This window comes from Suillus subaureus (genome assembly GCF_016647635.1).
Source record: "Suillus subaureus strain MN1 chromosome Unknown BJ212scaffold_1, whole genome shotgun sequence".
NCBI classification, from domain to species: Eukaryota; Fungi; Basidiomycota; class Agaricomycetes; order Boletales; family Suillaceae; genus Suillus; species Suillus subaureus.
The window spans coordinates 1,819,826-2,351,174 of record NW_024538557.1 but is presented as its reverse complement, the minus strand read 5'-3'; the positions used below and the strand labels follow the sequence as shown (position 1 = coordinate 2,351,174).

The following is a 531,349-nucleotide window of genomic DNA, read 5'->3' as shown; positions in this document are numbered from 1 at the left end:
GACTTTGCGACAGAAGAAGGTGGCGTTGCAATGAAGCGCATGCAGACCAATCTGTCAGAGCGCAGACAGAGTAGCCGCAACCTGCCTTCACTACGGCCGAGCTCGCCGACTCGGAAGCGCAGCCTACGTTTGTTCTCCTCTTTGCGTCGCAAAAAGTCGCCTACTTTCAAGAAGGATGATTGATGAGATTTTATGATATGCCTGCCATGATTTGCTTTTTTACATTTTATCAATCATTCATCGCATTGTGCTACTCATCGCCCCCCTTATTCCCACTCCACGTGTATTACTCACTGTATTCCTCTTCCACTATTTATGATATTGAGTTATCTACTATAACACTTCGACGACAGCACATATCTGATGAATAGATATCAGCATTGTTAATACACTGAACTGGGATAAAAATAAAACAATAAAGATAGGGCAAAAAAACAAGATAACAAGGGATCAGATCAATCATGAGATATAGGTCTTTCAAACTTCGGGACTGTCGCTGTTCTGCGAGAACTTGATCTTCTTCCTGGGGCTAGGGGTGGAAATAACGATTTCGGCGATGAACTTGCGCTTCTTGGGAGTTGATGGTTCGATAATAGCAGCTGCAGGCATACGACTCGGTGTTGGAGTGTATGCGGAGGATTGTGAGCGAGTAGAGTGTCTAGAAGAAGTTCCTTCGTCTTGAACGTCGTTCATGCGCGCGGGGAGTGATGCAACGGGCAGAGCATCAGCGTCATCCTCAGATTCGCACATGCGCTGCACCTGCTCTTCTTCGGAGTCGGATTCGTCAGTACTCTTGGCTTTGCCTCGTCGCTTCTTCGTGCTTTCCTTCGATTTCCCCTTCTTCCCTGTCTTGTGCTTATCCCCCTTTCCCTTCTCATGAACTGAACACAACTCTACTGCTGCTCCGGCTCGGAGAAGGACGTCGATCCAGAGCTGTGGCATTTATGAAAGTTAGATGGGATACGCGCAAAGAAGCTCGCTGACGACGACCTTTTGATTTTCCTGAAGAGTATCACCTGGGCCCTTAACTTCGACGAACTTGCATTTCCCTGTATCCGCATTCCATACAAAGAGATCTGGCCCGCCTGAGCAGCGCCCAGCATAGTCTTCACAAAGAAGATGACATATCATAGACAGCGCTGTCCCGCCAAGACACTACAACTGCGTCAATTGCCGGCCTGCTCAGAACTGAATTCGCACTCACACGAACTATCTCTACGATCTCCCCTTCCTCTACCAACTCCCAATCTACACCTACGCACCATGTCTTGCGCGCTTTATGCTCTGCTTCTACTCGGTTCACAATTTCCTCTCCTTGTCCATCCTCGAGTTCCTTGAGCCTTATTTCGATGGGATCTCGTCGAGCATGATAAAATGAGTCTTCCGCCATATCCAATGGTGCAGTCTGGAAAGGGGTCTCGAAGGCACCGGGGATGGGGAGGAAGATGATATCCCAGAAGAGAATACCAAAGAGGGTAGTGATGATTCTAGTTTCTGAGTGTATGCTGCGGAATTGAGTGGTCGTGAAGGTGGAAGGCGAGAGATAGACATACCCTTTGAACCCCTGGTCCTCGTACCATTGTAGTGCGAGTGTCTCGACATTCACTTCTAGGTTGTCTCGTCCGACCCAGATGGACTTTCCTTTCTCCTCTTTCCATTCCCTGGTCTAGGAACAGGTCAATGTTTAATTTCTCATCCGTAAAACGAGAGCTCACTTCGACTTTGATCGAGACAGGCGTCGCATTCACTTTTGTAAAACCAGGCTTTTGTGGCGACAAAAATTTAGTGATGTCTCCTGCTGGTGTAATAGAAACTTTCTGTTTGGCAGTGTCGTTGATTTTCCTCCCAGAACGGTCGAGTTTTAAACTCGCTGCACGGTGGCGCACACGCACACCTTCAAGGGAGACCAGCACAGGGGGTTGGAGGTTCCATTCGCTCGTATGTCGATCTGCAGGATCAACTTTGAGTTTTTTCTCAAGGGCTGTCAAGCGGCGGTCAAGTTTGGGACGAAAGACTATCGAGTGATCAGTCAGGATGCGACAGCTAGCTTCCGGATCCCAACCCACCAATATGTGTATCATCGTCTTCTAGAGCATCGAGACACGCCGAAAGCGCGTCATCATCTCTGGCTACGTATCTCCCTAGGATCAGCACCCGGCGCTCGTGCCACCTCCCCCGTCGTCCGCGACGCCACCAATTCTGCGCAAGTAGGGACTCGAGAACACTGAGTTCATATTCATATTCCCCGAGGATACCGAGTGCATGCGCGCCTTTACAAACGAGGCGAGTTAGGACATGCCCTACACAAACGTTAACCAAGTGGGTACATGCGGTGGATTGGAATATACATACCGCTCTCAAACCTCTCCAATCCATACCCCCTCTCTTTCCCCTCAAGACCACCTTCACTCTTCATCTTCACCAGAGCCTGCCAGTGCGGGTACACCTCCTCAAAGATCTCTTTCACTAGTCGCGCCCCACGCACACGCACAGAGTCTGAACTCTCAATCTTGACAGTCACACCAGATCTAGATTGCGGCTTGCCCTTGCCATTTGAAGCAGGTGTTGTAAAGGTACTTGACACAGGGATCGGCACAGTCTTCGTAGAAATCGGTGTCTGCGGTGCTCCAGGTGCAGCATTTGGCGTGACTGGTGTCTTGAATCGGAGTTCATCTGCGGCTGGAGTCTTGAATTCCCTCTCGGCTCCCGCCACTGCAAAGTTCCCGTCGAACATGGCATCTACAATTTCTTCCTGCTCAAGCGCTTGTTCGTAAGCGAGAAGGGCATCACGTGTAGGCCAGATATCCTTTGTACGTATGAAGGCTATGCTTGCGTAGGAACGCTTCTTAAACCGCGAGAGCAGGGCGGGCAGAAGAAGACTCTGGGAGGATTGAGTCCTACATTATGAGTTAAATTGTGGTGTAGGGAAAAAACGAAAAAGGCACAAGAAAACGCAGAGGGAGAAGAGGAGACGCACAGCCTGAAATAAATTATGTTTGCCCGCCGCACTAATCGGTAAAAGCTCTCATGTACACGCACGCACTTGCCGAGCGTGCCGAGAACAATATCGCGCAGTCGTTTCTGGGCTGTCTCGCGACCGAAAGGGAGGGTAGCTTGTCGGAAAATGGCTGCTGATGATGTGAAAGTTGTAGAAATTTTGGATATCGACCGAATCTTGGACGTCGTCGTAGCACAGGCAAATGATGACACTAGTGTTGACTGCGTGCAGGAACCTCTTAGAAGGGCATGTATCATTTCGGGCTGTATTTGTGGAGATTCAAAAGATGACGACTAGATGTGACAAGGACTATGAGGACGCACTTTTGAACTAGCTTTGACACGCATCTGCTTCGCGATGCACCGTAGTTCGTCGACTCTGAGGCACTCAAGGAGGGCAGGAAGGTCCATTTGAGACTCGTCTTCTGCTAGGATACCTGCGGGCTCTGGGAGTGTTTCAACATAGTTCATAAGCTTGGTGTCAGCCATAGGAAGGTCTTTAAGCTTTATAGAAGAGGGACCAGCAAGAGCATTTGCAGCAGAGAGCGTTGCATCTAGGGACATTGGAATTTCCTCAGTCTTGATAGTGGAGGGTTCTGGTAGTGCGGGTTGATGCAGGTGCAGTGTAGGTATTACCTGAGGTTGAAGAATGTGTGAAGGTAGGTAATGTGGTGGGTAGACATCATCCGTGAGGTCTATTATTTCCCTTTCTACGCTCATGTTAGTGGCCCTTTCGTCTATAGCGTCCACTTTCATTTGACCTGGCACAAAGCACATCTCATTGATAGCTTGAATAAGCCCTTCTTTGCTGCCTATTTCAGCTTCATATTTGAGTGAGTCTAGACGGTGCCATGTATTGGGTTTTCGCAGGAGAAGCTTCGTCATAAGAAACTTTGCGCTAGCTTTTTATCACTGAGTTTAGCTCATAAAGTTATGAAAAATAAACATACACGAAAGTCTGTCGTATCTCTGGAAATAATCGAGTTCTGAAAGGTCGAATAAATGACCCTCAGTCTCTACCAAAGTCCTGAGCATATCTGAGTTTGCGTGTCCTTAAGATACTTGATAACACAATCTTGATACACGACGCACCTTCAAAAAGTTGGACATATATATTGACGACCTTCTTGTCAGATGCATCTCCTGTCTCCCGATCGTAGTTCAAGTTGGAAGGCTCTGCCAGGCGCTCGCCTTCACATATTTGGGTTTCGTATGAGTAGTCGCTTCCAAATTCGCCGCCAGAGAATATGAGCGTGCTAACTGAGGCCGCTTTTGGTGAACTTGGGCTCATTGTCTGTGTTGGTTTGATCTTGATGTGAGCGTGTCTTGGGCGTGTCTCGCAGGCGTATCACGATCACGTGGGTTTCATTTGTCTTGGTTCCCAAGTTAGGAAAGTCCAGTGTTTGACTACTTGAGCTTCATATTTATTGGCCGCAGTACTTGTACCATGACCATGGTGACGGCTCCAAGCAGCATTTTTTCAAGCATGTTGATGCGCTCTACGTCTTCCACTACGACCAGGAACACACCAGACGTTCAGCGCCAAGTACTCCCGTTCCTCGTTACCCCAAACTCCGATTCAATTTCAGATGCTTGTGTCAAGGCGTCTTATCGTGCCCTACTGCCAGTGCTATATCACTTCGTACAAATAGGAAACTTCAAGGTTTCAAGGTTGTCAACAGTCGCGCGGTATCCTCCATGGCTGTTTTTTATATCTTTGACACAAACCATGCAGCGGCATTTCCACGGGGCTTATCTGATCATTTGGATTCTCGAATTTCTGGATCACGGTAGACCTCCGTTCAGACTCCATGGAGACCACTTCTTTTCATTTCTGTTATTCTAGACCCCCGACCGAGATCCCTCCTAGCCCACGCACCAAACGAAATCAGTTCTTTTGTCCGGTGTCTCGCAAGGATGACTCACTGCCAAAATCTTCTTCCCCCCCAGAAATGCCACAGTAGATCTGCGCCCAAACACACCCTTTCGGTGCAATCCCTCGCTTCAAAGCACACACAATCTGTAGCTCATCTGTCCCTCTCACCGTCATTTCAAGATCTGCAACGTCCATTACGACTCGAATCAGGTGTTTGACTTGCAACTTGGGAACCACAGCACGGCCTCCCCTATCTCCTTATCATCCTGCGCCGCAACGTGAAGTTTAAGAGTTACCAAAGCCAAATATACACTAACGCCAATTCCTTGACTCAGAAAGCGCATGCCAACAATCATCACAGTGGACATTGCAAGTGTGGGTGATCCGTCCCCAGAGTTCAAGGGCAAGATCGTCAGATTGATCAACACCAAAACCAGCAGATATGCTCAATCAAAAGAGGAAACGAGCATAGTAAACAGTGGAGGTTTGCGCCGAAGTACTATTTTGACAACAAATATACCAGGGCGGACACTAGCATGTCGTTCAGTCACGGATTAGTTGCTTTGTCCTATCAATAATGTTCGCAAGTAATTGGGCCGAAGGCTACATGTCATTGTTGTACAAGCCACTCATGCACACGGATTAAAACCCCTGATGGAGATTCCGTGTGTGCCCTTCCTCACCGTACAGATCGCCAATATGCACTCACCAAGTGCTAAAAGACAAGTACTGACGCTGCGTATTTGCAGGTCTAGCTCGAGCCCGTTGGTGAAGAGGTCCCCATGCAGCTCTGGAGGACGTCAAACTTACAGTTATATTAACATTGTCGTGGGTGAGCATAAAAACACGTTTTGGGCTGATAACCACGTAAGACAGAGGAGGGGTGGTAGGTCTAATATGCACGCTTGAAAGAGATCTTTTCAAGGGTGACTCGTGAGTCTTCATTTCGATACACTTCTGATTTTGGAACATACAGGACACACATGAGAACAAGGATCGTCACCCGGTGCATCACACCCTGAAACAAAATATAGTTCGGGGTGAGAAGTCAGAAACTCTAACCAAGCACAGTACTTTGTGGTGGGCGCTGCGCTTGCAACTCGAAGGCGTCTGCCGCTAGGACTGGTCCACCACGCGCATCAGGAGGCGGCATCTTGGTTGCACCTCCGCATACGAGGCCTTATTAGTCCTCATTAATCACTAGTGAGCTCGGTAACACTCACTGATATGTGCTCGAGTGACTGCTCAACTTTGCCTCCACGGTGAGACAGACTCGTCGTCTGAAGTCGGTGCCGAGCTTAGCTCCGCCATAAGGGTAATATTCTAATCCAAGACTATCCCTCAGGCCTCCCTGTAGAAAGTGAAACTAGAGAACAAGTCTCAGCGTCGTGGGGAAAACCGCTAACATTGATAGATAGTACCTAAAGAACAAGTCTAGACGAAATACAGCGAGGAAGAGCTCGGCGTGCAAACTAAATATGAAACATCTCAGCGTCATGGAGAGAACCGCTGAGGTATAGACAACGAGACAACGAGATTATGAGTCACAGTATAGAGACCAAGACGCCAAAGACAGAAATAGAACGATGTCGGACACTCCCTAGGCTTCAGGCTCAAATTGCGTTTCTGGAATTCTATGACAAAAATGTTACAGCCCGACTTGTGACTCACTTGGACCTACAACACTCCTGTCCGCTACCGCCGAGCGCCTCACTCCTCGGGACAATCAAACAGTTTGCAAACACGATAGTGAGCAGCGACCGCAGTCTGAATGTCACTTGGTAGGGCGCTGCGAACAATATTTTCGCCACAAGTGTAACAAAAGTGAGTGTTGCAGGCCGGGGAGATGCACTACGACAGTATATACGTTAGAACGGTGTGCTTGTCAAGAAGTAGATCACGCACGGCCACATGGGTGCATCCCCCGTCTCTCTGGACTGGTGTTTTGCAATCTGTCAATGACCATAAGTAATAGCGAATAACCAATAGGAAGAGTACATACTCGGGCAATACCTCCACCCACGCTGCTTCATTAAATGGTCCAGTTCCGAGACCCCGTCACAAGAATGGGGGGGACCGTCGGTTGTGAGAGGTTGCTGGCATGCTTTGCACCAAGCATGGTCACAATCGGGTAAAGGACAAACTAGCATGCGAGATTCGTCATGCTCCTGTCTATCTACCGGCACCGAACGCTGACACCTAAAACGACATGGTTGACGCACTGGAAGGTAACACAGGCGAGACACTCACTTGCGGCAGTGAAGGAGAACTGAAAACTGGCTTAGTTCCATTTCTTCCCAAATCGCATATTGCCGCTCATCGACACCAATTTGCTGCACGAGGAGTCCCGAGATCTCTAAGGAGGGTGAGTTAATAACAGGTGTTACAGATGATGTACAAACCTGCAGGTTGACGGTCATTCTTTTCTGTCATGCAAACGGGACACAGGACTGGAAAACAATGTTCTTCGATCTTTGAGAAAATATGTCCTCGGATACAGGTTCTGCATATCGAGTGGTTACATTCAAGATCCAGACTGTTGTCCACAGGTTGTTCTTCCATGCATATTACGCACGAAAAATTGTGTGGGAGTGAGGCAGCCAGAGTTTGCATCTGATCTCGAAGTTGCAAATCTTCAATGTCGAAACATTGCTGCAACTCGAGGGCCGCCGCTAAATTCAGGCTGTCAAACCCCCACTCATGCCCTAAGTCTTCCTTGACTGCATCATAGAGTGATGACCATGCTTCTGCATCGTGACCGCAATCATTGTTCATTATTTTGTCGGATGACGAGGACGAGCTGAGCGGAGCCAATCGCGATGGTCCAGCTATTCCGTTGGAGGGACATGAAGGGAGGGGCTGTGAAGTGAAGTGCCATTTTCTGCTGCTCTGCACGATCTTTGAGGATGCCTCTGACCGAACACTTTTTGATTTTGTGTTGCCCATTGACTTGAAGGGAAACAGGCGCTCGACCTATGTAGAGTTTGGAACGAAGCTCAACACAAGTAGCGCAAGCTGCACAAGTAAATTTTCAGAGTCAAGTAAGCCCCAGATACGGAGGGGGTTACAGGAACCAGGTCCCGAGAGACAGCGAGAGACTCGCAGAGAATTGGAGAGATCGATGATAATAATCAAAAGTTGGGTGACTCCCAATTAACCCAATTAACCCCTAGTACACTAACCCTACTAACCCTTCCAAAATCGCAGATATATGTAACTAACCTCTTAACCGGCGGAAGGGTGACCACTGACGAAGGGCCGACGGACTCGAACCAAGCAGAAAGCAAACACAGATGGAATGGGGTGAAGACTGAACGTTGAACATGTGCTAGCGGTACATATAGTACTTCGAGGCCCAGGCAAAACCCCTGGCACCCCTTGCAAACCTGAGACACCTGGTCAAACCTCGGCACTCTACTTTTCATTTCTGTCGTTCTAGAATCTAGACCCCCGACCACAGATCTCTCTTAGCTCGTGTACCAAACGAAATCAGTTCTTTTGCCCGGTGTCTCGCAAGGATGACTCACTGCCAAAGACTTTCTTCCCAGAACTGCGATGTTTGCCCAAACACACCTTTCAAGCCAATCCCCTGCTTCAAAGCATATAAGATCGTCTTGTTTAGCGGTCGTCTTCGCCAGAACCAACCCTCAATCAAATTTACCCTAAGTGGCAGGATTGAAACTCATCTTATTATGTCTGTCCCGCTTACAGTTACTAGTAATTGCAATATCTGCAACGTTCATTGCGTCTCGAATCAGGTGTTTGACTTACAGGTTGGAGGTCACAACCTAGTCCTCCCTATCGTCAGTCGCCGCAACGCGAAGTTAAAGAGCTACCAGAGTCGAATATTCGTTGATGATGATTCCTTGATTCGGAGGGCGCAGGGTAACAATCACCACGGTGGACATTGCAAATAAATGTGGGTCCCGAGAGTTCAAGGGCAAGATCGTCAAATCGATCAACACCAAAACCAGCAGATATGCGCAGCCAAAGAAGGAAACGAGCACAGCAAGCAGTAGAGGTTTGTGCCGAAGTGCTATTTTGATAGCAATAGCCCTCCGGGTATCCCAGGACCCTTTCCAGGATTTGCGTTTTGTGGTGGGCGAAATCCTTCATATCTCCGTTTCTTTCTCTTCCTTATCTGTCATTGTCGCGCTCTCACATGCAGTCCGTCATTTTGCTGCCTCGCTCATACAATTCAAGGTCATAGCTCAATGGCAATGTTTGCTCCGGCAAACAATCATTTCGCAGCAAATGCAGGGCTGCCGACACCATTGGACGATACTCGTAAGTAATTGTACTGAAGGCTGCATCCCGTACTTGTACGAGTCACCTCGTGTGCATGCAGGATGCACATGCAAACCCTTGATGGAGAGTTTGCCTGTGCCCTTTTCCACCACACAGATTGGACTCTGGTATGCACTCATCACGCTCCAGAAGATAAGTACTCACGCTGCGTATCTGTAGGTCCAGCTCAAGCCTGTTGATGAAAAAGGTCCCCACGCAGCTCTGGAAATTCCCCCCCATCTAAATGAAACAGTGCGGCAACGGTTCGAGTTGACGGATGACGCACTCAGTGAAGCTCCGTTGTGAGGTTTTAGCTGTTGGAGCCGCGTCTCGAGGGATAGCGGATTAACAGCTCGGTGTAGTATCGAGTTCCCGATCTTGTTTGGGCAGTCTCTCAGTGTGTAAATACAACGTCAATTTCTCCATCACGCTGGATAGTATGGCGCACCATACATAGCCAATTGATTCCTCTAGACGTACAGAACCCGATCGGAACACATCAAATTGTTCAATCGACTGGAAAGAAGCGGGGGGCTGAAAAGAATCGTACAACATTCTACTGGCTACAGTGCTAGGGTTAGTGCAAGAGGGTATCATACACACTAATACACCGATCCATCTCCTAAAATAACCTGAGGGACGCTCAGTACCCTCTTCGCAGCCTATCGTTTTCTTCCCGCAACCTCTCGTTCTCCTCCCTCAACTTTTTCACCTCCCCACCCCACTCATCCATCTCCTGCCGAAGCCCGCGCCCCATTCGCAGCATGTCCACGTGTAACGCTTTCATGTCTGCGTGGTTCTTGGCCTGCATATCCGCAATGAGACCCCGGAAAAGCTCGTACGCACCGCTTGCGCCAGATTGCATAGACAAGGTGCCGGAGGTTTGCCGGAGTGGTGATGGAACACAAGTCTGTGCTGCGGGGCGGCGAGGGGAAACTTGCATCGAGAGCTCGCACTCATGGGTCACTTGCCCGTCTTCTTCGTCTTCTTCCACAGCGTCTAGCTCCTCATACTTGCCAGCATCTTCCGCATCCATATGATTGACCTCTTTTTCTTTCCCTTCATTCTTGATTTCCCTCGACTTTGCGGTACCAATGACACCAAGGACTGTGCTCCCCGTCTCTGTCCTCGTCCTCCCTGCACTTGTTCTTACCCTTGGTTTCTGGGCTTCAACAACTATTCCTGCTGCCTGTCTCTTCATGTTGGAGACAGGGGTTACGGGGTCTATCGGCAAATCTGGAGACGATAAATCCGTGCGTGCATCCTCGTCTTCGTTGGTAGGCGTCTTTGAGCGAGCGCTGTCCCTCGTCCTTGATGAAGAGATGGATATTGTCGACGGGGCGCGCTTTAACGAAGACCCTTTGGTTTTCGTGCCAACACTTGAATTTGACGACATCCTCGTAATATCAGAACGAGCAGACGATCCGGAAGCAACCCTGGTCTCTCTTGGTTTATCTGTGCGCAACGAGGCCAGTCTAGCGGAGATCGACTCGCCAGGGTGAGCATGAATACCCGATACCCCTGATTTTTGGGACGATGCGGCGCGTGCACTCGATCGCATTGAGGTGCCACTTGCATCATCAAAGATGTTTTCTTGCGATGTAGACACCCTGGTGCGCAGCATGCCAGTTGCTAGTTTTGAGACGCATGTTAGCGACCTTCATAAATATACTGCATAAAAAATTACCCACCAGAACTATTGGTACTTTTGCCACTACGCGGTGATATAGGATTCCTCGATGGCGAGAAAGTTCCTCTGTTTGAGACGCGCCTAGTCGGCGTACTGGTCTCTAGTGCATTCCGCTTCGTAGGTGCCCCAGCGATGGATGTCTTGATTGACGATATCCCATTCTTTCCCGGTACAGCAGCTGTCACAGGTCGGAGGGGGGAACGAACGTTTGAGGCTACTTTGGCACGAGCACGTGCAGGAGGGGAGTTTGCTAGTGGATTGGAAATACTTGGTTTAACAGCAGACGCAGAGGCTTTTAGTTTTTTCTGCTTTTCTCGTCAGATTGGGAATGCTAGCAAATGCAGCGTGCCAGAGACACATACCTGAACAGCAAGACATACTACTCCTTGTCCAGCCTCGCCTACAGAAACTCTCTTCATTTCCTTGTCCAGTTCTCTGAGATTGAGAATCCTCAGTCCATCCCGCACACCGAGGTAGATAGTTGCACCCTCAGGTGAAAATGTGATCGAGGTAATGAGCTGCGAGGACAAGACTGTCTTGAATAACCTATGCCAAGGGTGTTAGTGCACAATGAAATGGAATGTGTATACGTACCCCTTATCCTTATCCAAATCAACAAGGCCGACGCTATCTGTACTTGCAACGGCAATAAGCGTCTTGCTAAACGGGCTGCAGGCGATGCCCACTACAACTCGACCCATGCCAATAGGTTTTACAGGCGCAAAAGGCTTTTCCACATCATAAACCAGTATATCACGGCCAAGACCAAGAAGCAGGCGGGTTCGAACATGAGGATGGAATGTCATGGTGCTCACACACCTTGGAGCACTTGTGGGGAGGGGAAGAGATGTATGTTTGGCAGGAGCAAGTAAATCGTGAATATGAACGCCCTTTGAAGAGGCGGAAGCGATGAGTGTACTGTCGTTTGACACAGCCAGCGCGGTAATCATCGTTCCATGGGATTCGAACGTTTTGAGCACTTTTGTTGATCCAGTTGCGTATTCCAACACGATCACCTTTCTCCCGATGCCCAATACTACATTTCCTGATGGAGTTACTGCCATAGCATTTATCTCTCCTTCCTCCTTGGACTGCGCATATATGGCCTCATCTAATCGGCTTTCCGAGATTATGAAGCGATCGATGTTAAATGGAGAGGCAAGATAGAGAGATGCGTTATCGGGGGACCATGCTGATGCAAAATATTGGGATGGAAGAGGCTGGCTTATTGGAAGCAAGGATGGAGGATTCTTTAGCGTGACAGGAGGAGCCAGCGCGAGGGCTGTCGTGGTGACCAAAGCAAGCATGTTGTAAAATTATCACTGGTTAATTCTCAAGGAGTAGTTTACGGTGGATGAAGGAGTGCAAATAAGTTGGATGATAAATACAGAGAATTGATTGTACGAGTTCCACAGCGCACGACGAACAACACGCGTCGGTCACGTGGTACAAAACTTACGGAAACCAATTGTTCGCAAGACGCGTCAGTCACATGATGCAAACTTACGCAAACAATCCAAGTATAATCCAGACTTCAGTACTAGTACCGAGTTGATCACACCGTCCTCATCACAAAGGCCCGCGAAGCACTCGTATACCTACCTGCAGGAGCTCATTTCACTCTTTCTTCCATCCGCGGGCGGCGTTTTCTGTTCCGTGGTGATGGAAACAAGGATGCGAGAATATCGGGGATGAGTGCCTGGGTTGGCACCACCTCCACATAACCAATTTTCTCGCAGTGCCGCTGTGCAGCAGAACAACATACTATGTAGGTAGTTATTCACTATTGTTCCCATGGAGGCTGATAATGCACTCCCAGTTGGGAGTATGGCTCGCATTACAGGGATGAGGACGAGTCGCTTCCGTTGCGGTTTTCCTGAATTTCTACCTTCTATATGCGATTTAGATCTGTAACAGTGTATTCTCGCATCAATTGAATATGCCATCCACCCTGCTATGCCCCCTGTTAGTTATCAAGCCAACTTGAACCAAAATCATTTTGAAGCAGGCACTGCTAAGCATCATGACGGAGAGCCTGTTTATTTCAAAGATAGGCGCGACGGCGATTGGACTCATTTCGCGGCTCTATACCCGTCCTAATATGTGGTAGTACAGGAACGAACTTCTAAGCAGTAGTCGACGCCCAAAAACTATCCCTCTCCGACACCAACTTCCACACGCGGCCTCCTCTCCGCCCCACCTCCTCCGATCACCATTGCCTACCCGTCCTTCCGCTCTTCCTCCTAGTGAATAGACAAAGTATTCATTGGTACGCCAGGGAGAGGCTAATTGCGGGCGAGCAGCTGCTTACGCCTGCTGTTCTCGTAAGATTGAGCTGGTTTGGCTTTGAGGTGCGTACCGTCAAAGCTACCAAAAACCACGACGTCCCTCCCTCGTGTGACCCATCAGATGTTTTCAGGTAGACAATTTGTCAAATCCAGAGAGGACGAGAACACATGAGGTCGAAAGTAATGGGATGCAGGCAGTGTAGCAGGATGCAACCTGTATGCATAAACCCAATTGTAAGATGCAGGGAGCTTGAATGATACTAAGAAAAATCAAAAGGTCGTGAAGCGAGCAGCAAACATTATCCGCACTAGGTAGATTGGCCACAAGTCACTCCGCCCATCACTCCAAGAAAGTTCAATGAAAACCATGCGTCTGAAGTGAGGCAATGACTTGGATGAGTGGATTCGATTGCCGGCGTAGACTGAGGCTGTGAGCAAAGAACTTCAATGGAACCATTGCGATATCTGCAGCTGCGAAGCAAAGAAGATATGTATTTCATGACGAGGGCAGAAGATTCGGCAACAGGACTGCGACCCACCACAGCCCACGTAATCTATGCTCCTCCCATAACCCTTTTGCTGACGGAGACAAAAAAGACTTTGAGCTTGAATGACATCTCGGATTCACGGAGACGATGAAAGCGATTCAATGGCATCCTGGATTCACGAAGACAACAATTCCCTTCAGAGACGTATTCCCTTTCGGAGGCATATCCTCCTTGAGCGATGCATTGGCGATGTCCACCACTCAAGATCCATTATTCGAAGAGTCTGACCGCCTCAAAGGCCATAGATCCGCGGTATGGGATATAACGTTCATCCCTTGCACCCGTCTCCTTGTCCATTGCTCTGAAGACAAGTATTCGGGTATGGAATTTGGACACGGGAAAACATGCAGGAAAGCCCTTGCTGGGTCACGATTACGGATTCTGGGTAGTTGCAACGTCCCCTGATGGGCGTTGGATTGTGAGTGGAGAAGATAACGGAAGTATCCTGGTGTGAAAGTTGCGACAAGGAAGAGCGTGTCAGTCTCATCCGAGGGTCATGAGAGTGGTGTTGAGCCCGCCGTATTTGCACCAGACAGCGAGACATTTACAAGTGCATCAGGAGACAGGGGACATAATCTTGGGACCACTCAAAGTAGGCGACTGGACGAATTCGGTGGCATACTCTCTCGATGGGACAAAATTAACAGCGGGCACCGACAAACACATCATCATTTGGAACACAGCAAGTAGAGAAGAGTTGCTGAAAACAGAGCAGTGAGCGTTCAGAGTCGCATTTATTCCAGCATGTCTGAGAACCAGCCTTCATCTGGTGTAAGCGTCATCGACTCATCATTGCTGTCGCCGGTACGGATGGGGATGGGAACGCAGGTTTGCTGGCCTCGCCCTCGGCAGTACCGTGGTCATCCGGGAGGCCAGAAATGGGCTTAGGGTGGAATTTGCTGGTTGTCGATGTGGGGATGTTAATTGCGTCATCGTTGACTGTGGAAGGAAGCTGGTACTCTGAAAGTGGGAGAACGCAGGTTGTTGAGACAGTGGGATCGATGGTTGAGCCCCAGAACATGAGACGCCAGCCATGGAAAGTTCCATTGTGCCCTTCGGATGATGCGAGTGCGAGTGTGAGAAGGAACTTGCTGGACTGTATAAGATGTAGGCGATGCGATGTTGAGAACACGATTTGCTGATGCGTCGAAGGATGCAGTGGGCGTCAAAATAGACGCAGGCGATGTGGCACATGGTTGTGGTTGGGTGTTGGAGGGAGGGAGTTAAATAGCGCATGGATCGCAGCAAGCTGTACTCCCGTCGATAATCTAGATGGAACGTGAGCACAAAAAAAGGTTTCAATGTGTGGATATGAAGGAAAGGGAAGCGGTGCTCCACTACGCAGTCTCGGGGCGGGGACGGGCCATACCGGACTTTGTAGGGAGGGGAGTTTAAGCCAACCAAAAAGAAATGATGCTCACCAAGACCATCATATGCAGGTAAGGTGAAGGCAGGCAACTAAAATCCGTGACACCCACTTTAGTGGGAGGAGGGTTTTGTTGGTTGAAATCGTCCAAGTGGCAGGGTTCCGAGTCGCATTGAACGCGGAAGCTACGAAAACGCGCAGTGGGAACTCTTGACGAAAATACGCACCGCGCAAATAATAAATATTCAGGTGTTACACCATATCACCACTCCCTTTATGATGTTATACTTGCACATTTATTATTGCGCGTTGCGCAGTCTGCGCGGTGCGCGTTTCAAGTGACCCGTTATTACCGCAACCTGCGCGCTGCCCTTTGCGAAGTCTGCGCGCTGCCTTGAAGTCTGCGCGCTGCCTTGAAGTCTGCGCGCTGCCTTGAAGTCTGCGCGCTGCCTTGAAGTCTGCGCGTTGCCCGTTCAAATTGATGACCTGGGGCTCTCGCCATGTGGATCACTTGCATCTTAATCATTAGGACAAACCTCCTGAAATTCGACTACTAGTAGTAGTGAAAGGACATCAATTGTAAAATACATTGCACGGTACTATGCTTATAATGATGAATCAGAAATTAATTTTTCAGCGAGACGGTCACAAGCTTCTTCGACAAATTGCTCTGCGTGGTTAAATGCGGCTCCCTGCTCAATGATCTTGAACATCAGTTCCTTGCACCCTCCACTAACACGCCCGAACTGCAAATCTTTGAAGTGTTTGACAGCTTCACAATATGGTTGTGGGTTTCGTCCATCGAGAAGGAAATGAGCCATGCCATTCCACCAGATAGCGTGCCAGTCCTTGTTACAGCCAACTGGATCTTGGCAGTCGCTAGTGTGGATCAAAATTTTGGGCTCCTCCGCAGCCACAATACGACGATGTTCTTCAAGAGCTGCTTGCACATAGACCAAGCTTGTAAATACATTGTTCCCTAAGAGTTGCCAGTGTTGTGCAGTCAATTGGGTAATGGGAGTGTTGACGAGTTGCTTGAAGGTGAATGGGAAAATTGCACCCGTATTATACTGTATGGCAAGGTTAATGAGCTGAGCAGGGTGGAAATGATATTGAGTAGATTGAATGCATGAAACCACAAATTTCCGCATGTGCGAGCATTGGTACATATCGCAGAAATGGAGAAAGTTTGACAATTCTTCAAGGGTGTATTGACCGGCGCATGCTCTGCAGCTGGTTTAGCAGCTTGACTCAACAAAAGCCATAGAACAACAACTTACCTGCCAAAGGTATGTTCAAGGAATAATTCAAACATCTCCCATGTTGTACCAGCAAGATGGATGGGCCTCTCATCACTTTTCCCGTCAATCTCTTCCAATCCAGCACTTTCCATAGCAGCAAACATGCCATTGAATGTTTCAGAATTTGAGGACAAGACCGAGCCACAGAGCCTATATAGCACATTATTGATCTGAGGGCACCCAAACTGTGTGAATGATTTAATATATCAATCAAAAAGCTTACCTGAAAGACATGACTTGCATTAGAAAAATAATAGACAGGATGTTGAGTTGGTGTGGTAGAAGCACCTAGGCCTGACATAGTCTCTGAACTGCAATGTTAACAGTTTGATGGGAAATCAAGTTTGAAAAATGTTTGACACAGTGTAGCACATGATCATGTGAGTTGTTACTTGAAGGAGAATATTCACTCCGACACCTACTCACTTCTCATCAACACCTGCTCACTTCTCATCAGCACTTACATCAAGGATCGTCCCCATCTAGTGAGAGAACAAGATTGAGAGAGCCAATGACCAATACTGTGCAAATCTCGGCATGAAGTATGTCAAATTTCGGTCTCTGTCTTGGTGTTCTCGTCCATGTGTTGTGAGTCATGTCATGTTGTTTGCAACCTCCATGACAATCATCCCCATCTAGTGAGAGAACAAGATCGAGAGAGCCAATGACCAATACTGTGCAAATCTCGGCATGAAGTATGTCAAATTTTGGTCTCTGTCTCAGTGTTCTTTGAAGCATATCATTAGCCAGGCTGTTGTCATTGAGCAGGAATTTTCGACAGGTTTGTCATTACTTTCATTCTGTCTATCTTATGCCAACTGTTTCTCTGGATCCTCTCCCCATTGGCCTCATTGGCACAAACATTGGGTTAGAATTCCCCCATGCACTATACCTCATGTCCATTATGTTTGCCCATGTGCTATACCACATGTCCATTATGTTCGCCCATGCACTATACCTCACATCCATTATGTTCACCATCGTGCTCCTTCCCCCATGCACTATACCTCACGCCCATTATGTTTGCTGGACTTACCTCTGCATCAGTTCATTCTAGATATTTTTCATGATGGAGAACATTCACATTCTGGTCATTGGTAGTACTACTAATTTCTCTATGTAGTGTATATATGCAAATGACTCACTGTAAATGTGTTCAGATTGCAATGTCTGTGTGTGTGAGTGTGAGAGTCTTGCTGCTACTTGAACTTTAAGTTGAAATCACAGTTATCGTGACTCGGATGCCTAGTATGCTACCACAGATGCTTCCTCACTTTCCACTTTGCACAATGGCCCATACTCCATGGCCAGCTAACTTCCTTGTTGCCTATGATACATTATCAGACATTTACAGGCATGCTTATCACATTCTGAAACACGAGGATGCAGACCCTCTTCAGCTCACATATCATTTAGAAGCCATAACAGCTGATGCTATACCATTACTCGAAGCATTTGAAGTTGATCCTCGAGGATTGGAAGTGTGGGACTGGCTATCTGATGCAGCTACTTTACTGGGGAACTTGTCTGTCCAACTATCGTCATTTCGACAAAATATTGAGACTCGGTGTGTTTTGTTCTCACCACTCCATTAAGCAATCACTTACTGCATTGACAGGGTGGATGGTGATATTGTATTTGCCAAACCTGTGACCTTGTCATGAACAAGCTGTGCAAGTCGCCCAAAGAAGATTATAGACCTCAAATTCCTTGCTGGCGCATTGTCAAACTCTTGACAAATCAAGCTTAGGGAACTGGTGGACATATTAGGAGCTCACAGGAATACTTTGCGTCTCTATATGAAATGCCATGGTATCCAAAGGAAGTACTCTGAACTCACAAATGCTGATCTCAATGTTCTAATCAGCAAGTTCAAGAAAAGGTGCCCAGACTCTGGAATAAGATACATTATTGGGCATCTTCGCAGGCATGGCATCCGCATGCAACATCATCGAGTGGTACATTCACTTCATTGAGTAGACCAGTTAGGTCAGGTGCTGCGAGATTGACGAGTCAAAAGACAGCGCAAGTATTATGTCAAATGGCCCAATGCACTCTGGCACATGGATGGCCATCACAAACTAATTTGATGGGGGATTGTAGTTCATGGATTTATCAATGGCTTTTGCAGAACGGTAAATATATGTTTCATGTGCTTGTAAAAAAGTAGTTTATTGATGCAGCCTCTTTTCTATTAGATAACAGCATTGAATGTTAGTAACAACAACCATTCAGCTACTGTTTTGGACTTATTCAAGCTTGTGATCAGAGAGTATGGTACTCCTTCTCATGTGCAAGGTGATCATGGTGGAGAAAACCTCGATGTTGCCACTTACATGATTATGAAAAATGGACCACACCATGTGTCATTTATGTGGGGATCATGAGTTTTTTCTTGCTTGAATTGTTTGAGTTGCTGACTCTGTGCCTAAGCTCTACATGAAACTCTCGAATTGAGCGGCTGTGGGTTGAAGTTGGCACTCAATTCACCAGGCGATGGAGGGCCTTCTTTACTCAACTCGAAAATTGGCATATGCTTGACCCTCAGAATGCTAATCATCTTTGGTTGCTTCATGCACTTTTCCTTGATGATGTCAATCAGGATTGCTCCAACTTTCAGGCAGAGTGGAATTGCCATCCAATATGGGGTCCTGACACGAATGACAAGAGTCCAAAGGTAAGCTCATGAGTTGTATTTCAACTTGCCCAAAGACCTTAATTTATTCAGGACCTATGGTTCCTGGGACAAACACTATTCAGCGTGTATCATGACAATTGTGAGGGTGTTCACCCTGATGTAATTGAGGAGTACTATGGCATTCATGGTCGCCCTGCATCCCGATGGCCATACCAGACTAGAGCAGGACATCCTGCTGACGAAGATGAAGATGTAGATGAACAGTCGCCTGACATTATCAAGTCAATCAATGATCAGCAACGGCAGCATGTCCATCATGAAGCCGTTGGAGTTCCTTCACATAGGAATGCTTTTGGTGCTGATGAAGAGATGCAAGGGCAATTTTTTGCTGTTCTTGCCAAAGTTGTTGCAAGGCAAATCACACCAGCACACTGCCAACTGACACCAGATGAATGGGAAGGTGATGAGTATCCTATTTTTGAGACTATATGTGCTGGTCGACAAGGTTCAAAAGAGCTTCAAGTCTCCCTTGTGGAACCAATTTGGTTTCATAGAGCGACATTATGGTGTCAAGCCTTACTAGTTTTGACTACGTTTTTAGCCAATAGGGAGTAATTGGAACATGTACTAGTTAAATAATTTTGCATTGTAAATTAATTCTGTGTCTTGAAGTCATTCCTATACCTCAAGCTTCCCTGATGCGACTTGCTTGACCTGTCCCACAAGCAACAGTATCACATGGACCATGAAAACTTCTGCAGAGCAGCTGATCCTGAAGGTCAACTTTGCGACTGTGAAGATTTTTATCCTTGACATGGGGATGAAGGACACTGTGCTGAATGTGGGCATGGACGCAGTAAACATCCTTGGACTCAGAAGACAGCAGACATTGGACATTCCAAAATACCCCAGGATGAAGAGGCTTGCCCAAGTTCCTCCAGTACTGCTGCAGTGAAAGAGATCTTTAACTGTGTAACTGCAAAGTGGGGAGGCTTGATTCTCTCAACTAAAGCTGCCAGAGATGAGGCTTTGTCAACACTTGCTTCTACCCATCTCGCAAATTACAGCAAACTGTCAAAGGGCCCAGGACCATCAGCTGGCTCACAAAAGGTAATGCACCATCAATATACTAACAAATTTACCTGTGCATTCACATTTTCTCTAGACTCAGAGGGATACTACCGCTAGTTCACAACCTTCTGGGAGCCAGGCAAGACAGAGTACTACTACCACCTCTGGAGTATCCAATTTCCGTGTTGCATCAGTTGGCATGCTCATTTGCGGAGTTGATGTTAGTCATGAACCTTCACCTATGCTTGAAAGGGTCCACATCACTAACATATCTTCAGAGACATGGCACTATTAGAGTGTTGAAAGCCCCATCAAAAAATGGTATGAATGAGATCCAGGCCATGAAGAATCGCGGATGCTATGTGGATGAACAAGCAACATTCTATCACGACTGGTCATATGCCTGGGTCAGTCAATTACTATGCAAGTTATTTCCAAAGGTCTTCCATTACCTTGATACCAAGAGACCCAGGAATGTGTCATCATTGTCACAGTCGGCAGCAGGCCAGGAAGAGAAGCCGCCTTGGAGGCTCTTGAACAAAAGTGGTCAAGTACTGACTGCCGTTGACATTGCATGTCTGACTGGAACAGACTTAGCCAAGCACAAGGGCAGGGACAAAGCAAGTGTGACAGAATCTCACCTTTGGTTTGGTGTGGTTGCCACTATATACACCTGAGCGCTGTGCTAATAACTTGTGTTAGTCACCAGGAACTGTATTCCACAGCACATGTACGAATCCTGGAACACCCAGCCTGTTATAGCCGGTTCAGATTCTGAAGCCAATGATGATGGTTCAGAAATGGAACTTCTGTCTGATGCAGACAGTATCAGAGATGACACCAACCATAACCCTGAACTTGCTAGCTCCTTGATGGAGATGGAGTTGAGCGACTCTGGAGACTTTCACACTGACTACAAAGGCAAAGGAAAGCTGAAGATCTTGAAGACACCAATGGTCAATGGTACGTCTGTGTTCTATTCCACTTTCAGATTTGGACAACAGAATTAACAACTGCATATCTAGCCAAACGTACTCACACAGCACTCTCCCCTGATGAATCGCCGACAAATCCAAGAGTAGCATTGAAAAAGCTCAAGAGCAGTGTGTCCCTGTTGCCTTGGTAACATAAATTTGGACTCACAATTTTTATTCATTAGAAACAGCTGCCATCCCACTTTTCCTGCCTTCACAGTCCTCTCCTTTGCTCACTGACAGTTGGCTGAGCATTCTGAGTGTACCAGCTACATATGCAACATGCCCTGAATTATCCCGTCCAGCTACAATTGTCCCTGTGAGTGAGGATGATATTTTGTGGCACAACCAGCCTCAACCTGATGACCCTTTCGCACCAGTTATAGTCAATCCCTGGGAGTCCGAATATGTTATCAGGCCAGTTGATTATCTTTTTTAATGCTTTCGCATTTCAGTTTCTTGTCTATGTGTTTAATTGCTCTTTTTCTGTTTGTCTTGCACTATGCTTCACTACAGCAGCATGATACTTATGATACAAGTCTTTGAGCCATATAACTCAGGCATTGACAACTAATGATTTTGATTGTCATTACATCTACATACGACAAGGACAATAGTACCCTGCTTTGCTTTACTGTTGACTGATTTCGGACGTGCCAGCAGGACATGTGATGGCACAGCGTCTCACATGATTTTGTGGCCTGTTTGGACCCTCAAAACTACTAGCAAAAAAATTACTTACAAAAAACTTAAAAGCAAAGCACACAGACTTCACAAAGGACAACAAGCAGATATCAAGCAACACACAGACTTTGCAAAGGGCAGCGCACAGGTTGCGGTAATAATGGGTCACTTGAAACACGCACCGTGCAGACTGCGCAATGCGCAATAATAAATGTGCAAGTATAACATCATATCCTTTCATCCTCATTCCCCTCTTCATTGCCCATACCTCCATCTTCATCTCTTTCTTCACGAACAACTTCATTCGCAGGATTTGCATCACCAAGTCCATCCAAAGGGGTAAGCATGGCAACGTTCATGTGCCATTCCCAGCCATGTGCATAGCAAAGACAATGCCAAAGTCCTTGGTCTATTGTGAGGGTGTGCCAATGTTTAGAGACAAGACAACAGGTGAGCAAGGAAGCTGCTGGGAGATGCGCGAAAATAAGGAGAGAAAGTTCTGTGGGAAACCACTTCTTAGTCAGAGCTATTGGACAGTGGACACAACGTCAGACTAGTGTTTTTGCCAATTATGACAGAAATTTAACTGGGCGATGCTTCATGTGCACGACTCTTCACTTGCCTCTGACAATGTTGTAGTCTTTCTATTGGACACATTCAGTGTCTGAATGCGACGTCCAGTTCAGCGCTCACTGATTTTCCTGGTGAACCGGACATTTTCATCACTGTACATTTGTGGCTACTGCAACAAAAATCAATTCTGTTTCACATCTGATGTGTCTAGTTCACATCTAAGGCTATCTAAATCTAATCAGGTACCAGAAAGCTTACCTGATGCTGACAGATTCACCTGTTGCCAGTACTCTGCCTGCTAGCCTGGATGTTCTGAAATCAGGTCATTCAGATCACTCTGCACTTTTCGTGATGCAGGCTGCGCCACTTTTGCTGATGTGGCACCAGTAATGAACCAAAATACAGACATGCACCATTCCAAGTCAATCCAGCGATTCCACCCACCAATCCCACTTGACACTTAGATGTATGGAACACCCATACACATACATACACCAGGTTCTTGAGATCATACGAAGAATTGCGAAGTTTGATGATGCCATCACATACGTCCACTTTCTTGCCTTAGGGGCCGCCTACTTGTTCATGATTGGCACATCACAACAAGCACTAGGAGACATGTATGGCCAAGATATCGGCAATAGGCTTCCCATATCCAAAATGCAGAATTTCCAGGATGTAATCGGGTCCAGTAATAGCGACACTTGCAACCACAGTAACATCCATGGTACATAATAATTCAACCAATTATAAGTGAACGGCCAACCATGGTATTTGGGTGTCTGAACAGGCAAAACTTCTGTTAGTCAACAGCAGATGAAACAATGATCAAATAATGAACCACAGGTTTGCCAGTCTGAGGGCTGAATTGATGCTGAGTTTGTGTCACCATAGGTCTCAAGACATAGTATGTAAACAAGACACTCACTCAATATACCGGACTCTTATATTTTTTGAAGCCAAAGTGATATTGTAGCTGTTAAATGTGCAAGTAGGATGCATGAGACCTGCGACCATATAGGCACAAAAAAAGGCAATATTCTGAAGAATCAGAGTTAGATCATTCCTGTGTTCTGGAAGGGCCAAGGGTCACTCACCTTTGAGTTGCTCACATCCTTGAGGATGGACTGAACCCCCCACTTGGCCACGGCCAATTTGAATGCTGATCATGGGTAAAACACAGTCAGCTACCTGGTAGTCAATGAACATCGGAACAGAACAACAAACCTATAGCAAGACCATCTTCATCGTATATCTCCCAGTGATAATTGTGCTTCATCATGCCATTCCAAATTTCTTGTAACATTCCTTTCGATAAGACAAGATACCTGTTTCCAAAAGCATAGGTTGGTGATCACTGACAATGTATGTCGTTTTGTCATGCACATAGCTACTTACTTGCTATCAAGTAATTGCACTTGTGAACTTAGTGACTGGTTGTTGATGACAATATTGGATGCACCCAGCACTGCCGAGACACCCTTGTTAGAGATGCTGACTTTCTGGAAGTCCCAGCATTCATTGAGGTTGTTCCTCAGGATGGTGTTGACCTGTATACCAGGGTGGATGAAAAATAATCAACTGGGGCTATGTGAACTTACTGATTATTTTTACATCCAATGGATTCTGTGTGAAGGATAATTATTTCCCATAAAAATCCATGGCAAAGCCACTGAGTCAGATGTACTTGTAAACCTCATATTTGTGATGCTGTAGCAGCATGAAAAGAATGTGATATAAGTAATGCATGATGCAGACATTAAATGAGTATAGTGACCTGTAGTAGGACCCTGAGGGATGTGTTGTGATTTCCCAATATTCAGATGTGCTGGAAATGGGGTGAACAAGTATAACCCTTTTGCCATCATCCGAGGCCAAATACTCTCTGCTACTGAGGTTCCACATGGTAAATGTATTGGTGGGAGACTGGAGGAATGGAGGACTCAGAATGAGCTCGACAAGCCAGAGCTGTAGAAATGCTACAGCACTAGTTGATAACATGGTGGTTTTATCCCATGGGGTCAATGCACCCAGTGTTACCTCTAGTAGACAAAGGTGATGATTAACAGCAAATTCGATGACTGTCTGGACAGATGATACTCACTCTTGGAATAGTCTTGCAGGAATCCCACATTCGCATCAATACATCAGTCAAGTACTAGGTAAAGTGGGACACTCACTCAGGTTGTCCCAGGAAAGGACTTGGACACTAGGAAAGTCCTTACTTATGATAGAATCTGTGTGATTATACCAATAAGTAAGGTATTAAAGGTCACAAAGGGTGATGGACATACAAACCCCTGGGTCAATAGTTGATGACATGCCGTGGATGAGGTACAGTGAGATGTGGATGTCATCTTGCAAAGATGGGATGTACGAAATTATATAGGGAAGCCAAACATAATTGAAATCATAACACAGATACTATGTGATTCACAGCTGCAGGGTAGTACTGATTCCGTCGCATATCAGCAAAACCCTGATTTGGGTACAGCGCCACAGCCACACAGCATGTCACAGGTCACATAGATTTTGTTGTAAAGGCTCTGCAGCACCACACAAGTATTGATTCTATGTAAAAATGAGTGTAATGTAGTCACAAACATGTATATAACAAGATGGTGTGCTAATAATTATGTTTTATTGAGAAATTGGGTAGTGTGCAGCACTGTACAGCACTGTACATGGGGGGACATTTAACATATCACTACAGGAAAGGCTGATAATGCTGTCCAGGTCACCTATTACATCAATTCCACCATCACATTCCCTGTCTCTTCACACACTGTGAGAAACATTCTCAAGACAGCTCATCTCAGGTCAGTAACAAGGAAGAAAAGGCTCTCCTCTCTATCACACATATGCAGAGAGGACTAGCACCCTTCTTTTTTCACATATATACCTTGCCATCTGACCCAATCCTATTTATTGTGGTCTTATATGATCATATAACATGCTTCCATTCCATGTAATCCAATTCTAATGGGCTAAGGCAAAGGTTAGTCATCTCTGTTTATGTGTGATAGAGAGGAGAGCCTTTTCTTCCTTGTTACTGACCTGAGATGAGCTGTCTTGAGAATGTTTCTCACAGTGTGTGAAGAGACAGGGAATGTGATGGTGGAATTGATGTAATAGGTGACCTGGACAGCATTATCAGCCTTTCCTGTAGTGATATGTTAAATAATAGCCCTCCTATCAGTAGAGGTGAGCTTGGATGGACACCCTTCACAGAAGTTTTCCTTGTCTGTGTGACTTTCTTTGATGAACTTGGCCACAGTGGACTTGGATACTCCAGTTCTAGAGGAAATTTGACAAGCAGAGAGGCCAGAATAGGAAAGAGAGAGGATATTATCCCTTTGAGCAGGGGGGGTGGCTTTCATGGTGAATATAACCATGACATATGGAAATTTTTGGTTTGTATAGTTAGATATGGTTTTAAAATGACATAATGACACCACTTTATAATTTATTTAATGGTGGCATGATTGTTATGGTGTCATAAATGATGATTTATATAGTTTTAATATGTGCTCAAAAAACTGTCCGCATGAGTCATGATTTTGTAAGCCTTGTATCTCCACCATATCTCCTCTGATTCTCGCGATGTGGTGCTCAATCCAAAGCCCTGAAGCAGCACTACAATATGGTATCAGCATGTCACTGAGGTCTTTATGTATTCTGACACAATATTGTAAATAGTAAAAAATGCAAAAACATGTGGACAGTTTTTTGAGCCACTGTATGCCAACAGCATTATCTTTGTGAGCAGACCATACTGTTACCTGTCTTGCTTCTGTGCCTCTGTTATCATCATCTTAGCAGGCAAGTGCCAATCCCTGACACAGCCCACCAAGAACAGTGGTACTCAGTTTGTATCCATTTAATGTGGTCACTAAGAGGGCTTAGCAGATATCCTCAGCTCAATTGCCACTCTCAAGATCAAATTTTCTCACTGAAGTAAGCTTCCATTGTGCGGTATCTGAAAAAATCTGGTTCCACCAGCGTGATCACACCTGAAGTTCCAAATCACATTGTTTCAAAGCACCCCATATAAATGCTGATGCTGAATCTGCATCTTTGTGGGTAAACCAGATTATCACAATCTTGGTTCTGTGGTGGTAACTGAACTATCATAAGTCATATGATAATATTCCAAGTTTCCTGAAAGTTGAAACCTTCGTCAGCTGCAGACAGCTTACAGCACCAGATATGATTTATTTAGCAGCAACATGACTCATCTTATTGATATCACTGTGTCAAGTGCTGCAGCAATCATGTCTGTGATGGGAACACACTGGGCAGAACCACGTACACGGCCATGTCAAAATATGTTCAGGCTGCAGCCCCCCAAACCAGGATTATTGGTCATCGAATCGTCATTGGGCCTATCTACTGATCAGGTGAGTTATGATTCTGACTTTCAGATGATTGTATTCACCTTGAGAGTTGCCCTATAACCCCATTTTACTATTTTTAAAAGAATGCCACTCACACATCATTTCAACTTTTCAAGCGCTCCTGGAATCCAGGATCATCATGTAATCATTATGATCCAATTGACATCTTGCTGCGAGGGATCATTGGGTTTTAGCAATGTGTTGTAGATAGATGGAGAGGGAATAAGAAAGCATCCCTTCTGACCCACATAGTACATACTGTTCCTTTGCATTCAGAGTTGGAAAGAAATGAGGCAGAGAGTTGCATTGCCTGGATGAGAAAATACTTTGCATGAAGTGTTGATGTGGTTTGAGAGATTGTAGATCTGAAACCTGTATGTTGTCCTCTGAATTGTCCCTGCAGATGTACCATGATATCAGTAACATGAGTATGTAATGCAAGGGCAGGCTGGATGGTGTACACAAAGCTCCAGATTAGTTCAGTGTCACGGTCAAAAATGGCAAATTAGAAGAAAGCTCCGTCCAGCCTTGACAGGCTTGAGAGTCAGGTGACACAATCTAATAGGTTGGGCTGGACTGAACATTAGCTTTGGATGGGACACAAGCAGGTCGAGCTGCTGGGAGGGCGGGATACCTGCTTATCATGCCATATGACTTGTTAAGCCAGGGGATGGCAAAAAGTAATTGATGCAGTAAACTATAAGATGTGTGGCTAATAAAGTGCTAGGTATAAACTATGGTGTGACAAAAATTTAAAAGGGAGTAGTGGGCGGGTATAAAAAAATTGTTTGAACAAGTGAGGAGTGTAATGAATGACGAACTCAATGTTGTGGTAGAGAGGGAAAAAATGAATGGAGGATGTAAATAATGCAACCGCTCAGCTGGATGCATGGTCCCAGGATATTCTGGCAGGCTGCATTACCCGGCACCAGGTGCTGGGTAATGCAGCCTGTTCTCTCATTCAATTTTTCATCAATTATTTATTGACATGAGCTGCACTCAAATGGGCAATGGTATTGAGTCAGAGCTCAAAAACCTGTGACCGGGCCATGCAAGATTCCCAAATCAAGGTTTAAGCAAGCTAAGTGTTCCCATGTAGCCTTTAGCAAAATACATGAAATAAGCGAAAGCCACACGAGCACCCATGACATCCCGAAACCCATTCCACCTTACTTCATAGACTAGCTTCACACCCATTGTGCCTTTGGCACAGGAAGCAAACAGAGCGCTTCACACTCCTTTTTGGCTTCCTGGCCTCAGCTACATCCTAGCATGTGCAATAAATAATTGATGAAAATTTGAATGAGAGCACAGGGGAATGGGAGAACAGACCAAAAGTACTCGCTCCACTCACACCTTTGGCCCATTCCCCCATTCCCCTGTGCTCTCATTCAAATTTTCATCAATTATTTATTGACATGTGCTGCACTTGAACAGGCAACAGTATTGAGTCGGAGCTCAAAAACCCATGCCCCAATATGAACGGGCAACGGTATTGAGTCAGCACTCGAAAACACATGACAAAACCACGCAAGATTTCCAAAAAGAAATTAGCCAAGTTAACTGAAATAAGTGTTCCTAAGTGAAAGCCACACGAGCTAGCGAGACAATTCCCACATGTCACATCCTACTTTATAGATTATAGATTGCTTGAATCAGCATCTTATGTATATGGCATTTGTGGTGAAACACGTGCCACCCAAGCTGTTCATGACTGGGTCAGAGAAGACTCAAGTAGCTCATTGTTGTGGCACAATGATGACATAATAATTCCCACAGGATTTCTTGTAGAGAAAATGATATTTGACGCAGACAAAACCCTAGACTGGTATGACAAGTCTCGAACAGCATGCTACTAGGTTACATTGTACATGATTCCAAACAATTTGTGGAACTATAGAGTCTGAAGTTGGTGCTCGACTACAGATCTACTACTTCTGGGCCCTAGCCTCTGCAGCTACCTTTACTTGCCTGATACCCCTTTTTTTGCAGCCCTGCAAGTCTCCAAGAGATCATCTGCATGCTTCTTTGCTAGCTGATCATCTCTTGACTTCTTCTTGGCTGCCTCCCCCTCCTTTTTGGCTGTTTCTCTCGTGAGTATAGCTTCAGCAGACTTGCTTTTGGCTTGTAACCTCACTTGCATCTCCTCTGCTATCTTCTTCTCTGTGGACACTGTCCTCATTTCAGCTGCTTCAATCTCATCATGCAAGACTTTTCCCTGCAGATCCTCAACCCAAGCAGCAGATACGTTTATGATGAGGGAGCATAGTACAAGAGGTGAGGGGGTTTCGGTCACATACAACTGCAGGTACAGGTGGCTGTAGTCGATGATATGGATGTGAGGGAGGAGGAGTTGTTGGTCAAGGTAGTGGTTCCACTGATTAGTGCGAAAGTTCTCCTTGATGGCTGGCATGGACGAGAGGCACATGGTGGGCATGCTGTCGAGTGTCTGTGGAGTGAATTCTACCCGAGTGCCACCAATTCCAGGAGCATCAGTGATGATCCCATCAGGAACGGATGTGGGTTCGGCATCTGAGTCAGAGTCAGAGACCTCAGTGCTAGGAGCATCAGTGATGATCCCATCAGGAATGGATGTGGGTTTGGTGTCTGAGCCAGAGTTAGAGACCTCGGTGAGTATTATTCTGGTTTGAACTGCAGATGTGTCCTGCTTGTTTGCTATCCTGATACTGTATTTAACGGTATATTCAAGATATGTGAGAGTTGGATAGACCATATTGTCTGGAATGGGAACATCCAGTGAGAATGTCCAATGACCTTTATCATTCTCAACAAGGTCAGAAATGGATTCTTCAGAATACGATGCATATGTTAAGGTCGTACTCAAGGGATAACTGGATCCGAAGGGCTTCAGCCTCAGCTCATGCGCTGTGCCCCTTACCCGAGTATTGCCCCTTATTTCAGGAAGGCAAGACTAACATGTCCGGAAGGTCGGATGAGTATCGTAATGGATCTGGATGACTTCTGGATGCAGGATAGGTATTGTAGGGCTAATCTGGACGAGTCCAGACTAGAAACTAACAGTATAGACTGTCAGAGACAGAGGCGGATATGGATAGACTATAGGGATCAATCCTAAGTCTCAGAGGGTGACAAGAGTGGGGATACTCAAGTCCGGAGGACAGGAATGAGTAGAACTAAGATGATATTCGAACTGAGGTACTACAGAAAGTTACAGGAGGTTATATACTATAGGTATCTAACAGAATGATCAATCAGCAGAGTCCAAGGCTATGTACAAAGCATGTGGATAGTCTATTGGTAAGTAGAAATGGATCACAAATCATGAAATGGAAATGAAACATAGGTAATGGATCAGGGAGCAGGACGGATATACAGATAACTGAAATACCGGAGTTAGGGGGTTACCGAAAGGAGACGAGCACTGGTTGTGGATTCGGATGAGTTGTGGACTGGACCAGACGAGTGGACAGATTGAATGACAAGATGTTGGAGGGAGATAAGATGTGGATCTGAGATGAGATAAGGGTCAGATCTGAGACCCGGATATGCAGATATGACAGCGTAGGTGTGTGTCTCATTGATTTGTTCGGGCAGAAAGACAACCGGAGTCAGAGTGAATGTAGGTGGAGGTGCAGATAATTGAACCACTAGAGCCATATGTTCAATAGGCTGTGTGATGATGCTCGAAGGGGTCTTGAAGTTGTATAAAATGATATGTGAATGTCATCTTTTGGAGTTATGAAAGACCTGGTTATATAGCAATTCTCAAAGAGAATGCAATGCATCAGAAAACTTGAAACATGATGAAGGTTCAACAGCTCTGCTGGGCTTGCAGAGCAAAAGAAAGAAAGGGGCTCTCACTCTGGTGGTGAGAGGAAGGCCTACTGACTCTCTAGGTGTTGGTCGAAGTGTGCTGAGCAATGTGTTTGACCCTTAGGGGAAGCAAGGAAAGCAAGATCCACAAAGGTGACACCAGGTCAACTCTGGTGAAGCATGCTGAAAGTGCGTGTGCGGGAATGTCGAGCGCATAGGTGCGCGAAGCGTGGGAATAGAGTGCATGTGGTGTGCGGATGTGTAAAGACTGATGGAAGGCATGAACTGGGGCTGCTGAATGGGCTGGTGACAATAATGGACTTGGGCTGAGGACTAGGGTGATGACTGATGCATACTGGCTGAAGATGATAGATTCTGACTCTAGGTGACTACTGACATGGTGGTGGTAGCCATACCTCTCTGGTGGTGGTTGGTAGGTGTATGAAAACTTTCCCAGGCAACAGGTAAGCTGTGCCTAGGCATGCTCCCAGGGCTCGGAAGCAAACAGGGAGTGCTCTAAGTATGTAAAATGATGTAAATAAGGGTCCATGATGGAATAATATATAATACAATGCTAAATATGAGAATAAATGAAAAGGGACTCACTAGGGGACTGGTTGGATGATGGATGGATGCACTGGGATGCTGTGCAACAATAGGCGACCGAGCGCGGGAAGAGCGCGCTAAGCGCGTGTGTGGGAATGCGTCGCATAGTGCGGGAAAGCGTCGCACCTCTGGCGCGTTTTGTGGGAAAGTCATAGCTAGTGAGTTGTGCACTGTACCAATCATCGTGAGTTGAAATATGTGTGATATACGCCTAGAGGATTCTCATTCCCTACAATGATGCACCTGATCAGTACAAGGATTTATTATCTTGGTTCTGGGGGTTGGGGGCTGCGGTAGCCCAACATAGCCATGTGCATATGCAATTCTCCCTGAAATGTTCTTATCATGGATACAATACATCAATAACTGGGGGGCTCTTGAGTGGTGATATTGCCATGGATCACGAGAATCTCAGAACTGCATCTGGCGCTGTAAACTTGCTGTAACTGGCTTGTGTTTCTGGAAAATTGGAATGATTGATGACCTGATGAGTGGTCGATACGAGTATGACAGAGGCACAGAAGTCAGAGGCAGTAACTGACCATGTGTGAGATCCTTAGCATTAATGACATCAGTGAGGCCTTGAGGATCCAGCGCTGCAGCATTAGTAAACAGTGTTCTGAGATGCCATGCATTACCAAGGTGAAATATTATTAGTAATTCTTCTATGTCAATGGACCAGCTGATTTTATCAGAGTGCCATCATTGAATTGGCATGATTAATCTACCTTTCGGAAGGTCAATCTCGGAGAACTGAGGGCTTTCAGAGACCTAACAGGGGATGGTAAGCTCGTGTGATGCAAGCCCCAAGTGCACTCTGTTGCCGCATGTCCATGACATAGCCAAACCAGTCAAATATTGGCGCCTGCATGTAGTGGGCGGTTCTGATTCTTCTAATGATGGCCCCAGAAATAACTATGTGGAAGGTTTTCTGGCACTCATCACATCGCTTATTTCATGCCTGAGATATCAGAAAACAAATAAATCAGGCACATACATTATTGAGTGGGCATGAGCTCCCGGGTGTAGTGTATATTCTGATAAGAGCATGCCAATTTAAACTTCATACTGCATGCAGACACTCCTCTGAGTCATTCAGGGTAGTCAAGTTTACTCAATTCTGGAGTGTTTTGCTAGTGGGGCTGTCTCAGAAAAAGTTCAGTGGAGTACAAGCTTAATAGGGGAACTCATACCCAATAGCTTTTGCAGATCTGCAAATAAACTCTGCACAGTGTGTGCATAAGGCAAAAGTATTACTGGGCCCAAGAAATCATTAATCATCAATCAGATTAATCATTGCCAGTGGCGAAGAAGTTGCCATATATGGAGGGGAGGACTGGCTGTGCACCTAGCACATGCTTGGATGCAAGATCCACCACAAACGGAGAAGATCATCCTTGAAGCTTGAAATCTCACAAGCCCCTAAACTGGTTTGATAATGATAGGTCATTTGCCTAGATTATCAGGCGCCCACTGTGGCATCAAGCATGTTTGTCCCGCACAACAGGCACTCTTTCCCTCGATTTGAAGTCCTTATCATTGCAAGATACTCAGGGTCTCTGGATCCAATTTTCTGACACAGTAGGCTTGGCTAACCAACTGTACTTGATTGTTATGATGACATGAAATTCGAAAATAAGCAATTTCCACAGTAGGCAGTTATGGATTATGCAGGGATTCCCTATTGTAAGCAGTTAAGTCGAGTGTCAATATTGATTGTTCTAAGGCAATGTCGTGGAGATTTTTTCAGAGGTTCCATATTGGCTCCAAGGATATCTCACAGCAAGTTTAGATAATTGCTATGCATATTTTGCTAGACTATAGCAACCTGACTGGAGGATTGCAAGAGCACCTGTTTGAACACATAAATATCCTGCAAGCTTGAAGTCAAGTACCACACAACCTCACCTCGACAACCTTGACAATTATGCAGGACCCTCTACTTGCAAAGTCTACCATTCTTCCATATTATTCCAAGCCAAATGACTGCTATCCATCATCTCTGCTAGTGCAGAGGGGACAAGTGAGCTGGCAGCCTCCTGTCGCTGTTAAGGTCACGTGCTCAAGGGGGTTGGATCACAAGGGCTTGGCCTCAGCTCGTACGCTGTGCCCCTTTCCCAAGTATGTGCCTGAAATTTCCGGGGGCTAGAACAGTCGTCCGGAGTTTCTGGGATTTGACTAGGGTGGATAATGGACGTCTGGATCTGAAACGTGAGATAAATCTGATGGACGTCTGGATGTTACCTGGGCAAGCAGATAAGACTAATCCAGACAAAGTCCGGACTAGAAACTAACAGAGGGTGGACTACCTTTAAGGTAGAGTCGGAAATGTAGTCTAGGATGCAATCCTAAGACTCGGAATATGACAAGAGACTTATCTCGAATCCAGAGGACACAGGAATGAGCAGGAACTAAGATGATATTCGAACTGGAGTATTTCCGAGAGTTACAGGAGGTTTATATACTGTAGGTATCATATAGGAATCAGTCAGCAAACATAAAGGCTATGTACGAAGCATATGCAGAGTCTATTAGTAAGTAGGACAGATCACAAATAATGAACACCGGAAATGAAATGTATGTAATGGATCAATAATCAAAAGGGAAACATGGTTAACTGGAGTCCGGAGACAGGGGCAGTCTAAATGGAGTTGGGCGCCGATATAGGGTTTGGATTCCAGAAGGGAGATAAAGATAGATCAGATCATTTGAGATCCAGATCTCAGATCTGGATATCTGGAGAAGTGGATTTAGAGTTGAGAGTCTGGAATGGCATATGACAGTCACCCACGTCCAGCAATGTGGACGTGTGTGCTCAGCCCTCACTCCTGCACTTGATGAACCCTTGGGTATGGATGGAGTGTATTCCCAGCCCACCATAGATGTCCCGTCAGTCACTCAATACTCTGTAAGTCCCCACAGTCACTCAACATTGCATGATCTCATTATCAAACATCTCGCCATTCACCAATATCATCCAGGCATCAGCTACCTTTCCACTGGAAGACACAAGCCTGGTTCACACCCATGCGTCATATTCAAACCAGCGCTTTGCCAGGCTCATCAGCAATAATTGTGGGAACTGGACACTCATGTTGGATGTCCCTATCCCAAAGGACATGGTCCACCCAATGCTCATGTCAGTGTCGTATATGGCCAAATACAGCACAGCAAATGATCACTTACCTTGCGTTGTTTGGTCCAATATTCTACTTGCCAAAATAGAATCAGAGGAGCCGGAAGATGGGATTATCACAGACATAACTACCCATCCCAATGATATAAATGTCATGCCGCAGACTAGCGAGGGTGCTACTGCTGTGTGCCTTTTGTCTGTGCTAGGCATCAAAGCTAATAACTTGGAGAACCATTGGAACCACTTCATAGATTGCCAACACATTCCTCTCAATGTCCACATTGTCCAGAGCAGCCGTCTGTACTTGCAGGTCCGCATCTTGGAGCATCCTACCATGGCCATGTTTCACTCTCTTTTGATGGATGTTTCTGCTACTTGGCTGGATGACCAGGAAGGGAGGTGTCTGCTTCAGAAACGTCAAGAAGCTAGGATGCGGGCAGATGACACAGAAGCAAAGGCAGTCAATGAGGAAAATGCCAGGAAGGCAGCTGAGACACAGCAGGCGGCTGATGAGCAGGCCAAAACAGAAGCTGAGGTGAAGCAGCATGTAGCTGAGGCACAATCAGCAGCAGATGCAAGGGCTTGACAGAACACAGAAAATGAAGCCCAAAAAGTGAGCTCAGCAAGGAAAGCCGCTGAAGAAGAAGCGAATAAAGAGTCAGAGGTTGGTGGCGTCACAGATGATAAGATGAAGGCAAAGATCAAAAAAGCACTCCTTCATCTTCCAAGTAATTGTCAATGTCCTACCAGATTTGCCTGGACACAAATTGCAACTGGTTTCATGTGTGATGGGGGTGGGCATAAGGTTTCTTGGGAGGAATTGGATAAATTCAGTGGCTCAGATAACTAGGACACTTGCCAAAACCAAGCTATTCACCTCTACATTGCTATTTTTCCGACCCATTTCTTCTGATTGATCATGTCTTCCAGGACTCACTTCTTTGCTCTTCTCTTGTTCTCTGAATCCCATCAACCAGTTAACCCCCCAAACATGCTCATTTTCTTCTTACAAATGTAACTGTACTTTCATAAGGAATCACTCACAATTTGGTGACAAATAAGATACATAACTCAGCAGGGTTTTCCTCATGTGGTAGAACAGACAAGGTCAAAAACAAAGAACAGTCCCTGGGATGACAAACAGAACTTCTATATATAGAAGCATCAGTGGTGCTTGGAAGTTGGCACAACTGAACGCCAATCAAATTTCCACATTAGGAAGGCACAGGTTAGAGCACTCAACCTGTACCATGCCTCAGTACTAGTGTTGCTGCAGCTCTGGCTTATTGCCGGTTTTAGCTGCAGCTAGAGCTGTAGATAACCAAGCCAGCATGTGACTTCAGTTTATAGAATTTATGGTCTGACTTGACTCAATTAGCTGTAGTTAAGTCAAATTTAAGGGTTTAAACTGGCTCATATATAGTTTTAAATTGAATTTAAAAATAAATTAGAAATAAATTTAGAATCATCCAAGATCAAGCGCATGAAGCAAAAAATTTGTCAACTACAGTTGAGGAATCGTGATTGGACCTCTACTGGAAGTCAGCTGTGTGCACAAGGGTCAAGTTGACTGAGGAAACATAGATTGATAGTCAAAAGGTCAATGACAAAAGTACAGTGGGATGCATAAGACGACAGTAAAAGTAGCAGTAGCAGTAAACATGAACATGCAAGAACTAAGAGACCAGAAGAATGTCTGGAACATTGTCAGGAACATCATCACACTCGTCTGCTACAATAACTCTAAGAAGGGCCTCATAATTGTGACTGCTGAAAGTAGTTCCACTTACAGTGGATATTAGTAGATCATCTGAGCCAGAGGTCAAGAGGTCTTCATGACTCGCACCCATGACACACATCAGGTGGTACTCCATGTCGCTCTGGGATGCTGCCCAGCCCTTGGTAAAGTGAAGTCAGTCCTTTTTCAGCATGAATTTCACGATCTGTAGGACCTCCATCAAGTATGGGCTGAGGTGATTCTGCTTCTTTGTAAACGTGTCACTGCTGGAGGAGAATATGCACTCACACAGAACAGAAGAGGCCTGAATTGGCAGGAAGTCCATAGCAAGTTTGTATAGTGTCGGAAACAGCAGTTTTGAAACCTAGCCCACCCTCATCATCAATTAAACATATTAACAAAATAAGGGATCTTACCATCCAAAATGATAGTACAGTGGCTCAAAAAACTGTCCAGATGTTTTGACATTTTTCACTATCTATGATATTGTGTGAGAACAAACAAATGCCTCAAGGACATGCTTATACCACATTGTAGTATGGCTTCAGGGCTTTCATTTGAGCCCTACACCGTGGGAATCAGTGGAGATATGGTGGAGATACAAGGCTCACAAAATGGTGACTCATGCAGACAGTTTTTTGACTCAAGTATTTTACAATAATAACCAGGTATTCTAGTATTTTGTATGACCTCCCTTGGCTTTAATTACTGCCTCTATCCTTCTAGGCATACTCTCAATTAATTTCTGGCAATCCTCAGCTGTGATCTTCCCCCATTCCACTGCTACTCTCTCCCAAAGCTCCCATACTCCTTTAGGGAGGTTTTCATAGGCTTGAAGCTTTTTCTTGAGTGTTCCCCAGAGATGTTCAATGACATTGACATCAGGAGACTGTGCTGGCCAGTCAAGAACATTGATGTTATGTTCTTCAAACCATTCCTTAGCTCTTCTGGATGTGTGCTTGGGATCATTATCCTGTTGGAAAATGATATCTTCTTCATCAATCCCTGATTCTGCCAAGCTAGGCAGCAAGTGGTCATTTAAAATGTCCACATACTGCTCAGCATTCATCTTCCCCTCAACCTCAGCAAGCATTCCCACACCATTCCATCCCATACAGCCCCATACCATTGCAGAACCTCCTCCAAACTTGACAGTTCCATTAACCTCTCTGTCTGTTAGGCCATCTCCCTTCTTTTTCCATACACATACCTTCCCATCTGACCCAATCCTATTGATTTTGGTCTCATCTGACCATATAACATGCTTCCAGTCCTCTACAGTCCAGTGTTGATGAGCTAAGGCAAAGGCTAGTCTTCTCTGCCTATGTTTGATGGAGAGAAGAGGCTTTTTCTTCTTTGTTACTGCCTTGAGATGAGCTGCCTTGAGAACATTCCTCACAGTTTGTGAAGAGACAGGGGTAGTGATGGTGGAATTGATATAATGGGTGGCTTGGACAGCATTATCAGCCTTTCCTGTAGTGATATGTTGGATAATAGCCCTTTTGTCAGTAGAGGTAAGCTTGGATGGACATCCTCCACAAGAGTTTTCCTTGTCTGGGTGGCTTTCTTTGATAAACTTGGCCACAGTGGACTTGCATACTCCAGTTCTAGAAGAAATTTGGTGAGCAGAGAGGCCAGCATAAGACAGAGAGAGGATATTATCTCTTTGAGCAGAGGAGATGGCTTTCATGGTGATTATGACTATGATACATGAGATATTCTGGTTTATATAGTTAGATATAGTCATAAAATAACATAATGACACCACTTCATAATTTATATAATAGTGGCATGATTTTTGTGGTGTCATAAATAATGATTTATATAGTTTTAATATACACTCAAAAAACTGTCCACATGAGTCATCATTTTATAAGCCTTATGTCTCCACCATATCTCCACAAAATTCCACGGTGTAGGGCTCAAATGAAAGCCCTGAAGCCATACTACAATGTGGTATAAGCATGTCCTTGAGGCATTTGTTCGTTCTCACACAATATCATAGATAGTGAAAAATGTCAAAACATGCAGACAGTTTTTTGAGCCACTGTATATCTGTACCTGTGGGGCTAAGAACACTGGTGCTATAAGCATTGAACTTGTCTTCAACCGATTGGGGTCCACCCTGGCAACATGGCAGTATATTGATTTCAGGAAGTCCATAGATAGTTGAGCCCAATGTAGCAGGACGTGGCTGAGGCACCAGCTGATTGAATGGTGCAGATACATTTGCCACCCTCTGGTTCTGCATCTGCAGGACATATCAGTAAACATTTAGCTGTTGTTACCATAGTACAGACATACCAGTTGAAGAATATAGTCCTTAGCCTCTTTGATTCATGGGGCTGTCCAATTGTCATTGATCCATGACATATGTCTCATAGGATCGACAGCTGTGCGCAACCATGAGAATTCACCGATATAAAAATATGCGAGACTTACACATAGCGACAGCATACACTCCTGTGAGGGACATCTGGTCATCATACTTATGTTAAGAACCATGCTCAAGGGAGAGAGACTGACTCAGAGGGGCTTGGCCTCAGCTCGTACGCTGTGCCCCTTACCTGAGTATGTGCCCTTCATTTCAGAGGAAGTCTGATGATGGTCCAATGAAGTCCAGAGGACTTCTGGAGGCTGGCTACTCTGGTGGAGAGTGTGGGAGGACTTCCGGAGGAGCGCGGGAAACATCTGGAGGAGCACAGGAGAGTTCCAGAGGAATGCAGGAAGTGCTCAGGAGAGTTCCTGCTGCAAGGTAATACTTCTACAGGAAAACAGGATGGAAGGATAGGAGGTCCAGAGGTCTGGAGTATGGAGGACAGGAGGTCCAGAGGTATGGAGGGCGGAATGTCTGAAGGACAGGATGCCTGGAGGTATGAGGGACAGGACATCCGGAGGTACAGAAGACAGGAGGTCCAGAGGTTCAGAAGGAATAGGGGCTACATTGGACGAAGCCCAATGTAGAAGCAAACAGAGGTAGACTACCCTAAGGTAGAGTTGGAGGGACAGGAAGTGGACCTAAGTCCAGAAAGAGGGTGAGTGCCAGAAAGGCAAGACTCCAGCCTAGGGAAGCAATCCCTAGACTTGGGACAGAGACATAGGGGACAAATCCAAAGGTCCGGAATTCCGGCCTAGGGAAAGGATTCCCTAGGCCTTATGGAAAAGGACAAGACTCCGACAGACTGAAGTCCAGAAGATGATTGGCAAGTAGAACAGGATCTAAGATGAGAGAGTAGGAACTAAGATGATATTCAGACTGAGGACTCTACTGTAGTTGTACAGGGGTTATATACTAGAGGCTATCCGAGAGGATCAGTAAGCAAAGGAGTAAGGCTATGTACAAGCATGCAGAAACACATTGGTAAGTAAGACGGAACATAAGTAAATGAACTCGGAGATGAAACTAGTACAAGGATCAATCAGCAAGACGGAAAGAGAGATAACCGAGAACCGGAAAGGCAGAGATGCCTAAATGGGGATAGGCGCAGGATCTCGGACAGAGGGTGGGAATAGGTCCGGAGATAGTAACAGTTAATATCCGGAGGTCCGGAGATCTGGGGATCTGGAAGGCAGGGTGGAAACAGGACTGAGATATGTGAGGTGGTGGATGTAGTCCAGAATCCGAGAGGAGGTAAAGTCCAGATGTCTTGCTGGACGGAATGTGCATAGGGTGGACAGGATAGGGGATCCAGCAATGAGTTGGAAATGGGGTCCGGAAATAGGTCCGGAAAGCGTGGGAATATGATGGGATCTATGTCTGGCATACAGGATATGACAACTTAGCTGCCCATGTTAAGCCTATGTCAACCAAAGGTGCACAATGCGGAACATGGTCTGCCACAAGCTTCCACCTTTGAATCAACCCTTCAAAGGCCAGAATGGTGTTGCCCAGTAGAGGACTGGTCTCACCAGACATGCATTGTTGAGTGTGGTGCAGTGCCTAATGTAGAACAGTAAATACAATATAAATTTCAAATAAATTAAAACATACCTCTAAAATAACCTTGAGATCCTGCAGGACTTGCCAATTAATGGGGCTCAGTTTATGGTGGACTATGGTGCATTGAGCAGGAAGATCAATCCAATGGTTGATAGCCTAGGCATGCATTAGGTGATGCAAAAATTTAAAGAGACAAAATATTACCTGTTGCAGGATTCTCAAACAATTGAGCATGATGTACGTTGAATCCCAATGGGTAGGCTTGTCACATAGCAATTCGACAAGTGGAAGGGCCATACACTCATTGTCATCATCTATGAACCATCCTTCTGCATTGCCAGAAATGATGGCAGCTCGAAAGCTATCATGACACTGGCCTGATGCGTGGATTGCATGGATGATAGTTCTGGCCCGATCAACCACTTTACTTTGCAGAGTCTCGATATACTCCACCTTCTTGAATGTGTAAGGGCCAGCTACAAATGTGTCAGCCAAGCACGAAAGGTCTACAGTAGAGTATTCATTGAGGATGTGTTGGACACAAATGTTCACTATATGAGGGAAACAGGGGATTCAGTGATTGACTGTGTCGAATTTGATCCCATCTTTCCGCAATAGATCTTAGAGTTTGTCCATTGTGGTCCTGTTGTTACTGGCATTGTCCAATGTGAAGTGTCTGACCTAAATGAAGTTAGAGCATGCAATGATGTACAGCAAGACACTTACATTGTGTTTTACTTCAGCACGATCAATCAGCTTCAATATAGTTGAACCAAGTGCCTTCCCGGTATGACTACCAGGGATATGATGGAAGGTGATTAGAGTGGCCTTCAAAATAAGTCTCGCATTCCTGGTTTCTTTCACAATCCAATGCGCAGTCAGGGCAAGGAAGGGATGAAGCTTGGAATCAGACCAGATATCAGAGGTGAATGAAATTCCTCCTTGGGCGGTCTGCAAGATATGAGAAACTATATGTGATTGATGGCTGTAAAGTATTCATTCCAAGTGTTGATGATCAGTTGCTGGAACTTTGAACAATGGGGGATATCAGACTCCTTTAGGTCTTGCCACAAGAGGCAGAGCAGCTGGCAGAACTCAGGACACTTGACAATGCTGATGGGCTAGAGATAGTCATTAATGAGAGTACACAAATGCTAGACAGTACTCACTTGATCATCGGCTATGATAAACCTCACAATGTGTCTATGCATCTCCTCAATGGAGAAGCTTGGCAAGTCACGCTCTGAAACTTCTGCTGTTCTGACAATCAGCTGCAAACTACCATTGCCGTGACTAGGGGGAGGGCCAAGTGTCTCGATTGTGCAAGTGGGAACTTTGAGTCATTCCAGCATCTTGGTGAAGGTCCAGCCTTCATTAAGGCAAGTCCCTACAGGATGTATGCCAATTGGCCATTGCTGCTTCTCCAACTCCTGAAGATAAAGTTCAATATGAACCTTGTATATATGTGCATGAAGAGGACTGTTGCTGGTGGATGGACCGTAAACTGCAAGGGGACAGGATGAGTTGGCCTTATGGTTATCCCTGGTAAAGGGGGTGAGAAAGAGTGAAAAAGACTATAAAATATTACTCACTCACACAGTACACAGATGCACTCACCGGTATCTGGGTTCTTCCTGAAGAAAAACTGGACATCAGAAGTAGTCTTGAGGCCTCATTTTCTCGTGGCAAAGGGATTAGTAGCGAGAGTGCTAGTCACAGTATGTAGTGGACTCAGGTTTGCATTCATGTCAGCTATGACTTCAGGCAGGTTGGCATCATCTTCAGGCAGGTTGGCATCATCTTCACTGCCACTGCCGACATTATCTATGTCAATATACTCGCCATCATCTGGATGAGCAGCTGCATTGTCCGTCCAGAATCAGTGAGGAAGTTGTTGTTGTCTCCTAGGGTGGTGAAGAGTAGTAGCAATTGCAGCTGCTGTGGTGGTAGTTGCAGCAGGAACAGGTGTGGCAGGTCCAGAAGGAGTAGCTGCATGAGCAACATGTATGGAAGGTGCAGGAGCAACAGGTAAGGAAGGCACAGGAGTAACAGGAACGGGTGTAGCAGGAGCAACAGGTATGGAAGGCACAAGAGCGACAAGTACAGGAGCAGGAGGAGTGTCCTCAACCTGGGGGATATTGGTGTTCTTGCAACGATGGCCGCCACAACATTGCATGTTAGTAGTGTTGGATGCTGGAGATGCAAAGACAGACTCACCTATCTTTATATACTTTCATTCTGGGGAGACCCAGGAAAATACCGATGTGCACGATGGCACAGAATCAAGGCGTATTAGGTGTGGATCTCCATGTGGAGAACACGAGTAGATACATTAAGATGATATTAGGGGTGATCCCTGCTGAGGAGTGGGAGAGATCGGATGATTGAATGTAACATACAGTGGTGGTTGTGATTCTTGACCCAGGGAATGATCAAGATAAAGTTCAAGTTCAATTAAGCATGGGTGATGTTGAAAGGGCATCCATCTCAGTATCGCAGCATGGGAGTTAACATGGGAATTATACAGCATGTGCACATAGACCATGTACAATATACACATATGTAGATATACTCTCACATCATATCAAAAAAACACACACACACTGCGCAGATGTAGTACTGAAAAAAGAAGAATAAGAAGTAAACTATAGAACTCTTTTCTTCATTCAACGCAAGGCAGGAGTAGGTGCAGGCATTACAGTACCATTGCACAGACATAACCTTGCAAACGATGAGTTCATAAATCAATGTGTAAAGATAAATGAAACTACTTACACACAAGTTGATTTATGAAGAGGTGTCTTTGGCAGACATAGGGGCACTGATTCAGAGACTTGAGAACATTGAGGAGAGGGTGCAGTGTGACAATTGAAATCCAGGGTGTGCATAGCTGGTGCAGGCCCTGCAGTGCGAAGTTCGTGAAGGAAAGAACGAAGATGGTCATAATTGGGATCCTCCAAAAATGAGAGAGAGCACGAGTAAACAAGAATATTTGCAAATGCAGCAGGAATTCCACCACAAAAATCAGCAATGCTGGTATTGACTTTGTGCTTGAGTATCACAGAGCTGGACAGCCTCTCATGGTCACTATTTAACCATGGAAGGGAGCCACGCAAGAAATATATTAGCATGTAAGCAAGTGATTTGAGATCGTCACAACAAACCAGCTCCAATCCCAAGTGATTGTTGATTGAAGCAAAGGCAGGGGTGCCTGTGAGATGTCGACCTCAGTGAAACGGGATGTGGGATTTGGTTGCATTGTTCCAGTACTTCTTTGCGATACCAAAATCAATGATATAGGTAGTTTGTCTTGAACGGTCCACTAAGACATTATGCGGTTTGATATCCCCATGAACAATGTCATGTGAGTGAATGTACTCAAGATGCAACAGCTGGAAAATAGATTAGTATCTGCAGTAGCAAACAACAAATTGATACACGGTACCAGCTGGTCTCCTAAATTAACAACAGTGGGAAGGCTAAATTTGTGGTTGCATGCAAGGAAGAGATCGTATAGTGATGGCCTGAGGAGGTCAAGGGCCAAGGTGTGATATGTTGACTCCCTGCCAAACCAAAGGGCATGGGGAATCCCAACTCCACCTTCAAGTTGCTTGAGAATTTCATGCTCATGCTCCACAGAAGATGGTTTGTTGGTGACTGGCTTGAGTTTGATAGCAACAATGTCATCATTGAGGAAGTTCTGTGCACAGTACACAACAGCTAGTAACATTAATGTATGTTGAAAACCTGAATATGAATCAATATCATATGGATGTACCATATGAACTGGACCCCAAAATATCTTCCAGCCTAAATCTACCATCAATGCAATCTGGGGCCTTCATGCTTTACAACAGGACTGAATATTGCAGTGAGGGATTGAACAATGAATGGACAACGACACACAGGTGACAGAAAGAAGATAGTTCAACTTCCTGACTGAAGCCGACTGCAACCAGCTTGAACCAGCTCGAGTCGATGTTGCTGGAGTCATGGCTTGTAGCCGATTCACACAGCTAACAAGTCAAACCAAGCTGGACAAAGTGGTTCAGCTTACGAGGATAGCTGAACTACAGGTGTAGCTGGTAAAAGCCGAACCTGGGCCGGGCCGAGCCGAATTGTGACATAACTACTCAGTACGGTAGTGCCCATACCCCCGCAGATCCCTAATTGTCGGCGGGTCCTCATTCTTGTTAGTAGGAGCAGTCCATTGGCATGTTTGGCGCTAATGACTGCTACATTGAACGCCGTCATAGCTCTTCGTATCGTCTTGGGAGGCAATATTTTCCTAAAGCTACAAGGTACACATCCCCGAATCAACACTATATCGAACACTGTCTCGGCTCCGTATTTTTGTATCACCGTAGACCTGTGCCCAATGACCATTGGAACGGGTACTACTGCTAGTTCCTGTTTCACTTGCGAACTCCGATCCCCGTTCGATGGTGACGGTCTTACCTCTGGCGCACGTCTACGCTCGTTCTATGGTACACTGTTATACCCCGTCGGCAGTGAGGTCACTCTGTAACAGTAACATAGTGTGATTTCACCGGCGAAAACCAATAAATTCGTCCAGACGAACGAGTCCTAGAAGCTGGAGTGTCATGATATCATTCTGTCGAGGTAATCCTTCGCTACAGCTACAAAGTACGCAAAGAGCAGACGTCGAGAGTTGATCTTATTACAAGATATACTGAGTATATAGAAAAATTAGCTGAGCTATACATAATGCAGATTATCAACTGATGACACATATTCTACGAGCTCAATCAGGGAGTCCATTAGTCCAAGGAAAGATCAAAGTGGAGTACACTCCAGAAGCCCATACCATCGATTACCTTGCGCGAACCAGCTCTCGACGGTGAAACGCATCTTTGGGGAAACGACTGGCTGGACCATCGGCTTCGCATATGCGTCATGCACTTGTACGATGTTACCAATCACGGGTTGTAGCCTGGCTACGAGTCGGTCGAAAGCATCTTTATCCGCTTCCAAATCAACAGCAGGTAATCCGGACAGAAGTTTACACTTTGCAGCTGCTCAGAACCTAGCAGGATGTATAAAGTGAGGCACGAAACTTACCTCTTTGTTGCAGGCAGAAACAAGGATACTGTTTCCTTCGTCATCTTCCAAATGGAAAAGTAGGTTGTAGAACCATTTGCAATGCGTATCGAGCATGTCATCGCAGTCGACACAGCGTTTCCAGGCTCGCCGTAAGCTACAGAACACATTAGCGTCACCTAGGGGAAGAATTAGCTTGAGCTGACTTGGTCTTGCACTTCGTGCACCGCAAGTACGTGGCTTGATTCAGATCGAAGGGATAAAAATCGGTCACCCGCGCAACGATGGTAAATGTGTTCGGACAGACGGTGCTGGCGATAACTTGCTTCAGAGTGAGATCCTCCGAGGTCTCGGGAGTAGGATGGCGTGATTTTGCAGTGGAATTGACCGCTGGTTCGATGGATACCCCGTCTCGTTTCATTTCTAACTTCCACTTTTCCTTGCGTCTGTTGTGGGAGTGTCAGTAACTAGCGAGATGTTAACAGTCCCGCCAAGACGTACTGTAAAAGAGCTTTTACTTCCTCCTTCTCGCGGTCATTGGCTGCAATGATCAGTCGTTCATCGCCCCCAAGACGCCCAAAGGCACCCTTGACACCTGTCCTCCTGATCAAACGCAGATTCTTGATTCTATACATCGCGCCTGCCTGAAGGTCACGAGCCCTGCCCCTCTGCCCACCTTCCAGGACAATCTTGACGATCCGACGTGCGAGGCCAAGGGCCCAGGGTGCTGGCTCTGCTGGGTTGGCAAGGTCGGGATTGAACGTGTAATCTGTGACGTAAACAACTGGCTCTTCCGCAGAGGCAAGATCAACATGGAGAACCTGGGAAACGTGTCATGAAGTGAAAGACGAAGTTCTTAACCGACCCACCTCAACCGTGCAGTGGAAGAACGCTACATCTCCGTCAACATCTTCGATCAACTTGGTGTCAAATCGTGCAGAAGAGCCGGACGCCCCTCCCTCTCGCTCAAACTTCTTTTTCCGCCTGGAGAACACACGATGAGTGACATGATTGTCGAGTCAACAGCACCACTTACTCTAACAATGCACGAAAGTGCAAGTTCTCGCCATTTGCGACCTCGTCAAGCTTTTTTGACTTATGTGTTTCCACCAATTTACCGTGGAGATGAACATAAGAATCTGTCATTACACGTGCGTTTGGGAGGTACCAAAACTCTCCGGGCTGCATCGTCTTTGCGAGGATCTCCGCGTCATCCCACATATCCATTTTGAACACGTATGCTGACAGCTCCGGCGAGCACCAGCTTGCTTGTGGCGGATTGGTCTGAGGGTTCACAGTGTAGTCGGTCACATACAACGTGTGGGGTCCAGCGGTATTTTCATAGCTGTACAGAATCTAGGCTTTCGTCAGCTTCACGTTTACAAAGAGTCGTCTAGACTCACTTCGACGGTACAATCGAAATAACCTTGAGGAGCAGTGTCCGGGGTGACCTCAGAGATGAGGTGATGCTCTCGTGAAGGGCGTGGTGCGCACTGTACGGTTGTGATACCTTGTTCTTTCGCATGTATCGCTTGCCACCAGTCGGAAAGCTGAGCACAATACTCCGCTTCTTTGCCTTGCTCACTTGGCTCGTAGTAAGGTGAGAACGAATATCCGAATCCATCGTCTAGTATCTCGGAACGCAGGGCATCATTTCTACCAGGATTACGGAAACGCCGGGCTTGGGTATCATAGGTGGCCCAACGCAACTTATCCCAATACCCTACGCCATTAAGACCGCCACGGAACATGGAGGTCTGGACAAATATCGTGAGTGAGTGTAAAGTGGTACAAGAGATTGATGGATACCTTCAGCCTCCGAAAGAGGACTATATCGCCAACTTCAGCCTGAGGGAGCCATTCCGTGTGCTTCTTCTGAAAACAATTGACCGCGAAATTGTAAGTCACGACATCCACATCATCTTCCATGCAGGACGGGTCGACGATGGTGAAATTACGGGACCACTCTAGTACCACGATGAATAACGAACCGACAATAAGCGCTGACGGAATCCCACCTTGTGAGCGCGTTTGTCCCAGGGGCTTGGTTGACGTAACTACACCAATAACATTGAAGAATCCCAGTCCCGACTCAATCTTCCTGATCGGCATAAACTTATCTCCCTACAGAAAGATTTCGAATGAGCTTGCGGTGAACTTCTCTAGAAACACGAAACTCACCCCTTGCGTAGTCATTCCAGCCTTCATGGCTAGTGGTCCATGACTGCGCGCGAGATCGTTGGCAGGAGGCGGTGAGGGCATGGTCACCACCACTGGGGTTGTCCTGTTGGACGACGACGAAGTGATCTGTGCAGAGCCCAAGCATGTGCGCTCGTTGGAGGGTACTTGCGGTGCAGACCGGACATCAGTGGGGGACGGTGATGGTGCTCGTGAAACAACCGCCTCTGCTTGGGGTGCCGCTATCTCATGTCCACCTGATTCGCGCCCGGCCTCAAGAGCGCCTGACTTCAATGCTTGCCTTTTCCGCCTGCGCTTCTGTTGTCTTGTGAGCTCCTTCTCCGGCGGCTGCGCATCGGATTGAGAAAGATTAGTAACTGATGAATCAATGTGCCGATGGGACGCAAGGACAGGCGTTGGTTCTTCTCGCGCCCCCTCACTAGTAACGATCTGCGGCTGCGGGCTTTTAGATGGGGGATTTATGTTTCGCATATCCACGTCTTCTGTGCAATGTTGCCGGGCAATGTCCCTGATGCGGGGAATGTCGCCGGTAGCGCTATACCAGTCTACTGTATGTTATGAAGGTCGCGTTAACACGAATTACTTTTGTGGACGTGACACAACATAAAAAATCACCTTCCCAAGTACTGAATACCTTCCCAGCTGAGGGTCCTGACATGAGCATGGCTGCGATCCCGTCTTTGAATACAAGTGCGACGGGTAGATAGAAAGGGGCAGAAGATTGTGCCCTTGGCCGAATCTGTGCACCCTTGAGAGAAAGGCAGATTCTGTCATTCACAGCGAATGGGAAGGGAAGCAATTCATCGACTTTGGACGAAATGAGAACAAGAAAGCGGTAAGTGTCGCCGTGTTCGTGCATCTCGACGTTCACCTGGCGTGTTTTACTGATACAAGGAAAAATCATGTGAACTTTGGCTTCGATATTGTTGGTTTCATCTGTCGCGGGGTCGAGGAGGTCAGTTGCATTCTTTCGACGTGTTTCATCGAATAGCGCGAGGTTGTCCAGGCGAGGTCTTTTTGGAGGGGATCCTTCTTCCGCAGATATTCTTTTCATGACTACGTTGGAGTGCCCAATGTGCGCACAGAGGAAGCTGTTAAGTCGCCGAGAGACTAAGTAACTGCAAGCTGAAATGTAAAACGCGACCCATGTGACGCGGGTTGACCCCCAAGCACTCTAACAATAAATATGTCGGAAAAAGGTAAAGGTGCATTATACCACTCTCCAACCGTTCTCGTCATCGGAAAAATATGTAGGCTGAGGTGCGTTGACAAGGCTTTTGCAATATTTGTAAACATTCTCTTGACTTTTTTTGTGTTTTCATGCATTTTTCTCGATTTCCTGTCATCCACGCCTAGTCTCTGCAACCTCGGGATAATATAACGTAGAGAAACACCTCAACGAGGGAAAACGGCGGAGGCCAATCCAAATGCTCTTGAAGAACTCTGCAGCCTGCTGCGGACAGCTTATGACCACCCAAGACAGTTACCAATGATCCTGCGTTGTGACTCAGATCTAGCCATCTTCACCTGCTGCAACTAATCCATTTACCACGCCTGCTGTCGTTGATTTTCATACTACCGCAACTACAACTTCACTTCAATGCTCAAACAAGTTGGACTCTGGACTCACTTCTGGCTTTTTTTCCGTTGTGCGTCTTGTGGATGTACTGGTAGTCATCATTGATCTAATCATTCACGAGCATTTTTTGTGTCATCCGAGTCGGCGTCCTTGCATCAAAACCTCGTCTTGTAGTATATGTTCTGCTGACTCACACTACTCGCTCTGCTACTTACCGTACGACTGATGTTTTGTGCTGTCCTTTCAACTTCATCTCAACTACTGTCTGGTATGATGGTCAACACACTGACTCGGTACAGTTATGTCCATTCGGTTTTGAGGCAACCTAGGGTGGCCACCTCATCTCTTGACGGGACGCTGAAGTCCGTGATCAACGAGGCTGTCAACAACTTAATTCGATCAGAGACTGAGGAATAACTCGTGTTGCAGGTTGCTTGAGTACATGGAACAATTAGCTGTAATACAGATTATCGACGGATTTACACATATTCTATGAGCTCGATCAGAGAATCCGATTGTCCAAGGAGAGGTCAAAGTAGAGTACAATCTAGAAGTCCATACCATCGATTATCTTTCGCGGGCCAGCTCTCAACGGTTAAACACATCTTCTGGGCAACTACTGGCAGGCCCTTCTGCTTCGCGTGTGCGTCATGCACGCACCTGACGTTGCCAATTATACATTGTTAACTTCCACTTCTCCTTGCGTCTATCGAGTGTCAGCGACCGGCGATAAGTCAATAGTCTTGCCAGCACGTACTGTAAAAGAGCTTTTACTGCCTCCTTCTCGCGGTCACTGGTTGCAATGATCAGTCGTTCATCACCCCCTAGACGCCCGAAGGCACCCTTGACACCTGTCTTCCTGATCAAACGCAGATTCTTGATTCTATACATCGCGCCTGCCTGAAGGTCGCGTGCCCTCTCTTTCTGCCCGTCCCCCAGGACAATCTTGACGATCCGGCGGTTGAGGCCAAGACCCCATGGTGCTGGGTGTACTGAATCGACGAGGTCGGGATTGAATGTGTAATCTGTGACGTAAACAACTGGCTCTTCCACAGAGGCAAGATCAACATGGAGAACCTGTGAAACGCGTCATGAAGTGAAAGACGAAGTCCTTGACCGACCCACCTCAACCGTGCAGTGGAAGAACGCTACTTCTCCGTCGACATCTTCAATCAACTTGGTGTCAAACCGTGCAGAAGAGCCGGACGCCCCTCCCTCTCGCTCAAACTTCTTTTTCCGCCTGGAGAACACACGATGAGTGACATGATTGTCGAGTCAACAGCACCACTTACTCTAACAATGCACGAAAGTGCAAGTTCCCGCCATTTGCGACCTCGTCAAGCTTTTTTGACTTATTTGTTTCCACCAATTTACCGTAGAGATGAACATAGGAATCTGTCATTACGCGTGCATTTGGGAGGTACCAGAACTCTCCGGGCTGCATCGTCTTTGCGAGGATCCCCGCGTCATCCCACATATCCATTTTGAACACGTATGCTGACAGTTCTGGCGAGCACCAGCTTGCTTGTGGCGGGTTGGTGCGATGGTTCACAGTGTAGTCGGTCACATACACGGTGTGAGGTCCACTGATGTTTTCATAGGTATACAAAATCTAGGCTTCCTTCAGCTTCACATTTACGACGAGCCGTTAGTGGACTCACTTCGACGGTACAATCGAAATACCCTCGAGGAGAAGTATTCGGGGTGACCTCAGAGATGAGGTGATGCTCTCGTGAAGGGCGTGGTGCGCACTGCACGGTTGTGATGCCCTGTTGCTTCGCCTGTAAGCCTTGCCACCAGTCGGCAAGCTGACCACAGTACTCTGCTTCTTCAGTGCATTGCATATACGGCTTGTAGTAAGGTGATTTCTCGGAATGTGGGGCGTCTTTTCTGTCAGGATCACGGAAACGCCGAGTTTGGGTATCATAGGTGGCCCAGCGCAGCTTATCGTGATACCCTACACCATTGAAACCTGCAGCCCACTCGGAAATCTGAGAAAGATCGTGAGCGAGTGTAAAGTGGTACAAGGAATTGATGGATACCTTCAGATCCCGAAAGAGGACTATATCTCCGACTTCAGCCTGAGGAAGCCACTCTATACGCTTCTTCTGGAAGCAATTGACCTTGAAATTGTAAATCACGACATCCACATCGTCTTCCATGCAGGACGGGTCGACGATAGTGAAATTACGGGACCACTCTAGTACCATGGTGAACAATGAACCAATAATAAGCGCCGACGGAATCCCACCTTGTGAGTATGTTTGTGCCAGAGGCTTGGTTGATGTAACTACCCCAATGACATTGAAGAGTCCCAGTCCCGGCTCAATCTTCCTGATTGGTATATACTCATCTCCCTAGAGACAGATTTCAAATGAACTCGTACTATAGACACGAAACTCACCCCTTTCGTGGCTATTCCAGCTTTCATGGTCAGTGATCCATGATTGCGTGCAGGATCGTTCGCAGAAGACGCGGAGGACATTGGGGTTGCCCTGTTGGATGAAGACGAACTGGTCTGTTCAGAACCACAGCTTGTATGCTCGTTGAATGGTTCTTGTGGTGCTGACCGCACATCGGTGAGGGCTGGTAATGGTACTCGTGAAGCAACTACTGCTTGAGGGGCCGTCATTTCATGCCCACCTGATTCCAGGCTGGTCTCAAGAGCGGCTGACTTCCGTGCTTGTCTTTTCTGCCTGCGCCTCTGCTGTTTTGTGAGCTCTTTTTTTGGTGACCGTGCATCAGATTGAGGAAGATTAGCGACTGAGGAAATCAGATGCTGTTGAGGCACAAGGACAGGGGTTGGTTCTTCTCCCGTTTTCTGACTAGCACCGATTCTTGGCCGCGGGCTTTGATTGGTAATGTCCCTGATGTGGGGAATGCCAACAGTAGCATTATGATACAAGTCTACTAGATTTTAAGAATGTCACGTCAACACAAATTACTTCTGGACGTGACACAATATAAAAAATCACCTTCCCAAGTACTGAATACCTTCCCAGCTGAGGGTCCTGACATGAGCATGGCTGCGATCCCGTCTTTGAATACAAGTGCGACGGGTAGATAGTAAGGGGCAGAAGATGGTGCCCTTGGCCGTATTTGCGCACCCTTGAGAGAAAGGCAGATTCTGTCATTCACAGTGAATGGGAAGGGAAGCAATTCATCGACTTTGGACGAAATGAGAACGATAAGGCGGTAAGTGTCGCCGTGTTCGTGCATCTCGACGTTCACCTGGCGTGTTGTATTGATACAAGGAAAAATCATGTGAACTTTGACTTCGATATTGTTGGTTCCATCTGTCGCGGGGTCGAAGAGGTCAGTTGCATTCTTTCGACGCGTTTCATCAAATAGTGTGAGGTTATCCTCCAGGCGAGGTCTTTTTGAAGGGGATCTCTCTCCCACGAATATTCTTTTCATGACTTCGTTAGAATGTGCAAAGCGTGCGCACAGAACAGACGATAATTAAAGCTAAGGGTAAGAGACGAAGAAATTACAAACTGACTTCGGAAACATTTATACCGAGACGCGATGCAACGCGGGTTGACCCCCAGGCACTTCTAATATATAGAGTTATGCTTATAAGATCCTGGCAGGATCCCAGGAAACTCTCACCATGACCAGCACACTTCCCTTGCCAACTCTATTCTCCAGGGCACTTGCAACAGCCTCAAAGGCCGCAAATCTGCCCACTGTCGACGATGAAACACAGGTGCGCTTTCATCCTGTACCACATATCGTTTATCGTTATCTGACAATACTATAAAGGAACTAATCCAATCAGCCGTAACTGATCTCAAGGAGCTGGATCGGCGCGTCGCTACCCTTTCATTGTTCAGTTCCAATGAGATTCTTGAGGATATATCCACCAGGAATCTAGTGTACTTGTTTGCACGATATGTTCTTGCTGAGGTGCAGAATCGCATGAGGGCGACAGATAGGAACGAGCGCATGACTATTCTCAAGCAAACACAGGTGAATTCTCTATTTCAGTTGCTTAATCAAAAGCTCTTAACCTGTGATCAGGTCCATCTGAGATCATTCATCCATGATTTGGATACTTATTGCTTAGTACCCGAAGTGGATCGTGCGCTGTACGCACAAAATGCATCTTCCATAAAGGACGCGGCCAAACGGCGAGAAGTCAAGATCAAGCAGTTCAAGGCTGAGAAGGACTTGCGTGCACGAATTGAAGCTGTGCGAAAACGACGGAAACAAATGCCCATCGGAGACCTCTCTCAAAGTGATTTTGATCTTATCCGGTCATTACTCCCGTCAACCATTACTCCTCAAGTGAGCGATAACGACGAGGATGATTCAGAGACAGATGAGATCCTTCGTGAAGCGGTATTACTACTACTACGATTAAACTATGCCCAATCGTACTCTCAACTCGAGAGTATGGATCAGGAGCTCGAACTCCTTCGTAACGCCCCACCTCCTCCCAGGCCTGGTCCACCCTCAGACGACAGGAAAAATAAACTGAAGGAACAAGATGACTTGTGGAAACTGGAGACAAAATCTCCCGTCGGTGAGAGCGGACCATTACTTGACTCTAGCGGGAAGGTACCAGAGCATTGCATTGCCACCACCCAATGAAGTTGATCGTCATGATAGCCCCTAAGGCCATTTACTATCCTTCCTGCTGGCGCATCAGATCGCGCACGTCTGCAATCTCAGGTCTTCGGACCTGGTCACCGCCTGCCAACGATGAGTATTGACGAGTACCTCAAAATTGAACAAGAACGCGGCAACATACTCACAGGGGGAGGGTAAGTTCTCACCATTCCAGTTACTTACACACTAATTAATCTGCGCAGCCCACAATCTGAGGAACAGCCAACGTCGTCAGAACAACTGGCCATGGACTCCGAAACGGACGGTACAGTCTTTGGTGATACGAAATCGGAAGAGAAACGGCAAAAAGACGAACAATGGGCACAGTTCAAGGATGCTAATCCCCGTGGAGCGGGGAACACGATGAATCGCGGTTGATGGGGTTAACAGTGGAATTCGTTGCATTGTGTCACAAATGATTAGTAGAGCGTACTTGTGTGCAACACGGGCAAGCAAAATAGGTATCGTGGGGGGTAGTACGTATCATCACACGGGAAACACTGAATCAGCAATTGCACTGTGATGCCTCTGGTACGGCGGCAGCCTGCTGTGTCGTAACATCGATTTCTACAATGAAAGATCAATTCTTGAATCAGCGATACGGCACGAGAAGCATACTTGTATTCTGAGCATCTGCTTGGCCTTCTTTCTCCATCCCAGGTAATGATAGAGCAATCTTCTTGAACAAGCTCTTTACATTATGTCCAGCTTTTGCTGACGTTTCCATGAACATAATGTTCATTTGTGTCGATTTTGCAGTTGCCTCCTCTATAGTGACTTGGCTAATTGCTGTGTCAGACGACTTCGTGTTACAGACGAAAGGAAATCCTTCGACAAACCGTTTCTCTGATAGATCGGCCTTGTTACCGACGAGTACAATGATGACATCGTTCCCCCGTTCTGACCGAACGTCGTCTATCCACTTTGACGTTGAAAGGAAGGATTGTCGATCTTTCCAGTATTTAGCACCTGTCACGCCATGTGAACTAAACTTACTCACTAGTGATATCATACACGACTATAGCTACAGACGAATCTCGAATATACGATGGTATTAGTGAACGGAAGCGTTCCTGAAGCAATACAGATCAGCCAATAACTACCAACACAACCAACTGCCGCACGTCATACGCACCTGTCCGGCAGTATCCCACAACTGTAACCGCACTGTCCGGTCCTCCAGATACATAGTCTTGCTCAGGAAGTCAATACCGATGGTGGCCTGGTAGGTGTTGTCAAACGTATCGTACATGAATCTACACCCATGTCAGCATACGAAACGGGCTCAGGATCCACCGCAACTGACCTGGTGATGAGACTTGTCTTCCCGACGCTCTGGTCGCCAAGAAGGACAATTTTGGTACGTTTCGGAGGCGTTGAGGAGAAGTCAGCGGTTGCGGGTGTTGATGGAGCGTCCATTGGCGGGGTACAATCCTGGCTTATGCCTAAACCGTGTACAACAATGATAAAACAAGGCGATTGGCTTGCTAGGTGCCTGCTAATTAAGACCTCTGGACTCTGGATGTGAAAGTCACGATCTCGTTGGGCTCTGTCATGGCAGTGTGTTTATCCGTGTTTGCTCTGTTATTACTGCCAGTGTATGTAAGCCACGTGGTAGGCTAAAAATCATCACTGCCATCAACGATATCTCGAGGCTCTGCAACCAACCTAGCTTGATTTCGGCGTATTCTGGATAGGGCATGCAATGAAACTTTCAGACAAGATTGCGGCGTACAACTCGTCGCGTCCTTTCTACACCTTTGAGTTCTTTCCCCCTCGGACTGACCAGGTTCGTGTGTGATGTTTCCTTATCATGCGCATCCTTCAAAATCTATATCAGGGGTTCGAGAATCTAGTTCCACGTATATCACGCCTGTCAGCTCTAAACCCCCTTGCGATAAGTGTAACATGGGGAGCTGGGGGTTCAACCAGAGAACGAAGCATTGATCTTGCAGGTCTGACCCAATCAGATTATGGGATTGATACTATTTTGCACTTGACATGCACAAATATGGTCCCAGGGATGGTGGACGATGCTCTTAGGGTGAGTTGCTTCCCACGAATCTCCGGACCACGGTGAACACTGCCTTATCAGGCTGCAAAAGTACGGGGAATACAGAATATACTCGCGCTGCGTGGTGGTGAGCAGCGCGATTCTTGTTTGAGACATTTTTCGTGTTACTGATGTTCTACGTAAGATCCATCTCGAGGAACCGAACTTTGGACGCCCGTCGATTCTCAGTTTACTTGTGGGATTGACCTGGTGAAGTACATCCGTTCTTCTCCGGAGTTTTCCTCCCATTTTTGTATTGGTGTTGCAGGTAAGGGCCCTTAGCTTTGAACTTCTTTGAACTGACATACGTGTAATAGCCTACCCCGAAGGTCACCCGGACCGCGAGACCGATGAAGATGGTAGTTTAAATGTCCTGAAAGAGAAGGTTGATGCCGGAGCAGATTTTATCGTCACGCAACTATTTTATGACGCAGATCCGTTTCTCGAGTGGGTCGACAAAGTTAGAGCAAAAGGTTAGTAGCAAGTCATGGCGTCATTTATGTCCTTCTGATCGGATCGCAGGCATCACTGTACCAATCATACCCGGCGTCATGCCTATTCAGACATATTCTTCCTTTTTGCGCTTGATCAAGCTATGCGGAGTCAAGGTTCCCCCGTCCGTCATGGCTGCTCTGGAGCCTATCTGTGTAAGTATTCCAATTATAAATCACACTACCCTGCTAATTAGAGGGCAGCATGATGACCAGCTTGTTAAGGACTATGGTGTAGGCCTTGCTGTTGACATCATTCGGAAGATTACCTCCACAGGAACAATCAAAGGAATTCACTTTTGCACTCTAAACCTCGAGAAGAGTGTCCAGCTTGTGATAGAGAAACTGCAGTGGGCAGGCGGCAGCCCGACAACGAAGAATAAATTGATTGCTGCAAGTCTCGTTAATGTATGGTTAGGGTCAAGTCGCTGATTATTATCTCAGGATGCTCCAGGACCGATGATCCATGTGCAGCTCGCTAACCCCTCCGATTTGGTCATCGATCCCACCACAGCAACAAACACAGCAACAAATGCACTGACGTTCAAGCAAACCTTGGACCCAGATCCCGGCCAAGGGGAGCTGAATAATGCAGCGACATGGGATGATTTCCCGAACGGTCGTTTCGGTGACTACAAGAGTCCTGCGTTCGGCGATCGAGATCAATGGGGTGGTAGTGGCTTGTGTGTGCGAATTGTTTTTCTGCCCAGTTCAACCAGTGTGCTGATAGTCTTTCCAGCAGTATGAAGGTCTTAGTGAATGGGGTAATCCCAAAAGTACTGATGACCTTACTTCGCTCGTCCTGCGCTACCTTCATTCTGAGGTGTCATCATCCCCATTTTCCTCCTTACCACTTTCTCCAGAGTCGCTGACTATCCTGCCGTACCTTGAGCAGCTCACAAAGCGCGGGTGGTGGACGGTGTGCTCGCAACCCGCAGTAGACGGAGCGTCCTCTACGGATGAAATTTTTGGGTGGGGTCCGCGAGGTGGGTATGTTTATCAAAAAGGGTTTGTGGAGTTTTTCGTAGAAGAGCAAGATCTAGCGAATATTGAGAAGAAGATCGAGGAAGAGGGGCAAGGTTGGGTGCACTATTTCGCCGGGAATCTGCAAGTGAGTATTCCCTTGAATGTTGCACCATTTTTGCGGACTCACGCGGGTACAGGGAGAATGCAGAAGTAATGTACCCGACGACGGCAGGAACGCAGTTACTTGGGGTATGTTTCCCGGGCAAGAAATCACTCAGACGACCATAATCGAGCGCGAATCTTTCTTGACATGGAAGGTATGCGTTGCCTTCAAACTCATTCTGCCTATGCTTGTACTGATGATGTCAATGTAGGATGAAGCATTCTCCATCTGGGCTGAGTGGGCCTCCTTCTACCCACCAGGGTCCGAAGAAAGAGAACTATTGAATTCTGTTCGCAGGGAGCGGTGGCTAGTGAGCATTGTGCATCATGACTACAAGAGACCAGACGCTCTATGGACGTTCCTACTGGATGGAGAGTTCCCGCTATGACAGCATGAATTGCCATGTTCTAATTTGTCGGAATAGTGTTTTTGCCAAGTCTGCGGAAAATTACGATTAGCTAATGTAAATTCTGTATATAAATGACCGGAGAACCCCAGAGTGCTTACGCGGAGTCTACCTAGACCGATACTTAAGCTCGAAGTGTGCTTGGAAAATGCTTGGGGCATTCGCATTTGGGCATTCGGCATTGGGCGTTCAACGTTATACTTTGAGTTCCCTTATAATAACTTTGCCTCGCTTGATCTCAATGTGTTTCCCTGGTCCAGCTCTAGGCGTCACTTAAAGGGTTGAAATGATAAGTCTTCAACTGGTAAGTAACTAGAACTTGGAATGAAATTGATAGCAATTATGTGAAACAGACGTGCAATGCTGCCGCCATCGTTGCGTGGCATGGTGTTGGGCTGCCCGGAACGCTCGAACTTCCAGATTGGAGTCGCCGTCGATTTACTGGCCTTCTTGCAACGGCACCCTGGCAACCCTGCTGGTGCAGGATGATCGTTGACGAGCTCACGTTACCAACAACAGTCCTCCGAGATCCGGCGCTCAGCATGAAAAATGTATCTATTGCCTGAAACAGATTAGCAGCGCTGCTATCATCGTTCCCTTGTTCTGAGGGTGTGGGTGGGCTGCTTGAAATCTCCGCAACCCTCTCTGTATCAGAGTCGCTATTGGCGGTCTTGGGTTCTGGGTTCACTGAGTCAGCATTATGATTTGCCCCGTGCAGCTACGGGAGAACGATACTCTTTGCCAAAAATCGTCCTCCACCTGGAGTTCAGAACTACAAATGGCACGAAATGTCTGCAAAAACAGATGAACAGTGGAGTGCTGCAACCGTCGTTGCTTGCTATGGTGTGGGTAGCCTTCTGGCAGATCCCCTAGATCTTCTGCATCGTAGTCGCCATATTGGTGGGGGTCTACTTGCAACGCTGCAGCTGTCACGGTTCAATGGCAGGAACCTTCAAACGCCATGCGTCCACCAGCAGTGATTATAAATTCCGTCAAAATTCATGATATATCCCCTTTCTTACCGATTGGCCCACAGTTCATCACTCTATTTTTGAGGCAGCATTGGATTAGGGATCTTTTCCGGAGCAGACGATAGGATGTAAACGCCTGCAATGGGAACAGGCTCGTATCGGTGAGACTCCAATGCACATGGTGTGGGCTATTCTCAGGACGAACATGTGACCTCGAGTAGGTTACTCAACCGATGCTGCCCTTATCCTACCGTGCAGTTAAGTCTTTGAATCTAGTGCAAAACTTTTAAATTGATATTGCGAGTTGCGGACCGGTTCCGGTGCTGTCTGGTTGGTCGGGCGGATCGGCAGTCCTCAACGGCGCGTTGTGGCGCATATCGTTGAAGTAACTCATTGGGGCAACACGCTTCGACTACTGATCGGCTTATCACCGTAAAACACACACTCCAGAGTTCTTTCGACTATTCAATGACTGACGCATTCAACGGACGCCAGCGCATTGCCAGCATGGCCCTCTTCACAATGCACTGTTCAAATACTTCGTAAATGTACACTCGACATTCCTGCTGTGCCCTTGACATTCTGCATATCTTCCCCGGAAATCGCCATGTCTGTCTTCCCAGGCCATTACGCAGAGGATGAGGAGAAATTTGTCGCCGGACTTGAAGATGCTCAAGATGCGTACACGATTGAGGCAGTGCCAAATCGCGTGATCGTCAGGTGTTTTGGTAAATTAGGACCTCTTCTATCGAGACTCTTCGCAAGCGGTATCGAGGCCCGTGGAGTAGAGCGTATGCCAGAAAACCAGCGAGAGTCAAAAAATGCCTGGAACAAGTATGTGTCTGAGTTCCACTCGTATGCCTGATCTGACCCCAGTGTAGCATCCTAATGTGGTGGTCAGTCTGCGTCACCCGACCGATATCCGTACTATTACTTGACCTTGGTGTAGGTCTGTTAACACAGTGTTTGATATCATTCCCATAGGCGTGCTCGCACAGTCAACTTTTACTTTGAGTTTCGGGTAGGTCACTTGGACAGGCATGGTGTCACAACCACGCTTATTCTCCCAAGTAATGCTGTAGCTACCATCCTCTGCTTCGGTACTCTCGGGGCCATCGCGACAGCGTTTGTTGCTACTCTCGGCCCCATAACGGGCCTCCGCACCATGGTCATCACTCGTTTCAGCTCGGGATATCTCGGTTGTACCATCTACTCAGTCCTCAACATCCTCACGCAGTATGTTTATTCTTGCTCATGTTTATTTTGCTGAGCCTTGTCTAGGTTTGGCTTTGCCACAACGACTGTTATCCTCGGAGGTCAAACGCTGTCCAACATCAACCCTGGTACCCTTCCGTCCGTCGTTGGAATCATCATCATTGGTGTGTGCTCCCTCATCCCGTGCGTTGTCGGGTACAACATGGTGCACGTCTATGAGCGCTATGCATGGATAATTACCCTGATCAGCATGCTCTTCCTCTGGGGTCTTGGTGGAAAAGCCGGATATGACATCAACGCGCAAAAGCCACTTGAGGACACAGGGCACGCCCTCTCAGCAGACATTCTCAGCTTCGGCGGGATCGTATTCGGCTTATTCACTGGGGTGGGTCTAATCATCATTTATATTCGCTCGACGGTTGCTAACTTGAAATCGTCATCTAAACGATTATCAGTGGGCGCCAGTTGCGGCGGACTTTAACTGTCGGCTGCCTGCTGATACACCACCTATGCGCGTATTTCTGCTTACGTTCTTCGGCTTATTCATCCCTATCTGCTTTGTCGGGATTCTCGGTGCCGCCCTTATGACCATCACAGACCCTGCATACGTCGCGGCGTTCAGAGGCGGCTCGACAGGCGGCCTTGTTGCGCAGGTCCTCTCGCCATTGGGTCATTTTGGCCAGTTCATCCTCGTCCTGCTCGCGCTTTCTCTCATGTAAGAATGGGTAAATGCCTTTTCATGTTCACACTAAACCAGTCATAGTGCCAACAACATCCCGAATACTTACTCCGCGGGCTTGTCCATGCAGGCACTTGGACGCCCGTTCGCCATTATTCCGCGCTTCTTCTGGGTACTGCTAACCTTCGTGGTGTACACTGCAGCTGGTATTGCAGGCCACGAGCATTTTATTACTATTCTTTCTAATTTCCTCAGGATTCTTAGTGACTGGACGGCATTCTTCATTGTGATCGTAGCTGAGGAACACTTCATCTTCCGGCGGAAAAACGGGCCACTTGGTGGGTACAACTTGGATGATTATGATACGCCATCAAAGTAAGTTCTGCTGCCAGCAGTTCTATTGGATGAAGATCGTGACCTCACCATCCTCTCCTCACTTCTTAAGACTACCAGTAGGCGTAGCGGGTATCCTTGCAGGGTGCTTTGGTGTCGCAGGTGCTGTCATCGGGATGTCACAGGCGGGTCATCGGCGCTGCATCAGTCCATTCATGTGCACTCACTCATCAATTTGTTCGTAGGCGTTTTATACAGGCCCACTTGGAGAGATGGTAGGAGCAGAGATCGGGTTTGAGGTGTGCATTATCTTTGGTTGTCTGAACATGAATTCGCTCACAAGATTATGCACAGCTTGCAGCAGCGTTCTCAGCTGTTACTTACTTTCCATTGCGTGCGCTTGAAATTAGGCTCACTGGTCGATGAATGGAAGGTCTGCTGGTGCTGGTATCAGCGAGGCGGTATAAAGGTTATGGCATATATTTATGTGCGTGACTTAAGTATTAAGACAGATGGCTAGATCATCCGGTAGAGCCAGCAGAGGTAATCAACTCATGCAATAGATCATATTTAAATGTAAACAAATATTGTCTGCTTAATTCCCTTGGCGCTCATATCGAGAACCGCGACAACAATGATCTCCTGAAACACTTGATGCGGTAATGAGTCACGTGACGTGTTTAGATTGAGCGTGACAACAAATGTCACGTCCTCTCCTGGTTGTGACAGACGCGCCTTTGAGACGCGACTAAGTACTAACAGTACACAATGTCCCTCCCGGTGCTCAACATACCCATTAGTTACGACGATGAACTAGGTGTGTTTGCTCCATACATAGATGACGAAGCTAATGTATTTACAGATAAAATACAGAACTTTTTATCCACATATGTGGATACACACAAGCAATGGGACGACGACTTTGCAGATATGGCGCTCAGCGATGACGAGGAGGATCGGCAAGGCGCTAGCAGGAAAGGTCTCAAATACATGCAGCAGCTTGTACGTGTCATGCAGTAATTGGGACGCGTCTTTACTCAACGTTTGATTCATCAGCAACGTATAGCAAACCGTGAGCAGCAAATGCTCACTATTGACATGGAAGACATCCATCAAGTACGAGATCTCCACATTTTTCTGATGTTCTATATGTGTTGATCTTTCGTAAAGCACGAGAAAACGGTCGCCGAACTGGTATCTCGGATACGAAACAACACTCGGCGCTACGTCGCGCTTTTCAGTGAAGCCGTGGACAAGCTCATGCCGCCTCCAACCAAGGATATCAGTGAACATGATGAAGTCATCGATGTCATCCTGCACCAAAGGCGAGAACGGAATGAGCAGACTGAAGGCAGCCAAGAGGGCTTCCCTAACCATCTCTTGCGGCGATAGTACGTGGTGATATTGCCAATGTTCGTTCGAGAGTTGACTCTTCATTCAAGCAACCTTTATTTCCAGCCTCTTCGGTCCGACGTTGCTCTGGCCGTCCGAGAGGTCAAGGGAACCTATCTTGGCAGGCTGATCACTGTTCGGGGCATCGTTACCCGCGTGTCAGAAGTCAAACCATTACTCCTTGTGAACGCCTACACTTGCGATGTTTGCGGTTCCGAAACATTCCAGCAGATATCCAGCAAAACCTTCTCTCCTATTACGGACTGTCCAAATGAACAGGAATGCAAGAAGAACGGCATACGTGGCTCCCTTCACATGCAGACTCGAGCATGTCGGTTTAGTCCTTTCCAAGAAGTTAAAATTCAAGAGATGGTGAGTCATGGACACCTGATTTTGTATTGGCACTAATAACATCCAGGCCGACCAAGTGCCAGTAGGACACATACCCCGATCCATGACTATACACGTGCACGGCAACCTGACGCGCCAAATGAACCCAGGCGATGTTGTTCACCTCGGAGGTATCTTCCTCCCCATTCCCTACACAGGATTCCAAGCTATCCGAGCTGGACTGCTCACCGACACCTACCTTGAAGGACACCATATCCACCAGCTCAAGAAGCAATACAGTGACATGGAGATGACACCACAAATACAGGCACAAATCGCGGAGATGCAGGCAGACCCGTCGCTGTACAACAAGCTCGCCCAGAATATCGCACCCGAAATATATGGACACACTGATGTAAAGAAAGCCTTGTTGCTATTACTTGTAGGGGGTGTAACAAAGACGATGGGTGACGGGATGAAGATTCGTGGTGACCTCAATGTATGCCTGATGGGTGATCCTGGTGTGGCCAAGTCGCAGCTCCTGAAGTATATCTCGAAGATCGCCCCCCGAGGAGTCTACACCACGGGTAAAGGTTCATCAGGAGTTGGTCTTACAGCCGCGGTCATGAGAGACCCAGTTACCGATGAGATGGTTCTTGGTGAGTTTCTTTCGGTCTTGCTTAAATGCTTGGCCTGACAATACTGAAGAGGGTGGTGCCCTGGTTCTCGCCGACAATGGCATTTGTTGCATCGACGAATTCGACAAGATGGAGGAAACAGACAGAACTGCGATTCACGAAGTCATGGAACAGCAAACAATCTCCATCTCAAAAGCTGGAATATCAACGACTCTGAATGCTCGCACATCCATACTTGCGGCCGCGAACCCTCTGTATGGCCGGTATAACCCGAAAGTGTCGCCTGTCGAAAACATCAATCTGCCTGCTGCGCTCCTATCTCGGTTTGATCTTTTATTCCTCATCCTGGACAAACCGACCAGAGAAGACGATGAGCGACTAGCGCAACATGTAACCCATGTGCACATGTTCAACTCCCATCCAGAGCTCGAGTACGATGTTGTTGACCCTGTCCTTATGAGGTGAGCATGGGCGTTCAAGACATTTATTCGAATTTAACGAGCCGCCTGGCAGGCATTACATCGCCCAAGCTCGCCAACGCCGTCCTACCGTTCCCTCAGACGTCTCTAGCTACATCGTCGACTCCTATGTCCGCCTTCGCAAGCTCTCGAAAGACGAGGCCGCACAAAAGAAATCCCATACCTACACATCCGCGCGTACGCTCCTCGGTGTGCTCCGTCTCGCACAATCTCTCGCACGCCTTCGCTTCGCAGACACCGTGCAGCGGGATGATGTCGACGAGGCACTCCGGCTTATGGAATGCAGCAAAGAGAGCCTGCACGATGATGATGACAAGGAGTATGAGCCTGATCGGTCGGTTGTCAGTCAGATCTTTAGGCTCATCAAAAGCATGTCAAACGAGGGTGGGAGGAAACGGAGAAAGAGACAGAAGAGGTTTGGTCGAGGCCCTGGCGGGGAACGCGAGATGGACGTCGACTCCGATGAAGATGAGGATGATGGGGAAGAACTCGCTCTCATTGACGTTCGGTCCCGTGTGTTGGGTGCTGGATATACCGAGGCGCAGCTTAATGATACCATTGCGGAGGTGAGTATATATGCATTTGATGACAAGGTTTTTCTGACGCCTACTTCCAGTACGAAGCTATCGATGTTTGGACACGTGTAGCAAATGGCGCGAAGCTGCGGTTCATTCTTGATTAGGGCATTTTGAATAAGGTACTTACGCTAGGACTTTTCTCTCGATTGATCCTTCTGTGAATTTAACATCTGTTGTACGAGTTTGCATAAGTCTTTTGCGTCTCCCAACTTCCGCACCTGCCCTGAAATTGTTCATGCAAACCACGCAAGACTAGTGTTATCTTGTCTGTACAACAAGTAATTCTGAAACCAGCCTGTCAACGATCTAGGTCATCCGCTAATGCGATGAACGGAGTTTCTCAAAGTAAAACTCAAGGTCGGTGAGAGGAATGACGGTGGAGGCCCCCCCAGAAAAAACACAAAGAAATGAAAAAAGGTATCATTCGACAACTGCAGCACAATACATCATAGGCTGCGTCTTTGGCTACGAAACAAGCCTCAGTATTAATCCGCGAACCTAACCGTTCGAGGTCGTTTCAAAGCCCGGTCTGCTGTGCCGTCTGGCTGATAAGTATTGATGACGTTGATATTCAGGGCTGAAGGTGTGGCAGAATCCTCCGAGGTGTGCGTAGATGTGAAATTCTGCGTTTGAGGCTCTGCATGTGTTAGCAAAGAGATCTGTAGCGATGAAGAGAAACGCTCTGGCTCTGTTGGAACAGCTAAAAACCGAGGGTTCTAAGAAGATGAAGGTCCTAGTGAGTGATCCCATGACCGAGTATAACCGAATTGCATGTACCTCCATGAAGTGACGCATCCCCACTTCGGCAGTCATCCTCGGAACTTTGCCAGATCCCTTCAGAAGATGACGTCTAGAGACCATTGCCTCTTCTGCAGTGTGTCTGATTACGAGAGTCTTCACTAAGGGTAGTGATGTGATGAACCGAACTATTAAGCATCATTCAGGAAGAATTACCAGTAATTGGTTTTGTCTGCCCGATACGGTGTGCTCGCTGGCAACTATTTCAGCGACGATTGTCTAATCTGAAACAAAATCTGACCTTTATGGCTTGTGCCTCGACATCGGGGTGCCAGACAGGCTCACAGAAGATAACTCGGGAAGCAGAGGTCAAGTTCCTGTCGGATACATTGTGAACAACAAAAATGAGTGCAAATGAGATATACTCACAGACCACGAGCACCGAGCTTCAACTCCATCAGGAAAACACGGAAGGTATCAGAGGACTCAAAAGTCATGACGCATTGCTCTCGTAGTGGCGGAGAAACATCTGTTGTATATCGGAGGTACTTGATTTCGATAAAAGAGAGTGCCTCTGCGATATGGGCGAGAGTGAGTGGTGAATTAGAGAATATGAGGAATTTTTCCTTCTCTGAATGATTCAGAACCTAGAAAGAAGGGTGAGAGGTAGGCGACACAATAATACTGTGGATTGACCTCTGATATGATAAAGTTCAACTTGGTGGATAGAGATGGCCCGACACATGTTCTTGACAATGGCGACGAGCTGAGTAGATTGGATGACGAAGGAGCAGCGTGATGCCCCAACTTGCGGCGAACAAAGCCATCAATGTCTGTTTCAGGTACATCCTCTGTTTGATATACTTTCTCTTTCTCCTTCATGACCTCCAACTCGTCTTTAACCTCAGACACCATCTTTTTCATCTGCAAGGCGTTGGTGACATCGTGTACTTGTGCAGCTTTCTTCTCGCATCGTGCTCGTTCATTCAGATCCAACGCTTTGCCTTCCTCAACCAATCGATCTAGATTCATCAAAGGTCGGCTGCGAACGAGAGCTCGTAGATCACACAGCCGGCTCGCATGCATGAGATTGTCAACGCGAGATCTGTCCTTCAATCTTCCCCGTGTCCAGGCTTCGAAAACAGCTGTGTCTATCCCCGTCACGCGAAAAGGGACATCTTCATGTTGTTGCATGGCGCGCCACAGAGGATCTTTCGCTGCCGCCTCTCTGCGAGGCGTCACTAAGCCTGAGTATACAGTAACAAGGAGAGCAGACTAACGCGTGTGCTAGTGCTTGTTCCAATAGTGCCATATCATCATTAGACACTTGGGCTTCAGTGGCACGAGCCAGGAATTTAGGGGCTTCATGTCGTATTTGGTCGACGTTAAACAAGATGTCGGACGCCGACCAAAACATTCCTCTGTTCGACTTTGATTTTAGTTATGATTTTCGCTGGAGCCAAGAACTTACTGTGACAAGTTGTCCATGGCAATCTGAAGATTTTTTGCGTTCTAGTGCAAAATTAAAGTCAGTGTTTAAATCGTGCTTAATGGATCTGCAAGTTCTCACCCTAGGATGGAAGATGTAATCCTTCAGGCGACGTGAGTGAAAGTTCGGATACACGACCAGATACGCACCTGACCCTCACGTTGAGAGTCAATAGCGTTAATTGCAATGCTGGCTTGCATCGCATTGTAAGACTTTACAGCATAGGCGTCAAGATCCATGTAAATGGGTGTATGTCGCATGGGAGGTAGAACTACTTCTTCTTCAATGTCCTCGATCCTAGATAAGATAAACTTTGCGGTCTCTAGCAGTATACAATACGACTAACCTGTGACGAACCATGACCATCTCCATGACCTGACTCAATACTTTGACTGCGCCTACGCGAGGCCCACGATGATCGCAGAGAGGTGCAGATACATGGCTACCAAACAATTTGAGATCAGAATGGAACTGAGGAACGGCGAGGAAGTCGCTGATCATTGTCCCGAGTTTTCGCAAGTTGACGTAGTCGTACGTCCCCCATACCCTGGCTATGTTCTCCGCGCCGCCATCAGAAATTGAAGAGGTATCGGATGTAGAGCAATCTGTCGTAGCAGGTATAGATAACGAGTAGGTACTGTCAACGGTACTGTCATTTTCTATGTCGTCGTCCTGCTTGCGCCCCAAGCTCAGCCCTAGTATATTCGACGTCGGGGTTCCTGTCACAATCCATTTACGTTCGATGCTTAGCTGGCGAACAAAGTAATTTAATGTGGCGGCCGTATTTCCTGAGGTATGGCCTTCGTCGATCACAAGCCTCTTCCAGCGAATTTGAAAAAGAGGCGATACATCTGGGTCGCTGGGACAACAACAGTTTGGTACGCGGCTACCAGGAAATGGAGCACAAGTGCAGGGTTTGAGTTTATGCAAATGTGCAACTTTATTCTTCACCGACTCTCTGCGAAAACCTGAAGATGATAAGCACTGAAAACATGTGAAGTACTAAAACGCACGACTATCCGTCATAATGATGAGCTTGAATATTTACAAATCAGCAATGCAGTCACTCGATGTGGAGACAATGCTACATACATCATAATCAGACGCTAAAGCCTTCGCACTTGGGATCTGCGTTGTCTGTCGGATGACAAGATATCTCAAGGTGCTATGACAATGTTTCAGAATTTCCCTATCCCACTGTCCAAGCAAATTGACGGGCACAACAACAAGTGTTGCTGCCGTTAAGTACATCACTCGGGGATATTTCGAGACCCGATCTCTTGTGCGAGAAGGACCAAGAGCAGGTATAGGTGATTTGACGGGGTAGTGGTGATAAAATGGCGTGTTGGCTTGCAGGAGCTGCCAGAGGTTGGACGCCTCCAGTTGTTCTTCATGTGATCGAACGTCCACTTTGTCACCCCACGTCCTTATACGGTGAAGAAGAATTTCAACGAGAGATGGAACGCGTGTTACATCGAGCGTCGAACTTTTATGCATGCCAGCCCTCCTTCGAGCATTAAGGTACTCATCTGCAGGGAAGGTGCGATAGGCCAAGGGAGACATAACAGGGCGGTAGTCCAATAGCGATTCTTCCGGCTGAGATAGTTGATCGACAGTAGCAAGGATCAAGCCCAAGATCATCACCGTCTTTCCCGTGCCTGTGTGTGGCCATATATAAGTCGAGGAGTTGGGAATGATGCGGCACTTACCTAGTTCTTCACATAAAATCCCACCCTTACACCGAGCAACTGTTGGGCATTCACGCGCAGCGGTAAGGGTTGAAGGCTGGAAGTAAAAACGTTCGCCATGCATATCTGAGATCGGGATGTATAAAGGGTCCTGAACAGGCTGGTTGCTCAGCTCCTTCTCAATCATCACGGCAACGGACTGTCTCTGGTACTCATACAAAACACTGCGAAGACCCCTGATTTCTTGTCTCACAGTAATTGTTGAAGAGACCAATGATGGTAGGTCGCTATAGATCTCCGCCATTGTGCGATTATCCTGTGTGATGAGATATGCAGCTATTAGACACCGATCACAGCGTAGGGAGTGCTTACAATATCCCTTGGCAAGAAATAATTTTGAGGTTGACTCATCGAGGGGAGTTCATCTGCATTCCAGGAACGTTGGTCCTGTACGATCGAGGGTAATAACGCTTGAAGGTGACGATGACCCTCTTTCAATACAGCTTCACTGCGATGTCGTAGGCTTTTTTGCACAATTGGTAAGTCGGTAGGTATGAGGTATATGCGGATATATAACACTCGTTGACTCGTTCCAAGGCAACAGGTAGCACGCAGGAATTGATGTTCAGTCAGGAAAGAGAGCTTGCAAAACACATCATCCTCTGCATAAACAGACAGCTGACGTGATGGTACTGGATGCCAGGTGTCACTTGCGTGTCTATGAGCGCAGTGCAGATGACTGTCTTGAACGTCTACACTGATAGTTCCCACAGATAACAGATTATCGAGAGCAAGGGGGTTCGATTTGTCGTGCTCGTTGCCCACGCCATTTCCTACGCATGTTTGACAGCACAGTAGACAAGATTTCGCTCCTTCCATGCGTTCAGGCTGTCCTCAGACACAGGTGATAGTGATGATGGTCAAAGGAACGAATACCGAGACTTGCTGTACCAGCGCCAAGAATAAATCTTTGATTAATCTAGATCGTAACATATGTGTGGGAATAACATTCCTATTTTGGTATTTGGCAAGGCTGGTTGAAATGAGGAACAGTTAAAACCGGAAAACACCATCTTTCTCATAATGTCAGTGTCTCTTGCAAGAATCAGTTGTCATGAAGTGCGCCTCGCGCCGCCACGGATATGTCGTCGGGCGGTCTTGAACATCAGACATAATTCAAACACACCAGTCTCCGAGGCAGAACAGCAGAACTTGACCTGGCCCGAATATCTGGAGATTCGCAAAAGTAAACGAAAATGGGAGACTGTGAGATACTCCAGCTGGAATTCATGTTCGCGTTTTCTCATAGGCTATTAACACATGATAGGCTGCTACCATTCCGGCATGTATTCTCGGGTTGGTGGGAGGACTTGCGTACTTTGGTTCTCTTGAGTCGGACGCGACGAAGCCTATCATGGTGTGTAATAAATTGCTATATGCTTGTACCTCTTTCTCATAGAACTAGGGGATAGATCCGTTGTTTTTCTACGGCGGTTGTACGGTCTCATGCATGGGTGAGACATTTTGTCTATGCAAAGGTGACCTTAATTAATGTAGCTCAGGGCTCGGATACCTCATTGGCCCCACTATCGGGGCTGCGGGTTGGAGAATGACTCACCGTCGCGCAATGAACCTCATAGAAGCCAAAGACCGCAGATTTCACCAACACATAGTGAAGAATCGTGTAGATCCAACAGCTCAAAGTGCCACGAACCCGTGCCGGATTTCTATGGTAAGTACTGGCGCTGGGACTGAATGTGAAACGTATCTTATACTTGCGGTACCATAGGAGAAAAAATTGGATCTCTCCACCAATATCGACAGGTGCGTATACTTTTTAGTCTCTTTTGCAATAAATTCACTATTTCATACAGTGGTTGCGTGACCAAGCTAGGTTTAGACGGAAAGCACGGTTTGCGGAGGAATGAGATGTTTGTCCTAAGACTGCTAAGTAACTTTGCACCTTACCCTCCATAATTGACAGTATCTTTGGCAAATCGCATTTGAACAGTAACTACAGATTTACCATGCTTCGTCCTCTCAATGAGCTTTACTGGAGTCTGTAAACAAATCACTGGTCATCTAATAAATTAAGGGTTGCATAAAAAGGAGTGGAATACGCATTAAGCCTACGGTAAGGTTTTCGTTGTCTCCGGAAAGACATTTAAAAAGAGGAATACCTAATATCTAGAAGCAAAGCAAAACCAATTGTGAATAGCAAACTGTAGTGGGATCTCATCGAGTCTGCAGTTGGCATCATAAGAAACAGCTTTGTCCTGAATCATCAGGATCATGCAAAGGTTACAGTAACTCAAACTTCCGAATCCCGTGTTCCCTTCTCTTTCGTCCAGAGACCTCTAATCTGATACCCACTCACGGAAAGAGCATAGGGCTGAGGAGAAGACGGAGAGGAAATGCTGATGGCACCTTCCATATCACGAGCCCCGGGTGACTTTGGAGGAACAGACTTGGGTCGGGGATCAGCAAAGGGATCTTGAGATGGTTTAGAGACGAGAGATGGCGGTGGAGAACGCGAGCGTTTGGGAAGGGGTGGCTTGGACTCTTTGGCAGCTTCTCTGACATACTCAGGACCACTAATCGAGCGAAACTGGGGTGCCCAGCCAACACCAGCAGGTGCCACGAAGGTGTCAAGAGCTAGGGGAGCAGTTGTAGACGGTGCGAGCCATTTCTCTTTCTGTCGTTCTACATCACCCCCATCAGCAACGTTGACAACGCCCTTGATGGATTTCCTCCTCTGTACTCGTATGTACCAGAACCCAATGCCTGATAGATGTAAAGCCCAAATGACATTACCATACATAGAGGACGACATACCAAGAATGATAAACGCAAGGATTGAAAGCGCGATGACGAGGGTTTGACTTGAAGCAGGGAAACTATTTGAAGTGGCTACAGGCGTCGTTGTCGGGGGAAGTGCTAACCCAGGTCCGTCAGGGATAGCAGGTGAAGGTGCGGAAGATATAGAAGAAGCGCTAGCGCTAGAATCGCGCCGTTGCAGAAAACGAGCGATCCTGCGCCCTTCCCGCTGAACGAAACGCATAGAGTATGTCACGAAGAAGGCGCTGAAAGAAAAGAAAAAGGGAGTAAGCTTTGGAGGAAAGATGAATGAGTTCCTTACTACGCACCCTGTCCAAACCATGGAGGTCTATCACACATAATCACTCCTTGGCAACAATCATCAATGATTGCACCGCCGTCTTGAAAGCGCTGAAGATTATCATCATCACCATGGGCATCAAAAGTGCTTGAGAGGTGTCATTGATTGCCAGTGGTGTGAGAAGATATGGATGTGACGTAGCACTCGTGAAGTGCTACTTCAATTCGATTTCAACATGGAGACCTGAAATTAAGTTCAGCCTGTGCTTTCCAACTCGACACTACGGCCTGCCTAGTTCGAAACCGACCGGAAACATTAATATGGCTACGTATAAGCAGCTCTGTCGTTCCTGATTCCTGAAATACTCGATCGACTTGAGTGGCATAGCCTCGCAGCAGTGCCACACGATACGAGGGGTCTGTCTATGGGAGACCCATAATCAAAAACTAGAAACGACCATCCTCTTTCTCTATATAAGGGAGACAAGGGGAGATGTACGTTCATAACTTGCATTTTCTCTTTAATGAATTTCATCCAAGTCCAAATTTCGAACTATTAGATAGCCTGGTTTTTGTTTCATCGTCACGATGGCATAATGTATGTATTGCACTCGCTAGATCTGGATGGACACAGAAAGATATACCGCAACTGCAAAGATGCAACAACACAATACTAAGTACCATAAATCACAGGTATATCAAAGAATCGCAAAGTCAGAGACTAGATCAAATCCACCAATTGATTCGACACGGCTCTGTGTAATGAACGAGCTCCCTCCGATGGAACATAACTTGGCAGCACTTTCATCACAATTGCCTCCACATCTTGAGGGGACAGGGTCTTCGCAGCGTTGCTGGTGAGAGAGTACACCGTTTCGGCTGCGATTGCCATCTTTTTCTTCCACGGTGAACGGAATAAAAGGCAACACAGTGGTAACGCGGGACAGAAGCGAAGCCTGAAAGAGACAGTATCGGGGAGTCCGTAAAGGATTTGACCAGTTCAAGCACTTACTCCGAGGCATTGCGAGACATGAGGTCTTAAAAGATCCATGAGACCTCGGTACTCTTCTCGAGTAACGGGTTTGCTTGGATCTGGTCGGGAATCATGGTGCTCAAATACAAAGTTATGGCCTATATTGGATGTTCCAAGCCAGATTACTTTCGTAAGATCAACATGTCGCTTTCCCGTTTCAAGGGAGCAGCGGCCTTTGAAAAAGAGTAAAACATTGTCGTACTTACAATGTTATATGAACTCACCTAGCTCCCAAGGCATGAGAAGAGAGTACAACGCTTTAGGATCTTCTACCTTTTCAATCTCCTGAGGTAGAAATGAGTCAGTTTCGCAGAACAAGGTTGAGGGGAACGTACGTCGAGCACTACTACGCATCGCTCGCCTTCGTTGTTAAGCAGAAATTGGGCCAACGTATCCGAGGAAGGCTCCTTCACGGAAAAAATATCAAGGTGCATTCCATCAGCAGACAAAGCATAACAAACCTCATACGGACTCATAGAGTACGATTGCCATAGATCGTGCGTCGAGCGCAATGTGGTCATGTTAACAGTATGGGTGGGAATATCCAAGAGACTTCCAACTGCAAAAGAAACGATAAGTTAGAGAGGTGTAGCTCGTAAATACGAGTTACGGACATTTACGGGCCAGCAAGCTCTTCCCATGACCGCTTGGACCTAGGGGAGGTATAACGATGCACCCTGTACTTGGCTAGAGAACATACCGCAAAGCAGAACCACGATGGGAGCCACCGACAACCGTTGAGAGTGCATACTCAACACCCTGAAGAGTTGTTCTAATGCCCAATCTTGACCAATGAGATCATATCGAACTCTTGTGAGGGGCCGGAAGAATGAGCGATATATAAGCTGAGATGTTTGCCGAGTGTGTATCGAATCGGCTCTAGTAACATAGTATCTAAAAATTGAGTGAGCAAACGGTGATGAAAGCTTAAGGGGCACTACGCACCTCGTAGCGGGATCCATTCCTTCTGGCATCGTCTCTCCAGGCTGTGAATGTGAGCCTGAAACACCCTCACTTCCCTCCGATGACACTTGTGCAGATGGATTTAATTCTGGATTACGCAGCGCCGATGGATCTGCGCCATAGGCTAATAGGGCCTTGACAATCTCATTCTTGTGCGACAACTTGTCATTGGTCAAAGTAAAGGCCAGGGCGGACTGAGGACCAACTTGGTCGTTTGGTCCAGCTTCGCCGCTCTCAAGCACCTGTCGCACTTCATTAACATCGTCGCTCGCAATGGCAAACAAGAGAGTCGGCTTTGGCGTCGCTATCGCATGAACCGGAGCTTCGAGAACAGACGAAGGCCGTGGAGGAAGGCCGGAGGCGGAACGACGAATTGTGCGTGTGTATTCATTGACATCTTCCTCTTCATCGTTGTATGCCAAACTGAGAGTTGACAGTCGGTGTGGCAGGAGGTGGAGCGGCTGATTAAAATCACGAGAACCTCCTCGGTAGCGCGAAAGGCGCCAAGACGGAGCCTGTTGGACTGGTGCCGAGTGCAACTGGCACTCCCTCTGCGTAGAAGGAACAAGAGACGAGGGAGCAGGAGTAAATGCGAACGATGACGAAGAACTATCATGAGCGGGCGTGAGGGTATTGTGAATATGCTCGGGAATATGCTCGGGTATGCTTGATAAACATGGTGAAGGCAGCTGCCCACACAAATCAGACTGGCACTGAGGGCAAAAACATGATTAGATTACGTACCAGTGAATTATGCGATAGCGAAGTACTAGATGATACATTGGGCGAATGAGGTGAAGACGAGTTGAAGCTATGGTCTGTATTCAAGAATCAGCACTACGATGGCCGAAGAGGTAGTCGAAGTACCGACCGGATAATATATTAGACATGATGGACGAGGTCGATGATACGGACGACCTCGGATTGAGCAAACTAGACTGAAGGCGAACCTGAGTGATGGTGTACAGGAATTACTGTCGTTTGGCAACTCACCAGCCTGAGAGGTTTTAATCCAGTAGTGGATGGTTCTTGCTGCAGTTCAACAGGAGACAGGAGCCGGTCGGTCGATGGTGGTCTTGGTGGAAAGAACTTGTTGAGTTGCTGCGGGGCAGCGTTCGCACTGGCAGTGTCACTCTCTCGTCTCGTTGCCGGATGAAAAACAGGTGAAACGGAGGATGAGGGCTGAATATCCTGCAGCGGTCTTCTGGCTACAAACTACAGGGACATACATGAGTGACAATTAAAGAATGTCGCTTCAGAGGCCTACCTGTGGATTGACACGTCGAAAACCGAACGGTACCTTTGTGCTCCTTGCTTCCCGCGACGAAAGATTTGACGTTACTGGAGCTGAGACGGAGGGACTTGCTGTAGACGAAAGCCCGTCTGTATCGGAGAACCATCGCTTCGTATCACGTCCATTCGAGAGGGATAGAATAAGTGGTAGACTCTGAGCAGTAGACGATGAAGATGGCTGAGCTTCATAGGTCGATGGAATATGTATTGTGAGATTCGGTGGAGCTCTATGTGTTGCAGGGGACTCCGCCCTAACTAACACGGAAGAATGTTTCTCCTCATGATCATGTGCTGTTGATTCAAGAACAGATGCTGGATGCAGATTCGGAGATTCCCTCGTCTCATAGGATAGTTTCACGGCAGTGACCTCCATACTTGGCAAATCAGTGGGTTGTGCATCCACGCCTTGATCGTCAAGCGCTTGTAGGAAGTCCGCATGATCGTCCAAATTGGTGTCAACGAGGGTGGCCGGGATGAAGGCCACGGGTGATGGAGGAAAATAAGGAGCACTCGGAGACTGCAAATCGGGTTTCACGGTGACATCTGAGATAGCACGATTCCTCTGTACAAATTCAATGATCGAAGGAGCATCTACAGAACCAAGAGTCGCAACCGAGGGATCGTTGACAGTACTAGTGTCAACCAGTGATTCGTCGTGAAAATGAGCTGCCTGGATATCCTGCTTCCTCTGAAGTAAGAATGCATCTATGTCACGAGTTCCGATGGCTTGCCCGGCAGTCGCCGCTGGTAAAGATACCAGGTCATCCAAGAGACCTTCAGTGCTATGTTGGCCACGAAGCGCATCGCCCTCGTCGAGTTCAACAGTGCTAACGCTCATGCCCTCCTCGACAGACAAGACACCTTCCACGCCACTCCAACGACGAAGGTTGGCGGAAAAGTTGCCTTAATTGAGGGCTCCAAGACGTGCGCACGCCAGCCTCGTCGTGATCGAAGTCTGTATCGTCAGATAAGAATATCACAGGAGACATTGAAGACATGCGCAAAGCCTGTTGGACATCCGCATTCAGAGCGTCATGCCACGAATCATGATGACCATCAGTCTGGACATCTGAACCACTTCCGGTTGTGTCTAGAGCATCTCCTGCAGGCACTGGCATGTCGTCGGAAAGGGAAAATACATGCCCGATGTGGGCTAGAAGTTCACGGGAGATCCTTGGCCGCTCGCTGGGGCGGGCGATGGACAACTCTCGACTTTCGGTTGGGTAGCTTGCATAAAGATGATCTTCCCGGAGTCCGTATCCGTCCATATCATCATCATCATCCCGTACCGGCGATAAAGTAGGAGACTGCGCTGGTATGAGACCACTCTGCTGTGGCGAAGGAGGTTGAGAGAAAACGGTCTCTTGAGTCATGTCGTCAGCCGTGTAGTCGCACTCAACGGAGAGTATGGATGTATTCGGAGATGAGCGACCAGACGGGAAAGTGCCTAAAGATAACAGCGACACCTTTAATGACAATTCTCCCTCCATAAACTCGCTGTCAATCAAATACGAAGAAACCGAGGGGGTAATGACGTCATCGGCTCTGCTGACGATATGAACGTCGGAAGCAGCGGGTTCGGGTAATGGAGAAGGCGGAAGGCTGCAAAATTCCATGCCGACGAGCACTGCTTCCCGGGATGGAAAAATCCCTTTAACAGAGGACGGGCAAGCCGTAGATGACGAAAGCGGAGAAACCAATAAATCTAGAGGGCTGTCAGCATCGAAAGTCGCATGTTCGGTGTCAGCCTCCGGCGCGGAATCGGGCTGAAGTGATGGTGCTTCTAAGGTGCTGTCATGAATTGGCGCACTCTCGGAAATGATAACGGATGGCTGTTTTGGAAAGGATGGTTCTACTGGAGGACTTAAAGGAGGTGTTAACACTATCCCAGCGAGACGGACAGTGGGGGAGAGAGGCTCTTCGTCAAGATCAGACGACACATCATAGGCATCTAAAATAGATAAAGTCGAGGATGTGTCATCTTCATGCTCTTCGGTCACCACTGGTTGGCGGGGGGAAGGTCGGACGCCGCGAACATCATATGACACGCGTCTATCTTGTAACAAAGATACTGAAGCACGGCGAGAGGGTGTTGAATTGAATGCAATGCTATTGCGCATGGAATGAGGTGGAGAACGAGCCAGCAGCGCCGGTCCCGTCCAACTGTCGGCATAGCCCGAGTCGATAGAGTCTTGCCGCTTTGGCGGAAAGTTGTAGCTGTACATTGAGAAAGGCCGCAAGCGTGCAGAAAGCTCGACAGGAGATAGAAGGTCATTGTAAACTTCTTGTCCTGAATTGTCCAAGGGCTCCTCCATTGGCAAGTCATGAGGGCATGCAAGGAGTGACAAGACAGAGCTGGCAGTACTCATAGAAGAGAACCTGGAAGGCGGGGTGGGGAATCGCAAGATAGTCATTGAAATGAATTGCGACCTGTCTTCTCCAGCCTCTTCAGGGTCCTGTTCCTGTTCTTCTTCCCCGTCCTCGTCACCCACCACATACAAAGGAAGCACATCCCCAACCTCTTTAGAATCATCTGAGCCAATATCACGACATGCGAGTATCTCCTGTATTTCCCCTGCATCCCGAGGCACTTCAACAACAGAAGAGTCCTGAGTATCACATAAATCTGATTCTTCCACTAACGCAGAAACGTCCATGGAGAAACCAATCATGGTGGTATCTGCTGGGGAATTCGGCAAAAAAATATCGTTCATGTTAGCAGGTCGAGGTGTGAGTGTTTCGCCGTCCTCGCTAGTTGGGCCAATTACATCTTGAAGAACCGAAAGTAAACCAAAATAACGAGAAGTGTCATCCACCGGGCTGACAAGTTGAGTAGAGCGTGGGCTCGCAGAGTTGATCACGACCGAAGGAGGATTTAAAACGGTCCTTGGAGGCAAAAACACGCGTGACCCGACAGGCTGCGCGACGTGCACGTCAACAAGTGACTGGCCGGGAGGGTTCTTTACTTTGATATCGTGAAGGAAGTTGCACGAATCCGCGAACAGACAGCGTCCTTGAGAGTAAAACGGACACGGGCGCGCTATAAAAAATCAAAATATATACATATAAGATATACGCAGAAACAAACTTCTCTGGCGCCATGGAGGGTCCTGAACTGTCATTCCACTGATTCATCGAACGACCATGGACGCGGACGGTGTACAGAACATTTGCTTCCGTTATTGAACCAAAGGCCACAACTATAATAAGAAATATTACAACGGACCCCAGATACCACCCTCCAATGGCCCGTCTCCCCCAAGTCGCCCGCCTCATTCTCTTCACTGGCCCAAATTGCTCGCTTTGTGACGTCGGTATTGTTTTCTTTTTCTTTATAAAACTTTCTAATCATTCATGCTAGGTTGCAAAATTAGAATTGGCAAAAGTCAGGCAGTCAGTACGTTGCAACTCAAAACTCAAATGCGACATACAAGTTGCTGATGAACGAGTAGTATCAATTCGACCTTGAAATAGTCAACATACAGGATAAAGGCCAGGAAAGGTGGAAGAAGAAATACGTCTACTGGATTCCCGCGCTCCATCTGGATGGGAGGGAGATAGCGAAAGGTCGCTGGGATACCTCCACCGTACTCGAATCCATGAGGCAGCGGAATGCGGCACTGGAAGCTCAGGAGGAAGCTGTTTAGAGAGTAGTCCTTGCGGTTCAAATGTTGCTCGCAACTTTTACATCGATACCTCTGGATCAGCTTGGTTCCAAGAATTGTCACCTCAGTTATGCTTTTATGACAGACACGTTTCGGATATCCTAGGCGAGAATCGAAGTCCGTCCCCTACACTCCACGATGCTCGCTTTTGTTTTAACTGTGGCTCGCCTGATCACATCGTCGGATCCTGTCCTGAACAGCACAATCGTCCCCTCATCGCGCTGTCGCGGCAACTCTTCAATTTTTTGCGCTCTGACTCGGATGGGGAAACGAGGGAACCGGGCAGGTTTCATGTTGTTGAAGCTTGGAAGAAACAACGGCTTGAATGGTTGGAGTGTTTCCAGCCTGGAAAGGTTGTTGGTCCCACCTTGCGCGAAGCTTTGGGCTTGCAGCACGGAGACTCAGGTCATCAGTGTGCATGGCTATATAACATGTCATATTGGGGCTATCCTGCAGGATGGATAAGTGATACCGATCCAAGGGATACTGTTCGCCAAAGAATTTTGGGAGACTTCCGCACTCTAGCACACAGCCATCCACTTGAGGATCCCGATGACTCTTTCCTCATAGTTAGTGACGAAGAGGACCGCGAAGTAATCGACCTAAGTCTTGCAACGTCTTTCTATCCTAAATCAGGCGGGGACGAAACACCAGTTGTCGATGATACTTTGTCGACCAATTCTGACTTGGAGCCTCGCTCATTGACACCCCGCAGGTGGGCAACATACCCCAATGATTATTTCTCCTCGGACCACCTCGCTGTCTATAACGGAATGACATTCATGCCATCGGACGTCGCCAATTCTCGTCACAGTATTACCTTCACTGCAGAAAGAAGAGCTCTTTGGGAGCAAATCATATCAGGAACTCAATCTGCAAAAGCACCTGTTCCCCCCTGGAGATTACCTGGGGCATTTTCTTCCCTGCAATCGCACATCGAGTACCAACCACCTCCACCCCCCTCCGCCCCCCCTCCACTGCCACCTTCTCCACCTCCATTCCCGCCGTCGCCGCCTGCATACCCTCAATACTGTGCACTAGTCGCGGACGATGACTCAAATAACGGCGACATGGACATGGATCTTTCAGACGATGAATAGCGCGCTTCACCCCTATGCTAGCATGCTCTCGTACTTCACAAATCATAGGGGTATCATATGAGTCAGTAAACTCCGCGATGCTGCCCGCACTCGAGTTTGAGTACATCATGACATCATGACGGATGCTAAGGACATTAGGAGTCTGGTCGACAACCTGGTCTACGTCAACTCATGAATCAAATCTACCATGTCTCGCTCAATATGCATCACTGCCGCTGATGGCCAGACTGGCCACTTGATTACCGAACTGCTCCTCTCCAACCAGTTCAGACCGAAGTTCAAAGAATTATTTTGCGTCACCCTCCACCCCGAGAAATGCAAAGATCTCGAAACGATGGGGGCTAAAATCATCGCTCATAAACACAGTGATCCCGCGGGGCTTGTGCAATCCCTTAAGGAATCTGGTGCAGACACCATATTCATGATCCCTCCTGCACACGCCCATAAGCTTCGACTCGCACGGGACGTGCTCAAGGCTGTGGCAGCCGCTGAGATCAAAAACACAGTCTTGCTCAGTGCAGCTGGGACTGACCTTGCTGAGGAAAAGGCTCAACCCCACCTTCGCCAATTCACAAAGATCGAAACCGAAATGATGCACTTGCGGTATACGGGGGGCACGAAGGCAGGGACAAGCCAGTGTATCATTCGGTAAGAGCTACGATACCTTCAAAATTTCCGGCATCACTTATTGTTGCAAAGCGCCGGGTATTACGCCGAAAACCTATTGCTCTATGAAAAGGACATGAAGAATAACGGAAGGCTTCGCCTGCCGATCGGTGATGTGAATTCGTTCGCCCCTATCGCGCTTGGCGATGTTGTCAAGGCCGTAGCGAACATTCTTGTCAGTGAAGGGCCGAAAGGTTTGAGTGATAGATTCCGAGGCCAGTTGATCACGCTTACGGGGCCCACGTATGCATATCTTGAGTTCTTGAATTATACAAACCGCCTTAATCACCCCCTAACACAGGATGTGCAACGGTGTTGAACTAGCCGCTGCAGCTTCCCAAGCTGGAGTTAACATTGAATTCACCGATATCTCTGAGTAAGCCTATGACATACGTTCCCAGTATTTACTTTGTTGAGCTGATGTATTTTTTTCAGCACGGAAGCGAAGCAGCTACTTGAATCGGACACTGATGTTGACGACTCCGAGAAACAGTATCTTCTCGAGTACTACTCGCTTGTACGCGAGGGGAAAACGAACTATGTCAGTACTCTTGATTTCGCGCCCATAACAGGGGAAGGACCTACGAACCCCCCTGACTTTTTCAAAACGTATGGGTCGGCAAAGTGAGTCACACTCTCTTGAGTTCGTCTTCCCCAATCAAACATTGTCATCTTAGACATCACATCGTCTGTCAGTGAATGGAGAATTGGCAAAGCAAACCAGGCCTTGGAAAATCGTCTGACCAAAAGCCAAAAGTATCGTTATTAATCTTTTTATGCGAGAACTGTATGATACGCTTATGTGGACTAGCAGGTACTTCAAGAAGTTGAGGATTTGGAAGTTCTGAACGTTCGATTGTCGGTATTGACGACTACTTATGTATAACGCGCCTATTCGCAAATGGTCCATGACAACTTTAATGTAAACTACTACTGCACTGATCCGTAACCTGACGCGCAGTTCTGCTTGGCGATGCTAGCAGAACCACTACGAATGTAGCAGATTCTAGCAAGAGGGCATTTGCCCGTGCATGGCGGGGTGAGTATCGAGCCCTTTCCTTGGTATGAATTGAAGGCCTAGGAACAAGTAAGACAACAAGTTAAAAATATCCAGTCACAAACTTACCCGCATCAAAGTCGGGTCCACTTCCATCTCTGAAATAACATGTATAGCGACGGTGGTGGAAAAGAAGAAACACGCACGCTCAGTCACAAGATGCCACCAGGTCGCGTTCAGTGGGTCGGTTGCTCCCCAGGTAATGTTTCCTCCATATGCCTCACGAGTGCTATACTCGAACTCGAAAGTAGGGCCGAATTGAGTCTGCGAGTCCAGCGCAGGATAATCGTTGACGTAACTCTTCCAGCTGCAGGGAACTTGTAAGCAAAAGACCAGCTAATGACAGCAGTCCAGAGAAAACTGACGTATAAGCCTCGACCACTTCAAAAGTCTGCGTGGATGTATAAGCTAGATTTAGCAGATGTTAGCAGGAAAACCTACAGCAGAGTCAATTTCATAAACACGGAACCCAGAGTTTAGGTTGGTGAGGGGTGTTACAGATGGCCCAGTCTGGAAGCCGAGTTAGATTGATCGTTACCATGAACTCGTCAAAGGACACACCCATGATACCGCCTGAGCGGTCTCAGCACTTATATTCGTACCATTATTGGCATAGAAGATCTGGACCAGGAAGATATGTCAGCGTTCCCTTTATGAAGTGGCATTGGCTCATACGGATAGCTGGTCCTCGTGTGTATGACCCCAGAAAATGTCTGATCATGTGAGTCGTCAAACTTGTTCGAACATCATAGAGAAATAACATACTGGCAATGACGTGAGGGGAAAAGCGATCAACACTAGGTATATCAGCTCCACGTAGAGTAAATTTGACATCCAGCAGACTTACATTTGGTAAACTAACGCAAACGCTGCTCAGCAAATTGCACATTGATCGGGAAGTTAAACTTACAGAGATTGGTTGGGTTCGGCAACGAATTAGAACCATCCCAACCGCTAACGACGTGGCCAATGATCCAAACTGAGCATCATCAGGTCGGTTGAAATGTAGTACCACCTATCAGCGCACCTCGGTCTCCCGCGTCTTCCGCATCCTGAAGTTCATCGGTGAGGAACCTCATTATTCCAGAAACGTCTGGTTCGGATGAGTTGATATAATTGAAGTAGTTTGACCTTTGCACAGTTTAGATCATGGAGCTTTGACCGTATCTAGACCATTGATCACGTACCTGTACCCTGTAGACCAGTTTGTCAGTGCTCATGCCAGTTAAACGTTTCGCCTCACATAAGTTGGTATCCAAGCTGATTACCCTCAGGCCATCTGCACGCTTGACCATGTATGCTGCATAGTGAGCGCGCGAAAACTCGACGGAAGCCTCCGGAAGCCATCCCTTTTGCTCCCATAACGCTGTAACGTGGTCGTATAGCCTAGTAGATTGGTAACGCATGAAGTGGAAACTGATGAGAGAAATTTTACCAGCTGAACTGTTGCCCCAAAGCGCCCCCTAGGGATAAAGGTGAAGCTAGATCTGGTAGACAAGTATCGTGATTTCCGAGTGTAGCATAGGTAGGGCCAGGTCCGAGCATGCGCTTGAATAGATCATAAAGGACGACCTGCCAGGATGCATGATATGTAACGGTCCAATTTTGAAACACAAATATTACCTCAGAGTACTCGTTCAAAGCCCTTGAAGGGAAGTGAGAAAAGACGGATAATAAGTATTAAATACGTACCTAGACTGCTGGTTTTCTGGGTCATGCGCCAACATGTCGCCAGTGAACAAAGTAAAGTCGAAGCCAGTTGATTCAGTTCCGGTCAACTGTGGGATGGCCTCTAGCACGGACGTGATCAATGAATATGGAGCGTCGCTAAAAAGACATCAAAACGTGTTCCTTCAGTGAAGGCGAGCTCTAACCAGAGGAACGAGCCGTATCGTGGCGCAGGAAGGAGGGGTGTCTGAGGGCTGAGAGAATTGTAAGCATTGTCGCGGCAACACAAACCACTGGTGCAGTTTGCTTCCGCGCCGTTCGCATAACCTGGTAAAAGAAGATCAATGGAGATAAACAATGTATACGTGTAAATGCCGCGCACGGGGATCAATATGCAGGTCCGAAATATGCAAGACTTTGAGCAGTTGGCCACTGGGCTGCTTCGGAGGGGGAAGAGGGTTGGGCTTTGGCTTTGCAAACCAGCCGGTGAGGTTGAGAGTCGTTGTCGTAGGCGCTGGACATAAACCAAGGAACTCAGAGCAAATCGACTGGAAAACATCGTGAGATACAAAACATTCTTCCGTTTCAGCGACTTGTTTTACCTGTCCGTCGTATCCTCCAACATCGGCAAAAGATACAACTTGAGTAATGATCGGTCCCATGACGAGGGGTCCATAACTTTTTTCGCAAGAGGATGAATAATTGAAGTACTCGCAAAGCGTCAGAGCCAGATTCGTCCCTTGTTCAGGAGCCGCAAGAGCAAGAAATTTTGCTACTTCTAGGGAGGCCTGGCACCGTGCACATGTACTAAACATTGGGTTTATTGCAATAGACTTGATCTGCGCTACCGCTTGTTGAAGAAGCTTTTGGGAGGACGCCTTGGGTGGAAGCGGGTGAGGATCCACGGTGTCATACTGTCAAAGCCGGAGGGTTAAAACGATAAAACCGACGCGCACAGTGGGAGTGCACGTTACCTGGGGAATGTTTTGCGGGTCTGTCAGGGAAAAGGGAAAGATTTCATGCTGAAGAGCGAGTTAGTTTCAGTTGCGCAACAGTTGCAGTAGACATTTACCGTGACAGGATCTGAAATGACTGGCTGCGGCTGCGCAGAGGTAGCCGTTGGACTATTATAGTAATGAGAGTAGAGAGAAGTTGGGAACGCTCCTGGGACCGCATATGAAGAGGGAACAGTACTAGTAGTGCTATCCTCTGCAGCCAGGACGAACTCGGATCCCTGCAAGTAGTGACTCCAAGCTAAAGTGGCTAAACCTAAGAAATACCTGGTTTTAACAAACATTCCAAGCCTCGTGAAGTAGGAAGATGAACTGCAGGTACGAGGGCTTCGCACAATACGATGAAATTCCGGCTCATTATTTCATTAAAGGCTAGACTCTCGTGTGAGGGATCTATCGGTTACTTCGAACGTTCGAACGCCGCGTGTTGATATTGATCAGGTGCCCTTGCACGCGGATGCAGTGCCCAATCAGGAAGTGAATATTAATAGGCCCGATAAGACGGTAATTAAACTTCGTCACTATGGATAGTATGTACTTAAAGCTTAAGCCCGCACTACACATATATATACCAAGCTGTTCGAGCGCTCACTCCAAACGTTGCCTGGAAAAACTCGGGAGGGTACTATCAGCGCCGTTCAGCTTTGGGATTCAATATTATACCCCCCATGTATTGACTTTGCGCTTTTACCTTTAGACTTCGTATTACCTTCTTGACAGTATCAGCTTCGACACCATGTGCAACGCAATCCGTTTTGTAGCTTCTTGCTTCTTGACCACACGAACCACCCGCTCGTCCATTCACCGGTATCACTACCTAATGTCATGGTCTCTCGTATTTAGTTCGCGTCGTCCCATCACATACCTCAGTATTGTTCTTGAACTTACTGAGTGTGTGCTCTCGCTAGTTATTCTAGCGCGACCACCATGTGCACGTCACAAACGTGTCTGGGACGCAATGTTCAGAACATCGACGAATGTCCAAATTGAGAAGCTTGGGCAATGTCACAGCAGGAAAGTAGAAGGAGGACCATCTAGAATACTTGCACACCGATTATGAATTGCATTCCTTCTCCCTGGTTTTGAGGTTGCCCTCATCGTGCGCTGGCAACGTGATCTCTGGACCTACTAAAACAAACCCTGCTGCCATTCCAAGAACCGGTGCTTCATTCAAGGCATTTTACTCCGAGCTGTCCTGAAATGTTTCGTTGGCCAAAAAATGCAATGTTTGAAAAGCGAGGTACAATATAACAGTCCAATAACAATACATACATTTATACTCCGGCCAGTTCGGACACAAAGGTGCCCCACACTCCATGCAATCTTCGTCAAAATCGTCTATGTATTCCTGGCAATGAGCGTTAGCCATGGCACAAAACCCCGCAGGATAATAATTTGCATCCCGTCACGAGGACTACACCCTTGTTTGACAGTGAAAGCCCTTCCTCGTCGGGTATATCTTCCTCCGCGCAATCTTTGCATAGTGTTGTCTTTCGACACTCCGTGCGTGCACGGATATGTCTACACGGGCCTTCGAAGCAATCAAACGTCTGACATCCCGGACAACGTCGACCGCTCCTCTGAATTTCTTTCTGAGCACATAGCTCACAAACCCAGGTTCGTCCACAAGGGCAAGTTACATGACTGCGATTGACTTTAAAACAATCAAGACAAACATCCGGATCATCATGTACACGAGGCCGCCAGATGTGCTTGCTGCGCTTCTTCCATGAGCATTCCAAGACGTATCAAGCAACAGGCGCATACCTTGATTCTCGCGAACTTGAGTTGCTTTTTCCAGATGGATCTGCGCCCTCTCGGTGAATCTGTTGGAAATGGACATGAGATATATTGAAGATGTGATCAACGAGTCGCTCGTAAAAATCCTACGAAACAACATCATTCGAGTGCAAGGTGTTTTGGATGCAAAGTCGTGCATACCTGGATATCAACGTCGAGGAGACCCAACATTGACCATCCATTGTCAGGCCCAGCGTAAGTGGTGTTTGTCCTCGATGACGACGGCGTGTGCTTGGCCATCTACGTACACCATGTCTCCTCAGACTCCACTGATTAGTCGCCTTGAACAGTTTTTCGGCGCAGCCGTACAATGGAGAATAAGATCATTGCACAAGTCAAAGAAATGATTTCATCAAAATAACATACCTCCCTGCAAATACTGGACTTGGACAGTCCCATACTGAAGCTCTCGCTCGCATCATTTCCACCTGGTTCTTCATTGACCAAGTTAGCATGTTGATTGGGAGTTTTGGGGTGAAATCAGCACCCATCTCGTATCTTTAAGAGTTGCTATTCTGCATGTCATAGGAGTAGCCTCGAATACCTGAGCTTTGGATATATTCACGTTCAGGGAATATCCGCCTCATTCGTTTGTGTACATCTCGGAGACGTTTTCGCAAAAGCAAATGTTTGCATTCGGGAAGTAATACGAAAACCTGAACGGGTAAAATTACTTCGAAAGCCAAAGCACATCGAGCGAAAGTGACAAAAGGTTTTGTCGACATCCGTCTGTCAAAACTCGCTACTGGCCGATTCCGAGTCGACAGACTTCCCTCGGCTGCGAGTATCCTGAAGCTGCCACATGCACAACTAGAAGTCTTCCTTATTTCGATATGTCAATGCCAACCAAAATTTGTTGTTTAAAAATCGACATACCTCGCACCCCCGACACCCATCTTCCGTGGCGCAAGTCAGGCACATAAGCTCCCCACATTCCGGACACTCTTCGTAGTCCGTGCAATCGCGGCAATGAACACTGTTACAAGATTCACAACGGGATTCACGCTCGTTAAAGCAGTCTATACAGATTCTGCCCCGACATTCTTCGCACGTCGCCACAAGGAATGCGCTCTTGTTTGCGCTTGAAGACTCCTCCTCGTCAGCCATGTCTTCTTCCATGCAATCGTTGCATAGCGTCATCGTGCGACAATCCGCGCACACGTCAATGTATCTGCACCTGAAGAAACAAAAGCAGTTCTGACATTTTGGACAGCGTCCACAATGATTCAGAATTTTCTCCTCAGTGGCACACGTGCCACAAATCCAGTTGTCCTCGCAGAGACAAAGTATGTGACCGTCCATGGGTCTGACGCAATCAGGACAGATTACGCCACCAATAAAATGTGCGCGAGAGGAACAGTCGTATTGGCTGCACTTCTTCGTCATTGCAAGGGTCGAAAAGCATGACTGACACGAAGATACAAAACTAATGAGGTTGGCACCTTTACAGCAACTGTTATCGCAGGTGACATTCGAACAACCATGACATATGACGAGAAGGTGAGAGCAGATCGGACAACGAGGATAGTTTGACGAGGATGATGAAATGGGTGTTTCAAGTGCTCCAATTGCTTGTGAATGGGATATCAAACTATGATCGACGAGTCGCTGGTAATAGTTCTACGAAACATTGTCATTTGAATGTGAAGTGCTTGAACACTGAGTTGTACGCACTTGGAGACCGACCTCTGAGAGACTTTGATTCATCACTGACTATCTGTGCCCCCGCGTTCGCTGTGAGAACCTACTTATCAGGTTTTCATCTTTGAGTTTACGTGTCCTCATGCTGTGCGGTGGTCTCGAAACTAGATGGTTTAGGAAGGGGCGAAAGCGCGTTCTAGGAACTATGCTCACTGTACTGGTCCGGATATTTCCGGTGTTCCTAGAATGTCGGCGTCGAGAGTAGCTGTGTGACAGCAGGTGACTTGCGTCTTCTCTCACCATGGCCAAGCTTACCTTGATCAGAAGTTCGATATCGTGCTGTGTCTTCAAAGGCTGTATCATCTTCGAAATCGAACCACCTGTGCGTGTTCTCTCGACGCTCCAGCCGTCCTATCGACACGGCAGAACTGGTGCCATAAACCTGAGGCTCTACTTATTTCCGAAATCCTCGCGACGATTTCCGCGCATGTGAATCAAATGCTGTCGACCACATTATCTGTGGATGAGATATCATATTGGCTCGGAAATCCCTAACAGCACTTGCAACAGCATGCAAAACCTTCCACAAGGTGTGCTGTGGGCTGAAATAAATCAGTTAGAGCAACTGCTAGGCTGTGTCTACTGATATATCGTAGTGGTGTCAGGGTCAGTTTCACGCTGTTCATTTCTTTGCTGACCAGCATTTACTAAACAGTGGGACTGCTGGACGGAAGACTTCGAACCATTATCTGCCAATGACGCACGTCGATTTTTGCTGTCGCTCCTCCTGTGTTCCCTCGTTGATTTTGCCATTCGACCGCCTTTTTCATCTTCTCTCGATCATCCATATCGAGCGTGCATCTTTCCGGGGCTGCAATCGTTCACCCGAACTCAGAGTCGGAGGAGTTCTCTGAGCAATAATGGACTGTTCCTGCACATACGCTACCTCGTTCTCCATTGGCCGTTTTTCAAGATTTGAACTCTATTGCGGCCTGCTGTGCTTCCACCATCTGGAGTAACTCGCGTCGTCATCCACCTACTATTACAGTCCGCAGATTATTCACAGCGCTTCGTCGATGATCACTTTTTTTTGCTGCGAGTGTTAAATGATACGGTCAATCTCGATATCGATCCTGCTGCTGAGCCAACACAACATATCTCCCTATGCATATTGGACTTTGACGCACCTCTCAGAGTCCCATAGGATGCTGAGGCTCTCCCTTCCATTGACCAAGTCAGCACGTTCACTGGCACAGATCGGGAGCCTTGGGATGAAGTTAACACATATCCTAAATATCTGAAAGCTGCTGCGCTGCGTGTCACAAGAGTCGCCGCGAATACCCGAGTTAGCCTAAGGATGTGTTCATATTCCTGGAGTTGCCGTATTCGTTTGCGTTCGTTCGTACATGTTGGAAAGGTTTATGCAAAAGCGAAGTTTGCATTGGATGATTGGAAGGCAAAAACTTGTTTTTGTGTGCATCAGTTTGTAGATGCCTTGTTAATACATTAGGTTGGTCACGCGAGTAATGGGACGCCATGCAAGGCTCTCAAATGTTATATATCCTGCTAGTACAAGCGATCCATGCAAACAAAAAAACCTGTTACGACTGATATCTTTCGGCTGAACGAGTGAATGGTGTGTATGGTAATAGGTATCTACCGGGAGCATCATCGAATGTCAGAAATATCTTGAAGTAATATCTGCAGCAACGAGGGAAAGGACAGGAAGCCTAAGGGGAACCTGAAGCGGATGGACGAGTGTGTCGAGTGCGCGATAGATGCGGGAAGCACCTTGCAAGGACTGCAAAGCAGCTGGTGTGTGGAACATGTTCAACGTCCAGCGGAGAAGAGGGTCTGTTAGTTGCAGCAGAAGCATTGGTATTCCCTGTCTGCAAGGGTCCCGATGTGGATCCACTCATCACATTGGATGTCCCTGCTGCTGCCGTGCTGCTGCTTGAGGCACCAGCGTGGGCTTTCTGACGAGGCTGTACAGGCCACGGCAGATGTCGTTTTCCACTGTGGGCATTAGCAGTGCGCTGCGAGACAATATCAACATCACGAGATGGGTGTCGAAAGGTCAGGCAAACTTACATATTTGCCTCGTGTAGCGGAGACGTCCACAAGGGGAATATTGGGTGAGCGAGGAGCACGGCCCTGGGGAGAGGAAGAGCGAGAAAAGAGACGATTCATCATGTTCTTGATTCCGGACCCTTCAGCATGGCGGGTGGTGGTAGCAGCGCGATTGTTACGTCCAGGATCAAACTATCAAAGGATCGTGAGACGTGCATCGAATCTAATGTATCATATGGACTTACATCACGGAAGAACTCACTGGTCGGTATTGGAGCGCGTCTTGGGCAAGGTTGTGTGCTTGGGATGGTTTTCTGCAGGAGTGAAGTTAGGGATCGTACAAATCGACGGGCGCGAAAGCGTACTTTGAGAATTTTCTGTGTGGACTGTATGACAGGTCAGTACGAAGCATGACACGAGAAGATAATTTGCTCACTTGTTGGGACTCCTTCTCTGATTCGGTCAGAGGAACTGTCCATGTGCGAACAAGGTTGTCCCAACAGCCTGTGGCGATGAGCTGGCTGTCCTCGGAGAAAGCCAGACCGAAGACGGCATCAGGATGCTCGAGTGGCTCACCGATGGGTTCGAAATCATTGGCCAGGTCAAAGAACCGTGTCGTTTTGTCGTGTGACGTGGTTGCAAATTTTGTGCCATTGGGAGCAATGGATAGTGACCAAATGTTATTGGTGTGGGCGTCAAACTGTTTGATGATATCTCCAGTGGTAGCATCTGAGATTCGGATGTCGTTGTCGCTTGCACTGATGAGATGGAGACCATCTGGAGTGAATGCGACTCTGTATGCCCGCTGTTCTATTGAGTAATTCTTTTCCCGTTTCTGCATTCCAGACGATGATGTGTTCCTGAGTGCCTGCTGCCAGTTTTGTCCCATCCGGGGAGTACGACACTGAGAGTGCATCACTGCCCACTTTGAGTGGTCCCAGGATTATTTTTCCCGTCTCCCTCTCCCAAATGCATACCGTTCCGTCCCATGAGGCACTTGCAAATGTCTCGCTGCCTGGTGCAAATACAACATCCCAAACAGCACCCTTATGGCCATTGAACGAGATGGGCACTCTTTTGAGGTCTCTCTTGTTTGTCGCAACTTCCCAGACTAGGATCCTTCCATTCCTGCTTCCACTCACAATCCAACGCCCATCAGGGGACGCTGCGACACTACAGACTTCGTGATCGTGACCCAACAAAGGCTCTCCCACTTGTTTTCCCGTGTCCAGATCCCACACCCGAAGAGTCTTGTCTTCGGAGACAGTGATAAGGAGACAAGTCCCAGCGATGAAAGCTACGCCGAGAATATGATCTTTATGACCCTTGAGCGTCATTTGGACATAAGGTGGTTCCTTTCGAGTCGGCGCTTTAGATGATGCTTTGCCCGTGGTGGCTGCCATTGACTCTTGTTCGGTGTCTCGGTCAACAGGAGAGTCGAGGAAGTAGCAGTCACTTGGCTGCGCTTTGGTGAGTAGTTGTTAAGTTGGATCTCCTACAGGATGCTCAGTTCATATGTTGACCTTGCTGTACACACGTGGTGTCCTGCATACAGGTTGGCAAGATTTTCAGCGCTTTTTTCAGGAGTTTCCTGTACTAGGAGGCGCCGTGGTTGCTTTTGCTGTGCTTCCATGATATGGCTGATACAATTTCTCTGCTACATCAGTCGACCCGAGATCTTCTTCGATGCTGTTCTTGTATTGCTAGATGACCATATGGATGCATCGAATCAATGGTTTGGCTGCAGTACCATATACCCTCAGGGAGACCAGCTTTTTGCACCTGAGGGCATCATTTAGTCTCTTACAGTCTGGCAGCTACCCTCTCAGTACACTCAATGACATGGCCCATTGATTCCATTTATAAGATTTCATGTGCAAGTTCAACCACCACTGTTTGGACTTGTAACTCTGCATGATCCATATACGTGAGATTCTGCACACAAACCGCTATCAATACAGCATCATTAATGATGGAATGCCACTATTACATGCATTCTCATCGATTACTCCCACCAATATATGATCCATCCCATGTAGAACTGGCTTTTATCCGCATTTCCCGTCCTCGTATAGGACCTTGCAGAACGCTAACGCTAGTGGTATGGGTTCCACATTAACATCGCACATCACAAACTCCCGGATCGCAACCAAGATATCATCTGGACATATGTGACTGATCCCCTTGAATGGGCTCATGCCCGTGAGCGCCCGGGGTATGAACATGGATGTCTAAGTCTGGTTTCAAAAGGAAATCGTAAGTAGTCCCTGTCGGTGTTTGGGCATAGATCTGACGGACACAGAAGGGCCGTGATCATAATTTGCTATAGTAATAGTCGGGCAACGGTACTGTCTTCTTGTCAATGTAATGGATCATTGGCTTGATGGCTGTGGTAAAAACACAATCTCAGCATGAGGAGAAGCAGCTTTTCGTTCCTGGCAGTCTCATTGGCTGGCAACTACCCTCTTGGTACACTAGATTAGCCTTATACTAACCACTATAAGTTAATTCCGTCTACAGGTTGTCACGCGCAAGTATAGCCACCATACGGACGCGCGGCTCCACATGTGGGTTGGCCCATATACGCGCAAGACTATGCACAGACTGTCATTGATATGGGCCGTACGGCCCATCATCGAGCGATGACAGGACACTACTGTTACACACATTCTTGTCGAAGAACACCGCCAACATCAGATTTTTCTTGTGTTTGCGCACTCTGCGGCTGCGCGAGCCAGCTCATGTGGGACTGATTCGCGGCTCACAACATTATAGTTAGCTACTGTCGTGCAGGCCTTGCCCGCTTGGCATGTTTAGCTTCAACTCATCGATTTATCTTAACTAGTCTTAGCCAAGTGGTTAACAGATTCAAAATCTGTTCTTCCTGGATCATGTGGGTTCGAAACTCGCCGACAATAGCTTTTCTCTATGTTCGCACCCCTGGCATGAGCTCATGAAGGTCTTCGAATGCCAACGACAACACTCCTCGCCCAGTGGTTAACAGATTCGAAATCTGTTCTTCCTGGATCGTGCAGGTTTGAAACCTGGTGACAATAGTTTTTCTACTAGGGGTCGGCGTTGCCGACTTTTTACCTTGCGGAGCTCTTTCGCTTAATTTGACTTGCCCACAATATCAACAGGGCCAAATATCTTTGATTACTCGCCGTTCAGACGCACAACATTCTGAGCATGATACAAAAGGCTGTAAACTTTCATATGGGTCCATATTCACCTTCATTAAAACGTCTCTCGGTGTCTTCTACCAGTTCTCGCATTCTTTCGTCTTCTATACGAAGATCTTCCAAAGGGTGTCGAAGGGGTCTACGATGCAGCTTAGCGTGTTCGAATTGCTGAAGACTTCCAACGCCGAATGTGCTTTTATATTTAGTATGTTTAATTCGTTATGTGCGTTATTTATCGTTGATGAGTGTCTCATCAGTCGAACACCAATCTCGCGGCACTCCTCATATCTTCATTCAGACTGCGGCCGCTGTCCAAGAAGCCTTTGAGTCTAGCGGGTCTCGAATGATTTATACAGACTCTCCTACCATCCTTGCAGATCAAGTGTTATGTGCAGATCCAGCAGAGTTTAATCGTACGTCAGTTAGTTATATGTTGGCGTCTTTTACCCTAATTTATTACTGAGGAATCGCTCAGAAAATGGCACGCGACTTAGATACTACAGTGGTGTATGCAGATACACTTCTGTTAGCAGAACGGTTGAGAGATGCTGCTCTCAAAATTCCTCGAGTGGTCAGTTAAGAAATTGGTGCTTGGGCTGTTTGTCTGACAATTAACTTACGGACTTTCTGTGTTCTCTTTTGCCGCATTTTTGATAATGGTTATGTCGTTCGTTCGTCGTATTGTCCGCTGTGAATGAAGTCCATGACACCTGTTGTGATGACATAATCTGAGTTAGTCATTTGCTTGTATCTAATTGCGGAATGCGCCAGGCTGTTGACTTTCATACAGAAATGACGGCAAGCAGCTACATTTGTAGAATCGCAGGTCAGACGATCAATTGGAGTCGTGGTTCATATTCAGGCGAGTAGTCTTTGTCACTATGCATTTTTTCATATCTTGGACAGGTTTCAGGTATAAATCAATTTGGACGCATTCGCGCTCTCGTATGCTCTGGATATTGGAGCACATACCATCCTCGCATATGCTGTGTGCTTTTGCATCAGCGTGGTTGAAACAACCTCGAGGTTAATTGTTCGCGCTGTTATCGAACCTCGGGCCGTTCATAGCATGGTATATGTGAGGGCCAGTGATGAAATGAGTTTGCCGGATGGATTTTAAAAAAGTAGTGTAATTATTGTTCGGGAGGATCGTTCTTGAAGATACTTTGTACCATTATCTCATTCGCCATAATGTAATTCTGTGCAGAATCAGCAATAACGCAGTCTAATTCATTTTGGTGTGTCTGGTGTCAGACGGTTCGCGATGATCACGTGTATATTTTGTGATGTTTACCACCACAGGTCACGCCGCATTCATAGACCTTGCTCCGCAAGGTAATATGATCGCAACTTGAGCATGAGCTCATGGATAAGTCTTCAAACGTCAAACATAAGACTCATGGCCGAGAAGTTCACAGATTCGAAATCTGTTCTTCCTCTATAGTGCAGGTTCGAAACCCGCCGACAATCATTTTTCTCCATGATCTGAATACTGCACAATTGGCAGTCATTCATTGTGAGCAACATCGAATTGCACGTGTCTTCAAACTTCAAATACTGGGTACATGCGGTAATATTTACTCCAACGTAACCGGAAAGGGCGGAAAGTTGTTTGTCGAGTACGTGAAAGGCGAGGGAACCACCTTGTGAGCATTGCACAGCAGCCGATGTCTGGAACATGTTCAACATCCAACGAGGAAGGGTGTCTGTTAGTTGCACTGATATTTCCGGTCTGCAACATTACTGGGGTGGCTGCCCCGGATCACATTGGATGTCCCTGCTGATGGCGTGCTGCTGCTCGAGGCGCCAGCGTCGGCTTGCCGACGAGGACAATGTAGCGGTCTCGACAGATGTCGTTTTCCACTCTGGGCATTAGCGGTGCGCTGTGGGGAAGTGTCACCATCACAAGATGGAGGTCGAAGGGTCAGGCAAACTTACATATTTGCCTCGTGATGCAAAGACGTCTACAATGGGAATCCTGGGAGAGCAAGAAACATGTTCCTGAGGAGAGGAAGAGCGAGAAAAGAGACGAGTCATCATATCCTTGATTCTGGACCCTTCAGTATAGCGCGTGGTGGTAGCAGCACGATTGTTGTGTTCAGGATCAAACTATCAAAGGATGATGAGACGTGCACCGATTCTATTGTGACATATGAACTTACATCATCGAAGAACCTACCAGTCAGTATTGGAGCGCGTTTTGAGCGAGGCTGTGGACTTGGGATGGTTTTCTATGAGAGTGAAGTTAGGGATCATACAAAGCGACGGGCGTGAAAGCACACTTTGAGGATTTTCTGTGCAGACTGTATGGCAGATCAGCATGGATGACATGACGAGAGAATTTGCTCACGTGTTGTCTTGTTATGAGACGAGCGAGAGGGGCGAGGAGTCTATACAACAAGTACAATCTCAGTATCTTGAAAGAACTGAGATGTTAGGGCGTTTCTACTGACGCTTTTACAGCAGTGTGCGAAACTAACGGCAATCGCAGAAATTTCGCCACTTCCTTGACCAAAAAGGAAATCGATACAACAACGTGTCATGGACGCTCACAAGCGTTTATAAACTTTTCAGACAACGTTGGCGACACCAGCTAGCTACGTAAATGCTATGGTTAACCGAAGAATCAGCAATGATCTCAAGAAGTGCGCACTTCAACTGTGGGACCACGGATGGGAATTGGAAGATATCTGTGAAGCATTTGGTATTAGTCAGAGGAGCTGCTACTGCTGGTGACAGATCTTTGAGGAGTGTGGTACTGCCATGAAGCCCCCTTCTCCACTCATGGGATGTACTCGAACAATAATGTGAGCCCTGCTGATGGCTGTTGAGGATCTCTTTGCTGAGGACTCTGACCTTTTTCTTGATGAGGTCTGTACATGGCTCACAATCAAGCATAATATCACTGTCAGCACTTCCACCCTGTCATGCAATCTCAAGGATGCTGGTCTCACTCGAAAAATCCTTTGAAAACTGGCTTCCAAATGTGATGAGGTCTGTTGTGAGGAATTCAAAGGTAGTCTTTGTGAGGACTTTATCAGAGATGGCTTGGAATTCATTGTCATTGATGAAACGAGCAAGAATAACTGGACATATGCATGACATTATGGACAAGCACTGAGTGGAGATCGTGCACAGCTTACAGATGTTTTTGTTTGAGGCAATTGTTACTCATTGTGTGCTGCTATGACCATGCAAGGATACATTGCTGCTCAAGTAGTCGAAGGCTCATTTGATGCACAGGAATTCTATGACTTCATCACTGAGGATGTGGTGATTATGTATCCTTTCTGTGCCTGTTTAGCTTGAAGATATGAATTTTTCTAGCTTCCATATATGCATCCCTTCCCTGGAGAGCATTCCGTCATTGTCCTTGATAATTGCAGGATCCATCATAATGAAGATCTTGTTGACCTTGTCGAAAGTGCCAGTTTGTTTTTGTGACTATTTCTCCCTTTGTAAAACTAACATTGGATAGGTTGTCTGATACTCTACCTACCTCCATACTTGCCTGATTTGACACTGATTGAAGAGTCATTCAGTGCCTGTAAGTTACAAAAATTCATGTTATCTCTGTATCTAATCCATCATGGTTGACAGTCAAAGCTCATCTTTGACATCATGGTTATCAGTTGTGCCATCTTGAAGATCTGGTTGAGGCCCTTCTTGAAGCAACAAGTTGTATTACAGCAGAGAAGGCATACAGATGGTTCAAGAATGCTCATAATTGTACAATTTTGAATGTTTTATGCAATAAAACTGGGTGTGAATGAATGCTGTTTGAATGTCCAAAAAGTCTACAAGAGTGTGATCAAGAATGCTTGTGATTGTACAAGTTTGAATGCCTCTATGCAATAAAACTGGGTGCAAATGAATGCTATTTGAACATCTGCAAGAGGTGATGTGAGAAATACAGAATCATTTTACCCATGTGCCAGACTTTATTGCTTTGCAAAATTTCTTGTGTGCATCAAGAAAGGCCTGCCAGCTGAGTCTCGTAAATCAACCCACATCCCGCCATTCCTTGTCATCAAGTGTCTCAACTGCTTGATTTCCTGGCTGGTATTCAAGTGCCACAAGCTTTGCTTGATCATTGTCTGAAATGTGATACTTGGCACAAAACTCAGACAGAGATATGTTGTGGGAAGTTGTCAAACTGGGTAACAATGATGCTGAGGGTACCTTGCCAATAAGTTGCCCATGACCTTGCGCAGCTGGATGATAAGGTAGTGGGTATGGGTATCCACCAATGTATGGTGGTGTGTCATATCTGCATATCTGGATCTCAGATCTGACCCTTATCTCATCTCAGATCCACATTTTATCTCCAATCCTATCCACATCTTATCTCCCTCCAAACATCTTGTCATTCAATCTGTTCACTTGTCCAGTCTGGTCCACAACTCATCCAAATCCACAACCAGCGCTTGTCTCCTTTCGGTAACCCCCTAACTCTGGTATTTCAGTTATCTGTATATCTGTCCTGCTCCCTGATCCGTTACCTATGTTTCATTTCTGTTTCATGATTTGTGATCCGTTTCTACTTACCAATAGACTACCCATATGATTCATACATAGCCTCAGACTCTGATTCTGTTAGATACCTATAGTATATAACCTCCTGTAACTCTCTGTAGCACCTCAGTTCGAATATCATCTTAGTTCTACTCATTCCTGTCCTCCGGACTTGAGTATCTCTACTCTTGTCACCCTCCAAGACTTGTGATTGATTCCTATAGTCTATCTGTATCTGCCTCTGTCTCTGACAGTCTATTACCATTAGTTTCTAGTCTGGACTCGTCCAGATTAGCCCTACAATACCTATCCCACATCCAGAAGTCATCTGGATCCGCTATGATACTCATCCGACCTTCCGGACACATTAGTCTTGCCTTCCTGAAATAAGGGGCAATACTCGGGTAAGGGGCACAGCGCACGAGCTGAGGCTGAAGCCCTTCGGATCCAGTTATCCCTTGAGTATGACCTTAACATGGTGGCATATACTGGGATGGATGAAAAATTGATGTGAAGGACCAGGCAAATGAAGTGGGCCAGGAAACAGAGGACCATACTGTCCATGTGGATGTAGAGGCATAAGAGGAGGGATAACGTGCCCATGTGTGGGTTGAGGAGGCACTGGTTCCTGGCCAGCACCCTCAAGAGTTTGTTCCCATTGATGATGATGATAGAATTTGCCAAATGTTGAAATTGGGGCATCTGGTGGGGGATGTGGCACCTTCAGCTTCTGTGCAAAGTGGTTTGTTGTAGGAGGAGCTGACATGTCAGCTCTTCCTGCTGCCTAAAGCATCATTTTTTTTTAGCTTCATGCACCAATGAAAATAAGAGATGTACAATGGAATTTGCCCAAACCTTCACACACATCTTTGTCAACTCAAAATATGTGTCCGTCCTCTTGTCATGCCAAACACGCATGTTGGGAAAAAGTGGGTATCTGCTGACTGGATGCAGTGAATGAAGTTCAGCCTCAGCCTTCCTTTGTTTGGTAGACATATCATCCTTCAGAGTGTTTATCAGATGTGAGAGCAAAATCTAGTACAAACATCACATACAATCAATGACTTCATAGTATGTGATGCAACACCAGCTTCTTCTTCAAAGTTGAATGGACGCTCAATGTAGTCTGGGTCACCTGTATCCCAATCCTTATGTTATGTTAGCCTGAAGAAGCCGAAATACCTTGAACATAGTACTTACTTGTTCATCTTTAGCAGGCTTCAGGGTGAATAACCATACAACAATGTTCTCAGCTGCTCACTTCACCTTGACAGCATCAAGAAGCGCTTCATAACCTGCTTCATCTGCTATCTTCTTGTGTGGAGTGCTCTGGGCCTGGTTTTAAAACTTCCACTTGAACTTGCTGACAGGAAGCATAGTGAGTTGACAGGGTAAAACATTCGCAATGTCCTGTTTGAATGATTGGAAGCTGCAGGTTGTATCCATTTTGAATGGGCCCTGGGAAATGATTGTAGTCAATACTTTGGCACCCTTGACCAATTTTTTTTCTGCCAGTGCAATCTTGCACCACACTTGGACATATACAGTGAACCTTCTTGGTGCATCACTCTCCTTGTCTTCACTAGTATCACTTGCTGTGACACTAGCCTTGTTACAGTTATGTCTGCCCCTATTCATTTTTCTTCACTTACATGTGTATTATGTCATGACCACGCCACACTGCGCCATCACTAGACCATTCCGTTCTCATAAAACTTGTATTACATCACAATCACCATCGCCGTCGTTAGATGACTCATCCTTATCTCTGACTCATCCTTATCTCTGACTCACCCTTATCTCTGACTCATAGTACTTGCCCTAAAGTACTTACTATATATACCAGGTCATGTACTTAGTAGATCTTCACTTTAATCTTACTAGATTCTACCTGAAACATCTTTTGCTTAGGACCCCCAATCCTAAGTGTCTACAACCGATATTCAAGTTAGAGACACTCTCTCTATCTTGTCTTACAACCCTTGCATTTGCAAGGTCCTGATCGTAACATCAGCTGTCACTCTTATCAAGCTGCTGTCGTTATACCATTCTAGTTCATAACAAAAGATTAAAGTGCCACTCCGACCCTCTCCATCCGGGAGGTCCCAGAAACCAGAACAGACAGAGAGAGATGTATCGTCCCCTGTAGAAACATCACTAGACCAGAAAGATCAGGATGTCAGCACCCACCAACACCCCAGAACTTAAAGCCAGAGCACCAACAACCTATGACGGAACTCCCCAGCAAGCTTTAAGATGGTTATACTCGATTAAGGCATACTTCACCCTTAATGCTACAATCTACAACACCAATGAAAAGAAAGTCATCACCGCACTCACATATATGACAGAAGATAGTGCCATGGGTTGGGCACTCACCTTTTACACCAAAGTTGACAACTCTGCCTCCAAATCTTACGGAACCTTTGCAAATTTCGAGACAAAGTTCAAAGAAGCCTTTGTACCAGCTGATGCCATTGGCATGGCTATGAATAAGCTCTGTACCCTGAAGCAGACAGGCGACCTCACTTCCTATATCGCCAGCTTCAAGACCCTTGCTGCACAAGCCGCTGTAAAGCAAGACGCTGTCCTGATTATGTTCTTCAACGACGGGCTCAAGAAGGGAATCAGTAATGCCATCTACCAGATGGAAACTGTCCCCATAGATTTTGACAAGTACATCGCTGCAGCCATCAGGCTTGACAGCAATTGGCAAAGAGGCACTATGTTCTGCCAGAACAATCGTGCCATCACTAAGCCAACTGGACAGCGATATGTACCCAGACCTTCTGTTGATCAACATGATCCAAATGCCATGGAAGTAGATTGGCTCACTGACACCGAAAGAAACGATCATATGAAGAAAGGACTATGTTTCACATGTCATCAGAAGGGACATATGACTAGAGCCTGTCCCCAGAAGAAGAACGGGAAAACCCCAGTTCGTCACAAAGAAATCAAAGACAGCGACAAAGAGGATGAAGAAATGGCGATCTGCCACCTTGCAGAGGATTTTTGATGTGGAAGACTGGATCGACGTCAGTATCTTCCGATATAGCTATCAGACTTGTACAAAGTATTGGAATCAGAAAGGAACTCTGAGTTCCCATTTCCCTCATCTCCAAAACACATCTGAAAACTGTCGAAACAACGGCTGTTGTCGACTCTGGTGCCACCAGAACATTTATTTCCAAAGACTTTGTCAAACTTCATAACATTCGAATGCATAAGCTCACCAAACCATTCCAAGTCACCACTGTGGATGGAAGCTATGCAAAAGGAGGTGCTATCACCCGATACTGCGTCCTCATTGTGAAAATTGATGAACGATCCATGATTGGAAAGTTTAATATCACACAGCTTGGCCGTCGTGATCAGATTTTACTTGGGATTCCTTGGCTATGGGCCATGGACCCAGTAATCAGATGGAAGGCAGAAACCTTGAAGCTCCCTCGGAGTGAAAAGAGCAACCAGATTGAAGAAGAAGTTGATAGAGAATGGAAGAACAATGGTCTTCCACCTCTCTTCCAAGAGATGAACCAGAAGAAAGAACCAAATCCAAAAGTAGTGCTGCCAAAGGTGCCTCATGAGAAATCAATCATAATCGCACCACCTAGAGAACTGATGCCTTGTACCACCATTGAAGAAGTCCCAGATGAGGAAGAACCCTGAATGATGCCGCACCTTGACCCTATCCCTGATGATGATGATGACTCTTTCGACACCAAAGAAGATGTATGGACTTCAAGCTATGCCCCACCTGTGCGAGAAATCGCTGAATATCATCTCAATGACGATGAATTTTTGGTTGAATACCCTGCTGATGCTGCTGAGCTCCGGGTTATCACCAATATCCCCTTGGACACCCCATTAACTAAAGATGGTACTAGCCTTGCAGAACAAAGATCAATGGTTACACCTCTGTCATGACCAACAGAATACATCAAAACCAGTAACAAGGTACAACAGTTTGCATTGGCAGCCAGACTTGAACAAAAAAAGAAGTTGTTTGAAGAGCTCGTTCCCCCCTACCTTCATGACTTCGCCAATATCTTTGCAAAAGACAGTCTCAATCAGTTACTGCCTGAACGGCCTGGTATAGACCATCATATTGAGACCAAACCTGGTTTTATTCCCAAAATGTCCAAGGTGTACCTGTTATTGGAAGCAGAATGTACTGCAGTTAAAGCTTTTATTGATGAAAACGTAAAGAAAGGCTTTATATCTGAATCAAAATCACCACAAGCAAGCAGATTCTTCTTCGTAGGAAAGAAAAGCGGAGATCTACGCCCCTGTCAGGACTACTGGTATATCAACAATTGGACAGTCAAGAATATGTACCCTCTTCCACTACCACTCTCATTAGTCGCTTGGTTGCACAGTGCCAAATACTTCACAAAGATGGATGTTCATTCCGGTTATAACAACATTCGTATCCACCCAGATGACAGATGGAAAGCTGCTTTTACCACAGAATATGGTCTTTTCGAGCCAAACATCATGTTTTTCGGTCTTTGCAACTCTCCCGCTACTTTCCAGGCGTATATGAACTGGATGTTCCAACAAGAGATCAATGAAGGATGGCTCATCATATACATGGATGATATTTTGATCTTCTCAAACGACCTCACCTCTCATCATGAATGAATCTGGTGCATCCTGGAAAGAATCCATCACAAGAAGCTATTCCTGAAACCAGAGAAATGCACATTTGATGCACAAGAAGTAGAATATCTAGGCATGATTATCTGCCCTGGATGCATTGCAATGGATGTCACTAAAACCAATGGTATTCGCGACTGGCCTACCCCTACCACGGTAAAAGAAGTGTGGTTGTTCTTGGGGTTCTGCAACTTCTATTGAAACTTCATTCCCCACTACTCTGATATTGCTAGACCCCTAATCAACCTTACCAAGAAAGATGTCAAGTTCCTATGGTCAGAACAATGCACATCAGCATTCTCTACCCTGAAAGAATGCTTCCTAAAGCAACCAGTCCTTTGAAACCCAGATCCAAGCAGACAGTTTGCGGTAGCTACCAATGTGTCACTTGTTGCAACTGGTGCTGTATTACTGCAAACCGACGAAAATGGTGTTTACCACCCATGTGGGTACCTGTCACAGATGTTGAATCCCACAGAACATAACTACCAGATCTTTGATTGCGAACTCCTTGCTGTCATTCGTGCTCTAACTGAGTGGCATCACTATCTGGAAGGGAATCCCCATCCTGTCATCGTCTTCACCATCCACAAAAATCTGCTATATTTTAGAACTGCCCAGAAGTTAACCCAACAACAAGCTCAATGGCAGTTGATTTTATCCTGCTACAATATTGAACTTCACCATGTTGCTGGAACCAAACTTGTGGCCCCTGATGCACTTTCTCGCCACCCTGATCATGGGGTAGATTCCACTGCAGATAACACCAACAAGACCCTTCTTCCCGATTCCATGTTTGTTCACCTTCTCGACATTGAACTCATGACCTCCCTCGCCAACCCTGACCCCTCCAATCCCAACCCCATCTTCAAGGCCGCTTCTGACGCCTTAGACAGTCTTTCCCTTCCCCCCATGAAATCCGCACTTGTGGACTGGACAATTAAGGATGATATTCTTTATTATAAGGATTGCGCCTATGTCCGCCCTGCTGGTCGACACCTTATTTTAGAATGATGTCATGATCACGCCACTGCCGGTCACCCTGGGCATTTTAAAACTGAAGAATTGGTCAAGCAGGACTTTTGGTGGCCCTCCATGGGTACCTATATCCGTAAATACATTGAGGGTTGCGCCCTCTGCCAGCAGATGAAATCTGACACTCATCCAACAACCCCACCCCTCGTCCCTATCCCATCTGTCACCGCTGCTCCATTCACCCAGGTCTCTGTTGACCTTATCACTGATCTCCCTCCCTGTGCTGGTTTTGATTCTATCATGGTCATGGTCGACCATGGGCTTATGAAGGGGGTAATTCTTATCCCTTGCACTAAAACCATCACTTCTGAAGGGGTCACCAAGAAATTTTTCAAATACATCTATCGCTGATTCAGCTTACATGAGAAAGTCATTTCCAATCGTGGACCGCAATTTGTATCCAAATTCTCAAAAGCCCTTGCCAAGCTTTTGAAATACGACATAGCTGCATCAACTGCTTATCATCCCCAGACTGATGGTCAGACCGAACGACTCAACCAAGAACTTGAAACCTATCTCTGAATCTATTGTTGAAATCACCCCGAAGATTGGGTAGAACACCTCCCTATGGTGGAATTTGTGCACAATCATTGGAAACATGATTCCCGTAATGCCTCACCCTTTTTCCTGATGATGGGATATGAACCAAGAGCCCTCCCTCACATACTCCCTGAATCTACTGTCCCTGCAGCAGAAGATAGACTTTGCTCACTCCAGAAATCGAGAGAAGAAGCACTCTCTTGCCATAACCTCGCCATGCAGCAAATGGCGGAATGAACTCATGGACAGAAATACCACCCATGGAAGATAGGAGATAAGGTTTGGTTATTAGGAAAGAATCTAATCACACAGTTACCATCATGAAAGCTCGCACCAAAACGATATGGTCCTTTCCCAATCACCGCCGTTCTTTTCCCTATCACATTCACACTCCAATTACCACCACAATGGAAAGTTCACCCCACGTTCCATGCTTCCGAATTATCATCCTATCATGAGACAGAGGTCCATGGTCCAAATTTCCATGATCCACCCCCAGATGTCATTGATAATGAAGAAGAATACAAAATTGATGTGATCTTATCACATAAAGGCATGGGTAAATGAAGATGCTATCTCTTATCTTGGAAAGGTTACTCTTCCGCCAGTAATGAATGGGTCCCAGAAGAGAACCTTAGCAACACTACCAACATCCTGACCACGTATAAAAAGGCTCACAAACTATAGACTCTGAACAATGTCTCTTGAATGCCTATGCCTCTGTATTCAACAAATTGAAGAACTCACTGCTGCTATGAACACTGTAACTGAAGGCATTAACCACCCATTGTCCCTTCTTGACTACCAAACCGCCACTGCCATCGACCTCGCTGCCAATGCATCCTCCCCAGTAGTTTCCCCACCTTTGTCTGACTCTATCCTCACTGATTATTTTTCAATCATTGATCAAGTTGAGACCAGTGCCCTGTTTGAATCCACTATTACATCTCAGCAATATGCCATTGAAATAGATTGCCTCTTAGGAGAAAGAGGAGCAATATCCAGCGGGCTCATCATCAGAATCATCAGGGATGCCAGTCTCATCAAGCGCACTGCTAATCTCCTTGATGATGAGCGTCACAAGACCATCTTCTGTCATCTTCATATACGCATTCGTAATACTGCAATCTGTCTGTTGCCTGATGATACTAGGGAAGCTATCAGATAAGCTATTCATATCATCACTGAACATATTGCCCTTGACCTAATTGCACGCCCCCCTTCTCCACATATTGCCATTCCAGTCCCACCACCAATCCCTCCAACAATTGCCATTGAGCATCAGGATAACAATATCCCTCCTATTGCTGTACTTGACATACCAGCTTCTCCATCTCCTACCCCCATCACACCCACTACATGTCGATACCCTATTAGGCATAGATCCACCCACCTCACCGCCAAACAGACTGCATCGGCTTCCCCACACAAAACTCATAAACAACATTCAAGATCCCCTTCTCCCCCAGAACAGTTGACCACTGTCACCATAGTGAAAACAGCACCCGTTGATAATGTCGTATGCTGAAACTGTCGCACTGCTGGACATTGCCACAGGAACTGCCCAGTGTACTACTGTCGGGTTTGCAAAGAGTATGCACCCGGACACCTGTCAGTCTTTTGTAAAGACCTTAAAGGAGAAGCAGTCATTCCACTGGTCTGGACTGACCCGGGTTTCTATGAAGCCCTTGCTCACTGGGAGATTGAGCAGGATGCCATCTATCATGCTGAAGAACTAGCTGACAGATCACTTTCTATTACTGAGGAACAAAACAATTTGTTAGACTCAAACTATGACACTGACCCTATCTACTGGGTGAATCAGGATAACTGAAGTTGGTGACTTCATTCCTAAATGAGGGGTAATGTTACAGTTACATCTGCCCCTATTCATTTTTCTTCACTTACATGTGTATTACATCATGACCGCGCCATGCCACGCCATCACTAGATTCTACCTGAAATGTCTTTCGCTTAGGACCCCCAATCCTAAGTGTCTACAACCAATATTCAAGTTAGAGACACTCTCTATCTTGTCTTACGACCCTTGCATTTGCAAGGTCCTGATCATAACATCAGCCATCACTCTTATCGAGCTGCTGTCGTTATACCATTCTAGTTCATAACACTTATTTATGTTGAGTGTTCGAGATGTGATGCATTGTTCCCTTGACAGGATGAACTTGATTGAAATGAAAAGTTAGTCCATCATGCATGAACAGCAACCACATATCAAATTTTAGATTTGGCCCCCCTGTAAGTACCTCTGCCGACTTGATGATCAGTGCTAACTACTTTCCCTGTTGTTGTTCTCATATATCCCACAAGACCAACAAAGCCAATTGTTGTTAGATGCCTAGCCGAATATTCCTTTTCAAATGTACTCAATGCTGCAAAGTTGGAGGTGATGGAGTGCCTAGTAGTCCTGGTGGCAAACAACTGCCTGTTGCGATGAAGCATGTACATTCATTGCAAGCTGCCAATATTTCTTCCTCACTTTGTGAAGCTTCTGTGCTTCATCTTGCTCATCAGACCTTAGAGCCTGGTGATTTGCATCACTTCACAGATCATCAAGTGTTGTCCTCCCAACCTTTGGCTCACCCAACACATTCACCCACAACATCAATGCCAGTGGATGACCTTGCTGCTGAACTATTCATGACCACCCTAAGCGACATCAAGGGCAACCCAGATAGTCATAGCAAACTCTAGGTTCCCTGATCAGAGGTTCAATGGGACAAGGGAAAAAGCTACTCTCTGGATGCTACAGCCAATCTGGTGTCTGGACTCACTCTGGATGATACACAGTAAGCATCATATCAGACATCACCTTACATTGAGCCCTCTAATTTGGTTGTTTTTTAGACATATTGCATGTGCTCTCTAGGCTGTTGAAGTGCAGTGCCAGTCAAGGGCTCAAGTAACTTTGAACCTTGTAGAGTCACAGATTGCTAGAGCTCGTACTTGAATTTTCTCTGCAACTTCTTGTGATGTACTATGTCTCATATGAGATGAGCTAGGTGGAATAACTACAACCCTCAGAAAAGTCAAACACAAGGTCTCCTCCATCATTTCTCATAGAAGCCAGCTGGAAGCCTTGTGCGATGAAATGCATAGACTGCTCACCAACAAGTAAAACAACCTTCCTGTGTCATCTCAACCAGTTGAGTTTGATTCTTGTGAGTTTCATTCATTTCCTCCCTATGTTCCTCTGACTAATGTCCTATGAAGCACATCATTATGATTTGCCAATTGACTACTGTGATGAGGTTTCCCAACTATCCCTCTTTTTAGGGGCAGTTTCTGTTGTCATCTTTGGTATTGGTTGCAGACATGGGGAGTTTCTCATGGGAGTTCTATCCTTAATTTTGAGTCTTGCAATGGATGCACAGGACCCTCATTCCGAGTCTCATCAGCAAAACACTCTTGCTCAGATTCCGCGATCTATGGAAAGCATGCTTTCACACTTCAAGCTTGATGGCAAGACCACTACTTACACAGTCTGTCTGGCATGCAATTGTACTTACAAGCCGACAACCAACCTCAACATAAGTAATGCGCAATATCCCACAAATTGTTTCAACAAACCCATACCAGAAGGTGATCCTTGTGGTGAACCATTGCTGCAGTGCTCCACTGATGGGCAATTTGAGCCAATAAAAATATTCCTTTATCACCACTTCCATGACTACCTTGCCAGATTGTTGTCTTGTCCCGACTTTGAGGCCTTGATGGATAGGCCTTGTGATGATTTACTAGCCTCCATTGGGAGTACACCACATATCATCAAGGATGTTTGGGATGCAAGTTTCTTTCACACCTTCCAGGGTCCATCCGGTCAGTCTCTATTTATTGACAGAGGCAATGAAGGCTGATACACTTTCACACTCAACATTGATTTTTTCAATGTTGAAGGCAATCATCAATGAAATGCATCAACATCCACCAGCATCATCTCATGTGCATGTTTGAACCTCCCCCTTGATATCCGGTACAAACATGAGAACATGTACTTAGCTGGTATTATCCCTGGACCTTCAGAACCTTCAGGAGATGAGTTGAATTTCTTTCTCAATCCTGTGGTTGATGATATGGTTGAAAGTTGGGAACATGGAATACATTATAGCTGCACAGCTCTCAATGCTCACAGCTGGGCTACACACAGCGCTCTAGCATGTCTAGTATGTGACCTCCTGGCAGCAAGAAAGGCCACTCAGCTAGTAGGTCCAATGAGCCATTTTTATTGCACTGCCTGCCATTGTTGGCACAGATTGACTTGCAGTCAAACAGACATCCAGTCTGAAGATTGGAGACTTTGGGACAAGGATGAAGTGTGCTGCCATGCTGAACTCTGGAAGAATGCTGGAACTTCTGCTGAATGCAACAAGTTGTTTGCATCACACAGGGTGTGGTGGTTGACACTCTTGAGGTTATCATACTGGGATCCTTCTCGCCAAATTGTCATCAATGCCATGCATTGCCTGCTGGAGGGTCTTGCACACACTCATTTTTGCGAATTTTTAGGCCTTACATCTAATTCCACACATCGCACCTAATGTTATCCCTACTTTTACTTATCTCTTCCTTGACATTGACCTCAACAAACCTCAAGACTTCCCAGAAAAAGACATCAGAGTTGTCAAATCAATTCAGAGTCTCCTTACTGAAGCAGTCCCCAACCTTGAAGGGAATGACTCACAGCTTATTGAGGATCACCTCATGCAATTAGAGAGAAAATTGTTGAACAAGACAGTTGCATCCCTTTGGTTTGTGTCAGAAGGATTGGGCATCACACCAGACATCCCTCATGCTGGCAAAAAAGTCTTTAAACCCTATTGGATTAGATTGCTCATCAGTTGGGTGAGTATTTTATATTGTTGGTGTTATTGTACACTCTTAAGCTGCCTCTGTGTAGCATTGAACTCAACCTTTTGCACCTGAGCTGTCAAACTTGCGCATTGCTACCCCAGAGGTCATGCAACACATTACTGATGTGATTAGGATGACAGATATGCCATCCTCAATAAGATCAGTCCCCCATAACTTTGGGGAAACAAAAGCTGGAACCCTGAAGGCCAATGAATGGCATGCATTAACAACATTATACTTACCCATAGCTCTGGTTAGCTTGTGGGGCAAGGGATCTACTCACTGCACATTGGAAATTGCAGTCAGTTATCATGTGATCCTTGATCATATGATGGCCCTCATATCTGCCATCCACATCATATGTCAACGATCTATGACAACAGCTTGAGTAGAAGCATACTGTGGATGCATTATTGACTGGATGAGGGATCTGCAGGTATTGCTTCCACATGCACCCCATCGCACAAATGGCCATATGGCATTGCATATTTGGGACTACTTGCAGCTCTTTGGTCTGGTAAGGTCATGGTGGTGCTTCCCATATGAGTGTCTCATTGTGCAGCTGCAATGGTTGCCCAACAATCACATTTTCAGTATGATTCTAACTTCTGTGTCAATAACAGACTTATGCTGCCTCACACAGGTCAGCAAGAATCCACTCTCCTTCACTCATACATGAAGGCTGCAAAGCTTAAGTATTGGCTAAACCAACCTTCTTGTCCTCCTGTGTTTAGGGAGGTGAAGTCTCTACAGTGACTTGCAAAACCATTACAATGTTTGGTACTTTTTCAGTGTACACAATATAGTGCCTATGCACATGGGAATCATGCTTAGTGTTGGTGGGGGCGTGTGAACTACAAACCCTTGGCTACAGACTGACACTTTGATCACGTGATTTGGCCAAGGGGATGTGAAGATATGCCTATTTTAAGACAGAGATACCATTGTAACAGTTTTGCAGCTGTTAATATAGATGGTGGGATCTCAGTCAAATCAGAGGATGGTTACTGTTATTTGCTTACACAAATAAAAATATACATAAAAATATTATGTCTGAGTTTGAAATTGCTCCCATGCTTCTTTATTCCCAACCATTGCTACTATTTCCTTAGAGGAATGCTCATACTCTGCAAGTCTCCTTTTGACAAGGTGCCAGAGATATTCCAATGGGTTAAGGTCAGGAGATTGTGCAGACCACACCATAGTCCTTAATTCTTACCCATCTAGTCACTTCTTGACCTTTTTGCAGGTATGCTTAGGGTCACTGTCTTGCTGAAAGATGACATCAGAAGCATTAAGATTATAAAACTCCAGGAAATTCTGAAGTTTATCCTTCAAAATTTGAAGGTTAAGATCTCCACCCATTCTACCATCAATCTTAGCAGCATAGCCAACTTCTTCCCAGGTCATACAGCCCCATATCATCACAGAACTTCCATTAAACTTGATAGTTCCTTATACCAATCTGTCACTATGCCTTTCTCCTGACTTTTTCCAAGCCCATGTGCAACCATCTGACCCTAGGTGATTAATGTTGGTTTCATCAGACCATATGACCAACTTCCAGTCCTCCAAAGTCCAATTTTTGTGAGTATAGGCAAAGTCCAAGTGTACTTTGCAATATTTGGCAGACAGTAGAGAGTGTTTGGACTTGACTACAGCCCTCATCCCAGCTTTTTCAGGTAGCAGCAAGTGATACTTGGGTTGGGGAGCTAATTGACAATATTTGAAAAAGATTTGAGCACTTGGATAGCAGTTTCTGCCTGCTGAGTGAAGATAAAACAAATAGGATGACAAATATTGACTGAGGAAAGCTTGGTTGAATGACCACCAGTCAACTTTTGCAAGTAGAAACACTCTTTTTAATGAAGCCTGGAGATAGTAGTAGTGCTGACACCAGTTGTGGAGGCAATAGAGTGAATAGAATGACCAGCATTAAGCTAAAAGAGAATGGTATTCTTTTGAGTAGTAAAGAGAGATCCCATGGTGGTAATGATTAAAAATAAAGAAGCATGGGAGCAATTTCAAACTCAGACATAATATTTTTATGTATATTTTTATTCATGTAAGCAAATAACAGTAACCATCCTCTGATTTGACTGAGATCCTACCATCTATATCAACAGCTGCAAAACTGTTACAATGGTATCTCTGTCTTAAAATAGGCATATCTTCACATCCCCTTGGCCAAATCACGTGATCAAAGTGTCAGTCTGTAGCCAAGGGTTTGTAGTTCACATGCCCCCACCAACACTAAGCATGATTCCCATGTGCATAGGCACTATATTGTGTACACTGAAAAAGTACCAAACATTGTAATGGTTTTGCAAGTCACTGTATTTAACAGACTTGTGTCTCCCTTAGTTGACACTGATCCTATTTCTGTGTCCAAAGATCACCCCCTTATACAACAAGTCATTCCAGACAACCTTCATCAACTCATCCAAGTTTGGCAGGCAATTTTGCATGCTCGCACATTCCATGAGGGATCCATCTATACCCATGACTCCACCCATGTAGGCAACAGCCTGATCCTCTATTATCATGGTGGTATCAGGAACATGCCCCCAACACCAGGGATCATCAAGTACATTTTCGAGATGGAGCAAGTAGTGGGCTTTGCCATATGGCATTACCTCCCTCTGCATTCTCACCTCGATCCTTTCAGACACTATCCTTACTTTCTGGCTTGTTTATATTCTACAGTGCTTGTCAATCATCTTGAAACTGTCAAGCCTGAGTGGGTAGTATCACACTTCACACAATGGAATTTTTCTCCACAACACATTGTTGCCATGTCCTTGTGTCAAGTACATCCCTCCCCATTTTTCACATGTCATATCTCATGATGTATAGGACTGAATTTCAAAATGCAGATTCACCCACTTGCAGTGGGGTTCTGGATCCAGGAAAATCTGAACTGAGTCTGAGTCATTCACTATAAAAGGCTCCAAATGTAGATGTTATTTTTTTCCCTTCTTCCCTCTTCAGAATATATCATACATTATTGCCATTAGCCTTTCTGTACATACATATCCATATCTCTTATACATATTGTCACACACATACCCTGTACATTTTACCCATCATGAATGTTGCAGTGCCTGTTGAAGGTACCTCTACCATAGAACCAGTTACATGTCCTATTGTGGACAGCCCCTATCTAGGTCCCAATGACATCATTGATACTCCTATCAAACAGGACAGTTCTACCATGCTGCCCTTTATGACTCTAACATGATGCTGGCTCGAAACTATTAATGCTATGGGTAAAGAGATGAAAGGATACTTCATCAGCCCAATGCCAGTTGGGGACTTTCTCCAGGAATTTTTACCAATTTCTCAAATTCCCAATTATGATCCTTTGTCCTTCACTTCAGCCTTCACTGTTGGCACATTCAACCACATGGTCTCTGTTAGAAATGAGGAACATGCTTACACGCCCTTTGTGAGTATACTCTCACACATATGTTATTGAGATTATTGATCACCTAACCCCAGATTAACACCATCACACCTTTCACTCCTCAACTGTTGTTTGTCAACACTCACAAATACAAAGACACGAAAAACTGTTCAAAATTAAATTCAACGGTATTCAACATCAAGCCAGATGTCTGTGTGTATCCTGATGGATGTGAACCTTCATCTCCCAACTGCAATGTTTCTACCACAGAAATCATCATAGAATTCAAATGGTCACCCTCACATGATGCATTCCATCACTCTGGAGCTGGTAGCCTTGTGTCCCAGATGGAGAAGGGTATGAACACCCTGGGACAAATAATGAGTTATACTGCAGCTCAGCTCAGCACCCAGTTCCATACCCACATATTCTCTGTCCTAATCATGCATGATCACACTTGGATCATCAGATGGGATAGGGAGGGGGCTATCATCAGCAGTGCCATCAACTACAATAACAAGCCAGACTTGGCTGACTTCTTCTATCATTACACACAGGCATCACCTGAAATGCATGGTGTTGATACTCCCATCATGCTTGCTGGTGACAAGGAGGCCTACCACTCATATGTTCAAAGTTGATGTCCCTAATGTCGAGGGCTCTGGCTTGCTCACATTGGTCTTTTCCCAACCTGTTACAAAACCTCACTCACCCATTGGCTGCTGGACATGCACATGTCCGGCATTTGATCTTGTCAACAAGAAGCTCATGATGTTCAAGGACTCTTGGTGGGTATCATTACCCAATGTCCTACTGGAAGGCAAAATGTACAAGTTATTGATGTTGAAAAAAGTTTCCCATATCCCAAAGTGTATTGCATATCATGATGTACCTCCCTCTATCACTCAGCAATCTACTCAAACTGCCAAGTTTGGCAGTGCTGAATGGGCACTTCCCCACTTACCTCTCACTCTACACACTCTTCACCATCTGGCCCTCAATATTGTGGGCAAAAATTTGACCAAGTTTGAGAGTTCTCACCAACTCATTTCATCTGTGCATGATGCACTGATTGGTACATGTTTCTTTAATCCTCACACAACTTATTCATGATCTATCAATGTAGCTCACAAGGATGCATTTGAACTTGCAAGGGTGCTCCATCAAGACCTCAGTGTTGGAAATGTCATCATTTACAAAGGGAAGGGCTACCTGATTGACTGGGACCTCACAAAGTTGGTTAACATTAACAGTCCCCGACAAACAACATGCATGGTATGTTCACTCCATGCACTTTAAATCTTGTACTAATTTTGCTATCACTAAGGGGCAATATGCCATACACTCAGTCAAGGATGACCTTGAGTCCAGTTTTTACATCGTTCTGTGGATGACTCTTAAGTACAAGGAGATGTACTGTTAAGAACCATGCTCAAGGGAGAGAGAGACTGACTCAGAGGGGCTTGGCCTCAGCTCATATGCTGTGCCCCTTACCTGAGTATGTACCCTTCATTTCAGAGGAAGTCCAATGATGGTCCAATGAAGTCCGGAGGACTTCCAGAGGCTGGCTACTCTGGTGGAGAGTGTGGGAGGACTTCCAGAGGAGTGTGGGAGAGTTCCGGAGAAATGCAGGAAGTGCTCAGGAGAGTTCCCACTGAAAAATAATACTTCTACAGGAAACAGGATGGAAGGATAGGAGGTACGGAGGGTGGAATGTCTGAAGGTGCACAGGACAGGATGTCCAGAGGTCCGGAAGGAATAGGGGCTACATTGGACTTTGTCCAATGTAGAAGCAAACAGAGGTAGACTACCCTTAGGTAGAGTCAGAGAGACAGGAAGTGGACCAAAGTCCAGAGAGAGGGTAAGTGCCAGAAAGGCAAGACTCCAGCCCAGGGAAGCAATCCCTAGACTTGGGAGAGAGACATAGGGGACAAATCCGAAGGTCCAGAATTCTGGCCTAGGGAATCCATCCCTAGGCCTTATGGAAAAGGACAAGACTTAGATGGACTGAAGTCTGGAAGATGATTGGGCAGATCTAAGGTGATATTCAGACTGAGGACTCTACAGGAGTTGTACAGGGGTTATATACTGGAGGATATCCAAGAGGATCAGTAAGCAACAGAGTAAGGCAAACATAAGTAAATGAACTCAGAGATGAAGACTCATACAAGGATCAATCAGCAAGACAGAAACAGAGATAACCAAGAACCAGAAAGGCAGAGATGCCTAAATGGGGATAGGCACAGGATCTCAGATGGAGGGTGGGAATGGTCCAGAGATAGTACAGTTAATATCCAGAGGTCCAGAGATCTGGGGATCCAGAGGGCAAGGCAGAAACTGTTACAGTTCTATCTTTTCCTTTCACCTCTTCACTTATTCACGATTACTAATCATTCTCAGACATTCTATCACATTCTATCGTACAATTCTCTTTTCTCTTTTCTGATTCGCTATTTACTTTTCATCTCCAATTCATTTATTAAAGCTCCGCTTTAATCTCTTTATATATACTCTATCTCTTATGCTTGTATTCTTTAACTTGACCTATGCAGACCAGGGCCTGCAATATACTGCTTAACTTGCACAACTCGTACATAGGTGTACACTTTAGATCATTTGTTTCCATCTAGTCGTTCTTATGAATGCTGAGTGTAACAAAAGGTCAAGTTACTACTCTACCATGTGGTTCCCTAGAACTTGCGCCCAGAACAGAACACCATACCACTGATCGCACTGACCCCCCCCCCCCAGTTTTACCTGGGATGAAGAGGAACAAGAGTTCATCTGTGCAGACACCAAAGGCACCCGATACTCTATCACCCAGTGGGCAGCATACTACGCTACAGTAGCTCCCAAGAACAAAGTTTGGAATTTCCATACCCAAACCTACGAACGATCTGCCACCACAGAAATGCCTAAAGAAATCGGCAAGACCCCCTCACCCTTCAATGGCGATACCTGCCTTGCTCAGGGATGGATGCTTCAAGTCGAAGTGTACCTAGATATGAATGATGAAGTCTACGACAATGACAAGAAGAAGGTCATATTCACCCTCAGCCTAATGACTAAAGGCGAGGCTGCTAAATGGGCTGAAGGCCAACTCAAGGCTGCCGTCGCAGCAAAGACTTACAGAACCTGGGAAGATTTCGCTAAGCAATTTAAATCTACCTTTTTCCCAAAGAACATCGAACAGACTGCGATTTGTCGCATTTCCTCTCTTAGACAGACTGGCAGCGTAGCTGCTTATGCATCCCTATTCAGAACCATCCTTGCCGATACCGGCATTTCTGAGGAGAACACGAAGATTATGTTCTTCAGAAACAGGCTCAAGCATGAGATAGTCTCCGCTATATATGCCTTTGAAACAACCCCCACCACCATTGAGACGTGACTAGAGAAAGCCTTAGATGTTGAGGTCTGAAGGACCTTAATAGCACCTCCGTCCTATACCAAGGCAAAAGACCCCTATGCCATGGATATAGATAAAGTAGAATTAGATGACAAAGAAGGTGAGAAGAAGATGAGGAAGACCTATCTTACTCCTCAAGAACAGGAGCATAGGTGCAAGGGCGGCCTTTGCTTCAAGTGCGGTAAGAAAGGCTTAGCCACAGACTGCCCTAACCATCCCACAGTTACAACCAGCACAAGAAAGGTAATCAAGGAGTCATCTGACGATGATTACAAAGAATTCCAAGAATGGAAGGCGTTTAAAGCATGCCAGATGAAGAAAACTGGTAAGAAACTGGTTAAGAAAGAAGAGAGTAGTGATGAAGAGGATTTTGCTTAGGGGAGCCTGCCACGGTGTCAGAAACTCCCAGAATCGGACTAGTAGTACAATCTGTTGGCAATACTAATTCTATTCATTTGCCATTAACCATCAGATCGAAGAAAACCGAAAAAACCACCGTAGCCACTGCTCTAATTGATTGCGGTGCAGAAGGCGAATTTATTGACAAGAAGTTCATCCTCAAAGAGAACATTTGCATGCACAAACTTGAAACTCCGATACCTGTGCGTAATGTAGACAGCACGTTAAACAAAGCCAGAAGAATCACACGGTACTGTGAACTTTCATTCTTAATCAAAGATATCCCTATGTGGAAGCAATTCTTTGTAACCTCTCTAGGAGGAGAAGACGCTATCCTGGGAATGACGTGGCTAAAGAAAGAAAACCCAGATATTGACTGGACAAGTCAAGAAGTCCGCCTAAGGGAGCGTACCCTGAAAAAAGCAACGATTGAAGAAGTCGAAGAAGACGAAGATGTCTTTTATGACGCACTAGAAGAATTAGAACCAGAGTGGGATCCCACTAATGAAACTCTCCCACATCTTCTAGATCCCATCAATGACGATGATGATTTTTACACCTATATCCAGAAAACTGACAATATTTCCCAGACACTCGCCCAAGATGCCGCTAAACCAAAAAAGACCTTCGAAGAACTCGTACTCGAAGAGTTCCGACAATATAAGGACGTATTTGGTGACGTAGCTAATGGTACTCTTCCCCCAGAACACAAATACAACCACAAGATCAATCTCAAGGAATCCTTTGAACTGTGGAAATGCAAGATCTATCCACTTAACGCCAAAGAAGATAAGGCAATGAACGATTTTATTGACGAACATCTAGCTAAAGGAACAATCATTCCTTCCAAATCTCCCCAATCTTCTCCATTCTTCTTCGTCGGGAAGAAAGACAGTTCCCTCCGACCCTGCCAGGACTATCGCTACTTGAACGAACACACGGTTAAGAATAACTACCCTTTACCGCTAATCTCCAATATCATAGATAAGCTAAAAGATGCCAAAGTATTCACCAAGATGGACATTCGATGGGGATATAATAATGTATGTATGAAGAAATCAGATCAATGGAAGGCAGCCTTTGCCACTTCTAGAGGACTTTTTGAACCCATGGTCATGTTCTTTGGAATGTGTAATTCGCCCACCACCTTTCAATCGATGATGAACAACTTGTTTGGAGATATGATCCAAGAAGGATGGATCATCATTTATATGGACGATATACTCATTTTCTCTAGAGACGACAAAACTCACCATATCCATACCCACAAAGTACTTCAACGACTCCAATATCGAATATCTCGGCATGATCATCAAACCCAGTTCTATCGCCATGGACCCTGCCAAATTAAAGGGTATATCCGAATGGAAGACTCCCACGAAAGTAAAGGAAGTTCGATCATTCCTCAGATTCACTAACTTTTACCAACAGTTTATTGCTGACTATTCTTTGATTGCCAGACCCTTAATCGACCTAACCAAGAAAGACGAAGAATTCTCTTGGACCTCTGAACATGAGGAAGCTTTTAATAAGCTGAAGCATATCTTTACTTCCTCTCCTATTCTCCAAATTCCTGACAAGAATTCTCCCTTTGCGATAGCCACTGATGCTTCCCTATATGCTACTGGCACAGTACTTCTCCAAAAGAATGACAACGGAGACTGGCTCCCATGTTCCTTCCTCTCTCAATCCTTTAACCCTGCTGAATGTAACTATCAGATATACAATCGAGAATTACTTGCGATTGTCCGCACTTTGAAAGTGTGGAGACACTATCTTCTCGGTTCACCTTTTCCCATAACTGTACAAACTGACCATAAGAACTTAACCTATTTTAGAGATGTACAGGACCTTAACTGACGCCAAGCAAGATGGTAGACCTTCCTTTCCCAATTTGAACTTCAGATCCAACACGTACCTGGAAAAGAACTTATCATTCCTGATTTATTATCTTGTAGAATGGATCACCTTCTGGTCGATAGTGACGAAAAGGACAATATCAGTATACAACTCCTCCCAGACTCGATGTTTATTAACGTCATTGACAATTCTTTTATGGACAGATTACGAATCTCCTCTTCTATTGATCCTGTAGTACATACAGCACTCCAAGCACTAACAGACTCTTCTATCCCTCCTCCTCTCTGTTCCGCTCTTTCCAATTGGAAATTGAGCGACGGAATTCTTTCATTTAAAGGACTTACTTATGTACCCCCCGGAGATCTCCAACAAGAACTCACCTCCCTACATCATGACTCCCCTACCGCCGGACACCCTGGACGATTCAAAACCCAGGAACTCCTATCTCGCAACTACTGGTGGCCCGGTCTAGCCACTTTCATCAAGAACTTCGTAGATGGCTGTTGCATCTGCCAACAGAATAAAGTAAACACGCACACATCTACTCCCCCTCTATCTCCTATACCTGCCCCTATCTCCAACCGACCCTTCGCTCACTGCTTGGTTGATCTCATCACTGACTTACCCCTCTCTGACGGCTTTGATAGCATTATGGTCATGGTCGACCATGGACTTTCGAAGGGGGTAGTTTTCACCCCTTGTCTCAAGACAATAGACACTGAAGGCGTCGCAAACATTTTCTTTTCTAAAATTTTCTCTAGATACGGACTTTATGATAAAATTATCTCTGACCACGGACCTCAGTTCACTTCCAGATTCCAGATTGAACTCGGAAAACTCCTCGGATACAAGAATTCCCTTTCCACCACATTCCATCCTCAGAGTGATGGAGAGACTGAGCGAGTAAATCAAGAACTCGAAGTCTATCTCTGGATCTTTTGTGCCAACGACCAAACTGGTTGGGCGCCCATGTTACCATTGGCAGAATTTGTTCATAATTCACACCATCACTCCGCACATGGTACTTCCCCTTTCTACCTCATGATGGGTTATCACCCATGTCATCTACCCGATTCCCATCCAAAATCTGACATTCCTAACATTGAACGATGACTTTCTTTACTTAATAAAGCACACAACGAAGCGCTAGCCACTCATGAACTCACACACAATACTATGCATCAATGAATTACGTCTAAATTCATTCCATTCTCTAAAGGCGACAAAGTCTGGCTCGAAGCCAAGAACCTTCACCTTGGATACCCTAACCAGAAACTCACCCCTAAACGCGAGGGACCCTTTACTATCATTGACATATTATCCCCGATAACTTATCAACTTGCTCTACCCGCACAATGGCGCATTCATCCCGTCTTTCACACCGCACTCCTTTCTCCATATAGAGAGAATGATATCCACAGCCCTAATTATATTCCGCCTCCCCCTGACTTGGTCGACGGCGAAGAAGAACACGAAGTTGAAGCGGTTGTCGGACACTGCAGATCTTCATCTTGAAGACAATATTATGTAAAATGGAAGGGATTCCCGAGTTCCAAGAATGAATGGATGAAGGAAGCCAAACTAGGTAACGCTTCCGAACTTCTTACTAATTATAAATGATCGCGTCATCTTCTTTGATAGTAGTCAGTGCCTACTACCCTTACAATGGGGGTAATGTTACAGTTCTATCTTTTCCTTTCACCTCTTCACTTATTCATGATTACTAATCATTCTCAGACATTCTATCACATTCTATCGTACAATTCTCTTTTCTCTTTTCTGATTCGCTATTTACTTTTCATCTCCAATTCATTTATTAAAGCTCCGCTTTAATCTCTTTATATATACTCTATCTCTTATGCTTGTATTCTTTAACTTGACCTATGCAGACCAGGGCCTGCAATATACTGCTTAACTTGCACAACTCGTACATAGGTGTACACTTTAGATCATTTGTTTCTGTCTAGTCGTTCTTACAAATGCCGAGCGTAACAGAAACAGGACTGAGATATGTGAGGTGGTGGATGTAGTCCAGAATCTGAGAGGAGGTAAAGTCCGGAAGTCTTGCTGGACAGAATGTGCATAGGGTGGACAGGATATGGATGTATGGATCAGGCTAGTAGTAAATATCCGGAGGTCCAGAGCTCAGGGGTAATTCCATAGTGGATCCAATCCTGCTTAGATATGGAGCACACAGTGGAAGGGGATCTGGGAATGAGTTGGATATGGGGTCCAGAAATAGGTCCATAATGTGTGGGAATATGATGGGATCTATGTCTGGCATATGGGATATGACATGTACATGGACATTGTTCGCCGGACATCACTCATAACACAGGTCTTCAAAACCAATCCTGGATCATCCTCAAAAGCAGATTGGCTCATCAGGAGAAGCAATCTTCCCAATGTTATGTATGTTGACTGCAAACCACTCAACAGTCTCATCCATGCACTCACTGAGTTCTTCTCACATTGGTACATGTGGATCACTGAGCATCAGCAGACAGTATATAATAAATTCTGGCTCACACACAAGAAAGCAACGCAAGAAGTCCCTGTCATACAAGACCTGTTGACAGCTTCATATGCACTCATGATGGACTCCTCTGTTTACCAGAAGGAGATAGGTATGAAGGTCCTGGGCTCGCATGACACCATGATAGGCATTTTCAACAATCATCTTGATTTATCCAGTTGGCCTGTCACAGACTCTGCTGTTCTACAAAAACTCAAGTCAGAAGAGAAGTACAAGCCAGTCTTGGTCACAAAGTCCCAGTCATTATTTGCCTCAGGGGTAGAAATCACAGTGTCTGGCAAGCAGCATAGGCTAGATAATGCTGATGATGATAGTGATGACCTCAGCTTGATAGCTGACCTGGATGCACTTACATCCCTTACTTAACCTCACCATGTAACTTCCTGCCAGGTACTACCATATTCTAGTTGTTCACGAGTTTACAATATAGTGCATTTCCACTGACAAATGTGAATGCCTGATGAGTACCCAACAGCAATGAGTGCCCACATCATCTTTCTCATGCTAAAAGTTCACATTTTACGTTCCCCATTTTAACTTGCAAAAAATTGATTATGATACAATCAGAAAATGTCCCTAGTTACATGATATTCTGAGGAAAACTTTCATGTGCTCAAAACTTTGTAATTTATAGCACTCAAAATGGTACATAAAATGTAGAATTTTGCCTGAGATTTTGGCACACATCCAAAATTTTTAGAGTCTGTTCAGATGGTTCAAATTTGCGCAACTAGACAAAATTTCAAATCTCCAGTTGCTTTGTCATCATCAGCCCTTGAATATCCGATATCAGTGTGACATTGGATATGTATTGATAACACACACCCTTCAGCCTTTGTGCACCCACAATGTCATCCAATGAGCACGACCCTGACGTTGACCCACCAGAATATGACAACACTACTGTTGTTGATGAAAATAATGAGAATCTCAATGGCAGCACTGTGGTCAACACCAATGAGCTGGATATACTCCAGCTGGAGTGGATACAGAAAATGTACATTGGTGCTATTCATCTGGTCAACATCATGCTCAATGCTGCTACCAAGACCCTTAATTCTTACTCTGATACTCACTTTAACAAGCAACCTTACCATACTTCCACTTTGACAGGGATGGGATGGGTCAATGAATTACTCAACAGACATCCTGATTGTATATGATGTGAACTCGGAGTGCGGCAGCATGTATTCTACATTCTCCTGAATTTACTTCATGATTCTGGATGCAAAAATTCCAGATATGTCCAGCTGGAGGAGCAGCTCACCATATTCCTGTACACAAGTGTCACAGGTCTCTCTGTGCACCACGTTGGTGAGCACTTTCAACATTCCAATGATACCATATCAAAGTGTGTCATTCCTTCATTTTATTGATAGACATGCTGATTTTTATGAAGATATTATAAATGGATTCTCAATGCATTCACCTCTCCCCCTATATATCCCTTATATGTCCACTTGCCCGATGCAGACAATCCCACACCTCTGGAAATTCTCCAGAAGCCGAAATTTTACCCCTATTTTGCTGACACCATTGGTGCTATTGATGGCACTCATATTGCATGCCATCCCCCTGCCAAAGATTGTGATGCCACTCACAATTGTAAGGGCAGTCTGACCCAAAACTGCCTGGCTGCTTGTAGCTTCAACATGTCATTTATGTACATGTTGAGTGGCTGGGAGGGGTATGCAGCAGATGCATGTTTATATCATGATGCTCGCATTAAGGATTTTAATATCCCTGCAGGTAAGTACTATCTTGCGGATGCTGGTTTTGGAGCATGTGATGAGCTACTTGTCCCCTATCAGGGAGTATGCTATCATCTCGCTGAATGGGGCTGTGGCCGTCTCGCATATGTACTCCCCCTTCTATCATACATCTGTACTGATATTTATTTAGACCATGTGATTACAAAGAGTTATTTAATTTATGCCATGCCATGCTCTGAAATGTCGTCAAGTGCATCTTCGGTGTTCTGAAGAATTGCTTCCAGATTCTCCTCCTCCCCCCTCACTACGATATGTCCATGCAAGCTCACATCCCCCCAGCATTGTGTCTAGTGCACAATGTCATCCGTGTTCATGACCCCAATGACATGCTGGACTACCATCAGATTGATCTCAACTTGGATGGCCAGCAGCCATGTGATACTGGCACACTTGCTCAAGGCCCTCCCACTGATGAGGTGCGCACTTGCTCACATCAATGCTGTGAAGACATTGCCCTCCAAATGTGGGAGGACTGCACTACTGTAAGACAGGAGAGGGGGGAGTCATATGCAGAGGAGTATCCAACTGACTTGTACTAGTGTATATTCGTAGCGCTCACAATCAAATGTATTTGTACCTAGTACAAAAATTGTTCTAACCATTGATTAAGTCCTGAAAAAACATTTGGTGTATACTATCCTTAGCATTAACAATAGCTAAGTAAGAGTCTGCGATGGAGATATCCTGCCAGAACTGCTTCATGACCGCAATTACTTGGGCATCCTCTAGACCCTCTGTTAGTAAATGAGAGATAGCCTTCTCCCTGCGCATAGGGATAGGATCTACAGAGTGCATGATTGTGTGTTCAGTGCAATCTTTCAACACATTCACCGCAACACTAAATGATGAGTTAAGGTCACAGATCTGTGAACCCATCTGTTGAAATGCTTGAGGGGTACTGATATGTGCAGACTTCACAGAGTTGCCAGACACTGTGGGTGACTTGGTAGAGCCCGAAGGGCAGGCAAGGGCTCTTGTGCTGTCATCACCCTCGGCTCTGTGTTTACCTGTGGCCTTTGATCCAGGTTGGCTCATACCTGTACCCAGTGTGGAGGGGGAGAAAGTTGCCTGCTGAGCAGCATTGAAGGGAGGGGGTGGTAGCATGAGGATACTCAATGCTGCTTCACCAGTGCCATTCTCGAGGTCTGTGAGCATCTGCTCCTGCTCCTGTGCATCGACCTGATTGAAGTTCAAGGTTGTGGGAGCAGCACTGGTAGAAGGAGTCAATGAGCTGGTAGCAAGTTGCATGAGAGGGTGGAAGGTGCTGCTACCAACTGCCTTTGAAGGCAGGAGCTCACACAAGGAGTTATAGGGTGCCCAGCCTTTATTTTTGAAATTTTTGGCAGCTGGGATACTCTAGATTAAACAGTGTTAGTGGCAGAGGGTGAAAAAAAATATGGTACTTACTTTAATAACATCCACCCAAAGTCCCTCTGATTCAGCTGTGATATCAGCACCATGCTCTGTGCTCCATGCCATGCCCGAATAATGTGCAACTCTATCGACAACATTATATGTGGCACGAAGCTGGAAGTTTATTATCAGTACTAATATCCAGTATATGACAATAACATATGACGTACCTGGGACCACTTTGTTGCACAGGAATCAGCTGTCTTGGGAGCACCGGCAGTCATAGATTGAGCGATATCAATCACAGCCTGAGTCCAAAATATCTTGTCAAAATTCAGTCCGTCGCCACCTTTAGCACGGTTGTGAGTGATGTAGGTGATGAGGTGTGCTTCATCTGCTGGTGTCCAAATACACCTTGGCTCTGGCTCCTGACTCTGGGTACCTGAATTTGCAGAAGCTTTCTTCCTGGGTGCCATGAGATACACACGACCACCCTTAGAATGACGAGAACGAGAATGAGTAGTAGAGGATCGGGTTGCGGGCATATTTTACTGATATTGGATATTGATTATCGATGGTCACATATGTCACACTAATACTGATGATGACAAAGCAACTGGAGATTTGAAATTTTGTCTAGTTGCGCAAATTTGAACCTATCCGAACAGACTCTTATCTTTACTGGATCAAAATGTATAGTAAAAACGCTAACTTTATCACTGACATTTTGAAACCAATCTCACATAGTGAAAAACTCCCAAACCGCCCGTGTGTAAGTAATCCATACAAGCGAGAAAATCAACTATGACTAAGGTCTTGTCAGCTAAGCGAGTGAATAGTGCATATGGAATCTAGCTATCGGGAGCATCATCGAATGTCAGAAATATCTTTGAAGTAATATCTGCAGTAACGAGGGAAGGAAAGGAAGCCTAGCAGGAACCTGAAGCGGATGGACGGGTTTGTCGAGTGCGCGATAGACGCGGGAAGCACCTTGCAAGGACTGCAAAGCAGCTGGTGTGTGGAACATGTTCGACGCCCGGCGGAGAAGGGGGTCTGTTAGTTGCAGCAGAAGCATTGGTATTCTCTGTCTGCAAGGGTCCCGATGTGGTTCCACTCATCACATTGGATGTCCCTGCTGCTTGAGGCACCAGCGTGGACTTTCGGACGAGGCTGTACAGGCCACGGCAGATGTCTTTTTCCACTGTGGGCATTAGCGGTACGCTGCGAGACAATATCAGCATCGTGAGATGAGTGTCGAATGGTCAGGCAAACTTACATATTTGCCTCGTGTAGCGGAGACGTCCACAAGGGGAATATTGGGTGAGCGAGGAGCATGGCCCTGGGGAGAGGAAGAGCGAGAAAAGAGACGATTCATCATGTTCTTCATTCCGGACCCTTCAGCATGGCGGGTGGTGGTAGCAGCGCGATTTTTACGTCCAGGATCAAACTATCAAAGGATCGTGAGACGTGCATCGAATCTAATGTATCATATGGACTTACATCACGGAAGAACTCACTGGTCGGTATTGGAGTGCGTCTTGGGCGAGGCTGTGTGCTTGGAATGGTTTTCTGCAGGAGTGAAGTTAGGGATCGTACAAATCGATGCACACGAAAGCGTACTTTGAGAATCTTCTGTGTGGACTGTATAACAGGTCAGTACGAAGCATGACACGAGAAGAGAATTTGCTCACCTGTTGGGACTCCTTCTCTGATTCGCTCAGAGGAACTGTCCATGTGCGAACGAGGTTGTCGAAACAGCCTGTGGCGATGAGCTGGCTGTCCTCGGAAAAAGCCACACCGAAGACGGCACTAGGGTGCTCGAGTGGCTCGCCGATGGGTTCGAAATCATTGGTTAGGTCAAAGAACCGTGTTGTCTTGTCGTATGAAGTGGTTGCGAATTTTGTGCCATTGGGAGCAATGGATAGTGAGTAAATGTTATCGGTGTGCGCGTCAAACTGTTTGATGATGTTTCCGGTGATAGTATCTGAGATTCGGATGTCGTCGTCTACACTGATGAGATGGAGACCATCTGGAGTGAATGCGACTCTGTATGCCCGCTGTTCTATTTTGAGTAATTCTTTTCCCGTTTCTGCATTCCAGACGATGATGTGTTCCTGAGTGCCTGCTGCCAGTTTTGTCCCATCCGGGGAGTACGACACTGAGAGTGCATCACTGCCCACTTTGAGTGGTCCCAGGATTATTTTTCCCGTCTCTCTCTCCCAAATGCATACCGTTCCGTCCCATGTTGCACTTGCAAATGTCTCGCTGCCTGGTGCAAATACAACATCCCAAACAGCACCCTTATGGCCATTGAACGAGATGGGCACTCTTTTGAGGTCTCTCTTGTTTGTCGCAACTTCCCAGACTAGGATCCTTCCATTCCTGCTTCCACTCACAATCCAACGCCCATCAGGGGACGCTGCGACACTACAGACTTCGTGATCGTGACCCAACAAAGGCTCTCCCACTTGTTTTCCCGTGTCCAGATCCCACACCCGAAGAGTCTTGTCTTCGGAGACAGTGATAAGGAGACAAGTCCCAGCGATGAAAGCTACGCCGAGAATATGATCTTTATGACCCTTGAGCGTCATTTGGACATAAGGTGGTTCCTTTCGAGTCGGCGCTTTGGACGATGCTTTGCCCGTGGTGGCTGCCATTGACTCTTGTTCGGTGTCTTGGTCAACAGGAGACTCGAGGAAGTAGCAGTCACTTGGCTGCGCTTTGGTGAGTAGTTGTTAGGTTGGATCTCCTACAGGATGCTCAATCCATATGTTGACCTTGCTGTACACACGTGGTGTCCTGCATACAGGTTGGCAAGATTTTCAGCGCTTTTTTCAAGAGTTTCCTGTACTAGGAGGCGCCGTGGTTGCTTTTGCTGTGCTTCCATGATATGGCTGATACAATTTCTCTGCTACATCAGTCGACCCGAGATCTTCTTCGATGCTGTTCTTGTATTGCTAGATGACCATATGGATGCAACGAATCAATGGTTTGGCTGCAGTACCATATACCCTCAGGGAGACCAGCTTTTTGCACCTGAGGGCATCATTTAGTCTCCAAGAGTCTAGCAACTACCCTCTCAGTACACTCGATAACAAGGCCTATTGATTCCGCTTATAAGATTTCATGCGCAAGTTCAACCACCACTGTTTGGACGTGCAACTCTGTATGGTCCATATATGCGAGATTCTGCAAACAAACCGCTATCAATACAGCATCATTAATGATGGAATGCCACTATTACATGCATTCTCATCGATTACTCCCACCAATATATGATCCATCCCATGTAGAACTGGCCTTTATCCGCATTTCCCGTCCTCGTATAGGACCTTCCAGAACGCTAACGCTAGTGGTATGGGTTCCACATTAACATCGCACATCACAAGCTCCCGGATCGCAACCAAGATATCATCTGGACATATGTGACTGATCCCCTTGAATGGGCTCATGCCCGTGAGCGCCAGGGGTACGAATATGGACGTCTAAGTCTGGTTTCAAAAGAAAATTGTAAGTGGTCTCTGTTGGTGTTTGGGCATAGATCTGACGGGCACAGAAGGGCCGTGATCATAATTTGCTATAGTAACAATCGGGCAACGGTACTGTCTTCTTGTCAATGTAATGGATCATTGGCTTGATGGCTGCGGTAAAAACATAATCTCAGCCTGAAGAGAAGCAGCTTTTCGTTCCTGGCAGTCTCATTGGCTGGCAACTACCCTCTTGGTACACTAGATTAGCCTTATACTGACCACTATAAGTCTACAGGTTGTCACGCGCGAGTATGGCCACCATACGAACACGCGGCTCCACATGTGGGTTGGCCCATATATGCGCAAGACTATGCACAGACTATCATTGATATGGGCCATACGGCCCATCATCGAGCGATGACAGGACACTACTGTTACACACTTTCTTGTCGAAGAACACCGCTAACATCAGATTTTTCCTGTGTTTGCGCACTCTGCGGCTGCGCGAGCCAGCTCATGTGGGACCGATTCGCGGTTCACAACATTACAGTTAGCTACTGTCGTCTAGACCTTACCCCCTTGGCATGTTTAGCTTCAACTCATCGATTTATCTTAAGTAGTCTTAGCCAAGTGGTTAACAGATTCAAAATCTGTTCTTCCGGATCACGTGGGTTTGAAACTCGCCGACAATAGTTTTTCTCTATGTTCGCACCTCTGGCATGAGCTCATGAAGGTCTTCGAATGCCAACGACAACACTCCTCGCCCAGTGGTTAACAGATTCGAAATCTGTTCTTCCTAGATCGTGCAGGTTCGAAACCTGGTGACCATAGTTTTTCTATATGATCGCAACTTGAGCATGAGCTCATGGATAGGTCTTCAAACGTCAAACATAAGACTCATGGCCAAGAAGTTGTCAACAGATTCGAAATCTGTCCTTCCTGTATAGTGCAGGTTCGAAACCCGCCGACGATCATTTTTCTCCATGATCTGAATACTGCACAATTGGCACTCGTTCATTGCGAGCAACATTGAATTGCACGTGTCTTCAAACTTCAAATACTGGGTACATGCGGTAATATTTACTCCAACGTAACCGGAAAGGGCAGAAAGTTGTTTGTCGAGTACGTGAAAGGCGAGGGAACCACCTTGTGAGCATTGCACAGCAGCCGATGTCTGGAACATGTTCAACATCCAACGAGGAAGGGTGTCTGTTAGTTGCACTAGTATTTCCGGTCTGCAACGTTACTGGGGTGGCTGCCCCGGATCACATTGGATGTCCCTGCTGGTGGCGTGCTGCTGCTCGAGGCGCCAGCGTTGGCTTGCCGACGAGGACAATGTAGCGGCCTCGACAGATGTCGTTTTCCACTCTGGGCATTAGCGGTGCGCTGCGGGGAAGTGTCACCATTACGAGATGGAAGTCGAAAGGTCAGGCAAACTTACGTATTTGCCTTGTGTTGCAAAGACGTCTACAATGGGAATCCTGGGAGAGCAAGGAACATGTTCCTGAGAAGAGGAAGAGCGAGAAAAAAGACGAGTCATCATATCCTTGATTCTGGACCCTTCAGCATAGCACGTGGTGGTAGCAGCGCGATTGTTGTGTCCAGGATCAAACTATCAAAGGATGATGAGACGTGCATCGAATCTACTGTATCATACGAACCTACATCATCGAAGAACCTACCAGTCGGTATTGGAGCACGTTTTGAGCGAGGCTGTGGGCTTGGGATGGTTTTCTATGAGAGTGAAGTTAGGGATCATACAAAGCGACGAGCATGAAAGCACACTTTGAGGATTTTCTGTGCAGACTGTATGACAGATCAGCATGCATGACATGACGAGAGAATTTGCTCACGTGTTGGAGCTCCTTCTCTGGTTCGTTGAGAGGAACTTTCCATGTGTGAGCGTGTTTGTTGTTACAGCCAGTCACGATGAGCTGGCTGTCCTCGAAAAAGGCCACACTCGAAAAAGGCCACACAGCGAATGCCACCAGGGTGCTCGAGCGGCTCGCCGATAGCTTTGAAAGTGGTCAGGTCAAAGAACCGTGTTGTCTTGTTGTATGATGTGGTGGTTAATCTGGTGCTATTGGGAGCAATTGGTAGTGAGAAAGGAGTTGGTCCATAGTGTGGGCGCCGAACTGTTTGACGATGTCTCCAGTGGTAGCATCTGAAATTTGGATGTATTCGAGGTTTCTGTGGTGATTAGACACGCGAGAGGGACGAGTAGTCTATAAGAACAAGTCGAATCTCAGTGGGTGACTATCCGTAGTGCACATTTGCTGTGAGCGATGATTCCGGGGGGAATCCATTCAATGTGTCCATCACAATCATCTTCAGATCATTAAGAACCAGTCCTTTCTTCCACTTGACGCAGGAAGGGTTCCATTCCGAGTCGACAAGTCAGCTTACATTCAAACAGTATTATAATTGCAATATGAAACGCTAATAAAACTACAACTGTCTATATAGCGCAAAATAGGGTACTACAAAACACCATACAGTAAAGATATCGACGTGAGACCAGCGCTCCCGCTGGGGTTATCCGTGGTTGTGCACATAATCAATACAAGTCCTGTCATGTCAATGACATGCGCGTGGCGTCGTAACAGTTCTCAGCAATAGGGAGTGTCGGTGCCCCCATCAAATCGCTGAACCGCTGGAGGCGAAATGAGGTTCAGGCGAGGGGGAACGAGAGGAGTGGGAGGAACGCTAGTGGGACGAGCTGCATAGCGAGGGAGACTCTCGAGAGGCTTGGAGATCAAGAAGCCTAAGAAACATAATGAGGATGTTGTACAAATTAAAAAAACAATGAAAACTGACCTTTGAGGCCTGCAGCCTTCTCACCTTGGCGCCCAAAGCCGTAACCAGCTCTGCTTGTGTTCCGTACAGCACCGAACTCCGTAACACCCCTACTCTTCTCCTCATATATTGTCGAAGAGGTGGATGACTGACCGGAGTTAGATGAGCCGGAGCGATTGAGATCGAGGTTTGCAGCAGGGCGCAGGTTGGTCGTTGGCAATAGACCCTTGGCGTCCTCGCGCCACGATGTGATTGAACGTCTGCTCTTGGCGGATTCCCGAAAGAGAAGACCAAGGAACATGTTGATGCAGCCGAGGACGAACAGGAAGAAAGCAGAGACCAGGGTGAAGTCATCTACATGCTGCGAGAGGACTGCAGCTCCGATCCTATAAAGAGTCAGCGCTGTGTACGAAACCATGCAAAGAAGATAACTCACAGTCCTTGGAAGATACCAAGGGCACCGAGTCCAAATCCCGTACCCAGCACAGGGAAAAAGCGATCAAAGAAAGCGGATGGCCAGCCAATCTCAGAAAGGAAAAGCATTACAACTTGGAAGATAATAAGTAGGCGGTTGATGACAGCCCAGAAAACGCCGCCAATCTGGTTGGGTACGGTGCTATTCCTGTTTCCGACGTCAGTACACAATAATACTTATACATGGGACATTTGAACTTACTCGATGTATTCACAGTCAGCAAAGTCTTGCGCTGTGACATTGCCACTTTGCTTTGCAGCCTCAAATGCGTTAACAGCTTCGACGTCCGTGACGATGACAAAGATGCTGCTTGCAAAGACCAGTATGAGAGACACTATGCTCAGGAAACGGACAACATTGAGTCCAAAGAAAATATCTGAAGCAAAGTCAGCTAATCCGCCCAAGAAAAAAACAAGCTATACTCACATGCTCGTGGGCCGACCATTATGAAAGATAGATGAGATCGTAGACTGTTTGACTTGAAAGGATAGCAATTGCAAGAATGTTTACTGAATGAATAATCAGGTGGCCCAGCACCGGTAGAAAGCAACGATGAAGGTTAAGAAAACGAGGCAGGATACATTTTGACCAGCTGAGAACAACGGTTTATGTAGTTTGGACTGATGTGGATGGGCCATTGACATCCCAACCTTATTGTTCTCGAGAAAGTCCACACACGATCGATTCCTTGAACAAAAAGAGCTAGGACAATGCTTCACTGACTCTTACGTAATAAGTACCCGGAATCAAAATTAAAAATGCCTCAGTCGCGGAGTTAAAAAGTACCACAACACTTTGCTGGCTCATCCAGCTTTATTGTTGGTCCACACCGCTCGATGCTCGTCGTTGTCAACCTCACGTTGCCCAGTGGACGTACTACAACACATAATGATTATTATATACACGATTTCCCAATTACATACGGTCCCAGGAATCGCCGCACTTCTCGAATCATAATTTACAGTAGTACTATGTAACCGAGTCGACCGACCGCTCACCAAGCTTAAGGGTATTTGTATCCAAAATCAGTGGATATACTTATATCGAAACAACAAACAGCGCTGGCATACAATTCGTATCTATCCACTCCGAGGGCAGAATGTGAAATCACAGTGTGGATGTCTTCAGAGACGATTAGAGAGTGCATTGTCCATAGGCTACGTTCAAACAACTGTGTATGGTGATGGAGAACGTGAAAGCGTGGGTGGCTATAGTACGGTCATCGTAAGTCCATTGGTAGGGTTAGTAAAAGTGATATGTCAGTGCTCAGTGGACTGTTTTGCGTAAGGCGGATGAACTATTCTCTCGAGTAGGGCGGGGGTTCGTTTGGTGTAGTACCACCCGTGTTGGGAGAAACAGATCCGGCATCTGTGTGCACGACAACACCATTAGACCGCCTTCGTCTAGGGGCACGTTTACCGGGCGGTCTGGCAGGCGCAGATGAAGAAGCGGGAGCAGGAACGAGAGTAGGAGCGAGAACGGGAGCAAGAGTAGGAGCGGGAGCAGGACTAGCAATGGATTTGGGCGACTGAGGGCCATCGTTGATGATTTGCAAGACCCGTCTGTCGATCACAGGGGCGGGACTTCCCGTGCGATTAAGCGGATCAAATGCGCCAAGCTCATCAACGCGATTGCCCGACGAAAGCGATGAAGATCCGGATCCACCTAACAAAGGTGTCGCGCTACTGGTCGAAACCACAGACAACGATCGAAGGCCCACGGAAGATTGGGATGTCGATTGGGATGTCGCACTGAGATGCCTCTGTGCAGCAGCAGTCTGTGCCGCCTGCGTGGACCCTGAGATGGAAACCTTGGAAGTGTTCCCAGGTGCAGAACTAATGCCAAGCAAAGGGGTTACTGACGTATTGCGGCTGTGGGTACTTGCCACGGAGGCACTGAATGAAGGATGATGAGAGCTTGGCGAGGAACCAGACCCTGGCGGCGGCGTTACATGTCCGACGAGACCATACTGATATGGTTTAGGCTCAGCGCCGAGGTCAAGCATGGTCCTGTCACGGCTTCGGCGCACAGCAACAGGGGAATCAAATTCTTCATCTTCAATAGCTTCTCTGTCAAATATATCATCCCAGGATCTGCGTCTGCGACTGAAAAAGAGAGAGAAAGGGAAACGTAAATCGGAGAAACAAATGCTAGGGTGATAGAATTTACCAGAAGTACCACAAAGCGCTCACAACCACGATCAATCCAACAAAACCGCCAAGCACACCACCAACTATGGGGGCTACATCTGTGCCTGACCCACTCCCACTTTTAGTACCTGTGACAGTTGGGCTTGCGATCACAGAGGGTACGTAAACAGAAGATGCTGGCAGTGTAGAGGTTGTAGTGACCAGGGTCGCAACCACATCGCCGTTCGAAAGGGTTGTAGAAGACGATTGAGTGATAATGGATGGTGCAGGTGTGGTCTCTACCAGTACAGACGTTGTCACTGGGCTAGGAGTTGAACTAGAACTTGTTTGACCAGTCGTAGAAGTTGTCTGCGACGGGGTGGAACCGTCAGAGCAAGAGGCAAAGAGAGTATTCGTTGGCTGAGTTTGGGTGACTGGAACCGTCGCGATTATGGGTACTTGTGTGGTGACAGCCCCGCCTGGAAAGAATGCAGCCATCAGCGCCCATTCAGAAGCGAGGGACGACCAAAATAACCGCGATAGGTGGAAGCATTGTGCCGTCAAAACGGTCACACAACACCGTGGTGCGACGGGAGAAAGGAAGCAGGTACGATAATGAACCACGCACCTCCAATGGTGTTCACCTGCGTAACTGCTGCGCTTGAGAGACAACCTGTACTATTTGATCCACTCAAGGTGCCGGTGGCGATACAGGTCTGCTGCACGATGGTCGTGACTGTGGCCTGGTTGTTCAATACACTCTGTGAGAGCGACGTGGAGGTCGTAAATGTAGTGATAGTGGTGTACTGCGTTGCAGTGGCAGCTAAAGTGCAAGACATGGTCCTTGCAAAAGAATCAAGGAAGTGTAACACCAAGGGTCATGCAAAGGGTAGGAAAAAAACCAAAAAAACGGGTCCAAAAAGGCCCGAAGAAAGAAAACGCAAGCAATCGAGAAAAAGGGAAGATTCAAGAAGTGGGGAGAATGAAACAAAGGCAGAAAGTTGAGCAAAGCTTACTTGTGCAATTCGAAGGCACGAAGGCACTGCTTCGCTACCTTTTCATATTCTCGGAACGGTCGGTTATCATAATATCAAATCTACATCGTAGCAATGTGCAGCCTGCACACGACGGACAAACCGAGGCCCCGTCGAAGTGCGCGGATGCAACAGTAATGGCAACAGTATTACTGAGCACAACACTGAAAACCTAATTAATCGCAGACAAGTAGAGGTCCTGGTACGAATTATTTGCATGAAAGATCAAACCATCACATTAATCCACCGTAAAAGGTCTTGAAGAAATTAATGTAAGCCTGGACCAGAAGGCACGGTACTGCCCGTACTTCTTCTCCACCGCCGCGGCCACTTCAAGTTGTTACCAATATTATTACTGCCCTTCTCCGAGGCAACTCTTGGCCTGTGCTCTGGCATCACTTCCTACCAGCTGCTCCTGACCATCCATTGGCCTGATATCAAGAACGATATCATGTTGGATAGGCTCCACCTGGTTCATGAGCCCGTTTCTCTCTCTCACGCGCTGCCATAGGTTTCTAGTAGTGCTTTTCACGAACTTCCCCAAGGTAACAAGCGGATCCTCAAGCAGTGGGTCTGCAGCAGGGTCGCTGGTCCACAAAGACCGTCCTTGCTGGCGACTTTCACGCGCGGGGCGTCTTCTCCGCGAACGGGCCGCCACTCCGAGCGGCAATTTCGAGCGCTTTCGGTTAGGGTCTGGTGATGGAAGTGGTGCAAATCTGACAGTTGGTACGCGCCCAAGCGAAAAGCATGTACATGTTGAATGAGAGGGGTTTGATGGATTAAAGTTTGTAATGATGGGGAAAATCAATGATGACTCGGAGTCAGGGGATGGGGTATGCTCGGACGAGAGCTTGGTCGCCACTTCATGGGTATCATCGAGGCGGGCGGCGACGGACATGACAGACTCTGGAGAAAAGAGCGTAGGGTGTTCAAAGAATGTGATGAGTCTCCGAGAAATTTAATCGAGACGAAAGCGCCTGGTACACTGCAGCCTAGTTAACTGGCAGCTTCAGATGGAGGATTAGAGCAAAAAGGTTGAAAAATGATTTATTATTAGTATATTCCTCGCATCTTGGTAACAGTTATGGCGTGGTCACTGCTTGACAATCAGCAGCCGACTCTTTGACGTCTAACTCGGAGCTAAGCGCGTGGTAACCGCTTTAGGCTGCACCTTCTGCCAGGAGTTTTTGTTTAGCATTCTGAATCTGTACCGCGGAGAAACAACCGAATGTCATGAGCACAGTCCGGAGGAGATCCAATACTGCACAATCAGTCCTTCGCAATCTCCCTGGACCGCCTCCGCAACATTTGAAGCTCGGAGATGTCAAAGTCCTCAATTCATGGGTACACGACCAGAAGGAGTCATCCACCGCCATATTGAATCAAACATGGTGGCCCGGTGTGGCAGAGGGAGACATGCTACAAGTCTCGGGTTGCAACACAGGGAATGCTACTGCTGGGTATCTATTCATGGTTCCAAAGGACGAAGGCTGCCCGAAACCCGCATTACAGGTGCCTGTTCTGCATCGGTCACCGTGAAGTCGCGCTCAGACAGGCCTAGATTTCACTTCCAAAGAATGTCGCAGACGCATTTGGGATAAAGAACAATGGCGAGGTGACCGTAACGAAAGTAATCGTATTCTTGGCAATTTCGGTTACAGACATGCTCATAATTGAGGCAGGTGGACAAGCAGCAGTACTGCGCAGACTATATCGAGTTCACATTCCAAGACCAATACCTTGGTCGAAATGAAATGTGGAGACTAGCCGAACACCTTGTAGGGCAGTGTGTATTTGTCGACCAGGAAATATCCTTCATAAGCGTGATCGCCGCCAAGATACAATCCATTTATGTCAAGGGTCGAAAAGTAGGTGTATGGCCTTTCGCTTCCCTGTTATTCTCAAAAGATGCTTTCACAGGTATCTGCAGGATACGTTACTGCCACTACCAAAGCGATATACCGGTCTCTCTCTGCGAAAGTGACAATCTTTATTCAAGTCTGCCGTGAACTCTGGGAATTTGCGGGAGATGGTGAACGCTACAATGAGAAAATCGTACACTCGTTTCTCCCTGCCTTGTTTACAAGGTGGCGCGAGGCTGGCACGAATCACACAGTGACCATCGTGCTTATCTCGAGGGTGTATTACGATGACTCCGAAAAAGAGTATGCCGCAGGGCCTCTAAGACTTGATGAAGATGGTCGACGGTATAAGGATTTTTACAAGGTTATTACTGACTTGGAAGTCATCCATGACTGGAAACCTACGCTTGTAGGACTCAAAGTGTCCTTCTGGGACTTCCAAAGGGACATCTTACTCGCCCATCACTACCACCGAGCCACTGTCGAATCTACAGCACCAGAGCAAGCCAGACTCGTTGGTCAGCTATCGGATGCGCATGATGGTCCTATTCTGGAGGCTCTCAACTTGGGTCTTAACCCAAACGAAACGCACTACATCGATCGCTCACTGTCAAACACTGGAGCGTCAACCATCCTCATCACCCCTGGTACAGGCTATTACAAAGTGTCTAAGCAATTGCTCCGATTAACCACAACCCGCATGCTCGACCAGGGTTTCGGCTTGGATCTCGTATCATTAGCAAAACGTCCTTTACACCAGACTCCTATATTCGCTTTCAAGGGATACGAGCCACGCTTAGATAAGGACGGGAAGAACGGTGGCCGAGCCCTAGATCCGCTCTGGGGAGGTGATGAAGACCCAGATGAATCCAGGAGATTGGAGAAGACTACGTTCTGGTGGGAGCCATTCTGGATAGGTGTTTCCTTCTGGGATGGGCAGATGGATCTTCCTTTTCGCGAGGATAGGTCTGTTGTTCGAGCTCGATCCTTCACCTTAACTGATGATATTCTCAGGTTCGTTGCCAGAGCAAAAATGCACGAGATACAGATGCTCGGGCTGCTCGAGCACGACGTCCTTTCTGGCATAGAGGTCCCTTACCTCCCAGAGTTAAGTGACCCATACGCCACGCCGCCACGAGACAGCTTTTCGGAAGATGGCCATTTTCCCACACAAGCAGATGCTGATCAAGCCGATATGGATGTGTTCGTCTTGAAGAAAGAGTCCCGACCCGTCACCAGCACGCGCACTTCATATGGCTCTTCTACGGGTGGGACTATTATGGCTTCGTCTTATCGTTCATCGACCATGAGTGAGAGACGCGGGCTGGCATCACAACGCAGTTCTATCGCGTCCATGCGTATAGCACCAATTGAAGAGAGCCCCAGAAAGATCATCATGGATCTACCTCCTGAAGGCAATGATTTTGGGCTACTACCCTCCGTGACCGGACTCAGCACATCTCCTTCGCAGTCCTCCATACGTTCAGTGAGAACCAACGCGTCTGTCACAACCAATAATGGAAGTGACCCGCAATCGCGCAATGCGAGCTCTTCCCGTCTTGCTAAAATTGCAACCTCTTGGTTTTACAATCCCTTCCAAAGAAGCTCGGGTGACTCTCAGACACCTTCGATTCCTACTTCACCAGTCACAGTTCCCACATCTCCCCCCACTCCAAGCATGCGTGTCCCGATCGCATCAAATCTCTCCGCTACACCTTCTGCCTCGCTTTCCCGCTCACCTCAGCCAATGGCCATATTACATGGTGCATCTGGTCGATCGGCTCTGAGCAGGATGTATGAGGAAGAAAGCATTCTTCCACATCGAAGCTCCTTGAATCGGCATTCACCGATGAATACCCCTCCCCGTGATGAAAGCACGTTTGGGAAGAAGCGCAATACAACACTAAATTCGTTCAACCTGCCCTTCTTGTCGTCCTCCCCGATCCCGACTTGTCGTACCAATCCCTCGCGACCCCAATCTACAGTCTCGTACGCACAGTCTTCACTTGCCAGACGCTGGCAGCATGTGTTTCCTACACCCACGTACAAGCACGAGGTGAAATGGAAGTCTATGGTCACTCCAGCGTGTCTTCCGCTCACCATGGACCACTTCCCGAGCAATTCGGAGCTAGAACTGTCATATGATGTATTTTCGTATGACTTTGTAGTCGATCCGACGGAGATGCGTTCTTTCCTCGTGAAGCCGCCTTCTGTTCAGGGGAACACCGAGGAAGTGCGACGTGCATGGGCACTCACTGTAATGCGTGGTATGGTCGCTGTTCGACTTGCACAAGGGTTCCAGTTTGTCTTGCGACCGCGTAAAACGGGCGACAGTGAAGATCACACGACCATGCGGCGGACGAAATCTTTCATGGGCGAAGACGATGCATCCCCAAAGCCGACTGGGGCAGCGGAAGTTCTCAGGACCACCAATCTGCCTGTTTACTTGAGCATGAGCAATGAGATTCATCGGATATCTTATACTGGCGAGGTGATCCAGGTGAGGCGGTATGTAAGAAGGATGCCGCCGACCCAACCCTTTGAGTACGAGTGTCTTATCTGGCCTAAGCTCGGGGTGGGGTATACGGAGTTGCCGACGCAGTTCGTCTCACATGGGCTGGAAAATTTCGGCTGGAACAGGTCTGTTTTTTGTGCTTGTGGACGATGTCATGGTGCTAATTTCTTATCCTAGATTGGATATGTTGGTTGCTGGCTATGAACACCAATTTAATGAATCTTGCGATACTGGCGAACTCGATTCGTAGTTATACCGTCCGATGTCCCTGAGGGTAACGTGGGTCCCTCTGGAGAGAAGCTCAATGAGGAGGAAATTCGGCTTATGGGAATCGACAAGCTTGCTGAAATATTCACAAAATTGCGGTGGCAACCTCCGGATGAGCGTGGTTCGCCCGTTGCACCCGTACGCTTTCTTCCTACGACACTCGGCCCTGCACACTCTGTCCTGGACGAGTCGCTAATGGCACAGCTGGACGAAATACATGCAGCAGGACCTCTGAAGAAGAAAATGCAGAGCACCAGAGAAATCGCAGACACCCCTCTTTCGTTGATTGCGAAACTCATGCGTGAAGAGGATGGCGTACCGATCAAGTTTCATCAGTGGCATGGAGCAAAGTATCCTGATTCTTTCACTGGGTTTGACTTTGTTTCGTGGCTTGTGCGCGAGTTTCGGGATGTATCGTCAAGGGAGCAAGGTGCTGAATGTGGGGCGAGGCTCCTCGAACAAGGGTTGTTCTCTCATTGCCGAGGACGCCACGGCTTACTTGACGGGTAAGTTCCTTGGATGGTTCATACTGCATTATGATGTTGAATTCATTTGTCATTCCGCCACAGGCACTACTTCTACCAGCTAAATGGTGAATATGCCACCGTCAGCACCCCGAGAGGAGGATGGATCAAAACATCTCGTTACATTAACAGCGATGAGGTCAGCATTACTAGACCAGGCGGATATTACCCGTCCAGTTTCAGTAGACCTTGTGGAGTTAGGCGGAATAGGAAGTGCCTGATCCTGAGTCAAACTATGGTGGTAGACATTGACCCTACCAAGGTACGCAAAGTTGTGCCCTGAGTTCCCTGAACCAACCTTATTTATACACAGAGGAGCGACCAGGCTGAATCGGTAGTTCTTCACCACGATATCATCCAAAACCCTGGGACAGTCTTTCATTTCGAGCTGCAATGGATCGGATCTACTGCGCGTTGCATTGAAGACTCGCTCCGGCAATGGAGTCGGGCGATTGAGAGGTACGGCCTTAAATTGGTCGAGGCCTATGTCATGGAAATTAGCGACATACGAGAACGCAATGCGTTCCAGTCTTGCTTCCCTTTGCGTTTGGTAATACCGCCACCCATAGTTCCAGGCCTTGAGAAACGGGTACCTGAAGGAACGCACACAACGCATTACTTCGAATATGCCATTCTCAAACGCTTTGACTTTGTCCTCGATGTGGAAGCTACCAACTTATACCCGAAGGATGTGGACGTCTCCTACTCTTACCGCCGAGCACCTTTCAAACATTCGCAATTTGTGCATCGGTCTGGTGTCGCGTTTGTGCAGGTTATAGGTGGTTCGCAGGGACTGCTTTTCCTGACCAACCGTTTGTTGGGTCCAGGTCGCATGGGCAGTGCAATGAAGAGTAAGGAGCAGAAACCTGAAACTGTAGCGGAAGGGATTCGGATAAAGATGCAGGAGTTCTGCTCGGACGAAGCTGTATTGACACAGTTTTATGATGAGGAGCTGGCTGCTCTTGGGCCGGACGACCCTCCACCACTTAGTATATGATGTGTTTGGTGTATTATAATGGAGGTAGTAGTTTGTGAGCGAGCATCCGCGAAATACGTCTACGATTTATGAGACATCATGAGCGCTGACTATCATATCTCGACCGTTAGACCGTATAGATCGTTGCGCCATGTCGCGTGACAAACATTTTCGCATATCTGTCAGGTATCAGTATGGTCCAAAGCACCAGTGAAGGCATACGCACCAAACGCGTCTTCCTCGTCTCGTCCACCCTTCCCTACCCCCAGATTACCATAGTATTCTCTTACTCGTCGGTATACGCTATATCCCATACCCTCGTACATTTTGATGGCCAGTGCGTTGTTACAGCGCACATAAAGATCCACAAAGTACCCTTTGTATATCTCGTCCGAAGCAAATTCGAGTCGCTGGCACATATTGCGTGCTAGTGAAAGACGGCGATACTCTGGAGCGACGGAGATGGCTGTGATATGTACCATGCCACTCCGTTTGTGCACCTTCAGCCTTTCCGAGAACTTTCAAAATGTGATTTGTGGTGATTGAGGACATGAGGGTGAATCACGCACTGTAGCCTTGTAATCGGCCTCTTGGACTTTCTTGGGTGAAACAGAGGTCTGACCACCTTTGAAGGTAAGTTAGATAGAAGGTGATACCGTACTGTTGAAAACATGAGTTAAATCCATGATCGAAGGTGTGAGGGACTTGCAGTCTCTGTCCAGACGTCTAAATTACTGAATTGACTTGAGTACGTGAGGGGAGGTTTGAAATATAGCAAGCTTACATGTTGTTGAATCTGAACAGATCATTCGCTTTGAAGGGCCTGAGGACGCTCATCGTGATGAGGTTTATCTTGAGAGTCACTGTGGAGTAGTAAGGAAGCGGGTTATTGACAGCTGACGTACATACAGTAGTAAGCGTTTACTAAGTAATCCGAACTCAGCCTTCGATGTGAGTATAGGTACTTGTCAGCACGGTACCGAAATATACACTAGTATTTGCTAACGCTCCCGGACCAGTAATTAGAAAGAAGCTCTTATATCACTTAGTCACCGCTTCAATAAGCACTTTGCACTGGGATTCTCAGTGTGAATTTAAGCTGACTGATTAAAGCTAATAATTAGCATACTTGTGATGCGCATCATAGACACATAGTGCTCTAATACAACCGAAGAACCGTGACGCCGCCTTCTAAGATTATTCTCAGCTTCTCCCGCAAATTATGCATTAATATCTCAAGTCAGATCTACATGCATCGTCTTCGAATCTACCTTCAAAGAAGATGAAGTAAGTATCCCAATTCGTGTCAATAGCCTTGGTTCCTAATAACGACAAACACCTGCCAGCAGTGCACGGAGTCCTAGCAAATTCTCCACTCAACCACTCACACACCTACCCAAGACCCCAGGGCCCTTCGCTGCAGCTGGCTCGATTTCCGACATTTCCAATGTATCAACAGTTCCCCGCTGCATCATCCAACGATTATGGCCAAATGATAATGTCTGCGCCTGCTGCAGGCCCCAGCACCGTAGCACCACATGCAACTACTACCGCCCCACCACAAGTGACACCAAAGCCGCAGCCGCTTGTGGCGACTGGTAATTGGACGACTGAGCTCGTCCAACTTGCCAAGACAGCTGAACTCAAGTGAGTTATACGCGTCATTAAACTCGATTGGGCTCCCTATTACCCCAACATCGTGATAGTGTGATACTGAACCAGTTGTGCGCAGAAAACATTCCCTGACGCTGCAACTCCATACCGCTAATATAGTTGCTGCCCATAATACCCTCGAACAAAAGGATAAGACAATTCAGGATATCAAAGAGCAAAAAAACCGGTATGAATCACCTTTTCAATCATTACGCCAATCTATCGCGCAATCTATCATGACCGTGGCTGATTCACCCATTTTTGATGTCTCATGTATTGCTGACAGTGATTGCTAATCGTCATCTGGCAGATTGGATAGCGAACGTGCACGGTTACTTAACGCACTCGCAGAGGTATGCATTCTGTCACTTACCTTATGTTATCATTCTGATAGCAGTTGTTCTGACAGATAAATGCAGACCGTGACAAGGTGCGTTTGATTGTCGGTATTAAACGTGCCATTTAAGGATATTGCTCACATGCCATCTTTCACCTTTCCTCAAAGGTGGATCTCCTCGAAGCATCCATCACACGGGAGTACGTACTCTTCCCACGTCTCTATTCCCCCGTAATCCGTCCTAATCCACTCGACTGTGTAGATGTGCGGATCTGAGGCAACAAATCCAAACCCTCCAAGAAGGTGAATATGCTATCGCAAAAGCGGATGTTGATCGCTTGCGGGCCGAGCTCGGTCAGCCCCCGCTCCCCCCACTCCAAACTAAGCTTGATGAGAAGACGTCTCAGTAAGTCCAAGTTCCTCCCGGCAGTGGTTTTAGGGAACTTCTGGCCGGTTTGGGCGTGTGCGTCGCAGCATGTTTTCGCCGATCGGCGTCCCGCCACAGGAGTCTGTCGCACGGCGGGTTCGGCTGCTCTTCCTGCGCATTATAAAGCGGCGCCTTGCGTATTCGTGGGCGTGTGCTAACTACCCGCTATTCCCTAAACAGGTATTTGCGTGATCGTCGCGTGAATGGCGAGAAGCGCACTGTGAGCGACAGTCAACCAGATCAGCCTAACACGACGAAACGTCCACGAGGTCGGCCCAAGGGCAGCAAAAACCGTGGTGGCAAAGCAGGTGGCAACGCACCTAGCGGAAGTGCGAGTACTAGCGGCAGTGCTGTAGCTGGTGGCGCGGCATGATTGACCAGTGACATGTGACGATGTACGCGATTTGGTATGTGATAGCTTGGCGAGCGTGAATGAAGGAAAATCGTTTTGCGAGCCACATACTTATGAGCCTGTTTTGAGTTTTCTTCGGTCGATTGATGCAGGCTTGAGTGATTTGGGGCTCGATGCAGGGACGGACGTTGTGGGTTCTATATGGATACCTGTGGATACAAGCTGTACTAGCATCACACATCACAAATTACTTTATTGAACTCCGTAACTGATCGATGATCTGCTCCCCTGTGATGCTGTGTCGAAGACCTTATTCGTAATGATTTGAACGGCTATCTTTGTGCCTTGGTGCGAGCGCTGGAATCATTCTCTTAACGACCACGCTAGGTGGTTCAGGATGACTCCGCATTAGAATCGACTTTATCCATGACTACGAATGACTATTACGCATGCATAAGTCCGACTGAGATACCGGGACGGCCGAGAGCATTCGTGTGCAACGCACATGTCAATGAACGGAGCCTATAAATCACCGCACTTGATGGACATACGGATCCCCTTGGCCTTGATTGTGATCAGGCCAAACGTTCCTGTGGAAGCTACTTGAATTACCCCTTGGTTTAGTATACTTATATATCGGAAGACGCCACACGCCCATTGACATGGGATCGCTGTACGCATGCTCAGATACCGTGACTCGTCACAGGGTGTACATGGACCAACGATGTGTACATCCGACTCGAAAGGGAAGAAGCCTAGATATGATACATAGTACGATCTCGTATGGGCAAGTGGAGTCATCTTCCCCGCAACAATCGCGGCTTATCGTCGATAGATGTATGATATTGCCCCTTCTGCACGGAACCCGTGTCAGCATGACTAGACTTGTCTTCTACCGTCCCGGCCAGTACCCGACATGTCCGACTCATTTCTGGTGTGCTAAATTGATACTGTTCGAGTGGCGGGAAATTATGACTTATTATAAGCACTTGGACAGAAGATTCCATATTAGCGTTATACAGTGCGCTTAACCCGGTTAAATCTTGTACCAGTCCGAGACAGAAGCTGAGCTCACTGTTCGGATTGCATACTATGGTCCCATCGGAACGTTACACTGGCTGCAGCCGGCGGCAACAAGTGTCTTCACGCTCGTATCGGCTAATGACACTGCGAGCGTTACGGTGCTGTGCCGCGCTTTGCCGAATTTAACATTAAAACCTGATTTGGAAGGATTTAGTAATTACAAGCCCTTTAACGGCGGAGGTGATTCGTGTTCATTCACCGACGCCGAGTCATCACAGCAGTGAATTGGCAGTGAAAAGCCGAAATCGATTATGCATACTCCGGCCCTTCCTTTCTAATCGCTCATGTCACTTGTCCCTTTTCGTAAGTAACCGATCCGGCTCTCTTGCTGTTCCTCCCATCCGGTGTCCCTTTATATACCACGCAATCCATCCAACATGAATACCCCAGAACTGTCTCCGCTTAGGCTTTCTCTGCCATCATCATATACTCTAGACAGTCATGGTCTCCTCCTTCACTTCTTCTTCTCCAATCCACAAGGCAAGCCTTGTAGACCCTGCTCTACACTTCACCTGCTCTCTTGGAGCTCATCGAAATAAAGCTATCGCGACCCGTTATCGGTATGTCATCGTCTGCTTTCCATGTCTTATTCATCTTAACAAAGTTCATAGAATATGTCGTTGATTGTGTAGTAGACACTGTCAACTATGCTATGGGTCGTCCATCATCATCTCGTCGTGGCCGCAGCATGTCTCGCCACCCAGAGCACACAAAATTCACTACATTCGTCTCCAATGTCCTCACTCGAGCAGAAGTCACCATTCCTACACTTCTCGTCTCCTTGGTTTACATCAATCGTGCCAAACCTCACTTGCAAATCGCTCTAGAGGAGTGGGCGTGCGAGCGCGTCTTTCTCGGCGCCGTAATGGTTGCCAGCAAGGTACATTAACTTTACTTCCCATGCCACCAACCCAGCCCCTGACTGATTCGTTCATGACAGTTTTCAAATGATTCCACACTTAAAAATGTTCACTGGGCGCTCTGCACCGGCGTATTCGGGAAGCGTGATGTGGGCCGAATTGAACGAGAATTCCTCGATGTTCTTGATTTTGATTTGTCAATTACCGAGGATGACATTCTAAGCCACCACGATAGCTTGTCTTCAGTCGCTCTTCCTTCCCACGACTTTCGCAGGCTCGCAGACTACTCTCCATCCCACGCGCGCTCCCAATACCACCGTTCACACCATGTTAATTGTCCAGATTTGGATCCCTCTAGCCCCCACTCTTCATCTTCTGAGAGCTCGCCTCAGCCACTTACTCCCGAGGCTGTGGCAAACTCTTCATTCAATCCTGTTGTCAAGTCGCATCACGACGCTATGGAACTTGTAATTCCTCCCCCACCACCACCAAAGAAGTCGCATCATTCTTCATCTACACTCGACCTGCTACGCTCATTCCCTCTTCCCGTACCTCATTCAAATTCACGTTCTCAGCCTGCTACTTCCTACAAGCCGCACAACCGTTATTCGCATTTCCCTTTTAAGAATCCAATTATGCCAGTCGCTGCATAGATATCTTTCTCCAACACAACGTCTTAATTCGTTCAGTGGTGTTCTTTTCTCTTCTTCTTCGTAACGTTATTATGTGGTGTCGCTATATTTTCAAGACTTATTCCACAACAGCCTCGTGCTCAAAAGCTTATCGTCATACATACAGTACTATCGCCAAATACTATCGTTTATCTGCTCCAAGCACATGTTGACCAGATCTGAGACATCCGCTGGCTCCACTCGATGCATCACCGTGAATCTGCCACGTTGCAATTGAGTATTATTGCGTGCAAATCATACTAATAAGAATGCTTTCGCGTCAGTTCCACATGCATCACTCATTGACGGTAAGCGCTAACGCCCGGTACCCGGCTTCTCGAACACAAGGCTCGCATAACGCAAGTATCACTTGGTCGGGTGCGAGCCGCACAGGGCCGTCGCAAGCTAACCGGGACCCACCCATATTACAACGCGAGGACCGTGTCACAAGAACTTCCATAACCACTGGTGAATGAATGAAACAATCCTATGAACGCGGATGTCGTGCGAGAACGACAAACTCTACATGTGGCCTTGTATTTACTTATAGCAGTCATACTTTTACATCATCTGGCTTACACGATGCGTCTACGGTCCGGGTATGACGAAAAAGGAACTTGTGCTCGTTTCACCGGCCAGTTTAGTTTCGACTTCTAGGCTATCATATGCATGATGGCATGGTCAGGTGTTGAACCACACTCATCTGACGGAATCGTATACCCAAGTCCTAAAGCTTCTTTCTCACGAGGAGAATCACGGATATGATCAAAGGCCCAGGATGCACGACAATATTAATCGGGCACACGCTGAGCCCGCGAGTCAATCATATGTACTATGTAGGCCTGCGGCATCTCAGGAACAACCCTAACCGCAAATCTCCCGAAATCAATGGTCCTGCCTAGTCGGAGAATCGTTCGTCACATGTAGGCTTGGCTTGCGTTTTTCTTGGGTGGGTTGGGGGTGTGACCTAATAATTTTGACAAGTGATTGGATGCGAGTGCCTGAGACCGTTTATGGGCGTCCGACATCAGTGGGAGAGGTTTGTCATCTAGATGACTGCATCACTGACTTCTGGTGGGTGACGTCGCAGCAGCGTGTATACGTACGGTCCTCGACTGATACTGCGGGAGGCAGCACGAGTTTCGTTGGTCCACACGAAGGCGCCCGCACTGCATGGCCGATTGGCCTGGCTGGGTACTATTTTTCTATTACGAGCAGTTAACTGATAAGCAGTAATTATAGATCGCGCGATTGACGCTGCGGCTCGAGTCTCGGTTATTCGACGCAGCGGTTTATTCACTTGAGATTTGCAGGTTCTAGACACTGGATCCGGTCAACGACTCATGGGCGCCTGGGCGTTCCGATTGTGGGAGAAGTTTGTCATGTGTCGTTTGTCGTGGGCCGGCGTGACCGTGCACAGTCCTTGACTGCCGCTGCGGGAGCATATTACTGAATGCTGTCGAAGCAGCGCTTAGAGTTTCCTATATAGCGCACAACAGCGCCCGAGCCTTCCAACGGATGATCGCCTCCAATCCTGTATGTTCTGGCCGGAATGCCAAATACGCATATTACGAGCAGATGCCTGATAAGCGGCATGTCTCAACCGGGGTTGTCAGGGTGTGCCCTTTGCGTACATTTTGTTCAAACCGTTTAAGGGATCCATAAGGGATGATGGCACGCTATAATGGGCTGAGACTCAACGACTTCGCCACGCGTAACGATTCTCATTCCGCAGTGGTGACTGCGACTAGTGGCTGATTGTCCTCCTAAGTTTGTTTCGTATTTGCTGTTGGCTGTCAATGACATGGACGGGCGGCATTACTACTAGTATGGCCAAATAGATAATCTGTCTTGACTGGGGTTGCGTGGCTTTTGCGTATTTTTGCTATTGATCACTCATTCCTTTTAAGGGATGATAGCATGTTGCATGATGTGCTTCGTAGCCATCTATCTCGATAATGGCCTCGTTATGCACGGTTCCGCTAGTGGTGACTAGTAGGTGTTGTCTTCTTCATATTTCCAATCACCTCCAAGTCCAACGTTATGTCAACGGGGTTAGTGGCGTTGAACTGAGATGAGATACGTTGCTTGGCCACTTCGTTCCCGCATGCTAGTCTATGTAGACTGTTTCCCCTGATACGTGCGAGCTTGTGCACATTCAGACCGGGTCTAAATTCTCCGCACACGTTATCTTGTCAAACTAGATATGCAAGAATAGATCTAGGGAACTAATAGAACACGCGATCCACGACAGGAATAGCGATGTCTGCTATTGTAATATTACATTGTAGAATTGCACCCAATAAAGGCATTGGGATTAGGGGATGTAGATCTTCGAATACCCATCCACGCTTGAGCAAATGAAATGTCAGATGGCGTTTCCTTACGGCCCCGTAAAGATACTCACTTTCTTCGACAGCAGGGACACGTGTGAGTAGATGCAGACGAACGCGATGCAAGATTTTCGCGGCAGTCATCACACACCGCGAGACATCTGCCAGAGAAGTTAGTGTCACATCGATTCCCAGAAGAAATCGCACCCTGTTACTCACCGACATGGCCAACATATGATTTGGCGTGGCTCAACTGTGCATACCACACAATTTCTCCCTGCCTCAGTGTGCGAGTCTCCAGTCCCGCTGGAAGATGATCGTCGGATGGCAGCAACGTCAGACCAATCACTGAGGAGGCTGTCACTACGGTGAGAAGGCGTCGACATGAGGTGCTGGAATCGTTGTCTTGTCATTGGCAACGAGGAATTATGAGTCATATGTGCCACCAAGACCGAGGCAGAAGTCATGGCCGAGGGAGCGGAAGAGAGGTCCGAAAACAACTGACAGCCTCGTTTGTGTCTTGTTGTGGAACCTCCTTGTCTTCTTCCTCCTCGCTGCCATGTTCAGACCTCGATGAAGTAGGGCTGGTGGAGCCGGTTCGTTCCGGTTCGGAGGGGTAATATTCAAAATCTTCGTCGTCTTCATCCATGGATTCTCCCCTAATGAATCTTTCGTACAATTCTTCTTCTTCGCCTTCTTCGGTATCTAAATCTTGATTCCGCTCATTCTTGGTCGCCTCGCTCCTGACTACTATACGTCGAGGAGGAAAGTTGGGCGGCTTTCGCGACTTCCGTTTGAGTACATTCCAAGATTTTATTATCAGCCCTCTGACACATCGCACCACACTCACTCCGAGCCTCCCAAGCTCCCTGCACCAAGCCATATCCACCCAAACATTCCCTCCAGTGGTTGTAACCTTGACGGTCTTGATTTCATTAGAAAAACCTTTCTTGAAACGACGGTGTTTGATGGAGCCTTCGACGGCCGGAGAAAGCGAAGCCATCCCTGAGCGATTCAATTCCACAGTTCCGTCGTTCAAGGGAAGAGGCATGACCGCAGCAATACCCCCTACTTGGTTCCCAAGGCCCAATACGCTCGATACCTCGAGACTTGCCGTACCCAAGCGTAACAATGCAACCGAGAAGTCCTCATCCCATTGGGGAAGAAGAGCAGCTTGGTGGCCAAATAGGAGACGGGAGACCGTACCCTCTGTAGCAATTTGGGTAAAGGCATTGAGGAAAAGAGCTAGAAATACAACAGCTAGAAGGGTAGATTCAAACAGGCAAGGCACGTAGTTGAGCAGAGGATAAGATGAATCCGATAGCCATAGAACTGAATGGAAGTGGGTGAGTGCAAGAAACGACACAAACGCTGATGGAATGAGGCGATGGGATGACCAATCTTGCTTGATCCCAATCAAGTGAATGATTGCGAGCTAGAAAGGGTTGTTGATTATTATCCCATGAGGCGAGGCAAGCCAGCGAACCTGAAGCAAAGGTAATAGAATGGTGAATACGACGTGCTTGTCTGGCCGTGAAGTCGAGCCTTCAAGCATTATCCAGTGAGTCACTGGGGAAGAATAGGTGTGCAAAACAAATGCATAACCGAGCTTTTTCTTCACGTGAGTGAGTGATGTTGCATATTGCGCTAGAACCGCACCAGATTAAATGGCGAAGGGCGGTGCGCTCCGCCTTCTAAACCATGTGTTAATCCTTCCATGCATAAAACACCGCAGACAGCGCAAAAAGTGGACCAGCAGAGGTCTGCCGTTTCTCTTTGGGCGACATAAGTCCCCACTGACTGCAACCACGACGAGTTCCACGTTGGAAACTTGTCTGCTGCTTGAGCGAGGACAATGAGCCATATAACGACCATCTTGAAAATGAAGTATAGTGAGGGCAAACGCAGCACGAGACGACTTATTGAAGACGATAAATCCAAGGGGAAAACCGAAGGAATGGCAGAGTACGGGAATGTACGAAGCCTTGTGGTGCGAGTAAAACGGTTGATGAACTGGTCCCTAGGGACTACGATGTTCCGTATACGATGTAAGAGAACTGCCTGGTGCAAAGTCAGTCCCAGAATACATTACTCGCGGCTATAACACACCATCACGATTAATCCAAAAACATACCAAGATGTCAGAAAGCTCCATGGACCTGGCAAAGGGGTGGAGACGGGTGGAGGAAGAGACTGTGATAATAAGACTTCATTGGAGTGCAGGTCATGCCTTCCTGCGAAGGCAAACGAACTCTCCGAACTATGTATCCATCTGTCATCTGCGCCCAACCTCCGTATGCGACCCAGCAAATGGACTGGGAAGGTTAACAACGTGAAAGATGCCTGAATAACACTTGATTTTGCCAGTCTGAACACTTCTCCTGTAGCATTCGCTAACATCGTGTTCAGTTTAAGAAGGGGAGGATGATTGAAGCAGCCAGCAGTTCAGCCTCGTTGTCGGAACCGTACCATCCCGGGACACCGTTGGTGTCTGTTAGAGCAAACGCAGTTCGACTCGCTTAGTCAACAGTGCTTATACTTATACACTTTTTGAAATTTCGCCATTCTGAATATTTTCGGCCGCCGCGGTGTAAGTAGTATTTCAAGCACCTTGAAGATACTTACATGCTCGCAGCAGCATACATAAACGTATGCAGGCACTCCAACACGCACAGGGCACTCCTGAAATGCTTCACTGTTTCAAAATGTGCGCGTCACTTCTCTATAGCGCGCAAACTTGATCCTACTATTCGTGAATTCGTATCTCGTCTCGCTCAGAAACAACCGGGCTTCAAGGTAGCATCGAAGGATGTGCGTGTGCTCTCACAGCCTTCTGAATTCTATAAAAATCTACTTGTAAGCACTCGGATATTCTTTTCATGAGACTTTCTCGACGGAGTGCATGCTAGAACATCATCGGTCGTGCACGGCGGCGGATTTTTCTGTCGTCATTATACATTGGTTTCTCAGAGACAGAACTGGTAAGCACACCGTGCATTCTGTAGCCAAGATATTCTTTCCTCATAGTCACCAGATAAACGCTTTAGACGATGCACTTCGGAGAAATCCTGGCCTACACCTTTATTTGAACTTGGACTACAACCGGTCAACTCGACCTGGACCATTATCTCCCATTCTCGCCCTTCTTCCCCTCCTACGGAACCATGAGCATAGAGTACATATATCCCTTTTTCGGAGTCCAAAGCTCAGCGCAACGATGTCAAAGATAGTCCCTCCTCGATTCAATGAAGGTTGGGGTACCTGGCATGCCAAAATTTACGGTTCTGATGATGAAGTCATGATTAGCGGGTCAGTCAGTTGGAACTCAAAAAAGCAGAGCTGATAAGATAACAGAGCGAACCTGAACAAAGCATACTTTTCGAACAGACAAGATCGCTATCTGCATTTCACTGCACAACCTGCTCTTGCAGATTACTGTTTCTCGTTCCTGCAGACTGTCTCTGGTTTTTCGTATCGAGTGATGGCAACTCCAGATGGACCGGCCCTTCATTGGGAAGACACGTCTGTTTTGCCGTGGCAGATTCAGTCCAAGGCAGAGCGTGTGTTGTCAGAGTTTCAAATGAAACATCTGGTTTCATCTGTGTCCTCCACCAGCAGTGAAGAGCAGGCAGGTTCGTCGGATGTAGTCATCTTTCCTGTTATCCAAGCTGGGCAGTTCAATATCCGAGAGGAGGAACACACCCTGTCGACGCTCTTCGATCACTTCGCGTCCCGCGGGTACTGCCTTAATCAAGAACCTGTCATGAATCTGACAAGCGGCTACTTTGGACTATCCAAGGAATACCAGGATCTGATTTTGAAATCCAACGTTGGTTGTAGTATCATAGCAGCCAGTCCGAAGGTGAAAATTTCCCCTAAGATCAGCCTGCCGATCATGATGTAACCCGCGTTCCTAGGCGAATGGTTTCTACGGTTCTGGTGGCTTGTCTGGGCTCATCCCTGAGGGATATACCCTATTGGAGAAACGCTTCATGTCGGCGGTAAAAGCCGCAAGCCGACATTCTTCAAATGACTCAGACCATCATAATGTCAGCCTTAAAGAGTGGGAGAGGGATGGTTGGACATACCACGCGAAAGGTCAGTGCTTTGGGTTGGAGCGTTATCAGTACTCACATCACCTGTCCAGGAATTTGGCTGTCTCCTTCAATAGATTCACTGCCGGTCCTCACGCTTTTTGGGTCAACGAATTTGAACTCACGTTCAGCAAACCTTGACACAGAGTTGTCTTTCGTGATGGCAACCTCATCAGATGATTTACGTCAAAAATTACAGGAGGAAATTCAGGGACTGCATCGTTGGGCGGTGCCTTGGAGGGGTGGAGAAAGAAAGGTCAGGTGGCGCACGAAAGCCATTGTGGCTCTCGTCGGTGGGATGTTGTAGGCCGGTTGCAGTTATCACTGTCATTTCGCATCTTTTCTGCCGTCATACCTGAGTCAATGCCACATAATCCAGCTCACTGTGACATCGTGTCCAAACTTGCAAGATTGAGTTTCGCAGTTCAGCTTGCCTTGTCGGGAACAAAAGAACTTGATGAGGAAATGCAATGGTTCACCAACACGAACACTACGAAACGTCTACCTCCGAGTCAGTTTGACCTGGATTGACACTGGCAACAGATCTCGAGCCAGCAACGTCAGCCGTTTGGTTCTTGGCCTCTTTGTTGCCGTTCTCACTCGTTTTCTTGTCTGTACCTCCTGAAACCGAAACATACTCAAACTTCCGAGTATCCAACGTCAGAGTAACAGGTCCCTACGCAAACAGCATGCATCACCGCATAAAAAGCTCGAGTAACAAGACCCCATACCTCGTTTGTCAACGAGACATTCATCATAGCACCGAATTGCCCATCTGGAAAAGTACATTAACCACGGCATTATGCACTCAACTAGAACGAAGCTGACCTTGTATTCGATCTGGCACGTACAGACGCCGCATCTTCTCGAGAAACGTCGCATACAGTTCGCTGGAGGCGTTCGAGGACTGTGGAGAACCCATGCAATTGCCGTTAAATCATCAAGAAATTGAAATGGCACACCATCGCACGGTGAAAATCAGGTTTGTTGCCCTTGGTAGTGTTCGCCATTAGCGTGAACTGGGAGACGCATAGAACTTCGCCAGCGATGTCCTTAACGCTCGACTTCCACATCGTACCATTCGCATCGAAGACGCGGATGTTAAGTCTGTTTGGAAGTAGTGCTAGTGGTCAGCGCGGAAGACAAGGGCCGAAGGTGTATTCGTCCTTGCATTTTGTTCGTCAAGGTTTCGACATCTGCCAGCGTGTCATCTATCCTGCGCAAGTACTAGTTGGTTACGTATCTGCACAGGATAAGCGGGATGTATATCCGTACCAGTACCGATTCCAACTAGGACCATCAGTCCTCGGGATATGCTCGAAATCACTTTTCCGTCAACTGTGATGCAGATTAGGTATACTTACTAGCCGTGATAACTTTGCTAATAGGTTTTACCTGATACAGAAGCCGATGCGACGCGTTGGACAACAGCTCTCATCTTGTACTACGCGGCGGGCCGTCGATGCTTATGCCGACCTAGTGATGCAATCGAATCAATCGATGACCGTAGTCCGATGGAAGTTATAGTTTGATTACGTATCAAGGATTGGTTGTGCATGACTCACAATGCATGACTCATGATACACTTGTCTATAATTTAGGAACTGGCTGAACGGCAGAAATCCGTTAAACGGTACCATGATGCATCATGCATAATGTTAATACCGGAACTGGTCTCGCCACATCAAAACATAGCAGGTGCTTACTAGAATGGTACGACAGTCTGTCGGCAGTTACTCATCGACTCGGACAGTCCATTCATGACCATCGGCTCCTTCCAGTCACGACAACGCACCTGCTGGATACTCGGAAAAGAGGGCCGATGTGCACGAGTACGTACTATCACAGGGTCAGGGGAGACAGCTGCGGTGAGTTTGGAAGACATTACTTACTTAGTCGTTCGTTCTTTGAATTTATCATACTTTCATCATTTTAGGTTGGGTTGTGTCGTTTGTCGTTTCTGCTACAGCTCAGATAGCTCTCGTTACCCATCCCATTTGTGTTCTAAGTGCTACGCCAACAGTAACTCGATTCTCAGGAATTCAAAAGCTAAATCACGCCGTTCCCGTCAACAAGATAGGATAACGCGCTCATCTTGAACTACTCAATCGAAAAAAACAGTTTGATTCATATTTACGGGGGACGGAGTTTCCGTATTTTCTAGATCACGGTGACTCTTCCATGGAGACTGGTGTTTCATTGTGGCCGCATTGGAATTCTCAACCGCAGATTTCTGGTTCGCATATAAAAGAAATCATCTCTTGGAAAAACTGCTCGCACTATCGCAGACTATGGGAACCGTATCGAAGACTCTGGTGGTTTATACTTGTCGGTGGTGACGGATTTTTGGGATTATGGTAGATCTGCGCGCAAATACCACTGGAACGGGGATTGCCTATTTCACTTTTGAAACCTGATATATGTCCGTGTTGGGCGTTCGTGCCTCTGCAGTCATCTTCAACATCCTCCCGGGTAGAGTTGTCCCGAGAACTGGAGCGAACGGCAGTTCGCCTTGGGAAATGCAACCAGTCCGCAAAAACACTCGGGTTGCGACGAAGATATTATTCAGATAGACGTGACTGATTCCCTGGCTCAGGCTCTTAAGTCCCAGGGGACGAACGTGGACGTCTACATCGGGTTCAGAAAATGAGGAGTGTTTGAACGCAGATCTGACAAATACAAGGTCTTTGAGAAACATTTGCTCTGGACAATCCACAGGTGCATACAGCAAGAACGCTATTTTTTTGATGAAGTTGGGAAGAGCGTTGATGGCTACATTGTATGTTCGTTCCACTATACCATATTAAATCCATTAAACTCCTCGCCAGTATCACGAGCTTCTCGGACATGATCTTGCGCGAGAAAGAGATTTTTGGTGCTGCGGATGTTATCCGATGCACATGTGTCGGGGCTGGTGACCCTCGTCTCAATAAGCTCAAGTTTAGGACGGTGTTGATTCAAGCTACATCAAGCTACTGAGCCGGGCACGCTTTTATTTATTGACGAAATGTCCCACAACTGGCGATGAAGCCGAATGTATGGTTTCTCTGGCGCTTAGCTGTAAGCAGGTAGTCTTCGTCAGTGATAATCAGTAGTTGGTCCGCTGATTATGAACAAAATAGCTATGCGCGCTGGTCTGACGCAATCGTTCTTCGAACGTCTGGTCATACTTGGGATTAGACCCTTCCTCTGCAAGTGCAGTATCGCATGGGTTCTCGTTTCTTCGAGTCTCCCTCATACATGTTCTTCGGCGGCACGCTACAGATCAGCGCCACTGCTTCGGAGCGTCTTCGCAAGAGTGTCGATTTCCCATGGCCCGCCCCAGGTATCGTGCCTGCCCATATCGACGTCACGCTATCACACCCTACGGTTCCTACATCGTCAACTATATACAATTAAATGGGTCTCTTCAGGACTTGTTACAAGGATATTGAAGTGGTAAGTGTCAGCGACTTATTCAGGATATGCAGTTCACCATGTTTTTAGATGCCTTGTTAATACACTAGGTCAACCGCCCACCTATTGAAGCTCCTTCTCTAGTTCGCTCAGAGGAACTGACCATGTGCGAACGAGCTTGTCCTCACAGCCAGTAGCGATGAGCTGGCTGTCCTCGGAAAATGCCACGCATGTGACGATGTCAGGGTGCTCGAGCGGCTCCCCAATGGGTTCGAATGTGGTCAGGTCAAAGAACCGCGTTGTCTTGTCGCATGATGTGAGGGCGAATTTGGTGCCATTGGGAGTAATGGCCAGTGAGACCAGGTAATCGGTGTGCCCGTACAATTGCAACTGTTTGATTATGTCTCCGGTGGCTGCATCTGATATTCGGATGTCATTGTTGTTTCCACTGACGAGACGGAGACCATCTGGAGTGAATGCAAGTCTGTATGCCCGTTGTTCTATTTTCAGTAGTTGTTCTCCATTTGTTGTGTTCCAAACGATGATGTGTTTGTCGGTCCCTGCTGCTAGTTTTTCCCCATCCAGAGAATACGACACCGAGTTTGGCAGCTCCTCCAGTCGGAGTGGTCCGAGCACTATTGTTCCCGTCTCCCTCTTCCAAACGCATACTGTCAAATCGTTTGATGCACTTGCAAATGTCTCGCTGTCCGGTGCAAATACAAGGCTTCGAAGCAGAATCTCGTGACCCTTGAACGAGACGGGCTCTCTCTTGAGATCTGTCTTGTCTGTTGCAACTTCCCAGACAAGAATGCTTCCATTCCACCCTCCACTCACAATCCAACGCCCGTCGGGGGACGCAGCGACCCTCCAGACTGCGCAATCGTGATTCAACAAGGGCTCTCCCACTTGTTTTCCCGTGTCCAGATCCCACACCCGAAGGGTCTTGTCGGCAGAGCTAGTGACGAGGAGATTCGTACGAGGGATGAGAGCTACGCTGGACACCCATTCTTCATGACCCCTGAGCGTAAGTTTGGCCTGAGATGTTTCCTTATCGATTGACAGGGTGGACACTTTGGATGTCCCGTTTCTGTGAGTGGTGGCCGCCATTCAAGCTTGTCCGGTGTGTTGGTTAGCAGGAGCATTGAACGAAGGAGCAGATACTTACATGAGCTGTGGTAAGTGGCAGTCAAGTTGAACATTATATCGGTCCTCGGTCCTCATGATCGTTGAATCTACGTGTCGGCCTTGCTGCACACACGTGGTATCCCACATACGGGTCGTACGTTAGCCAAACTTTGAGCACGTCTTACGCATGATCCCTCTGACGGGCTTGACTGTCATCCTCGTTGGCAACCGCCAGGCTGTCGTCTGAATTCCCTCCAACATGTGCTATGAAGGCGTTCTATGGAATGGTGCCACTGCTCCCGAACGTCCTCACAAGAATATCGATTCCCGTGGCCTGCCCCAAACATTCTGGTGTTCTTCTACCAGAACCTTTGTCAGGAAGACACATCCTCCAGAAGAATTTAGCTCCTCAATAGGTGTTTCTATCTCCTCATCTCTTAGTCGCAGGACAGAGGTATCCAACGGGGAGAAGATCGTGATCAAATTCTTCGAGTCGGGCGTTGTTCTTACCCCAATCCGAGGGCCAGTGCGGCAACCATGTGCAGTTCAACGGGGGTATCTTGAGAGCGACTTATAAAAGGATGTTGAAGTGGATAGCATTGACGACTTGATCAGGATTTACAATGGACCACGCTAGCTGTGATATGACATCATGGAGACGAAGTACTAGTTAGATATCATCATTTACTCTCTACCACGAGCAAGGTCTTTCAGGAACAACATAGAATTGCATGTATCTTCAAATACTCGGTACATGTGGTGATATCTACTCCAACAGAAAGGTTCGGAAGGGAGAGGCCGCTTAGCTGGTGGGCGGAGCAGCAGGACCTATCGGTCGAGGTCGTAAAAGACACGGGAAGCGCCTTGTAAGAACTGCAAAGCAGCTAACGTCTGAGTCATGTTCAACGTCCAACAGGGAAGGGTGGTTAGCTGTAGCAGAAGCATTAGGACTTCCGATCTGCAATGTTGCTGGCGTAGTTTCATCGACCACATTAGATGTCCCTGCTGGTGGCGTCCTGCTGCTTGATGCACCGGCGTGAGCTTGCTTTCGAGGGGGACGTAGCAGCTTCGCCAGATGTCGTTTTCCACTCTGGGCATTAGCAGTGCGCTGCGAGACGATATCAACATCACGAGATAGATGTCGAAAGGTTAGGAAATCTTACATATTTGCCTCGTGTTGCGAAGACGTCTACAAGGGGAATCCTGCGTGAGCGAGGAGAATGGCCCTGGGGAGTGGAGGAGCGAGAAAAGAGACGATCCATCATGTTCTTGATGTTGAAGCCTTTGCCATGGCGCGTAGTGGTTGTAGCGCAGTTGTTGTGTCCAGGATCAAACTATCAAAGGATGATGAGACGTGCATTGAATCTACTGCACTATATGGACTTACATCATCGAAGAACCTATTAGTCGGTATTGGAGCGCGTCTTGAGCGAGGCTGGACGGTTTGCTGCAGTACTGAAGTTAGGGATTGTGAAAAATGATGAGCGTGAAAGCGTACCTTCAGAATTTTCTGTGTGGACCGTATGACAGGTCAATATGAGGCACGACACAAGAAGAGAATTTGCTCACCTGCTGGGACTCCTTTTCCGACTCGCTCAGAGGAACTATTATGTGCGAACAATCTTGTCCTCACAGCCAGTGGTGATGAGCTGACTGTCCCCGGAAAAAGCCACACTGAAGACAGTGTCAGGGTGCTCGAGTGGCTCGCCGATGGGTTCGAAAGTGGTCAGGTCAAAGAACCGCGTCGTGCTGTCGAATGAAGTGGTTGAGAATTTTGTGCCATCGGGAGCAATGGCTAGTGAGTAAAAGAATCGGGTGGTGTGGGCGTCGAACTGTCTGATAATGTTTCCGGTGATAGTATCTGATATTTGGATATCATTGTTGTTTCCACTGACGAGATGGAGACCATCTGGAGTGAATGCGACTCACCATGCCCGCTGTTTTATTTTCAGCAACTCTTCTCCCGTTGCTGTATTCCAAACGATGATGTGTTCCTCGGTGCCTGCTGCCAGTTTTGTCCCATCCGGAGAGTACGACACCGAGTATGCGTCACTGCCCACTTTGAGTGGTCCCAGGACTATTTTTCCCGTCTCCCTCTTCCACACGCATACCGTTTCGTCCCCTGACGCACTTGCAAATGTCTCGCTGTCCGGTGCAAATACAACATCCCAGACAGATTCCAAGTTCCCATGACCCTTGAATGAGACGAGGACTTTCTTGAACTCTTTCTTGTTTGTTGCAACTTCCCAGACCAGGATGCTTCCATTCCCTCCTGCACTCACAATCCAACGCCCATTGGGGGATGCTGCGACCCTCCAGACTGCGGAATCGTGACCCAACAAGGGCTCCCCCACTTGTTTCCCCGTGTCCAGATCCCACACCCGAAGACTCTGGTCAGTGGAGCCAGTGACGAGGAGACGGGTACCAAGAATGAAAACTACGTCATATACAGATGCTTCGTGACCCTCGAACGTCAGTTCGGGAAAAGGCGGTTCCTTTCGTGCGGGCTGGGCAGGCGCTTTAGGGGATGCTTTGTGAGTGGCGACTGCCATGCAATCTTTGTTCGGTGTCTCGGTTAGCAGGAACACTGAGGGAGCAGCAATCACTTACATGCGCTATGGTGAGTAGTCGTTAAGTTGCATCAAGATCAAGATACTTACTATCGCTGAACCCTCACGTTGGCCTTGCTGTAGACACGTGGTGTCCCGTATACGGTTTAGCAACACCTTCAGCGCTTCTTTGAGGAGTTTATTTCAGTAGGCGCCGTTTACTGTGTTTCGACCTAATATTGTAGTTGACACAATTTCTTGGCCACATCCGAGTCAGTCGACCCAAGATCTCTTCTCGCATTGATTGTGTATTTACTGATAGGTGAACAAAACGCAGCAAGGAGGCCTTCATATGCCTCAGGTTGTATACGCTGCTTCCAATGTTTGAGACTCCTTGGATCTCTCTCCGAAATAGGGATACATCCACCCTGGTGCTGCGTGCCAATCAAGGACGTGAAAGTTGTTTGACAGTTCTATACCGAAGACTCAGACCTTGTCAGCGGTCCCGGGCATTCTGGATTACAGTTAGTCTTCCGTAGGCAAACCGATGGGAGAAAGACAGTTGTTCCTTCTATCGATCCCGGTAGATCTGTGAATGAAACGCGAACTACCTATTTCACGTTTGAAATACGGCATATGTCCATGTTGGACACCTCTGGCGTACTACGTCTGCGTCCGTTCCCTACCAGAAATTTCTGGAAAGGTATTTCAACCACCGATGCCTTATGGCGCTTGACTGGTGTGCCGAGCCACGATCAGCCCATGACTGCAATACTTAAGGAGTAGTCCGATGCATGTGAACGACGCTGACGGAGGTTACACTGAGCATACTGTGGAATAACATTGGATATCGGATGCCAGGGGAAAAGAAAAAGGGAAGCAGCTATTCTCAATGTTATGTAAACAGCTTTGGCTTGATCGGAAGCTCAGAACATTCAAGCTCAGTTGGAACGTTTTCTCTTGTTGATCCCCAGTAAGAATCGGTCAGATGCCCTCGGACGGAGATTGATGGATTTGTAGGTTCGGAGTAGTCAGTAGACCTAGATTGATGGAAATCTAACTTGTGTAAACAAACGTTGAACAACGTGTTTGATTTGAGCTGATAAGGCCAATATTCTCTTGCACGCTGCGCAGCTCAGCGTACGTTCAACGAGTCTTGAGCAACATTGATTTTGTACTTTGTCGTGTCACTGAGGCTACTCGAAACCAATCTGAAGGCTCCCAAAGGTGTGTTCTTTCATTTACTATGTGGCTACTAAGCACATGACATTGTAGTTAGCCTATGAACGCAGAACACTGGTGTTGCTGTCGGAAATATTGTCATGGACAGCGGAAGTGTCTGAAGTCCCTCAGGACATGGCAAAGACACCTGCAAGAGGCTGATGAGGATGAGAAGCCTCGAGTGCGAGCTGCACGGCTCTCTCGGTCATTTCAAAACTTTGTTGCTACTACTACGAACAATGCACCAGCTGCAGGACCATCTCTCATGCAACCTCCCATTGCCTCTGGTTCGGGACGTACACCCTCTTCCACTACATCTTCCAGTAGCAGTGATGACGACAGGCCTTCATGCAAGCGCAGATGTGGATCAGAAGAACTGTTTGTTAATGTAAATTATACACTTATTCGTGTGTTCTATCTAGGTTGCTGGCTGTGTTTGGACCGCGAACACAGTCGATGTTCTTGCAAAGTTCTCTGGTGGTACGCTGCATTAGCTAGGTGCTAGGTATCGTCAGCAGGGGTGGGTAGTAGGACGGAAGAGCTGGTGCGAATGAGCGGGCGGGTAGCCCATTTTTAGCTTTTTTTTTGTTGCTTTTGTAGCTTTCAAATGCATTGTTTTCCGTCAATTTGCGTCGATATGATGTGAGAACCAATGGATGCGAGCCATCTATTCAAATCTACGGAAATCTAACTACTCGATGTTTTATAGACTGGCGTCAATCAGCGTTGCTACCAGTCGTCTGTGCATCGACGTAACGCGCCATTTGTCGACGCTCGTCGACTGACATCATACTTTTCACAGTTCGTCGATTTCCGTCGTTCTCCGTCGGCTGGCGTCTGACCGACTTTTACTGGGGTTGATCATCGATCGCTTGCTATATACCCTTCAGTAGCAGCATTTTGATCAGGCCATCGTTGAACGTTCAGCTCGGGAGCGTCCTCATTGCCTGCATCAATGCCAAGAAAAGAATACCAGAATGGGGAAGGCCGACTTGAGAGCACGTTAATTGGACCTCCATCCAGTCTGTCACAGACCAGAAGGATGCCTTATTAACATGGTTCCAGCAGAGCTACTGCTACCCAGTTTCCCTCAGGAGAACGATATACCACTACTATGGGGAAGGTTGTACAATTCGTGTAAGTCACAGTGTCACACATTGCATTCCCGGGGGGGGGCATTCCGCATTCATGTACCCTCTCAGTATTCCTTGAGATGATTGTAGCAAGCAAGAGATTGTAATAACGGGAATCAGGTTGTTGTCATGACTTTGTGAGTGTCGACTTTCAAGTCGTGCTCTTCACCTTGCTGAATATCAATCCCGATCGTGCACCGTCGTTGCTCAAGCGTCCAGGTTCGTGTCCTGTTCTCCTCGCGGTCCCACTTCAATGCGTTTATCCTAAAACCTGCGATTCTCCCAGTTCTAAATCAGAATAAACGATGCACCCGGTGTCGAAACTATTGACACAATCGCGATCTGCGGGAACACTAGCAATCCAGAATTTATGTGCACCTTCGCATGCCTACGAAGCAGAGTCTGCACTCCAAGCCGTACGATCACGGCTCACCGCTCTATCATACGCTGTTAGTGACCACGTGCTGCGGGCGGCAGTCCAACTGACAATGCTAACGTCAAATTTTAATTAGTTTTTTTCCCCATCACATGGATATAGGGTTTGCTTCTTCTACAGTGTAGCTTGGGAGATCAACAACGTAGACTAATTACTACTAACTATTCATCCATTCGTCAAGTTCAATGAAATCTCGTCACCAGCCTGAACTCCCTTAACTTTTCTACGTGGCGGACGGCCCGAACTGTGTGAGAGGCTTAGGGTCGGGTGACCCAGAGGGCTGTTCTCCGAGAAGCATTCTTCACGATCAGAACGACCATCACTAGCCGGTTCAAACATTGCTCAGCATCACTCGCCTCCTCACCTGGCCCGCACAATCAGGCAAATGTCCTATGGCAGTGGTCACACTTGAATTCTCTCCATAGGTCGTCTTGGACCCTACTTTCGCAAGGTTTGCAATGCCGCATGCATCAGGTCGCGTTATTCGATCACCCTGATCAAAGATTGTTATCCCTGCGCGATCTATGGGATTTAAACTGTCTATTAAAGCCAATATATTGGTCACATGGCAGGTTTTGTTTGCACTAGAAGTGTTTTCGTCTTCGGCAGCCACGGTATCTGTATTCATTCTCGACTTGGATTATGCCCAGTACTAGAGCTCAGTAGTTACAGCGACCAATATCACCGATTTCCTTGGAATACAGTATGCTGCTCCTCCAGTTGGTGCGTCCAGTTCTATTTGTTGCATACAATGTCAGCTCACCCACCAAGCACATAGATGAGTAGTTCTGCAGCCTCAATCAACCCCTATGATGCTTGGCTGTTGTCCTTGTTGGTGATCACCAGCAACTTGGTCCGGTTATCACGAACAAGAAAGCACACGCTCGTCTGACACAATCGTTCTTCGAATGTCCCGTTGTACCAGCCACATGCACCCTTGTTCGTCTGAATCCATCGAATATTTTCTATGAAAACGCTCTACGGAATGGTGTCACTTCTCACGAACGTCTTCACAAGAATGTCGATTCCTGTGGCCTGTCCCAAACATCCCGGTGTTCTTCTACCAGAATCTTTGTCAGGAGGAAATGTCCTCTAGAAGAACTTCGCTCCTCAATGGGTACTTCCATGTCCTCATCTCTCAGTTGCACCTGCTTATCATTAGTCGCAGGACAGAAGTATCCAACATAGAGAAGATCATGATCAAGTTCCTCGGCGTTGTGTCTGCCCCAATCCGAGGGCCAGTGCGGCAACTATGTGCAGTTCAATGGGGGTCTCTTAAGAGTGACTTGTATGAGGATATTGAACTAGCCGGTGTCGACGACTTGATCAGTATTTACAACGCACCAAGTTTTTGTATGAGTTTTGTAATACACTATGTGGACCATGCTCATGATGTATGGGGGCGAAGTACTAGTTAGATATCATCATTTACTCTCTACCACGAATAATGTCTTTCAGGATCAGCACCAAATTGTGTGTCTTCAAATACTTGATACATGTGGTGATATCTATAACAAGGTTCGAAAGGGAGAGGCCGCTTAGCCGGTGAGCGGAGCAGCAGGACTTGTCTGTCGAGTTCGTGAAAGACGCGGGAAGCACCTTGTAAGAACTGCAAAGCAATTGACGTCTGGAACATGTTCAATGTCCAACGGGGAAGGGTGGTTAGCTGTAGCAGCAGCGTTGGCACTCCCGGTCTGCAATGCATCAGGAAAAGTGCATGTTACTTAAGGTTTTCTTAATGAAAACTTGAACGAGGCTGACAGCCATTCAAGAACAAATAAGTCAGGATGCGCTAAGACAGACTCTCTTAAAATAATTAGATCCAAATTCTTGATTTTTGGCTTGGTCGTGTCTTGATGAGCTTGAAATTTTCACCCGCTATCAATTCCAAAACAAACTCGTGGATTATGACAACTCAAACATCAGAGAACTGGTGGACAAATTAGAATGACATATATAGCAATATATAGTCCATAATCACAAGCATCTGCATAATTCTGTTATCGGGCATCACATTATCATGTTTGACCTTATAGAGGAAAGAGGAGTTTCTGAAGTTCCTGCACCAGGTCGTGATTGGGAAAAGACTCTTACATCACTCAAACTCAAACTTTAAGGGCAGGCGGAGCAAACGCTGATGAACAAGCAAGATGGATTTCAACTACCATGTTGAAATTGTGGACCACAATGTCGAAACTAAGCGTCAAAGCAACAAACGCTGACGAACAAGCAAGATGGACTTCAACTGCCATTTTGGAGTTGCGGGCCACAGTGTGGGAACTAAGCGTGAAAGCTAGTGCCGTCCAAAGAACGACAATGTATTCATAATTTGAAAGCTAAGTCAGAAAGCGAGTATTTTCCGAGGAACAACAATGCGCTCAGTGAGCGAACAATAATAAGTTTGTACCCCACTTTGAATTTTGACACCATCTGATCGGAATGTCTAATGTTCGTCAATCATGGGACAACTGCCCATGTAACACTGATGGCAAGCACCCTCCAGAGAGTGACAGTGTATTCATCACGTGAGCAACAATCAACTCAGGTTCTCCTTGAAATTTTGATGTCACTTTCCTTAGACATCTAATTTTTGTCTGCTATATGTTGAATGGGCATCTGTGCGAAAAAGTGTTGCCTTTGTGCAGCTGCCAGATGTGTTTATGACCTGAGCTTGATGCGAGTGACAAATTGACCTGTGTCCCACTGTAATTTTTGACGCTATCTGTTTGAAATGCTTGGTGTTTGTAAATCATGGGACCATTGTCCAAGTAACACTGATGTCAAGTATCTTCCAGAGAATGACAATGTGTTCTCCATGCAAATAACAATTAACCTGTGTTCTACTTGAGATTTTGATGGCACATGCTTCAAAAATCAAACAATGGGGAGTTGTATCCTACTTTGGATACCATGACAAGAGGTTGTGGCCTTGCGCAGGTACTATATCTTTCCCTACATGAACAACAATTGATTCATGTTCTGCTTGAAGATTTTGATGGCACACACTTCAAAAATCAAACAACAGGGAGTTGTATCCTACTTTGGATACCATGATGAGAGGTTGTGGCCTTACGCAGGTACTATATCTTTCTCTACATGAACGACAATTGATTCATGTTCTGCTTGAAGATTTCGATGGCACATGCTTCAAAAATCAAACAACAGGGAGCTGTATCCTACTTTGGATACTGTGACAAGAGGTTGTGGCCTTGTGCAGGTACTATATCTTTCCCTATGTGAATGACAATTGATTTGTGTTCTGCTTGAAGATTTCGATGGCACATGCTTCAAAAATCAAATGACAGGGAGTTGCACCCTACTTTGGATACTGTGATGAGAGGTCATGGCCTTGTGCAGGCACTATATCTTTATAGTATAGTCCTCTAGCTCAGCACTTGACGGCAGTGGACCATGGATTGTCGCAGTATCTCCCTTACCACTTAGCGAGCTCATTGCATAATGTGCCACAGATCAACACTATCGCGTGTCTTTGCACACTACAGGAGGAATTCCTAAGCAGACATATAAGACTGTGGTGGTTTAGGTCCTTGATGTAGTGATAATGTAATCGTCGGGCAACATTATTTATTTGAAACAAGCTCTTCAAACCAGCAACCTTCTGTCCTGGATCCAGCCTACCAAACACAAGCAGGTGGGTCTACCAATAACAGCTGTATCCTCTAATGACAAACAGGAACAATTCTTGTTAAACCATGACATCAAATTTATTTCGCACCAAGCAAATAATATCGAGCCATGGCATTAATGGCAAACTAACTAGTAAACTATGATTCTGAGAGATCTACGCTATACCTGGGGTGAATCAAATGCGGCATTGTCATGTTGTTCCCTCTGCCTTGCAAGGGCATTGATGGACAAATTGGCCTTTGCTGCATTGCTAAGTTCACCTTGGCGATTCCTTCCAAAAACTTTTCTTAAAACAGAGTTCAGACGAGGCATAGTTTGGAGTATAGATGATGTACCTAGTCCACCACTCAAGTAGTCTTTCTACCCTGCAATGCACTTCTTGACCTGGGGCCCTTTCGAAGAAGTCCATGATGCTCTGCCAGAATTGCAGATAGTCAAAGTCACCATCCATGGACTGCCATGAAGTAACAGAAGAGAGTGTGAATCGCACCTGCCAGTGTAAAGTGAAGATGCGTCATAAATCTGACCAACTATTATAACTTACTTGACATGCGATGTATGTGATTGAGCATGGAGTGACTTTGTCCATGTGGATGATTTGTGCTATGTGTTTCTTGGCCTTGATTCCAGATAAGGACTTCTTAACCTGTTGGTTGTTGCTGATGACATCTGCGCTGTTGCCATCGCCTTCAATGTCCTTTGCTGAGGAGGGTGATGTGAACACAGCTTTGTAGCTCTGCAAATATCAGTCAGTTTGCTGTCAGAATGCTTTGGTGCAACAAACCTGAATAAGCAGTTTGCCCTTGAAAAGGCCTTCCTCAAGATCATTTGGATTGGTGGTGTACTTATCATACAAGAAGGCGGGAAATGACAGATCTGTGATAACATAGCTATCTGAGCGATGTTGAATTCCTGTCCTTACTCTGGTTAACTGATGAGTATCAGATCTCAAGATAGTGAGTGCACTAGTACTTGCTCTGGATTGTCCCAATCAAGCTCAGCCAGACAGAGTAACTTGCCACACACATCATGGGCAAATCCATGTAAATGCTTATCATCATGGTCAACGGGGGGAAGTGGCTTGAATTTGCGATTGACCCATTCTGAAACAAGAGTCTTCAGCTTCGAGGTATCATCTCCGCAAGCACCATCAGCCCCTTGTCGAAGCTAGGCAAAGACTCAACCATGACACAATTGTTGAAATTAAAGACAAACCATCTCTAACATATGCGAGTATTCATCATACTCTATCTCTGAACCTCTTTTGTGAAACCATGGCAAAGTTTTGGCTAGGGTGGCATAGCTGATCTGCAGCCGATCTTGACTATGCAACCATGTCAATGAGTGGCATGCATGAGCCAAGGGAAAAATAATTACTCGACACTAGTATCTTGGTCATCATCATTGTATCTTCTGTCATTTTCAGTGATGAGGTCTTCAATACTATCGAACAGGGCAACAACACATCTGATCACTCTTCCTTTAGCTGCATACCAGTTTTTTTGCCTGAAAGAGGGTGAGCAAAGTAATTTAATGCATGTGATAGCAGTCATGCCTTTCTTTGACTGCACACCTGGATTCTAGAGCCTCTAGTTTCTCCTCCAGTTGAGTGATTTTCTGTCTCTGTAGACCTTGCACGTGTGTTGCTACTGCTTGAGATTGTTGGGGCTGAATGTTGCCTCTGTCCTGCTGGTCCTCGGCATGCGGTGACGTGCTGCCCTCCGAGTCGTCCTGCTGGCCCTCGACATGCAACATGCTGCCCTCGACTTGAGACATAGAGACAGAGAGGAAAAAGTAAATGAATTGGTAGAATGAAATAGTCAAGGGATGATGGCAAAGTGCAAGTGAGGAATAGAACTTACCAGCTCGCATCTTATATGTTGGTTGGGATCAGTAAATAATGCTAGCACAGGTCGCTTGAATGAAACCTATTTAGGAAAAAATATCATTAGCCAAGTAATCTAGTGTTGGGTGAACACGATTGCCTGAATAGGATACCACAGATGCTGACATTGACATGAGCACACACCGGATGATTGACTGCTAATGTGATATGACAAAACCCTTAAACATTACTATGACTTGGTGAGGACACTATGTGGCAACTACAGTGAGGGATAATGGAGGGTGTGACTTTGCCTCGCAAAAATAGTATAGCATTGAATTGGATGCCAGTGAAAAAGGGTGTGAGTACATATCATTCACGAAGAGGTGGGTGATGTACAATCACAAATATGGAATTCAAGACAAAAAATGAATAGGACTCAAGCAAGCAAAACGAAATGGGCCTTCACCATGCACGTCGTCACTTCATGCCTCTTCCTCCCATCTCTTAAGTTGAGTTCACCTTGCATACCAAAGCCAGTCTCTCTGCACACCTCGTGAGCATCACCTGGTGGCTCATATGTGGATGCCCTGCTCTCCCCCTGCGCAAGTTCTTCGCCACACTGTGACCACTTGTGTGCCTCCCTTCCCCAGCGCACTTCACATACCCAATGACTCTCCCTGGCATTCTGGCCCAGCTAGCAGCATGTGCACTACCTGGTGGGGACAGTCCACATGTGGTGACACCCAACATATGGTACCCCCTTCTACAGAACACAATTATACACCTGAATGAGCATCTCTGCAAGTGCCAGCGTGGACTTGCGCACTTTGCCATACTGTATGCTTACATGCACTTGGCCAATCTATGCTCAGTGCACATGCCAAGCTCACGTCACGTCACATCCATGTCATACCCTTTGTTCAAGATACTCCTTTCCCTCGCCATCCCAGCTACTGATGCTGTACATCAAAGTACTTGCCCATACGAGCTCCTTGAGGTGACAACTGAAATCTTCCTAGCTGTTGATCTTGCATGCCCACATCTCTGCATAAGAGTTGATGAGTTCACCATGCAATATGAGCAGAGGATATGCGTCCAGAAATGGCTATTGACAAGTAATCTGCGAGAGGATTGTGAGCGCATGCACATGCAATCTGGGCCTGTCCTGAGAATCAGGGTTTCTGGGGAAAAGTAAATGAGAGATTAAGATGGTTGCCCATGCAGGATGAATGCTCACCTGGGCAAGACCTTCAGCCAATGTACCAGGAAGACTGAATTCTGCACCATAGCCAGTGTGAATAAGGGGTGGATGAGAATTTCCATGAAGTGGTCAGGCATTTCAGACTGCTGCTTCCCCGATGCGAGAGAATAGTTAATATTGTACTCTGAAGAGAAAATGCACTTTTCAAGGGTGCTTGAGATGGCAGTGCCCAGGGTGAGAACTACTTTGTGGAAATAGTCCAGGTATGCATTATAATAACTGGGTCGCGTTTGTGAGTTGTTTCAACTGAGAGAAGGAAATATTCAGGCTGACTTTTCACTGCCAAGGTAGTCAAGGTCATCATCCGAGTTACTACACAGTTGGGTGCCTGGAAAGCATTGTGCATATGATTGAGATAAGTATCCACATATGCAGCTGTGATCAAAGGGCCAGAAGCACCAAGGACCCAGATGGCTAACAAGTGGTGGGCTGCATGGCTGAATGGAGCGTCAGGGTTGTTCTGTGATGTTGTTTTGTAAGCACATAGTACTTGTGACATTTGTAGTAGTTGACGCTTTGAGTGTCTTCAGCAGTGCAGCAGTTGGCCTAGACCAGTACTTGATAGATGGGTGGGCTGGTGCAAGGACTGATGGAGGGGGCACTGGAGTAGCAAAGAGGTGTGCCAGAACTTCAGCAGGTGATGGTGAAACAGGGATTGGATTGACAGGAGAAATCGTGTTAACTATGATGATTGAAGTTGATGGTGAACACTGACTCTGACCTGGTATTTATGTGACACTGTAATCAGGGACTCCGAGTCTGTGATGACAGCGCATGATCGAGACTTCAATAGCTGCGAGCTTGGCACATGCACTGAGCATGTAGAGTAGATCAGCTAGGTGCGGCATATATGCACTGATAGGTGGGTTGTGGTTGAGTTGGGTTGTCAAAATTGATGGGTTGTTGGTTTAATATGGATGAGTGAATGATACAATGGTGTGGTGTGGTTGGTAGTCATAAGCCATAATGTGGTGTGTGAATGTTAGCTTGCAGATAAGTAGTGTATAGATGAGAGCGCAACATCGGGAGTGCGGTGCCTAGAACACCTTATACAACATCCACTGAGTTCCCTAGATGTGATGCATAATTTTGAAAACCCAGAACCCCTGATATGATAGCCTTGAGCAAATCCAACCTCATCTCCCGCTTCTCCCCTTCCTATTACTCCTAGTTGTCCAAGTCAGAAACACATTTCAGAATGCATCTCATCCCCTGCACCCATCATGATCGTCTCACCTAGAAACGTAAATTAGTGTCTCATCTCAGCACCATTGATTACAATCCCAAACGTAACGCCCATTGTAACACAATAAAATAAAAGACTCACCATTGCGCATGCCCTGTCAAAGATGCCACCAATGATATTCAGTGTTGGGTATTTCCAGATGCAGATTTGGTTTGGGGCTGAAGAAGATCACAGTGGAGTCCATAGGGACAAGTTGGACCAGCTGGACACAGACTCAGAGAAGTCCATATAAAAAATATTTATTATTGTGACGTGAACGATGTTACGACATATGTGATTGATTCTTTGTGACTTGTAGTAGTACTAGTAACGCCACACACCCGGATCAATGTTAGTTGATGCTTATTTCCTACTACCATTCTGACTAGTACCACATGTGTGATAGTGAGCACATGACTGTGACAGTTCTCTTCAGGTCAGCACTGTCCTATGTAGTAAGGACCTTGATTGGACTTGGTGGACTGACTCCTCGATCCTTCAGGCTTGGCCCTTGACAGTTCAAGTTGTATGCGCGCCTCAACTGAGTGACATTGGTAGTATTATGGACGAGGTCACTGTCGCTTAGGTTGGAGATGTACCTGTCATGGCCTGGGGATGTCACAGTGACTTTTCGACTGACTTGGAAGAATGGGCCACTGGTGCCAGTGGGCAAATTTATGAGGCATCCAACACCAAAGTTCAGCCAGGAAGTCATTTTCCACTCCCTCATTCTGCATATTCATTTAGGAGTTTTGACCAACTTAACATTTTGACTGTGTATTTTTGGTGTTAATGAAGTGAACCGGCGGTATGGATGGCCCCCAGAGTCATCATAGCTTCAGATGAGTGCAAGAGTGCAAGTATTCTGGCCATCACTTCCAAATACTAACCAAAGATCCAATCCACCAGGCAAGGCCGCTGCACCGTGAGTGTCATATTTTTTCTTGTTGTAGAACTTTTACTTACTGAGCTGACTCGGATCATGGATGGACCTCTTTTTCACTGGTTGTAGCAGCCACTCAACTCAACTTGTTACAGTTGCTGTCATCTGGTTGAGGTATTCAATCTTATTTGGATTAGTCTACTATGTCTCGGTAGTCTGCCCCAGACACTGGGGTGAGCAGACATGAACCTGGCCCAGGAGTGTGGACAATGACACCAGTCACAGTCATGTATCACAATGCCCTAACGGTAGTAAGCATCCAGCCAATGAACTCGCATAGATACTCATCTGTCACCACAACCAGTAATACGACCTCAGGTTAAGCTACAAGAACAATGTTTGAAATGCTGTCACGGTTTAACTCTTCCTTGCTATCAAACTTTCTTCTTCAAGTAAACATTTCCCTTTGTTCATCACCATACTTGATTATGTCAAGAACTGTCTGCCAGTCGGTATCTGTTTTTTCCTGGCAGATGCACTTTACAACTAGAGCAGGTTTTGGAGGTACATCATGATTTTCCTTGTCAGCATCTTGGTTGCTGTCAACATCACCTATCTTCCTTTTGTGATGATGAGCATTGGCCCAGGTGCAAGTTTGTGCTATGACCTCACCACCTAATTGACCAGGTTCAGTTTTCTGTCATACAGTGGCTCAAAAAACTGTCCGCATGTTTTGACATTTTTCACTATCTATGATATTGTGTGAGAACAAACAAATGCCTCAAGGACATGGTTATACCACATTGTAGTATGGCTTCAGGGCTTTCATTTGAGCCCTACACCATGGGAATCGGTGGAGATATGGTGGAGATACAAGGCTCACAAAATGGTGACTCATGCGGACAGTTTTTTGAGCACATATTAAAACTATATAAATCATCATTTATGACACCATAACAACCATGCCACCATTAAATAAATTATAAAGTGGTGTCATTATGTCATTTTAAAACCATATCTAACTATACAAACCAAAAATTTCCATATGTCATGGTTATATTCACCATGAAAGCCACCCCCCCTGCTCAAAGGGATAATATCCTCTCTCTTTCCTATTCTGGCCTCTCTGCTTGTCAAATTTCCTCTAGAACTGGAGTATCCAAGTCCACTGTGGCCAAGTTCATCAAAGAAAGTCACACAGACAAGGAAAACTTCTGTGAAGGGCATCCATCCAAGCTCACCTCTACTGATAGGAGGGCTATTATTCAACATATCACTACAGGAAAGGCTGATAATGCTGTCCAGGTCACCTATTACATCAATTCCACCATCACATTCCCTGTCTCTTCACACACTGTGAGAAACATTCTCAAGACAGCTCATCTCAGGTCAGTAACAAGGAAGAAAAGGCTTTCCTCTCTATCACACATAAACAGAGATGACTAACCTTTGCCTTAGCCCATCAGAATTGGATTACATGGACTGGAAGCATGTTATATGATCATATAAGACCACAATAAATAGGATTGGGTCAGATGGCAAGGTATATATGTGAAAAAAGAAGGGTGCTAGTCCTCTCTGCATATGTGTGATAGAGAGGAAAGCCTTTTCTTCCTTGTTACTGACCTGAGATGAGCTGTCTTGAGAATGTTTCTCACAGTGTGTGAAGAGACAGGGAATGTGATGGTGGAATTGATGTAATAGGTGACCTGGACAGCATTATCAGCCTTTCCTGTAGTGATATGTTGAATAATAGCCCTCCTATCAGTAGAGGTGAGCTTGGATGGATGCCCTTCACAGAAGTTTTCCTTGTCTGTGTGACTTTCTTTGATGAACTTGGCCACAGTGGACTTGGATACTCCAGTTCTAGAGGAAATTTGACAAGCAGAGAGGCCAGAATAGGAAAGAGAGAGGATATTATCCCTTTGAGCAGGGGGGGTGGCTTTCATGGTGAATATAACCATGACATATGGAAATTTTTGGTTTGTATAGTTAGATATGGTTTTAAAATGACATAATGACACCACTTTATAATTTATTTAATGGTGGCATGGTTGTTATGGTGTCATAAATGATGATTTATATAGTTTTAATATGTGCTCAAAAAACTGTCCGCATGAGTCACCATTTTGTGAGCCTTGTATCTCCACCATATCTCCACCGATTCCCATGGTGTAGGGCTCAAATGAAAGCCCTGAAGCCATACTACAATGTGGTATAACCATGTCCTTGAGGCATTTGTTTGTTCTCACACAATATCATAGATAGTGAAAAATGTCAAAACATGTGGACAGTTTTTTGAGCCACTGTATATCCAAGAATGACAAAACAAGATGAATCCAGAGGGGTAATGTAAAACGTATCAGAGGTAACTACACCGGACGAAAATTGGACAGGGAGGTCTATGGCTTTGGAAATATTGTTATTACAAGTACCATCAAATAAACGAAGCGGAAGCAGAGGGATTCTGTATGTAGGGATTTTATATTTTTGGACAAAATTTGTATCTATAAAACAATGAGAGGAACCACAATCTACAAGAGATGGAAATTCGGAAATACTGGGATATGTTGGAATCGTGATATATGGACAGAGTGAAGTCGGATTGGAAACAGAGACAGCATTAAGACGTAACTCCTTTGTATGGGTTGAGATCATGCAACCCCCATCCCATACGGAGTCAGGAGGGTCGCAGACTATTTTTTTGCCTCGGACGAGGCTTCTGGTTTGGCTTCCGGAGTGACTGTAGCAGCACGTGAAGTCAATTTGTTGCAGTCCCAGGCAGTGTGTCCAGGTCCACCACAGAATAAGCAGAGCTTCTTATCTAAATGCCTCTGGTGTTCCTTGGAAGTTAGTTTTCCATCCTTACCCAACTTGGAGGTAAGGTCCGGGGCCTTTGAAGCGGACAAGGTAGAGGACATAGTGGGTTTTCTGGGTTTATGTCTGGAATTCTGATTTCCGGATTTGTTACTTCCAGATCTGGATGAGTGGGAGCTGGTCCGGTCAGAGGCTGACTGCTTAGGAGGAGTGGACGAGGAGGGTCTGGTTTCACGGGAGATCTCTCCCTTGCGTTCCAAATAACGGGCATCTATGGTTTGTGCAAGGGTCTTATATTCCGGGAGGGTAGTGGGTTTTCCCATGCGGCTGATTTTGTCTTTGATATGAGCCAGAAGCCCATTATAGAATTGCTGGCATAGGGCTCCATCGCCCCATCCATGGACTTGTGAGGCAAGCCGCTGGAATTCCACAATGTACTTATTGATGCGCTGTCCATTGCACATATTGAGTTGCTCGAGCTGCATTTCCGCGTCTCTGGAGGGGTCATGAGGTCTGAAATTGGTCTGGAGTTCAAGCATGAACTTGGAATAGTCATCCATCCAGTCCGGATGATCAGTATTCTCGTCAGAAAGGAGGTCCGGTTCAAACCATTCAAGGGCCATGCCTTTGAGATAAGATTGGGCAAAGTTGACCTTAGACCTTCCGGTACGGAAAGCATTGGGTTTGCTCTGGAAATTGAGTTCGCACTGGACAAAGAATGCTCGCAGTTTCCGGGGCTCAGTGCCATCAAAAACATCCAGCTCACGGACTTTGACCTTCGGGTCTTCAGAAAGGGTGGTGCAACAATTGTTTCAGGTGAGGTTGTTGATAGCTCTGGATAGGAGTACCATGACGCGGTCCTGTGGATTCAGGCCATCATTTTCATCATCATCATCATCATCTGGATCATTGTCTGGATTTCCACCATTCCCATCCAGCAGATTTCCGCCAGGGGTATCATCATCATTATCATCATTGTCATTGTCGTCCGGATCTCCTTTGCCCAGAGGGGCTAAGGCTGGAGTCCATGTAGGGGTTTCCAGATGTTGACAACTCAGGAGTTCTGAGATGCTTCCAGCAGTAGCACGCTGGCTAACACGACGCTGAGAGAAGTTTCGATGATAGGGGTAGAATCCCAGCGGGCAGAAACTAGTCCAGCCACTTGGAGAGGGTTTGTTGTTTTGGTAGGGGCCATGATAGATGTAAGTATACTTGGAAAGGTGCCAGTTCGAATATACTGTTAAGGTCACGTGCTCAAGGGGGTCGGATCACAAGGGCTTGGCCTCAGCTCATATGCTGTGCCCCTTTCCCGAGTATGTGCCCTTAATTTCTGGGGGCTAGAACAGTTGTCCGGAGTTTCCGGGATTTGACTAGGGCAGATAGTGGACACCCGGATCTGAGATGTGAGATAAATCCGATGGATGTCCGGATGTTACCTGGGCAAGCGGATAAGACTAATCCGGACGAAGTCTGGACTAGAAACTAACAGAGGATGGACTACCCTTAAGGTAGAGTCAAAAATGTAGTCTAGGATGCAATCCTAAGACTCAGAATATGACAAGAGACTTATCTCGAGTCCGGAGGACACAGGAATGAGCAGGAACTAAGATGATATTCAAACTGGAGTATTTCTGAGAGTTACAGGAGGTTTATATACTGTAGGTATCATATAGGAATCAGTCAGCAAACATAAAGGCTATGTACGAAGCATATGCAGAGTCTATTAGTAAGTAGGATGGATCACAAATAATGAACACCGGAAATGAAATGTATGTAATGGATCAATAATCAAAAGGGAAACATGGTTAACTGGAGTCTGGAGACAGGGGCAGTCTAAATGGAGTTGGGTGCTGATATAGGGTTTGGATTCCGGAAGGGAGATAAAGATAGATCAGATCATTTGAGATCTGGATCTCGGATCCAGATATCTGGAGAAGCGGATTTAGAGTTGAGAGTCCGGAATGGCATATGACACGATCCTATCCTTATCCTGCATTTTGTTCTTCAGACCCTCCAACCTTCTCACTCGCCTGCAGCCATCATGCGACAAGAACTACAGCCATACAGGCCCAACAATATCATTCAGTACCACAAAATCATCTTTGACCTCAGAACAACAGAAAAGATTTCCAAGCACACTCAAGCAATGACAAGCCTCATGGACTGTATCAAACATATTGAGTATGAATGTGTTGAAATACTTGTCTATACTCACTCAGAAACCTTCCAAGGCGACCTTTGGGGCAGGTTCGAAGAGAGTGAGATCATAGGAAGGGGGAAGAGTAAAAAAACTATGCCTGGCAAACCCATGGTGTACACGGTCGATCAAGTAAGTGGAATGTTTATGTTGTTGCAGTATCTTACTCTTGCCAGTTTTTTGCAGGACTATTTGTCAGCGGGATAGAGGACTATGTTAAGGGTTCCACACTATGGATGCTCGCATGCAGCCATATGGTATGGGAACCTGACACATTCAAGCTGTTTAAAGACTGTATCAAACAGTCAGTTTTTTTTACCAGTACTTAGTCGGCACTATGATTGATAGTTTTTCTTACAGTTACGAAGTTGAACACACATTTGCATTTGGTGCTGAACTTTTTCATGCATGCCTCACTACACCATTAATCACTTCCTATGTTGAGCATGTCCTCATCGAAGGTTTCGAGGTGCAGGAGGTCATGCAAGACCTCCTCCTAGCATGCCCTTGGCTTGCCAACCACTCATCTATAATCCATTTGCATGTTGCGAACAGTGCCTTCCATCATCGTCGACCCACCATGGCCGAGTACAAGCAGGGAGTGATATGCATTCCGGGAGGTACGGCCTCGATGACTGTGACCACATATGCTTTCTTTCATGAGAACAACCACCCATTCGGCAAAGCTTTGCCCTACCAATGTTCCAACTGTATGTGTGTCCGTACATGGCAGTGCATCACCTCCCACCCATCCGTGCTGAACAAAAGCAAGTTCACATGCAAGAACTTGAAATGTGGTCACACCATCACTTACACAATGCCCAAGCAGCCACACATCATCCTATTCTCCAAAGGTCATTGTGGGACAAGTACTATGAGTGGTAAGTTGGTGAAGAAGGGCCACGACACCGCAGGGTCTGGCTGGTTAGTGTCCGAGATGATCGAAAGTGGCACAGTGACCAATGTTGACATACCTGCTGACGACTGTTGAACAAAAAAGTATGATACCCTCACACCTTGGCCAGGCCAGCACATCATAATAGTACTCACAATGATTAATTTTAAGTATCCTCCCAACTCAATAAATTCTTGAAACAATCTGGTGGCTTCTCCTGTTATCGACAAAATAAAATTTGATACTTTGGGACTTCTGAATACCCACCTACTAGTGACGATATTCATGCTTTCAGTTAGCACAAGCAAATCATTGTGGATTGCATGAAGTTCTCTGAGTGAAGTTAAAATTAAATGGTCCTGCAATCTCATTCTCACAGCTGGACCATTAGGCTATCCCCAACTCAATCCCTGTTGATGACCTCACTCGTTGCCATGAATGCGACATGACAGAGAAAGGGAAGAGAAAGTAAATGAGCTTGATGGAAATAATTGGACAAGTGGTGTTGGGGACTGGTGACTTGCTGCTATGATTTAGTTGCAAAATCTTAAAAAGCATTATGAGTTGGAATAATGCTCAACAAGGTTGGCACAAATACCCAGTTTGTCCCTTACTGGCTGCAATTGGGCAATGTGTTAAGAACCATGCTCAAAGGGGAGAGAGACTGACTCAGAGGGGCTTGGCCTCAGCTTGTACACTGTGCCCCTTACCTGAGTATGTGCCCTTCATTTCAGAGGAAGTCCAATGATGGTCCAATGAAGTCCGGAGGACTTCCAGAGGAGCATGGGAAACATCCGGAGGAGCACGGGAGAGTTCCAGAGGAATGCAGGAAATGCTCAGGAGAGTTCCTGCTGCAAGGTAATACTTCTACAGGAAATCAGGATGGAAGGATAGGAGGTCCAGAGGACAGGAGGACAAGATGTCCAGAGGTATGGAGGACAGAACGTCCAAAGGTATGGAGGGTGGAACGTCTGAAGGACAGGATACCCAGAGGTATGAGGGACAGGACGTCCGGAGGTCCGGAAGGAATAGGGGCTACATCGGATGAAGTCCAATGTAGAAGCAAACAGAGGTAGACTACCCTAAGGTAGAGTTGGAGGGACAGGAAGTGGACCTAAGTCCAGAAAGAGGGTAAGTGCTGGAAAGGCAAGACTCCAGTCTAGGGAAGCAATCCCTAGACTTGGGACAGAGACATAGGGGACAAATCCGAAGGTCTGGAATTCTGGCCTAGGGAATCCATCCCTAGGCCTTATGGAAAAGGACAAGACTCGGACGGACTGAAGTCTGGAAGATGATTGGCAAGTAGAACAGGATCTAAGATGATATTCAGACTGAGGACTCTACTGTAGTTGTACAGGGGTTATATACTAGAGGCTATCTGAGAGGATCAGTAAGCAAAGGAGTAAGGCTATGTACGAGCATGCGGAAACACATTGGTAAGTAAGACAGAACATAACTAAATGAACTCAGAGATGAAACTAGTACAAGGATCGATCAGCAAGATGGAAACAGAGATAACCGAGAACTGGAAAGGGGGAGATGCCTAAATGGGGATAGGCGCAGGATCTCGGATGGAGGGTGGGAATAGGTCCAGAGATAGCACAGTTAATATCTGGAGGTCTGGAGATCTGGGGATCTGGAAGGCAGGGCGGAAACAGGACTGAGATATGTGAGGTGGATGTAGTCCGGAATCCAAGAAGAGGTAAAGTCCAGATGTCTTGCTGGATGGAATGTGCATAGGGCAGACAGGATAGGGGATCCAGGAATGAGTTGGATATGGGGTCCGGAAACAGGTCCGGAAAGCGTGGGAATATGATGGGATCTATGTCTGGCATATGGGATATGACACAATGTCATAATTTATTCATGAACCCTATGATATTCTAAATCAGCCAACAATTGCTAAAGCCATTTTGAACGGGAAAGGCTTAAATAGCATTGTAAATCAAACACAAATAAAGGAATATGGGATTGCCTGACAAGTTGTCCTTAATTACAGTATCATACCTTGCTGGCTGCAATGGTGCAACATCATGTCCTTGCTATGAACTTCCATGTGAATCTGTATTTTATGACAAGTGCTAATTGCACTTTCCATGAGAAAGTCTTGAATAGTCTTGTAGGTCAAAACATCCATCAGGGGGCATAGGATTGTTCAGCAGGTTGGACCTACTTATGCTATTATACCTTGCTGGCCGTGATGGTGCATTTTTGTGACCTTGTTGTGAACTCCTCATGGTAATCTGTATTTGCAGACATCTATGGCCATGTACCAAAAACTCGGATGTCTCACAGTATATAATGCCATATTTAGCATGAGCAGAATTATATCCAATTCTAGTTCTCATGGCTACCATATCAAGGACTCATCAATTCACTGATGAAGCAGTGGTAAAGAGGAGATTAAGAAGTTCGTTCAAAGAAGCTAAAGGGCAGTGCAAGGGTGATATAAGCGATAAAAGCATTAGAATCACAGCAGTATGATGGTGAAAATGTGAGGGGCAGCAAGAATGTGTTGGAATAGCACAGAAAGCAAGCGAGGAACTGTAGTGAGAGTGATAGCAGCAACTCACAGACAGGTGGAATGACTTGGAGAACACAAACAACATCGCAAAAACGACCATGACATTGACAAGGCACGAGTGAAAGCTGGCGCTGGTTGGACTTGTTTGAAGGGAGGACAAAAGCTATGAACAAAAAATGAGCTGAGTGGAGGTGATTCCAAGGGATTGGAAAAATGAGCTGAGCAGAGGTGATTCCAAGGGACTGAAAAAATGAGCTGAGCAGAGGTGATTCTGAAGGATTAGATGGAAGTACCTGAGATGAAGTGCTGGGAGAGAAACATCAAAGACTGCATTATCTTTGTGTAAAGTTGTCAGTGGCACACATAGAATCAGTAGAAAAATCACCTTCAGCAAAAGGCAAAGATGTCAGCATACTCTTCATCAATGTCCTCATCTTGGGCTTCCTTGGCATCCATCTTTGACCATCCACTGCAGGTGGTAGTGGCTTTCATGTACTGTTGCACCTGTTCAATGGTAGCTTTCATATTGCTGGTGGGAATGTGATTGATTGCCTGCAAAAACATTGAGCTGTCATATTCCCACAGTGGCTCCAAAAAAGTCTTATTTTCACTGATCACAGCAGTCCATTGCTCCCCGTTGGCAGCTGAAGCCTTGCCCTTCTGTGTGGCCTTCTTCTTCCCCTTGGTGATGGTGGACTTGACCTCGAAGCTCATCTGTTTGTTTGACAGAAGATGAAGAGTGTGCTTGACCTAGGTAAAAATAAGCATGATGATTCAAATTAGTTGTGAAAATAATCACCACCACTCCAGAGAGCGCAAGGGCTGTTTGACAAGATTGCTCCTCACTCATAAGTGACGGGATGGAAACACAGCCTTGTGTATAGTTGAGGTGCACTGCAAATGTTTGCAGGACGAACATGGACTGCCACATTCCTGTCCACAGCTCCAGGATGGAAAAAATCATCAGAACATGACAGACACAAACATGATTAGATGCAATGAACCTTTTTGTCATCTGATTCAATGTTTGCGAAAAGCCACCTGTTGTCTTCAAGCCAAAAATCAGCGAAATCAGCACGGCTGTCCTCATTGTCATAAAGCAGGTCAGCTGCCATGAATGTTGTGAACATCATGACAGCTGCAGAGCCAAATCCACCACACCATTCACTTAAGCACTGCTTTGTCTGCATGAAATAATATCAATTACTAATCAGGAAGATAGTTTGCGAGACTTACAACTTGATAGACTGCGCTTCCCAGGACGATGGTGTGGTTCATCAATGATGGCTTTCCATTATAAATGGCTGTCCAAGCTTCCTTGAGGATTGGAATGAGGACATCATCTTCAATGAGCCATGGATCAATGTTGTCTCCGCCAGTAACATGAGCAACAGTGGGAATGAAAACACCATGCCATATGTTGTTGTCAAGGCAGCCAGCTGGGAGGTCACCGTTCTTGTATTTTGCCTTCGTGACTTCTCCAGTGCCCTTTCCAGGTTTCAATCTGGTTTCTGTTTTGATGCGCTTGGTGGGTGGAGCCTCATCAGAATCATTATCAACAACAACTTCCATGTTTGTCTAAGGGGTTATTGAGTACTGCATGATGTATCATTTTATTTACATACCATTACCATTGTCCACTTGCTTGCTTGAACAAGGTTGGCATGTTCTTTGATGACCAAAACCTCATTACCATTATCACCTTTGTCCTCCTCCTCATCCTCCAAGTACATAAGGTCTTGATTGGAATTGTTGCTGAGGCCCATGGTGATGTCAACATGCTCCATTTTGATGAGCGCATCACAATTATATTGCGAAGGTGGGGGTGGTGGAGGCGTGAGTGAACTGCTCCTAACCTTGATGATGTCCTACAAAGTTCTAAGAAATTCAATCAGAGGCTAAATGTAAAATACTCAACTGGTGCCACAACATTGCGCAAACTGCTAGGCTTTCTCATTCCTACAAGTGCATATGCAGCCATGTGCTCAGGACCATCCTCATCTGGAAAGCATCCCACACTCTCTGTATTGTCACCAAAGGAGCCAAGGTTGTAATTTGCTGAAGAGAGAGCTTTTCCTGTGCAGCAGCAACTCGTTTGATGCCCTTCTGGGTCTTCTCTTCCTTCTCTTGGTTCGCTTGCTCAATGTGGGCGTTATCTGCCTTGACTTGAGCTGGAGTGCATTGTTTTTGCTTTGTATCTAAGACCACCTGTGCAGGTCTTTTTGTAGCATTTGATGGACATGTTGAAACCATATTAGCAGAGAAGAGCATGAGACGAGCAGCAAAGGCTGTAGAGCAAGCTTCAAGGACAAGACAAGTGAAATTTGTTGTAGAGTGTTGTTTAATACTTTGTGGGTGGTGAGTTATTATGTACTTTGCCACCGACTTCATCCACTCAGGAAAAAAAGCTTCGAGGTCTTCCCGCTCCAGTTCACTACTAGCTCACACAATGCCTCGAGCTCTGGATGTGCCGGCCATGCACTCTGCAAGTGCTCAGACCTCCCACTGTTCCAAGCGCAAAACATTCAATGTTAACCTTATTCCGTGTCCATATCCTGGTTGCTTCCACACTTTCAAGAATAGATCTGGACTCACACAGCACAGGCATGCAATCCATATCTTCTTGTTTGAGATGTGAAAGGAACCCACCCAGAATGATGCAGGAGAGGAAGCTCCCCCAAATGATATGCAAGATGAGGTTCCCTTGAACGAAATGCAAGACAAAGCTCCCCCATACGATGGTGACATTGAGATGGACTATCAGCCTACATCAGGAGGTGCCTATCATGACTATCATATTCAACTAGACGGTCTGTTCCTGACTCAGGACATGTAGCATTGACACTGATTTTCCACAGGTCATATATGTGACAAAGCAGGTAATTTCATTCACTCAGATGCACCTCCACCTCCCTATACATCTCAAGCCCCAGACAACTGGACACCTTACCATAATTAACTTGAGTTCAAAACAGCTGAGTTTCTATATATGAAGGTCCAAATGTCTGGAGGTGACATTGACAAGCTCATGCACTTGTGGGGTGGCACACTTGCCAAACATGATGACACCCCTCTGTTTGCAGATCGCCATGATTTGTATTTGACTATCAACAACACACCAGTTGGAGACGTCCTGTGGAAAAGTTTCTCAATGAAATACAATGCTAACAACCATGATATGTGTTATGGACTAGGATAGTCGTAACAACAGCAGCTCAATAAGAGTGATGGCTGAAGTTATAATCTAGACCTTGCAAATGTAAGGGTCGTAAGACAAAACAAAGAGAGTGTCTCTGTCTTGAATATTGGTCTTAGCGACTTAAGATTGGAGGTCTTAAGCGAAGGAGTATCAGGTGAAAACCTAGTAGATTAAAGTAAAGAACTACTAAGGACATTGTTGACTATATATATGAGATGTAACTAGCTTTAGGGCAGTGTCATATGCCATTCTGGACTCTCAACTCTAAATCCGCTTCTCCGGATATCCGGATCTGAGATCCAGATCTCAAATGATCTGATCTATCTTTATCTCCCTTCCGGAATCCAAACCCTATATCAGCGCCCAACTCCATTTAGACTGCCCCTGTCTCCGGACTCCAGTTAACCATGTTTCCCTTTTGATTATTGATCTGTTACATACATTTCATTTCCAGTGTTCATTATTTGTGATCCATCCTACTTACTAATAGACTCTGCATATGCTTCATACATAGCCTTTATGTTTGCTGACTGATTCCTATATGATACCTACAGTATATAAACCTCCTGTAACTCTCAGAAATACTCCAGTTTGAATATCATCTTAGTTCCTGCTCATTCCTGTGTCCTCCGGACTCGAGATAAGTCTCTTGTCATATTCTGAGTCTTAGGATTGCATCCTAGACTACATTTTTGACTCTACCTTAAGGGTAGTCCATCCTCTGTTAGTTTCTAGTCCAGACTTCGTCCGGATTAGTCTTATCCACTTGCCCAGGTAACATCCAGACGTCCATCGGATTTATCTCATGTTTCAGATCCAGGCATCCATTATCCACCCTAGTCAAAACCCAGAAACTCCAGACGACTGTTCTAGCCCCCAGAAATTAAGGGCACATACTCGGGAAAGGGGCACAGCATACAAGCTGAGGCCAAGCCCTTGTGATCTGACCCCCTTGAGCATGCGACCTTAACAGGCAGGTACATCAGTAATGAGTCACAGATAAGAAATGAGTCAGAGATAAAAGATGAGTCATAGATAAGAGACGAGTCAGAGATAAGAGGTGAGTCATCTAACAACGGCCAAGGTGATCATGATGTAATACAAATATAGAAGACGAGTCTAGTGATGGCACAGCATCATGCAGTCATGACATAATACAAGTATAATGAAGAAAATGAATAGGGGCATGTGTAACTGTAACAATACAAGAAACACAGAGAGCGCACCATGGATGGAGAAGACCTATACTATGTGGTTCCATGACCCACACATCATCATCCAGAACATGCTCACCAACCCAGATTTCAAAGACGAGATGGACTATGTACCATACTGGGAATTTATTGGAGAGGGTGATGATGCAAAGTGCCAATGGCACAACATGATGTCAGGTAATTGGGCATGGGACCAAGTGGTACGTTTGCTACTATGAACACTTACATTCAGCTCATGTGTTATTGTTTCACATAGTTCAGTCAAAACAGTATGTAGAACCAGTACTGCAGACATGCCAAATGACCGTACAATAGGTACCAGCTGGTGCATGTAGAAGTGGGCTGGCCAGAGGTGCCAAATGGTGGTACAATATGTACCAGCCAGTGCATGTAGAAGTGGGCTGGCTGGACATGCCAAATGATGGTACAATATGTACCAGCCAGTGCATGTAGAAGTGGGCCAGCTGGACATGCCAAATGGTGGTGCAATATGTACCAGCCTGTGTATGTAGAAGTGGGCTGGCCAGATGTGCCAAATGGTGGTACAATATGCACCAGCCGATGCATGTAGAAGTGGGCCAGCCAGACATGCCAAATGGTGGTACAATATGTACCAGCTGGTGTATGTAGAAGTGGGCTGGCTGGACATGCCAAATGGTGGTACAATATGCACCAGCCAGTGCATGTAGAGAAGAAGATTGAGAGAGCAAATGACCAGTATTGTTCAAATTTGGCCATGAAGTATGTCAGATCTCAATCTCTGTCTCAGTGTGCACCATTGACTTATTTGGCAGAATCAACACCAAACTTGGAGGCGTCAATTCGCTGCCAAGGTCAGGTGTGCTTGAGAAGCTAGAAAGCTCTCCATTCATGGTCATGAGAAGTGGGCCAGCCAGACATGCCAAATGGTGGTACAATATGCACCAGCCGATGCATGTAGAGAAGATTGAGAGAGCAAATGACCAGTATTGTTTGAATTTGGCCATGAAGTGTGTCAGATCTCAATCTCTGTCTCAGTGTGACAATTAAGTTTTCTTTGGGCTGATATTAGCTTTACTTACTTACTTTACATTCATTACTTTTGTGGCTGATATAAGCATGCTTCCCTTTCACCAGTACCAGTCTGAAGTTTGATGAGATTTCACTCATCTGGACTAGCATTTGCTACATCTGGCCAGCCCACTTCTACATGTACCGGCTGGTGCATATTGTACCACCATTTGGCATGTCTGGCCGGCCCACTTCTACATACACCAGCTGGTACATATTGTACCACCATTTTGCATGTCCAGCTGGCCCACTTCTACATGCACCAGCTGGTGCATATTATACCACCATTTGGCACATCCGGCCAGCCCACTTCTACATACACTGGCTAGTACATATTGTACCAGCATTTGGCACATCTGGCTGGCCCACCTCTACATACACTGGCTGGTGCATATTGTACCACCATTTGGCATGTCTGGCCGGCCCACTTCCAATGATCATGAATGGAGAGCTTTCTAGCTTCTCAGGCACACCTGACCTTGGCAGTGAATTGATGCCTCCAAGTTTGGTGTTGATTCTGCCAAACAAGTCAATGGTGCACACTGAGACAGAGATTGAGATCTGACACACTTCATGGCCAAATTCAAACAATACTGGTCATTTGCTCTCTCAATCTTCTCTACATGCATCGGCTAGTGCATATTGTACCACCATTTGGCATGTCCAGCCGGCCCACTTCTCATGACCATGAATGGAGAGCTTTCTAGCTTCTCAAGTGCACCTGACCTTGGCAGCGAATTGACGCCTCCAAGTTTGGTGTTGATTCTGCCAAACAAGTCAATGGTGCACACTGAGACAGAGATTGAGATCTGACATACTTCATGGCCAAATTTGAACAATACTGGTCGTTTGCTCTCTCGATCTTCTTCTCTACATGCACTGGCTGGTGCATATTGTACCACCATTTGGCATGTCCAGCCGGCCCACTTCTACATGCACTGGCTGGTGCATATTGCACCACCATTTGGCATATCTGGCCGGCCCACCTCTACGCACACTAGCTGGTGCATATTATACCATTGTTTGGTACATCCAGCCAGCCCACTTCTACACAGCTGGTATACTTGATTCTTCCACAGCTACAAGCTGTACTTGGTGTCCTGGCCACTTTCCCATAAGGACAGAGAATCCAGCCAACTCATCAGTACATCAGATAGCAAAGGCAATACAACAGTCAAGTAACTACAACCATCTTGTCCTTGAATGCATTTTGTGCATCCTGTAAGAATCTTTCCCACAAAATTACCTGCCATTGTGCATAGGCTTGATGACCGTCCTTGGTGGCTTTGAGGTATCTTCATTCCCATTCTGCCTTCTTATATCTAAACCAGCCCACTGTCCATCCCATCTCATGTTGTACCAAACTCAACTCCTCCTCCCACCTTTGCCATCTTGCCTTAGCTTTCAACCAATTTACCCTGTAAACTGATACTTGTTATGTGAGAAAATATGAATATTACACATGACTCACATTCATCGATACAGACATCTTTGTCAGGATCATGATTGTTGTTGACCCTCCAAAACCAAGCCAGTCTGTCCGATCCTTGCCCATATCTGTTCTCCTCAGTGATTTCCTGGTCCACACTAAGCTGACTGGGCTGAATGTCTTGATAAACATTCTGGAGAGTATCTTCATCCACTCCTAGTCTCTGCATTGCATTCCTTGCCCTCTGATAGCTTCAGACACACTTATCTATTTTGATTCAACAGCGATAAGCTTCTTGCTTCAACCTTGTGCCCAGCCATGTTGAATCTGCACTTTGAAAGTGTTGATGGTAAATTATTGCTTTGTGACCGAGAGCCTGCTGTAACTTTTCCAAGCAATCATTTGCCTGGCCCCACCATAACTCCAGTTCTTCAGCTTGCAGAGCACCAAGGCCAAGGGCTAAAGCATGTTGGTGAGGTATCGATGATGGCATCCAAATATGCATTCCTTCTGCAGCAACTTCCTCACCAGTCTCTTCCAAAGGAACTTCAAGATCTGCAGCTTCCTGCCCTTGCTCCTCCACGTCTGCAGCACAAAATCTGATGTCATCTATGTGCTCCATACCTGTATCAAGTTCAATGCCATCTGTCATGGCATCAGCTGTCTCATGAAATTTTGAGATCCTTGCTGCCAGTTGTTGTCACTTCTCTTCTACTGCTGCCTTTTGAACAGCAGATGCATCTCTGGGAAGCTGCCAAATATCTACCCTTAATGCATCCCTTGAGCTGAATTGAGATGTGCCCTCAACATAAAGTTAATGTAATAACGTACTGTGCACCCTCTAAATTTATACCATTGATGAGCCAAGATATTAATCCTGTTTTGCCAGTATCAGCATATTCTGTTTCAGCTAATTTTAGCTGAATTTCTGCCATTGTAGGAGCTTCCAATCACCAGCATCAGAATGTACAGCATGTGGAAGTGAGAAGAATCTCCAAAGTGCTTACCTTTATCTATCTTTAGCTGGTATATGTCAAGATACTCCCCACATTGTTCCATTGCTTCCTTCTCATCTTTTTTGCATGAGGAAACTTTGCTGAATTCCAAAGAACATGCGAGTTCTTCAAATGGCACCTTAGTGTCATCGATGCCCTTTTTAGCACATTTGTACTTTTTTAAGAGCGTCTTAACTGTGTACAACATTCATCTCCTGAGCAATTTATTCCAAATATACCCACTCACCAATCCCAACAAGTTTTTTCCAATTTGAGTTCCACATATGATCATCTAGAATTTCTTGATGGTGGGCTTGGCTCATAGAACGTGCTGTTGGAGAAATCTTGTTAAAGGGAGCCCAGAGGGTCTCTAGAATTTCCCCATCAACTTGCCCAGCTCCTACAATGAAATTCAGGCTATATCTGGCAAAACATAGGAGCTTATGAGCACTGAGATGAAATTTTCCCACTGCAGCAACAATCTCAGTGTTGTCAGGGAGGCTCAAGCCAGAGCAATTGTTAATGCATTCTGCAAAGTGGAGATTCCACTGGCAGCCCACATCATAAATTACCAGGGAGTTGTCAATTCCATTGGCAGCATGCTTAATAGCATTGCATATGGAGTAATCTATATTCATGTGACTGGAATTGATTGCGTTGTCAGGTCATTTGGTCCAAAGTAAGTGCAAGAAGACTTGCCATTCACCCTTTTGAAAGTCTACTATGCAATGGGGAACAAAACAACCATGGCGAGCACAAGCTGTGGTGCCCACCCCTGTGGCTCGGAGATTACTTCGGTTTGTGTTTGCTGCATTGACTGCTCGATGGTTACTACAAGCAGACCTCTTCTAACATTCAATATATTACTAACAATACAGATAAGCCAACTCACCTCTTTACTCTCTGTAGCTGAGGCCAAATGAGCTTGATATTCTCTCTCTGTGACTATATAACCTAAACCATCTGAGAGGAAAATGTCTAGTTTGGGCTGTCTCATATTCATATGATGAGCAGTAAAGTTTCCGTCTACCACAAATCTCTTCATGACAAGCCACCTGTAAGCAAAAGTCAAAATTGTTGAACAATAGCAGCCAGAGCACACTTCGTGCAGCCTACTGGCCAGTACTCTCATCCTGGACTTGAAGTCATGGCCAAGACATATCGGCCAGTATCAAATATGCACTATGTAGCACCTGGTCTGGCCAGTCTCTTCACCAGACAAATTGCACCGGCCATGTTTTTGCTGGCACCTGTACCAGGTGTACTGGCCAGGATAGAGTACCCAAGCAACGCCAGCCACACTAACAAATAATCAACTTGCCTTTCATACTTCTCTTCCCAACAAAGAGGCATGTTTATTCCTGGCTGTGGACATGAAGGGCAGAAGATAGCAAGATCTCCTGGGCCAGGGCCTGAATCCATATCATGGCCAAATCCAAACCATTTCTGGTTCTTCAAGTCCTGCCACAGGCAAGATACTCTCATGAGTTCATGATAACGATCCTACAGATGCTGTTGGTATTCTGGCAAAACTACAAGTATAGACTCTCACTCACTGGAACAGTATCCAGAAATGCATTATTGGTTAGCCGTGTGAGCTTCTCAAAGAAGCTCCTGGCCAAAGTCTTGCATTCCAAGGCATCAATGAGAAAATGATCCAGTACTTTGAAGGTGAAAACAGTCCTGGGCTGTGTGGAGCTGGCAGGAAATAGTCCTGCTCTTAGGAGTTGCAGGTGCTGAGGATTTGATCCAGGGCAATGACACCATGCCATATTGTGCGTGAACACTCCAGATGAATGTATGATAGTCATGGGGGTGGTGTCATGAGGCAAGAGGTCAGCTTCTGTATCATCTATAATTTCTTTCATTCTCTCATCTTGGTGCCCATCAACATTTGAAGCTCCATACGAAGGGCAAGGCTCTCCCCCATGGCCTAAGTGCCATATAAATCCCTGGTTGGACAGATTGACATCCTGGAAGCATACACTATTCCAGAATTGGATTTTGTGGAAAGGCAATGACTGATGTGATTTGATCAGACAGGGCTGACACCAGCCATGGTTACCAGTGCAAGTCACACAATTGAATGTGGCCTCAGCACTTTGACAAGTTTCGCAGATCCCAGCACAGGCAAATTTTTCCATATCTAGGATGATGTCTAGATACACATCTCAATAAGCAAGATACTCTGCTATGAAGTCATTTTGTGTCTATATCATGATTGAGAAGGCAGTTCTCAGGTAAGGAGGAACTCCTAGATGTACCTTTGTTCTTCTTGGTTGCTGAGCAGCCTCTGCTTCCATAACAAAGTCACCAAAACTTTCCTGATACACCTGATATCCTTCTTCACCCAGAGACTCTGTATGGATCCCTGTCATTCATTTTCTTGGGCTGGTGGAGGAGGAAGGCTCTGCAGATGTTTCATACAGTGGATCTGTGTTAAGGTTGTACTCAAAGGATAACTGGATCCGAAGGGCTTCAGCCTCAGCTTGTGCACTGTGCCCCTTACCCGAGTATTGCCCCTTATTTCAGGAAGGCAAGACTAGCACATCCAGAAGGTCAGACGAGTAGCATAATGGATCTGGATGACTTCCAGACGAGTCCAGACTAGAAACTAATGGTAATGGACTGTCAGAGACAGAGGCGGATATGGATAGACTATAGGAATCAATCCTAAGTCTCAGAGGGTGATGAGAGTAGAGGTACTCAAGTCCAGAGGACAGGAATGAGTAGAACTAAGATGATATTCAAACTGAGGTACTACAGAAAGTTACAGGAGGTTATATACTATAGGTATCTAACGGAATGATCAATCAGCAGAGTCCGAGGCTATGTACGAAGCATGTGGATAGTCTATTGGTAAGTAGAAATGGATCACAAATCATGAAACAGAAATGAAACATAGGTAGCGGATAAGGGAGCAGGACGGATATACAGATAACCAAAATACCAGAGTTAGGGGGTTACCAAAAGGAGATGAGTGCTGGTTGTGGATTTGGATGAGTTGTGGACCAGACTGGATGAGTGGACAGGTTGAATGATGAGATGTTGGAGGGAGATAAAATGCAGATAGGATTGGAGATAAGATGTGGATCTGAGAAGAGATAAGGGTCGGATCTGAGATCTGGATATGCAGATATGACAATCTGCACAAGATTCAACCCATGAAGGTTTTCCCCTCTTGCCTCTTGCTGATTTGTAGGCAACATAGCCCACATCCAAGTCTTTTTGTCTCAACAAGATATCTCTGTCTTTGAAAGAATAAGAAACAGCCTTGAGACATTTTCTTTTGTAGCCTGACATGATGTTTCACCAAGTAATGGTAAAAGTGGATTTACATAAATAAAACCCACTCCAATTTACAAATAAATTTAATCAAATACCTCTTCTGATGTGGGACAAGTATCTCTACTTACTGCCTCTAGACTCCCCCTTACCCACCCTACCATTCTTTCTACCATTCTTCCTACCAACAGGTTTTCCTCCCTTACCTGCACCCACTTTATTGAGAAACTCCCAGTCCATTGGGAATCTTGGCCTAGGAATGTCCTGCTTATTATGAACTTTATCTTTGACAAAGTGGGCAATTATGATCCTCTCCCCATCACCCCAAGCTGGAACCCCATGTTCTAGAACCCTTCCAGAAGTGTAAATCATAGTCCCAGGGGGATATTCTAGCTTGGCACCTAGATCAGGCAGATTAAGTATAGCTTGGTGAGCTTTTCCTAGGCTGACCAGAAGGTTGTAGAATGATGGAGATGCTCCCAGATCCCAATGGTGTGGTGTCTCTTGGTTGACAATTACTTTGATTCCGGAAAATACAGAGGGCCAAATAACATGACATGAAGTCTGGACCATACCCTTCAGGCTAGACACAGATCTCACACCAGCAAGATATTGATCTGGTGCAATAATACTCATAATTGCTGACCAAAATTGTTCTGTTACCATCATTTCAGACAACCAAAGTTGAACTTGAGATGATGACAGGGAAGGCGATTGGTATAACAGATCTTGGAGCCGCTTAACTCAATTAAGTCAGATTTGTGTTATAAGATGGATATGACAATAAACTTACCTCTTGGCATTTCATGAATCCACCAGGGCATAAAGTCACCTGTCCTGCTCCAAATTCTCCTCCACCTGGAGGTATGACAAAACCTTGTGAACACCAAGGCTGCTTTGCCTCCTTTGTTGCCTTAGGCAAAGACTGATTGAGGATGGGTCTAAGCAATTTGATGGAGTGATTGATACATTCCTAAATATAACTCATTTAAGGTGTGTCAGCCATATCTGCGAGAGGCATACCATTTGATCAGGCACCAAAATCTCTGGTAAATACCAAGCCAATATCTTTCCATGCTTGTCAACAAATGTGGTAGGCTCAGTTATGTGACCAAATGAAGGAGCCTTAAAATATTTGGCCAGTTTATGTCTTTGTTGCCCATTAGCATTCAATGGATTTGGCGACACCTTGGCACAGTCGGAAAACCAATCAACATCCCAATCAGCTTGTACTGAGATCAAACCTTCAAAGCTGGACAGACACCAGAATCAAATAAAAACATACGACTATTAACTGCAGCATAAGCTATTATGACCGCAGCCTTGGAAATTTCAACGTCGGTAATGATAGTTGCCTTGACACCAGTACAATCACTAGTAGACAATATAATATTCTGCCACTGGTCCCACAGCCTCATCCTTACATTAAAGCCATTCGGTTGTCCTGGAACCACAGCTCAGATGTTGCTTACTTGGCTCTTTGCAGTAATCTATCATCAAATTTGGTCTGCATGAACAATTCATAAGGTGAGGAATTGTGCAGTAGCTCATCCACACGGCTAGCAAGGCTTTTGGTGAGTGTGGCAATGGGATCCCCCATTGGAGGACAGAAAGGTGGGACAGAAAGATGGGACAGAAAGATGAACTGGTAATTGGAAATTTTTTCGAGAGCATGTGATCTAAACTATAAATGGATGTTATTTGTTTCAACATTAATCTAACCAAAACAGCAAATATGAGGATAGTTACCAAAGCAATTTGGCTAGCAGTCGTTGCAAAAAACACTCAAGGTGATATTTATCAAGTACAAGCATTCTGCACACCTTCGGACGTTTCCTATCGTGTCTCACAATAATAGAATTTTGTATACTACATTCACTGTGGAAATGAGAAAATAGTCAGGCCAGATTAGTGTAGGGATAGACTGTATACACGGAATATAAACAGACATCGCATACAACACAAATCCCAAAGCGCTAGACTAGTGAGAGGTATGCAGTGCTGACTCTAATCCAACACTGGATGCATAAGATACAACAAGGAAAACTTACACATTATCAGCTGGAGCCTGGGATGAGATGCTCTAAATCCCTCACACTAGTGAGCAAATGGGAAGGTTGTCAGGAAAACAGTTTGAACGTACCAGACAAGCCATTTGTCCCTAGTAGCAGGCAGAACAAACAGGGTATCGCTATATAATCTTCCATGGTAACCAAAATGTAATAAATCAAGAACAGCAAGATGTACTGATTGTGAGATGCTGACAGTAGTCGCCCCAACTCCCTTGATCAGTCCTGTGTCAACTTTGCCAATGAGCGCCTGCAAAACTTTGTCCAGAGATGTATCTTTGAGGCTCATGTGGATGAATACCAGAATGAGGGTATCTGGGTAAATATAATAAATCAAGAACAGCAAGACATACTGATTGTGAGATGCTGATGGCAGTTGCCCCAACTCCCTTGATCAGTCCTGTGTCAACTTTGCCAATGAGTGCCTGCAAAACTTTGTCCAGAGACATATCTTCGAGGCTCACGTGGATGAATACCAGAATGAGGGTATCTGGGTTGCATGTTCTAACCCTTTACTTGGGAGTTAGAAGACAAAGGCAGGCAGTATGTCTGGATGTCTCTTAAAGTAGTACTAGTATTGTGCTTAGACCAGGACCAGGAGTATCCTCCAGGAAGCTTAATGTAGGAGATGGACAAAGATCAGTCACGTGATTTCATGAGGCGTAGCGCCAAGGTGACTGCATTACAGGAGATAATACTATTGACTAGAGTTTCATACATTACATAGCATACAGTTTAAATTAAGGTTGAATTTTAAGAATTGCTAATACAAGGCTGCCATGGAGGGGCCCACTCCACAGCAGTCTTGTACTGCCAGTAACTAATAGTGTAAATAAAGGTAAGGACAATCTATTAATGCCAGTCAGTACTGGTGAAGTAAATATACCTAAATCTACCTTTTTGTCCAAGATTGCTGGGGAAAATATCTGCAAAACAACATCAGCGATAGTTAAGAAAAGAGCAATTGAATACCTCATTTTGAAAATGGGCAAAAATTGCACCTGTAGCGTCAAAGCCCTTTGTCCAAGATTGCTGGGGAAAATATCTGTAAAACAACATCAGCAATAGTTAAGAAAAGAACAATTGAATACCTCATTTGAAAATGGGCAAAAATTGCACCCATAGCACCAAAGCCCCCAGAACCAAATGTTAAGAGGCAAGGGAGCTTAGGCGCACCATTGTGGGCACTAAACCTCCCAGGCTGCCCCCAGAACCAAATGTTATAAGGCAAGGGAGTTTAGGCACACCATTGTGTGCACTAAACCTCCCAACCTGCTGCCAGAAACAAAGTCTGGAATACTATAGATATGAAAAAGAATTAGCAAAGTTAAACAAAAGATAAGGCTTGCCTTCTCCAGCACAACACCTGCACACACCCACTAAACTCCGGAATACTATAGAGATGGGAAAGAGTTAGCGATGATGAACCAAAGATAAAGCTCACCCTAGACAATGAGTCTGCAGAATGGGTAAGAGTGACAATGACTAACACTACAAAGAAGAATGAAGTAAGCAAAAGACAAGCAAAATGAATGACTCACCTTTGTAAAATATAACCTAGATAAAAGAACGCATTGAGCAAGGAACTTGAGATAAGTAGATACCTACCTTGGTATGCGTTGAAATGCTCAGTGAACCATTAGCCACTTACACAGCTGCAGCCTGTATAAGTGGCTAATGGTATGAGCGCAGTATGTGGTGAGAAGAGTAGAGCAAGAGGCAGTAAAGTGTGGTGAGCAGCGCAAAGAAGAACTTGAACCATGTGAAAGTGTTGTAGGCTGGTTATACGCCACAGAATATTTGACCTTGTTTATGTATGCACAATGCCAGTGATTTCATGTGATCACATGACCCAGCATGCGTACACATTGTTGACGTGTCCTGTTTGGTTGATGTCCCACAAACATGTGACCTCAAGTTGGGAATCTTCCCAAGTCTGTTTCTTTCCTGTTCTCACTAAGTAGCAAGCCTCGATGATTTCTGCCGTTTCAAGGCATTCCATATATATATATAGTAATTATCTTTGCTCTCAACTTCAGCCAGTACTGATTCTGCATGCCGTCCATGCCACCCGAGAAGAACATTGCCAAGAAGCACTGTGCAGGAGGGACTGCTGAGAGACTTGGAGGACCTCTTGGTTCTCCCATTGTTTCACCTGCACCACAGGCTTTGGAAAATGTGTCTCCAGAGCCTGAGGTGGCTGCAGAGATGCACAGCCTTGTAAGTACTCCTTCCCTTTCATCTGTCTTGGCTCATTGGTGGTCAGTGGTGCATGATCTGCTGTGATGGTGCAGAAGACAATATCTTACTGTACAAGTGCAATGCTTGTCCATGCATCATGTGCAGTCAGTGCATTGACATCCCTGCTGGATATGTGCAGGCTGTTTGATGTGCCAATGTCTTTTTCCTGTGCCTTTCCTGTCATTCTCAGCACAATGTCAGAATGCCTGATCCCTACTTTGTAAGTACTCATTTTTCTTTGTTTTTGTGGTGCTATTAATTTACTGACTACAGGGTTTATACCATGGCAACTTGCCAGTGCAAGGAGGGCAGCCACTCCTTCCACATTTTCTCTGGCTCAATGGCAAATTTGAGACTGCGACATGCATGCTATTCACCTCTACTCCCATCGCCTTGATTCATTTCGTCATTGGTGCACATGATGAGGTAATTATGCCCATTCCCCTCCTTGACCAACACCTCTGGCATTTTTACCCTAACAGTGGGTATATTTTTCTCAAAGTTCCATTTGATGTTGCAACGCATGAGAAGATCAACACATATACTCGCACACAGCAAGCATGCATCGCTGCACTTACTCAACACTTGGGATGCACAGGCCATGTGTTTGCATTTTTTTCCAATCACTCTGAGCAAGATAGTGGGTGGTTGTTTGCCAGTAAAGTGAATGGTAATTTTGTTGCTATGAGTGTCTCCCAGGTATGTATGTGCGTATTCAGTCTGTTCTTCGCTAATTTCATTATCTAGGTTCTATCTACTGTCTTCCACCCTTATACTTCTATCCTCAAAGGCGCCATCCTGATTTTTCTTGTGTGCGGCACTACTGTAGCCTATGAGGACTCATTTGTCAAGCTCAAGGCTGCCATCCTGGACCTCAATGTAGCCTCTGCCACCATATTTCCTGCAACTCGATCTGCGCAAGGCGTTTCCCACCCTGCTCTCCCTCTCTGCTCATCTTGGACAACATTCTAGGGTCATCTTGATGACCAAGGATGATGTTGCAGACAGTCCCCAGTTAGTTATCACAACCTTTGCACGCACCCATGCGCAGACACAGCCGTGGGGCATCAAAGTGCCTGGGCAATGTCCTCTCTGTGGGTCCACTAATAGCTGGTCGCAGAAGGTGGCTGTGATGGTTGTTGACAAGTCTCACAACGTTGACTCTCCAGACCAGACTACTGTTGCTAGGTATGTATATCATTGCACGTACACTAATTGTGGTAAGAGGCAGTGCAAGCCTCCCCACAAATTCACGATTGAGAAGCCTCCTGGCTTCATTATCAATGCTGCTAGAAGTAAGGCCAGCCGCTGGTTCCAGTCCTCTCCCATCATTTTTCCTCTCCCACCGTTTGTTCTGTCTTTGGCTCTTATGTCTGTGTCTTTCAGCTCTGAAAGCAAGTGGCCAAGGTCTAGAGAGGTGACAGGGACTACAAAGAGACCGCACAGAGAGTAGTGACTTTTGTAGATGTTTTTGCAAATTCTTTAGTATGTTGGCCCACTCAATTTGCACATTGATTACTAGTTTCATTAATTACAAGTTTGTTTGTTTTCCATGGCAAGTGCATATTGGAATAATTAAAAACCTGAGTTGCATGTCATGTGATTGCATTTGGACAAATTTGGCTTACTGTCCACTTTGCGGCCGATCATTGGCTACATTGAGCACGCCCTTAACTACATCCAGCATACCCTTAGCTACATCCAACATACCCTTAACATTTTTCTGCCATCTTACTTTCTTTGTTTAACTCATCATGGATGAATGGTGCGAATCCTTTGAGGGAATTCTGGCTCTCCACCAGGATGGGTTTGTCTCTGCTTTGCTGCCAACATGTCGAAACATTGTAAGGACAATATGGGATCAAATCCTTGGAAGAAATACAGTGGCTCAAAAAACTGTCCGCATGTTTTGACATTTTTCACTATCTATGATATTGTGTGAGAACAAACAAATGCCTCAAGGACATGGTTATACCACATTGTAGTATGGCTTCAGGGCTTTCATTTGATCCCTACACCATGGGAATCGGTGGAGATATGGTGGAGACATAAGGCTTATAAAATGATGACTCATGTGGACAGTTTTTTGAGTGTATATTAAAACTATATAAATCATTATTTATGACACCACAAAAATCATGCCACTATTATATAAATTATGAAGTGGTGTCATTATGTTATTTTATGACTATATCTAACTATATAAACCAGAATATCTCATGTATCATAGTCATAATCACCATGAAAGCCATCTCCTCTGCTCAAAGAGATAATATCCTCTCTCTGTCTTATGCTGGCCTCTCTGCTTGCCAAATTTCCTCTAGAACTGGAGTATGCAAGTCCACTGTGGCCAAGTTTATCAAAGAAAGCCACCCAGACAAGGAAAACTCTTGTGGAGGACATCCATCCAAGCTTACCTCTACTGACAAAAGGGCTATTATCCAACATATCACTACAGGAAAGGCTGATAATGCTGTCCAAGCCACCCATTATATCAATTCCACCATCACTACCCCTGTCTCTTCACAAACTGTGAGGAATGTTCTCAAGGCAGCTCATCTCAAGGCAGTAACAAAGAAGAAAAAGCCTCTTCTCTCCATCAAACATAGGCAGAGAAGACTAGCCTTTGCCTTAGCTCATCAACACTGGACTGTAGAGGACTGGAAGCATGTTATATGGTCAGATGAGACCAAAATTAATAGGATTGGGTCAGATGGGAAGGTATATGTATGGAAAAAGAAGGGAGATGGCCTAATAGACAGAGAGGTTAATGGGACTGTCAAGTTTGGAGGAGGTTCTTTAATGGTATGGGGCTGTATGGGATGGAATGGTGTGGGAATGCTTGCTGAGGTTGAGGGGAAGATGAATGCTGAGCAGTATGTGGACATTTTAAATGACCACTTGCTGCCTAGCTTGGCAGAATCAGGGATTGATGAAGAAGATATCATTTTCCAACAGGATAATGATCCCAAGCACACATCCAGAAGAGCTAAGGAATGGTTTGAAGGACATAACATCAATGTTCTTGACTGGCCAGCACAGTCTCCTGATGTCAATGTCATTGAACATCTCTGGGGAACACTCAAGAAAAAGCTTCAAGCCTATGAAAACCCCCCTAAAGGAGTATGGGAGCTTTGGGAGAGAGTAGCAGTGGAATGGGGGAAGATCACAGCTGAGGATTGCCAGAAATTAATCGAGAGTATGCCTAGAAGGATAGAGGCAGTAATTAAAGCCAAGGGAGGTCATACAAAATACTAGAATACCTGGTTATTATTGTAAAATACTTGAGTCAAAAAACTGTCCGCATGAGTCACCATTTTGTGAGCCTTGTATCTCCACCATATCTCCACCGATTCCCATGGTGTAGGGCTCAAATGAAAGCCCTGAAGCCATACTACAATGTGGTATAACCATGTCCTTGAGGCATTTGTTTGTTCTCACACAATATCATAGATAGTGAAAAATGTCAAAACATGTGGACAGTTTTTTGAGCCACTGTAAGTCACTCAAGGATCCTGTTCTCTTGCCGAAGGCTTTGAAAAAGGTTAGTATGGCTTGCTTGGTATATAATAGGACTTTTTTTACTGGTTACAAAGTCTATTAGGCAGTACTACCTGCAGTTCTTAACCAACGAAGATGATATACACGCTGAAGAAAACATCTTGGGAGATGAACAGGATGACCAAACATCTGGTGTGTCTCCTGAGGAGAGAGAGGGAGCAGCCCATCCCAAGGATGCAGGATTCTACAAGAAGGAAGCCACTTCCTTTGATGTTGCTCAGAAGCTGTTTAAGCAGGAAATAGATTGCTATGATAAGGAGGAGCAGTCAAAATTAGGGGTAAAAAATTCAATCAAGTTCCATACAGGACATGTGAGGGATTGGTTCAAAAACATGACCCCTGCACAACAAAAGGAAGTTGAGGATGCAAAGGAAAAGTGGAACAGAGAAGGTGCACCAGTAGACTCCCAAGCAATGTAAGTGTTCATATTTATCATTCAGAATCCTCTAACTATGTACATTGGCAGGTATCGAAAGTGGAACCTCAAAAGAGTCCTTGAAGAATTTACAGAACAAGTTCGTCATACTATGGGGTGTCAGATTGTGATGTTTGTCAGTCACAAGAAAAATTCCAATCAGATGTTGAATGTTGTTATGTGAGTGCAATATTTGATGCATCATCTTACAGTACATTGATGCAATGGTGATGTTATTCAGCCATGAGTCCAAGCCTATCAATAACAAAAAACCGTTCACCCAAAGTTCTTGAGGAAACAAGGAATGGTCATCTGAAGGTTTTGATAAATTTGCTGAGTGGTCTAAGTTACAATTCTGTGAGTGTGCATTTTGGTTTTGACTACATAATAACTAAGAAATAATAAGATCCTGATGACACTGATGAAGAGTCCGATGAAGACAAGGACGATGATACAAAGGCCATCTTACCTGAACTTGTCCTGGACAAGAAAGGCTATCCAAAACTCCCTTCCCATGCTGGCATCAATACCAAAGGACAACAAGAATTAGTTCGCCAAATCTTCCATGCATCATACAGTGAGTCAATGTCTATGTGGCTAGCTTTTGTGGGACTTACAGTCGGTCGAGCAGAAGTCTTCACTAAGAGTGCCAAGCCAGTACCTTGGCATGAGGTAGTCACCAACCAAAGATTGTACCTAGATTTGGATTGTCTTCCAAAGGACTTCCTGCTGAGGGACCCTTCTCATTTGAGGGCAAGTGACATCAATAACCTCTGGGCTCATTGGGACACAAGAAGGGCCACAAAGCAAAAACTGGTTATTTTTGTTGCAGGAAAGCTTGGTGATATGAGTAGAGCACGCCTGGAGAATGCAGTTCCTCACAAGGAGAAGAAAATTCAAAAGGAGTACATGGAAATCGATGACGAAGATGAGGAACAAACCTCAGCCATGCCACACCCTCATCCTACAGCACATACCGAACTGCCAGCCAGGATCCAGCCTGCCTCCAATGTATTGGCCAGCATGCGCCCCATACCACGTACCACAGGGCCAGCCGAGAGTGATTCCTCAGACAACAATTCAGCTACACCACCCTCCACAGGATGTACTAAAGGACTGGCTGCTCAACCATCCTGCGCTCAAGCAGGTGCACCAGCAGCTGTGCCTATGAGGGATCATGTGTCCTTCTTGAAGTCCCTCAGCAGCCATGACAGATACCTATTGTTAGTGGAAGGTATCAGAGACTTATGCAAGGTAGGCTGGTGATTGAACAAGTAAAAATTAATACTGGCTCTGTCCAGGAACAAGGTTCGGAGGAGCAAAAAGACTGGCCTACCTGGGCAATGTGGTCTTGGGAAGGATCACACCTTCCAAGTGCTATACACTCTGAGGATGGCATGGTGCAGGTGTTCCTGGAAATGGCGGCATCTGCCAATATCACTGGCCTGCCATCAGGAATGTGGGTTGCCCTAGGTCTTGGATTACTGCTCAGAGAATGTAAGCGGGCCATCGAATATGAGGAAGATGAAGCCACCCCTAACACACCCACTTACATTGGCATCTCAATATTGGATATCAAGATCCTCAACCTTGTTGGAGAGGTGGTTAACACTGTCAGAGGGAGGGTTATGTGTGTCCTCAAGGCAAGGGAGGGGCAGTGCGAAATTTCCTGCAATTCCACAGCTGAAGCCCCAGATGATGCCCACACTCATGCAGATGGGGAAGAGAGAATAGTGGAGGATGAAACATCCAAGGAAGAAGAGAGACGAAGGCAGGAAGAGGAGATGAAGCAGCCAGTGGAGAAGCCAAGGAGTGAGGAGGTGGAATTAAAGCAGCAGCTGGAGGGGGAGTTACAGAAGCTTGCAGAGCAGAAACAGCTCAACGAGGAGTTGAAGGAGTCGATGCATAAGCTTCAGGAGGAGACTCAGATGCTGCAAAATGCGAATGAGGCCTTGGAGCAACAGATGGTGGAGGAGAAAGAGATGGCAGATGAAGATGGGAAAGATATTCCAGACGTTGGCAGCAATGATGATGGGGATGAGGTGCAGGAGGAGGTCAGAGAGGAGGTGAAAGGCAAAAAAAGGAGCAAGTCAAGTGGATCTGGAAGAGTATCCAAGATGGCCAAGACTGACATCTGCCGTTCTTCCAGAGTTAGGCTTCCCTCCAAGAAAGCCAAAAATAATTAGCAAGTCATCACTTTGTTTGTATATGGTAGATCTGTAACTTGAACAATACATTGAGTGCTGAAGTGTCCATCAGAGCTGGACCTGTCTATGACAAGTTGAATCATGGCTAGAGCCACCACTGCAGGCTAGCCATACCTACTCCTATGCATATGCAGTGCTAAGTCTGGCCAGAACAGATTGTGCATTGCCGCCCAGAACCAGCCTCACACCTGCAAGAGTGGGTCTGGCCAGTGATCTCATGTCCAAGGTCTGGCCAGCACCAGTTTGACATAACAGGCCAGCACCTGAGGCACAGTTGTGCAAACCTGGCTAGACCCTTTCCTACATATATGTAAGGGCAAGGCTGGCCAGTGCAGTGGTACTAGCTGGCTGGACTCTGCTCTACAAATCCAGCCAGACCCATTGCTACATAACCAAATTAATAGAATTTAATCCCGGCCAGACCCTACTCACACATAGTTGAGGGTCAATGTCTGAAGTATGAGCCACCCAGCCAGAACGGATTGTGCATCACCAGCCAGAACCAGCCACACACTTGCGAGAGTGGGTCTGGCCGGTGGTCACATGCCTAAGGTCTCTGGCCAGCACCTGAGGTACAGGTGTCCAAACCCATCCAGACCCTTTTCTACATGTGTGTAAGGGCAGGGCTGGCCAGTGTGGTGTTGTGTAGGCCAGCTGGCCAGACTCAGCTCTACAAATCTGGCCAGACCCATTGCTACATGACCAAGTTAGTTGAATGCAATCCCGGCCAGACCCTACTCACGCATAGTTGAGGGTCAACATCTGGAGTATGATCCACCTGGCCAGAACTGTTGATACATTGCCCATTATGACCTACCACACCTGGCCCCTGTACAGCATCTACGCACTGGCCAACACCATATATACACATATCTACTACCATTGGCCAGCGCCTGGCTGGACACAATCTACGGCAATTTGAACCATCCAGGGTACTGGGTCTACATCCAGATTGACTGAATGGTCTGATTGTTTAGGATGAGATTGCAAAAGATCCCCTCACTCATGGTGTGACCTTCATCCCTGTGATCCTTGGAAGCAACAAAACGACTGTGTCTGTAGCAACCGGGCAAAGCAACTACTACCCACTGTACACTTCAATTGGCAATGTTCATAATAATGTGCATCATGCACACCAAAACGCCATGGCCATCGTTGGTTTCTTGGCCATCCCGAAGAGTGCGTATTTTCTCTACAACGTGCCGTTTGACACTCATTAAATAGAACTTATAGCTGCAAAAAAATATGCTGAGGACCTACACTTCCGCAAATTCAAGAAGCAACTTCTACATAGTTCACTGTCGAAGATTCTGTCGTCCCTCAAGCCTGCAATGTCTGTTCCCGAGGTCGTGCACTTCGGAGATGGGCACTTTTGACGTGTGATATACAGCCTAGGGCCATATATTGCTGATTACCCTGAACAATCTGCCCTTGCTTGCGTTGTATATAATTGGTGTGCAAAGTAAGTGTTTTTATGACCGCTTTTGACTCTCACCTATGCTTACAATAATGCCTCAGGTGCTTTGCATTCTCCAACAACTTGGATGGACTCAACAGTGGGCTGTGTGGATGAGAGACTACGGATGCTCTTTGTGAAGAGTTTGACTATGGAATGCTTTGGGAGGAATGGGGAATTATAAGTGACTTAGTGGTAATTCTCTTTGGCTTTCATTTCTCTCTCGTTGTTCACACTTTTCAGCCGTTCACAAATGATTTCCCTTGTGCCGACATTCATGAACTCTTGTTGCCGGACATTTTGCATCAGATCATCAAAGGCACCTTCAAAGACCATCTGGTTGCATGGGTCGAGCTGTATCTACTGAAGGAACATGGAAAGACATGCGCGAAGGGGATCCTCGACGACATTGACTGCCAGTAAGTACTTTTACCACCTACAACTTCAATTTGACTGCTAATGTCTTGTTGTTCATTAAGGATAGCTGCAGCACCCTCTTTTGCAGGACTTCGCCGATTTCCTGAAGGGCACGGGTTTTCACAATGGACCAGCGATGATTTGAAGGCTCTCATGAAAGTTTACCTTCCAGCAATCAAGGGACATGTCCCTCAAGACATTGTTCGATGTTTTCACGCCTTTCTTGGGTTTTGCTACATTGTGCGGCAAGATATCATTACTGAAGACACTCTCGAGAAGCTTTCAGACGCACTCCAGTGCTTTCACCAATACTGGAAAATTTTTCAAGACACAGGTGTTCGATTACACAGGTTTTCGCTACTGCGCCAACATTCACTCAATCACTACATTCTACTCATTCACATGTTCAGAGCGCCGAACAATTTGTGCTCGTCAATAACAGAATCAAAACACATCAAGGCCGTCAAGGAACCTTGGTGACGGTCAAGCAAATTCAATGTGCTTGGGCAAATGCTACTCACCAACCAGCGCCTTGACAAAATCGCTGCATCACGAATGGACTTCACGGCACGTAAAATGCTCAATTCCTCCATTGTCGGTATGTTGTTTCATTTTAATACTTGTGCACAATATGTATTAACAGTTTATTTCAGAGAATCTACTTAGTGCTAGTTCGAACACACAGGACGTCACCAGCATTGCTCACAATGGTGACAACACTGCTCAAAACACCAACGCCAATGCTAACGCCAACACCAACAACACCGACGACGAAAATGACAACGAAAATGATGATGACAGCGCTGTTCAAAACAACAACGAGGGGGTGGAGAGAAATCCTATGGTGGAGCAGGACGAAATTGGAGATGGTGTGTTGGAGGGGCCGAGAGCACAGAGTGACGTCAAAATGGCGCGTACTCCCCATAAGTTTTCCTTCATGTTCTCGCATTCAAGTTAATTCACTCGCCAAACCCAATTGGAGAATGTGCTCGCGCTCACAATATACGGGCTCTGGCAGTCGAAATGGACATCCCCGATCTTCCCCGACTCCTCCGACTCTTCCTTTATGATCAGCTTGTTGCTGACGGCTCTCTCACCTCGGATGACGTTCCTCTCAGTGCCTGCCCACGATTCGAAGGCCCTATCAAAGTCTTCAACTCAGCAGCTGCTACGTTTTTTGCTCCCAGCGACCCGAGCGGTATTGGTGGGATGCACCGTGCGCACATTCGTGCTGCACTGTCATGGCGGAGAGGTCCTCCTCACCTCGATACCGTTTTCATCAACACCGCCAGTGAAGACTCAATCAATGGAATGGAGGTTGAACGCGTCCTATGTTTTTTCTCATTCTGTCACAGCGGGGAGATCTTTCCCTGCACGCTGATACATTGGTTCAAGCTTCTCGGGGACAAACCAGATCTGAACGTTGGCATGTGGACAGTACGACCATCCTTTCATGAGGATGGCTCACGAGAACTTTCCATTATACATCTCGACACGATCATTCGCACGTCACACTTGCTACCGATTTTTGGTGATGATTTTATTGAAGATGATGTTACATTTCACAACTCTCTGGATTTGTTCAAAGGTTACTATGTAAACAAATTTGTAGATCATAACTCGTTCGAAATAGCATCTTGAGTCTCAACTTGCCCGCTTTACTTGACTTGATCACTTCGCATCTTAGCTCCCTTAATAGCAACCTAGCCATGTATCTCCTCAAAGACATAAAGTACGCATCAAGCGAAAATGACCGGTCTTGAGCTCAGCTGAGCCAGCTTACTCGACTTTATGTAAAATTTCAAAATTGCAAGTGCAATTAAGCAATGCACACATTTCCTGATGTGTTGCCGGCGGTAGTTTCATCGACCACATTAGATGTCCCTGCTGGTGGCGTCCTGCTGCTTGATGCACCGGCGTGAGCTTGCTTTCGAGGAGGATGTAGCGGCCTCGCCAGATGTCGTTTGCCACTCTGGGCATTAGCGGTGCGCTGCGAAAACAATATCAACATCACGAGATGGATGTCGAAAGGTCAGGAAAACTTACATATTTGCCTCGTGTTGCGAAGACGTCCACGAGGGGAATACTGCGTGGTCGAGGAGTATGGGCCTGGGGAGAGCGAGAGCGAGAAAAGAGACAATTTATCATGTTCTTCATTCCAGACCCTGCAGCATGGCGCGTGGTGGTAGCAGCGCGGTTGTTGCGTCCAGGATCAAACTATCAAAGGATCGTGAGACGTGCATCGAATCTAATGTATCATATGGACTTACATCACGGAAGAACTCACTGGTCGGTATTGGAGCGCGTCTTGGGCGAGGCTGTGTGCTTGGGATGGTTTGCTGTAGGACTGAAGTTAGGGATCGTGAAAAATGATGAGCGTGAAAGCGTACTTTCAGAATTTTCTGTGTGGACCATATGACAGGTCAATATGAAGCACGACACAAGAAGAGAATTTGCTCACCTGCTGGGACTCCTTTTCCAACTCGCTCAGAGGAACTATCCATGTGCGAACAATCTTGTCCTCACAGCCAGCGGCGATGAGCTGGCTGTCCTGCCAGTGGGAAAAGGCCACATCCGAGACGGCATCAGGGTGTTCGAGTGGCTCGCCGATAGGTTCGCAAGTGCTTAGGTCAAAGAACCGCGTCGTCTTGTTGAATGAAGCGGTGGCGAATTTTGTGCCATTGGGAGCAATGGATAGTGAGCAAATTTTATCGGTGTGCGCGTCAAACTGTTTGATGATATCTCCGGTGGTAGCATCTGAGATTCGGATGTCATTCAGGTTTACACTGACGAGACGGAGACCATCTGGAGTGAATGCGAGTCGCCATGCCCGCTGTTCTATCTGAAGCAACTCTTGTCCTGTTGCTGGATTCCAAATGATGATGTGTTCGTCGGTGCCTGCTGCCAGTTTTGTCCCATCCAGGGAGTACGACACTGAGAGTGCATAGTTGGCTACTTTGAGTGGTCCGAGGACTATTTTTCCCATCTCCCTCTTCCACACGCATACCGTTTCGTCCCATGATGCACTGGCAAATGTCTCGCTGTCCGGTGCAGATACAACATCCCAAACAGAACTCCCATGACCCTTGAACGAGACGGGTACTCTCTTGAACTCTGATACTTTCTTGTTTGTCGCAACTTCCCAGACCAGGATGCTTCCATTCCCTCCTGCACTCACAATCCAACGCCCATCGGGGGATGCTACGACCCTCCAGACTGCGGAATCGTGACCCAACAAGGGCTCCCCCACTTGTTCCCCCGTGTCAAGATCCCGCACTCGAAGACTCTTGTCCGTGGAGCCAGTGACGAGGAGACGGGTACCACAGATGAAAGCTACGTCCTCCACTGATTTTTCGTGACCTTTGAGCGTTTGTTTCAGAAGAGATGTTTCCTTTTGTGTGGGATGAGCGGGCGTTTTGGGGGATGTTTCGTGAGTGGTGCCCACCATTCGATATTCAATCTTGTTTGGTGTCTCGGTCAGCAGGAACGCTAATGGACCAGCAATCACTTACATGCACTATGGTGAGCAGCTGCCAAATTGTATCTTCTGTAAGTCTATACTATTGCTGAACCCTCATGTCGGCCTTGCTGTAGATGGCACGTGGTGTCCTGCATGCGGTTTAGCAACATCTTCAGCGCGAGTTTTCTTCGGTGGGCGCCGAGGACGCTTTTACTGTGTTTCAACGTGTCTTAACTGATACAATTTCTCGGCCACTGATCAGTCGACCCGAGGTCTCTTCTCGTATTGATCCTGTACCCTTCAAGTTTGGACGTGATAACATCTAAATTTCAAGTTTTGTCCGAAGTTTTTATGTGAAGATTAAACTTTAAATTAAAGCAGGCATATAAAGTCTGATCATATGCCAGTTGCAGATTCCCAGGAGTGATAGTATTGATAACACTGATGCTGTCTGTATCTGCTGCTAATTATTTTGACCTATCCGCGTGCCTGTCTTCGCAAATTTGGACTTGTCCGAGCGTGTTACCTTTTTGTATTGTTCCGAGGACAGGTGCACTTCTTTCATTCGCGCTCATTCATACTTATTTATGCTCGTTTACGCCCCCAAGTATACCCCCTCGTGGCCGGGGTCATTCATACTATTACCCGTGCTCAAACCCGTACCCCCGCCTCCGATACCTGGGGGTTGACCCCAGCAAGTGCCTAGTCACCATACGGCGTCTATTGAGGAAAACTGCGGCTGCAAAAATCACTATCTTCATGACCTTTAAATATTTGACTAGCCGTGGTGATTCACATGGCGGACTGCCCTGCTTCCATTATTCTACTCGAGGTGGATGGTATTGAACACAACTTGCTGGAGAGCTTGTGGGTGTCTTGATCTAAGTTCCAGAGGTGCGTATACCAGGTTTTTTGGTGCTCCTTGTTTGTACTCACCCAATTTCGTTATTGCTATATGTTAGTGTGCAGATTATCATGTACCCGCAGGTACCACCCACAGGCAGACCTGTACCCGCACCACCCGACTCGGGGTGGGTATGGTCGTGACCCTATTTCTTAACTTACCCATGGGTAGCACCTAGGCCTGAGAACCAAGTTCAATAGACTGCTCATCAACGACGCGCCTAAGTGATTCGACTTCTCTGTTAGCAACACCCCAAGTTAGATCCGAGAGTTTCGGCGAAGTTCCAGAAGGAAGAAACCAAATAGACTTTACTGCGATGGTAGAACAGATAAGAACGAAGGTAAGGAACAAAACCACAAACGGACGTGCAGTCATCATACATTGGAGGTCCGCTAGTCCCGATCCGACATTCTTACGTTGCCTCTGAGCGCCTTCACCGTCAATTTCGACTGATGAAGCTATGGGCAGTGACCGGGGCTAGGCATTTCCAGCTTTTATTGCCTCCAAATAACCCAGCCTCTTTGATTTGCTTTCCCCAATCTGAGCGATCACGGTGCACAAAGTTGTTTCCGGTTACTGTCATCACGCGACTCGTTACCAAAGTGCTGCAGAAGACTCACGGAAACCTACACTTTGCGGAAGTTCGATTACAGTTCCTTCCGACAGATTGACGCCCTCACGAACCTATAAAGTATATCCCAGCATGTATGTTGGTTATACACTACTGTCTTCATTATGTCACGCCCACCAAGTCGTACTGGGCAGACCAAGCGATCTCGATCAGTACCAAGGACAATACCATCAGCGATACCAACCAACAGGAATGCAAAGAATCAGATGTATGTACCCTTCAATCTGCATCACTCACCTATGTGATCTTGACACGCTCTCTGCGCATCCGCTCGATACCAGACCCAGCCCCTACCTTCAAGTTGGGTCAAATCAGTTGGTGCTCTACGATGTTCGCAAGTCCGTGAAGGAAGAGATCAAGGAAATCACAATGAGCGGCCTCTCAGCAATGTTAAATGTGGGCATGACCGAGATTCGCATCATCTCGAAGGCATTCCCTTGGTCAATCGACATCAAAGCGCCTGCTGGTTATCACGTCACATGCAACTCGGTCTTTAGGGCATTGCATGATCAGCTACAAAATTACATCACAGACGTGGAGTGGGCAATCGTGGCTGTTGATAAGACACGGAAGAAAGCAATCTGCGAGGCTGCAAATTTGAGGCAAAAGAAGGACAAGGACAATAAACTGAAGAGAATTGATTGGCTGGGTGATATGACAGTGTTTAAGGGGCTGGAGGAGGACAAGGAGTTTGAGAACGAGATATGTTTACGCGGACAAATGACTGTCACAGGGACATGGGTAGCGAGATTTGGGAAGAAAGATATGTGATCCCTAACTCCCACGTTAGTGGAGGAGTCTTTGTCGGATTCATACATGTAATTTCTCTGTACCCGCCGCTCTTTCAACCTTACAGCTATTTTCGTGTCGATAGACCAGAATCTGAAAAATTCACTTAGCCGCTTTTGTTTATTGTTGGAGCAACACCAAGCAGAGCACACTGATACAACAATTGCCAACCGTCATCATCGATCGATCAAGGAAGTGGCGAAATGTCTGTGATTGCCATTAGTTTCGCACACTGCTGTAAGAACGACTTGTACAAGGATATTGAACTAGCTAGTGTTGACTACTTGATCAGGGTTTGTAATACACTAGGCTGACTATACTCATGACGTGACACCCTGAGGACGAAGTACTACAAACATGTTATCATTGAGTCTGTACCACGAACAATGTCTTTCGAGAGTAACACTAAATTGCATGTGTCTTCAAATGCTAGGTACATGGGCAATATCTATTCCAACAAAAAGGTTTGGAGGGGACAGGCCGCTTAGCTAGTTGGCAGAGTAGCAGGACTTATCGGTCGAGTTCGTGAAAGACATGGGAAGCACCTTGTAAGAACTGCAAAGCAATTGACGTCTGGAACATGTTCGACGTCCAATGGGGAAGGGTGGTTAGCTGTAGCAGAAGCGTTGGCACTTCCGGCCTGTAACGTTGCTGGCGTAGTTTCATTGACCACATTCGATGTCCCTGCCGGTGGGGCCCTGCTGCTTGATGCACCGGCGTGAGCTTGCTTTCGAGGCGGATGTAGCGGCTTCGCCAGATGTCGTTTACCACTCTGGGCATTAGCTGTGCGCTGCGAAAATAATATCAACATCACGAGATGGTTGTCGAAAGGTCAGGAAATCTTACATATTTACCCCGTGTAGCGAAGACGTCCACAAGGGGAATATCGGGTGAGCGAGGGGAATGGCCCTGGGGAGCGGAGGAGCGAGAAAAGAGACGATTTATCATGTTCTTCATTCCGGACCCTGCAGCATGACGCGTGGTGGTAGCAGTGCGGTTGTTGCGTCCAGGATCAAACTATCGAATGATGATGAGACGTGCATCGAATCCCCTGCATCATATGGACTTACATCATCGAAGAACCTATTAGTTGATATTGGAGCACGTCTTGGGCGAGGCTGTGGGCCTGGGATGGTTTTCTACAAGACTGAAGTTAGGAGTTGTAGAAAACGACGAGCGCGAAAGCGTACTTTCAGAATTTCCTGTGGGGACCGTATGACAGGTCAATACGAAGCATGACACAAGAAGAGAATTTGCTCACCTGTTGGGACTCCTTTTCTGACTCGCTCAAAGGAACTATCCATGTGCGAACGAACTTGTCCTCACAGCCAGTGGCGATGAGCTGGCTGTCCTCGGAAAAGGCCACATCCAGGACGGCATCAGGGTGATCGAGTGGTTCGCCGATGGGTTCGAAAGTGCCTAGGTCAAAGAACCGCGTTGTCTTGTCATGTGAGGTGGTTGCAAATTTTGTGCCATTGGGAGCAATGGCTAGTGAGACAAAGTTGTCAGAGTGGGCGTCAAACTGTTGTATGATGTCACCGGTGGTAGCATCTGAGATTCGGATGTCATTCTTGTTTCCACTGACGAGACGGAGACCATCTGGAGTGAATGCGAGTCGCCATGCCCGCTGGTCTATTTTGAGTAATTCTTTTTCTGTTGCTGTATTCCAAATGATGATGTGTTCGTCGGTGCCTGCTGCCAGTTTTGTCCCATCCGGGGAGTACGACACCGAATTTGCATGACTGCCCACTTTGAGTGGTCCCAGGACTATTTTTCCCGTCTCCCTCTTCCACACGCATACCGTTTCGTCCCATGATGCACTGGCAAATGTCTCGCTGTCCGGTGCAAATACAACATCCCAAACAGAACTCCCATGACCCTTGAACGAGACGGGCACTCTCTTGAACTCTGATACTTTCTTGTTTGTCGCAACTTCCCAGACTAGGACGCTTCCATGCTCTCCTGCACTCACAATCCAACGCCCATCGGGGGATGCTGCGACCCTCCAGACTGCGGAATCGTGACCCAACAAGGGCTCTCCCACTTGTTCCCCCGTGTCAAGATCCCACACTCGAAGACTCTTGTCCGTGGAGCCAGTGACGAGGAGACGGGTACTACGGATGAAAGCTACGTCCTCCACTGATTTTTCGTGACCCTTGAGCGTCTGTTTCAGAAGAGATGTTTCCTTTCGTGTAAGCTGGGCGGGCGTTTTGGGGGATGTTTCGTGAGTGGTGCCCGCCATTCAATCTTGTTCGATGTCTCGGTTAGCAGGAACACTGAGGGAGCAGCCCCAATCACTTACATGCGCTATGGTGAGTAGTCATTAAGTTGCATCTTCTGTAAGATACTTACTATCGCTGAACCCTCATGTCTGCCTTGCTGTAGACACGTGGTGTCCCGCATATGGTTTAGCAACATCTTCAGCGCTTCTTTCAGGAGTTCTCTTCAGTAGGCGCCGTGGCCGCTTTTACTGTGTTTCGACCTGTCATGACTGATGCAATTCCTCGGTTACTGATCAGTTGACCTAAGATCTCTTCTCGCATCAATCCCATACCAATAGGTGATTACATGAATGCAATATTGGTTAGCTGTGGTAATACCATAACCTCAGCCTGAGGGAGATCCAACTTTTCGTTCTTGCTGAAATCATTTGGCCTGTGAGAGGTTGGCAACTACCCTCTCGGTACGCTCCATTGCATGACTTCTCCTGATCACTATAAGTTGATTCTGTCTATAGGTTGTCAAGCATGAGTATGGCCACCATACGGACGCGCAACGAGACATACTGGTAGGCATATACGCGAGATTATGCACACGAACTATTGATACGGCATATAATCAAGCCACGACCCAACACTCTTGTTACACGTATTCTCAACTTCTCACAGAGTAGTACCCCCACCCACAAGATTTTCCTGTGCAAACTGGACTGACAGTCATGCCAGGTTCTGCATCTCACTGTGCCCATTCTAGTTGGACTCGTGGATATATTTGGCTGAACTGGACGGTTCTCGCCGTCAACATCCATACCCTGGTTGCCGTTGGCAAGTTCCGCTAGAAAGCCGCATGTGCTGATCTGACGCAATCAGGTCTGGTTGTACTTGGCAACAGACACTTCCTTCTGCAAGAGCAGTACCGCATGCACCCTTTTTGCCTCGATTTCCCTCGAACATGTTCTATGAAAGTATATGATAAAGTGGCGTCGCTGCTCCCGAGCGTCTTCACAAGAATGACATTCTCCTATTGCCCGCCTCTCGTGTTGTGCCTGCCCTATCGACGTTGTCACACCCTACAAAGGCCAACCTTCTTACTATATACAGTTTAATGGGTCTCTTAAGGACTTGTACAAGGATATTGAAGCGGCTAGTGTCGACGCTTTAGTTAGGATATGCAATGCACCATGTTTCATAGATGCCTTGCTAATAAACTAGATCAACCATGCGAGTGATGTGACACCATGGAGACTAAGTAAGTACAGATAGACCCACACCCTCGAAAAAATAAGTGAGGCCTGATCTCCGAACCCCAATGAATGCTGTGTATGATGGCAGTCTATCGGGGGTAACATTGATATACACAAGTATCTTTAGATACATGTCGTAGTAGGATCCATTCCAACGAAAAGGTTCACAAGGGAGCGGCGGCTCAACGGGTGCGAGGAGCAGCAGTACTTGTTTGTCGAGTGCGAGAAAGACGAGGGAAGAACCTTGCGAGAACTGACAAACGGCTAATGTCTGGAACGTGTTCAGCATTCAACGGGAAGGGGGTCTATTAGCTGCAGCAGAAGCACTGGAGGCACCAGTAGGTTTGCTGGCGAGGAGGACATGGTGGCTGCACCAAATTCCTTTTCCCGCTGAGCATTAGAGGTGCGCTGCGGGGAAATGGATTTCGAAAGGTCAAGAAAAGTTACATATTTGCCTCGTGCTGCGAAGATGTCCACAGGAGGAATCCTGCATGGGTAGGGGGCATGGCCATGAGTAGAGGAGCGAGAAAAGAGACCATTCATCGTGATGTTCTTCATTTGGGAGCCTTCACCATGATGCGTCATGGTAGCAGTGCCATCATTGCGTCCAGGTGGGGTACGTGTGTCAAACTGCAGAAGGATGGTAAAACATGCATTGAACGCACAGTATCCTATGGACTATATTCTAGCATTGACATCATCAAAGAACCTAGTCGGGATTGCAGCGCGTTTGGGCCGAGGCTGTGTGCCTGGAATGGTTTTCTGCCTAGGAGTGAATTTGAAGATGGTCAAAAACGATGAACGTGAAAGCGTACTTTACGAATTTTCTATGCAGACTGTCTGACAGGTCAGCGTGAAGCATGGCATGACGATAGAAGTTGCTCACCTGTTCGAGTTGGAGCTCATTCTCTGACTCGCTCAGAGGAACTGACCATGTGCGAACGAGCTTGTCTTCACAGCCAGTAACGATGAGCTGGCTGTCCTCAGAAAATGCCACGCATATAACAATATCAGGGTGTTCGAGTGGCTCTCCGATGGGTTCGAATGTAGTCATGTCAAAGAACCGTGTGGTCTTGTCGGTTGAAGTGGTTGCAAATTTGCTCCCATTGGGAGCAACGGCCAGTGATTGACAGGTTTCTGCATGCGCATCAAACTGTTTTATGATGTCTCCGGTGCCTGCATCTGATATTCGGATGTCATTCCAGTCTCCACTGACGAGATGGAGGCTATCTGGAGTGAATGCGATTTTATACGCCCGCTTTTGTATCTTGAGCAGTTCTTCTCCATTTGTTGCGTTCCAAACGATGATGTGTTTGTCGGTGCCTGCTGCTAGTTTTTTCCCGTCCAGAGAGTACGACACTGAGTTTGGCAGCTCGTCCAATCGGAGTGGCCCGAGCACCATTGCTCCCGTCTCCCTATTCCAAACGCATACTGTCAAGTCATTTGATGCACTCGCAAATGTCTCGCTGTTTGGTGCAAATGCAAGGCTTCGAAGCAGGATCTCGTGACCCTTGAACGAGACGGGCTCTCTCTTGAGATCTGTCTTGTCTGTTGCAACTTCCCAGACAAGAATGCTTCCATTCCACCCTCCACTCACAATCCAGCGTCCATCGGGGGACGCTGCGACCATCCAGACTGCGCAATCGTGATTCAACAAGGGCTCCCCCACCTGTTTCCCTGTGTCCAGATCCCACACACGAAGGGTCTTGTCGGCGGAGCTAGTGACGAGGAGATGCGTACGAGGGATGAAAGCTACGCTGGTCACCCATTCCTTATGACCCCTGAGCGTGAGTTTGGCCTGAGATGTTTCTTCTGGAGTTGGCGGGGTGGGTACTTTGGAGGTCCGGTCTTTTTGGGTGGTGGCCACCATTTGGTCTTGTTCGGTGTGCTGGTCAGCACGAGCGTTGACCGGGGGAGTAGACACTTACATGCGCTATGGCAAGTGGCAGTCAAGTTGAATATTTGTATCCTACAGGTCCTAACTATTGTTGAATCCACGTGTTGGCCTTGCTGCAGACACGTGGTGTCCTCCATTGTACAGGTTGTACTTTAGCCACACTTTCAGCACGTCTTACGTATGATCCCTCTAGCTATTGTCCTCGTTGGCGGTCACCAGCAGCTTGGTCTGGTTATTATGAACAAGAAACTCGCACGTGTTGGTCTGACACAATCGCTCTTTGAACGTCTGGTCTTACTTGGTAACACATCCTTCCCTCGCAATTGCAGTACCGCATGCATCCTTGCATCTGAATTCTCTTGAACATGTTCTATGAAGGCGCGCTGCAGAATGGTGTCACTACTCCCGAACATCTCCACAAGAATGCCGATGTCCTGTGGCCTACCTACCCCGGACACCCCGGTGTTCTTCTACTAGAGCCTTGGTCAGGAGGAGATATCTTACAGTGGAACTTCGCTCCTCAATAGGTACTTCCATATCCTCATCTCTCAGTTGCACCTGCTCATCATTAGCCGTATCCAACTTCGAAAAGGATCGTGATCAAGTCACTCAGATATATTCTTCAAGTCGGGCATTGTGCCTGCCAAAGTCCAAGGGCTAGTGCTCCTATATCCGCAAGTGGGCAACTATGTGCAGCAGTTCAACAGATCTCTTAAGAATGACTTGTACGAGGATATCGAACTGGTTAGCGTCGACGGTTGACCAGCACCTGTAATGTACTAGATTGGCTATGACGTGACACCATGGGGACGAAGTACTAGTAAGATGTCGTCATTTACTCTGTACCATGAACAATGTCTTCTGGGACCAACATCGAATTGCATATGTGTCTTCAAATACTTAGTACGTCGGTGATATCTACAAAAAGGTTAGGAGGGGAGAGGCCGGTTAGCTTGTATGCGGAGCAGCGGAACTTGTCGGTTGAGTTCGTGAAAGACACGGGAAGCATCTTGTAAGAACTGTAAAGCAGCTGCCGTCCGGAGCGTGTTCAATTTCCAACGGGGAAGGGTGGTTGGTTGTAGCAGAAGCATTGGCACCTTCGGTCTGCAACGTTGCTGGCGTAGTTTCATCGACCACATTCGATGTCCCTGCTGGTGGCGTCCTGCTGCTTGAGGCACCAGCGTGGGCTTGTCGACGAGGAGGATGTAGCGGCCTCGCCAGGTGTCGTTTACCACTCTGGGCATTGGCGGTGCGCTGGGACACAATATCAACATCACGAGATCGATGTCGAAAGGTCAGGAAATCTTACATATTTGCCTCGTGTTGCGAAGACGTCTACAAGGGGAATCCTGCGTGGGCGAGGAGCAAGGCCTTGAGGAGCGGAGGAACCAGAAAGGAGACAATTCATCATGTTCTTGATTCCGGACCCTTCGGCGTAGCGCATGGTGGTAGCAGCGCGATCGTTGCGTCCAGGTGGAGAACGTGGATCAAACTATCGAATGATGATGAGACGTGCATCGAATCCACTGCACCGTGTGGACTTACATCATCGAAGAACCTATTAGTCGGTATTGGAGCGCGTCTTGAGCGAGGCTGTGTGCTTGGGATGGTTTTTTGCAGGACTGAAGTTAGTATTATGAAAGACGAGCGTGAAGGCGTACTTTAAGAATTTTCTGTGTGGACCGTATGATAGGTCAATATGAAGCACGACACAAAAAGAGAACTTGCTTACCTGTTTGGACTCCTTTTCTGACTCGCTCAGAGGAACTATCCATGTGCGAACAAGCTTGTCCGCACAGCTTGTGGCGATGAGCTGGCTGTCCTCGGAAAAGGCCGCACAGTAGACGCTACCAGGGTGCTCGAGTGGCTTGCCGATGGGTTCAAAAGTGGTCAGGTCAAAGAACCGAGTTGTCTTGTCCACTGAAGTGGTTGCGAATTTGGTGCCATTGGGAGCAATGGATAGTGAGTAAAAGAGGTTGGTGTGCGCGTCAAACTGTTTGATGATATCTCCGGTGGTAGCATCTGAGATTCGGATGTCTTTGAGGTTTCCATTGACGAGACGGAGACCATCTGGAGTGAATGCGAGTCGCCATGCCCGCTGGTCTATTTTGAGTAATTCTTTTTCTGTTGCTGTATTCCAAATGATGATGTGTTTGCTGGTGCCTGCTGCTAGTTTTGTCCCATCCGGGGAGTACGTCACTGAGAATATTTTGCCCACATTGAGTGGTCCCAGGATTATTTTTCCCGTCTCCCTCTTCCAGACGCATACCGTTTTGTCCCATGAGGCACTTGCAAATGTCTCGCTGTCCGGTGCAAATACGACGCCGTCAACACTCTTCTCATGACCCTTGAATGAGATGGGCGTTCTTTTGAGCTCTCTCTTGTTTGTCGCAACTTCCCACACCAGGATGCTTCTATTCCACCCTCCACTCACAATCCAACGCCCATCGGAGGACACTGCGACTCTCCCGACTCCGGCATCGTGACCCAACAAGGGCTCTCCCACTTGTTTCCCCGTGTCAAGATCCCACACTCGAAGACTCTTGTCCGTGGAGCTAGTGACGAGGAGACGGGTACCACGGATGAAAGCTACGTCCTCCACTGATTCTTCGTGACCCTTGAGCGTCTGTTTCAGAAGAGATGTTTCCTTTCGTGTGGGATGGGCGGGTGCTTTGGGGGATGCTTCGTGAGTGGCAACCGCCATTCAATCTTGTTCGGTGTCTCGGTTAGCAGGAACACTGAGGGAGCAGCTGCAATCACTTACATGCGCTATGGTAAGTAGTCGTTAAGTTACATCTTCTGTAAGATACTTACTACCGCTGAACCCTCATGGCTGCCTTGCTGTAGACACGTGGTGTCCCGCATATGGTTTAGCAACATCTTCAGCGCTCCTTTCAGGTGTTTTCTTCAGTATTACGGCGCCGCGGCTGTGGGGGGTTTTGACCTGTCGTAACCGATCAAATTTCTTGGCCACTGATCAGTCGACCCGGGATATCTTCTCACATCGACTCCGCACAATTAAGTGATCACATGAATGCAATATTGGTTAGCCATAGTAACACCATAACCTGAGCCTGAGGAAGAATCAACTTTTTGTTCTTGCTGAACTCATTTAGCCTGCAAGAGGCTGGCGACTACCCTTTCGGTACGCTCCATTGCATGAATTCTGACTACTTCAAGTTGATCCCATCCACAGGTTGTCATGCGCAAGTACGACCACCATGTGGACGCACAACGAGACGTACCGGCTGGCCTATCTACATGCTTGATTGTGCATATAAACTGCTATCGACACAGCATATAATCAAGCTACGACAGAACACTACTGTTACACGCATTCTTATCGATTACTACCCTCATCAATATAAGTTTTTCTCGTGCAGAAGCGGACTTGCAGCCATGCTAGGTTGCGCATCTCATTGCGTCTGCACTCGTTCCAGTTGAACTGACAAATATATTGGGTGAACTTGGGCGGTTCTCGTCGACGACATCTATATGGACCTGGTTGCCATTGGAAAGTTCCACTTCACAGTCAACTCTCTGTTATCTGTCTGTTTTAGGGTTCCTTAAGACACAAAACTCGGGACAACCTACTCGAACTCAACACGGTATAGCTATTGCACGAGAGACTAACAGCATTATACAAGACATGCAACTGTATCTTACTGTTGAGACTCCGATTGAGGATGCTAAGCAAACGAGGAGAACGTTAAGATACGGACTGTTACGCTCGGCGTTCGTAAGAACGACTAAACGGTCACAAAGAGTCTAAAGCGTACACCTATGTACGAGTCGTGCGAGTTAAGCAGTATATTGCAGGCCCTGGTCTGCGTAGGTCAAGTTAAAGAGTACAAGCGTAAGAGATAGAGTATATATAAGGGTATTAAAGCGGAGCTTTAATAAATGAATCGGAGATAGAAAGTAAATAGCGAATTAGAAAAAGAAAGGAGAATCGTACGATAGAATGTCATGGAATGTTCTGTGAATATGTGATAAGGTGAATAAGTGAAGAGGTGAAAGGAAAAGAGTAAGAACTGTAACATTACCCCCGTTGTAAGGGTAGTAGACACCGACTACTATCAAAGAAGACGATGCGATCGTTTATAATTAGTAAGAAGTTCAGAAGCGTTACCTAGTTCAGCTTCTTTCATCCATTCGTTCTCGGAACTCGGGAATCCCTTCCATTTTACATAGTATTGTCGTCTAGATGAAGATCCGCGGTGTCCGACGACCGCTTCAACTTCGTGTTCTTCTTCGCCGTCGACCAAATCAGGGGGAGGCGGGATATAATTAGGGCCATGGGTATCGTTCTCTTTATAGGAAGAAAGGAGTGCGGCGTGAAAGACGGGATGAATGCGCCATTGTGACGGTAGCGCAAGTCGATAAGTAACAGGGGAGAGGACGTCGGTGATGATAAATGGTCCTTCGCGTTTAGGTGCAAGTTTGCGATTAGGGTATCCAAGATGTAGGTTCTTGGCTTCGAGCCATACTTTATCGCCTTTAGAGAATGGTACAAATTTAGATGTGATTCGTTGACGCATGGTATTACGTGCGAGTTCATGAGCGGCTAGCGCTTTGTCACGTGCTTTATTAAGCAATGAGAGTCGTTGTTCTAAGTTAGGGATGTCGGACTTCGGATGGGTATCGGGGAGATGACGTGGGTGATAACCCATCATGAGGTAGAAGGGGGAAGTACCACGTGCTGAATGGTGGCGCGAATTGTGAACGAATTCGGCTAGTGGCAACATGGGCGCCCAACCGGTTTGGTCGTTAGCGCAGAAGATCCGGAGGTAGACTTCGAGTTCTTGGTTTACTCGTTCGGTCTCTCCATCACTCTGAGGGTGGAATGCGGTGGAAAGGGAGTTCTTGTATCCGAGGAGTTTTCCGAGTTCGACCTGGAATCTAGAAGCGAACTGAGGTCCGCGGTCAGAAATAATTTTATCGTAAAGTCCGTATCTAGAGAAAACTTTAGAGAAGAAAATGTTCGCGACGCCTTCAGCGTCTATAGTCTTAAGACAAGGGGTGAAAATTACCCCCTTCGAAAGTCCGTGGTCGACCACGACCATGATGCTGTCAAAGCCGTCGGAGAGAGGGAGGTCCGTGATCAGATCTACTGAACAGTGGGAAAAGGGTCGATTCGAGATGGGAGCTGGAATAGGGAGTAGTGGCGGAGTAGAAGGGTGCGTGTTTACTTTATTCTGTTGGCAGATGCAACAGCCTTCTACGAAATTCTTGACGAATGTGGCTAGTCCTGGCCACCAATAGTCGCGAGAGAGGAGTTCCTGGGTTTTGAAACGTCCAGGGTGTCCGGCGGTAGGGGAATCGTGATGTAAAGAAGTGAGTTCTCGTCGGAGATCTCCGGGGGGTACGTAAGTAAGTCCTTTAAAGGAAAGTATTCCGTCGCTCAATTTCCAATCGGAAAGAGCAGAGCGGAGTGGGGGAGGGATAGAGGAGTCTGTAAGTGCTTGAAGCGCGGTATGTACTACTGGATCAATAGATGAAGAAATACGTAATCTGTCCGTAAACGAAGAGTCAATGACGTTGATAAACATCGAATCAGGAAGGAGTTGAATACTAATATTGTCCTTTTCGTCACTATTGACTGGAAGGTGATCCGTCCTACGGGAAAGTAAGTCGGGAATGATAAGTTCTTTTCCAGGTACGTGTTGAATCTGGAGTTCGAATTGAGAAAGGAAAGTCTGCCATCTTGCTTGGCGTCGGTTGAGGTCTTGTACGTCTCTAAAATAAGTAAGATTCTTATGGTCAGTTTGTACGGTAACAGGATAAGGAGATCCGAGGAGATAATGTCTCCATGCTTTCAAAGCACGGACGATAGCGAGTAGCTCGCGGTCATAGATCTGATAATTACGTTCAGCGGGATTAAACGATTGAGATAAGAAGGAGCATGGAAGCCAGTCTCCGTTGTCATTCTTCTGGAGGAGTACTGCTCCGGTGGCATAAAGCGATGCGTCAGTAGCAATCGCGAAAGGGGAATTCTTGTCGGGTATTTGGAGAATAGGAGAGGAAGTGAAGATACGCTTCAGCTTATTAAAAGCTTCCTCGCGTTCAGGGGTCCAAGTAAAATCTTCGTCCTTTTTGGTTAGATCGATTAAGGGTCTAGCGATCGAAGAGTAGTCAGCAATAAACCGTCGGTAAAAGTTAGCGAATCCGAGAAATGATCTGACTTCCTTTACTTTCGTGGGAGTCTTCCATTCGGATATACCTTTTAATTTCGCAGGATCCATGGCGATAGAACCGGGTTTGATGATCATGCCGAGGTATTCGATCTCGGTTACGTTGAATGTGCATTTTTCGGGTTTTAGGTGGAGGAGATTATCGCGGAGTCTTTGAAGTACTTTGTGAGTACGGATGCGGTGAGTTTCGTCGTCTCTAGAAAAGATTAGTATATCGTCCATATAAATGATGATCCACCCCTCCTGTATCATATCTCCGAACAGGTCATTCATCATAGATTGAAAGGTAGCAGGTGAATTGCACATTCCGAAGAACATGACCGTGGGTTCAAAAAGTCCTCGGGAAGTAGCAAAAGCCGCCTTCCATTGATCAGTTTTTCTCATACGTACGTTATTATATCCCCATCGGATGTCCATCTTGGTAAAGATTCTAGCGTCTTTCAGCTTATCTATAAGATCTGAGATTAGCGGTAAGGGATAGTTATTCTTAACCGTGTGTTCATTCAGGTAGCGATAGTCCTGGCAGGGTCGGAGGGAACCGTCTTTCTTTCCGACGAAGAAGAATGGAGAAGATTGAGGGGATTCGGAAGGGATAATCGTCCCTTTAGCTAGATGTTCGTCAATAAAGTCGTTCATGGCCTTGTCTTCTTTGGCGTTAAGCGGATAAATTTTGCATTTCCGCGGTTTGAACGATTCTTTGAGGTCGATCTTGTGGTCGTACTTACGTTCTGGAGGAAGGGTACCGTTAGCTACGTCACCAAATACATCTTTGTATTGTCGAAATTCTTCGGGTACGAGTTCTTCAAAAGTTTTCTTTGGTTTAGCGGCGTCCTGGGCGAGTGTCTGTGAGATGTTGTCAGTTTTTCGGATATAGGTGTAAAAGTCGTCATCGTCGTTGATAGGGTCTAGAAGATGTGGGAGTGTTTCGTTAGCAGGGTCCCATTCTGGTTCTAATTCTTCCAATGCGTCATAAAAGACGTCTTCTTCTTCGATTTCTTCAATCGTGGCTTTCTTCAGGGTACGCTCCCTTAGGCGGACTTCTTGACTAGTCCAATCGATATCTGGGTTTTCTTTCTTTAGCCAAGTCATTCCCAGGATGGTGTCTTCTCCTCCTAGAGAGGTTACAAAGAATCGCTTCCTCATAGGGATATCTTTGATAAGAAATGAAAGTTCACAGTACCGTGTGATTCTTCCGGCTTTGTTTAACGTGCCGTCTACGTTTCGCACAGGGATCGGGGTTTCAAGTTTGTGCATGCGAATGTTCTCTTTGAGTATGAGCTTCTCGTCGATAAATTCGCCTTCTGCGCCGCAATCAATTAGAGCGGCGGCTACGGTGGTTTTTTCGGTCTTCTTAGATCTGATGGTAAGGGGTAAACGAATAGAATTAGTATCACCAACAGATTGTACTAAAAGTCCGATTCTGGGAGTTTCTGACACCGTGGCAGGCTCCCCTAAGCAAAATCCTCCTCATCGCTACTTTCTTCCTTCTTAACCGGTTTCTTACCGGTTTTCTTCATCTGGCGTGCTTTAAACGCCTTCCACTCTTGGAATTCCTTGTAGTCGTCGTCAGATGATTCCTTGACTACTTTCCTAGTGTTGGTCATAACCGTAGGGTGGTTAGGGCAATCTGCGGCTAAGCCCTTCTTACCACATTTGAAGCAGAGGCTGCCTTTGCGCCTGCGCTCCCGTTCTTGGGGAGTAAGATATGTCTTTCTTGACTTCTTCTCACCTTCTTCGTCATCTACTTCTACTTTGTCTATATCCATGGCGTAAGGGTCTTTCGCCTTGGTGTAAGATGGAGGTGCTATTAAGGTCCTTTGTACCTCGACATCTAGGGCTTTCTCTAGCCATGTCTCGATGGTGGTGGGGGTTGTTTCGAAGGCGTATATAGCGGAGACTATCTCACGCTTTAGCCCGTTTCTGAAGAACATGATCTTCGTATTCTCCTCGGAGATACCGGTATCGGCGAGGATGGTTCGGAATAGGGATGCATATGCGGCTACGCTGCCGGTTTGTCTGAGGGAGGAGATACGGCGGATCGCCGTTTGTTCAACATTCTTAGGAAAAAAGGTGGATTTGAATTGCTTAGCAAAATCCAACCAAGTTCCGTAATTCTTGCTCGTGGCCGCGGCCTTGAGCTGGCCTTCGGCCCATTTGGCTGCCTCGCCTTTGGTCATAAGGCTGAGTGCAAAGATGACCTTTTTCTTGTCATTATCGTATACTTCTTCATTCATATCTAGGTACGCTTCGACTTGAAGCGTCCATCCCTGGGCAAGGCGGGTATCGCCATTGAAGGGTGCGGGGGTCTTTCCGATTTCTTTAGGCATGGGTGCTGAAAGGGATCGTTCGTAGGTTTGGGTATGGAAGTTCCAAACTTTGTTCTTTGGGGCGATGCTAGCGTAGTACGCGGCCCACTGGTCGATTGAGTATCTGGTGCCTTTGGCGTCTATCTGAAAGAACTCTTGTTCTTCTTCGTCCCAGGTGAAACCGGGAGGTGTCGGGGCGATCGGTAGTATGGTGTCTGGTTCTGGGCGCGAGTTCTAGGGAACCACGCAGTAGAGAAGTAACTTGACCTTTTGTTACGCTCGGCGTTCGTAAGAACGACTAAACGGTCACAAAGAGTCTAAAGCGTACACCTATGTACGAGTCGTGCGAGTTAAGCAGTATATTGCAGGCCCTGGTCTGCATAGGTCAAGTTAAAGAGTACAAGCGTAAGAGATAGAGTATATATAAGGGTATTAAAGCGGAGCTTTAATAAATGAATCGGAGATAGAAAGTAAATAGTGAATTAGAAAAAGAAAGGAGAATCGTACGATAGAATGTCATGGAATGTTCTGTGAATATGTGATAAGGTGAATAAGTGAAGAGGTGAAAGGAAAAGAGTAAGAACTGTAACACGGACCTCATGCAGCGTTATTGGGCACACCGATCTCGCTTTCCTTTTTTAAACCGGGGTGGTTGTGTACTCCAGTGCATTTGTTAAGATCCAGGTTCCAGGATGTTGATTGCACCAACCAAAACTGCGGTCTTTTGATATTCTGAGGTGATGGAAGCATGCGGGATCGTAGTCGGAGCCCTGACTTGACTGCCCTTTCTGTGGTTTGTCCTCGATTTCCTGTAGGGGGGCATGAAAGGATATTAACATTATAAACGGCTCGTTCATGAATGCTGTGCATCAAAATACTATTGCAGTCGTTTATCGGGAGTAACATCGATTTGCATAAGTATCTCCTAATACATGAGACAGTTGTGATCTATTCCAACGAAAAGGTTCGGAAGGGAAAGGCTGCTTAGCAGGTGTGAGGAGTAGCAGGACTTGTACGCGAAAGACGTGGAAAGCACTTTGTGAGAACTGCAAAGCAGCTGATGTCTTGAATATGTTCAACGTCTGATGGAGAAGGGGGTCTGCTAGTTGCAGCAGAAGCACTGGTACTTCCAGTTTGCAACGTTGCTGGGGTGACTCCGCCGATCGCATCGGATGTCCCCGTTGGTGGCGTACTGCTGCTTGAGGCACCAGAGTGGGCTTGCTGGCGAGGAGGACGTTGTGGCTGCGCCAACTTGTGCCTTTTCTCACTGTGGGCATTAGCGGTGCGCTGCGAGACAATATCAACATCACGAGATGGATGTCGAAAGATTAGAAAACTTACATATTTGCCTCGTATTGCGAAGATGTCCACAAGAGAAATCCTGCGTGGGCGAGGGGCATGGTCCTTAGGAGAGGAAGAGTGAGAAGATATATGAGCTGTCGTATTCTTGATTCCGGACCCTTCAGCATGGCGCATGGTGGTAGTAGCGTGATTGTTGCGTCCAGGTGGAAAATATGGATCAAACTATCTCCATAGTGGTGAGACGTACATTGAATGCACTGCATTATATGGACTTACATCATCGAAGAACCTACTAGTCGGCATTGGAGCACGTCTTGAGCGAGGCCAGATGATTTTCTACAGTACTGAAGTTAGGGATCGTACAAAATAACAGGGTAAAAGCATATGTTGATAATCTTTTCGGTGGACTAACAGATCAGTATGAAGGATTCACCTGTTAAAGCTCCTTCTCTGATTTGCTCAGAGGAACTGTCCATGTGCGAACGAGGCCGTCCTTATAGCTAGTGGTGATGAGCTGGCAGTCCTCGGAAAAGACCACGCTGAAGACGGTATTAAGGTGCTCAAGTGGCCCGTCGATGGGTTCGAATGTGCCAGTGGTCATATTGATCAAAGAACCGCGTTGTCTTGTCGTGTGATATGGTTGCGAATTTTGTGCCATTGGGAGCAATGGCTAGTGAGACGAATAACGTTGTCCGCGTCGAACTGTTTGATGATGTCTCCGATGGTAACATTTGATGTCACAGTATGATTTTCACTAACAAGACGTCTGGAGTGAATGCGACTTGCCATGCTCGCTGTTCTATTTTCAGCAACTCTTCTCCGATTTCCGCATGTGTTTATTGGTGCCTGCTGCGAGTTTTGTTCCATCTGGGGAGTACAATACCGAGTATGCCCTGCAGGCTCCCTACTTTGAGTGGTCCAAGGACTATTTTCCCCATCCCCCTCGAAGTTCCACACGCACAAATACGACGCTCCAAACAGATTTCCCACGGCCTTTGAATGAGACGGGTACTCTCTTGAACTCCGTCTTGTCTATTGCGACTTCCCAAACCAGGATGCTTCCGTTCCCTCCTCCACCCACAATATCCAATACCATCGATCGGGGGATGCTGCGACCCTCCAGACTGCGCATTCAAGTTCGTGACTCGACAATGGCCAAACTGAATGCAGCGAATCAATGGATCAACGAGTTCTGCAATTTAGAGACGCGGCAAGGAGGTCTCTATATGCCTCAAGTCGTATAGGCTGTTTCCAATGTTTGAGACTTTCCTTGAATCTCTCCGAAACAGGGATACATCCACCCCGCCGCCACTTGCCAATCAAGGGCGCGAAAGTTTTGTGACAAGTTCCATACTGAAGAATCTGTGCCCGTCAGCGGTCCCGGGCTTTCTGGATCACGGTTAGTCTCCCGTAGGCAAACCGATAGAAGGAAGACAGTCGTTCCTTCCATCTGTCCCGGTAGATTTGCGCCTGACCACCACTGGAACATGGACCACCTATTTCACGTTTGAAACCCGACATATGTCAACGTTGGACACTTCTGGCGTACTACGTCTACATCCATCTCCTGATAGAAAGTTCTGGAGAGGTATTCCAATTACCGATGTCTTGATGACGCTTGATTGGTGTGCTGAGCCCCATGACTGCAATAAGGTTAAGCAGTAGCAGTAGCAGTCTGATATATATGGATGATGCTAAGAGAAGTTACGCTGAACATACTGTGGAACAACAACCATCAATGCACCCTCGTTGATCATCGATCGTTTCCTACATACCCTTCAGTACTCAGTAGCGGCATTTTGATCAGACCATCGTCCAGCTCGAGAGTGTCCTCGTTGCCTATATCAATGACAAGAAAGGGATCCTAGACTGAGGAAGACCGAGTTGAGAGCAGGTTAATTGGGCCTCCATCCAGTCTGTCATAGACTAGAAGGATACCCTATTAACCTGGTCCACACCTGATTAATATGGTTACGGTAGAGTCGCCATCACGTCTTCCTCGGGAGAACAATGAAACCACTACTACGGGGAAGGTCGCACATTCGTGTAAGTTACAGTGTCACACGTTCAATCATTCTCGAGGGGCATTCTGCGTTCATGTACTCTCTTAATACTCCTTGAGGTGATTGCAGCACGCAAGAGATCGGAATGATGTGAATCAGGCTGTTGTTGAGACTTGGTGAACATCGGGATTCGGATTTCAAGTTGTGCTCTCCACCTCGTCGAATATTAATTCCGATCGTGTATAGACAACAAAGCTGAGTAGTTTCTTAGCGAAAATCCTTATTCGCCTGGTGCTTGCATTAAACTTTATAGTGTCAATCCCAGATAAGATCAAAGCAGAACGGTCCATAACACTTGGGGCTTCACGGTCGTTAGATCTCCGTTAAGACTACTGCGGAGATCAGAAGCGCGATGAAGCGCCTAGTAGAGCTTGCTATGTCGCAAAACAAGGAAGCGAGAACTGCGGGGATATAAGAGACTAAAATACTCCTTCAACAAGAATCATCCAGCATTCTTTTGTTTTGTTATTTCCCAGGTTGTGGCGGGACGTGCTGAGTTGCCCAGTGTGTTCGTTTGCATATCTGAGCACATGATTCTTAGCTCGTCATCGCAGATATTCCTTCTCAACTTCAACGTTGCAGCTGGTGGCGCAGAGCTAAGTCCTGGCTAGCTCTATTTCCTCTTGTCTCACTCAAGTTCCAATTGATGAGACTCACATAAGCAGCCTTTTACTGCGGAGAATAACCCTGGAGGTTGCTGTTTGTTGGTAGGGCATCAATCTTTGGCCCCATTAGCCAAATATATATTATAGCGCTCGCCGCTGCCACAGAGCTGAGCGCGATTTCCTTATCTACAACAGTTGGATCTCACGCTAAGAATGTTCCAGAGATCAGAAGACAACAAGCTACAGCTTGCCATGTCGCAAACCAAGAACAGCTGTACAGCATATACAGCTTGTCTGAGGCATACAAAAACCTCCTTCCTGGGCCTCTACTAACTGCAGGACTCGACGCTCTTCAATCCATACTTACTCTCAACTGAATTGTGTGTTCTAGAAATCACTTTAAAACCCATGTCCATCGTCAGGAACTTAACATTTCAGTCGTGAGCGTTTTTGCGCTATCGCGCTGTCATAATCTTTTTACCTGACCACCTTGCAGCAACGATCTCGGCCGAGAGACGACGATTCTGCTCGCTTTTGATGCAGATGTGGAGGGCCTCTACGACACAGTCTACCCCGTTGTTTGGAGGTAAGTACCCCCGCTTTCACCCTCGAGGAATCCAAATCTTTCAACATTTCAGAGTCTTCACTTTCCCAGAGACAGGTAGGTTCCCCCGCTCAATTCTCACCTCAATTATGAACCATCGTTCCAGGCTCACGCAAGTTTCAAGTGACCTACACGAATGAGTAAGCAATGTCCGAGCAATGACCAGCGTCATGCTCACGAACGCCATTTACTGGACGTATAGCCTTGTTCTTGCTGAAGCAGACATCATGGATGGGAACCTCGTTAATACTTTTACTGACTTCAAGCTGAAGGTAGGAGACTCTCATCTGTTCCGCGGCTCCCAGCACGAACACAAGCCATCTTGCAGCCAGGCCAACAAACCACGCTGACCCTAGAAGATGACATTAATGATACCTTGAGTTTCTCCGTATGAATGACCTTCATCTACCTTTACAGCTCATTAACGACCTGCGTAGCCACCTGTGGATGGTACCAATGGCTACCTGACGGCAGAGAACAAGACTGGGCTTGTCCAGGACCTTGCAGTCGGTTTGTGACACCATTTCTCTCTCTCTTTTTCTCACCTCACTGGAACTACCAGGGTTTTTTACCCCAACTCCACACCTTGTCTCGTCTAAGCCTGATCCGGCGCTCTTCTTCAAGGAAGTCGAGTATGTCGATTCCCCTTCATTTCCCCTCCGGGAAATTCACACTTCATACCACAGAGACGGCAGTATTGCCACTGCTCAGTGGAAACCAGTCCTGCGCGTCTACCTCGAATCAGACTATCAAGCGACCGAGGTCTTGGTTGATGCTATCGATAGCACTGCCATTTGGGAGCAGGATCTCCACCGGCTTTTTCGGAATACGACCTTCAACCTCGAACGGGACGTAATGACTGGACGTTGCATGCTCGCGAAGACCAAATGAAGGAATGCCAAATTGGTGTGCATGGTAACTGTTGTCTGAGGTTGGTGCATCATTGTTCTCCCTGTTTTCGCCGCCCCCTCACTCAGAGACACAGTTGCTTGTCTTGTATAACCTTTCATCCCGTGTAATCACTGTTGTACCATGTTGAGTCGATTGATCATATTTGTTTGGCGGTCACCTTCGATCGTCAAAACAACTATCTTAATCCCGCTCGCAATAGGATGAGTGGCGACTTGAATTGAAGACTAATTCAAGTTGCAGCTCATCTTGTCATGTCAGAGACCCTGACCGAGTTTGAGTGACCTCACATAATTGGGATGGAGTACAAGGGTATAGGTATTACATCGAGTGCTGACGGATATAAGTACGCTAAGTCAATGTCATAATCGTCCCATTCATTTCGTCGACAGAAACGACACTTAATCATGGTAAGCTACAGTGAACCGATGATGATAAAAAAAAAACTGCAATACAAAGAATGCGCTATTAAATTCACAAATGTCATACTAAAACCGTTCACATCTTCATCGACGTCCCCCTCTTAGCCAGCGAAGTAGCTCCCTCACTCAACCGCTGGGGGTGCGATGACGGAGGCGCAGAGTGTGATACGTGATCTAGCTGTTGGTCTTCGTCTAATGATACCTGACGGGCTTGCGTGAAGAAAACTTTTGCATCTCGATCGGAGATGTTTTCGATGTAGTAGGTGTTGCCTGAATGCGGATGTGGTTTGGATTATTTACGAGATCAGCGGACAGGGCATGAAGAATGGAACTGACCACGCGGCACAATGAACATGCCCCCTGTAGCTACGATGTATTGTGATTCGTGAATCACGGCAGCTACGGCGCCTTCAATGACATAGAAAACCTGCATAAAAATGGGGTAAATAGATCGAAGTGCCCAGCGTAGTGGCGAATGCGAACATAAGTATTGTCTTTCGTCCCTTTACTTGGTTTGCGGCCCTGCGGGGGTATGCGAAGGACGCCTGCTGCAATAAAGTCTCCCTCCCCGAAGATCTTTTGAAAGAACCACCCGCCGCCAGCCGCAGGTTTGGGATCGATCTTCTTTGCTGTGTAGACGATGCCTGAAACAACGCCAGTCAACATAAGATTGTGAAGTGCTGATGGGAGAAGCTACGCACGTCTTAACACCGGCTCCTCGGTGGCATAGTCGATGACCACGCCGGATTCCTGTGTTTCGTCGTCCCAGCCTTCCTCGGGATCAAATGGCTCGGGCATACTCTTCGCACGTTCACTGCCTGTGCGCTTGCGCTTCTTTCCTGCTTTTCCGAGTGGTTTAGGAGGTTCTTGCGGGATGCGGATGATTTCTTTGATTTGAGGAACGAGAATTAGGCCAGAAGTGTCACCACCATAAACGACTTTCTCTTGGCGCCAGTATTCGAGCGGTTTGTACCGATGCCGTCGACTGCGACGTACCCCCTCGGGTAGTGGAGAATCTGAGGTGGATGAATTTCTTGTTCATGGTGTAAGACAGATGGCTTACTTTCTTCAAATGGTTCGATGACTCGCTTGGGTGCGCGCGCTGCTTTGGGTTTTTTGGATTTCTGCTCTTTCGGTTTTTCTTTGCGCGGCTTCTTAGGGGGCGGGTCTTCTTCATCTTCCTCATCTGGCGCATTCTCAACTTCTTTGAGTCCCTGAGCAATATCCTCATCGATCCCATTTTCCTCCTGGTCCTCCACCTCTACATCTGCACGCAGCTTGCCCTTGCCCTTGACAACCTTCTTCGCCTGTGATATCATCTCCTTTTCAACTTCTGCAGCATCATCCTCATCGTCCTCGTCGTCCTGGTTCATATCATTAAAGCTTGTTCCCGTTGGCGGGGGGCTGTCGTTCGGTGGGGGATCATAGTCGAAGTCTTGATTTGCTGGCTCGAACTCGGGGTCCGGAGCAGGGTTATGCTCATGGGTGTCGTTGTATACGGAGAACGACTTGGAGAGTACTGAAGGGCCTGCACCATTCACAGTAGATTCACGCCTAGACGGTGCGGCTCGCATACGGGGCGAAGGCACTTCATCAAAGTCGATCTCAGATGTTCGCGGGACGGATCGCGACGAGACTGGTTTGCGCGCACTGTTAGGCGCCATCATGGGAGGCGCTTTAGTAAAGTAAGCCAGTGGACTGCCCTGGTTGCCTGTGTGAAGCCACGAGACTAAACACGTCGGATCCTACTCGCGGTCAATGTCACTCACTTTCCGCCAATTCCATGGACATCTCCCCATCCTCGTCATATTCGTCGACTTCTGGGACGGGAGTGACGGCTGAAGCCTTCTTCTTGCGTGACTTTACGCGGGGCGGTGTGCGATCGTCAGCTTGCTTGATGACCTCATCGAATGGCTCAAATTCATCAGAGTCACGGACGACGTATCGGACTGCGATTCCGGTTTTCTTTCCGAGGCCAAGATTGTCCGCGCGGAATGGAATATGTTTCTTTGGGGGGCCGCGGCGACTGCCTATGCTTGATTTTCTGCGGTCTGTAGATTCGCGTGGCATCGTTGGCGAACACCTCTGGAGGAGTAAGTGCCGTGGGAAATTTAAACAAGACACGCTTGTCGCGGTTAATGGGTCACGGAATGTCACGCGCACGTCACGCGTTTGTGTTACTTTGTGTCAGGCGAGCCACAGGAGGCTACATGTGGGTCGATTCAAAGGGTGTAAATGTGATTAAAAATTACTATGATTTCTCCTCCTCTAGATCTCCTTTCCCGTTCGTACCAGGATTCTGCTTTCTTAGGATCCCCTGCAAAAAGTCCAATGTCGTCTCACTAGGAGCGCGTGGTAGTGGTTGCGTCGATTTGCGCACGAGATTATCGAACCTCGCTGAGCGCTTAGGGTGTGGGGTGTGATTGGCGAAAGAGCTCAAAGGTTCAGCCGTAATGTACTCCAGTGAGCCGGGCCTATGAGTGTTGCTCTGGGAGTGACTCTGCGTGTCATTTGCAAACGCTGTCATCGAGAGCTTCGCCGCTTTCAAGCCTTGCCTCTTGTACACCACCTCTGGCGCCTTCTCCAACAATACAGATTCGGGCCTGAGTTTTGTCACTCCAGTTTTGCTCGCGTCGCCCCACGTCATCACGTTGCCCACTCCTTTGTTCTTCTGTTGCACGAGGGTGCCCATACCAGCATATGATGCCACGTAATATAGCGCTTTACCTCTCTCGCCCCTCACCTCTTCAACCAGTCGTCCTTTGTGTTCCTTCGTAGAGAGATATGTTTGAAGTGCTGAGAAATGAGAGTAATGGAGACCTGCAGAGCGATGCGGCACGCTTTCGAGTGAACGTGAGCGAGGATGCTCTCGTATCCCTTCAGACTCCCACTTAGCGAAGTCATTAAGGGAATAATCCGTCCGAAGTTTTTCGGGAGGGGCTTTTTTCCCCTTGAACGATCCCTTGGATGTGAATGATTCCTTGGACGAGTCCGTTCTCATCTCTTTTGAAGCCTCCTCTTCCATCCCTTTCATCTCCTTTTGCTTCTTTAGTGCTTCCGCCTTCATCTCCTGGTATTCAAAGAAGTGCTCGCGTTTGCGACGGATATGCGCAACACATTTCTTGAATTCCAAGTTGGACATGGCATGAATATTGGGGACAGCAGATGAGCGCCAACATTTTGGGTCCGTCTGCGTTGGCGCATACTCCGAGTCTAGCATATCACCAGAAGCCTCGCTCGGTGCCCGACGTGATTCTTCTGACGTGGGGTTCACTTGTAATTCATCCCAGTTCTTCATCCACATTGCCTGAGGCTCTGCAGAGTTCCATTCTGTCTGCTGTTCAAGAGAGTCGACAGCCTTTACTGTAATGTAGGCTCCACGTCTGCGTATTGGGAGCGGACGTTTGAAGCCCCAGTTGCCGCGGTGAGCGTCACCACCGTGTGTGGTATAGACTTGGGCAATGCGGGGGTCGAATGAGGAGAATTTTGACCGTTTGAGAAGAGTGGCGAAAGGAGACTGTACAGCGGAAGCCATGCCTGAGCCGTCGACGTCCTCGTCAGTCGGGTCAAGCAACAAGTCCGATTTTCTACAATGCCCGATACCTTGCCAAATTTGGACAGTCAAGCTTTGTATGCCCGCTCGGCATTTGCCGGGATGATCAAAACCTTCCTTGTCTACCAACATTTTCTCAACAAAAACCACGACGTCCAAATTACTATTTATCCTCTGCTTCACGCAACTTCCAAGGATGGATAGTCCAGACAAACGTCAAGGATTAAACTGTTGTCTCAAAAACAATCTTTGCTGAATGTTCCTCCCACTGGTCGAGGGATGAGGACGCAGGATCACCTGGAGATGCCTACAACTCTCTTCATACTAATGTTTCTACTGTTTGTAGATGGATACCGTGCAATTATAATATTGTAAGTCGTGTATATCCTTATCGTTTGAGCTGTGATGGGCACCGATGCATGCCGAAGAAGATCATCCTGGTAAAAACACACAACCCGTTCGAAAGGGTCCCTTGAAGTGCGAGGGTGTCTGATGCGGTTTTTGTCAAAGAGCCACACAAGACAGATGGGTGTGGATGGAGAAATAAAGGCGAGGCTGAGGTATCGCATTGGTGCTCATCCTGCGACTCGATCATGAGCTGTGATGATGGGCTGATGATGGTTTCACAGACGAAACAATATTGCCCAGCGTGGATATGTAGGCGGAACCGAAATGGTAGGTTACATTCATATTCTCAGCGTCATCTTATCAGGATGATGTTACACGGGAGTGTTGTACTACTACTATCATTTCATGTTATGTTCTACTTTGTAAATCCATCATTATTCATCATGTCGAAATGTTGCTGCATAGCCTAGCAGAAGAGTTCACATAATGCGAAGTTGATCACAGAATCATTTTGTTGATCAAGTGACTTATAGCCGAGGTTGGTGAATGTCGTGATTTTTATGGATACACCTTTTTTGTGTGTGCTCCATCACCCTCAAAGTTTTTCCTACACTGCAGTGCTGAGCAGCACCGACTTTGTTGAAGACTACGCCGTTGCTCTCTTGGCGACTTAGTTCTAATTCAGTAGTCACAGACTTTGACTGTTTAACTGCCACGGTCGAATCGGATTCAAACGAGGTGCTTTTTCTGGACGGTGTTGCGTTTCCAATCATTTCTCATCTCTTTCACGACAGCAAGCCACGGCCTTTTATCATATTTCTTGTCGGTCTCCGTTGAATTATACGTGGAAGGAAGCACACTGAACGATATCCGAACCAACCAGCCAATCGCGTTCGTTGAAAAAACGGAACACGCACGAGTAGTCAGTGAAGTCATCCGTAGCATCTTTGGATTCTTTACTAAACCTTGGTCCGCAGTGCCTTCATCTTCACATGAAATGTATCATCGTGCATACCCTTCCATCCGTTCCGTTCCTTCATCTTCCAACATCCTCGGCACCACAAACACCAGCCCACGCCTAGCCCCATTGCTTCCCCCCTCAGGGCTTCACGGTCTCTCACCTAAATCAACTGGATTACTTCTCAACCAGCATCTGAACGCAGCTCTACCAGAAACAGCTCCGAAACATCCAACAATCTGCGGAATGCCTCTGAAATACGTATCGTGAGTTTAATCAAGTATTTGGTCTGCAGATGGCTAACTTTCCCATGTATCAGGCTCATCACCCTCGCCGTTCAAAATGCAACCTTGTCAATTGTGATGTACTACTCCCGCGTATCGACACCTCCGCACCTGTCGTATTCTCCTGCAGCAGCAGTATTACTATGCGAAATACTGAAAGGTTCCATATCCTTCGTCATTGCACTATGGAGAGCACGGGACATATCAGAATCTCATTGGTCATCCCGGAATTCATTCACCGGCCTCGTGCAATTACTCTTTCCATGGTCTGCGCCTTTCCGCCAAGTATGCAGTGAGATTTTCAGCCCTGATTGTTGGAAGTTGTCCATACCAGCTGTCCTTTACGTCGTGCAGAACTCGTTGCAGTTCGTTGCTATCAGTAATCTGCCCGTGGCGTCCTTTCAGGTGGCATATCAGATGAAGATCCTAACCACTGCGGCGTTCTCAGTCATTCTCCTCCGGAAAACGCTATCTTCGACGAAATGGTTGTCGTTGTTTTTCTTGGCGATTGGCGTTGGTATTGTCCAGGTGCAGACGACTGCATCGAATAGCGGGATGCGGGAGATTCGCGTGGGGAGCGCGCATGATGCGGCGCCTCTCCACATCCATATTATGAGCCCACTGAAGGGCTTTGGTGCGGTCACCGCTGCCTGCTTTACATCCGGTCTCGCAGGTGTCTACTTTGAGATGGTGCTCAAGAACTCCAAGGCAGACCTGTGGGTGCGCAATGTCCAACTCTCGCTCTTCTCCCTCCTCCCTGCCTTCCTCCCCATCCTCTACGGCCCTGCGCAACCGCCTTCCATGAGCTTCTTGAGTTACCTCTTCCGGAACTTCGGTGGATGGGCATGGGCCACGGTGGCAGTACAAGTCTTTGGTGGTTTGGTGACTGCTGTCGTGATCAAGTATTCAGACAATATCTTGAAGGGATTCGCGACGTCACTATCTATCATTCTCTCTTTCCTCGCCTCCGTCGTGCTCTTCGACTTTCACATTACCCCTTCCTTCATCATCGGAGCTTCTACGGTGCTTGCAGCGACTGCCATGTACAATCAGCCCGCGTCGCCTGAGACCAAGATAGCGTCCGCAATTAGTGGCGGCTCAAAGCCATTTTCAGATGCCCCTTTAGGCCCTGATGATCCCATAATAGGCCAGTTCCCATCACAGAAGAGGTCGTCACCGTTTGGAAGCCCCCGAGCTATCGCTAGTGCTCTGGGCCTTGCAGAAAAGCCCTCGAGCATGGTCGAGAGCGACTACTTCTCCGACATGGAATCCACCTCGCGATACCTCAATGCACCATACGGTTCTCCCTTTCCCTCACGTACGCCCACACCCAGGCCCGAAGAGCGGCTGTAATTAGCACACCAGGACAAAAAAAAGAACATATCAGAACTTTCAACTATTATACGACGTCTTACGATGATTTTTTCTGAATATACCCGTTTCCTAGATCTTTGCAAACAAGCCCTTTTTACCACAGATACTGCATCGCGTCATTGCACCACGATCTTACAAACAGGCGAATCTGAATCTATTTCATGGTTATCTTATCAAATCTTCTCTCTTTTTCACAGCCAAATCACGTTACGATTCGTTCCGCTCATTCTCCGCAGTCTTTTCCGGTCGTGCCGTTCCAGAGTGCTTCGTGCGTTTTTGCTATTCTGAAGCTCTTAGTGCCGTTCATTTCAGATTGCATTCCTACCTTTTTTGCTACCTTTACGCACGAGGACTGCTGATGATGAACTTTGAACTTTTTTTAGTAGAGTATTGACTTTTGCTGACATGTTCTGTTAGCTGTAATTGGGGCTGAATTTACATCTTTTACATCCGCTGTTCTGGCTTGCTGAGGTGTCGATTGCTTAGATGATGAGTAGTGCAGCTCAACAAGAACCTATCTGCCTCCAGTGGCACAGCCAACAACTGCTTCCCGGGCCCCGCTCCCTCTCCCTCGCCGTGGGTGAACTCAGGCTTTCATTGGTCAAACATCAGTTCATGGCGACTCAGCGCACGAAGGGCCTAAATTTCGAATTTGTCCCTCGGACCTTCACAGCGTGCGATCTCATAGATCATGATTAGACTCCCGATCTGTGGTATTTCGTGAACATAGACATGTGGAGTCTTGACAGTTCACCAATCAATATCATCCAACCTGGCGGTCTCAAGGTGCGTATGAAACTCCGGCATGTGCATGATGTCTGATCGATGTCTGTTACTACAGCATGCTCAGCGTAACTTCCCTTGGTGTCTTCCAACTTAACATCGGCACATCAGACAACTATCTTTCAATATCAACTTAAGTGCAGTTGTGGGCTTCATGTCAGAGGTACGAACTTTCAACGTGACATTTCGGGTTTAAAAAGTGAAATCAGGCCCCTTCCGGTGGCGTTTTGGCCTATACGGTGATCCCGCGACTTCTGACGAGCACAGAGCCTTCAACACACACGGAACTGTCAAACAACTGCCACATTCCTGTATGGGAAGTCCGTAATGTTCGGCACTGCAGTAAATGTGTCCCCTACGGTCTCAGAGGAGATCCAAGGAGAATGTGTCTTTTTATGTTACAGGCCAAGGATGCAGAAACGGCCTTTGAGGCATTTATGGGCCCCTTTGCCGAGCCTCTGAGTGCCGAACTCAAGGCCTTTTAATAGCAATGACGTTCGTGCGTGTTTATCTTTGGGCTGTTGGGCTGTACTCATTTATTTTTATACCCGACTGTCTTGCAGCAACGATCTCTGCAAGAGAATGACGTTCATGCTCACTTTCGACTACGAAAAGGATGGCCTCTATGACACATGCTACCCCGTAGTTTGGAAGGAAACTATGATCACGATCGTCGCTCATTTAACATATGGACTCGCTTCGTCCAAAGCACAAGCTGCGGATGGGAACCTCATTAGTGCTTCAACTTACGTGAAGCTGCAGGTTAAAGACTCCCATCTACTTCGCGATTCACAACACAGACATGAGCCATGACCGACCCACACCGACTGGGAAGTTTTCCAATGACCTCTGTTTCTTTACAAGTTTTGCTTTCGTTGTGCCTTTATCTCGACAGCTCACGGGCGACTTGCCTAGACCCCTGAGATGGGAACCGGTGGTTTCCTGCAGGTCGTGAACAAGACCGGTCCGTTCAGGACCTTACCATTGATTTGTGACTACCATTTTCTCCTTGTTTTAGCACATCTGTGCGTGGTCCAACTGCCAGGCTTTTTGGACCCGGTAGACGAATTCGCGCTTGTTGCAGCACTCTTCCTCGGGTACGCTTGATATGTCGTCTTCCCTTCATCTCCCCTACGGGAAACTCACAGTAAACAAAGGAGATGTGGCAGCAAGAAAGTCAAGACTGAGTGGAAACCAATCCTTAGCATCTACATCACCTCGGACTGTCAAGAGAATGAGATTTTGCTCGGTGCCACCGACATCCTTGTGATCTGGATTCAAGACAAGATTTATACGCCATTGCACAGAACGACCTAGAACCTCAATCGAATTTGATGAATCCATCGGAGAGTACACAATCACCCCGGCAGACGAAGAGTTGCCAAATAGCTGTCATTTGAGTCAGTATCTCAATATTTTCCCAGTTTTCGTAACATCTTGATTCTAAGTTCCAGCAGTCTGATACGGTTGTTTGTCCTGTATCACGTCCCTCAACATAGCTGTACCGCGGCTAAGTGTTGGGTTATCTATATGTTCTGCACCAATATTGTGTTGGACCTTCATTGCGTGGGTCGCCAAGTTAATCGATAATTTGACAGCAATCGCTGCAGTGCACAAATGTCTCCAACAGTTGTATACGACGTTTTACGAGAAATCGAGCGACCAACAAAACGACCAAGAACCGAACAGCTTCGAGATCTGCCAATGATGATTTTTGATTTTTCCTTTCGTAGAGTATTGACATTTGCTGATGTGATCTGGTTCCTCTGTCAGCTGTAAGTGAGATTGAAAATCCGTCGTTTCTATCTGCCTGTTGTCTTTCCTTTCTGAGGTATCGATTGCATAGACGAGCAGAGTAGTGATACTGAGCGAAAAGGAGTGGCAAGCTTTCCTTTGATACTCCCATCAGCTCGCAACGAGCGCACGAAGGGCCTTTTCGAGTTCGCCCCCGCTTTCCAAGAGCGCCTTTTCGGCGTGCGACCTAGGAATGCCTAATTCATTTACCTGTAAGAGTGGATGAGCTATGCACCAGATGGAGATTGCAACACGCACAATGAGTTCGACGTCCTCTCGTTTCACGACAGTAGCATCCTTGGAGGACTTGGTGGGTTTGAGCGCCATGACTTGCCGCAAGCTCTCTTCGAGCTTGGTTTTGGAATATTGGTAGCCATCGTTGAACTATGGTTGGGGTAAGCCCAATCATGAGGAGAGTAAGAGCGGTCACTGACAGTCGCAAGGACTTCTGCCTCTCCCCGTCCGTTATTCATGTGGTATTGCTATAATTGAGGAGTATCGGAATATGCCGACGCTTGTTATCCATGTCCATCGAACTGGAATGGCAAAAGCTGAACTCATCACTAGCGACCACCCTCGTTGACATCCTCAACAGACAATTAACAACGACTCAAAGGCCATCCTTTATCGGTCCTGTCGAAATCTCCTCGCTCGACTTTGGTACTGTCCCTCCGGATGTGGAGCTCGTCGACCTTCGTGATATATACCGCGATTTTCTCGAAGACTCTGATTCTGACTCTAATTCTGAGCCAGATAATGAGAATGTGAAAGTGACGGAAGGCGCAGGGGATGATGATGGATTCGAGTGGGTGTCGAGGAAGGGGGCACGCCGAGGGATCGCGGAGGAAGGTTTGGCATATCATCATCTGCCGCCGCATATCCGATACGGGCACAGTCCTTCTGTGGATTTGTTTACGTCTACCCCAGCGTTGCATGCCGGTTCGCCGAGAGATGTGTGGGGTGGAGGCGCTATGCATGTGAGCATGCCCAGCTTAGGTGAATTCAGGCCGACACCAAGCAGCATGTCAATCCCATCGTTCGATCCTAGCTCAGTATATGATTCGATGCCACGCGCGTCTACGACGCCAGATAAGTCCTCTCCTTCTCCGCCAAATCCTCCGTCTTCACGCCCGGAACCAGAGCCAGCTCCAACTCCTCCGTCCGATAATCCAGATCTTCAGCTCCATCTCTACCTTAATTGGCACTCAAATCTCCGGCTAACGCTCACAACATCCTTATTGATCAATTATCCTTCCCCGTCGTTCATGTCCCTTCCGATCAAGCTCTCAGTGACAGGGTTGGTGTTCACGGGAGAGGTAGCTGTCGCGTACGAGGGTTCACGTGGCCGAGTGCACTTGTGCATACTCGATGAATTGGATCCCTACGGCCCCGCGTGTAAACGCCCACGAAGCCAAACCAGCACCCCTCCTGAAATGGATGAGGACAGCGGAAAACGTGACGGAAAACCTTTGCCAATCGGTCAGCGCCTCCTCCCGTCTATATTGATCGAGAGCGAGATCGGCCAGGCGGACAAACATGTTCTTAAGAATGTGACACGGGTCGAGAGGTTCATTCAGGATGTCATACGGAATACGGTGGAGGAGGAACTTGTATTTCCGAATTTTCATACATTGATCATTGGCGACCAAGGACGCTCGTGAAAACGATAATGTACTGGTAATGTAACACCATAGTGTGATTGTGCGTACTATCATAGCAATTTTCTCATGCAGGGCCCGACCCTCGTGCTCGTGCCCAAGCTTGTGGTAATGATCTCGAGTACCAATGGTCGCTTTTCTCGTGTAATATGTGTTTATCTCCTATCAAGCGCAAGTCGTGCTTGATCTGAGTCTCAGACAGGTTGTACTAATTATGATCATAACCACACTTCTGTTCATCCATTTGTCCCTTTTTCATGAACAGCGTTAGACTAGGGGTCTCATGGGTAGCAGAGACGAGGAGAAGGGTCCCACGGCTGTTTCCGAAGCTTAGTCAGACAAGGCAGACAAGTTCGCAGAGTAGAGCAGCACCACACTCACTCAGACAGCACATAGCATAGAGCCACATTGTCCTATCTCATCATGGTGAACAGAGCACATTCAGACTAGCTCAACATCGTTTTTTCGCACTAGCTTAAAGAATTTAGTCTCAGTTGCAGCATTGGCTGTCCAAATTGTGTGGATGCAACTTGGAAGCAAATTTGGAACACAGAACACAATGTGTATAGTTACATGAACCTGTGGCAGGGAATACAGTGCTTTTATGTCGCATCAAGTCCGGAAGGGCTAAGCTAGACAGCAGGTGTCAATAAGACACCTGTGGAAACCACAAAAGGACTGTACCTGAATTATAATTTATGTGGATTCTCATTGGAAACTGATGCCCAGCAGCTTGAGACCCAGAGTGCCTACAGGACAAGCAGTGACTAATACCCATTTAAAAATCAACTGGTCAAATTGGGAGATGGATATGTCCACTGCTTCCTCCCTGCTAGACACCCCAGAATTGTCCTTGCATAATACATCATATCATTTGGACAGTTTGCCCCTTAGTAGCCTCAAAGATGAAGAGCAATTTGATGTCCCAGAATTAGACCTCCAAGTACCCCAATTTGATCTACAATGGTTACTGTGCTATACAAAAACAGAGCTGATAAAACCTACCTTTGAAGAACCAGACTATGACTTGGACAAGTTTTTTGTGATTACACAAACTAGAGCTGAAATGCCTATGGAAACACCACAGATCTTTCATGGCAATGGTTGTACATCAGAAAACCCAGTGGATTTCCTAAAGTTGTTTAATCATGCAATGAGACAACAGTCCATCACTGTGAGCATGGATAAGCTAGATGCATTTGGAGATTACCTGGGTATGGGTTCTCAGGCCAAAATATGGTTTAAAGCTCTTCAATCAATGAGTAAAGCCACATGGCCAGTGTTCATCACAGAGTTTGAAAAATGCTGGCCACCAATCGTAATTATGGAAAAAACCAAAGCAGAGTATGAAAAGGAACTGCTAGAGTTTTTGTTGACAGACAAGGAGGTTGGGACAAGGATTATGCTATACAATCAGGAATGCTGGACACATGTTGCCTGGGCCACAAAGGTATTGCAGCTTGCAACAAGTGCAGGAATTGCATTGAGTATGTTGATGATCTGGCAGGTTAGAGGAAAGTTCCTGAGTGTCATAAAAGATCTGTTGAAGGATATGGAGTATATGAATTGGATGGAATTCATGAAGGAGCTTACAGAGCTGAAAGGAATGTGGCTCAAGGAGAAGAAAGAACAGCAGGCGAAACAGGAACTTGAAGTTAGCTTATTGCATGCAGATGTAGCCCACTTACAGCAATGGTGCAACACAAAACCCTATCACAGCACTCCAGAATCAACTCTCACAAATGTCCATTAAGAATATAGCACCATCTAAGGCACCTTGCAGCAATAACACTGTCACATGTGTACTGATGCAGGCAACTATGGTGTATCCACAGTCTACTTTCACTCATCAACCAACTACAGCCTCACAACCAATTGTAGTAATGGAAGACTTGAAAACAATGGTCAGGCAACTTGTAACATTATACACACACCATCAAGATACAGCAGTGGGGCATACAGCATATGCCACACAAATAGCTCAATGGAATGCAAAGTGGGGGGAGTATGAGGGTCATGCATGAGACAGGGTATCCACTCAAACTGGGCACAGTGGCAATTGCCTCCAATGAATGCTTTGCATGTGGTATGCATAGGCATAATGGAAGAAATTGTCCAGTACCACAGGACCACCAGGAGAGACTAACATGCAAAGAGGCGGCATGGAGAGCAATAGTAAGCAAGGTTCTTGGGTCATTCAACCATATGGCAGCCACACTGATATCTCTAGTATTCGGGCATGCACAGCAGACAGTATTGGCTTGGATTGAGGAAATTCCAGAAGGTAGCAAGGGAAAAGAGAATGGGTCGGTGTAAAAGAGGATATCATGTTGACCCAGCATTTTAGGAATATCTGAGCTAGAGAGAAGGTCCTCAAGTGGGGAGAGGCACTGCACAAGGACAAATCTGTCATATCATGCCCCAACCCAATTGACAAACTTATAGATAATGTGTCAGCCACATCTGTACTCACATCAACTGAAACAATTCAGATCATTGATTTGTATACAGTGGGACACATCAAAGCAACTAGACAACAAGTGGACACAAAGGAAGTGGTCCCATTTGTGCATCAGGTTGCACTAGAAGGTCCAAAAGGGGAAATTGTTAGGGTTAGAGCATCATTCAATGATGGGGCAATGGTTGGAGCAATGTGCATATTAGTATTTAACAAAGTTAAACATCACTTGCACAACTGGAACCAGTCAAAACAGCAGCTATGAATGGTGAATGGGAATATAGTCAGTTCATTGGCAAAATGGGCAGGAATGATAGAGATCAAAGGTGTGTGGGTGAAGGGAGAATTTGAGGTGTTTGATAGTGGTGGAGGATGGGAATTCCTTGTTGGAAAGCCAATGTTACAGGAATTCAAAGCAAGACATGAATACAAAATGGACACTATTAGTATCAAGGATCAGCACAAGGAAGTCACACTAAACAATCAAATCATGAACACATCAAACAAGGAGGAGAGTTTGACCCTAGACAATAAACAGTGGGAGAACACAGTGGGGGGCTTGAAAATACCCCCCTTGAGGCAAATCCTAGTGAGAGTGGAACACATGAGACTAATGACAAAGCAGTGTGATGATTGTATTCCTGCTAGGCTTGCAATGGCCATCTTTTGATATAGGTGATGGAAAGCTACAAAACCATCGACTGCTTTTCCTGCACTCAACCCACTCCGGACGTGTATTCCTGCGCTCTGCAGACCCACACATTCACTCCCGTGCTGCGCACATAACTGCGGTCGATTTCCCACGCCTTCGGACTACCTTACAGATGTCCCGCATCAGTCCATTGTCCATCCTACCTCATTGGTACATATTTTGCCTTGCCTCATGTGTTGTAACAAGTGTTGCAGCCTTATTACATGTCTTTACATATTCCTACTGCCTGTCTGTCCTGTCCCTTCCATTTCCGAGAGGGTTTAGCTAGTATAAAGTGCATAGAGTGACTACTTCGTATTTACTTCCCTTCTGCAGTATTTCCTTCCCTTAGGTTTTACTTAGGAGCAGTCACCATTAGTGCGCGCTTTTTAGCCCCTATTGGTTACCTTATACCTGGACACCTTACCTTGACTTTCTTTACCCATGCAATCAATACCCTTGCCCTCACTTGTTACCCATGCCATTCCTTAAGACTTCCCTACCCTAGCATCTTGCACTTCCACATCGACCGCTCATCGACCGCTCATCGACCGCACTTCCACATTCCTGCACTCTACATACCCGTGCACTTGTTCCTGCGCTCTGCGCACTTTTGGGTCTTTAGTATCATCAGCCATTCTCAGTAGCAATTCCCTTTAGGGTTGAACGTTCTTGCTTGCAAGTGTAACAGCTAGGCAGAGCATTGACCTACAACAATATTTTTGGTTAGGCACATTAACAAGTGTCTAGCCATTGTTGTGTTTGCACAGTGGAACATACACAAACATCACACTTGCCTTATGTTCCAATGGGGCAATGGAGACTGACGGGACACCAATAACAGCATCAAGATAGGAAACAGGTGAAGCAACTGTGGTGAAGAGTGGAGAATGGTAAACAAGCACAAGGTAAGGTAGAACAGTTAACAAAGAACATGGAACATACCATGGGAGAGAAAGAAATGACAAGGCAGAGTAATGTGGGGGTTATCACCACACATGAGGCCTCAAATGTGGCAGGACAGTTACTAGGAGAACTACCAGAATTACCACTAACAGATCAGGATCCCTCAATATACACAAGGCAAAGGAACCCATTCAAACCAGAGAGAGTAGCAGAAATTGTTCAATAAGTCACAATCAGTAATGATCTTGCAGATGCCAAATGACAGGAACTGGAACAATTCATCAAGGATAATGTGGATTTGTTTGCACTATCATTACAAGAAGTCAACATAATACCAGGAGCACAGCTAAATCTCAACATACCAGAGGGCAAGACATTCAACCTATGCACACATCAAAGACTGTTGACTCTAGAACAGTCAAGGTTTTATAATGAACAAGTAGAGGAGATGTTGAAGGCAGGAATCATAGAGCAAGCACCACTGTCATATCCGCATATCTGGATCTCAGATCTGATCCTTATCTCATCTCAGATCTGATCCACATCTTATCTCCAATCCTATCCACATCTTATCTCCCTCCAACATCTTGTCATCCAATCTGTCCACTCATCCGGTCCAGTCCACAATTCATCTGAATCCACAACCAGTGCTCATCTCCTTTCAGTAATCCCCTAACTCTGGTATTTCGGCTATCTGTATATCCGTCCTGCTCCCTGATCCATTACCTATGCTTCATTTCCATTTCATGATTTGTGATCCATTTCTACTTACCAATAGACTATCCATATGCTTCGTACATAGCCTCGGACTCTGCTGATTGATCATTCCATTAGATACCTATAGTATATAACCTCCTGTAACTCTCTGTAGCACCTCAGTTCAAATATCAACTTAGTTCTGCTCATTCCTGTCCTCTGGACCTGAGTATCTCTACTCTTGTCACCCTCCAAGACTTAGGATTGATTCCTATAGTCTATCTGCATCTGCCTCTGTCTACGACAGTCACTACCACTAGTTTCTAGTCTGGACTTGTCTGGATTAGCCTTACAATACTTATCCCATATCCGGAAGTCATCCAGATCTGCTATGCTACCCATCCAACCCTCTGGACATGTTAGTCTTGCCTTCCTGAAATAAGGGGCAATACTTGAGTAAGGGGCACAGTGCATGAGCTGAGGCCAAAGCCCTTTGGATCCAGTTAGCCCTTGAGTATGACCTTAACAGTATATTCAAACTCACACCTTACCGAGTATACTTACACTTCCTACAGCTCCAATCAAAACTGCAAACACTCTCTGAGCAGCTGGGTTAGTATCCACCTGCCGTGATTCCACTCCTATCGTTGAAACCTTCAATAGCTTCTTGCAGCATCATGCTAGCCAGCGCACTACTGCTGGAAGCATCTCAGAGCTTCTGAGTCGTCAACATCCGGAGACCCCTACACAGACTCCAGCCCTAGCCCCTCTGGGCCAAAGAGATCTGGATGACAATGACAATGATGACATTGATCATGATACCCCTGACAGAAACCCGCTGGATGGTAATGGTGGAAATCCAGATGATGATCCAGATGATGAAGACAATGATGATAGAGATGATAGCCTGGGTCCACAGGATTGCATTATGGTACTCCTATCCAGAGCTATCAACAATCTCGCCCAAAACAATCATCGCACCACCCTCCCCAAGGATCCTAAAGTCAAAGTCCATGAGCCGGATGTCTTTGATGGCACCAAGCCCTGGAAACTTCATGCATTCTTTGTCCAGTGTGAGCTCAACTTCCAGAGCAAACCCAATGCTTTCCATACTGGAAGGTCTAAAGTCAATTTTGCCCAATCCTATCTCTGTCATATCCCACAATCTGAACCCATGTTCCATCATATTCCCACGCCTTCCGAGCCTATGTCTGGACCCCACTTCATATCCAACCCATTCCCAGATCCCCTTCCGCTGTGTGCTCCACACCTCAGCAGGATCGACTATGCTCTGGATTTACCCCTGAGCTCCGGACCATTGGATCTCCACTGCTAGCCTGATCCATACCCCCCTGTCCCATCCACCCTATGCACACTCCATCCAGCAAGACATCCAGACTTCACCTCATCTCGAATTCTGGACTATATCCATCTCCTCATATTCTGGTCCTGTATCTGCCTCATCTTCCAGATCCCCAGATCTCTGGACCTCCGGATATTAACTCCGGACCTATTCCCACCCTCTGTCTGATATCCTGCACCTATCCCAATTTAGGCATCTCTGCCTTTCCAGCTTTCGGTTACCTCTTCTTCCATCTTGCTTATTGATCCTTGTATGAGTCTTCATCTCTGAGTTCATTTAGTTATGTTCCATCTTACTTACTAATGTGTTTCCACATGCTCATACATAGCCCTGCTCCTTTGCTTACTGATCCCCCCAGATATTCTCCAGCATATAACCCCTGTAGATACTCCTGTAGTTTCCTTAGTTTGAATATCAACTTAGACTTGCCCAATCCTCTCTCAGACTTTGGTCCACCTAAGTCTGTCTTACCCATCAGGCCTAGGGATTGATTCCCTAGGCCGGAGCTCCACCTTTCCAGCACTTTCCCTCTTTCCGGACTTAGGTCCAATCCCTGTCTCTCCAACTCTACCTTAGGGTAGTCTACCTCTGTTTGTTTCTACATCAGACTCTGTCTGATGTAGCCCCTATTCCTTCTGGACCTCTGGACCTCCTGTCCCTCACACCTCCGGGCATCCTGTCCTTCAGATGTTCTGCCCTCCGTACCTCCGCCCTCTGTACCTTCAGACATTCCCGGACGTTCTGCCCTCCATACCTCTGCCCTCTGTACCTCCACCCTCTGTACCTCCGCCCTCCATACCTCCGCCCTCTGTACCTCCACCCTCTGTACCTCCGCCCTCTGTACCTCCGCCCTCTGTACCTTCCTCCTAACCCTTGGATGTCCTATCCTCCTATCCTCCTGTCCTTCTGTCCTCCATCATCCTGCCTCCTGTCCTCCTGTCCTTCTGTCCTTCTGTCCTTCTGTCCTTCTGTCCTTCTGTCCTTCTGTCCTTCTGTCCTTCTGTCCTTCTGTCCTTCTGTCCTTCTGTCCTTCTGTCCTTCTGTCCTTCTGTCCTTCTGTCCTCCTGTCCTCCTGTCCTCCTGTCCTCCTGTCCTCCTGTCCTCCTATCATTCCATCCTGTTTCCTGTAGAAGTATTACCTTGCAGTGGGAACTCTCCTGAGCACTTCCTGCATTCCTCTGGAACTCTCCTACACTCCTTCGGACATTTCCTGTGCTCCTCTGGAAGTCCTCCTGCACTCTCCACCAGAGTAGCCAGCCTCCAGAAGTCCTCCAGACTTCATCAGACCATCATTGGACCTCATATGAAATGAAGGGCACATACTTGGGTAAGGGGCACAGTGTATGAGCTGAGGCCAAGCCCCTCTGAGTCAGTCTCTCTCTCTTTTGAGCAACATGGTTCTTAACAACCTCAAAGGAATGGCCCCTGAATGGTTCAAACCTGACCTCCTTTCCGATGAACATACCAATCGTCTGGACTGGATGGATGACTATTCTGAGTTCATGCTTGAACTCCAGACCAATTTCGGACCTCATGACCCTTCCAGAGATGTGGAAATGCAGCTCAAGCAACTCAATATGTGCGACAGACAGCACATCAACAAGTACGTTGTAGAATTCCAATGACTTGCCTCTCAGGTTCACAGATGGGGTGACAGAGCCCTATGCTGACAATTCTATAATGGACTTCCTGCTCATATCAAGGACGAAATCAGTCGCATGGGAAAACCTGGCACACTCTTGGAATACAAAACCCTTGTGCCGACCATTGATGCCTGCTATTGGGAACACAAGGGAGAGATCTCCCATGAAACTAAATCCTCTGCACCCAATCCTCCTGCCAAGTCTTCTGAATGGACCAATGCCAATGTGTCTGGATCCAGAAGCACTTCCTCCAGAAACAACAAATCCAGAAAGACAACTTCATCCACTACCTCTGCTTCTAAAGCTCTGGACCTTAGCAACAAGCTGGGTAAGGATGGAAAGCTTACATCTGAAGAGTGTCAGAGAAGGCTGGACAGGAAGCTCTGTCTGTTCTGTGGTAGACCTGGGCATACTGCTCAGGACTGCACAAAGTCAACTTTGCATGCTACCAAAGGTCGTGCAGCTACAGTTGATCTGGAAACCAAACCAGATGCCTTGGATGAGGCGAAAAAATAATCCGTGACCCTCCTGACTCCGCATGGGATGAGGGTCGCATTGACTCAACCTGTGCAACAGAGCTACAACTCAACACTGTATCCCTGTCCAATCTGAACTCTCTCTGTCCATATGTTTCCATTCCCATGTATTCTGATATTTCTGATTTTCCAGCTCTTGTAGATTGTGGTTCCTCCCATTGCTTCATAGAATCTGACTTTGTCCATAAATATAATCTACCTACCTATGCAATTCCTCCAATTCCACTCCATTTGTTTGATGGTACTTGTAATGCAACCATTTCTGAAGCTATAGATCTGCCCATCCGTTTCTCATCCGGTGTAGTCACCTCTGATACATTCTATGTAACTCCTTTGGACTTATCATCCTTGGATATAGCTGGCTTACCTGACACAATCTGTTGATTGACTGGGTTTCGCACAGCATCAAGTTCTGGACTTCATCTCATGGAATGCCATTGACCCCTCCGATATCACCTCTGCCACCTCCAGTGGAAACTACCCCTCCAACTACTCCAGACACCTCTGCTGATACCTCCGAACCTAACATTTCTCTAATCAATGCAGTTGCCTTTTGCTGGGCCTGCAAGTTAGAAGGTTCCAAGCAGTTCAGCATCTTCCTATGTCCTTCTAGTGCCAAGATCCATTCCATATCCACTTCACCCGATGCTCCGGATCTATCTGCAATCCCTCCAGAGTATCATGAATATGTGGATGTCTTTGACAAGGGAAAAGCCAGCCAACTTCCTCCTCATTGGCCTTACGACCTAAAGATTGACTTAGAGGAAGGTACTGCTCCACCCCTAGGCACCATATATTCCCTTTCCCCAGTTGAGCTCGAAGCTCTCTGGAAGTTCCTGGATGAAAATATCTTGTCTGGACTCCTCCGCTCCTCCTCCTCTCCACATGGAGCCCCTGTCCTATTTGTCAAGAAGAAGGATGGCTCCCTGCATCTTTGTGTGGATTTCTGTGGCCTGAACAAGATCACCAAAAAAGACCACTATCTGTTGCCCCTCATTGCCAACCTCTTAGACTCTCTGAGCTGCACCAAAGTTTACACTAAGATCGACCTCCAGTCCACTTACCATCTCATCCGGATCTCTTCCGGAGACAAGTGGAAGACAGTGTTCTGTATGTGCTATGGCTCCTATGAGTGGTTAGTTATGCCTGAGGGCCTCACCAATGCTCCAGTGGCTTTCCAGTGTTTTGTCAATAGCATCTTCACTGATATGCTTGACATATGCATTGTGGTGTATCTGGACAACATCCTCATCTATTCCCATGACCTTGCATCCCATAAGCAACATGTCCAAGAAGTACTTCAACAACTCTGAAAGCATCAACTCTATGCCAAACCAGAGAAATGCGAGTTCCACTCCAATTCCATAGAATACCTTGGTTACCTCCTATCTCCAGAAGGCCTTACTACAGTGGCTCAAAAAACTGTCCACATGTTTTTGCATTTTTTACTATTTATAATATTGTGTGAGAATACATAAAGACCTCAGTGACATGCTAATACCATATTGTAGTGCTGCTTCAGGGCTTTGGATTGAGCACCACATCATGAGAATCAGAGGAGATATGGTGGAGATACAAGGCTTACAAAATCATGACTCATGCGGACAGTTTTTTGAGCGCATATTAAAACTATATAAATCATCATTTATGACACCATAACAATCATGCCACCATTAAATAAATTATAAAGTGGTGTCATTATGTCATTTTAAAACCATATCTAACTATACAAACCAAAAATTTCCATATGTCATGGTTATATTCACTATGAAAGCCACCCCCCCTGCTCAAAGGGATAATATCCTCTCTCTTTCCTATTCTGGCCTCTCTGCTTGTCAAATTTCCTCTAGAACTGGAGTATCCAAGTCCACTGTGGCCAAGTTCATCAAAGAAAGTCACACAGACAAGGAAAACTTCTGTGAAGGGTGTTCATCTAAGCTCACCTCTACTGATGGGAGGGCTATTATTCAACATATCACTACAGGAAAGACTGATAATGCTGTCCAGGTCACCTATTACATCAATTCCACCATCACATTCCCTGTCTCTTCACACACTGTGAGAAACATTCTCAAGACAGCTCATCTCAGGTCAGTAACAAGGAAGAAAAGGCTCTCCTCTCTATCATACATATGCAGAGATGACTAACCTTTGCCTTAGCCCATCAGAATTGGATTACATGGACTGGAAGCATGTTATATGATCATATAAGACCACAATAAATAGGATTGGGTCAGATGGCAAGGTATATATGTGAAACAAGAAGGGTGCTAGTCCTCTCTGCATGTGTGATAGAGAGGAGAGCCTTTTCTTCCTTGTTACTGACCTGAGATGAGCTGTCTTGAGAATGTTTCTCACAGTGTGTGAAGAGACAGGGAATGTGATGGTGGAATTGATGTAATAGGTGACCTGGACAGCATTATCAGTCTTTCCTGTAGTGATATGTTGAATAATAGCCCTCCCATCAGTAGAGGTGAGCTTAGATGAACACCCTTCACAGAAGTTTTCCTTGTCTGTGTGACTTTCTTTGATGAACTTGGCCACAGTGGACTTGGATACTCCAGTTCTAGAGGAAATTTGACAAGCAGAGAGGCCAGAATAGGAAAGAGAGAGGATATTATCCCTTTGAGCAGGGGGGGTGGCTTTCATAGTGAATATAACCATGACATATGGAAATTTTTGGTTTGTATAGTTAGATATGGTTTTAAAATGACATAATGACACCACTTTATAATTTATTTAATGGTGGCATGATTGTTATGGTGTCATAAATGATGATTTATATAGTTTTAATATGCGCTCAAAAAACTGTCCGCATGAGTCATGATTTTGTAAGCCTTGTATCTCCACCATATCTCCTCTGATTCTCATGATGTGGTGCTCAATCCAAAGCCCTGAAGCAGCACTACAATATGGTATTAGCATGTCACTGAGGTCTTTATGTATTCTCACACAATATTATAAATAGTAAAAAATGCAAAAACATGTGGACAGTTTTTTGAGCCACTGTATGTCATCCAATAAAGTCAAAGCTATCATTGACTGGCCAGAGCCACGGAAGGTCAAGGATGTCCAATCTTTCCTCAGATTCACAAATTTCTATTGTTGTTTCACCTTCAACTACTCAGACATTGTCACCCCACTCACCCAGCTTACACACAAGAATGTTAACTGGGACTTTTCCAAGGATTTCCAGAAATCATTTGCTGCACTCAAGAAAGCCTTCACTTCCACTCTGGTGCTCACACACTGGATCCTGAATGTTCCTATTGTCATTGAGACTGATGCCTCTGACTATGCTATCGCTGGAATACTTTCCATTGTATGTCTGGACTCAGAGCTTCATCTGGTAGCATTCTATTCTAGAACCCTGTCCACTCCGGAACTCAACTATGATACCCATGACAAGGAACTCCTAGCCATATATGAAGCTTTCTGGACCTGGCAACACTACCTAGAAGGCTCGTCCAAGCCTATTGACATTGTCACGGACCACAAGAACCTTGAGTACTTTGCAACCACCAAACACCTCTCTTGCCATCAGGCATGTTGGTCAGAGTTCCTCCACCAATTCAATCTCATCATCCATTTCTGTCCCAGAAAACTTGGAGCAAAACTAGATTCCCTCACTAGATGCTGGGACATCTATCCCAAAGAGGGGGATAAGGACTATGCTCAAGTTAACCCTCATAACTTCTGTCCAGTGTTCACATCTGAACAGTTAGCTTTGTCCCTATGAGCATCAACCTTAGCATATCCAGTGCTCTGAGCAGCTGTACTCATGGATGTTGACCAACTCTGAAACAATATCCTATCCGCTCTCCCCAATGACCCTATTGCATCTGCTCAAATGTCCGGTCCTCCAGATCCCAGATGGACCATGGACAATAGTGGTTTCCTCTGTTGCAACAATCATATATATGTCCCTGATTCCAATGACCTCTGACTTGGCATCCTCCGGAACACACATGACCATCCTCTGTCTGGACACTTTGGCCAGAATCGGACATTAGAACTCATCTGACGTGAATATACCTGGCCTGGAATATGCACCTATGTCAAAGATTATATTAAATCATGCACCACCTGCACCTGAGCCAAGGTTCTGAGACATAAGCCATACAGATTGCTCAAACAACTCCCTGTTCTGGACAAGCCTTGGAACTCCACCTCCATGGATTTCATTGAGCAACTTCTGGACTCCTCCAGCTTCACAGCCATCCTCATCATCATAGATCGTCTATCCAAGCAAGCAATATTTGTTCCAACCCACAATACTATCACCTCTCCAGACCTCACTTGCTTGTTCCTACTCCATGTGTTCTCCAAGCACGGTGTTCCATCCCATGTAACCTTGGACCAGGGAATAGAGTTCATATCCCACTTCTTCTGGTCCTTAGGAAAAGCATTAGATATGATCCTCCACTTCATGTCCAGATATCATCTGGAAGGGGACGGACAAACCGAGTGTGCCAATCAAACCCTAGAACAATACCTCTGGATCTACTGTAACTATCAGCAGGATAACTGGTCAGAACTACTCCCCTTGGCTGAATTTGCATACAACAATGCTCTGAGTGCTACCACTGGAGTCTCACCCTTCTTCACTAACAAGGGGTACCATCTGAACATATCCATCCACCTGGAACATGACCTTTCCTCCATCCATGCACAGGAATATGCCATAGACCTCAATGAGCTTCACCAATTCCTCCAAGAAGAAATGACCCATGCACAAGAATGTTATCAAGGACCTGCGGACACAAGGCAGATACCAGCCCCAGACTTAAGGTTGGAGATCAAGTCTTCATCAAAGCAAAGTACTTCCATTCCACTTGTCCCTCCAAGAAGCTCTCAGAAAAGAACTTAGGTCCTTTTGACATTATATCCCGTCCCAGATCGCATTCCTTCACCATCCAGCTTCCAGATTCCATGCGCTCAGTACATCTGGTCTTCCATGTCTCCCAACTAGAACCCACAGTTCCAAACACCATCCCTAATCATATCCAACCACCCCCACCTCCAGTAGAAGTCAATGGAGAACCGGAATATGAGATATCTGAAATCCTAGACTCTAAGTTGGACTGCCAGAGACAACAATGTCAGCTTCTTTACCTTGTCTGGTGGTCCATATATGAAGGAATGGATGAAGAGACATCCTGGTTACTAGCCACAGAACTTGGAAACACATCGGACCTAGTTTTAGTATTTCACTCTGCATATCCAGACAAACCCGGTCCCATTGCATTACAATGAGTACAAAATCAGATACAAGTACATTAGGGGCAGAAGCGGAAATCTGGAGCTCCTCATCCATCAGTCTCCATGTCCCCTCTGGATCCTCCAGCTGTTACGGCGAACCGTAGGTCGACTAGGATAGGCGCGACAATAGGTACTCGATAAGAGTACGCCTAAAGCCGGATCGTGTCCTCACGAATGTAAGGTTCTTAAGACAAGTCAGAGAGAGTGTCTCTGGCTTGAATATCGGTTATCAGATGACTTAAGATTGGGGATCTTAAGCGAAGGATAGTTCAGGTAAAACCTAGTAGATTAAAGTGAAGACTACTCTAAGTACCAGACCTGTTTATATAGGTAAGGCCTACTTTAGGGCCGGTACGTATACGTCATCGAGACGAGTCAGAGATAAGAGGAATGACGTCATCAAGACAAGTCAGAGATAAGAGAAATGACGTCATCAAGACGAGTCAGAGATAAGAGATGAGTCAGCTAACGACGGCATGTGGCGGTCGTGCTGTAATACAGATGTAGACGATTGTTAGTCTAATGATGGCACATCCTGGTGCGGTCACGACGTAATACACATGAGTGAAGAAAAAGAGATAGGGGGTAACCGCTATTGTAACATTACCCCTCGTTTAGCGATGAAGTCGCCGACTTCACATATCCTGGTTAGCCCAGTAGATGGGATCCGCGTCGTAGTTGGAATCAAGAAGGTCGTCTTGTTCTTCAGTGATGGTAGGTTGCGCCAAGTGCTCAGCGTGAGCGATAGCGTCTTGCTCGATCTCCCAGCGAGCGAGTGCGTCGTAGAAACCGACGTCAGTCCATACCAAGGGAATAACCGCTTCTCCCTTCAACTCTTTACAAAAGACCGACAGATGACCCGGTGCGTATTCTTTGCAGACTCTGCAGTAGTACGCCGGGCAGTTCTTATGACGGTGGCCAGCGACGTGGCAGTTACGACATACGACGTTATCAACCGGCGATACTTTCACAACTGTGACGGATGAAGACTGGTTTGGGGGGGAAGGCGACCGTGACCGTTTGAGTGGTGCTTTAGTGGGGGAGACGGAGGCGGCTCGTTTGGCGGCGAGGCGGGAGGATCTTCGTTTGAGTGGGAGTCGCTGTGTGGTGCGTATGATTGGGTCAGGAGAAGGAGAAGTTGGTACGTCAAGTATGGCAATAGGAGGGATAAGATCATCCTGATGCTCCACGGTAGCTGCATCGTGAGTTGGTGGAGGTACAGGGATAGCGACGTGGGGGGAAGGTGGTCGTGCGATGGGGTTAAGAGCGATTCACTCAGTGACGATGTGAATGGCCTCTCTGATAGCGTCTCTTGTTTCTTCCGGTAAGAGTTGGATTGCGGTGTTGCGAATGCGGATATGAAGGTGACGGAAGATAGTCTGATGACGCTCGTCATCAAGGAGTGCGGCGGTGCGATCAATGAGGCTGGCATCTCTGATAATCCTAATTATCAGACCGCTGGAAATCGCTCCTCTCTCTCCAAGGAGACGGTCTATCTCAATAGCGTATTGCTGTGAGGTGATGGCGGATTCGAACAGGGCGCTGGTTTCAACTTGATCAATGACAGAGAAGTAGTCAGTGAGGGTAGAGTCGTCGGTAAGGGTGAGGGTGGAGTCCGAAGAGGGCGGTGATGTTTCGGAGGGGGAAGCGTGCTGTGCGAGGTTGGCGGCGGTGGCGGTCTGGTAATCTAGGAGCGTTAGGGGATGGGCGTTTCCTTCGGCGACAGTGTTCATGGCAGCGGTAAGTTCTTCAATACGAAGGATGCAAAGGCGTAGTCGTTCGATGTGGGACATTTGTTAGGGAGTTTACAGTCCATGGGCCTTCTTATAGGCTACAAGGATGTCGGAAGCATTCCCGAGATTCTCCTCAGGAACCCACTCGTTGCTAGCGGATGAATATCCTTTCCACAATAAGAGATAGCGTCTTCGTTTACCCGTTCCTTTATGCGATAAGATCACATCAATTTCATATTCCTCTTCGTTATCAATGACATCAGGGGGTGGGTCGTGGTAGTTCGGTCCGTGTACTTCTGTCTCGTGATAGGATGATAGTTCGGAAGCATGGAACGTGGGGTGAACTTTCCACTGAGGCGGTAGTTGGAGTGTGAATGTGATGGGAGACAGGACGGCAGTGATCGGGAATGGGCCATATCGTTTAGGAGCAAGCTTTCATGAAGGTAACTGCGTGATCAGGTTCTTTCCAGATAACCATACTTTATCTCCAACCTTCCATGGGTGGTACTTCTGTCCGTGAGTTCTTTCTGCCATACGCTGCATTGCAAGAGCGTGGCAAGAGAGTGCTTCTTCCCTAGACTTCTGGAGTGATCGGAGCCTTTCTGCTGCTGCGGGGACCGTGGAATCGGATAAGGTATGCGGAAGGGCCCTTGGTTCGTATCCCATCATAAGGAAAAAAGGGGATGCGTTGCGAGAGTCGTGTTTTCGATGATTGTGAATGAATTCTGCCATAGGGAGATGTTCTACCCAGTTTTCGGGATGATTCCGACAATATATTCGAAGATATGTTTCCAATTCCTGGTTGAGTCGTTCAGTCTGTCCATCGGTCTGGGGGTGATAGGCTGTTGATGCTGCTATGTCATACTTCAGAAGCTTAGCAAGAGCTCGAGAGAACTTGGATACGAATTGTGGACCACGATCTGAGATGATTTTTTCGTGCAGGCCGAATCGCCGATAGACATATTTGAAGAATTTGCTGGCGACTCCCTCGGAAGTTATGGTTTTGGTACATGGGATAAGAATTACCCCCTTTGTAAGCCCATGGTCGACCACGACCATGACGGAATCAAAACCTGCACAGGGGGGAAGGTCGGTGATAAGGTCAACCGAGACCTGAGTGAATGGGGCTGCGGCAACGGAGGGGATGGGGACAAGGGGGGGGGTCGTCGGATGAGTGTCGGATTTCATTTGCTGACAGAGAGCACACCCCTCAACGTACTGGCGAATATAGGTACCCATAGCGGGCCACCAGAAATCACGTTTAACCAATTCTTCTGTTTTGAAACGGCCAGGGTGGCCGGCAGTGGGATGGTCATGACACCGTTCCAATATAAGGCGCCGTCCGGCAGGGCGGATGTAGGCGCGGTCTTTGTAATAAAGGATATCGTCCTTTATCACCCAGTCTGAGAGGGCAGATTTCATGGGGGGAAGTGATAGACCATCCAACGCGTCGGAAGCAGCAGAGAAAATGGGGTCGGGGTCGGAGGGGTCAGGATTTACGAGTGTGGTCATGAGTTCAGTATCGAGGAGACGGACGAACATGGAGTCTGGTAAGAGTGTTTCGTTGGCATTATCATCGGGGGAATCTGTCCCATGATCAGGGCGACGTGAAAGGGCATCGGGAGCGACAAGCTTTGTTCTGGCGATGTGATGGAGTTCAATATCATAACATGACAAGATTAACTGCCATCGGGCTTGGCGACGGGTTAATTTTTGTGCGGTTCTGAAATATAGAAGGTTCTTGTGGTCGGTGAAGACGATGATAGGATGAGGGTTTCCTTCCAGATAATGACGCCATTCTGTCAATGCACGAATAACTGCAAGAAGTTCGCGATCAAAGATTTGATAGTTCCGTTCTGCGGGGTTCAATGTCTGGGATAAGTATGCACACGGGTGATAGACGCCATTATCATCGGTTTGGAGCAGAACCGCCCCAGTAGCGACAAGCAATGCATCCGTGGCAACAGCAAATTGTCTAGAGGGATCTGGGTTTCGGAGGACCGGCTGCTTCATAAAGCATTCTTTTAGTTCGGCGAAGGCGGATGTACATCGTTCCGTCCAAAGGAACTTGACATCTTTCTTGGTGAGATCAATCAACGGTCTAGCGATGTCGGAATAGTGGGAAATGAAGTTCCGGTAGAAATTGCAGAAGCCTAAGAACGACCGCACTTCTTTTATGGTGGTAGGTGTAGGCCATTCCCGAATACCGGTGGTTTTAGCGTCATCCATTGCTACGCATCCAGGGCGGATAATCATTCCAAGGTACTCCACTTCTTGAGCATCGAAGGTACATTTTTCCGGTTTGAGGAAAAGTCTTTCTTGTCGAATTCTTTCAAGGACGCGCCAGGTTTGTTCGTGATGGGAAGTGAGGTCGTTGGAAAATATCAGGATGTCGTCCATATATATAACGAGCCATCCTTCGTTAACCTCCTGCTGGAACGTCTTATTCATGTACGCCTGGAAGGTAGCCGGGGAATTGCAAAGTCCGAAGAACATAACATTTGGCTCAAAGAGCCCGTATTCCGTAGTAAAGGCAGCTTTCCATCGATCATCTGGGTGGATACGGATATTGTTGTATCCGGACCGAACGTCCATCTTTGTAAAGTACTTGGCACCATGTAACCGGGCGACCAGGGAAAGTGGTAATGGGAGCGGGTAAGCGTTCTTGATGGTCCATTCGTTGATATACCGGTAGTCTTGGCAAGGACGAAGATCTCCACTTTTCTTTCCTACGAAAAAGAATCCGCTAGCCTGCGGCGATTTTGATTCGGAGATAAATCCCTTCTGAACGTTTTCGTCAATGAATGTTTTGACTGCCACCCGTTCCTTCTCGGATAACGGATATACTTTGGATGTCTTTGGAATAAATCCAGGCTTGGTGTCTATTCGGTGATCTATTCCGGGTCGTTCTGGTGGTAGCTGATTCAAGCCATCTTTTGCAAAGATATCGGCGAAGTCGTGAAGATAGGAGGGGACAAGTTCTTCGAATGGCTTCTTCTTCTGTTCAAGTCCAGCAGCTAGTGCAAATTGCTGGGCTTTGTTACTAGTCTTGATATATTCGGCGGGTCGGGGTAGAGGTGTGATCTTAGGTTGCTGTCGTTCCGAAGTACTAGTCCCGTCTTTTGTCAATGGGGTGTCTAGCGAGACGTTGGTGATTACCCGAAGCTCGGAGGCGTCGGTGGGGTACTCGACTAAAAACTCATCATCTTCTAGATGGTAGGTGGAGACTTCTCGCACGGGTGGTGCATAGCTGGTCGTCCATACGTCGTCCTTAGTATCAAAGGAGTCATCTTCGTCATCTGGTATGGGGTCCAGATCAGGCAGCGCTGATGGAACTGCTTCTTCATCGATTATTTCTTCAATTGTAGCGCGTGGTATTTCTTCAGCCGTCTTCCTGGGAGGCGCCTTAGGCAGCGCTACAACAGGGATCAGTTGCCTTCCTTTTGCCTCTTTACGGAAGAGGGGAGGCAAACTATTCTTCTTTCGTTCTCTGTCGACTTCTTCTTCGATTTGGTCACTTTTCTCAGTTCTGGAAAGTTCCAATGTTTCTGCCTTCCATCGGATTACTGGGTCCATAGTGCGCAGCCAGGGGATTCCCAATAAAATCTGATCACATCGACTAAGCCGCGTGATGTTGAACTTTCCGATTATAGATCGATTGTCTATTTTGATGATGAGGATGCAATATCTGGTAATAGCGCCCCCTGCCGCATAACTTCCATCCGCAGTAGTGACTCGGAATGGTTTCGAGAGTTTATGCGTTCGAATCCTGTGAGTTTTGACGAACTCTTCGGAAATGAAGGTTCTGGCAGCGCCGGAGTCTACAACGGCTGTTGTTTCGACGGTTTTCAGACGGGTTTTGGAGATGAGGGAAATGGGAACGCAAAGTTCCTTTCTTATTCCAATACTTTGTACAAGTCTGATGGTTACATCGGAAGATACTGACGTCGATCCAGTCTTCCATACTAAAAATCCTCAGCGAGGCGACGGACCGTTGTTTCTTCATCGTCTGAGTCGCTGTCGTTCATTTCTTCCCTTCGAACTGGGATCTTCTTCTTCTGCGGGCATGCTCTTGTGAGATGGCCTTTTTGGTGACACGTGAAGCATAGTCCTTTCTTCATATGGTCACTTCTTTCAGCTTCAGTAAGCCGGTCTACTTCCATGGCGTTTGGGTCGTGTCGGTCAATGGAAGGTCTGGGTACATAGCGCTGTCCAGAGGGTTTGGTGGTGACCCGATGATTGGATCTGAATGCGACACCCCTCTGGTAGTTGCTATCAAGCCTGACGACTGTGGCGATGTATTTGTCGAAGTCTGTGGGGATGGTTTCCATTTGGTAAACGGAGTTAACGATTCCCTTTTTCAATCCGTCATTGAGGAACGTGATTAGGACGGCATCTTGCTTGACACCGGCTTGCGCGGCGAGGGTCTTGAAGCTGGCGATATAAGATGTAATATCGCCTGTCTGTTTCAACGTCCTAAGTTTGTTCATGGCGGTACCGACAGCGTCAGCAGGTACAAAGGCTTCTTTGAATTTGGTTTCAAAATTCGCAAAGGTCCCGTAAGTCTTGGCGACGGTGTTGTCGACTTCTGTGTAGAAGGTGAGTGCCCAACCCATAGCACTGTCTTCTGTCATATATGCGAGAGCGGTAATAACCTTCTTCTCATCGGTGTTGTAGATTGTAGCATTAAGCGCGAAGTACGCTTTTATTGCATACAACCAACGTAGTGCCTGCTGAGGGCTCCCATCATAAGTGGACGGAGCTCCGGCTTTCAATTCTGGGGTGTTGGCAACGGTGGACATTCTGAGCGTCTGGTCTAGTAATGTCTTCTGTTCAGGGGAACGTTATTCGTTCTCTCGCTGAGTTCTTTCTAGGTTCTGTAACCTCTTTGATGAGAGGGTCGGTGGTGGACTTTAATCTTTTGTTACGGCGAACCGTAGGTCGACTAGGATAGGCGCGACAATAGGTACTCGATAAGAGTACGCCTAAAGCCGGATCGTGTCCTCACGAATGTAAGGTTCTTAAGACAAGTCAGAGAGAGTGTCTCTGGCTTGAATATCGGTTATCAGACGACTTAAGATTGGGGATCTTAAGCGAAGGATAGTTCAGGTAAAACCTAGTAGATTAAAGTGAAGACTACTCTAAGTACCAGACCTGTTTATATAGGTAAGGCCTACTTTAGGGCCGGTACGTATACGTCATCGAGACGAGTCAGAGATAAGAGGAATGACGTCATCAAGATGAGTCATAGATAAGAGAAATGACGTCATCAAGACGAGTCAGAGATAAGAGAAATGACGTCATCAAGACGAGTCAGAGATAAGAGATGAGTCAGCTAACGACGGCATGTGGCGGTCGTGCTGTAATACAGATGTAGACGATTGTTAGTCTAATGATGGCACATCCTGGTGCGGTCATGACGTAATACACATGAGTGAAGAAAAAGAGATAGGGGGTAACCGCTATTGTAACACCAGCCTCTTCCTCAACATCCTTGTCAGCATCATCCAGAGTAGAGACGTCTGCAATCCAGAACCTGTTCTGGATCCCCTCCAGGAGGATGGACTAGAAGTCCCTCTGCTGCTGGATGAAGTCCTCCATGTTAGTATTCATCCGCTCCATAACCAACCTACTCCCTTCTGTAGTTCCAATACTCTCCTGGAGAAGTCCATTGGTCCAGGCCAGTTCCACTACTATGCTGTTAGCAGCAGCAACCCAGGCCTGGTCATCATACTCCACACTCCCCTCATCCATCTCTATTCTGGTCTGCAGATTGGAGGCATCCTCCACTTCCGGCTCCTCAGGGGTAGGGCTCTTCTGACGTCTCTTACCCTTGGATTTTGGAGACGGAGTCACCACAGTGTGCTGCCTCTTCCGCTTCGGTTCCCTGGGCTTGTCTGCACTTCTGGGACAGGAGGCCCTATCAACCCTGCAGATGTCACAAGACTTGATCTATCTGGATATCAGTACACCCAGTTCCGGATGTCTGAGACAAGGAATACCTCACCAGTGCATTAGACTTGGCATCCTCCCAGGAGCACACCTTGCTCTTATTGACACAACAAGTGCAGGGTGCATCCTGAGCTCCAGACATAGAAGCAGACTGAGACTAGCATATCCCTTGGTTCTGGATCTGATAGAGGTATCATCACTCACCCTCCTGGCCACCTCAGCCCTCCACCTCTTCTCTTCCTGTGCTACCTGGAGCTCAGACTGCTCTATCCGCTTCCTCTCCTCCTCATGTTTCTGTTCCACTTCCTGACACATCCACTCTGCTTCCTGACACTTCCTGACACTTCCGCTCCTCTTCCTCTTCCTCTCTCTGAGCTGCAGCCTCTGTGAGTGCCATCTGGCAAAAGTTCCACAAGAGTCTCCCTAGCGGATTTCTGACCACTGGATTTATGGCCAGACATGATATTTCAAAGCTAGTATAAGTGGGTGAAGTGGGGAAAGGAAGGAAGACCTAGGATGCTTTGGCATCTGTATATCTGTGGAAACCCAAACTCACAAACTCCATCCATCAGCTTTTCCATTGATTCTCGCCCTCATATCATCTGGTCCAGATCATCAGATCTTGTGCCTCTAGGGATCGGCCCTAAAGGGGGGATACTGTCATATCTGCATATCTGGATCTCAGATCCAATCCACATCTTATCTCCCTCCAACATCTCATCATCCAATCTGTCCACTTGTCCAGTTCAGTCCACAATTCATCTGAATCCACAACCAGTGCTCATCTCCTTTTGGTAATCCCCTAACTCCAGTATTTCAGCTATCTGTATATCCATCCTGCTCCCTGATCTGTTATCTATGCTTCATTTCTATTTCATGATTTGTGATCCATTTCTACTTACCAATAGACTATCCATATGCTTCATACATAGCCTCGGTGAAGGTTCAACTGCTCTGCTAGGCTGCAGAGCAAAAGAAAGAAAGAGAACCTCTACCTCTGGGGTGAGAGGAAGGCTACTGACTCTCTATATGTTGGTTGAAATGCACTGAGTGATATGTTCGACCCTTAGGGGAAGCAAAGAAAGCAAGATCCACAAAGTGACTCCAAGTCAACTCTGGTGAAATGCACTGAAAGCATGTGTGCAGGAATGTTGAGCATGTAGGTGTGCAAAGCATGGGAATAGAGCGTGTGTGGTGCATGGACGTGTAAAGACTGAAAGATGGTGTGAAGATGTAAACTGAGGCTGCTGAGTGGTGACTGATGATAGTAGATTCTAACTGAGAACTAGGGTGACGACTAATGCATGCTGGCTGAAGATAATAGATTCTCACTCTAGAGACTAAGTGACATGATGGTGGTTGGTAGCTGAAAACTTCCTAGGCAACAGGTAAGCTATGCCTAGGCATGCTCCCAGGGCTTGGAAGCAAACAGGGAGTGCTCTAAGTATGTAAATGATGTAACTAAGGGTCCATGATGAAATATAGTGTCATATAATGCTAAATATGGTCTGATAATGAGAATAAACAAGAAAGGACGCACCAGGGGACTGGTTTGACAATGGATGGATGTGCTGGGACACTGCACGACAATGTGCAACTGAGCATGGGAAGAGCATGCTAAGTGTGTGTGCAGGAATGTGTCGCACCTCTGGTGCATTTCGCAGGAAAGTCATAGCTAGTGAGTTGCACACTATACCAATCATTGTGAGTCATAATATGGGTGATCTATGCCTGGAGGAATCTCATTCCCTACATTGGACTCTGCTGATTGATCATTCCATTAGATACCTATAGTATATAACCTCCTGTAACTCTCTGTAGCACCTCAGTTCAAATATCAACTTAGTTCTGCTCATTCCTGTCCTCTGGACCTGAGTATCTCTACTCTTGTCACCCTCCGAGACTTAGGATTGATTCCTATAGTCTATCCACATCCGCCTCTGTCTACAACAGTCACTACTGCTAGTTTCTAGTCCGGACTTGTCTGGATTAGCCTTACAATACTTATCCCACATCCAGAAGTCATCCAGATCTGCTACGCTACCCATCTGACCCTCTGGACACGTTAGTCTTGCCTTCCTGAAATAAGGGGCAATACTTGAGTAAGGGGCACAGTGCATGAGCTGAGGCCAAAGCCCTTTGGATCCAGTTAGCCCTTGAGTATGACCTTAACAACCACCAGAGTTAGTCAAGTGCACAGCTATAATGGTCATAGCTCAGAAGGCCCACAAGACAAATGGCCTATCAGAGGAAGTGTTAAAACAAAGGGTTAATGATCAATGCAGGAGTGTGGGAAGAGTCCCAGCATTTGAGCTACTGGAGCATGAAATACTGCAGGTACAGGACACTCCAAATCCAAATGAAGGACTGCAGAAATGGAGAATATGCCAAAATTTTGCCCAGCTGAATAAGGTCACAGAAGTAGCACCAATGATACAGGGAGACATCTTGGCCAAACAACAGTGTCTTAGCAGGCACTGTTATATCTCAGTTCTTGACTTTGCAGCTGGATACTACACAGTAGAGGTGCCAGAACAATGGAGACCATACCTGGCATTCTATGTAGAAGGATGAGGCTATTTTTGGTACAAGAGAATGCTGCTGGGGATTACAGGAGCACCCACAGCATTCTGCGAAGTGTTAGCAGCAAGACTGCATGACCTACTGGTAATGTACTTCATGGAATTGTTCATGGATGATGGAGGTTGCACAGCTGATACATTCAGGGATATGATGGACAAGTTGGCCATTATCTTCACATGGTTCAGAGAGTGTGGGTTCTCAATAGCTCCAGGAAAGATGAAATTCTGCATATCAGAGACAGAATTCATGGGAGGTACAATTGGGCAAGAAGGGGTAAAACTGGATCTAACCAAGCTCACAGCAATCATAAATTGGCTGAAATCAGTGAATGCAATGGGATGGTCCTTTGCAAGACCTACTACTCAAGGTCCCACTAGATAGCTCATATGGCAAGACTGCATACCGGAAAGCAATGACTGATTTTCAACTTGATCAATATTGGAAAATAGAACACACTAACACATTTTTAGACCTCAAGGCAGCTATTACAGCAAGACTGATGCTGCAAGCACCAAGGTACAACAATTCAATATTCATTGTAACATCAGATGGGTGTATGTTACAGACTAGGGTAGTTGCGACAATAACAGCTTGATAAGAGCAACAGCTAATATCAGTTCAAGACCTTGCAAATACAAGGGTCATAAGACAAGGCAAGGAGAGTGTCCTCGACTTGAATGTCGGTGTTCAGACAACTTAAGATTGGAGGTCTTAAGCAAAGGAAGTTCCAGGTAAAACCTAGTAAGATTAAAGTGAGGTTCTACAGCATATCAAGTAGACTATATATAGTGGCTACAAGTACTTTAGGGCAGGCATGAGAATAGAGGTGAGTCAGAGATAAGAAGATGAGTCAGAGATAGCAAGAATAGGTCACCTAGCGATGGTGATAGTGATCATGATGTAATACAATGTGAGTCAGAGATAAGACAAGTCAGAGATAAGTCTAGTGGTGGTGATGTGCAGCATGTGATGTAATACAAAGTAAAAGGAGAGAAAATGAATAGGGGCATACTAGGGGCATACATGACTGTAACAGTGTATAGAAGGATTTGCAGCAGTTTTGTCACAAAGGGTGAAGGTACAGACACCTACTGGAAAATGGGTCAAATGTATACACCCAATAGGTTTCACATCAAAATGGACATTGCAAACAGAAAGAAAGTACAAATCCTATTTATTAGAGTTCACAGCATTAAAATTCAGGTTTGATAAATTTTCAGGGATAATATGGGGCTTCCTGGTTGAGGTCAAAATGGACTGCAATGCATTAAAGGATACTTTACTGAACCCAATGCTAAATGTGGCACATGCATGTTGGATAGAGGGTATATTGGCATATAATATTGTGGATGTAAGGCATGTCCTGGGGAAGCTGAACATGGTTGCAGATGGACTCAGCTGCAAATGGGAAGGAATACCACCAACTACAGGAGACAGTAGCAAGTGGATGGTAAGTAGAGATTGGGAGGCTTAGACAGGACTGGCAAATGATGTGATGCTTGTGATATCAATGGACCCAACAATAGAGAACCTGTGAATAAGATTTACTAATGAACCAGTGTTTCTAGAAGTTATTGAGGTGATCAGTAACCTGGACCAAGATAAGGATGTATGGGAAAAATAATGAGCCAGACATTGAGTGCTACAGTATATCATTGAAGATGAAAAATTGTGGCACTTGAAAGGGGGAATGGAAACCAGAGCATGAGCTAAGGTAGAATGTATATCAAAGGAAGAAGCAAAAAATTTAGCAGAAAAAGAACACACTGAAGGGGGTCATTGGGGGAGAGATGTGGTGAAAATGGCATTATTGGATCAGATTTGTAGCCCAAAGTTGGACACTTCAATAATGGAGGCTATACAAAACTGCGCTAAGTGTAAGAGTTTCAGATCAACACATTTGCACTCACTATTGGAACCAATTACCAGGAGACACCCATTTGAGTTATTAGTAGGCAATTATCTAGCACTCCCTAAAGGGAAAGGCAGATATAGCACACTAAGAGTCTACCTCATTGTATTTTTGCAACATACTTTGGTATTCAAGTACAAGATGGCAGGCAGTGCAAAGACAATGATGAATAGTCTCAATGGCATCTTCAATGCATTTGTGCCATTGGAAACCTTCATGATGGACAGTGGAAATTACTTTAACAACAATGCAGTACAAGCATTATATGAAGCATGACAATGTAAACTGCATATCATGGCAGCATACTCACCATGGGTAAACAGCCTGGTTGAGGGAACTAATAAGCTATTGCTACATGTTTTAAAAAGGTTGTGCACACCAGATATAGGAGAAGATAGTGAACAACAAGGAGTATCTTGGGACAAGCTCCCAGTGAAATGGCTGGACTACTTGGATGACACAGTTCATGCTTTGAACCACCATTTGTTGCCAGCACTAGAATTCTCTCCTGTCAAGGTTGTACTGAAGGCTAAATGAATCCAAAGGGCTTTGGCCTTAGCTCATGCACTGTGCCCCTTACTCAAGTATTGCCCCTTATTTCAGGAAGGCAAGACTAATGTGTCCAGAGGGTCAGACAAGTAGCATAGTGGATCCAGATGACTTCTGGATGCAGAATAAGTATTGTAAGGCTAATCTGGATGAGTCCAGACTAGAAACTAATGGTAGTGGACTGTTGTAGACAGAGGTGGATATAGATAGACTATAGGAATCAATCCTAAGTCTTGGAGGGTGATGAGAGTAGAGGTACTCAGGTCTGGAGGACAGGAATGAGCAGAACTAAGTTGATATTTGAACTGAGGTGTTACAGAGAGTTACAGGAGGTTATATACTATAGGTATCTAATAGAATGATCAATCAGCAGGGTCTGAGGCTATGTACAAAGCATATGGATAGTCTATTGGTAAGTATAAACAAATCACAAATAATGAAACAGAAATGAAGCATAGGTAATGGATCAGTGAGCAGGACAGATATACAGATAACTGAAATACTGGAGTCAGGGGATTACCAAAAGGAGATGAGTGCTGGTTGCAGATTTGGATGGATTGTGGACCAGACCAGATGAGTGGGCAGATTGGATGATGAGATGTTGGAGGGAGATAAGATGTGGATCAGATCTGAGATCTGGATATGTGGATATGACATCTCCCAAGGAATTGCTTCTTGGCCTTGTGATGAATACACCAAGAACAAAGATCAAGGATAGTACTTCAACACTTAGGCAATCAGACATGTTGACACAGATGGCATACATGGAGCAACAATGTTTGGATGGCTACAAGGAGGCAGTCCATAATGCTATCAAGCATAAAGTGATGTTCAATAAGAAAATTCTATAGAGAATGCCTGGTGAGGTTATTTTTAAAATCAGTCAACTGGTTCAAGTATATCATAATGATTTAGACTATACCTTCAAAACAGAATGGAAGCTAATACCAAAATGGTCAGTTCCACACCAAATTCAGTCAAGAAACCTCAACTTGTACAAACTGGAGATGTTGGAAGGAAGACCAATGCAGGGAGAATTCAGTGCAAGACATTTGAGAGCATTTACTCCCAGGAATGGTACTCAATTGGTGAAGAAGCAAGAGATATGTGAAGCAGAGAAAAGAAATAAAGAAAAACTAGAGAGTGGAGGAGAGGAGGAAGATAATGACAAAGAAGAGGAAGATGAAACAGAGGATGAAAATGAAAGGGAAGAAGGACTGGTAGAGGGAGATAAGAATGGAGAATAGAGGAGAGTGGCATCAAGGGTGGCATGTGTTCTTTTTGGGGGGTGCATGGACTAGGGGTCTCATGGGTAGCAGAGACAAGTAGTGATGCATTGGGCCTGGCCTGTGAGTTGGACAGGCCTGAGCCTGGGGCTCAGGCCCAGGCTTCCTAGTTTGGAAACACCTGTGGCATATTCCATCTTGATGTACAGTTTATGTGCCACTGGTGAGTGATTCTTTGTGTGACTAATCTACTGGCAGAACATGATATACCATACTGATGCCTCTCACAGTGATCTCTGATGATGACACACCTGCCACCATCACTGTGTGAGCTAAGTGCACTATCATTCCATCATCTTGTCTTACTGACTCTAACAACACCACAACACCAGAACTCTGCAGTCACAAAAACATTCAACAGACTCTCCAATCTATGGCTATCAGCAACTCATTTGACACCAACCCAAGAAATGCTGGCAAGTGCAATTTGGCAGATGCAGACTGGACTCCTTCCTTGACAGAAGACTTAGTGGAGTTGTCCAGTGAAGGAGATGAAGCCACAGGCCACAAAGGTATGTTGCAGCCTCTGCATTTGTATACTCACTCTTCAATTCTATAGGCAAACACCTTCATCAGACTCACAATCCATCACTTATGGATGATGCAGAAGAGACTCCAAGTACTCGCAATGCAACACCTGCAGCCATGGACAATTTTTTGTCCAACATCAACATACAGGACATATCAATGACACCTGTACTTCAATGTGAGGAGAGGAGCCATGATGTCAGTGCATTTTTTGGCAAACCCTATATACACAAGGCCAAGGATGGGAAAACATGTTCAGTCCAAGACTGTGAGTTGTGCAAGTAAGTGTATACTCTTTCTTCACTATTCCCACTGACAGAGTCGCAGAATGAAAGGATACCCATGCCAGATCATTAGTGACACATCAACATGTCAATGTCATATTGCATTCTGGCATTCAGTAAGTCAATTTTTCATTCTGATACTTGACACTCTAACATTTACTACAGAATAATTGTCATCAATGGTGCAAGACTAATAACTTTGAGTCAATGTTGCCTCAAGATATCAAAGAACAAAAAACAGCAGTGGCTATTACAAATGTGCAGCAAACAAGTCTCAACAGCCATCTGCAAGAAAATCCTTCTGTTGACATTGTTGTCCTGTACATGAACACAGTCTTTCGCAAAGCCACTATTGAGTGGCTAATTTCCACTAGCCAGGTAGGTGTTGATTTATTGTATTTACAGTGATTTTTGATTATTTTGTAGCTGATTCAAGCAATTGACCACCTGAGCTTCCAGAAGATGATTGCTGTAGCAGCTCATGCTATGAGTGGTGTTGTTCTGCCAAATTGTAACACTACACACTGCAAAATCATGAATTTATTCAAGAAACAGATGATGAAGTTAAAAGAACACCTGTTAAGGTCACATGCTCAAGGGGGTTGGATCACAAGGGCTTGGCCTCAGTTCATACGCTGTGCCCCTTTCCCAAGTATGTGCCCTTAATTTCTGGGGGCTAGAACAGTTGTCCAGAGTTTCTGGGATTTGACTAGGGTGGACAACGGATGTCCAGATCTGAAACATGAGATAAATCCAACAGATGTCTGGATGTTATTTGGACAAGTAGATAAGGCTAATCTAGATGAAGTCTGGACTAGAAACTAACAGGGGATAGACTACCCTAAGGTAGAGCTGGAGATGTAGTCTAGGATACAATCCTAAGACTTGGAATATGACAAGAGACTTGGCTCGAGTCTGGAGGACACAGGAATGAGCAGGAACTAAGATGATATTTGAATTGAAGTATTTCTGAGAGTTACACGAGGTTTATATACTGTAGGTATCATATAGGAATCAGTCAGCAAAACACAAAGGCTATGTATGAAGCATATGCAAAGTATATTAGTAAGTAGGACAGATCACCAATAATGCATATCAGAAATGAAATGTATGTAACAGATCAATAATCAGAAGGGAAACATAGTTAACCAGAGTCCAGAGACAGGGGAAGTCTAAATGGGGTTGGGTGCTGATATAGGGTTTGGATTCCGGAAGGAAGATAAAGATAGATCAGATCATTGGAGATCTGGATCTTGGATCTGGATATCTGGAGAAGCAGATTTAGAGTTGAGGGTCTGGAATGGCATATGACAACACCTCAATGTAAGTTTTCCCTTGTATTATTTTAAACTAATATTTCATACTGATGTTGCAAACAGAGCAAGCTCATGTCCAGTGCTGTCAACCTGACATGCAATGCATGGCAGGCCAGTAATGCAGATGGCTATTTTGCCACTACCAGCCACTGGATCAAGGAAACATCACTCAGTGTCTGGCAGCTTGAATGTGCCATCCTTGGATTCACACAACTGAATAACTCCCACAATGGACAACATCTTGGGCAGGCTTTGTTCAAGATAGTGGATCAAGTGGGCATTGCTCATAAGGTAAGGTGTTAAGGTGTTAAAATCTTGGTGCAGTGCTCATGTGGGTATTAGATTGGCCACATTACATGTGACAATGCCTCAAATAATGACACAATGCTTGATGAATTGGCACATCAGATAAAGCAAGGGACCAGGACAATGTGGATCCCAAAAAAGCAGCATATCAGGTATAGTTGTGTTGTGATTTGTTTTGTAATTCTACTAACATGGAACTTGAAGGTGCCTGGCTCATGTTATTCACCTTGCAACACAAGCTGTCATCTCTTCATATAGCAATGCCCCATACTATAATCCTGAGCATCCTGATTTGTCTATCCCTCAAGCCCATGGCTGTCGAGATGAAACTGGTCTTGTGCGAGCCATTGCAGTCAAGGTTTGTCATTTTCTTGAATTATTTGACTATCATTCAAGCAACTATATCAGGCATGATCCTTGGCTCAATGAAAGCAACTTTGGAAGGACATCCAGACCCATGCACCTAACCCAAGCCCTGTTGTCTTGCAACTGTTACTCAACATGCCCATCCAATGGTCCTCAACTTATGTAATGCTTGACCATGCTGAGAAGAAGAGACCTGTATGTATGATAATATAAATGATGAGTCAAAACTAACTATTGTTCTTTAGTATGTTGATACTTTTGTCTATGAGCTTGGCCTTCATGAGGCAAACCTTGCGAAACAAGCCAAAATTGATCAATTGAAGCTGCATGAGGATGAGTGGGCTCGTATTACTTTATTTACATCTCTCCTAGCTGTGAGTAGGAAGTTCCCTTCATAACTTAAGCTGATGATTACTTTAGCATGCCAACAAAGCTCAGCAAAGTTTCTCATCTGATAGGGGGGCATCCCTTCACCTTGCTTTGCCAGCTCTCGAGGCCTTACACAAGGCCTGGTTGACACATTCCAAGAATCCCAAGTATGAGTCATTTCATTGAGCCCTACAAGGAGGTATTGCAAAGATCCACAAGTATTATGACCAAAGTTTGGAGTGTGATGCATACATTATTTCAATGTATAGGTGATTAGTGGCTTATAGTAATGTTGATATTCACTGTATTTAGTGCTCAACCCATCCCAGAAGGACTCTCACATCAAACATTTTTGGGGTAAGGCCACACATGCCAAGGCTCTCAAGGAAGCCAAATGAATGGTGGGTCTTCTGTTTCAAGATATTATATATGCTTACATCTATGCTAGTTTAGGGAAGAGTATATTAAGTTGTATGGCAAGCATGGTGTTCCATCATCACCAAAAAAGAAGTCTGGTAAGGTACATCAACTTCTTCAAGAGCTCTCTAGTGATGACAAGAGTGGTGATGATGAACTGGAAGAGTCAGAAGTGGATCCCCAACTGCCATGGCTAAGAGAGTTCTACCTCTACCTTAACTCACCTACTCTAGTTCCCAATAACATGCCTATCATTCAGTGGTGGGGGTAAGGTATCATTTTATGTCAACTGAATTGTTGCTGATCTAGCTTAATGTTATAGGTGAATGCTCATCAGTACCCTGTATGGGCATCCCTTGCCCATGATCATTTGTCTATCATGGCTACTTCAGTTTCGAGTGAGTGAGCTTTTTCTGCTGCAGCTCTGACTGTTGCAAAGTGTCGTAACTGCTTGAAGGGTGATGTTGTGGAGGTGATTCAGGTGCTTCGCATGATGTACCAATGTGATTTGATCTTCCGAGAGGCTCCTACTTCGACTTTAGAGTTAGCATCAGAGGGACTGGATGATGGCAAGGAGGGGGACATTTCAGATGTATCAGATGTTGAGTCTTGAGTCTAATTGTCTGGTAGTGAAATATATGTTTTCACACATTTTTAACTCGTGAGCCCTGGCCCAGGCCCAAGCCCTCCTAAAGGGCCTGGCCTGAGTTTTTTCCAGGCCCGAGCCAGGGCTTTCAGGCCAAGCCAGGCCCGATGCATCACTAGCCGTGGGACCCTTCTCCTCGTCTGAGACGAGGAGAAGGGTCCCACGGCTGTTTCCGAGGCTTAGTCAGACAAGGCAGACAAGTTCGCAGAGTAGAGCACCACACTCACTCAGCAGCACATAGCATAGAGCCACACTGTCCTATCTCAGCGTCTTACTAGGATCCAAACCTCTAGTGGAACCTCGTCGGGTCGACCTTACGTCAAGGTAAGCACTAATTATAGCTCGGTTTAAGTTAATTTCTTGTGCATAACCGTCAATTTAGCTCGTCATCTTGCTCAATTGTCGCCCAATACTCTTCAGCAAGATATATCACACAGTAGGCGTCACTTCAACTGAACTATGAACACGAATCATGCATGTCGTGTTCTGCGTAAACTGCTGACCATGCTCCGAACCATGGTGATCAGGCTTTCCAGACAAACTCAACATCCATATTATATTCTGCAGCGTATACTCGGCATTTTGACTTCCAGATTTATGCATTCAAGTGCTGCACATGCGAGTGGCGGTACTGGTTGTCATAAACATGAATGCCGCGAGCAATGCAGTGACGCTGATACTTCATCAGTACTGACCATCCTCCCAAGCCTCTGCCACCCCTCCGAGTCTAGGCACTCAACAAGCCAGCACTCGGAACACACTCGCGCGGATAACTCGCTTACCGAAGAAGTAGAGTCTAACTATGTCTCTGTGTCCATTGGCACTTCGCTGCAGGACAGTACCCCTCTAACTATGAAGCCAATGACCGCAAGTGACGTCCGACGTTATAGCAAAAAGTCTCAAATGTAGGTCTTGAATATGAGCTTTGTTCAAATCTCATCTAGAACTTCATCCCGCAAGTCATTGGCAGAGGACAGATACAGATTTCCAGATCTCACCAGGCCAGAAAGATTTTTCTGTGTTGTGCGTCAATCCACATACAGTCTAAATGTGCAACATGAATACCAACTCACTTCCGGCAGTCCGGAGAAGTTCGAATCAGGCGATATTACTTGGAACTGTCATATCCATCCGCACGGCACACTATACTTCTCCAGCGATTTGGTTAGTTTGTCTCCAACGTGTTTGTTCACATACTTACTCCCTCAGCTAACATGGAAAGATCCGGATATGGAGACAAACGAGATTGAAATCACGGTGTACACAGATGCCGACGTACGCGAGCGGCCGAACTCTGATGTGATCGCTTCCTGTGTAAGAACGCTCCTTGAGCAAGCGCAACTCGCAGGTCACCTTGAAGGCACACTTATGGAGCTCACTGTTGATTTATCCACGAACGACAGTGGGGAACTAGAATGCCAATACTATTTTGTTGCACCTGATCAGCGGATTTTGTTTTGGGAGGCCCATTTTGAGGCGAAGCATTTGTTTTGCGGGGTCAAATGCGTTACGAGCAGTCATATTAGTGTGTTTTTTCTTCTGTTCTGGCGACACTGTATAACTGTTGTATAGAATATGCCATAGAGGCCGAGTATTGGTACGCTGTGTGGCCGAGGTAATATTTTTGCTAGCCTCCCGTAAATGAACAGATCTAAATCTCCTGTTCTCAGATATACTCATTCTTCCCCACTAACGGGGTTCAGGATGCACCGGGAGTTATATCCGAGCGACTGCAAGATAACTCCTGAACTTCACCGTGAACTGCAGGCAGTGATCCTTCATGCCTATACCGGTGCGTCTCTCGCCATGTGTTAACCATATTTGCTCACAACACAATTTGTCAAGTAGATACTATCTTTTCAGAAATATCATTGGCTCCTTTTGACACAGATGAGCTCCAGCGAGCTCTGAACATTGTTGATTATTTGAATGGTGATGTCTGTTCATACATCGTACTGGGCAGGTTTGTTGATCCAAAGTTAAGGCATCGTCAACAAATCTGATCCAACAACAAATGATGAACCCGATTCGACCACAAATGACCAATACATTTGGGCATACGGTACGGGTTTTGCTTTCTTAATACTGTTTTTTCTTATAACGAGCCTCCATAGCTCGCCTAATGCGAATGTTCAGTATGGTGGTCTAATGGATGCCTTCATCCAGATGCAACTGACTTTTCTCACCAGCTCGAGCCAGGCTTTCTAATTTTTACGGTGAAATAGGCACGAGGCTAGGTGATCACACTATTTATGCCGACGACAATTCTACCGAAAAAAGACCGATAGTCAAGCTTTTCAACTTCTTCCTTTTTGGCTCTCCGTCTACCCATATTAGACAAATCGACAGCGTCTGGGTTGACCAATCTGTCAACCGCCCGCGCTGGAAAATGTTCATGAATAGGTTGACGAGCGAGTGGAGTGGACTAGCAATCTATGTAAGTTGCCGATGCCCACAGCATTTCCATTAACCATTAAAATGGACAGTCAACCGTCATGTTGGCTGTAGACATCAGTTTTCTCTCGATGCCGGCGATCGGTACACGACCATCGGCACAAATCGCATTATACATCTCGTCGCTCTGGTCCGTAGCTTCGCTGGTCGTCTCTGCTCTTCTTGCTCAAAGCGGCGGGCACCGAGACAGCATAAACCGAGCAGTACATTCAACGTTTTTCTCCCTCATCACACGACTGACTTGACTGATCAAGACTGCATTCATGACGCGTATAACTCAGTCCCTTCATGGTAAAGAGAACCTTGCCATCATTTTCAGCTTACCATATGCCCTCGTTGTTTGGGGGTGAGTGTCTTCGCTATTTACAGTGCTGCGCGAGTGTTTCTCATTGACAATTAACATTATACAGGATGGTTTTCTTTTTCCTAGCGCTGTCGCTGGTGATTTTTCTATCTGCTAGTGTCACGACGTGGTGCACTGTAGGGCCAGCTTGGTTACTCGTCGTCGGGTTTATTGGCTGGCCAGTATGGGCAGCTAAAATACCACCAATTGGACGGTGGATGTCCTCTTTGTGGATAGGAAGTGAAAACACGAAACCAGTGGAGACTACAGATGAAGCCTACTGAGAGAAATAGTATTGCTAGCTTGTCTCCGGGTTGCAAATTGATTTGATTGTAGCTTGTTACTAGCTGCCAGCAGTATATTCTTGCAGTCTGGAATCGATACTAGCATTTCAAACCTACACTTCACTGCTCGTCATCGAGTTCGTTGGAACCCATGTTCTTGCACCCTTGCAAAATCCGTGGCTTTCGTTCCTGAGCACTGAGCATCTAAATTGGACGGTCGATAATTTGCGTTGAACACAATGCTTTCAGCGGCTGCCATTCTCACTTGCGTTACACCGCGAGCAGTGATATAAAGTGTATCAGCAATAGTAGTACTCTCACTATTCTGCTTCAATATCTCAATCGAGGTTGAACGTTGGTCCCCTACATATCACACATGCGGGGGGTCCACTTGGAGATTCTATATATACTAGTGCCAACAAACACCTTGCGATACACGATCTTAGTGAATCGTGGACATAAATTCCGTGACTTCGTAAGTACTTGAGTAGTTCATGACTCACGAGCTGCATGTTGAAAATCATCATGTCATGTAGATGACGTGAAAAAACTGGGAAAGGAAAAGCTGTTGGCATTCATTCTTGGGGACAACGGAATAAACCTGCCATTGACCCTGCTTGGTGAGGTGATTTAGTGCTTTGACCCACGCAGTTACACGTGCTTTGATCCACGTGGCGTCCGAGGGTGAGGCAAGGCGTATTCCCTCCCGGAGTGGAGCACTGTGCGCAGTTGCGGGATTTGGAGGTCGAACTTGGCAGTGAGCAGCTGCAGGAATCGCAGGAGTTTGACTAGCAGTAGCTTCATCTATATTAATATATCGCGGACATGCACATTTGCACCTCCTCTGTGCAGAATCGCATCAGTACCAGTAATCATCACCTGACTGTTTAGATATTTACTTACTATGGTACAACGCTTACGGTTACGAGGTTGGCCGCCTTGCAAACATTTTGCACACCTCGAAGCCGTGCACGCTTTCTTGAGAGGAGGAGCAGTAGCTGCACAATTCCTTGGCTAGCAAGTGACAATCTGAACGTTAGCACATGTGATTAGTATTGATGAGAATCCTTACTCTTCCCCTGCACATCCAAGTTATAGGGGGTCTAAGGTGGGTCGAGGTTAACGTTAATCTGTACCACTTGTGGCACATGCAGGACGGAATGAGATTTCGACTCTCAGATCCGACCGATCGGCGATTGGTCTCGACTCTCGGGAAGAAGACTGAGTCGTATTCAGTCACTGAAAGTGTTTAATGGTCAAATAAAAGGACTTGGAAGGAACACCGCCTGGGCATAATTGTAACCAGGCAGTCATTCCTGTGGCTCCATGCTATGTACTGACATCGGTCTCACGGAGTGCGATGAGGGAACTTTTGAAGACTGAACTTGTCTGTAAGTGTAAGTGGGCAGTGCTGCTCCGTGAGAATATATTACCATTTCTTGCAGTATATCCTCCGTTGTTATCGTAGAATCAGAACTCTAGCTATTCGTATAGGGTCATACCTATTTTCCCTATCTCGCACAATTTCCCCCCTGCAGCTGTGTAGGACAGGGTACAGCACGTCTTAACAGTTTCCATTTTTTGTTGTGGTATATAAATATAGAAATTCTCCCTCTCTCCGTTGTCATCATGCTTCATTCCTGTCTGGCTTTTGTCCTTTGTTCTCTGGTTTTCCCTTCAAGTCACTCCCTACAACCTGCCGCTATCAAAGTCAAAGTCTACATGTATATTCTTTGTCACTCCACATGGCATGACTTCCTCATCACTGATCAGGTTTTTCTTGATCAAGCCATACTGCGCATGGTGGATATTTATCGCTGCCCACCACCTGGTCTCTCAATACCTCTTATAATGTGACACTCCTTACTACTCTCAGTAACGCCCGTCATCTTTACCCTCCAACTTTTGCGCGTGGCTTCAATCCGACTCAGAATGCGGCAGCTTGAGTGGTAGAACCTTCGCAGCTGCTGCTGAGCGAAACTCGAATGAAATCGAGGACTGGCGCGTGCGCCGTTACGATCAGACAACTGTATGTGACGTCTGTTGTGCACATGAGGTAGTCTGTATTTTTTATATCGAATACAATACCGGTTTCGGTTTAGTTGGATGTCGAATATACAATGCACGTTAACACGCTTTTCTAGCTGTGCAGATCGGCACTATGATGTCTCGTTGACAAAGGAGGTATGGTTTATTGCTACTCAGACATTTTTTGGTGGTGATGTGTGTCTTCATAGGGAGCTATTACTCTGAGGTAGCAGTCGCGTACGAGGGTTCGTGTGGTCGAATGCACTTGTGCATGTTCGATGGATTAGATCCACAAGGTTCCGCGTGTATAGTAAGCGCCCACGAAACCAAACCAGCATCCCTTCTGAAATGGACGAGGACAGCGGAAAACGCAACAGCAGATCTTTGCCAATCGGTCGACGCCTCCTCCTATTCATATTGATCGAGAGTGAGATAGGCCAAGCGGACAAACATGTTCTTAAGAACTTGACGCGGGTCGAGAGGTTCATTCAAGATGACACACGGAATACGGTGGAGAACTTATTTCCGAATTTTCATACATTGATCATTGGCAACCAAGGACGCTCGTGAAAATGATAATGTAATGTACAACCATAGTGTGACTGTATATGTTATAGTAATGATTTGCTCATGTAGGGACCGTCGAGCTCGTAACCAAGCTTGCGGTAATAATCTCGAGTACCGACACCTGTGGAGAAGGTATCAGTGTAAGTTCCCTCTTGCAAGTGAAAGTCGGACCTGATATGACAGCGAGCTTCACACTCCCATGTTCCTCCCGTGCTATTCGTTCTGCTTCTTCCATAAGCAGTGTCCCAAACCCCTGATGTTGGAATTTCGTTGGGTCGCGCCCGTGCACTGGAACTGCAGTACCATACACATGGAGCTCACGGACAATACTCGACCCTCCCTCTGCGCCTTCCTTGCGCACAAGCTCAGGCCGGAAGGTGCCTTCCTCGGTACATTTCCGTAGACGAAGAAGCCCAATCAAGATGTCTTGCTCTGGGTCCTCGTAAGAAAGGAAGGTCTCCCACCCACCGTTGGCCGCATAATCTCGTCTGAGAAGCTCGACAGACTCCGGTCGTACTTTGTGGTGTATTTCGTGTATCTGTATAAACGTCAGCATCTGAGCCACATATTTCAGGACGCCGCACGCACGCCAACTTCGCGATATCGCACATCTCTGCATTCTGCGCCGAAATCTTTCATTCGATTGAGGGCCAACTCTCGTAAATTGCCCGAATTTTCACACCCACTTGTGACCAGCGGCAATGGAATATCTCTATGGTAATCAGTTACGTTTGAATCCTTTTGTTTCACATCGACTTCATGAGACTAACCTTTGTACGCGATATACTCGCGTCCATGGAGGTACGAGTGCCAATATCCGAGCAACGACATCCACCAAGACATTAGGTGTGTAATTCTTGTACTTGCCCGTCCGCCAAAGCTCATACAAGCCCGTCCCTCGAATGACCAAAGTAGGATATATCTTCAATCCATCGCTCCTAAATGCCGGATTTTCAAAATATTCCTTAAACTGCTCAAGGTCGCGCTCCAGCCCCACATTTGGGAGATCAGGCATCATATGAGCGACGACTTTGAACCCTGCATCTTTGGCCATGTGGAAGGACTCGGAGACCGCACGCACAGTATGTCCACGATTTGTGTCTCGGGCAACGTCCTCGTATACTGATTGGACGCCGATTTCGAGGCGCGTGCAGCCGTAGCGGAGCATCTGGGATAGATGGGGCCTCAAGCAGTAGTCTGGTCGCGTCTCTATGGTTATCCCGATTGCCTTTGACTTGCTCTGTTCTGAATATCTATACTAGGCATAAATATCCTGCTGTTTGAAACCAAAATAAGACAACATTTACCGTACCGCTTCATCAACATCGGTGCCCGTGAAGCCAGATAAAGCGTTATGTAGCTGTGCGACGAATTTTGCGCGGTAGTCCTCTGGCATGCTCATGAAAGTACCGCCCATGATAATGAATTCGACTTTGTCGACGCTATGACCAAGGGCTTTTAGCTGTTCGACACGTCCTCGCGTCTGCTCGTACGGGTCATAGCGCGCACGAATGGCACGCATGCTCGTCGGTTCATACCCAGTGTAACTTTGCGTGCTGTAATCAAAATCAGAATCCGGTCCACCTGGGCAGTATCTGTCACAGGAATGAGGAACACAAATAGAGACAACAAAGTGGGATGTACACGCAAATGTTCCCCGTCATGGCGATGTGAGGGCATCGATGAGGTTTGCACATCACTGCTACCACAGCGATCTATGAGGAACCGTCAGATCTAACGGATCTTCTGTGAAGTAAAAGCAAACCACATACACCACTGGCTGTTCTTATAGGCCTTGCACGAAGTTTAGGCAAAAGAGCCTTTTTATATTCGTCCGGTATGGCGCTGATGATATCTACCAGCCTCGGCACGCCCCCGAAGCCATATTTCTTAGAGATCTTTGCGCGGAGTTCATTCAGCGAGACTGTTTGGTTGGAATCGTGGGCTTTAATGAGTTCTGCGGCGATTCCTGAGGTAACACGAAGGAGAATCTCGGCCTGGGAGGGGCCTTCCTGAGATTGTGAGCTGGTGGATTGAGAGTGAGCAAGTGATGGTTTTACCTTCGGTTTTTGACCCTTGAACCATTTATAGGCTATTGGTTCGGTTGCCAGAAATTATGCGTGTCCTGTTCTTTCCTGCGAGTTTTCTTGCTTGTCGTGCAATCCGATCTTGAAGAATAGCTGGTGGATGTGTTCTCGCCAGGACTCCAAATGCCGATGACTACCTCGGGTCACGCATTATTCCGTTGTCACGCTTTGAAGAAATTAGAGTCTAGAGTCTAGACCGACGCTAACTTATGTTTCAACAATGTCGCTTTTCACGACTGCAAAAGTTACAGATTCGCTCTTATTATGACTCCAGGACACATGTCCCGAGAAAAGGCGACAAGGGTAAGTTGAATCCTCCTGCGCTCCCGATAACAAATTCCTCATCGAGTCACTCAGTTGTTGTTGCAATGTCCGGAGGGGTGGATTCCTCCGTCACCGCAAAATTACTAGCGGACAAAGTAAGTAACATGTGCAATGCTAATACAACTGATACAAATGTTTTGTATCGACAGGATTACGACCTATCAGCAGTGTTCATGCGCAATTGGGATACACGCGATGAGTCCGGTTCAGATCATGGATGTGAGTGGGAGAAAGACTGGGAAGATGTCAGACGCGTATGCAGGGTGCTCGATATACCCTGTAAAATGGTATGTTTCATAATTTTACTTTTGCAAGCTTTTAAGTTTCCTTACTTACAGGTGGATCTCTCACGTGAATACTGGACTCGGGTATTCGAGCCCTCCTTGAAGTTCTGGGAGAGCGGTATCACGCCCAATCCTGACGTGTGGTGTAATAAGTGAGTTGTTTTGTTAACGGCTGAGTGTTTCATTCTTGATGTTAGGTTAGAGAAGTTAAATTTGGCGTATTACTAGACCGCCTGACCGAGGATCCTGGGCTTTCAAATACTCCATGGCTTGCAACTGGTACTTGATCCTTTCCCTTCATCCTTAGTTCAACTCATTATCTGGTATGCGTGTAGGCCACTACGCAAATAAAGATTGGAAGTACCATAATGGCGTTTCACGACCAAGACTTCTTCGTCCTCGCGACGTTACAAAGGACCAGACATATTATTTATCTTCTGTCCCTGAACGTAGCCTTTCCCGTGCTCTTTTCCCTCTAGGATCCATAAAAAAGATAGAAGTCAGAGAGCTCGCCGTGAAGTGGAACTTACCAACGGCGGCCAGACAAGAAAGCATGGGCATATGTTTTGTGGGGGAGAAACGCAAATTTCATGACTTCATATGTGAGCTCAAATTTCGTGCCTGATATCATCTGCTGAACTTTCTAGCTAAGCCCAATACATACCACCTAAACCTGGGCCAATTATCGACCTGGAAACAGGACTCCAAGTGGGCGAACATACAGGGCCATGGAATTTCACTATTGGTCAGGGTGCTAAAGTGAAGGGTCTCAAAGAAAAGACCTTTGTAGTGAAGAAAGATATCCCAAAGAACATAATATACGTCGTACCTGGAACGTCAGTGTTGTCATATCCTCTTTCGAATTACTTACAGTTGTCGGCTGTCAGTGATCATCCAGCGTTATACGCACAATCCCTGACCATTCGCGATTGGACGTGGATATGGGCTGACAGCCCACCAATAGAGCTCATGCATCCTGGCGGTCTCAAAGCGCGTATGAAATTTCGACACGTGATGTCTGACACGGGCTGCTCAGTGTACTCGTGAGTCTAGCTGTTTTTTTATCGTTCACGATCAATCAATTAGCCCAGTGATAACGATTGCATTCGCATCGATTTCGACGAGCCGCAGAAGGCCGTCGCACCAGGGCAAGTTGCAACGGTTTATGTTGAAGACTGGTGTTTAGGGTGCGGTACAATCGTGAATGTAGCTTAAGTGCCACACTCTATTTCAGAAACGACGAGTTCAACAGGTAATGATGCGCGTACCTTGGCTTTTGGTGCAAAACTTCACATTTCATCTAGCTCAGATCATTGCGATAAGGCTTTTCGTGGATGGTTGTCGCCCGAATATCTGCATTAACCATGTGACAGTCTACTCTTCCCTCCTGCTATCCAAGGTCGGCCTGTCTTGTACTTGGGCACGGAATCGATGGCTGTCGTTTTACACCACACTCAGCGTAACTTCCCTCACAACCGTTCAACTTAACATCGGCGTGTCAGACTGCTCCTTCACCTTATGTCAGTCAAGCGTCATGAAGATATTGTTGGGTAGCGCCTGCCTTCCCAGAACTTTCTGTCATGGGCGCGGACGTACGCAAGAGGTCTGAACATCCAATGTGGACGTATGTCGATTTTCAGACGTGAAATAGGTCCAATGTCTCCGTTTCAGTGGTGTTTAGGCACAGATCTAGGTCGATATAGTACCATGATGCAGAAAATCAGGACCGCCGATAAGCATGGAACTGTCAAACAACTATCTTATCCTTGATCGGAAAGTCCACGACGGTGCTGGGGTATTCCTCTGGCTATCTCTGAGAGGAGATCCAAGGAGAACGGTCACTGTTATGTTACAAACCAGGCATTGGAAACAGCCTATCCAACCTTAGGCATATAAAAGACCTTGCTGAGCCTCTAATTGCAGAACTTAAAGCTCTCCAATTGCCCACGAACAAAAGCTGGTCTCCCTGAAGTTATGACGGCACCACAGCCAAACAATATGAACCCATTGATTCGTTGCATCCATGTAGTCACCTAGCAGTGCAAGAACGGTGCGAGAAAAGAGCATGGGTCAACTGATCTTGACCGAGAAATTGTATCAGCACGACATATCGAAGCACAGTAAGGCGACCACGGCGCCTACCGCTTGAAAGTAGCGCTAGAAAATGTCTAACGCCTAACCCGCATTCAGCTAGCCAGGTGTCTGCAGCAAGGCATATGGGATCAGCGATATGTAGGATATTCAACTCAACTATCACTCGCGTGAGTGTCTGCTCCCCCACTAAACGCTCCTGTTGACCGAGACAGCGAACGAGATTCGATGGCGGCTGCCACGGACGAAACATTGTCCAAAGCGATAACTCGAAAGGAACTACCTCATATTCAAATGACGCTCAAGGGTCATAAAGACAGGGTAATCAGCGTAGCTTTCATCCCTGGTACCCATTTCCTCGTCACTGGCTCCGATGGCAAGAGTCTTCGGGTATGGGGTCTGGACACGGAGGAACAAGTGGGAAAGCCCTTGTTGGGTCACGATGATATTGTCTGGACGGTCGCAGTGTCCCCCGACGGACGTTGGTTTGTGAGTGGAAGAGGGAACGGAAGCATCCTGGTCTGGGAAGTTCCAACGAACAAGACAGAGTTCAAGGGAGTACCCATCCCATTCAAAGGCCACGGGGCATCTGTTAAGAGTATCGTATTTGCAACGGACAGTGAGACATTTGCAAGTGTATCATGGGATGAAACGGTATGCGTATGGAAGAGGGAGACGGGCGAAATAGTCCTTGGACCACTCAAGGTGGGCAGTGACGCCAACTCGGTGTCGTACTCTCCAGATGGGACAAGACTCGCAGCAGGAACCAAGCAACACATTATCGTCTGGGATCCAGCAACAGGAAAAGAACTACTCAAAATAGAACAGCGGGCATACAGAGTCACATTCACTCCAGATGGTCTCTATCTCATCAGTGGAAACTGGAAAGACATAATTTCAGATACTACCACTGGAGACATCATCAAACAGTTCAAAGCCCACACTACCGAACCCCTTTTCTCGCTAGCAATTGCTCCCAATGGCACCGAATTAGCCACCACATCACACGACAAGACGACGCGGTTATTTGATCCGACCACATTCGAACTCATCGGCGAGCCGCTCGAGCGCCTTCTTGGTGTCCGCTGTGCAGCCTTTTCCGAGGACAGCCAGCTCATCGTAACTGGTTGTAACGACAAACACGTTCGCACATGGACAGTTCCTCTGAACGAGCCAGAGAGGGAGCTCCAACACGTGAGCAAATTCTCTCGTCATGTTTTATGCTGATCTGTCATACAGTCTGCACAGAAAATTCTCAAAGTATGCTTTCACGCTCGTCGCTTTGTGTGATCCCTAACTTCACTCTCATAGAAAACCATCCCAAGCCCACAGCCTCGCCTAAAACGTGCTCCAATACCGATCGGTAGGTTCTTCGATGATGTAAGTTCATATGTCACAATAGAATGGATGCACGTCTCACCATCCTTTGATAGTTTGACCCTGGACACAACAATTGCGCCGCTACCACCGTGCGTTATGCTGAAGGGTCGGGAATCAAGGACATGAAGGCTCGTTTCTTTTCTCGTTTTTCCTCTTCCCGGGACCATGCTCCTCGCTCTCCCAGGATTCCCCTTGTAGACGTCTTTGCAACACGAGACAAATATGTAAGTTTGGCTGACCTTTCGACCTCCATCTCCGAGTCGTGATGGTGACACTTCCCCGCAGCGTACCGCTAATGCCCAGAGTGGAAAACGACATCTGGTGAGGTCGCTACATCCTCCTCGTCGGCAAACCCACACTGGTGCCTCAAGCAGCAACGCGCCGCCAGCAGGGACATCAATGTGATCGGGGGAGCCACCCCAGTAACCTTGCAGACCGGAAATACCAGTGCAACTAACAGACACCCTTCCTCGTTGGATGTTGAACATGTTCCAGACGTCGGCTGCTCTGCAATGCTCACAAGGTGGTTCCCTCGTCTTTCACGCACTCGACAAACAAGTTCGTCTGCTTCCAGCTCCCACTAGGCTTTCGGCCCTTTCTGGTTACGTTGGAGTAAATATCACCGCATGTACCGAGTATTTGAACTTTCAAGATACATGCAATTCGATGTTGCTCGCAATGAACGACTGCCAATTATGCAGTATTCAAATCATGGAGAAAAATGGTTGGCGGCGGGTTTCGAACCTGCACTATACAGGAGGAACAGATTTCGAATCTGTTAAGTACTTCTTGGCCATAAGGCTTATGCTTGACGTTTGAAGACCTATCCATGAGCTCATGCTCAAGTTGCGATCAGATAGAAAAACTATTGTCGCCAGGTTTCGAACCTGCACGATCCAGGAAGAACAGATTTCGAATCTGTTAACCACTGGGCGAGGAGTGTTGTTGTTGGCGTTCAAAGACCTCTTATGAGCTCATGCCAGAGGTGCAAACATAGAGAAAAACTATTGTCGGCGAGTTTCGAACCCACATGATCCAGGAAGAACAGATTTTGAATCTGTTAACCACGTGGCTAAGACTAGTCAAGACAAATCGATGAGTTGAAGCTAAACATGCCAAGCGGGTGGGTCTGGACGACAGTAGTTAGCTGTAATGTTGTGAGCCGTGAATCAGTCCCACATGAGCTGGCTCGCGCAGCCGCAGAGTGCGCAAACATAGGAAAAATCTGATGTTAGCGGTGTTCTTCGGCAAGAATGTGTCTAACAGTAGTATCCTGTCATCCATCAGATCTACGCCAAAATACCGACAGGGACTACTTACAATGTCCTTTTGAAACTGGACTTCGACGTTTATGTTCGTACCTCTGGCGCTCACGGGCATGAACCAATTCAAGGGGATTAGTCACGTATGTCCAGATGATATCTTGGTTGTGATCTGGGAGCTTGTGACGTGCGATGTTAACGTGGAACCCATACCACTAGCTTTAGCTTCTGGAAGGTCCTATGCGAGGATGGGAACTGCGGATAAGGCCAGTTCTACATGGGATGGATCATGAATTGGTGGGAGTAATCGATGACAATGCATGTAACAGTGGTGTCTTGTCATTAATGACACTGTCTATAGCAGTTTGTGTGCAGAATCTCGCGTGTTTGGATCGTGCATAATTGCACGTCGAAACGGTGATCGGTTGAACTTGCGCACGAAACACCATAAGCGGAACCAATAGGCCGTATTTTCGAGCGTACTGAGAGGGTAGTTGCCAGACTCTTAGAGACTAAATGATACCCGCATGAACAAAAAGCTAATCTCCCTGAAATTACGATGGTACCACAGCGAAATTATTGATTCGTTGTATCCGTATGGTTATCTAGCAGTACAAGAACAGCGTCAAACGAGATCTCAGGTCGACTGATGTCGCAGAAAAATTATATCAGCCATATCATGGAAGCACAGCAACAGCAACCACGGCACCTCCTAGTACAGGAAACGCCTGAAAAAAGCGCTGAAAACATCGCCAACCTGTAAGTGGGACACCACGTGTGTACAGCAAGGTCAACATGTAAATTGAGTATCCTGTAGGAGATACAACCTAACGACTACTCACCAAAGCGCAGCCAAGTGACTGCTACTTCCTCGACTCTCCTGTTGACCGAGACACCGAACAAGAGTCAATGGCAGCCACCACAGGCAAAGCATCGTCCAAAGCGCCGACTCGAAAGGAACCGCCTTATGTCCAAATGACGCTCAAGGGTCATGAAAATGATGTTGACAGCATAACTTTCATCGTTGGGACTCGTCTCCTTGTCACTGGCTCCGAAGACAAGACTCTTCGGGTATGGGATCTGGACACGGGAAAACAAGTGGGAGAGCCTTTGTTGGGTCACGATGATGGCATCTGTAGTGTCGCAGGGTCCCCCGATGGGCGTTGGATTGTGAGTGGAGGCAGGAATGGAAGGATCCTGGTCTGGGAAGTCGCGACAAACAAGAGAGACCTCAAAAGAGTGCCCATCTCGTTCAACGGCCATAAGGGTGCTGTTTGGAGTCTCATGTTTGCACCAGACAGCGAGACATTTGCAAGTGCCTCATGGGACGAGACGGTATGCGTGTGGAAAAGGGAGACGGGAAAAATAATCCTGGGACCACTCAAAGTGGGCAGTCATGCACTCTCAGTGTCGTACTCCCCCGATGGGAAAAAACTGGCAGCAGGCACTCAGAAACACATCATCGTCTGGAATGCAGAAACAGGAAAAGAACTACTCAAAATAGACCAGCGGGCATACAGAGTCGTATTCACTCCAGATGGTCTCCATCTCATCAGTGTAGACTACAAAAACATCCGAATCTCAGATGCTACCACCGGTGACATCATTAAACAGTTTGACGCGCACACCGATAACATTTGCTCACTATCCATTGCTCCCAATGGTACAAAAATTGCAACCACATCATACGACAAGACGACGCGGTTCTTTGACCTAAGCACTTTCGAACCCATCGGCGAGCCACTCGAGCACCCTAGTGGCGTCTTCGGTCTGGCTTTTTCCGAGGACAGCCAGCTCATCGCCACAGGCTGTTGGGACAACCTCGTTCGCACATGGACAGTTCCTCTGACCGAATCAGAGAAGGAGTCGCAACAGGTGAGCAAATTCTCTTCTCGTGTCATGCTTCGTACTGACCTGTCATACAGTCCACACAGAAAATTCTCAAAGTAGGTTTTCATGGCCGCCGATTTGTACGATCCCTAACTTCACTCTTGCAGAAAACCATTTCAAGCACACAACCTCGCCCAAGACGCGCTCCGATACCGACCAGTGAGTTTTTCCGTGATGTAAGTCCATATGATACATGAGATTCGATTCACGTCTCACGATCCTTTGATAGTTTGATCCTGGACGCAACAACCGCGCTACTGCCACCACGCGCCATGCTGAAGGGTCCGGAATCAAGAACACGCTGAATCGTCTCTTTTCTCGCTCCTCCGCTTCCCAGGGCCATGCTCCTCGCCCACCCAATATTCCCCTTGTGGACGTCTCCGCCACACGAGGCAAATATGTAAGTTTGCCTGACCTTTCGAGTTCCATCTCGTGATGCTGACATTGTCTCGCAGCGCACCGCTAATGCCCACAGTGGAAAAAGACATCTGCCGTGGCCTAAATATCATCCTAATCAGAAAGCCCACGCTGGTGCCTCAAGCAGCAGCAAGGCAGCAGCAGGGACATCCAATTCCAATGTGATGAGTGGATCCACATCGGGACCCTTGCAGACAGGCAATACCAATGCTTCTTCTGCAATTAACGGACCCCTTTCTCCGCCGGGCGTCGAACGTGTTCCACACACCAACTGTTTTGCAGTCCTTGCAAGGTGCTTCCCGCGTCTATCGCGCACTCGACAAACCCGTCCATCCGCTTCAGGTTCCCCTTAGGCTTCCTGTCCTTTCCCTCGTTGCTGCAGATATTACTTCAAGATATTTCTGACATTCGATGATGCTCCCGGTAGATACCTCTTACCATACACACCATTCACTCGTTCAGCCGAAAGATATCAGTTGTAACAGGTTTCTTTATTTGCATGGATTGCTTGTACTAGCAGAATATATAACATTTGAGAGCCTTGCATGGCGTCTCATTACTCGCATGACCAACCTAGTGTATTAACGAGGCATCTATAAACTGATGCATACAAAAAACATAGTGCATTGGATGTCCTGATTTCAACATCCCCAGCATGAGCATAAAGTACTTAAAAGTCAAACACCGCGCACGGGGAGAGTAGCACGCAGATCACTACGCAGACATACGCATGTAACGCAACATTCGTGCACGCGACGAGAAGACTGTCGCATAACAACTACCGGCTCGCTCTGAAGAAAGAGAACCACCTGAAGACACCGACAGGCTGCCAAGATGCGACAAGAAGTGCAAGGGAGCTGGCCTAGCTGGTCATGGCGTCACCAGCCACGAACCAGTCCCACATATGTATACCAGTTCGCGCAGTCGTAGAGTGCGCGTGTAGGATCCACGGCAGTAGAATCGCTCACGTCATCTAGAACCAGTCACGCCCGATTGCGTTCCCGCATACTGGTTCTTCACGTCATCGAGATCTGCCGTGCTGCCCGGCTCTTGTAATCATATCCACTCATGCTGACCATGTCAGAAGCACGACCTTCAAACCAGTGGCATGTATCTTCTCGGTGCTCGTCAATAGCCACGTTCGATGGCGCGCAGACGAGAGTCTGACCGAGGTTATCTTGGTGAGATGATAGACGATCAAAGCAGAAGTTATCTTTCCAGTACCAGGAAGTACTGAATCAAACTAATGGGCTTCTGCAGAGCACTCTTGACTGAACGGTTAACACTTTTCTTGCTGCATGTACATGCGCCTTGATGTTCTGACCAACTTTGTCTCAAAGCCCTGTGTCCGTCAGCTCTACGCCCAAACACCACAGAAACTACTTATAATTCCATTTTCGAAACCCGACGTAGACGTCGAATCAGTCACGTATATCCGAATGATACATATCTTCGTTGAAATCCGTGAGTTTGTTATATGCCGACTGGCTAAATGTGAATGCGTTCAAACCTATGTCGCTGGCTCTTATTCTCTGGAATGTCCTGGGATGCTTAGCGTTGGCCTAACGTGTTTGGTATATGCGTCGGCGCTCATATCCTACATTCAGCCTCTCACAGATGATAAGACACGTCGAGCAGGGTACATATGATGGCCTGGAGTCTCTTGCGGGAATAGCCCCATGTCTCGTCCGTTTGAGGGCTGGTATCAGGAAAATCTGAAATTCTTATCGTACTTAATATCAGCTTTGAGACATTCTTTGCAGCTGACTGACTGCGAATATGTACATACAAGTAAATCAAAGTTCTTAGTTGTTCGCCTCGCCCCATCTGATAGAACCACACTCAGACACCGTGGACAGCACTGTCACTGCTCCAGGATATCCAATCGCAGATCTTCCAGCTCCCGCATCAAGGAGTCAGTATCGTTGCCTGACTGTACATGTCAACTAAAGCAAGTCATGATCATGGCCCTTCGCATGATGTGTCCGTCAGATCTATGCGAAAACACCAACGGGAACCACTTACAAGTTCCTTTTGATGTAAATGTCCATGTTCGTACCCCTGGCGCCCACGAGCATGAACCCATTCGAGTGAATCAGTCACGTATGTCCGGGTATTATCTTCGTCGCAATCTGCGAGCTTGTGATGTGCGACGCTTGAATGTGGAACTTATACCACTGGCTGTGGCTTTCAGGCAGGTCCAACGTCAGAATGTGAGATGCAGAGCAAGTCCAGTATTACGTGGGACGAACCATATATTGATGGGAGTAGTCGATGAGAATTGTAACAGTGGTGTCCTGTCATTAACGACGATGTATCGATAGCGGTTTGTGTGCAGAATCTCTTCTATGGACCATGTAGAGTTGCGCATCCAAACAGTGGCAGTTGAACCTGCGCATGAAATTTGATAAGCGGAATAAATAAGCATTGTCATCGAGCGTACTGAGAGGTTAATTGCCAGACTCTTAGAGACTGAATAACTTGCCCGCAGGAGCAAAAAGCTGGTCATGATGGTGGACCAAGGGTCCCCAAGGCAGTAATCCAGAGACAAGAGCATTCGGAGGTCCTCATAGCTTGGTCGGACGGCACATACACACGCACATAGCTCTCAGAGTAGAACATCATCATCCATCCACTCAGATCTCATAGCATAGCCTGCGTCCTAGCTCAATGGTACCACAACCAAACCATTGATTCGTTGCATCCATATGATTATCTAGCAGTACAAGAACGGCGTCAAACGAGATCTCAGATCGACTGATGTAGCAGAGAAATTGTATCAGCCATATCATGGAATCACAGTAAAAGCAATCACGGCGCCCACTAGTGCAGGGAACTCCTGAAAAAGCGCTGGAAATGTCACCAACTTGTATGCAGGACACCACGTGTGTACAGCAAGGTCAACATGTGGATTGAGTATCCTGTAGGAGACGCAATTGACCGAGACACCGAACAAGAGTCAATGGCAGCCACCATGGGCAAAGCATCATCCAAAGCGCCGACTCGAAAGGAATCACCCTATGTCCAAATGACGCTCAAGGATCATGAAGATCGCGTTTGCGGCGTAGCTTTCATCGCTGGGACACGTCTCCTTGTCACTAGCTCCGACGACAAGAGTCTTCGAGTGTGGGATCTGGACACGGGAAAACAAGCGGGAGAGCCCTTGCTGGGTCACGATGCCGAAGTCCGGAGGGTCGCAGCGTCCCCCGATGGGCGTTGGATTGTGAGTGGAGGAGAGAACGGAAGCATCTTGGTCTGGGAAGTTGCGACAAACAAGAGAGAGCTCAAAAGAGTGCCCATCTCGTTCAATGGCCATGAGCGTGTTGTTTGGGATGTTGCATTTGCACCGGACAACGCGACATTTGCAAGTGCATCAGATGACAAAACGGTATGCGTGTGGGAGAGGGAAAAGGGAGAAATAGTCCTTGGGCCACTCAAAGTGGGCAGCGACGCATACTCGGTGTCGTACTCCCCAGATGGGACAAAACTCGCAGCAGGCACTCAGAAACATGTCATCGTTTGGAATACAGAAACGGGAAAAGAGTTGCTGAAAATAGAACAGCGGGCATGGCGACTCGCATTCACTCCAGATGGTCTCCGTCTCGTCTGTGGAAGCTTTCGAAACATCCGAGTCTCAGATGCTACCACTGGAGACATCATCACACAGTTTGACGTGCACACCGATAACTTTCTGTCACTATCCATCGCTCCCAATGGCACAAAATTTGCCACCACTTCATGGGACAAGACGACGCGGTTCTTTGACCTGACCACATTCGAACCCATTGGCGAGCCACCCGAGCACCCTGGTGGCGTCTTCGGTCTGGCATTTGCCGAGGATAGCCAGCTCATCGCCACAGGCTGTTACGACAAGTTCGTTCGCACATGGACAGTTCCTCTGACCGAATCAGAGAAGGAGCTCCAACAGGTGAGCAAATTCTTTTTCATATCGTGCTTCGTATTAACCTGTCATACAGAAAATTCTCAAAGTACGCTTTCATGCCCGTCAATTTGTACGATCCCTAACTTCACTCCTGCAGAAAACCATCCCAAGCACACAGCCTCGCCCAAGACGCGCCCCAATACAGACCAGTAGGTTCTTCGACGACGTAAGTCCAAATGATATAGTAGATTCGATGCACGTTTCACGTTCCTTTGATAGTTTGATCCTGGACGCAATGACCGCGCTGCTACCACCACGCGCCATGCTGAAGGGTCCGGAATCAAGAACACGCTGAACCATTTCTTTTCTCGCTCCTCCGCTCCCCAGGGCCATGCTCCTCGCTTACCCAATATTCCCCTTGTGGACGTCCCCACTACACGAGGCAAACATGTAAGTTTGCCTGACCTTTCGAGTTCCATCTCGTGATGCTGATATTGTCTCGCAGCACACCGCTAATGCCCAGAGTGGAAAAAGATATCTGCCGAGGTCTGTACATCCTCCTCGTCGGAAAGTCCACGCTGGTGCCTCAAGCGGCAGCACGGCAGCAGCAGGGACATCCAATGTGACCTGTGGAATCACATCAGGACCCTTGCAGACAGGGAATACCAATGCTTCTGCTGCAACTAACAGACCCTCTTCTCCGCTGGACGTTGAACATGTTCCACACACCAGCTGCTTTGCAGTTCTCACAAGGTGCTTCCCGCGTCTATCACGCACTCGATAAACCCGTCCATCCGCTTCAGGTTCCCGCTAGGCTTCCTATCCCTCCCCTCGTTGCTGCAGATATTACTTCAATATACTTGTGACATTTGATGATACTCCCGATAGCTAGATAACTACTGCCATACGCACTATTCACTCGCTTAGCTGACAAGATATCAATCATAGTTGATTTTCTCGCTTGTATGGATTACTTATGCTAGCAGAGTAAATAATATTTAATAGCTTTGTTCTCCGGCGTCCCATCACTCACATGGCCAACCTAGTGTATTCAGAAAGCATCTTCAAACTGATGCATACAAGAAACATAGTGCATTGCATATTCTGATTTCGACATCCCCAGCATCAGTATCGAGTTCTTAAAAGTCAAACACTGCGTACGCGAAGAGCAGCACGCAGACCACTGCATAGACATCCGGATGGATGGTAACATCGTGCGCGACGAGGAGACCGTCGCATACCAACCACTGGCCCGCCCTGAAGAGGAGGGATAACCTGAAGATACCAACAGGCTACCAATATGTGAAAGAGGCGCAGGGGAGCCAGTCTAAGCTGACCATGGCATCGCGAGCGATGAATCAGTCCAGCACATACCAGTTCGCGAAGCTATACAGAGTGCACGGATCAGCCCATGGAGGGAAAAACAGCGCGTCATCCATCGATGGCGCAAAGACAAGAGATTACCTAGAGGAGATGACAGACGATCGAAGCAGAAGTTGAATCTCTTCAGTACCAGGAAGCCCCTGGATCAAATAATGAGCTTTTGACTGCATACATTTGAGAGTGGTCGAGCTCAGGAAGACATGGCGCAGAGAAACACTTCAGCATCTGCGTGCGGAGAAACTGGTGCGCAAGATCATGTCCGAGAAACTTGTGATACTAGCGAGTGGTTTTATTACATCAAAAATTTAGAGAAATAGACGTACGATGCATCAATTAGCACACTCCTTCTTCATGCACCCGCACCTTGACTTTCTCACCAAATTTGTCTCGACACACTTGTGTCCGTCAGCTCTATGGCCAAACACCACAGAAACTACTTACAATTCCATTTGCGAAACCCGGCGTAGACGTCCACATTTATAAGGGAATCAGTCACGGATATCCGAATGATATCTTCATCAGAATCCGTGAGTTTGTTCTATGGAAACTGGCTACGGTTCCCAACGTGAATATTTTCAAACCTATGCCGCTGGCTCTCGTTCTCGGGACAGCATGAGATGCTTAGCATTGACCTAATGTGCTTGGTATGTGCATCAGCACTTTTATCCTACACTCATCCCTCTCAACATGTTGAACAGGGCACAAATGATGACCGTAGAGCCTCATACGGCAACAGTCTCTTGTCTTGTGCGTGTGAAACCATATTGCGACAATCTAGGGTTCCTTACCATCGCTCAGTATCAGCTTTGAGACCTTTTCTGCAGAGCTGCGAATGTGCACGTACCAGCAAATACAAGTTCTTTATTGTTCTCCTCGCCTGCTCTAATGGCAGATTCCATGAAGAGTGTCCTGTCGCTACTCCAGAATATCCAATCGCAGACTTCCGCATCAAGGAGTCAGTGTTGTTGCCTGACTATACACGTCAACTATAGCACATCATCAGCACGACCCTTCTGTGTCCGTCAGATCAAAGCCAAAACATCAAAGGGACCACTCACAATGTCCTTGTTGAAACCAGACGTATACGTCTATGTTCGAACCTAGCGCTTACGAGCATGAGTCCATTCGAGGGAATATATCCTGATAATATCTTCGTTGCAATCCGGAGTTTGTGATATGCGAAGTTAGCCTGGAACCCATGTTTTCCTGAAAGGTCTTATGCAAGGCCATGAAGAATAATATATTGGTGGGAGTAATCCATAAGAATGCATGTAACAGTGGTGTCTTGTCATTAATGACGCTGTGTTCATAGCAGTTTGTGTGCAGAATCTCGCGTATATGGAACGTGATGCATAATTGCACGTCCAAACGGTGATGGTTGAACTTCCGCATGAAATGTTATAAACGGAATTAATAAGCCATGTCATTGAGCGTACTGAGAGGGTAGTTGCCAGACTCTAAGAGACTAAGTGATACCCTCAGGTACAAAAAGCTGGTCTCCCTGGGGGTATGATGGTACTACAGCCAAACCATTGATTCGTTGCATCCATATGGTCATCTAGCAACACAAGAACAGCGTAAAAGCACAGTAAAGGCAACCACGGCACCTCCTAATACAGGAAACTCCTGAAAAAGCGCTGAAAATCTCGCCAACCTGTATGCGGGTCCCGGGACACCACGTGTGTACAGCAAGGTCAACATGTGGATTGAATATCCTGTAGGAGATCCAACCTAACGACTGCTCACCAAAGCGCAGCCAAGTGATTGTTACTCCCTTGACGCTCCTGTTGACCGAGACACCGAACAAGAGTCAATGGCAGCCACCACGGGCAAAGCATCGTCCAAAGCGCCAACTCGAAAGGAACCACCTTATGTCCAAATGACGCTCAAGGGTCATGAAAATGATGTTGACAGCATAACTTTCATCGCTGGGACTCGTCTCCTTGTCACTGTCGCCCAAGACAAGACTCTTCGGGTGTGGGATCTGGACACGGGAAAACAAGTGGGAGAGCCTTTGTTGGGTCACGATGATGGCATCTGTAGTGTCGCAGGGTCCCCCGATGGGCGTTGGATTGTGAGTGGAAGCAGGAATGGAAGGATCCTGGTCTGGGAAGTTGCGACAAACAAGAGAGAGCTCAGAAGAGTGCCCATCTCGTTCAAGGGTGCTGCTTTGAGTCTCATATTTGCACCGGACAGCGAGACATTTGCAAGTACAACATGGGACTCAACGGTATGCGTGTGGAAGAGGGAGACGGGAAAAATGATCCTGGGACCACTCGAAGTGGGCAGTCATGCGTTCTCAGTGTCGTACTCCCCGGATGGGAAAAAACTGGTAGCAGGCACTCAGGCACACATCATCGTCTGGAATGCAGAAACGGGAAAAGAATTACTCAAAATAGAACAGGGGGCATACAGAGTCGCATTCACTCCAGATGGTCTCCATCTCATCAGTCTAGACGGCGACATCCGAATCTCAGATACTATCACCGGAGACACCATCAAACAGTTTGACCCACATACCGATGACATTTACTCACTATCCATTGCTCCCAATGGCACCAAATTCGCAACCACTTCACGCGACAAGACAGTTCCTCTGACCGAATCAGAGAAGGACTCCCAACAGGTGAGCAAATTCTCTTCTCGTATCATGCTTCGTACTGACCTGTCATACAGTCCACACAGACAATTCTCAAAGTACGTTTTCGTGCCCACCGATTTGTACGATCCCTGATTTTACTCCTGCAGAAAACCATCCCAAGCACACAGCCTCGCCCAAGACGTGCTCCAATACCGACCAGTGAGTTCTTTCGTGATGTAAGTCCATATGATACATTAGATTCGATGCACGTCTCACGATCCTTTGATAGTTTGATCCTGGACGCAATGACCGCGCTGCAACCACCACGCGCCATGCTGAAGGGTCCAGAATCAAGAACATGATGAATCGTCTTTTTTCTCGCTCTTCCTCTCCCCAGGGCCATACTCCTCGCCCACCCAACATTCCCCTTGTGGACGTCTCTGCTACACGGGGCAAATATGTAAGTTTGCCTGACCTTTCGACACCCGTCTCACGATGCTGATGTTGTCTCGCAGCGCACCGCTAATGCCCACAGTGGAAAAAGACATCTGCCGAGGCCTGTACAGCCTCGTCGGAAAGCCCACGCCGGTGCCTCAAGCAGCAGCACGGCAGCAGCAGGGACATCCAATGTGATGAGTGGATCCACATCGGGACCCTTGCAGACAGGCAATACCAATAATTCTTCTGCAACTAACAGACCCCCTTCTCCGCCGGGCGTCGAACATGTTCCACACACCAGTTGCTTTGCAGTTCTTGCAAGGTACTTCCCGCGTCTATCGCGCACTCGACAAACTCGTCCATCCGCTTCAGGTTCCCCTTAGACTTCCTGTCCTTTCCCTCGTTGCTGCAGATATTACTTCAAGATGTTTCTGACATTCGATGATGCTCCCGGTACATACCTCTTACCATACACACCATTCACTCGTTCAGCCGAAAGATATCAGTTGTAACAGGTTTCTTTATTTGCATGGATTGCTTGTACTAGCAGAATATATAACATTTGAGAGCCTTGCATGGCGTCTCATTACTCGCATGACCAACCTAGTGTATTAACGAGGTATCTATAAACTGATGCATACAAAAAACATAGTGCATTGGATGTCCTGATTTCAACATCCCCAGCATAAGCATAAAGTACTTAAAAGTCAAACACCGCGCACGGGGAGAGTAGCACGCAGATCACTACGCAGACATACGCATGTAACGCAACATTCGTGCACGCGACGAGAAGACTGTCGCATAACAACCACCGGCTCGCTCTGAAGAAAGAGAACTACCTGAAGACACCGACAGGCTGCCAAGATGCGACAAGAAGTGCAAGGGAGCTGGCCTAGCTGGTCATGGCGTCACCAGCCACGAACCAGTCCCACATATACCAGCTCGCGCAGTCGTAGAGTGCGCGTGTAGGATCCGCGGCAGTAGAATAGCTCACGTCATCTAGAACACAGTCATGCCCGATTGCGTTCCCGCATACTGGCTCTTCACGTCGTCAAGGTCTGTCGTGCCATCCTGGCTCTTATAATCATACCCGCTCATGCTGGCCACGTCAGAAGCACCGGCAGCAGAGGAGAAGGAGCCACGCCTCTGTAAGCGATCTGACTGCGAGAATGCCATGGCAGAACCGCCGATGCTTGCGGTGCTTGGCGGTCCAGCATCCTGGGAGATGATGGAACTGGCGTAGCTGCCGTACGCACTGCGCTTCCCAACACCCCCAGAGCCACGCGGTATACCAGGACCAAATCCACCAGCTGCAGCGAACATGGGAAGCCCAGAAGAATAAGTGGCTTGCGAGCGTAGAGACTGCACGTCAGACGGGATGTATCCAAGAGCATCATGGGTGCGGTAGAAACTAGTGTCGAACCGACTTGGTGTACCAGATCTGCCTGCACCTGCAGTGTTGGGGATATAGTCCCGTGCATTTGTCTCGTGGCGACGGAACTGGTCCATGGACTTCACAAGGGAGCGACGAGGTTTGCTGAATTGGATCATGCTCGGCTGTAAGTTGTTCAGTGGGCCCTCGACAAGGGTATTGTGTTCCTTGTAGTGCGTAAGAAGGTAGTGCCACAGTGGATGCTACAAGAATCGATCAGCGAACTGCAGGATCAACTACCATATTGACTTGCCTTGCTGAGGACCTTTGGATTTCCAAGGATGACGACCCCGTACTTTGCACGAGTTAAAGCCACGTTCAAACGACGAGGGTCATTCAAGAAACCGATGCCCTGGTGCTCGTTGCTTCTAACGCAGCTCAAAATAATATAATCCTTCTCTCGTCCTTGGAAGGCGTCGACACTGGCCACCTCGATGTCCTTATACAGCTCCTTCTTGAGAGACCCGTTGAACTGCATATAGTTGACAATATAGGAACGTTGACCCTCGTACGGAGTGACAACGCCGATTTGATTAGGCACGACACCCGACTTGAAGAACTTGGTCACGATCTTCTCGACGTTTGATGCTTCCGTCCTGGGACCAGTAATGAGCAGGTGCAAATAGTAAACGATAGCATGGGAAGTACCTATTGAGGAACGAAGTTCCACTGGAGGATATTTCTTCCTGACCAAGGTTCTGGTAGAAGAACATCGGGGTGTCCGGAGCGGGCCACGGGAAATCAACATTCTTGCGAAGACGCTCGGGAGCAGTGACGCCGTTCTGTAGTGTGCCCTCATAGAACATGTTTGAGGGGAACTCAGACAAACAAGGGTGCATGCGGTACTGCACTTGCAGACGAATGGGTCTATTGCCGAGTACAACCAGACGTTCGAAGAGCGATTGTGTCAGACCAGCGCGCGCAGCTTTTTTGTTCATGATAACCGGTCCAAGCTGCTGATGATCGCCGACGAGGACAACCTGCTTACACCCAAGTACCAGAGGGATCATACATTCTGGTTCAAGGTTAGTTAATGACTAATTCGTTAAAGGATAAAAGCTGCGCACCTGGCTCAGCAGCTTGCGTGGCTTCGTCGATTAACACCGTCCTGAACTTGAGTTTGTTGAGGCGAGGATCACCAGCACCCACGCACGTGCAGCAGATAACATCCGCAGCACCCAAAATCTCCTTCTCGCACTGCCTGATCAATGTCTTGTACTTCCTCTCATCGTTGGAGCTCAATTCTCCCTGTTCGTTCTTCAGCATGATCAACTTCTGCAACTCCACGTGAGTTGTGTTATTTGCCACTTGTTGGTGCAGGGTCAAGAACGCGACGCTAGAGTCTAGGGCTTCGCGAGATTTGGCGGTCAGACGCACAACCTTCAAACCAGTGGCGTGAATCTTTTCAGTGAGCTGGTCAACAGCCACGTTCGACGGTGCGCAAACAAGAACTTGACCAGGATTCATCTTGGCAAGATGATACACGATTGAAGCAGAAGTTACGGTCTTTCCAGTACCAGGAGGGCCCTGGATCAAACTGATGGGCTTCTGCAGAACGCTTTTGACTGCATACATTTGAGAGTGGTTGAGCTCGGGAAGACCTGGCGCAGAGAAACGTTTAGGCATCTGCGTGCGGAGAACCTGGGGGGCAAGATCATGCCCAAGAAGCTTGTGATACTGGCGAGGGGCTTAGTGACTTCAATAGGATATAGAGGGATGAACGTACAATGTAACCATTCACGCTCTTCTCATCGACTGCAAACGTCTTCATCGCCAACTGCATCCTATCAAAGCTGGTAGATTTCCAGACAAAATCTGCCGCAAAGTTATGAGTGCAATCGGTAGGTACACCCTCGGTTCGTCGTAATTCAAGCCCAATCTCGTCGGAAATGTCTAGAAAATAAGCATAAGTACAATACCTTGTCTCGTGATGTAAAGCTTACTGTTCGGAATCTTGATAACGTGTCCTACCCCATCCCAAGCTTTATGCAGTTCGCCCTGGTACCTCAACCGTAATTCATCACCCACTGCAAGTCTGACTTCACCACTCTCAAGCTTGGGCAAGCAAAACCACGCAACTCTCTTCTGGTTCAAACCAACATCCCATCGAACAGTGATATCAGTCTGAGTCTGACTCTCCTTCAAGCGTTTATCATAATCAGCCTCGATCTTGACAAGAGGTCCGAAAATATTCTGGTACTGATATGCGTCCTCGTAGTGGAGAAGGATAGGCTGCGGTTCATCGTCGACACCGGGCTTCTCGAGGTCCTCCAGCGTGGCGTTGGCGTTTTCACGCCATAGATCTTCTAAGCGATTGATCTGGTTGAATGATATCTGACGAGATCGAAGTTGTTCGGTTTCGGTGGGAGGCTTCACTAGCCACGAAAGGAAAGATCTGTCATCGATCAACGGTGCCCATAGGGAAGCGTTCCAAGACATATCCTTGCTGACTGTCGCACAGGGCTGGCTGTATATATCCCATGAATATGACGAGTCTCAATACTAGCCTGGCAGACTCACCGACACAGAAGGATAACAACAGTATCGCTCTTTGCGGGGATAAATCCCAGCATAAACACATTTTTGCTTCCACAATTATAGCATTCCGGAGTGGTTTCCCCGAGCGGGCTCTCGGCATGCAAGATCACCTCCTTATGCTTTGCGCGTACTAGATGGTTCACGATATGTGAAGCGGAAGTATTGCCGCGCGAGTTGCAGAACCATTTAGAGCACACAAGACACTTCACGACGGAGGCTGGCGAGTGAATTCCGCAATAGCTGAGTGGAACCGATATGGATTGAGTCATGTCCCTTGAATAATACGTATAAAACTTACCTGCAGGCATGAGGAGGGAGATCTACGGTACCCTCGTCTTTGAGGTCGTCAAGAACAGCATAGAAATCTTCGTCTACACCAGTTCTTGGCGTGTGATGGTGGTGCCCTTCGTGTCCATTGTTGTACGAGGATGTTTGGGAGCGATCGTCTACGATGGAGAGGCTTTCTAGGTCGACTGGCGTTCCAATGTTGGTAGTTGCAGTATAGACAGAGGAATTATCGTCTACGACGCTGGTAGCGCCGCCGTACGATGAAGCAGAGTCCGTATATTGAAAGTTGTCGAAACTGTCCATGGTGGTTTGCGGTAAAATGTTCTTTACGGCTTGCCACCTCAGCATCATTAAACATTTTCCCACACTCAGATCCAAGCATGGGGAAATTGATTCCGCGGACAAGATTCAGTTGCAACAGTCCTCAGGCTCGAATACAACAACGAATGAATTTTAATTCTATTGCGACTGATACAAATGTTTGAATACTGCGAATGACAATGATCCAAGTCCCCATCCATACGGACGTCAAGATGCCACAAAATATGTACCGCCAGACATAATGAAAACAGCCAGATAAAATAAAAAAGAGAATGAGCGACTTTGGTTTAGGATGCATTACATACAATTAACGCCTTTGCTTCTGGCGTATTCTGGGACGCGTGGGCGTCTCATTGATGGGTGGTAAGCGTGCAGGGATTCCATCCGCTGGGTGCGAGATTGCTCTGCCTGAAGGTTCGCCAAGGACTGGGCGATTGCGTTGATGACCAGAGGGTTTGGAAGGGGGCGCCCACTTTGATGCCCTGATGCCTTCCACTCGCTCCATTGGCACATCTTCGACTTCGACAGCTAGCGGTTGGCTGCTGTCACGCGCACATTCCTGAGGTTCTTCGGGCTCTGCAGACTCCTCAGAAACTTCAACTTCGAGGTCCTGGTCCATGGCGTCTACATCTGCTTGTTCTATTTCCTCCACCTCATCTTCCTCCTCAGTGTCGTCATCATAGAAACCACTTGGAGGCTCTCCAATCCATTCATCCTCATCAGAGCCAAAGTCCCACACATCAAGCACTGTAGCAGGATTTCGATTGCTGGCAGCAACACACCAGCGGCCCTCGAAGACCACCTGCCAAACACCCTGGATGCCTGTCAGGAGATCACGGACGACGGAACCATCGCGCACGTTCCACATCTTGAGCGTACCATCTGACCCGCTGAGCACCTTGAACTCGTCATGTTGGAAGCACGTAATAGCGCCCGTATGGGCAGCAAGGGTGTGGCGCAGCTCTCCAGATTCAGGATCCCATATACGCAAAGTAGAGTCGGCAGCGGCGGAGACGAGGTGGGAAGGGGAGAGGCCGAGCAAGCCGACGAGCGATGTGTGCCCAGTCAATGTATGTTGACACTGTCCTGTTCGTAAGTTCCAAACACGAACAGTGCCATCCATGGACCCCGAACAGGCGATCTGACGGTGGATATCAAGTACAACGCTATATACTAGTGACGACGCTTTAGTAACAGGGTTTTGAGGTAAACAGGGATACAAACCTTTCTGTGTGTGGCCCACAAGCACCCATTTACATTCGCCAGTGACGATGTCCCATATTCTTACAGTACAGTCATAGCTGCCAGATACAAGGGTGCGGCCACGGGCGGCGAGGGCACGAACTGCGTGGTCATGACCTTCTAGATGCATTTTATGATACGGATTATCATCTGCATCCTCCTGCATCGAAGATATGAGAACAAAATACGAATTGCTTTATACGAATCTTACGTCAGCTGGGTCAGCCTCAGAGTCATCTGCACCATAGCATCTGTACTCAGGATCGTCGGGACGAGGTAAAGTCCACACACGAAGGGAGTGATCACGGCTGCCAGTCACGATCACTGACCGCTTTGGCCATTTTTCCTTCGTTATGACACCGCCCTCGCCTTCGATTTCGATCCACTCTGGCTTGACGATAGCCAGACATCGGACAGTGCTCGTATGGCCGCCAAATATATGCGTACATCGACCAGTTGCAAGATTCCAAATTCGGACTGTGCGGTCAGTCGACCCACTGACGAGCGTGTCTTTACAAGCGGCAAGCGCCCACACGCCACCTTCATGGCCATCCAGCATTTGCAGGAGTTCACCTGTCAAAGGGGAGTACACATGAATTGAGTGATCATCGGACGCGGATATTATGCGTCCGTGTGAAAGAAGAAGACAAGTGACAACAGAGGAACCGTGTGCGGGGAAGGATCGATGTTTCGGATTCTCGTTGTCCACCCATCGAGTTCGAGTGAGTTGTCGGGATTTGAAGAGCATCTTATATGGATGAGAGAGGGGAAGGGTCTGGGGAGTAGGTGATATATTGAGGCGGCGTCTGGCATAGATCGAGTGCGCAAAAGCTCGCTCTGTAACGCCTCCGAACCAGATCTTGGTGCTTTTGAGTAGATCCGACCAAAGTACAGGATCAGAATCGATGATGGCGCGCCAAGCTTTGGATACTCTGGAGGCACGAACTACAGTAGAATAAGGAAGGAAACTCAGAACATGGGATGCAAGTTCTGGGGGAAGTAAGGTTAAGAAATCACGCGCTAGAGTCGGAGTCAGAATAGAATGCAGTGTCCGCAGAACAGGCAAGGGAGAATGCCGTAATAAAGTAAGGAGGAAATGAGACTGCAACGGTTGCGGCAGGCTTGTAAAATGTGATAAAAGAGAGGGAAGAGTAAGAAGGGTCGTTAGGGCAAGATCCGGTTGCAGTGGCGCTTGAGGTTGGGGGGAAGAGGCACCGCTAGGAGGCGCAGAAGGCCATATAGTCTGTGGTGGTGGTGACCCATGAGGAGATGGTAACGGTGATGGAGGTGCGGCTGCATTCAAAGTAGTAATTGGTGGAAGATGCGTCGCCCTTGCTTTTTTTCGAGGAGGCGTATGTGTTTCGCGCTCAGTTGTGGGCTCCACGCCTTCCATCATATTGTCAGCGCCGTGTGACCTTTTCCTGCCATAGCGCTCAACGGCCTCCGCCAGCCCAACAACCTTGCTTGAACTGCCGGTTGAGTCGGGTCTTATCATTGTCCAGCCCTTGCCACTCGGAACTGGCTCCTCCTCGTCCAGATCTCCTTCGCCGTCTGTCCCGTCGCGGAATGTCGCACGGGAACCATTAGGAAATACAAGGGGGAATCTCTTGATGGATGAGGGAAAATTAGCGTGCAGCAAAGGATATTCTCTAGGGTCCTTTGGCTCAGCCGGAGGTGGAAGCGGTGGCAACTGTATCGGCGCGTAAGTGGTCGTGGTCGTCGTGGTCGTGACTACCCTGGATAGCAAGTATATGCGTCAATAAAGGCTCAGATAAGCTAGAATAACGAGTAGAACGTACGTCGTGGTGTTAACCGACGGTGCAAGGACCAGCGACGGGCGCTGCTGGTGGGTCATGACGATGAGCAAGTTGTTATCCTTAAACGTTTCGCGCTGTGGCCGAGCCACCCTCCCCCACACAACCAAGCTTGGTCATATTTGAGCGGAGCTTCAATTTACCCATATCGGCATCTTCTGCCGTGTACCTAAAACCAAAGTCGTCTGCCATAGTCTGCATGTTCCAGTTTTTATATCAAGACAGGTTAAGCCGTCCAAAATCCCTGGTGATGCTGTTACCTTGTTACTTCCCAGTTCTTTGGCTCTTTCGATCTCAATTCATAGCACACGCCAGTCAAAATCTATCAGTTTTGTACCTTGCACAGGCCGCCGAGTCGAGAAGCACCGAACCATGTCTGTTTCCCTCACTGTAATCTGATTACTACTTCGCTGTGATTGTTACCTCCCTACCGAATGGATCTAGTCCGGGACGACCAAGACGCTGTAAAAGTCACAATCCATGTCCATACCTCCAACTGTGGTTCCATGAGCATTTTCTTCTTAATTTTTGGCTTTTGCTCCTCCAGATTGGTGACATGTCATTCGGACGCTGAGCAAGAGATGGAACATCTCGCTTCGTGCACGCATTCGTTCCCATTCTTAAATGAATGTGGCGATCCTCTTGAAGATCGCTACCACGGCCGCCACTAAGCACCACTTCACCAGGCACTGATCTCAGTGTGCATTGTTATCCGCGCCACGCGCTCGCTAGTCTTTGGTCAATGTCGATATCCATGTGTTCCACCGCGATATTTGACGGGTCCCGTCCCATATAAGTTCACAATTTGCCAAGGCCGTGTCAGTAATTTACGAATAAATGACAAGTCGACGAATCCCACTTCTCTTCGTTTCCGCCTCCGCCACCCACATCACCCCGCACCACATGCCCACGAATAACTCTCTGAAATCCCAAGCACATTCAAGTTTACTTGTTTTGATCACACTCTGACGAGCGCGCTTGATTGCAGGAATATTGATATCTTGTCAATAATGGGTCTTGCGAACAACAAGACTCACTATACTACCTCGTCTCAGCTATCGTTATGCCCATCTTGGAGGTTTCTTCTCCATCCAAAGGAGACTATTCGATGCATTTCTCCATCACTGGTGACCAATACCGGCGCTCTAGCAGCGTCTACGCACCGCGGATCATTTTTTTGCCTCGGAATTACCCGTGGTTTTTATGAAAACAAATCTCCGTTAATTAGTTCTTTATCTCTCCTGTGAGCTTCAGACACCTAGTGCCATCAGCTGTACTTGGCTAACGTCGGTCCCGAATATTCATGGGTATTCTATGATGCACACCGTTAGACTCGGACATTAGATGCCAAGGAACACCCTCTATGTCTGTCTGAGTGCATGGAACTTATACAGACTTAGAGGGTATTCACGACAGCTTACAACGATATTTCAGACGGAGACTAATCAATTTTACCATTTACTTGGACGCGGACATTAGATGCCAAGGAACACCCTCCAAGTCTCCGGAAGTTCGACTCGACTCCTATATACTCGGAATGCCTGCGACGAAGCAACCGTCCAAATGAAAGTTTATATTTGATATTTGCCAAAGAAGCGGCGGCCGATGCGGTGGAGCGGTGGAACCAGAAGCCTTTGGGATACTTTTGTCCGAATGAGTGGGAACCGATAGTAGAAGCCTTCGTGTGCTGTCATCTCAACGTTTGTGTAATCGCTTGAGGACCGCTATCCATACAAGTACTTATTCTACTCTGTGTTATCATTTTCGACATCAATAAAATGAGTCCGATGAGCTCGTCCGTTCGTCGTGTGAAAGTTGTATCTCTGGCGTAGTAGCCCAAAATGGCAGGACGGGAACGCTCCCTCAATAATGGGAGAAGGGGGACAACCCGCTCAATCGATATTCAGGTTTATTGTAGCTGGATGACACCTAATTTGAATCTTAAAACGCACAATGAAGAACGGCATCGCGGCGGACCTTCCAGAAGCGTTAAGTATACCTGCGGGAAGTCCCTCGAGGACGAGGCGGCCGCAGTGGAACTACAAAATTAACTTTGACCAGGCGCAGTATGTGTACATCTGCACAATATAATAGTCGGTATAATCACCCTCAGACTACGAAAGACAGACAAGTCTATTCTTTTTTTAGTTTTTCGTTTCGTGGCATTTGCCTTCGCAACGAGTATTTTCATAGGGAACTCTGCGTGGATCATCGTGGACTCTGCTTGAGCTAAGCAAAGTTTCTTGAGAGATATTGATGCTAAATGATCGTTCTGTATCGAGTGCTGGCTACGAACAAGACTGTGGATAGTAGTTCCCTGTCAAGGATGTATCAACATCACCCCGCCGCAAGAAAAAAGGAACAAGTGAGTTAAACGACTACGTGAAAAATGTGGACTACTACAGCTGGCTGTAACATCTTGCGACGTGACCGTGTTGGGTGTAAGCGCAGGACACAAGACCATACCAATCCAGTTGCCACCAATCACGTCTAATCTTTTTCAATGCGGTCAAACGGTGGCGTCTAGAAAATTTGCAACGATGGCACATTGTCCAATAAGTGCTTCTCACGAGCGAACATCATTTGCTCCCGTCCAAGCCAATGACGGCTGCTGGAATAGAGTTAACTTTCTCGGAGATCTCCAAGCTGGATTAAGTGCAGTACTTATTGACATGTGTAACAACAGGGGCAGCATGTTCGCGAGGGGTAGACAAGACCAATGGGAATTCAGGCGCCCACGATATGATGGTTGGATCTCTTGCTTAGAGTAGACGCCGTTGCCAATCCGAAAATAGGAGGTTAGATAATATGCACATGATGTCAACTGGAGAGCACATGGCGTATGAGGATTGTCATCTAGGTGAGGAGTGCCTTGCAAACATGCGGGAGAATCGATCCACGAATGATAATTGGTGCATAGCAATGCGATCGAGTGTTGATTCGGCATTCCCCGCAGGCTGCAGGGGGGCAATTCGACTGTTGGGCCACCGAGGGACCATATACGAATGTCATGTCACCTGTCCACACTGGGGAACTGTCGATGCAATTCCAAAGAAAGTACTATTGAGGGCCAGAACTACGTGTACCATTCGGGGCGGAACAAAGTGTTCAGTCAAAGGAGCATCAACAAGTGATAGGAGCCAACCGTTGGGCTTCGAGCCATCGTCGACACGCGGTCAGCACGTGTAGACCTGTCCAAAAAAGGGCTCCAGCGGGATGTGGAGTACGAGAAAAAACGTACCTGTGACAAAAAAAGAGCTTCTCGATGTTGATTGTTCATGGTGAGAACGAGGAGCAAGACAACCCTGACTGAACTAGTAAAGGTGGGGACGGAACCCCGTCGAGAAAAAGTATCGATAGCGAGACTAGGCTTATTGCGATATGGAGGACGTGGAAACGCACATTCAATTGACTTGGTTGCAGAGTGGGGTAGGACGGGCGCCTGGCGTCTGTCCATGTTCAAGCTTAAATAATTTGCTGTACTTGCTATCGTCGAGGAACACTCTTCAGGCTGTGCTGTAATATCCAAGCCATAAAGAATTGGCAAATGGGCACGTGCTACTACAAAGTGTCCAACTCACGATATATATATTTAGCCCTGTCTCAAGAAGTGACAGCTCGATTGATGACAAGAATGTGCAATAGTCTGAAGTTGTGATTGGGACTACGTACAAATCTGTGGCATGTTACTCTGGTGTAGGTTGCACGATAAGTCGCTTTGTCGTCGGGGGAGCACCAACTGTAGCCCGGTATTCTGGAGAGAGGTGGACATTGAGCTACTTAATTTCCAAGCGCTGTCTATCTTTGTACATAGATAAAGAAGTCTAGACCCGACCAAGGTCTGAGGGGACATCCGAGTTTGTGCACGGGCTACTGCAGGTGTGACACTGTGCAACATAGCCCTTGAGATCGTTCGCATTTATGACGGCCATTTGTGACCCTGGGATAACTACAGGCACCAAGCAGACGGAAGTAAGGAGCACGCGGATGGGATGCGGCTGCCTGAACTTGATGATAATTGAAACTCCGAAAATGCGTTGAGGCGAAGAGGTCGCAGAGGGGTGACACAAGGGTGACACCGATGAAGAACCAAGAAGCGCTGAAATCTCTCATCAGATTCAGTGTTATTCGCGAATTGTCCTGGGGATTTTAATTCTACTTTTGACAGAAGAGTTTCAAGTTTTGTCAGTCAACGGTCTTGTCCTCTTTGCGTGGGTTGCAGTCCTTTTAATTTTTTTGACTTGATACTGAACAACTCCAAATTCATCTAGTACCCTAATATTTGGTTGGCTATTCGTTCCTTGTGTGGAACCGTGCCACTCCGCTTGAGAGAGAGTGAGCGCGTAACAGCGTGGGCCAGTCTCCTAGGTGCTCCAGTATTGTCAGATTCAGTTTCTGGTTTTAAAGTCTTACAAGGTATGTTCTCATCATATGTTATCTCCCCTTCAAGATATCGATATCATGCTTATGCCATTGTCGCCCGTTCCGTGCTATCCGCAGTACTACCTCGACCCTTCCTCAAGGTTTGACTACATCATATCCATGCACCATCAGGATCACGCTATCCCTCAATCCAACATGCCTCCTGCTCGTTCCCCTCAAATCGACCCAGCTTTATCGCTCTACCCCCCTTACTACTCATATCAACAAGCCTCAGCAGCACATCAACCACCACCTTACAGTTCCTCAGAATTTACCTTCACCATCATCACAAGGATCGGACACAATAGGCACACCCCCAAACGACAACCTGTCTTACTCACCTGGCAATTCAAACGGGAAGAGACCTTCCTCTTCCCTAGTCGGTGCGATGGGTGATAGTAGCAGGAAAAAAGCACGCTCAGAAGACAGCTTAGACGGGCACAGTCCTGGTGCTGACAAGGACGAGCCGAAGCCAAAGACCACCAGGGGTTCACGGTGAGCTCACTCACTCACTTAGATTGCATGACCCGTAACAATGCTGTTTAGCGCGTGTACGGTCTGTCGGCGTCTGAAAATGAAATGCGTTGGTGCTGAGCAAGGCCCCCCTTGCCAACGCTGCATCACTGGGAACCACGAGTGCATATTTGAGGAGTCCAATCGAGGCAAACGGTCTACCAAGTATGTCTCAATTTCATGTATCTTGCACAAATGGCCAACACTCAAGATAAAGTCCAAGAAAACATGAGCTCCTCACTCGCTCATTAAAGAAGATGGAGAAAACTCTGGACACTGTTCTTAAGTCTATCGGTAACCCAAGTATGGTCTCTGGCATGGTATCAAGATCGCCCTCTCCGACAAGTCAAGCTGCACAAACCCAGGCGCTTCTGGCAACACCATCGCCTCCTCCCCAGTCTGCCTATCCACCATCATCGAGCGCCAATGCCTCTGCTTCCCCAAAGCTTCATTCCCTTCCCGATAACTCGCTTAACCCTCTCGGGCTGCTTGCCGAGGCAAGCTTGGCAAACCGACGTGCCCAGGGCATCTCGTCCTCATTCTCAGCGCGCCCAGCTGATCCCGATCCTGGCCACAAGTTGGGTGTGGCTAGTGATAATTATTTTAGGCCAGGTTCGTAGTTGCTTTTTCGCACGTTGTCTATTTGGCAAATTGGCAACGTTCTAGGCCCGATGACAATACTCCCCCTGCGACGCTTGTATATCGAACGGCAAATTCAGCCCGAGATGCTGAGCTTTGTTAGCACCGAGCAAGTGGTTGCGCTATTTGATATGTGAGTACTGTGTCATACACCTTGATGCCGACCTGATCGGCTGCTAGCTTCTTTGACCATTTGAACGTCCGTACTACGTGCTATCACGCCATGTGGTGCCGTATCTAAATACTCTTTGTAGGTGCACTGTGAACTCTTCGATAGAGAGTTCCACACGCCCTCACTCGTTTGTTCCCGCTCGCCATTTTTACTGACAACCAGTAAGTTTACAACTCCCCATATGTGCAGCGATTTATCTTTCGCAGTTTGTGCGATATCATCGAAATTTTACACCCAGCGACCGGAACTTCATCAGCAACTTGCGGAGCTTGCACAGAAGCTCGCGTTTAGCGTACCTGCCAAAGGTTATAAATCCCTTGAAATTGTACAAGCATATCTCCTCCTCACTCTTTGGGGATGCGGTGCCGTAGAACGCTACGAGTACGACAAGACATGGTTGTTGTTGGGAATGGCCATTAGGTTTGTATTCCTTCATTTCGTTGACAGCTTGTACTCAGTGACGTCTGTCATTCAGGATGGCGACGGACCTGAACCTGCATCGGAAGACAACGATGACTAGGCAAGATACACCAGAAGGTCAGGCTCGGGACAAGGAGGTCCACAACCGTGAGCGAACATGGCTCTTGTGCTTTGCCCTCGACAGAAGCGTGAGTTCTCAAATGGGAAGCCTCACTCTATCAAAGAGGAGTAAGTTGGCATCATTTCTGTTTTTCATCTCTAATCATTGTATCTACCAGCTTTGTAATCCGCAATGCACTACAGTGGTTGAAGTCCCCCGTTGGACAGCCAGGTGACACCGCTTTAGCAGCATACGTCGTGCGTATTCATTTATCGTGATTTTAATGCATAGTTTGATCTCATCCTCTACCAGGAATTACAGCGGATTGTATCCAGGAGCCTAGACTTCCTGTATTCGGGCACTAATACCCCGTCCGGTTTACAGACCGACTGCGATTACTTGATCATCATTAAAACTATCGAGACCCAGATACTTGCATGGCAACATGAATGGACGACTACTCGACCTTTGTCAACTCGTAAGATACCTTTATTTGATGCAATCACCTATGTCATGCTTACCATTTGTTTAGCCGATCAAGTCATGCAGTCGCAATGCCAAACCGCGATGAAGTTTTACTTCCACTACTATATGTTAGTCGTGAACTCTTTTGGACTGCAGAACGCCATGGAGCGTTCGGCGGTGGATATCGGCCACTTCTTTTCGCGGTGTTATACGTCGGCTACGGCAGTGGCTATTGTCGCGCGAGACGAGCTTGCGCCGATGGGTATGCTGAAATATTCGCCGGATTCACATTTCGTATACATTTCTTACGCGGTGCTCAGTTTGCTCAAGGTACTTTGATATCATCGTCCATCACTTGTCATGATCCTAACATAGATCTCCAGCTTATCCGCCCGGAGTTCCAGCAGTTCATCGAGAACGAGCAGAATATCATCGACCTCGTCAAGGACGTTGCGAATGTTCTCGCAGATGTCGCCATAAACTCTCATCATACCCCAGCGCTGTACAGCACATTCCTGCGGGCCCTAATCACCGCTCGCACAGATTCACCACAAGAGCCTGAAGAGGTGTCACCTGGGGACCAGTCTGATAGCATGAGCCATAGTGACATGGCTAACAACATGAACAATTCTGCGCTCTTCGGCGGTAATCCAACGATGGGAACGAATGGCATCAATGGCATGAGTGATTATTCGTTCGCGAGTGAGATGGGTCCTGTTGCGGATATTTCGACTTTCCCTCCCACTATGGCTGATATGCCATCTTCTGACGAACACATGGGTATGCTTTCTATGGAGAATATCCTGAGCAATGGATTCTGGGACAGTGTGTTGGTGCCTGGTAAGCATACATCAAGGAAACGTACTTCCGACTGGCCTTTCTGACGTATCTCAAAACAGGTTATTCAGACACCATGGAAGGCCTGAGCGGCGGCTTCGTGTTCGGAGCTGGAGGTAGTGGACTAATCACCCCCGGTTGGCTCCCTTCCCCCATCCCATCGGGCCAGAACACCCCAATGCGACATTCAACCATGGACTTCGCCCAACAAAATTTAGTCTCTGTATTCCAACAGAGAAAGTAATTATATAAACTATGCGTTTCATGTTCATGTCCATGTTTCACCTTTTTGTCATATATGTTGTTCTTGTTGTCGTTGTGCTCAATTACATTTCTCGTGTGGTCTACGTACAGTACATATCGGTCGTTTGTTATCATTGGTTGGCGGATCCCCTTCGCTGTGCTTTGTTTTATCACATTTTATTCCATCGAGACAATGTATAATATTTTGTTTCACTGAGCACAAGTTCTTTCTTGAAATGATGTGTAATAAAGTGATTGTCTATGGCGCTTCAAATTCAAACCTAGTTTCTCCAGATCATACAAGAGTCAAACCCCGTGGGACAATATTTTGTCCCAGGCCATCGTAGAAGTTCGTATGAGGCTTTCAGCTCAAGAATGCAAAGCGACTCAACAGTCGTCTTAGATCATGGCCACGATGGCCCTGACGGTCCCACTGGCAGGCATCTCTAATACCTTTCCACCCAACTCCAAATCATCGATGGTGCACGCCGTTTCTGCGAGTAGACAATCAGGTCCCGATATTTTTAACCAATCTCTCATCGCGGAGAGACGCCTTGGTCAGGTATGCGCCTCATTGATGAGGCTCCCTGACATGGAGTCGCTTATCAGTGTACCTGTCAGTTGAACAGAGTGTCGTGTAATGCTGCACGAGACTTAGATCAACTGACAAGCTTGCGTAAACGACATCCGTCAGATGAGGTATAATCGGATGCTCCAATAATTCGACTGTTATCTATGACAGTCTTACAGCACTAGCCGATGATGGGACACAGTGCAACACCGTCACCTGGAACTATGACGTTTGTCTGTATGCCAACGCTGGCAGACGCGACAGCACACGGACATTCACTGCACTGGTGGACCCGGACTACTGCACCTGATTTCAGGTCCATCTTTAAGAACCTTGCTCATCGGATTCTTTTTCAGCCACCGGCAAGATGCTCGACGTTCTATTGGCTCGATCGAAGTTCGTTCAGACAGCGTATGGAGGAGGGGCAGTGCTTGGGCAGTGCAATCCACGTATTGATGAGGGCACACAAGTAAGTAATCCAATTGACGATCTATGAATGGCCAAGAATTGAAGCGAGCATGAAGATTGTCATGAGGGTTATTATCGAACAGCTGAAAACATCTATATCTACACAACACCAATACCTTCTTTGCGGAACTTGGAACTACCTCGACGTTGGGTTTCATGTTCCTTCGCTTCGACGGCAGGCTGATTGCTCGATTATAACAGCGCGTAACTAACAAAAATCGAGGACGCAAACGACAATTTCAGATCTCGGTCCCCAAGGAACCGCGCAGGGCGAAGAGGGAATGTCGGGACTCCAGCCACGTGACCGACTTAGGAATGGCATCATCTTATTCAAATCTTATTCGCAAGATTTCAAATTGTACGTGCATATGAAATTCCGGAGTGATATTAACTGAGAAATTCACCCCGGTTCCTGCCGCTCTCAGTTTGTGTGTGACCCTGGGTTGACCAAAAACATGAACGATCCTGCGTTCTTCGCTGGTAACCCAACGATGGGAATCAATGGCACTGATGGCATGAGCCATTATTCATTCGCAAATGTGATGGATCCGGTTGTGGATATCTCGAAGGTTCCTTCCCAATACGGTTGATGTACGCCGTCTTTCGATGAGCATATGGGATGCTTTTTCTGGGGAACACCCTGAGCAGAGGGTGTGTGTTGGTGCCTGGTAAGCGAATACCAAGCAGGCGTACCTCGATGACCTTTCTGGCGTATCTCGTAGGTTGTTTAGACAACAGAAGGCTTAATTGGTACCTTCGTATTCGGGGCTTATCACTTCCGGTTGCCTCCCTTCCCCCATACCTCCCACGCAACGTCATAGTCATCAACTATTGACTTTCAGCCATTGGTACCTAGACCCCGCTTTTCAACAGCGGAAGAATTGAGTGATGGACGTGCTTCATGCCACCTTCTGTCACGTATGTTGTTTTTGCTATTGTTTTGCCGAAATATCTTTGTCGTGTGTTCTAGGTCACAGTTATGACGGAAGTTACTGTGGAGTATTTCCTTCCCCTTCACCACATTCTATGGAGACACGGTATGCTGACTAGAACCTCTGTCAGAGCTTCTGTCCCCACTCTGAGTCCGGGATGCCCGAGGACTTCGCGAGTTTGACTACAAAGATCTTCACTTAGCGCAGGCAGTACATTAGCCAGAATTCGCAAGACCATACATCGATCTTCACCCGCAAGGGTTTCCCCTCTGCACGATAGACCAGGTAAGTCTCTGCACATGAGAAACTGAGAGCCTAGCATCAAGGTTTGGCAGGCTGCAGCCTATGTTTAGCGCATCTTACGGCATACCGTTCGAAGACCTGTAAGTACCTTGTCCCTACTTGGATATACCATAACCCTGAGATAGAACAGTGAATGAGATGGAAGGCGTTAATATCAAAAAGCGTGTGTAATCCCGTCACAGTAAGTACTGGAAACAGTCAGGACTTGCTATTCCCTGATCTCAGCCTGATCTTTGCATTAGTATCACAGCCATCAATATATGCATAAGACCATTGCGGATGACTGATTACATTTTACGGTTTCGGGCACGAAACAGACGTATTAGTCTCAAATGTGTGTAGACCTCACAAAACACCATACATCTCTACCTCATTAATGACTTGGTGATTTTTTTTGGTTTGGCAGGTCATGATTAGTCTCTGGATTTTGGCACAATTAACCTCTGGATAACCGTGCGCACGAAGCAAAAAACAGAGTTGAGCAATATCACTAGGATAACGTTGGTGAGTCTATCACAAATACTTTCCAAGAATAACGAGATTTGTCATTTTTTTGGAGGCCCCCGACTCGCAAGATGCGTTCAAATGCGGAGTACTGCACTATACAGACGAACATGAACCGCGCAAAACTGTCTTTCCTCGTACATGATACTGACTCCATGCTTGCCAATCGGTGATCCTACTTTTGATGAGTCTTATAATTATACGGGTGAAATATTATTACTGATGCGGCATGCCGTGTGTCCAACTTGAAGCAGGTTCCGTCGATGCTTTGGCAAGTCCCCAGGGGTGCCATGGCAACACACATATTCAGTACGAGTGGGTACACGACATTGCCACCCGCCTGACGAATGGGGGTGGGCCCGTATATTCTGCAGGTGTCACCTCCCAATGATAAACACGATAGCGCGGGACTCTGCCAGGGCATTGTCGGGCTGTAGGATACATTTAACGGTCCAATCTAACGTTCTGGAGTCCGAGTGGACAACGCTTTTGAGGATAAGACTGTTAAGCCCATCAGGTTATAGCCTTACGCCTCAACAGGTTTCCTTTGCGGAACTTGCACAGCGACTGCTACTCCAGGCACCAGTATCGGACGATGGATTTCCCAATCGGATTTGAGCCGAAAGAAACGAATCTGATCAATATTAACTACCAGTTGTTTCCAGAAAGTGCTTTGAAGTGTCATAATCATAGTGGTTGTTTGACGATAACGATACAGTATTTAGATGTGCGCATGTAAGTAATGATAGTCAGTAGAGTTGAAATGCGACTCACAAGAACGTGGGTGCTGGCCATTCTTCATTCTGATACTGTTTAGCCAACTCGCGGAGTTGTAAATTCAAGTTCTTCTATCAGAAGTGCGAGGCAAGGCTGTATTAAATTCCTTCTGGTGAATTCTCAGAATGAGTCTGCGAACCGTTGGAGATATCTCATGAGGAAGGATAGCATTCGAGCTCCATCTTTGCCTCGCTCGGTACCACGAAGGCCAGGAGACTCCGTCTAGTCACTCACACATCCCGGATCTCCATGCTGACATGAGACTTGATTCAAGGGAAACCATCTTGTCACGCGTATCCTCCTGGAAAAATAACATCCACAAACCTTAGCATGAATCCTCAGTGAGCCTCCGAGCAAATTTCGAGGCCACTTCTCCTGCGAGTCCACGCGTGCTCGCCGCTCAATATTTCCGCACCATCGTCGCGTCTCCAACATTGCGTCTCATTTCGCTTACGCTGGTTAATTCACTGCAGTGAGTGAGAAATCACCAACGTGAAGCCAATTTCAAGGCTTCTTGGGCGTTGATAATTATAACGTGCGTTGTGACTTGATGATCCTTACAGAAGTGTGCTCATCCAAAAATGAACGCCGGCTGTGGCTGTAGTCTGCAGGGCTACACTTCCCTTTACATTTTTCAGTTTCAACCGGTGACCTGTTAGTGTGAATGTTGTCAGCGAAGGGGAGGACGATCAAACTACATACGAGTGTTACCGGGAAGATCCACTGTGGAGCTTCGTCAACGAGGAGCATGCTAGTTTCTTCGGCACAGGTAATTTAATAAACCCCTGTCTTTCAAGTTGATGACTTCTTCTGATTGTCATGGACTCGTGATGAGTTGACCTTCGCTATAAAAGCGTATGACCACGCTGGTACAGTTCCTCCGCTGGGCGCATCCGCTGATCGGGACGATCGTCGACATGTGTACTATTTCAAATGCCATGGGACTAATCTTGGTACATAGACCGTCCGTGAGGAAAAACCATGCTTCCATACAGGTACAGGGGGGACAGGGGGCCGGTTTATTGCACCTGCTGTCATACCCACTGGCTCGTCCACGACAACTCCTGCAGCTTGTGCTCAAACTGTGCCTACAAACTGTGTCCAGCTGTGTCCCCAGTGGGTTCTCCCTCCGAGTGGAGTTGCTCCACCGCAAGTCTCGGTCTCATCGATACAAGTCATGGTGTGAAATTCTTCCCCCCCTATTCTGGTACCATGATGGGAGATATCGGAACGATCATGGGTGGAAGCATGTGAGTGCAAGGGAAGGAGAAGTGTTCTTTTGGGTCTGTGTTTCATATTGGTACTGATCATTGTAGAGCCATGTATGCCGTAACATACTGATGGGCTTTGCTGTATCCTGACGGTGTTCTTGGTAATGGGCCAGTGATCGTAATCAGATTGGGAAGCCATTGTTCGATGCTTACGGCGGTCATCATTCTAACTCCTGATAGCATACCACAGCCTGTGCGGATATGATTCTGCTCTCACAGACCAAGGTCGACAGTTTGGGAAACTGAGTAGTAAAGAAAGGACCTAGATGCGTGTGTCAACTGAAGCCGTGCGGCTGCGGAACTAAACTTACAGAAGGATTATTGAAAGAAAGTATTATGTCACCTCCAGTGCTGTATTACTTTGTGCTGGAACTCCCACAGGATTACTGAGAGTTTGCGCCTGCCAGGCACTTCAGCTTGATGTCGTACTCTCCCTTTCTTAGAAAGCTGTGTGGATGAGCTTGGGATGAACATTCGTGGCAATTGTCTTGGCTGGGATCTGCCTCGTTGCAAACACGCTTGTTGATGCCAAACCCGACGAGAGCGTGATAATTTCCCGATAATCTGCAAATTTCTTACTGGACGGAACGGAAATAAGTCGCTTGCAGAAGTCTAATCATGGCGAGCAAATCTCTCGCAACCCAGCTGGGATAGCGAGATCCCAGCCCCTACTGGTCCTCATCGCTTCCCGTAACTGGCACGGGATCTGATGATTCAGTCAGGTTCGCAGCCTCATTATATAAAACCAGCGGCACTAGTAGCTTTTTCTTTCTTTTGCTTTGATACTCATTGATTCGACCTCCTCCTCTGCGCAGAGTTATCTGCAGGTTGGTGACACTTTGGAGGTGACGACGTTCTCATGACAGAGTACACATCTTCACCCGAGGCTGTTCAGGTCTTCAGAGACTCTCGGGAACGTACTGAGCACTGGGTGCGTTCGCACTCACCATTCCATTCCCAGTTCTATTCCCCCGAAAGTCCCCCATCTGTCGTCAGTGACATAGATATCGACGACTGTAGCTCAGATAACGGCAGTTCGCATTCTTTGCCTCCGAAGATGATGTTGAGGTATGGGGATGGACGAGACATTCCTATCTCGCACTGGCACTATGACAATGGCTCTCACAAAGGAAGTAGTCATAGTTCGAGTTCTCATCCCCATCTTCAACACAGCCATCAACACCGTTCTCATGACCGCTCGAGGTCTGCTGCTGATGCATATCCTGCGCGGGGTCCTCGCCACCCCGAGTACACAGGGTATCATCACTCCCCAACACGAAATGCACATCGTGTAGTCCCCAGTGAAGATTTGGAACCTGAGGAAATACAAATCCTTCCCTCTGACCCACACGCCACTCCCTATGACTCAAGAAACGAAAAGTATCGGCCGCGTAGAGCTTCAGAACCTTACCGGCCCGAACCCTTGCAATCCCCGCCCCACAAAAACGCTGTAGAGATCCTGGCAACACCCTTACCACGTCACGTTCCCAGCAATCATAGTACCGCTGCCCCACCAGTCACTTACTCTCATTCACAACCCATCCCTCAACAATACGAGCAGCACCACCCTGCGCACTCGCATTCGCGAAATAGGCCTCCACCTTCGATCGTATATGCACCCGGTTCTCACCACGCTACCGATCATTATGCTCCACCAACAATTGTGTATGCCCCAACTAAGGCACCAGGCATGACGTATACAGTGTCTGCGCCTACGGGTTCAGGGTTTCCGCAATACCCGCGTATCACTCCTGCCCCATACCCCACCGTCCACAGTCGTCTCGCGTCTATTCATGAAGAGGCACGGTATGGGATGAGAGGCCCCCTTCCAAGGGAAGATCGGCCGAGAGTGCCTGCCCCGATAAGCGAGGCTGACAGCTGCGAGTCGGGCAGCACCTACTATGTTATACCCACTCCTGGCCAGAAAGTGAAGGTCCTGGTAAGTCACCGGCAAAGTGCTTATCTCTCCTTGTCATAACTACGTTTCATTTGGCTGACTTGTACTGTGTGGTTGTTCCAGCCCGGACCCGCACCTTCCCTCTACACGGCCACGTCAACCACTAAATCGCCCTCGTCACCTCAATCTACCAGCACGGGATTCAAGAAACCGTTTTTCAGCAGGCTTTTGAGCTTTGCGTCTGATCTATCAAAAGTATCCAAAACCCCGAAATTCTCCTCAAAGACCAAGTTGCGACGACATCATTCTTTAGACACGTCCACGGGCGGTCATATACGACACCGCTCGTGACATTTATACGTGTTCTGGATAATGATTTCGAAAGGTTTTTGCATTGAACGTTCTACTCTTTTACATTTGTCTTGATTGGATAGACTTTGGATAGACTTTATGCATTCATATGCACGCATATGCATTGCCCTCACATTGTACGACACTAACAGCACTGTAGCGCTAATCTTCCACTCATTTTCTTTTTTTCTCCTAGCGTTTATGTTCGTATCATAACCTCACTTCTCATCCTCCGATGTTCATGTAACTCCTGCATGCCTTCCAGCAGGTCGCCGTAATAATGACATGTCGTAACATTTAAATCTGACATCAACGTGGCACCTGTGAATACACATGTCATTCATTTACTTATAAACAAACTTCCGCCTCAACGAAGCACCAAGAAACCGTTAAATGAATTGCCATCTTGCAAACTCTCTTTGACATATCACTGGGCCACAACTAATGACCTTCCATCACGCCCAAATCACACCCCACCCTTTTTCACACTGAACGTGGATAGACTCTATCCAGTGCTCATTTTACAAGATTTGTCTGATCAGGATCCGATCGTGATCATGTGCGAGGGACATGAGGGGATATATACTGTTGAATTTTATCGTGTCATGAAGGTCTAGATGGCGTTGACAAGGCTATCGTCGAGAAGCACTATTACAAGCGTCGATGACGTTCGTCCTGAGGTTTCATAGATACCAGAGATGAATCATGACAGGTGCTGTGGATAAGGGATGTTTCCTCGGATGTTCGGGATATTCGCTGCAAAAAAAAAATCAAGCCATGCAGGGGTGAATAGATCTTTCCGAGTAGTATGAGGTCAATGCGCGATTTGCCACAAGTGTGTTGGTGAGATAGAACTGCTCTGTAAAATGAGCGGGCCTCGGGGTGTTTGAGATAAGACGTAAGTTAAGTAGTACATGGAGCAGAAAGTATGGGGGCGCCGTTGATGTCCGTAGTATACGCATCTCACTTGTACCCGGGTATGGTCGAGAAACTTGGATGCTTGTCCCTCCATGCGGGACCCGGAATTCAGTGCTTGAAACTCGTGCTGATCGTGGTGCGCTGAGCTGGAGGATTCAAAGTCATCGAGGCCAATCGTAATGCATGCCATCTTAGGAGTTAAAATGGTTCTTCGAATCCGAAATAGTCAGGTGGTCTGGATAACGTAGCAACGTGCGGAACGTATGCAAAACAATCGGCAGTGCGAGACGTAGAACACTTCGGCGTATCGCCTCGATCGAATTGTGAACGTTCTTCACAATAACTCGAGTTCCGACTATATATAACGCAGTGCACGACGCTCAGGGGCTCGAGAACCACTGGCCTTGTTCTGGGCCGTGTTGTAATTTATAGGAACCCCAAAAAACATCTTGGGGGATAAGTATCATAAGGGTCAGGAAATACGAATGACTTTGAGTTCGACTCACTAACATGAGTTTTCGACTGCTTTTCAGTATCATTAGGATAGAGCCTGCACTTACTACATGTCTTATGGTTGGACACGTCAGGTCTCGGTCTCATACTATGCTGAGACTATACTTTTCCGCCACAATTTTTTTATGGCACAAGTGTCAGTCCTGGGTAGAGTCAATTAATCTGTGTCAATGTATGTCACTACAGTAAATCGAGACTGTCCCTTGCCTTGTGAACACAGAATCAAGGCCAGATAAGATCATTTAGGACAGAAAGTCGACTAGTTGAATAGCAGCTTTCAGGTCAAGACAGCCCTTTTTAGCACAGAAACCTAAATAAAAAAAAGTAATTTAAGTATGAATGTGTACGAAGTGTTCTATTCTGCACACTACTCGGCAAGTGATCGGACTGTTCCTGGGACTGCTGGCAGTGAATCATCGTTCCTGTGCTTGATTCTATGCATTCTGATGTCGGTGCCATGTACTGTGGCCAGACAGCTTGGAGTGAGTAGAGAATTGCAAGCTGCCCGCGGTGATATCTACACATTCTCTTCGGTCCGGTGGTGAGGGTGAGCACTTGACAAGATTGCTCCCATGATGCTGACTCATTTTACCTATGTATATGAAGGAGTCAGTCATCACATGCATCATAGATACTGATAATCGAGCATCACTTGAGTACATATGTAATTTTCTGTCTTCAGCTCTCACCCCTTCTTCGTACAATCAATTAACCATGACCGTCTCGAAGGACCTCAATTTCTGTTTCCCAGTGCGGGAGTTATCGAATGAACGTGTCAAGATGACTCCCTTCGAGGTAAGCCAATTCAAATCGTTAGATGACAGCTGACTGACTTGCCACAGGCATCGATCCATTCGTCTTCGTTTTTCTCCGCCACATCAGCTCACCCGGAGCTGTGGGCACACATGCCTACTGGCCCATTCCAAACCGTACAAGATTTTGATACCAATTTCCTCGAGGCCGTAGTCCATCGTGATCTAGGAATGGTATTATTTGCCATCATAGATAAAACAAAACCACCCTCGGCTGCAGACGGGGAAGGTGAACTGGCTGGGATGATGTCTTATACGGGCTCTTCTTCTGTGAATCTAAGCACAGAAATAGGATATATCATCATCCTTCCCTCATATCAAAGGACGCATGTCAATTCCAATGCTGTTGGGCTTCTTTTGCAGTACGCACTGGAAGTGCCATCGCAAGGCGGTCTGGGGTTGCGAAGGGTTCAGTGGCAATGCAGCTCCATGAACGCCCCTTCCATTCGTGCTGCCGAGAGGCTGGGCTTCAAGAAGGAGGGGATTATGAAATGGCATCGTGTATATCGTGGAGGCAAGGAGAGAGGCAAAGTACATAATGGTCGTGAGTTGCCTCAGGGCGATCTTGAAGAACAAGATTATGGAAGGGATACCGTTATTCTTGGTTATTGTTGGGATGATTGGGAGCAAGGAGGGAGAGAGAAGATACAATCAATAATGGACAGACAGCATGTAAGTTACTGGGCTTTCTCAACGGTGCGGCCATTTGATGGCTATAACTCATGAATTTGTCTAGTGATACCCTCATAATTTACCTGGCACTGCAGACCATAGACCCGAGAGTTACATTGCACCCCTGGTCACAGGTAAATACCATGGGCTGGGATCAACATGTGAGTTGAAAAATCACAGCAATTTGTTTTTACTTCCGATTCATGTCCATTGTGATACACTAAGTACCCTGTAAGAAATTTTCTAGTCTGCGGTAAAAGTATTGGCAGTTGTAATGATATTAATGCTGTGTTGTGGTAGCTTCTGATAGCGGTCGGAGTCTGATGAGAAAGAGTAGCGACGCGGCCGCGATCACGATCGCCTGTGATAAGCACGTTGAATAGATATACATCGTGCAGTGATCTGCAAAGAGAGCTTACCCCATGGGTATAGAACACCAGCATCGGTTGACTCGAGATTGTGCTACATTAAGTAAGGAAATAAGGAGACAGTGTAGGATAGAAAACCAAACGACTCACGCAGTAAAAATGCTGCCCATGACAAGAGGGGAGAGGAAAGCTCCAATGCTTGACATCATTTCGATAGCAGCTAGTACCTCTCCTATCCGACGCGATTCATGAGTTGTCAATTGGATGTTTGCAGCTTCAAAATACGTGCCTTGTTTTAAGGGATCGACCGATGACACCACGAGACTTCGAATGATGGGAGTATGTGCTGCGCTGAACCCGGCAATAGTCACGGCTTCACAAAACATCAATATACACATCGCTGCCTTTTAGCGTGGCCTCGCACCTATGAGATGTGAAACACGAGTCGTCGTTGCAGACGCCATTATATAGGCGAGAGCATTGATGACCAAGGAGACGAAAGTGATATGGATATCGAGAAGGTCTGTCGACCTAGATACGGCAGTGTCATCGCTAGGGTCCTCTTGGTCTTCAGGGAGAACAACCTCCCTGGCGTAAATCGGACGTAATACACGAATCAGTGAGGGTATCGCGTATGTAAGAGAGAACGCAGCGCTCAAGCTCAGTGTTGTTAACACAATTCCGGTCTAAATTAGACATAAGTGTAGAGCTCTAGTGATTGATGTTCAGCCTACCTGAGCAGGGTTGTAGCTGTATTTTGTTATGTACAACAATAAAAGGGCTGCCGGCGTATACGTGTCCGCAAGCGTCGCGATCATGATATGAATTGCACAATACAATACTCGCAAGTTCCGTCTGCCATCTGCCTTGCGGGCAGGAACAAGCTGTTTCAGAGGTTCGAACGCAATGGCTATTGTAGATATGAGGCGGCTCGATAAATTTCGACGAGCACTTGCTTCCACATTCTGCTGAGCGAGGCGCTGGCGACGCAGTTCATCACGTTTCCCTTCAGGGAACGATTCGGGGAGGAAAGCTAGGACATAGACGAATATTGCCCCGAGGAGGAAGACGGAGATGTAAAACACGATTAGCGGATCATTGGTCTTGGTGGTGACAAATCCACCAACAGCAAAGGAGACTGTTTGGCCTTCACACGCGTAGATTAATGGAGATTGTCTCAATACAGAGGATGGTGCTTACCTAGCGTAGCCCATCCATTAATGGCACTCAAAACGGGTGTTCTTGAGCATCCGGTCAGTCCAAAGAGAACTGATTGCCACAGTTATACATTACCTGTCCTCAGCACCGGAGATATCAATGGTATAGATGTTCACGATAAACATCATAGTCAGCACACCACTGAACATTCGCAGTAATAGAAAGGCGATCATAAAACTTGCTTCTAGCCATTCAGACAGGTACTGGGAGCAGACCATAAGAGAATATCCCAAAAAACTAATGGCAACTATGCCAAGGATAACTGGTTTTCTTCCGAATCTGGAGCTAATATGGCTAATCACACTGCATGCGACCATGGCTGTTTGGACATTAGGTTAGGCAGAAGAATCAGTAGCTTCCGCACCTCCAAGCCCTTCGCCAATTAAAATGACTGAAATGACTGTGGCGTATGTTTTATCCACCTCTGGAACCGCGCATAGTTCCTCAGATATCTCCCTGCCAGGTGGCAAGTTGCCATTTGAAATAAGCCACAGCCGACAGATGATTGACTGGATAACCCCCAGTAATGTCGTCGTAGGAAGAGTTGAAGTAAGTCGTGTCACGACAGCTAGCGGAATTAGAAGTGTCAATGGGGAAAATTGGCGTCTACTGTTTGATGCATCCTGCCGCTCTGGAAGGAGCGGGGCACGCTCAGAGGGTAACTTGGTCGGTGATACGTCTTGAATGCTTGACATGGGAGTTCGAACCAGCCGGTTTCGATATCTTCGAATTGAATAAGTAGTACTATGTAGCCGCAGTGAGTCCGGTGGCTGAGCCAGGCAAGTCAATACTGTTACTAACTTTTAGTTAACATTAGGTTGAAACAACGTAACACGCATGCGACGTTGCGCCCCGTGGGACGTCCAAGCGTATTCGCAGCATGTCGGCAACTAAGTATAGATGTGCTCGTGTGAGATTTCAGGCTTTTGGCGAAGGAAGAAATAAGTATTCCTACCTAGTCAAACCGCAAATCTAGTCAAGAGCCAGGGCCATTTGTGGAAGACTTGCTCTTGTATTTCATCGAAACACTTGTCAACTTGTCGCGTCTTAAAGCTAGTTCAACAATCGAGGTTTCCTAGTTGCGCTTTCATGTCCGACTCGGAGCTTCCTGCTACTCAGGACACCATTATGATAAGGAAGTTGGGCTCACCAGTCATTTCGGACCAAGTTGCTGGAGAAGGCCAAGAACTGTTGGCTTTTTTGACAGGTAATAGAAGATATCAGCATGCGATTTACCGACTTATTAACTCACTTTTGAGGCCTTGAGGCACAAGAAGTCACCACCACTATGGTGCAAGATTTAGATGATTTAATCGACAGGCTCATCGAGAGTCGAGATTGAAAATTGAAAACGCGTTGAACTACTATGTATATGTACTTACGTACGTACACTGTACCTGTACACAGCGAAATTTGAAACCCGAATTTCCTTGCAAAGTCAAATTTGTATTGACTGCATAGGTACATCGCTTTCAAGCGCTAAAGTACGCGAGGATTAAATTATACCACCCACACTACAGCAAGTAATAAGATATCCTTGGTTTTGTCTACAACGATAATACTCAGTGGTCCAATTCAAGGTTCTGTCCAATGTCAATTCACTCGTCGGGTAGCTGTAATATACTGTTTGCACGAGAGAGTGTCTGCCTCGGAAATAGTGTCAAGTTCATATGCGATGAATTTCGCGAACGTGGGTTGATGGAAGAAATCGAAGACCTGCTGCTCGTCATTATAGTGTCGTCGGGAGCGGTGGCAGCTATGGGTGACGAAGCGCGAGAGTGAGAATGTGTTGTAGAAGTGGAAGTGCTAAACCCGTCTGAAGCATTGTGATAGGGAGGAGGTGAGAGTGTTGAGGCTTGAGAGTGTCGAATCAATGGAGGATGAAGTGAGGTAGAGATGGGAGGCAAACGCGGTCGACGTGATGATGTCGAGGAGGAGACCAGGCGGCGTAGGGGTCGTAACAGGGACGGGGGTAGAAAAGAGGTATTCGAAGGCGATGGAGGACGTGGCGTCGCTGTCCCTTCCTCCATCGCGTAGGCTCCATGTAAGTCACGTTTAAATGAGCCACGTAAGAGACGCCTCCGAACAACGCGTAATGGATGTCGTAGGCGAAAAACTATGCAGCTCACCACAACGAGGACAATAGCGTAAGAGAGTATAGTAATGGGTGAAAATCCCAAGGACTCGCGGGTTAAAGATGCCGGCAGGTGTGGGGAAACATGCTCTTCCAACAACTGATCGAGATCCCAGAACGGTCGAATGGGTTTGATAGGAGGGTTGGGTGTACTAGCAGGGATATCGTCTATAGGATCAGCCAGCGGCCTACCACTGCTTGAAGACGGTTTGATTTCCTTGCTTGCTTCTAGCACCATTTTACCCAGTGTCCAGCTAATGGCAATGTCTCCGACGGAGTCGACAGACTGAAACACAGGTCTTCCCAAACCCTTCGCTTCAGCCTGGTGTGCCACTTGTTCTCCGATCGTGGTGGAGTTCCCTTCTGGGTCTACTATCCGAGGAATCCCAATTCCTTCATGTAGCACATTGGCTATCCAGGCGGCCTTGAAGCACTGCATCTGCAACCTCGGAAGCTCCACACTCTTGCCCCACTTCCCGACCTCCATGACCTCGCCGTTTTCCATAACTTCCCCATCACCGCCTCGTATACCTTGCGCTCTCAACAGTTCGTGTTGGTTGACTATACCATTCCAATCCCTCCCGCAGAACTGTGTCGCAGCACGCTCGTACTGCACATAATCATACGGGCCGCCAAGCCCGAAGACATGTTCAGATGAATACCAGTATTCGGAAACGCCAATAAAATGGGAGGAAGCAAAGTTGATCGCAGGAACATGCACTCCATCGAAAAGGCATGGAGCAGTATTGCATGGCGCATTTTTGTTGAGGAGAGAAGCAGTACGATCCAGACACTGGGTGAAAGACCCCGTCCCCACAAGTTGATATGTTGAATGTGACCCATCAATCTGAGGAAATGTTTCGGAAAGTATCAGGTCCTTTGGGAGGCACGGATCAGGTATGGGTGACGATTCCGAGGTCTCGAGCGAAGTCTCTTTGAAATGCTCGACGGTCTTCGCGACATATCGCTCTCGTGCCTGATTGGTACCATAGCCCAACCACGTAGTGACGAATACCGAGTGGTTGACTTCGTCTCCGCCAAGTAGTCGTAACCGGACATCAACCAGGTTCTCCTTGTCTCCCGATAGCGTGTCAGATGGCTCAAAGGCTATCTGGGTCGAAGCGCCTCCCATGTCCAGAAAGCCATAGGTCGTCTTCTTATCCTTTCCGTAAAACCCATCCATAAGATAGTTCACTGCTATCCATCCATACAAGCCTTCCTCCTCGCCAGTGATAATTCGTACACTGGACCCACACGGACCGTCTTTCGATTCGTCGTCTATCCGGAAGCTCGAGGCGCTTTTGAGATAGTTACATGTAGCATTGAGCACGCGCGCTTGCTGCACCGGTGTCAAAAGGCGCATACCGGCGGTAGCGAGGAGGAAAATGGGAGTTTCAGATTCGAAGGAAGGAGGTATTTGAGAGCGCGCATGCTCGAGTAGGGGTGCAAGGTATTCGTGTACACCCTCTGGGTTGTCTGCGAATGTAGAAAGGCCTACATGACAGAGCCAGTTGAATGACACAAGCAGAATATCAGACATGTACATACCTGGTTCAGCCTTCATTATCCAATCATCTCCTTCCTGGACACCCTTCTCTACCTTGGGCAATTTATCCCATACATCATTTCCCTGCTCTCTAAGCACGACATCGGGATCCTCCCAGCTATATATCTGAAGTCTTGAACCCGACGAGCCAGCGTCAATAACTATTCCAAAACGGCGCGCAGTAAGCCAAGAATCAGAGGATATCGTAGGTGGCATAGACCAGGGCCCAGCGGTAAAGCAATCGATGCTCCACTTGACGAGGACGTGGGGGACCGTAGTACAACAGCAAGGATATTTGGTAAGTGGATGTATAAATGACGAGGTACAATTTGACCCAGCGACTCAGCCACCACGCGGGACCCAACTTCCCGAAGTTGTCCCGAAGCTGACGTTCACGATCAATCTGGCTTATAAGTAATACTGGGCAGATAACGAGCTCGTGGTAGTAATAATTACTTTCATGATCGCGTACGAGTGACCTGCTAGGAATTTCTGGTAGTTCTTCCATTGACTTGGACTATAATTTTTACTCTCGAAATCTGGTTACATGAGAGCATTGACAGCTGCTCATTTCCTGGCAGTTTGTAGGTGACACGCGACGTATGGAAGATGGTGCATCTGTACCTTTCCAGTGCATATACTGGACTGATACATATGCGCACGCCGACCTGAGGAAAGCAAAAGAGTCACGATATCCTTGAATCAAGTCACTAACAACAGCTCCCGTATCAACACAGAATACTATGTCAAAACTACATCCATACGTTCCAAACGAGCTTAACCAAGATATTCCTTGAAGTTTCTCATCGCGGTGCAGTAGTCTTGCGAGGCCGCGAACGCGTCCCACCCCTTGCCACGCCTGTTTCATCTTTCGCTTTGCCTTTGACCTTCAGATCCACGCTCCACAACCGCGCCTGTGCCTCCCTCAGGCGGAGCAAGTCAAATACCCAGTCTGTCTCCTGCGCCTTCGCTGAACCGCGCTCATGCAGCCTTTCTTCCTCTGAGTGAGAGAGAAGAGCAGCTGTAGTGCGCTCACCAGACCGCCACAGGAGTAGCTGCTGGATTGCCTCGGGAAGAAGAATGTTCACGCAGTACTGTGGGTGAACAATGGTTTTATCAGTGAAAATAGTTATCACAGAACATAAGACGTACATCAAGTTTATCAAGGGTCGATAATGATTCATATTCCTGTGAGCCAACTGGCCGTTGTTGGTCCTGTGCAGGCACAGGGCTTTCAACCTGTAGAAATGATGAATGACCCGGGGTGGCGGGTGCGATATTGCTAGCCTACCTCCCCAGCGTGCGGCAAATCACAGTGACCGCTAGAATCCGGCTGCAATCAAAGGTGAATCTCTGCTTTTGGAGACTGTGATAGATCCTACCTGCTCTGCAATGACCTCCTTTGGTGCAGAAGGTTGATCAGGCAACGATACAGAAGGTAGATCAACCGTCTTCGGCTCTGAGGAATCGCCAGCCTATGCAAAAAGACACTATCAACACAAAAACGCGAAGGTGAAATATAGAGAGCCGACCTGGCTAGGCTGGTCAACTGTTACGGCGTCGCCATCAATCTTATTGCCAGTGTCGCTGGGAGGTATGGGCTGAGACAGTGCAGTCGTGATTCCCACTGTCAGAAGTTGCGGGTATATTGTCTGGCGACTTGTTAAGTGATATTGTATTGGGGTCCTCGACCTGATTGCCTATTGTCACTGGGAGGTATTGGCTGAGAAATGTCATGGTGGCCTGCGACGTCGGATGCTACAGATGTCTCATCCGTTGCTCCAGAATCGGGCTTGTCAACTGTCATTGCCTCGGTGTCCTGATTGCCGATGTCACTGGGAGGTATGGGCTGAGAAATGTCGTGGGCCGCGCTGTCGGAAGTCGCAACTATCTCGCTTCCGACGGCAGCGTCTGCCAACCCATCGCCATTGGTTGTCAAAGTAGTTAGGCAGATTGTGCTATCTTGCTCCAGGGGTGGCGCCACCTTTGCTTCAGGTTTGACTTTCACATTGGTTCTACGAGCATACCCTTCTCCAAGTGCCCATCGCGTAATCAGTTTTTGCGATTGCTTTACCTCGTTCGGATCCAACCCTCCTCTCACCGCCGCCCGCTTCATTAAACTGGATCTAGCAGCACCTCCCCGCATGAAAGCCTCATGGCTCTTGCTTGCCGGGGTGTACTTCCCTTGTAGGATGGCATTCAGCACGGGCTTCACGTATGCTAGTTGCGCATGCATCGACAAATCAGCGAAAGCATCTGCGCTGGGAGGTGGGTCGGTCAACTCTGGACTAGGGCTCCGCCTCTTATCTTCCGGTTCATCTTCCGAGTCCGGAGCCTCGGTATCCTGGACGGCACTTTCGAACTCGCCCAAGTCGCACATAACAAAGCCTTCTTCCTCAGAGGTCCAAAATCTATCCCGGGTGAGGTTGTACTCCCGTTCGTCCAGAAACTTGGCCCGATAGCGTTCCTTCCCACCTGGCTTGGTTGGTGGAACGTATGCTATAAGCTGAGCGGGCCAGTATTTGTTACTTCTCGTTCGTAGTGCCTGTGCCAGAACAAGCTCGCCTGGGATTTGGAGCATGGGATCCGGAGGCGGAGGAGACCAAGCGCGGTCTGTAGGAGCCTCAGGCTCAGCACGAGGTGAAATCTTAGCCTTCTTGGTTGAACGTAGGTCCTCTACATCGTCTTCTTCTGAGGAAAACGTCCCGCCAGTGTACGCAGAAATCATCTCGGGCATGCCATCACGCTTGAGTCCATCTGCATCCTCCATAGCTTTCACTGCTGCCTCCCATCTCTCGCTTGTGTCCTTCTTGGTTTTCTTGCGAGGGGAAGGGTCTGAGGATCCAGATGTGGTGAGAGATGAGACGTGGAAAGTTGCTCTGGAGAAACGCTTTTCGCCAGATAGGTTATGAATGGGCTGGATGTTATGTTCGGATGGAGACAGAATTGTCGAAGGCTCTCGAGATAATGAAAGGTCGCCAAAGAGGGTCACACGGAGCGGTTGTTTTTGGACAATCTAGCCATTTAATTGAGTGAATTGAGATGTTTTCAGCATGTCAGGGAATGCTCACCCTGGCGGGCCACCACATGCGTTCGTCCAGAATCTCAATATCATCGTCATCATCTGGGACCGAGGTAACAACAATTCCTAAGTCATTCACCAGTACCCAGACTAGAGTGTCAACGTCGCCGAAGCTACGTCCATTACCCCGGTCAGTTGTCTTTGCCTTGTCCGCCTTCCTTTTCCTTGGGGAAGTTTGGCTTCGGGGCTGTGAGAAGCTAGAACTGGATACTCTGAGAGAGCGCATGGAACCGCTCCCAACCATACTAAGCTTCTGAGGCGGTGGGGTAGAATGACTGATTATAGAGAGTGGGGGAAGATCCGTGGTGGAAATAAACGGACTTGTGGGAACGCTCGAGAACGGTGAAGGCGACAGGGTTGTGAGAGTGCTTACTGTGCCTTCCCTATCCGAACCAGAAGCCGAGGCCTTGCGTTTCTTCGAACGCACGGATACCTGGGAGTGTGAAGGTGTTACAGGCTTGGGTTTAGTCTTGGGCTTTGGTTTGGGCTGGCGCTTAGGGGATGGCGACGAGTTATCTGTCTGCTTTAGTGGCGAAGCGCGGAATTTGCCCTTGGCGTTATAGCGGTATTTCACATTAGGCTGCCTACGTGACGGAGGCTCCCCAAATGAGTCTGAGGGCTCGGGCTCATCATCAGAGTGACCTGGCGAATGGAGCTGGTTTGCGAACACAGCGGAAGCCCGACTTGCTGCTCTACGAGTCGGGAGGATGCGCTCAGATAGCATAGGAGAGGTGCTAGTGGTTGTCATACGGTCAAGAAGGCTGCCGTGCAACGACGTGCAGTGCCAAGAGGACTGCGGACTATTGAAATTCAGTCAGACACAACAACTGCACAGTAAAATGCACCTACAACTGATATTCGTCTTCCGGTCCTATAGCAGATGCAGTAACCCTTAAAATTACTGTCAGGACTCATCAGCAGACTCTGTCAGCCTTTTGATGCCCAGGCGCGTTCTGTCACGCGGGTTGTACCCATGTCACGTCACGCGACACTTCCTCCTATCATTCGTGCACGTCACGAATATCTCGTATAGCTTCAATATATATTGATCGGTGATTAACTCTGCCTCTTTCCCCCGTCTTCTCCTTATCAGGTGCAGTCCATTGGTAACTTTCGATGAAGGCTCCTACTCAGTATTCAACACGCATGTCCACTTCAAATCTGTCGCGCACGTTGGTAGTATCATAACGTTTCCTCTACTTACTGGATGGATGATGTGGCAATGTCGGGACCCTGGTCGTTTCAAGTTGACAGCGGTCATGTTATATATTTGGTAAAAGAAGATCAATTGAGCTCTCATTTCAAGCATAAATCCTAAGCCACGAGAGTCTGGGACAAAATAGAACATTCCACGTAAGACCGGACTTCCGCAAAAAGACGTGCTCAGTGTCCAAGATAAGGCACCTACGTCAAACAAAGCGCAGATTTCCAATATGCCGCTCGAAGGCAAACGTAAGAATACACGGATAATCACATCGTCCGAGCCTTATGTATCTTCACATCCTCTCTTGGTCTAACAAGCGGTCAAGTATCTCTGAGAATCCTGACGCACGACGACTTACCGATCCTGAGCGTCGACTGCAACAGCACCTAATCTCTGCACAACACGCATGCCTGAGCTCACCCGGCCGAAAATGGTGTGTTTGCCGTCCAGGTAAGGCGTGGGCGCCAACGAAATGAAGAACTGAGATCCTAGAAGCGGGCCATTATATCCTAAGCAGCGGATAACATAAAAAGCAGCAGTCTAACCGTTTGTATTGGGCCCCGAGTTCGCCATTGCGAGGATTCCTGCACCCGTAAAACGTAGTTCTGGATTTATTTCATCCTCGCTGTGCATATGTCATGAGTTCACGTTTGGGAGAAACATTTACAACGGACGTACAATTTCTGACCGTAAATGCTCGTTCCACCTCGACCAGTTCCAGTTGGATCACCACCTTGAATCATAAAATCCTGCAAGTACGACCGATCATGAATACAGACGTTTTGCGTAGAACAAAACCTCCACTGACGGCGATAATTCGATGAAACACGACGCCATTGTAGTAGCCGCGTTTTGCAAGCTCGGCAAAGTTCTGACACGTCTGGAATGAAACCTTGATCAGTTCAGTCAAAGCAAAGAAGGCGCAAAACAGGGGAATAAACTCACCCGAGGGGCGTGGTTCCAGTATAATTCCAGCTGAACGTCTCCGAGACTGGTTTCGAGAACAACTGAATCCATCGTGGTGCTTTTGAAGAATAAGATGATGATAAACAAAGGCAATCAAAAATACTGCAGTTCGTTGAGGTAACTGGATTTTCATGATCAATTACAAACTTAGATCTCAGAAAGCACGATCAAATCAATTCCAATACATGAGGTTTGCATTCTCCTGTTTTCAAGAAAAAAGAGCAATAAATATTGAGACCCGTAGGTCTACCACTCCGGGAAAGCGTGTCATCCTTGTGCAGGGGCCATGCTAATCTTCTCTGTATCGTTCCAATTTTTCGTATGTCACCCCGAAGGGGACAATAGTAGGTGGAGGCATTAAGTAGAGCTTAGCACAAATTTGTTTTTAGTTCGGACGACGGGTTTTGCGCCACAACGGGCAATCGAGAACTGGCTGCCAAATTTGGATTCACCTCAGCATGAAACTGATGTAACGCTCGCCATGGCGCTATCTTGGTGCTATCATGCCAATTTCCGTGGTCCCAAAGTATATCAATCCAGGAAGCTGCTAATAATGTTATAGCAATTGCGAGGACATGGCTGGAAGATGATAGTATATTAGAAATGCACCAAGTGTGACACCACCCAAACGACTCTCCAACTCGGCTATCTCTGCTCGCAATCGGTCTATCTCTGCCTGATACTCGTCCCGCAACTGCAAGAATCAGTAAGTGTTATAATCGATAGTTAATCTCACAACCATAACCATACTAGGAAGAGCTCACCTGCTGTACTCGGACTTCCTCCTCTTGCCTCTCCTGTCCCTCTTCATTTTCGATGTGTGCCCATTCAGCGTTAAATTCCTGGCATACTACCACGCTACTTAACTTCTCTACCTTGATCCCAGGATAACAAGAGAGCGCCCGCTAAGCCACGGTCCCTCGACACCACCTGAGAAGAGTTGGTTTGCGGCCTCCCAGACAGTCTCGGCAAACCACTGGTTCTGGTAGAGAAGATATTGGGGAGTATTCTGGATGACAGCTGACAGGAGGGTACAAAGTTTTATGTATAAGCCAAATACTTTAGTCAGGCAGGTTTGGATGGCGGAATTTATGTTCGGGGTAGTGAAAACATTATCAATAGCGGTGGAGGTTGGAGAAGCCAGTGGGGAAATTATTCCTGATGTACGAGTAGATGACCCATTGCTGTTGTTTTCGGGGTCTGGCTCGCAGCGGTCAATAACCAGGACGGTGGTCGCAGCCCGTGAGGCACTCCAATGACAAAATTCGAAGAGAAGAAACTCATCTTGTTTGTCACGTCGACATTTACAACAGATCATGCGTTTCAGTTGACATTGCGAAGGAAGATGGTTGCTGAAAATGATCGTCTTCCATGTTGGCACATCAATCTGCATGGCTCCCGTGGTAAATAAACTGGGGACTATGGGCCATGCCATGACCCGGAAAGGACAGAAAATTGCAGTAAGGACACCATGAGGGGGTAGGCTACTTTAAGACCATTACAAAAGTTTAACGTTTAGACACGATGCACAGAGTCGCAGTAGACTTGTGCAGAATGCACTGATTTCGGAGAACTGTAACGCGTGGCTCGATCATAAGTTGGACGGATAGAAGGAATGAGTGCCGTACTTATCAAGATTCAAGCTCAAGCTTGTAAGATATGCAGCGTTAGCACAAATATTTCGTCCAGAAGATTTGAAGTAGGTGTTGAAATGCTGAGATGTCACTGTATCATCATTTCCTTGCTGTACATCTACCGAAAAATACACGACTGGAATATTTCACACTGGCGTAGTTTCATCTTTCACGCGCACGCGTCGACTAAGTTATTGAAGCATATAAAAGCTATGACGCTAAAACACTCAAATCCACTAGAGAATTCAATATTCAATTTCAAACGGTACTGAAAGATAGCAAAAATACACAACGAAAACAAACAGTCCTGACAACATGAGGAGCGGGGCTAGCTAATTCCATAATACTCCTTTGGTACCCAAGATGAAGCACTTCAAACCATGGATGTCCTTTGTTGCGAGTGTTTCCGAGCCTTGACTGGGAGAGTTGACGAGTGACGAACTGCGACTCCCGAGAGGTCTGGAGATAGGTGAAGTGGGCCCGGAGGAAGCGTCTGTGGGACAGAGGGAAATTCATCAAAGATTTCCTTCTCAAGGATACTGGGAGCAGGAGAAGATGACGAGTCCCGTGAGACCATCCAGTGCGATGGACGAGAGCCGGGCAATTCGCTGGCATGGCGACCTGGAGAGCTTTTGGTTGGGGATGGAGTCGGGGGCTGGGACAATATAAACGACCTCTTCGGCGAGTTATACATCGAGCCTTGGTCTTGAGGGATGGCATACAATAATTTAGTCCGTGCGAAGGTCTTCTTCTGAGCAGCTCACACACCTGTCTCCACTATGCTGACGTTCGACTTGGTTCTGTTGCGGTGGAACAATTTGTCCGCAAATGAGCTAGACTTCTCCCCACCGCCTTTCTTTGTAGATACGACTGGCCATGTAATACCAAAGCTTGATCCATCTCCATGATCAGATGGTGTCGCAACCGGGGCGGAGTCCTCAGAGCATGTTGAAATACTATCCCGAGGGTACGCCCCAGGCATGTAGTTCGACGAACGACGACTAGTCAGTCGCCTAATGCTCGAGAGATACCTCCTGTGTGAAGGGGATCGTTGTGACGCAGATGTAGAAGCTAGACTCCTTCCATCACCCTCATCCTCCTCGGGGATGTCTCGATCCATGTTAGGTTCTCGGATGGACGGGATAGATATCGAACGCTCTGAAAGGGATGCAGTCTCCGCGGATGGAGCTTCGACATATTCTGTGAGTGTTGAGGAAGATACGGACCGGATGTCGGTTGCGAAAGTGTCGACAGTTGGGGTTTTGGGAAGCGCAGCTTCCACCGGTTCCGAGCCATCTCCCTCAGTTAGCTTCATCTCAAGCAATGCTGCTTCTTCCAACAGGATGGCGAGTTCTCCATAGCCCGAGCTCAAAAGTGGCTCGGGAGCAATAGTGATCCCGTCCGCCGCACTCGCGCAATTTGTGGTGTCATAGGTGCGGAAAGGGATGAAGTCGGTGCTGTGGCAGCGGGCATTTCTGTGACCTTGTGATGCACTACAGCTGTGAAAGAGCGCTTTACTTCAGGCTTAGTAGTCTCTATCCCTGAATCAGGTGATGGGGGGCTGGGTTGTACCTGGATCCGTGGATGAGGCACGATGAGAGAGATGGTCCCACATTCCTCAGTAGGAGAGGATTCAGATGCCAGTAATGATGTGGCTACGTCATCACGCTCCTTGTCATTGGCTCCTGAGGTAATGGTAGATGTACGGGGAGGGGCCAATACTGAGTCGTCTTCGGTAACCGTATTGGGGGTGACGAGTGAATGCGAAATAGTTGAAGACGAGTCAGGAAGGGCAGCTTCCGAAGGCCGAGCGTCGGTCATGGACACATCTACTGACAATGGGTGATGACGTGGTGACTGAGGCTTCTCGTCCGAAGGAGGATCAATAGTCTGACCAGGCTCAACAGCGGAAGCCACCTCCACGACAGTTACAACTTCTGGCGAGGACTGTGATGGCGCCACAACGTCCAATGCAATCACAGGCACCATATTAGAGTCAGCCTGCAAGCCAAGCCCTACTACCGCCGGATCCTGCTCTGCTTGTGATGGTGCATCCATATCTTGGGGAAGTACATCATCTGATGAGGTGACAGGTTCAAGGGTCTGGGACGGGACTATGACTCCAGCAGGATCTCTTACTCGCAGCGAAGGAGAAGTGGACAGAGAAGGTGAAGGTGATTCTAGATCTTCATCTACGTGCTGAGACGCTTCCCCGAAGCTGACGGCACGTTGAGTTGGACCAAAATCGACTGCTAGGGAGTTGCGACGAGCAAAAGGGAGAGTCGGTGACGGTGTGGATGGAAGCGGCGGAATAGGTTCTCCCGTTGTGAATCTCGGAGGAGTGCCTTTCAAGAGTGTTCCCCCGGTAGAGACACAACGTTTTCTTGGCAAAGGTGAGTCGTCCGCCGGGGGGAGGGGTGAGCCAGAGCGACTCGACGGCGAGCAACCCGGTCTCCCCATGTTTTGCACTCGGTTCCCATACAACTCTCCACGCTTCTTTGCTGGTGCGTTTTCTGCCAACTGAGGCGCACCCATACCGAAGCTGCCTCGTGGAACAGGGATGCCTCCCTTCTCCTCAAATTTGGCGATTTTGTCGCGCAAACATCCGGTTCCACTACTCGGGAGGTTCTTTGAAGCGAATTGAGACGTTTGCTGTTGACTTGGGGACACGTTCCGCTGTTGGAGGGCAGCAATACGTTCCTTTAGATTGACTGGAGGAGGGTACGTGCGCGAGGTCGCCCTATAGTCTCATGGTTAGCATACACAGATACACTAGAAGTTGTCCACGTACATCGACCGGGTAAACTATATCGAAATTTGAAACGAGAGGGTAGTTTCAGTGATGGCGGGTTGCAACGTTGTAACCACGAAATCAAATAGACGAGGAACACAAGGACAGGCGCCAGTTTGAACTTCGCAGATTTCTAAATGCCAATGGGATTACCACTAACGAAGTTCAAGTGAAAGATTAATGTTCAACGACTGGCTAGCAACGGTTGTGCGTGAAGTCAGGATTATATTGAGTGATCATCTGATCATCAAGATGTCGACGTCTTTCATCCTCCAAATACTTGGTCAACTTTGTCTACTTCAAGCTTATTCGGCTCGGACCCGTAACCTTGCTAAATAGTTCAATTTCCCAAGTTCTGTAATATACCATCAGCTGCTGTCGTCAGCGTTGTCGACCCCAATCCCCTTGGAGAGCCAAAATGATCTGCGTTTGCTCATCATACTTTGCATCCCATCACCAGGAACCCCGTCATCTAGACCTATTTCATAGGATGCTTCTTCCTCGTCTACTGAGTCATCTTCGTCGGTAGTGAATTCGGGTTGCTCGTCTGACTGACTAGTTTCATGCCTCTGTACAGTGCGCCGCTTTTCGATATGATATTTACCGAATTCGTCGTTATCTTGACGGGAACCGCTGGGTTCCTGCGGTAGCGACTCATCGTCGGTTTCGAGCACCATATCCACGCTACGCTCCCGGGTCCGTGTACGTGTGGTGCTGCCTGCAGTCATTGATAATTTGTTCTGAGCAGCAGTTTCGAGGACGTCAGCGACAACAATACGAGGCTTGGGAGAAGTTCCGAGAAGCTTATGGAGCAACCGCTGGTCATAAACTTCTTGGATTAATAATCGGTTGTTCAATGTCTGTTGCGATGTTTAACATGCGTTGAGAATATAAAGGGAACTATACCTCTTGAGTGACGCCAAGTATACTGGACAAAATGCTCATGTCTTCTGGTTCTCCGTGTCCACGTAAAGGGTACGTCCGCCCTTCCCTGCGTGCACCTAAGATCCCAGCCCGCAGGAAGGCCATTGATGTCATGATTCCGTGGGCTCCTGCAAGAGTCTGCCGAACTTTCGCAACTCCGTAAGAGCCTTTGGAAATATCATTTGCTGGTGGTAAAGGGAGCAATGGTGAACCATCTGCCAAAATTTAAAGGGGATAGCTCACAAGAATCGGTAGGGTCCTCAATGGACAAGAGGTTCCTCTTCGTGAAATCGTACCATCCTCTCTGTCTCTTGCTAAAATATGAGCCACCGTTACGCACGGATATTCCTACTTCCTCATAGTTGAAATAGCAACCATAGAGCTCGAAAAATTCCATAACTAAAACTCCAAGATTCTTCTCTGCATCTATCTCCCCTCTGCGAATCTTGGGATGCATCTGGAGGAAGCTGACCGCTAGACAGACAATACTGTAGCTGCCCAGACCGCCGGTATACACCTCGTTCATCCCCCGCTGATTTAGAAATGCTTTCGCGATGATGACGAGACTCCGGAGCGCAAACCCACACCCGCGCATGCCGTTGAGAAAACCGTTCACGATATCGCCAGCGACCACGCCATTACCCTGATTTACGCTGATATCAACGTTTAACCTGCCATAGATTGTGACGAATTTGATGATGGGCACTTTGGCTTTGGCGATGAGGGTAACTTTGGAAGCGATCCGCGCACGTTTGATAACATTGGCGAGGGTCCGTAGAACATTCACTTTATCACTGTAGGCCATCGAATCTGATTTGATCACAAGATCTATGTCCCTGCGCAACTCTTAGCATTGACTCTGACATGACACATATAATGTTTACCCATTAGGGAGGTATAGTTTGGTTTCATAGCTTCCAAAGGGTAGTATCCGGGCATCTGGGAACGCATTCGTGATCGCATTCGAAACTAGAGTGATTACAAGTCCTCGGATTTCCTCCTCGACTTCAGTTGGTGACATGTAACGAACGAATGCCTCAACTTCGCAATGCAACCTGTGGCAAATCAGTTCACAACGTCAAGGAAAGTTACAAAACGTACATCTCCGCAACATTGCGACAGCTGTCCCAGTCGACTTTGGCAATCCAAGGAGCCTTTCTTGAAGTGGAGGGAAAGTCCTGTCTGCGTTTTCTATGATCCCGCAAATCTTCATCATCAAAGACCATTTCGTACGTTCGTTTTGTTCCCCGACTACCTCCATCGCGCGAGCCATCCCCATGCGTTTCTCGTTTCCCTTTGTCCCATTCTCGTTCTCGCGCCTTCTCTTTTGTTATTTCCACATTACTGCGATGGGAGTCCTGCGTTTTGGGTGCTTCTGCTTCATTATCACTGATAGCAAACGGTATGAATTCGTCGCCAATCTCGAACGATCTACTGAATTCATCGGGCAGTTCGCCTAGCTCAAGTTCGGGATCCTTTTCTTTGCCTTTGCCATTGGTTCTTGCGCGTTTTGAACGTGGCTCCTTTGGTGTCCTATCGTAATCGTGTTCAACAGCCGTTTCTTTTACTTCCCCCCTCTCATCCTCCTGGTCTTTTGCTCGTTTACGTCGATGACTCCGGGGCGCCCGAGATTTTTGCCGTGGCTGAGAAACCGTGTCCGACATTGTCAGAACAAAGGGTGTTTGTTTGGATCAGAAGCCGTTGCCAAACAAACGCTCCGTGATGTCCCTTCCAGGAATGAACAAGTACATTTGTTCACAACCGTCGCCATACCATAGCATATATAACATCTGTACAAGTAATAACTCGAAATCCAAGGAAGCAGGATCAACTAATTGTATCAAGTGAATTTCACCCTCTTCAAACGGGTCCTTAGTACGTGCGTGTCCTCTTTTCCACCATCCTCCAAATAGGCGTCACTTTCCGCGAAATAATAAACTCCGGTGCTAACCTCTTGCACATCCTTCCCATATCCAATCCAACCACACTCAGGTATTGATGCCACACTCTTTGATTTGGCCTCCTCTGATACACCCTTCGTGGCTTCAGTGGACCTCACGCAAACCAGTGACTCAACTCCGACTAGGAATTCATTGAAATCCAGGTCCAAGTGAACCATTCCAATAATATTGAGGAACCCCTCCGCGATTTGAAGAAGCTCCTGATTTTTGGAGCTGGCTATCCATTTTTCATGAGCGCGCACATCATCCCATCCAGTGATGAGGTAGATCTCAGCAGGCTCTGCCGGATTTGTGAAGAAGGTTAATGAATAACCCGAAGAGGATAATTGCCAGGAAGAAACTTTGGAGAAGAGATCTACTACATGCGGGTCGGAGAGTGTATTAGGGGGGATCAACGAGAGGGATGCGAATTCGGTGATTGGCATAATGAACTGTCACTGGACCACAATGGAGCCTGGTGGGTGCTGAAGCGCTGAAGCTGGAAGCAACGAATCAAAACTATCTCATATCGTCTGCTGTACGTTTAAATACGCTGGACGCGTCAGCGCCTTCACTTTTACATCAGTCTCAATGAGCTTGCGTCATCCATAGATCCCGCTGACTCCTGACTGTTTCAACATTGTTGAAAATGGCCGAGAGCGCTCTCAATCGAGCATTGTGAATATATTGAAAACCATAAAAGTCGTAAAAATGCTTCGAGTTTAAGTGAGGCCCCAGGATCTGGGTGAAAGGGTACTCACTAAGAGCGGTGGAGATCGCCTTTGCAGACCATTAAGCCAGCAACGAAACGACACCATTAGAATCACTTGGAAGCTTCGAACTGACTTATAAGTAGCTCAACACGGGCGCAGCACCCACAACCCGGTAAGTGTGAGTGAGAGGGCCATTCTCGTAGGTTTTGCAGTACCCAGTGATGTTCACGAAACCGAAAGTCTGCCACTCGTTAAGGACGTTGTACTGGATGAACTGAGTATCAACCACGGTGAAGACGGGTGCAGGGTCGATTAGTGGGAGTGAGGAACAAGAACAATCGAGCGCCCTTTTGAGTACAGATCCTCGACCTGAGGCCCTGTAATTGTGTTAATAGCATATCGAACGCTCCGGGTATGATCTCCACCACCTGAGAAAACAGACTGTCAATGAGAATTCAATTTCAGTTATGTTCGTCTGCATGCAAATAGATCAATGATAAAGACTCCCATCACAGGAATGGTGAGAATGACCCACCCAGCCGAAAGATCTCGTCTGCATATTTATATTTGACTCTTGAGCATGCAAATACATGGAACTGTGCAGAACATGCGTACAACGTCGTTTACACCAATCCAAACGGCAAACAGACTATTTGCGATGAACCAATACTAGCGGCAACTGAAGCGCGTGCCACGACCATTTGCAGAAAAACCTGTCATGATGACTTCAGCTTTGCCATACAAGATCCTCCGGCGATTGCATTGTCAATTTGAGGGTGTCGGCAAAGATGATACGACGAAAGAACTCGTGTACGAAGACCGAGAATGATCAAGATCGTGCCGACCGATGGACTGAATGTAAGGTTGATTGTGAGTCACGATTACAGCATGTCAATGGCAGTCCATATGCTTCAATCGCAAGAAGCATCATTCATAAGACTTTGACTACACAGAACTGCAAGCATCTTCAAGATGTCAAAATTTCAGCAGATACAACATAAGAACCAAGGCCCCATCGATGGGACGAAGCACAGTACAAGACCAACTTGAAGGGTCACGAGAGGATACAGATTGCTCGTGCCAGAATTTCCTTGTCTCGATGTGAAGATTCAGAAAGACTAGTGAGAAGTCTAAAATGTTCGCTCACATTTAACTACTTAGCGTGTCAGTCGCACCATATCGGCATATATGTGTTCTCTTCGCATCTTCTCTTTAACAATGCGAGCCAGATATGTGTTCTCGTTGCGACCTGCAGCGCGAATAACTTCCTTATCTTGATCTGTCATCTCAGTGCGTAAATGCAACTGATTCTCCTTATCTGCCCGAATATGCATGTTGAGAGTCCTGTGCATTGTGCAACGTAAGGGACATTGCTAGAATTCAAAAAATAAGAACAGAGAACCTACTCTAGACATGTCATAGCACTCATGGGTTTCCTAATTTCAGCGCCCGTGACAGCAGAGACACCTAAGAATGGTTCCCGCGCCTTTGCCATATCAAGGATAATAGGTGGGAAGTGTAACTCAGCGGTTACTGCATTCCCTAGGTCCTCTGTGCAGCTAACGTCGATGAAATCCACGAGTCCAACAGGATCTTTGGCGAAACCCTCTGCGTCATGCCTTGCCCGAGCCTCACGCCATTTGTCTACCCGCACCGGCGTAAGTTCCCACGGTGTCATGGCATTGACCTGTACCATCCCTTGAAGCTTCTCTCCAGGAGATTTGTTGTTGAAATACAATCCAACGAAGTCTAGGCAATTACTCGGCTCGATGGCAATATCAACGCGCACCCCGAACGGCACATCGAATCCGATCCGGGGATTGTCAATCAGGCCACAGTCGATGACGACACCGAGTTTGAGGAGCCCCATGAGTATCGGATTCAAAATGAACATTCGTGTGAATTTGAAGGCTCCTGAGGAGCGTTCGACTTCGTGGCATCTCGGTTTGTGGGTGGGACCTATTGTGGTGTGAGTCAAGTCCAAAACTTGGAGCGAGGTCAGCAACAATAGGCAGCATTCTCACCAATGTTTCTTTTGGCACTGCACACGATATCAGCACTTTAGACATTTGTGTCATTCCAGTCGCAAATCCTTACCTCTTTTGAGCAATACCAGACGCTCTTGCACTAAAATATAATATTGTAACACTGAGGAACGCCCGTAACATCACTTGTATGTTTGACCGTTACCTTTGCGCATTTCAAAGGTTTCTCCAATGACGTTTGACACTGTGAACATTGTACGCGAAACATTTTCTGGTTTGCTTTGAGGTATTCGCTGGAAACCGCTGTAGCACGGAACTGATTGTCCCTCTCGGGATGAGTCGCATGGTGAACGAAGACGACTCTTGGAGTTGCAGAGGAGTTGTTCGTGTCAGTATTCATGTTCTGGCACAGGCGGTAGGAGACTCGGGTGAGTTTCGTGGCGAGTTGAGCGCCAGGGATACATAAATGTCTGCAACATGACTCATCCGAAGAAGCAAGTACTAGTTAGTCGCCCTCCCGTGACCAGTACTTATTTGATGACGCGCTGTCTCTAAATTCACATAGCGCTCTCGCTATAGACAGGTCATCTTCCCAACATGCTCAATCATGTCTCCCGCGACGCCTACAAGCCAGATGATATTGCTAGATTTTCATTCATACATTTGACCACCATGCGGACGCACAGCTTCGAAATTGGCTAGCCCACGTCTTGCATCATTTACGGATTCCGCTGACTCCTGACTGTCCCGACAATGGCCGAGATCGCATACCGCACGGCTCAACTGAACATCGCTTTAGGTTTAAGTGGAGATCTGCGTAGTGGGGTAACCACTAAGGGTGGTGGAGATCGCCTTTGCCAAAATGCTAGATAGAAATAGTATCATCAGGAACAATCAGGCGCTTAACATCAGGAACATACTTGTGAACAGTGAACAGTGGGTGCAGAGTATTAAGCCAGCTACAAAACAACGCCATTAGAATCGCTTGGGACCTTCGAACTGACTTACAAGTAGCTCGACACAGGTGCACAACCCTCAACCTGGTAAGTGGGAGTGAGAGTGCCATTTTCGTAAGCTGTGCAGTAACCAGTGACGTTTACGAAACCGAAAGTCTGCCACTCGTCAAGAAGTACGTTGAAGATGGGCTGAGTGTCTACTATAGTGACGGTGTCAAGATCTGGGTACTTGGATTCGAAGGTTTGCACGTATTGGGTGAGCAGTGTGTTGTACTCAGCAATATCAATGCCCATTTGCGCTGCAGCCGTAGGACCTTGTTCGACGAAAAGGGGTGCGCGATTGGTAGGCGGGACAGTGAGGAACAAGAACGATCGAGCGCCATTTGAGTACAGATCGTCAACCTGATTTTAATAATGTCAATAACATATCGAACGCTCCGGGTACAACCCCCCCTCACCTGGGAAAACAGACGGTCCATGAGAGTTCCATAGAATTCAACCTGAGTTATGTTGGTCTGGGTACAAACCGATCAGCGACAAATACTCCCATCCCGAGTACAATGAGAATGACCCACCCAACCGAAAGAGTTTCCCTGGATATGTACGTTTAACTGTTCGAAATACGCAAGATTGTGCGGAATATGCGTACAACGTCATTTATACCAATCCACACGGCGAACAGACTGTTTGTGCTTTCCCATGTAGCGCCAGCAGGCTTGGATGCCAAGTACTCGTTGAATTGAGCCACCTGATTAACCACAGAACTGCAAAAATGATTTAGACCACAACCGAATAGAAGGACTCTACACACACAGCACAGTGGGTAGATAAGGTGGAACAAGGGCTGCATCGATGGTTGCACCACTGTAAGCTAAGTTGAAGGTCTGGACTTTATATATCAGTATACCAGCCAGATAAGTAGATTATGCAATCACCTTCACGGCTGTTTGGTTGTATGTACTGGCTACTACGGTGTCAGACACAGTAATGTCCCTTTCTCTTGTTACTTACTCAAAAATTCGGCCCAGTTCTGACCATTCGATGAAGTCTGACGATATGAAGTCAGCCCAAGAAACGGTCAAAACACGGCACAGACGCTTACATATACTGGGTCTGGCGAGTTGATACCAGCAGAAACGTTATATCCATCAGAGGTATACGAGTCTCCAAATATAAACATGTATTCAGTCGCATTCCAGGAAAGGGCTGACACAAAAGAGCCTGAACAGAGTAAACCAATACTGGCAACGACTAGGCTGCGCGCCACGACCATCTCCAGAGAACGCTAGAAGGGATAAAATAGGTGGATTTAACGTACAGCCGTCATCACCTCTTATATAACCATGCTACAAAAGCCCTGGGTAAGGACTACACCCGACAATAATCCGCATTTCGGACTATATGCTAGATACAAGTGGCACTCGACCCTGTTCACGAGGTTCGGATAAAGGAATGACCTCTGCCGGGGAAAAACGGATTCAATCCAGCCCGAGCGGAGCCAGATTGCCTGGGGGACAGGGAATTAATCCATTGGATGACAGTACCAGTTCGTCGAGTGATGCCTCAGGTGCTTGCCCACGAGATCTACGTGGATCACGCGTGAAGGCCATCGCATAGGCCATGATGATCATGGGTCAGTTTGTGCTATTGATACTGCATAGAAGTCACTTTGGCGAGTTTGTTTCTCATGCTGTCATGATAACTCCCCTGCAGTTTGATTGTGCAGTTTAAGCGTACATAGATTGGTGGTTGGCTATCAGGTCAACCAGGCAAATGAGCACACACCAGTAACACGATCATTCCTAGTTCTTCTGTGGCAAAGTAGGGTGCGTTACAAGGGAGAATAGCAGATGGGTTCAAGCTACGGAATTAACTGTGGTGCGTGATGGTATGAGACGTATATTCTTTATTGAATGAAGGGTTATAAGTACCGATATGACGGATAGGGGCAGCGATACCGACGAAGCGAAACGACATCCATTGGTAGCAGCGTGGTTACGGAGCCAACAAGAACGCTTGATAAGTACACACCCGTATTGGCAAAAAAAAGCACCTCACCAAAAATACCTTCCATACGGTAATCCTATCATATAAGTATGTTACTAGCCATCCCTGTCTAGATCAATGCGAGATGTCGGGGATACTTGATCAGATAGCAAGAAATAGAGATTTTGCTGTGGAGGAGCAGCCAGCGTCAACATGGACGATGCGAGGGCACGGGGAGGGTTGAGGCAGCCGCGTTCTTCAAAGACAGTCGTCGGGCCATCACCGGTTCATATGATAGAACCCTGCGAATTTGGGACGTGCAAAATGGAGTATGGTAGGAAGTCCATTCTAGGGACATCAGGACGGGGAATTATCAATCGCCTTGTCTCCCGGTGAGAGCCAAATTATGAGTGATGGAAATGATACCATCATCATATCTGGGATGTCAAGAGCAGGAAGAATCATTGCATCCATCGCAATTTGCGGCCAGGTCAGTTGCTGATGAAGCATGTAGGCTGGGTGAGCTCAGTCCCTTGATTGCAGGAGACTCGCCGGCGGAGCTGGCGATGCAATTAAATTTTATGGAATGTGAAGGGCGTTGGCACTGTCCTTGCGACATGTCCAAGATATGTCCTCACAGGTGGACTAAAATGAACCCCCAACGGATTATACCATTCGGATTTGGCACACCGATAACTCCGAGTTCGTCGCGGAATTAACCGGTGCTACATAAAGCAAGTTTGAAGTGCTGTTTGGTTGCCTGACGGCCAGCAGCTTTTAGCTTGTCTCAGCACCATTCGACACAACAGTCAAATTCCGGGAATCCATTTATGTAACTTGGAGACCAGGTCGGGTAGCGTTGCACCACTGCTTTATGCGACTGGTCCGCTCGCTCGCCATCTTGCGATGACTCTCGAATCTTCGAGTTCATTGCCACTACATCGGACGACAAGACCGTGTGACTGTGGAACACCGGCTAAGTTGAACACGCGCTTGAACATACAACGGGGGTTTAAGTACTGTGTCGCAGTTTCTACCAATGGGGAGCTGCTCGTCAGCAGAGATCGCCAAGGGAAGTGTTGCTCTGGTCCATCGTGGACATAATTTAGGCAGTGATCCACAGCACCCTCTTTGAATACCCCAGTAAGGTGAATTTGGAACGGAACCTATTTCGAGAGGCCCTTCATGATGCAGAGACGGTGTGGACGATATTTGTTATTTTCCTAGCAATTGTGCTGATCATTACTGCTTTGCGAATCGGAACATGCTCCCGAGGGATGCAAGGTAAGCCCCAAATGACTCATGCGACAACGTGAAGAAAATTGACTCATTCTCCAGATCTGCGTCAGCATCATGTCAGAGTAGAAGTTGCCATTCGACGAGTCGTTCATGCTCACCTGGAAAATGCCCCACTTCATCTATTCAACACCTCTGCTGGGCGTGTATTGAATCGAGATGCACAGATCCACACTTCGTGGAAAGCACAGAGTACATGGAGATCTTATCATCATCTGTGGCGCATGCGCCCCCACACGGAGCCTATCGATGTTGAAATGGTCAAAGGTACTTCAGCTGGGACATGTTATCGCATAGGCGGGAAAGAGGAGCTGCTGCTAGTGCATGACATCCAGGACAAAGTCACGTATGATTTGGAATTTTGGTCAAGTTGCAGCCATTCTTCAAAATTTCCCGTGATCGGGATGTCGCTGGGCATGGAGTAACAGGGCCACCCGACAGACATTCTTGCTCGTCCGTCGTTATGACCTTGATCTACCTGACTTTGCAGACGATAACGATACGAACAGCCTGAAAGATTTGTCGTAGCCCGAGTCCTCATCGGATGATTCTCCTAGCGGGCCTTATGGAGAGGATGAGCCAGTTGATTCAGAGTCTCGCTTGCGATCTCTGAGGTTCATCGTTCGCCTTTGACAGCCTTTTGGTACAGTCCTGTTGGTGCATCAGCGCGGTGGAGAGTACAGGAGAATTGCTTTGGATCACAGGTCATGGTTGCTGTTCAAGATATGATGGATGTCAGGACGCTAGACATATTGCGTGTTTGACGCGTTTTCATACCTTGATAGTACTTGCCTGCATTTTGAAAATGTTCCTGGGCATATTTACTATATTGCATGCTGACTGGTGACAAGAAATTAAACGTCGAAGTGTGATGCTTTCCCAGAGCGATGAAAGGGGTTTTCCTTTTTTGTCAGATGATGAACGTGAGATTTCCTTCCGTTGTCATTACATACTATTCCGCAAACCATTCCAAGTCAGCAAACAGACCTGGTCAAATATTCATGATTTCGGTTGGTCGTTTTCAACATTGGCATCGGCAGTGCTAAGTGTTGTATCTAGGCATTCTTTATATTCAATCAGAAGGGAGAGGTGCGCTTGGTTGTCTCATCATCGTCTTCTCTTTATAACGAATTCGTGACGCCAGGTTCTCATATCCAGACTGTATCGGACAGACTTCAAGTAGGATCGCTTTCTATTCACGCCCTTACTCGTCTTATGCATTATAGGCGATCCATCGCAGACGTATTCCGGATACAAGTCGTGTCTAACAGTGATGTGCGATCTCCCATCATAACGTTGGGCTCGACCAGTTTCTTTCATGTGCGGGTGAATAACCTCTACATTGTCTGCGTGACAAAGTGTGTCCCACACCTCTAGCTGTATTTTTTGCACTAATCATCAGCTCAGGACAAACGCAAATGCTGCCCTCGTCTTTGAATTTTGCTACCGTTTTATTAGTATCGCCAAGTCATATTTTGGAAAAGTGGATGAGGAATCCGTCAAGAACAACTTCGTGCTGATATACGAATTAATTGATGGTAAGACGTTCTTATATGTCTGGATGGCGCTTCATCAATAATGCTCTACAGAAATCAGTGACTACGGATATCCTCAGAACAGCGAGATCGACACCCTCAAATCTTATATCACCACAGAAAGCGTAATATCTTCGGCTATAGCAGCTGTTTGCCCTTTCCCTTACTGGTCGATTGACATTCTGCTGACGGGACTTTAGGAGGAGTCCTCGAAAATCACTACACAAGCCACGGGAGCGACAAGTTGGCGACGTGGCGATGTGAAATACAAGAAGAATGAGGCATTTGTCGACGTGGTGGAAACTGTCAATCTAAGCATGAGTGCAAAAGGTGCTGACGACTTGGACTTCCTCTTGTGCATCGTGTGTTTCATGATTGTTCTCCAGGGACTGTCCTCCGTGCTGATGTGGATGGGCATATTCAAATGCGCGCGTATCTGTCTGGGACGCCAGAATGCAAATTCGGTCTCAACGACAAGCTTGTCATTGACAAGAATAGCCAAGGCGGGGCAAGCGACGCGGTAGAGCTGGATGACTGTCGCTTCCACCAGTGTGTTAGGCTCAATGAATTCGACACAAGCCGCACGATCAGCTTTATTCCTCCCGATGGCGAATTTGAACTGATGAGGCGAGTCACTTTTATCCTTCTCAGTTCCACAGCAAACCACTGAAAATATACGTTATGCAGGTACCGCTCGACGTCAAATGTCAAATTGCCTTTGCGAGTGATCCCTACGGTAAATGAGATTGGGACGACGCAGGTGTCGTACAACATCGCCGTGAAAGCCAACTTTGGGACCAAGTTGTCCGCCACCAACGTGGTTTTACGGATACCAACACCATTGAACACGACTGGCGTGGACTGCAAAGTTGCAAATGGTAAGGCTAAATATGTACCTGCCGAAAACGTGGTCGTATGGAAGTATGTCACCTGGTTCACTTGGGATGACTGCTGCTTATATTGTGTCCAGGATTCCACGGATTCAAGGTGGACAGGAGTGCACCTTCAACGCGACTGCTGGTCTTACTAGCACTACCACTCGGCAAGTTTGGGCTCGGCCACCTATTGACGTTGATTTTGAAGTTTTGATGCTCACCGCATCTGGTCTGATTGTCCGGTTTCTCAAAGTCTTTGAGAAAAGCAATTATCATAGCATCAAGTGGGTACGCTACCTCACCAAAGCGAGTGGGAGTTATCAGATTCGGGTATGTGGTTAAACCATCCGACTCGTGACAGACCGCATGCTGATAAATGGCAAAGTTCTGATGCGATCAGTATTCCTTACATTTGTTGACTTATATACTACATCCTTGGACAGTCGTGTTAATCACATACCAACTGATGGACTTTGGATCCTTCTGAAATTTTAACTACATGTTGTCGGGACTTGTGTTTGGAGTACCAATCAAGTAACAACTATACACACTGGCTGGCAGGCCCTGACTTGGACAGCGCTCCTCAGCTCTGTTCCTCAGTTTCAACAACATCACTCCGCTTCCATGTTCTGGAGGTAATTTCTTTCCCTTTCCACATATTGTAGTTTTAAAATGCAGTGTGAACTCTATTCTTGAGTAGATTCGGATTTCACAACACATCCTCCATCGACAGTCTACTGGACAAGGATGATGTTTCATTAGAGGCAATTCTAGACGAAGACGATCTACTACAGGAATGTAAGTCGCAGAACACGCGGCTCATCGACTACTTTCAGCGTGTAGACGTCCTGAAAAGACTTCTGGGGTATGTGACTGGTCAGATTGCAGGCGAAGAGGACCGAGGACGGTTCAAGTAAGCCTTATCTCCGGTACTCTGCCTCATGGGCAACTCCACTGATCAATTCTAGATATCCATATGTCGCTACAGAAGTTCTTTGCAGTGAAATATGGTCGATAGTGGAAACCTGCGTCAATTCGTCGGACCAGCTGCTGACACCGTTCTGGGAAACGGTTCTCGACAAATCTCCCGAAGAGATGAAGACAGAGATGGTCATGGCCTCTCACTTTGCCAAGATTAATGCTGTCTTCCTCACTAAGAAGCCGGCGGAGGTGAATGACTATCTTTTCACCCCTCGTCCTCTGACGAATCTAGAGCTATGCTATGTGCTCAGATGCTCGCCTTCATCCAATCCCAACCATCTGTCGTAGAGCGCCTCTTGCGACATGTTGAGACGCCATCCGTGGTTGACCTTCTTGTCCGTATTATCCAGCTGGACGAAGTCCCGGGTGGTGCAGGGGTTCTTGAAGTATGCTCTTATATGCAGCATTCTGCGTGGCAGCTTACCCAGTATCGCAATTCAGTGGCTTTCGTCGGAGAACCTTATGGGCAGATTGGTTGAGCTGCTTTCCCCGGCGCACACCAGCGACATGCACACAGTGGTTTCAGAACTGATCAAGGGGATACTTTCCATGGCTACTGCGTCACCTGCGCCAGGACTTACGGATGGTCTGCAGAATGGAGTTGCTTCGAATCTCTTTTCCAGGGAGCTGGCGCGGCCCGAGAGCGTTTCAACATTAACTGACTACATATTAGGCGATTTCAGTTCATTAGCCGAAGCCGAAGCTCAGCAAGCCATCCACGATGATGATTCTACTGATTGTAGTTCCTTCACCTCAGGACTCCCAAATCTTGACTCCTCCGTTTCTTCTGTTGTCCACTCGATATCTGTGGTCATCGAACTTATTCGGAAAAATAACTCGGATTATTTCGAACCGTACCTCTTCCATACCCTGCGAAATCGGCTGATTCATATCCAACAACAGCTGGCAGGGGCTGAAAATGGGCGCGCGAAGCTTGAAGAATCCATGAAGGAGATGTCGGACAGAATGGGTGTGGTTCACCTGGGCCCCTTGCTGGAGATTATGGGCGAACGACTCACGACCTTCGAGAAATATCTTCGTCGACCACGATCTTTGGTGAGTCTGTCGGTTATCACTCGAACTCTTGATATAACCTTCCCCCCTCAGCAAGGCCCCATACCCACAACTGTAGGTGTGATCACGCCTCTCACCTTCGAACGATTTCGGATATGCGAGTTGTATGCTGAACTCCTGCATTGCTCCAACATGGCTATATTGAACCGTCCCGGGGAGTATAGCGATCTTTATGACAAGCAAGGTCGATTACAAGGCGGGCTATCATCTCTGGAGCATCTTGCTCGTGTAATTGCCATCGGTTCCGGAGATGAAAGAGACCAGGACGCAATGGACGACAACCATGACGATGTTGAGCCTGCATTGGAGTTGCCCGTCACAAACCGATCACGAGGCTCTTCGCTATTAGATTCGGATGAAGACATGAGCGATGATGAACCTGGCAGCTCGGATGACGACGTCCTGGAGGAGATCATGATGGATGACCCTCCAAAGCTGCAACATTCACCATCAGAAGATCTTCCGCCACAGGAACCTCCAATAATCGACCCTTCCTCGCTTAATGCAGCATCGTTAGCTCCACCTGCCGAGATTGCAGCTCAAGGTACTGCAAAACGGACTTCCAGCACGTCTAGTAGTAGTGATAGCTCGACTGCAAAATCTCCTTCCATACATTCGCGCAGAAGCTCCAAACGGATGGTTAGCATTGATACAGTGCCAGGTCTCTCGATAGGAGAGACAACAAAAATGCGCTTCTTGGAGGCCAATGTTTTGGGGACCTTATTGGTGAGTTGCCAATTTTCCGTACTGCTGCTGTACTTACACATTTGACTAGGACCTCTTCTTCGAATTCCCTTGGAATAACTTTTTGCACAATACGGTCTATGATTTCATCCACCAAATTCTCACAGGTAGGACTGATGGAGGACTGAACAAAGAATTGTCGATCTCTCTCTTCCGGGATGCTCATATCATGCAACGTATCATCGACGGTCAAAGGCGAAATGATGCAGAAAGGTACCACGCTTCGTCTTATCGTTGCATGATCTCAATTATACTCCTCTAGCTCAAAGGCAAAGGGTGTTCGGCTTGGTTACATGGGCCATCTGACGCAGGTGGCAGAGGATGTTATTGGAGCTCTTGAGCATTATCCACCCAACCTTCGGTTAATCATTGAGCAGTATGCGCCTCAGCCTGCTTGGCAGGAGTACGTGACGGGTCGCTTTAATGAGACCAAGAAACGGGATACCAGCCTCCTTGGCGGAGGGAGGCCTGTCGTTACCTCAAATTCACGTGCTGGTGGTAGATGGACGGTTGACGAGGAAGATAGAGGCTCATCGATGAATGCAGCTGCGACCACAGGACCTGGAACTACTGGTGAATTCAGGAGATCTGTGACCACAAGACCATCAAGGGCAACAAGTGCTGACTTCGGTCCTGCGCCGATGGACGATGACGAAGACGACCATGGTGTTGGACCTCCACAAGTATGTCCTGCTTCACTCGGAAACAGAGAATTGGCTCATTTTTGTCCAGTTTGCTCGCTACTTGGCTCAAGAGATGCACTCAAGAGAGCAGTTCAACTCATCATCTGATGCTTCGGATGAAGATGATGAAGAAGACGGCGGGTGGCTGGCTCAATCGTCATTTGATTTAGGCAGACCACCCCTTCGGAGAAATACTGGAAATCGACAAGAAATGTCTTCAAATGGTTTTGACGTAGGTATATCCCCATTGTATCATTTCCCTGAAGTAATTTGGCCCCTCCAGGATGCATTCAATCCTGGCCCTAGTGGTGCTTTGAGGGAGGCGCTTGCTGATGATCCTTTTGGGGTAAAATATGATGACGTGAATAACTCTACTTCTCTCACGTTGAGCTCTATTGACACTCCCTCCAGGACGATGGTTTTGGCCCATTTTCCGATGCAGCGGCAACCTCCCCAGATCACTTCAATTTTTCATCGTCTTTCTCATCTGATGACTCCTTTGACTTCGGGGATTTTCAGAGCTCAGACGACAGCATCCATGACGGTGAGCTCACCCCGACTGCTGGGAGCTGGACTTTGGCAAGTGGTTCAGAATCAGAAGGGGACGAGTTCGGCAACCCTGGAAAGGGTTCGAATGGAATGCATCCAATATCGTTGGATGATTTAAACGGACGACTGGAGGAGAGTAAGGACTGGAGTTAAAAAGCGGTGTGTTCATAGCGTATTGTGCGCATCATCTCAGATGATGCTCTACTGTTCATGTGTACATATCACAGCACATATTTCTTCTATTCATTGTCTCATGTAATATATGTTCAAGGCTAGTTATGGCGTGAACTGATACCCTCCACCCCTTGATTCTGCTGTGAATTGAAGCTCAGCAAGTACTTTCCCAGTTGGATCAGCAAGAGTGCATTCAACACTGTCACCTGGATTGACAGGACCAACACCGGAAGGAGTTCCAGTGAGTATGAGATCACCCTCCTGTGTATTCGAGTGAATAAATCAGGACTGCGGACACGATTAGTCTGACGCACCTCCAAGGTCATGATGGAAGAGATGTGTTCAATGAGTCGTGGGATACGAAAAATCATGTCCCCAGTCGTGCCATTCTGCTTGATCGCACCATTAATCTAGCACACAAAGAATCGCGTCAAGACATATTCCCGCTCGACGATTAAGACAAACCTTCAGGGAGAGCTTGAGGTCATGAGCATCAGACACGGACGACTTGGGGATAAAAGACCTGATCACAGGTTCAAGACACATCGACATAACATGTTCTCATGACACACCCAATGGGAGTGAACGTATCGAAACCCTTCACAGCAGACCAAGGCAGACCCTTCTTCTTCACCTCGTCCTGCATATTTCGTGCGGTCATGTCGACAGCCAAAGCTATGTATTCTAATGAGCATTCAAAACATTTCACAGAACATTTTGCCCACCGTAGCCCGCAATGTGGGACTCCGCTGCATCCTGGGAAATGTCCCGACCGCCTTTCCCGATTACGAGGCCAAGTTCAACTGCGCTGCAATTCATAGAACTATTACAAGAGCATAATGTCGAAGCGGACCTTCATGGTGTGCTACTACACCGCGTGGAATTTCAACCTTTCCTCCAGTAGGGAGGTAGCTCGTCGTGGGCTTGAGAAAGAAGAAAGGCTCTTTCGTCTTGGCATTGTTGAGCTCCTTGATGTGCTCAGAGTAGTTTCTGCCAATGGCAACGATCTCGGTTCAAAGTCAGCATAAGTTAGCCGCGTAACAACGTTCGAATTTCACCTTTTTCCCCTGCCTCACGAACTGAGCTGCTGCAGACATAAGGATTGACGAGCACAAGCAAGACGGAACACCGCGCGAAGGTTATGGTGGTCACGTGAGAAACTTATCAATATGCTCGTGGCGGTGACCCAAGTCACCCGACGCAGACTGATCCGAATTTTCCACACATCTTACAGAGCCAATTTCCTTCGGCATCGGTCCTGCATTCAGATCTAGTCTCCTTCCCGACGCTTTGCCAGCAGTGCCTATTCGTACAGCTACCCTGATCAATCTGATCTACTTCTCATTTCCAGTCCACTTGATCCTGTATCCTACGTTTGCGTTGTGAGATATATCCCTAAATCACCAAGCGTCCTTCCTCCCACCTTCAGTCCAATTCCTGTACCATCATTGGTCCACTCTGTCGTCCGTTTGCACTATACATCGGCGAGTTTTGATCCGCGGGGGCGGTACTAGGATTCTTATGGCTGTGATTTTGGCTCTGAACGTGTTCGTTCTTTCGCCCTTGATGTGTCTTAGTGTGAAGTACACTTGCACTAGAGCGCCTTTGAGGTGTCGACCGTATCCTCCTGGCTCGATTACTGCGCCGTCAAAAGCAAAGGCCGCCAGTAGAGTTGCGTAATGCGTCCTTGACGACTCGTCCAACACTTCTCGTGCCTCTAGTGTGTGCGTGGGCCACTCCCCGATGTCGTTATCTTCCGCCACCTTCTGCCCTCTCTGTCTTTTCATGTTAACGCGTGATCTTCTCCGTCTCTATTCGGGCTCACCTTCACAAACTCGTGCTCAAATTTCAGTCTGACCGTTCTATCCTCGGACAAGAATCCTTGTCGCCCGAAGATGTTGGCTTTTGCAGCTTTCTCTTGCAGTAACTTCAGATTATTTACCGTGACATCATCGTCGCTTGCAAATGGGCCTGTGCGAGGCAACTCTACCATGCACGTAGGCGTCGCGTCTTTGATGTGCTTCACTGCAGCAGTGGGCCCTTGCCAGTCTGCGTCGCTTGTCAGGTGGCATTCCAATACTATGGTAGCACCAACAGTGCAGAGTGCCGTTGGCTCCCAAGGTGCCTCCTTGCACACCACGTAGTGTCTCCTCCCCACCTTCCTCCACTCGACCATGTTGAGTAGCTGCTCATCTCCTGTATAACCTCCCTTGATAAGTATTCCTTCCCGAATGGCTCGAAGCAGATTTGAAGTTATTTTAGTTACTTTGGTCTACCTCACCTGTTCCTTGCCTTTAATCCCAGCACCGCTCACAGCCCGATTTTTCAAGTTATGTATGGTGACACCATCGTGGATCTCAGCCATCGATTTTCACGCCTGATTTGTGGGCGTGAACGTGCCCTTCGCCTCGCTCGTGACCTAGTGGCTGCCGCCGATTTCTTCGAATTTTGCTGGCGCATGTGCTTCGAACATCTTTTGGGATAGGACTTCAAAACTGAATCTTCCACTGCGCAAGGCGGCATTTTCGGACGAATCATGGTCTTTTACGTGTCTTCGGAATACGCGGAAAGAGGTTCATTGCACGGTCATTTCTTTGATTTGGTTGGACGGTGCGTGTATACGGACATGCACCAGAAACTTCGAGATCCTTCATATCAGGCAAGGTTTTTTGAATTCTTTGAAGAGATTATCCACCATCATTTGCCAGACGTTGCGACCGAGCTTGACCCGAAGTTTGATCCACGTGTGGAGCGTCCACCTCTGCCTCCACCCTCCTCGCTTGCAGATAACGAGTGCTTGGTAGACTCTGATCTTTGGGACCATGTATTTCAAACGCAAGTCACGGAAGTTCACGTGCCAAACCGTGGGAAAATTCCAGCACCCCGCATCGTCACCTTCGTACACTTCGCACCCCGAAGCTGCGGCTTCGGCCAGCTTAGGTTCACGACCTAGGCTTGAAACTAGTGAGTAACTGCAAATCTGAAATTTGGGTGCATCTGTCTATCCAGTGATGCAGGCGCATGAAGATTGGCTGCCCCTACACTACCTGTGTATAAAAGCTAACGTAGTTTTTGACTCAGAGGGAATCGTCAGGTTTCAGCGATGATATTCACCTCACTCACAATCATGATCATATCTGCCGCAGCGATGGCTGGCGTAGCTTTCGCTGCATCTGGAAACACCACCCATTGGCTCACCTTGCCACCCCTCTTGTAAACACTTTTGCGGTCTACGTGCAGACTTTAGACCGCGTGCTTACGGCTGGTATCCGCAGATCCAGCGAGGTGCTCAACGAGCATGCAAGGTTTCGACAACGACAACGATTTTGCGTATGCTTGTGGACCTGATGGCACAATTACTGACTACGAGGCATGTGGGTGTAAATATTGCTGTCTTGTGAATCCAGATGGGCTCGGCTGTCCGGATGGGGACGTCTGGCCCCCTAGGCGAGGGGTGGAGTAGCAGCCGTGTAGCATGTGCTTTAAAGGACTTTTATAACTAACGTCATAGAGTTCTGTTATCTATAGAGCCTGGACTCAGGAGGATCATCGTCATATCAGATGATTCAGATCTACATCATGCATATCAATCTAATTGTGTCGTGCTCAGTAAACATTCCGTGCTACGGCGCAAGAAACTACTGATACACTTGCTGACTTCCCTCAGGGAAATTCATACTAGTTGATGATCATGCGCTCACATGGATTTGTCGTTCTTTGACAGCTCATGTATTGATCGGGCCTAGTCGGATTTTCCCGATCGAGGTCTCGGCCGACTATTAGGTGTGAGTCGAGTCACTCTTAGCACCTCCAAGACTTCAAAAATTGTTGTTTCAAAGCAACGCTTTCTCAAAACCTGTCTTGTTCTCGTCGCTCTGCTCAACGACGACCATGTCGTTCCCTGTCACATTTCGTGTATGCAATGCACCAAAATCTACTGCAAAAGTCTCATTTACCCGCCCCCGCTCAACTGTCGCATCATCTTCGATTGTCGACGCGAAGGCTAGGATAAGAGACCATGCTAGAAGTATCAGTAGATCATCAATTCGAGATGCTACTGCGGTTCCTGCTGCGTGCGTGTTATTCATGTGTCTTTTCATATCTCAAGTCATCTGATAGTATCCACTCGCAGTCGACCTTCCCCAGCTCCTGGATTCCAGCAGCTGCCACAGAAGAATAATCTTCCATTTGACTTAGAGTCGCATACCAACACACCTCTGGATCATTCCTTTGTTGGCATGTCAGGTGGTCAGATTTTTCACGAGATGATGCTTCGGCATGGAGTGAAGCATGTTTTTGGTTATCCCGGCGGGGCTATTCTTCCCGTGTTCGATGCCATTTATAACTCTAAACATTTCCACTTCGTTCTTCCTCGTCATGAGCAGGGCGCTGGGCATATGGCAGAAGGTTATGCTCGCGTATCAGGAAAGCCTGGTGTCGTCCTGGTGACTTCTGGTCCAGGCGCAACCAACGTCGTTACAGCAATGCAAGATGCGCTTTCTGATGGCGTTCCTCTCGTTGTTTTCTGCGGCCAGGTAGCAACCTCGGCTATCGGGTCTGACGCGTTTCAAGAAGCCGACGTTATTGGTATTTCACGTAGCTGCACCAAGTGGAACGTGATGGTCAAGGACATAGCAGAACTGCCAAGACGCATCAACGAAGCATTCAAAATTGCAACTTCTGGGCGTCCTGGACCTGTGTTGGTCGATTTGCCCAAGGATGTCACTGCTGGCATTCTTCGTACACCTCTGCCATACAAAGCGACTACTCCAGGCTCGCACACTCTACCTGCGAATCCTATGCAGCCTATTTCTTCTCTAATCGACATGGCGTTGATCCAGCAAGCTGCCAACCTCATCAACCAGTCGCAACGACCTATCATTTACTGCCGGCAATGGTGTCCTCTCATCACCTTTGGGTCCCAAGTTACTTGCGCAATTGGCTAAGGAGGGTAACATTCCTGTAACGACCACTCTGCAAGGCCTCGGTGCCTATGACGAAACAGATGAGAGAAGCCTGCATATGCTTGGCATGCACGGGTCTGCATACGCAAATTTGGCAATGCAACAGGCGGATGTTATTATTGCCCTGGGTGCACGATTTGATGACCGTGTTACGGGCAAGGTTGATACTTTCGCACCTGCTGCCCGAGCTGCTGCCTCGCAGGGCCGCGGAGGTATCATCCACTTTGAGATTCAGCCGAAGAATATCAACAAAGTCGTCAATGCTTCCATCCCTGTCCTCGGCGACGTCGTTTCCAACATGGCTGCGCTCGTCCCCTTGATCCGATCATCACCACGCACACAGTGGTTCGGTGACATCCAAGAGTGGAAACAGAAATACCCCTTCACATACGTCCCCTCAAAGTCTGGTGCACGATGCAAGCCACAGGAGGTTATCGAGGAGTTGGACCGGCAGACGGCCCACAAGAAGGATGATGTTATCATAACTACTGGTGTTGGTCAACATCAAATGTGGGCGGCCCAACACTTCCGATGGAAGACGCCTCGTTCAATGGTTACTTCTGGTGGTCTTGGTGTGAGCTATCGCCTTTTTCCACGAGATGTCAGACGTTGACAGTTTTGCAGACCATGGGTTTTGGCCTTCCTGCTGCCGTTGGTGCCAAAGTGGCGGCGCCTAACAAAATTGTTGTTGATATCGATGGTGACGCGTCATTTAGCATGACTGCCATGGAGCTCGCCACTGCCTCGCAGTATAACATCGGTGTCAAAGTCCTTATCCTTAACAACGACTTCCAGGGTATGGTCTTGCAATGGCAAGGTTGGTCGATCCCACCTTCAATATATGGATGGTTCTCATGAGAAATCTAGATCTATTCTATGATTCCAGGTACTCACACACTCGGATGACAAATCCCGACTTCGTCATGCTTGCTAAAGCTATGTACGTACACGCGATTCGATGCGAATCTGCGGCAGACCTTCCTGCAAAGATGAAGGAGTTCCTGGAATACGACGGCTCGAAGCCCGTTTTGCTGGAGTGCAAGGTCGAAACTGACGAGCACGTGTACCCGATGGTGCGTTTAGAGAGGCCAGTCTATCTTTGAGTCGGGTAAACTAATTGTTGCGACCAGGTTCCCGCCGGGAAGGCGTTGCATGAGCAGGTCCTGCACCCTATCCTGAGGCCAAAAGAAAAATCCGACGCATGATCTAATTTTCATTATTCTCGATCTATATGCATATCAATCTACTTTTCTCTTCGCGCACATCCGCACATCCGATTTACAACAAACCGTTTTCACTGTGTACTAACATTCATGGGCTCGACCATCTTTTATTGACACGAATCACATTTATCTACGGCGTCCCTGGGATCGCAAAAGGGATGTTGAATCCCATGGGCATATTGGGTATTCTGTATGGCTACTCCAATTCACAAAACAGAAATAGTATTACTGGTGCGCGAGTGGTGTCCGAGAATAGCGTTTGAGCTATCATTAGCTTCTCCCGACGAGATCGAATATGGTCCTACTATTAGCCAGGTTCATCATCGCTGTGCAACTGTTGGATACAAGATCGGGATATCTATTCATATAGGCAGTGTATGGAGGTGTCCGGTGATCCAGTTTTGTATGCGATCAGTGTGGAGATGGGCGTAGTGGGGCTCGGGACGTCGAAGATACGACTGCTTGGCAAACTTTGTCTCCTGTGTTACCGTGGTGCTGTGCATCCGGTGGCCAGGGCAGACCAAGTGAGGACGGTCAAAGTTCAAAATAGCAGTTCGTTCTTCCCCAAGAAAGCCGTACCCAAGGCTAGTCGTGATGCGGCCAGAATTAGCCAAGAGGGTGCGATATTAGACAGCGAGCCTATCGCAGGTCAGCCAAGGCCGCGTTTGCCGCACTGTATTTGGGAAGATGCTATCCCCTGTCCTTATTCATTCATTGACCAGTCTAAGCTCAGATCCATCAAAGCGTAATCGGTTCAAACACGATGACGAGTTTCGCGTACTGAGTAGAGTTTACCCAAGCTAAGGTTCGCGACGACGCTGTGAGATTATCAAGGCACGATATTCAGTCGAAAAAGTGTTTACGCACCCCTATGTGTGACATGATAGAGACGGCTGATGGGAACACCGGTCTAGTATATAGGCACAAATCCGTCGCGTCGCGAACTCAGACGACGAACAGGCAGAAACCTCATGCAACAGATGAGTAAATGATACAGACAACTGCATTGCGCTGTTGGAATGCTTTCAGGGAACTGGAGCTAGATCGAATGAAAATGGACACAGCTCACTAGTTCAACCGATGATATCCGACTGAAATGCTCACCTGTGGAAAAAGCCTTAAATCACGCCACTGTGGGTCCATTGGACGTGGGCTATGGAGCTGTGGGAAATAAACAGTGAACCGTGTTGCCCCTCAGACCGTGGGCAATAAGACCGCAGTGAGCGTGAAGGTTTGATTGACATTCGGTAGACTAGAGATGGATTCATTAGTCTCTCTTGGCCACGGTTAACCTTGTAGCACAGCGATAAGTAATCTCCACTCACTGTTGGATCTCCTGATGGGGATACAATGCTTGAGGATGCCTGGGCCCTTCAGGGAATAATTGCGCATGCAAACCATGATGTATATCCTGAGGCACAAACTCTCTTTTGCGAAGTAATAGTATGCATGTCACGCAAGAGGGCCCTCGGAGCAACGATCCGAATCAACGTCGAAAGCGAAGCGCCAAAACGCTAATTTGTATGTCAATATATGACATTCACCAAACCTTGGGCAACTGATGCTGAACCTACACGACACGCAGGTGGAGGCTGGTGTTTTACGTTCTCCCATGACAGATTGCCTCGCCTTGAATGATGCCCGTGAATGCGCTTGTCTGGAAGCGGGGAGGCATAGCTGGTAGACGCTTGATCGACTCCCGCGAGTAGCTTGGCTCCATGATCTTCTTAGCGCCTCGAGTTGAGAATTGCGGCACGACAATGCGAGCGGGATTAAAGCGGACCTCTTGACGTAAGTAAACGTACGCGATGCGGACCGACCGGTGTTTTTTGAAGTCTGAAGACCAAGGACAAACTTGTTGTCCCTGAAAGGAGCGTCGTCGACCTCTGAAACATTCTCGACATTCTCGAACTCCAAGAGAAAAGAGCGGTGTTACGCCACCACTTGATTGGTGGCGATATGAATGAGCCTATGTTAAGAACGAAATCAGAAGACAAGCATACCACGGGTAAAATCTGGTGAGTTTGATCAGTTCACAGATCATTCAATTGCTGATTAGAACGTTAATACGTACGACAGACTCCCACTGCACGCATAGATGCAAGAAAATGTGTTCAATCAATCATAGACGTCTCAAACACAACCCATCAACACACTAGTACTGCGATGCAGCACATCAACTAGAGCTGTCTACATGCCGCCACTTTCTTATCCCCGTCAGGGATTCAAGGGGATCCGGATGACTCAGCGCAAGCATTAATATTATAGTGAACGATTTGATCTGCATGCCGGAATGCAAGCCTGAGACTCGGAGCGCGCAAGGTGAGCACGCAAATGAATATGGATATCAAATAAGAATGCCGGCCTTCAATTGATACGCTGCAGCTGGAGGATCCATGGATTCAAGGGTATCACCGGGGTAATCGACCTGGCGAATCACTGCCTGGTATGCAGGTGTATTCATATGGCGGCCTCGGATAGGAGTGCCACGCATAGTCGTCGTACCGATAGAGGGCATCGTCTAGCACCATCGCTTGGGACATGATCACGGAAATCATGAAATGGTGAGTAAAATTGATAATAGGACTCAGATATGGCTTCAGGTAGACACACATAGCAGGGCAACATCACGATCTTCGGAAGCATTCCATCCCTAAACAAAGACATTCGCAACGCGGCACTGTGCTGCTACCCCATCTACTCCTAGAACTTTCGTCGACCGCGAATCATCCACAGCGGTACCGTCCAGCTTGAAGATTACGAGAATCAGACAAGAGAGGTGAATCACAAGTCGAGGCGCGCAGTAATGTCCAATATTCACGTTTTTTCTTTCATTGTGAGTGTTCAAAATGGCTCTAAATGAGATTATCACAAGGAGATCGCCGGACGATATGAATAAAACGTGCATCGATGTCTTCTAACACACGACAAGCGTCCAGTATGGAGCTTCATTCTGGGTTGACGGTCCTTATTGGTAACCCATCTAGAACCGTGAGGATCCATCGTGTTGACACAGAGATAATGCGCGGAGGTTCGAAGATGAGATTATCGGTGTGAGATCAGTAGTTGAGGAATGTGCGTGTTGAGTTGACAAAGGCGTTCTGATGACTAACGTAGTGGTGTGTTTGTAATTGTCAGGATTCTATCGATCACCGAAAGATAATCGCCGTCATACAACGATAACTGCGCACAATAACGGCTTACCAGTAGCAAAACTGGATAACCCCGGGGTAAAACCAATCGATCAACCGACCGTCACGGTGCAGCTACCGGCAGCTTGAGGCACAGATCGGTAGTAACGACGTAGATCGTCGCTGATCAAGCAGGACCTCGATGTAATCACACTAGGTGAATCCGCGAAGAACGATGGATCGTTATCGATTTCGCTTGTTACCGTGAGCCACGAGATAAAGACGGCGACTAGATGTGGTAATTGATGACCGGGAGACTTTGCTTTGAATTGTACTTCAGGGGCTTCGTGCTCCATTCGGAGAGAGGGGGAGTTGATCACGCATATAGAAATCTGGTCAGCGGTAAGCGGATAGGACGGGGAAAACGAAGGAGCGAGTGCGGAGCATATTAACACTGAGGTTCGAGATTTGAGCCGAGGGGGTACAGGGGTGTCCTTGAACATCCGTTTAAGTCTCGGTCGGCCTTTAAGAACCAAGCGAAGGTCACAGGTGATTCCAGCCGGACGTGTGTGGGCGTAGTTACTGGCAGCTGATCATGGTTCGAGACTGCTTCCTGCCAAAGGCCAGGGAGATAAGATAGTCAAAATCAGTTACCCAATACATCCTGATTGTACATCATGTCCAAGATAATAATCAAGCTCACGATGTATAATGACCGGTTCCTGACGAAGGAAAGAGATGAAAACGCCATATACGTGGTATCAAGGCATCAGTCAGCATCGTACAAGATCGTGCCATGCATACAGCATGCAGACTGGCGGTATATATGCCAAGATCGTCCTGTGACCATATCTATGGCAGGACAAAGGCCATCCTGTGCTGCTGTATTAGATATACAAGATGGGATTGGCCAGGGCGGCTGTCCACCAATCCTGTTTAACACAATCAAACAAGTGCCATCCAATGATAAGCGCTCCATCCATGGCCAAAAGGGATTAAAACAAAGGCACAGATTTACTGCGACACGGCATGGTGTGATCAAAACGAGGGAAATTCGTGAATGCAACGAGGGAATGGCCTCAGGTCATGATGTGGCACTACAAGCTGTACACGCAGTGGTTTGCAGGGATATTAGTTCTACACAGAAGTAACCAGGGCAATCTCTTCCATTCCATGGATATGGGTAGTTACTGGCTAGTTTGAAGTTATCTGGATTGGGTTCATGTTCCGTGGGGGCCCTCTGCCCTCCACGCACACCATTGAGAGAAAAAGGGAACGACTTGCTGGTAGATGTACATGCGTGTGGATAAATTTGCCACCCGAGCTCACCTACGAAAACCCCCGTGAGGGGAGAATGGAGATATTTCTAGTCAAAAGATTGTCTATCCGAGGCCAATGCAGGGTATGCGGCCTTTGACGCCCATTTTAGCTCGTTTTGTGATATGTAGATAGCCAAAGAAAGCTCCGGTCAACCAAGAACAGAAGACGTACCAAATAGGCGGCTGGGGATGTGGTTGGGTGTAATTTGTCACAGAAAGATGGCAGCTGGCTGACACGAGGGCGGCGGCATGGTGTGGCAGCTCGCCAATATGGCTCAACGGGTCACAAAGTAATCTGTAGAACACATGCATTACGTGCTATAACGGGGGTCTACTGCGACGGCGGTTTGGCCTTGCGGGAATCACTGTTTATATGAACTATATCCAGTGAATTATAGTTAGGATACGCCGATATTAGAACGCAAGGATAGATGTGGCCTAGACGAGTCTCGTGGCATGAAGCCACGGTCCGATCCCCCTTTGTGGAAAGGCTCGAGGCCCAATGCTTGAAAGAATCATTATAATATATTGCAAGTACTGTCTCGGGTAGGATGATGATATAGATTACCGAGAGTATACTACAACAAAGGGAGCAAGCTTCCTATTGGAACATCCCACCGGTGAGATCGAAACGACGGACACTCACATGGGGAATGGTAGTGAGCGAAGGACCGAACCGAATAAATATTTATTTGGATGTGGGGGATTCATGCGATGGCTCGCAATGCTTGGAGTGATATGATTAGTTAGCTATGTCATTCGAGGATGGAGTTCACGTGGAGAATATCACGTTGTATGATGCGAGTAGATCGGGAGGAGCCGGGCAGGGTGAGTCAGCAGCCCAGTTGAGTCAGCTGCGGTACCTGCGGACGAGTCATGGCGTGTTCTCCCGGCTTGGTCGGCAAGTCGTGCCAACCTATTCTAAATAATAATTTTTAAACGGAAACTCGAGGCAAGAACGTGGAATGAGAGTAGTAAGAGGGTATTTCCTGATGAAGAGTAGATAAAGAAAAAGGATACTGGCGCAATCGCCGCATATCTGAGATTGGCCCAAAATGGATGACCTGCCATGGCGTCTCTTGGGCTCTATAATCGGATATTATTTCCTAATCAGGATAGGGAGGTGCACGATTACAGAGGATTACGCGGTTTGTCTTGGGTTGCCGGATTTCCAGCTCACCTTTGTCAGTTTGGGTGGTGGTGCGTATATAAACATGCTCCTGTCCTCCCATCATGTCCGTGTATTATCCTTCCCCCAACCTGTGCGATATCAAGTCCACAGCTTGAACTTGGATCTATACATCCCTTTCGACCCTTGAATTATTTTTCTTCGGTGACGGCCTCCCGTGCTTCTAATTTCCAGCCCGCCTTCCCTGCCCGCGAACTCAATCTGGCTATAGTCTGTCCGACCCGAATAACACAGCTCGCGCTATACATATAGCACACCTTTCCAAACACTTTTTCGCTTGTGCGGACATGCCCCGCATAATTACCAGCACAACTCAATTCGATCCAACATCAACCATGGCATCATATGACTCTGCATCCACATCACACAGCGTGTCATCTCCACCAATTGAAAGACACCGTCTCAGACGTAAACGCTCTCCATCCCCATCTTCACAACACTTCAGCGTAAATCCGTTTGCTGCACATCGCACATATTCCCCGTCAACCCGTGCTTCTGACATCGCACGCCTCCTTGACCCAACATACGCATCTCCGTCTCATCAAACAGCCTTCAAGGCACTAGGGTCACGAACTGCTATCAGGGAGGTCTATGTTGATCATCACGGTGACCTCCATGACCCTGATTTCCGGGACTTCCCCACTTTTGGCCACTCTAAACAGAGTTGGGAGCGGACATATCCAGACGAGAGTGATGCAGAGGAGGATGAGGAGATCTACCAGAGACGTGCGTCTATCGAGAAGCAACGGAAGCGGCCATCCACTACTGCTTACTACGCCTCCCCTGTTTACTACCCCTACGACGAGCCTTCGTCGTACGAGTCAAGAAATCTAGCTGAAGTTGAAGATGAAGACGAGCAGCTAGATCATCAAGAACGGGCACCTCTCAAGGAGAAGTGTTTCGTTACGCGATCAAAGTCTCCTGAGAAAAGTCCTCAGACTGAGAAGGAGACATATCCTGAGAACCTTCATATCGAGGTGCCCCAATCTCTTGCAGCTGACGGTGACTGGACGTGAGTTGTATTACCATTTGAATCGTTCTCAATATCTGACATCGTGCTTGCAGACCTACGTGTGGACATGCTATTCGCCGTCAGTGGCACGCCTTTACACTAAGCCTGCGCTTTACTCTATTCCGGACTAAGCGTAGGATTCAGCGGAGAATGTCCAGCTGAATGTGCCACCCCATTCCATGTCATCACAGCACTGCGCCAGCGAAATGTATATGCTTTCTTCCTTTTGAGCGCATGTCGCCGAGGGTCGCAACTTTGCATACCCCGATACCAGCGGGACACGTCGTGCATTGCACCTGTCCATGCGCACATATTCTTCTCCAACTCAACGTCGCATTTCCCAACTTCGCCTTTAAGCGGCGCTTTCTTGCAAGCACGACCCGACTCGCGCAACCTTCATATTCGCATTTCCATCCTTCGGCATTTTCTTATTTTCGCATCGTTTTCAATTTTGCTTTCGCACGCGCAATGGACATCTATGCAACAGTTATGCATTCACATTTCTATTCATTGTTAGGACTGGGTATCTATTCATCTAGTATCTATGTCCCCCGGAGGGACTTGCCGTAGGAGTGGCTGTAGGGATGGAGATCCGATAAGGGGAGCAGAGGAATCGAACTAGGACAGCAGGAAAGCGAAGAAGTTGCAATTAGTGCAACGAAGGAGTATCACCATACTATACGTAGTTTGGAAAGGAGAGGAGAACACAATTGAACGAGAATGAAATGACCACATCTTTGGAGTGCCAAATTGAGAAGTCCTCCGTCGGCTTAACCGGCACTTGCCATACTTCTGACAGTCCTCATGTTTCTCTTTTCGGCGCTCCTCTGCCGTCACGCTGCACACACTGAAGGTGATCTTGGGAAGAGTTGACCGCTACTAGCTGGGTTCCAGTAGACCTGCATCATCTCTCTCGATTGGACAGCTCTACAAATCTGCCGTTCTCTCATGGATGAGTGCCGTTGCTGCTTGTGGGACGTAAGGAGGGGCGCATGCAATCCTTCCAAGTTGCCCAATTCGTACGCGTCAAGGCGGTGATCCTTTTTTCTAGGCTTTCACCAGATTTGTCTATATTGGAACATCGTACGTGTGGCCATCCAATATCCATTCTGCACACCACGGGAATGTGAGACCCGATCCGATGTGGCGCAATGATTTAGATTGTATGGCATAAGATTCTGGTCTTATCGTTCCGTCAAGACAACGTCGCTTCATGAAGCGAAGCTTTTTTCTGCGCTAAACCAGACACGACTTGAATGGAAGCCTTGGAACGGTATGCTCGCCGACATGACGTGGGCAATCGGTCCTTTGACCCGACCTCGACTCCTTATCCAGCTCGAGTTGTATCAGAAAACGAACGTAAAACAAAGAGTCAGAAGGCGCGTGGTCTCTTGTTCCTATCACGACGCGTTCGTTCCGGCGGGATTGCATACTGATATCGTTTCGACTACCCCACACGCGTCGTGCCTGTGGGATAAACCCTCAAACGTTGTGCACTTGATTCCGGCTTGTGCTTCCGATTGTCCGTGATTTGCACACATTACCTCTCAGTTATCCAACTATCCACTGCTCATACGTGCGTACATTGTGTCATCGCTCCGACGCCTAGACCTTTAACAGCCTCTTGCACCCGTCAGCCCTCAACGTAACATCACCGCAGTAGCTTTGGCTATTCCAATTCATGCTGTCATTCTGCCTGATGCATGATCCTGTACTACCTGGTGGGATATCCAATCCTCAAACGTATTTGGATGGGTAAATCCAGGGTCGAGCCCGCACGCCCTCTGCAACGCGTTCGGTCTTTTGCATGATCAGTTATCTGCAGTTCAAACACTGCTGCGCATCCTATTTTATGTGGTAAGTGATACCTCTTTTCTGTATCCGGGTCATTCGCCAGATGCAGTCTGATCGGCGTCCATCAGTCCTCGCTCAAAAGGCGAGTTTCCAGCAGCGCCTCTGACTTCGCCGCAAGTTGTTTGCAGTTCATTCTCGCTTTTACTTCTAGTAAGCTCAAATCTGTTTCTCTGTAGCGAGCGCTTTCCGAGTCGGAACCTGATAAGATAACGCACGATCCTAAGATAATTCTCTTCGCTATCTATCCGAGAGATGCTGCTTCGTTCGTGCTTCATCTTCATTCGTTTCATATGGGATCCGCTCATCTGCTTAACCGAGCCGCGCCGCGGCGGCAATATCCAATGCCGTCCCTCATCGCCTTGGGACTCGAAACGGTAGTTGCATCTAGCGAGGAAGCGAAGAAGGCTTCTTGTTATGAGCACCTCAAGGTTTCAGTGAGGTGTGGAGCTTTCCCTGCTCAGCATCGGAATGCTGTGTTCTTGCATTGAATTTAGAGACTGGAGGCAACTTAATGAACCTGCTAGAGCGAAGTACTGAAGGGCCCCACTTACTTCCGCAACGGATTAGGCATCTATCGCATCATGGGCAGTACAGTTGGTTCGACACAAGGCTTTCCCTGGCAGGCTCATCAATATTTGTGCCACTCCGCCATATTGCTTGACTCTCATTGTCGAAGAAATGCATCAAATGGACGGTGTTGGCATCCTTTGTTTCACTCTTCACTATATCACATCTGACATCTTTTCCCCTCCTTTGTTCTGGATCGTCCATGCGACCTCGGTGAGTCTAATGACCTGCGCTTCTGCCCGCAATCTTATAGATTTCCCTTTGCCCAGCGATTATCTCTTGTGTCTTGAAGACGTTTGACTGTCTCCTATCTATTTCATTTCGCTAGATCCCGAATCAGTGTACCTTTGCATATGCCTATACCTATGATTTAAGCGGATCATCCTTTCCTTTCAGGTCTATCAAATTCGATCACACAAAACGTTGGCATCTCCTCCTGAGATACGACTGGGGGAGAGCTTCATTCAAGACAGACCAACAACGCATGCATCTCATTGAAGACTCATTCATTCAGTCCCACTCATCTCATTTCGATGAATAGCCAATCTTGTGCGATCGCGGGGTGACTCTCAACTCGAAGAAGTACTGTTCATTTATAATGAGTGGCTGAATGAACCCGCGGACATCGCGATAACTTCATGGCCCAGGCGCTCGACGAAGATAGACTTATGGGCCTATCTTTTTAATTTGGTGCATCCCATTCCATTCTCTGTCACGTTTCTTCCCGCGTTGCTTTCGCAGTACGTGAGACCCGTCGAGGTTGTGCTAGATTGGGATTGCCGCAGAGACGCCCGTCCGCGTGTTTACAAAGGGAAGATCAGAATCTGATCAGTAGTTTATAAAAAAAAGTTGCATATGTGGCACATTGTTTCGATCTTTTAATTTTTCAACGTTCTGCATACCAAGCCACGCTAGGCCATGCCAGTTCATGGTACGCAACGTCTACTTATAGGATGTGCTACTAGTTTCAAGCCAATGACAAGTTCCCAGACACGACCTTCTTTACACCGCCATACGATGGAAGAGCCATGGATCAAGCTTCAACTCGAACACTCACACTTGCATGCAACCCTAGTTAATGCCATATCGGCAAACAGTTGGCCTGGCTGAAAATTTGCCTTGCACATCAAAAGGGTCCTGCCAAGAAACACCCCAATGATGTGAGCGTGCTAGCGTTTTTTTTTTCTTTTTTCTTTCCCGTGAAGGTATGCTGATGCTATACGGCAGTCCCGTAATCCTACCGCGTGGACGACTACGAACCCGAAGAAGACTCGCGCTGTAATCACGCTGCGTGGCTTTTAACGTCCGCTACTATCTTTGATCCGTTTGTGGTAAGTACTAGACCCCGTAGGTGATGGGCTTGTTTGGATGCGTATGTGATAGCGTCCATATGGTCGGTGCTAGCACCGCGGTGATCAGCATCAAGGGATGGCTCACCGCGGACAGGAAGAAGTCATTTCTTTCCCTTTCACCCCCAAAAAACGTATACGTAGCTACCTCCTGGCGGACGAAGGTCAAAGGACAAAGGTCGGTGGCAAGCTTACAAATGTAAGTGGCACAGCGTCGCGTATTCAATGCAATGTCAATGCAATCATAGTGTGTCGTACCTTATTCGTCAAATCAGCCTCGATGCACGTGAGTGAATGACGTCTCCAAACTCACCACCTGGATAACCTCCAAAACCGGCATACTCGATACAAGCTGTGTCTATTACACCTTTTTACATTGGTCGGAACCCTTTTAAAAATTGACTGCAGCGATCAGAAAACGCGATTCTGATGCACTGTGTGGCGCAGGGTTCAGACTTACCAGCCCTGATCAGTATCACAGAAGCACAGCACGACCAACGGACGGCGTTATCTGTCAACTAGCGTTTTGCGGCGTTTTTCAAACATCTCGTATTCGTTGAGCAGCTGCGAGACAGAAGACGAGATAAGTCAATTATATTATGCGTAAGGAGAGCAGCAAAACATGGACACGGTAATAACCGCAATAAAATTCGTGTTGGATGGATTTTGTGGACCGAAAACGCTCTCAAGATCACATGGATTTCATCCATCTAGAGCTTCAATTGAACCTGATTGAAGACTTGTGGTCTGCAGAAGCTTGTGGGTGAATTATGTCGCGGGGAGTGACAGTGAGAACACCCGGTCATGATTGTGAAACCGCCGTGGAAGCAGAAATGCAGGCGACAGCTTCCAGTTCTCCATCACGCTGCCCAGGATTGCTGTTGTGAATCCCGATTCGGTGAAGGAAGATCAAATTTGAAGTATTCATCGGGCACCCAGCCACCATCATTACTTAGAACTCGCGCTAGAGGAACATCAACGATAGGCGTGGTGTATGCCTGCATGAACGGAGATCAATGGAGAGTGTACCACGAGCTGTAAAAGTTACGGGAGCGATGACAGAGGATACGATGGTGGGCGATGTCGGTGTGGGTCAAAACTGATAAAGTGTAAATATGAGCTGGAAACGGCAAATAATGATTTGACACTCACGTTCTCGATAGGAACTACATCTGAACGCAGTGATGAATCGTATCGAAGAGGAGCGGCTGGGCAGCAGGGGGATGTCGGGAGCTACAGGGCGATTGTCTAGTCGACCTGGAGAAGAAATAAGAGACAAAGAGCATAAATGGTAACACGAAGCTCATCATCACAAACAGGAAGATCATCTGTGCGGTAAAATGCAGGAAGGTAGTGAAGAAAAGCGGGTTACTGTGGGTCCATTGTAGGGGAAGGTGAGCATGACTAGAGGCGAAAATATCATAGGCGATATCGCTGGATTACGGCGGATGCAGTGCGAGGTGTCGGGGCAGACTGTATAATTGAGTAGATCCCGAACAAGCAAGGCGTGAGTTTCAGGCGCACTGTCTTGTAAGAGAATGTTAGCGCACAAAAGACACATCTATGGATACGCACACCGGGCTACGGCTTTTGTGCAGGCTAGATGCTAGCAAACTTGTGACATATTGCATATGTAGGTCTTTAGATCATATCCGGTCGAGAAGTCACTGCTTGCATGAGCCAGGTGAGAGTAGAGCAGGATGGGGATCTGAACATCAAACGAGGAGCGGAGCTGACGGGATTCGAAGTAGAGCATGATGGTGTTGTCGTGGCAATGTTGTAGGCTCCAGGAAGGATAGCACAGTCAAATTGAAAGTCCCCGGCCGATGGCGCTATCGACGTGCCCCTCGAACAGAGCTCTTGGACAGTCTCCAGCATCGACCATCCTGGCGCTTCCGTGCCTGAAGCTAAAGCTGGTTGAGGTGATCCGGTCTTTTGATTGTCCAGAACATTGCTGCGTACGTCTTCAACCCCCCGCGAGGTCCCCCACACCCCATAATAGCTTCCAAACACTCCGGAACCTTCCCCACACCTGACCTCATAGCGAGTCTGTTCGAGTCATATGAGAAAATACCGTCCCAAATAACTGGATGGACCAGGATCTATCCTGAGTCAAGATTCCATACACTCTGACAATTCCTCGCGGCCAGCAGCGGGATGCGCAGATCTGCGGAGAAGTCAATCATGAAGAGACTGCCCATAAAATGGTTTCGTGATCCCCTCGTGTCATCCTTGCAAGTCTTGAGCTCCCCGGACTGACCCTCCATTAGCAGTGACAACTCAGTACTCGCTGCCCACGTGCTTCTTTATTCTCCTGGTCCCATCGTCAAGCGTCACCCTGAGGGCCGAGATCCGCTAATCCTTAGCTGCCATTCCCGAAAGTAGGCCATGAGCGTTTGAACCGGATGAACCGAATGAATTCATTGTGATCCCGAAGGGTCTTCACTGGTGTCATTATCAATTTGGCAAGTACGGGCATGTTCATATTGAACGTGTTGGGAGGACCAGCGGTGAGCTCTCTTGGATTGCAGTAGGCCAGACATCGACAGAACCAGTGATTTCAAATAGATATCAGGGCTGCACCACGTTGTCTGCTGAAGCCGATCGTCAGCCTATTCATGTTGGTGCTCGAAATTTTTTAGTAGGCGGCCGGGCAGCAAGGAAGCGAAGATTTCAAATTTGTGGTGACTGCAGTCCCAGAGAGACCCCTTGAATCGTCCACCTAGCGACCATGAGATTCCTACGCGCACAACTTTCTCGTGTCTTCAGCCATACGGTGTTGCAGGAATAGCAGGCAATAGTACTTAGCATCCATGATCGACCTAGTATGCTCTGCACAAGTTTGCACATCCGAGTAGAGGAGTGATCCGGGCGGAGTGACGGTCATCCGGGCCGCTTCACTATTTAAATTAGATCAATATCCACCTCGACCAAACTTAGATAGTGAGGTATGTAGTCTCTACTTTGATAGAAGGAAGACAGTCGTTCCTTCTCAGAGGTGAGCCAGGTGCGCTTGACTACTGCAGCGCATGTAGTCGAAGATGGGACCTTCCCTCGATGGTTCTTAGACGAAGTGTCAGAAAATATATGCAGAGTCGGTATCTCTCGGGAAATATTACAGGGTTCCAAATCTCTACTAGAGTACGAGCCGACTTGGGGTTCATGCTTCTCAACAAACAGTGCCCGAGAGAACACTGTGGCGTGTATAGTCAAAAAACGGCTATGAGCTCGGCTGCTTCTGATGCGCATGTACTGTAGGTGTCGACTCGACGATAATGGGTACGGGGCTTGGAGGTGGCCCTCGTTCTGTAAATATATTGTGAGCTACAATAGAAGGGGGCTCGTCAGAGACAACTCTTTTACCCGAGGTATGAACCTTGGTCTTGTCTTGGAGGAGAGTAGTTGATCCACTGCGCATGATACGTGAAAGCTAACTGCAAAAGCCCGGGTCAGTACTTGGGACAAGAGACCATATCATTGAAGAAAAGTTCACCTGGGGGATTTCGATATGAGCTATGTAAGAAGATGTGGATACTCTTTGCTGTCTTTTTATGCATTCGAAGAAGGGTCAAGGCTATTAGAATCCCGTGCGATTGTAAGTAGCAAGCAGTAGTACCAGTTCGCGGTCTGAGATCAAGTGACTGTCCCGATAAGGCTTACCACCACAGCCTCGTTTCCACAATTTAGCATTGGCACAGGTTCGAGGTAACAAGGCTAGCAGTGACAGCGCTGCGCCGGAAATTTCTCACCAACCCACCCACAGCTTCGTCGAGTATATCTGATGGAAGGTTTCGTGGCAGTTTCGATTTATCCCTCATAAGGCTATCCACAAGATGCTGTATGGTATTCACTCACACGTGATCTCTTGAAAGATCCCTGAGCCGGTGAACAGTCCACACGCCCTCGCACTCCCAGGGTGCTCACTTTCAAGTTGGCAGCTGCCACAGATTTATCTCCCTGCAGGCCACTGTGGTGGACTAGTGGCATGCGCCTTCCTAGATCTGGCTACGCAGTGCAGCAGAAAATCTACGTGGACAAATGCATCACTCGCCCTTTGCAAGACGAAGTTTCCTTACACAGACTCATGCATATCGTTGGGGGGTCCAGCTTTCCTGTTTGTGTCATTTGCACACTGGGAATGGTAGTATACTTCTCTCACCTTCTGTGTCCCCTCCTGTAATCGGCCAAAATCACTGGATCGTCTGTCGTGTTTCCTAGATCTTGTTATCAGCATATAGTGGCGTTTCACTGGGACGTGACATCAAATGATCCAATTATGAACGCCGTCCTGTGGGGTTTGGACTCCTTTTGCAATTCGCTCAAAAGCAAGTGTGTGTAGGAAAGTGATGGTAAGGTTGTTGATGATGGGGTTGATCATTTAGTTACAAAGGAAGGCGACAACGACATGGTCCCATTGCTGGTTGAGCACCTTGCGGTCCTAACTTCAACGGGTGACACAATATAAGGCTAAAAGGGTGCGTAGTTCTTGTGTTGTCAATACTTGACGTATCGCATATTTATGTATGGGATAATTCTGAATTCATATCAGCCTGTAACATCTGCAATGTGAGGACGACACTGTCGGGTCTGGTGCATTCCTGATACATGGATACCTCGATACAGATATACAGATCTGTTGGCATGAGTCAGGTGAGAGCAGAGCAGGATGGAGATCTGAACATCACAAACGAGCCGGGGAGCTGACGGGACTCGAAGAGGAGCACGATAGTGTTGTCGTGGCAATGTTGTAGGCTCTAGCAAGGATGGCACAGTCAAACTGAAAGTCCCTGACCGATGGTGTTATTGGTGTACCCCTCGAACAGAGCTCTCGGACAGTCTCCAGCATCGACCCGTCGAATCCATCGATCATCCTGGCGCTATTGTGCCTGAAGCCGAAGCTGGTCAGGGTGGTCTGGTCGTTTGATTGTCCAGAACACTGTTGTATACGTCTCCAACTCACCGCGAGGTCCCCCACACCCCATAATAACTTCCGGACACTTCTGGGCCCTGTCCCACACCTGACTTCATAGCGAGTTTGTTCGAGTCATATGAGAAAATACCATCCCAAATAACCACTGTCGAATAGGCCACGATCTATCCTGTGTCGAGATTCCATATCTTCATACCATCTGGCGACTTGCTCGCGACCAGTAGCAGGTTGTTCGGATTTGAGGAGATGCCAATCATGAAGAGACTGCCCATAAAATGGTTTCGTGATCCCCCCGTATCATCCTTGCAAATCTTGAGCTCCCTGAACTGGACTCTCCATTAGCAGTGACATGTTGACAATTCAGTGCCAGTGCCTGCTCACGTGCTTCTTCATTCCCCTGCAAGGTCCCATCGCCAAGTGTTACCCTGAGGGCCGAGATCCGCTGATCATCAACTCCCGAAAGTAGGACGTGAACGTGTTCGAAGGACCGGCAGTGAGCTCTCTTAGATTGCAATAGGCTAAACATTGACAGTACTAGTGATTTCAAATAGGTATCAGGGCTGTACCACATTGCCTGCTGGAGCCAATCGTCAGCCTAACGGCTCTCGAAGTTTTGATTGACCAAACCTCAGTAGACGGCCGGGCAGCAATCGGAAGCGAAGATTTCAATTTTGTAACTGCAGCCTCAGTGAGACCCCTTCGTCCGCCTAGCGACTACGAGATTCATCGGCGCACAATTTTCTCGTGTCTCCAGCCGTGCGGTGTTGCAAGAATAGCAGGCAATAGTACTTAGCTTCCGTGATCGACCTAGTATGTTCTGCACAAGTTTTGCAAACCCGAGCAGAGGAGTGATCTGCTACGCATGTACCCTAGGTGTCAACTCGACGATAATGGGTACAAGGCTCGGATGTGTCCTTTGTTCTGTAAATGTGTTGTGAGCTACAATAGAAGGGGGCTCGTCAAAGACAATTCTTTTACCCGAGATATAAACCTCGGCCTTATCCTGGAAGAGAGTCGTGAACGATGTACCCGAAATCGATCAATTACGGTAGTTGATCGACTTCGGTTACAGTATTCATGATAAGTGTAGCCAAAAGCCCAATGGGGCTGCCTGGGGTTTTGGGTCAGCACTTGAGTGTCTGCAAGAAACCATATCGTCAAGGAGAAGCTCACAAGGAGGATTGCGATATGAGCTGGGTACGAAGATGCGGATACTATTTGCTGTCTTTTGATGCATTCGGAGAAGGGTCAAGGCTATTAAAATCTCGTGCAATCGTAAGCAGCAAGCAGAAGCACAGGGTACAGTACCAGTGCGCGGCAGACTGTCCCGATAAGGCTTATTACCACAGCCTCGTTTCTACAAGTTAGCATTGGCACAGGTTCTGGGATTTGGTGGGAAGGAGTTCGAGGTAACAAGGCTGGCAGTGACAGTGCTGTGCCGGAAATCTCTCGCCCCGAACCACCCCACCCACAGCTTTGCCCAGTGTATCTGATGGAAGGTTTCGTTGCAGTTCGATTTATGCTTCATAAAGCTATCCACAGGATGCTGCATGCTATTCACTCACACAACATGATCTCTTGAAAGGTCCCTGAACCCCAGGGTGCTCACTTTCAGGTTGGCAGCTGCCACAGATTTATCTTCCCGCAGGCCAGTGTGAACTAGTGGCGTGTACCTTCCTGGGTCTGGCTACGCGGACAACTCCATCACTCGCCCTTTGCAAGGCGAAGTCTATTTACACAGACTCATGTATGTCGTTGGGGGATCCAGCTTTCCTGTTCAAATACTTGTGTCATTCGCGCTGGGAATGGTGGTATACTTCTCTCACCTTTGGTGGCCCCTCCTGTAATCTCCAAAATCACAGGGCCGTCTGCCGTGTTTCCTAAATCTTGTTATCAGCACGTAGTGGCGTTTCACTAGGACGTGCGTCGATCATGTGACGTCTGGGTTGGACTCGTTTTGCATTTCGCTCAAAAGCCAATGTGGACAAGAAGTGATGAAAAGGCTGCTGTTGATGCGGTTGACAAACCAGTCGCAAAGGAAGACGACGACACGGACCCATTGCTGGTTGAGCACCTTGCAGTCCTAATTTCAATGGGTGACACAGCCTAAGGCCCAAAGGGTACCTAAGCCTTGTGTTGTTGACGTACCACATATTCATGTATGGGATAATTCTGAATTCATACCAGCCTGTCATCTGCAATGCGAAGATGATACTGTCGGGTTTGGTGCATTCCTGAGATACGTGGACACTTCGATGCAGATACACAGACACGGAAGTGCACTTGCAGTGGTTGGCAGTGGCTCGGGGCCAAGAGTCATTGGTTACCCCTGCAACGTACGATTGAAAAGCAGTCTGCAGATCTAGCTAAAGATGACGAGGAGAATAGCACCAAATTATGCAAAGCTCTGGCGGTACCGGTAATCACCGAATATAGGAAAATTTTCCTACGGATACGCAAGTCACCTCAGACCAGGTTTTTAACGCAGGCCAAGAGCTGCCACACAGCTCTCGGGGAGACTCGCTCACCAACTCTGCATACTACGACTAAGAAGGAGACGTGGTCTGGCGATGGCAAAGTCTTTCGCTCAGTACGCCTCACAATTTTTGACCCAGCAGCACAATCCAGCATCGAGTCTGTCCTCTTCGCAACCTTTATTCTTTTCATTCACAACCGACGAAGGGTCTCGTGCAGGTGATGATCATGATACAGTCGTTGACGACGTTGACGACCCTCATCTGCGTGCGAGCAGACTGTCAAGTCGTGGAAATTTCAGGAGTCAAGCACATGATATAGATGATGAAGACCCATATCTGCGCCTCGACGAAGGGGATGACCTTCCAGGGGCCTCTCATCATGCTTCTCAGTCAATTCCCTTGATAGCATCTGACTATGGCCAAGCTGAGTCCCAAGATTATCCCAAAGGCTGGCTTGCCCACCAAGCGTCTCCTCCTCGAAGAATTCGCTCACCTTCACCGTCCCTTTCATCCTCATCTCTTGGCTCACCCGGCCCTACAATCGAGTCACCGAGACTCATGCCTAATCGCTCTGCTAGACCACAGCCACCTCCGCCTCCACCTTCACGTGCTCGTGAGCCAGTTTCCTTATCTCTGACCGAGTCACTGTTGCCGAGGGATGGCACCACACGCCCCATCGACGTATTTTCCTTGCCAGATCCGCGGCATATCACTCGAAGTCGACGAAAGTTTAATGACTCGCACTGGACCATATTTTGGTGTACAGGTGTTTCTGTATGCGTCTTTTTTTCCATTCTACTACTATTCTTCTCTGGCAAGACTCGCAAGGACGACGGACGGAGGGTTTCGCTCCCATACACAACGCTGCTGCATACAGTACCCCTGCTTACCATATTGACATTTCTGAGCGCTCTTGTGGCATATGCCCATGTTTTCCTCCTGCGCATATTTGTTCGCCCAGTTATGATCGCAACATCAGTATTCATACCAGCTACACTTTTTATCTCTGCTATTTGGGCATTCGTTGGTAGTTTCATGTGGGATGGAGACCAAGAGCCAACTTGGGGTGAGACAGTTGGGTGAGCACCCTTTCTGGTTGTTTTAGCCGCGGAAGCTCATCACGGTGTCCAGTCTTCGACTATTCTCACTTGTACCCCTCGTTCTCTCCGTCATCACTGCCAGACGCCTAGTGAATTTACCCCGAGAAATTCATTCAACCTCCTCTATCCTTGACCTTACCACACGGCTTCTCATTGCAAATCCTTTCCTTCTCGCTCTCTCTCCCGTGATGCTTCTCGCCATGCTGGTTGCATCTATACCATTCATTACCCTGATCTTCCGACTCCTTTTGATTGGTTATGTCCTTGAACCCAATGGGACATTAGAAGGGCATGTCCAAGGATGGGCGAACTGGGCGATATTTGGTGCGGTCGGCGTATGGCTTTGGAGCTGGGGCATTGCAAAGGGGATGTTGCGTACTACTTGTGCGGGTGTTATTGGCGCTTGGTACTTTGCCGAGTAAGCGTCATTTTTTTCCTTAGTTCTTATCTCATTTACTCATGACCTCAGCCCTGACGTTTCAATCCCACTGCCAAGCGATACTCACATTATTCATGCTGCTCTCATGCGGGCTGCATATCCATCTCTCGGATCGATTGTCCTCAGCGCGCTCATCCTCACGGGTATCCGATTGCTAGGGCTCCTCACCCTGGCCCTGCGCTGGCTTCCGCTCTATCTACCGCTTGCACTGCGTCCATGGTGTCGGCCTATAATATTTGGTTCAGGCATGGCTGTCTCTTATCTAGAGAGCGTTACAACATCCTTGAGTAAGTATGCGCTCGTATATACTGGGTTGACTGGAGACCCCTTCTTTGTGAGCGCAAGGAGAGCCCAGGCTCTCACTGCCTCCGTCGAGACTACTAGCGCAGGTCGGTACCGCAAGAAATTCAAGACTGAACGTGCGTATCGTCTTTGGGGTCCGCACAATCGTAGCTGACATGCCATTCAGCACCATTACGGATACTTACCTACGCACCATTAACGCTGACATTCCCCTTCGCACTTATGACGTATCTTTTTGTCGCACACACATTGAGCGCACCTGACTATGCGTTGGGAGCCTCGTTACTTGCTGGTGGTGTCACCGCACTCGTGGGCTTGTTTTGCGTAGGACTAGTCAAGGATGTGTATGTTTCGATCAACAGTACAACGTTCTCATGCTAATCATTGCCACACTAGTGCTGATACGCTGTATCTGTGCTACTGCATCGACAAGGATGTGGGCGAGAGACATAGGGAGGAAGTATTTGTTGCTGTGAGTGTATTTTGGATCGGCTTTAGAACACTGCTTAGAACCGCACTCAGCTCGAATACGAGATACAACCTCGGACCGCAGCTCGACCACAACCTCAGACTGCGGTTTCACCGCAACCGCAGGCTCAGCCGCGCTCGTCGTTATCAGGTCGGCCTGAACAGGCATCTCCGACTCGGGCAAAGCGTCCAACAGCCATCTCTCCTCCACGATCCAACCCACCGCGCGTACCTCAACAATATACTCCTCCCTCCCCGAAACCTGTTCCACGTACCATTCAACCTGTCCAGCCGATACAGCCAACCATCCCAGATGCAGACATTGATCCTTTCGAACACGAACCTATGGGGTTTGATGCACCTGCAGCGCAACTCTACGGGTACGATCTCTCCCCCGAGCCTCGTCGCGCGTCAGTGGACGACGACGAGAGCCTTGATGAAGACGACGAGCACGGCGAAGAGTCGCAGCTTTTCCCAGGTTCAGGGCTTTTCTGAAACAAGTAGAACAGGGCAATCGAACTTGTTTATAATTACACTAATCTGCGATGATGGTGACATCTTATGATAGATTAATCGCATCATGCTGTCCATTTGCACGTCTTGTTTTTGTATTTAATGCATATTCATCTACATATTCGTGTTCTTGACCTGATATCGATGTAGATTGAGAAGATTCACTATGAAGTACCGGGTTCGAAGGAGCTATATGGCCTAGTTGGTAGGATTGTCTTCGTTTCATATTCCTCCGACCAGGGAGTCCTCTTGAGCGTCTATACATAAGTTGTTCATAGGTGAGATGCAGCAACCCACGTATAAGCGTACTTGTACTGCTGCTTCTGCCAGATTGGCGCTCCGATGTCTCCGACACATCGTGACGCAGTTCCGAGTCATTAGCACTGATTATTTCAAAGCAACATCAACAACATCAAGCTTCGACGGTTCTGAACGGTTCTATCAGATAGCGCCTGACTCACGGTTCGCTGCACCGACCAAGAAATGTCAGTAAATCAATTCAAGGGTCCCTATGACCCTTCTATTATGGCAGAGTCCTATGCACAATGGGAACAGTCGCTCGAAATCGAAATCCAACGGACTTTTGATACTGTCAACCGAGATATCCTGGATGGTTATATGGCTAGAGACCTTGCCAGGCTCAAAGATCCTCAGGTGGACCCAGATTTCCTTTGTACATGGACTGTACGTAGTATCTGTGTCACAACCATTTGAACGTAATTCCAACTGCTGGTTATTTTAGGGCCTCCTATGGGACAGGACCACATTGTCAAGGACTGGAATCGAAGCACAACGAGTACCCACCGGTTTCAACTTCCTGATCAAGACCTGCTTAAAGTACAACCTGGTCGAAGTCATGATATTGATTACGTCGAGATATGGCACGTTTAGGCTCGGCATGAAAAATGGACATGCTCTAGCCAGTTATTGTGGACTCGCAGTGCTGGTGGACCTCTTGCACGTAGGGACAGATGCGGAAAGAAAATCGATTGCTGAGGAAATGATGGATCACAACATTGTAGACCTCTGCTTCAAGGTGAGAGGGCACATGCGATGACGTTTGGACGAAATCTGAATGATATAATATAGAACATAGATAGCTGGCTCTGCGCGCACCGCAGACTTGCTGCTAGCACCATTCGCTCTTTGGCTGGTCTGATTGGGGACAGGATTCCTGCGGATATGGTAGCTGATATTATTGCGAAGCTCTGTGTCTTTGTGTTGCAAGGGCCCCGAATTTTTGTCGAACAGTTCTATGCTCCAGAGACAAAATGGCAAGGTGGAATAATTGTTTTAAGAGGGCAAAATGTGGGTCTTTAGCTGCAGACGTATCCATGAGACTAACTTTATTTCTTCCTCATCTGTTTCAAAGGCTTCTGAAGCAGAGGTGGCTAAATGTGCTCTGCGATACTCAGGACTGGCTCATGACGATGCTCTGTGGGCTGCTCAAGGTCTTGTTTGTACCTATCCCATGCTCCCCACGAAGTTTCGCCTTGAAATTCTCAAGAAGAGACCGGAAATTGTCGACTTGCTGTTTGACTGTGCGATCACGCCTCGACCAGCATGGTACCCTGAGCGGCAAAGTGATGCAGTTGCATGCGAAATCCTTGCACTTCTATTCCAATGGCCCCCTTACATAGTACCTGGTGTGTCTTCGCCGTTGGATGGCTCATCGAGAACCCAGGAATGGAAAGCTTTGTCTCAAGCCCTAAAGATGTTGACCGCAAGAAAAGAATGGAGCGAGAAGCTAATTGAAGTGTGGATGAGCGTCGAAGAAGAGGATTGGCACCATGTCGAGTCGTCAGTTTCTACTGTTGATTGCACTTTTGTTTTTAACCCTTTTGATCTCAGGCTGTTCAACAATGTCAAAAATTATGGAGCAAAAACTCTCCTTGGGAAAAGGACGTTTCAACTTGCATTTGAACTACGAGGTATGGTAACTGGGGTCAGAAGATGCTTCATCGCTGAGTTTGTATCTGTTTCGTTCAGGCATTAAACGGATAACAGTCTTGCGGTTGATTACTACGTTGACTCATGCAGCAGACTCATGTGGCATTACCAACGCAGAGTTGGAGTCTCTCCTTCGTGTGGCCTACGCTGCATCGCAGAAAATAAAGCAAGCAGATTCGGAAAACGAAGAGGACCATCTGATGTATGCGGAGCGAACACAGGATATGTTCGCACTGCAACTTAGCGACTCACATGCAGCTCCCCAGGTAGATTCTCCATTACAGATAGCAGAGGAAGTTGTTATTGGCCCTACATCACTCGCGCGATTGTTGGCTGTGCTGGCTCAACGGGGCATTCTCGACTCAATCCAAGCTCTTAAGAAGGCACCGAATGGTCTCTCAACCGCAACTTCCCTGGATCAAGTACAAATGATTACACATCCCGAAATCATACGGAAGTTCCTGCTAATCGCTTTCCGGCGCGTGGAGTCCCGCACAGAGTTTGGACGGAAGGTTACTCAATCAAACCCGTATTACGCTCGGATGCATTTTGTGTCCTCTGCAGAGCTTGCATCCGCCTTGGTCTCGTTTGACAGGTATACGCGCGGAAAATATGCCGAGGAGGTCAAGGGTGTTCGAAAGCAGCTTGTCGTGGCACTTGGGAATGCGTCAGAGATGGCTATCCGCACCGGACAAAGTCAGATCGCCTTGAGCTTTGCACTCGGTGCGATAACAAGCGCAGAAAATATCCCCGAGACAGAAGGTCTTGATGAAGCGATACTTGCCAAGAACACACGACGAGCTGATCAAGCAAGAGCGGCACTTCGCCAAGGGTAGTTCTCCTCGCAGCTTGTCAAGGCTCTTCAATTCCACTCCGCTCTAAACGCCGAGCGAGGCTTCGCATTTGTACAGGACCTATTTCTCTGATGAAGTACTACTAAGGTGCAGTGGTCCCGAAGTTTTTCTGGAGGGGTCCAGACGTGTGCCAGTCCAGATTGGCGTTGGAAGGTTTGGTGGAACCATTTCAAGTAGTGGATGATTGACAGTACCTATGTTGAGCTATAGGGTCCAGTGAAAATCGACGAGAATAAGGTAGATACGTGCACAGATAGGCGTCTATAGGTACAAAATGAGGTAGATAAAGATCTAAGGTCGGTTCCAATAGAGCCGAATTTTGATTTAGCTGTGTAACTCGCCGAGCGTTGTTCCTGCTCATTTTGTACCCCTTTGGTCGCTTTGAATTCTGAGATCTACAATACTACGTTGATCTGTTGTCACCACCACTCATCATGGCTTCTGCGTGAGCATAAGCCGTTATCTTGAAGTGTCTTTATCAAATTGACTTCTAGCTCGTCCTCTGTACAATCTATTGGAGCTATGGCACCTCTTGGTACAATCTTGACACACCTGCGGCTCTTGCAATAAGTATCTGAGTATAAGAATTTCCCGTTCGACTGTATCACCAATGGCCATGCGTTTGCCCTATCGAAAGCAGCCATGCCTACCACTGGAGCAGGTCGCAGGTGAGCGTCGGACCATTTGTTGGCCCGCCGTCCAAAGAACTTTTGCGTGTACCGTTAATTTCTCTACACACTTGTGGCACTTATTGCACTGAAACCTACTGCTGGCGCTTTGCGAGTGGTCGCGACCTGTTAACTTGACTACGCCCTGAATTCGGTTTAGAGAAATTTCAACAAGTTTGAAAAGTAACGTTCCGAGTTTCGTTCACCAGAAGGTAAGTGACATAAAGTAAGATAAACCTAAGCTCTAGACTTGTGGAATGCCAGCGTACTGTCCAGAGCGCGATTGTTGGGGAAAGACGGGTGAGGGCATCGACGGGTTTAGGTTTGTGTTGCTAGATGAGGCGATTGGGCCAGTGAGGGGGTGAAGACGACCTGGGAAAGTAGTCGGGTCAGAGGGGTCCTGTGTGAGGGGATGAGACGAGCTGATGTATCGTAAAATCATAAGAAACATACGTAGAGACGTGATTGCTCCGCCATTGGGAATGTAGTAGCGTTGGTGGAGTAAAAACCTTGAGTCTGGCCCGGACCTCCGCCTATGTCATTGAAAGCGGCTGATGGCGTCGTGGAGGAGCGACGGCGTTTGAAAAAGTACCATGTCGCAAGGCCAATGATGGCTGCAGCTCCCGCAATTCCACCAACAACACCCCCAGCTATAGCTCCAACATTGGAACTTGTCGAATCAGATGCTGATGTTGAAGATCCTGTGGCTGCGCCCGAAGAACTGGTGAAAGTAGACACGCTGGTCAAAGAAGTAGACACGCCAGTCAATGATGTTGAAGATCCTGTGGCTGCGCCCGAAGAACTGGTGAAAGTAGACACGCCAGTCAAGGAAGCAGACAAGGTGGTCGAATAAGTGACTGTGATAGTAGGTACATTGGTTGCGGTAGATTCCGGGAGGTCTACAAGAAGGTGAGTGAAAGTGCTTCTGCGACGGAAAAGTTATGCCCGAATGCTAACCTCCGTTGCTTTGCGCTGCGACGGGGTCGAACCCACCGGTCACCTTCAGAGAATTAGATTATAACAATTGTGATAAGTAATCGTGCACTGACGTTCAAATATGCCCAATTCGGAACCTTGGTGCCAGTGGGAATGTCATTCGGATATCTATCAATCAGGTGTATTAGAAAAGCTTGCAGAATATCAACAACCTTGCGGACTAACCCTCGGATGGATATCTTGGAGCAACTGGAGCTCCAGGAAGACCAGCTGATAGGAGATAAGCGCCTCGTGAAGTCGAGCTCGATACGACTTGAATACGACTCACTCCAGATATGTGGCATTCTGGCAGTCAGCGCAAGCGCTAACCATCGAGTAGGTTACTGTATTACATACGCAAGTGTTTGCTGAAGCGGCCGAGGGAGGTGCGTAGTAGTAACCGGAAGGTAAAGGAGCGAAGTTGATAGCTACACCAAAACTAGTTAGGTAAGGCTATTAAGGCATACTGAAACAAGGCGTACCTCCACAGACGCTCTCGAGGTAGGAAGCAACGACGCAAGGATTTTGCTTGAGACTGTTGTCCATCTGTAGATCATGAATCAGAATCTATATCTTGAAGCCTAAATAAAATAAAATAAAAACATATCATTACCCAACTAAAGGAGGATAGGCATGTCACAGTGGACGTCTGCGCAAAGGCACCTCTTGGTGCAAGTGCTGCTGCTGCCAAGACCACTACCAACGACCATGCTTTGGCTTGAGATGGCGGCATCATGGATAGAAAGAACAAAGATGGGGAAGGCGAAATGGACAGAAGCCCTCAAATTATAGAACTTTGTTCTAGCAGTTTAACGCGATGCTGTGGCGGCCGTCACCTAGATCGAGTGATGAGTGCCCTGTTACTATTCCGAAATAAATCAGATCCTTCCGCACACAAGGTACATGCAAGCACCTGTCCCTGTAGATGTGATATATCTACAATTATAGACAGGGTAGAGCACAGGTACGGGTAAAACCGCGGTGTATCGCTGACAGGTGTGGCGGGTACGGGTACGGCGTGGATTATGGAGACCCTGGCGTACACCATGCTTACCTGTGGCGGTTTGCAGTGTTGGACGGGTGTAGAGCCCTCAGCTTGTCCGAGGGTGCGAGGGTCAACTTCTCAAGAACCTCCCGAGCCAGAGCTGTCACCATGTCACTCGTTCCCAAAACATCAAATCTACATCCACTCGTACTTTCGAAGCTTCAACCGCAGGTTTATCGAGTAGCAATGTCGATTCGGAGTGACAATCGACTGCACTAGTTATGCTGATGTTCCAGTGGATTATGCGCTGCTTAAAGAAGGCTGACGAGTCTTCCATCCAATCATACTTGTCAAAATTGTCTTCGATAAGCTTCGATATCGCCGTCATCGTTGCCCGAACTACCAATAATTGGTGCCAATGCCATTGACACGGCGACGAAGTCTGACAACGAAGAGGACCTGGATGCGGAACTTCGTAAGACTTCTGCTGATACTACTATACTATGTCAGTGCCTTACCAACTCAGGAAGAATTAGCGTTCACCTGTCTATGGATTTTTGATACCGATCATGTTGCTGTTCAGAACGTGAATGGTCATGTCTGCCACTTCTTCCCCTGCACAGCCCAAAAATGTAGATGAGAATCGGAGGCGTTCGCCCGGCGCCGTCTCCAGGACTCGAAAATACTATGCGACCCGCAGGCCTGCGAAAAAATCGCAGTATACCGCAAATACCGTTCATACCCGTAGGATTTGCGGGTGTTGTGTGTGCAGGTACAGGTGCGGTGTGACTCCAGCGACCCGCGGGTCCACTCGTGCTCAACCCTAATTATAGAGAGTGTGTAGTGCACTGTTATCATTCCGAAGTAGATCAGTTCCAAACAGGGTGTCCCGGGAACATAAGTTCCTGACTGTCCCTGAACGCATCAATTACCTTGCGGAGCAAGGTCATGTCACTGCAGCGGAAGCAACCTCTTTGACCTTGTGAGGGGCACGATAAAGGCATGACAATCATGATGTTGGTGGGCAACAGCTAGTCGTCAGTGAATCGGTGAACAGATGAGAAGATTATTTAAGGCAATATAATGTAAAGCATCGCAATAATCTTCATGTATCTGCTGACCGCCTTGACACGGGAATATTTAGCATTGTCGAGGAAAGTCAATGATACTGGATGAGTTTATCTCTGAATTGGAGCGGCCTAACATTCGGAAAGCGGTTATGATAGTGCGTGGCATCCAATTTGTGTTTTGCGCACTACTCATGGAGTTTTAGCGACTTGTCGTCACATAAAATAGGTGACCTTACATCCTCGATTCTCGACTTCCAGGCCAAATGATATCATGCGCGTAACATACCGTAAGAAATCAACGCTTATCGAGCCCGAAGTCGAGCCCCTTCATGAGCCTCCTTTTGAATATATATGGAATTATAGCAAGGTTCAGGATAAGCGGGTATGATAATGATTGAAGTGGCGGAAGCTTGGATTTTCAAGTGAGAATTTGGCGCACGAGTTTCAAGAAGTGGGGGAGCTTGGGGTTAACGTTGACAACGTTGATTGTTTGGTGAGCACCGTTGTTTTCGCTGTATGGTCTCTCGACCGATTGTGTCGCAGCGTCACGTAATTTTGTTGCAACGAAGATCCATTCTCAAAAAGTGCGCTTTCTTTACTCTCACTCCTCATCACAAATACCAACATCAATATCGTCAGCAAGTTATATTGGAGCAGTTGAGCTGTCCGGTAGGTCTCGAGCCTGGAAAGTAGTATATATTTGTTAAAGAGATGGACTCTTGAACGGGCTATTTGGTACTCATAGAAATCCAAATTTTTCAGTGTGTTCAAGTTGCCAATGTGTCTGGAAAGGCCTTGACAAGCTTTGAAAAGCTTACAAAAACAAAGAACGGAAATAGTTGGTAACTTTGAGGAGTGCGCTACCATGCTTTGCATATTGCGATGACGCCGTGTCACGACTTTGTGGTGAACTTGAATGGCATTACCAAGGAATCATTGCAATAGTAGTTTACGTTGTGATAGTCGCGTTTACATCGCTGTGACAAATATGTCACGATACAATGTCCTTTCTTACACTCGCTCGGTCGTCCATTCGGCAAGCGTTCTCTCCATGTCTTGCCCGCGGCTATGCCGCCAAGAGCTCGAATCCAGAACGGATACCGAACATAAGTACAAAAGACACGTCGGCTACTGAAGGTGAGCATACAGAGTTATAAATCACGGTACTTCATGCTGACAATTATACCAGAAAAAACGCTTTCGTCGTGTCCACCAGGTACAATCCTGGAAGGATTGAACTATCTAAAAGGACAACCTCCGGTGATAGCTCTCCCTGATGAGGAGTATCCTTCGTGGCTGTGGGACCTTCTGAAGCCGAAAGTATATGAAGATGACGGGCCTGGAGGCAAGGCGGAGAAGAAACGGCTCAGAAAGGAGAACCAACAACGGATCAAGGACCAGAACTTCATGAAGACACAGTAGGACTCTAGTGTGAGTAATTTTGTTGTTCATCCTTTACGCTCTCACAAATGTTTCCAAAGTACTAGAATGTTTCAGTAAGTATCCCAATGTGATGAACATGTCGGTCTTGTCGACAGCGTAAAACAACGGACTACCGCCGTAAAACTACCTATATATTTTCTCTGTTATCTTGGCTTTGATTCATGCGAGGATTAACATTCGAACGTGCCCGTGTCTGACGCGTCTGAAAATCGCCAAGTCCCTTCGCGTATATCCACTGCCATATCAGATAGTACTGTCCCGGACCCTTCATACGACGACGACGCTGGATACGAGCACGATGCTAGACGAACAACGTATTGCATGCGATTGTGCTCAATGCTCGCACCATAAAGATGGATCCATGTATCGGACCTGGCAGGTCATTGCGAACACCTCAAGAAACACGGTCCTGGACTGAAAGCTCGAGGGTATAACATCGTTATGGCCTGCATTTGACTATGAACACGGGCTGTTAGGCTTTGTTATGCGCATATACCCTGCTAATACATGATTCAGAAGGGTGGGGATACTCGAAAATCAGCCGCACACCACTGGAGCAATGTACTATGCGATCGACGACCTTCCACGGGAGGAGCGCTTCCTTCAAATCAATGACATTGCAAAGTGAGTCAACCCTTGGGACTCGGCACACTCCAATTCAGTACTTACTTGGTTGCTAACCCAAACCCAGGGTCGAAAGACATATCTACCAGTGAGCACCCCCTCAGCGTTCTTTCATCCTCATCTTCTGGCATGAGTTACGGTACCAGATCAGTCTTGTAGGCTTCCGTCTTGAATACTGACTCGTGTGGCAAGGTGTTGAATTTTCACTCACTCACCTCGCATTTCTATTGATGTGTTAGTTGGTTTCAGATACAAAGACAGACACTACAAACGCCCGTTGCCGGCTCTGATGCATCCCCTTCAAGTTCGTCAGCTTCGCGTCTCTCACTACCGGGGCACTTTCGGCAGCTGTTGTCGTGGCGCGAGACGCAGTCAGCTTTGCAGAACGAAGGCTCTTCTGCAAGTCTTCATCACTGATCGCGTGCAGTGCTTTTGTAGCAGCAGGACTGTACTCGACACCCTTGGCACGAATATACCTGAAAAGTCTGAATGGTGCGGCTGTTGTCTTGGGGCGTTCAATGTATCATTTTCAAGCTCCAGAACACTTAACAGAGCGGGCTGTGAGGGCTGTCACGGCAGACAGCCAACACTGACGGACGATCAGCTTGTCGTTGAGCAACAGTTTTGGGAAGCACCCGTCCTGTACCCAAGTTGATCGGGTATGGGCGAACTGTGGGTTTTGACCGGGGCTTTAATCGATTCCCTGATGCGGCAACTGTGACCTGTCTAGACTATCATAATGAGAGGTCAACTCCAATCTACCAAATGTCACCTATCACAATGTATTCATGGCTAGCGATTCAATCCTGAATGAACTTTGTAAATCAATGTCCTTCCAATAAGTACAACTGTCAACCGCTACCCTAACAAGTGCGAGGTTTCCTGATGCGCTTTTGCCCGATTAACCGGCCTCAGCCTTCGTTAACGTTCCAGTGTTAGTCCAGCCAATGGATAAGGGGCGCTTCCAAAAGCACGTTCATCATTTATTCAAATAATCCTCATTGCAGACATGTAGCAGACGCCCGTCTATCTTTCGTGCCACGGGCCACCACGTTACTCCATCGATTTACCCCAAGAAACCTGTCAACACCTACACTCAACTATCCTTTCCACTTACTTGATGAATGAAAACAATCCTCCTCGAAAAAAGCGTGGGGGGTGGTTGAAGCCAAGTCAGTCAGACCCTCGTGTGATACAGGAGAGAGGCAGGAGGGTAGTCAGTCACGATGTACGAACTTTCGTCTTCGCAACTACGCGTTCTTTCTAATGATTATAGCTGCCCTCTCTCTCGCCTTCGAGGAATGGGTCTAGTGGACGACCACAGGGATCAGTTCGCAAGCTCTTCAGTAAGATAACCAAGCGCTTCGCTCGAAGCGCTCGACAGCCCCCCGATCCTGAATCCACGGCTGCAAGTTCCAGCCCACAGGACATCCAACCCATTCAGTCAACCAAGGTATGTGCGATCTCAACCCTGAGCGTGTCTCGTGCACCATGTTTGCTACTCATCACTTCTGCAGGATCTCACCACTCCAACTCTCGAACCAAATCCTGAGCAGTCTCCCAATCCAGGGATTGCAGAAGTAAGTTCGACCAATGTGGTTTACAATATTCTTATCCGTCTCTCGATGATATGCTAACGTTTATAATCAGGCTGAATATCTCGACCCCAAGTTTATGAACGAAAGAATCGCGAATGTTACAAGAGGTTTGGCAGGCATCGGCCCGATCCCAACAATAGTTCAAAATGCTTCTTCAGAGATCAACAACCCACCATCTGTTTCTGATACAATCGCCACATTTTCCGCGCTTCTTAAACCCTTGAAGGCGTTTAACTCCGTTGCCAACGAGATTGCAAATGTACATCCATCAATGTCTCTTCTGTACGCGACTGACATTCATACACAGGTCCATCCCTACGCGAAGGCGGCACTAAGTATCTTCACTTGCGCGTCCAAGGTAGGCTGCTTTCTTAATCATCGCCGTCGCAGGTTCACGAAGTTTCGATGACAGATGATTCTCAATCAGGCAGACTGTGATGTCGCTGTTTCTAGTCTGCTCTCAGAGATATCCGAAGTTTATACCTTCATCACGGAAGAGGAGGAATTGAGCAAGATTCAATCCATGCTAGCGATATATGGGAAGATGGCGCAACAGACCCTGGAGTGCGCTGATTTCATCAGCCACTACTCCGAGACGAAGAGCGCCTGTGAGTTTATCCCACCGCATCGTCCTCTGAGACTCAATGTTGCCTGTTCAATATAGGGATAAGACTTGGCAAGCACATCTTCGACGAAACGGACACAACAATTCAGAGCTACAACAATGTTCTCGACGGTCTCATGCAGCAATTCCGAGACCGAGCGGCTCTTGACACCGTTGTGGTCGTCCACCATATGGGTAAGAGTCCCTTCAGGTCTCCCAAACCTTATCTAACATTTCATGACCCCCTGCATAGCTGAGAGCCTGGACCTCTTCGGCATGGAATGCGCAAAAGGTGCCGGATTGGATGTGTCTAAATGTTGTTTGCCCAACACTCGGCAAGACCTTCTGAAGGACATTCAGGATTGGATCAGCAGCACCGAGGAGGGTGCTCCACGCGTCTTTTGGTTGTCTGGCACAGCAGGCAAGGGTAAATCAGCTGTTGCTCATACAATAGCCAACTGGCACATCGAAAATGGTGGTCTTGGCTCATGCTTCTGCTTTGATCGTACTCGGCAAGCGGATCGTCAGGACAAAATATTCACCACTATCGCAAGCGACTTGGCGGACTGCAACCCTATCGTGCGACGAGCCTTGGCGCAAGCAGTTCGTAATCACGGCGGACTCAAGCGCGCTCGAAATATCACAAAACAGTGGCAGGAACTCATCGTCGGACCGACAAGCATAGCCTCAAAAGCCATCGCTGCACCCGTTCTGATTGTCATCGAAGCGTTGGACGAGAGCGGCGAAGCTAATTTTCGGGAACAGATTCTTTGTCTGCTCGCTGGCAAACCAAACACCTTCACCTCACAACTATCTGAACTCCCAGCCAACTTCCGCATTCTCCTCACTTCCCGTCCACTCGACGACATTCACAAGGCTCTGCATGCCGCGCCGCATGTTCGCCATGTTTCGATGGATGATGTCTCGTCTGCATCCACAGAGCTCGACATTCAGCTTTATATCTCCCATAAGCTGGAAGACCTGCGTCACGTCTTCAATGATGCGCACTTCAGGGCGCTCGCTCTGAAATCGGATGGCCTGTTTGAATGGGCTCGTCTCGCCTCTGAACATATCAAGAGCACGAACTTCGTGAGCCGCGGCCCGATGCGCCGTTTTCTTAACATCTGTGAAACATCTGCCAGAGGCGTACACTTGTTGGATCAGATGTACCAGCGCATCTTGGGAGATATCATGCCAAAGCACATGCAGGAGGAGGCGATCCCTATCTTTCGGTCTGTGATGGGTCAAATTCTTGCATCGTCGGAACCACTTTCCATCACTGTATTGAACGCGATGCGGCAGTGTTTCCCATGTGATGATGATCGCTACGACGTGAACTTGGTCATGGGACATCTTGGCTCGCTTGTCTCTGGCACCTCGGATTCTCGTACTCCCATACGTCCCCTTCATGCGTCATTCTACGACTTCCTCACAGACAGATCGCGGAGCCTTGACTTCTTCGTTGATGCATCAGCGGTACAGAGAGATCTTGCGTTCGCAACGCTTCAGGTCATGGAGGGTGGACTTTGCTTCAATATCTGCTCCTTGGAGAGTTCTTACTTACCCAATTCTGTCATCCCTAATTTTGCAGAACAAGTGAAGAAATCCATTTCGGCGGAACTATCATACTCATGTCGCTTCTGGGGGAGTCATGCGGCAGCCTTGTCCTTCGAATCATCGCTCGCTAAGGAAGTCGAAGCTTTCTTCGACGGAGAGCGCCTTCTTTGGTGGTTGGAAGCACTGGCTCTGACGAGAAGCATCGGCGGCTCAGTAGTAACTCTCTCATCCACTGCAAATTGGTTTTCGGTGGGTAGCTCAAGCTCATTCTTTGACCAGCGAATTCTTACGAGTGATGGGGTGGTCGTAGGGTCGTGCCGAGTTCACGCATGTTAGTGACGCTACCAAGGATACCCTACGTTTCGTCCGAACTTTCGCAGCCACCATTTTACACAGCACTCCCCATTTATACTTGTCCGCTCTGCCGTTCGCCCCAATGCAGTCGAGAATGTTTCGCAAGTTTGCCTCAAAGTTTCCTTACACCCCCCGCATTGTTGCTGGCCATATCGAAAATTGGCCTCAGATGGAAAAGATACTCCACGCAAATGCAATGGTTTGGTCGGTTGCACTGTCGCCAAATGGAAAATGCATTGCATGTGGTTTACAAGACGGAACGATCCAGATATGGGATATGGATACTGGCGAGGCATCGTGTGCCCCTCTTCAAGGTCACATTAGCCGTGTTAACTCTGTCACATTCTCGCCGGACGGACATCGCATCATTTCAGGCTCAAATGACAAAACAGTCTGGGTGTGGGATGCGAAGACTGGCGAGACATTAGGATCCCCTCTCCATGGCCACGCTGACTATGTTTTATCTGTCGCAATCTCACCGGATGGGAAACGCATCGTATCTGGTTCGAATGATATGACAATTCGGGTGTGGGACATGGAGACTGGCGAGGTGTTTGGTGCCCCACTCCAAGGTCACACGAGAGGGGTTCAGTCTGTTACAATTTCACCGGATGGGAAACGCATCGTGTCTGGTTCGAAAGACACCACCGTCCGGGTGTGGGATATGGAGACCGGCGAGGCATTGGGTGCCCCTCTGCAAGGGCACACGGACTGGGTTCGGTCTGTCACAATCTCACCGGATGGCAAACGCATAGCCTCTGGTTCAGATGACAAGACGGTCCGGGTGTGGGATATGGAGACTGGCGAGGCATTTGGTGCCCCCTTCCAAGGTCACACTGGCGATGTTCTGTCAGTCGCAATCTTGTCGGATGGAAGTCGCATCGTGTCTGGTTCATATGACCAGACGATCCGAGTGTGGGATGTGAATACTGGCGTAGCAGTAAGATCCTATCTCCAAGGTCACACTGACGCGGTTTCGTCTGTCACAATCTCGCCAGATGGAAGTCGCATAGTCTCTGGTTCATTGGACAACACGATTCGGGTGTGGGATGCTGACACCATTACGGGCAAGACATCGGTCACCGCTCTCGAAAGTCACACTGCCCTCTGTTAACTCTGTTGCAATCTCGCCAGATGGACATCGCATTGTGTCCGGTTCAGATGACACGACAGTTCGAGTGTGGGATATAGAGACTGGCAATGCATTAGTTGCCCCTCTCCAAGGGCACACGGACTGTGTTCTGTCGGTCGCAATCTCGCCAGACGGGAAGGGTATTGTGTCTAGTTCAGAGGACGAGAGCATTCGTATGTGGAATGGGGAAACTGGGGAGGCATTGGGTGTTAGTCTCCAAGGTCACACTGACTATGTCCGGTCTGTCACAATCTCACCAGACAGCAACTGGATCGTGTCTGGTTCAGACGACGAGACAATCCAGGTGTGGCATATTAAGACTGGCGAAGCACATTGTCTCAGTGGGCACTCTGACTGGGTTCGGTCTGTCGCAATTTCGTCGGACGGAAATCGCATAGTGTCTGGTTCAGATGACGAGACAATTCAGGTGTGGGATATGGGGACTGGCAAAGCATCAAGTGCCCCCCTTGAAGGCCACACTGATTATGTCCTCTCTGTTGCAATCTCGCCGAATATATCTCGCATTGTATCTGGCTCAAGGGACACAACTATTCGTGTGTGGGGTATGGGGACTGGCGAGCCATTGGGCGCCCCCCTCGAAGGCCACACTGGCTGGGTTAATGCTGTGATGATCTCCTCAGATGGTGATCGCATTGTGTCTGGCTCGTCTGACAAGACCGTCCGGGTGTGGGACATGCAGACTGGCAAGGCAGTGGGTGCCCCTTTCCGAGGGCACGCCAGAGACGTTCTCTCTGTCGCAATCTCGCCTGATGGCAAACGCATCGTGTCGGGCTCAGCCGACAAGACCATCCGGGTGTGGGATCTAGAATTTCTAAACCGGCACCAATCATTTGAAGTACCTGTGATATGTTTTTCCTCCAACCCAACTCATTCCCTTCATTCCACCTCCTCCTTTATCCAAGATTCTAACACCCCAGCCCCTTCCGGCCCGAATGATGAGGGATGGGTTGTAGGTCCTGAAGGACGGCTTCTCCTCTGCATCCCGCTCAATTTCCACCCGGTGACATATGCCACAGGCAACACGTTGGTGATACCCAACAATGCCCTGCAGCTGGACTTGAGTGATGTCGCACACGGTACATCATGGCACAAGTGTCGGGAACAGTAGTGGGTTGGATTGCCTTTGTGGTAGTATCTGTCGGTCGGACTTTGGGCATGTACTTATGTTAATCGCCTGTAGATCTATGCACTTCCTGCAGATTTCACATAATACATATTTGCCTTCTTCTTGCACTTCATCCATTCTGCTACTTAATAGGCTGGCTCTCGCAAAACAGTTTAGGGCTGCACGATGATTCCATTCACTACGTTTACATATTCTCCCGAGTCTCCTCCCGTTGCTACTGTATTATCTAGAACCGCTTCCCCGTTCACTTCCTGCAGGATATACTATGCAAGCAAGAACTCGACGTGAACTTCTACTACCACTTGACAAGGGTTACTTTGCCTCATCCAGTATCATCCCTTCCTCGTCAGACTCCATCCCTCCCGATCTAAACAAATGGCTCGCCGAAATTGACTTGTTCGCTCCTCGAAGCCGTGCCCACCAGCTTGGACCATGATGCTATCTATCTACCCAAACAACCCTCGACCAAGACTAATCACAGGCAGCTCAGGTGTAAGCAGCTGCTCGTCCGCAACCAGCCTCTCCCGAGCATATCAAGGAATACGATGCGCGTTCACCAGGAGGAAGAGCGGAAGGACAGGCAGGCGATGGTAATCGGAAAAGGTGAAGCGAAGAGGAGGTTGCGTGTAGAAGTTGGTGTTGAAGAGGGATAGTTTTGGGCGTCGACTACTGCTTGAAGGTTTGTTCCTGCAATACCATATGTTCAAAGTTGAAAGGATGGGGTATAGAACCGCGAGATGAGACCAATCAGTCTCGCATATCTGAAATAAACAGGCTCTTCGTCAGGATGCGTAGCAGTGCCTGCTTCAGAAAGATTTTGGTTTATAAAGGTTAGCGGGGTAGCAACGCGTCGTGATCAAGTTGGCTTGATAAGTTACTGGGGGCACAGCGAGATAGCAAGGTGGATGACATATTCAATTGATATGTGAAATTCAGAAGGAAACCCGCAACGAGACATATACTCGTCCTCAATGCTCATATGTCCGTATGTTGTGAACTATACTCACCACTGAGAGTATCCTTCAATGACATGATCACGTTCCAGTAGCCAATGGATAATGGGCGCTTCCAAAGGCACGTTCATCACTTATTCAAATAATATTCTTTATTGCACACATGTAGCAGGCGCCTGTCTATCTTTCGTGCCACCCACCACGTTACTCCATCGATTTGCCCAAGAAACTTGTTAACACCCACACTCAACTGTCCTTTCCAGTTGATGAATGAAAACAATCCTCCTGGGAAAAAGCACTTGGGGTGGTTGAAGCCAAGTCGGTCAGACCTTCATTTGGTACAGGAGACAGGTAGGAGGGCAGCCAGTCACGATGTATGGACTTTCGTCTTCGCAACCACGCGTTCTTTCTAATGATTATAGCTGCCCTCTCTCTCGCCTTCGAGAAATGGGTCTAGTGGACGGCCCCTGGGGTCAGTTCGCAAGCTCTTCAGCAAGATGACCGAGCGCTTCGCTCGAAGCGCCCGACAGTCCCCCAACCCTGACCCCACGGTTGCAAGTTTCAGCCCACAGGACATCCAACCTGTTCAGTCAGCAAAGGTATGTGCAATTTCAACCCTGGCGTGTCCCGTGTGTCATGATTGCTGCTCATCACTTCTGCAGGATCTCACCACTCCAACTCCTGAGCCGAATCCTGAGCAGTCTCCCAATTCAGGTATTGCAGAAGTAAGTTCAACCAATGTAGTTTGCACTATTCTTATCTGTCTCTTTGCTAATGTTTATAATCAGGCTAGACATCTCTACCCGAAGTTTGTGAACGAAAGAATCACCAATGCTACCAAAGGTCTCGCAGGCGTCGGCCAGGTCCCAACAATAGTCCAAGATACTTCTTCAGCGATCAACAACCTACCATCTGTTTCTGATCCAATCAACACATTCGCCGCCCTTCTTAGACCATTGAGGGTGTTTAACTCCGTTGCCAACGAGATTGCAAATGTACATCCATCAATATCTCTTCTGTACGCGACTGACATTCATACACAGATCCATCCCTACGCGAAGGCGGCACTAAGTATCTTCACTTGCGCGTCCAAGGTAGGCTGCTTTCTTGATCATCGCCGTCGCAGGTTGACGAAGTTTCGGTAACAGATGATTCTCGATCAGGCAGACCGTGATGCCGCTGTTTCTAGTCTGCTCTCAAAGATATCCGAAGTTTATACCTTCATCACGGAAGAGGAGGAATTGAGCAAGATTCAATCCATGCTAGCGATATATGGGAAGATGGCGCACCAGACCCTGGAGTGCGCTGATTTTATCAGCCACTACTCCGAGACGAAGAGCGCCTGTGAGTTTATCCCACTGCATCGTCCTCTGAGACTCAATGCTGCCTGTTTAATATAGGGATAAGACTTGGCAAGCACATCTTCGACGAAACGGACACAACGATTCAGAGCTACAACAATGTTCTCGACGGTCTCATGCAGCAATTCCGAGACCGAGCGGCTCGCGACACCGTTGTGGTCGTCCACCACATGGGTAAGAGATGTTTTCAGGTCTCCTTGAGCCTTATCTAACATTTCATGACCCCCTGCAAAGCTGAGAGTCTGGACCTCTTCGGCATGGAATGCGCAACGGGTGCCGGATTGAACACGTCTAAATGTTGTCTGCCCAACACTCGGCAAGATCTTCTGAAGGACATTCAGAATTGGATCAGCAGCACCGAGGAAGGTGCTCCACGCGTCTTATGGTTGTCTGGTGCAGCAGGCAAGGGTAAATCAGCTGTTGCTCATACAATAGCCAACTGGTATATCGAAAACGGTGGTCTCGGTTCGTGCTTCTGCTTCGATCGTACTCAGCAAGCGAATCGTCGTCAGGACAAAATATTCACGACCATCGCAAGGGAGTTGGCGGACTGCAACCCTATCGTGCGACGAGCATTAGCGCAAGCAGTTCGTGATCGTGACGGACTTAAGCGCACTGCAGATATCACCAAACAATGGCAGGAACTCATCGTCGGACCGACAAGCATAGCCTCAAAAGCCATCGCCGCACCCGTCTTGATTGTGATTGAAGCATTGGACGAGAGCGGTGAAGCTAATTCCCGGGAACAGATTCTTCGTCTGCTTGCTGGCAAACTGAGCGCTTCCACCTCACAACCAGTCGAACTCCCAACCAACTTCCGCATTCTCCTCACTTCCCGTCCACTCGAAGACATTCACAATACTCTGCACGCCGCGCCACATGTTCGCCATGTTTCGATGGATGACGTCTCATCTGCGTCCACAGAGCTCGACATTCAACTGTATATCTCCCATAAGCTGGAAGGCCTGCGTCACGTCTTCAATGATACGCACTTCAGAGCGCTCGCTCTGAAATCGGATGGCCTGTTTGAATGGGCTCGTCTCGCCTCTGAACATATCAAGAGCACAAATTTCGTGAGCCGCGGCCCGATGCGCCATTTTCTTGACATCTGTGAAACATCCGCCAGAGGCGTACACTTGTTGGATCAGATGTACCAGCGCATCTTGGGAGATATCATGCCAAAGCACATGCAGGAGGAGGCGATCCCTATCTTTCGGTCTGTGATGGGTCAAATTCTTGCATCATCGGAACCACTTTCCATCACTGCGTTGAACGCGATGCGGCAGTGTTTCCCATGCGATGATGACCACTACGACGTGAAGTTGCTCATGGGGCATCTTGGCTCGCTCATCTCTGGCGCCTCGGATTCTCATACTCCCATACGTCCCCTTCATGCGTCATTCTACGACTTCCTCACAGACAGATCGCGGAGCCTTGACTTCTTCGTTGATGCATCAGCGGTGCAGAGAGATCTTGCGTTCGCAACGCTTCGGGTCATGGAGGGCGGACTTTGCTTCAATATCTGCTCCTTGGAGAGTTCTTACTTACCCAATTCTGCCGTCCCCGATTTCGCAGAACGAGTGAAGAAATCCATTTCGGCGGAACTATCATACTCATGTCGCTTCTGGGGGAGTCATGTGACGGCCTCGTCCTTTGAATCGTCTCTCGCTAAGGAAGTCGAAGCTTTCTTCGATGGAGAGCGCCTTCTTTGGTGGTTGGAAGCACTGGCTCTGACGAGAAGCATCGGCGGCTCAGTAGTAACTCTCTCATCCACTGCAAATTGGTTTTCGGTGGGTAGCTCAAGCTCATTCTTTGACCAGCGAATTCTTACGAGTGATGGGGTGGTCGTAGGGTCGTGCCGAGTTCACGCATGTTAGTGACGCTACCAGGGATGCCCTACGTTTCGTCCGAACTTTCGCAGCCACCATTTTACACAGCACTCCCCATTTATACTTGTCCGCTCTGCCGTTCGCTCCAACGCAATCGAGAATGTTTCGCAAGTTTGCCTCAAAGTTTCCTTGCACCCCCCGCATTGTTGCTGGCCATATCGAAAATTGGCCTCAGATGGAAAAGATACTCCACACGAATGCACCAGTTTGGTCGGTTGCAATGTCGTCAGACGGAAAATACATTGCATGTGGTTTACAACACGGAACGATCCAGGTGTGGGATATGGATACTGGCGAGGCATCGTGTGCCCCTCTTCAAGGCCACACTCGCAGGGTTAGCTCTGTCGCATTCTTGCCAGATGGACATCGCATCGTTTCAGGTTCATATGACAACACAGTCCGGGTGTGGGATGTGAAGACTGGCGAGGCATTAGGATCCCCTCTCAAAGGCCACACTGGCTATATTCAGTCTGTTGCAATCTCACGAGATGGGAAACACATAGTGTCTGGTTCGGATGACATGACAATTCGGGTGTGGGATATGGAGACTGGCGAAGTGTTTGGTGCCCCGCTCCAAGGACACACGAAAGGAGTTCAGTCTGTTGCAATCTCACCAAATGGGAAACGCATTGTGTCTGGTTCGCTAGACAGCACAATCCGGGTGTGGAATATGGAGACTGGTGAGGCATTTGGCGCCCCTCTGCAAGGACACACGGACTGGGTTCGGTCTGTCACAATCTCACCGGATGGCAAACGCATAGCCTCTGGTTCAGATGACAAGACGGTCCGGGTGTGGGATATGGAGACTGGCGAGGCATTTGGTGCCCCCTTCCAAGGCCACACTGACTCTGTTATGTCAGTTGCAATCCTGTCAGGTGGAAGTCGCATCGTGTCTGGTTCAGCTGACCAGACGATCCGGGTGTGGGATGCGAATACTGGCGTATCAGTAGGATCCCATCTCCAAGGTCACACTGACGAGGTTTTGTCTGTTGCAATATCGCCAGATGGAAGTCGTATAGTCTCTGGTTCATTGGACAACACGATTCGGGTGTGGGATGCCGACACCGTTTCGGGCAAGACATCAGTCGCCGCTCTCGAAAGCCACACTGCCCCTGTTAACTCTGTTGCAATCTCGCCAGATGGACATCGCATTGTGTCCGGTTCAGATGACACGACAGTTCGAGTGCGGGATATAGAGACTGGCAAGGCATTAGTTGGACCTCTGCAAGAGCACACTGGACCTGTTCTGTCGGTCGCAATCTCGCCAGACGGGAAGGGTATTGTGTCTAGTTCAGAGGACGAGAGCATTCGTATGTGGAATGGGGAAACTGGGGAGGCATTGGGTGTTAGTCTCCAAGGTCACACTGACTATGTCCGGTCTGTCGCAATCTCGCCGAACGGAAACTGGATCGTGTCTGGTTCACAAGACAATACAATCCGAGTGTGGCATATTAAGACTGGCGAGGCACATTGTCTCAGTGGGCATTCGGACTGGGTTCGGTCTGTCGCAATTTCATCGGACGGAAATCGCATAGTGTCTGGTTCGGATGACAGGACAATTCAGGTGTGGGATATGGGGATTGGCAAGGCATCGAGTGCCCCTCTCGAAGGTCACACTGATTGGATCCTCTCTGTTGCAATCTCGCCGGATGTATCTCGCATTGTGTCTGGCTCACGGGACAAGACTATTCGTGTGTGGGGTATGGGGACTGGCGAGCCATTGGGCGCCCCCCTCGAAGGCCACACTGGCTGGGTTAATGCTGTTATGATCTCCTCAGACGGTAATCGCATCGTGTCCGGCTCGGATGACCAGACCGTCCGGGTGTGGGACATGCAGACTGGCAAGGCAGTGGGTGCCCCTTTCCGAGGGCACACCGGACCTGTTAGGTCTGTCGCAATCTCGCCTGATGGCAAACGCATTGTGTCGGGCTCAGCCGACAAGACCATTCGGGTGTGGGACCTCGAATTTCTAATCCAGCATCAATACTTCGAAGCACCTGTGATATGTTTCTCGCCCGACCTGACCCATGCCCTTCATTCCACCTCCTCCTTTATCCAAGATTCTAACACCCCAGCCCCTTCCGGCCCGAATGAGGAGGGTTGGGTTGTAGGTCCTGAAGGACGACTTCTCCTCTGGATCCCACCCGTGTTCCACCCAGTGACGTATGCGCAGGGCAACGTGTTGGTGATACCCAATAATGCCTTACAGCTAGACTTGAGCCGTGTCGTACACGGCACCTCATGGCACATGTGTCGGGAACAGTAGTAGGTTGCATTACCTTTGTATCTATCAATCGTCCTTTAAGCACTTAGGTTGATCAACCGAAGATCTATGCACTTCCTATAGATTTCATACAATACTCATTTACCTCTGCACTTCATTCGGTCCGTTCTGCTACAGTTAATGGGCTCACTCTCGCAAAACAGTATAGGGCTGCGCGGCAATTTCATTCGCTACGTTTACATACTCTCCTTCCGTCGCTGCTATCCCGTTTATTTCCTGCAGGATAAACTGTGCAAATTGAAACTCAATGTGAACTTAACCCACCATTCGACAAGGGTCACTGCCTCATACTGCATCTTCCTCTCCTAGTCAGGCTCCATTGCCTCCTGATCAGATCTAAATAGATGGCACACTTCGCTTACGATGCGCGATCACCGGAGAAAGGGTGGTGTTGCGTACTCAATACCCAATGGAGTTTCTAATTTGTATTCCTCATTCATTGAAATCACAAAACGTTTTTGGATATGTCAATCATCCCCACTGTCTTCGTCCATCATGTCGTCGACCTCTTTCCTCATGTTTGGCACATTCACATATGGCACCTTGTTCCGGATCCAACGTCCTAGCAACCAATCCACCCTACACAGTCCTGAACCCGTGGTAGACGCGAGTAGAGGCGCTCCGCCCAGACCATTGCCCGTGTTCCAAGTAACACGATGAACGCCTACTTCAGGTGGCCATACACCAGTACTGATGCTCGTCTCAGATTCATCTTTTTTGGCTTGTTTCCCTTTCGAATTTGCGGACCTTTCTTGAGTTTCCTGGTGTAGGTGTCAGTAACAACGGGGCTATATCTAGAATGTCACTCACTTGCGGAAGGAAATGGTCTAACATACGAAACTCTCCTGTTTTTCGGCTGTAGTCCAGCTGAAAGATCTTGTGGACGAAAAATGGCTATAAGACTTTGAGAGAAGAATGCTCATGATCGTCACGGGATACGTACGACCGACCCTCCTCTCCTTGTTGATTTCAGAGTGTTGGTCGTGACGCAAGAGCCATCTGCTGAGCCGACCGCTAGCTGAGCGTGGTAGTCCGATGCACTGACGCTCTGCAATATTATTCAGAGGCGCAGTGACGGTGACTGTTGTGGCACGTACCCACACCGGTCCATCAGGCTCCAGAAGTACATGCCCTCTGCCTAGCGTACTGGGAGATATTGAATATGCTTTAACAGTGTTATCGTGATCAATCATAATCGGTCCGCCTGCGAATGCGGAGTACGTCGTGCTATTGATCACGTCTTTAGGGAACGTGTATCAGAGAAATATAATTACTTGTCAAAGGCACTGACCCCGTGTCCTGTTTACAATATTCCCATGTGGTTCTCGAATGTCAGTCAGACATTCCAGGCCGTCGTATCCGCCGGTAGCCAGAAACGTTGGGTCCTCGGATATGGATGGTACGCCAGAGCCATTCGTCGGCGGGATACGAATCCATGCAAGGGCTCGCACCGCGCACTGATGTATTGAAATATAATGGGTTGGGAGCATGTCTTGGAAATTTTTCGTCACGACTGGAGTAAGCAAAAGCAGCCGGAACTCACTTAGGCTTTGACCTGTTCTGACTGCATGACCAATGTCATATACAGCGACGAAACCTACAGGATGACGGTGATGAGGGGTATTTTGACTGAAGGACAACGTCCAGACCATTTGTGCAACCAACAGCAATGATTTCGCTATTAGCCCAGTCAAGAGACCAGCAGGAAGTTTCCTCTAGCTCTATCCGAAGAAGTGGTTCGGGTAAATGCACTGTTTTGTGAACCGGTCTCAGTCGTATGTTCATAAAGCAGGGCTAACAACCCACCAAATGTCGGACGCATTGGGTCGTCATCTTTACTCCTTACATCCTCTGGGTCTGGAACGACATATACGGACAACGAACCGTCTTCAAATGTGCCTGCTAGTAGTCCTAACTTTCGCGGGTGCTCTCCCATATGAACTTCATTCCACTGTACTCTCACCGTTAGCAAAGTGTGAAGGTGTAGACATATCGTAAACAAACTTGATCATGCGAGGGAAGAGGGCACCACTTAATTTCGAACGCAGGCCCTGACTCCAAGCAAAGGACCATCTCGCACTTCATTTCGCCTGCTAGTGAGAGGTCTGCTTGTGAGGCGTTCTTTCGTTTGGACTGCAAACCCCATATTTGTACGCAAGCAGGAACGGGACGCTGAGCTTTCGCACCGATCATTGGTGAATGCGACCGCGATGAGAATGGGGCGATCGCAAGGTAATGCTTATAGTCCCGACCTGTACGTTATCTTGAGCGGTGCCTACTGACGAGGGAGCGTTCTATCTTACAAGGTCGGTCATCTGGATAAGTGGGACACCAATCTGCACCCCACGCAGGAGATCCAACATTGAACACGAAAGATTTGCTTCCAGGCATATATTCTGCTGTAAACATGGGAGTTGTAATCGCGACCAACGTCCGCGAAAGTGGTGAGCATACATGTAGCATGACTGTCGAACATGGCCATCTCAACCCGAGTCTGGCGACTATGCGATCCAAGGAAACAATGGACAGGAGCAGGGGGCCGCAGTTGACCGTCATCTGTTAATACAGTGTCAGTGGGCAAATACCTCGCAGAATCACTGAGAAGATTTCAACGTTGAGTGATTCGAATGAGCACCGATATAGAAGCGCTTACTACTCGTTCAGTCTCGTCCATCCAGATTTCATCCCGACATCGTGATGAACTCTGGGTCGCCTGAACGACTCGTTTATTAGATTCTCTTCCCCTTCCAAAGCCTCCTTGAAGCATGACCGGTCTTCCATGATGTTCCATACAGGACCAGGGCCGACATTGTAACCCCAAGCCTTGCTGATGCGATCAGTTAGAAATTGTTCTGATGTGATACTATTGGTTGACACGATGTTTGGTGGGTTGAAGAGCGTGGGGGGAGCATCAAGTCGTTCGACCTTTTCCTTGCGAAGAAAAACCGGCATGGCTCTGTGTCGATGGTGGACGCTAGGATTTGGCAGGGCATACATCTTCGCGGCTCTCGGAGCAGATATTTTAGAAGTAGATGCCTGCGCAGACTGAGATTTTGGTGGGGGCTTATGGGACGGCGTTGCTCCCGTTATCGAGGGTAGATGCGATATAGGCCTGGACCCCGCAGTAGTAGTAGTAGTAGTAGAGTCTGATTCTTGCCTCGTTTCGGCGCTACTTCCGCTTCTTCCTCGTCTACTTCAAGAAGATTTTCGGAGTCGTTCTGTAAATCTTCGGGGGCATCTTCAGGAAGCTTGTCCGGTGCGAAGTCACTCCCGCTATCCGCGTCCTCGTCGAAGGATGGTTTGGGTGGACTGGCTTTCAAGTCTTTTTCATCGCCTATGGCTGCAAGCGAAGCATAATTCGGTCGGGATGTGCGAGCACGAAGCTGTCGGGGCATTTTATTGAAGTTATGATCTTGATAAATAAGATTGATCTAGTTGTAATTTGGAGTCGCGACGGTTCGTGGTACTACCGTAGAATCTGCTCATTCACAACGAATTTTGTTGAGGCTTTGTTCAATGTGCTTGCTGTCATGTGACCGTTTGAGTTTATCTGTTTTTCTTTAACGCACAGGCAACTTTGCAAAGCGCGGGTCACGAAACTCATTAATACATTACCTGCAGTGTTCTGTCAGTGTAGTAAGTGCATCCCTCCACCTATATGCGATGCCCAAGGCACCGAAGACTGCGCTGTAGCTATGCTTTTATAGTTCTGTCTCCTATTTACTTGGATTTAATGTTGTAGATTGAAAAGCCTCACACGCTAACTAGAGAACATAGAGTAAGAGACGGCGGGACAACGAGAGACTAGGCATGTGCGAGACGGTACGTATTATCTATTCGAGTGCACGTGATAAGTAGAAAACCGGTGTGATGGTAATGATTCAACACATACATATGATACGAAGCTAATTGGCCGGAAAGCGGTTGCGCGGCAATACTTCCAGGGACTCAGAACGGTTGTTTTCTTCGGTGGTGTGCACACCAGCCGACCATCCCAGCCGACCATCGCAGAACTTCACGACCTGCGGGAACGTCCTGAATGAACTTCAATGGCGCGCAAAGGTGCACCCGAGAATCTAACTCGATCATGAGCCTTCTGCAGAAATTCGGGGATTTGGCTGGTTGTTGCGGCCAGTCTTTAGACGCTCACACACCTTCTCAGGCAGTAGGCTAAACCTTTAAGATCCAACTCAAACCCTCATTACATCGTCGTAGTCCTGAAATTTCAAATAGCACGCTGATCTTCAAATCGGTTCTGGTACAACTTTGATTCGTACAAGAATACGAGACTATTCAATGTACATACAATGGTGGTACAAAAGATGGACAAGAAGTGCACGCAAGGAGCTGAATGAGAACTTGAAACCACGAAAGACAAAGGAAGGTGGGATGTCACGTATTATGCGACCGAAGCAAAATTTCAAGTCTGCATGAGACGTGAATCGTGTACTGATGTTGTACTAAGCTAGTCATAAGAATTGCGTAGTGCATAAAAGAAGTGAAACCAAGCTCACCTCCAGAAGTCGTGCACTAAGTGCTAGGCTCTACGAGGACCTCTTGGGAAGCAGCTTGATGATTCGGTCCGGCGTGACACCATAGCGAGCGGAATTAAGGTGCCAGTGAAGTGAGCCAACAATCCAGTTCTGCAGCCCTTCGACGTAGATAGCCACCTGTCTGTCGACCTCCTCTTCCCACGAAGGGAGGATGGCACGGTTGGATTCAAAGCGCCGGATGGCATCTTTGCACATCTGGCCAGCGTAGTCCATGGCGCCTTGCAGGTCTAGTCCTCGATCGTGCATGAGCACAGCGACTATATTTTCCCAGTGTTCGTCGCCGCGAGATTGCTCCTTGTTGTATGACAAAATATCCTGTCGGCAGTAATGTCAGCAGCGCCCCAGTGTTCAATGACATAACATGATTACGTCTGCCCAAGCAAGATGATCGATAGTCGCGTGCTCCAAGGCCTTGATAACTGGATGCGACACGACTTCGTCGGGAAGATCAATTCGAGCTACGAATTCGATGAGGGCAAAGCAGGGCTCCACCCCGACTAGATCTCGCCTCAGGGCGGTGTAAGATTCCAGACGATACATATTTCCTTTGGCACGGTCGTCCACCTGCTTAGCCACAGCAGTGAAGAACAATTCGACTGCGTGGATAAACCGCTCCGTGCAACCGGGGCCGGCAGTCTCCCTGAAGCGGCTGAAATACCTAACGACATAACGATTTTTAAAAAGAGTGTATACGATGGAAAAAATAGTCATACGATTTGCACATTTTTGCATCAACCTGTTCCGTGTCAAAATTGATGGGATCGCGCAATGCAGAAATACAGGATTCAAGCGCTCCCCGTGCATCGATGATACCAGACTCCATCCAGTCATCTATAATGAACGCCCAATTAATGGATTCAACGCAGACTTGGAGATGGAAAGCATCTGCATCAGGATAGCAAGCGGCAGCTAATGCGCCTGTGTCCATATCAAGATACCCTCTGATCTCGGGCTCTACAAGTTGTGCCACGTCAGCGAGCCATCGATCAGATGCGCGGGATATCGCGTAACAGTGAGGGCTCTTTCGCAAGGGATAGTGGCAATCACTGGTGAGGTCAGGTAAAATGAATTGTGAGGGCTCGGAGTCAGGAGTGATCGTGTGGGTAACACTGGGAAACATAGTATTAGGGGTCGTCGGATGAACGTCGAGATGAGGAACCTACCATTGGGTACGAGATTGTCAGTCTTTATAGTGATTTTAACAACAGTGCTGGATGTCTGCCTTGCTTGTATCGGATATTTTCAATCACTATCCGGCACAAGGGATTCCTATTAGGCAGACTGATGTTATACGAGAAAGAAGACGGGTCACGGTGTTTGTGATCATTCGGACTTTTAAACTCGGTTGCTTTGAACGACTTCTTTGAAACCCGGACACCCGTGACGTTATTCACAATAAAAAAACCTCTGCTCGACATCTTCGCTTCAAGTTACTTCTTCTATTATCCGGCTCGGGTGTACATGCAGCCCCCCCATACTCCTAACGTATCCACTAGGATTGACCTTGTCAGTTGCTAGCGGGTGATATCGTTCCATCAAAAAAAAAGCAAGTTATACTACGAAGCGAAAGCGGTTGCGTGTCTGTCACAGACCTGGGCATCTCTAGGACCTATTTACATCCACTGCGTCACATCAGACATAACACCGTGAGCGTGACGCTGCCAGAGCATTCGACACTTAACGTTTCAACAGCAAAACTGCGCGTGCGCATAGGTGGACACTTGCAATAGCCCGTGCTGAGATTGACCAAGTCGTTCTCGAACGACCGGGTTTCACTTCAAGCACTTACCGAACCGAGTTTCATGACGCACCCAGGTGATTCGGCTTCTCTTACATAGCCTCTGAGTGGCTCCACTGTCAATTTCGAATGATTCAGCTATCTCTATAGCATCTACCGCCTCGCAACGGCCCAATCTGGCTTAGCCTCTTTGATTTACTTTCCCCGGTCTGAGCGAAGCACACAAAGTCATCTCGGGTCATTGTCATCAATGATCATACGACTCTTTACCAAGGCGCTGTAGAAGACTCGTGGAAATTAACACTTTGGGGACTTTCGGTTACAGTTCTTTCCGATTGATTGATGCCCTTACGAACCTATGAGGTATATCCCAGCATGCATTTTGATTATTCACCGCAGGCTTCATTACGCAAATCGTTGGCCGACCAACCAGCCACAACCAGCAGTATTTAGGGTTCCGCACGGGTGACGCCGCGGGTCGGAAAGCTGACACTGTACCCGCACCCGGAACCTCCATAGGTAAAGTTATGAAGCATTCTTGTTGGCTCCGTAACCACGCTGCTACGGATGGATATCGTTTCGCTTCTTCGGTATCGCTGCCCCTATCCGTCATATCGGTACTTGTAACCCTTCATTCAATAAACCAGCTCGAAGGAATATACGTCTCATACCATCACGCACCACTAACCTGAACCCATCTGCCTTGTCCCTTGTAACGCACCCTACTTTGCTACAGAAGAACTCGGAATGATCGTGTTACTGGTGTGTGCTCATTTGTCTGCTTGCCTGATATCCAACCATCAATCCATGTGTGCTTAAACTGTACAATCAAACTACAAGGGAGTTATCATGACAGCATGGGAAACAAACTCGTGACTTCTATGCAGTATCAATAGCACAAATTGACCCATAAAGGCAAATGATCATCGTGACCTATGCGGTGGCCTTCACGCGTGATCCACGTAGATCTCGTGAGCAAGCACCTGAGGTATTCACTCGACGAACTGGTACTGTCATCCAATGGATTAATTCCCTGTCCCCCAGGCAATCTGGCTTCGCTCGGGCTGGATTTAATCCGTTTTCCCCCGGCAGAGGTCATTCCTTTATCCGAACCTCACGAACAGGGTCGAATGCCATTTGTATGTGGCATATAGTCTGAAATGCGGATTATTGTCGGGTTACGGGCTGTAGTCCTTACCCAGGGCTTTTGTAGCATGGTTATATAAGAGGTAACGTCGGCTGTACGTTAAATCCACCTATTTTGTCCCTTCTAGCGTTCTCTGAAGATGGTCATGGCGCGCAGCCTAGTCGTCGCCAGTATTGGTTTACTCTGTTTAAGCTCTTTTGCGTCAGCCCTTTCCTGGAATGCGACTGAATACATGTTTGTATTTGGAGACTCGTATACCACCGATGGATATAACGTCTCTGCTGGTATTAATTCGCCAGACCCAGGATATGTAAGCGTTGTGTTGTGTTTTGACCGTTTCTTGGGCTGACTTCATATCGTTAGACTTCATCGAATGGTCAGGACTGGGTTGAATTTTTGAGTAAGTAACAAGAGAAGGGGGCATTACTCTGTGTCTGACACCATAGTAGCCAGTACATACAACCAAACGGCCGTGAAGGTGATTGCATAGTCCACCTATCTGGCTGGTATACTGACATATGAAGTCCAGACCTTCAACTTAGCTTACGGTGGTGCAACCATCGATGCAGCCCTTGTTCCACCTTATCTACCCACTGTGCTGTGTGTGTAGAGTCCTTCTATTTGATTGTGGTCTAAATCATTTTTGCAGTTCTGTGGTTAATCAGGTGGCTCAATTCAACAAGTACTTGGCATCCAAGCCTGCTGGCGCTACATGGGAAAGCACAAACAGTCTGTTCGCTGTGTGGATTGGTATAAATGACGTTGTACGCATATTCCGCACAATCTCCTGTATTTCGAATTGTTAAACGTACAAATCCAGGGAAACTCTTTCGGTTGGGTGGGTCATTCTCATTGTACTCGGGATGGGAGTATTTGTCGCTGATCGATTTGCACCCAGACCAACATAACTCAGGTTGAATTCTATGGAACTCTCATGGACCGTCTGTTTTCCCAGGTGAGGGGAGGTTGTACCCGGAGCGCTCGATATGTTATTGACATTATTAAAATCAGGTTGACGATCTGTACTCAAATGGCGCTCGATCGTTCTTGTTCCTCACTGTCCCGCCTACCAACCGTGCACCCCTCTTCATCGAGCAAGGTCCTACGGCTGCAGCGCAAATGGGCATTGATATTGCTGAGTACAACACACTGCTCACGCAATATGTGCAAACCTTCGAATCCAAGTACCCAGATCTTGACACCGTCACTATAGTGGACACTCAGCCCATTTTCAACGTACTTCTTGACGAGTGGCAGACTTTCGGTTTCGTGAACGTCACTGGTTACTGCACAGCTTACGAGAATGGCACACCCACTCTCACTTACCAGGTTGAGGGTTGTGCACCTGTGTCGAGCTACTTGTAAGTCAGTTCGAAGGTCTCAAGCGATTCTAATGGCGTTGTTTTGTAGCTGGCTTAATACTCTGCACCCACTGTTCACTGTTCACAAGTACGTTCCTGATGTTAAGTGCCTGATTGTTCCTGATGATACTATTTCTATTTAGCATTTTGGCAAAGGTGATCTCCACCACCCTTAGTGGTTACTCTGCCAGGCAGGTCCTCACTTAGACCTAAAGCAGTGTTGCAACTTTCATGGTTTTCAATATAATATACAATGTTTAGTTGAGCTGTGTGGTATGCAATCTCGGTCATTGTCGGGACAGTCAGCGAAATCTATAAATGATGCAAGTTCACTGTTGACTGTCATCTACTCCTGCGGTCCAATCTCAGTTTAGTGCATCATTGTCTGCTTCTGAGACTCATTCACTCCCTTGATACCAAATATACCCTTACGTATGAATCAGTAGTTAGATAGACAGTGTTAATCACATAGTTTGAATGCAATTGTTTGGGGCTGGACTGCATATGAATTGATTGTGTGATTCCAAGTATCAAAAGGCATTGGTTGTTGATTGTATTTGACCGACCATGCATTTGACCGACCACCATGTCTATCATCACAGAAGTATATGTTGTAAGCTAGTCCATTATACATCATATTTGACCAGACATTTTTGACCAACCAACTGTGTGACCAATTTCCTTGTCTATGATTAGCCCATTGTATTTTGTCAGGCATTCCATTAACACCAACTGTGTCCGTCATGCATCACATATGACTGAGCTATTGACCAACCACCTCATCTATCATGTATATTTTGCACATGTAATTCAGGGACATTGACCCACCCTTCACCATACATCATATTTGACTAACCAATTGACCGACCAATTGACCGACTACACACATCTATCATGGGAAAGTATATTTTATAAGACAGATCCATTGACCAAGTAGTGTATCTGATACATCTATGTGCTTATAATGTTGGCCCATCTGTATATATCAATACCACTACCCACTTGGCCAACCTGTTGGTATCAGGTACATATTGACATGGGCCCACCTGTTCATATCAGGAATATATTTCATGCCCTACCTACCATACTATACCTACCAAAGGCAATAGAAAGTGTACACTTATCTACTACACCACACACTATGGGCCCACCTGTATTTAACATGAAAATATATTGATGGGCCTACATTTGCTGGCATATTAAGAACATGGATTTTTCAACATTGGCTGTATGTATTATACAAGGTAGCATCAGCAAAACACTAAATTTAGCACAGTTACCGTGGCAGCTTACAGCATATTACAGCAGGTGCAGACTTCTGTAGCAATGTATAGCAATTGATGATGATATACAGTGACTTGCAAAACCATTACAATATTTGGTACTTTTTCAGTGTACACAATATAGCACCTATGCACATGGGAATCATGCTTAGTGTTGGTGGGGGCGTGTGAACTACAAACCCTTGGCTACAAACTGACACTTGGATCACGTGATTTGGCCAAGGGGATGTGAAGATATGCCTATTTTAAGACAGAGATACCATTGTAACAGTTTTGCAGCTGTTGATATAGATGGAGGGATCTCAGTCAAATCAGAGGATGGTTACTGTTATTTGCTTATACAAATAAAAATATACATAAAAATATTATGTCTGAGTTTGAAATTGCTCCCGTGCTTCTTTATTTTTAATCATTACCACCATGGGATCTCTCTCTACTACTCAAAAGAATACCATTCTCTTTTAGCTTAATGCTGCAGAAACTGCTATCCAAGTGCTCAAATCTTTTTCAAATATTGTCAATTAGCCCCCCAACCCAAGTACCACTTGCTGCTACCTGAAAAATCTGGAATGAGGGCTGTAGTCAAGTCCAAACACTCTCTATTGTCTGCCAAATATTACAAAGCACACTTGGACTTTGCCTATACTCACAAAAATTGGACTTTGGAGGACTGGAAGTTGGTCATATGGTCTGATGAAACCAAAATTAATCACCTAGGGTCAGATGGTTGCAAATGGGCTTGGAAAAAGTCAGGAAAGAGGCATGGTGACAGATTGGTATAAGGAACTATTAAGTTTAATGGAAGTTCTGTGATGATATGGGGCTGTATGACCTGTGAAGAAGTTGGCTATGCTGCTAAGATTGATGGTAGAATGGGTGGAGATCCTTACCTTCAAATTTTGAAGGATAAACTTCAGAATTTCCTGGAGTTTTATATTCTTAATGCTTCTGATGTCATCTTTCAGCAAGACAATGACCCTAAGTATACCTGCAAAAAGGTCAAGAAGTGACTAGATGGGCAGGAATTTAGGACTATGGTGTGGTCTGCACAATCTCCTGACCTTAACCCATTGGAATATCTCTGGGACCTTGTCAAAAGGAGACTTGCAAAGTATAAGCATTCCCCTAAGGAAATAGTAGCAATGGTGGGGAATAAAGATGCATGGGAGCAATTTCAAACTCAGACATAATATTTTTATGTATATTTTTATTTGTATAAGCAAATAACAGTAACCATCCTCTGATTTGACTGAGATCCCTCCATCTATATCAACAGCTGCAAAACTGTTACAATGGTATCTCTGTCTTAAAATAGGCATATCTTCGCATCCCCTTGGCCAAATCACGTGATCCAAGTGTCAGTTTGTAGCCAAGGGTTTGTAGTTCACACGCCCCCACCAACACTAAGCATGATTCCCATGTGCATAGGTGCTATATTGTGTACACTGAAAAAGTACCAAATATTGTAACAGTTTTGCAAGTCACTGTATATAAAATTGCTACAGCGCAACATAGCATCACACATTGTGCTACAGCGAGCAACTCGAGAAGTTGGCTGTGATGTGTGACCTCCGAGTCTAAGTTTAAATTTGAATGAAGTGCAACTAGTAAGTTTAAAGCTGGCATTTACAAACATTGATTCAAAGTATGTACTACTAGTATACTAGTAGATGTAAACAGAATGGTATAGTATACTACATAGTACTAGTATTACTGCTTCACAACTTGAAGCCCAAAGAATCAGACACCATGTCATAATTGAGTGTTTGACTCAGAGTTGCACTCAGAGATCCTGTGTCTAAATAGAAAAATGTGTCAGTAGTAGAAGTGGTTGAATAAATTTAACAGACTACAATTACCTGCCAGTGGTGGTGGCCAAGCTAAATCTACTTCTGGGCTGAGTGTATCACTATCAATGTGACTACTGGTAGTAGATTTGCAATGGTGTTTTTGAGGTTTGCTAGTAACAAAGTCCTCCAACAATATGATTCCACTTTTGTGGACTGAATGGCATACATAACCAATGTTGATATCAGCATCCTCCAAATTCCTCTTGGCTTGTGTAGCCTTGAACTTGTAGAGTTTCCCAAAGTGTGACATTCTGCTTGAGAACAGAGTCTGTGAGTGTCTTCTCTGCCAGGTGAACATCTTGCTGTGCTTGGGTCACATTCAAAACAAGCTGGGCCTTGAATTCATTGCTAGCCTGTGTGTCATTGGAGTTAGTAGATTCCTGGGTAACATCATCATTTGGATCCTGAGCATGTATGGGTACAGTTGAACTTACATTATTGCTGTCTTCGCAGTCAGAGTTTGGCTCCATTGTTATTGGGAATATAGGTGATGGGATTTTTTTCAAGTTGTCCATGTTCAACCTACTAGTAGTAGAATGTGCAACAATTGGCATGGCCAAGTGATGCAATAATGCAGGGGATTGGTTTCACAGAGCACCAATAGCCCTGGGAGTTCCAATGCACTTCCAGCTAGGGTGTGAGATGCCTTGCATAGTAGTAGTGGGTACTAGGATAATCATAGATGTATGTTGAGCCTGATAGATGGACAAGGATGGGGTGTGGTGAATGGTTGATGGGTGCAATTGAATGGATGATATGCTGTTCATGACTGGTCCATCTGTGCTCAGGTTGGAGACCTTAGGGGGAGGTCCTACTAGTAGTATTGGCTTTGGCCTGGGTGGTACCAATGCAAGTGTTCCATGAATTGCTTCAAGTTGTGTTGGATGGGTCTGGGATTCATCATGATGTGAGTGTCTTTGATCAAGTGAAATCCCTCTAAGAGACAAGGCTGTCACAAGTTGGGCACTGGAGGACATTCATGACTTTCAAGTTGTTGACAAATTTTCCTGAGTCATGCCGACTCAGTGGTCAAACATGATGTGACAAATTAGGCATACTGCTAGTACTACATGAATATCATGGTACATTCAGTGAGAAACATCAATAGTAGTACTATGCATGTGGTATCTAGATGAGTAGTAGTATGTTTCATGCAGTCCAACTAGTAGAAGTACAAGAACAAATGTGACATGGATGACAACAACTTGAAGAGCAGCACAACAGAACAAGTGAAGATGGGACTAAGTACTAGTACCAATCATGTAAATTGTTAGTGTTAGAGGAAATCAAGTCTAACAACAGACACTCACCTTGATGATTGACATGGAAAGAGCCTATGAATGACTCTTCCCCTTCCCCTTCCCATTCCCATTCACCTTCATCTTTGGTTTCACCTTAGACTCTTCATGATTTCCCTCAGGCTGGATCTTCAACTTCTTTGCTGAGTGCTCTGGCAGCACATCAAGTGACAACCCAGCAGAGGAAGAGACCATCACATCAGATGGGGAAGTTGTTGCACTAGATGAGGAAGTCATTGGAATCAACAAGAAAGTACTTGTCAGTTGGGTGCTGGAGTCTGAGGATTGAACATCAACGTGCATTGTCTTACACTTGTCATATTTGTGGTTGTGCCAATCCAAGTACTGGCAATAAGCTGTGAGGTATATTGCAGAAGAGATAGAGTTGAGAGCCACCATCCAAGCAGGCTCAAAAATGGGACAGGAGTCACATGCACTCTGAATTGCAGCCTCCTCAAGCCCCATACCTTCCATCAACAATATAATATACCTCTTCAAACTCTCAGCAGCATTGCTCAACATCCATTTAACATCATCCATCTGCAACATAGGGTAAAGGGTCTGCAGGGGGAAAGTTGAGATCAGAAAGTAGTACTACTAATAAGATGAATACACACACACACCCTCTGCGAATGTAGCAGCATTCTTGTTGTTAAAATCAAAGTGACCATCTGTGCCATGCTTATACACAGTGTAGTGGACCTCGGAGCATCAGGAAAATCCAAGATGACTTGAGGCATCTTTTTTTGACTTGCAGGGTCATAAAAGTTGCAAAAAGATCTTGAGTGCACAAGATGCCAAAAGGCCATGTGTATTCTTAAAATTGTCTGACTTCACCTTAACTTGCATTGCTCAAGACAAAAAAAACTTACTAAAAGGCAAATATCATCAGATTCAAATTATCCCAATTTTCAACCAAATAGTAACTCTAAAGCGTTGCAAGGTGTACCAAGACACATTAAGCAGGAAAAGGACTGTATAAACTCAGGAGAAAATGATTAAAACAAGATCTAAAGAGAGCCAAGAATGGCTGCAAATGGCTGCAAATGGTGTGTGAAAAATGAATATCAAGGTGATTCAATCTGAAAAAAGGCAATTAGAAGGATAACTGGCACAAGTGGAGCACTGCTCACCAGATGTCTGCACAGTTGTCCATCTCATCCACTGAGTCAAGGCTGTTGTGATTGTTGAAGCCAGGTTTCTTCAAGTACTTGTAGGCCATGGACATTGTCAGCCAGATTGATTCCACACCCTTCTTATTTGCCCCTTGAATGAATGAAGCAGTTTTCAGGCCCCACTTGGCAATTGAGAATGCATGCTCAGTGGCCATTTCCTTTCTGGTTACCTTGTTGAAGGACTTTGGTGTCTTTAAACAAGCCTTTTGTCCTGCAACAGGTGCCTCAGGATTATCAACAACAATGGTGTTGTCAGTGACAAGGGTGAAGGTGTGTTTGAGCTAGAATTAGATAAATCAGTGCAACAAACCACACCAATAAATTAACACACTGAGACTGCACACAATCCAAGGGCGCCAGTGATGCCACTGTCTGCTAGAGTATTGGTATCAAGTGCAGGAACATCAGCATGCCCAATAATTTGGGCAAGATGTGCAGTAGCGAGCAGCTCTTGCACAAAAGCAGAGTGGAAGGTTTCAGCCTTGTTGATATTCTCAGGATCAGGGTACAGAAATGCAAATTCATCAAGGAAGAGTCTTGTGAGTGTTTGCGGAGAAGTGTCTCTGTTTGAATTTAGAAAATCAATCACCATGGTGAGCACAGTCAATCCAAAGTTGCTGTGCCATTCACTGACATGCTGAGTGACCTGAAAATAAAATAATTAGAACACCATCAATTAAATGGAAGATGAACTTACTACACTGAAAACTGAACCAGATGTTACAACCTTGTATTGAATGTTTGGGAAGACAACCTTGAAAATTTCCTGACATGCATGAAGAAGTTTTGCATCAGTAATTGTCCAAAGTTCATCCTGAGCACTGAGCCAGAGAAAGACTGTTGGTAAAAACTGCCTGGCCCATTTTCCATCTTCATGGCAACCTGGAGGAAGATCAGTGTTCAGGTATGTTGAATGCGCCTTTGACACTAGTTCCACCCAATTGCCATCCCCCTTAGGCCCAGCACTGGTGGTGGACGCTGGGTGTTCAGACTTCATGTGTGTTGTCTTTGCTTTCTTTGAGGGGGGAACTTTGTTGTCACAGTGAGATACAGTACCGACAGATGTCTGGAGTGAAATTAGTAGTGAAGATGCAAGATAGGGAAAAAAATACTGTGGCTGTAGTATGTGAAACTTTCACGGTGTTAGCTTGCTGCGTCTTGACTGCAATAGGCTTCTTCACCACATCCTCTATTTCATCGACCTGCATGGCTTCCTCATCATCAGAAGCTGGTTCATACACAATATCATCAATCTCCTCTTGCAGACTCAAGAGATCATCCTCTTCGGAAATGCCTTGAGTTATGTCCATGAATTGTTTTCTCTTCCTTGTAGAATTAACTTGAGATTGTCATTGAGCAAGAGGTGGCAGCATGAGGTCTGGATCAGTGTTATGGGAAGTAATTTCAACGGTGGACTTGGGCAAAAAATCAGTACAAACAAATGAATAAAATCAACTGATGGTTACCATTCTGCCAGTGCTTACTACTTTGCCATGATTATGCAATGCAACAGCATGCTCAAATGAATCATCAAGATCCTCATCTCCAAATCCTCCAACAAGCTCATCCAAGTGTGTAACTTCAGGCATCTTGGGCAAACCTTTGGAGCTAGGCAGTTGAGGCTCACAAGGATGTGAGCTTAGAGAAGTACCAGTTGAGTCATGCAATATCTGAGACTTTGAAAATATGGTAGATGGAGGAACTTGACTTGCGCTAGTGAGTGAATTGCTTGTGGTCTTTAGCTTGTAGTAGACATCCTTTCTCCAGTTCTGAATGCGGCCACCCAAAATTGACTTGGCCCTTGATTGCAAAGTCAGATTGTGAAAGAAAAGTGTAGATTCAGAGAGAATGAACATGGTGGTTGAGGAATGTGCAACTCATGGTAAGGAGTTGCCTTTCTTGTTCACACATGGCTGATCACAACTATCAGCCTTTGCAGTGAATAAGTTCTTGTGAGCTTTGACTATGGCATTGCTTAGCAACCGTGCATTCTTCCCTCCTTTCTTTTTCCTCCCATCATCACCTGAATCATCGTCACTTGCCAGGAAATCTTCATCAGCATCCTCCCTTGCTGGTTGTGCCCTCATAATGATACCACTAACAATGGTAGGTTTGTCATCATTGCTTGCACTGGCAGTACCTCACTGCTTCTTAGGTAAAGGATGTGGCCTGACAGCCTTGGGCTTTGTCATTGTCGCCTGGGCTTCTTCCATGCTGGCCTGCAGTTCTGCAAGCTGGTTAAGCCCCACCACAGCCAGTGCTTCCTTGGCTTCTTGAGCAGCTTTGAGACACTTCTCATCAGCTGCCTTTGCTTTGGGTGTCTGGCACTTCTGTTGGGCATCCAGTACAATTTGACCAGGGTGAGCAGTTGTATTTTTGGCATGGGTGCAGTGGATTGGCTCAATCATTTGAGACATTAGTACCAGCAAATCCAAGACTTGGAGGGATGGAAATTTGAGTTAGTTGAGAGCAAGGTTTTTCAAATGATCCAAAATGAATTTGTACGTCCTCTCCCAACATGCCAAACAAACACTATTGAATTTAGGCTTGCACTATGCTTACTAGTATCCACAATGCAGAGGGCCTTGCTTTGGCCCTTGGCACTTCTGCTTGCCTTTATCTTCCTCAGCATGCCAGAAATTGTCCCTTGCACTCAGGTTGCTTGGTGAGACTTCAGTGCATTCCAAGTCCCTTGTGGCAATGTGGGCTGCAAACATTTCTTCAAGACTACTGCCAGTCACACAAAGCATATTCTTTCTGCCCACCCTATTGTATCTCCTCCAGCCTCTCCAGAACCACACATAAGCCACCCCAACAACATCACCAACAATCCTTTTCAGGACAGTGAGCTTCTAGGTCAGCCAAATGGTGATGGTGATGAGGCATTATGAGCTTCTCCTCCTCCCAATGTACACACAGAATTCTTTGGACCTGGAAACTTGCTCTATTGCAACTACCATACATTGTTAGATGGTTTGTTTTTGCATTTGTCCTTCTGTTCAGACTCTAATTATGAGCTTTAAGGTTGACCTTGTGATAAATATGGCCATTTTCTTCCTGAGGGTACACCACCTCTACCTCCTGAGCCCAAATCACCAAATGATTGGACACCATTTCGAAACCATGCAGAATTCAAAACCACCGAGTTTTTCTACATAAAAAATCAGATGCCAGCAGGACAAATTGACCATCTTCTCAACCTGTGGGCAACAACACTTTTAAAATCCAGTGGCAGCCCACCCTTTGCAGATCACAAAGACCTCTATGCAACAATTGATTCAATTGCACTAGGCAATGTGAAGTAGGAGGGCTTCTCATGCACATACACAGGTGAGAATCCTGATGGCTACCCACCCTGGATGGATGGGACTTATGATGTCTGGTACTGAGATCCTTGGGAGGTCATTCTCAACATGTTGGCGAATCCGGCATATGCTAATGAAATGGATTACCAGCCTTATCACAAGTACACTACCAATGGAGATGAACGGCAGTTATGAGATTTTATGTCAGCTGATTGGGCTTGGAATCAGGCAGTAAGTGTTCAATTTTATCACCATTACCACCCTCCCTTTTCTCGGCCCTGGATTACCAGAACTCCCCATTTCATACCCTCCCTTCTCTTGGCCCTGGATTACCAGAACTCCCCATTTTTCATCCCCTCCCTTTTCTTAGCATGAGACTCACCATTCTTCATCTCCTTCACTCTAAGTTATTTAAATTTGGCATTCTTAAACATAACTAACTATACTCATTACAGGATATCATTGCTGGAGACCTAGAAACAATTGGCTCCACCTTTGTGCCCATTATCCTCAGAAGTGACAAGACGATGGTTTCTGTTGCGATGGGGAACAATGAGTACTACCCACTTTATTCAATTGGAAATGTTCATAACAATGTTCACTGTGCACATCAAGATGCACTTGTGGTAATTGGCTTCCTTGCAATGCCCAAAAGTACGTCCATATCTTTTGAGCAATCCAACACTCAAGTATTAATTTCAACTGTATAGCTACAAAGAAACACACAGATGACCCAAAGTTTCACAAATTCCATTGCCAATTATTCCATTCATCGCTGTCTAGGATACTTGCATCACTTCGGCCTGGGATGTCAAAACCTGAAATTGTGAAGTTTGGAGATGGTCATTTTTGGCACATAATTCATGGACTGAGGCCATACATTACCGATTATGAGGAGCAAGTTCTCCTTGCATGCATAGTCCACTTCTGGTGTCCAAGGTGACAAAATATTTGTATTATCTCATTAGCATTAAGACTAATTCTCTTTTAGATGCAGCTCTCATTGTCATAATCTCAATGCTACCTCAGTCCTTCAGTGCCACGAATACCATGAAGCCTTGTTTGAAGTGGGTACTTATGGAGAACTGTGGACAGAGTTTGGAATAGTCGCTGATTTAATTGTAAGTCTACATGTTTGCTCTGAGACCTAGAGTCAGGTTGACATTTCTGTCATTCAGCCTTTCACAAATGACTTCCCACACACTGACATTCATGAAACAATGACCCCAGACATCCTACATCAAGTTATCAAAGGCACATTTAAGGACCATCTTGTGGATTGGGTGGAGAAATACCTTGTGCTTACTCAAGGGAGGACTGAAGTGGACTGTATCTTAGATGATATTGATCACAGGTATGAATCTAACATCCTTTTACTAACTTATTGACTAAATTCTCACTCAGGATTGCAGCCATTGCCTCATTTTCTGGTCTGTGCCACTTTCTGCAAGGATGTGGCTTCAAGCAATGGATGGGGGATGACTCCAAAGCCCTCATGAAGGTGAATTCATTCCTCTTACCAACGACTTTTACTGATAAACTTAGGTTTACATTCTTGCAATCGAGGGGCACATACTGACAGATGTTGTTTGCACATTCCATGCATTGCTAGAGTTCTGCTACCTTGTACATCGAAACACCATCACAGAGTGCACCCTGGATGAAATTCAAGATGCCGTCTCTTGTTTCCATCAATATCATGAGGGTTTCAAGACTTCTGGTGTCATTCCAACGTTTTCACTGCCACAACAACACTCTCTTATGCACTATGCACATGTTATCCGGCTCTTTGGCACCCCCAATGGACTTTGCTCATCAATCACTGGGAGCAAACACATCAAGGCTGTGAAGGAACCATGGAGGTGGTCAAGTAAATACAAAGCACTTGGTCAGATGCTGGTCACAAACCAGCATCTTAGTAAACTCGCTGCTGTGTGTGTTGATTTTGAAAGCCATGGAATTTTGAAGGGTACCTGCCTTTCAGCTGAACTTGAGGCTCTCAGTGCATATGTAGTTACTATTTTCTCTCAAATTTATCCAGTACTAATGCATGCTTAGGTATGTCAGACAATCCTGATGTCCATAATGATGAAGACCCCAATGACCCCCTACCAAACCAAGCAAGTAATCTTGAGGACAGCAACAACTTAATGATTGACCATGGCCTGACTGTTCTACAAGCACACACTCAACTTGCTTGAACAGTTCGTAAGTGTCATTTGTAGCTATATTTATGGACTACAAGTTTAATGCAGCATCATGCACAGAAACAAAGCATGGCTGCAATGTATTGGCTCTTGCTGACGAATTGCACCTTCCATCTCTCCCTGCCTTAATCCGCCGCTTTCTTTATGAGCAAACATGCCCAGACAACACACTCAACATGTATGACATCCCTCTTGCTGCCTGCCCCAGGTATGAAGGAAAGATATCAGTCTTCAACTCCATGTGCTCAAGATTCTACATACCAAGTGACCTTTCTGGGATCAGTGGCATGTGAGTAGAACATATCTGTTCCTGCCCTATGTGGCAGAATGAGTTTTCTTGTCATGATTGTGTTTTTGTTAATACAGGATCAGACACTGAAGGAATCTGAGGGCTTGATGTTGCAAGGGTTTGGGCATTTTTTTCATTCAATTATGCAGGAACAGTGTACCCATGCACCATTGTGCACTGGTTTGATGTCATTGGGGGCTTGCCTGACCTAGAGATGGGAATGTGGGTGGTTTGCCCAGCCTACTATGCCAACTGTGCGCCTACACACACTATCATACATGCGGACACCATCTACTATGCCGCTCACCTCATCCCTATCTATGGCAACCAATTCCTTCCTCTTGACATCATGTTGCACATGTCCTATGATGCTTTTTGAGCTTATTATGTTAACAAGTATGTTGATCATCACGCATTTGAAATTGCATCATAATCTTTTAATTTTCATGTTTGAACTCTCATTATACAACTAGTAATTTTACCTTGGTAGCAGTTATAACAGCTTGAATCTGATTATTCTCCTTAAATCTATGTATTGTGTTTTTGCTCTTTTTGCACCTTGAAAGAACTTTGACTTTGTGCACCTTATCCCACCTTTTCAGCAAAATGCAACTTTGGTTCAAAGTCCAAAGCTGATTAATCAGCTGAAAGCCAAATAAGGACTTCATGATTTTACTGATGAGATATCAATCCAGATGTGAGACTTGAGCTCCACTAGTCCAAACCTCAAGCTCTTCTTGATGCAGGGAGGGATGAACTCCTCATAATCCAATGCAGGAGCCAAGTGAAGTTGTTGGGCAGGGATGTTCTCTTCTTTTGGCTGGTGCCATTTGGCTCACTTTTTGAAGGATATGACAAGAGCGTAATTGATGTCTTGATGACCATCACATGTGATGCTCAGCTTGCACACCATGCAGTTCATATCCAAGGAAAGCCTGCATTCTCCAACCCATTTTGAAACCAGCTTTGCTATTGCCATCTCATCTGACTCCATATCCTCTGGTGGTTGCGCTGTGACAGTAAGGTGTAGGTCTGGAATGTTCATGGGGTCCTTGTTTTGGATATGGTGATTGAGGTGCATAGTGATGTTGATCAGAAGTTTGTCATAAGGGATGGCTTCTGTGAACTTATTGATTATGCTGTTGAATCTGCACAAATATTATTTGTGTCGCCCCGAAACAAAAATGTGTGACCACTGAGAAAATGTGTGTCCCCCAAAAAAAATGTGTGCCCTCCCCCAAAAAAAAATAGTGTCACCCCTGAAAGAAATAGTGTCACCCCAAGAAAAATATTATGTCACCCCTGAAAAACAAAGTGTGATTCCAAATGGTTTGTATGCAACTAGAAGACTACTTGATACAATCTATAATTTCACTTCGCCCCCTCTACAAGTTGAGTCACCATTGCTTCAACATCACCTTTAATTGCAATTGCCTCATCAAATGCTTTCTTAATGTACCTCAAGAAATGAATTGCAGTTCCTTGCCTGCAGACACCCTCTCAAGCGAGGGTTGTACCATGCTTGAACTTGGGTTGCATGCTCTGTCACACATGTTATCAACAAAAATATTGAATCACAAAGAGAGACAAACTTACCATGACTGTGTCAGTGACACATTTCACCACCACCCTGAGTGAGACATCAACATAATTCCCACCAGAACTACAATCACTGTGAAGCTGGCATTGATCTGGATCCATGATACTATGAAGAGTAACCCAGTTCATTGCATATGGGGCATAGAGTTGGTCAGTGTGAATGGGGCTAGAGGTGACATCAAGAGTGACTCTAATGAGATGCAACACACTTATGATTCGTAGTTTTGAGACATGTATCCCTCAGAGGGAGCCTGCTTAGCTGTTGAAAAGCAGAGAGGACCATTAGGTAAGTCCAGGGTATACCCAGAGTCTAGGTATTATATATGAGTCCCTATCATAGCATGGAGATTACATGTAAGACACTCACCTGAGCCATCGCCTTTGATGGTCATGGAAGGCAGGCCTGCCCCATCAATTGCCTCGATACAGGATGCACTGACCTCAGCAGGAAGACTAGCTACCAGCAAATTCCAGCTCAAAGCCAAAATTCCTAAAGCATGAGAGTCCTTCTCCTGCCTTGCAGTCATTGAAAGCCTCTTATTGGTAAGGTTATTCACCAGACCAAAGACACATGCATGGCGGGGACCTGCATTCCAGCCAAACTGAATCAGCTCCCCCCTATGAGTAGGCTATCCAACCTGTCAGAAACATATACTGAATTAAGATGGGAAAAAACTCACCCTGACTCCCTTGTGGTCATTGACAGCCTCATTGATGATATTGTTGACATAAGTCAACAGGTCAGGATGCTGGCTACACCTCCCATGGAGTACAGCAAGCGAGACCAAACCTATATACTAAACGAGTCAGACATGAAAGACAAAAAGACCATTCATACCATTGGAATTGAAGAAAATAATGCTTTCATCTGGTTCAATCACATACCAAGAACCATCAACAGGAACAGAAAGGGTGGAACTCCCACTGTCAACCAGATCCTCATTGCCACAGTCTACTAAAAGAGTGCCCCACTTAAAGCTGGTGTCATCAAAGTGATCATGAATGACCACTTTGACCATACCAGTGGCTGCAAGAGACTGGGCTGTCAGTGGGGTAGCATGTAGGCTGAGAGCCTTTGCCTATCAAGTACAGTGTAAAATAATTCAGCAACAGCAGAGAGAACACTCACAATGGTTCATTTCTTAGAGCGAGCCACATTCCTCTTTCTGTGGTAATGGAGGGAATACTCACTGAGAGCCTCCTTGAGAGATTCTGGCACCAATGCAGCATTCTTGGTAGCCAGGAGCCACAGATGACTAGCCTGGATATACAAACACTCAGATCTTAGCATAGATATTGTAATAGAAACATACTTACAGATTTTGCAAGGCCTGGATCATCCCCAAAAGCAAGAAGATCCTTATCAAGATCTGATCTAATCTTAAGTGCATACATAAAGCATGTACTTCCAGCTAGATGCTCAAAGTCTATGCACCACCAGTATATTAGCCTAGATAATGATGGTAAAATATCACATACATTGTCTCAGATGGGTAGGATTTCTTGATTGTGAGGCCATGGTGGCGGTTGAAAGTGTAGTGGTCAGCAGCAGAATGGCTGACCATTTTCGCAATTTTGGCACTTTTCATATGACATATATTATTTATTTATTTTTACAGTATCTGCTGGATAGTGTAGTGGTAACTTGGTCCCTGTTGTGATGCTATGCAGGATTTAGCCAGGAAGCTCTGCTGTTCAACTCCCCCCATTGCCACAATTAATTATGTCATGTTATTCACTGTAGAGGTTATCCTAATCATTTGTTGCTTGTTTTCATTACATTTATGCTTTTTTTTTTTGATTTTTTGACATAAAATCCTGGCTTCTATACAACAACCTACCATCACACCCACAGTTTCAAGCTGAAATATGAAGTGACTGCTCTTATGACTCCCTTGATAATCCTCTCCTCGACCTCAAGCCTATCTAATTCTATCATTGCATCAACCATAGCTTGTCTGCATGCAATATTCATACCATCAGGTAATGTTACAGTGCCCCACTCTTTTTCCCATCATCACTATGGACTCCTATATGGCTGTACTTCTAACACTTCCTTTTCACTGTGCTGTTTCCTCATGGTCTCCTTTATCTCTGACTCATACCTTGTTTTCCCATGAACCTTCCTTTCCTAGTAGTAGTTACCCTTTGCCCAGCTTTGTCTGTGCACAATTCCCTTACATATATAAACTCTAGTTACCACTTGTATTTTCTCTAACTTGAATCTACTCAGTTCTCTCTGATACTTGAACTCTAGCTCCTTGGGAAGGAGGCTAGCCATTTGTCCCATTTGAACTCTAGATCCTGCAGGAGTCTAGACGATCACTCCTGAGGGAGGCATTGACTCAATAAGGCTTAGTCCTTGATCAACCTTGATCCTTGATTCCTTTATTGGAACGACACTCTATCCAAGTTCGTAACAGGTAATGGGGCCTTAATGATGAGTTGGAGGGTCTGTGCCAGTGGGAGTGGGTTTGTTGGGTGGAGGATTGCACGAGCTACTTTCTTCCACCAGAATCCTAACCATGCCTCCTTGCACCAGCTATGTAAGTGAGTTGAGCAGCTGAAAGATGGTGAAACAAGGAGTGAGGGTGGGTAAGCTGCCAATGCTTGTCGTTTTCGCTCTATCACCTCTTTTGCCTGAGCAATAATTGTATATACTTTGAACCCCATCTGAGCAGCCTTGGTATCAGTAGTGTTCACAAGTGACAGCAATATGATCTCACAGATTGCTGGAGCAATCCACTGGGGTATGGAATATAACCAAGCAAGTTCTAGTCTGCAAGTAGGCTGCAGGGCAAGGTTTTCCAGCCCATCAATAGTGAACTTGATGCTATTGCTTATCATCCACAGGTGCAAAACCTTAAGGATAGCAACAAGCAATTGTTCCTCAGGTGGTGGAGGAATCGAGCTGCTAGAACACACCAATTAAGCCACTCTATAATATACAATCTATATCATGGCTACACATACATGTGGTAAACCCAGTTGAGAAAATATGTAAAGTCCTCCTCTGAGATCTGATGTAGGACGATGGGAAGTTGCTCTGTACCATCAGTATCATAACCTGATGGCATAGCCAAAATTGCTTCCAAAGCAGGAAATTGCCAAACAAGTACACCTCGATGTACACAAAATAAGGTATTGCTAGCCTGTGGTAGAAGTAATCCAGAAACCAGCCAGAAATTGAGTGAAACTCAAGAGACATTCACTTTAGAACTTACTCAAAAGACAATGTTTCCATCTCTGAACCAAAACTCACCATGCCTGTGAGGAACCAATCTCTGATCAACATCCATGGTGGATAAGAGCTTCAGATAGTACTAGGTGGGCTTGTATAATGGCCAGATGAACTTCATATCGTCTCACCCACCATGGATTGACCAAATCAACAACAGTAAACACTTGGATGATTACATAACAAATATTGGTCAAAGTGCTGTGTTAACCTGACTCAAGCTACAATGGATCTACCTCCATTACCACAGCCTATTGATGGCTCAGGTGTCTGGCCTGATCATCTGCATCAAGCCCATGACACTCTGTTCTACATCTATTGTCATGCATTGCAAGCACTCCAGACTTGCAGCAAACTGCACTGCATACATTTTCATGCTGAGGCCATTGCCAACAATGCCATACCACTACTACATGCACTGGAGAATTCTTCTTTGGTAGAGGGCATTCCTATGTCCTGGGTTCTTCAAGTCACAGCAAGACTTGGAATGCTACTGAAGCAGCTGCAGCAGGCTGAAACAACAGCACAAGGAGGGTAAGCCTACCATATTTACTGCAGTAGTTCTAATATCTAGTCCTTTGCCAGTGAAACATCAAATATTTCAGTTCTACAGCCAATCACTACTGAACACACTGGAAAACCAGGGAGACCATGTAAGGTGCCAAATGTTCAGTTGTTGCATGAATTTGCCTCTCCTGGTCGCCATCTACAACAAACCAAACTTGCACAAGTCATGGGTATCCACCATAATACTTTGTGCTCCTACTTGAAGCAGAACAATGTTAGCTACAAGTATAGCTTAATCTCAGATGCTGACCTGGATCATGCTGTTTGGGAATTTCGTCAGATGAAACCAAATTCTGGAGTTCACTATCTTACTGGCCATCTATGACAGCTGGGCTTGTGGATACAGCAGCAGTGTATTACTGCCTCTATCCACCATGTTGATCCCTTAGGAACTGTCCTCTGACAACGCACTATGATTCAATGGCAACAGTACAAGGTTTTACAGCTGAATGCTCTGTGGCACATGGATGGTCACCATAAGCTGATTTGTTGGGGTATCATAATCCATGGTATCATTGATGGGTATTGTCGCACAGTAGGCTATTATTCTTGACTAGCCACCCATATCTGATAGATATTGACTTTTAGATGGTCACCATTCATCCTAGCACAAGCAATAGTGCATTCACAGTGCTTGAGGTGTTTTTGAATGCAGTCACTCTCTATGGTACACCTTCAAGAGTACGAGGTGATAGAGGTGGAGAAAACAAGAAGGTATCAGTTTATATGATCATGACTAGAGGGCCTAACCATGCAAGCTTTATGTGGGGATTATAAGTAACCACACTTTAATTGCTTACATTAGTTGTTCTAAAATCTGCTGCCTGCTAGATCAACTCACAACAGCAGGATTGAATGATCCTGGGTTGAGGTCAGCACTCAATTTGCTCGCATGTGGTGTGCATTTTTCTACTGGCTCAAGAGGCTTCATGGACTCAATGTATCTAATGCCCAGCATCTTTGGCTATTACATGAGCTGTTCCTCAGACAGATCGAGTCTGACTGTGACACATTTTAAGCTGAATGGAATGTACACCCTATCTCTGGAGAAGGACATGATCAAAGCCCAAATGTATGTCATCTAATAGCTCAGACACAGCCAGCTAAATAAATTGATTTTGATTTTGTATCTATCAGGATATGAGGCTTATGGGCCAGCTCAAGCATGGACTATATGCTGACAATTGTGAAGGAGTCCATCCTGATATCATCAGACAATACTATGGAACTGCAGGAAGGCCTATTCATTGTGCACCCCATCAAACTGGAGCAGGTCATCCCTCAGATGAGGTATACTCAGCTTCTAGATCTACTGATGGAGAATCAGACAATGAAGAATCAGAAGAGGAATGGGAAGATATTAATGATGCAGAGGACATTGGTACAGAAGATCTACAAGAGCTTCCCCAGCTTATCGCTGCAGATCACAATGCCCATTTTTACCATAAGCCTGTCTGTGTCCCAAAACATGCCAGTCCTTTTCGCTCTGCTACTCTTTACAACACCTTTTGTCAAGCCCTTGATCAAGTACAAGAGGCAGAGCATATCCCAGATGGATTTGGTATTCTTCCACATGAATGGGATGATGACGAGTATCCTTTGCATGAAATAATTCAATCAGGATGACAAGGGACCAAAGAACTACGAATCCCCTTACCTGACTTTATTTGGTGACCTAGGGCAATCCAGTGGTGTTGAGCACTTGATATTATGATCAGGCTTTTGGAGCTTGCTGGTACCAATGTTGAATCAGATAGTGACACAGATAGTACTACTGCTAGTGTTGGTAATCATGATGATTCTGATGGCTAATTACAATTACAATATCTAGACTATTAATATAAGAGTGATCAGTCTGAATTGACTATGTTAAGTTTAAAGTGACTATGCAATTATATGACATGAGCAGCCACAGATCACATGATGGGTAATGTGGTTGAATTCAATTACAACCACTTTCATACTACTACAATCTATAATCGACTTTCTTTTTTTTCAAATACTTCTGTCCTGTCTCTACCAGTCACTCCTTCACTACTCTTTGTTTTTTTCAATTCTTTCATATGGCTCTCAAGCATAAGCAACAAGCCAGCAGCTCTCATAAAACTTCATCTGGTTCCAATTCACATCCTTCTACCTTGGAGTCTAAGCAGATGGAAACCTCTAGAAAATCAAGCTTGACACTAGCAGTTAACTCTATTCTGCAGGAATTGCTCAGAGGTTCAGCTGGATCTTCAACTGCCTATAGAAAGGCCAATAGCAAGGCCAACCAAGGTTTAAAGTCTGCTTCTCAATCACACAGCAGGTCTAAGGCCCAGATGGTCCCCAAAGTAAGTGCCAGCATGTTTGAAAAGGAGTTGTTGCTTATGCCATGGACTTGGAATACTTGTTTACTAGTCAAAGTCAGCTTGTCCTCTTGACTTCCAGTTTATAGCTGGTGAAATCATTTTCATTCCTTGTGGGACAAAACAGGTAAGTAGTTGATATTGCGACTACTATTGGCTGAGATTACTGATTCTAACCTTGTTAGCCTAAGAAGACCTTGCATTCATACATCCCCCTTCTGACACCTGTTCTTCACAATCCTCAAATGCCAACTCTGGTAGAAGTCCAGACTCTTGAAGTCATGAGACTAGCAATCACAGATCATGATGATGGTATTGTCATCAGCAAGAACTGGTCTTTTATGCTCTTTGACCTTGAGCTTCACAAATTTTTCCTATGACTCTTCCTTTATCTTGATGCTTTGCCAAAGTTGCCTAATCCAGATTACAAGGAGCACCAAGATGAGATCTTTCAATATCTGCCCCAATACTATCTGTGTGTCAAGGAGAAGTGAAGAATTGTAATCCCTCCTGGTATCCAATTCCTGATGGATCATTGGTGGCATGAAATGCAAGGACAAATAAGAGAGGTGGATTTTGAGAAAATGTGGTCATTCTAGGTCAGTCCTTAGTTCATTCACTTCACACAGACTACTGATAGCTTATTTCTTAGCCACTTGCCAGAGCATCCCAACATCAGTGTTACAAGGATGGGACGAAATGAAAAGGGAAGGATAAGATACCCTCTCTCCCATCTAGATCAACATCTCATGATCTCACCAAGTCTGAGAGCATATCTGATGACTCAGATGACGACTCCTCATCCAAGTCAAGCTTATCCAAGCCCCCCCAAAAAAGCAAATATTGTCAAGGTACAGTCCATTGGTTTTGTTTGTTGATTGTCAATAGACTCATGATGAACATCAGTATTGCCAGGAACTGATGATGAGATCCTGCCAGCATCAGACTCCAAAAACTTATCTGAATCAGCCACTATAGTTGACTTAACTGCAAGTGACAATGAATACCCTGATAACTTCTTCAGTTCCTTCAAGCTAGACAATCATGAGGTTGTAGCTGAGCCAGAGGTAGCAGTGGAGGCTGACCTTGCCCCTTTCGAGCCTTTTGAGTCACCTGGGCCTGTCTCAACACTCCCATCACAGACTGGTGAAATTTTTGCAACACCAACCTTACAGGCCTCTGGGTCTTTTGTTATTGATCCCAGTCTTGATAACCCATGGGAAGGAAATCATCTCTTTGATTTCTAGGTCCTATCATTTAATTTGTAATTATTTTGCACCTATATTGTCCAAGTCATACCCAACTTCCTATCGCAAACTGACACTACAGATTTATCCCTCCTTTTAAATGCACTTTTATATTGTGGTTTATATTCTGTTAATCATACATAGTAACTGTCTCTTACTACAATCTTTTTAATTGGTTTATTTCTTGTAAGTCCAAGTGGAAATGAGCCTTACCATGATAAAAAAACATACATAAATTGTCAGAATCATACTTTGTTTTGGGGGGAGACATAATATAATTTTGGGGTGACACATTTTTCTTAGGGGCAACACTATTTTTTTCAGGGGGGGCACACATTTTTCCTGGGGGTCACACATTTTTGTTTTGGGGGGACACAATAATATTTGTGCAGATTCAACAGCATAGTTGATGGCCTTTGCAAGGTGTGCAGCTGGTTGTTTGTGGACAGGGAGTGGGGGCATGATGTGGAGATCTCGAGTATCCACTAAGTAGACAAATCTGTAGGGAGAGATAGGATGTGGTCAGTGTATTAATATGACTCAATTACTACTCTGAGGTTCACTTTGCTCTGATTTTCAAATCTCGCTCTTCTGACATAAATGCTACCACTGCTGCATATTCTGCAGGTGTAATATCGGTGATGACCTCAGATTATGGTAAATATTAATCTACAACAAGTATAAATCAGCCTACAATTGTATTGGCTTGAGGATGTTGAAGTGCTTTGAGGATGACTGCACAGTGGTCTTTGTGATGATGAATGGTTAGAGAGAAGATTGGTAGGTGATAAGTGATCTGAGAAATACTAACCTAAGCTTAAAGAATCTTGATTATCCAAGTCTGTAAATTGAATGTTGAGTCTTGTCTTTATTGCTATCTTGAGGTCTTCAAGAACTTGTTTGTCATGAACTTCTGTGTCTGTTGGTACATGATGGTGCAAGGAACATGGGGGTTTTTCAAAGTGTTCTTGTTGTACACATGGAGGAGGGGGGATCAAGCTGTGTGATGGTGATTTTGGGAGCCAAGACTTTGAACTCTTTGAGAACTTAGAATAGATAACTGGAAGAGCCATGATTGTGCTGGTGACAGGCATTGAGAGAGAGGTATGATGACAACAACCAGTGGCCTACCAATCAGGGCCTGCTCCACTGATATTCAGATCTAGTCAGCTGAAAGCCATGTGCCTGAGGTAGTGCTGTACATCACTACACAGCAGATTCTTGCAGGATGGTGTACATTCCATGATGCTACAGTAACATATAGTGACATATAGTGCCATACACCCAGTACATAGAGCTCTTGAACCATTGATATATTATTTTAACACAATTGAAAAAAAATACTAGTAGTACTACTACAACTCGGAGTTTGAGATAGCATAGTAGAAGTCCTTGTCAATGTATTTGTTCAAGAAGAATGTCTGAGCAAAATGAGCACTATTTTCCACTGTTAGACATGAATCAGCAACATGGCCAAAGTGAGGGATAATGTGAGCCAGAGAATGAAGCTGATCTAGTGGGAGGATGTCACCTGTCATATGCCATTCCAGACTCTCAACTCTAAATCCACTTCTCTGGATATCCAGATCTGAGATCCAGATCTCCAATGATCTGATCTATCTTTATCTTCCTTCCAGAATCCAAACCCTATATCAGTGCCCAACCCCATTTAGACTTCCCCTGTCTCCAGACTCCAGTTAACTATGTTTCCCTTCTGATTATTGATCTGTTACATACATTTCATTTCTGGTGTTCATTATTTGTGATCTGTCCTACTTACTAATAGACTTTGCATATGCTTCATACATAGCCTTTGTGTTTGCTGACTGATTCCTATATGATACCTACAGTATATAAACCTCCTGTAACTCTTGGAAATACTTCAGTTCAAATATCATCTTAGTTCCTGCTCATTCCTGTATCCTCCAGACTTGAGCCAAGTCTCTTGTCATATTCTGAGTCTTAGGATTGTATCCTAGACTACATCTCTGGCTCTACCTTAGGGTAGTCTATCCTCCGTTAGTTTCTAGTCTGGACTTTGTCCAGATTAGTCTTATCCACTTGTCCAAGTAACATCTGGACATCCATTGGATTTATCTCACGTTTCAGATCCAGACGTCTGTTGTCTGCCCTAATCAAATCCTGGAAACTCTGGACAACTGTTCTAGCCCCCAGAAATTAAGGGCACATACTTGGGAAAGGGGCACAGCATATGAGCTGAGGCCAAGCCCTTGTGATCCAACCCCCTTGAGCATGTGATCTGAACATCACCAAAGGGAGTCCTTGCTGATCACATTGCACACTTTAAAACATGCATTTGCATTGTGTGTTCTAGTAAGTTACCATGTCGCTGAGGCATGACATCCAACTGTTGAATGTATGTAAGGAAATGTGCAGCCCATGAGGCACTACTACTAGTTCCTCGTGGAGGAAGTGGTTGCATGATAAGGTGCACCTCAACAACAGCATGGCCTGCAAGTTGCTCAGACATCAAACTCAGAAATAAAAATTTGAAAAAAATGTACCTTTAAGCCCACTAGTAGGCCATTGTTCATGTCTGGTGTCATCAACAGCAAAAATAGCAGCATTGTAGTGGCCATACTTCCAAGTTGTGCTCAGGGGAGATGCATTGAGCATGAGAGCAGGAGGAATGATCGATGGGGGATGGTATGATGCCTGCTGCACATGCACTTTGAACCAGACCATAAGGTCATCAAATGGAAGAGGTGCATCAGACAGTGCTTGGCGTTGTCTCCCCAGCAAGTGGAATGTCTGAGCCATACCACCCTCTCATTGAATATAGTCAGTGAGTGCTCCCTGCAAGTTGGGTAGAGATAGTTTTTCAGCAATGACATCAACTGGTATGCATCATATGGAAGGATCAAAATTGAGGTAAATTGCTGTTGCACCAACCACGAATGTGCGGAGAGGTCTGGCTGCTTTGATATCCAAAGAGACTTGCTCTGCCTTCCTGAAAAAATTGGTCACAACATGCTTCGGCCCCCAGAGATCATGTGAAACTGTCTGCAAATGAGCTTCATCAATACATGTCAGTGGACCTTCATCTGAGTCATGATGTTCCAAATCAGTGTCCATCATTTAAGAAGTGGAGGCTTCAAGTTGTGACTGTGATTCTGACCAAGCAATTATTGATGTCATGATCTGAAAATTTTGACACTTTTCTTGGCGATCAAGAAACTGACATATTTGAGGATCATAATTGATGTTGTTGGTAGAATCTGCAGGATCCTTGATTAGGGTGATGTGAGCATGCTTGGTGGTGTTGGCAGACCACTGCAAGAGAGAACTGACTTGATGTATACTGGGCACAACACTCTGCATCAACTCCAGTTTGGGTATATGCCAGTTGTCAAGGACCTGTTTGCTCTTGGCACCTCAATGTGCACCGCAAGCAATTATATCTTGCTTATGTTTGTGGAATTCCTCAAGGGCACCCAGAATCTTTTGACATTGTGCTTGATTGATCATAGTTGCTTGTGATAAGTAGCAAAAATCCATCAGCATGTGAATAGCTATGATGACACCATGGGGGGCTGCATCTGCAATGAGAGCAACAATATAATGTTGCATGTCATGCTGGGCTCTTCCAGTGACTTGTTTAAGCTTTGAAATACCACAATGGAAGCATTGGAACATCATGAGTGGTTGTAAAATGGAGAAGTGAAAGTCTAGTTCCTGCTCACCAACAGCTGTGAGACACCACTTAACATTGTGGCCATAGAACTCATGGTGCCAGTGATGGAGGGATTCTGGAGTCAAAAACAGATATGGATCTGCAAGTGGCCAATTGCGCTAGAATGGCTGGGCCACACTGCTCAGGTGGAAGGTGGCACATGCATTGAAGTAGCCTTCAACGTCAAGAGGATCATAATCAATGCTTGAAAGCTGGCTGAGAGTTGTTTTAGCTGTTTGAGGGGGGTGTTGGAAGGCATCTCCAAAATTCTTATACATAGCCATAGTTACTGGCAAGGTCTTTCCTTGAACACATGCAAGCATGCATGACTCAGGTGTATTGACAATGTATGAGGCTAAGGGGGTAAAACAATATCTGAGGTTCCCAAGTGGGTCTGACATCATCTGCCCGATGTGTGCAGCTTGCTTGGGCAGCTCCAGCACAATATCTAGACATTGGTGGACTAAGCAGGCCTTGAGAACACTCTGCATCCGTTTCACCAGATGCCAAAATTCTGCAATTGGAAGCAGCACTGTCAGGAGGAAAGCATGGGAGGATGTCCTTATTTCAAGTTGCCATCTTGATATTGGCAAGGCTGATCAACCAGTCATGTTGGTAATGTTGGTTTTATTGGGAGAAAGGATGATGCCTAACAATGTTGCACCATCCGGAAGTTGTGACTATGACAGGGTGTGAGACTTAGTAAGACAAGCTTGGAGATCGTTGATGCTGTAGAGTACATACCTGCATTGACCATGCTGTGTCCCCCATCACCCATTCACTGTAAATTCATACTGTATGTTCTGCTGTATCATACACACATTGAGGTGTGAGATCTATTCTGTTTGCAAAGAGTGGGTAGCCAAAAAGCAATTCAATGCAATCCAATGGATTGTGCCAGTAGAGATGTAGATGTTTCTTGGTTGGGTCAGTCGTTAAGATGATGTGGTACTGCCACTTCGGAACAGAAGGCAGCAGCTCAGAACAACCATGTAACTCCTTGGCAGTATGAAAGGAAAGGGGCAATGCTTTAACCTTGGAAGAAATCAGCACTTGTGACAGCAACACACTCACTAACTTAACATGTACTAGTTCCAGCCCCAGGAACTCATCTATGGCTGCCATACTTAAGGATGAGCACAGGAGAAAACTGCCAAGCTCCCAATCCTGACAGGACACAAATGGATAGTACAAATTGTCTTTGTGATGTACTGCATAGGGATCCATGTTAAACCTATCTAGAAAGGTCTGGCCATGCTGTCTTCTTACTTGAGGGTCTTATATAAGTTGAGGTGAAATACAATGACTATCACAATTGTACTTCAATAAGACTAAGGTGCCAGCTCCTCAAGTTCACAGTCAACGGATTTCCTACTTCTCAGTTGATAATGTGTTGTTCATGGGTGGCCAAAGGGTAATAAATTACTTCTTTGCTAGATCACTTCTTGATAGTAAAGGGAAGTATATATTTTGTTAGGTTAACTTAAACCTAGTAGGTAATATGGACCTCTGCTAAATCAAATACAATAGACTGTTGTATAGGTGACCCCTGTAAGATAGTATACAACCAATCTAGACTAGAAATACTATAGTTTTTAAAGGCAATCTTGAGGCCTTCACTTTCTTCATAATCTCACACTATTGAGACAGAAAGAGGGAAAACTCCTGCACTTCAAATCTTATGAATCTCATGGTTTGAGACAAGAAAGAAGAGGGAAAAACTTGTTGATTATGTGAGAATGGAGTCCTTAATATACATATTAGAAACCATCCTTACCCAGCAATGACTCATTACTGGATTAGTAAGAATATGCTTACAAACCAAGCCTTTTTGGTGTGCTGAATCAGCTGCTTACTAAAGTACATGAGTAAAATATTACAAAGCATGACAAAACATGATAAGTCATGGAAATTATCCTTACAAATCAGAATATTACCAGTCACATGACATGCTTACAAACTGAACTCCATACCATGCATGACAGCGCCGATATACATGTACCTTCATGGCATCCCTGAAGTGCTTGACATAAGGCTTCTCTGAAGCTTGGCTGCCCAAAGGCTCTTCAATGGACCCTGGCAGATCATTCTCCAAGCCAACCATGCCTCTGTCATTGCCATAGAAATAGTCTGAGTCACTTGGCATGCCATGGTGAGCATCCAAGTCTGCCTTTTCCCCACTGTCAACTTGAACTTGAAAGTCCATTAGGGAATCTTGTAAAGGACTTGGTATTCTGGAATGATGAGGGTCAGATAACAACTCAGATGAGTTGGGAGTTGTGTGCTGGTCCACCAACTGTGAGTCTTGCAAAATTTGTGCTGCACTCTCAAGCTGATCTATTCATCATAGGCAGGATGTAAGGGGCTGGCTCAGGTGTCGCGAAACTGCCTGAGCACTCTTAAATTGTTTCAAACAGTTAGGGCAGTTGAATGTCATTGAGTAGGGATGGAGGTACTACTAGAAACATCCAAGTCAGCTACGTGATTTGTATGTAACATTAATGTGCTGGTACGACTCGGACTTGGATACTACTACTACTAGTAAGTACTTGGTAATTAAACATCTTACAGCCTTCAATTTCAAGTTGTAGGTTTCTCTGACATTCATCTAGTTGTGTGCTACCATGGGCTGACAGAAAAAGCAACAAGTCGAAGCCACATCAGTGAAGGTTCAACAACTCTGCTAGGCTGCAGAGCAAAAGAAAGAAAGATGGCTCTCACTCTGGTGAGAGAGAAAGGCCTCTAACTCTCTAAGGTGTTGGTCAAAGTGCACTGAGCAATATGTTCAACCCTTAAGGGAAGCAAAGAAAGCAAGGATCCACAAAGTGACACCAGGTCAACTCTGGTGAAGTGCATGCACAGGAATATGGAGTGCATACAAGCACAAAGTATGGGAATAGGGCGCATGCTGTGCACAAACATATAAGAAACTAGTAGAAGTCATGATGTTGTGAACTGAGGCTGCTGAGAGGAGACTGATGCTGATGGACTGATGCTGAGGGCTAGGGCGATGACTGATGCATGCTAACTGAAGATAATGGATTCTCACTCTAGAGATTAACTGACATGATGGTGGTTGGTGTATGAAAACTTTTCTAGGCAACAGGTAAGCTGTGCCTAGGCACACTCCCAGGGCTTGGAAGTGAACAGGGAGCACTCCATGTATGTAAGTGATGTAATGTAAGGGTCCATGATGGAATGATATATTGTATGATGCCAGAAATGGTCTGATAATGAAAATAAATAGAAAGAGATGCACCAGGGGACTGGTTGGATGATGAATGAAGGCTCCAGGACACTGTGCAACATAGGGCAACTGAGCATGGGAAAAGCATGCTAAGCACGTGTGCAGGAATGCATCACATAGTGTGGGAAAGTGTCATGCCTCTGGCACATTTCACAGGAAAGTCATAGCTAGTGAGTTGTGCATTGTACCAATTGTCATGAGTCATAATATGTGTGATCTACGCCTAGGGGAATCTCATTCTCTACATCAGTTCAGGTTATTGAATCAGACAGCATCGACAATGATGAACCAGCAACATCGGTCCAACCTCCCCATCACCATACAAACTGACCTAGTGCTAGCACTAGAAGAAAGAATTCTCAGTTAGAGAAGATCAAGAATGCTATCCAGACTCCAGCCAGAGCACCTGGCAAATCAAAGGTTTGGAATGTTGTTGTTCCCATTGATGAGCCTGAAAATGTGATGACTCCAGTGGTGATAAAGAAGAAGGGAAGAGGAAAAGCGGGAACTTGCCAGCTTCAAGTTGAGAGGAACTTGAGTGCAATAGTAAGTACATGCCTGGTCAATGTTCATTTCTCAGTACTACTAATATCTAGTTTTCAGCAGAAGGCATCTGAGTCACTGGCAGGCCCCACTGCCACAGGTCCCACACCTGCTCTACATGTCATGGACCAAGGTTTGGATTTCAGGATCATCCAATTCCCTCAGCATATGTACCAATTGTCAATTGTCTTCTTCATACCAGTCCATGCACCCAATGTCATGATAACATCCTTGTTTCAATGAAAGGTCAAAAGAGATTGGTCAATGGATGCCAATAAATTGGCGTCCAGAGAAGAGGATTGTGATATACAGTGGCTCAAAAAACTGTCCACATGTTTTTGCATTTTTTACTATTTACAATATTGTGTGAGAATACATAAAGACCTTAGTGACATGCTAATACCATATTATAGTGCTGCTTCAGGGCTTTGGATTGAGCACCACATCGTGAGAATCAGAGGAGATATGGTGGAGATACAAGGCTTACAAAATTATGACTCATGCGGACAGTTTTTTGAGCACATATTAAAACTATACAAATCATCATTTATGACACCATAACAATCATGCCACCATTAAATAAATTATAAAGTGGTGTCATTATGTCATTTTAAAACCATATCTAACTATACAAACCAAAAATTTCCATATGTCATGGTTATATTCACCATGAAAGCCACCCCCCCTGCTCAAAGGGATAATATCCTCTCTCTTTCCTATTCTGGCCTCTCTGCTTGTCAAATTTCCTCTAGAACTGGAGTATCCAAGTCCACTGTGGCCAAGTTCATCAAAGAAAGTCACACAGACAAGGAAAACTTCTGTGAAGGGTGCCCATCCAAGCTCACCTCTACTGATAGGAGGGCTATTATTCAACATATCACTACAGGAAAGGCTGATAATGCTGTCCAGGTCACCTATTACATCAATTCCACCATCACATTCCCTGTCTCTTCACACACTGTGAGAAACATTCTCAAGACAGCTCATCTCAGGTCAGTAACAAGGAAGAAAAGGCTTTCCTCTCTATCACACATATGCAGAGATGACTAACCTTTGCCTTAGCCCATCAGAATTGGATTACATGGACTGGAAGCATGTTATATGATCATATAAGACCACAATAAACAGGATTGGGTCAGATGGCAAGGTATATATGTGAAAAAAGAAGGGTGCTAGTCCTCTCTGCATATGTGTGATAGAGAGGAAAGCCTTTTCTTCCTTGTTACTGACCTGAGATGAGCTGTCTTGAGAATGTTTCTCACAGTGTGTGAAGAGACAGGGAATGTGATGGTGGAATTGATGTAATAGGTGACCTGGACAGCATTATCAGCCTTTCCTGTAGTGATATGTTGAATAATAGCCCTCCTATCAGTAGAGGTGAGCTTGGATGGGCACCCTTCACAGAAGTTTTCCTTGTCTGTGTGACTTTCTTTGATGAACTTGGCCACAGTGGACTTGGATACTCCAGTTCTAGAGGAAATTTGACAAGCAGAGAGGCCAGAATAGGAAAGAGAGAGGATATTATCCCTTTGAGCAGGGGGGGTGGCTTTCATGGTGAATATAACCATGACATATGGAAATTTTTGGTTTGTATAGTTAGATATGGTTTTAAAATGACATAATGACACCACTTTATAATTTATTTAATGGTGGCATGATTGTTATGGTGTCATAAATGATGATTTGTATAGTTTTAATATGTGCTCAAAAAACTGTCCGCATGAGTCATAATTTTGTAAGCCTTGTATCTCCACCATATCTCCTCTGATTCTCACGATGTGGTGCTCAATCCAAAGCCCTGAAGCAGCACTATAATATGGTATTAGCATGTCACTAAGGTCTTTATGTATTCTCACACAATATCATAGATAGTGAAAAATGTCAAAACATGTGGACAGTTTTTTGAGCCACTGTAGACCAGATGTCCATAAGGGCACACATTGCAATCACAAATCAATGAGGGGCTGCACCAATGATGAGACCAACTAAGTAATACTGAAGATCACAGTGGACTCTGCCTGTAACTTGCTTGAGCTTTATCATTCCACCATAATAGTGACAATAGCCTGTGACTACCTGCAAAATCAGGAATTGAAAATCAAGTTCCTGAGCTCCAACAACCACAATGCACCACTGAAGGTTGTGATTGAAAAATTGCTTGTGCCAATGATGCAGGGCCTCTGGAGTTAGAAAGACTGAGGGGCAAGCAAATGGCCAATCTTGCCAGAAGGATTTAGACAATATACAGCACATGCATCAAAATAACCTTCAAGGTCATTGGGATTGATGTGTATCTTAGTAAGCTGATTGAGAGTGATATGGTGTGTATGTTCTAGGTGACAAAAATTGACACTTCCAGCTTGGTCCCTTGGGTAGCATCTCAGCTCAGCTTTGTAATTCTTTAGTGGTACTGAATGACAGCTTTAATCCATGGATCTGTAAAGTAGGGATGTGATCAAAAAGTGCAAGAAGGATATTAAGAAATATGAGAAGGATAAGAGACTTGAGAGTTGTGAGAAGGAGAAGATACTCCAAAGTTGTGAGTCCATAAGATCTCAAAGTGCCAGCACTTGTGAAAAGCACTCACCATTGGGAACACTAGAAATTCATTGATTGCAGCCATACTGAGAGGAGAATGAAGAAGAAAATCAGCAATTTCCCATTCCTCTTTTGATGCAAAAGGATAGAATTTCTGCAATCTGCATACTTGTCCATGTCAAAGAGATCCAAAAACATCAGGCCATCTGGAGAGTAACAAGTCCCTGTGCCTTCATACCATTCCTCTGCACTCATGAATTCCTCTCCTGCTGCTTCAAAGAAGTCAATGTTCATGTGGGCATTGCTCCCAGCATCAAAATGCAAAGGCATATGGTGAGGAATTGGATCAGGGGATCACCATAATTGTAGAACTGACTCTGCAAACTGAGAAATGTCTACCATATCACAAATAGAACTATGACATTGTCACAAGTTCCAAATACAAATCATTATTCTTTCCTTGGTACTCATAAGAAACCCTTAAAGCACCCAGAACAAGCACCTGTCTTAGCATCTACTCAAATGCCCATTAATCCTAACCCTACAACATCTGTATTGATATTCATGCAACCAACAATTCCTTTAGCACCTACAACTTCTATCATCCCTATAAACAAGTATGACTTCTTGTCACATGATCCACCTAGAACCTTCCAGAACCTTTCCACAGCAGCCACATGTACAGTGGCTCAAAAAAGTGTCCCAATGTTTGTGGGTTTTCATGTAATTGCTTCATTGTGAGTCAGGGCATGGGAATATGACTAAGCTATAGGGAGGTGTCAGATGGCTCCGCTTCTTGGCTTTATTATTGTTCCTTACAGCGTGGGAATCTGACATTATCGTGTGAAGATATGGACATTTTAATTTGGTGACTCATTGGGACACTTTTTTGACTTTGAGTTTAAATAATACAATCTCTATAATTCTAGTACTTGGTGGTTCCTTCTCTTGCTCTAATCACTTCTACCACCCTTATAAACACACTATCTATCAATTTCTAGCATTGCCCATCAGCAATCTTCCCCTGCTGTACTGTTACTCTCCCCCATAGCTGAAATAGCCCCTATGGAGAATCTTGATACACTGCAAGCAATCTCCTGAGCAATTTCCAGAGTTGTTCAATAGAGTTTATGCCTGAAGACTGTGTTGGCTATGATAGAACAGTGGTATGATAGTTTGTAAACCATTTGGTCACCAACTTGGAGTATGCTTGAGATAATGATCTGAATAGAAGATAGTGTCTTCTTCATCACTTTCTGATTCCTGCATGCTCATGAGCAGACACTCCTCTGAAATTGAGATGTACTGCTCTGCATTTATCCTCCCCTCCACTTCACAGGGATTCCCTGCTCTATTCCACCTCTTACATCCCCATACAATCAAATTTTCTCCTTTAAACTTGAGTGTTTCCTTGACTTCTCTTTGTCCTGGTAGTTTACCTGCATTTTTCCATACATATTCCTGGCTATTTGACCCCATCCTATTGATTTTTGTCTCATCTGACCAGATATCCCTATTCCAGTCCTTAGAGTCCAATACTGGTACTTTAGAGCAAAGGCTAGTCTCCTCTCTCTATAGGCTGGGGATATGAGAAGCTTTTCTTCTTGGTTATAGCTTTGATATTAGCTGCCTCAAGAGCATTCCTGACTATTTGAGTTGAGATAGTGGTGTGGATGATGGAATACATGAATTTGGTAGCTTGAGTAGCATTAGCAGCCTGCCCAGTTAAAATATGATAAACAACAGATCTTTTACTATATGGTGTGAGCTTGAAAGGGTGATGTAATTTGATATTTTTCTTATCTGGAATGGCTGTGTCAATGACCCTAGCAATGGTATCCCTGCTTAGACCAGTTTTAGTAGAAATCTCCCTGGTAGACAGATAAGAGGAGCTGAATAGGAGAATAGGGGCTATTTCAGCTATGGGGGAGAGTAACAGTACAGCAGGGGAAGATTGCTGATGGGCAATGCTAGAAATTGATAGATAGTGTGTTTATAAGGGTGGTAGAAGTGATTAGAGCAAGAGAAGGAACCACCAAGTACTAGAATTATAGAGATTGTATTATTCAAACTCAAAGTCAAAAAAGTGTCCCAATGAGTCACCAAATTAAAATGTCCATATCTTCACACGATAATGTCAGATTTCCACGCTGTAAGGAACAATAATAAAGCCAAGAAGCGGAGCCATCTGACACCTCCCTATAGCTTAGTCATATTCCCATGCCCTGACTCACAATGAAGCAATTACATGAAAACCCACAAACATTGGGACACTTTTTTGAGCCACTGTATCATAACATCATAGTTATTTATATCATTGTATGATTCTTTTTCTATTTTATGAACTCAGATTGAATCTCTGTCTCAAATATATGTATATAGTTAGCTAGTTGTAGTCAGTAGTTCTTTAGTTCAAACCCTCTGTCTATACATTATGTATTAGCCCAAATGTCACTACTCAATCTATTCTCTTTTCCTCATGATATCCTTTGTTTGAGTCCTAGTCCCTGCCCTGTGTTAATTTGTTAAAATACTGAACTCCTTGCTGAATACTTTCCCACATTTCGGACATGATATTGACATGGTTATTTGGAAGGAAAGATTTGTTCACATGCTTCAAGCACACTTCTTATCTTTGCTTGTACACCCATCATATGAATATATTTACATATAATGGATGATTCTGCAACTTCATCTCCAAGCACTTCTGTAGTCTCATCTTTGTTTCACAATTCTCCATTTTCTTTTCCAAGAATTCAGTCCTTGTACCCATATGGTACTTGCTTCAGATATCACCTTCAAGGATCTTATGATGTGACATCAGTTGGACACCGCATGTCCTGCCAAAGTCTCTCTTCTCCAAACAAAAATAATAATTTATCTTTTCAAATGGGATCATGCTTTATTAAAGAGGAGCACAGCTTATCTGGAGGGCAGCAGTTTGTGAGTTTGTGTGCTTGGTGTGAGATCACTATTCTGTCTTTTATTATTCTTATTCATTGCACATAGGACCTTGACTACCCATTGTTCAACCAACCAGACCAAGACAACCACTCCAATCTTGCACTTGAAGCAGCTCAAGCAAAATGCAGGATCTGTCAAGCTCAAAAAGACCTTGCAGACAGCATCTTTGAGCACTACACAGTGCTTACTAACCTCCATCACTGTCATGTAGAAGCCATAAACATGCAATTATTGATGGCTGACCTTGATGTGGGGCACATGCATATAGAGCAGAGGAGAAATGGTATCCCAACATTTATTAGGTCCAGGGCTGGTGGTACAAATCAGGTAGACTAGTTTTTTTTGGGTATCAATGTACTGAGAGCTCTATTTAGCACTCAGCTAACTGGATGATTGAATCTGAGAATTGAGTTTATATTGTTAATGTCTCATATGTCAATACATACTTGTATAATTTGTATTGCTTGTACAATTTGTAGTCCTTGTGGCATTTGTCCACTTGTTCGCTTGTACTTAGCAGCTTGAAATTTTGAATTGCTTGTGATGTCTGTCAAGAGGTGTGCAATTGAGAAGTTTATGACATACACCTTCCAAAGCTTTGGATGCATCCCCCACCACCATGACAGTGTGATAGTCATGTTGATTAGACCATATATAGATGATTTGTCATGCAATCAATCATACCTCTGTATTTCCATCCAACATATTGATTCAAGAGAATTGTGAGAGAACAGAGCAACAAACAAGTAGAGCAGCAAGTATAATACAATGATGACCTATACAATTCATAGTGTGACTACAGTGACTGATCAGTGAGGAAAACATGAGCGAAAATGAGTACCAAAGCAAAGCAAGTATCAAAAACAAGCAATCTATCCAATGATTAAAGTATGAGATTGAAGTGGTTGCATGGCAGTACAAGCATGTTTAGCTGGAAGAGAAGTGGCAGGCTGAAGAGCACAACATTTTCCTGCAGATCTGGAACTTGATCCAGTGTCATTCTCTTTCTCCAATGGGTCTTTGGTGCAGGTGAGCAGCCTGCATTCCTCTGGTATACATGCAGCCATCTGTTTAAGATCTGTAAGTGCCATTACTTTCAACATATTAGCAGGCAAGGGAACCCTGATCATCCTATATCCTGAGACAGCATACTCCTCATGTTCCATCAAGATGTGTTCAGGCATGTTGTATTGTCAGACAGCATTGACAGCAATGGGCAGAGCCCTTTGGGATGTTCTTCCAGGTTTAGGGGGGAGAGCTGGATGACACAGTTCATACTTAATGGGGATGTTGCAAGAGGGTTTTTTCTTTGAACCAGTGTTCACATATGCATATCTAAATGCATGTTGATACATGCATTTTGTAGACAGGGCCGGGGCACAGTTAGTGCTTAGTTTGATCATTATAGCACATTCAGGTTGACTGGATTGTCCACAGAAGCCACAAGGAAGTGTGATACCAACCTGTGTATATTAGTATAGATGTATCCTACAAAAATGAATAAACATACTGATTCCAACATATTTACTTCCTCAGGTGTGTTAGTCAGTGCATGAAGGACATGGAGTCCAATGTGAGCACGCATATCCATGGCTTTAGCAGTGCACAGACAGTAAGTTGTTATGCACTCCCCATCAGAGGCTATCAGGAGGTTTGTTCCTTCAGTACAAAGAACAGCTAGAGTGCCTTGAGATTCAAGTCAGTTGTGTGTGCATCATTTAAAAAACAACTTACCATCAGCAAGTCAATATGGAAATGTCTTGACATCAGAGGGAGTAATGGACATGAGGGACTTGGGAGGCAGCTTGGTTTCAAGGCTCTTCTCCCAGAGAATCCCACAGGCAGCTTGGAGAACACCTTGAGAAACTTGCCACATAGTTTGTCCCCCTTTAATCTCCATGAATTTGTCCATGTTGATGTTGTCACAAAGCCTGATGAGAGTTGGTTCTGGGTTAATAGGTTTGACAAGCAAACCAGGCATGCTGACAATGACCACACACTCAGTAGAACCTGATGTGCCTTGAATGGCAAAGTGACTCTTGACATAGCCTCCATTCCACAGGAATTGCAGTGACATCAGCATTGAATCTGAGGGATGATTGGTAGGAATGATGGTCAGCAATTGTCTGGATACTTTTGCAGTTGTGCGCACAGCTTTCATTATCATTATGTCAATGGATGAGCAAGAGATATTGTTGACTACAAGAGAAGTTGAACAAAGAATGCTGACAGAAATTGTATGACTGGAACAAATAAGGGTTAGGAAGATGTCGCCAACCAGAAATAACTTGCTGTCCATAATTTGTCCTGCTGACATGTCAACTCACTTGTTAACCTTGGTGTATCCCACATGAACATGCTCCAATCTGTTGCATGATTTGGATACAAAGTCTTTATTAATGATGAGGCGGCAGATGGTTTGTTTGTGGATCCAGTGGTTTTTGAACAACAAATAATCTTCAGGATGTACTCCAGGACCCCCTGGAAGAGGAGGGGCAGAAGGATCAGACTGGACTTGATGCAATGAAGTGGAGGGTAGATCTGAGTTGGATTGTGCAGCCAGCACCTCCTCAAATGTCAGCTCAGTAGATTCGTCATTGAGATCTGGGAGAGGGAAGGATAACTCAGATGCTTCAATGATTTGTGATGCAAGCAGTACAGGAGGGATACTGGCATCCTCTGGGCCTTCACCTGAGATTCCTAGGTATTTGTTCATACTGAATGGATAAAGCATGTTAACAGCAGGATCAGAGAACAGAGTGATAAATGCAAAATTGACCAGATCAATCTGTGATCCTGTAAGAATAGACAGTGACATATTGTGACCCATTTGCCATGCTGAAGGCAGATCACAGCACCCAGATATGATATCTCCCTTCCACATATCATGATTGATGTGGTCAACATTATTGTGCTGTGTGCCCAGCTTGAGATGATAGTGACCTGGATCAAGCTCAGGGTGCCACTTGAACACACCATTGATGTCCTTAGCAGCACCCAAGTGATTGAGAACCTGTGTGTAAGAACATCCTGAATTATGTCCTCCAATCATCCAGGTACAACCAAAATGAAGCTCCAAGTGGTCATCGCCAGAGTCTCCAATGAAAAACTGTTTGCATGCTGGGACTTTGAAAATGTCACTGATGGCCTGCATTAATTCAATGGCACACAGGACATCTTGAGGGTCATCAGGGTGGAGAAGTTTAGTAACACTAGCTTCATCATGAGCAGGTAACCAAATAAGGTACTGCAAGAGCATCATTGCATTGATGATACAGCCATTGTTGAGTGTGATACCCACAGGAGAATGAATAAGTGTGCATATACCTAAGTCAATTCAATTTTAGAATGCATACTGACTGAAAAAAAAACACTTGCATTTGAATATGTGCTTGAAGTCAAAATCCAATGTCACCTCATTGTCACTGGTTAAAGTATTCAGGCTGGGCATATCTGATAATGCAGCATATAGAGGCAAATCTAAGGAGAGGGGTTTCTTGATGAAGATTTTGTGACCAGCAGCATGGCAAGTTGCATCACCATCCATAGCAAATGACCACACTGGTCCAACATATGTATCTGTGCCTGTTGCACTCCAGCACTCAATAGTGCAAGCAAAGATTCCCTCTATGTCAGCAGCATTTTCAGTCTTGCAAGTAGGAGCCGCTAACACAGGATAAAGCTTGTCTTCACTGAAGCATGCAACACTGATGACCATGACCTCCTTCCTGAGGTGGACTTCCTGGTTGTGAGTCTTGTGAGCAATTCTAACAGCAGAGTCATATGTGCATAAGACCAGATTAACAAGGTTGGAGTGCTTCCAGTCCATGTAATCCAATTCTGATGGGCTAAGGCAAAGGTTAGTCATCTCTGCATATGTGTGATAGAGAGGAGAGCCTTTTCTTCCTTGTTACTAACCTGAGATGAGCTGTCTTGAGAATGTTTCTCACAGTGTGTGAAGAGACAGGGAATGTGATGGTGGAATTGATGTAATAGGTGACCTGGACAGCATTATCAGCCTTTCCTGTAGTGATATGTTGAATAATAGCCCTCCTATCAGTAGAGGTGAGCTTGGATGGACACCCTTCACAGAAGTTTTCCTTGTCTGTGTGACTTTCTTTGATGAACTTGGCCACAGTGGACTTGGATACTCCAGTTCTAGAGGAAATTTGACAAGCAGAGAGGCCAGAATAGGAAAGAGAGAGGATATTATCCCTTTGAGCAGGGGGGGTGGCTTTCATGGTGAATATAACCATGACATATGGAAATTTTTGGTTTGTATAGTTAGATATGGTTTTAAAATGACATAATGACACCACTTTATAATTTATTTAATGGTGGCATGATTGTTATGGTGTCATAAATGATGATTTGTATAGTTTTAATATGTGCTCAAAAAACTGTCCGCATGAGTCATAATTTTGTAAGCCTTGTATCTCCACCATATCTCCTCTGATTCTCACGATGTGGTGCTCAATCCAAAGCCCTGAAGCAGCACTACAATATGGTATTAGCATGTCACTAAGGTCTTTATGTATTCTCACACAATATTGTAAATAGTAAAAAATGCAAAAACATGTGGACAGTTTTTTGAGCCACTGTATATCTGCAGAAATCATTGCAGGCCTATTTCTACTCAGTAGGGATACATATAAGCAAAAAAAAAACTTACCTGCAGTTTTAATTCCTTAACCTGCACAACATACATTTTAGTGAGGTCCTGCATATGCCCAAGGCCTAGATATTTGTAGTTAGTGTGAGCCTTCAGTTCCCACATGATTTCAACCAGCCAAGATATATGCTTATGTATAATAGCACATTCACTGCAAGGGGAGCCCTCAAACATGGTAGGGTCACAGTGCTTTGATCAAGCATGTGGTTCAGACAGATGTGAGATGTTGACAGTAAAAGGTAATGCATTCAGTCTATCATGATAGCTCTCCCAAGGGAACATCATAAGGAAGGGCCATACATCATCTGGCCAGTTGATGGGAATACCAGCACAAGTGTGCTCATCAAGAGTCAGAGATGTAATGCTCAGATAGTACCTGATATTAGTAACATAATGTTATCAATGGATAAACAATGGATAAGGACATACCTTTGATCTGATGTAGTACTACAGGACCGAGAGACTGGCCCATCAAACACGTTCCCACCTGCAGGCTGTTTTTGTTTTTTCATTAGTATCTGTGCACATTTTTTGCTACCTCAGTGATTGCTCAAGGACTTGAATTGTCCTTCAGACCATAGTGGAATGTTAGATGGGATGCTCATTTGGGACCACTCATTGCAATCAGGACATTGCAGTCTCCATCTCCCTTGCAGACTGATGCTAACTTCCAGTTGTTGTGCCTTGAACAATTGAAATAGAGAGTCAGGAGTGTTATGGACTAGGATAGTTGTAACAACAGCAGCTTGATAAGAGCAACAGCTGAAGTTAAGATCAAGACCTTGCAAATGCAAGGGTCATAAGACAAGACAAAGAGAGTGTCTTCAGCTTGAATATTGGTTCAGATGACTTAAGATTGGAGGCCTTAAGCAAGAGAATGTTCAGGTGAAAACCTAGTAAGATTAAAGTAAAGAATCTACAGAGTACATCACCGACTATATATAGTAAATAGTAGGACTTTAGGGCAGATGTGTGAACAGCGATGAGTCAGAGATAAGGAGACACATAAGTGATAAGAAGTGAGTCATCTAGTGACAGCAGTGGTGATTGTGATGTAATACAAATGAGTCAGAGATAGTCTAGCAGTGGCATCATGCAGCTCATGACGTAATACAAGGTAAAAGAAGAGAAAATGAATAGGGGCGTACATGATTGTAACAAGGAGTATTTAGTTTGAGTAGTTCAGTTACATCAATTTCAGAATACACAGTCATAATACAGGAACCAGAAGGTTTGGATGGGTCTAGAACCAAGAGGCCAGAGTCGGAGAAATTAGGTGAATGATAGGCTTCATACTCATCATCTGATTCTAGTGGTACTTGAAAATCTAGGTTGGGGCTGCATGAATGCCCTTCATGCATGCTTTGTGATGAACTGTTGTCTTCTGGTGGAAACCATGAGGCATATTGAGGGGGGTACATTATGAAACTATTACATGTAGTAGGTTAAGACAAGGTTGAGACACATCAATATTCAAAACTTGCTTGAGACTCACACCGATTACATGACATGACGTGACAGTATCATGTGCTTTACTTTTTTTCCCTGGTCTTCACTGATTTAGCAGGAAACTTTTTTTTACACACGTTTTTGATTGAGCCAACTATCTAAACATGTTCTTAAGTAGTGAAAACACCCACCTTCCAGTATGCGATGAATGATTTCATGAAGGTCTGAAGTCAGTCTCGAGAAGCTCAGAAACAGCGCTCAGGAAGCCCCATGTGGCTGTGATTTAAGATTTTTGGCTTATGCAACTGGTAGGTGGGTTTTCGGCATTCTGCAAACGCACACCTCTTGATGTCTGTTGCCACTCTATTTACGTAGCGAGGCACGAGTGGAGGAAATAGAGTTAAGTCTTTGTGCAAACAACAAATGTGGCATTCTCACCTCTTCTCTTTCTGCTGCATCAACTATTCACGCCGTGCATTTCATCGACTTAGCTTTTCTTTTCCTTTCATCACTGCACTCCAACCAGATAGAACACATTTCCTGAAGACACACCAGAAAACACAAAACCTTTCCTTACTCCACTTATGGCTGACCCATCCTTAGAAATATGTCCCGACTTTGCTAGAGACTTATATGCCAGGATACGAGATGACCTAGTTGCAGCCACTGGCGCTGAACCCCAAGCGGTCATTGATCGCCTGATAGGAACATGGACAGAAGGCCACCAGGCCAGAGTCCTCAAATGGAACCAACAGCGAGAAGAAGAGGCCCGGGCTGAAGCCGAAATAGAGCAAGCACAGGCAGAAAGAGTCAAAGAAGAACGACTAGCAAAAGAAGCAGAAACCGAGAAAGAACACCTAGACTCAGAGAAGAAGAAACCAAAAATGAATGGGTTCAATGCAACCCCAACCGTTGGTGATGCCATTGCCCCTCATCCTTCCCAGTACGCTATTCAGAAACTGAACAACTTTGAATATGTAGAGCTATGGTACTTTTCACCCAACAGATGCAAGGAGGCCATGAAAACAGCCCAGTCCATCACTGATGACACTTTCAGCCTAGCAAAACTCGATGACCAGCTAACCATCCATCCAGCATTGGCATTCAAGGCATCCAGAGCAGCCATCCCAGACCATGACTTACCTTTCTCCATCTTCCTGCGAGCTAAGAACTCATTCCTGACCCACACAAGTACTGCAAAGTGGCCCCAAGCACACCTTGATGCCCTAGCCCTATTCTATTGGCACCTCAAGAACCACGCCATACAGGACAACAGTGAGTTAGGTGACATGGTCATCTTACACTATGCATCTCGGGTGCGGCTTGACTGGCACGATCACCTCAAACGAAATGAAGGCTTTAACATCAGAATCATCAATGAGACCTTAATGCAGTCGATAAATGAAGAGATGTGGAATTGCGTACGCTCAAGAGCACTGAACCCAGTATGTCCAGGTCAACTTGACCCACTTAGAACAACCTCTAACTAATAAATTGTTACCCTTACATTCCCAATCCCTTTCCCCAACCCCCTGTCATCATACCCTGAATATCTTATCCCTGCACATCAACGTGCAGATGCCCACATCTTGCTCACATGGATGCCTGCACATAAACATGTGGACACCTGCACATCAATGTGTGGATGCCCACAATACGCTCACGTGGATGCCTGCACCCCATCTCACACAGATGCCCACGCCGATCTCACGTGGATGCCTGCATCACTGCCCATGCAGATGCTCGCACAGTCGCCTGCAGTTGATCATCCATCCTCCCACCAACAAGGCAGAAGGACCAGCTACAGAGAGCCATATGAACATTGCAACCGAGCCTCCCGCTCACACTCACCAGCATGAACCAACAACCTGAAAAGGGGCGACAAAACCCCATCGCCAGGCAAAGGAAAGAACTGGGAATACCACAACAAGGGTTTTTCCTGCGGCGCAGGCTCTTGCAGTCGGTCTGCCTGCACCATCTGCCTTGGCCACTTCTCACACAACATCCAACAATGCAGCTCCCAAAACCTGTGGGACAAGACCACACCAGCTCACACCCACAGGTCCCAAGATGGACGTATCATCAGCGCCAACGGCCTCCCCCTCTGTTACAAATGGCAAAGACCAGGGGGTTGCATAGCAGAAAACCACAATGCAGCCCACACATGCTCAGGATGCAGAGACAAGGACCATGGAGCCCAGACTTGTCCTCGAGGTGAGAAGGCTTAAGGCCCTCACCCCATACCACCCAAATGCCTGGTGTAAGGCTTTGGAAGAATTTGATCTCCTCTGTAGATACCCACACATCCCGGAATGCCTTGAGACCAGCTTTTCTGGGGGCATTCCCACTATTACCCACATGTATACTCCTCCTAATAGCACATCTGTCATTGAACATGCAGAAGCCTTCCAAACTATCATTAATACTGAAATGGCCAAAGGCTGTTTCATTGGCCCATTCTCAGCCCAAGACCTCGAATCCATCATCAGCCCCTTCCAGATGGCCCCATTATCCATCATTCCTAAGCCAGGTAAGCCAGGCAAATTCCGCCTCATACAAAATCTCTCCTACCCCATCAACCCCCTTCCCCCCATTAGCTCCATCAACTCAAGAGTGGACTCAGACCTTTTCCCATGCACATACAGCACATTTGCCACCATCTGCCACTGCATACAAAGCCTACCTCTGGGATCCCAGGCAGCCATCCGCGACATCAGCTGAAGTATACAGGACAGTTCCCTTGCACCACTCCCAATGGGCGAGCCTGGCGATACGCCTACTAGGTGAGGACACCTTTGCAGTGGACACAGCCTTTTGCTTTGGTTTCAGGACCATCAGCAGGCACTTATGGTAACGTCACTGATGCAGGGGCTGACATCTTTTGCGCCACCAGACTCAGACCATTGTCAAAATGGGTGGACGACTACATCTTTTTCCACATTAGGTGAGAATTCCTGGAAGAATATAACATGAGACGCACCAGATGGGCAGCCCAGATCACTTCCAACTGGTGGAACCATCATTGAAGGCAGCCATAAATGGTTTAGAGGTGAGATGTTACCTGACGACTCAACAGAGGAGTTCGATGAGGACTGCGCACTCCCAATCAGGGACCTATCAGCCTCATCCCCATGGTCAGCTGAAGATGCACAGTTCTCAGTGTTGCATGGCCGACATCGACCAATCATCCCTTCCCCTTGGTTTCACCTGGGAGATCTTGAAGGACAAATCTTTCCAGCCAGTTCCCACCTTCACAGGTCTCCTATGGGACATCCCCAAGCTCACAATATCCCTATCCTGGGAAAAAACAGCCAAGTACCTGGCAGCCATCAACATGTGGCAGTCTAAGCAGATGCATGCACTATCCGAGGTCCAAAAGCTGTATGGGAAGCTCCTGCATGCAGCCCTTATCATACCATCAGGGCAAGCTTACCTCACCAACCTTGAAACCATGCTGGGAGTCTTCAACTGACTGCCCTTTCCTTCCTCACACCCCTCACCAAGACACCCAGAGAGACCTCGAGTGGTGGAAGAAAACCCTCAGCTCCCAACACCTGTCACGCCCCATCCCTGGCTTCTGCATCATACACAACTTCCATGCTTATTCAGACACTAGCTCTGGTCATGGGATCGGTATCATCATCGACAGGAGGTGGAGAGCCTGGGAGCTCATTCCAGGGTGGAAGGGAAACAGGAGGGACATTGGGTGGGCCAAAAGCATCGGTTTCAAGCTCCTCGCCTGCTCAATCATTAATGCCTGCCCCCCTGGCATTCATTTTAAGGTTTACAGAGACAATCATGGGATCGTTGAGGGCTGGTGGACCGGGCACAGCAGAAGTAGAGCCTGCAATGAAGTCTTCAAGCACATCCACCTTGCTGCCAATGAAGCCAAGTGTACCATCCTCACCAGATACGTACCTAGCAAAACCAACCCTGCAGACAGCCCTTCCCGCAGCATATATCCCCCCTCACATCCCATGCTTCCACCAGTTCCTATCCCCGGAGAGCTCTGTCCCTCATCACAGACATCTCCAGCAGCAAAGCCGACTCGAAGCCATGCCTACCCAGACCAGCAGACAAACAAATTCACCCAGTGGGCAGAGAGCAGCACCCAGTCAAACTCCAATGACATGCCCTCCTCAATCGCAAGCTCAAGCACCATGGAGAAGAGCTCTTCGAAATGTTGAAAGACTAGTACATACACAACCCTAACTACCTAACCCAGACCTTCACACCCCAAACTAGCCTATAGCCCTGGTTTAACACCACGCCCCTCCTCCCTAAGACCCCAATGCCCCACCAAAGAGAGACTATACCAGTGGATACCCTTTACCTCGTGGTCCTTGATAGATGCGCAGGGTAACCGGCTTCCATTATCCCAACCCGAAGTCAAGAAGATCCAGGATATTATGGTGCACGCCTTCGCTGAAAGCACCCACAAGACATACGGGTCAGGACTACTCATGTTTCATGTATTCTGTGACAGCAAGTTAATTCCAGAGAACCAACGCACCCCGGCAAGCCGCATACTCATCTCTTCTTTCATCACAGAAATGGCTGGACACTACTCTGGAAAGACAGTCGCCAATTATGTGCATGGTGTTCACGCATGGCATGTCCTTCACAGCATCCACTGGAGCCTCAGAGGAGACATAGAGATCGAAACCTTGTTCAAAGCTGCTATTTCCCTAACTCCACCTTCCTCGAAGAAAACCAACATGATCCGTATACCATCCCATTAATTACATCAATCCGCAAAAACCTCGACCTCAACAACCCCCTCGATGCGACTGTCTTTGCCTGCCTGACAACTATATTCTTCACATGCACCTGCATCAGCAAATTCACAGTCCCGTGCCTAGATGCTTTCAACCCAATGCGTCATGTCAAACCGGCAGACATAAGCAAAACCCAGGATTGCCAAGGTCTCAAAATGACGAACTTCCATCTTCCCCACACCAAACCGTCCATAGAAGGGGAAGATGTCTTCTGGGCGAGCCAAACTGGACCTTCAGACCCAGAAGAGGTCATGCGCAACCACTGGCATGTCAACGAGCCCCCACTGAACAGCACATTGTTCGCATACTGACACAAGAACACCCTCCGCCCACTTATGAAAACATGTTTTCTTAAGAGACTCGCAGTCGCAATGAAGAATGCAGGTCACAAACCTTTACAAGGCCATGGGATTCGCATTGGTGGAACGCTTGAGTATCTCCTCCGCAATATACCATTCGACATTGTTAAAGTCAAGGGAAGATGGGCAAGCAATGCCTTCTTAGTGTACCTAAGGCGTCATGCCCAAATCATGGCACCCTACATGCAAGCCACACCTGAACTACACAAGGAATTCCTCCAGTATACCTTACCACCTATCCAATAGCCTCATACCATCCCATACACTCCAAGTGAGTCATCCTCCTCCTAAAAACAGGGCTTCCACGATGTTCACTGCATGCATTGTCAAACTCCTAAAACTCGGGATAAGCAGCTCACCTTTTTTCTCCTAGGCTAAAGCCCTTTGTGGCCAGTAGGCGCTATGCACCTTCGCCTGAAAACCTTCCCATCCTTTCTTCCCTAATTACGAACTTGTACAAATGTAGCACAGTCATTCAGTTTGAGCCAAGTCGTCATTTGCCCTCCTCACGAACGACACGCCAGTGTGAACCTCAAAGATAATACCTTGTATGGTTTGTGTAGACTTGTTTGTAGACTTGTTGTTCGTGTGACACCTGTCATCAAATTAGTAGTTTGCTGATGTAATTTTGACACTCCAACTTAAACTTAGCTCCCGTGACGTTTTTTCGACCCATCATGACCTCAATAGCCGTAAGTATGCATAAACTTGGAGACCAACACAAAAAAGGACATGGTGATTCGTGAACCGGTCCCCATGATATCTTGGAAGCCTGCCTATCACTCAAGCCTCAGACTCGACTGCCTCAATTATTTACTAACAAGCTAGAAAAAGGTGATTGAAACAAAGTGGAAATGTTTGGATCTGGTCGTTGTACCACGATGTCATTGCGCAGTCGAATCATACAAAGGCGAAAGGGTCCAGACATCCATGGATCGACGTTGAACTCACTTCCGCTCTCTCTTGCACAGGTTGGGGCCACTATTGGGGCCGGGCGACCAGGTCGTTGAGGTTTCCACCCCGAAATCATTTACTTCGATAAAGCAAACATCTCCTTTTGTTCTCGCTACCACTGAGGAGTCAGCAAACACAGTACCATATTTCGTTGAGCAGAGCTATATTCTTCCACAGTTCCCATGGTTACGATCTCAAGGATCGTCCATTCACTGATAGGACATAGTACAGCGAGCCTGCCACGGTGATCCAGCTTGACTCGGATTCCTCACCTCCACTAGCAAAGGCCAGCAAGTCCAATTGCATGTTTTGGTCCATATAATCATAACGTCATCAAATGACGGTTTATGAACTCGGGGTTTTGTAAATGGCTATGACAAGGAGCTCCGAGTCGCGGGAAATACTATATATTCGCACATACAAGTACAGTTGCACTTTTCCCCCAGCTATCTGTCGATTCTGACCACTTTTCTCGATATTGACAGGAGAAAGGCGCTATGTCTGAGAAGTCACCAAGTTACATAGAGTCCTTGCAGGGCATTGACTCTGCGTCTGGAAGCCAACATAGCTTGTCTTACGATAGGCAGAAGACAGGAGTGGCCTCGACCAGGAAATACCGAATGAACAAGCCTCTCATCAGAAACTTCAAACGCATCTTAGTGAAGCACCAGATGGAGGAATAAGAGCATGGCTTGCAGTTTTTGCGCAAGTACAAGTTCATTTGATCGAAACAGTCACTGACGGTCTTTGGATTGTAGTACTGCATTGGTTACATTCTCTACGTAAGCTATTCCTATTGTTTCCCCTGCTATGACTCAAGAAGGTTGTACCAGGTTTGGTTTTTTAACTTCGTGGGGTGTAAGTAAGGTTTGTCACGACGTATATACAGTTCCTACAACTTTCTGCCTTTCAGGTCTTCCAAGCGTACTACGAGGAGAATCTTCTGCCTCACACTCCACCTTCAACTATGTAAGTGCTAGGTCTGTTTCATGCAACGTCGGATAACTAATTTCTTGCACTTTCTAGAGCATGGATCGGTTCTACACAGGCGCGTCTAATTCTGGTTCTAGCAAGCCTTCTAAGCTCACTTGTGCTGCTAGTATGCACTCGTGTGCCTTCCGTCACTTGCAACGGGGCGACTGTTTGACTTGGGGTACTTCAAAATACCATTTTTCGCTGCTAGCTGCGTCCTCGTCGTGTGCACTTTCCTAACCGCGGAGTGCACTCAATTCTGGCAGCTCTTCCTGACGCAGGGTGTTGGCCTTGGAGTGGGCTGCGGTTTCGTATTTAGTCCCGCAATCGTCATCGTGTCACATTGGTTCTCCAAGAGACGTGGCCTTGCTTTATCTATCACCGCCGTTGGATCTGCACTCGGCAGCATCGTGTTTCCTGTAGCGGCACAAAATTTAATTCCCTTAATTGGGTGAGTTCGTTTAATCGACCATGAGGCAATTTATATACACTCATATGCTTTCAGGTTTAGATGGACAGTTCGTGTATTTGGACTGACTCTGATGGCTACAATGGGGACGGCCAACATAGTATGTCGTTAGCACCTGAGGACGTCTCCATGACCGACACATTTTCCCCAGTTTCTTCAACGGCGGCTTCCGCCCGTCAACGTTCGTGGGGGACTCTTTAACCTCAAAGCATTCCGCAACAAAGCATATTCTACCTATTGCATCTCAGGAACTGTGATACTTCTAGGTTTTTATACAGGTACGACCATTGTGCTTATTATTGTGGTCCCTGATATTTTGGTTTCATCAGAGTTAACATTTATCTCTGTGAGCGCCGTAGCAATTGGCGTCTCGAAAGATTTTTCATTCTATATAATTGCGATTGCCAATGCGGCATCTGCTTTTGGACGTGTGTCATCTGGACTGCTGGCAGATAAAATTGGTAGGACTCAACAGCTGTGGACTATGGGAACATCAGTTGATATTTGACAGGCGCACTCAACACCATTGCAGTTTTTACTGCTATTACGGGAATCACGACAATCGCTTGGCCATTTGCTAAAGATGGATCCCAGCTTATCACAATTGCCACCATTCACGGGTATGCATTGCTCTTTTTCACCGTTAGCTACCCAGTCGGCTGACCCATCCAGATTCTCCATCGGAGCATACGTATCTCTGTACTCTGTGCCTGCTGTGGCAATGGGGAAAATGGAAGACGCAGGACGTCGAGTGGGGATGTTCGTGTCCCTCACTGGTTTCGGAAGCATGGCAGGTCCTCCAATATCAGGTGCGATTTATACCGCGACAGGAGGGTTCGTCGATGCGGGTTATTATTCAGGCAGGTTTATGACATGCGCAATCTTTGGGTGAACATTGACATTGCCCAGGTGGCAGCATTATATTGGGTGTTGTGTTACTACTTGTGGCGCGGCACCTCCATCTCGGACGGGTATGGGGCAGGTTTTGAAAGATCGTTCAGTGAGGCGATGGAGCTGTCGATGTGTTCTACAGTACATGCAACACTTTTCGACTCTTCTGCACAACGTTGTTTTGAACTTCAGAACCTCGTCGGATATTTCCCAAAGTCCAACTTTTTTGGACTAATTTGATTTTTTCGTCTGCTTGTCAGTCCACCTGGATTGGCTCATGCCCAAGTCACTTGATCGGCAGTCACGACCAAAGTTTGTCCGTCCGATTGCTGAACGAAAGCGAGACGAGACGTAAGGAGGGGCGACTGCAAACCTGTAGTCGGACTTAAATTGACACCAGTCCATGGTATAGTGGTGCATTAAGTCTGTTACTTAATAGAGTTCAGCCTTGCATTAATATTGCCCGTTAGCATGCAATGTAATGCATGTCAAAGTTGAGCTCCTTTTGCATGAAACAGTGAAACTCGCCGTCACCAGTGATCTGCATCGCATGTGCATCAATCCTCGTTTCGTTGCTATGATGAAGAAATAGCTTTGGAATGGGTGCCGAAGATGACACCGGTGCCAACTTGAATACACTGATGGAAGAGATCTGGAGTTAGTAACAAGGCAAGTCGTGGCAACTCTGTCTAGTTTGATCACTCCTTCCAGGTCGGACCTACGCCGTGAACCTGTAAGCGTATAATGATATGAGTGACATTACGAGATCTCCGAGTTCCGACAGAGCAACTCAGATGTCACAGTCACAAGGGTGTGTCAAATTGAACGAAGTTCTACAGTAATACAAGGTATCCTACAAGAATTACTGTGTCTAAAAAGTGCCTGCTGCTTCCCGTGCTATTGCTACAGATGCTGTGCTGTCCTTCCTATTACTACCATCTAGCCCGGATTAATCCTCGAAATAACTCCTATCTGTCCACTGGTAACGAACCTCTGGACCAGGAAAAGTATTCCTACAAAACTTTATCAAATAATCAACGCCGCCCGAAAGCGGTAGAAACCTCTCCATAGCGGACTTCGCAGCAGCAGCTCCTGACCTCGGCGCCGCCTTCGCAATCGTGCGCGACCGCAAAAGTAGATGACAGTCTTCAAACATGCAGTTAAAAATCTGTACAAGCCGCCCCATTGGCACTGCATCGATGTTGACGCGTGCGCACGTCTGAATTTCTACAGACAGCTTGATGAGCATGTCCACAGGCGGCAGTGCACCAAACCGCGAGCACGCGATGCTGCTAAAACTCGAAAACTCCTCGTGGATCGAAGGGGAGGTACCTATGGTACTCCATTCCCCGCTCATGGCTTTTAACGTAGCTCGTACGACCCATAGACGTTTCTTGAAGAACTTCTTTCTTCTCGTGATGAGGAAAGGAAGTACGTCTTTGTAACTCTCCGTCTGTGGGTTCTTGATGATCTTGAAGAATTCGTGTGCGTCCATTAAGTCTTGTATGGCTTCGCATGCGTTTACTTCCAGTGATGATCGATTGCGGAGGGGTTTGTGCAAAGTGAAAGACACCTCCGGTGAGATGTTTATCGTGACCGAGACCACCTCTTCACGACTGTCGGATTTGGATAGGTAGGATGTGATTGTATTTGTAATGACATGTTGTTTAGGGATTTTTGGAGGCGATTTGCGTCTAGGACGGATTGTAAGGTCATCATCCTCGTCTACGTGTCGTGCTGGATGTATGCCACCTGCTAAGTACGCCCCGATGGGTCCATTTGTTCCGAAGTATGTAAATGATTCAAACCACTTACGTTCAGTTTTCTGCTCGCGGTTGTATCGGGAGAGTGACAAGGAGCTCGATATCGTGTCAACAAGATTTGGGGTGCTAGACATTTCGCGAGATGGGCGAGCAAGAATGACAGATCTGTTCCGACTTTGTTGAGGAGACCCGAAGTATTAGGGATGTCGTCATTAATGAATGGAAGTCGAGCCGTGAGAAAATATAACATTCGAGAGATCGTCGATCCGCAATTGACCCATAACCATATTAGGTTGGCATTGTGCACGGAAGCAGAACTCGGGCGCACGTACAAGAGATAAGTACAAAAGGTAAGAACGAACGTAAATGCCAGTTCAGATAGAAGTACAAAGGTATATCATCCAAGTTTGATGTTGAACTCTGCACATCAAAATTTTCGACATAAGTTAAGATTATGTTACAGAAACGAGATCGAGGCGTAGAGTTGTCGAGGCACGTGGACTTGCGGTCGACAGATCCGATCAACATTAATATTATCATAACTTGGCATTGGCCTTGTCATTAATCCGAATGACAATTTTTCCAAACTGATCCCCGCGTTTCATGAGCTCGAAGCCTTCTTCTGCAGCTTCCAGTCCCTCGAGGACATGGGATACCACTGGGACAATGTGATGCTCCTGACACAAACATTGTGGCGTCTGTGAGATCCTTGAGGGAGCCCATCGTCGAACCTTCCACACGTTCAATATTGGTATTCAAGTAGGGCAGGGAAACTTACCGATAAGCCGTTGATTCTTAAGCACTTCTCGCATGGTGAACTTGATTTGGGGATTTGCGGTCCTGAAATGATGCTGAGTAATATTTCAAGAAACGAACCCCCTTCGCTTACATCCCATAGACCACGACTTTGCCGCCTTGTTTTAAGATACTGTTTACTTGTGTCATAATATCTCCGCCGCCGGAGTCAATAACTGCATCAATCTTCGCGGATTTTCCGCTGTTTTTTGCCAGAAGGGCAACGAGATGCGATGGCCAATCCTCTGGGAGATAGTTTAAATCTCCAAGACGAGTAGTTCGAGATTGTAAATCCTTACTTAATTTGTAGTTTACTCCGCCCTTGGCTCCAAGAGCGGTTGCTTTCCGGATTTTTTCCTCGCTACCACTCGTAACATAGACACTAGCGCCTTTGGCTAGACAAAGTTGCATGGCAAGAAGTGCCACTCCTCCACCGATTCCGGTAATAAGAATATTTTGGTCTTTCGAGGCTTCAGCATTGACAATCGCGGCTCTGGTGCGATACATTCAATGATAGGACGAAAACGGTATCGCGACAAAGACCTACCTCCAAGCAGTTAGGCCACCAAGAGGCCAAGCCGAGACTTGAACGTCATCAAGATGATCCGGAGAACGAATGACCTGATTTCTCTCCACCACGACGTATTCGGCAAACGTCCCTAACGGAGGGTTGCGTCCACCTCCAAGGATTCCGAAACCTCTTCTGTATGAGACATGAGTCAATGCCAATGAACAAATATATAACCCACTCGGTTTCTGGCGCATCCGGCTTGCTTTCCCAACCTCGCATGGGGGTCAGAAGACGCGTTTGTTCAGCAGTACATCATTTGAATCTGCCGATGCAACTACCGTGCCTGGGTTGATGCTCTCAGTGTTCTCATCTCAATTTATTACTGTAATAACACCTGCTCCATCAGCACCGAAGGCGACTCCAAAGTTGATACCTGGATATTGTCCAAGGCGTATCCAAAGCTGTCAGGGCGTTTGGGTGAGCAACAAATTCTTTGCCGCAGCCGATGCTACCGCTAGTCATATCGCTCACATCTCGATGATTGAACGACACGGCTCCCATTTTCACAAGGACTTCTCCTTGTTTTAGTTGCTGCAGTGGACGTGTCTCCAGGACAGCATCATGGTAGATAGGCTTTGCTTCCGCGGAGCACTTCTTAATGACTAGTGCCCGTGTTGACTCAGGAATTCTGCCAGCCATCATGATGGTGAAGGAAGAGTATGACGCAGACCACTTTAAGACTGCCACCACGGTGATATGAGAAAACGATGGATGCTACTGCATTAATACTAGCCGTGTACTGGTCACCTGAAATCATGAGCGCAGTGAGAATATTGCGCTGATGTAATCCATTTTGGCACCTGGACCATTTAGGAGCCGACAATAATTGATTACTTTCCCCTTTTCTTCTCAGCCATTATGAACACTTGTTCCAACATGCCAGACATGGAGGCGGAGACCCTTGTTCTGCTGCTATCCGTGTTAGATATTGAAGGATCGCACAAAGGAAAATTACGGGAGGACGCCTACATGACGGACGAAAAAGTTGCATTTCACATTCAGGCAGAAAACTTAAAGGCGTTCTTGGCCGAACTTCAGGCCTGTCAAAATTGCAGATTTCTCTAAGTTAGCCTTGATGAAGGATTTCCAACAGACACTGCGACCCTCCACAGTTTTCATTCCACGACAATGCACCGTGCTCACATTACTACTATCAAGATTGTCTTTTAATTCTCGTGGAAACTTATACCAGTTTCACCCCCCGCAGTACTGCCTTCAGCCTCTCCCTATCGCAAACGTCCTCTCGTTACTTCCATCGGACTTGCGATTACATTTCCAGGACAAATCTACGGAGTTCTCAGCCCTAACGCCTTCACGGAACTACCGTTCCAATCCAACTTGCTCCACGTTCTCAGGTTCATTATCTGACCATTGGTCTAGATCACCTACACAAGTTGTACGACACGCGTATACTCCGCCCGCAAGAATCGACCCTACCAATCTGAAGATTACTGAAAATGTTTCGGACTTTGATGATCAAGGCCCTTGCATCTCGAATAGGTTGGCAGACCTGTCCGGGTTGCTGTACTATCATAGAACTCGAGGCCACACGTCATCATACGACCTGCCGATGCCCAACGCAGTTTTGTTACTTGTGTGCGGCACGGTGGAATGCATTAATGGGATTAGCGACGTTTGTTAGATGACACTGAAAGACGTGTATATAACGAATTCGGTGCTCATGCGCTCAGGAGGCAGCTGCGTGCCCTGCGATTCCTGCGGATCGCAATCATCAGGGGATATCGGCATAGTTGGGGGAAAACCATGAGTGCCATAGAGCACGAATTGGAGCTGGAGTTCAGAGGTTGCATTTGATGGTAAGATCGACACTTTTGCACGAAATGTACATCTCGGTCTGGCCATATTTAGCGCGGCTTAAGGCTCCTACCTTGTGTATCAAAGCGAAACAAATCCTCACAACACTGGTCGCTGTTGTTCACATCTTGATGGAACGTGTTCATCTCACAAGGACTTTCCCTTGTTTGAGTTGCTGCAATAGATATGTCTCATGTACGCCATCAGGATAGACAAGTTTTGTTTCCGCGGCGCACTTGATGCTCGTGTCGACTCAGGAATTTCGTGGCTCGCCAGACATCATAATGGGAGAGTATAACGTAGACCACTTGGGGAGTGCTACGCTGGTATGAGCTGCTACATTTACCGGTTGATCGCGCTTATTAGTAATCGATTGTATTCCAGCACCAGTTAGGAGTCGATGAAATTCCCCCTTTCTTTTCGACCACCTATGAACACTCGTTTCAGCGTGCCAGATATCGAGGCAGAGGCCCTCGTTCTGGCGCTATCTCTGTTAGATATCGAAGAAGTCGAAGGATCGCGCAAAGGAAAGTTACGGGAGGATGCCTGCTTGACGGATGAAGAAATTGCATTCAACTTTCAGGCAGAAAACTTGAAGGCGTCCTTGGCCGAACTTCGAGACCGTAGATTTGCACTAAGCCTTGATGAAGCACTTCAAACCGACACTGTGGCTCTCAGTGCCTTGTCCCTCGTCAACCAAGGAGAACAAGATGATCGTCTTTCTGCTCTTGCCCTTGAAAGAGGTGATGATGTACCAACCCCTAGTCATTCACAAGAAGTACTTGAATGTACTGAATTTCTGTCGTTCGTAAATCTTATTTTTGATTTTATATATTACTAACGACCCCTCCAGTGAGTTTGGCTCCACTATGTTCAGTAATAATGATATCACAGGCGTAGTAGACCCAGACCCAGACGAAATGGACAACCTCGGTGAATCTTCTCGTCTACCGTACCATGGGGGACAGCTTTCGGCTCGTGATGGGATGCCATCTCGGTTAGACACAATTTTCAATTATCTACCTCGACCTCATATTACTTTGTCCCAGGGTGGAATGTATCATATGTGGCGATCCTGTCAGACGTTCACAAATATTCAATGCTCCGTGCTCTCATTTTTATTGTCGAGGTTGCCTTGTAAACCTTGTCGAAGCATCTACCAGGGACGAAACACTTCACCCCGTGCGGTGCTACCAGAAGCCTCTCCCCATTGCGAACTTCCTTCTGCTGCTTCCATCGGACTTGCAATCCCATTTTCAGGACAAATCTGCGGAGTTCGCGACTCCACCGGCTTCACGGATCTACTGTCCCAATCAGACTTGCTCCAAGTTTTTGGGCTCATCTTCTGGGCGCAGGTCTGAGATCGAATGTAGTTGCGGGACACGTGTGTTCCGCATGCAGGAATCGAGCCCACTTATACGAAGATTGTGCTGAAAACGCTCAGACGTCAGCGATCAAGTCCCTTGTGTCTCAAATGGGGTGGCAGACCTGTCCGGGTTGCCATGCTATCGTGGAACTTTGGCAGGGGTGTTATCACATGACCTGCCGATGCTCGACGCAGTTTTGTTACTTGTGCGCAGCACTGTGGAAAACTTGCGACTGCCGGCAATGGGACGATCAACGCTTGTTGGATGACGCCGAAAGACGTGTGTACAATGAATTTGGGGCGAGGGAGGCAGTTACGCGCCCTGCAAATTTTGTGGACCGTGTGTACCAGAGGATGGCAGCGTTGGAGGAAAATCATGAGTGCCCTGTGCACCAATGGGTGTACAGGAGTGGCGGCGGACGTTGTGAAGAATGTCATGATGATTTATGGGGTTATCTGATGGTAGGGTCATCATTTTTGGAGTGCATGGGCTGTGTGCTGATAATTCTCGCTAACTCAAGCGTTGCAGACATTGCCAAGCCTTGGTATGTAGGCGGTGTTCAGTAAATCGTCTTTGAGAATGGCCTCATTAGTATGAGGATCAGGTAGTAAGATACAAAAGTCGAGACATTTTGCATGAGTACTGCTGGAGTTTCAAGCAGGAGAACTGAAGATTTACATATCACGGGTAAAACAGACCATTTGCGATGGGTGACCATTGTCAGAAAGACGCTGGAGTATTATCGCCTGGGACAATCATGAAGTATGTGTTATCTCAGTCTGGCCCTGGATCTATAGTTAGCACTCGCCGTGGGCGCAAGGCTCTTGCCTTGTATGCTGAAGCGAAATGATGCACCGCTCCAATAAAGGCTCCTTTGGTCCTTCTTGACGCAACACCAATGGCTGCCATAACCAGCAGCGACCTGGAGGCTGCCTCGCACGCTACAGCACGGTTCGCTCAATCCATGACAAGCAACAACCATTTTGACGAATCCAAAACGAGAAGCGGAACACCCCTATCGGACGTCTCGCCCAGCGCCCAAGCATGCTGTATTCCACCTCCTTGTTCTCCAGAGTTGAAATGGTGTGTAACGTGAGCGATTATCTCTTGAGAAGACCACTGAGCAATCTGGCGACCTATTACATTGCATTCATAGTGGTACACAAGATTGCAGGAATGATGAATGGAACAAAACTCCACAAAATAGCAAAGCGACTTTTTTTTTGTCACAAATATTTATCAAGTTTCTGAAACGAGATCAAACACCGTGAGCCTTCCAACCTTGGACCATTACTAGCCTTACCGCTGCAATAGAGTAGAATGTATTGCCTGCGGGGATAAGGTCCCACCAAAGCAAAGTTTCCGTGCACCATGTGCTCATCACTATTGCCGGGAATGCATAGCGAATTTCGCGAAGGCATCCATGAAAGACGAATCTCTGTATCCCTTGCAGTGTTGCCAGATTCGAATACCGGCAAAGAAAGTCGATCGACAATTACCTAAACCACTGCAGACAGGATTTCGTGCCAAGACTGTGGAATATTCTGTCCCGCCGACTACACGAGTGTACTGCGCGAATCAGAAATGCTCTGCGTTCTTGTGCTCCTCAGACACTCGCAAGGCGAACATGACTTGCCGTGTGTGTGGCACCGCGATGTGCCTCGCATGCAAGAATAGGAGACATTTAGGAGAAGAATGCGTGGAAGCAGGACTGCAAAGAGACTTGAAGAGACTCGCAGATGATAAAAATTGGCAGTCGTGTCCTGGCTGCCGGGCGATCGTCGAACGTACAGATGGGTGTAGCCACATCACGTGTCGCTGCTCCACCCACTTCTGTTATCGATGCGGAGCCCGCTGGCGAAAATGCTTTTGCCACAGAGAGGATCACTAAGTCCCTTATCATAGCAGGAAGTTATTACACCACGGTGAGGCAAAATACCAGATGTACTTTGAGGTTGTTCACTGATTTCGATGTTGTTGGTCAATTTAGTGCCAATGATAGTAAGTACTTAGTATATGCATGCAGCATCAAAGAAACGTCCAAATTTTAAATTTCCTAGCTAGATGTCTCATTATGAACATACCCTTCTTTGTACGCATTATACGCTACACGTGTATAACCTTTGCAGAACAACCTCGTACAAATCACGATTCGAACCAATATCTGTATGTATAAGCATGTTGTATACTCGGTGTATATTTTAGTTACAGTAGTTTATGGGTTTCATTCACCTGCTCACAGTAGCCTTGCAGTACTGTCACGAAGGTCTAAGACATCAAAGTTTCTGAACAGATAGGCGGGACATACAGTGACAATGCATAACAATTGGAAGAAAACAGTCTACATAGAAGGGGCCACGACGATGTGTCGAGTTAAACGTCCCACATCGAAACCCACTGTAGATGACTCCATCGCAGCTTTTCATCCTGCGAATTTCTTTTATTTGTACGTACGGTCGTGTTCCTCCAGGTGAAAGAGAGACGAACTGATTTGATGGCTAAGAGCTAATAACATCTAGCACACTCCTAGCGATTAGGTGAGTCCCTGAGCAAAAATCCTCGTCCCCTGCTCTTGCGAAGTAAGATAGGTCAGCGAAAACGCCTTATCAAAAGATTGAACTAGGACGCTGCAGTGTTCTCAAAGGCATCTTACTGCTGCCCGTCGGTGGATTGCCTTATAATGGCCCGCTTCGAGTCTGAGCTTGGAGAGCGGCACGCAAATTGGAGCGGGCAGGACAAAGAAAGTGGAACAGACGGGCTGTCACGGTGATGAGCGGATGCCGAGGACGGAATGGTAAAAGTATGCGATGTAGAGGACGACGAGACTATCCTCGTGCTACGCTCGACGCAATGGACAAAAATTGCAACGGGCGGATACGAGAAGTCCTCGTTGGAAACCTGGGATGCAAAGATAGCGACAGCTAGCTGGAAAGAAACTTTCAGTCAAGACGCCAACCTATCTCCACGTTATTCAAATTCCGGAATTGTCCGGCGGTCCGTCCATCCGGGGGTTAGTCTGCAGCGACCTCGTTTGCCTCGCTTTCACAACCACCACAGTGACTGTGTGAGCCCCTGCCACATACAATTATTGACCTGTCACCTCAGATGAGGCTCAAGAATCCTATGAATCACCTGGTAAATGAACCCACATCATGGTAGACATCAAATGAATATCGCAACTTTCAAACACTTTCACGATACAACAACTTTCTCTACCTAATGCACCAACCCCAATTAAAATTACCTGGTGCGCGTGATATATCTCGCGAATTCATTTGCGGCGAGTTATTGGTTTTCGACATGTTGTATTACGTTCATGGCAGAATGACAGTTGATCCATACTAACGAGGACGAAATAAAGGGTGAAATTCTACGTCATTGTATGTACATGTTATTGTTGGTACGCAGTCCTATGTCGTATTACTCTCATGTTCAATTGCAAACTACTTATTTTGAATGAGGTATACATGCAATCGTATCTGTAAAAGTCGTAAGTAAAGAATGAATATTCGGGCCACTACGCACCCAAAGATATTTTTGAGAATTCTTCACGCCTTCTGCACCATGAACGATTGCCTCGATCACCCCGTCCGGCCGTATCAGAAACAGGCTAGCTTCCATGAGGTAAGCCGAATAAGCATAGCTCACCTGATCAATAAGCACAGCCGTCACTAGTGTCGATGATCGAACGACTGCTGATCGCACGACACTTTTGTTACATGCCCCAAGTGCACCCAAGATCGGGACTCGGTGGGAATACAAGCATTGTGTGATGCCGCGGTTTGCACAAACCAAAACACGTCTTCACGTCAGACTCTCCACATCCCACCTGGAGCATATTAGGCGTATCAGGCGCCCAGTCCCCAGGTTTTAGATGCCCTTCGTCCAGTACCCCGTGCACATTGACATGCTTCCCTGGAGATCGAGAATGGCTTCATTTCGCCTCCGTTTTTGACTCGTTTCACCTAAAGCTGTCTTACACTTCTGTGCACAACACGGGTGTGACTGCGTAGATGAGGCATCAGATGCTTTCTTTGTGAGCGGACGACTTGCTGGACTTACCAGTGAGTCGAGCTTTTGCCTTGGCTTTGTGGTAGTGACTCGAGTTTCTCTGTGGTGAAGTGTGAGCTCGATGAATTACTAGAATGATTCAAAGGGGCGCGAAAGACATGACAGAAATCAGTATAGCATCCAGTTGTGATTCTCAAGCTCTCACGAAAGGTAACGGAGAATCATACACGGTGTTTAGTGCTGTCAAGGTTCTCGATTCGATAAGTCATATCCGCCCAAACACCACCAACCTACGGTGAAGGGTCATGGCATGCTCAAGGGTACGATTGTCCTACACCGTACCCGTACCCTCCAAACGCGTCAGCTTAGAGCCGCGGTGTTACCCATATCCGTGCGTTTCCCTAACGGAGGTGCGTCTTACCGGAACGGCGCCAGGTTCTCTATGCCCTCCTCATTGATCGTGGACACGAATGCGATGGGTGACATTGAATAGAGGAATGGACATGGTGGACTAGTTATATGAAGAGAGCGAGGCTGGTTATAGTTGCATGGTTGTACACAAAAAGGCTCAGTACACGCACTTGTGAAACACATCCATAAACTCTCCATCAAGTTGTGCTTAACATCATCCACCTCGAGCAGAATAACAGAAGCGAGCAGCCCACTATTCCGATCACCACGGCTACTCGAACATTTGAAGGTCATAAAGATAGTGTCGGGGCAGTCGCAGTCTTCCCCGTGTGGTGACGGCCTCGTACGAGAAGATGTTTCGTCTGTAGCACTTAGAACACGGACTTGTATTGAAGATAATGGAGAGCTTCAGCCGTCATTCAAAGGAAGAAACACGGCGCATACCTTCCTATACGACAGACATCTTTCCCTGGGCAGTCAGTGCACCGTGAGTGGTCTGTGTGAACGTCCCAAGAACACCGCTCAGTGTCATACCGGTCCTGTTGAGCTGCTGCTGCGTGAGGCAGTATGAGTCATCGGCGAGACAGTTCGTATTAAGTTCACCACCGCCGGTGCTAAAATAGTACGAAGGGAGGATCCTTGCGACGTTAGTGAGCAAGGAAGCAGTGAAGTTCATGACCTCTGGGAGTGCAAAACAAAGCTATCCCGTAAACGAAGAAGCCAGGTGGCGTAGATCATCCACTTAGTGTCGAAAGTCTTTGATATGTCGTTCTTCACGAGAACAGCTGTAACACCCTCGTCAGACTGCTCGAATGAATGTAGTTTGCTGAGTGGAATCTTTCAGAGGTTCCGACGTCCTGCTTATACAAATTGACAGTTGGAGCCTGTTTCGCCTCTTGACTTCTAGGACATCAGGAAGTTGACAGGTTCGAGGTGCACGGATGTCTTTATTCTCCCCAAATATGACCCACGAGCCGAATACCACGCACATGTCACGCCTGTGCTAATGGTGACAACAATCCGGGTTCCATCATCGTACTAGCAGGCTGTGGGGATGAGGCACCCACATTGCCTAATGATGCAGTATCACCTGAGAAGATAGACGGTGGGGGTAAAACACACACTTGTGGCTCAACGTCAACTAGAATATCCACGAGTGGGGGTGGTATACCCGCATGACAACGCGTTCGGTATTGTAGCCACAGCCCTGTGTCGTCAGAAAACAAATGCCTTGCGGCCCTATCCGAAAACCTCTCTGGCACGATCTGTAGTTTTGGCCTCAAGAAGCGTTGCACACTGCGCATGATGGATATCTGAGGAGGCCAAGCAGAGAGCAAAGATGTGGTGTGTGCTCTCAAACGCATCACAACCAAAATGACACCGAGGCAATGTACCACGAAAACGACGATGCTGCACCTGCGTGGTGTCCAGTTGCGATGACTGGGCATATAATTGTATGGCGGCAAAGAATGAACTAGATGCCCGTGTGTGTGGGAAGTCACGCAGGAGATAGTGGTCGTACGGGGCGAGAGTCAAGGCTTGGGTGGAGTGGAGAGAGTCGTTTGACGCATAAGCATAGCCGGGAAACAACGAAAAAAGACAAATCATACTCGATGAATCCACAACCAGGCGCAACGATGGTATAATCATCCATAGCAAATGTCGTGAGTGGTGCAGAAGGAAGAACCCCACTGCTATGCTGCACCGAAGAGGCCAAATGACCGAACAAGTCTCCAAAAATGATGCTGGCGACAGGAGCATTGATACATCAGATGCATCAATGAGTCGGTGTGTGGAGAATGAGAAGGCAGGAGTTGAGTGGAGAGATGATGATGCGACAACATTAATGTAGTTTTCGGCGTCACAAAGGTCAAACTATTGATGGTGACACACAAGCTTACTTAAGCATTTGCCAAAAGCAGGGTGGGACTCAGACGGAAGATTTTGGGGAAATTGCAGGTGTACAATTCAAACATTATCTAGTCTGTATAGTGGGGATTCAGTGTTAACATTATCATAGAGCTGAAACAATATTACAATGTGAACATATAGCCAGAAATATTAAGATAACGCTTACAGAGTAAGGCGGAGGGGTCATATTAGGCTGTTCTCGACATGACACATGAACAGCCGAGAAAGCGCTGAAGACGATGTCAGCAGGAACTCCAAGTTATATTTAGATACATACCTGCAAATAAATCCAACCCTAAAAGGGAAACTCTGTTCCAGATCCAACCCAACCCAGCCCAGACCCCGCCTTGCACATGTGCGTACAATCCAAGTTGCTCCTCGCTGCATCCGTAAGCCACAACAACCCAGAAGATTGTATCCGCTACAACTATCACCGAGATGTAGAGGACACAGCCGATGACGATAATAGACGTAGCTCCTAGTCCACTCCAGGGCAACGCTGAGTCAGCAATAGCGTCAGTAGTTTAAGTGAGCGCGGGAGTTAGTGTACTCACCAGTGTACATATCAATGAAGAAGTATGTAATTATAGCGTGCCAGTCAATACATAGAAGAAGCACCCCGCCAGGGTGCCTGAACCTTGTGACTTTTGTGAACAAGTGCGCGAATGTGATCGTCAATAGGAGGGATGTTGACATTGAAATGGGAAGGATTAGCGGTGTTTTGAGGGTCCGAGAAAGTTGGGATAGGGCGGCAATGATGAGTGGAATCATGAATAATAGTATGAGTAATAGCGTGGCCAAGAACCCAGGGGCCCGGGGTTCAACATTTGGCGACGCCGGGGAAACAGTCATGCTAGCAGGCGATTCGTTTGACTGAGTGGTCATGGGTATCAGCGAGAGATTAGATGAACTAGACTTCATAGTATGTGGTCCAAGGTCGTGTTGAACTCAGGTGAAGCTAGTTATACTCCTGTCTGTGACATTACATAATGTATTTTGATCCAAACAAAAAAACCATCACATTCAAAGCGACAAAATCTAGCACTGTCGCTGCCTACACCTACTACTAGTAAACCTAACCCCGCCCCGCCCCAACCCTCCTGTAAAACAACAAATACGCACACCTCATCGTCTCATCCTTCTCTACGCCCCCACTCCCAAACACATCCTCAGCTCTCAAATCCGAAACCAACTCATCGTCAATGCGAATCCACCCCTCGCGCGCCTTTGTAGGTGGAGTTGACATGTCAATGTTGGGATGAAGGACGTCGAGGGTGTAGTGTCCGCCTGAGGCCGAGAGGCCGTGGTGGTACAGCGCTGCGTAAGTTGGTCAGGTTATTTGTGGCAAATGCTGATAGAAAGAGACGGAAACGCACCTCCAAACAACCGATACCTCGTCCCATTCACCTTCTTCCCCTGTACCATCACCTCACTCCCAACCTCCAACTCAGGCGTAAACGCAACCTGTTTCCCAACCTTTGCAACGCCCCCTTTATTAGCGTCGTACAAAAACCGCTTGAGATGGAGGATGAGGATCGGAGGGAGGGACTCGATGTGTACTTGTTGAGTCGCGTCAAGGGTGGCGCCGGGGCGCGTTACCGAAGTGACTTGGACGGATTGGGGAGTGGAGATGTGCGTTAGGGCGTCTTTGATTGTGTGGATCGTGTCGCGCTGCATCAATGTCAACTTAGTCAGCAGTGAGCTTAGAAGGGATGGCAAAACGACAAACTTGGATATCTAACCGCAGACTACGCCAGTCTTCGACAACCGCAGAGTCCTTTTGGTGTGGTACGCGAAGGATGGAGCGGAATTTGCCACCGAATATACGGGTCATGGGAGAGTCGGCTGTCTTCGTCTAGGAAAGGTGAGTATGGATACAAAGGAGGAAGGGGAGACCTTACGGAGCGTGTGATGACGGTGCGGTTACGCTTGCCCACCTCGAGCCAGCCGTCTTCTTGTGTGTTGTTTGTCGCAGCGTTGTCGTTCTGCTGAGCTGGAGCTGGGTTGGGGTTAGTGAGTGACGAGGAAAGCGTCAAGAGCTCTTCTTCGAGCGTGTCGAGATAAAATCCAAGGAACTCTTCTGCATCTTCTTGATGTCCGCCCTATCAATTCAACTCAGTACCAAAATCGCCAAAAGAATCAGGAAAGAGCACCCACGCGCATATGATCAAACCTCTTCTTCTCTTTCAAAGCATCATGTACATAAGTCGGCATAAACGAATCCATAATATCTTCATCCACTTCCTCATGCACAAGACCATTCGATCCATAGCGCTCTACACCCTTGCCCTTGCCCTCAATAGGCACCCTCTCTTTTGGCGAAAATTCCCTCACAAACCGAATAGTGGCATCGACCAGCGGGGTCTTGGACTCCTCTGTAGGCTCAAGCAACCGCCCGAGATCTGTAAAGAAGCGCCAGAATGGAGGACAGTACACGAGGACCTGAAGAACCGCGTTAGCGAAGCATAAGTTGCCAGAGTTGACGAGGCCGCGTGGCCTGATGCGCATGGGAGCTGCAGATGATCCACCGGAGTTGAGCAGATTCAGAAGCTCGGATTTTTTAGGGTGCGATGGGGATTTTGTAGAGGTGGGGTTTGGGGGAGGGGAGGCAGGGATGGAGAAGCCTACGACGGAGGATGCGGGGAGGTTGGAGGGGCCGGGTTTGCGGAGGAGAGAGGCCCATGATACGGCGGGCTTTGGGGCGGGTGCAAGTGCGGGTGTGGGGGCTGATGTGGAGGCTTCCGCGTTGAATGGCTTGAGGGCAGTAGCAGGTTCTGCGTCAGATGGAATAGGAGCAACAGTGGAGGTAGAAGGATCTACATCAGATATTGCAGAAGGTTCTGCATCAGATAAGGAGGGCGCAGCGACGGACGTAGAAGATTCTGAATCAGGTTCAGGTAGCTTAGGCGCCTCTACGCGATCAGGGGATGATACTTCAAGCTCTGGTTCGATGAGGGCTGACGTGGCCTCTACCAACGGTTGTTGTTCGGGAGCCTTTGCAAGAGAAAATGAAGTGTTAGAAGAGTCCGGCGAGCCGGGCACAGGTGTATCAAATGCTGTGGAAAGCGCAGGAGTCGTATTTGATTCTGTGCCGTCTGGGATATCAGAGGGCGGGGTTGGCGCTAATAGATCTATAACGACGGGTGTGGGAGATGGAGGAGGAGTTGGAATATCGAGTGCATATTGAATGACATCGCGAGGAGGATGAGCTAGAGGAGAGATGATGATACCAGGAGCTGTTGATGGGTCCGTGGGACGTTTTGACCAAATGACCCAACCACCTAGTTTTGGATCTGTGCTAGGCATAGGTGATGAAGGAGGTGAAGTTGGTGGTGGATTGGGCGCCTCCTCGGGTTCTATATTTTTATTTCCGATCTGGTCGCCGCTAGATTGAAGAGAAGGAAGAGTTGACAATTGTTTTGGTAAGGGAGAAAGTGGCTGCTGGCTGTGCTGTTGCCAGTAACTAGACCTTGGAACATAAGGAGCAGGCTGAGGATGAGGATGATGATAATTGTAATGAGGATGAAATATTGGTCGGTGAATGTGTCCATTCATTGGTACATTGACATTGACAGGATATCGCTGATATTGACCAGGAAATGGCCCAGCAGCACCGTAAGGGTAATGATAATAATTCGAAGGACCAGGAGGGCCAGCATGAGCTGCCATACGATCGCTCATAACTAAATTGCCGTTGAGCAAACACTAAAATATAACGAGCTCAACGCACCTGGCAGCGAGCAGAGATGACTAGGTCTAGGTTGGGCTAGGTCAAGGGCCTCTTCAAATTCTCATTCGTGTTGTACTTTGTTTGTATACATCCCGAAATAGACTGTAATCGAGTAGACTGTCGCTGTCACTGACGATGAGCGTCGAGCAGAACGAGCTCAACGACGAGCACCCACTCGTCCTCGAACTCTTCAGTCTCAGGCAAATAGCAGCTCGCTTTCAGGTAATTTTTATTTCATGTACCTCTGCATTAATTATTTATATTTATTAGCATGAAGCACACCAAGCTGCTCTCAAACTTCAACGTCACACTCTAGCAGCAGCCCAAACAAACGTCCGCTTACATTTCCTCGAATCACAACATTCCTTACTTGCATCTGAGCTAGCTATCCTCCGCGCTCACCCATTACCCAACTCTCAATCAGACACCCACGTCGTCCAAGAGCTCACTCTCGCCCTAAGACGCTCTTCCGAGAAACTTGACCTCACAGAACATGCATTAGCAGAAAGGACAGCCGAACTCGTAAACACTCGTATGGATGCCCAAAAAGCACGTCACGATGCAGAAGGCGCGTTTAAACTCGCTGCAAGTGCTCGTGCCCGCGAAGAGGAAGGTAAAGTCCGCGAACGTGGCTTGGAAACGCGTCTCCAAGCTGCAGAGGAGGAACGAAGGCTCATAGAGCTCGTGGTGCATGAGTATGCTGATCTCGTGCGCAGTTTAGATGGAAGGAAGAGCTCACTTGGTAATGGGAGTGCAGTACAGCAAAACGCGTCTGCGTCTGCGTCTTCTCTCACTCTCGTCGAAGGGCTCCACGAGGGTAAATCAAGCTTGCATCGCCTCATGACTGAATTTGCTTCCGAGAACGAGAAACGAGAAACGAGTATTACCCAGCTACGAAATGAGATCGCGAATTTGGAGAGCATCCTCGATGCAGAGCGTAAAACAGCCGCTCAAGACCGTGCTCACCTCGCAAAAGCGCAGTTAGAACTAGAGACACTCAAGCTAGACGATACCACAGCAGCCAAGATGGTCTCCCGATACATGTACGTGCCCCATACATGTATTGCTTCTACAAACTCGAGCACCGCACAGGAAATTCTCGCAATCCCAGACTAACGCCCTTCAATCCACACTCACGACTTTCCAAACACGACACGCATCCACCCAACATACTCTCCAATCCACAATCAACGATACCGAAGCACGAATGCATGCTCACATGACCGAGAACGCACGTCTTCGCGACGCCTTAGAAGAACTCGGTGAAGAAGTCACCAGGGAAGCATATGGACGGAGGAGGGAGGTCGCACTGCGTCTTGCCCTTCTCGCACGGGAAGAAGCGCTCGGCGAAGCCCTACGCAGATGGGTTCGAAGAGCCCAAGAAGGTATACACCGCTGCACAGACGCAGATGGTCAGACGTATGCAACTTTTGAGCGGGCTGTGAAAGATGCGGGGGGTCTTTTGATGGCACTGGATGCGGAAGTGGCTTTGGGGGATGGGAGTTTGGTTACTGGCGTATTGGGGAGGTTGGTTCTTGCTAAGGATGCTGTGATGAGGATGAGTGAAGAGGTTGGGGTGGAGGTTGGGAGAAGGGTCGCTGCTGAGCGGAGGCTTTCTTTGGGCATGGGGTCCCCCGACGACTCGGAGGTTGTCCACGAGCAGACCATTGCAGCAGTCGAAAGAACACCCATTGATGTTGCAGAACAGCTGGCTCATACACAGGACACGAACACTGATATCTCACATACCCAGGATCTAATACCCGCTTCTCCACAAATACCTACGTCCTCCTCTTCCAAGTCTCCTAGCAGAAGACAGCAGGAGTACTTCCTCACCTGTCATAGGCGACATCACGCCTGGTACTTCGCAGCTGCTTCTTGGTCTGCCCACTCAATCAAGTCAGTCGCCTGCCGTCCCGATCCTCGATCTGACACAGACCCCCACTGGGCAAGAGGCGTGTATTTTACCGCAGTCTGCCGAACTACGTACGCCTTTGGCTTCCGCGAATGAGCTGACTATGGAGCCTGTTGACATGGATGGAATTTCGCATACTCAAAAAGTTAAATTGGACGCCCAAACACCTGACACTGAAGGTACAACTTTACCCGTCATAGGCAACACCACGCCTGGCACTTCGCAGCTGCTTCTCGATTCACCCGTTGAACCAAGTCGGTCGCCCGCAGTCTCAATCCTCGATCTGATGCAGGACCCCCGCTGGAGAACGCAACCCTTTGGCTTCTGTGAATGAGTCGACTACAGAGCATGTCACCAATGGAATTTCGGATACTAAGGATACCCCACTACTCCTTCCCCTAACGAATCTTGCAAAACAGGAAGAAAGTCCCACTAACCAATTTCTGGAAAGAAACAAAGATTCTGGTGTCTTCTTCACCCCAGCTGCTCCAATTCCAGAAGTTCAAGCAGTCGCTCCAGCTAATGAACCCAACAACTTAACCGTCACCATCATTCCCTCATCTACAATCCCCCTCCATCCCAGATGAAATCTTATTCTTACTATCCTCCCTCAGCAAAGTCAACCACCGCTATGATGCCCTCCAACACGCATTCCGTGATTGCTCTCTCGCACTCAAAGACCTCAAACGCTTGCTCCCTCCCATCGCTATCACCTCTCCGCCGACACTGACACCAATACCTTCTCACTCTCCCCGATCCCTCCTCCGCACCTGCCCTAGACCGCATATCCGACTATACCGAAGATGCCCGTGTCGAGCTCGAAATCCGTATCACAGATGAAGCGCTCACCATTCGCGGCTTCGAGACCCTCCTCACTGTTCCAGGGGCGCTGTCCCTTTCATCGGATTCGAACTTGGACCTTGAAGAAATGCGTGCATTTATTGATGGGCGTAATGCGGGTGTGAGGAAGGCTAGGGAAAGGCTTGAGGAGAAATTGGGGGATGTGCAACATGATGTGGCGGTTGTTAAGCGAGCTGTGCATGACTTTCAGGTTCAGCTTGATGAGGAGAGGGAGCCAGAGGAAGACAAGAGCTGGTCCGCATGGACATCAAGCCTCCTCCCTCGTTCATCCACGCCCACACCAACCCAAACGCCTACGTTCGGTTCTGTGATGACTTCACCGCAATTGAGGCGTTCTCCCTCAATGAAGCAGCTTTTTTCGCTTGCAGAGCTGGAGTTGAGGATTCCTATGCCGTTACCTGCGTCGACACCTCAACCTGGGTATGGGGGCCTTGGTCTTGGAGTGGGATCTGCAGAATTTTCACCAGGGTTGGGACGTCAACGGACAATGTCAATGATGTATTCGTTGGGGATTGGGTCTTCGGTTTCGACTTCGGCGTTGGGGTCGGTGTCGTCATTGGGGATACCTGGGATGTCGCCTGTGAAGAGTGGGGGAGGTAGGAGTCGGTTTGTTACGACCCCGCTCGCTGGTGAGACCCGCCGCGACCGTGATGAAAGTGATGTCGAGTGATAGGTTTTGACACTTGCCATGCGCGCAATTTGATGTTATGCTTGGTTGGTTTATTGCTCTGTATGATACATAAATTGCCTAGGTTGGGACCATTTTGCATACCTCCTACTTTTGTATAGATCATTGATTACGTGCACCGATTGCGAGCGCTTACAACGTCGGGACCGTCATTGATGGACATGACTTGATCACGTGTAGATAAAACGTTTCGTGGAGTTGCTCAGTGCACTCCTCGCACCCTTCTCCAATCCTTTTCATACAATACAATCATGTCTGCAGCAACTGCTACCCAGCCTCAGACCCAGATTCAGACTTCTCCATCAGCCAAGCGCGGCAAACGAGGCGGACACAGAGGCCAAGGCGGTCATCGCGGAGGCAGTGGTAAATCCCGAGGCCGCAAGAATTCAAGTGCAGCTGCACCAGCCGACCCTGTTTTTGCTCAGCCGAACCAGAACGAAGTCGCGCCTGCCCCAGAAGCCACAGACGACGCAGTGGTATGCTGGATCTGCGCAGAGCCCGTCAAATACTACTCAGTATCAGCGTGCAACCACCGGACGTGTCATGTCTGTGCTCTACGCTTGAGAGCGCTTTATAAGAAGCTGGATTGCACATTTTGCAAGGCGCGTCTGCCTTTTGCTTTTCTTAGTCCCATCTACGAATTTTGACGTCGGGGCATTTACTAGGAACCTCAAACAACTGTGATATTCACGACTTCCCCCGATGCGCTCTTTTCTTCCTACACCCCCGACATGATCCCGCATAAAGACTCTAAGTTATTAATATACTTCGAGTCCACCGACATGATGGAAGAGACGCTTATTCTTCTGCGCTTTAATTGTCCTGATTCGCAGTGCGATTATACCGGGACTGGATGGAGTGACCTTAAATTGCATGTCCGGGGTACGCACGGGAAGGTGATGTGGTGCGTGCATCAGATATTTAAGCTCACGGACTGAGCGCGGACCTCTCATGTCCTTGAAAGCGACCTGTGTATTCGATCCAAGAAGGTTTTCAGTCACGAGCACGCTTTGTACCTCCCCAATGTCCTACCTTTGCACTTGCCATCTATGTTGCATCGGTCTCATAAACAAGTGACGAAAGAGCCGATTGAAGGCGGCGTACATCCATTATGCGGGTTCTGCAAGGAATGTTTTTTCAGTGATGATGAGCTGTATGTTCATATGCGCGAACGACACGAGGAGTGCTTCATTTGCAAACGTAATGAAATACGAGATCAATAGTTGGTCTTTTCATGACATTCGTTCGGTGACAAATTATGCTGATGCACCGTTGTTTGTTTTGTCTAGCTTCCAAAACTATGAGGCCCTCGTACGATCTTTTTGACTGTATTGACATTGGCGCTTGTAGTGATTCCCTCGTCAGGAACAACATTTTAATCAAGGGCATTTTGCGTGTTCAAAACCCGCCTGTCAAGCTCAAAAATTCGTGGTGTTTGGATCTGCCATCGATCTCAAGGCGCATCAAGTTGAAGTACATGGAACAGAAATGACCTCAAGGGATAAGAAGAATACTCAGCGGGTTGAGGCGGAATTCGAGTTTGGGGACGCTGGTGGTGGGCGTAGGGGGAGACGGGACCGAGATCGAGATCGAGAACATGAGCCGCCGCCTGCTGCGCAGCCTAGGGCAGTGGCAAGGCGCAGGGAAGCATTTGGTGGCCATCTGACTAGTAGTTCTCCTGCGCCTAATGGGGCACAAACACCGCAGTCGTCTGGACCTAGCCCACGGACAGTCGCCATCCCCACAGCCAGACGGGGAGGACTGTAGACCTTGTTGCTCAGTAAGAATATTGTTCGGAACTCTGATTTTCTCTCACTCCGTTATAGGCGTCATGCGGCGTTCATTTCACGGTTACAATCTGTTGCACCAAACCCCATTACTGCAGTGCTCGCTACTAAAGCTGCTGTCCGAGGATTCCGACTCAACGAATCCACCGCTCGTGATCTCATCTCGACGATATGGAATGTTCTTGACAGAAATTTAGATGATACTGCGGGTATTGTCAATGCTATCGTCGACTTATTTGACGAAGAAGAGAAGAAGTCCAACCTGCTCTCCTCTTGGAACGGATTCAAAATTGAGGTATTTTGCGAATCCCTATTTTTGTGTTGCGGTAGATCTGACAGATCGCAGCAACGTCAGCAGTTTCCCGATCTTGTACCTCAGGAAGTGGGGTCGGGCTACGCCGGTATCGCATCCGGTCGTGTCTTGAACGTGAAGCATGCTACTGCTACGCGGTCTTCGTCGCAATCTTCGAGACAGGTGTGGGATCGCGTTGCACAGGCGGCTGGATCTTCTTCATCCCGCGTTGGCTCCGTTCCTACTCCGACACCACGACCGCCAGTTAGTTTCCCGGTTCTTGCAGGTCCTTCTCAGCCTGCGTTCCGCCAACAACAGCGGAACACCCCGTGGGCTTCTGGGTCTGGATCTTCTAGCACAGGTTCCCGAGCACCGACATCGATACCGACCCCCGTAGTCCAGCAACGCGCTGCTGCGAAGAAAGGTCCGCCGCCGCCGCCGCTCACACCGCTGCTTTCCCAGTGCTGCCTTCGTCTGGTAACTCTCGTATGAAACCGCTGGTCAGCGGGAATCAGTCTCTGCGAAACATCCTTGGTGAGACCTGTTCCGACTACTGCTGCTTGGAAAAGCGGCGGCACTGCAAGTGGTGGCAGTACTCCGATACCGGAAGAACAGAGTGTTATTGAAGAGACTGCTAGTGGAAAGGGGAAGAAGGGGAAGGGGAAGCAGAAGCAGACCTTGTTTACTCTCGGTTCTTTTCCAACATAAGCAGAGGTGTCGTTGTACCTTCTCATTGCATTCATTCTGGCTGAGAGACTGGGATAGATGTATAGGTGTATTTGCGGTTTGCTAATATTGAAAACTTGGTTGTGAGCTCTCCACTTTCGTGGGCAATGAGCCTACACTAGCACCCCTCGCTCATCGCGGGTGCTATTTGTCGCCTGGAGTCTCCAGCACTTTATGTTTCATGTGTAATGCTAACTGCAATTAACAAGACAGTGGCTTTGAGTTGTACCAGGGCGTAACAACAGCTTCAAAGACTTCGTGTTACCCTTACTCATAATTGTTTTAGCGAATGAAACAACCATCAAAAGCATCAACTTCTATGGAGAACTCGTCATCAGCTATTGCCAATAGGCGTGAAGGATAGGCCGGCGGGTTTCCACCAGAAGGGAGAGAATGATGACCAAAGGTAAAAAGACCAGTCACTGCAGTGTGGCACAGTAACTGACCCGTCGTTGAGTTGTCATAGAATTTGAACTTCCCGCGATAGTTACGAAATCTAGTATAGTGTCTTCAATGACTCTGATTCCTTACGATTTGAATTGCCAGATGTCAACTACAGCGATGCGTCTTGGAGTACATTAGATCTTGACACGAATGGACCTTATTATGATAATGTGCAGATGGATCCGAGGACCTCCGAGGTTGACGATCTCCCAATCCAAATATTCAAGTTCATCTATACCGGTCCTTATGGTATCCTATATAGGAAGCTATAGTTATTGAATCTTCCATGATATAACGCATCTCATCTCTTGCTCGCATATTCCGTCTCGGAGCACAGTGTTGTGGGCTGCAAGGTGCTAAGTATACAGTAGCTTGCTAGTCACGAAGTTATTTACAAGTAATGCTGCCAGATACCAGTTATATGAAGGATAAACTAGAGAGCGCTACTCTCAGCTTTCTAATATAAAACAGATTCTATTCCTCCAAGTGCGAGACACAGCGCTGCATAAATCACCTTGGAGATCTCTTGCTGCACTGGTGGAAGTGTCGTTCTAGAACAGAGGCCTTGATTTGTTTCACCGAATGGATAATTCAACACTTGCCCCATAGGAGTCCAAGATGGAGGTATCGCGCCAGAAGTAGCAATCCAACAGCAAGCATAATGATGCCACCTGGACAGGATCAGCGTTCACTCACAGACCGCCTAATTTATAAACGTGCCTGCATAGAAACCCGCGTCAACGAACCTTCCTGATGCGGTACTGATGGCGCCTGATATCGGAGGACCTGCAATGGCTCCAAAGGCAGAGAGGGACATGAACATTCCCACTCGGCGCCCTGCGTCTTCCATATCCCCCATTGCTACGACAGCTACAGCGAAGAGAGCTACGAATCCTCCCGAGGAGAATCTGGATTGAGTGAGTTGGCAGCTAGTAACGAATAAAGGCCACGCGTACCCGTAAATAGTCGTTATTGCAATGAGCTGGGATTCATTTGTAGCAAATGGCCAGGCGAATGTCATAATTCCTGCCATCGCAGTGAAAGCTGTCATGGTATTGAGTGCACCTGTCAAGGATTAACTGGTGTTACCATAGCCCACAAACATCGAGACTTACCAATTCTATCCGCCATTAATCCAGATGACAGACGTCCAAATGTAGATGCTCCATTGGCGATCGCGACTATATAGAATATACGGTCTCTGGAGACGCCAATTTCCACGGCGCTCACAGAGATATATGTTAGCTCTGGTGAATCGATTCAGAATATCAGGAAGCCAGTGGTAACCACCACGATAATACCTGTGTAAAGTCCTAAAAATGCCAGTATTCCTGCAATGCAATAAATGGCATATGCTGTGTTGCAGAATGCTTTAAGATTAAAGAGTCCTCCACGAACATTGACGGGTGGAAGACGCCGTTTCAGTAACTTGGAGAATATGCTTCAGAGAGAGGGGCATCTACAGTGCTGACAACATACTATATTGGCTGTCCCCAGTGTAGCAAGCAGAATGAATCCAAACACACGCATTGTCCATTTAAATCTGAAATTGTATGAGCGAGCATGAATTATCAATGATCGGCCGACCGGACCCGATTAATGGAATCAATTTCTGTGCTGCTGCAGGAAACACGGTACTGCCGGTCGAAGCCCCAATAGCAGCGAACGACATAGCAAGGCCACGTTTCCCATCAAACCAATGCGAGATGACAACCAGTGTCGGACCAACTATGACACCGCAGCAGACTCCCAAACTGAGACCTTGCACAAGAAAGAACTGCCAAAATTGAGTGCATTCTGCAGTTAGGAAGGCGGATGCAATGATAACACAACTAGCGGCAAGGCATGGTATTTTGAAGTATCCTAGGTCAAACATTCGTCCCGTAGCAAGTGCTGGAAAGTAAATGAGCGCGTACTAGAAAGATACGTGAGTTACACAAGTTTACTGGACCTAGAGATAAATATACCTGCGCAGAACCGATCCATGCTCTAGAGTGAAATTTGCACGATAAATCAGTCACGAGGTCGCGTTAATCCGACCTAGCACCTTACATATTTGAAGGAGAAGTGTGACGCAGTGTATTTTCCTCGTAATACGCTTGGAAGACCTGAAAGGGGGGGGGGGGATTTGCAGTAACTGCGACTATATGGTAAGAAACCTTACTTACCCCCCATGTATTAGCTATACCGATCCTAGTGATCACTTGAGTTAAGCTGGGGGCGAAGAAATGGAGACAGCTCACGTAGAAAATAAAACTAAATTGACACTGTAATTTGAAGATGTCAGTGATTATTTCAAAGAACTGATCGTGTAGCTCTAGTACTTACGCAAAAACGACCAGCCACGCGGTTAATCCTCCATCTGGTGCTCCAGAAAGGTGTGGTACAGACTTCTCAGAAACGTGTTGATCCAGTGTTTCCCGATCATCCGCTTTCGGTTTCCACCCATCGAAAGGCAAGGCTTCAGACGCCGGGCAAGTCTCTAATTTGCTTGAGGACTCCTCGGACATCGCTCTCAAGACAGAGAGAAATCAAAATGAAAATAAGGGGAGGGAGAGACCGGGGAAACTGTATTGATTTATTCAAGCCATTCTGCCGAAGTTATGTAGACTCGGAACAGATATCAATAGCATTCAATTGTCCCAATTCTTCTTTCCGAGCTATTTGCAAAACTGAGAACTATTGACATTCTGTTTGACCACCCACCAAATTATGCTGGGAAGCGCCAGCGAAATCCGTATCGATGATCCACTATCCCGGCTTGAGACTCAAAACTGTATTCAGGAATGATACAAACACAAGCAACTGGATTTGCAGGTAGATCTTCTCGGCATAATCCGCTCGGTCACTACGTCAGCAATTTCCTTCCATAGTATGGTACCATATGCTTTCTGGTGGTGCACAAGACAACTTCTACAAGCTGTATCTCATATCCCAAAATCTTCAATATTTCGTGCCATGGTGGCGTTTGCGGAGATGCCTCGACTTTGCGGCAGTTGACCGACGCTAATGGCGCGCATTTGGTCTTGAAGCTACTTGAAGTTGTAGGTATTTATTTCTCAAACGATGACCAAACCAATACGATTTTTCACCAAAATACTATTACCAATAGGTTTGGCCTTCAAAGTTTCATTGGCAAGCACTACATACAACGAACCTGCCTGATTCCTTACCCGAAGACCAGCAAGTCCAATTGTCCTCGTCATCAAATGACGCTTCACTACCGGGTATGGCGTTTGTGACTATCAAAGTTTTGCAAATAACTATGGGAAGGAGCTCTATGTCGCGGAGAATACTATGTGTACATAACGCCGAGAGCATGATTTGCACACACCAGTGCAGTTGCTCTTTCCCCCCAGCCGTCTATTGATTCAGATCACTTCTGTCCATATTGACAGGAGAACGACACTATGTCCGACTCGGAGAAGTTACCAACTATAGAGTCTTTGCAGGGCATTGACTCTGTTTCTGGAAGCCAACATAGCTTGTCTTACGATAGGCTGGAGACAACAGTAGCCTTCGACCAGGAAATATTGAATGAACAAGGCTCTCATCAGAAATTTCAAGCGCATCTTAGTGAAGCACCAGATGGAGGAATAAGGGCATGGCTTACAGTTTTTGCGCAAGTACAAGTTCATTTGATCGAAATAGTCACTGACCTCTTTGGATTGCAGTACGGCAATGGTTACATTCTCTACGTAAGCCGTTCTTAATTCTTTCCATAGTTTGACTCAAGAAGGTGTACCAGGTTTGGTTTTTCAAATTCATGGGGTGTAAGTGAGGTTTGTCGCGACACACTTGCAGTTCCTACAAATTTCTGCCTTTCAGGTCTTCCAAGCGTATTACGAGGAAAACCTTCTGCCTCATACTCCACCTTCAACTATGTAAGGTGCTAGGTCTGTTTGATCTAACGTTGAATAGCTGATCTCTTGCACTCTCTAGAGCATGGATCGGTTCTACGCAGGCGTGTCTAATTCTGGTTCTAGCAAGCCTTCTAAGCTCACTTGTGCTGCTAGTATGCACTCTCGTACCTTCCGTCACTTGTATCGGGGCGACTGTTTGACTTGGGATACTTCAAAATACCGTTCTTTGCCGCTAGCTGTGTTCTCGTCGCTTGCACTTTCCTAACCGCGGAGTGCACTCAATTCTGGCAGCTCTTCCTGACACAGGGCGTCGGACTTGGAGTGGGCTGCGGTTTCGTATTTAGTCCCGCAGTCGTCATCGTGTCACATTGGTTCTCCAAGAGACGTGGCCTTGCTTTGTCTGCCACCACCCTTGGGGCTGCCCTCGGCAGCATCGTGTTTCCTGTAGCGGCACAAAAATTAATTCCGTTAATTGGGTGAGTTCGTTTAGTCGATCATGGGGCAATTCATATTCACTCATACACTTTCAGGTTTAGATGGACAGTTCGTGTATTTGGATTCATGCTGATAGCTGCAATGGGGATAGCCAACATAGTATGTCGTTAGCACCTGAGGACATCTCCCTGACCGACGTATTTCCTCAGTTCCTTCAACGGCGGCTTCCGGCCGTCAACGTGCGCGGGGGACTCTTCAATCTCAAAGCATTCCGCAACAATGCATATTCCATCTATTGCGTTTCAGGAATTGTGATACTTCTAGGTCTTTATACAGGTACGACCGTTGTGCTTATCATAGTGGCTCCTAATATTTTGGTTTCATCAGAGTTAACATATATCTCTGTGAGCGCCGTAGAAATTGGCGTCTCGAAAGATTTTTCATTTTATCTAATTGCGATTGCCAATGCGGCATCTGCGTTTGGACGTGTGTCATCTGGGCTGTTGGGAGATAAAATTGGTAGACTTGATAGCTGTGGACTATGGGAACATCAGTTGATATTTGACAGGCGCACTCAACACCATGGCAATTTTCACTGCTATTACTGGAATCACGACAATCGCTTGGCCGTTTGCTAAAGATGAGTCCCAGCTTATCGCTATTGCTACCATTCACGGGTATGCATTGCTCTTTTTCACCGCTAGCTGCCCAGCCGACTGACCATCCAGATTTTCCATCGGAGCATATATATCTCTGTATTCTGCACCTGCCGTAGGAATGGGCGAGATGGAAGATGCGGGGCGTCGAGTGGGAATGTTCATGTCCCTCATCGGTTTCGGAGGCATTGTAGGTCCTCCAATATCAGGTGCGATCCGTACCGCGACAGGAGGGTTCATCGCTGCGGGTTATTACGGAGGTAAGTTTATGGCACGTGTGATCTTTGAGTGAGCATTGACATTGCCCAGGTGGCACCATTATATTTGGTGTCGCGTTGCTATTCGTGGCGCAGTACCTTCACCTCGGACGACTGTGGGGCAAATTTTGAATGATCGTTTAGTGAAATGAATCTGCCGTTGGGTCAATGTGCTCTTGAACGGCACAGGAGTGGATGTGACATGATTCAAGCGTGCGCCGAGCACTAGTCACTTTCGTTATAGTCTTAGCTTGTACATTGAAGCTAGGCAGAGAACCTCGAGTCTTTCCTACTTGACCTTTTCCCGTCTGATTGACTGGCGAAAGCGACGTGAGAGATATACACTGTCCGGCACTTCGCGTCTCTTGTAACATAACCTCCGTGACAGGAACAACCGACTGGGCTGGAATGTCCATCCAGACTCAAATATGGCAGGCTCCTGGAGGCCGCTCGGTAGCAAGCTTGTCAATAGTTTTACTGTCGTGTCAAGATCATCATTGAGGGTTCTCACAAAACTTGCTCGTAGAGCACTCGAAAATGAGGGGTGTAATTCCTTCAGATCAGGCAAGCAATGATAGAAGCGTCTCGAACGAAAGTTGCAATGACACTCGGTAGACCGTTTGTTAACTTCACGCGTCCATCCAAGCCCAAACATTGTACCCGGAGTTGTATCGCAATCAGCCATACGGACCGCTGCCTGCTCATTCTTCTCTACAACTTGTTCTGACTTCTGCTGGTGAGTTGAAGCTTTGTAATTGAACTTGCTGGCCTTCTCGGTATTATTGTTATTGACGCCTCTACTTTGTGACGCAACATTAGCTGAACCACGATCCTACAGCGCGCATTTGAAGTCATGGACATTTATCTATAAAGTTGTTCTGAAAGGTGAAACTGCCGACGTTATTTTTCACGTAAAAGGAGGCAACTGCAAAACCGCAGTCAAAATTACATTGAGGCATGGTCACCCAACTGATTCTCCACAGACCTACAAAGTAGCTCATAGAACGAGAGAAACTGATTTGAGGCCACTAACTGGGGTCATCTAAGACTATGGTCATATTCAGAAGGATAGACATGAGCGAGTAGTAACCGGAAAGCTTGGCGAACGTAATGATGATGGGGTTTGGATATGCCGCCATCCAGCACAGAAACAGGCAGTCCCGGCCTCGGGCGATAATAACATGCGGATGCCAAAATAAGGGTAGTATGACTCTGATTGACAGGAACAGTGCAAAAGCACTGCATCTGATCGATCTGATCCACTCGCAGTTGATGACATCGGCGCTGCATCGATCAATATGCATAGTCATTGGCCAAGTGCACATCCCGATTGATATTTATGATTAGTCTGAATGTATGATGCCATGGGGGCCGCCCATCCCTAGCTTGAAACAGAAAGGAGAGATCGCACGGTAACAGCAGGAAATACGATTTCTTGTTCGTAAAGCATTGAGGGCCTGGCTTGGCCTGGTCCATATGTGTCTAGAGCATTATGGCTGTACAAGAGTGACTAAGGCAAATACTCGCTGCGAGATCCTTCATGACACACAGCGATGTTTTAAAGGACCGCAAGTCGTCGGGCATGTCAAGTACATAGTTTATCTTCAAATTTCGGGATCAACTGAGGGAGCGAAATACTTTTCAAGGGCGAGAGTATCACATACCTATACTGAATACACCCTCCGAATGAACCCGAAGTACATCTGAATTTACAGAGGAGTCTGAAAGTGTTGAATTTTCCCGGAGTTGCCAGTAATTAGTCCTGCTCGCCAGCAGATTCGACGACATTGGCAGATATGATGGAGGTACTCATGATGGGTCAATTATGGATCGTGATGGTCAACTGAATCTATGCGACTTCTTGGGGTGTAATCGTTGGCGCAGGCCATTCAGGATTATGACATGAGTGATGTACGCTGGCCAGTGGCCACACCGTTGCATGGATTGAATGGCGACAGGGGAATGTTTCGGGGCACCAGCTTCCCTCTTGCAGTTCACCAGTTTGGTTTAAGCTCATGACGGCGGGATGTATCACAACATCGCAATCCAGACATGTCCCAGCGACGGTGGACGGGGCCACGTACGCGCCGACGGAAGAAATATTCGATACGACAGCAAAGTGAGTACTCAAGAAGTCCAAAGAGCGAGTCGAGTAGATTATATTGCAATTCCTCAAAACCGCTCTGCAAAAAGTAGGGAGTCCAAGAAAACTACATGTCACATGTACAAACTCAGTCAAAGTCAGGAAAGCCGTCTTTACATAAGCTTGGCCTATCGAGCTGCTTCAAGTCTTTGGCAAAATTGAGGATCATTACCAGGTATTCTATTTGACCACCTACGCACCGAGTGATCTTGGGAAGCATCGGAGGGGCGCCAGCGATCTCATCCACTACCCTGGCTCGAAGCTGGAACGGGATCAGGATGATCATGACGGTAAATTTGCAAACACAAGCTCCCAAAATACTAGTAATTGGATTTGCTGGCATCCCCGAATGCTTCAGCCTTGCAACTTGAATGCGCGCGACATGACGATCCAGTGCACGTTGCACTTGAAGTCGTGTGGGTATATCCATACAGTTCCTGGAAAGGTGAAACTGTCGACACATTTTTCACTACGAGACTAATCAGTGGAGGCTATACAATCAGGTCTGGCGTTCGAATCGCAATGACAGTTTCATTAGCAAAGCATAGGCTAGATACAATGGGCATGCCTGCGAATTGGCTCGATTCCTCACCTTGACCAGCGAAGGCCAGCAAGTCCAATTTGGTCATTATATGCGTGGCTTTATTAAACAAGAATGAAATACAGCGCTACCAGTCCCGATGGTCCCTCAAGGTTTGCAAATAGCTATAGGAAGGAGCCAGGTGTCTTGAATACTATATGTAAGTAACGTCGGAAGCATGGTTTTCACATACCAGTACAGTTACTCCCTCCCTCCTGCTTTCTGTTGGGCCTGACTTCTTCTCTGCGTACTATTAACAGGAGAAGCCATGTCCGAAAAGTCACTGAGTATAGAGGCCTTGCAGGGCATTGGCTCTGCGTCCGAAATCAGCCATATCTTGTCTTACCATAGGCAGAAGACAAGAGCGGCTGTTGATCTGAAAATTCTGGATGAACAAGTTTCTCAAAAGCACGTAACACATCTCGGTGAAGCACCAGATGGAGGATTAAGGGCATGGCTTGTGGCTTTTGCGTGAGTACACTTTCAATCCATTAAACAGTCACTGACGCCTTCGGATTGCAGTGCCGCATTGGTTATGTTCTCTACGTAAGCTGTTCCCAATTCTTTCCATATTTCGACTCAAGAGGGTCTCACCAGGCTTGGTTTTCTACTTTCATGGGGTGTGAGTAAGGTTTATCACCACACACTTGCAATTTCTACAATTTTCTATCTTTCAGATCTTCCAAGCGTATTACGAGGAAAATCTACTACTTCACACTTCTCCTTCAACTATGTAAGGCGCTAGGTGTGTTTGATGTCACAACCTTGCATGGCTGATTTCTTGCACCATCCAGAGCATGGATCGGTTCTACGCAGGTGTGTTTACTTTTCGGTCTAGCAAACCTGCGTAGCTCACTTGTGCTGCTAGTATGCGCTCGCGTGCCTTCCATCGCTTGCAACGGGACGAATGTTTGACCTGGGATATTTCAAAATACCGTTCTTCGTCGCTACCTGCGTCCTCTTCGCGTGCACTTTCCTAACTGCAGAATGTACTCAATTCTGGCAGTTATTCCTAACACAGGGCGTCGGCGTTGGGGTGGGCTGTGGTATCATGTGGAATCCTGTGGTGGTCATTGTGTCACATTGGTTCTCCAAGAGACGTGGCTTGGCTTTGTCGCTCACCACCGTTGGGACTGCGTTCGGTAGCATCGCGTTTCCTGTAGCGGCACAAAATTTGATTCCATTAATTGGGTGAGTTCGTTCGATTAGTCGTGGGGCAATTTATATACGCTCATACAATTACAGGTTTAAATGGACAGTCCGCGTGTTTGGATTCATTTTGATGGCTACCCTGGGGACAGCCAACCTAGTATGTCGTCAGTATCTGTAAATACCTCTTTCTTTGACGCATTTTCCTCAAGTTACTGAAACGACGGCTCCCGCCCACTAACGTTCGTGGGGGATTCTTCAATCTCAAAGCATTTCGCAACAAAGCATTTACCATCTATTGCATCTCAGGAGTTATGATACTTTTAGGTTTTTATACAGGTACGACCGTTGTGCTTATCATAGTGGCTCCTGATATTTTGGTTTCATCAGAGTTAACATATCTCTCTGTGAGCGCCGTAGCAATTGGCGTCTCGAAAGACTTTTCGTTCTATATACTCGCTATCGCCAATGCGGCATCTGCATTGCGTGTGTTATTTGGGCTGATATCAGATAAAATCGGTAAGGTCTCGATAGCTGCGGAGCGTGGTAATATCAGTTGATATTTTGACAGGCGCTATCAACACCATAGCAGTTTCGACTGCTATAACAGGAATCGCGACGATAGTTTGGCCACTTGCTAAAAATGAATCCCAACTTATTGCAATTGCTGCCATTTACGGGTACGCGCTGCACTTATTCACAACTAGCTGTTCGACTCACTCATCCAGATTCTCCCTCGGAGCATACGTATCTCTGTATTCTGCACCTCTTGTAGCAATGGGGCAGATGGAAGACGCAGGACGCCGAGTGGGAATGTTCATGTCCCTCATTGCTTTTGGGGGCGTTGCAGGTCCTCCGATATCAGGTGCTATCAGTACCGCGACAGGGGGGTTCGTTGCTGCGGGTTATTATTCAGGCAAGTTTATGACACACGCGATCTTTGAGTGAACATTGACCTTGCTCAGGTGGCAGCATTATATTTGGTGTTGCACTTGCTACTTGTGGCGCGGTACCTCCATCTTGGACGGCTATGGGGCAAATTTTGAATGATCATCCAGTGAGGCGAATATAGCAGTGACAATGTGTTCTAGAACGGTAGAGAAGAAGTGAATGATTTATGTGTGGTGCCGGCCACCGTCAACCCTGCATACCATATCCATAACGAACTCGTGTAATAATTTGTTGACCTTGTAAGTCCAGACTCCAGAGCTCTTTAGTCTTTCCTGTTGCTCTTGCTTTATTCTATCTTTGCCTGTCTGATCGGTTGACAAAATCAAGGCCAGAGATGCAGTACATTGTCCGGCACTTCGCGTTTCTTTCGACATGGTTTTCAGCATTCGAAAGCGAGTTCCCCATTCCAAGCAATTGAGCGCCATCATGTAAGCTGACAAACGTAGCATTTGGAAGCGAATCCTCTATTCCCGGATCTGGATTGTTCGACCGGCAGTAAATTCGTTCAGAAATCAGCCAGTGTCTGGTAACGTGTTATCATTCGGACCCTTCTCGGTCTCGAACGACTTCAAACCCTGAGCACATAAAGTCCGGACAACCATGTATCCCCACTGCCCGCACGCTGACTCCCGCCCTCCCTCCGCCGCTACCGTCTTTTCTTCGTTAATGTCTCTCCTTCGTTACTTGACATGGCGCTTTCTGTTGCTGACGTAGCAGTTAAACTTCGTTAGGGTGTTGTGTTATTTGTATCCTAGCATGTAGCACATCAATGAATATAACTACATGATGGATAGTCTTATACAAGTGCGCATGTCCGAATGAATCAATGGGCTCTAGCACGACAGAGGAGTGAATGATTCATGTATGGTGCCGGGCACCATCGATGCTCCATGCCATTCATAACAAACTCGTACAATAATTTGCTGATCATGGAAGGTAGGTTTAGACTCCAGAGTTCTTTAGTCTTTCTTGTTGTTATTGTTTTATTCCACCTTTGCCTGTCTGATCAGTTAACGAAATCAAGACCGGAGATGTAGTAAATTGTTCGGCGTTTCGCATTTCTTTCGACGTGGTTTTCAGCATTTGGAAGCGATTCCCCCATTCCAAACAATTGAGCGTCATCATCTAGGTGACAAACGTAGCAATTTAAAGTGAGTCCTCTATTTCCAAATCTCCATCGCTCGACCGGCAGTAAAATTTGTTCAGAAACAATTCCGTTGATCAACCGAGCAACAAATTGCTGGTACTAACTCACGCGTCGTGCCATCAATCATACTGCACAATGTGATAGTAGAAACACGACTCACTGTCGCACTAGAAACATATATAGATGATCTACCGCGCCGGTGAGTTATGTAGATAAATTCAGGATGCAAACTACTCATACTCACGCAGTTTTTATCAGGGCAGTTCTGGCAATTTGATTGCCGCACGCAAAAGAGAGGACATACTTTAGCGTCGATGTCGGCGTCGGCAGGCCTGGCAGATATTGATGCTGTCAAAGCAGCAACAACGGCGAGGACAATTGGGAAACGCATTGTTTGTGAGGATGCGATATATGGAATGAAATCAGTCTGAAGAGGACAGTAGGAAGACACCTTGATTTTATGTGCTGGAATTGCTCTTCATGGCGACTAGAACCTGACCAGTGACACAGAATCCCCTTTTAAATAGAAGATATCTGCAACGCCAGCAGATTGCTACCTCAGACCTTCCTTGCAAATTGGTAATTTGGTGTGGGATGACTGTAATATCCATTCCCATGTAGCAAGTCTGTGCATGGTTAACGTCGAACCAGTTATGACCAGTAATCTTCCGTTCTACAGCGCCAAAATCATATCAAATAAGAGGTTGTTGATTTGTCAACTGAGAGATTGTCGAGAGAGCAGCCAAAGAGCACCGTGACCTATCCCGACTTAACTCGAGCGTGACGAAACGTCACAGTATGTATCAATCACGCACGAACAGGCACGAACTTTCGCTAAAATTTTTGAAGACCACACTGTAAGGTCATTTGCACACCTTGTAATGGCATTTGGTATGTTTGCATATTATATGTTGTCTAGGAAATCTTCTGATTGTATTCTTTGTCTAATCTATGACTTGTAGGAGCATCAGGAAATCGTGGTGGATTTGGTAGAGGGGGAGGACGCGGGGGAGGTGGTGGTGGACGTGGAGGAGGAGGCGGAGGAGGTAGAGGAGGCGGTCGTGGTACGTTGGTGTTTCACTTTATATCATGCCTTTTTGAACTAATCTCTTCAGGCGGTGGTCGCGGTGGAGGTTTCCAAAGTCGTGGTGGGCGGGGTGGAGATCGCGGCGGTCGAGGTGGAGGTGGCCGGGGCGGTGGTCGTGGTCGTGGTCGTGGAGGCCCCGGTGGTGGAGCCAGAGGTGGTGCGAAGGTTATTCTCGAGCCTCATAGACATCCAGGTGTCTTCATCGCCAAAGGGAAAGACCATCTACTTGTCACGAAGAACCTTGTCCCAGGAGAAAGTGTTTATGGTGAGAAGCGGATATCCATTGAAGGTGGTGTCGATGATACAAAGGTCGAGTATCGCGTATGGAATCCTTTCCGGAGTAAGTTGGCAGCAGGTGTATTGGGCGGTATGGATAAGATTTTCATTGAACCTGGAAAGAAGGTTCTGTACCTCGGTGCTGCTAGCGGCACGAGTGTAAGTCACGTAGCAGATATTGTTGGGCCCGTGAGTCACGCTCCTCATTTTCTAACAATGCTGGTGTTAAACATGGTTATAGGAAGGTGTTGTTTATGCTGTCGAATTTTCGCCACGATCGGGGCGCGATTTGATCAACATGGCCAAAAAGCGAACAAACGTCATTCGTGAGTACTTCCAAACCGCCCGCTGCAGCTGAGGAGAACAATGTTTTCTATAGCTATCGTGGAGGACGCTCGCCTTCCTAACAGGTACCGCATGCTGGTGTCAACTGTAGACGTTATATTCGCAGACGTTGCACAACCTGATCAAGCACGTATTGTTATCCATAATGCGCAATTCTTCCTCAAAGATGGTGGCCATGTGGTCATCTCCATCAAAGCTAGCTGTATAGATTCAACAGCAGCACCCTCCGCCGTTTTTGTGCAGGAAGTACAAAAACTACGAGAAAACAAGTTCAAGCCTATTGAACAAATTACGCTCGAGCCGTACGAGCGTGACCACGCTATGGTTGCCGGTTAGTAGTTTCCTCATCTTTTTGGTTGCTATTTATGCCTGACATTGCTTGATCACATAGCTCAATACCAACGACACGTATAAAATGTACATGCACTTGCTGGCTATCTTGTTCAGTAGCTGGTATCATCGTTTTTCGTAAAAAGTATTTGTGCTCATACCATCGATACGAATTTGTGTTTTTATCTAATTATTGGAAACTTCTGTATCTGATCTGAACTACAAGCCTTTGTGGATGTGAATCCGCGCCGTGTCACATCAATAGGCAATGCTCCAATTCATATATAATGGTTGGTATCATGTAAGGTTGTGACGCTTCGGGAATGCGTGAACGTTTGAACCGGGGCCAGTTAGTCACTTCCGCAAGATTCTCTATCAACTTCCTAAAGGCTCCATAGAGCTGTTCGGTCGGGGAAAAAAATATCGCAGAACTGAGAAGAGGGCAAATGAGACCCCCTCAAGTCCAAATAGACTTTGGTACACCACCTGGTACACCTCTACGCACGTCTTCTGAATTTGAAGAAATTCCTTATCCTGCCACGCATCCATCTTACTCTAAAACCTCTCAAAACTACAAACACGAGGAATCATTGCCGTTACACCACATGAACGAGGATACGTCGACAAGGCGGAGGGTGGCTAGAGGACCCGGAAGCAGCGGCGGGTTTATGAGTGGTGATGAACATGAAAGTGAAATGCACTACGACGACGACGGAAAGGATGTATACTCAAAAACAAGGCCTGCCAGGAGTCGTGTCAGCAGCGGACGTATCCACAGGCCTCCGCCTCCGCCTCCAACTTCGATCGTACGTACCCCTCGTTGCTAAGACCTACTGCGCATCCTGACTTTGAACGTCGCTCAGAGTGAATTCATTTATCAGAACCTGGAGCACCTCCCGCCTGTCATCTACACTTTGCTCTCGTGTTGGACCCGCTTCCACAAAATAGGTCATGCTAACATCGTTGTTTGGGACGAGGCGCACTTTGGCAAGTTCGGGTCGCATTACCTCAAACGCGAGTTTTACTTTGATGTTCACCCTCCGCTCGGGAAGATGCTTGTCGGCCTTGCAGGTTTGCTGTCGGGTTACAATGGACACTTCGAGTTTAAAAGCGGAGTGGAGTACGACGAAAATGTCCCGTACGTGGCTATGCGGGTTATGATGGCGACATTCGGTGTGGCCTTGGTTCCGCTGGGGTGGTATACTGCAATTGAGTTGGGAATGAGCTCATGGTCTTGCCATCTGGTTGCGCTTATGGTTTTGTGCGGTGAGTGTCAGGTCTGAAAATAAACGCCGCTGGCGCTTCATGTTCCGCCTGCAGATGTTGCCTGGTTGTGTATATCGCGGTTCATTCTACTGGATTCCATGCTCCTGTTCTTTACTTTCACAACGGTCTTTTTGCTCACCAAATTTCACAACCAACAATATCAGTATGTATCGGATGCGTCATGCATGCGGCTTAATACTTAAACTTGCAACAGGCCATTCTCTTTCGATTGGTGGATGTGGCTTGCATTTACAGGTATTTCCATCGGCTGTGTGACTAGGTCTGGCACCTTCTCCGTTTCCCAATTGCGTTTTTGTTGACTTATTCCAGTGTGAAATGGATCGGATTGTTCGTGACTGCTGTGGTTGGCTTGTACACCATCGAGGATCTCTGGGAGAAATTTGGCGATCTTCGTATGACCAATGTCAGGCTGGCCACTTTTTGTGAAGCTGCTCTTATAAGCTGACACCTTCAATAGCGAGATCAAATTCGACACTGGGCGGCTCGCGTGCTCTGCCTAATTATCCTCCCGATCTTGGTATATATGTTGTCCTTCAAGCTACATTTCATGATCCTAAACCATTCGGGGCCTGGCGACTCTACGATGAGTTCACTATTCCAAGCCCACTTGGTCGGTAATGATTTTGGCAAGAACCCAAGGGGTTGGTTTGATTCCTTGCGTACATTGGAATAACACCATTGACGAGACACCCAGAGATTGCATTTGGCTCAAAAATTACCTTGAAAGGCATGGGCTGGGGTGGAGGTCTCCTGCACTCCCACGTTCAAACCTATCCCGTTGGTTCAGGCCAGCAGCAGATTACTTGCTATCACTACAAAGATGACAACAACCATTGGACTGTCCTTCCCACTTGGGAAGCGCCTGAATACAACCCAAACGGCGAGTTGCAGTTCCTCCAGGATGGTGACGTCATCCGCTTGCAGCATGTTCCGACAACGCGAAATTTGCACTCGCACACAGTGGCAGCACCCGTGACGAAGCTTAACAATGAAGTCTCTGGCTATGGTAACTCGACTGTTGGAGATTTCCACGACTATTGGGTCGTCGAGGTCGTCGATGATATCAAGCAGGGCACCAAGGAGCACGTGACGAGAATCCATTCACTCACAACGAGATTGAGGTTCAAACACCAGGCACTGGGATGCTACCTGTACGCTGCGAATGCAGTCCTACCTCAGTGGGGCTTTAAACAGCTTGAGGTCAGCTGCACCAAGGAGAACAACCCAGAAGACATGCACACATACTGGAACGTGGAGAGTCACTGGAACGACCGCTGTGAGCCACAGTGCCATTTTCTGATGTAGCCCTGACGTTATTGTTTCAGTGCCTTCTGGTGATGCGAAATTTTACAAGTCCCCATTCCTCCGCGATTTCTGGCATCTCAATGTGGCCATGATGACTTCCAACAATGCACTTATCCCCGATCCGGACATGCAAGATATCCTTGCGTCGACTCCCACCGACTGGCCTTGGTTGCGGCTAGGCCTCAGGATGTGTGGCTGGGGCGATAATCAAACAAAGTACTACCTTCTTGGCACGCCTGTGATCTGGTGGGGCGGTGGAGCCAGCTTGATAGTTTCTGCTATTGCCCTCGCTGTTTACCTACTGCGCCACCAACGCAAGTACGTTGATATGACTCCTCGTAAGCTCACTTACTATCTATCTCACAAGCATGCGCTGATCCGTCGTTTCAGAACAATGGGATCATTTCTTGTATGTTGGAAAGATTGCTGGTTATGGGTGGTTCTTGCATTACAGTGAGCCTTGAACATCTCTGTTCAATTTAGAGACTCACAACTCGCTTTAAAGCCCCGTTCTTTATCATGGGCCGTGTCACATATCTTCATCACTATGTACGTGTCTGTGTTGAAGTTGGAAGGCTCCTATTAACCAATCGATTAGCTTCCCACTCTTTACTTTTCCGTTCTCATGCTCGCTCACCTTCTTGACCATTTCATTTTCTCCGCACGCTGGAAGGAGAGTACAAAGCGTGTTGCTTTCGGCATTTGCGCATTCCTGATCGTCGGAAACTTCTGGTGGTTCAGGGGAATGGCATGGGGTATTGATGGACCAATCAATGACCACTGGGGCCTCCTGTGGCGCAAAGTAAGTCGATGTCTTGTTTATTTCCGAGGACTCGGTTAACTTCCGATTGATAGACATGGAACATATATAATGCATAGATTTGTTCTCAGGCGGACTCTGTTTATCAACAGTGCCTGCTCAGTGAGAGGCCTGATATGTTTGCTACTATGTGCAATGAATCATCCCAATTTCGCTGGTTTCGCTCGTGAAGCATCAAAGCTCAGCGGCTTTGAATGATACTACTGCGTTCAAATACATCGATGGCTTTGAGGAGGAAGTTTGGTATAGAACCCTGCCGACCGCATGACCAACCAATGTCTCCCGAGGCGGGCGCCAGGTCACATGCAAAGCAGCTCAATACTCACATGGGACGTGCGACAGCTCTCACCAGCAATGTGATAGAAAGCGATGTGATGATTTTGATAAGACCATCGTCAGCCTGAGGGTGTTGAGTGCTTAGACAAGACTTATACAACAATAATTCGAATATGGAGTCATGATAATGTAGGATCGCACCACTAGTAATTAAGTATGCTCTGCAGGCGGCCGATTTAGATTTATTAATATTTCTGGATATGGTGTGGATTGTGGCTGTGCAAGACAGAATTATTTCCTTCCGCTCGAGCCCGACTTTACGTACTCAGTTTTGGGAGGTCAAAGTTCGCGTCCCCCTCGTCGGTTCATACACGTCCTCCTCTCTTCCAGCTCTTTTCTATTCCCTAGTCCTCCTCCTCGTCGCCGTCCTTAGCAATGGCCTCTCTTGCACGGTTCCGTCCTGCTGTTCGCCGTATCGTCAGTCTAACCAATCTCCTTATTTTATAAGAAAACTAACTTCATGTGTCTTTCTTTAACAGCCTGCCTTTGCGCGGGCCATTCAAACGTCCGCAGACACCACTCAACTGCAAGAAACCATCGAGGATCACTCAAAACCATTTACCGTAAAACTCCATGAGGAGTCCTTCCGCACATATCAATGCGAGACTCCATCTCTTGAGGTTGAGGTGAAAAAGGATGAGCTTCTGAAAATGTACAAGGACATGCAAACGATGCGTCGGATGGAAATGGCTGCTGATGCCCTCTATAAGGCTAAGCTTATTCGCGGTTTCTGCCATTTAGCTATTGGCCAGGTATTCAGTATTCTCAGTCGAACAACATAGTATTGCTGACCACGTTCCCAGGAAGCTGTCTCCGTTGGTCTTGAGTATGGCATTAAGCCTGAAGACCGTGTCATTACTGCATACCGGTGTCACCCCTTCGCTGTTATGCGTGGCGGCACCATTAAGGGTGTTATTGCTGAGCTGCTTGGTCGCCAGGCTGGTATGTCTCACGGCAAGGGTGGCTCTATGCACATCTTCACACCCTCGTTCTTCGGTGGCAACGGTATCGTCGGTGCCCAGGTTCCCATAGGAGCTGGTATCGCGTTCGCACAAAAGTACCTGGGCAAGAACACCGCGACATTTGCTCTTTATGGTGATGGCGCAAGTAACCAAGGACAGGTGTTCGAGGCATTCAACATGGTATGAATGTTTTTGGTGATGGGTGAACTCTGTCTGATAAAGATTCTCGCGCATAGGCTAAACTTTGGGGTCTCCCCGCTGTCTTCGTTTGCGAGAACAACAAGTATGGAATGGGTACCTCTGCCGAGCGCAGTTCATCCAACACCGAATACTTCACTCGCGGTGACAAGATCCCGGTATCCAGGTAAACACATTTCCTCTCGTCCTTGCAAGACTTGAATATTCACTTATCTTCGAATGTCTTCAGGTCAACGGTATGGATATCATCGCCTCCAAGCACGCTGTGCAATACGCTCGCAAGTGGGTAACGGAAGGCAATGGCCCGCTTCTCATGGAGTTCGTCACTTACCGCTACGGCGGTCACTCGATGTCCGACCCCGGTACCACCTACCGTACCCGTGAGGAGGTTCAGCGGATGCGTAGCACCCAGGATCCTATTCGCGGTCTCCAACGCTACATCGAGGAGTGGGGTCTTGCCACTGAGCAGGAGCTCAAGGTCTGTCGAAACTTGCTTCTCATTGAATTATATTGACAATCATGTTCGCGTAGCAACTTGACAAGGACGCCAAGGCCGAGGTTGACCAGGCTGTTGAGGAAGCTAAACAATCCCCTGAGCCATTGGCCAAGGACCTCTGGACAGACATCTACTACAAGGGCACGGCGCCATCATCCATGCGTGGTCGTGAGCGTGAGGAGGTGCACCACTACTGATTGGCGGGTTTCTCGTTAGTAATACATTAGACTTTATCATTTGCTATGTTCTACGTTAGGTATACTCATCGATGGACCCCCACCAATGAACGCCTTATGTTTGCGCTATGAATGTTTTGATTTCGATGTACAGCCTCGTGGAATTTGTAAATGAATTCTGATGACGGTCTTCATATTGTGGAGACTTTGCCGAACTGGAACTGTATGTCCGTTCAAGCACGCTCACCTGCACCTTCACCCAGTTCCTTGTCTGTCCCGTCTCGAAATGCAGGCACCCCAGTTTCTGCGTCGCAGACTCGGAACCCAATAACAATCCGCCTGCGTAAGATCTTGGGTACAAATTTTACTGATGAGGCAACAACAGAAGCGCTCCGGACACTGTCAGAACTATATGGAACCCAGACCATAGTGTCAGTATCAGGTTCTAAAGCACAGACCAACGGCACAGATTCAGACAATGATTGGAGTGATGAGGATGCAGATGTCGGGCCAGTCGGAGAGGACCACAGGGAATGCTTGAACGAGACCGCGTCAAGGGCACGCAAGAATCTTCGTCGAGATCTAGAGAACAAACTTGCACAAGGAAGCCAGCAGTTTCTTCAAGCATTCAGCGAAGTGGATCAAGTGTGTTGGTCAAATGCATCATTGAGATTCGTCTAACAAAGCTTTAGAAACTTGATGAGCTGCAGAATCATGTCGCTGCCATGCGCGTTGCTTGTGACGAAGCGGAGACGCAGCTGAGGCTATCAAGCGAGGCGAGCCAGTCTCTACTTGATCGCGCGGAGAGCTTGAGGAGTGAAAGGTATGATATTTGTGCCTTGGAAGGTATTTCCTGACGAATAATACAGGGAGGAGGTTGAAATACGCAAATCTATTGTTATGCTCTTCCTAAATCGCTTCACGCTAAACGATGAAGAGGCAGAAGCCATGACCTCGCGAGATGTTCCCATTGGCCCCCGCTTCTTTGAGGCAATGAACAAGACAGAGCATATCCGTAATGACTGCAGAGTACTCATGTCGGGCGAAGACGGACCAACGAAAGCTGGGTAAGCAGTGTTCTGCGACTCCAAGTGATGTTATGTGAATAGCGTTCTTGCAGACTGGACATTATGGCATCCACTTCTTCCTACCTGGAACAAGGCTACGAGAAGATATATCGCTGGTGTTCTTTTGAATTCCGTCAGATGGGACGCGACACCCAGCTGGAAGTTGACTCGACTATGCAGCAAGCCATTTGCCGCCTCTCTCAGCGTCCAGAGTTACTCTCGTATGTGCCCACTATTGGTAGATTTGTAGTCTCTCTTCAATATCTGTCCACAGTGAAGCTCTTGCTTTCCTGACGCAGACCCGCCAGACAGGTCTGCTGAGTGCATTCCTGGATGCATTGACTCGAGGTGGCCCGTCGGGTCTTCCGCGTCCCATTGAATTGCACGCGCATGACCCTATCAGATACGTTGGTGATATGCTTGCGTGGGTCCATCAAGCTATCGCTGCAGAATGTGAATTCCTGGAAAGCCTGTTTGGTCTTGGAGGAGGGCAAGAAGACGACGGCAGGACAAGGAGAATGGTCGGCGCCGTACGGACATTTAGAGGGAGTGAAGAAGAGGGATGGGTGAAGGAACTGCTTAACTCTGCAGTAACGAAATTGTGCGTGCCACTCAAGGTCTGTCTGTCGTTTGTCATACAGTAAAATGAGTCTCACATGTGTTCACAGGTGCGCGTGCAGCAGACTGTGCGTTCGCAGGAAAGTAGCATAGTATCATACAAAGTTGCGAATCTACTTCAATACTACATGCTTACGATGCGGCGCACTATCGGGGAGGATGCTCTTCTGTCAACGACTCTGAGCGAGTGAGTTGCTTGCTCTAGCCCACTTGGCACTTACTCATTCTTCCTGGTAGAATCACAGATGTGAGCTACAAAGTCTTCTTCGACGCTATCGAAGCCCATGGTCGTGCACTCTTGAGAATTTCCTTGGTAAGTTATTTACAATGTGTTGTTTCATTTTTTTCAAGCGATTACCAGGACCCAGACGACTCATCTTTGACGCCACCGCTCCCAATCCTAGAGCATGCCCAGCTGCTCCGCGAAATCATGCAGGTTTATGACTCCTCTCTTCTCGATGACACCACTGCAGAGCCTGGACAGACCTTCAACCGCATCTTAGATGTGATGCTCGATCCTGCTATGGAAATGTGTGCTGCTGCGGCTGAGGAGAAGGCGAGGTATCGCCCGCAGTGGGATCGGGCGGTGTTCGTACTTAATTGTTGGTGTTATCTCCAGGTATGTTTCTACACCTGTTGCACTCTTGTTACAGCTAGCTAATCGAACTAGAACGTGCTGGAGGCGTTCGAGTTCACTTCAGAGAAACGACGCACCATCCAAGAAAAAATCGACAAAAGGGTGAAGTTTTTGGAGGACGAGCATGTAGGATTATTTCTTCATGTTGTGTCCACTTTTTACTCAGCTGTCATACAGTACGAGAACATCCTCAGGGATGCCTCGTTATACGACACTGTCGCTATCATCAAGTCCAAGTCACCTTCTGTAAGTTCACTATCTTATTCGCAACTCGTGCACCACTAGACCAGTTACAGGATCGGCTTTCCCACGTGCTTCCTGCGCAGCAGCTGCAGCCTACCCTTGCGAGATTCTCTCTCTGGCTCTCCAGCCCCGAAGTTGTGCATTCACCACGTCTATCAGCATTGACATCTCCGTCCCTGCACTTCTACCATCCACCGCGTGTCTCTGGCTCGCGTGACAAAGGCCTACGCACAACTCTGTGAGGAAGTAAGAAAACCGGAGAACAGATACGAAGCTGCGAGTACCTTGTTGGGCATGGAGAGGCCGTTTGGACAGGCTGGAGTGCTGTGGGCTATCTTCGGGTTAGAAGAGGAAAGCGAGGAATTCGCGGCGGACTGAGTTGATTGGCGCATACTCCTGAGGTGATCCGCAGCATCTGTTAACGGCATGCCCGTATGGAGTTAGACACATAACATCGTGATCATCAGATGCGTCTTGCAGATCTACGATATGAGTACCCTTAAACCATTTCAGAACAGTCTGAAGTCCACTGAGCAGATCCAACATATCACTGCAAGAGGGCACGTTTCTTTAGCCCATTGCCACCTCTCTGTCGCCGGCAAGATCCTAGATCATATTCAAGAGTAGCCAATGGATAAGCGCAAACGGAACAATTTGTCTTGAAAAAGAACTGGGGATCCGTTTAAGCCCACTGAATCACGGCACTTCCTATCCTCATCATTCAGACTCCACTGACTGCAGTGATAAGGCTACGTAATACAGCACCCCGCAGCGGAGGCTCCGATAAGGCGGACTTATTGATGTGAGTTTCTTGTTCCAGTTTTGACAGCCGCGACTCGTCAGCGCTGATTCACCTCTTTTCGGAGTGCATCACTTGACTAGTGATAAAGTCAGATCATGTCCGAGTTGAATGCGGGGCTGACTGTGGAGGTATCATGATCATATGGAGGGAGAACGTAATAAACACTCATAGTCACTATGAGCGTAGCACTCCTGGATTCTAGAGCCTAAAACACGCCCACAGTCCCTTTCCAGGTAAATTGTCTACTTGCTATGGGGTCATGTTTTGCACAGGAAATGAAATCTAACGTGAAAGCAACGGTTACAGAGGGGTACAGATGCATGGACCCGAGTATTACATACTGTAGGCTGCTTCTTTGCGCACCTCGTGTTAATAGATTAGGGTTCGGCGGGAATCCAAGGAGGACTTTGTAGGATTTGAATTGATGGTCACAAGCGCATGCTGCAGAACATACCAGAAAGTGCCATAGTTATCATTGCTGCGGGCAATACGCCTACAGAAACATCATTTCGTGAGAGTTTTGATGACGGGAAAGGTCACGAATGAATTCTACAGCAACAACAAAGTGAAGGTTCCCTGAAAGTGTGTATACTTAGTCGTTAGCTCGAATGTTCTCGAGCTCCGGTTATTAAAACACAATTGAGAAAACAACGCGTGATATCAGAATCCGAGTCACAAACGTGTTGAACTCTAGTCAGAAAGTTACGCACGCATGGTTCAAAAGCTAGCGATCGGAGAATAGATGATACGAGCCGCCTGGATAAATACTGAGGTAACAGGTGCATAGAAGTTCCATTCAGTTGACTTCCGCAATGCCTCATACTAGTATCTTGTTGATTTTCTCCGCTGCCGTCGCCGTCGCGGCAACCCTCGCCAAAGTTTTCATGGCCCCAAGAACAAGGATACACACCAGTGTCCGCGCCGTCAGGACATTGCTGAATCCCCCTGATATTCCCATTTCCGCGTTATTACGCGCAAGATCCATACCCAATCAGCGTTTAGTGAAAGCGCTCGGTATATCCAGCACATTCGTCAGTGATGACCCAGGCATCCATGATGTCTTCACTCGCGAAGCGAAAGTTCTAATAACCGCCGTCACCGCGAAAGATGGATGGTCGAGGCTCGTTGACGTCACCGAATCCTGCGTAAACAGGTTCCTTGATGCAGAAAGCCTCGACTACGCCACCTTCGTGCGATCTGTCACGCTCAGTGTCGTATTGGCAGGTCTGCTGGGCACAGATATTGAAGATCTTGACCCTGCGGACGTGGCATTCGTGACCAAAGCCATCAATGATCGTTGGGCACAATCCAAATCGAGCACTGGTCTTACTACGGAAGTGCTCGATCGTATCAACCATCACATCATCAGATGGGTTCCAGACAGAACCAATCCCCTCAACCTCATCATCCCCGCGTACGAGACAATGTGGCGCGTAGCAGGCAATTGCGGTGGTATATTCTAACCGCAATTGTCTGCTGCGCGATGCATTTATGACATATAATGAGAACCCCACTGACGATCAGTTCCGCGCCTTTGCAAACGAAGGGACAGGCGCGCAGCCTAGTGTAGAGGCGATCGTCAGTGAGGTTCTCCGACTCCATCCCCCGACTCGTCACATCACTCGCGCCGTGGTCGTCCCATGGTGGAAGCGGCCCTTCGTCCCATCCGTAGATGTGGCAGATGTCGAAGAGGCACAGAAATCTCTTGTCTTCGGAAGTGATCCTGAATCCTTCAATCCCATGCGGTTCCACGCGAGCCATTCCGCTCCTAAGAGGGATCAGCTGTATGCCTTCGGGCACGGAAAGCTGAAGTGCGTAGCGGCAAGCTGGGCACCACCAGCTGCAGCTGTCATCAGCGCGAAAATCATGGCCAAGTTGGACGGCGTCGCGTTCACGCTGCAGGAAGGACCTTGCATTGGGAAACGGGAAGGATGGGAGGGTTGGTCGATTGAAAGAGTATAACGAACGTCATGTGATACATACTGGACTCGTCAGCGTTCGATTGTCAGCGATATATAGGTTACTTGTACTGTAAGCTAGTCACGGCAGACTTGTGATTGGCATGGGATATATATCATACTGTGCATGTGGTAGAGATTTGTCAGAGTCCACAAGGAGATTGACATGAAAGCTATGCTCGTCTGCAATGTCACGTCAGTCTTCACATAACGTACATAGCCTTCATGTCATTTACATAACAAATTCCAGGCGATATTAGTTCAGTGCAGTACTTGTGAAAGAACAGAGTTTGAAGCAGACTTTCATAACGTTTCATCTCACCGACCGGCCCTTGCCATGTGGAGGTAAATATCGGAGCTTTAAACACGTCGGCTTTTGCCGCTTCAGCCACCGACCCAAGGAAGATGCGGAAAATTTGATCATTTCGCAGAAGTTAATCGATACGCTCACCGGACACAACCCACTACAATCCAAGCATAATCGACTACAGTAGTCGAGCCTTGGATACAAAAAAAATAGACTATACTCATGTCAGCGTGAGTAATCCGTCCTGCTGCTGTTGCGATTTCATCTATTTACTAATATGTCACTCGTGTGGATTTAGAGAAGAAGCGCTCCAGGATGTTGCAGAGAATGAGATCGAGTCCAACTGGGACCAGGTCGTAGACAAGTGCGTCAAACAGGTGTCCCGATTTTACAGAATCAAGTTCTGATTCAGTGTAAAACAGCTTTGACAACATGGAATTGAAAGCTGAGCTTCTCCGTGGTGTCTACGCTTACGGGTAAGTGTCTTCAGCCTTTAATAACTATTATATCATCAATATTTCGTAGTTTTGAGAGGCCCTCCGCGATTCAGCAGCGTGCTATCGTCCCCGTTGTAAAAGGCCACGACGTCATTGCTCAAGCACAATCTGGTACTGGCAAGACCGCCACGTTCTCCATCTCCATCCTTCAGCAGTTGGATATGTCTATCAAAGGGTGCCAAGCCCTTATTTTGGCACCCACCCGTGAGCTGGCTCAACAGATCCAGAAAGTTGTCATCGCGCTCGGTGACTACATGAACATCGAATGTCATGCGTGTGTTGGAGGCACAAATGTTCGCGAGGACATGGCCAAGCTCCAGGAGGGTGTGCAAGTCGTTGTCGGCACTCCAGGACGTGTATATGACATGATCAACCGGAGAGCTCTCCGCACTGACACCATCAAGATTTTCTGTCTCGACGAGGCTGATGAGATGTTGTCCCGTGGGTTCAAGGACCAGATCTACGAGTTGTTCCAGCTGTTACCGCAGGAGACTCAAGTAGTACTCCTTTCCGCCACCATGCCCGCCGACGTTTTGGAAGTGACGAAGAAGTTCATGCGTGACCCTGTTCGAATTCTCGTCAAGAGGGACGAATTGACGCTTGAAGGTATCAAGCAATTTTACATCGCTGTGGAGAAGGAGGAATGGAAGTTAGACACCCTTTGCGATCTTTACGAGACTGTAACGATCACGCAAGCCGTCATCTTCTGCAACACAAGGCGGAAGGTCGACTGGTTGACGGAGAAGATGCACTCTCGTGAGTTCACGGTATCTGCTATGGTCAGTAATTGCGGTATTATCTCAGTTGCGTCCCGTCTGATCGCATCTTTTACCCAGCACGGAGACATGGAGCAGAAGCAGCGTGAAGTTTTGATGAAGGAGTTCCGGTCAGGTTCATCTCGTGTCCTGATCACGACAGATCTCTTGGCCCGTGGAATCGACGTGCAACAAGTGTCTCTAGTCATTAACTATGACCTGCCTACAAACAGAGAGAACTACATTCACCGCATTGGTCGCGGCGGACGTTTCGGCCGTAAAGGTGTTGCCATCAACTTTGTGACAACAGAAGATGTCAGAATGCTGAGAGATATTGAACGTGAGTACATTTTGCTACTGCATGATTGATGCTGAGATTGCGGGCAGAATTCTACAACACTCAGATTGACGAAATGCCTCTTAATGTCGCGTGAGTATCTTACTACGAGATTGACTAGATCTAGACTCTGACAAATGCTTTTCCAGCGATCTCATTTAGACTGCTATATGTTTTATAGGCCAGACTGTTACGATGCCGCTCCGAAACTGTTACGTCCATTCTATGATCGCGAAATTTTCTTGACAGTATGCCATGTAAAATGTTTTGGTTCTGCCAAGCTTATGTTTCAAATTTTTTCGTACCTCTCTTCTTTCGCATCGTGTGTTAGCTGCATGCATATCGTACCTGTTTGTGGAAATCGTTTCTACACTTTGCACTGCAGTTGCCCCCCCAGATGCGGCTTCCTGAGAGACGATAGCCGGGGCCAAGACCCATGGTGAAGCAGTGCTAGTGTCATTGCATAGCCTCGACCGCGTGTTCGGTCGTCCCTGAACCTGCCAGTGTGGATAAAATTCCATTTGATGATCGAGGTCGCGCAAGGCTGTACATTATAAATCTCGTGAGCTCTCACAGTGTACAGACTTTGTCCTACTTTAGTTTCAACCAAAAAGCTCTGCTTGCCCTTACGAGCTCACTAAGCCTGACCAACCCCGCCCAAGAGCCGTGCCTTCCCGACGTCCGTTGAGGACGCCGTTCTATCCTGGTATCGGCTCAGGACCGGGCAAATCTAGCCCAGGTCTCGAACAGTTACGCCAAGGCTGTTTGCCTGCTACTTCATTCATAAAGAAGGCTATCTCGGCCGGCTAATCTAGTAAGGGTCTCTGCCCCGTGGTACTATTCTCGCACCTATAGCTCCTCTTACCCAAACCACTTGCCTCCGTCGCTTTTATTCAATTTCACGGTTCTAAACTTGTGCACTCTCGACGTCAACTGCTGCGCTTGTCAAAGTTGTCATGGTGAGTCGTGTTTTAAATGGTCCTTCCTACATCCACACTTGGTGGTTGCGTCCACATCTTCGTTTGATTCCCATTATGCTTATATATATCCTAGCACCTCGGGAGGCTCACATTATCATCACATAACGGCGGTCATCCTTCTAGCATGTCCAACTGGTCACCATCACCCATGTCCCAAATCCCTTACCAGCTGCGAACACCTGGTGCATCAGAAATATTGCCAAGACTATATGTCTCAGATCTCTCTTTCGCAGAGAACCCTGCTGCACTCGCCACACTGGGTATAACCCACATCCTCTCCGCAATGCGCGGATACGTTGCAATACCACATGAGCTACCCATCCATCGTGCTCAATACCCCCTCGAGGACCTTCCATTTTCCGAGCTCGCCGCCCATCTTCCATCCGCAACCGCCTTCATCCGCAGTGCACTGCACGATCCAAATGCACGAATCCTTGTGCACTGCATGGAAGGAGTGAGCCGCAGCACCAGCGTGGTTTGCGCATTTCTCATATCAGAGTACGGCTGGACTCCAGCACAAGCTATCCAATACGTCAAAACGAGACGAAGATCTGCCGAACCTAATTTTGGATTTGTGCAGCAGCTGCAGGAGTATGCAGACACGCTACGGCGTTGATCATGATAGTGGCGGAGGGCAGGAAATATGGACATGTGATTCCGACGGCCATCAGAAAGCGTGTTAGAAGGTTGTTTGACAGAGCTTGCATCACTCCCTTGCATTCACACATACACAAAAGTTCTGTATCATCTGTATGCCCAGGATACCCTAGCGCGGGATTTCATTGAACATTCCAGATAGAGTACGAGTCTCATAATGTCCTGCGCATTTTCGGCAATACAGAGTAATAACTATAGTCTCAGTAACCACAGTAGAATAGAGTACAGCAACTTTATGTATAATATTGCACATAATATAGTAGCCATCATGAACAGCATCCCTGTTTATTTGAGGCTTGATTCAGGGCGACGCTTCCATTCGTTGGGTTTGACAGCTTCACTCCTGGGGACTAGATCAAGATGTCAGAGATAGAGGACGTCAGGGGGTTGTCGTCTTGAAATAATAACTCACCCGATTATCATCAAAAACGCCACGATTGATCTTATGAAGGATATCGCACGAAGCTTTCTCAAATGCCAAATCAACGTTGCTCCCCGATTTCGCGCTTGCTTCCAAGAATAGCAATCCCTCTTTCCTCGCCCATTCGTCCGCTTCGTCCGTTGAAACTTCTCTTTGTCGATTCGACGAGCCTTCTCCTTCTTCGTTGCATAGATCAATTTTATTTCCGACCAGTATGCAAGTTAAATGAGGGTCAGCATGCTCTCGTACGTCTGCAAGCCAAGACTGCGCGTTTTTAAAACCTGTGTACGATGATTAGTAGGCGGCCGGGGATGAATCGGTCATACTGGGCGTACTTTTTCGAGATGTCACGTCATAGACCAGCAAGCAGCCCGCGGCACCACGGTAGTATGACCGTGTAATTGACCTGAAGGATTCGGTTCCAGCAGGTATCCCAGCCTACATATTAACCCACTACATGAAATACGTGTCAGAGGGGAACGGAGAAGGAGACGGACATTGAAGCTTGATAACCTTCCCTTCTTCGGGTATCTCAATTAGTTTCGAGCCGAATTCTACTCCTAGCTAGGGGTAACGGGGGCAGTGTGTCAAATTCAGCTTATCGGGCATGCGAAAGGCCACGCACAGTTGGGTCGGGGTTCGCAAGAAAACGTTGGTCTGTCAAGCGGATAAGTAAAGATGACTTGCCCACTCCAGCATCGCCTTGTGGATGCGGTTATTGAGAAATGAACCCTCTGCCGGAATGCAAGTGCCGTGTGACGCACCTGTAATGATAAACTTCAGGACATAGTGCCAAGTAATTCCTGCCATTAGGGCTCTCTTGATATTCCGTGTCCTTCAGCGTAGTCTAGAAAAACAGATACAACAGTTAAGCAACCAAGCAAGGGTGAGAGTGGAGGTATGAGCAACCGTGGCGGCCCCCACAGTCCAAATCAATAATAGTCGCCACATTAGGCAATACACGATGAACGGACATTTCCGGAAGAACTTAGCGTTTGACTGCACCAGAATTTCAAGCACGAACAGTATTCTTCAACTTCAACATCCTCCACAATGAGCAGTGCAACTTGGCGAAATTTTTTCACGTTCGTGTTCAGTACATTCTATCCATATTCGTTTATTGACTCATCTCTGAAGGTACAACAAGTATGCCCAAATTACCGCACGGGCTGTTCGTCAGTCGTTGAAAGAGTCTGAGCGTGTCGTAGCTGAGAAGAGAGGCACGACCGCTCTAAAATACCAACAATGGGAAAATGGTGTTGGCGGACCGCAGGTGCGTCCTTCATACTTGCCCAATCTTGACTGGCGCATTTCTGATGATGTGTTGTTCCACACAGGTATTCTTGAACTCCGAGGAGGACAAGAAATAAGGAAAAGCGCTGCGGTCTAGTCGAATGTCGGCTTTTTGCTTGACTAGCAACGGCATGCCTTAATTCCCAATGTGATCATATATCCGAAATAGATTTGCAGGAGGTCTCTCCCGAGGTGCCCGATCAGCGAGCGGTTTGCCTACCCCGAGAGGAGGTTTTTCTTCTTCAATGAACGTTGATACGTATTGCGCGGGTCTCTTGTAAGCTGTCCGTATTCCTTGGCTTCCAACCCGCGCAACCCGCTCCATCACTGGGGGCTGGGGGTTCCATCACCACCATGGCTTACTCCGACGTTTTATATTTCTGCCTCTTACAATCGGGCTGCCAGAGGTGGCTATAGAGTGGGTAACGACAATCAGAACTCCAGGTCTATTTTATCATGCGGACCTCAATTTGAAACAAGTTCGCAAGACGGCGAGTGCGACAGGTTCACTATCTCCGATGAAGATTTAGAACCTGCCTAGCATATATTTGTTTGTCCATGTCACTCGTGTGCGATCAGATCTGTTTGGAGCCCACTGCCATTGCAGGAACCTCCATCAGTTTGCAAAGTCTGATTTTTGGGTGCGAGATGCCATTTTGCTGTTGTGTCCAAGGGTTGTTCCAGCTTGGCCCATCAGACATGCAATTTATCCCTAAATGTACCAACAGCATCACACTTGAAGTATGTCGCTACTGATCGCCATCACATCATACGTTCCAACGGTGAAGTTTCACAGCCCCAGAATAATATAGCACCCAACATAGAAGGTTCAGCAGTGCCTACATGTGTCAGTACGCCATCTACTCGGTAGTGATTAGATACATTTGTAGGCGCAAACTCTTGCCATGGTGTGTGCATTGCTTGGCTAGTGCCATTGTCGTACTGAGGTGACACCTCAGATCGGAACCGCCCGTTGCGGAAGCATGCATTGAGACTCAGAACTCGAGCAAAGTCTTGGAAGCGGTTATTCGCTTTATATTTCTGTCCTGCTTTCCCATTCTGATCACCGTTCCCCCTTCCAAATGATCGGGAAGATTTTCGTGTCGTCGCGGTACCCCTGTGCCTTGCCCCGCCCAAGGCTATAAAACAATCTACCAGTCATTCTTTAATTGCCTTTGAACTCATCATTGCATCACGACATCAAGATGATCTGACCTTGCACTGCACTAAGGCTGCAATGCTAGGTGGCTGGTGCCACATATGGGTGCATTAGATCTGTTGGCCAGGCGCCTTGGAAGCTTTATCGGTTGCTCGCTATCGGTCGGTCGGTTTCCATTTTTCGTCGCTTGTTTTCTACATGCCTCTCACTGCCTTTCAACCGTCGCTTTGTAGTGCATGGTGATATCCTGGAGTGTTTCTTTGCTATGGTGCCGAATATTGGTGGCGTAGAATCATGTGTCCCGAACCCGGAACATGATTGTACGGCGGAAACTTATGCGGCTGTCTATCAATGCACCGTTTACATATCATGGCCTTAGCCGTACTTGTAGTTTGGTAATTTTAGTAATTTCCTACTTATTGGTCTGTAAACGCAAGGTACCAGAGGTTACCATGCTAAGCGCTACGAGCAGTGCTTTTATTGATGTCTGCACAATCTAAACATCAATTCCCGAATTGATCGCACTTCAAAATGGATTCTGGCGGATGCAGTGTTGCAATTGCGGAAGTAAAGACAAGGAAGGCAGACTCTACGGTATATGCAAATAATGTAAGTCTTTTCTCTTCAGGACAGACGCACGGAACAATGACCGCAGCGCGTGTGTGTAAGCAGCCAGATAAGGAAGCCCAAAGTGCATTTATTTCGACACAACGAAACCCTTCCCAGAGTACCCTTCCGACGATATGCCTGTGCATCAAGCCGGACATTAGTACTATGAAAATACATCTCCAGAAGGAAAGACAGACCGGTAATAGGGTTCAACTTTTGCTCGCGTGCGCGTTCATTAGTTGCTTCCTCCCATTCACGTGTAAGCGTTTTCGGTGGAGGTGGAGCTAAGGTTCAGGGGTACATATATTAGAGTTCAAGCACACAAAAAATGAGAAAAACATACATTGTGAACGGAGGGCCATGGTGAGCAATCCAGCGACACCTACAAGGCCCATGGTGAAAAGGAAAACCTTGAGGCCCTGGCCAGGAGGGCTGACAGGAGCCCGGGGTCCATGCGGGCCAAAGGCAACATAGTATGCTATTGACACATATTACACACAGAGGAACAGTGTTTCATCAAGACCAACGTCACGATAATGCATGATTTGGAATAAAACAGCAAGCCAAGAGCACATCAGTAAGACACGTCAACGGGGGCAGCCGAAGAACGGAAGGACAACAACACGCACCCGCTTTTTTCTCGTCCATAGAGAGCGTCTTCCAGTCCTTCTTCTGCAACTCCTCGAGCTGCCGGTGGACAACTGCCTGCTCGCTCTTAGACATATTTTCCCATTGTGCCTCGACGTTGGAGAGAGGAATAACAGACGCGGTCACGGACGAGGGTCCGGACGTGGGCACCTGAGCGGTGGTCGCCAGACGGCGCAAGGAGACTCTAGGGCGCGCCAGGCGAATGGCTTGCATGGAGGACAATGAAAGCGAGTTGTCGGTAGACGGAGGAGAGAGGTTGAGCAAGTGCAAATTAACGAATAACAGGGCGTGGAAAAAATAAGCTCGGTTGGCCCTGCAGCGGATTTTGCGCAATCGGCATGAACCGGGTTGATAGCACACATCCCGCAACTTCCTGCAAAGTTCTGACGTGCATAATGAACTTGTACAATGATATTAATGGTGTGCTGCAAATAACTGCTAGAATTCTGCCAACAGATACGCGTACGAAGTAACAGATCCAAACATTTCAACAGCAAACCAGAAAGAGATCAACATTAAGCAGCTAGGAATACATGGATATCGCATCACTCAAGCATCCTCAGTGGCGGCCACACCGGGACAATCACGAGAAATGTGGCTAAGATGTGGTTTAATAAGAGAACGACCAGGACAACTGGAGTTGCTCACCCTTCTGAACCACACGTGTAGCAGGCGCGCCTCTGAGGTTGGGGGCAGTCACGGCTGATGTGACCCTAAATCGGCGAATGTAAATTAGAGAACCTCATATATGCGGAATAACGTACCACGCCCGAGCAGTTATAGCACTTGGAACCTTGAACGCAATCGCGCGACAAATGACCTACACCACCGCAGGTATAGCTACATATGGCAAATCAGTGCAAATATAAGATGAACATCATAAAGACAAACCAAGACTTGGAGCCTCCACCACCAAAAGCAGAATAGCTGCCTCCGCCTCCGCCTCCGTAGCTAGAGTTGCCTCCTGCGGCCTCAGGACACGAGCGGGCGATGTGGCCGGGCTTGCCGCAGCGGTAGCACTCCTGGCCGGAGAATCCCCCACCATAGCTGCCACCGCCTCCACCACCACTTGCACCACCGTCGGGGCAATCGCGAGACTGATTCCAGTGAGTAAAAAGATTGACTAGCATCCACAGAAAACATACGATGTGACCCTCTTGACCACATTTGTAGCAAGACTTGGCCTTGACTTCCATCGTGCAATCACGAGAAACATGACCCTCCATGCCACCTGCAGAAATCGTGAATACCATGTAAAAATGAACTCAGTAACAACATGACATACAATTGTAGCTAAATAAGGCGAACGAGAATGAGACGATGCCCGGAATAAGCAAGATCAATAGTTACCAAGTAGGAGTCCCTGCCTTGGGGCAGTTAGCAGCTTGATGTCCGACTGTCTCCATGAAGATCGGAGGTACGGAACCAAGCAAGGCAGATAGTCAGATGACGGGCAATGCAATATATTGCGATTTTGTGCGAGTCGTCGATGATAACATTTGTCATCGGTAGATATGAGCAAAAGACCATAGCGATCCACGTCAGTACCGCACACCGAAATTCGAAAATGTAAATAAGAACGAAGGCAATAGCAATGGCTACGGGGCCTTGCCTTCGCCATATCGACGAGGAATTGCTCAAAAGCCGGGGAACAGACAACACAGAAACACCACGCACAGCCTCCACAGTTGAAACATCCACGAGCGCCTGACATGTCGTGTAGAGAACCTGTCAGGGAAAAATCAATGTTAGGGGTCCGTGCACGATTGACGCAGCCGTTGGTGATCTCGGCGCGAAAAGTGTATTGGACAAGGTAAACATCCTAGACAAGATCTGACGCACTTTTCTTTAAAAAATTTTGGAGTGAAGAGGAGAACACGAAAAAGAGCCTCGAGGTGGTGAATGAAAAAAGAAAAGCGCTTCCATAATCACAACGGCACTTCATCGGGCACGTGCTCATCACATGTTCAACCAATTTTGGGAAAACTATGTAGCTGCTTCTGCACACTGCGGTAATAGCAACGATAGAACATATAGTGACTGAATCATAGTCCTTTGTCCGCATCCTTCTTATTCGAGTCTTTTCCCTTTTCCCCATCCTTCTTGGTATCCTCTGACTTTTTCGCGTCACCGTTGGCCGTCTTTTTATCCTTGTCTTTTTCATCCATACCTTCTTCTTGCTCTGCTCGCCCTATCGTGGCTTTGTTGTCCACTAGAGCATGTAACGCGATAACGGCACGTAGAAGACTACTCAGATACACCACGAGTAGTTGATCATTTGTGCTCGATGCAAAGCTCTGTGTTGTTACCGGATTGCTCAAGTCAGGAAGTAGGTTGAGTGCGTCTTGCAGGTGGTAGATTATTTGGTGATTGACTGGCATCGTACCCGCCGCAACATCTAGCAGATACTTGTGCACGTCTCGTAGTCGGGATTGAAGTCCTTGAAGTGATGCGAGTTGCTCAGAAACGCGTGTTGAGAGGGTGGTGGTCGTTGAGTCTTTGATATCGCGTAGGAGATGTTCGACACCGATCTCCTCAGCTTCCTCAGCTTCTATTGCAGAAGGGACGTGAAGAAATGTCTTTCGTGTTTCCGTGCCATCCTGAAGCCAAAAAATCGGTACGACTATAGATTGCAAAGGAGGAAAGGCATACATCTTTGATCTCTTCTACTGCAAAGTACGCATCCGTCGGGATTCCGACGGCCTGTGGTCGTACATCAACGATAACCATAACTGGTTTCGCAATGTACCGCTTAAAAAGATCATTAATTTCTTGGTCCGAAGCTCGTAGTTTTGGCCCCGTGTGGTACCATCCAATCATCCGTTCCTTTGCTGCGATCTCACTCAACATCTATGATGGTTACTCAGGTAAAGAGGAACATACCATTTACTTTCTTGAACATATCATACATCCCCTCAATATAGTTATGGTCTAGGAACCATGTCTTGCTGTCTCTTTCATCCTCCTCAAAAGGGATTCCAAATGAATTGGCAACGTTAACGGTCTTGCCATTGTCCTGGCCCAAAAGAACGCCAACAACACGCTTTGATGAAGTACGCGAGACCGTACGTGCATGGTGATCAGTAACGGAGAGTAGGACCAATGGATGAACGACTGGAGGTGTTAATTATATGCGGGAGTATTCGATCGAGTGGTCACTCACCAACTGTCGTTCCAGCAAGTGCTGTTAACTGCAAATCAAATGAGCACCATCATAATCTGCGTGCGTGGTATTACAACTCACCTGCTCGCTTGTTGATGCCACCATGGTCTGTAATAGTACTAAAGCTAAGGGCCTTCATGACCGCGTGCACTGGCGGACGCGCGTTGTGTTGATACATATTTGTACGGAATCTTAGACTTATTAGGGCAGTTGCTCTGATCACGACGTTATCCTACCACGTTCTGTCAGTTAGGAATATCAACTTGGTGATTCTGTTGAAGATGGATCTAATCAGGATCACTTGTCGAACGTTGCCAGATCCTCTGTATAACTTTTAGCTAACACTGGCAGTACTTGTTCTACATACGACCCTGGGAAGGCATCAAACCGTTGCTGTGCGTGAGCACCGGCGGACATACAACATCGGACATAGCATCTGACCAAGATGTGACTCCTTCCCTTAAAACTGCTCCAACCATCGTGTGCAACGAGTTGCTGCTACCTGCTGTAGATGGATTCTCTCCCAATGCGATCGTATGGTGGAAGGCGGAAACTTCATTACCACATCCAGGTTTCTGGTAAGTGAATCGCAATGATAGACCCTGCAGGATGCTCACCCGTACCTCACAGATATCAGTGTTTCCATAGAACCAGATGATCCAGAATGCCCGCCTGGGCCTTATAAATGCTACGTGGAAGTTGGCGTCGACACTGTTCGCAAGCGAACACAAGTTTCCGCCCCCGGAAAGTACGCCTGGAATGAGTCATTTGAATTGTAAGCGACATTACCTATCGTGTGGGTGGTCATAACTCAACGGCCCCTCTTCAATAGTTCAGTGAGGGAGGACTGGTCTATATGCATCGACTTAATAGCAAAACATGCCTTGTTGTCTTGCGGCACGCTGAGTTGGTTCTGCAAGGATGTACCCATTGCATCGTCTCGTGACTATATGCAGTTACCTACATCAGCACAAACAAAAGGTCCTGCAGCCTTCATAAGTCATCATAAACATTCACTTATAATTTACTAGTTGTCTCGCAAATCTTGAGAGATGTGCACGTACGAGGGCGGAATGGAGAGCCTTCCATATACCAGGCTAGCGTGACCTTGAAGCTTCAGTTGTTAGACCCAGATCCTACCACTGATCCATCATCTTCGATTCATTCGGAGGAGTCATTTATAGAGGACGTCGGTGAGCTCATTGCAGCACCGAATCTCTCCAACACAGATCTCGGAGCACTCAGCGGCAAGGTCTGATCTCGTACTTTCCTGACGAACATGTGTGTTAAATGTGCCCAAGGTGCTACGACATCCCAGCCTTGGTGTTGGCTGCCACTCTTTTTCAGATTGTTCATCTTTTGTAGTCTCGCTTCACAGTTGTGAAGACGATGGCCTTTCTTTCATCAACTCTCCAAACGCCGATCACGACGAAGTGTTAGTGTCCCCTGTTTCCGATCTACCTCAAGGAGATCAGTTTCCTCCGAGTCGCAAGGAGCTGGACGACGCAGAACAAACTTCGGTCGTAGAAGCGACTCTTACAGATCACACTCCGAGGGGCGATGTCGACGGTAGGAAACTGCCGGGGATGAATCAATCGTTGCCTGCCGACAAAGTTGATTCAAGGATTTCCATGGTGAACGTAAATTTGTTCATGTGGAGATTTCGAAGTCTTGCCGAACTGATATTTTCGACGTGCAGGATACTAAACCTCAAACAAGGCATAAATCATCTATGAAGCCATTGAGCTTTCGCTCTAATCGTCGTGCATCGCTGTGCGGGATGCAAGATTGTCATGCACTTTGGGGACGAGTCAGATCACTATTCAGCTTGCGCACGCCCCAGAACGCCGACCGCATCAGACCTATGGTTTTGCATTCAAGTTAGAAATCAAATCACGGTGTCACATCCTCGATATTTTTCTTTGATTCTGGATGATCGCTTTGTCAACGGGACACGGCTGCCAATGGCGTATGACTTACGGGCTGATTCCTCAAGGATTCCTCGCAAGGTATTCTTGGATACCATCCACAATGACACTATGGTCGTCCTCCTGCGCGAGACCACTAACCACTATCACACCCACGACCCCTTCCACGCCCTTTACCTTCACTGGGAAACCTCCGCCGTGCACTGCATATATGCTCGGATCGCTCATCTCATATACTTCCTGCAGTGTCTTTGCTTTGGCCTGCATTGACAACCTCATGCGCATCGTCGAGCATCCCCAACGGAGCACTACTGCCTCCTTGCGCTTCACCCAGTGCATATTGTCCGGAAGTGTACCAGGTCCTGAGGTGGCGAAGAAGAGGAGCTGGGATGAGTTCGCGTGCGCGATGTAGATAACGACGGGACGCGTGAACTTTTGTTGGGCATTGGCGCGGATGATGTTCCCGATCTCCCAGGCAACATTGCTGTCGAATGAGCGGAGTTGGCACGCTTCCTCTTGGGTAGTGACTGATTCAACCTTGGATGTCTTAGCAGTGATGTTCACATTAATGTAATATGTTTACGACTCACTGTGAGCGACATGGTAGGGGAACTCGAGTTCAGAGTGTTGGGAAATGTCAGAAGAGGTCAGGAGTCTCTTATATAAACTCATAGGGATTATTTTTGATATATACTAATGCCTTCCACCCAAATTTATGCATCTTGTAATTGGTCCACGAGAAAACAGAATGGACCAGCAGATGAGCTCGGATGTCAGGAGGACTCACCTGCGGTCCGAGTTTCCAAGCGGGGAAAAATTGCCGATTCCAAAATCAATTTACTTGATGGAACAAGGCAATCGTACAGGAGACGGGTTTTGGGTCAAGCCGTATCTCCATCTCATGCTCAGAAGGTAGCACGTATATCCGGGGTATATGCTACACCCGGTACGTTACAGGAGATAGGGATCTTTGCGTATTGCTTCTGTCATCTCAAGATCAACACCTCCAGCTATGGATTAACTTATGTGACACCAGCCAGCGGCAGCAAAGATGTGGTATTAGCCACTTCTTTCCGCCTGCTTCTAGTTGCTTTTGTCGTGCCTTCGCTATCGGTTAATCCCCTTCCATAGCACCCGCGGGAATTGAGGTTTCCAACTCTTCCGCTATATATTCTTTGATGAATCAGTCTCGAATGTCCACAAGAACGACAACGAGGATCCAAGCGTTTCGCAGAAAAAAATGATCAATGTTGGGCGGGGGCGTCGGGGCGTTACTCATGCACCAGGGAGTTGATGTTTTGCTGTGCGCATCAGGCAGGTCAGGACAAGACACAGTGCCGTATGGCACATGGAGAGATACTCATGAATGGGTGATGCATATACAATCGGATATCACATATGGGGAGCGTGACATTAATGGCTGCGCGAGGAAAACTGGTAAGAAAGGGCGTGGATAGTAGCTGTGCGTATTACGACATCTAAGTGGTAACAAGTCTCTGGTTATCACCAGAAGGATGACATTAGATACTAGCATTAGATGAAAACCTAGAAACCATATGGCGCAACTCGCCTAATGCACCTGGGCTGGGGCTTCCTCCAGTCATCATCCTGCGGACTCGTCAGTTGCATGAGGAGCCCGTGCGTGAGAGGTAGGCTGTCTGGAAAGGATGTATTGATAATATCACTGCTTTCAAATTGTCTGTGCGGAGGATGGCGTGGCCGCCGACCCCTTGGCACGTTTATGGGCCAGGAAGGAAGGTAACACATTTCCTAAGGAACACGTAAGTAAGATGTATATAGACAGCACATAATGTCAAGACATTTACCTCAGGCCCGCAAGCTGGACGACACCTAACCCACACGCTCCAGTCTAGCCATGTCATCAAAGCACTTAATTCTTGCCTCCACGAACCCATCAGGTGGACCATTTGCGCAGCATCCGGAGTGGAATCGCGGGGATGGTATATATCAAGACCTGCAAGGACGCCGGACGCCCACATTTTTGTGATAACGCGACATATCTCACGTGCAGTCTCCTGTACTGCCTGCAACAGAAGGCGTTCTGAGGGGTTCAAGCTCGAAATATATGATACCATTGGCGACGTGTGCGCAGTCCCGCATGCTTTGAATACTGGTGCTGCCCAAGAGTTAGATAAGTCATACGGTGTGCGGGGGGGCACAGTAGAGTGGAAAATGTATGGCGTGAGCATCACGCGTAACTGGACATGCACCTTTAGTGCCCGATCCACAATTGTGCTATTTTCCGAGTTGAGAAGGTAGTCCATCAAGTCGAAGCGCTCCGAATAACGTTCTACGATAACTCTGAAAAGGGTTTTCCAGTCAATGCCACTGGTGTCACCCTGATCTCGCTCTAATGTGTGAGAGACGCTACGCCTGACCGCCTCAATATCCGCAGAAGATATGGCTCTTATGCCGTGGTCACACCGTTCCTGGCCGTCGCGTGAACCTATGAGTGACGGTGCGAGGGCAGTATCGTATAGTGAGACGATTCCGGCCAGATCAAGGTTTATCCGTGTATCCCCAGGGTATCGATTGTGCCATGACCCTGCGTGCATCACTTCAAACATGCGGAGCACTAGAAATATACATTAGGAAGATATGAGAAAGACGAAAACCACAGAGACTTGCGAAAGGGGTTTGGTATTGTTGGGACCGTAGACACGGGTTCAACGATGCTGGCAAGGTGAGACCAGGAGACGACTTCCAGGCCAGCCGTAAAATCACAGAGCATGACTTCACTTACGCAAACCAATCAGTTCAAGAGCATAAGGCGAAAATCGAGAACATACAAGTCCATTTCCATTCTGTAAAAAGAGCTCAATATCATAACGAGATGATGCCAGATAAAATGGCTTACCGAACAAACCCATCAACAGCATACTGTACTCCCCATTTGCACAAGTCCTCGATGCGCTGGTCCTCTTCGAACCGCCAGTCAGGTCTCAATTCTCCCCATGCAATGATATCCTGAGTGTCAAGAGTACCATTTAAGGTATTGCCTGCGCTAGTTCCATCAAAATAAAGGACTTTGAGAGGACGAGTTGCTGCAAGTGTCAAGTGCCAACATCCTGTATCTGGAGAGCCTTCGCAGAAGAGGATGGAGTGTTCTGGATCTGTGGCCGTCCACTCGGGGACCGTAGGGATTGTGTCATTGACAGCTCCATGATATAACAAGGTGCCTTTGGGAATTACACCAGGAACCATTGTATGGCCTGGTAGGTCGCAACAATAGCAATATACATCAGACATCCATCCGTGCAAAGGTCATGATAGGACTGACCATTCCGATAGCGCGTGTTCGGCCAATGCTGGAGCAGCGAGTTCACAGTTTCAAAAACAAAGTGACCTGTTTCATTAGCAGGAGGTGGCTCATCAAGCCGCCAAGATGAACGATCGAGGCTATCCGAGTCCAGAGGGTTAGCAGAGTTATATGGTTGAGCTATCGCAGACGCAGTTCCGAGTTCCAGTGATGGCTTGCCATGAGGCGACAAGCCCAACGGGACTTGCGCTGCTAGCGACGGTAAGACAAACCATCCAACAAGTGTCAAAAACATCCTGGACTACCCCAGCTGAATATCGTGGTATTGTTGTTCAATACTCTTCGGTTCCGGCGCATTTTCGTCGCGCAGCTACGCATTTGAACTTGGCTAAGAATATTATCGTATGATGAGCGATCACTTAATTATGTACAAACGACTGATTCGAACAAGGATTTACTAGTCACTACACCCATCAGAATTGGCCTTGGATTAATCGTCTCAGTGCCGCTCATAGAGTGATCTGCATATCCGAAACTAAACGCGTTTGCTCAAAGGTTGAATCCAGTTCAGTGTCTGATGGTTCATTTCACCCCACGAATTCAACTGAAGTTCTGGCGATTCTTATACAAAACTAGTACTTGCTGCCAGTGTACAAAGGATTCGGACAAGACGACGCGCAACGCAAAATGATTGAAATTTCGAGGAGCGCTACTATGTATCATTAGGTGTGCTGGGGCTTAGCGTCCTATCCGCACTGGCACTTGGCGGAACTACTCAACTGTAGACCCACCGTTCCTCTGCTTCTGGGCTCTACTTCTGGCGTTCGCTGCTACCCTTCCTAATGTTCAGCTGATAAGCAGCGATGTCAGCGGCCTTTTTCGCAACACTATGGGTTTCAGCGAGGGCGACCGCCTGCTCTTTGACGATTCTATGTCTGTCTGCCTGCTCATCCGCCAGCTTTTTCGCCAGCTGGTCATATTCTGACTTCTTCTTGGCTGACTTCTCTTCCTCTTCGGCTTTGTGTCTCGCCATTTTAGCCTGAGCAGACTTGCGTTCAGCTTGCAACCTCGCTTGCTCATCCTCTGCTCTCTTACTCTCCGCGACCGCTTTCCTCATTCGAGTTGCCAGGATCTTGTCGTGCAAGACCTTCCCCTGCAGATCCTCAACCCAAGTAGCAGACACCTCCGCAACGAGGGAGCGTAGCATGATTGGAGATGGACTTTCAGCAACGTGCAACTGCAAGTACAAGCGGCTGGCCTCGATGATGCGGACGTGAGGGAGGAGTTGCTGTCGGTCGACGTAGTGGCCCCACTGACTAGTGCTGCAGTTCTCCTTGACGGCTGGTACCGATAAGAGGCACATGGTGGGCACACCATTGAGTATTTGTGGAGGGAATCCTACCCCAGTGCGATAAATGGATATCTTGGGTGTATTGGTGATAATCCCATCAGGAACGCGCGTGGAGTCGACGTTTGAGCTGGAGTTAGAGGACCTTGGTGAGTAATATGCTTGTTTGAATCGTAGATGTGCCCTGGCCGTTCGCTGTGCCATATTTGATCGTATATTCAAGTGACGTGAGGGTTGGGTAGACCATCTCGTCTGGGATGGGAACATTCAGCGAGAACATCCAATTACCCTGGTCGTTGTTGACAAGCTCAGGAATGGACTCCTTGGAATACGATGCATGAGTGTAAATCTCACTGATATCTTCAGGTGGAAAGATGACTGGAGTCGGAGTAAATGAAGGTGGAGGACTGAATGATTGAACTGCCAGAGCCATATGTTCGACAGGGAGCATGGTATGTGATAATTGATCTTCCTCAATGCATGTGACTGAACTCTGGTAGTGAAAGTGGAATGCCGATAACCACTCCTCTCGCCTCGGGTGAATTGTCGCTCAGAACCCCGAATAACAATCAAACAAGCGCCTAGGTCCGCAGCAAGAACCACTGCATCCAAAGCACAGCCCCATTGGTTTCTGATTCCAGAATTTAATGTTCATGGGGCGTTTATGTTCTTAATGTGTTCATTATAGTTATACTAATACTGTTTTAACAGGACCATTATCAGACGCCCACCGTGTGATCAAGGGCTTGTCCTGCCGTGATCGGCCATCCTGTGACTGACAGCAGGCGCCCTTTCCCTGCACGAAGTCCACCTTCCTGTCGTACCATTTCTGGATCCGATTTGCTTACACAGTCATTGGCATGAGATGGGCGATAAGCTGGCGCGTGATTTCTGAGCTGTGCTTTCCTTGGAATTTTATCAAGCCTAGATCTGTAGAATGTCACATTTCTTGCATTTATCGTCCTTCAGATCTCGGAGCCGGAAATTTAACGCCCATGGTTATGTGCACGCAAAATGAATACTATTACCTCCATGATACGATCGAACGTACCAGTAGCCTATTCTCATAGACGATTCTCATTCTTGTCAAACGGTGGGCCGCTGAGTGGGAACATCACAGGGTACGTCGAAGTCCAGATAAACATTGCTACTTTTGCTGTATCTGACCGGAGGATTGTGACCGCAGACATTAACAATATATCCTGCTACCTATCCAAGTCTGGGGTCAAGGTACGTACCAGAAGATCTCCTCATCTCGACAATTATATGGTTCCTCTTCTCATGAAGTCCAGCGTTCCCACCACCTCCAGCTAAACGACCGCTGGCCTTCGTCTCGGCCAGTGAAACATCCAACGCAGAGACAACCAATGAACCAGCCCGATGCCCCCCGCGACCAGCAATGCGGCTGTATACACCCAGCCCTCACCACTGCACTCGCCCAGCTGTTGGGGTCGCATGGAGTGTATATCCAACCCACCATCAATTCCCGGACAGTCGCTCAATATTCCGCGACCTCATCCCTAACCACCCCACCCTCTACGGATACCATTCAGGCGTCAAGCATCTTCCCACCCCAGGACATACACATGATTCATACACATGCGTCATATTCCGTGCAGTCCATTCCCGAACTTATCAGCAATAAGGATGGGAACTGGACACTCACATTAAACGTCCCTATCCCAGAGGATAAGGTCCACCCAACACTCACTTCGTTCTCGTATACGGTTAAATATAGCACAGCAAATGATCACTGGGCTTCTGTGGTTCAATCTAATATTCTACTTGCCACAGCTGATTCAGGAGCAATCCCGGAAGGGATCAGCACGAATTCGAATACCAACGGTAGCTACCGCGGTGGAATAACTGTCGTGCCTCAGACTCGCGAGGGCGCCGACACTATGTGTCTTTCATCCGTGCTGGCCATCAAGAAGAACGACCTGCAGGACCAGTGGAACCACTTCGTGGATCGCCAACAGATCATTCTTGATGTTCGCATTGTCCAGAGCAGCCACTTGTACCTGCAGTTCCACGTCTCAGAGTATCCTACCTCAGTCATGCTACGCTCTCTTTCAGTGGATGTCTCTGCAACTTGGCTTGATGACCAGGAAGGAGGGCGCCTGCTTCGTGAACTTCATGAATATGAGATGCAAGCCGATGATGCGGAGGTACAGGCAGCTGCCGAGGAACGAGCCAGAAAGGTGGCAGAAACTCAGCAGGCAACTGATGAGCTGGCCGAAGAAGAAGCCAAGGAGAGGCAGCGTGAAGCCGAGAGGCAGTCGGCAGTAGATGCAAGGGCGAGAAACGAGGCAGAAGCTAAAGCCGATAAAGCGAGCTCGGAAAGACGGTCGGCAGAAGCCATGGCGGAGGCAGAGAAACGTTCACGAGAAGAAGCTGAACGTGGACTTCATGCAGGAGAGGAGGGTGTCACGGATGCCAATGTGCAGGCAAAGATCAATAGTACACTCAGCCGTCTTGCAGAAGACCGAAAATGTAGTGCGGGATATGTTTGGTTTCCAGAAGCGCGTGGTTTCCGGTGCGGGGGAGGCAGTCATTTCATTTCTTGGGAGGAATTGAATGCGGCTTGAAGCCAAGCCATTCAGCTCCACATCGCGGCAATTGCCCGAGTTGTCGACGTTACCCTGATTTGCACCTCCTTCCTTCTCATGTACTCTTGTCAGTCTGTTATCCTCCGGGACTTTAGATAGCCTTCATTCGATGATTTGAGCTTGATTCGTATTCGGTCGGAAAAGGTTACATACGTAGTATCGGTTATGCATTTCTCTTGCTCGCAACCACAATTCCATATGGTTGAGTGGCGTACCACTTTCAATTCGAAATTGTTCGCAACTCTGACTCTGACATGTTATGATGCACGGAGCCTCTGGTACACCAACTGGTCTTGAATCTTTTCATACTGCCGTTCAGTCAACAATCACATCACACAATCCTAACAATACAATGGTTAAGCATGTGGATACGATGAGCAAAAATCCAATTATATAATCTGTGAAACAGCGCCAGAGAGAAACCAGACCTTTGCTTACGATGACGTATAGAGTTATCCAGAGCAATGACCTTTTCGATAGGTCACATGAGATATCTTGAAGGTTTGCTCCACTGCGTCAGCTGATATTGGTCCTGGCAGTCCATCAGATACCTCATGGGGATAAGCGGATAAGACACACAATTTGGTGCCAGGCAGGTCCAGGCGGTACAGATACGATGTTATCGTACAAATGGGCGCGCACCGGTAATCTGATGCGCTGGTCTGACGGTCACCCGGCGCATGTGACATGCATATGTAACATCACATCAATACCACAACTTCGAAATAATAAGAATTGAGCGCGTACCTGGCGGCCTTTTTGATCTCGTGGCGAGGCAGGGTGCACTACAAAGGTTGATCAAAGACAAGGTTAGTAGAAGAAATATTTAGCTGCAGAAATGACCGTGGTGCAGAATCACACCAGCCGCATTGAGTGAGTTCACTGTGCACAGAATGGAGGGGCTATGGTATATCAGGTGATTATAAAGAGGGGCAGTGACAACTGACGGAAGAAGCGCAAAGGGATCAACGCCGTAGCAGCGGTAGTAATACGGAAGCAACAATAACCGTGTACAAGCGCCTACGTGAGTTGCTTATAGGCAGAGATACTCTACTCACACCACACAATATCCACGACGTACCTATATTCACAAAGTATGCCCCTCATCCACCTCAAATGCCACTGACCGTCATCCTCTGTGCCTAGGTCAATGCAACATGTCAGGGATGCCTGATGCCGCAAGAGATGCGTATCCCAATTTGAAAAGGCAGCCGGTGCCAATAATACAAGGGCAACCAACGCCAATTCGGACAATGCAAGGGCACACGGAATCAGTGCAAGCATCTGCATTCTTCAAAGACGGCCGACGGGTCGTCACTGGATCAATGGACGGCACCCTACGAATATGGGATGTGCAGAATGGAACATCGGTAGGCGGGCCATTCGAGGGACATAAGGACGGAGTACAAGCAGTGGACATATCGCCAGACGAGACGCGAATTGTGAGCGGTGGACGCGATAACACCACCATCACCTGGGACGTCGAGAACTTGAACAACCAGATGGTAATCAAGTCGTCACTGATAAAACATAGAAGTTGGATTTTATCGGTGTGCTTCTCCCCCGACGGAAAGAGAGTCGCTAGCGGGTCAGAAGATAAAACGGTTGTTGTATGGGATATAGAGACTGGCGCTGTCCTCGAAACACTCAAGGGTCATCGTAATTCGGTGTTCAGTGTCGCGTTCAGCCCAGATGGGCTAAAATTAGCCACTGGATCAGCTGACCGTACCATCCGGGTTTGGCGCACCAATAGCGCCGAAATTCTTCTCGAAATATACGCTCACCAAGATTTGGTTCGAAGCGTTGTCTGGTCAGCTGACGGCCAGCAACTTGTCTCCACATCATATGATAAAACAGTCAAGTTCTGGGACTCATCGACTGGGTATTTGCAGATCGGTCAGCCTTGTATTGGTCATGATGCTTGGGTCCTCTCACTCGCCATTTCGTCTGATGGCTCCTTCATTGCCACTGCCTCGGATGACACTACTGTGCGGCTGTGGAACACAAAGACGCATCAGCACATAGCAAAAGCGCTCGTACACACGACGGGGGTTAACTGTGTTGCAATTTCTCCCGATGGAGAACTGCTTGTCAGCGGAGATGTTCAAGGGAAGGTTTGGCTCTGGTCTATTAAGGACATACTCGAGCAACATCCCGCAGAGGATCACGGCAGTTTGAGCAATCATCCCTCGGAAAGCGATGAAGTATCTGGCAGTGATGACAATCACTCATTACTTGACGTGAGCCTTTTACTTTTGATGCGTCTGCTTATCACGGAATGAGAGCTTCCTTCGTGTAGATCCTCGCTATAAATACGACGGTCCGTGATGCATCCATTACCGGGGATCTGGATACCGCTAAAGAGCTACTGTCCAAAAAAATCAGCGAAGGTGACAACGGCCACGACACCTATGCCAATCGCTCACTTTTAAGGGCGCGACATTTTGAGTGGGACGATGCACTTCAAGACGCGGCCAAGGTCGGATGCCTTGCCTATCATGATACTGTTGAACACAGTCTGACTGAACTTGTTGGCGTAGTCCATTGCCATCCAGCCCTCGTTATTGGGCTACATTTCCAAGGGCATCGCCCTCTGCGGCAATGACCAACTCTGTGATGCCATGGAGGCTTTTGATCTCTCTTTCGTATTTTTGAATCGTGATCCGATTGCTATCGATTTTGTACTGTTGATCAAGGTACTCTCGTCACTATTCGCTGATATCTTTCTCTAACGATGTCATTTCTTTCCAGGCCGTCGCACTTTTTAATGCCAATTGTCACGATGAGGCAATGCGACGACTTACAGACCTCACCACCGCTTATCAACATTCACATACACGCTCGCGCAGCATCGTTAATGTGAGCTTTATGCTAGACCTCATGAGTTTTCTCGTGCCGAAACACTCTTCAGTCATATCTACGTGCACTGCTTGCATTAGCTGCTTTTGAGGACAGGCGGTACAGCGAAGCCGCCGATCGACTCAACGATAGTGTTCTCAGTATAGCTGACTGGTTCTCTCGCAGAACACTTTTTGAACCCGAATTAAAGCTATTCGCGGTGGTGCGTCATTATAATGTCGCAGAGCAAACTTCCACTGACTGATGATGTACTGGACAGCTCTTTGGCTGGGACCTTGATTCGTTGTGGCAAACTGTCAACCAAAGACGGTGTGACGTATTCCTCCACGTCGATCGAGTGGTCGAAGCGGTCGAATCTCACCAATACATGATGCGGATGATTGACGAGGATGCGAAAGACAGGTACCTCGAATGGTCCACTGGTGAGTGCTGGAGGTCTTAGATGACTTGAGTGTGAGACTTACTCTGGGGTGGATTAGCCTTCAAGAAAAACTGTACTGTACGCTGTGTCACAAAGGGAGACGAGGCTTATGATGGGAGAAATTATGAGACGGCTATCGGACTGTATTCGGCAGCGCTCGTACTAGACCCCTCATGCGAGTCCCTCCTTGTGCTCCGCAGTGAGGCCTATGTAGGACGAAATCTCTATGTGAAGGCCCTTCAGGACGCGGAAAAGGTGTTAATGATATCTATCATTTATGTAGTAATTATTCTAATGCCGCAAATGTACAGGTCATTGAACTCAACCCTTCGTCGTATCTTGGGTACGAAGTGAAGCATAGAGCGCTTCACAAAGCTGAACGCTATGATGAAGCAATTGAAGTCTTCAACATCATGCTCTCCAAGTTGGATGGTGCACGTAAGCCCCAAGGAACTCGCGCACCGACTTGAATACGACTAACTCTATATCTCTAGAACTGCGCCAGCAGTATATCACACCACCTGAAGTACTTCGTGCTATTCGAGAAGCCATTAATGCTAAGCTAGAAAATTCCCCACTTCATCTACTCAATACCTCCACTGGTCATTTATACAACCGAGATGAACAAATCGATGCCTTCAGGGAAACTACAGAGTACAAGAAGATCTTGTCATCATCGATGACGTATACGCCCCTCCAAACGGGGCCCATCAAAGAAGCGGTCGAGAAATACTTCAGTTGGGCTATGTTATCACATAGGTGGGGGAGCAAGGAGCCGCTGCTGCATGATGTTCAGGTCAAAGGCGTATACAACTTGGATCCAGTCGGAGAAACTGTGAAGTTGCAGAAGTTCTGCGAAGTCGCTCGTGATGCTGGGTATTTCTGGGCGTGGAGCGACACCTGTTGCATCGACCAGAGTAACCATGTCGAGGTCACACGATCGGTCAACTCCATGTTTGTCTGGTATCGCAATTCAGCTCTTACGATAGTCTACTTGTCAGACGTCCCGCCTTCGTCGAAGCCTGGCGCACTTGCAGACTGCACTTGGAACACGCGAGGATGGACTGTTCAGGAATTCCTCGCACCCAAAATCATTCTCTTTTATACACAAGATTGGACCCTCTACCTTGATGACCGCTCTTCCAACCACAAGGAGTCTGCCACTATCATGCAGGAGCTGGCAGATGCAACCGGCATAAATAGACAATCCCTCGTCACTTTCCGTCCGGGGTTGACGGGTGCGCGAGAGAAACTCCAATGGTCGTCGAGCCGTGTCACTACGCTGCAGGAAGACATCGCGTACTTCTTGTTTGGCATCTTTGACACCCATTTACCTGTCATCTACGGCGAGAACAGACAAAATGCGCTCGGGCGGCTCTTACAGGAGATCATCGCTCGGTCGGGCGAAATAACTGCCCTGGACTGGGTTGGAAAATCATCCGACTTCAATAGCTGTCTCCCGGCTGACATCACATCATACAAAGCTCCACCATGCATGCCGCCACCTCCATCTGAAGATGAAATGAAAATATCAGTCTCCGCGCTGCGAGATGCTGTGGCTGTGAGCTCAGCTTTGAAACTGTATTCCCTCCTTGACAACCTTGGTTCCCCTCGTTTCGCAAACTCCAGACTGCAACTTCCTTGCATTGCCTTTCTTCTCACAGAAGTCAGATTGAGGCGTGTTCAAACCCAGGATACAAGTTTTGTCTATGATGTCAAGGCAGACGGCCTCCGAGACCTACAAATCACAACGGCAGACAAACTGGTTCAATCCTCGCCTGGAAGGCCTGCACGGTAGATATTCCTCATCCGTCCGTGGAATCGTTATGATCTCGACCTGCCTGACTCTGAAGACGAGTCGCAAGATTTGGACGATTTGCCCGAGCCTTTATCTCCTTCGGATGATTTACCTCTCTGGCCCCCTAGAGACCATGAGGCGGCTAATTTGGAATTTCTCCGAGCGTTGACGTTCATCGTTCACCTTGGACAGCCTTTTAGCGCACTTTTGTTGGCGCAGCAACGTGGTGGCGTATATAAGAGAATTGTTTCGGACTGCAATATCACTGCACAGGTGAAGGACAGGACTGTTGTTGATAACATGATGAACGTCAGAACGCTAGAGATATTGTAGCTGTCTACATCTCGAAGAAGGGATATACCTGTCACGTTTTCATTCATACCTTGACAGCACCTACGTGGAACAATTCATCTAGGCATTTTGGGCATTTTGTATCACATCGTATGCTGACTTACAACAGGAAAGCGAATTACCACAATTGCGCGATCGAACTGAAATCGGAGGGCGAGCTCAGATTGTTGGGCATACGTTAAAAGTAAGTGTACCCAGCTTCTCTTGTATGGTCTTGAGAAACCGTTGCGACACTATGGTGATGCGTAGGTTGCTGTCGACGCGTGGTTCGGTGACACGGGGGTAAGCGCGGTCAATATTCAATCCCGACCCTCTCAGCGCTGATCTGTCACCTCTTGCGACCCTGTTCGCAAATCTCGCCCTCTTCACCCCCAGTCACCCCCACAAATATTACTCACTATATCCGTTTGTACCACTGTTTCGAAATCGAACCTGGTTCCTTGTGACGGCAGTAAAACATGCCAGAGCCTGCGAAGTATGATTTTATTCCTGGCTTGGTGATGGCGTCGTGACTGGAAGAGGAAAGGAGACCCCACTGGTAAACGCACTTATCCGTGCTTACTGCTCGTACTCGGGTGCCACTCTACTCACGTTGAGCATGTCGATTTCATTCATTACCCCAGCGTTTTGTACTGGACTTTGGAGGTAATGCTTCCTTATATCAATGTAAGTGATCCCAGCCTCAGTGGAAGTCACAGGTATAAACGTATTTGTCAGTTAAAATCGGTGTCATGCTCATGGTCAAATTGTTGCTGTTGCACTCATCCTTCAGATGTTTCAAATGGCATGTGTGATCCGCAAACATAAACCCGCCCGTTTTGCGTCTTCTGCGCTCGTGTCCCACCTAGAGCTAACACTTTGCGCCTAGCCCAACTTCTCGCGTTGCGTCACACAGGTCCCAGCGCGATGTGAGGAAGAAGATGATTCCTTGAGTAAATTAAACGTCCGCATTTATACCCCGCAACTATCGTATCTGTGATAAGAACATTCCAGGGTCGTACCGGAACCCTACATGTATACGGATGTGCCTACACAATCACAGATCCTTCTCCTGATCGGGTGGGTTACGTTCAACTTTTCGGATATGGTTACCTTCTTCTTGAGGGCTATATAGCTACCACTCTGAGAGACAACATACACACGTCCTTATTAGGTCTCATCCACACTATGTCTTTGTCGTATGGAGTTTGTATGCTCATCGCCCCCTATGACCTTTACCACTCCTACTAATGTCATCACTGCACAGATTTTATTCAGACCGTGGACAACGTCCCTCGCGCCCTCGCCTGGGGTGGTGAGTGTGTCACTTTATCTAACATTTTCCTGACGCAGATCGGATGTGGGCTTCCAAGACACATTGAACAAGACCGGTGAACATTTTCATATCATGCAGCCGTCGAAGCCACCGTTAATAATCACTTTTGTTTAGATGTCGTAACACTCGCTGCAAAGTGGCCGTGGGGTCCTGCCCCGGTAAGGAACACAGAGGTGTTCCGGGAGCTCTGGCTCGTCGAGCCTCTCTCCACAGGCAGTGCCACGTGTACCATCCGGAACCTGAAAAACGGAAAGAATATGATTCTACAGGATGAAGATAGCATTATCCTCGGCGACTCAGCTATGCATCTATCTGAACAGTGGAACATAGTCCCATGCGGTGAGCAGATCCGAAGCGCAGGTGGCTCACAGGCATACCGGTCAGTACATTTCTTCAGCGTTCGTATAACGCGGGGCTTATAACATATTTTGTGCATGGTCGGCAGTATCAGTCCTGCGAACTCCGAAGGTGCATTCAGCTTTGGTGTTGAATCCCTCGGGTACACTGACCCCACTGGGTAAGCTCACCAGACCCGTCTCACTACCCTGCTGATTATTTTTAATATGCCCTGATATGCAGTCGCGACATCGTTCTGAAGAGGCAGTGCCAACCCTGGATCTTTCAACGACTCAGCCGCTCTGGGGGAGAAATTCACGAAGTTGTGTCACAGAGCTGGAGTACCAATGACTCAGTTCCCGAAATCTTCATAAGTTACCAATCTGACACCGAGTAAGCAATACCAAACGCGATATGTGCCCACAATCCCTGACAAGATCTTTCGGAAACAGGTATCTCATCCTCTCGCGCGGATTGTGGTCACTCATTTGGAAGGAATACCATGAGCACGGATTTATGTCAAACGTCTGGGGTGACATTCCGGAGCAGCGCCAATGGCGCCCGGAGATATATGACTGCGATGATTTTGCAACAGGTTTATCGTTCTGTTCACATTGCCGTTGACTGCTAGGTAGCTGACTTGTTTACTTTAACTATGACTAGTGTTCAAAGTGGTTGTCGTCATTTGGGGGGAAAAGAATATCCGTGTGGATGCGAGTGACTCTTGTCGTTGAGAGGACTGATCTGACTTTGATTCTTCAGGGTGTAGCGATTCTTTGTGGCGTCATGCTTGGACAACCCAGGCCTAGAGTTGAGGGGGGCGCACATGCGTACAACTTCACTCTGTCGGATGAAGATTCCAACGACCCTGCCGATGAAAATAGACGAATCCAGTATTTTCAGTGAGTGTTTCATTTTCACCTGTCTTGAGACCAATGATGACCCAAAACTCGGCGTCAAACTAGGGCTGAGGTCGGCAGGTTTGATGTTCGTGCCTTCATCGTTGTTTCATTTGGTGTCAACTGACGGAAATGTTCACCTGCTCAGAACGATGAGGGCTACCATTATTACCCGGTTGCGGCATATTTTTGAGTTGTGTTGCCCTTAAGAACACATACAGCAACTGTTAAGTTCTTCGGGTTGCGCTATGTATCCAGATATTGGATATTGTTCAGTACTTGTATCACTAGTTAGATTTTGATGTGCAATGGAATCTGGATTCTCAACATTTGACTAGGAAGGATAGGCATTTCGCTTGCTTGGATATGATGCTGCGTGCTCATCAGGCTACTAGTACTAAAATTAAACGTATCATGAAATTGTGACTAGTATCTCATGATCAACTTGCGGGAATTTGTGCGGCCTGATATGCCAGTGACTCGGAGGTCACGGACTCTGACAGTCCTTTGAAAAGTCTTGAATAATCCTTGAATCAATGGAAAACATAGATGAAGGTAAATGAGATCGCCTGACAACCATGGTGCATTGGCGCTCGCATCCCTTGTTAGCTGCGATTGCAGCATGTCACAATTGAGGCACTAACTCTTCCTGCTAGTCTATGTTGGTAACCATCCATGGCTACGTAGGAACAAGTAAAAAACGTCGTTAGTGGGTGACTATCCGTAGGCAAAATAATGCGGAATAGATTATGACGGACTTTGAAATATATTTACGAAAGATAATCTGTACAGAAAACACAACCATAACGCATCTGGAATAAAATAATTCAGTCAAAACTGCAATGGACGATCTACTACAGTATCATAATCTGGTGAATGACGGAGAAGAGACAGCATTTCTTGACGACAAAGAGGACGCGAGGATGTTAGCAGCTACACTGGTTGCTGGAATAGAGCTTGCTCGACTTGATCGTGTCGAAACCCGGAACCCTAAGCGACTGTACCTTTGTCATGCCCAGCTACTTCCTGACCCACATTGGAATACCCCGTGGCAAGTGTTGTACGCGAGTCAGACTGATCGCGCATTTATTACAACCATGGGCATTGATGTTCGAACATTTGAATTCATCCTTACTTCCGGCTTTGCCAGTCTGTGGTACCATAAGCCCATCACACGTCCTGATACCAACTCGCATGGCATTCCACGCCTGAATCGCTGTTCACTCGATGCTGGTGGAGCACTTGGCCTCATGCTCCACTATCTCAACTCCACCATGCATGAGACTAGCCTCCAACAAATTTTTGTGTTGATCCCTGCCACTGTTTCTCGCTATCTCACCTCTGGACTGCCCATGCTCTTACAAACTCTACGCTCTATGGTTGATGCCGCAATTCAATGGCCACGGGGACCTGATTTCGAGCGTTGTAGTACC

General features: G+C 47.0%; 162 protein-coding genes across 162 annotated transcripts in view; 87 read left to right on the top strand and 75 right to left on the bottom strand.

Annotated features, from left to right (window-relative positions):
- Positions 1-330, top strand: part of BJ212DRAFT_59514 (uncharacterized protein) — a 5,419-nt gene extending 5,089 nt beyond the window's left edge. Inside the window, exon 15 of the mRNA XM_041343608.1 lies at positions 1-330. This exon is cut by the window's left edge and continues 417 nt beyond it. Coding sequence (XP_041200408.1) covers positions 1-183 — 183 coding nt within the window. The 3' untranslated portion in view covers positions 184-330.
- A 147-nt stretch (positions 331-477) lies between these two features.
- On the bottom strand, positions 478-4,288 carry BJ212DRAFT_1443532 (uncharacterized protein; the record flags this gene model as incomplete). Its single annotated transcript, XM_041337843.1, is given in 12 exon segments — positions 478-933; positions 1,017-1,106; positions 1,205-1,505; positions 1,554-1,666; positions 1,716-1,870; positions 1,895-2,047; positions 2,067-2,300; positions 2,353-2,879; positions 3,010-3,128; positions 3,322-3,899; positions 3,948-4,034; positions 4,090-4,288. 12 exon segments carry the CDS (start codon positions 4,286-4,288, stop codon positions 478-480), a joined length of 3,012 nt encoding a protein of 1,003 aa, XP_041200407.1.
- Positions 4,289-6,583: 2,295 nt separating this feature from the next.
- On the bottom strand, positions 6,584-7,648 carry BJ212DRAFT_1256725 (uncharacterized protein; the record flags this gene model as incomplete). The annotated part of the gene is made up of 5 exons (XM_041329809.1): positions 6,584-6,724; positions 6,779-6,825; positions 6,876-7,072; positions 7,124-7,229; positions 7,276-7,648. 5 exons carry the CDS (start codon positions 7,646-7,648, stop codon positions 6,584-6,586), a joined length of 864 nt encoding a protein of 287 aa, XP_041200406.1.
- Positions 7,649-8,155: 507 nt separating this feature from the next.
- On the top strand, positions 8,156-8,931 carry BJ212DRAFT_1313054 (uncharacterized protein). The gene is made up of 2 exons (XM_041334071.1): positions 8,156-8,339; positions 8,401-8,931. Exon 2 carries the CDS (start codon positions 8,566-8,568, stop codon positions 8,788-8,790), a length of 225 nt encoding a protein of 74 aa, XP_041200405.1. The 5' UTR covers positions 8,156-8,339; positions 8,401-8,565; the 3' UTR covers positions 8,791-8,931.
- A 291-nt stretch (positions 8,932-9,222) lies between these two features.
- BJ212DRAFT_1474709 (uncharacterized protein) lies at positions 9,223-9,466 on the top strand (the record flags this gene model as incomplete). The annotated part of the gene is made up of 2 exons (XM_041339142.1): positions 9,223-9,288; positions 9,341-9,466. The coding sequence occupies 2 exons, from the start codon at positions 9,223-9,225 to the stop codon at positions 9,464-9,466; spliced, it is 192 nt and encodes a 63-aa protein (XP_041200404.1).
- Positions 9,467-9,803: 337 nt separating this feature from the next.
- Positions 9,804-12,157, bottom strand: BJ212DRAFT_1474708 (WD40-repeat-containing domain protein; the record flags this gene model as incomplete). Its single annotated transcript, XM_041339141.1, has 4 exons — positions 9,804-10,792; positions 10,852-11,155; positions 11,213-11,396; positions 11,445-12,157. 4 exons carry the CDS (start codon positions 12,155-12,157, stop codon positions 9,804-9,806), a joined length of 2,190 nt encoding a protein of 729 aa, XP_041200403.1.
- Positions 12,158-15,657: 3,500 nt separating this feature from the next.
- On the bottom strand, positions 15,658-16,457 carry BJ212DRAFT_1294790 (uncharacterized protein; the record flags this gene model as incomplete). Its single annotated transcript, XM_041332254.1, has 2 exons — positions 15,658-16,279; positions 16,333-16,457. The coding sequence occupies 2 exons, from the start codon at positions 16,455-16,457 to the stop codon at positions 15,658-15,660; spliced, it is 747 nt and encodes a 248-aa protein (XP_041200402.1).
- A 1,185-nt stretch (positions 16,458-17,642) lies between these two features.
- On the top strand, positions 17,643-18,017 carry BJ212DRAFT_1474706 (uncharacterized protein; the record flags this gene model as incomplete). The annotated part of the gene is made up of 2 exons (XM_041339140.1): positions 17,643-17,920; positions 17,972-18,017. 2 exons carry the CDS (start codon positions 17,643-17,645, stop codon positions 18,015-18,017), a joined length of 324 nt encoding a protein of 107 aa, XP_041200401.1.
- An 87-nt stretch (positions 18,018-18,104) lies between these two features.
- Positions 18,105-18,329, top strand: BJ212DRAFT_1257805 (uncharacterized protein; the record flags this gene model as incomplete). Its single annotated transcript, XM_041329892.1, has 1 exon — positions 18,105-18,329. A coding segment is annotated over one exon (225 nt), but the record flags the coding sequence as incomplete, so codon positions are not given.
- A 467-nt stretch (positions 18,330-18,796) lies between these two features.
- On the top strand, positions 18,797-19,606 carry BJ212DRAFT_1256320 (uncharacterized protein; the record flags this gene model as incomplete). The annotated part of the gene is made up of 2 exons (XM_041329781.1): positions 18,797-19,030; positions 19,082-19,606. Coding segments are annotated over 2 exons (759 nt in total), but the record flags the coding sequence as incomplete, so codon positions are not given.
- A 3,742-nt stretch (positions 19,607-23,348) lies between these two features.
- On the bottom strand, positions 23,349-24,615 carry BJ212DRAFT_1294788 (uncharacterized protein; the record flags this gene model as incomplete). The annotated part of the gene is made up of 8 exons (XM_041332253.1): positions 23,349-23,366; positions 23,391-23,455; positions 23,521-23,621; positions 23,692-23,843; positions 24,148-24,335; positions 24,398-24,409; positions 24,474-24,530; positions 24,588-24,615. The coding sequence occupies 8 exons, from the start codon at positions 24,613-24,615 to the stop codon at positions 23,349-23,351; spliced, it is 621 nt and encodes a 206-aa protein (XP_041200398.1).
- A 4,038-nt stretch (positions 24,616-28,653) lies between these two features.
- Positions 28,654-29,424, bottom strand: BJ212DRAFT_1294787 (uncharacterized protein; the record flags this gene model as incomplete). Its single annotated transcript, XM_041332252.1, has 1 exon — positions 28,654-29,424. The coding sequence occupies one exon, from the start codon at positions 29,422-29,424 to the stop codon at positions 28,654-28,656; it is 771 nt and encodes a 256-aa protein (XP_041200397.1).
- Positions 29,425-34,183: 4,759 nt separating this feature from the next.
- BJ212DRAFT_1474703 (uncharacterized protein) lies at positions 34,184-34,813 on the top strand (the record flags this gene model as incomplete). The annotated part of the gene is made up of 1 exon (XM_041339139.1): positions 34,184-34,813. The coding sequence occupies one exon, from the start codon at positions 34,184-34,186 to the stop codon at positions 34,811-34,813; it is 630 nt and encodes a 209-aa protein (XP_041200396.1).
- A 4,903-nt stretch (positions 34,814-39,716) lies between these two features.
- Positions 39,717-40,202, bottom strand: BJ212DRAFT_1257671 (uncharacterized protein; the record flags this gene model as incomplete). The annotated part of the gene is made up of 3 exons (XM_041329877.1): positions 39,717-39,905; positions 39,957-40,061; positions 40,110-40,202. The coding sequence occupies 3 exons, from the start codon at positions 40,200-40,202 to the stop codon at positions 39,717-39,719; spliced, it is 387 nt and encodes a 128-aa protein (XP_041200395.1).
- Positions 40,203-42,138: 1,936 nt separating this feature from the next.
- On the bottom strand, positions 42,139-43,899 carry BJ212DRAFT_1443529 (kinase-like domain-containing protein; the record flags this gene model as incomplete). The annotated part of the gene is made up of 5 exons (XM_041337842.1): positions 42,139-42,143; positions 42,994-43,131; positions 43,189-43,297; positions 43,351-43,530; positions 43,846-43,899. 5 exons carry the CDS (start codon positions 43,897-43,899, stop codon positions 42,139-42,141), a joined length of 486 nt encoding a protein of 161 aa, XP_041200394.1.
- A 171-nt stretch (positions 43,900-44,070) lies between these two features.
- On the top strand, positions 44,071-44,634 carry BJ212DRAFT_59384 (uncharacterized protein). The gene has a single exon (XM_041343605.1). The coding sequence runs from the start codon at positions 44,134-44,136 to the stop codon at positions 44,431-44,433; it is 300 nt and encodes a 99-aa protein (XP_041200393.1). The 5' UTR covers positions 44,071-44,133; the 3' UTR covers positions 44,434-44,634.
- Positions 44,452-47,636, bottom strand: BJ212DRAFT_1256958 (uncharacterized protein; the record flags this gene model as incomplete). Its single annotated transcript, XM_041329823.1, has 11 exons — positions 44,452-44,539; positions 44,734-44,933; positions 44,988-45,123; positions 45,185-45,412; positions 45,468-45,787; positions 45,836-45,950; positions 46,003-46,322; positions 46,370-46,723; positions 46,776-46,933; positions 46,985-47,090; positions 47,148-47,636. 11 exons carry the CDS (start codon positions 47,634-47,636, stop codon positions 44,452-44,454), a joined length of 2,514 nt encoding a protein of 837 aa, XP_041200392.1.
- Positions 47,637-49,103: 1,467 nt separating this feature from the next.
- BJ212DRAFT_59345 (uncharacterized protein) lies at positions 49,104-52,256 on the bottom strand. Its single transcript, XM_041343603.1, has 9 exons — positions 51,720-52,256; positions 51,149-51,654; positions 50,996-51,101; positions 50,787-50,944; positions 50,406-50,735; positions 50,037-50,356; positions 49,870-49,984; positions 49,502-49,821; positions 49,104-49,450 (listed from the first exon to the last, which is right to left on the bottom strand). The coding sequence occupies exons 1-9, from the start codon at positions 52,159-52,161 to the stop codon at positions 49,393-49,395; spliced, it is 2,355 nt and encodes a 784-aa protein (XP_041200391.1). The 5' UTR covers positions 52,162-52,256; the 3' UTR covers positions 49,104-49,392.
- A 101-nt stretch (positions 52,257-52,357) lies between these two features.
- On the top strand, positions 52,358-53,736 carry BJ212DRAFT_1474699 (TAP42-like protein; the record flags this gene model as incomplete). The annotated part of the gene is made up of 5 exons (XM_041339138.1): positions 52,358-52,453; positions 52,510-52,716; positions 52,768-53,307; positions 53,359-53,513; positions 53,562-53,736. 5 exons carry the CDS (start codon positions 52,358-52,360, stop codon positions 53,734-53,736), a joined length of 1,173 nt encoding a protein of 390 aa, XP_041200390.1.
- Positions 53,737-53,863: 127 nt separating this feature from the next.
- On the bottom strand, positions 53,864-54,777 carry BJ212DRAFT_1474698 (GTP binding protein; the record flags this gene model as incomplete). Its single annotated transcript, XM_041339137.1, has 6 exons — positions 53,864-53,925; positions 53,977-54,140; positions 54,198-54,309; positions 54,359-54,431; positions 54,494-54,614; positions 54,665-54,777. The coding sequence occupies 6 exons, from the start codon at positions 54,775-54,777 to the stop codon at positions 53,864-53,866; spliced, it is 645 nt and encodes a 214-aa protein (XP_041200389.1).
- Positions 54,778-54,948: 171 nt separating this feature from the next.
- BJ212DRAFT_1313019 (methylenetetrahydrofolate reductase-domain-containing protein) lies at positions 54,949-57,547 on the top strand. The gene is made up of 11 exons (XM_041334070.1): positions 54,949-55,147; positions 55,199-55,402; positions 55,454-55,499; positions 55,557-55,679; positions 55,729-55,884; positions 55,934-56,058; positions 56,107-56,295; positions 56,347-56,589; positions 56,642-57,013; positions 57,066-57,185; positions 57,243-57,547. Exons 1-11 carry the CDS (start codon positions 55,064-55,066, stop codon positions 57,417-57,419), a joined length of 1,839 nt encoding a protein of 612 aa, XP_041200388.1. The 5' UTR covers positions 54,949-55,063; the 3' UTR covers positions 57,420-57,547.
- Positions 57,548-59,015: 1,468 nt separating this feature from the next.
- BJ212DRAFT_1474696 (permease for cytosine/purines, uracil, thiamine, allantoin-domain-containing protein) lies at positions 59,016-61,061 on the top strand (the record flags this gene model as incomplete). Its single annotated transcript, XM_041339136.1, has 10 exons — positions 59,016-59,242; positions 59,290-59,304; positions 59,358-59,429; positions 59,480-59,644; positions 59,690-60,008; positions 60,079-60,338; positions 60,387-60,677; positions 60,748-60,824; positions 60,894-60,934; positions 60,990-61,061. 10 exons carry the CDS (start codon positions 59,016-59,018, stop codon positions 61,059-61,061), a joined length of 1,539 nt encoding a protein of 512 aa, XP_041200387.1.
- Positions 61,062-61,403: 342 nt separating this feature from the next.
- Positions 61,404-64,156, top strand: BJ212DRAFT_1256340 (DNA replication licensing factor MCM7; the record flags this gene model as incomplete). Its single annotated transcript, XM_041329782.1, has 8 exons — positions 61,404-61,637; positions 61,692-61,751; positions 61,806-62,026; positions 62,078-62,399; positions 62,446-63,016; positions 63,066-63,456; positions 63,509-64,040; positions 64,091-64,156. 8 exons carry the CDS (start codon positions 61,404-61,406, stop codon positions 64,154-64,156), a joined length of 2,397 nt encoding a protein of 798 aa, XP_041200386.1.
- Positions 64,157-64,682: 526 nt separating this feature from the next.
- Positions 64,683-68,925, bottom strand: BJ212DRAFT_1312986 (SNF2 family N-terminal domain-containing protein). Its single transcript, XM_041334069.1, has 13 exons — positions 68,340-68,925; positions 67,989-68,283; positions 67,372-67,937; positions 67,293-67,314; positions 66,626-67,247; positions 66,429-66,576; positions 66,361-66,381; positions 66,262-66,302; positions 66,071-66,211; positions 65,487-66,018; positions 65,220-65,437; positions 65,092-65,167; positions 64,683-65,043 (listed from the first exon to the last, which is right to left on the bottom strand). Exons 1-13 carry the CDS (start codon positions 68,844-68,846, stop codon positions 64,993-64,995), a joined length of 3,240 nt encoding a protein of 1,079 aa, XP_041200385.1. The 5' UTR covers positions 68,847-68,925; the 3' UTR covers positions 64,683-64,992.
- A 125-nt stretch (positions 68,926-69,050) lies between these two features.
- Positions 69,051-69,895, top strand: BJ212DRAFT_1443520 (mitochondrial import protein Pam17; the record flags this gene model as incomplete). Its single annotated transcript, XM_041337841.1, has 6 exons — positions 69,051-69,233; positions 69,295-69,384; positions 69,433-69,481; positions 69,530-69,703; positions 69,757-69,791; positions 69,842-69,895. 6 exons carry the CDS (start codon positions 69,051-69,053, stop codon positions 69,893-69,895), a joined length of 585 nt encoding a protein of 194 aa, XP_041200384.1.
- Positions 69,896-70,278: 383 nt separating this feature from the next.
- Positions 70,279-71,127, bottom strand: BJ212DRAFT_1294779 (uncharacterized protein; the record flags this gene model as incomplete). Its single annotated transcript, XM_041332251.1, has 3 exons — positions 70,279-70,751; positions 70,803-71,050; positions 71,114-71,127. 3 exons carry the CDS (start codon positions 71,125-71,127, stop codon positions 70,279-70,281), a joined length of 735 nt encoding a protein of 244 aa, XP_041200383.1.
- A 678-nt stretch (positions 71,128-71,805) lies between these two features.
- On the bottom strand, positions 71,806-73,489 carry BJ212DRAFT_1443519 (P-loop containing nucleoside triphosphate hydrolase protein; the record flags this gene model as incomplete). The annotated part of the gene is made up of 10 exons (XM_041337840.1): positions 71,806-71,938; positions 71,997-72,040; positions 72,097-72,290; positions 72,342-72,402; positions 72,453-72,524; positions 72,579-72,676; positions 72,732-72,770; positions 72,818-73,011; positions 73,063-73,384; positions 73,417-73,489. 10 exons carry the CDS (start codon positions 73,487-73,489, stop codon positions 71,806-71,808), a joined length of 1,230 nt encoding a protein of 409 aa, XP_041200382.1.
- Positions 73,490-74,840: 1,351 nt separating this feature from the next.
- BJ212DRAFT_58743 (uncharacterized protein) lies at positions 74,841-77,554 on the bottom strand. Its single transcript, XM_041343587.1, has 2 exons — positions 77,462-77,554; positions 74,841-77,413 (listed from the first exon to the last, which is right to left on the bottom strand). Exons 1-2 carry the CDS (start codon positions 77,493-77,495, stop codon positions 75,201-75,203), a joined length of 2,247 nt encoding a protein of 748 aa, XP_041200381.1. The 5' UTR covers positions 77,496-77,554; the 3' UTR covers positions 74,841-75,200.
- Positions 77,555-77,617: 63 nt separating this feature from the next.
- On the top strand, positions 77,618-79,232 carry BJ212DRAFT_1494527 (uncharacterized protein; the record flags this gene model as incomplete). The annotated part of the gene is made up of 4 exons (XM_041341517.1): positions 77,618-77,683; positions 77,735-77,770; positions 77,826-77,875; positions 77,935-79,232. 4 exons carry the CDS (start codon positions 77,618-77,620, stop codon positions 79,136-79,138), a joined length of 1,356 nt encoding a protein of 451 aa, XP_041200380.1. The 3' UTR covers positions 79,139-79,232.
- A 93-nt stretch (positions 79,233-79,325) lies between these two features.
- On the top strand, positions 79,326-80,503 carry BJ212DRAFT_1294776 (uncharacterized protein; the record flags this gene model as incomplete). Its single annotated transcript, XM_041332250.1, has 5 exons — positions 79,326-79,786; positions 79,838-80,047; positions 80,106-80,180; positions 80,240-80,428; positions 80,482-80,503. 5 exons carry the CDS (start codon positions 79,326-79,328, stop codon positions 80,501-80,503), a joined length of 957 nt encoding a protein of 318 aa, XP_041200379.1.
- Positions 80,504-80,734: 231 nt separating this feature from the next.
- On the bottom strand, positions 80,735-84,060 carry BJ212DRAFT_1494521 (sphingomyelin phosphodiesterase; the record flags this gene model as incomplete). Its single annotated transcript, XM_041341516.1, has 19 exons — positions 83,602-84,060; positions 83,504-83,551; positions 83,132-83,443; positions 82,912-83,077; positions 82,736-82,856; positions 82,554-82,688; positions 82,485-82,506; positions 82,297-82,433; positions 82,105-82,247; positions 82,049-82,055; positions 81,889-81,992; positions 81,772-81,840; positions 81,627-81,671; positions 81,537-81,574; positions 81,423-81,482; positions 81,303-81,371; positions 81,227-81,252; positions 80,970-81,168; positions 80,735-80,881 (listed from the first exon to the last, which is right to left on the bottom strand). Exons 1-19 carry the CDS (start codon positions 83,824-83,826, stop codon positions 80,735-80,737), a joined length of 2,073 nt encoding a protein of 690 aa, XP_041200378.1. The 5' UTR covers positions 83,827-84,060.
- Positions 84,061-84,728: 668 nt separating this feature from the next.
- On the bottom strand, positions 84,729-85,946 carry BJ212DRAFT_58460 (uncharacterized protein). Its single transcript, XM_041343581.1, has 4 exons — positions 85,709-85,946; positions 85,310-85,368; positions 84,787-85,258; positions 84,729-84,737 (listed from the first exon to the last, which is right to left on the bottom strand). The coding sequence occupies exons 1-3, from the start codon at positions 85,739-85,741 to the stop codon at positions 84,904-84,906; spliced, it is 447 nt and encodes a 148-aa protein (XP_041200377.1). The 5' UTR covers positions 85,742-85,946; the 3' UTR covers positions 84,729-84,737; positions 84,787-84,903.
- On the bottom strand, positions 85,886-86,872 carry BJ212DRAFT_58515 (uncharacterized protein). Its single transcript, XM_041343583.1, has 2 exons — positions 86,219-86,872; positions 85,886-86,164 (listed from the first exon to the last, which is right to left on the bottom strand). The coding sequence occupies exons 1-2, from the start codon at positions 86,726-86,728 to the stop codon at positions 86,153-86,155; spliced, it is 522 nt and encodes a 173-aa protein (XP_041200376.1). The 5' UTR covers positions 86,729-86,872; the 3' UTR covers positions 85,886-86,152.
- Positions 86,873-92,379: 5,507 nt separating this feature from the next.
- On the top strand, positions 92,380-92,815 carry BJ212DRAFT_1474685 (uncharacterized protein; the record flags this gene model as incomplete). Its single annotated transcript, XM_041339135.1, has 3 exons — positions 92,380-92,440; positions 92,493-92,648; positions 92,700-92,815. 3 exons carry the CDS (start codon positions 92,380-92,382, stop codon positions 92,813-92,815), a joined length of 333 nt encoding a protein of 110 aa, XP_041200375.1.
- Positions 92,816-111,603: 18,788 nt separating this feature from the next.
- BJ212DRAFT_1257109 (uncharacterized protein) lies at positions 111,604-111,903 on the top strand (the record flags this gene model as incomplete). The annotated part of the gene is made up of 1 exon (XM_041329835.1): positions 111,604-111,903. A coding segment is annotated over one exon (300 nt), but the record flags the coding sequence as incomplete, so codon positions are not given.
- Positions 111,904-119,232: 7,329 nt separating this feature from the next.
- Positions 119,233-119,832, top strand: BJ212DRAFT_1474678 (uncharacterized protein; the record flags this gene model as incomplete). The annotated part of the gene is made up of 1 exon (XM_041339134.1): positions 119,233-119,832. The coding sequence occupies one exon, from the start codon at positions 119,233-119,235 to the stop codon at positions 119,830-119,832; it is 600 nt and encodes a 199-aa protein (XP_041200373.1).
- Positions 119,833-128,633: 8,801 nt separating this feature from the next.
- BJ212DRAFT_1565566 (uncharacterized protein) lies at positions 128,634-130,045 on the bottom strand (the record flags this gene model as incomplete). Its single annotated transcript, XM_041341956.1, has 6 exons — positions 129,759-130,045; positions 129,534-129,708; positions 129,294-129,479; positions 128,879-129,243; positions 128,749-128,825; positions 128,634-128,714 (listed from the first exon to the last, which is right to left on the bottom strand). Exons 1-6 carry the CDS (start codon positions 129,775-129,777, stop codon positions 128,634-128,636), a joined length of 903 nt encoding a protein of 300 aa, XP_041200372.1. The 5' UTR covers positions 129,778-130,045.
- A 584-nt stretch (positions 130,046-130,629) lies between these two features.
- BJ212DRAFT_1474673 (uncharacterized protein) lies at positions 130,630-132,300 on the bottom strand (the record flags this gene model as incomplete). Its single annotated transcript, XM_041339133.1, has 3 exons — positions 130,630-131,437; positions 131,502-131,940; positions 132,090-132,300. 3 exons carry the CDS (start codon positions 132,298-132,300, stop codon positions 130,630-130,632), a joined length of 1,458 nt encoding a protein of 485 aa, XP_041200371.1.
- A 547-nt stretch (positions 132,301-132,847) lies between these two features.
- BJ212DRAFT_1474672 (uncharacterized protein) lies at positions 132,848-133,393 on the bottom strand (the record flags this gene model as incomplete). The annotated part of the gene is made up of 1 exon (XM_041339132.1): positions 132,848-133,393. One exon carries the CDS (start codon positions 133,391-133,393, stop codon positions 132,848-132,850), a length of 546 nt encoding a protein of 181 aa, XP_041200370.1.
- Positions 133,394-133,728: 335 nt separating this feature from the next.
- Positions 133,729-138,660, top strand: BJ212DRAFT_1443515 (uncharacterized protein; the record flags this gene model as incomplete). Its single annotated transcript, XM_041337839.1, has 9 exons — positions 133,729-134,007; positions 134,057-134,125; positions 134,178-134,363; positions 134,416-135,323; positions 135,372-136,997; positions 137,050-137,062; positions 137,146-137,645; positions 137,709-137,925; positions 137,977-138,660. The coding sequence occupies 9 exons, from the start codon at positions 133,729-133,731 to the stop codon at positions 138,658-138,660; spliced, it is 4,482 nt and encodes a 1,493-aa protein (XP_041200369.1).
- A 66-nt stretch (positions 138,661-138,726) lies between these two features.
- Positions 138,727-139,476, bottom strand: BJ212DRAFT_1443514 (uncharacterized protein; the record flags this gene model as incomplete). The annotated part of the gene is made up of 6 exons (XM_041337838.1): positions 138,727-138,818; positions 138,866-139,087; positions 139,119-139,157; positions 139,209-139,299; positions 139,364-139,373; positions 139,424-139,476. The coding sequence occupies 6 exons, from the start codon at positions 139,474-139,476 to the stop codon at positions 138,727-138,729; spliced, it is 507 nt and encodes a 168-aa protein (XP_041200368.1).
- A 712-nt stretch (positions 139,477-140,188) lies between these two features.
- On the top strand, positions 140,189-141,396 carry BJ212DRAFT_1202772 (uncharacterized protein; the record flags this gene model as incomplete). Its single annotated transcript, XM_041329103.1, has 7 exons — positions 140,189-140,286; positions 140,372-140,479; positions 140,603-140,645; positions 140,702-140,722; positions 140,798-140,829; positions 140,892-141,035; positions 141,237-141,396. Coding segments are annotated over 7 exons (606 nt in total), but the record flags the coding sequence as incomplete, so codon positions are not given.
- A 1,588-nt stretch (positions 141,397-142,984) lies between these two features.
- On the top strand, positions 142,985-144,184 carry BJ212DRAFT_1312856 (uncharacterized protein; the record flags this gene model as incomplete). The annotated part of the gene is made up of 3 exons (XM_041334068.1): positions 142,985-143,051; positions 143,103-143,371; positions 143,432-144,184. Coding segments are annotated over 3 exons (909 nt in total), but the record flags the coding sequence as incomplete, so codon positions are not given.
- A 2,166-nt stretch (positions 144,185-146,350) lies between these two features.
- BJ212DRAFT_1312836 (uncharacterized protein) lies at positions 146,351-148,856 on the bottom strand. Its single transcript, XM_041334067.1, has 5 exons — positions 148,465-148,856; positions 148,015-148,416; positions 147,842-147,964; positions 146,861-147,790; positions 146,351-146,747 (listed from the first exon to the last, which is right to left on the bottom strand). Exons 1-5 carry the CDS (start codon positions 148,753-148,755, stop codon positions 146,571-146,573), a joined length of 1,923 nt encoding a protein of 640 aa, XP_041200365.1. The 5' UTR covers positions 148,756-148,856; the 3' UTR covers positions 146,351-146,570.
- Positions 148,857-148,980: 124 nt separating this feature from the next.
- Positions 148,981-150,756, top strand: BJ212DRAFT_1257747 (uncharacterized protein; the record flags this gene model as incomplete). Its single annotated transcript, XM_041329887.1, has 6 exons — positions 148,981-149,211; positions 149,265-149,336; positions 149,390-149,664; positions 149,710-150,217; positions 150,273-150,453; positions 150,503-150,756. The coding sequence occupies 6 exons, from the start codon at positions 148,981-148,983 to the stop codon at positions 150,754-150,756; spliced, it is 1,521 nt and encodes a 506-aa protein (XP_041200364.1).
- A 183-nt stretch (positions 150,757-150,939) lies between these two features.
- On the bottom strand, positions 150,940-151,887 carry BJ212DRAFT_1257623 (D-Tyr tRNAtyr deacylase-like domain-containing protein; the record flags this gene model as incomplete). Its single annotated transcript, XM_041329872.1, has 7 exons — positions 150,940-151,125; positions 151,181-151,224; positions 151,278-151,356; positions 151,412-151,556; positions 151,594-151,660; positions 151,725-151,787; positions 151,845-151,887. The coding sequence occupies 7 exons, from the start codon at positions 151,885-151,887 to the stop codon at positions 150,940-150,942; spliced, it is 627 nt and encodes a 208-aa protein (XP_041200363.1).
- A 1,684-nt stretch (positions 151,888-153,571) lies between these two features.
- Positions 153,572-154,131, top strand: BJ212DRAFT_1312825 (uncharacterized protein; the record flags this gene model as incomplete). The annotated part of the gene is made up of 2 exons (XM_041334066.1): positions 153,572-153,887; positions 153,936-154,131. A coding segment is annotated over one exon (312 nt), but the record flags the coding sequence as incomplete, so codon positions are not given.
- A 959-nt stretch (positions 154,132-155,090) lies between these two features.
- BJ212DRAFT_57264 (uncharacterized protein) lies at positions 155,091-155,659 on the top strand. Its single transcript, XM_041343544.1, has one exon. The coding sequence runs from the start codon at positions 155,230-155,232 to the stop codon at positions 155,545-155,547; it is 318 nt and encodes a 105-aa protein (XP_041200361.1). The 5' UTR covers positions 155,091-155,229; the 3' UTR covers positions 155,548-155,659.
- Positions 155,660-160,741: 5,082 nt separating this feature from the next.
- Positions 160,742-161,298, top strand: BJ212DRAFT_57223 (uncharacterized protein). The gene is made up of 3 exons (XM_041343542.1): positions 160,742-160,923; positions 160,976-161,032; positions 161,088-161,298. Exons 1-3 carry the CDS (start codon positions 160,834-160,836, stop codon positions 161,199-161,201), a joined length of 261 nt encoding a protein of 86 aa, XP_041200360.1. The 5' UTR covers positions 160,742-160,833; the 3' UTR covers positions 161,202-161,298.
- A 2,646-nt stretch (positions 161,299-163,944) lies between these two features.
- Positions 163,945-165,733, bottom strand: BJ212DRAFT_1294763 (uncharacterized protein; the record flags this gene model as incomplete). The annotated part of the gene is made up of 9 exons (XM_041332249.1): positions 163,945-163,989; positions 164,123-164,243; positions 164,293-164,447; positions 164,502-164,693; positions 164,742-164,888; positions 164,984-165,124; positions 165,173-165,281; positions 165,335-165,463; positions 165,531-165,733. The coding sequence occupies 9 exons, from the start codon at positions 165,731-165,733 to the stop codon at positions 163,945-163,947; spliced, it is 1,242 nt and encodes a 413-aa protein (XP_041200359.1).
- An 8,279-nt stretch (positions 165,734-174,012) lies between these two features.
- Positions 174,013-175,261, top strand: BJ212DRAFT_1294762 (uncharacterized protein; the record flags this gene model as incomplete). Its single annotated transcript, XM_041332248.1, is given in 6 exon segments — positions 174,013-174,300; positions 174,345-174,472; positions 174,529-174,788; positions 174,833-174,882; positions 174,902-175,049; positions 175,194-175,261. The coding sequence occupies 6 exon segments, from the start codon at positions 174,013-174,015 to the stop codon at positions 175,259-175,261; spliced, it is 942 nt and encodes a 313-aa protein (XP_041200358.1).
- Positions 175,262-177,974: 2,713 nt separating this feature from the next.
- On the bottom strand, positions 177,975-179,858 carry BJ212DRAFT_1474658 (uncharacterized protein; the record flags this gene model as incomplete). The annotated part of the gene is made up of 6 exons (XM_041339131.1): positions 177,975-178,337; positions 178,387-178,530; positions 178,592-178,771; positions 178,824-179,165; positions 179,213-179,455; positions 179,622-179,858. 6 exons carry the CDS (start codon positions 179,856-179,858, stop codon positions 177,975-177,977), a joined length of 1,509 nt encoding a protein of 502 aa, XP_041200357.1.
- A 442-nt stretch (positions 179,859-180,300) lies between these two features.
- On the top strand, positions 180,301-180,546 carry BJ212DRAFT_1474657 (uncharacterized protein; the record flags this gene model as incomplete). The annotated part of the gene is made up of 2 exons (XM_041339130.1): positions 180,301-180,397; positions 180,446-180,546. The coding sequence occupies 2 exons, from the start codon at positions 180,301-180,303 to the stop codon at positions 180,544-180,546; spliced, it is 198 nt and encodes a 65-aa protein (XP_041200356.1).
- A 1,489-nt stretch (positions 180,547-182,035) lies between these two features.
- On the top strand, positions 182,036-183,615 carry BJ212DRAFT_1294760 (uncharacterized protein; the record flags this gene model as incomplete). Its single annotated transcript, XM_041332247.1, has 5 exons — positions 182,036-182,200; positions 182,316-182,449; positions 182,631-182,741; positions 182,795-182,989; positions 183,117-183,615. 5 exons carry the CDS (start codon positions 182,036-182,038, stop codon positions 183,613-183,615), a joined length of 1,104 nt encoding a protein of 367 aa, XP_041200355.1.
- A 732-nt stretch (positions 183,616-184,347) lies between these two features.
- On the bottom strand, positions 184,348-184,729 carry BJ212DRAFT_1257730 (uncharacterized protein; the record flags this gene model as incomplete). The annotated part of the gene is made up of 2 exons (XM_041329884.1): positions 184,348-184,475; positions 184,522-184,729. Coding segments are annotated over 2 exons (336 nt in total), but the record flags the coding sequence as incomplete, so codon positions are not given.
- A 969-nt stretch (positions 184,730-185,698) lies between these two features.
- BJ212DRAFT_1256180 (uncharacterized protein) lies at positions 185,699-186,112 on the bottom strand (the record flags this gene model as incomplete). The annotated part of the gene is made up of 1 exon (XM_041329772.1): positions 185,699-186,112. The coding sequence occupies one exon, from the start codon at positions 186,110-186,112 to the stop codon at positions 185,699-185,701; it is 414 nt and encodes a 137-aa protein (XP_041200353.1).
- A 27-nt stretch (positions 186,113-186,139) lies between these two features.
- BJ212DRAFT_1443506 (uncharacterized protein) lies at positions 186,140-187,285 on the bottom strand (the record flags this gene model as incomplete). Its single annotated transcript, XM_041337837.1, has 4 exons — positions 186,140-186,319; positions 186,367-186,529; positions 186,805-186,977; positions 187,031-187,285. The coding sequence occupies 4 exons, from the start codon at positions 187,283-187,285 to the stop codon at positions 186,140-186,142; spliced, it is 771 nt and encodes a 256-aa protein (XP_041200352.1).
- A 93-nt stretch (positions 187,286-187,378) lies between these two features.
- Positions 187,379-187,594, bottom strand: BJ212DRAFT_1228475 (uncharacterized protein; the record flags this gene model as incomplete). The annotated part of the gene is made up of 1 exon (XM_041329471.1): positions 187,379-187,594. A coding segment is annotated over one exon (216 nt), but the record flags the coding sequence as incomplete, so codon positions are not given.
- A 1,462-nt stretch (positions 187,595-189,056) lies between these two features.
- Positions 189,057-189,305, bottom strand: BJ212DRAFT_1205901 (uncharacterized protein; the record flags this gene model as incomplete). The annotated part of the gene is made up of 1 exon (XM_041329156.1): positions 189,057-189,305. A coding segment is annotated over one exon (249 nt), but the record flags the coding sequence as incomplete, so codon positions are not given.
- A 3,578-nt stretch (positions 189,306-192,883) lies between these two features.
- BJ212DRAFT_1294757 (uncharacterized protein) lies at positions 192,884-194,490 on the top strand (the record flags this gene model as incomplete). The annotated part of the gene is made up of 7 exons (XM_041332246.1): positions 192,884-193,048; positions 193,260-193,289; positions 193,343-193,768; positions 193,817-193,879; positions 193,953-194,261; positions 194,295-194,364; positions 194,456-194,490. 7 exons carry the CDS (start codon positions 192,884-192,886, stop codon positions 194,488-194,490), a joined length of 1,098 nt encoding a protein of 365 aa, XP_041200349.1.
- A 2,472-nt stretch (positions 194,491-196,962) lies between these two features.
- Positions 196,963-199,231, top strand: BJ212DRAFT_1294756 (uncharacterized protein; the record flags this gene model as incomplete). Its single annotated transcript, XM_041332245.1, has 8 exons — positions 196,963-197,045; positions 197,097-197,145; positions 197,187-197,225; positions 197,258-197,272; positions 197,348-197,402; positions 197,452-197,622; positions 197,647-198,299; positions 198,347-199,231. The coding sequence occupies 8 exons, from the start codon at positions 196,963-196,965 to the stop codon at positions 199,229-199,231; spliced, it is 1,950 nt and encodes a 649-aa protein (XP_041200348.1).
- Positions 199,232-200,397: 1,166 nt separating this feature from the next.
- BJ212DRAFT_1572872 (uncharacterized protein) lies at positions 200,398-202,766 on the top strand (the record flags this gene model as incomplete). The annotated part of the gene is made up of 11 exons (XM_041342080.1): positions 200,398-200,431; positions 200,486-200,585; positions 200,643-200,714; positions 200,771-200,808; positions 200,851-200,903; positions 200,952-201,127; positions 201,188-201,461; positions 201,536-201,601; positions 201,654-201,723; positions 201,779-202,078; positions 202,144-202,766. The coding sequence occupies 11 exons, from the start codon at positions 200,398-200,400 to the stop codon at positions 202,764-202,766; spliced, it is 1,806 nt and encodes a 601-aa protein (XP_041200347.1).
- Positions 202,767-206,330: 3,564 nt separating this feature from the next.
- Positions 206,331-206,891, top strand: BJ212DRAFT_1256472 (uncharacterized protein; the record flags this gene model as incomplete). The annotated part of the gene is made up of 1 exon (XM_041329791.1): positions 206,331-206,891. The coding sequence occupies one exon, from the start codon at positions 206,331-206,333 to the stop codon at positions 206,889-206,891; it is 561 nt and encodes a 186-aa protein (XP_041200346.1).
- Positions 206,892-223,409: 16,518 nt separating this feature from the next.
- Positions 223,410-224,069, top strand: BJ212DRAFT_1312711 (uncharacterized protein). Its single transcript, XM_041334065.1, has one exon. It carries the CDS (start codon positions 223,760-223,762, stop codon positions 223,937-223,939), a length of 180 nt encoding a protein of 59 aa, XP_041200345.1. The 5' UTR covers positions 223,410-223,759; the 3' UTR covers positions 223,940-224,069.
- A 1,078-nt stretch (positions 224,070-225,147) lies between these two features.
- Positions 225,148-226,234, top strand: BJ212DRAFT_1474644 (uncharacterized protein; the record flags this gene model as incomplete). The annotated part of the gene is made up of 9 exons (XM_041339129.1): positions 225,148-225,179; positions 225,236-225,325; positions 225,378-225,400; positions 225,450-225,483; positions 225,546-225,615; positions 225,672-225,731; positions 225,781-225,853; positions 225,906-225,975; positions 226,030-226,234. 9 exons carry the CDS (start codon positions 225,148-225,150, stop codon positions 226,232-226,234), a joined length of 657 nt encoding a protein of 218 aa, XP_041200344.1.
- Positions 226,235-226,750: 516 nt separating this feature from the next.
- Positions 226,751-228,744, bottom strand: BJ212DRAFT_1474643 (Mif2/CENP-C like-domain-containing protein; the record flags this gene model as incomplete). Its single annotated transcript, XM_041339128.1, has 6 exons — positions 226,751-226,944; positions 227,011-227,101; positions 227,158-227,318; positions 227,376-227,690; positions 227,738-228,385; positions 228,444-228,744. 6 exons carry the CDS (start codon positions 228,742-228,744, stop codon positions 226,751-226,753), a joined length of 1,710 nt encoding a protein of 569 aa, XP_041200343.1.
- Positions 228,745-228,925: 181 nt separating this feature from the next.
- Positions 228,926-230,209, bottom strand: BJ212DRAFT_1474642 (uncharacterized protein; the record flags this gene model as incomplete). Its single annotated transcript, XM_041339127.1, has 1 exon — positions 228,926-230,209. One exon carries the CDS (start codon positions 230,207-230,209, stop codon positions 228,926-228,928), a length of 1,284 nt encoding a protein of 427 aa, XP_041200342.1.
- Positions 230,210-231,572: 1,363 nt separating this feature from the next.
- BJ212DRAFT_1294750 (nucleotide-sugar transporter-domain-containing protein) lies at positions 231,573-233,170 on the top strand (the record flags this gene model as incomplete). The annotated part of the gene is made up of 2 exons (XM_041332244.1): positions 231,573-231,799; positions 231,853-233,170. The coding sequence occupies 2 exons, from the start codon at positions 231,573-231,575 to the stop codon at positions 233,168-233,170; spliced, it is 1,545 nt and encodes a 514-aa protein (XP_041200341.1).
- A 1,386-nt stretch (positions 233,171-234,556) lies between these two features.
- BJ212DRAFT_1294749 (uncharacterized protein) lies at positions 234,557-235,291 on the top strand (the record flags this gene model as incomplete). The annotated part of the gene is made up of 4 exons (XM_041332243.1): positions 234,557-234,736; positions 234,890-234,938; positions 234,993-235,071; positions 235,123-235,291. The coding sequence occupies 4 exons, from the start codon at positions 234,557-234,559 to the stop codon at positions 235,289-235,291; spliced, it is 477 nt and encodes a 158-aa protein (XP_041200340.1).
- Positions 235,292-235,879: 588 nt separating this feature from the next.
- On the bottom strand, positions 235,880-236,241 carry BJ212DRAFT_1474640 (uncharacterized protein; the record flags this gene model as incomplete). Its single annotated transcript, XM_041339126.1, has 3 exons — positions 235,880-235,978; positions 236,027-236,152; positions 236,203-236,241. The coding sequence occupies 3 exons, from the start codon at positions 236,239-236,241 to the stop codon at positions 235,880-235,882; spliced, it is 264 nt and encodes an 87-aa protein (XP_041200339.1).
- Positions 236,242-236,263: 22 nt separating this feature from the next.
- Positions 236,264-237,750, top strand: BJ212DRAFT_1312675 (uncharacterized protein). Its single transcript, XM_041334064.1, has 2 exons — positions 236,264-237,628; positions 237,692-237,750. The coding sequence occupies exon 1, from the start codon at positions 236,293-236,295 to the stop codon at positions 237,427-237,429; it is 1,137 nt and encodes a 378-aa protein (XP_041200338.1). The 5' UTR covers positions 236,264-236,292; the 3' UTR covers positions 237,430-237,628; positions 237,692-237,750.
- Positions 237,751-238,147: 397 nt separating this feature from the next.
- On the top strand, positions 238,148-239,179 carry BJ212DRAFT_1294747 (uncharacterized protein; the record flags this gene model as incomplete). Its single annotated transcript, XM_041332242.1, has 1 exon — positions 238,148-239,179. The coding sequence occupies one exon, from the start codon at positions 238,148-238,150 to the stop codon at positions 239,177-239,179; it is 1,032 nt and encodes a 343-aa protein (XP_041200337.1).
- Positions 239,180-261,673: 22,494 nt separating this feature from the next.
- On the top strand, positions 261,674-262,366 carry BJ212DRAFT_1239194 (uncharacterized protein; the record flags this gene model as incomplete). Its single annotated transcript, XM_041329572.1, has 2 exons — positions 261,674-261,820; positions 262,286-262,366. Coding segments are annotated over 2 exons (228 nt in total), but the record flags the coding sequence as incomplete, so codon positions are not given.
- Positions 262,367-265,988: 3,622 nt separating this feature from the next.
- Positions 265,989-266,474, top strand: BJ212DRAFT_1256800 (uncharacterized protein; the record flags this gene model as incomplete). The annotated part of the gene is made up of 2 exons (XM_041329815.1): positions 265,989-266,186; positions 266,235-266,474. Coding segments are annotated over 2 exons (438 nt in total), but the record flags the coding sequence as incomplete, so codon positions are not given.
- A 2,971-nt stretch (positions 266,475-269,445) lies between these two features.
- BJ212DRAFT_1312657 (uncharacterized protein) lies at positions 269,446-272,488 on the top strand. Its single transcript, XM_041334063.1, has 14 exons — positions 269,446-269,552; positions 269,611-270,133; positions 270,189-270,251; positions 270,311-270,392; positions 270,438-270,753; positions 270,801-270,825; positions 270,932-271,020; positions 271,077-271,160; positions 271,213-271,290; positions 271,343-271,363; positions 271,418-271,665; positions 271,715-271,885; positions 271,937-272,028; positions 272,093-272,488. Exons 2-14 carry the CDS (start codon positions 269,688-269,690, stop codon positions 272,307-272,309), a joined length of 1,932 nt encoding a protein of 643 aa, XP_041200334.1. The 5' UTR covers positions 269,446-269,552; positions 269,611-269,687; the 3' UTR covers positions 272,310-272,488.
- Positions 272,489-272,561: 73 nt separating this feature from the next.
- Positions 272,562-273,675, bottom strand: BJ212DRAFT_56002 (uncharacterized protein). Its single transcript, XM_041343521.1, has 4 exons — positions 273,382-273,675; positions 273,213-273,323; positions 272,922-273,153; positions 272,562-272,859 (listed from the first exon to the last, which is right to left on the bottom strand). Exons 1-4 carry the CDS (start codon positions 273,457-273,459, stop codon positions 272,648-272,650), a joined length of 633 nt encoding a protein of 210 aa, XP_041200333.1. The 5' UTR covers positions 273,460-273,675; the 3' UTR covers positions 272,562-272,647.
- A 1,273-nt stretch (positions 273,676-274,948) lies between these two features.
- Positions 274,949-276,989, bottom strand: BJ212DRAFT_1474628 (uncharacterized protein; the record flags this gene model as incomplete). The annotated part of the gene is made up of 8 exons (XM_041339125.1): positions 274,949-275,025; positions 275,076-275,442; positions 275,493-275,616; positions 275,675-276,157; positions 276,212-276,499; positions 276,549-276,619; positions 276,677-276,912; positions 276,965-276,989. 8 exons carry the CDS (start codon positions 276,987-276,989, stop codon positions 274,949-274,951), a joined length of 1,671 nt encoding a protein of 556 aa, XP_041200332.1.
- A 370-nt stretch (positions 276,990-277,359) lies between these two features.
- On the top strand, positions 277,360-278,814 carry BJ212DRAFT_1257674 (tRNA-specific 2-thiouridylase; the record flags this gene model as incomplete). The annotated part of the gene is made up of 8 exons (XM_041329878.1): positions 277,360-277,410; positions 277,465-277,602; positions 277,654-277,751; positions 277,802-277,878; positions 277,935-278,201; positions 278,252-278,435; positions 278,487-278,642; positions 278,691-278,814. The coding sequence occupies 8 exons, from the start codon at positions 277,360-277,362 to the stop codon at positions 278,812-278,814; spliced, it is 1,095 nt and encodes a 364-aa protein (XP_041200331.1).
- A 2,730-nt stretch (positions 278,815-281,544) lies between these two features.
- Positions 281,545-282,035, top strand: BJ212DRAFT_1312623 (uncharacterized protein; the record flags this gene model as incomplete). Its single annotated transcript, XM_041334062.1, has 2 exons — positions 281,545-281,628; positions 281,656-282,035. 2 exons carry the CDS (start codon positions 281,548-281,550, stop codon positions 281,887-281,889), a joined length of 315 nt encoding a protein of 104 aa, XP_041200330.1. The 3' UTR covers positions 281,890-282,035.
- Positions 282,036-290,468: 8,433 nt separating this feature from the next.
- BJ212DRAFT_1312607 (uncharacterized protein) lies at positions 290,469-291,237 on the top strand. Its single transcript, XM_041334061.1, has 3 exons — positions 290,469-290,688; positions 290,750-290,915; positions 290,964-291,237. Exons 1-3 carry the CDS (start codon positions 290,523-290,525, stop codon positions 291,007-291,009), a joined length of 378 nt encoding a protein of 125 aa, XP_041200329.1. The 5' UTR covers positions 290,469-290,522; the 3' UTR covers positions 291,010-291,237.
- Positions 291,238-291,718: 481 nt separating this feature from the next.
- BJ212DRAFT_1572859 (WD40-repeat-containing domain protein) lies at positions 291,719-293,506 on the top strand (the record flags this gene model as incomplete). Its single annotated transcript, XM_041342079.1, has 5 exons — positions 291,719-292,531; positions 292,582-292,602; positions 292,654-292,722; positions 292,776-292,946; positions 293,002-293,506. 5 exons carry the CDS (start codon positions 291,719-291,721, stop codon positions 293,305-293,307), a joined length of 1,380 nt encoding a protein of 459 aa, XP_041200328.1. The 3' UTR covers positions 293,308-293,506.
- A 109-nt stretch (positions 293,507-293,615) lies between these two features.
- BJ212DRAFT_55587 (uncharacterized protein) lies at positions 293,616-294,585 on the bottom strand. The gene has a single exon (XM_041343500.1). It carries the CDS (start codon positions 294,473-294,475, stop codon positions 293,924-293,926), a length of 552 nt encoding a protein of 183 aa, XP_041200327.1. The 5' UTR covers positions 294,476-294,585; the 3' UTR covers positions 293,616-293,923.
- A 3,029-nt stretch (positions 294,586-297,614) lies between these two features.
- Positions 297,615-300,715, bottom strand: BJ212DRAFT_1312592 (WD40-repeat-containing domain protein). Its single transcript, XM_041334060.1, has 4 exons — positions 300,545-300,715; positions 298,957-300,481; positions 298,728-298,905; positions 297,615-298,676 (listed from the first exon to the last, which is right to left on the bottom strand). Exons 1-4 carry the CDS (start codon positions 300,598-300,600, stop codon positions 297,811-297,813), a joined length of 2,625 nt encoding a protein of 874 aa, XP_041200326.1. The 5' UTR covers positions 300,601-300,715; the 3' UTR covers positions 297,615-297,810.
- A 4,262-nt stretch (positions 300,716-304,977) lies between these two features.
- BJ212DRAFT_1443497 (uncharacterized protein) lies at positions 304,978-308,371 on the top strand (the record flags this gene model as incomplete). Its single annotated transcript, XM_041337836.1, has 15 exons — positions 304,978-305,082; positions 305,211-305,476; positions 305,528-305,659; positions 305,718-306,106; positions 306,161-306,266; positions 306,314-306,332; positions 306,388-306,466; positions 306,512-306,725; positions 306,781-306,913; positions 306,934-306,953; positions 307,004-307,082; positions 307,138-307,303; positions 307,358-307,620; positions 307,674-308,130; positions 308,190-308,371. The coding sequence occupies 15 exons, from the start codon at positions 304,978-304,980 to the stop codon at positions 308,369-308,371; spliced, it is 2,610 nt and encodes an 869-aa protein (XP_041200325.1).
- A 781-nt stretch (positions 308,372-309,152) lies between these two features.
- On the top strand, positions 309,153-310,044 carry BJ212DRAFT_55284 (uncharacterized protein). The gene is made up of 4 exons (XM_041343488.1): positions 309,153-309,410; positions 309,466-309,555; positions 309,611-309,767; positions 309,835-310,044. The coding sequence occupies exons 1-4, from the start codon at positions 309,309-309,311 to the stop codon at positions 309,843-309,845; spliced, it is 360 nt and encodes a 119-aa protein (XP_041200324.1). The 5' UTR covers positions 309,153-309,308; the 3' UTR covers positions 309,846-310,044.
- Positions 310,045-312,437: 2,393 nt separating this feature from the next.
- BJ212DRAFT_1312583 (uncharacterized protein) lies at positions 312,438-313,528 on the top strand. The gene is made up of 4 exons (XM_041334059.1): positions 312,438-312,577; positions 312,628-313,210; positions 313,264-313,293; positions 313,350-313,528. The coding sequence occupies exons 2-4, from the start codon at positions 312,783-312,785 to the stop codon at positions 313,399-313,401; spliced, it is 510 nt and encodes a 169-aa protein (XP_041200323.1). The 5' UTR covers positions 312,438-312,577; positions 312,628-312,782; the 3' UTR covers positions 313,402-313,528.
- Positions 313,529-313,644: 116 nt separating this feature from the next.
- Positions 313,645-315,847, top strand: BJ212DRAFT_55433 (uncharacterized protein). The gene is made up of 3 exons (XM_041343493.1): positions 313,645-315,123; positions 315,217-315,647; positions 315,710-315,847. The coding sequence occupies exons 1-2, from the start codon at positions 314,056-314,058 to the stop codon at positions 315,442-315,444; spliced, it is 1,296 nt and encodes a 431-aa protein (XP_041200322.1). The 5' UTR covers positions 313,645-314,055; the 3' UTR covers positions 315,445-315,647; positions 315,710-315,847.
- A 1,742-nt stretch (positions 315,848-317,589) lies between these two features.
- Positions 317,590-318,413, top strand: BJ212DRAFT_1474617 (acyl-CoA N-acyltransferase; the record flags this gene model as incomplete). The annotated part of the gene is made up of 2 exons (XM_041339124.1): positions 317,590-317,670; positions 317,718-318,413. 2 exons carry the CDS (start codon positions 317,590-317,592, stop codon positions 318,411-318,413), a joined length of 777 nt encoding a protein of 258 aa, XP_041200321.1.
- A 226-nt stretch (positions 318,414-318,639) lies between these two features.
- BJ212DRAFT_1474616 (MFS general substrate transporter) lies at positions 318,640-320,640 on the bottom strand (the record flags this gene model as incomplete). The annotated part of the gene is made up of 8 exons (XM_041339123.1): positions 318,640-318,720; positions 318,779-318,821; positions 318,878-319,100; positions 319,152-319,413; positions 319,462-319,874; positions 319,928-319,968; positions 320,021-320,264; positions 320,310-320,640. The coding sequence occupies 8 exons, from the start codon at positions 320,638-320,640 to the stop codon at positions 318,640-318,642; spliced, it is 1,638 nt and encodes a 545-aa protein (XP_041200320.1).
- A 733-nt stretch (positions 320,641-321,373) lies between these two features.
- Positions 321,374-324,244, bottom strand: BJ212DRAFT_1312562 (nucleoside phosphatase family-domain-containing protein). Its single transcript, XM_041334058.1, has 3 exons — positions 323,972-324,244; positions 323,630-323,923; positions 321,374-323,575 (listed from the first exon to the last, which is right to left on the bottom strand). Exons 2-3 carry the CDS (start codon positions 323,839-323,841, stop codon positions 321,544-321,546), a joined length of 2,244 nt encoding a protein of 747 aa, XP_041200319.1. The 5' UTR covers positions 323,842-323,923; positions 323,972-324,244; the 3' UTR covers positions 321,374-321,543.
- A 6-nt stretch (positions 324,245-324,250) lies between these two features.
- On the bottom strand, positions 324,251-327,685 carry BJ212DRAFT_1312558 (uncharacterized protein). Its single transcript, XM_041334057.1, has 8 exons — positions 327,557-327,685; positions 326,697-327,507; positions 325,318-326,641; positions 325,158-325,252; positions 325,008-325,100; positions 324,917-324,958; positions 324,778-324,864; positions 324,251-324,719 (listed from the first exon to the last, which is right to left on the bottom strand). The coding sequence occupies exons 2-8, from the start codon at positions 327,453-327,455 to the stop codon at positions 324,429-324,431; spliced, it is 2,691 nt and encodes an 896-aa protein (XP_041200318.1). The 5' UTR covers positions 327,456-327,507; positions 327,557-327,685; the 3' UTR covers positions 324,251-324,428.
- A 592-nt stretch (positions 327,686-328,277) lies between these two features.
- BJ212DRAFT_55032 (cyclophilin-like domain-containing protein) lies at positions 328,278-329,242 on the bottom strand. Its single transcript, XM_041343479.1, has 4 exons — positions 328,857-329,242; positions 328,720-328,791; positions 328,590-328,660; positions 328,278-328,536 (listed from the first exon to the last, which is right to left on the bottom strand). Exons 1-4 carry the CDS (start codon positions 328,926-328,928, stop codon positions 328,452-328,454), a joined length of 300 nt encoding a protein of 99 aa, XP_041200316.1. The 5' UTR covers positions 328,929-329,242; the 3' UTR covers positions 328,278-328,451.
- BJ212DRAFT_1312554 (uncharacterized protein) lies at positions 328,952-329,184 on the top strand. Its single transcript, XM_041334056.1, has one exon. The coding sequence runs from the start codon at positions 329,009-329,011 to the stop codon at positions 329,168-329,170; it is 162 nt and encodes a 53-aa protein (XP_041200317.1). The 5' UTR covers positions 328,952-329,008; the 3' UTR covers positions 329,171-329,184.
- Positions 329,243-329,362: 120 nt separating the features above from the next.
- BJ212DRAFT_1312551 (uncharacterized protein) lies at positions 329,363-330,599 on the bottom strand. Its single transcript, XM_041334055.1, has 2 exons — positions 329,642-330,599; positions 329,363-329,571 (listed from the first exon to the last, which is right to left on the bottom strand). The coding sequence occupies exon 1, from the start codon at positions 330,310-330,312 to the stop codon at positions 329,749-329,751; it is 564 nt and encodes a 187-aa protein (XP_041200315.1). The 5' UTR covers positions 330,313-330,599; the 3' UTR covers positions 329,363-329,571; positions 329,642-329,748.
- A 2,138-nt stretch (positions 330,600-332,737) lies between these two features.
- BJ212DRAFT_1207649 (uncharacterized protein) lies at positions 332,738-333,250 on the bottom strand (the record flags this gene model as incomplete). The annotated part of the gene is made up of 1 exon (XM_041329178.1): positions 332,738-333,250. A coding segment is annotated over one exon (513 nt), but the record flags the coding sequence as incomplete, so codon positions are not given.
- Positions 333,251-334,202: 952 nt separating this feature from the next.
- Positions 334,203-335,890, bottom strand: BJ212DRAFT_1443492 (uncharacterized protein; the record flags this gene model as incomplete). The annotated part of the gene is made up of 4 exons (XM_041337835.1): positions 334,203-334,411; positions 334,470-335,062; positions 335,111-335,281; positions 335,328-335,890. The coding sequence occupies 4 exons, from the start codon at positions 335,888-335,890 to the stop codon at positions 334,203-334,205; spliced, it is 1,536 nt and encodes a 511-aa protein (XP_041200313.1).
- Positions 335,891-336,324: 434 nt separating this feature from the next.
- BJ212DRAFT_1238312 (uncharacterized protein) lies at positions 336,325-336,612 on the bottom strand (the record flags this gene model as incomplete). Its single annotated transcript, XM_041329561.1, has 1 exon — positions 336,325-336,612. A coding segment is annotated over one exon (288 nt), but the record flags the coding sequence as incomplete, so codon positions are not given.
- A 200-nt stretch (positions 336,613-336,812) lies between these two features.
- On the bottom strand, positions 336,813-337,569 carry BJ212DRAFT_54893 (uncharacterized protein). Its single transcript, XM_041343472.1, has 3 exons — positions 337,415-337,569; positions 337,308-337,354; positions 336,813-337,256 (listed from the first exon to the last, which is right to left on the bottom strand). The coding sequence occupies exons 1-3, from the start codon at positions 337,469-337,471 to the stop codon at positions 337,013-337,015; spliced, it is 348 nt and encodes a 115-aa protein (XP_041200311.1). The 5' UTR covers positions 337,472-337,569; the 3' UTR covers positions 336,813-337,012.
- A 467-nt stretch (positions 337,570-338,036) lies between these two features.
- Positions 338,037-338,773, bottom strand: BJ212DRAFT_1474611 (uncharacterized protein; the record flags this gene model as incomplete). The annotated part of the gene is made up of 2 exons (XM_041339122.1): positions 338,037-338,223; positions 338,286-338,773. 2 exons carry the CDS (start codon positions 338,771-338,773, stop codon positions 338,037-338,039), a joined length of 675 nt encoding a protein of 224 aa, XP_041200310.1.
- Positions 338,774-339,665: 892 nt separating this feature from the next.
- BJ212DRAFT_1257430 (carbohydrate esterase family 16 protein) lies at positions 339,666-341,093 on the bottom strand (the record flags this gene model as incomplete). The annotated part of the gene is made up of 10 exons (XM_041329853.1): positions 339,666-339,729; positions 339,785-339,823; positions 339,873-340,222; positions 340,279-340,335; positions 340,396-340,413; positions 340,470-340,584; positions 340,634-340,704; positions 340,756-340,784; positions 340,832-340,868; positions 340,923-341,093. 10 exons carry the CDS (start codon positions 341,091-341,093, stop codon positions 339,666-339,668), a joined length of 951 nt encoding a protein of 316 aa, XP_041200309.1.
- A 1,842-nt stretch (positions 341,094-342,935) lies between these two features.
- BJ212DRAFT_54595 (uncharacterized protein) lies at positions 342,936-343,702 on the top strand. The gene is made up of 4 exons (XM_041343464.1): positions 342,936-343,005; positions 343,082-343,090; positions 343,145-343,555; positions 343,612-343,702. Exons 2-3 carry the CDS (start codon positions 343,084-343,086, stop codon positions 343,525-343,527), a joined length of 390 nt encoding a protein of 129 aa, XP_041200308.1. The 5' UTR covers positions 342,936-343,005; positions 343,082-343,083; the 3' UTR covers positions 343,528-343,555; positions 343,612-343,702.
- Positions 343,703-344,059: 357 nt separating this feature from the next.
- BJ212DRAFT_1312506 (Mu homology domain-containing protein) lies at positions 344,060-346,088 on the top strand. The gene is made up of 11 exons (XM_041334054.1): positions 344,060-344,112; positions 344,162-344,191; positions 344,247-344,281; positions 344,329-344,460; positions 344,510-344,640; positions 344,692-344,786; positions 344,838-344,967; positions 345,024-345,264; positions 345,325-345,558; positions 345,608-345,842; positions 345,898-346,088. Exons 1-11 carry the CDS (start codon positions 344,104-344,106, stop codon positions 345,901-345,903), a joined length of 1,278 nt encoding a protein of 425 aa, XP_041200307.1. The 5' UTR covers positions 344,060-344,103; the 3' UTR covers positions 345,904-346,088.
- Positions 346,089-349,756, top strand: BJ212DRAFT_54019 (SIT4 phosphatase-associated protein-domain-containing protein). Its single transcript, XM_041343450.1, has 11 exons — positions 346,089-346,147; positions 346,213-346,425; positions 346,481-346,682; positions 346,745-346,879; positions 346,935-347,549; positions 347,601-348,293; positions 348,343-348,524; positions 348,574-348,994; positions 349,044-349,226; positions 349,278-349,355; positions 349,406-349,756. Exons 1-11 carry the CDS (start codon positions 346,137-346,139, stop codon positions 349,694-349,696), a joined length of 3,024 nt encoding a protein of 1,007 aa, XP_041200306.1. The 5' UTR covers positions 346,089-346,136; the 3' UTR covers positions 349,697-349,756.
- BJ212DRAFT_53958 (uncharacterized protein) lies at positions 349,741-350,988 on the bottom strand. The gene is made up of 7 exons (XM_041343447.1): positions 350,776-350,988; positions 350,571-350,724; positions 350,443-350,520; positions 350,290-350,392; positions 350,183-350,240; positions 350,032-350,127; positions 349,741-349,978 (listed from the first exon to the last, which is right to left on the bottom strand). Exons 1-7 carry the CDS (start codon positions 350,812-350,814, stop codon positions 349,820-349,822), a joined length of 687 nt encoding a protein of 228 aa, XP_041200305.1. The 5' UTR covers positions 350,815-350,988; the 3' UTR covers positions 349,741-349,819.
- On the bottom strand, positions 350,868-351,547 carry BJ212DRAFT_1312482 (uncharacterized protein). The gene is made up of 2 exons (XM_041334053.1): positions 351,141-351,547; positions 350,868-351,086 (listed from the first exon to the last, which is right to left on the bottom strand). Exon 1 carries the CDS (start codon positions 351,502-351,504, stop codon positions 351,163-351,165), a length of 342 nt encoding a protein of 113 aa, XP_041200304.1. The 5' UTR covers positions 351,505-351,547; the 3' UTR covers positions 350,868-351,086; positions 351,141-351,162.
- Positions 351,548-352,367: 820 nt separating this feature from the next.
- On the bottom strand, positions 352,368-353,091 carry BJ212DRAFT_1294729 (uncharacterized protein; the record flags this gene model as incomplete). Its single annotated transcript, XM_041332241.1, has 4 exons — positions 352,368-352,697; positions 352,841-352,947; positions 352,978-353,061; positions 353,082-353,091. 4 exons carry the CDS (start codon positions 353,089-353,091, stop codon positions 352,368-352,370), a joined length of 531 nt encoding a protein of 176 aa, XP_041200303.1.
- A 517-nt stretch (positions 353,092-353,608) lies between these two features.
- Positions 353,609-356,090, top strand: BJ212DRAFT_1494353 (thiamine diphosphate-binding protein; the record flags this gene model as incomplete). Its single annotated transcript, XM_041341515.1, has 6 exons — positions 353,609-353,790; positions 353,850-354,548; positions 354,583-355,255; positions 355,306-355,498; positions 355,549-355,754; positions 355,812-356,090. The coding sequence occupies 6 exons, from the start codon at positions 353,609-353,611 to the stop codon at positions 355,884-355,886; spliced, it is 2,028 nt and encodes a 675-aa protein (XP_041200302.1). The 3' UTR covers positions 355,887-356,090.
- Positions 356,091-361,878: 5,788 nt separating this feature from the next.
- Positions 361,879-362,717, top strand: BJ212DRAFT_1474605 (uncharacterized protein; the record flags this gene model as incomplete). Its single annotated transcript, XM_041339121.1, has 2 exons — positions 361,879-362,555; positions 362,609-362,717. 2 exons carry the CDS (start codon positions 361,879-361,881, stop codon positions 362,715-362,717), a joined length of 786 nt encoding a protein of 261 aa, XP_041200301.1.
- Positions 362,718-365,894: 3,177 nt separating this feature from the next.
- BJ212DRAFT_1294726 (uncharacterized protein) lies at positions 365,895-366,847 on the top strand (the record flags this gene model as incomplete). Its single annotated transcript, XM_041332240.1, has 6 exons — positions 365,895-365,907; positions 365,929-366,050; positions 366,074-366,136; positions 366,204-366,254; positions 366,381-366,524; positions 366,734-366,847. The coding sequence occupies 6 exons, from the start codon at positions 365,895-365,897 to the stop codon at positions 366,845-366,847; spliced, it is 507 nt and encodes a 168-aa protein (XP_041200300.1).
- A 6,978-nt stretch (positions 366,848-373,825) lies between these two features.
- BJ212DRAFT_1257648 (plasma-membrane choline transporter-domain-containing protein) lies at positions 373,826-376,537 on the top strand (the record flags this gene model as incomplete). The annotated part of the gene is made up of 6 exons (XM_041329874.1): positions 373,826-374,811; positions 374,864-375,250; positions 375,302-375,690; positions 375,741-375,918; positions 375,971-376,046; positions 376,097-376,537. The coding sequence occupies 6 exons, from the start codon at positions 373,826-373,828 to the stop codon at positions 376,535-376,537; spliced, it is 2,457 nt and encodes an 818-aa protein (XP_041200299.1).
- Positions 376,538-377,038: 501 nt separating this feature from the next.
- Positions 377,039-379,341, top strand: BJ212DRAFT_1474603 (uncharacterized protein; the record flags this gene model as incomplete). Its single annotated transcript, XM_041339120.1, has 6 exons — positions 377,039-377,239; positions 377,298-377,591; positions 377,645-377,863; positions 377,928-378,355; positions 378,407-378,486; positions 378,545-379,341. The coding sequence occupies 6 exons, from the start codon at positions 377,039-377,041 to the stop codon at positions 379,339-379,341; spliced, it is 2,019 nt and encodes a 672-aa protein (XP_041200298.1).
- A 930-nt stretch (positions 379,342-380,271) lies between these two features.
- Positions 380,272-381,735, bottom strand: BJ212DRAFT_1294722 (uncharacterized protein; the record flags this gene model as incomplete). Its single annotated transcript, XM_041332239.1, has 7 exons — positions 380,272-380,427; positions 380,481-380,926; positions 380,985-381,027; positions 381,077-381,131; positions 381,292-381,430; positions 381,485-381,548; positions 381,616-381,735. 7 exons carry the CDS (start codon positions 381,733-381,735, stop codon positions 380,272-380,274), a joined length of 1,023 nt encoding a protein of 340 aa, XP_041200297.1.
- A 1,526-nt stretch (positions 381,736-383,261) lies between these two features.
- Positions 383,262-383,588, top strand: BJ212DRAFT_1312370 (uncharacterized protein; the record flags this gene model as incomplete). Its single annotated transcript, XM_041334052.1, has 1 exon — positions 383,262-383,588. A coding segment is annotated over one exon (162 nt), but the record flags the coding sequence as incomplete, so codon positions are not given.
- Positions 383,589-384,058: 470 nt separating this feature from the next.
- BJ212DRAFT_1474601 (mitochondrial ribosomal protein L37-domain-containing protein) lies at positions 384,059-384,479 on the top strand (the record flags this gene model as incomplete). Its single annotated transcript, XM_041339119.1, has 2 exons — positions 384,059-384,194; positions 384,247-384,479. 2 exons carry the CDS (start codon positions 384,059-384,061, stop codon positions 384,477-384,479), a joined length of 369 nt encoding a protein of 122 aa, XP_041200295.1.
- A 12,924-nt stretch (positions 384,480-397,403) lies between these two features.
- Positions 397,404-398,376, top strand: BJ212DRAFT_1452524 (WD40-repeat-containing domain protein). Its single transcript, XM_041338839.1, has 2 exons — positions 397,404-397,984; positions 398,048-398,376. Coding segments are annotated over exons 1-2 (564 nt in total). The 5' UTR covers positions 397,404-397,421; the 3' UTR covers positions 398,049-398,376.
- A 1-nt stretch (position 398,377) lies between these two features.
- Positions 398,378-401,451, bottom strand: BJ212DRAFT_1312337 (uncharacterized protein). The gene is made up of 13 exons (XM_041334051.1): positions 401,122-401,451; positions 400,657-401,083; positions 400,458-400,600; positions 400,307-400,402; positions 400,008-400,255; positions 399,810-399,954; positions 399,653-399,754; positions 399,547-399,600; positions 399,295-399,495; positions 399,101-399,243; positions 398,947-399,051; positions 398,814-398,897; positions 398,378-398,764 (listed from the first exon to the last, which is right to left on the bottom strand). Exons 1-13 carry the CDS (start codon positions 401,396-401,398, stop codon positions 398,471-398,473), a joined length of 2,319 nt encoding a protein of 772 aa, XP_041200293.1. The 5' UTR covers positions 401,399-401,451; the 3' UTR covers positions 398,378-398,470.
- A 1,096-nt stretch (positions 401,452-402,547) lies between these two features.
- On the bottom strand, positions 402,548-403,676 carry BJ212DRAFT_1294719 (isoprenoid synthase domain-containing protein; the record flags this gene model as incomplete). Its single annotated transcript, XM_041332238.1, has 3 exons — positions 402,548-402,871; positions 402,926-403,214; positions 403,270-403,676. 3 exons carry the CDS (start codon positions 403,674-403,676, stop codon positions 402,548-402,550), a joined length of 1,020 nt encoding a protein of 339 aa, XP_041200292.1.
- Positions 403,677-405,580: 1,904 nt separating this feature from the next.
- On the top strand, positions 405,581-407,009 carry BJ212DRAFT_1452510 (carbohydrate esterase family 16 protein; the record flags this gene model as incomplete). Its single annotated transcript, XM_041338838.1, has 10 exons — positions 405,581-405,751; positions 405,805-405,841; positions 405,891-405,919; positions 405,971-406,041; positions 406,091-406,205; positions 406,262-406,279; positions 406,340-406,396; positions 406,453-406,802; positions 406,852-406,890; positions 406,946-407,009. 10 exons carry the CDS (start codon positions 405,581-405,583, stop codon positions 407,007-407,009), a joined length of 951 nt encoding a protein of 316 aa, XP_041200291.1.
- Positions 407,010-412,362: 5,353 nt separating this feature from the next.
- On the bottom strand, positions 412,363-413,718 carry BJ212DRAFT_1474593 (uncharacterized protein; the record flags this gene model as incomplete). The annotated part of the gene is made up of 4 exons (XM_041339118.1): positions 412,363-412,689; positions 412,740-413,054; positions 413,106-413,474; positions 413,521-413,718. 4 exons carry the CDS (start codon positions 413,716-413,718, stop codon positions 412,363-412,365), a joined length of 1,209 nt encoding a protein of 402 aa, XP_041200290.1.
- Positions 413,719-413,757: 39 nt separating this feature from the next.
- Positions 413,758-413,997, bottom strand: BJ212DRAFT_1474592 (uncharacterized protein; the record flags this gene model as incomplete). The annotated part of the gene is made up of 2 exons (XM_041339117.1): positions 413,758-413,823; positions 413,875-413,997. The coding sequence occupies 2 exons, from the start codon at positions 413,995-413,997 to the stop codon at positions 413,758-413,760; spliced, it is 189 nt and encodes a 62-aa protein (XP_041200289.1).
- Positions 413,998-414,285: 288 nt separating this feature from the next.
- Positions 414,286-414,825, bottom strand: BJ212DRAFT_1474591 (uncharacterized protein; the record flags this gene model as incomplete). Its single annotated transcript, XM_041339116.1, has 2 exons — positions 414,286-414,505; positions 414,554-414,825. The coding sequence occupies 2 exons, from the start codon at positions 414,823-414,825 to the stop codon at positions 414,286-414,288; spliced, it is 492 nt and encodes a 163-aa protein (XP_041200288.1).
- A 750-nt stretch (positions 414,826-415,575) lies between these two features.
- Positions 415,576-418,588, top strand: BJ212DRAFT_1443481 (uncharacterized protein; the record flags this gene model as incomplete). Its single annotated transcript, XM_041337834.1, has 9 exons — positions 415,576-415,704; positions 416,169-416,367; positions 416,424-416,652; positions 416,705-416,834; positions 416,892-417,067; positions 417,118-417,214; positions 417,259-417,715; positions 417,927-418,209; positions 418,327-418,588. The coding sequence occupies 9 exons, from the start codon at positions 415,576-415,578 to the stop codon at positions 418,586-418,588; spliced, it is 1,962 nt and encodes a 653-aa protein (XP_041200287.1).
- A 1,003-nt stretch (positions 418,589-419,591) lies between these two features.
- BJ212DRAFT_1452509 (uncharacterized protein) lies at positions 419,592-420,425 on the bottom strand. Its single transcript, XM_041338837.1, has 4 exons — positions 420,170-420,425; positions 420,022-420,118; positions 419,806-419,974; positions 419,592-419,751 (listed from the first exon to the last, which is right to left on the bottom strand). Exons 1-4 carry the CDS (start codon positions 420,333-420,335, stop codon positions 419,710-419,712), a joined length of 474 nt encoding a protein of 157 aa, XP_041200286.1. The 5' UTR covers positions 420,336-420,425; the 3' UTR covers positions 419,592-419,709.
- An 88-nt stretch (positions 420,426-420,513) lies between these two features.
- Positions 420,514-421,330, bottom strand: BJ212DRAFT_1312303 (uncharacterized protein). The gene is made up of 5 exons (XM_041334050.1): positions 421,288-421,330; positions 421,126-421,235; positions 420,938-421,069; positions 420,647-420,887; positions 420,514-420,598 (listed from the first exon to the last, which is right to left on the bottom strand). The coding sequence occupies exons 2-4, from the start codon at positions 421,197-421,199 to the stop codon at positions 420,854-420,856; spliced, it is 240 nt and encodes a 79-aa protein (XP_041200285.1). The 5' UTR covers positions 421,200-421,235; positions 421,288-421,330; the 3' UTR covers positions 420,514-420,598; positions 420,647-420,853.
- Positions 421,331-422,242: 912 nt separating this feature from the next.
- On the bottom strand, positions 422,243-423,107 carry BJ212DRAFT_1294713 (uncharacterized protein; the record flags this gene model as incomplete). The annotated part of the gene is made up of 5 exons (XM_041332237.1): positions 422,243-422,350; positions 422,470-422,647; positions 422,734-422,760; positions 422,782-422,854; positions 423,071-423,107. 5 exons carry the CDS (start codon positions 423,105-423,107, stop codon positions 422,243-422,245), a joined length of 423 nt encoding a protein of 140 aa, XP_041200284.1.
- Positions 423,108-424,025: 918 nt separating this feature from the next.
- BJ212DRAFT_1474588 (uncharacterized protein) lies at positions 424,026-425,239 on the top strand (the record flags this gene model as incomplete). The annotated part of the gene is made up of 4 exons (XM_041339115.1): positions 424,026-424,148; positions 424,202-424,280; positions 424,633-424,685; positions 424,751-425,239. The coding sequence occupies 4 exons, from the start codon at positions 424,026-424,028 to the stop codon at positions 425,237-425,239; spliced, it is 744 nt and encodes a 247-aa protein (XP_041200283.1).
- A 437-nt stretch (positions 425,240-425,676) lies between these two features.
- BJ212DRAFT_1294711 (uncharacterized protein) lies at positions 425,677-427,205 on the top strand (the record flags this gene model as incomplete). The annotated part of the gene is made up of 6 exons (XM_041332236.1): positions 425,677-425,943; positions 426,041-426,085; positions 426,144-426,270; positions 426,382-426,433; positions 426,697-426,809; positions 426,865-427,205. The coding sequence occupies 6 exons, from the start codon at positions 425,677-425,679 to the stop codon at positions 427,203-427,205; spliced, it is 945 nt and encodes a 314-aa protein (XP_041200282.1).
- A 9,437-nt stretch (positions 427,206-436,642) lies between these two features.
- BJ212DRAFT_1258044 (uncharacterized protein) lies at positions 436,643-436,942 on the bottom strand (the record flags this gene model as incomplete). The annotated part of the gene is made up of 1 exon (XM_041329909.1): positions 436,643-436,942. One exon carries the CDS (start codon positions 436,940-436,942, stop codon positions 436,643-436,645), a length of 300 nt encoding a protein of 99 aa, XP_041200281.1.
- A 5,572-nt stretch (positions 436,943-442,514) lies between these two features.
- Positions 442,515-443,243, bottom strand: BJ212DRAFT_1256826 (uncharacterized protein; the record flags this gene model as incomplete). Its single annotated transcript, XM_041329817.1, has 1 exon — positions 442,515-443,243. One exon carries the CDS (start codon positions 443,241-443,243, stop codon positions 442,515-442,517), a length of 729 nt encoding a protein of 242 aa, XP_041200280.1.
- A 327-nt stretch (positions 443,244-443,570) lies between these two features.
- On the bottom strand, positions 443,571-444,011 carry BJ212DRAFT_1221894 (uncharacterized protein; the record flags this gene model as incomplete). Its single annotated transcript, XM_041329396.1, has 1 exon — positions 443,571-444,011. A coding segment is annotated over one exon (441 nt), but the record flags the coding sequence as incomplete, so codon positions are not given.
- Positions 444,012-446,896: 2,885 nt separating this feature from the next.
- Positions 446,897-447,802, top strand: BJ212DRAFT_1257667 (uncharacterized protein; the record flags this gene model as incomplete). Its single annotated transcript, XM_041329876.1, has 1 exon — positions 446,897-447,802. One exon carries the CDS (start codon positions 446,897-446,899, stop codon positions 447,800-447,802), a length of 906 nt encoding a protein of 301 aa, XP_041200278.1.
- Positions 447,803-452,900: 5,098 nt separating this feature from the next.
- BJ212DRAFT_1443480 (major facilitator superfamily domain-containing protein) lies at positions 452,901-454,736 on the top strand (the record flags this gene model as incomplete). The annotated part of the gene is made up of 10 exons (XM_041337833.1): positions 452,901-452,929; positions 453,064-453,112; positions 453,293-453,372; positions 453,430-453,451; positions 453,504-453,826; positions 453,881-453,944; positions 453,996-454,122; positions 454,174-454,305; positions 454,356-454,464; positions 454,517-454,736. 10 exons carry the CDS (start codon positions 452,901-452,903, stop codon positions 454,734-454,736), a joined length of 1,155 nt encoding a protein of 384 aa, XP_041200277.1.
- An 814-nt stretch (positions 454,737-455,550) lies between these two features.
- BJ212DRAFT_1312279 (uncharacterized protein) lies at positions 455,551-456,710 on the bottom strand. Its single transcript, XM_041334049.1, has 2 exons — positions 456,551-456,710; positions 455,551-456,490 (listed from the first exon to the last, which is right to left on the bottom strand). Exons 1-2 carry the CDS (start codon positions 456,630-456,632, stop codon positions 455,685-455,687), a joined length of 888 nt encoding a protein of 295 aa, XP_041200276.1. The 5' UTR covers positions 456,633-456,710; the 3' UTR covers positions 455,551-455,684.
- A 324-nt stretch (positions 456,711-457,034) lies between these two features.
- BJ212DRAFT_1565534 (uncharacterized protein) lies at positions 457,035-458,751 on the bottom strand (the record flags this gene model as incomplete). Its single annotated transcript, XM_041341955.1, has 11 exons — positions 457,035-457,136; positions 457,183-457,229; positions 457,277-457,338; positions 457,388-457,538; positions 457,593-457,786; positions 457,841-457,996; positions 458,043-458,062; positions 458,098-458,147; positions 458,199-458,265; positions 458,336-458,492; positions 458,741-458,751. The coding sequence occupies 11 exons, from the start codon at positions 458,749-458,751 to the stop codon at positions 457,035-457,037; spliced, it is 1,017 nt and encodes a 338-aa protein (XP_041200275.1).
- BJ212DRAFT_52658 (uncharacterized protein) lies at positions 458,711-459,764 on the top strand. The gene has a single exon (XM_041343409.1). The coding sequence runs from the start codon at positions 458,940-458,942 to the stop codon at positions 459,504-459,506; it is 567 nt and encodes a 188-aa protein (XP_041200274.1). The 5' UTR covers positions 458,711-458,939; the 3' UTR covers positions 459,507-459,764.
- Positions 459,765-459,985: 221 nt separating this feature from the next.
- Positions 459,986-461,804, top strand: BJ212DRAFT_1494224 (uncharacterized protein). Its single transcript, XM_041341514.1, has 5 exons — positions 459,986-460,483; positions 460,533-460,631; positions 460,729-461,063; positions 461,089-461,507; positions 461,567-461,804. Exons 1-5 carry the CDS (start codon positions 460,080-460,082, stop codon positions 461,621-461,623), a joined length of 1,314 nt encoding a protein of 437 aa, XP_041200273.1. The 5' UTR covers positions 459,986-460,079; the 3' UTR covers positions 461,624-461,804.
- An 8-nt stretch (positions 461,805-461,812) lies between these two features.
- Positions 461,813-463,182, top strand: BJ212DRAFT_52620 (uncharacterized protein). The gene is made up of 4 exons (XM_041343408.1): positions 461,813-462,129; positions 462,203-462,313; positions 462,361-462,971; positions 463,037-463,182. Exons 1-3 carry the CDS (start codon positions 461,945-461,947, stop codon positions 462,935-462,937), a joined length of 873 nt encoding a protein of 290 aa, XP_041200272.1. The 5' UTR covers positions 461,813-461,944; the 3' UTR covers positions 462,938-462,971; positions 463,037-463,182.
- Positions 463,183-468,315: 5,133 nt separating this feature from the next.
- BJ212DRAFT_1312241 (uncharacterized protein) lies at positions 468,316-471,227 on the bottom strand. Its single transcript, XM_041334048.1, has 5 exons — positions 469,537-471,227; positions 469,281-469,481; positions 469,109-469,234; positions 468,756-469,050; positions 468,316-468,696 (listed from the first exon to the last, which is right to left on the bottom strand). The coding sequence occupies exons 1-5, from the start codon at positions 471,058-471,060 to the stop codon at positions 468,455-468,457; spliced, it is 2,388 nt and encodes a 795-aa protein (XP_041200271.1). The 5' UTR covers positions 471,061-471,227; the 3' UTR covers positions 468,316-468,454.
- BJ212DRAFT_1312234 (uncharacterized protein) lies at positions 471,206-474,765 on the top strand. Its single transcript, XM_041334047.1, has 7 exons — positions 471,206-471,331; positions 471,380-472,152; positions 472,202-472,969; positions 473,010-473,282; positions 473,317-473,489; positions 473,608-473,835; positions 473,861-474,765. The coding sequence occupies exons 1-7, from the start codon at positions 471,245-471,247 to the stop codon at positions 474,553-474,555; spliced, it is 2,997 nt and encodes a 998-aa protein (XP_041200270.1). The 5' UTR covers positions 471,206-471,244; the 3' UTR covers positions 474,556-474,765.
- On the top strand, positions 474,766-477,537 carry BJ212DRAFT_1312222 (uncharacterized protein). The gene is made up of 8 exons (XM_041334046.1): positions 474,766-475,175; positions 475,239-475,477; positions 475,538-475,795; positions 475,863-475,884; positions 475,939-476,336; positions 476,400-476,655; positions 476,707-477,124; positions 477,158-477,537. The coding sequence occupies exons 1-8, from the start codon at positions 474,825-474,827 to the stop codon at positions 477,358-477,360; spliced, it is 2,145 nt and encodes a 714-aa protein (XP_041200269.1). The 5' UTR covers positions 474,766-474,824; the 3' UTR covers positions 477,361-477,537.
- A 638-nt stretch (positions 477,538-478,175) lies between these two features.
- On the bottom strand, positions 478,176-480,332 carry BJ212DRAFT_1565529 (MFS general substrate transporter; the record flags this gene model as incomplete). Its single annotated transcript, XM_041341954.1, has 12 exons — positions 478,176-478,493; positions 478,543-478,730; positions 478,779-478,887; positions 478,938-479,069; positions 479,124-479,250; positions 479,302-479,365; positions 479,415-479,737; positions 479,790-479,811; positions 479,875-479,930; positions 479,991-480,019; positions 480,070-480,089; positions 480,151-480,332. 12 exons carry the CDS (start codon positions 480,330-480,332, stop codon positions 478,414-478,416), a joined length of 1,332 nt encoding a protein of 443 aa, XP_041200268.1. The 3' UTR covers positions 478,176-478,413.
- Positions 480,333-480,902: 570 nt separating this feature from the next.
- On the top strand, positions 480,903-483,284 carry BJ212DRAFT_51794 (MFS general substrate transporter). The gene is made up of 12 exons (XM_041343388.1): positions 480,903-481,444; positions 481,497-481,520; positions 481,571-481,595; positions 481,651-481,706; positions 481,765-481,786; positions 481,839-482,161; positions 482,216-482,279; positions 482,330-482,456; positions 482,508-482,639; positions 482,689-482,797; positions 482,849-483,036; positions 483,086-483,284. The coding sequence occupies exons 1-12, from the start codon at positions 481,233-481,235 to the stop codon at positions 483,163-483,165; spliced, it is 1,362 nt and encodes a 453-aa protein (XP_041200267.1). The 5' UTR covers positions 480,903-481,232; the 3' UTR covers positions 483,166-483,284.
- Positions 483,285-485,835: 2,551 nt separating this feature from the next.
- BJ212DRAFT_51933 (uncharacterized protein) lies at positions 485,836-486,855 on the top strand. The gene is made up of 6 exons (XM_041343389.1): positions 485,836-485,951; positions 486,017-486,227; positions 486,279-486,302; positions 486,354-486,378; positions 486,434-486,489; positions 486,551-486,855. The coding sequence occupies exons 2-6, from the start codon at positions 486,025-486,027 to the stop codon at positions 486,669-486,671; spliced, it is 429 nt and encodes a 142-aa protein (XP_041200266.1). The 5' UTR covers positions 485,836-485,951; positions 486,017-486,024; the 3' UTR covers positions 486,672-486,855.
- BJ212DRAFT_1312178 (major facilitator superfamily domain-containing protein) lies at positions 486,435-488,252 on the top strand (the record flags this gene model as incomplete). The annotated part of the gene is made up of 8 exons (XM_041334045.1): positions 486,435-486,572; positions 486,625-486,947; positions 487,002-487,065; positions 487,118-487,244; positions 487,296-487,424; positions 487,477-487,585; positions 487,634-487,821; positions 487,871-488,252. Coding segments are annotated over exons 2-8 (982 nt in total), but the record flags the coding sequence as incomplete, so codon positions are not given.
- A 1,503-nt stretch (positions 488,253-489,755) lies between these two features.
- BJ212DRAFT_51715 (Fibrillarin) lies at positions 489,756-491,331 on the top strand. Its single transcript, XM_041343386.1, has 5 exons — positions 489,756-489,894; positions 489,966-489,983; positions 490,182-490,555; positions 490,608-490,692; positions 490,746-491,331. The coding sequence occupies exons 1-5, from the start codon at positions 489,885-489,887 to the stop codon at positions 491,045-491,047; spliced, it is 789 nt and encodes a 262-aa protein (XP_041200264.1). The 5' UTR covers positions 489,756-489,884; the 3' UTR covers positions 491,048-491,331.
- Position 491,332: 1 nt separating this feature from the next.
- Positions 491,333-494,625, top strand: BJ212DRAFT_51668 (glycosyltransferase family 39 protein). Its single transcript, XM_041343385.1, has 11 exons — positions 491,333-491,847; positions 491,905-492,307; positions 492,362-492,470; positions 492,522-492,587; positions 492,638-492,731; positions 492,786-492,969; positions 493,023-493,604; positions 493,654-493,971; positions 494,024-494,086; positions 494,139-494,182; positions 494,232-494,625. Exons 1-11 carry the CDS (start codon positions 491,488-491,490, stop codon positions 494,472-494,474), a joined length of 2,466 nt encoding a protein of 821 aa, XP_041200263.1. The 5' UTR covers positions 491,333-491,487; the 3' UTR covers positions 494,475-494,625.
- A 560-nt stretch (positions 494,626-495,185) lies between these two features.
- BJ212DRAFT_1312136 (Dehydrogenase, E1 component) lies at positions 495,186-496,968 on the top strand. The gene is made up of 5 exons (XM_041334044.1): positions 495,186-495,541; positions 495,593-495,931; positions 495,988-496,107; positions 496,179-496,427; positions 496,481-496,968. The coding sequence occupies exons 1-5, from the start codon at positions 495,440-495,442 to the stop codon at positions 496,640-496,642; spliced, it is 972 nt and encodes a 323-aa protein (XP_041200262.1). The 5' UTR covers positions 495,186-495,439; the 3' UTR covers positions 496,643-496,968.
- Positions 496,793-499,564, top strand: BJ212DRAFT_1443467 (oligomeric complex COG6; the record flags this gene model as incomplete). Its single annotated transcript, XM_041337832.1, has 13 exons — positions 496,793-496,848; positions 496,885-497,266; positions 497,314-497,444; positions 497,491-497,688; positions 497,742-497,909; positions 497,963-498,305; positions 498,357-498,493; positions 498,544-498,619; positions 498,668-498,925; positions 498,977-499,069; positions 499,121-499,189; positions 499,240-499,386; positions 499,409-499,564. The coding sequence occupies 13 exons, from the start codon at positions 496,793-496,795 to the stop codon at positions 499,562-499,564; spliced, it is 2,214 nt and encodes a 737-aa protein (XP_041200261.1).
- A 1,308-nt stretch (positions 499,565-500,872) lies between these two features.
- Positions 500,873-502,260, top strand: BJ212DRAFT_1565524 (uncharacterized protein; the record flags this gene model as incomplete). The annotated part of the gene is made up of 2 exons (XM_041341953.1): positions 500,873-501,361; positions 501,429-502,260. The coding sequence occupies 2 exons, from the start codon at positions 500,873-500,875 to the stop codon at positions 501,948-501,950; spliced, it is 1,011 nt and encodes a 336-aa protein (XP_041200260.1). The 3' UTR covers positions 501,951-502,260.
- On the top strand, positions 502,254-503,964 carry BJ212DRAFT_51514 (P-loop containing nucleoside triphosphate hydrolase protein). The gene is made up of 5 exons (XM_041343382.1): positions 502,254-502,483; positions 502,552-502,617; positions 502,676-502,729; positions 502,779-503,529; positions 503,587-503,964. The coding sequence occupies exons 1-5, from the start codon at positions 502,476-502,478 to the stop codon at positions 503,872-503,874; spliced, it is 1,167 nt and encodes a 388-aa protein (XP_041200259.1). The 5' UTR covers positions 502,254-502,475; the 3' UTR covers positions 503,875-503,964.
- Positions 503,965-504,970: 1,006 nt separating this feature from the next.
- BJ212DRAFT_1443464 (phosphotyrosine protein) lies at positions 504,971-505,438 on the top strand (the record flags this gene model as incomplete). The annotated part of the gene is made up of 1 exon (XM_041337831.1): positions 504,971-505,438. One exon carries the CDS (start codon positions 504,971-504,973, stop codon positions 505,436-505,438), a length of 468 nt encoding a protein of 155 aa, XP_041200258.1.
- A 307-nt stretch (positions 505,439-505,745) lies between these two features.
- Positions 505,746-506,710, bottom strand: BJ212DRAFT_1474564 (ras-domain-containing protein; the record flags this gene model as incomplete). The annotated part of the gene is made up of 6 exons (XM_041339114.1): positions 505,746-505,829; positions 505,892-506,181; positions 506,236-506,306; positions 506,367-506,464; positions 506,526-506,602; positions 506,665-506,710. 6 exons carry the CDS (start codon positions 506,708-506,710, stop codon positions 505,746-505,748), a joined length of 666 nt encoding a protein of 221 aa, XP_041200257.1.
- Positions 506,711-506,953: 243 nt separating this feature from the next.
- Positions 506,954-507,270, top strand: BJ212DRAFT_1474563 (mitochondrial ATP synthase epsilon chain-domain-containing protein; the record flags this gene model as incomplete). The annotated part of the gene is made up of 3 exons (XM_041339113.1): positions 506,954-506,985; positions 507,038-507,173; positions 507,238-507,270. 3 exons carry the CDS (start codon positions 506,954-506,956, stop codon positions 507,268-507,270), a joined length of 201 nt encoding a protein of 66 aa, XP_041200256.1.
- A 1,680-nt stretch (positions 507,271-508,950) lies between these two features.
- On the bottom strand, positions 508,951-509,938 carry BJ212DRAFT_50887 (COX4, subunit IV of cytochrome c oxidase). Its single transcript, XM_041343363.1, has 4 exons — positions 509,591-509,938; positions 509,305-509,439; positions 509,159-509,245; positions 508,951-509,099 (listed from the first exon to the last, which is right to left on the bottom strand). The coding sequence occupies exons 1-4, from the start codon at positions 509,820-509,822 to the stop codon at positions 509,050-509,052; spliced, it is 504 nt and encodes a 167-aa protein (XP_041200255.1). The 5' UTR covers positions 509,823-509,938; the 3' UTR covers positions 508,951-509,049.
- A 1,716-nt stretch (positions 509,939-511,654) lies between these two features.
- Positions 511,655-512,877, bottom strand: BJ212DRAFT_1474560 (maintenance of mitochondrial structure and function-domain-containing protein; the record flags this gene model as incomplete). Its single annotated transcript, XM_041339112.1, has 5 exons — positions 511,655-512,209; positions 512,262-512,440; positions 512,493-512,723; positions 512,773-512,800; positions 512,854-512,877. 5 exons carry the CDS (start codon positions 512,875-512,877, stop codon positions 511,655-511,657), a joined length of 1,017 nt encoding a protein of 338 aa, XP_041200254.1.
- An 86-nt stretch (positions 512,878-512,963) lies between these two features.
- BJ212DRAFT_51106 (uncharacterized protein) lies at positions 512,964-514,710 on the top strand. Its single transcript, XM_041343371.1, has 6 exons — positions 512,964-513,350; positions 513,403-513,547; positions 513,605-513,753; positions 513,804-514,024; positions 514,074-514,412; positions 514,472-514,710. Exons 1-6 carry the CDS (start codon positions 513,284-513,286, stop codon positions 514,655-514,657), a joined length of 1,107 nt encoding a protein of 368 aa, XP_041200253.1. The 5' UTR covers positions 512,964-513,283; the 3' UTR covers positions 514,658-514,710.
- A 53-nt stretch (positions 514,711-514,763) lies between these two features.
- BJ212DRAFT_1474558 (uncharacterized protein) lies at positions 514,764-515,302 on the bottom strand (the record flags this gene model as incomplete). Its single annotated transcript, XM_041339111.1, has 2 exons — positions 514,764-515,237; positions 515,291-515,302. 2 exons carry the CDS (start codon positions 515,300-515,302, stop codon positions 514,764-514,766), a joined length of 486 nt encoding a protein of 161 aa, XP_041200252.1.
- Positions 515,303-516,159: 857 nt separating this feature from the next.
- BJ212DRAFT_50410 (uncharacterized protein) lies at positions 516,160-518,428 on the bottom strand. The gene is made up of 6 exons (XM_041343353.1): positions 518,002-518,428; positions 517,579-517,933; positions 517,511-517,525; positions 517,350-517,459; positions 516,527-517,296; positions 516,160-516,470 (listed from the first exon to the last, which is right to left on the bottom strand). The coding sequence occupies exons 1-6, from the start codon at positions 518,273-518,275 to the stop codon at positions 516,246-516,248; spliced, it is 1,749 nt and encodes a 582-aa protein (XP_041200251.1). The 5' UTR covers positions 518,276-518,428; the 3' UTR covers positions 516,160-516,245.
- Positions 518,429-518,791: 363 nt separating this feature from the next.
- BJ212DRAFT_1294687 (uncharacterized protein) lies at positions 518,792-519,343 on the bottom strand (the record flags this gene model as incomplete). The annotated part of the gene is made up of 1 exon (XM_041332235.1): positions 518,792-519,343. One exon carries the CDS (start codon positions 519,341-519,343, stop codon positions 518,792-518,794), a length of 552 nt encoding a protein of 183 aa, XP_041200250.1.
- A 121-nt stretch (positions 519,344-519,464) lies between these two features.
- On the bottom strand, positions 519,465-519,779 carry BJ212DRAFT_1294686 (uncharacterized protein; the record flags this gene model as incomplete). The annotated part of the gene is made up of 1 exon (XM_041332234.1): positions 519,465-519,779. One exon carries the CDS (start codon positions 519,777-519,779, stop codon positions 519,465-519,467), a length of 315 nt encoding a protein of 104 aa, XP_041200249.1.
- A 232-nt stretch (positions 519,780-520,011) lies between these two features.
- Positions 520,012-522,282, top strand: BJ212DRAFT_50640 (uncharacterized protein). Its single transcript, XM_041343360.1, has 2 exons — positions 520,012-520,558; positions 520,621-522,282. The coding sequence occupies exons 1-2, from the start codon at positions 520,343-520,345 to the stop codon at positions 521,914-521,916; spliced, it is 1,512 nt and encodes a 503-aa protein (XP_041200248.1). The 5' UTR covers positions 520,012-520,342; the 3' UTR covers positions 521,917-522,282.
- A 6,081-nt stretch (positions 522,283-528,363) lies between these two features.
- On the top strand, positions 528,364-530,236 carry BJ212DRAFT_50333 (uncharacterized protein). Its single transcript, XM_041343351.1, has 12 exons — positions 528,364-528,425; positions 528,481-528,555; positions 528,613-528,660; positions 528,719-528,736; positions 528,796-529,060; positions 529,127-529,198; positions 529,261-529,410; positions 529,470-529,612; positions 529,681-529,730; positions 529,780-529,919; positions 529,983-530,004; positions 530,065-530,236. The coding sequence occupies exons 2-12, from the start codon at positions 528,534-528,536 to the stop codon at positions 530,107-530,109; spliced, it is 975 nt and encodes a 324-aa protein (XP_041200247.1). The 5' UTR covers positions 528,364-528,425; positions 528,481-528,533; the 3' UTR covers positions 530,110-530,236.
- Positions 530,237-531,349: the final 1,113 nt, after the last annotated feature.

Coding starts and splice junctions, on each gene's coding strand:
- BJ212DRAFT_1313054 (XM_041334071.1), top strand. CDS start 8,566: ATGTCTGTCCCGCTTACAGTTACTAGTAATTGCAATATCTGCAACGTT.
- BJ212DRAFT_59384 (XM_041343605.1), top strand. CDS start 44,134: ATGACTGCTACATTGAACGCCGTCATAGCTCTTCGTATCGTCTTGGGA.
- BJ212DRAFT_59345 (XM_041343603.1), bottom strand. CDS start 52,161: ATGAAAAGAATATTCGTGGGAGAGAGATCCCCTTCAAAAAGACCTCGC. Junction 51,655..51,719: donor GGTATTCAGTACTTGGGAAG/GTGATTTTTTAT, acceptor CTTAAAATCTAG/TAGACTTGTATCATAATGCT. Junction 49,985..50,036: donor CACTTTCGTGCATTGTTAGA/GTAAGTGGTGCT, acceptor TGTGTTCTCCAG/GCGGAAAAAGAAGTTTGAGC.
- BJ212DRAFT_1313019 (XM_041334070.1), top strand. CDS start 55,064: ATGAAACTTTCAGACAAGATTGCGGCGTACAACTCGTCGCGTCCTTTC. Junction 55,148..55,198: donor TTCCCCCTCGGACTGACCAG/GTTCGTGTGTGA, acceptor AATCTATATCAG/GGGTTCGAGAATCTAGTTCC. Junction 56,296..56,346: donor CGAAGAATAAATTGATTGCT/GCAAGTCTCGTT, acceptor TTATTATCTCAG/GATGCTCCAGGACCGATGAT.
- BJ212DRAFT_1312986 (XM_041334069.1), bottom strand. CDS start 68,846: ATGGAAGGAGCGAAATCTTGTCTACTGTGCTGTCAAACATGCGTAGGA. Junction 66,303..66,360: donor ATTACATCTTCCATCCTAGG/GTGAGAACTTGC, acceptor ATTTTGCACTAG/AACGCAAAAAATCTTCAGAT. Junction 66,212..66,261: donor GCCATGGACAACTTGTCACA/GTAAGTTCTTGG, acceptor AAAGTCGAACAG/AGGAATGTTTTGGTCGGCGT.
- BJ212DRAFT_58743 (XM_041343587.1), bottom strand. CDS start 77,495: ATGACAGTTCAGGACCCTCCATGGCGCCAGAGAA. Junction 77,414..77,461: donor CCCTCCATGGCGCCAGAGAA/GTTTGTTTCTGC, acceptor GATTTTTTATAG/CGCGCCCGTGTCCGTTTTAC.
- BJ212DRAFT_58460 (XM_041343581.1), bottom strand. CDS start 85,741: ATGGGACTGTCCAAGTCCAGTATTTGCAGGGAG. Junction 85,369..85,708: donor AGTCCAGTATTTGCAGGGAG/GTATGTTATTTT, acceptor CATTTCCAACAG/ATTCACCGAGAGGGCGCAGA. Junction 85,259..85,309: donor TCAAGTTCGCGAGAATCAAG/GTATGCGCCTGT, acceptor GAAGAAGCGCAG/CAAGCACATCTGGCGGCCTC.
- BJ212DRAFT_58515 (XM_041343583.1), bottom strand. CDS start 86,728: ATGACGAAGAAGTGCAGCCAATACGACTGTTCCTCTCGCGCACATTTT.
- BJ212DRAFT_1312836 (XM_041334067.1), bottom strand. CDS start 148,755: ATGTTAGCGAATGCTACAGGAGAAGTGTTCAGACTGGCAAAATCAAGT. Junction 148,417..148,464: donor TTTTTGGATTAATCGTGATG/GTGTGTTATAGC, acceptor ACTTTGCACCAG/GCAGTTCTCTTACATCGTAT. Junction 146,748..146,860: donor AACAAGACACAAACGAGGCT/GTCAGTTGTTTT, acceptor CAACGATTCCAG/CACCTCATGTCGACGCCTTC.
- BJ212DRAFT_57264 (XM_041343544.1), top strand. CDS start 155,230: ATGTGCTATGAAGGCGTTCTATGGAATGGTGCCACTGCTCCCGAACGT.
- BJ212DRAFT_57223 (XM_041343542.1), top strand. CDS start 160,834: ATGGGATTTAAACTGTCTATTAAAGCCAATATATTGGTCACATGGCAG. Junction 160,924..160,975: donor TTTCGTCTTCGGCAGCCACG/GTATCTGTATTC, acceptor AGAGCTCAGTAG/TTACAGCGACCAATATCACC. Junction 161,033..161,087: donor GTATGCTGCTCCTCCAGTTG/GTGCGTCCAGTT, acceptor CCAAGCACATAG/ATGAGTAGTTCTGCAGCCTC.
- BJ212DRAFT_1312711 (XM_041334065.1), top strand. CDS start 223,760: ATGATGCTAAGAGAAGTTACGCTGAACATACTGTGGAACAACAACCAT.
- BJ212DRAFT_1312675 (XM_041334064.1), top strand. CDS start 236,293: ATGTCCATCGAACTGGAATGGCAAAAGCTGAACTCATCACTAGCGACC.
- BJ212DRAFT_1312657 (XM_041334063.1), top strand. CDS start 269,688: ATGAACACGAATCATGCATGTCGTGTTCTGCGTAAACTGCTGACCATG. Junction 270,134..270,188: donor TATAGCAAAAAGTCTCAAAT/GTAGGTCTTGAA, acceptor TCATCCCGCAAG/TCATTGGCAGAGGACAGATA. Junction 271,291..271,342: donor CCAATACATTTGGGCATACG/GTACGGGTTTTG, acceptor GAGCCTCCATAG/CTCGCCTAATGCGAATGTTC.
- BJ212DRAFT_56002 (XM_041343521.1), bottom strand. CDS start 273,459: ATGTGCCACAAGTGGTACAGATTAACGTTAACCTCGACCCACCTTAGA. Junction 273,154..273,212: donor ACCGTAAGCGTTGTACCATA/GTAAGTAAATAT, acceptor GATTCTGCACAG/AGGAGGTGCAAATGTGCATG. Junction 272,860..272,921: donor AAATCACCTCACCAAGCAGG/GTCAATGGCAGG, acceptor TTCCTTTCCCAG/TTTTTTCACGTCATCTACAT.
- BJ212DRAFT_1312607 (XM_041334061.1), top strand. CDS start 290,523: ATGCTTAGCATTGACCTAATGTGCTTGGTATGTGCATCAGCACTTTTA. Junction 290,689..290,749: donor ATTGCGACAATCTAGGGTTC/CTTACCATCGCT, acceptor ATGTGCACGTAC/CAGCAAATACAAGTTCTTTA. Junction 290,916..290,963: donor AGCACATCATCAGCACGACC/CTTCTGTGTCCG, acceptor GGGACCACTCAC/AATGTCCTTGTTGAAACCAG.
- BJ212DRAFT_55587 (XM_041343500.1), bottom strand. CDS start 294,475: ATGATCCAATTCAGCAAACCTCGTCGCTCCCTTGTGAAGTCCATGGAC.
- BJ212DRAFT_1312592 (XM_041334060.1), bottom strand. CDS start 300,600: ATGACCCACCAGCAGCGCCCGTCGCTGGTCCTTGCACCGTCGGTTAAC. Junction 300,482..300,544: donor CCGTCGGTTAACACCACGAC/GTACGTTCTACT, acceptor CTTGCTATCCAG/GGTAGTCACGACCACGACGA. Junction 298,677..298,727: donor TGTGGGCCACACACAGAAAG/GTTTGTATCCCT, acceptor CGTCGTCACTAG/TATATAGCGTTGTACTTGAT.
- BJ212DRAFT_55284 (XM_041343488.1), top strand. CDS start 309,309: ATGCTCGACGTTCTATTGGCTCGATCGAAGTTCGTTCAGACAGCGTAT. Junction 309,411..309,465: donor GTATTGATGAGGGCACACAA/GTAAGTAATCCA, acceptor GCGAGCATGAAG/ATTGTCATGAGGGTTATTAT. Junction 309,556..309,610: donor GAACTTGGAACTACCTCGAC/GTTGGGTTTCAT, acceptor CGATTATAACAG/CGCGTAACTAACAAAAATCG.
- BJ212DRAFT_1312583 (XM_041334059.1), top strand. CDS start 312,783: ATGACCACGCTGGTACAGTTCCTCCGCTGGGCGCATCCGCTGATCGGG. Junction 313,211..313,263: donor GGAGAAGTGTTCTTTTGGGT/CTGTGTTTCATA, acceptor GCCGTAACATAC/TGATGGGCTTTGCTGTATCC. Junction 313,294..313,349: donor TGCTGTATCCTGACGGTGTT/CTTGGTAATGGG, acceptor TTCGATGCTTAC/GGCGGTCATCATTCTAACTC.
- BJ212DRAFT_55433 (XM_041343493.1), top strand. CDS start 314,056: ATGACAGAGTACACATCTTCACCCGAGGCTGTTCAGGTCTTCAGAGAC. Junction 315,124..315,216: donor TACCCACTCCTGGCCAGAAA/GTGAAGGTCCTG, acceptor TGGTTGTTCCAG/CCCGGACCCGCACCTTCCCT.
- BJ212DRAFT_1312562 (XM_041334058.1), bottom strand. CDS start 323,841: ATGCCACCTACGATATCCTCTGATTCTTGGCTTACTGCGCGCCGTTTT. Junction 323,576..323,629: donor TGGATAATGAAGGCTGAACC/AGGTATGTACAT, acceptor GCTCTGTCATGT/AGGCCTTTCTACATTCGCAG.
- BJ212DRAFT_1312558 (XM_041334057.1), bottom strand. CDS start 327,455: ATGACAACCACTAGCACCTCTCCTATGCTATCTGAGCGCATCCTCCCG. Junction 325,253..325,317: donor CAGTGACAATAGGCAATCAG/GTCGAGGACCCC, acceptor AACTTCTGACAG/TGGGAATCACGACTGCACTG. Junction 324,720..324,777: donor CGACCCTTGATAAACTTGAT/GTACGTCTTATG, acceptor GTTCACCCACAG/TACTGCGTGAACATTCTTCT.
- BJ212DRAFT_55032 (XM_041343479.1), bottom strand. CDS start 328,928: ATGGATTCAGTTGTTCTCGAAACCAGTCTCGGAGACGTTCAGCTGGAA. Junction 328,661..328,719: donor TGTTTCATCGAATTATCGCC/GTCAGTGGAGGT, acceptor TCGTACTTGCAG/GATTTTATGATTCAAGGTGG. Junction 328,537..328,589: donor AGCATTTACGGTCAGAAATT/GTACGTCCGTTG, acceptor ACATATGCACAG/CGAGGATGAAATAAATCCAG.
- BJ212DRAFT_1312554 (XM_041334056.1), top strand. CDS start 329,009: ATGATCAATTACAAACTTAGATCTCAGAAAGCACGATCAAATCAATTC.
- BJ212DRAFT_1312551 (XM_041334055.1), bottom strand. CDS start 330,312: ATGGCATGGCCCATAGTCCCCAGTTTATTTACCACGGGAGCCATGCAG.
- BJ212DRAFT_54893 (XM_041343472.1), bottom strand. CDS start 337,471: ATGTATTTGCATGCTCAAGAGTCAAATATAAATATGCAGACGAGATCT. Junction 337,355..337,414: donor AGACGAGATCTTTCGGCTGG/GTGGGTCATTCT, acceptor ATTTGCATGCAG/ACGAACATAACTGAAATTGA. Junction 337,257..337,307: donor TTGACAGTCTGTTTTCTCAG/GTGGTGGAGATC, acceptor ACACAATTACAG/GGCCTCAGGTCGAGGATCTG.
- BJ212DRAFT_1312506 (XM_041334054.1), top strand. Junction 344,282..344,328: donor CTGTATCGGACAGACTTCAA/GTAGGATCGCTT, acceptor TATGCATTATAG/GCGATCCATCGCAGACGTAT. Junction 345,559..345,607: donor GAAAACGTGGTCGTATGGAA/GTATGTCACCTG, acceptor TATTGTGTCCAG/GATTCCACGGATTCAAGGTG.
- BJ212DRAFT_54019 (XM_041343450.1), top strand. Junction 348,294..348,342: donor ATGTTTTGGGGACCTTATTG/GTGAGTTGCCAA, acceptor ACATTTGACTAG/GACCTCTTCTTCGAATTCCC. Junction 348,995..349,043: donor ATGGTGTTGGACCTCCACAA/GTATGTCCTGCT, acceptor ATTTTTGTCCAG/TTTGCTCGCTACTTGGCTCA.
- BJ212DRAFT_53958 (XM_041343447.1), bottom strand. CDS start 350,814: ATGTCTGCAGCAGCTCAGTTCGTGAGGCAGGGGAAAAAG. Junction 350,725..350,775: donor TCGTGAGGCAGGGGAAAAAG/GTGAAATTCGAA, acceptor CTTTGAACCGAG/ATCGTTGCCATTGGCAGAAA. Junction 350,393..350,442: donor GTCCCACATTGCGGGCTACG/GTGGGCAAAATG, acceptor TAGAATACATAG/CTTTGGCTGTCGACATGACC.
- BJ212DRAFT_1312482 (XM_041334053.1), bottom strand. CDS start 351,504: ATGAAAAGACAGAGAGGGCAGAAGGTGGCGGAAGATAACGACATCGGG.
- BJ212DRAFT_1452524 (XM_041338839.1), top strand. CDS start 397,422: ATGGGGACTGGCGAGCCATTGGGCGCCCCCCTCGAAGGCCACACTGGC.
- BJ212DRAFT_1312337 (XM_041334051.1), bottom strand. CDS start 401,398: ATGCCCCGACAGCTTCGTGCTCGCACATCCCGACCGAATTATGCTTCG. Junction 401,084..401,121: donor ACTACTACTACTACTGCGGG/GTCCAGGCCTAT, acceptor CGATAACGGGAG/CAACGCCGTCCCATAAGCCC. Junction 399,955..400,007: donor CTCTTCCCTCGCATGATCAA/GTTTGTTTACGA, acceptor GTGAGAGTACAG/TGGAATGAAGTTCATATGGG.
- BJ212DRAFT_1452509 (XM_041338837.1), bottom strand. CDS start 420,335: ATGACTGCAAGGCAGGAGAAGGACTCTCATGCTTTAGGAATTTTGGCT. Junction 420,119..420,169: donor AGGCGATGGCTCAGGTGAGT/GTCTTACATGTA, acceptor TATAATACCTAG/ACTCTGGGTATACCCTGGAC. Junction 419,752..419,805: donor GTGTCACTGACACAGTCATG/GTAAGTTTGTCT, acceptor CATGTGTGACAG/AGCATGCAACCCAAGTTCAA.
- BJ212DRAFT_1312303 (XM_041334050.1), bottom strand. CDS start 421,199: ATGCACTTAAGATTAGATCAGATCTTGATAAGGATCTTCTTGCTTTTG. Junction 421,070..421,125: donor ATCCAGGCCTTGCAAAATCT/GTAAGTATGTTT, acceptor TTGTATATCCAG/GCTAGTCATCTGTGGCTCCT. Junction 420,888..420,937: donor GCTCTAAGAAATGAACCATT/GTGAGTGTTCTC, acceptor TGTACTTGATAG/GCAAAGGCTCTCAGCCTACA.
- BJ212DRAFT_1312279 (XM_041334049.1), bottom strand. CDS start 456,632: ATGTCTAGCACCCCAAATCTTGTTGACACGATATCGAGCTCCTTGTCA. Junction 456,491..456,550: donor CCGCGAGCAGAAAACTGAAC/GTAAGTGGTTTG, acceptor GGGCGTACTTAG/CAGGTGGCATACATCCAGCA.
- BJ212DRAFT_52658 (XM_041343409.1), top strand. CDS start 458,940: ATGAAGGATTTCCAACAGACACTGCGACCCTCCACAGTTTTCATTCCA.
- BJ212DRAFT_1494224 (XM_041341514.1), top strand. CDS start 460,080: ATGAAATTCCCCCTTTCTTTTCGACCACCTATGAACACTCGTTTCAGC. Junction 460,484..460,532: donor GAATGTACTGAATTTCTGTC/GTTCGTAAATCT, acceptor CGACCCCTCCAG/TGAGTTTGGCTCCACTATGT. Junction 461,508..461,566: donor ATTTATGGGGTTATCTGATG/GTAGGGTCATCA, acceptor CGCTAACTCAAG/CGTTGCAGACATTGCCAAGC.
- BJ212DRAFT_52620 (XM_041343408.1), top strand. CDS start 461,945: ATGGCTGCCATAACCAGCAGCGACCTGGAGGCTGCCTCGCACGCTACA. Junction 462,130..462,202: donor TGTTCTCCAGAGTTGAAATG/GTGTGTAACGTG, acceptor TTGCATTCATAG/TGGTACACAAGATTGCAGGA. Junction 462,314..462,360: donor CTGAAACGAGATCAAACACC/GTGAGCCTTCCA, acceptor CCGCTGCAATAG/AGTAGAATGTATTGCCTGCG.
- BJ212DRAFT_1312241 (XM_041334048.1), bottom strand. CDS start 471,060: ATGAGCGATCGTATGGCAGCTCATGCTGGCCCTCCTGGTCCTTCGAAT. Junction 469,482..469,536: donor AGAGGTTTGATCATATGCGC/GTGGGTGCTCTT, acceptor TTGAATTGATAG/GGCGGACATCAAGAAGATGC. Junction 469,051..469,108: donor GTCTGCGGTTAGATATCCAA/GTTTGTCGTTTT, acceptor ACATTGATGCAG/CGCGACACGATCCACACAAT.
- BJ212DRAFT_1312234 (XM_041334047.1), top strand. CDS start 471,245: ATGAGCGTCGAGCAGAACGAGCTCAACGACGAGCACCCACTCGTCCTC. Junction 473,490..473,607: donor GGAAAGAAACAAAGATTCTG/GTGTCTTCTTCA, acceptor CCTCCATCCCAG/ATGAAATCTTATTCTTACTA. Junction 473,836..473,860: donor ACTATACCGAAGATGCCCGT/GTCGAGCTCGAA, acceptor TCCGTATCACAG/ATGAAGCGCTCACCATTCGC.
- BJ212DRAFT_1312222 (XM_041334046.1), top strand. CDS start 474,825: ATGTCTGCAGCAACTGCTACCCAGCCTCAGACCCAGATTCAGACTTCT. Junction 475,176..475,238: donor TGGATTGCACATTTTGCAAG/GCGCGTCTGCCT, acceptor GGCATTTACTAG/GAACCTCAAACAACTGTGAT. Junction 477,125..477,157: donor GCTTTCCCAGTGCTGCCTTC/GTCTGGTAACTC, acceptor ACCGCTGGTCAG/CGGGAATCAGTCTCTGCGAA.
- BJ212DRAFT_51794 (XM_041343388.1), top strand. CDS start 481,233: ATGTCCGACTCGGAGAAGTTACCAACTATAGAGTCTTTGCAGGGCATT. Junction 481,787..481,838: donor CATGGATCGGTTCTACGCAG/GCGTGTCTAATT, acceptor TTGTGCTGCTAG/TATGCACTCTCGTACCTTCC. Junction 482,798..482,848: donor GCTATTGCTACCATTCACGG/GTATGCATTGCT, acceptor CTGACCATCCAG/ATTTTCCATCGGAGCATATA.
- BJ212DRAFT_51933 (XM_041343389.1), top strand. CDS start 486,025: ATGTCCGAAAAGTCACTGAGTATAGAGGCCTTGCAGGGCATTGGCTCT. Junction 486,228..486,278: donor GCATGGCTTGTGGCTTTTGC/GTGAGTACACTT, acceptor TTCGGATTGCAG/TGCCGCATTGGTTATGTTCT. Junction 486,490..486,550: donor CACACTTCTCCTTCAACTAT/GTAAGGCGCTAG, acceptor TGCACCATCCAG/AGCATGGATCGGTTCTACGC.
- BJ212DRAFT_51715 (XM_041343386.1), top strand. Junction 490,556..490,607: donor TAGCAGATATTGTTGGGCCC/GTGAGTCACGCT, acceptor ACATGGTTATAG/GAAGGTGTTGTTTATGCTGT. Junction 490,693..490,745: donor AAAGCGAACAAACGTCATTC/GTGAGTACTTCC, acceptor TGTTTTCTATAG/CTATCGTGGAGGACGCTCGC.
- BJ212DRAFT_51668 (XM_041343385.1), top strand. CDS start 491,488: ATGAGACCCCCTCAAGTCCAAATAGACTTTGGTACACCACCTGGTACA. Junction 493,972..494,023: donor GTACGTTGATATGACTCCTC/GTAAGCTCACTT, acceptor CCGTCGTTTCAG/AACAATGGGATCATTTCTTG. Junction 494,183..494,231: donor TCACATATCTTCATCACTAT/GTACGTGTCTGT, acceptor CCAATCGATTAG/CTTCCCACTCTTTACTTTTC.
- BJ212DRAFT_1312136 (XM_041334044.1), top strand. CDS start 495,440: ATGTACAAGGACATGCAAACGATGCGTCGGATGGAAATGGCTGCTGAT. Junction 495,542..495,592: donor GCCATTTAGCTATTGGCCAG/GTATTCAGTATT, acceptor CCACGTTCCCAG/GAAGCTGTCTCCGTTGGTCT. Junction 496,108..496,178: donor CTCGCGGTGACAAGATCCCG/GTATCCAGGTAA, acceptor GAATGTCTTCAG/GTCAACGGTATGGATATCAT.
- BJ212DRAFT_51514 (XM_041343382.1), top strand. Junction 502,618..502,675: donor TGGGACCAGGTCGTAGACAA/GTGCGTCAAACA, acceptor AGTGTAAAACAG/CTTTGACAACATGGAATTGA. Junction 503,530..503,586: donor AGTTCACGGTATCTGCTATG/GTCAGTAATTGC, acceptor TCTTTTACCCAG/CACGGAGACATGGAGCAGAA.
- BJ212DRAFT_50887 (XM_041343363.1), bottom strand. CDS start 509,822: ATGCAAGCCATTCGCCTGGCGCGCCCTAGAGTCTCCTTGCGCCGTCTG. Junction 509,440..509,590: donor TATGGACGAGAAAAAAGCGG/GTGCGTGTTGTT, acceptor ATGTGTCAATAG/CATACTATGTTGCCTTTGGC. Junction 509,100..509,158: donor AAAGTTGAACCCTATTACCG/GTCTGTCTTTCC, acceptor CTTGATGCACAG/GCATATCGTCGGAAGGGTAC.
- BJ212DRAFT_51106 (XM_041343371.1), top strand. CDS start 513,284: ATGGATTCTCTCCCAATGCGATCGTATGGTGGAAGGCGGAAACTTCAT. Junction 513,754..513,803: donor TACATCAGCACAAACAAAAG/GTCCTGCAGCCT, acceptor ATAATTTACTAG/TTGTCTCGCAAATCTTGAGA. Junction 514,413..514,471: donor CAAGGATTTCCATGGTGAAC/GTAAATTTGTTC, acceptor TTCGACGTGCAG/GATACTAAACCTCAAACAAG.
- BJ212DRAFT_50410 (XM_041343353.1), bottom strand. CDS start 518,275: ATGTTTTTGACACTTGTTGGATGGTTTGTCTTACCGTCGCTAGCAGCG. Junction 517,297..517,349: donor AACAATACCAAACCCCTTTC/GCAAGTCTCTGT, acceptor GTATATTTCTAG/TGCTCCGCATGTTTGAAGTG. Junction 516,471..516,526: donor GTCCAGCTTGCGGGCCTGAG/GTAAATGTCTTG, acceptor CGTGTTCCTTAG/GAAATGTGTTACCTTCCTTC.
- BJ212DRAFT_50640 (XM_041343360.1), top strand. CDS start 520,343: ATGAATACTATTACCTCCATGATACGATCGAACGTACCAGTAGCCTAT. Junction 520,559..520,620: donor TATCCAAGTCTGGGGTCAAG/GTACGTACCAGA, acceptor CATGAAGTCCAG/CGTTCCCACCACCTCCAGCT.
- BJ212DRAFT_50333 (XM_041343351.1), top strand. CDS start 528,534: ATGTCTTTGTCGTATGGAGTTT. Junction 529,920..529,982: donor AGACGAATCCAGTATTTTCA/GTGAGTGTTTCA, acceptor GCGTCAAACTAG/GGCTGAGGTCGGCAGGTTTG. Junction 530,005..530,064: donor CTGAGGTCGGCAGGTTTGAT/GTTCGTGCCTTC, acceptor TCACCTGCTCAG/AACGATGAGGGCTACCATTA.